Source organism: Mauremys reevesii, linkage group 7 (genome assembly GCF_016161935.1).
Source record: "Mauremys reevesii isolate NIE-2019 linkage group 7, ASM1616193v1, whole genome shotgun sequence".
Lineage (NCBI taxonomy): Eukaryota > Metazoa > Chordata > Testudines > Geoemydidae > Mauremys > Mauremys reevesii.
Genome location: NC_052629.1, coordinates 117,879,828 through 118,399,768, shown reverse-complemented (window position 1 = coordinate 118,399,768; position 519,941 = coordinate 117,879,828). Strand labels below are relative to the sequence as shown.

The 519,941-nt window shown below is 41.8% G+C and overlaps 1 protein-coding gene across 4 annotated transcripts; it reads left to right on the top strand.

Annotated features, from left to right (window-relative positions):
• The first annotated feature begins 133,749 nt into the window (after positions 1-133,749).
• On the top strand, positions 133,750-457,786 carry TAFA1 (TAFA chemokine like family member 1). 4 transcript variants are annotated; one of them, XM_039546396.1, is made up of 5 exons: positions 133,750-133,823; positions 135,967-136,087; positions 388,140-388,280; positions 452,152-452,276; positions 456,725-457,786. In XM_039546396.1, exons 2-5 carry the CDS (start codon positions 135,970-135,972, stop codon positions 456,740-456,742), a joined length of 402 nt encoding a protein of 133 aa, XP_039402330.1. In that variant the 5' UTR covers positions 133,750-133,823; positions 135,967-135,969; the 3' UTR covers positions 456,743-457,786. The 4 variants fall into 4 exon arrangements, with proteins under 4 accessions (XP_039402330.1, XP_039402331.1, XP_039402332.1 ...); XM_039546398.1 differs by lacking the exons at positions 133,750-133,823; positions 135,967-136,087 and adding exons at positions 333,779-333,991; positions 361,527-361,608; XM_039546397.1 differs by lacking the exons at positions 133,750-133,823; positions 135,967-136,087 and adding an exon at positions 193,734-194,153.
• The last annotated feature ends 62,155 nt before the right edge of the window (positions 457,787-519,941 follow it).

Below are 519,941 nucleotides of genomic sequence, written 5' to 3'. Positions count from 1 at the left end.
CAATATATTTGATGAATGGAGGGTTTTATTTTTCTGCTCATGGAATATCTGTAAGCAGACATGATTTCCTTCAATGTATTTGTTATTCAAAGAATCACTTTTCAACTTTTTTTTTTAGTTCTATGAATTTATCAGGAATATTCTGCATTTGAGAAATGTAGCCCAGTTGTCACTGGTCAGATAGGTCCTATGGCATTGTTTCCAGTCCCAGATTTACAGTACTTCTGGCACTAACACTGACATTCTCTGTAAAATCAGCTTCCTATGAATTTGTGCCAGAAAACTGGATTTCCCAAATGCTAGTGGAAATTGAGAAAGGGGCAAACTTGTCAGAAACACTGTATTTAAAAATATGAATTAATATTCATGGAAACATCTGTTCACATTATTTATATTTTTTAGAATGTAAGCTCTTCGGGGCAGGAACTGTACCTTCAGTGATTTTACTGGACGTAGTGTATTGTGGGTGGTTCTGGAAGAAAGTAATAAATAATAATAGTATTTATTCCCCCCACCTTTAGTCTCAGAAATACAAGGTCTTTGCCTAGACAAGCTGTTTTGTTGCCCATTGTCACCCGCATCTATTTATCTAACAAATACTGTCTGTTACTTTAGCCTGTCACAGCCCATGGTTCCATTTCCTGTCTACTTACGATGTGACTTACAGCACCATCCCAGGACTGTTTAATAGATAGCTCAACATCATTTCTCACTCTCTGTTTCACGCAGTGTGTGGGATACATTTTTGATCCATTTTCTTTGTGAGGGACCGATCATGTGTTGGAGTCATATCTCATTGTCATAAAGATGCACTGTTTGTAAACCTTCTGTTCTGACTGAGCAAGGTGATTGCTCTTCCCAAATGTGCACCAGCCTATTCTACTTCAGCTCTTGATTTATTTTCATCTTGTTTCCATCTGACCTGAGCACATCTACTCTGTCACTTTTTGCAATAACAGTCCCATCTGTACAGATATGCTTGTGTTTTGCTGTTGAGCTTGATCTTGATTTTACTCCCTTCATTTTTACTCCCACATCTGGGATTTCATGGTTGAATGCCTGGGGGATTCAATTTCCATTGGAGATATTGCATTCTGCGTGTAATTTCACATTCTTTCTCAAGATCTCTCAGTTTAAATCCAGTTTGAATATGCTTCTATGGGAAATCATGACAGTATGATCAACTCAATTATACCATGAGTTACAGAAGAATTTGCTATCATAAGATAACTTTCTAGAGCATTACAAAAGCAGAGCTGGAAACCTTGTAGAAATCAAAATAATATTCCACCAATGATAGCATCAAGCATAATGTAATCTAGATAATGCTCATCAAGAATGCTACGTGATTAGTAAGTCTTCTACTCCTATAATTGGAGCAAAGCAAAAATACATTTCTGTTCCAGGACTAGGACTATTACAATGTTTCAGCCATTCAACCTTATTTTAAATAATACACAATAGGCATATTTTATTGTGCAACAATCTAGCCAGTTAAAGACACATTGTTTTATAGTTCTACTTTAAACACTTCTGGGTTGTTTTTTTTACTGACACCACTGAATTTTGCTTGGTTCGCCTAAAATAATTCTTATGCATTCAAATACTGGTGACAATAAATTATCTGAGGTGAAAGTGGCAGTAAAACAAAGCATCCAGGGAAGGACTTGTCTCTTCATGCTTTTGTCCAGAACCACAGCACCCAGCACAATGGGGCCTCAATCCTGACTGGTGTCTCTGGTTGATTCTATACTATAAATCACAAATACTAACTTTTAAAATGTATATGCTATTTTGTGCAGACTGTTTTGGTGGCCTTTACCCTGGTATACACATACTTAGCAATCCATGTAGACAGACACCATTTACTTTGTACCACAACTCTATCTCATGCCCAAAATGAAGATGAGACAAAAAAGGAAGTGACAGAAGAAAATAAGTTGTTTTAGCGAGACAATGACCATGTCAGATGATGAACATGTGGATTACATACATAGACACAGAAATGGGACTGAGGCTGTTTGCTGTGCCTTCCCATCTTGCCGTTCAAACACAACAGTTTTAGTTCTGAGCAGTTTATGGAGGACAGGCTACATTTAGTAATAAGAATGAAATAAATTGAAAGAAATCCTTCATAGTTTCTTCAGTTAAATCATGCTGTAGGATCAGGGGGTAGGACTGTCGGATTGCCAGGACCCTGTTCTGGGTATGTCAGGTATATGCATTTGGCAAAAAATAAAAAATAAAAAAATAAAAATAAAACCAACCCACCTTACAAAGTATATTTTTAAAAGTGAAGATTAAAAAGAAGCAGTTTTGTGGCAATAAAGGCTGCAGAAAGTTTAGTTTGTTTGTGGAGAGAGTTATACAAATCATACTCTTTTCCCCAGTCTTATTCATGCTGCAGGAGCCTGGGAGAAAGCTTGTTGATGCCCCTGCAATGGGTCTGAACTTATGTGTGCCACTGTTGTCTAGTGGTCAGAGCAGAGGGCTGGGAGCCAAGTCTGACTTACTGAGAGGTCAATAGGTCTATTCCCCGCACAAATACCTATCAAAGAATTTTCTTAGGGTACCACCACCTAACCTAACGTTGGAACTGAAAAACGTTCTGCCAGATCCTACAGTGTCTGTCCCTTTAAAATATGCTGGGCTGCCAGTGGACTGGAGCATTCTAAAATTAAAGGGACAGAAGAAATAGCTGCAGTGAGATCAGGCAAAACATTTCTGGGGCCCAATGCTGAAGACCAGGGAGATTCATTTGGTCTCCTGCCCCCAGGAGATGCTTAAGTGCAGTTTAGTCGGACCAGGTCTACTGGGTTGCCTCTTAATGCCACGAGAGGCCAAACTAGATATTTTCTGAAGATCCAGGAGGAGGAAGCAAGTCTGCTATCCATCTTCAGGAGGCTGTCGGAGAGTATGGCACATTAGTTTTCAAGAGTTCTTGGAGGCTTGTGAATGCACAGGGATACTTTTACAGAACATAGTTCTGCATAGACACAATGAAAATAAAACTACTAAGTACAGTTAAGTCTGGGCATGCTTTGTATCTATTCCCAGGAAAGGACTGTTGCAAATAATACACTGCTGCAAGCTACACAGAGCAGTGATGAGAAACTGATACAAGAATATGGCCTTCCAGCTGAAGTCTATGTAAATTCTGATTCCCTCATCTTCTCTGAGAGAGGAGGGTGGATGAAAAGGCATAATTATTGGAGAGAAAAGCCACAACACCATGGCCTCCTTGTTGCTGCCTCTGCTATAGCTCTGGGTGTTGTGGCTGTGTCACAATTTCCATTTCATTAATGATACTTTGCCACTGTTGGTAATAAATCACGTAACGTTTGTGGATAAAAACAACGAGGAGTCCTTGTGGAACCTTAGAGACTAACAAATTTATATGTGCATTTGTGGGCTAGAACTCACTTCATCGGATGCATGGAGTGAAAAATACAGGAGCAGGTATAAATACATGAAAGGATGTAGGTGCTTTACCAAGTGTCAGGTCAGTCTAACAAGATAAATCAATTAACAGCAGGATACCATGGGAGGAAAAATAACTATTGAAGTGGTAAGAGAGTGGCCCATTACAGACAGTTGACAAGAAGGTGTGAGTAACAGTAGGGAGAAATTAGTATTGGGGAAATTTGTAATGACCCAACCACTCGCAGTCTTTATTCAGGCCTAATCTGATGGTATCCAGTTTGACTGCAGCTTCACGTTGTGGATAGTGTCTTTGTGGATAGTGTCTTCATTCTCAAGTCAAACACATGCCATATATCTAAGTGAAGTGTAGTAGCCAGTATATGGCATTCTTCTCCTTGTGAATGGTAGAGACTGAGGACCCCAGCTCCTCTTTGCTTCTGTAGCCAAAGAGGGCGGAAAACTTATGGATCAGGCATTCAGTGATGGGTGCTGAAGGAAGATAGAAAGGAATCCGAGGCCAGCTTTGCTGATTTAGCCAGTTTCACAACCTCTAGCCTTCGGAGCATAATACAGAATAATTTATAATGAGCCTGCACAGAATCCTTTACATTAAATGCCAGCAGTGGTACAAGTTCTTTTAGCTGAGTGGGAGCTTGCTGAGCCTGTAGGCTGAAACACATGGAGAATAAATAGAATCAGGCCTCCATTTGCACAAAAAGCAATCAACAGCTCAGTGTAAAAGACGCAAACTACATAAGAGAACCGCGTAACTATATTCCATTAAAAATAACTCTACGGGAAGGAAACATTAGGGTTTCCCACTGAGTTTCAATGGGTCTTGGACTCCTCTATCATTTAGGTGCTTTTGAAAAATCTTACCACTAGTCTATAAACAGTGATAACCACAAACTGTTCATCGCATAATACAATATAGTGTAGTATCATGCAGTTTGCATTCCATAACTTTAGCTGCCTCTGTGTAACAACATCTGTGACCATATACTAATTTGTGTATGCCAGACAGTGTCCACGTTAGTCATTTATATACAAGAAGTATAGTATGTCAGCCAAGGCCTCCTGGAGACTTGTGTTGCTGTTCAGCCCCTTCACGCTCCCTCTAAAATGTTTCACAACCCCTGGGGCAGTCTACTTGTTTAAGAGTGTTGTATAGCACCCATTGTTTTTGTAGCTAAGCACTTCCAGGTCAATTCGATCTGCCTAGTGAGGACTCCAGTAGATGTCATGGAGTTATCTGCTCTTCTCCTTTCTGTGCTTTATAGGAGACTCTGCCAAGTACAGGTTTATTCCTTTCCCTTTGTTATTCCTGTTATTACAAGGAAGCTTTCTGAAAGTAGATGGTCTTGATGGGGGCCAGACCCTAGATTAGCCTAATTTCATCGGGAAGCTTTTACCGCTGAATTCCGTCCACCAAGAATGCTTTACCTCTGGCTGTCCCTCACACCATCCTGGTCCTGGAAAGCTGCATTATGGCAGGTCAGAGATGAATATGTGGTTGTGTCCTGACTTGCTGATGGCTTTGGCAATCAGACCAAGGCCTTGATCTAGCAGCAGAAGCAGAACAAGGGGCAGAGTGATTATCTCATGCAACGAGGAGTTGGGTGACCGCAAACTGGGGTCACCACATGGCTTTCACCTTCTGCCAGTGTGGAAGCAGTGATTTGAATACATGGATCACCAAAGGTAGACACTCACCCAGCACTAGAAGAAAGGGACAAAGCTTAAATCATTTATCGATATTCCATTAAAAATAAACTTAATGCAAAGAAACATTAGCTAAACACTCAACAGGGAGGAAATGCCCAAGTTAAGGTTGCATGTGCAGCATCTGACCCTTAGGATAAATATTTCAAAAGGACCTAAGTGGTTTAGGAGCCTAAGTCCTGCTGACTTTCAATGGGACCGTGCAGAAGGTGAAAGGATGCAATTGGGGGGGGGCACAGAGAAGCACCATCCTTTCATCTAGGGAGCTTGCAGGGTGAAGCTGATGTAAAAACATGCTGGAATAATCAGTGTGTCAGGGGCAGAGGCTGCTTGAGCGAGTATGGCTTGTGCGTGTATTGATTGTGTGGATATGCCGGGGGCGAGAAGGACTGGGAGCTTTGAGTGCCTTTCAGGTGAGGCCCTAGGCTATCAGAGGGTGGTAACCTTGGTGAGAGGCATTTTCTCATTTCTAGCCATGTGCTGGGATGGCTAGTGGGGGGTGTGGAGGCAGTTTGGAGGGCACAGCCAGGCATGGCCAACAGGAGCATGGAGCAGGCATGGAACTTCAAGGGGAAAGGATCAGAATGTCTCTCTGCTGTGTTATGGGTGCGGAGGAGGTGGGCGTCTCCTCACTAAGATAGAGTTTACAAAAATGGCATATGCCAAGGTGTACAATGACTTGCAGGGAGTGGCACATACAATGAGCTCCAAATCTGATGATACAGCAGCATTTCCAGTGATGCGATGCTAAAGCTCTGTGAAAGGCAACCACTCCTTCCCCACACGCCTTGTGGTAGCAAAGAGAATTATTTCCAGTTTACTCTTAAACACATTTTCTGTCTAAGATATAGAGATGCCAAGTAAATACAGTCAGGGCAGCTGAAAGACTGGCTAAATTCAAAGGAGATTATCAATGAAGAAGTTTGTTTCACTTTCCCTGCATTTTTTTTCATGCTCATCTGAGATTTTTATTTGAAAATTAAAATAGTCACCCCCGCAAATGGCCACAGTTTTTTAAAGCCCTTTCAATCTATTTTTCAGAAACCTTCTTCTACTATGATCTTGCTAACAACTGCAGCTAACTGTTTTTCCAGCAATAAGGAAGTGAGAAAGCTATTTGCCTCTTCTGTACATGATGTGATGCTGTTTCATGTGGAGTTTCAGACTGAATAACAAACTTCTCTGATAACAAGGCCATCCCAAGAGTACTTGATGCAGCAGTCTGGACTCCTGGTGTTTTGATCAGGAGCTCAAGTGAGGGCTTTCCCTTCCCCTACAAAGGTGCCATGGAAAAAAAATCCTAGATACCCTGAGCAGCCAGCTGCTTGCCAATTTTCAAAAAGTATGTGTAGATCATTCTGTTAAAGTCAGTGGAAATGTATGGTTTGATAACAGGCCAGTGTCTGAGTCATAAGAACATAAGAACAGCCATACTGGGTCAGATCAATGGTCCATCCTGTCTTCTGACAGTGGCCAATGCCAGGTGCTTCAGAGGGAATGAACAGAACAGGCAATCATCGAGTGATCCACATGTGTCACACACACACAATGAATTCTTTCCAAGAGTCCTGTTTCAGAGAATGTTTTTATCCTTACGCTGGGAGCCAATGTTACATACATTTTAAATGTGAGCAGGGTGACCAGACAAGCTCCCTCCAGCTTCAGAAATGGAGGGGAAAATTTTGAAAGAACAATGAATTCCCGCAGGAAACAGCTGGAGTTCCAGCAAATGGCCCCCTCCCCACTGAGTCACTGCTGAAACAATGTCCCAGCATGGTGGTGGATGGTACTGTGCTGCTGGAGGTGCTGCGTTTCAGCTGGGATGTAAAACTGAGACCCTGAGTATGTGGGCAACGGGTATCTTGGGACACTTTTTGTAAGAATAAGGGGGTAAACCTGACATGCTGGTCATGTTCTGTTATATCAAGCAGGCAAGGTACTAACAAGCTTCAACAGGACTTTATTTTACAGTGGAAACCTCTTTACCAAACTGCTGCTGCACCCTCTGTAACTCTCACTCTGCCTCCTCAGCTCCTCCCCCCTCCTTCCTGTTTCCTGTCCTTTCCGACTCCCAATAGTGCTCCCAGTTCTAATAATTACAAGCACATCTAAACACCACATGTTCTCACTCAGGCAATGAAGTGCAGCTTCCCGCTCTCTGCATATGTTTTCTTCTCCACTTTCTTTCCTATACAGCTATGTAACATTGCTGTGCTCTGGAAAACCGAGGTCGCTGCTGTTGAAAGACATGTAAAGAAGTCCCATATTCTTTACCTGCTTCATATAGGTGCTGTGAGGCTTGATTATTTATGCTACTAGACCACTTTGAGATCCTTGAAAAACAGGTGCCAGAGCATTATTATTCCCCACAGTATTCCATTATCGGGCAACAGATTGTTTGGAACTGCAATTAGATATGCACAGGTGGCACTACTTACTGCAGGTTCTTTATTTCTAGTTGGCTCTCAACAGCTTTTGACCTTCTTTGTATTTCTTTAATCTCCAGTTAGTAGAGGAAACGCAAAGAGAAGATGGGCCAGAGAGATGTTCAGTAAAAAGAGTTTTGCTATTGCTGGATGCCGTAAAAGCAGGTTCCACTGTATTGCCCCTTGTGCTGAGCCATCACCCATCTTTTTTCATGGACGCTATCTCAGTGACATTTGACAGCTTAATGCTAATAAGAGTACAATGGAACCTGTTAACGGGGAGCTTCGACACAGAAACTCTCAACATAGGCTGTGACTTTGCCAACTTTAAACATATAGTATCCCACTGAACTCACTGGGTCTGATTCTCATTTACTCAAGCCCCTTTATATTACAGCCGATTTAAAGTTTCTTATCAAAACTCTATTTCAGTGGAAAAAATGGTCTTTCAACTAAACTAAGTTTATCACAGGCATCTGCTTTCCATGGAAAATGTCAGGTTTTGTCAAAAATGAAAAACAGACAACCCAAAACTTCATTGCCAAGAGTCTTGCCAGTAAATCTGTGTCCTTTTACACCAGCAGGGAATTTGGCTCTCTATTCCCATGCACGGAGTAGGGGGGATTGTTCCTTCATACCCTAAAATTTGTCTCCGCTTGATGTTGTTCTTAAATGACCTCACCATGATGGGTAGACAATATGTCTATCTCACTCGCTTCTGAATAAGAAACTAGAAGACCCTGGAGAACTTCCCAGGGTGATTATTCTGATTCTTCATTTTCATTATATGGTATATTATTGAGCCTGTTATTCCTGGCTATGAGCTGATGCTAATGGGCCACGGTGATGAGACTGTGCTGGCAAAAATGTGAGAAAAATTGAACTGGCAAGGTTGTATTGGTAGTGCGGTTGTTACGTTCATGTCAGTTGAATGTTGTGCTACGTTAGTTCAGATGCTTTGTTGTGATGCAGTGAAATGAAACCAGTGCCTAGACACTCAGTGCAGAACTTTCAGACAACAGCAAAAGGTTTTCCATTTCTTTGTGTCAAGGATATACATTAACTTTGCTGAATGAATGACCGTGGCATTGTAAATGTTACGTGAGATCAAAACCCCATGTCTGCAGTATGCACAAGGAAGAATCTGCAGTATTTGCCATCACTGTTGTGCTGTTATGTCCTTGATATTAAAGGGCTACCTTATTTAAGACCTAGTCTTGTGTTGGGGGGCATTATGGAGCCAAGGTGGTCCAGGAGAGCTCAGAAAGGGATTGTGCCTAAGGGACTAATGCAGCTGATACATGCCCAATATCTGAAGGCAGCAGAACGTGCCCCTATCGTCAGGCTAATTAAAGAGTAGTGTATCCCTCAATTTACACTGTGAAAAATATCAACATGAAAATGAATTGTTCAAACATCTGTCACCTGCCCAGCTGCGCTCTCTCTGAAATAGAGACTTTTTGCCTTTGATTCCAGCAGGAGCAGGATTGGCCCCCATCACTAATCATGGTATTACGTTACTTATAATACTTTACTGGACTAAAGCAGAGGAATTTCAGGCAAAAGAGGTCATTAGGCACTCCTTCCTAAATGTCTGTCTTCTGAGCATCCCAGAGCTTGGATAGCCTTTATTCTGAAGGAAAAAGACAATTCCGTGTTAGCAGGGCTGAAATGATGCTGCTTAATAAGCTGGTGTAAATTGGCATCGCTCCAGTGAAATCAAAAGAGCTGCTCTGATTTATACCAGTAGAGGATCTGGCCCATAATTTCTAAACCTATATTGCCAATATAATTCACATCTATATATGCATATATGCATTCAAGTCAATGTTTGCAATGTATTGTTCTCAGCTGTGTCTTTGCAAGCATCATGTTCACAGCTGTACCCTTGTCCACTGGTACAAATTTTCTTGCATCGTTATGCTCATTAAAACATTTCAAGTACCCAGGAAACTTACACAGTCATAAATTCAGTTAAACATCAGGTTTGCAGCATTTATCACCATTAGAAGAGAAATAGGGCATATAAGGATGGCTTCCTTACACATTATTAATATTTCCTCCATCATTACCAATGAGTGCTGAAGTTTGCTGGTTTGGCGCAAGAAAGCAGACTATACACAGAGCTACTGTTGAATAACGATGAATATTCTGCAGTAATCTAGTGAACAAGAAGATCACCTGCAGTAAATCAGGCTACTTTACTTTAAAAAAAATTGTTACTAAAATCAGTGTGTTAATGATCAATGTAGTTAATGTTCTTGTTGGTGAGGGGAACATTAATTCTGCATAGATGAATGGCAAAGCATACCATGGATTTAATTAAAGAGAACTGAGATAAGTGCTGCACTGTATGCTGAAGTAATGTTTACTGTACAAGTTGATTACTCTAAAGACAGCTTGATATTTTCTATTCCATTTAAAGTGAAGTTAAGGAATACACAGGATGATATATACAGTAAGAAGATATTTATACATACAGAGAACATGAAAAGGTGGACGTACCCATACCAACTGTAAGAGGCTAATTAATTAAGAGAAGCTATTATCAGCTAAAGTTTTTCTCTCCTGCTGATAATAGCTTCTCTTAATTAATTAGCCTCTTACAGTTGGTATGGGTACGTCCACCTTTTCATGTTCTCTGTATGTATAAATATCTTCTTACTGTATGTTCCATTCTATGCATCCGATGAAGTGGGCTGTAGCCCACGAAAGCTTATGCTCAAATACATTTGTTAGTTTCTAAGGTGCCACAAGTACTCCAGTTCTTTTTGCTGATACAGACTAACATGGCTGCTACTCTGAAACCTGACAGGATGATATGTATTCAGTCTGAACAGATTCTACTTTTTTAAGGAGGTGAATGGAAGATACTGAGAATGCTTATAACAGAAAAGGATACATTGCACCAGATTTTTTTTTAAGGAGATATATCAGTCTAGAACTGAAAAATAGACCTTGAAATCATCAAAGTCAGCCCCCCTGCCTCTAGCAGGACCACCATTTTTGCCCCAGATCCTAAGTGGCCCCCTCACCTCACACCTCACAACCCTGGGGGTTTTAGCAGGCAATGCTCACCACACCACTCTCTCTCTCCCCCTCAGCTGGTATAAACTGGCATAGCTTCAGGGCTTAATTGGAGGTTCACTGATTTACACCAGCTGAGAATCTGACCAACAGCACTTATAAAGAACTTGATATTTTCAAACCACTCTACAAAGAGCTGGACTGTTTCTATCTATGTACAGTTGACTGATAAATCCTTAGTTAGTTTCGTTGAGGAAGTGATTGGAAAGTTCATTGACAGCTTTGTCCTCTGGAAGAAAGCCTTAGGGCATAGAGGGAGGACAGGGCCATAATACTGTATTGCTGTTTCTATTTGTCAGCACCCATCTTTGCCATTGCTGAAGTGAGTGTACAATATTCCCTCCTCTGTTTGGTCTAGTGTATTTACAGTACAATTAGGGAAGGGTGGTTGTGTGTTTAAGGTCGCAGACTCAGCTCTGAGTCTAATTGGGAAAGTCACTGCAGCTCGCTGTGCCTAGATCATCCATTTGTAAGTCCTACTAACCCTTCCTTTCATCCACCATTGGTCTGTAACGTATCAAAGGCAGGAGTGTTGTGAGAAAAAGGTTAGTTCAACTCTGGTGATCTGGGTCATATTCCCGGTTCGGCTCCAGACATCCTTGTGTCACTGAACGACTTGCTCAGTTTATCCATGCCTCAGTTTGCTATCTCAACTGGAGATGAACCTTGGGCAGTTTAATTAATTAATGTTCATAAATAAGTGCTTTGAGATCTTTAGACAGAATGAATAATGCAAAGTTGTGCTATTTTTTCCCTTGTGGGCTAGGTTGTGACTAGCTCTGATGCTGCTGGCCCAAGGAGTAAGATGTCCTTATGTCCAGATCTTAGCTTTGGATACCAGTGGAAGTAGAGGGGCTGCACACTAGTAGGTGGAGAATGGGCAGAACCATGGCTGCATGCAGTGCACTGGACAATGGTTCTGGATGGTTGTATGTGAGAGTGGGGAGTGGGAGACTGAACCTTAAAAGTGGCAATAGCAAATTATCCCCAACTTTAGTGCAACCAAATGCCCCAGGAGATATTGTGCCACCTCAAGTGGTTACTTGTGGCTGTGCATGAAATGTCCAATCTAGCCCTATATGCTGCATCAGTGCATGGCAAGCCAGGGTGTGATTCTACAGTGCACTAGCTTGCTGTGGGCTAACTGGCATCGTGGGCCCCGCTACAGCGCACGAAAAGTTGCATAGCGAGTTTTGAGGTGCGTCAAAGTGCAGAATGGAACTTTGTGTGCTGTAGTAGGGACTGCATGGCCAGTTAGTGCACAGCAAGCTACACACTAACTTCCCATGTAGCTGGGCCTGCACTATGCTGCAGTGTGGACAATAGGGGTGCGAATTGCAGAGCGCACTGAAGTGATGCGGTTTAACTGCCACGTGTGGACACCATGGGCACAAATTGAAAGGTACCTAGTTCGTGTTAGAAAGAGGATGCAGTGTAGGCAACTCCTAAGTGTTCAAAGAATTCAGCTCACATTTAGGGTGACCAGATGTCCCGATTTTATAGGGACGATCCCGATTTTGGGGTCTTTTTCTTATATATAGGCTCCAATTATCCTCCATCCCCTGTCCTGATTTTTCACATTTGCTGTCTGGTCACCCTGCTCCCGTTTAAAATGTATGTAACATGGAGTTGGTGTGCTGTGTATAGACACATGTCAAAAGAGGAGCATGAGCTGTGAGCCTTACGATTATCAGCCATATGTGCTGCACGTGACTCTGGCATGCAGGGTGTTTTCATAGTCAGGGCCATATTAATTCCAGCAATTCTTTCAGCCAGAAAGTTTGTATTGTCAACCATCACTGTCTAGGTTCTGCCTTCCCTAGTTGTCGCCATATAAAACAATTTTCTTTTCAAGTGTACATCACCCACGTCAAAAAGACGTAACATTCCCAACTGTATAAAACAGCCTGTGGCAACTGGGTTAGAACTGTCAGTTTTACACATGGGGTGCTTGACAAACATATTATACCTACAATTCAAGGATGACCTTATACTGCACCTGAATTTAAATCTGTGTACAGTATGGTGCTTTATATCCTAAGTAGGCTGTTAACACAGCCCTTTTCCTTTAGTGACATACTATAACTGCCTACTCTAAATTGTCATAAACAGCAGCCAGAAGGTAGCACCATAAACTTAGTTCATTTTACAATAAAGATGCCAAATAATTGCTGTTCACACTCAAAACTATATTTTCCTTTTAAATAGTTTAATGCTCAAAGATAACAAGATTATTCCATAAAAATTTACTACATTCCTCATATTTTAAAATCTATGGGGTGTCACAGAAACACATGGAATTGTAAGCAGTTAGCCTATGGGGCTGCAAACTTTGAGATACAAACTTTACTGAGCTATTGAAAGAAGCACTGAGGGCTTGGCCACACTTGTGAGTTACAGTGCAATAAAGGAGCCCTGGGCACCCAAGTTCATTCCCTGTCCACACTGGTAAGCAGGGGCGGCTCCAGACCCCAGCACGCCAAGCGTGTGCTTGGGGCGGCATGCAGCGGGGGGCGCTCTGCTGGTCGCCGGGAGGGCGGCAGGTGGCTCCGGTGGACCTCCCGCAGGCATCCCAGCTCTGACTCCGCCGCTACAGTGCTGCTGGTACTTCACCTCGGTGAGAGGAATAATGTTTGCTGCGCCCCTGCTGGAGTGCCACAGCATCACTGTGAATTGGGTGTTACATTACTGCACTCTGATCAGCCTCAGGAAATGTCCCATAATCCCCTTAAGTCAAGTGGCCACTCTTGTCATTGTTTTGAATTCGCTGTAGGAATGTGGATATGCCATTTGAAAGCTCTGTTTCTGACATCCTGCTGCTTATCTGCTCCGAGACAAAGCAACCTTTACTGTGGAATGCTGTGTGTGAGCGAGAGAGAGCCAGAGGCGGAGGGGGTCTGCTGCTATCTGAACTTACAAGATAGCATGCTGACATGCTCTCAGCCCCCCCAAAAAACCCCCTCTCTCTCTCTTCCCCCACATACACACAACACATTCCCTGTCACACTCCACCCCACCCCCACCCCCATTTGAAAAGCACGTTGCAGTCACTTGCGTGCTGGGATAGCTGCCCATAATGCACTGCTCCCAATGCTGCTGCAAGTGCCGCAAATGTGGCCACGCCAGTGCACTTGAAGCTGTCTGTGTGGACAGACTGCAGCGCTTTCCCTACTGCGCTCTCCAAAGGCTGGTTTAACTCAAAGCGCTCTACATCTGCAAGTGTAGCCAAGCCCTGAGGGTGAACAATACAGACAGAAGGATCTAAAGGCAAGGGACTGCCTTCCTCTACAGCATGGGGTGTGAATCACCTCCTCAGATCAGCTGGGCATCTCTCATTCAATTTCCTGCCATTGCAGAGGCTTCAGGTGTTAGTGGCACCACAGTCCCTCCTGTTCTCTCCCAGTGGTTCACAACAGTTTAGTCTCCTGATTACTTTAGCCCAACTAAAGTCATTGGGCTTAATTTAGGGGAGGGTCTCTGGGTGAAATTTGATGATGTATGGTATGAATATGATCCCTGGTGGAACTAGGGTGTGTAATGCAAGTCAGGCAGGCAGGTGATGCAAAAATGGCCTGTCTTGAATCCATTGGTGCAACTGGTATCCCTCTGAGCCAGTGGGAGTGAATCCGGAACACAGTTTGTAAATCATATAGAGATGGAAAGTGCTCCAGGTGAGAAGTTTCACTATACATGGTTATTAGTACTGCACTGTTATAATAGTCCCAAATATAGACAAATTATGGCCCCTCCCTTACAAGAGCATGCCTTTTACCTAACACATGCTTTCTGCTGCAGAGCTGTGCGTTCTGTGTCTCACATTGTGACCCTATGCACCCCTGTATTCACAGGCTGCACTCTGTCATCATAATCTTTGTATAAAGTATGCCTTGAGTGGTATCATTTGAAAACTAATATCTTGCTGGCCAAGAACTTCATGATAACATGTGTGTAGCATCATTATATGTAAAGTTATGAATTCCCCTTGTAGGATGTCACTAACATATGTTCAAGACCAGATGCCCTTGAATGTAGTTTCCTCACCTGGGAGTTACATTTTCATTGTCTTTCAAAGTACTTTGGAAGTATTTGCAAATCACATGAAGAGACCCATCCAGCTAACAAGGGGTGGAGGCAAACCTCACACTATCATGGCAGGGGAGGAGATTAGACATGTGATAGTCAATATTCATTTGGTTGCACTGAAGGGGACAGGAACTAAAATAATTTGCACTTTAGCGGACACCATTCCAGCAGGGGAAGAAGCAGCAGGAAACTTCCTTCAAGACAGACTCCATGTTGCCTTCCTCACAGCTGGAAATAAACTTTTGTCTGGAAGTGTCCTCCAGAAGAATCCGTTTCAAAGATTCATTGGACTATAAAAGAATGTTGCCAAGAAACCCCAAGTTATCTTTCACCTAAGAAGAAAAAGGCCTTAGACGTTGGTGGATAGATCCTGACCCAGGTGTTTCATCAGCCATCTTGATGGAAACATGTTGAGGACTTGATATTGAATGAAGTCTAACATGTTTAGTTTGTTACTAGAAAATGTTTTATCTTTATTTCTCTTGTAACCGTTTCTGACTTTAATCCATATACTTGTACTCACTTAAAATCTCTTTCTTTGGAATGAACTAAACTTGGTTTATTTTTAATCTAAACCAATCCAGTGCTGTGTTTGAACTCATCTGTCTGGTAACTCCAGTTAAAGTAATATACTGTTGGATATTGACTCTTTAAAGGAGCAACACTCCTTACCATTCCTCTGATTGTTCCAAGACAGGGCTGGGCATTTCAGAACACACATTGTGGGGGGAATTTGGGGCTGGGAAGAGTGTGGCATCACCTTACCAGTTGTTCACCGGGGTCATGGAGACCATGTGGTATTGCAAGCAGGCTTCAGGATCCAAAGCATTGGACCAGGGATGCCCAGTACATAGGCTTAGAGATCATGCTTGTTGCTGACTGTGGGTGTCGCAGGCAGAGAGCTACAGTAGCAAGGAATTGAGAGGCACTCGGAGTTACACAGTAAAACTCTTCGCAAGTCTGGATTGCACCCCAGAATGTGACATGCATCAATACTTCATTCCTAATCAGAAGTAAGAGTAAAATGGTGTAATGAAAGCAAGAAAAATGAAAGTTGTGAATATCTGGATCCAAACTCACTGAAACACAGGGACATTCAGAACCAGTTTCCAATTCAAATTCTACCTTGCAGGTCCATCAGTAGGACATTCTGTAGACTTTTTGTGCATCAGTGGAACCTGGGTTAGATTGGCCTGGTGGTAAAATACCAGTGTCCTGACTCTACTTGAGCTGTCGCCAGTGCTAGCACTCCAAGCAGCTGTTCCAGTGTTGTAAAAGATGTTGCAGTTTTCCTAGTATAGACAAGACCTTTCTGAAACACTGAAACTGCTTTGAAACATAACTTTGTAATCTACAGATTCCTTTTTATCCCTCTATGTACTTGTGTAACGTATTACAATGAATGGCCAAAGTTTTGCGTTCAACTGCTTTGGAAGTGAAATCTTAACAATGGGGGTTTTGTCGTAGTTAGCTTTGAACTGGTGCTGTTGTCACCCAGTGACAGACGTCAGGCTCTCGAACTTTAGATGTAATTATCGCTAGAGACATTGAAAAAGAACAGGATATTCTGTGGCATTTATACTGCTTTATAGCTAATGAAATTATTTTACACAGTGGGTGCTTGCTATCAAACAAGAGTAATTTATCTACCAAATTAGCTTTAAAATTGAGTGCCTACTTTCCCAACAAATCCTATGCTCAGAATTTTTAACTTCAAGCATCCTCCTCTCTCCCCTCGGGAGATATCTAGCCTGGATTCATTATGAAATGGGCACAGCCTATTAAGGTATTCTTTCCTGTTTGGGTATGACAGATATTCTCAAAGGAACTAAACTCATTTCTGCACAATGTACTAGAGACCTGAAGAAGCAAAGTACAATTTATCTCCTCTGAATAGCACTCCGCAGGTCAGTGCGTAAGCTAGATAACCTTCCAGTGAACTTTGCCTATGTATGCTTTTGTACAGCCACAAAGTAATATGGATTTATTTTGGTAACATACAAATCATTTTGCAGATAATGTTGAAAGCAAACATTTTATTACCAATTTCTTGTAATTTACACAAAGCTGTGTTTTAATGGATTTCCCCCCTGCATTCAGACTGAGAGTTTGACTAGTTATACAGATTTTATTATGATCTTGCATATTGACTTTTAATTATGTACTGTTTAACAAAACAAATAGGGATGTCTTTCCCATCAAGTGATAGTTAAAGCAAACAGTCTCTGTTGTGACTTTCTTAGATCATCCTCTTTAATAACTTGGTGAGTTGCCTAAAAATGCAAAAGTTGCAGTTTGCATTGAAAAGAATTAAGTGCTACACAGGCTATGATGTTTACTCTGAAAAGAACCTTTAAGACTCCAGATGACTGGTTAGAAATGCTTTTTGGCCCTAAAATAAAATGGGTCAGATCCTGGACCTGTATGAACTGGCGTAGCACCATTAAGCTCAGTAGACTTGGGCTGAGGATCTGAGCCACGGTGCTTAGGTTCTGTTTTTGTAGTAGTGATGTTAAAGGCTCTTGCTCACCTTTTATTTCCATTGAGACAACAAAGGGGTGAAATTCAATGGGAGCTAGGTCCCTTTGAACACCCTGCTCATGTGACTAAGCTCTGGTCTACACTGGGGGGAGGAGGGGGAAAAAAAAATCGATCTAAGTTACGTAACTTCAGCTACGTGAATAACGTAGCTGAAGTCGACGTACTTAGATCGACTTACCGTGGTGTCTTCACTGCGGTGAGTCGACTGCTGCTGCTCCCCCCGTCAACTCTGCTTGCACCTCTCGCGGTGCTGGAGTACAGGAGTCAATGGGAGAGCGCTCGGGGGTCAATTTATCATACCTAGACTAGACACAATAAATCGATCCCCGCTGGCTCGATCGCTGCCCGCCGATCCGGCGGGTAGTGAAGACATACGTGAAACCTCCAATTGCTGTCAGGACTGGAGGAGCTAAGCAATCCTTTGAAGGTTTCCCTTAGCTTTCCAGTACTTTCATTCAACCTAGCTAAAGACCAATCTATAATACGTGAACAGTTTTTGCTGGGAAAAGTACTAACAGTGTCACAGCTAAATACCAGATCGAACAGATAGTTTGGCATAAGTAGTTAGACCATTCACCTTGAATGGCCCTTTGGAATATGTGTTAACTACTTATGCTAAACTATCTGTTTGATGTTGTATTTAAAGTACATTTCCCAGACCTGAAGAAAAGCTCTGTGTAGCTGGAAAACTTGCCTCTCCCCAACAGAAGCCGGTCCAATAAAGGATATTACCTCATCCACCTTGTCTCTCTAATGTCGTATGGCTACATTTGTGCCTCAGCTATCGCCTTTTGAGTGAGATTGTTATGGGCCTTTGCATGGGATGCGTGGAGAGTGGGAGCTAGCAACCTCCACCCCACGTCATGCCCCCGGCATAGAGGCAGACCCAATTTCAGTAGTGCAGGGACTTCTGTCTCCTAGCACTCATGGGGGCACAGAACGTCCCAACAGCAAGTGGGAGCATATTTAGCCCCCAACCCTGACACTTGCCGACACAGACGGGTAGGCACAGAGACTGGAACGTGTTTCACCATCCTAGCGCAGCCAGCACCTATATATCAGCCACAATATCCCCTCTGAGCAACCTGCACCGTCCTCTCCAAGGTACAATGTCCCCTGAGACTCCTGCTGAGGTGGTGCAACTTCGTACTGCCCCTCTCGAGGGCCTCACTGCACGTTGCACAGCCTCTCCTTATCCAGCAGAGACATGTCCTGCTTCATAACGCCCCACGAGCCAGAGCTGGAAAAAGGTTTCTTAGATCATTCAGTCCCTGCCTCAGCAAGTGCAGGATGAATAACCCCAGACAGAGAATGCATTAGATGTCAGCCTAATGTGCTGCCGCTAGGTGTTTTTATGCTACGGCCCATATGCGCACCTCTCTCAGGAGTAGCCAGCATCTCTCCTCTACTGCTTCCAGCCTCTATTGGAACAGAGGTCCTAAGAATCCTCTTTAACCCACTGCTTCCTTGTGGCTACTGCCTAACAGCTGAGTCCTCTGGTTATCCCTAAATTGTTTTTTAAGAGCATATGCAACATAGCACAATAGGGGTGTTATTCACATAAAACATGTAAAAAGTAGCTCTGTATTTGCTAATTCATCTAATAAATAATGGAGATATACCCATCTCCTAGAACTGGAAGGGACCTTGAAAGGTCATTGAGTCCAGCCCCCTGCCTTCACTAGCAGGACCAAGTACTGATTTTGCCCCAGATCCCTAAGTGGCCCACTCAAGGATTGAATTCACAACCCTGGGTTTAAGCAGGCCAATGCTCAAACCACTGAGCTATCCCTCCTGCCAGAAGCTTCCCAGAGTTTATTTTAAACAGCTATTTTATAGACACCTGCACAGCAGAGTGGCATGTTTGGAAAGGCATATGTCTAGAATATAGGCATGTGGTTTTCTCCAGGATACAGTATCATGTGACTACAAAACTGAAGACAGGGTGCTGTGCTGGAATCCTGGCAACAAACTAGTCACAATACATGTATGGGCCAAAGTTACCCTAACTGTTGATGTCAGCAGAGTTAGGCCAGGGATGAATTTGGCCAGTTGGTGTCATTTCACTGAACACCAAGGTTCTAATCGCTGATCTGGCTGGGCTCCCTTTGCTGCTGGCCTACCAGACTGCTGTGAGGGGAATTCAGCCTCTGGGTCCTCAGGTATTTGAAGCCTCTGAGATCTGAACAGAGCCCCTGTACTGTCCCAGCTTGAGGCACACTCTAAGGGTGTAGACCCTCTCTTCAGCTGCCAAGCCCCTGGAACCAGTGCTGACTCCCCCTGTAGCTCAAACACAGCCTCTCCCACAATCCCACCGAAAAGTGTGATCCTCTCTGGGAGGTACATGGTAGCTATAGTGTAGGACACACAGAGTAATACCTTATTGCTCTTAACTTAATCACATGCAAAACATAATATGACTGTTGCAGAGGTGCACGCAGTCCTTGCGTGCACTCTTGTCACCTTATGTGAGGTTGTGGGTGTATCCCACTGTAATTTCCCCCAGTTCAGGTGGAAATAGGCTCACTTTGACAGCCTGGGGCAAAGAGAGACCAACGCACACTAACAAAATAGCATGTCCCCTTTTCATCAGGCTGCAGCACAAGAGCAATTACAAGAAACAGTTCATAAGGCCCTCACCTCAGGAACCTGGTTCAGCTCCCCATACTTAAAGTCCACAAAACAAAGCCTCATGTTAGGCTGGTCTTCTAGATCCCAAGAGACCATCACCACTGCAGCCTGCATAACTCCAGCCTTGCTCAGCTTCCTGTTTTTGTCTAAATAGCTCATCCCTAGGGTGGGGTGGGCCTCCTTGATTACACCCCAGGCTGTCCTGGTCATGGGCTCCAGACGTTCCTTAAAGGGATAGTACGCTCCTACACACATTTCCCTTTACTCCAGCTCACCCTGCCCTTGGGTGTCCATGGGAGATAATCTATGTTCAGGCAGGCAAGGTCCCCCTGTGTGCTTCATCTGGCTTTTTCAACAGCTTGTTTCAGCGTAAATTGGGTGAAAAATGGTCAAAGAACAAGAACAAATAGAGCCACTCGTGCCCTTTTATAATCTTTCAGTCCCTCTGTCAGGTAACTCCCTGGTCATCTGCAACAGAAAAGCATGGAGTCTGACCAAATTACTTCATTGCTAGGCAACCTCTCCTCTGCTAAACTAGTTCCTCTGGGCAGGGACCAGCCTTTTCTGGAGTAATTACATTTCAATGGAGGACCATCCAAATTTAATGACCCTCTAGGTTTTAGTTAGCGGTGTACAACTACCCTGTTGGATTTATGTCTATGCAGGACTGAAAAGAGACAACAGAGAAGGCAAAGAACCCCTCCTTCCATAATGGAGTCTACAGTCTGACACAGATCCATATCAAATTCATAAGATGTACAGATTCTCCAAATCATCACAACTCTTTAACCCCATATTTTTCACTAAGTTAGATGTATGAACATAACTAATATACTTATGGGTTCACCAGTAGTGAAAATAATTATGTGTAGCACATATGATTCCACCTGCATTCAGTATGTTTGTATCTCTTATAAACAATACATTAGAAGTTCCAGTTCCAAGCATTGACAGATCTTCCACTCCAGAATTTTAATGTAGTACCACCTATCTTACTCTATCCAATTTATGCACTGAAATTTCCTCTCCAGCATGCCTGATGGGGAATATTTTCCTGACACAGAGAGAACACATGTTGAGTAAATCAAAATAAATAGCATTTTTATGTTGAAACATTTTAATACAATAACACTTCTAAAGTAACCCTACAGGTGAGCAGGGCAAGCTGCCGTTGGAAAATGCAAGATAATGAGTCAACAGACTCCTTAATATTTAATCAACCAGCTTGAGAGTGATTCATGAACCACTTATTGAACTTTTTCAAGCTGTTCATGAATCACGTAGTTGAATAAATTCAAATACACACATGCACACACACACACAGATCTATACATGGAGATGTAGGATGAATACCAATCTGAACAAGGTGGCCATATATTTCAAATACAATGTGCCAGATACTCTAATGCAATGCACTCACTGAGCTCCACACCACCATGTCATGCGGTGAATATACCCCAGGTGGACCTGGCAACCAATGGGTTAATGCAAATACTGCCAGCCAGTGCTGATTGGCAGCCTCACGGCAGCTGGGAGAATCAAAGAGCTGGGAAGCAGTGGGGTAGTGTGGCAGCCAGAGGAGTAAGTAGGCTGGAGAAGGGAACTCCTGCTAGCAAGCTGCTCAGAGTCAGCACACTGAGAAGGGATGACCAAACCAACAGGCTGAAAAGCCTACAGAAATCAGGGGAAGTAGGAAGGGGCTCAGGGCACAGCCAGAGTCCTTGAGTCCTGATTCTGCCTGCCTGACTTAAGGGCCCTTAGCTGAAACCCAGTGGAGGTGGTGGGGCTGGGTTCCCCAACCAACCCCCAGAGAGACTAAGAACTGCGGGGGTTTCAGACCCCTTCGGTATCTGGACCAGCTGACCCTGCCAGGAATAAGAAAAAATAACCATGCACCCAGTGGGACTTGGGCAAGAGGACTGACTGGCTGGCTGCCTTGCCAGACTGTGAACTCTGATGCAATGCTCTGCCTGGCCAGAGGAGGTGCTGTGACATCAACATATAATTATAAACCAGTTCAGTGCTGTGATTGAAATCAGAGTGTTTGTCACACCCCAGTTAAATTAATGAGCTACAGTGTATTGTCTCATTAAAGGAGCAATGAACTTTACTTCTGTGAGTTTTCAGTGAGAGGGCTGGACCCTGCAGGGAGACTCTTCCGTGGCACTCGGGAGTTGAGGTCCACTGTTTCTTACCTGCAAGGCAAGGTTTGGATTGGCAGAGTGCTGAAGAGTTTGCTGGCAGGACAGATGAGCTGGTGTATTAGGGAGTTGTCACATCGCTTAGCAGTGGCAAAGCTCTCATTTGCTGAGAGGGGTAACTCACAGTTCTGGGAACTCCAGCAGATGTAACATGGGCAGAGTGGGTCCTGCATGCTCCATCTCCTGGCTGCTGGGGTCAGAGCTGTGTGTCACAGCGGTATCAGGTTACAGGGCAGGTGATGACACAACCCCTTACTGGTCTAGGATGAACCCCCAGAATGTTACAGAAGCTCAGTCCTTAAAGGCCCAGTCCCCAATACATCAAGCCTCCTTGATTTCAGTCAGTGCTCTGGAAAGGCAGTGGCTTAATATCCCTGCATGCTCAAGTCAGCTTGTTCACCCACAGCATGGGAAACAGTGCAAGCTTCCCTGTACTGCCCTGCCAATGTGCCTCAACTCTGATCTGAAGGGGTGAGCTCTGCGGGTGAGTGGTTAGGTCATCCCCCAAGCTCAGTCACGCCTTCCCCTGTTTCCTGAGACAGACTAGTCCATTAGTATCACCTGTGGGCTTTTTTCCTGCCCAGTGGGAATTGAGCTGAGCACCCTAACCAAATCTGCAGAAGCCAGACTGCCACCAGTTAGTAGCAATTTTCAGCAGTGTCCGGCTTGATTGGAACATGAGCTATCATCCTAGAAACAAGAGGCACCATATCCCAGGACTAATCCTGCATCAAGCCAGCCAGGCCCATTCTTTTTTCAGACTGCAGTAAGATCTGACTCCTTGCGCAGCCCCAAGCTGAGAAGTTATCCCTACTAATTTTGAAGGGTCAGATATTTGTAAATTGAAAGCGACTGTGGTTCAGTTAATGCTTTTGTTCCTCAGGAGCAGGGCCATTGCATGCACACACACACACAAACACACCTCCATGCACACTTGTGCAGCTTGTGTAAGTAATGGTAACTCTCACACTCAGTCCATTTGTACATGGAAATCTGTCACCTGTCTGCATAAGTTTCATACTCTATCAACTGCACGCACAGGTGTTAGTGCTGGAAAAGTACGCAGCAGGCATGCACACCTATACAACAATAGAGATTTGGTTGAGGTTGAGTCAACCTGTGGAACTCTTTGCTGGAGGATGTTGTGAAGGCCAAGACTATAACAGGGTTCAAAAAAGAACTAGATACATTCATGAAGGATAGGTCCACCAGTGACTATTAGCAGGATGGGCAGGGATGCAAAACCATGCTCTGAAGTGTCCATATCCTCTGTTTGCTAGATGCTGGGAGTGAGTGACAGCGGATGGAGCCCTTGGCGATTGCCTGTTCTGTTCATTCCCTCTGGGGCACCTGGCATTGGCCACTGTCCAAAGACAGGGTACTGGGCTGGACAGACCATTGGTCTAACCCAGTATGGCCATTCTTATGAGGTCCCATTAAACATCAAGCCCTTAACTTTCAGAGCTGCCGCTTGCCTGTTCGTAAGGTGGGCATAAGGAGGAAGTTCTTTTGTGAGGACTAATTAGTTAAGGTTTGCAAAGTGCTATAAAACGCACCGTTATTAATAATATCCCATGGACTCCAGGCAGACTCATGGGGAAATGGACTTCGGCAACAGCATGCTGTCTTTTACAGGTGTGCATCTTAATTAGATTTAGCTAACTATCACAGTGCCTGGCACCACAGTAATACATGCAGTGGTTGTTTATGCTCAATGTAACCCACACCCACTCTGAGGTGCTTTGTCCCCCTCTAGTGGTGGCTGGCCCACAGATAGAGGTTGATGAACTTACTGCAGCTGTGGCTAACAGCGTTGGCTCTCTTATCTTAAGCAGCAGAGGATTTGCATTCAGATTTAGAGGTCTCAGTTTCAATCCCCACTGCCAACAACCTGTCTAGGGGCATGACGTTTAGATCAGTACGAATAATTGATGGTTGGGACAGATAAAGGAAGGGGGAAAGCACTGACTCCGAGGACTAGGACTTCCTTGCCTGGTGCTTAGCTGGTGTTTTATACCATGTCAGAGGCAGGTGCAGAACAGACTTTACAAGCTGGATGCCCTATGTTTTAATGTGAGCTGTTCAAAAATGGGCAGCCCCATGTGTGCCACTGAGTGCAACAGAAAACAATGGAAATGTCTTTTAAGAAGTGGCCTCAAGAGGGTGAATTAGAAACTCCAGCAGAAAGACGCAACCACTTTTCCTTATTGACCTTTAATATAGACTTTCCTTGTACTCTGCAATCAATGCAATTTTTTTCACTGTGATCATAATGGCCATTACACTGAAAACAGCAGCAAGGAGTGAAAATATCAAATTAGAAAAAGGACTGAAAGATTTCTTAATTTGCTTTATGGATTTCTTCTGAGCTTTTTTCTTTTTCTCTTTTTGAAGTCAAATTATGTTCTTATTGTGAAGCCAAGTGGTCCACCCTGATTAATATCACACACATTCCTCTGCTGCAGTACATTGCCAAAGGCAAGGTATTACTTAGGGAAAAAACACAAATGCATAATAAATAGATCTACACAATCATTACTGAACTAAAATAGCAGTTAGGAAAGTATTTTTATTGTGAAAAACGACCCTGTAACACTTGCTGGCTATTTGTAGCATTGTAATGTAAGTCAGATAAATTGGTGCCCAGGAGTATGACATTTCAAAAGCTAGAAAGTACACTGCATTTTTCTGATACGCCATTTTTGTAATTCTGCTAGCTATTTTCCTTCAGCAAGAAGCAATTCCCCTATGTCCAGGCAGTTCAATTAGAGTGTTGTAAATGTTGTCAGAATGACTCAAGCATAGGTGCCCCTGAGCAGCGGGTGTAATTTCATACAGTATCATGTGCCCCACTCACTAGCGCCCGGTGATTTGGTCAATTGCGTGCAATACTATTAACTAACTTTTTAAACAACGACTCATTTATCTCTGTCTTGTAACCTTTGTATCACAAAACCTTTCATCTGATGGTAGAGATGCATTTTTCTCTGCTAAAAGAGGTAATAGATAGAGACCTGGATGGGAAAAAAAAGGCTCTTATTCCATTAAGTGGTTCTACTTGAAATGAGCAAAAGTTCACCCAATTCTGGAGATGGATGCAGTGGGCAGCTTTGTAATGTTATACATGGCTGCTTTATCTGTCATTATTCATAATATGGAACAATCCTACTTCTCTCAAGAAGTTAGGACATATCTGAAACATTTAGCAACATGGGAGATTTGGCTAAGAAAGCGAGCAATGGATTATGTGTACTTATATCAGCTGTCATGACTGACCTTTGGCTAAAGGCCTTTGACTAACCAAACGGCTAAAGACCAGTTAAACTAGATTATACTTTAAGGACCAGGTATACAAAGATAATTAGGAGCCTAAATATGCAGATAGGCACTCAGTAAGAGTTACAAAGCAGCTGAACAGGTTAGGGGCCCAACTCCCATTACTTAGGTGCATGACCTGCTTAGGCACCTTTGAAAGACCCACTAGGTGCTTATCTGGATCTGTAGGCTCTTAAATACATCTTTGCACCTCTGGCTCTAACTGAAGGACAGCCATGGAGATGCAAGTCCTCTGTTTACCCACAACATGAGAACAGAGTAGACAGTGGCTATGTACCTTCCTCCCACAGCTAACCTGGCAATGTGTTTCAAACACTGCAGCTGTAGCACTGTGGTGCAGATGCTTCCTACAATCAATGGAAGGGGGTTTTCCATCAATGTATTTAATCCAGCTCTCCAAGAGGCAGTAGGTAGGTCAAGAGAAGAATTTTGCCATCAACCCAGTTGTGTCTACAGTGGTGGATAGGTCAACCTAACAAAGCTGCACGAGGAGCAAAATTTTTCACAGCCCTGAGCAATGTAGCAAGGTCAGCCTAAGTTGTAGGTGCAGACCAGGCCTTAGAATAACTGGGTTTAATTTCCTGCTCTGCCACAGGCTTGAGGCAAGTCATTTAATTTTTCTGTGCCTCAATTCCCCAACTGTAAAATGAGGGTAGTAATACTTTATCTATTTAGAGTGTATGCTCTTTGGGGCAGAGACCCCGTTTTACTGTCTTTCTACTGTGCTTAGCACAATGGGGCCCTGATCTCAGTTGGTGCTATTGTAATACAAATCGTAATAACATGCCTGCAATCTCCTTCCTGACTCCATCTGCTTCTCTTCCACCATCTCCGTCAAGTCTCTCCTTAAAACTTGCTTCTTTTAATATCTCCTCCTTTAAGGGAGTGTTAACAAAATATGCAAAACAGAAGTAATGTGACCAATGCACAATATCGCAGCTCAGCCAGCTTATTATTGTATCCCACACATCCAGTGTAGTAAGTTTGTAAGTGTTTCCGAGCAGGGACATTATCTTTGTATATTGTGCAAAGCATCTGGCACACCGTTGGTGTTGCACCAGTAAAGTTCTAGGAGGGAAGTGAGTTGGGACATTATCTTAGAGTTTCAATGGCTAACAAAAATGTTAATCAGTGGCAAGTGTGATGGTGGTAGAAAATGGGGTGTTTTCCATGGAATATTTAAGTGAAAATGGAAAAAACCATAGCCATTTTCCACTGAAAATTCTGTCTTTGAGCAAAAATTGAAAGGTTTTGCCTGCAAACAAAAAAAACCTTTAATCTGAAAACAGAAAACTTCAGTTATAAAAAAGCTGCCACAATGCATGGTGGGTAGTTTGGATGCCTGATGCTCCATGCTCTGACTTCATGACTGGACTACATCTCCTATGACACACCATGGGAGCTCCCCTCTTGTGGTGCATCATGGGAGCCACATGACTATGGTGCATCATCGGAAATGTAATTTCCAAATTGAAATGTTTGATTTTTCAACAAAATGTTTTCAGGTGAAATATTTTGGTTTTCAAGAGAAAGCTGAAAGCTTTTTGGGGTGTTTATTTAATTGAAAAGCTGGAAACTTTTGGAAAAACCAAACAATTGTATCACACAAAAAACTTTAGTTGAAAACACAATTTTCCACTGAAAAATAGTTTTAATGGAAAATGTTTGACCAGCTCTAGGTGGTGGATTTGGTGATATGAAAACATGTCCTCTAGGAACTAGTCTGAGTCCCTGAACTCCCTTCCAGGGGCCACCAAACAGCCTTCAGGTAGCAGTGTTTTTGGGTCACTGCCACTCTGTGCTGGGTGGCTAGTGATTACCTGGCTATGGGCACCCTGATAACAGGTAAATGAAGAAAACATCTGACTCAGAATGGTAACCTGTATTGAATTATCCTTGGATTATTCATCCAATGTGAAAAATTATTCACCAAGGGTGAGATTTCCATAGGCTCCCAGGGGAAGTTGAAGTCTAAGTCCTATTGACTTTTCAATGGGAGCTGGATGCCTAACTGCCCTTCGTGCTTTGGAAAAATCTGCCCACTAGTATTCATCTCATGATATGAAACAACAGCATTGTGCCCTGACCCCACATTGTGACCTGAAGACGGAAACACTTTATTGCAGCATCAAGTGATGTGATCACATCTGAATGGCCTGGGGTACGTGCTAATTTTTGGATCACTGGACGTCCAGATAAACGGAAGTGCTATTTGGAGCTGCAGTTACGCTGCTATAGAAATCCTAGTGATCCAAATCCAATGTGTCCCCCACGTAGCCCTATGTTAATCTCTCTAATAACTTCTCAATTAGCATCTTAGCCACTTGTTAGCACCAATCAACGGCTTTTTATTGATTAATGCTAACAGGTGCTAAGATGCTAATTGAGAAGTTATTAGCAGGTGATAAAATGAACACAGGGCTATATGGGGGGATGCCGTACATTCGGATAACTAGGGTTTTCTGATGATGGGAATTTCGTATAAATGGCAGTGTCCTATATTTTGAGGGGCACTCAGAGTCCCTATGGTGGTGACATAAAATATTTTTACAGAAAGAATATGTTTTTGTCAGTTTCAGTTTTGGAAATTCCAACTTTATTTCTCCTAGTTCTTTAAACTATAGTAGTGAGGTTCCACATCAAATCACTTAATCTCCCTTTAAGTAGATATCTTATCCTATCTTTCTCATAGGTATTCACCTGAATGACATCAGCATCATAGTCTAAATCAAATCAAACACTAATACTGAGCTGGGAATACTGCTTTACCAGGATCTATTCATGCAACCTGGGTACAAAGACAAGTCCATGTCAGAGTTCCTAGTCAAAATGTTTACTAGAATGTACTTTTCATCTGATCTTGCCTTTTGTTTGACCTTGAAATATCTCATGAAAGGGGGACCCATTTTCTTTTGGTTAAAACAGACAGCAAAGGACTACTTAGTTTAGAAAGAAAGAGAACTTGACATATTGGGGGAATTACCATTCTAAAAACAAACAATATCTAAAAATGTTATCCGCATATTTTAGAGGAATAGTTTTCCTATTTGGAAATCTATCAAAGGCTAGACCAGATGAGACACTACGAGAAAATATCCTTTTATGATGAACAGAAATAGTTAACTCTGATCTTGTCCATAACGATAAATCAGAGAATGACATCATGTCAGGTCGGGAATATATTCCAATTCAGCTTCTACAGATGTTGCCACTGAGTCTCACCATTGTGGCTTAAGATCAATTTGGGATCCCTACCTAATGTGAGTTGTAACAAAGGGTCATGAAATTTATAGACATTCTCCTCCAGGAAAAACACCAAATAAACAAGCTACAACAGAGTTTCCCTGACAAAGTTATTCAGGGGCTGATGGTACTACAGAGAGGCGCTATTCTGATTGTTGTTATAAACATTGGGTCTGCAGCCTGTCAAGTACTGACAGGCGCCTCTTTACCTTGGTAAAGGGGAAACAAAATGATCCGATTGCAAAACTCATACCCTTCGATATCTGATCATGTCTAGACAGCTGATGTCCCTGCCTCTTAAAAACAGTCATCAAATGCTTTGCATCAATAATTTGATAGGCTGCTGTTTTCAAAATGTTGAACATTAATGTCACCTCCCTGGGTTCCAAATGCTAGTTTTTCTGCATTGATTATTCTCAGGTAATAATGGAAACTTTGCTCCTGTTTAATTTAATAATCATCCAAAACAAATAACCACTGATCCTCGATCGTAAAGAAACCCTTTTGTAAAGTAAGCAAATGCAAAACAAAGCCTTTTAATTGTACAACAGCATTGTAATAGGGTGGGTCTCACCACCGCAGCACCTCCTGCTGGCCATGTTGGGAATTAGCTCTTGGTTCCCGGTGCACCTTCCTATAGTGGTGTCTCACCGCTGTCACTTCTGCTCCACCTCTAAGACTCCCGTTGCTCCCTGGACTGCAGAGTCCTCTTCTGGGCATGGCCCTCCGACTGTGCCCCACTTCACTTTCTCCCACCTTCCAGAGGAACTGGCTGTCTCTAGTCCACCCACAGACTTTGGTGGACTAGCCCCTCATCTCAAAGGGTAAGCTGCAGTCCAAATACTGGCCACCCCCTCTGTGGCAGTGCATGGGATTCTTCTGTCCTAAGTGCAGGACTCTGCACTTGTCCTTGTTGAACCTCATCAGATTTCTTTTGGCCCAATCCTCCAATTTGTCTAGGTCACTTTGGATCCTATCCCTACCCTCCAGCATATCTACCTTTCCCCCCAGCTTAGTGTCATCTGTGAACTTGCTGAGGGTGCAATCCATCCCATCATCCAGATAATTAATGAAGATGTTGAACAAAACTGGCCCCAGGACCGACTTCTGGGGCACTCTGCTTGATACCGGCTGCCAACTAGACATCAAGCCATTGATCACTACCCATTGAGCCTGACGATTTACCCAGCTTTCTATCCATCTTATAGTCCCATTCATCCAATCTATACTTTTTTTAGCTTGCTGACAAGAATTCTGTTGGAGACCATATCAAAAGCTTTGCTAAAGTCAAGATATATCATGTCAACTGGCTCTCTGGATATGGGAAAAGCAGTGATCTTATCATAGAAGACAATCAGGTTGGCCAGGCATGACTTGCCCTTGGTGAATCCATGTTGACTGTTCCTGATCACCTTCCTCTCCTCCCAGTGCTTCAAAATGGATTCCTTTAGGACCTGCTCCATGATTTTTTCAGGGACTGAGGTGAGGCTGACTGGTCTGTAGTTCCCTTCTTCCCTTTTCAAAAGATGGGCACTATCTTTGCCTTTTTCCAATTGTCCAGGACCTCCCCCGATCTCCACAAGTTTTCAAAGATAATGGCCAGTGGCTCTGCAATCACATCAGCCAACTCCCTCAGCACCCTTGGCTGCATTAGATCCGGACCCATGGACTTGTGCATGTCCAGCTTTTCTAAATAGTCCTTAACCTGTTCTTTCACCACTGAGGGCTGCTCACCTCAACCCCATACTTTCCTGCCCAGTGTGGCAGGCTGGGAGCTGACCTCGTCTGTGAAGACCGAGGCGAAAAAAACATTGAGTACTTCAGCTTTTTCCACATCATCTGTCAGTAGGTTGCCTCCCTCATTCAGTAAGGGTCTCACACTTTTCCTGACATACTTGTTGCTAACATACCTGCAGAAACCCCTCTTGTTATCCTTCACATCCCTTGCTAGCTGCAACTCCAATTGTGCTTTGGCCTTCCTGATTACATGCTCGAGCAATAGTTTTATACTCCTCCCTAATCATCTGTCCAAGTTTCCACTTCTTGTAAGCTTCCTTTTTGTGTTTAAGCTCACTGAAGATTTCTCTGTTAAGCCATGCTGGTCACCTGCCATATTTACTATTCTTTCTGCACATCAGGATGGTTTGTTCCTGTGCCTTCAATAAGGCTTCTTTAAAACACAGCCACCTTTCCTGGACTTCTTTCCCCCTCATATTAGCCTCCCAGGGGATCCTGCTCATCAGTTCCCTGAAGTCCAGGGTCCGTATTCTGCTGCTCTCCTTTCTTTCTTTTGTCAGGATCCTGAACTCGACCATCTCATGGTCACTGCTGTCGAGATTGCCATCCACTTCTACTTCCCCTACCAATTCTTCCCTGTTTGTGAGCAGCAGGTCAAGAGGAGCACAGTCCCCAGTTGGTTGCACCAGGAAGTTGTCCCCAACACTCTCCAAAAACTTCCTGGATTGTCTGTTCACTGCTATATTGCTTTCCCAGCAGAAGTCAGGGCGACTGAAGTCCCCCATGAGAACCAGGGCCTGTGATCTGGAAATGTCTCTTAATTGTCTGAAGAAAGCCTCGTCTACCTCATCCTCCTGGTCTGGTGGTCTATAGCAGACACCCACCATGACACCACCCTTCTTGCTCTTGCCTCCAAATTTAACCCAAAGACTCCCAACCGGCTTTTCTCCAGTTTCATACTGGAGCTCTGAGCAATCATACTGTTCTCTTACATACAGTGCAACTCCTCCACCTTTTCTCCCCGACCTTTTCTTCCTGATCAGTTTATACCCACTCATGACAGTGCTCAAGTTATGCGAGTTACCCTACCAAGTCTCTGTTATTCCAATCACATCATAGTTCCTTGACTGTGCCAGGACTTCCAATTCTTCCTGCTTGTTTCCCAGGCTTCTTGTTCGTGTACAGGCACCTAAGATAACTTTCTCAGTATGAATCAGGAGGCCTCCCCTGTTGCACCCTCCTTCTTGTGTTTCCTCCCAGTATCCCACTTCCCCACTTACCTCTGGTCTTAGGTCACCATCCCCCGGTGAACCTTGTTTAAAGCCCTCCCACATTTGTGGAACAACAGTGAGAATAAACTAATGTACATTGATATATCTAAACAGAAACTGATGGTTTTTGAAAGCATCACATTGTATACTTCAGAACCTCAGTATGGAAATGATCTCCTGAGTAAAATCTATAGGAGATATATCGAAGTCACTACACAGAAAATTGGATTATTGCACTCAATAGCTTTGAAACCATCTTTCTTGGATGGCAGTGGAAAACTTCAATATACTAACATGAATTATAAATGATATCTGATTCTCTTGTTAAAGTGGATACAGTAAGTTTTTCTACCAGAGACCCTTCAGCTTTTACAATGCTATTATGCATGTGCAAACAAAAGATTTGCTTTTGGAAATTCTTTGACTATTGGAAATATTTCTGAGTAAGTTGTGTACACTACTTTAAGATTTTTTTTTAAAATTCAGAGTATTACAGATATTCCCTTAACCTGGAAATGAAGTCATGGCTTTTAAACAATTAGTTTAAAAACTGAATTGATTTGAAAGAAATAATGCCCATAAAGATGTAGGAGACAAAACCAAAAATTGATTGCAAGGGACAATTCCTAAATAGTTCAGACATTTTGGTGCCTTGAAATGAACATCTTCACTGTCAGTACAGAAACCTAATAATACACAGCGAGGAAGATCAAAGACGAAAAATCCTCATTTTGCTTTTCTGAGCCTTACCAGTGACTTAATTTACATTTTTTATGCGCCTTTGTATTACTTTTATATCTAAACAATGAACAACTTATGGAAGCTTCTACTGGGGCTTAAATCATAGTGTTTTAACATTAAACGAAGCATAACAATGATACAAGTTACTGGGCTTCATACAGGATGAAATGTTCTGTCCTGTGTTAAACAGGAAATCAGACTAAATGTTCTTACGGTTCCTCCTGGTCTTAACATCTGTGAATCTAATAATAAATGACATCTTTAAATTGAGATGGTCATCAATTAGAATAATCAAGATTCCAGTTAACCATACTGGGGCTGTGATTTTAAATCCAGACATCTACTTCCTAAGGGCCAGAGTCTGATCTCTTTCCTCATGTTGAATATTACCTCAACATATGTGTAGTCTCATTGAAATCAATGTGCTTATTGCACAGAAAAGTACTGCTCAACGTGTGTGGGAGTGGCAGAATCAAACCAGCGACCAGATCCTCACCTAGAATAACTCAGCATAGTTCCATTGACGTCAGTGGAGCTATGCTGATTTACACCAGCTGAGGATCCTGCCCTAAGAACTGAAGCAATGCACCTGTGTTGAAATATGCAGGCAGTTGCCTACAAGTTTTTAGTGCGATCCATCCATCATGATACTTGCTGTGTGCAATGACTGCTTCTAGTACTATTTTTGCACTTCCTGGAAAGCATTGCCTGCCGCAAGAATAGCTCGGGACTAGTGTAAGTAATAGACCTGAATGGCAAGGGGATTAGACAGAACAACTAAGCAAAGGTCAATCAAGAAAAAACAGCAGAACAAAACTGGCGTGACACACTACTTTATGAAACAGCCACTTTATGCAAAAAGGGCTTGATGGAAAATGTAATGCATGTAGTGAAAGAACAAAGTGACAAGGATGTACTGAAAACAGTTATTATGTCTCCTCATAACAGAAGGGGGTCTAGGCTGAACTGTGCCAATGGTTTCATTTTGATTCAGATGTATGCAAATGCAGGAGTCCAGTTAGATTCTAGGAAACAGACAAGGTGTTCATCTGGCTTTATTTAATTTCTCAGAAATATATTGTTCCAAAAATGGACTGTTCTTTAGCCCTTGTGGATTTCTATAAATCCTGAATCTGCCTCAGGAACCAAATGCAGTTCCGCAGCGCTGCCCTTTGGCCTATGGTAGGAATCTTTTTTCTATGACAGCTCAAAATGTCAAGCGTGGCCCCCAAGTAAGCATACAGAAAGTGGTCCACACCAATGACTCTGACCAACCAGCCACAGGATCAGGCCTGTAAGCACTTACTCTTGGGTAATAAGTGTTTTCAGGACTGGGTCATCCTGCTATAGCCGATATAAGGAAGGGTTCACACAGAGTGACTGAAAACGCTGCTGCACCAGATGATCTTAAAGGGACTTGCAAAATTTTATGCCTATGTGTGTAAATTGCAAGAACTATCAAAGGAGCATCTAGTATAGATTAACATTACACACACAAAAAGGAAGCCCAACTCAAATCCAGCAGACTAGAATGGGACATATCACCACCTTGTACATAGCCCTGATGTGATGGTTTTTCCTCCACACATCAAGGCACTTTACAAAGGAAGGCTACAATCATTATCCTTGTTTTACGGGGAAACTGAGACAGACGGGTGAAGTGACCTGCCTGAAGCCACATAGCAAGTGAGCATTATAGTCAAGAACAGAATGCAGGTCTCAAGACTCCCTGTCCAATAACGTAGCATCTGGACTGATGTACCACGTGATGCTATATGGACACCTGAAACAGCTTTTTTCCAGAGATGGATGAACTGCAAGCTGCAGAAGAGCTATACAGGGATACAGTTGTCTGATGTTAATGAACAGAATGTTTGAATTCATGTTACTATGCCATCTCTCCTATTTTTTCTGTTCTTCATGCTTTGCTCTTCTTTCATATGCCTGGTAGAAATGAGCTTTACTAATTGTTTTTAATTGAGTGCTATTGCTTTTTTTGTACTGTCTGGGCCTTTGACAATTTTCTATACTGAAATGTTGTATCCATTTCCTTTTGCAAATTCTCAGATTTTTTTTAATGTGTAAATTATTAGCCAGATTCTCTGCCTGTGTAAATTGGCAGAGCTCAGTTGAAGTACCTGGAGTGAAACTGATTTATCCTAGCAAATAATTTATCCCTCTGATTATTATTGTGCTAACAGTAATTTTCAGTCTGTAGGTCCCTAAATTCAAAATCTTCATGGACTTGTCCATGTCCTCACAGCAACAAACCTAAGTTGTCTACCATCTGAAGTACCAAAGAACTGTGTTAACTTCTTATCAACCACTGCCCCAGAACAGCCTTTTATGGCTTATTCTGTGAGTATTAAATGGGATCAAGTACAAGACATAATGGACTCTTCCCAGTGTCTCTGTGCTGGCAGAGAAAGGCTTCCTGCAAAAGAGACAGCACTTACAATGTAATGTAGGAAACTTATCAAAACTCAATTTTACTTCTTACCTGTCTTTGAACGACTTGCAACTAGCCTGAGAGGGCACAATGCCATTCTACACACTCTGCACGAGTGACAATAGCTAGCTGACCATATGTGTGAATGCAGAATCCCAATCATACATGGGCAAGAATCTGTACAGCTTGATTTTAAGCACCCATACTAAATAGATGTACAGGTACTTCAAATCAAGCTGTACAAGATGTAATAAAGCTGGTCCAAAAAAAATTTTCCTGCAGAAATTTTCAGTGAAAACAGAAAAAGCATTTTTGTTTTCAATGATGTTTTCCCACAGGAAACTGAGATTTTCGGCAAAAACTCTAGACTAGAGGATTTTGAATGAAAATGGGAGATGTATTTTGCTCCTCATATCCTCATTCTTTACTCTGGGGTGGGATCCCCAGCTGGTCTACACCTCCCATAACACATCATGGTCTCCCTTTTCCACGAGAGAATGCTATGGAACCTGGAGTCCTTTGCCCTGGGGCACTGTGGGAGATGTAGTTCAGGTGGGGATTCTAGCCCCTAGAGGAGAATGGAGACCAAAATATAGCTCCTAGGAAGCACTACACCTCCCCTTTTCAATGCAATCTTCTGGGTTTGGGCTGAAATATTTTAGTGAAATAAAATTTCCCCTGGAAAGCAGACACTTGGGAAAATTTTGGTTTGTCAAAACCCAATTTTCCATCAAAAAGTTTCTGTCAAAACTGCTTTTCGACCAGTCCTATCACTAAAACAGCTGGAAAAGATAGGTTTGGGGTTAGGATTGGATCATCTCTAGTGTTCACCTGATGCCAAACCAAACTATAGATCCACTACAGAACGGATGTGGACAGACACCAAGATCACCGTTCTGTTACACATCAGGTGTGTGTGTGTGTAACCTCTTTGTTTGCCAGCCACTCACTCCCAGCAAGCACAGCCAGGTAGTGAAGTTACAGCCTAAGGCTGAGCTCACTGCCTGGGTTTGCTCTACAGTGCCACTGTACACGATGCTAAAGCCAACAGCAAGAGACTTGATAGACTTCAGGCACCAGCAGCAGCTCTACAGGGTGTACCGAAGAGAAAACTTTCCCTAGCTCAGCTAGCAGGAATTGTACTTAACGTTTCTCTGCTTGCGTGTAGTGTGTCTGTATCTTGCCAACCACTGCCCTTGCTTCCGAGTGTCTAAAAGGGTTTATAAAGGTGATAACAGAAACATACAAGCATTTGGCATGAACTAGAGCATCAACATTATTAACCTGATTTCCACCCCTTCTTGTCAATTGTTGAGAATAGCCCACTTCCACCTTAATTGAATTGGCTCGTTAGCACTGATCCCCCACTTGGTAACGCAACTCCCATCTTTTCATATGCTGTGTATTTATACCTCTCTACTGTATGTTCCACTCCATGCAACTGATGAAGTGAGTTTTAGCCCACGAAAGCTTACGCCCAAATAAATGTGTTAGTCTCTAAGGTGCCACAAGGACTCCTCATTGTTTTTGCCGATACAGACTAACACGGCTGCCACTCTGAAACCTGTCAACATTATTTAAGAGAATCCCCTTAAATTACCTAAAATACTTTAACCTGCAAATCAAGTTAAGGACAGAGGGCTTCATGCTTTAGCATCATCTACAACCAGGCTCTTGCAAAATAGGCATGTTCATGGACATGTGAGCGTGCAGTCTAAATATTAAAGAAATGCCCTTAACAATTAGGACAGCACTATCTGTGCACACATGAATAACCAGTCAAGAAAGTAAAAATGTCTAGGGAACATCTTAAAAATTACGGGGGCAACTGCATGGCTCAGGGTGTTGGTAACAAGTTACAGAGCTCTGCACCATAAGGTCGCTCGTGTGAAATCAGCCCAGATTTGTCAAGACTGAAAGTTGTTCCCATCCCGTTAATGGTCTGTCTGAATTGAGTGTGTGATCTCAGTCCAGTTCCTAGGGGACAAATATCCATACTACAGGAAACCCTCATCACTGCTACAGCCGCTAATTGGTTGGCAGTCTCAGCAGAGATAAGGAGTGAATGGAAATGATTAACACACACTGGTGTGCACTTTCCAATGTGCTGGGGGGGGGGGGGGCTGCTCGATCCCTGACTCTGTCTCAGGCCCCTCCCCCACTCCACCCCTTCCCCCAAGCCTCCGCCCCACCTCTTCCCACCCCTGCTCCACTCCACCCCTCCCTCAAGTGCACCGCACCCTTGCTCCTCCCCCATCCCCCGCAGAGCCTCCTTCACACCATGAAACAGGGAGGGTGGGGGAGGTGCTGCTCAGTGGGGCCCATTGGTGGATGGGTGGTGCTGGGGGTTAGGGAGGAGCTGATGGGAGGCTGCCAGTGGGTGCTCAGAACCTACCATTTTTTCCCAGTGGCTGCTCCAGCCCCAGAGTAACTATGAAGTCAGCACCTTACCTCAAGAGAGGCTCCAATAGCACGGAGAAGCTTGCAGTGCAGCCCATTTTGTAGCCAACGAGAGGGCTCAGGCCTCCGGGTCTGCCAATCTAGCACCCTCTCAGGCTCAATTGTTGCAAGATTAAAAGCGCGGGTGGGGGGGGGGAGGGGGAATACACTTCTAAAAGTCTGATAGCAAAAGAATTAGAATGCATTAAATATCCCAGTCCAGATGGCATATTCATGAATACACTAAAAATTCCCCAATATTAAAGAACATGATTTAGAGGATTCCTTGTGGTTACCATTTTGCATTAGCAAATTAGTTCTTTGCCTTTTCCATTATCTTCTGTTTGTTTTTTGGCTATTTTCCTTTGTATTTTACAATACAAACTAAATGTATAGAGTGCTGCTTATATGAAGGACCTCAACTGGTTTTCACAAAATAATACCCAGGAGCTTTAAAACAGCTGCATTTAAAGCTGGAAAAGCCAGTATAAAAAGATAAGATTTCAATTTTGTCTTAAATGAATTCACTGCATCTGCATTTCTGATGTCATATGGAAGTGAATTCCATTGTGAATGGCAAGCAAAAGCCCTACAGTTATGAGAATTTAATCTGAATCTTTTATTTTTTATGTATTTATTTTTTAAATATTGTTCTCTTTCATATGTTCTTTGTGGATTTTCTATCTTATGGCTCACATGGTATTTATTCCCTTAGATTGTCCTTACATTCCAAATCACTTAATAAAACAGTCTCTTGGGAAAAAATATCGTTAGCACAATAAGTAGTTTCAAAATGACAACCATGATTCATGAAAGCAGAATACTTTTAAGTGGAAAAGTTGTCTGCAATATTGCATTCTCTTTGGATACGATAGGCAATCAGCATGCAGCACTCACATGATGAAATACATATGGGCACAGTTATAAATATACGTAAAAAGAGAAATATAAACAACAAAAGACCATCCAGAAGTTTCCGATCTTTGTCTATAGAACACTTTTTTTCTTGTATTCTATTGTGTGGTGTGTATGTAGCCAACCACGTTACAGTTCAGAAATCAGAAACTGGAGAAGAAGGATGGTCTATGGGCTGAGATGCTGGGCTGAGATTCAGGAGACTTGCATTTAGTTCCCACCTCTGGCACACAATCCCCATGTGACCTTTGGCAAGTCACTTAATCTGTGTTCCAGTTCTCCATCTCTATAAGGGAGATAACAGCAATGGCCTTCTCCCATCCTTTGTCTGTCTCATCTACTTTGGTTGAAAGCTCTTTGGGGCAGGGACTGTCTCTCACTGGATGTTAGTATGGTACCAAGTGCAAGGTGACCCTAATCTTTGCTGTATGGCAACACAATTATTATAATAGGCTGTAGGTAGAGATGCTACATCAAAGACCCATTAGTCACGTGTTTCCAAGTGCCTGGCTAGGCAACTGCATCCTTCTCTTCCTCTTTCTGGGTGTAACGCCACAGTACTCGCTATACACACTGTGGGCTTGTCTACCCAGCCCTGCAGTTTGCACTGCTGGAGTATAAAGTGCAGTGCCCTGGGTAGACATTGGAAGTGCGAACGAAAAGGCACCTAGTTCACATTAATGTAACTTTCTTTGCAAACCAGGGACCTTTAAGTTCATATTTGCAGGGTCTACATGGGTCAGTTACAGCGCAGAACTCCAGTGCATGCTGCAGTTCACACCCTTCTAGTCCAAATTGCAGCATCGTGCGAATGTACCGGGTGTGTGGATTTTGGTAGAGCCAACAGTAGGCATACAGGTGCTTAAATGCAGACGCCAGCTGGACTCTATGTAACTAACTTTATCATCACAGACCAGTTAAAGGAGCCCAAAGCAGCACATAGTAAGGGTCAAATTCTCAAAAATAGTGTCTAAATTTATGTTCTTCCTATATTTCCATGGACAACTGTTAATGCCAGCAAAATACGAGGGACACCACACTTTGTGTCGTGCATCAGAGAAGGAAGGGAATAATAACACTTCCCCTTTCCCCAGAGGCTGCATGCTGGCAGGTCTTTGAGCGGCTTCTGTCGCTGTGAAGTGGTTAGGGACTGTAGAACAACTGCTCCACACAGCATGCTTTCCAAAGCCCCGTAGATATCCAGGTGATTATCATCAAGCCAATGTGATTCCTCTCAGAGATGGAGGGCTGTACTGGCATGGGCGGAGTAACTGACAGCTACATTGCTGCTCGAGAATATGTACATAGGGTACTTTTCAGCATGATCTGCTCCTCCAAGTGTTTTGCAGCCATTATTAATATTGGATAATGCTGTGAGTATGCACTGTTTGGATGCAGCCACGCTGAATGCAGAGTGCTCTGCCATGCATTTCTCTACTGTCCGCACTTTCTCGCCCACCTCCGCGGTCCTCTGATTGGATTTATCCTTCTGCTTCTCCAGTTTAGAGAGTTTGGGCCTGAATCTCTGCTGTGCTCAAGGCACAGCATGGGAGTAGAAGGAGGGCAGGTCATCAGGTTCCTAAGCATAGGTTAGAGCTGCCTGGGGGCTGCTCGAACACATGCTAGCTGACACAAGGCCTGCCCTGCGAACTGTGGGGAGAGTGGTGCAGCAGCATGAGCAAAAAAATCTGCCTCTTTATCTGCACTCCCTTCTGCCTTTGCTCTTTGTTCTGGAAAGGCATATTCCTTCCCTTAGTGGCTCTGTGGAGTGGGTGGGAGTACGTGTGTGGTTTTGCCTTTAGATTTTGCCACTGTAAAGCTGGTTGGTTGTAAAGTCTGGTGCTTAGTCCAGGTAAAAGGCTGTGAAGCAAACCATGCCGTCTCACAGAAATACTAATGGAGGGTTGAGAACAAGCTCAGAGCAATGGCACAGGTTTTCTGGTAAATCCCTTGCTGGAAGGAGCAGCTTCCAGGACTGTGTAACATGGATTGTGTCCTTCAAGACCCACAGCTGCCATAGATCCCTTGGAAAAATAACCCGCAGCGCTCACAAGTTTGACCCCTCTTGCTGCTTTTCCGGTCCACTTCCCTGGCAAGAGCCATGCTGCCATTGGCCAGTCACCTTGGCCCTGTGCAAAGCCTCCTGGGCTGACAGGAGCCCGGGTGCGAGTCACAGCGAACGCTGCTTCGAGCAGTGCTAACTCAGGTGTGGGTTTCTGGCCCTGGATCCATCACCCCTTGGGCAGAGTGTGCTGGCGAGAGCAGACTCTCCTGTCAACCTCAGCCTGAAACCTGAGCCTTATACCGCACCAATGGGGGCAGAGAGGAGAGCTACTGTAGCACAGTGCTGACGGGGTTGCAGCCCCAGGAGTTCCTCGCAGGAGGGCATGACTGGAAGTAGAGTTTACCACTGATACCTACATCTGAATGCTAATGCAGAAGCAAACATGGCTAGTTTTTCCCTAGAGGCTAGGCGGCACGCCATACGGCTCTCACTTTAAGAGCTATTGACCAGTGGATCAACATGACTGAGGTCTGTTCTCCTCTCCGCGTCACGTAACTAATCACAATGGGAGTCACGTTCATTTATAGACATGCAGAACACAAGCTGATTTACTAGTCCCTGGTGATATACTGCTCTATTTCTTTCTATCTCACACTTTCACCTGTTGGGAGGTCTAGTGTTCCTGCATTGAGCTGTGGTATAAACTAGGTAGAAACACAGGCTGGATCTAGCCATGCTAGGCATTTTTCTTGAACTCTTTATGTATCCGTCTTTTTAAAAATGTATTAAAACATTATTTATGTCAGCTGTTAGAGTAGCAAATGGTGTTTGAGCAATTCAACATCTGTGAGCAGTGAAGGGAGGGCTGTACCAAGCAATAAAGTAGCTGCCAGGATAAATAGTTGCATTTGTCAGCAATTAGGCTATTAAATGACTGTGAGGAAGAGAAAATGCTATTAGGTGTTTATACAATCCTTGATTCTATAAGGTGCCTTCCCGTTCAGCCCAAGGTTTATGCTTGTGGGATCCCACAAACTCCTTGCCAGAGGGAGCTAACAGCAGAAACTCTGCGGGGAAGTTCGGTGTCCCTATAACATATTACCTTAGAGAAGATGCACATTCTTATAGTTAAGTCACCTGTTTAGGAGTCAGCTCTGCCACAGACTTTTTGTGACATTGTCCAAGTCACTGAAATTGGTCACCTTCCCATCTGTAAAATGGGAATTCCATTTCTTCTACCTTTTGTCTGTCTTGTCTAATTTGACCGTAAGCTCATTACGGCAGGGACTGTCTTACTGTGTATGTGCGTACAGAGCCTAGCACACTGATATCCTCATCTTAGCTGAGGTCTCTACATGCTATGAAAATATATATAATAATATTAATATATATTAAACTTGTAACTACTAAGGGCCAAATTCTGCTTGTCGATACTCACACTGACTTCAATATGTTCCAAGGGCAGTATCTGGGCATAATTTTTTGTTTGTAAAGGGCTGTACTTTGGCAGAGGAAGAGTATCCCTCTTATCCGCAACGTGGCTGTGAGCAAGAGTCAGCCGGAGGCGCACCTGCATCTCAGAGGGCAGCATTCAGCCCTTTGAAGACACAGTTACAGCAGCAACTGCCTCTAGGTTCTGTAAATGAGTGCAGGATTCAGTTTCACTTGGTAATATTTTGACACACACAAGAGAAAATTACTGTTATCACATTAGAACGCTGGTGCTAATAAAAAAAATCTACAGAGGATCTTGATTTCAATTATCCACAATCGTCTGCTTTTCTCCCCACTAAAAATAACATCACAGGGTCTGTTTGTTTTAATTTCCTTTGAGTGATGGTAGGAAGCACTGCACATTTCTTATTTGCTTAATGCACTTTTGAACTACAGTATTTAAGGGCTGAAAATAAGCCCTAAATATCTTATACTTAATTGGCACATAGGAAAGAATTTTGGAAGGAATTTGGGCCTCTGTGACAGCTTAAAAGTTACAGCAAGACATGGTTTTATTGTAATGTCTTGATTTATCTAACTCGCGTTGAATTCTAATTGCACTAAATGAGCAAAAATAGGTTAAGGGTTACAGAAGCTTTACTGAGAGACAAAATAGGAGTATGTATTGAACTAACAGAGACTAGAAAATCCTGCTTAACTAACTCGTATGTAAGGTCATAAATTAAATGTGATGATAACCATGCAAAAGGGCACTAGATTTTTAGGAAAGCCATTGTTAAAATTCCATGTGACGAGCTACTGTCTACAACCACAGATACAGGGATTCAGTGGAAACAACAAAGAATCAAGGCCCTGATTCACTCAGAATTTGCACACTTCACTTATTAATGGATCTCATGACTTTGGGGGCCTGATCCCCAATACTATATCAGTAGTAAGCCAAGCTCTAGAAAGCCATGGCTGCAGAGGCGCTGGAACAATTTTTATGGTGCAGGTGTCGAGAGCCTTTGAACCAAATTGTAAACCCTGTATATTATGGAAAATACTTCAAGCCAGGGGGTGTGGCAGCATCCCCAGCATCCCTACTTCCAGCATGGATGCCAGCTCTCAGTTAAGCCAACCTCTGTAATGGTAACTGCTCTGTAATGGTGGGTGGCAAGATGCCTTGGGACAAATGGATCAGAAGGCAGCGGAGCGTTCTTATCACCTGGAAGCATCAAGAAATCTCTTTTAGGCCTTGTCTTCACTGCTAACAAAGGTGTGCTTTTTACCTTAGAGTGACTATCACACTTGAGCAATCCTGAGGTAAAAACACTTGAGCCTAGGCACTTTCGTTCTGAGTGTGAGGTAAACGAGGCGAGGTCAACCCCAGATGGGAGTATAGTGCTGACCTTGAGGAGTTTAATAAGGGAGAAAATGATCCTAACGTGGCTAAACATTAAGCGGGAAACTGTAAAAATAATTTTGTATTATAGTAGCCTCTTTCCTGAACCCTCAAACCAGGATCAGGGTCCTGTTGTGCTAGGTGCTGCGCACATACTTACTAAAGGTACAGCTACACTGACAGTGGTGTGTAAGTACAGATGCTGCATGCCCAGCTAGCACGGGTATAAACAGCAGTGTAGACAGTGAGGCACTGCTTAGCTGAGTAGAGTGCCCTACACACCTGAACTTAGGCCACATACCTTCCATGGCTTTCTACACATCCAAGTAGATGTAGTAGCCTTTCCCTGCTGCCTGTGCTCTACACACTGCCGTAGCTCAGAGATGGTCCCTCCCCTGAAGAGTTTAACAGTCTAAATAGACAAGACACACAAATGGTGGGAGGGCAACTAGCTGTCCCAAGGCCACACAGGAGAAAGTTCAGTGACAGAGCTAGTAATAGAATCCAGGTCTTCGAGTCCCAGCCCAGTGCCATACTGGCTTCCCTGTTTACTACCACCTGTCATGGTTCCTCAGTGCTTACCTGAACCCTGGTAGATTTACAAGCTGCTCATCAAACTCTTAGCAAAAGACAAGCAAATAGAAGGGTCACACCATAGTGTTTCTGTAATCCTACAGTTACAAGCAGAAAAGCCCATTGAAGCCTGGGGGTGTTTCGGGGGTGAGTGGAATTGAGCCTGAGGAGACTCGAGGATTGAAGTGGCCCCATGAAAAGCCATACAGAGCCAGGGAATGGTTGACTCCTGATGGGCTTGGACTACTACAAAGAGCCCATTTCTTCCCTCAGAGGCAATAGCATAATCCTTTAGCCCACTGAGAGGGGGTAGGAGAGAAGCAGGTGGGAGATCATTCTGCCACTGCTGAGAGAAAGACGGTCAGGAGGGCAAGGTGCTGCCACCATCCAGGAAGCCAGTTTTTGGCAGTGGTCCTGCTCACTGGAAGGCTCTTGCCTTGCCAGTCTCAGGCCAGCTCTTCAGAAGCAGCATTAACCATCATCAGTTCCCTTTTCACTTGTGTGTCCTGATGTCTCAGGACCATCCTCACCAAGCCCCACCCTTGACCTAGGAAGTGGAGGCCAGGCCACCATTCCAGTCCAGGGCAGGAATGATGGTGGGTGCTTTAAACCACCGCTCACCTCCCTGTATGCTCATCCCGGCCAGGGGCCTGTTCCCTGATGTACGTTAGAGCAGCCAAGAGGCTGCTTTTTACGTAAGCGTAGCTGCCACAGCTCCATGTGTCTTGGTCAGTGGAACTGGAGTCAGAGGGCCCATGTTCTGTGGAGGGACTGTTATTGACGGGACGTCAGTGGGGAATTAGGCTGGAAGCAACTCGCCACATAGACAAAGCCATCCACAGGGTTTATAAAAGGTCCACTTGTTCCACTTAGCCTGCATTCAGTTTTGCTCACTGCTAATGAAACACACCAGCTGCCATTGCATCAGATGAGAAGAGCTGGGCCTTCTGCCAGCACATGTCCTATCCTGGAGACTGCACCTGGGGAAGCCTGTATGATAAAGGTGGGCAGGTTGGCTGCCTTTAGGGCCCATTTACATTGCTGGAGTCTACCAGGCAATGGGGAATCATGAAACAGAAAACACGGCTGGAAATTAAAGATCTTTTGTGTTTTCAGCTCCAAAGGAGGTTTCTCTATCACTGCCAGTAATGACAGTGTGGGTCAGTGGGTGGGATACTCACCCATTAGCTGCCATCGCATAAACTCCCCTTTTCATCTTTCACAAATGCCGACTCCTGTCAAACTAAAGAGAGCGAAACTCAAGTCTAGTGCTACCTGCTGGTCTGGGTGCCATGGCACATATGTCACATGAAAGCCACATAATCCAGCTTGTGGTTTTGTCACAGCTACAATAAAAATTTATATTGATCTAAGTTCTAACATCAAAATAACTATTCACCCTAGCGGACATGGTTACAGTCTGAGATAATTCATACTCAGTTTTATTACATCTTCCTTAAAATTCCTTTGCAGTTGGTCTCTTGGCTATCTGAATGTTCTTGCTTGGCACAACCCCGCCAATATTTATATCTTCAAGAATTTTGCTGCTAGGAAAGAATATTAGTGATAAAACTCTTCTGGACAGATGAATATAGAGATACATGACAGGAGTCATTCCCCATATAACATCCTGTTAGGATGTAGAATAGTCAGTGTACTGTGGCCTCATTCAGCTTCTTTTGCATGTGCAGTTTGTTCCTTCCCTTGGTCCATGTTGCTTGGAAGGTCTGCAGAGCTCATGTGCCACTCTGCCATGTATATGTAATAAGATCATCCCAGCCTCACTGAGAAGAGAACCAGCCACAAAGAGAACTTTGTATGTGTTTGGCACGTCGGGGACCCGATCCCTGATATATTCCAGTAATACACTGGTGAATCAAAGAAGTGAGGGCTTCAGGGCTTGGAAACCAGAAGTTTTGAGTTCAAGTCTTGTGTGTTCAGAGAGTTGCGTCTTGATATTTTATAAAGAAAATTTGGATCTAAATTCAGATTCAAACTTCCCTAGAGTATATGGGCACTGAGATCTGGTGTTTTGATTTAGGTACCTTCTTTGAAACTCATGGCAATACAACCTTAACAGAACCGTCCTCTCCCCTCAACATTATCACATATTGTCCCTTCTTTTGGCTACGCACGTGCAAGTCATTTAAACCATCCCTTATGTCAAGAATATGGAAAGAATGCAAGTGTGAAACCTGCTTTCCTCATATGCCAAGAGAAAAGCTGCAGCAAGCAGTAAAGAAGCTGGTGACAGGAAATGTGTCTGGTGTTATCAAGGTAAAAGACAGGATTGTAGATATGAAAACAAACTGAAGCAAGGCAGATATGGTATTTTATCTATTTCAAGATAGATTTACTAGGTTGTAAGATCCCAATTCTTTAGGGCTGAAGGTGGTGAGAGTTTCCTTGTCAATCCACATGGCATCAGTGAGGTGGTGTCAAAGAAAGAGTCCTTCCTGCCCTCCCAATGGGTTACAGAACAATATTGACCACCAGTACTGAGAGAAGGAAGTCTGAAGAAAGTTGAGTGAGGGAAATAGAGGGCTGCATTTCAACGAACAAATGGGTAATAGTGGACTGTTTGGGATGATGGGATCAGAAGGAAGGGGTCAGCCCCCCATACACAAAAGTGAAAGAGGAAATGGAAAATTCAGAGCTAAAAAGCTGAATAGTTGTAAATAAACGTGCAGAAAAAATACTGCATCCAAAATAAATAATGCAGTGCCTAAAGAATTTAGGATCTGCCTTAAATGTTACATGTGAATCCAGGACCTCTCCTAATAATTTTAGAAAATATCCATAATCTTGTCATTTTAACAGCAGTACAAGTTTTCTACCCTTTTTATCTTTTCTAGCAAATTAGGAACTGAGAAGTGGGGACCTTCTCCACATAAAAATTGTATTTGCCATTATTATTGTCTTTGCAGTTGTACAAGTAACAGACTATTTGATTTCAGATGAGAGGCCAGCTTGGCATCACGGCTGAGAAGACCTAGCCATCATAAAGCTAGCTTGGAGCTGCTTTATACTGCAAGACAAACATAAACCAATCCCCAGGCCCAATCCAGCTCTGAGGTAAGCAACCACAGCTACATTGACATCAACAAGCCTGTTCCTGCAAGGTAGCAGGGCTGAATTTAGCTCATTGGGTTTTAACATTAGTGGTGAAGGGGAAATATCAGACTTTCAAAAGCAAAATTAAATGTCAACCGTGCAGTAATATATGAAGTCATCCAAGCAAGGAGGCCCGATCTTGCATATTCGACGTCAAGGAGACTACTCAAATGAGAAAAGTGAAACACGAGTGTTAGTCTGTGCATGATTAGGCCCTTGACTGGCCCATGTTCTTGTACCATCTACAGGATGGAAACAGAATTTATTTGTTTTTCTTGTTTTAAAATTTGCCCCAGATTAAAAAACAAACAGCAAGAAAGGTGTCTGAATGAGAAAAAACAATTAGAGGCAAATTCTTTCTTTGAGGAAGTGCATGCAATTCCAGCTGACTTCAGTGGGACCTGCATGTATACATTTAAGGGCATTTCGACGTGGAGACACATGCTGTATGACAAGCTGGGGTGACAGTCTACAGCGCTTTAGTGTGCCATGTGGACGTTGCTGCCACGCATTTCCATTTCCATAGTGTGCTTTGACATCCATCCATTTCACGAACAGCAGCAGATCAAAGTGCACAATGGACCGTTTCATGAACAGCAGTAGGTCCTCATGGCCACTTAGTATGTGGCAGTCTAGACCAGTGGTTCCCAAACTTGTTCCGCCGCTTGTGCAGGGAAAGCCCCCGGCGGGCCGGGCCAGTTTGTTTACCTGCCACGTCCACAGATTCAGCCAATAGCGGCTCCCAGTGGCCGCGGTTCAGTGCTGTAGGCCAATGGGACCTGCGGGAAGCGGCGCGGGCCAAGGGACGTACGGGCAGCCTGGCTTGTCATGCACGAACTCTCCAGATATGCAAGCCCCGAAGAACATAATCTGGTTTTAAATGTTAACAGGGTGCTCGGCCCAATCCTGAAGTCAATGGGTGTTTAGCTATTGACTTAAATGGGAGCCTAGCTGGTCCCCATGTGCCAAATCAATAGATAAAATGTTATGCAGATTTCATATTTCTCCAATTCATAATGCGCCCTTGAAACAGCTGGCTTTGCTGTGCTAAAGGCTGAAACTTTTCTTTGGTCTGACGTATTATTAAATCAATGGTTAATTGAATTAATCTTGAATATTATATTCAAGCTAAGAAAATATAGTGTATTCCCCTCTGTAATACCAACCCACGCCCATGCAAACCAGAGACAGACAGTGAATATATCTGATATACTTCATGGTGGTTACCTCTTTATGACCTGAAAGCAAAAAATACAGTTAAACCAACACTTTTTTTCTAAGTGTGATATCATCAGTGTAATAGTTAATTATCCCTATTGACAGATGTACCAAGCCACTGCTCCTCGGATATAGCTCCAAGTGATCATAAATATGCGGTTTAGTGGACAAGGCACTGGACTGGAACCCAGGAGACATGGAGGGGATGTATCCTTGGCTCTGCTGGAGACCCTGGGTAAGTCATTGACCTCTCTGTTTCCCCCTCTCACTTTCTGTATGTCTTATTTATTTTGTCTGTAAGCTCTTTGGGGCAGGGCTGTGTCTCTCATTATGTGTCTGTACAGCACCTAGCACAATGGGCCCCAAATCTCAGCTGGAGCCTCTAGATGCTAGTGTAATACAAATACATACATAGAAAGGCCCTCTCAACCCACTAATCGAAAACCCTCTCCCCTTTCAGTCCATCCCACCTTCCCCTCCAAGAATCCTGGAAACCTCTGGAAAAACAGAGCACATTTGGAGGCCCTCAGATGTGGGCTGTGTTGGTCCAATGGAGGGAATAAGTGTCAGAATGTGCAGAATCTGCTCCCTAAAAGCCCCCTCTTGTTTGAGCCAGAGGCCAGGGAGCTCAGCCACATCAAATGATCACAGCTGCTGGAGAAGGAGATGGGAAAAGAGGTGCCCTCCAAGGACCCAAACTGTTTAGGCCTTTCTACATCAAAAATGACACCTTAAACTTCCCCATAAGCAACTAGCAGCCAAGGAAGGTGCAAATCTTCAGTGCACTGAATAATTAGCCAAGTATTTAATGACATATGCAGCAACAATAAAAACAAAGACATTTAAAGGGCTTAGTCTTGCAATTCCTACTCAGTCAGAAGTTCCACCGACTTCAATAGGAGTTTTGACTAGGTAAAAGTTCCATGGTTAAGCCATACGACCCTCATTCAGCAACATGTGTTTATGTCCCACTGAAGCTAAGGCAACGTTAAGCACTTAAAAATAAGAATATGCTAAAGTGCTTTGCTGAACTGGGGCCTCCACTGGTTATAAATGTGCTTTGAGGAACACACACACACACTTAAAACAGAAAAAAAGTCTATAGAGAGCTATTTAATTTGGAAGTCATAAATCATACCAGCAATGACTGTCACTTCCTTGGTCTGCGTTAGACAAGGGATCCCTTTAATAATAGGCATTCTCACCGAGAAGTCAAAAATGGCTTCACACAGCCAGTAACTATTACAGTGCCATGTTTATCTGTGTGAGAGAAGTGAGCCATGGCAGTGTTGCCTTATTTACATTGTCACTGAAGGCATTAGAGTGCAGGTGAAAGCTGAGGGAAAGGGAATGTATTAGAAGAGGAAAAAATTGAGAATTAAAAAAATCCTTCAGCTGTTAATCAGATTCCTATGTTGATAAAATATGTATGAGATCTCCTTTAATTAATTAGAATAAACTATGTAACACTGTAGGAAACAAATTGAAAATTTAATAAAGTAAGTTCACTTCCAATTTCTTTTGAAGACAGAAGCTAATTATATTTAGTTCTGTAATTATAACTTTAATTAAAATATAATGCAAAATAGTCCATAAAGTGAAAATATAAAATGGAGCCTTTAAGACAATTTGTTCTTCAGGTAAAAAATCATAATTTCAAATGAACACTTTAATATCCCTGTTTCTAAAATTTTCATCTTTTCAGAGTAATTTGAATTTTAAATCCATTTTATAACAGCTAATTAATGTTAGTTTTCTTTTTCAAAATTCTTGTCTTATATTTCTGCCTGTATTCAGGGAACTTTTCTACTCTGTCTTTTATATGCTGTATTTAAAACTGACTCACATGCTTTATTTACTATTGCATATTGCCTCTGATAAAACCCAGTTTTGATTTGGAGGATAATTTGAAAACGCATTGAGAAGTATATCCACACAGTAACGTCACCTGAGCAAGGAGGGAAAAGAGTGCCTGAGGCAGAGAGACTCAGACGGATTCAAGGAAATTTGGATACTGCAGTACAAAATGAGATTGGTGATGAAGTGACCTTCTGTTGGTGTTTTCAATAATCATTTATTAGTAACTATGTCTGAATGGTTTAAAACGAATTTGTAGTTATAACTAAACAAAGAATCTTACAAATTGTTTCTAATGCATGGCTCACAAAAGCTTCTGCGATGTCCTTGAAATGTTTTTGTTTTCAACTTCTTCACACATCTTGTGTCTATCAGAGCCATATTTAAAATCTCCTTGCATTTCTCCTGCTTCTTTAGCTGCAAAGTACTTAGGCAAGTCCCACTGAAGACACCGGATGTATGCACATGCTTAAGTGCTCTCCTGAGTAAGAGAAGACCTACGTGCCTTACTGGAATGGGGCTTTAGAGTCTTGGACATTTAATATTCCACTTGTTGCTGGTAGGGGTTGTCATTTCTATGCCAGGAGCTCAGATCTTGTCAGCTCACATGGCTTCTGCTACCATCTCTATGCTGATGAATCACAAACCTTGATTTCCAGTGCCAACCTCTCTGTCAGCCTTAGAGCCCTGCAACCCAAACCTGATGGAACCCAGCTACAAGTGTTGGGTTCAGGTCGGTTGAGTCTGAAAACAATCTGTCTCTCTCGAGCTTGGGTCAGGTGGTCTCTGATCCCCTGGACTTGATCTCCTCCTCTTGCCCTTGCTGGCCCCTGTTACCTTGCTGCGCTGTGTACACTGCAGAGTGAACGTGCCAATGAGTCACTCCACAGCACGGCGAGGGGAAGGCGGATGGCAGTAGTGGGGCATGCAGCACCACCATGCCAACCCCAAAGGCAGGAGACAGGTCACGGGCACATGGCCTGGGAAGCAGGAAGCCTCCACCAAGCTTAGCCCCAAGGACAAGGCAGCGGCGGAGGTGGCAGCCCTAACACAGGTTCGGGGGCCGGGTGGGGGGAAGTGTCAGATTCAGGTGAGGTCTGAAAGCCACTTGACACTCTCAGACTCAGCTGGACTGCGGGTGTAGCTGGGTTCAGGTTGGGCTGTAAAATTAGGTCCAAGCAGATCTCTACTCAGCCCATTTCTCTGTCATTTGATGGGTCATATAAACAACTCAGGCTTCACATGACCAAATGTGCACTCCTTGTTTTTTCTTCCAAACTGTCTCCAGTTCCCACATTCTCTGTCCTTATGGGCACAGTCAGTCCCACCTAGTACGTAGGTGGGAGTGGTGACGTTCAGCTCTACTCTCTTCTCTGCCCCTTACATACAGGCTGATTCCATGTCCTGCCACTTTTCCCTCCAGAACTTTTCTACGAGCTGAACTTTTCACAAATGCTTGTGTCTGGGTCTTGACTATCTTCTGTCTTTATTATTGCAGCTCCCTCCTTTCTACCCACTCCAGTCTGTACATACCCAACAGCTCTTCATCTTTTTGTCTGTCAGCCAGACCAGGTCAGCCCACCCTTTTGGTGACCCTCGCTGTATCTCTCCATGGGCTCCCTCTGCTCTGGGTCACCAAGTTCAAGCTTCTGTCCTTGCCTCCGAAGCCCCTACACAACACGACTTCCAGCTACTTACCTGACCTAGTCCTTTAACACGTCATCCCCACCATTCACTCCAGAGCGTCAGCATTGCTAGCCCCAATGCCCTGTGCGTCTCCCCGTCTCCCACAGCTGTTTCCACGCCCTCCTTACATACACAATGCGCCTGCTGAACTGATTCCCAAGCTGCTACCATCCTTTCATTCAGACCCCACCGTAAGGCCCATCGCAAAAAGTTAGTTAATCCAGGTATTTTTATTTCTTGACTTAACATTCATTATAGATCACTTTTTGGTCACCAAGGGTCAGCAACACAAAGGTTCAGCAACACGTGTCTTTGCTGAATAACCACATTATTGCATTCATGACACCTCTGTCCCTACCCCGCTTGACCCCACTATTTTGTTGCCCCTTTTTAAAGTTATATGTGAAATTAGTTCACAAGCTCTTTCAGGCAGGAACTACATGCAATTTGCCCTGGGGGAGTACCTAGCACAGTTAGGGTCATTGTAAATAATAATACTTGGTGATACCTTATTTGGCACAAACAGATATGTATGCGGCATCTTTGCAACAGGTAACATATGCAGCCATTTGCATGGCTGCACAATCATATTCGACACAAGGCTGACACTGTCAGATACATTTAGCCCTTTGCCAGCTTTTAAATTTCCCTTACTGTTAGGTATCTTTTTTACTGGAGGCATCCTTTCTTGCTGCCATTTTGGGATATGGATGGAACATCAGGCTTACTATTTAATTTCCCAACTTTCATCTGTATGTGTCACAGCTTTACAATTGTTTAACTGTTGATTTTAACATTATAACAACACCACATCCGCCATTCCCTCCACGCAGATAAGATGTGTCAAGCGTGAGTCAGGTGTGGTAATGATAACTGAACAAACCAGCAACCAGAAATAGAACAGTTCAAAAGAAATGCTGGATTGACATATGCTGTTTTCCTACATTTGTTGAACATTATCATCCATTTCTAGCACTGTAGTTGGAAAGCAGAAAAATAGCTGGGTATGTTTATTTTGTAGAGTTTACACTACATAGTTTGCAATATAGTCAGAGCAGATCTTTGCGGTGGGATATGAGCTTCATATTCCATCTAAATGATCACATAGTTAATTTTCTCCTCTTCCACCTGCTTCTTGCTAAAAGGATGCACGTTGAGGTTTGTAGGGTATTCCTGCCACTGATTGACTTGAAAGCTGAAGTGCCACTAGAACCCACTGCTGGGTGTTACAGGTTTCTCTCTGTGCCAGTCCACAGAGGCTACAAAGGTCTGACCCTTTAGCTCAAGAGGTAGCAGCTCATGCTTTTGTCTCTGGACGACCCTGGTTTCAATTCCTGTTGCGTCAGCTAAGGTGGCAGCCATCACACCACTGAGTCCCAAATCCTGATTCTGCAAGTGCTTTCCATGGGTGAAATCTGCCACAGTACAGAGGTCCAGCTCAAGATCTTTGCACCCATTAGACTCATTTAAGCCCTATCTTACTGAGTAAGGCCTTGTGCTGGCTCTCCGAACAGGGGTGAATTTTTCCCCATGTGCAGAACTGGAGAGCTAACAGATTGGACTATCGGGGCATTCTGAAGTCAGTGGGCCTGATTTTGATGACACTTTAGTGCAAATCAGGAGCAACTTCACTAAAGTTGTTGGAATTACTCAAACCAGTATGAGAGTAGGATTAACAAGAATGCATTGGCAACATAGAGCCAGATTCTGCCGCCCTTATGTTCCATAGTACCTTTACTCCATAAGTAACTGTAGCACATTAGGGATACAAGGCAATGTGGGTAAGGGTGACAGAATCTGACTCTTAACTTCAACGGTGGTTTTACATGAGTAAAAAAAGCAAGATTGGGCCCAACTGGAGTGTTCTGCAGGTAAATGAACCTTCAGGATCCAGTCCCTTGAAGGCAAAGATTAATGTATGGATCTTTTATTTAGCACTTTCCTCTGTAACTTATTTTAAACATACGGCTAGATTTGGAAAGAGTTCAGGCCCCAGTAGCCCCCATTGTTCGAGGCTGAGCCTAAGATGAACCATGGTAGGGTGACCAGATGTCCCAATTTTGGGACAGTCCTGATTTTTAGGGCTTTTTCTAATATAGGCACCTATTACCCCCCACCCCCGTCCCGATTTTTCACACTTGCTGTCTGGTCACTCTAAACCATAGTGAGGAAAAAACATTTGTGGAGTATCTAGATCAGCATTTACAATCATATTAGTTACCTTGAGTTACAATGAGTCCCAACCCTTTAGTCTGTAAGAGCCCCCATTACATACCAGGACCCCATTGTGCTAGGCATTGTACAAACAATGAACACAAAGATGGCCACTGCCCCAAAGAGTTTACAATCCAAGTATTAGTCTACGATTTAGGTATAATTGTAACCCTTCTTCCCAGTGTTGTTGGCATGAAAAAGGACCAGGTTCAGTTTTCTAGGGTAGTATTTCTCAACCTTTTTGATCCCAAGGACCAGCTTGCTGCCTTCCTAAATCGTGTCAGGGAGATCTTGGGGACCGGTGCCGGTCCATGGACTGGTCATTGAGAAACACTGTTCTAGGGGTTCCTTCTGAAAACTTAAACACCAGTTTGAGCCTCCACTCAGAAACCTGTGAAACTATTTATATCACCCGACCTGCAAGCACTGAGCCCAGGGGTTAAAACAAAGAGAACTTTACTGGGAGGAAAGCCAGCAAGCAATATCCCAAGTATCTTAACAATAGCTCCAACCTCAGATCTTCTCTTGCAGTTGGGAGGGGCTATAGCATTCTAGTCACTTCCCTCTTCCCCATCTCCCACACTCACAATTTGTTGTCTAGGGTCAGAGAGGTCCAAGAATTCTGGCAGATCAGAGCTGCCTGGGCTGATCTGGAGGTTCTACTACCAGACCCATCTGACGTGATATCAGCTTTGAATGCAGGGGTGGGAGGTCCACACCAGAGTTCCTGTAGTAGGTTGCTGCCATCAGCTGATTCAGCCCCAGCCACCTAAATTACCATCATCTGCTTCAGCTCCATCCACTCCCTTGAAGCCACCTCTGCTCAGATCTCAACTATCTCAACTCTGCTCCATTTGCTGTCTCAGAACAATCTACTGCGCTGAGTTTTCTGAGACTTCAATAGCATTCAGAATGCTTAACAGAGTCCTCATTGCCAGAGGGGCATTCCCAGCAGAAAGTAAGAACTAAGTCTGTCACCTCCCTTTAGCTGTGCCCAGGATCACTTATCCAGCTGCACCTGATTGTGGTCTTGAACATGGGGAGCCCTCACCTCAGACCCATTCGGTGTAGTTCTCTTGCCCTCTCATTTCCCAACAGGGTAAACAGCATTTTGTTGTCCCCAAACTCAAAACTTAACTGTCATTTAACCAAAATGCCCCAAACTGTCACATAACTGAAATGCAAATGAGGCATGGCTCATCCAGTCATATCCCTTGCTCCCCAAGGGATGCCAGCAGACAACTCCACCCCCCGCCATGGAGCCCCTGTCCACCTGGAGCCCTTAGGCAGTTTTGGATTGCTCTTCTCTCTCTTCATCACCAGGAGTCAGTACTGAGCTCCTTACTCTCCAGGGCTTCAAGCCACAGGGTTAATACAATCTGTTCCTAGCTCTGCCATTGATCTGCTGAACAAGACACTTCCTCTCTGTGCCTTTGTTTTCCCTCCCATCCGTTGCTTTGTTTACTTAGATTTTAAGCTCTTCAGTACAGTGACTGTCTGACTGTGTTTGTACGGCCCCTAGCCCAATGGGGTGCTGATCTCAGCTGGGCACTCTAGGCACTATCATAACACAAATAATAATAATAACTTAGCCCATAACCTTTCTGATCTAATTGTCATTATTGCTCACTGTGCCAGAGTGCTGGGAGTGAACAGGCAAACCAGCACTTTGATCAGTTAGGCACTGGTCCATTCCCCTGGAGAATGGCTGACTGGGGATACATAGCTAATTAGTTGATCAATCTGGGAAAGCTGATGAACCAATTAGCCATCAGCCGATGGGTATGAAAGAAGACACGGGAAGGGACTGAGTGGGTAGATCTGTGGTAGTTGGTTCTATTATGTACTGAGATCTGGGGGAAATGGCTGTTTCTCCCTGGCCCTGTGGGAAATTGCTAAAAGGCAAGACACACTGTAAATACTTTGTGGCCATGAAACTGTATTGGTGTTGGTGATGGGAGCATAACTACATGAAATTGCCACTTCCTGGAAAGTCTGAGAGGTTTCTGGGAGATCAGAGGACATGGATGGGGTGTGCCAAGTTATACATCAAGAAAGAGAAACCTATGAAGAGAAATAGGCCGGGTTATAACACAAGGAATGTGAACATCCAAATATTTTCCTTCCTCTTCTTTTTATGAAGTAAAAGTTCATGTTTTGTTTTGTTTTGTTTTTTGTTTTTTCCCCATCTGTGTTAAATGAAAACATCTTTACTTGAAATTCATCATTCTGCAATGGCCATTTCATCACCTAGACAACATAAATAAAAGATACTATTCTTAGTCATTACTCACTCAGTCAGGGAAAAGAGAAAAATTGAATGTTTAAGAACATTTTACTTTTCTGTCATTTTAGAGTAAATGACACTCCTAAATGATGGCCAGTCAAACCTACAGAATCTATTAGTAACTTGATAATAAGCGCAAAGGGATGGTGGGACCCAAAGGAATCTTAACGTGGCATTCATCAGGCACGTCACATCATTGCTACTGGTAATAAAAGCATTTTTGTTTTATGCTGCCATGTCTACAGAGAATATTTTTGCACTATTGCTAATAGTGATATTGCTACATTCATCACATTGTTTGATATGAAATAGCCTGAAAGCATTGGAAATTGGCTTTCATTATTCCCCTCGCCCCCCAGTTTAGGAGCTAGTACATTGGTGGAAAAGTTTTCCTAGCTTTCAAACGTACACACAAAAAGATTTTAAAGTTTCAAAAATCCAAGCATTTGTTTTTACTACAGTGTTTGTGTTTTGTTATATTTTCAGACAGAATATTGATGCTTTGGTCATGTTGACTGCTGTTCTGAATGACTCTTCAATGCCTTCGGTCAAGTCTTTTAATTCTCTTTGCAGGCAAAAGTCCATTGATCTATGTGAAAAGTCTGTCTGTATACGAACTACATGATTATATCTCCCCATCTCAACTTTTCAGGAAATAAGCAGCAAAAAGGGCTGTGGTGACTTGCCTATAAAAATGGGAAATAATTTTTATCTCTTATTCAATGTTCTTCTGATTAGTTAATCTGAGACAAATTTGAGCTGGGACTTAAATCTTAGGCTGAAGCATTATTGACAGTCATTGATGGATTCACATGGGCACTCATTTTTATATTAAGTGCAGAATATATCAACACAATATATGGTCAATATGCCCCCTGCTCCCCTAAAAATATAGACAAGTACAGAATAAATAGAGCTGTCTTTTTAGGCTGCCTTTTTTGAATCCTGGAATAAAGATGATCCATCTACTACCTTTGACTGATGAGCCAACCAACAGCGGCATTACGCTGCGTGTCCACTCTGCTGCTGCTTTGAATTTGCATGGTAAAGCTTGTGCAATTTCCTTTGGAAATATAGGGCTAGGATAGGCAAACTGCTTCACAGGGGTTTATTCAATAGCAGAGACCACAGAGTACATTCATCATATTGAATTCTTTCCCACTGACATTTCATCATTTGCATGTAAGAAGTGCTATCTGATTTCCCCCCTCCCATAAACCCGTTGTGATCTTTGTTGTTGAAAAAAAGAAGTCTTTGTTGATTTTTCAAAACTTATGGTCTTTAAGCCCTGTAAACCTATGGTCTTTAAGCCCTGCAACCATTTTTGGGGAAAACCCCACACTACAGGGTTTTGAAGGACTAGTAAAATTCAAAGAACCCTTTGTTGATCCTGCTTGTACTGCAGGAATGGACTTTTGAATTACCCAAGTCTGTTATTGGTGTGGTGTGCTCTTTGAAACTAAATTCAGCCTGGACCATTTTATCAAGCTACAGAAGTTGTCATATTGATCGTCTCCAGTAAGATCCAGAAAGTTTTATTAACACTCTCCTCAGTAAACCAACCCACTTTCTGTCTGTGACATACAGTTGGGCAAGACAGCTTGAATAGCTAAAGCAAGCTTTGCACTTCCTAGAGGCATGGTGGTGGCAATATAGTGAATAGCCTTCTACTCTTCCTTCACATTAATCTTATTCCCTCTTTATAATGTGCAAACATATCAGTTGGCTCCACAGCACATTGCTGCTAATAAGAATATGAGGTTATGACAACTTAATACAGATTTTCAGAGGTTCATGCAGACAGTCAATAAAATAAAAGTACACCTTTTTATTACAGTGAGATATTGAAATAATATAACAATGGTCAAATTTATGACTACGATTGTATGACAGGGTTGCTAGTGATGGGATGGGGGCAGGGCTCAGTAGCCCTGGTGCTCACTTCTGGTTTATGTCTTATGTTCCTAAAGCTCATGCTTCGGGTTTCAGCAGGACACCTGCTGGGGTGAGGAAGGAATGTAATCTGGGAGGGTTTTTTATCTCCTTCCTCTGAAGCATCAGAGATGGCCACGACTGGAGATGGGACATAGGACAGGCTGGGCCAGTGCTCTGAGGTGGCCCCGAGCATTCTCTCTCTCTCAGGTACTTGGCTGGCTGGTTCTTGCTCGCATGCTCAGGGTCTAATTGATCACCAGATGTGATGTCAGAAAGGAATCCTTCCCCCCAGGTAGATTGGCAGTGACCTGGGGAGGGGGGGGGGGCAGTTTGCCTTCCTCTGCAGCATGTGGATGTGGGTCACTTTCCAGGGTTATCTGGGTATATCTCACAATCTTTTCCCTGCCATTGCAGGGGTGTTGGACATGGATTGACTTTGGTCCCTCATCTTCTCTGTCTGTGGCACACAATAGCCTAGTCTGTAATAGTTTGGTTTAATTTGGGTTGTTGGGTTTAGTGCGCAAGTGCTGGGTGGAGTTTGTAGCCTGTAATATGCAGTGAATAATATACACGCTATACACTGAATAACTGACTTGCAAGTGGCTTTTTACTCTCTTTTTCTCACTCCTTTTATGCCGGATGCTGGCTGTATTCATCTGATATTATTTTAAGACTGTAAAATATGCTAATGAAGGGCCAGGTTCTGATTCTCTTCATTCAGCAAGCAGGCCTCTTGAAGTCACTGGGACCGCTTGTGGAGTACTGAGCTTTGCAAGATGAGTTAAGGGGATCAGAATCTGGCCCTAAACAAAGAAAACAAAACTACTTGCCAAATTAATGAACTCTAGGAATCAGAGTATGAATCTATTCAGCTCTCATGAACTCAGCCCTACTTTCAAAATACTGTATGAAGAGTTCTATAATTACAGCTCCCAGAAATAATACAGACTAGCAGCAGCATCTCCCTTTGTGGATGTCGACTCCCTGTGGACACTTGCTGCACAAATGGAAAATTACAGACTTTCCTGCATGTGGCTGTGGTCTCCCAGAACAGACCATGGGACATATAACAACTCAATGCCCGATTCACAAAGACAAAGGAGGCATCACAGCAATACACTGTTCTACTCCAGACACAATGAATCTGGTTTAAACTTCTAAATGTAAAATTATAGTTGTTGCTCTACATTTACATTAGCCATACGAAGAAGACAACTCCCTACTAACCTTCCCTAGTTATAAGACTTTAGTTTCCCACGTGCTGGCCCTTTAAATTTGGCAGAGGTCAGCTGCTGCAGGCCTAGCATGGCCATTTTGCTTGTTGGATCACTTCCTCCCTCCCACCTGCTCTGCATTCTTAATTCCTGTAATGTTTTCCCTCCTTTTTCTCACACTGAAATTATTACACTTCAGTACCCTCTTTGATTGCCAATTGTAGCGGGATGGTTACCCGCTCCAGCCCTGACAGGGTTAAAACCAGCCCAGGCTGAGTGGGAAGCAGGGTCAGCTGGGGCCACGCCCCAGTTAGGGCCTGGCTGGCCCTATAAAGGCTTGAGCCAGATGCTCAAGCAAACAGTCTCTCTCAGCCTGTAGAAGAAGGGCCTGGCTGCAGGGAACTAGACCGGGTACCTGAGTGGAGCAGGGCTGGGGGAAGGCAGAGGAGCTGGGGAGCTCCAGCCTGGAAAGCCCCAGGCTGCGGCCTAGCATTGGACTAACGGGTACTGAGGGTTGCAGAGGGCAGCCCAGGGGTAGGCCAAGGCAGCAGGTCCAAACCCTCCTTGCCAGTGATGAGTTGGCTGATACTGCAGTCTGCCCCGGGGCGTGGGGCTAGACAATGACTGGCAGTAGCTGTATCCTGAGGCGAGGTGCGGATAGTGGGTGGGGGTTCCCCGGGGAGGGGAAACTTTAAGACTGAGGGGCTACTGCCAGGGGGCAGCGCCCCAGGTAACAGGACACTGGGTCCGGGAGGGATGTGGGGGCCAGCAGCAAGGCGGAGCACCAGCCTGCAGGTGGTGCTCCAGGATGCTGGAAGAGCTAATTCCCTGAGATGACCAACAGGAGGTGCCGCAGGGTGAGTCCACTCCCTTACACCAATAAGAAGAAATAAACCAGGTGAGGAAAATGCCCATACTGATTCCAGGATAGTCTAGATATTTTAAAATGTAAATATGCATTCAGAAATGGATAGTGTCTGAATCGGCTTTTTTAGCGGGAAGTGAATTTTATTATGTGTCAAGGGAGAAAGCAAAAAAAAAGTTTTGTTGTGGGAAAGTATAGAGACTGCAATCGATTGTGCAGGGAATTTCTTTCCTTTTTTTTTTTTTGAATTACGTAGCTTCATCACTTCAAAAGCTGATGTGCTGCCATACTTGTGGTTCATGTTTAGCTATTTACATTTTGTGTTCCATGGTTCTTGCAGGATTGATCTCATGTTCTGTTTGCTTGATTCCAAAACACATTTCTCCTTTCAGGCCATAGTTTTTTTTCCTGCTGATTTCCAGTCTCCCCTCTTCCCCCTCTCTATTTAGCAAATTAGAGCTCTTCAAAATGACTTTTGCTGTGTGAATATTTGTTTGCAAAGCTGGAGATGTTTTCCAAAGAATCTGCAAATATATTCCACAAGAAAATGTTGCCATGATTGCCAAGGAAGGCAGCTATTCTGTGTGAGTGCCGTGAAATTTCACCAGGAGCAAACTTCTGATTTGTTGCAATGAGGCAGCTTGCCATTTTTTAATAGCCCCACTATGCAGCCTCTAAAATGTCAGTTCTTCTAGCACTGCCTGCCTGAATCCCCACTGTAGGTTCTGCTGGGTAAGGCACACACCTTACATGTGTGGGTTGGCCGCTTCCTAGACCACCATATCCATTGGGACCATAGTCACGCTTATGTACACCTTCAGGCCCTCCTCCTAGCAGAGGACATACATGGGGTCAGAATTTATGGAAACATGAGTTTTGTTAAGGGTGAAATTTTTCTTGCCCATCTCTATCTAGGATATATATTCCTCTTTGTTTCCACAAGTCCTTTGTCCTCTGCTCTCTCTCTTCTGCTGTCCAAAAATATTTTTTCTGTTCTATGTACCTAGTCTCTCTCACTCCCCCGACCCCTGTTATAGATTCTTTGCTCCTTCAAATCTGCATTGTTCCCCATTCCAGCCTCATCCACCTTCCCTAGTGCAATTGCTACCGATTACGCTATCCCTGGAGCATATCCTGTAAACACTTACTACTACCACCAATAGGTGGACTGGCCCCATGTTGAGCTTGCTACATGAAGCCTGTTTTCTGGCACCAAATGCACAGCTATTCATTCTTTATTTTCAGTTCAAGCACAGTCCTAAAGTACTTCAGAACAATGCATAAAAATGATGTGGCTATAACCAAATATTCCCAACTGAGGTGATAACAAATAGCACTTACTTCTTTGTGCTGATTAAAATTTCAGAAAGCACAATCTAACTTTAGGACTTGAAATAGAAGACAAAGTGGAATAAGTTTCATTCCGTTAAAATGACTCAATTTTGCTCTGAAGTCAAATGGGAGGTTTTGCCATTAACTGTAATGGCAGCAGGACCAAGCAGAACCCTCTTGCCTGGTTTCTTTGCGGGTGTTCAGTAGATAATTTTGATGTTGTTTGATCTACTTAACATTTCTCTGGTCACCTTTAAAACTAACGTTAAAAAAAATTCTTCATACCAAAAGTGAACAGAGATAAAAGGGCTTTTTCAGAAAAGTTAGAACCAGAGCTTCAAGGCAGATTGAAGTAGCTCTGGAGAAGTTTGTTCTGTAGTTATATAACAATTTGAATGTGTCTGGCCCATTAAATTGCTAATCCTGGCAACAGCGTTGTTATTGTCTAGTGGCCTTGAGCTTACAAAGTTATCTCCTGTGTATCCTTCTTGCCTGCTTTCTAAGTGGCCTAGGAACATATACAATAATTTGTGCTGTAGTGTAAACTAACCAAAAGCCATTAAATAATAGAAACCTTTATAAATACTCAGTTAGATCTATCTTGTTAAATATCCTGTTGCACTCTGGTTATTGCATTGCCAATTTAGCACAGTCCAACTGTCTTTTTAAAGGAGATTGGCATTTTGTACCTTGATTATTAATGGTAATAATAATCCATGGAGCCCCAAGCCTAGGGTGCACCATTTGGCCAGGTGGGCTCATGGGTATGGAAGTGGTGGAGGGATAGCTCAGTGGTTTGAGCATTGGCCTGCTAAACCTAGAGTTGTGAATTCAATCCTTGAGGGGGCCACTTAGGGATCGGGGGCAAAGATCTTTCTGGGGATTGGTCCTGCTTTGAGCAGGGGGTTGGACTAGATGACTTTCTGAGGTCCCTTCTGGCACTGATACTCTATGGAATCTGTAGCAATGGGGAGGGTTCCATTGGCCAAAGTGAGTCTGAGGAACAGCTAGCTGGCAGGCATGAATATCATAGCTGCAATTGGGCAAGACATCAGGAAAGGAGTAGAAAACATGGAAAGAGGCAAGTAGGCATGGCAGAGAAATGGGGCAGGCAAGCTAAGGAAGGAGCAGCAGAACCAATGGAGAAGAGCGGTCTGTCTGAAAAGAGCTGCAGCAAAAGGGCAGTGTTGCAGCCCTTGGCTGACTGAACTAGCAAAGCGCTGCCTCAGCGCTACTGAGATTACGACACATTATTTCAGGGCCTTATTGGTGTGACAGCTTGGACCTCTTGAGAAGCTGCCTGGTGTGCTGAGATACCACTGAGTCTACCTGTTCTGCCAGCCGGGGCACTCTTTAATCTGTCTTGCTGAGCCAGGCTCTTAAAACCTCCTCTGACACACACAAAGGCAGGGCCACACGCAGCTGCAGATGAGCTCTGGGAAGACTCAGCTTCAGGGACTTGCTCCAGCACTCAGATGTCCACCTCCCTTGGAGTGCAGACCCAAAGATAGATTATGAAATTTGACCCCTCCCTCAGTGGGGAGAGAGGTGTGCACAATTCTTACCTCCGCCCTTCTCCCCCCCCATTAGAAATGACAGAAACTGGGTGTGATAATAAACAAAACAATTTTTATTAACTATAAAAGGCAGATTTTTTTAAATGGTAAACGGGATAACAAACAGAACAAAACAGATTACTAAGAAAATGAAATCAAACATGTAAACTAAGCTAGTTTCACTAAATAAATTGGTTACAAATAGTATTTCTCACTCTAGATGTTGTTGCAGGCAGTTTGCAAAGCTTCCATGGTTCAGAGTTCCAATTATATTCCTTTTCAGACTAGATCCATCTCAGTCTGGACTCCTCCCTCACCTTCCCTTGGGCAGACAAGCCATGGAGAGGAGGAGACCCGTTTGCCTTCCTCCCCACCCTTAAATAGGATTTACAGAAAGCGGGAATCCTTGTTTCCCAAACCTGGCCACCCCCTTCCCTTCCAGTGGAAAGTTACAAGAAGTCCCAAGTAATGTTTTAGTATCGGGTGACAAGACCACCTGACTCTGTAGGATCTCACGTCCATGAGTCAGCGGCAATATGAAGCATCCACAGGAAGGCCAGGCCTTTTCACAGTCCATTGTTCTTGCTGATGGGCCATCCGCCCTGTCTGGCTTTTCCATTGTTGTACCTGAAGTGTTAGCAGTGGGCATCACCCCAAATAGTATAATTGAAATACAGATACATAGTCAATATTCCTAACTTGAGATACAGAAATGATACTGGTATACAAATTGGATAATCACATTTAGTAAATTATAACCTTTCCAATGATATCTTACAAGACCCGTCTTGCATAAAGTACATCTCAGTTATGTCATATTCATATCATAAGCATATTTTCATAAGGAATATGGAATGGAATGTCACAATCGGCATTCATGGAATTGCAACAATCTTGAATACACAGGATCTGTGGGATGCGGGGAGAGGGAGGAGGAGACAAGGCGAACGTCCAAGCACAGAATAATTCGCATCACAATACAAGGGAAGTCATGTGACTAGTTGAAACACAAGGTATAAACTTCCAGGACAGTAATCATGGTCAGTTGAACAGAAACAGAAAAGCTGTTTGTAAATGTGTGAAAGACAACAGGCTGGTCTTCCTCCCCACAAATCTCATGCACGGCAGATTTTTACTCTTCTCTCAATCATTGAACAGAGCCTAGCATACCTGATGTTTTCTAACTCCACTGACTTTGCTAAGGTGTTTAACAGCTTGCATCTGGTGTCGTCAGAAGATATTTTGTATAGTGTTTGGGTACCCATAGAAAGGACAAACAGATTAGACAGACTGATAGATTTTTAAGGCCAGAAGAGATCATTAATGTAAATTAGTATCATACAACACATTAAAATCATCCTGAACATTCAACCACAAATTAAACCAGAAACTTTTTAGGTTTGAAGATACTTCTAGGGGGGAAAAAAATCATTGACTTCTTCATCTTCTAGTTTCAGCCAGGTTCAGAAGTGTAAATACCACAGAAAACACAGACGAAACAGGTTTGGATAAACAGCTAAAATTTGGAATCTTTGAACTTCCAAAGCTTTAAAAGTCCACACAATAATTTCCACCCTAAATGCCTTCATAAAATAAACCACTAATACACCTCTACCCTGATATAACGCGACCCAATATAACATGAATTCAGATATAACGTGGTAAAGCAGTGCTCTGGGGGTGGGGGGGTGGAGTGGGGGCTGCACACTCCGGTAGATCAAAGCAAGTTTGATATAACATGATTTCACCTATAACACAGTAAGATTTTTTTGGCTCCCGAGGACAGTGTTCTATCGAGGTAGAGGTGTATTAATGTACACCTGGTACATCTGATATGGAGATAGAGATGGGAGTTGAAATCAGTCATCTAAAGCAGTGGCTCTCAACCTTTCTACACTACTGTACCCCTTTCAGGAGTCTGATTTGTCTTGTGTACCCCCAAGTTTCACCTCACATAAAATCTACTTGCTTACAAAATCAGACATAAAAATACAAGTGTCCCAGCATACTATTACTGAAAAATTGCTTCTTTTCTCATTTTTACCATATAATTATAAAATCATTGAAATATAAATATTGTATTTACATATTGGATATCGAGACTGTAGAACAGTAAGTGTAAGTAAATGTAAGACAGTAAGATCCCCGAATAAATGGGAATGAGAGAGTGTTTACAGTTTATCAATTTATCGTGACATCATGTTACATTATTTGTTAGTTAGCCTGGCAAAAAGAGACTAATTCATACAAGAGAGACTAGAGCCAGATGCATTAGCTTCAGTTAGAGATGTGAGTATTAAAATGTCTGCCATCCTTGTTTACATGCAAGCTCAAGGAAAATAGTCACATCCCCACCAGTTTGCTGCAGTGACCACATTATTCATAGCACTTGAAAGGTGATACTTTTGGGACAACATTACAGCCCAAGAAAATCAGCATTTCCATCTTCTAGAAGATGCACATCCAGCAATGACATATAAACAAAAAAGTGGTACCCAGGTGGGTAGTAATGGTGCAGACATCCTATTTCCCAGTCTGACTGTGAGTAGCTAGGTATGCCTGTGCTTAGAGGTACCTAAATCTCAGCAGATGTGCCCATAACATCTTTTGTGTTTGTTTATATTATTTGTGTATATGTGCTTCCAAATCAAACTTGATGAAGTAGGAGAAATAGGGGCAGACAGCAGAGTAATGTTTGCAGGAGAAGACCTGAAAGAAGTAGAAAATTTCACTTATCTGGACAGCTGAATTGCAGAGGAAGGCAAGATTTGATGGAAGATCCATGCAAAGATTAGGTAAGAAAGCAATGCATTCTGACAGCTATCAAAGATCTGAAGCTACAAAAAGATGACTAAGTTCTACAATAGCAACCTCTTCAACTGTTTTCCATAGAACAGAGATTTGGCAGCTAAAACAGACAGGTAAGTGGAAATTGGATGCTTTGGCACTATGTTTGTGAAAGATTTCTGGATTTGAAAAACAGGGGGAAAAGTTACTAAGCAGGTGGTTTGCAGCTATTGGAAACAAACACTGTACAGCAAAGAAGACTGCAATTTCTAGTGCATTTATGACTGCTCCATAATTCAAAGCTTGAATAGTCAAGTTGTCAACTATTGCTCACAGGAACAGCAGAGAAGTGAAAGACAGAGTGCGACACAGTGGGAGTAACAGGACTGAATACTGAAATGGTGGACGGCATGTGAATTTAATATGAAAGGAGCGCATAAATATATAATGTGGAAGAAGTTATCCTGGCCCCTGATTCTTAGTGCACAAGAGAAGTTAAACCTAAAGGTAAAGAGAGAAGGAGTGAAATCAGCTGGTACCATAAAGAATAAACCAACCATGTCACCAATGGATGTGGTGAAAGGATACACGATTACACCATTTCTAGAACTATCACGGTGTATAGACAGTTTATTCAGGTACACTGCCACAAGTAACCCCCATTCGCACTACTGTAATTTTCATTCTGGAACCAAAGCCAGGTGGGAACCATTCACCCTTCTGGGTAAGAAAATTGTTTACACTGTAGAGAGCAGGCCTCTGAAAATACTCATATTTCAAAGGATTTTCTGCATACATAAGCAATGTATAATGGCCTAACCTAGTCACATGGGATATTTGTTCGGGGAGACCTGCTTAGCTAATTGCAAGAAGACTGCAGCATGTCTATGCTCCTGAATGGCTTAAGTATCCTTAATCATTACTCAGAGGGTTAGATTTTTTTGTTGCAAGTTAATAGGGATCAAAAGGGGAAAGAGAAAAATCTTATTGTTTGCCCATATATAGTGAGATCAAGGCCATAGATTTCAGGTGCGGTGTACTGTATTAATATAGATGGACTATATGGGCTAAAGATGTTAACATAACTCAGTCACTGTCCAACATTAAACACGGTTCAGGATTTGATAGAGATCTCAGCCTGATTAGCACCATGGCAAACACACCATTAAAAATCCTTGACCTTTTACTAAAGGTAAATAAAAGAAAAAGGAAAAGCAATTGAAATGTAAAGTATCAAATAAGGCTTTCATTTTAACAACAGCCTTGTTCCCTTTCCCTGTAGCTGAAGAACTTTTATGAAGGAACCTCCCTCCCCTTGTTTGACAGTCAGTTAGGGGGTATTTAGGGATAAAGAGAAAAAGTTAGCTGAGATGGGCTGGCGCTGTTACAGTTCATTCCCATTTCATCCCAGGTGGTGTCTGGGATTCAGCTGGAGCCAGAAGAGGTGGTGATGTTATCTGGGTCCCTCTCTGTGGTCTGGTCTGGTCAGGACATCTTTCAAGATCAGTATGAAGATGGTGTGGGCTCCCATGGTGGTGCGGCAGCCATGATGCTGAAGCTTGCTTTTTCTTTAAGGATCCACAAAGGGAATGGTGGGTGGAATAGCCCATCCCCTCAGCAATTTGTGCACCAACTAGGACTTTTTTCTGACACACCAACTTCATTGATTTCTGGTTCCATACTTTTCTTGTCTACTAAGCATGATCTTAACACACTCCTTGAGTCATGTCCAGCAGCCTTTTTCGTTTGGACTAATTCAGTCTGTCTCTCTTCTGTACTGTGGCTCACCAACATTTGTGATTAGGGGTTATTGTGACCTCTGAAACTTTCACCAGGTTTTGTCAGTTCTGCTAACAATTAGAGTAAATATGCAGGGTCAATTATTAGAACAAGTGGATATAGCATCTTTTGCTGGATTTCCTGGGTTTTCATAATGATGTTACCTACATATAGCTATGGTGCATGGTTTCAGGTACTTTTTTGTATATGTCATTTAAATAACATTGGGACAAATTCTATCTTTTGCAGGCAGGGATGTTATCACAGAGAGTGGGAAGAATTTGTCCCTGTTTTTTTCACCTTCCTCTGCAGCATATGGGGCACAGATCACCTGCTCAAACCATTTGGGCATTTCTCATCTAATCAATTCTCTAGTCTAATCAATTGTTTGCCATTGCAGGGACCTTAGGCTTTGCTGTTGCCTCTGTGTCTCCTGTTTTCTGCCTGTGCAACATAACAGTTTGATCTCCTGTGGATTTATTTGGCTTAATATAGGGGCTAGCTGAGTGAAATTTAATGGCCTGTGATATACCACAGGTCAGACCAGATGATCTAATGGTCCCTTCTGGTCTTAAACTCTATGAATGTGATTGAATACAATGCAAGTGTGTCTAACAAACCCTCTATTTAAATAAAATGCCACCAATTTCTCCATTGTGTGTAGGGTTCCCTCTCAGTTTTATGTCCCTAGTCATCTAGAGCATACTTTTTGAATTAAATCCTTGGTACTCTTAAAGTCTGTGTTTGTTAATACCAAAGTCAGTTATGAGTGTTTAAACCCATCTGTAGCCAGGTTGCTGGGTTTACCCACTTCAACTTTACTCTCGCTTCCTTTGAATCATAGACTACCAGGGTTGGAAGGGACCTCAAGATGTCATCTAGTCCAACACCCTGCTCAAAGCAGGGCCAATCCCCAGACAGATTTTTGCCCCAGATCCCTAAATGGCCCCCTCAAGGATTGAGCTCATAACCCTGGGTTTAGGAGGCCAATGCTCAAACCACTGAGCTATCCCTCTCCCTGAAAATCATCCTTGAAAAATGATTGTGTAGGCCTCTGGCTTGCTGCTCTGTGTCCGATGAATTGGCATGCTATTTGCACCTATTTGTCAAGAACAAAATGAAAAATAAAACCTGCGATCTATCTGTGGTTAGTTTTCTAGAAAGAAGTAGTGTATTTAGTAATAGTCTGGTAGGATTTTACATTTAATTGATTGCAGCAATGCATTAAAGCATGGCTTAAGAATACACACACTGGATGGGATATGCACTTTTAAATTTGAAGCAGTAAAGACGCTTCATACAATTTAAGCAAACTAGGAATTTTTTTCATTATATAAAAACATAATTGTGTGTATAAATAAGTATTTATTCTTTTCCTTGCATTTTCTTGAACGCCTTCAGTGTTTGTGGTGACTGGAATGTCACCATCTGTTCTAGAAGAAACAGAATAAGGCAGTAACTCAGCTGCGTCGGGGCATGAAAGCTCAGTAATGTTCAGAAGTTTCACATTATGAGAAATCTATTCTGCTTCATGTAAATGTACGTCTCCACTGGTTATTATTTACACCCATTTCAAGGCCCAACCAGAACACACATAATTGAGATCCATTTTCAGGAACTGAATGCATATCACTGAAGTCAAAGGGAGTTTTGCTATCGACTTCACTCAGGCAAGGATTTCACTAATAGACTTCAAGGATACATTGTCCAAAGCCCCTATTCAAACTTGTGTAGGGCCTGGTTTAATAACCACTTCAGATCAGAACATAGATATCATACTAGATCAAACCCATGGTCCATCTTGTCGAGCAATCTATCTCCTACAGTGGCCAGTGCCAGCTGTATCCGTGGAAGGTTGAAGAAACTACAGTACACAGCTATTTTATCATTAGCCATCATTTAGAGATCGGCTTATGCTATGTTTTCAAATCCAAGTTCTGTGTACTTAAAGTTATGTACACAAAGTTGTATCTGCAAATTATAGAATGTGGTTTGTTACCCCTTTTACAATTTAGCCACTGAAGTACAATGTGTATATTTTATTATTTATCAAATATGCGCATATATATAGTAAAATATATTCATATATATGATTACAATTGATGTCAAATTTTCAAATGCTCTGAAGGAGGAAATTGCCATACATAGCAATAACTATTAGACCAAACTGCTGATATCGCTTTATAATCAGCCATAATTGGGGTTTCCTTTTTTAATAAGAAACCGAGTATGATATTTTAAACACAAAATAGGTGTCCTATCATGAAGAAGAAAAGTACCTACCACACAATTGGTTAGGAATCTTTAAATAAATTCCCTAACTAGGTCTCTAAAATGCATCAATGTTAAATTCCAAACAGGGGTGGCTCCAGACACCAGTGCACCAAGCGCCTGCCTGGGGCGGCCTGCTGGTCGCTGTGATGGCAGCAGTCAGGCAGCCTTCGGCAGCATGCCTGTGGGAGGTCCGCCAGTCCCCCGGCTTCGGTAGCAATTCGGCGGCGGGTACGCCGAAGGCGCGGGACCGGTGGACCTCCCGCAGGCATGTCACCAAAAGCCTCCTGACTGCCGTGCTTGGGGCGGCAAAATACATAGAGCCGCCGCTGATTCTAAATCATAGGTACCAATGTATCAGTCTTAACCTTACATTTGTCTCAAGCAGGCTTGTGCTCCAGTCCTTTGTCAGTGAGTGTCTGAGGAGAAATTCCCCATGAATCCAGAAGAGCTCTGTTTTCAAGACCTTATTAGAGTGTGAAAGATCCTGGCTGTAACTCAAAATTTATTAAAAATGTGTCTGAGTTAAAGCTCATTCCGTAGCCAGCCCAGCACTATTGCAGGAAGCCATTCCTGTCTGAGTGCTCAAAACAAGCCATAGAAGTTAAAATATTTCAGGAAGATTTGACTGAGGAATTTTCAAATCTCACTGAGCTCGTCAATGGCTGGATTAGGACTATCCTTTGCAAATATCTATAAAAGTTGCATCAAAAAGATTGATGCTGTTATGAATTTCTGTGTACAGAGTCTGACTTTCCCAAAATCCCCATATACACATTCCAAAAGTTACAAATGAAGAACCCAATCCTGAAACACAAAAAAAGACAATTTACTACCAGGAGTAGCACCCACTCATACTATGTGTAAACTAGACTAACCGATGGGAGTCAGCAAGGAGATTTCTGTATGTGCAGCCTATTCCATAAGTACCAATGCAGGATTTCTTGAAATTTTATCTAGTACTAGTCACTGCTGCTGACAGCATGTTGAACTACATGGATCTCTGCTCTGGCAAAGCCTATGTTCCTAAATATCAGCTATCTTAAATATCAATTTATATGTTCTTAAAGCCACTAGAATAGAGACAAGGAGAGATCTCACAGGGGCTTGCACCGTGATAAGATAAAAGCAAAATTGCCAGAGCCATTACCAAGGTCATCAGAAGAAGTTATTTTGTGTGTCACAATGCTCCCTTCATACACAGATTTTTTTTAAAAAGTTTTAACCAGCGAACTCTAATGAAATTGCCAAATGTTGGATAGGGAAAAGCATTTAACTAACAAGCCTGGACTCATCACTGCTATGTCAACCACTTGCATATACAATATATGCAATAAAAATAATTTTAATTACCCTCCAATGCATACCTACATTCCAGTCTGTAAATACAAGCAAATAAGGTATTCTTTCAGGTGATGAAGTCACCTTGTAAAACTACATATTGGGGATAGGAAATCTCTGTATTGAGAGAGCAAACATAACATATTAAAACATCTTCACTTTGTGTGGCACACAGATTCAGCAACTGGCTTATGCTCAATGGGCAGGGGATCAGATATCTAAAAAAAATCACATTTTAGACAGAATTGTCATTTTGGTAACATTATTTTTCCTCCAAAGCGTGAATGGTAGATTGTTCCATCTGGATGACAGGGCTTGTGCATTGCTCAGGAGAGGGCTGAAGCTGGATCTGAACAAACTGCATGGTTTAGAAGTAAGAAAGCTCTTGAGATATTACATCAGTGCAGCAACTCCTGTGTAAAATAGCATCCACATAGATAACCCACTGCAAATCTTTTTGATTTACTGTATTTAAATTCAATCTGAAATATCTATATGCTTCAATAGCCTCCATGAAATAGACAGTGAAGCATCTATACTTTGACATAAAAGAACATCTGTATAGAATGATGGCTTGAGATGACAATCTTTGTAATCCCCAAGAACAATTTTATGTATATTGTATAGCCAAGGGCTCAACTGGGAGAAGGAAATGAACAGAAGAGGCTTTAGTTGTAACATAGGTGAATAGAAGAGGCTTAGAGGTACAGGACAAAAATCAAATTGAATGATGAAAGACTTGCCCTACGGGAGATAACTAAGACCACAAATGTGAAATTTCCTATCCACCCTGTCAAAATCCTTTTTCACTCTCAATGATGTGAATGTAACCCTTCTGCTAGGTGGAGCCAGCAGCAACTAGGGCTAGGTTCAATATGTAGGAGTCCCTTTCTATTGATACAACACAGAACCGGCTCTAGCCTCCACCCAGTAACCTGGGAAAATTACACACCGCCCCCAGGTGCCTCTGAGAAGCAATACTTCCCCACTCGCAAGCCCAGAGTCTAAGTGTAGAAAAGAGACTTTTAATAAAAGGAGGGAAGTAACTCAGCATTAATTTGGTAAAACACTGCAAACAGGTTCATAAACATAAACCATGAGCAAAAGACTCACCCCCAAGTAAGTTTGGAAATGTCCTTTTCAGCTCAGGTTCTTAAGTCCAGCAACTCAAAAGTCCCTTTCACGAGCCCAACCCTTTATTTTGCACCCCACTCACAGTTACTGTCCTTGGTCAGTGCAGACCCAGAGTTCAGAGGTGCATCTGCAGAGTTCACCTCCCACCCTGGTTTGGGAGGGTGTTAAAGAGGCATCTTACCCACTCTGCTGCTCGGGCACTTGCTCGCTGCCCCTCTCTGCGGGGCTCTGCTCTGGCCCTCTCTGCCAGCCGCCCTGCGGGCCACTCGCCGCACCTCTCCCCCTCACCAGCACTCATTCACCAGCCAACTGTCAGTCACATTCTGCTGCCACCTGCCTCTCTGCTGTGACTCTGCACATCAGTCTTTTAGTAATTTTCACCTCTTTGCAGGCTGGGCAGAAACCCTGTCCCATCTCAAGTTATTTCATCTCTCAGTGATTTTTAACTCTGAGCAGACAGGGCAGAAACACAGGCCTACCACAAGCTCTGACTGAGCAGCTCTGTTTGAGCACTTCAGCTCTGATTGAGTATTTAAAATAACAAAGACATCCCTAATGAAGCTTATTTAGCTCTTTCTTTGAAGGGGGGAGGGAAGTGGGGGAGGGAACCAGGTTAAACCAGTCCAGGGAGGAACCTTGGGGGAGGGTCTACACCTCTTGGCTGGGACACCTATCCCAACCCCTCTTACTTTCACAGCAGGGCTCTGGAATTTGAGCCCATGGCTTAACAAGGTCCTTTCAGCTGAGGGTGATCCCCTCATTTGGGACAGATCAAGCACAGCTCGGCCTTCCTGCACCCACACAACAATACCAACAACATTGGAAACAGCACCCCACCATCCCTGCACTCAGCACCAAAGTGACTTGTAACCCAACACCAGCCAAAGTTGATTATTTTGAGCAGCCCTGCTCTATCTGCTGGATATCGAAGCAGAGTAGGTGTGTTCATGTAAAACAGTTTGTTCCAGAAGTCTCTCCACATCCCAGCTAGCTGTCAGGAAAGAATTCATTCAGACCCTGAGGTACAGTACAAAAATCAAATCGAATGGTGAAAGACTTGCCCTATGGGAAATAACTAAGACCACAAATGGGAGATGCCGATCCATCCTGTCAAAATCCTTTTTCACACTCAATGATGTGAAGTATAGTGAGATGCCTCTCTCTATGCATGAACTGAAGACATGGGCAAATGAGTTGTTTTATATTTTGTTGGGTTTCTGATCTCTTTAATGGACAGTCCAACCGTAGATCATATCATAGGAATGCAAAATTATAGAGTAACTCAGATAAGATCAGATCTGAGATCAGACCTCTAAATTTTAAGACTATTTTACCCATCTCATGTCTCCATTATAATGATCAGTATCTGATGACTCAAAGGAATGGAAAAAGTCATAATAGAATGAGCCAGATGTGATATGCTGTAAAAAGGGGAAAATCTATTCCTGACCCCTGCAGGTTGATTGCCTTGAAGCATAATATTTAATTCAACATATGTTAGCATACATAACAAATGTGATTGATCACTTTAACTGATCTAGATCTTTAGCAAAACAACCCAACCCAACCACAGTATCTGAATACCCAGTACTGAACTGTTAAACTATATCCAGATGACGTAGCATCCATCTCCAAAAGGAAATGATACTTGCTTTCATACTAATAGCTTTGCATTTGTCTGCTCTCAGTTGCATTGGCATCTGCTGGACCATTCTCTTAATGATGCAAATCCTTCACAGTCAGATTGCATTTTCATTTTTATTTGCCACTTGCAATTTTAGTATCAGCTGCAAACATGGAGGCAATGCACACTTACTTTCAGGAGGCTTTGGTGTTAAAACTTGTCATATGCTTTTTGAAAATGTAACTATGCTATGTCAACTGAATTGCCCCAATTTGTCATTATCCATGATGGCTTGGCTGTCTTTCATCCTAATGTACTCCAGCAAGTGTATTCTTCCCAAATCCCTTAAAAGTGTCTCCAACACATTGTTTGTGACTTTCCTCTGAATCCCTCCACAAAAATCTCACCCTCAGTTATGAGTGTTTAAAAGGAAGGAAACTGGTGAGCTTTTAATAGACATTTACATTATGGAAATATGTCTATTAAAAGCTCACCAGTTTCCTTCCTTTTAAACACTCATAACTGAGGGTGAGATTTTTACCCAGAGATGCAGATAAATGCCTCATGGGTTTTTAGGGGATTGGGCACCAAGGTGCTTTTGAAAATCCTGCTAAACACCTAGCTGCATCTTTAAATACCTTTGAAAAATCTGGCCCTGTGTTTTCTGAGTCTGATCCTTTATTTATTTTAAGTGCATACAGTCTTGTTTGCACCATCTATATTTATCTATATACTGTGGAGTTCCATCTGCTGTATATGGGAAAATTAATGGGATCCAGTCCTGCAAGTTGTTGAATGTTCTCAACTTTCACAGGAAGTCAGGCCAGACAGTACTGTTGTGATCATCTAGTTAGACCTTCTCCACACCACAGAGCCTAGAGTTTCACCCAGTGACTTAGAATCATAGAATATTAGGGTTGGAAGAGACCTCAGGAGCTCAAAGCAGGACCAAACCCCAACTAAATCATCCCAGCTAGGGCTTTGTCAAGCCTGACCTTAAAAACCTCTAAGGAAGGAGATTCCACCACCTCACTAGGGAACCCATTCCAGTGCGTCACCAACCTCCTGGTGAAATAGGGTTTTTGAATATCTAACCTAGACCTCCCCCACTGCAACTTGAGACCATTGCTTCTTGTTCTGTTATCTGCCACCACTGAGAACAGCCAAGCTCCATCCTCTTTGGAACCTCCCTTCAGGTAACTGAAGGCTGCTATCAAATCACTCACTCTCCTCTTCTGCAGACTAAATAACCCCAGTTCCCTCAGCCTCTCCTCATAAGTCATGTGCCCCAGCCCCCTAATCATTTTTGTTGCCCTCCGCTGGACTCTCTCCAATTTGTCCTTCTCCAATTTGACTTCTGCCCTGTGAAAGGCCCATTGTATGGTGCCCTTCCTCTACCAGACCAGGCCTCACTCCTCCTGAATCAGCTCACTCCCGGGATTAATTCTGTCCAAGCTCTCCCAAAGAAGCAGTTTCCAGCAGTTACTTGTTTTATGGAAGCCTTCTTAACAAACAAGATGAAAACCTTGCAGAATCTTCCCTCAGAAGTCTGTGCAGGCCAACTAGACCCATCCCCAAGTCTGTCCCTCACGCCAGTAACCAAAATTTCCTCTCTCTTACCTCAGAGCCTCAGCAACGGACTCCACACAGTCTCCCCTCTGTCCATTGGTTTCTGGAGCAATTACTTTCTGCAGTGGCTCCAGTAGCAGTCCATTGAGAGCACTGCCCCTGGCCCCTCAGTCTTCTAGAAGGAGTTACAGTCCCTGCCTCCATTTCCGGCTGCCCTCTTTTATAAGGGTCAGCTAACTAAGTCCCAGCTCTTTCTCCGGTGCTGGAAGTGGGGTAATCAGTCAGCCAGCTGCAGGCGTCTGACGCCAGAGGAATGGTATCCTTCACATGTACCAAGCAGTGGTTGAGCTAGCCCATGGAAGTCAACGGCATTTATGCAGAAGGGATTCAGCACTTTGCAGGATTGGGCCTAGATGCAGATTCCCATCTATTACCTCTGTAAGGGCTTGGTCCTGTTTGGTTTCTATGTGAAACACTGCATGCCTGCCACCCTCACTGACATTGAGAAGAGTTGAGGGCACGTCCCAGCATCAGCCCTTGCGGGTGGAAATACTAGTACTGTGGAGTAACAATCCAACAGTGTAGCTGTTTCTTCATTTGCTGAAATGGAACTTGGTCTGGGATTGTCAATGGTGCCTAGGGGAGTTGGGCACCTCACTAGAAGTTCTCTCTGCTCTTATTGCTTAGTGGCTCACTGTCAGTTTTGCATGCCTTTGAAAAGTCCATAGAAACACTTTCTGGAATTTCACATTCATTTATTTTTACTCCTCTAATGTTTCTATTGAACTGTTTTTAATAAGGGTGTCCATTCCTCCTTCTTCACAGTTTCTGTGTATTTTTAAATGCCATCTGTTTGTCTCTGTAACAGATACTTGGCTTTGAGGTGTGTGCGCCTATCCCAGAGCACCTGTTACAGCCCTTGGATCCTTTAAAGCTGGCAGCTGTAGTCACAGGGCATGTGACTGGAAGCGAGTTTATGACCTGCATGAAGCCAGGTATAAGGCTTAGGCAGAGGAAGCAGACAAGAGCGACTTAGAAACAGGGAAACCCCAGTATTGGTCCAGCCTTAGCTGCCAAGAGAAGGGCTAGCTGGGAGGAAGTTTCCTTTTTTTTCTCATATGCAGAAAGCAGGGAAGGTCTCTGTTACCAAGTGTTCTGTGTTATTTTGGGCCTTTTTTGCATCTTGTTTATTAATAAACCTGCCCGGAGGAGAGAGATGTAGGATTGAAGTCAACCATTTGCGTTTTATTTGGAATGTCCCAGCTGGTGAATCTGGCTTGCCATCTCATCCTGCTAGGCTCTGTTAGCTTTTGAATGGCACCAGGACAAAGTTGGAGGAACAGATTTCTCAACACCAGCCTCGCCCTTGTATTTGAATGGTCATGACACAGACAATGACTGTGAAGTTCTGCCAATGTGCTTCAGTCGTGACCTGGAGGAAGAAGACCTCTAGGGTGAGGTTCTCCTTTCTCATACACCATGTGTGTTGTAGTGATGGTGTGGACAGAGACCATCCAGTTCATTTCCCATAGACCACAGAAGGGGCATCGGAAGCTTAATCTTTTAGCTATCATGACATAGACTGGATTTGGACTGTCATCCATAAAGTTCCATAACCAATCCTCTAAGGTTATTCTTTATAGAATCAAATAATTGGCGTATATAAAGGGAAGTTCATCCTCAGCTGACTTTTGTCCTAGATGTGTCTTTCAGAATGTGGCTGTGTTGATCTGGTAAAAGATAATGAAACAATTAATTTTACACAGCATTCCTTATAGCTGACTCTTGTATTAACTAGTATCATGCAACTGTTTGTAGCTGGCTCTGTGCATCCATTAATTATTATAGATCAATTATTGAGTCCTTTAAAAGAATTCCAGTGATGCCTGCACTACTGAGTTGTGAAATTAAAGCAATGCCACAATGAACAGAGAAAGAGGATGCATTTACATTTGCATCCTGATAATTGTATGTTATATGATGCTGGGATTGCTAGTATAACAGCATCTTTTTCAATGAACAATTAAGCAAATCCATATATACATCTCCAAATACCATGTAACTTCAGGCTCTTCTAGTAAACACCGTGATTTTCATGCAATTTTGAGTTGCAGCAATTCCACATCTTTTTTTAATACCTTAATCAAAACATGTACAGCAGATCTAAATATTCCCCCTTAAGAGCGTGACAGAATGGGAACCAATTGCATATGACAAAGAGTCTATTAATCACTAAATGCATATTTCACTGGGTTCCACACTTTTTCTAAGAGGAGCACATGACAATCACTTGAAAAGTACCAGCTATTGTTTTATGAAATGGATCTTAAAGTTCAGTAAGAGTTGGTCTTGGATGGTCATTCCATGAAACCAAAGACACTAATGCCAGCAAAATTTGATAATTTGCTACTTGACATTTTGGAAAAGAGTATAAAAATAAAGTGCTACCCCCTGCCCCAGCAACTGGACTAAAAAAAGATTTCTGGTTTCTCATAACTATTGAGCTTAAAGCAATATTCTCTGCTGATCAAAGTGTCTTGCAGTCATGCTTTTCATGATCATTTGAATACAGGCTGCATCCGTCAAGACCTCTCTCTACTTTTGGGGAGTGAATTTTCCGGTGATGTTCTTTGTCAGTCAATTGGCAATGGCGGTTACAAAAAGCAAGTTTGCTATTTAAAACGTGTTCTGTGGTTGTAAGAACCCAAATAAAATCTATACAAAAATATTTTCACAAAATCAAAACCATTAATGAACAATATATAAAGTGTCTGCTTTGCCAATGCCCTGCAATTTGTGCAGTCACGTCCACCAGTGCAAAGTGACTATGCCATGCCAATAAATCCAAATGGCAGCATTTTTTATCACTGTGCACTGGAGAACCATGTAACATTAGGCTCATTGATCTGAATTATCTGCCATCTTAAATGTTCCTTTTTTTTCCTATAAAAAGCATTGCATTCCATGTCTGACCTTCCTGTGATTAACTACATAATCTATTGTAATTAAATCATCTTTATATATGGTGAGATTCCACATACCATACATGTACACAAACTATATGCTTTTACCAAACATACTCATCCAGCTGCTTCCTAGATTCTAGCTTATGAATATCTCTGTATATTTTGACTGTGGTTGGAATGGATTCCTCGCTCTGCTTTTATAAGTCCAAGTCTTCCCTATACCTCTTATTACATCAGAGGTGATTCTACGTAACTTATGTACTGGGATTTAAGCGCTACTTAAAAATGTATTGTGTAATAAGCCTAGGGTCTGCTCCTCAAACATTGAAGTCAGTGAGGTGAAGCCCTAGCTCCATTGAAGTTAATGGGAATTTTCATCAGATAGATTAATTGTGTCCCAAATGCTACACCAGTCCCCGCCTAGGTTAGAATGTTGGCATGAAAACTTGCATTGACTTAACTGAAGCCTCATTTTCAACCTGGCATGTTGCCACTGAATCGGATCATAAGTTATAATAGAGAGCTTAGAAATGTTTAACTTTAGAAAAAGTTACATTGGTGCATTAAGGAGTCTGTGAATTTAGAAATAATGGGATGGAATGTGGGTGATTAACTCCCCTGAATTCCTTTGAAAACCTCAACCCAAATATGTTGGCTAGTTTCTTCATAAAATACATCTTGGGCGTAAAAATTGATGAAGGTTGCTCTACATGGTGCATTGCTTTTAATTCATTGACCAGGTGCCTGCTTTTGGCATGTGGATTAATATAGCCATTTTCAGTGAGAAAATTCAGCACCTGTAGACTAGCCAAGAGCATCCTAAAGTGCTATTTCTCCATATAATGGAAATATCAGTGCACCCTTCCCGCCACCCCACCTTCACACAAGGAATTCTTTGTCTCTGAATGAGAAGCATTTATGTGTTGTACAAATCAAATATAAGGAAATGACTCTTTCATGTTTCCTGATGGATTATTTTGTGAGGCCTCATTGTCAAGTTTAGCCTGCTGTTCATAGTCAGGAGACCTAGTTTATAATCCCAATTTTCCTACTGACTTCCTGTCTGACCTTTGGCAAGTTCTCTTTCTGGGCCTCAGTTGCCCTGTCTGGACAATGGGGATGACATGTGCCTTTTACAAAGCACTTGGAGGAACTCAGATGAAAAAATGCTCTCAGAACAAAGTATTTTTATAAGACCTGGTCGACAATTTTTTAAATTCAAAATTTCGATGACTTTTTTTTCAACAAATTCAAAAAACTTTTCAAAATATTGTCACCAGGCTTTTAATGAGCTCTAATTATTAGTAACAAAAATAGCAAATTTTACTCCTATTTCCCGTTAACCCTTTGTTCCCCAGCTGCTTTCCTAATACAGATGAAATTATTGCCATCACTTCCATGAGCAGATCATTGATGGCCACCCTGCACAGCAGCAGCCAATACAAGGGATTGGATTTTACCCTGTGACTCACTGAAAGCAGAATGTCAATGTGTGGAGTTCCCTAGTGCACTACTCCATTCCCCTCAGGGCTGGCATGCTGTGCTGTGTTCTCTCCTAGGCGTTCTTATGTTCTTTTCTGTGAAATCAGATGCTAGAGGAGCACAGTTGAGCACTAACCTTAGCAGTAGTCACAGCTTGGAGGAAATGGAAGATCATATGGAAAACATTCCCGCCTCAGGGACTGAAAACAGTCAGGGGGAACCTGAACTGTCACTCAAACAACCCTGGTGCTTTGGCAGTTCTGAGATGCTATCCATCGCTGTACTAAGAGATGATTATTATATACAGTGACTAGGGTGCCATTTAAATAGTGTTTACATTTTGAAAAGTATTACAAAGCACTAACTATTGTATTATGATTTCTGTCATGATCACAGCTATGACCAAAAAGAGCAGTCCAAAGCCTAGATCATAAACACCAAAGCCATGCAGATATTTGGCCTTGTAGGCAGTACATGGATAATAAAAGCAAGGCCAGTATGTAGTAAGCACACAGCAGGGTGAATATATTTTATACCTAATTAATTAATTATTTTGATTTTGACTAGAAATAGCCATCAAGCCAGGGGAGTAGGCAGAACAGAGTAGAACCCAGTGGTTCAGAGAGCTGGCTGTTCCTGCTGTTGGCTTAAGTAGGACCAGTAGGCCAATCAGCTGCTCTGGGACTCCACCAATAGAACAGCAGGGGTGGAGCCTCAAACTGGGGCTGGGCATCATGGATCACAGGTAAGCAAGCATTGGCATGTTGGAACGTGGTTGTGCCTATGAACGCTGCAGACCTTTGTTTGAGACACAAGGTAGACAAACCCTAAGTGTTCCTTGTTAATTCTATATAATGCAAGTTTTTAATCAGCATGTAAAGTAGCACTAATTCAAATGCCTTGGAAAAATCCAAATATATTCCATCAACACAGTTTTTTATCAACCAACCCATAGTCTTGTCAAAGGCAACATGTTTGTTTGACAAGACCTAACTGCCATGAAACCATGCCAGCTGGGATTAATTATACTTTTAGTCTCTAATTCTTTGTTAATAGAGTCCTGAATTGAATCATTCCATTATTTTACCCAGCACTGATGTCAGATTAACCAGTCTATAGTTCCCTGGGTCATCTCATTTACCCCTTTTAAATATCAGACTATTGGCAGTCCTCTAATCCTTTGGAATTTCCCCAGATTTTCAATATTTGTTATGAATTAACATTAGTGGTTCAATTAACTCATCTAGATCTTTAAAGGGCATGTCTACACTGCAGTGTAAGCCTGTGCTTGAGATCAGGGTCAAGCCTAACCCATTTTGCATCTACACTGCAATTGTACAACCGCCTGCAATCCACTCTATTAAAAACGGAAACCACTCTCCCTCCACTTTGCAAATACTGTAGTAGCAACTCAGGTCAGCATTAAGCCATCCATTTCTGATCACCGATCTGCAAGCACATGGTCAGAGAGCCTCCTGGGTCTGCAATGGAGAGTGAACTGATCAAGGCTTCTGCAAAGCGAGCTGCTTCCTGGTCACGTGCAGTGTGGGCAGTAAACTTTTCCCACGGTGCACTATGGTCCATGGGCTAGCACAGCCAAATTTCAGGGGGGATGCTAGGAACTTTGGGATAGGGTTACTTTGACTTGGGTCTATGCCCTGCAGTGTGGACACCAGAGCCCTAGGTTCAAGTGCAGGGTAGAAAAGCCTTAACATAGGGTTAAAATAAAACATAGATGGGCAAGCTCAGAGTTCCCTAATATGGTTCAGCTGATTGAGTCCCACTAACTCTGAGTTTACACAGCAGTGTAGATATACCCTTAGTTGTAAGTTATCTGGGCCTGTTGATTTTAAAAGATTTAATTTTAATAGATGCTGCCTCACATCCTCCTTTGTTACAGATGGTAAACTTTCTGTTCCATTGACAACATCATATGGCATGGATACATCCTCCTGCTCCATTCCAAATACAGTGTTTCTAAGGTACCATGAGTACTATAATTAATCAACATGAACCAGAAAAAGGATTTTTCTCTTTCCAGATTTGTGAATTATAGTGCAATCAGAATTCTGTAGATATTAAAATGCACAAATTCATTTTTCATGCACGGTGCCAGTGCACAATAAGCATTAATAATAATAATCACATTTCAAAGTGGACATTGCTGTGCCAGATCACTGTTTGCAGACTAAAGATTTCTGAATGTCATATGAGGACAAGAAAACAAACAAAACAGTCCCTGAAAGTGTTCCAGGTGGATTTTGATGGTTCTGTAGATTTCACATTTGAGTACCTTACCCAACGCATTTGCAGATCCACTTCCTTCCATCCCTAGTGAATGATAAGGCCTCCCTTCAGAAAATACTTGGGTCATGCTTCTTGCCATTATGGACTCCTCACACTCTAACTGTGCACATGTGTATACATGAGAGATAAATCAGGCTGACATATTAGGTGAATAGATAGAACTTTCTCTGTGTCTTAACATGTGCCCTGACCATACAATGCTATATTTACAGGTCATGCTGAAGGGTAGTTTTCTCCTTAATCTTGTGTAGTGAGTCAACCACTGTCCTGTGGTCTACTATGCATGCTCCCTGGCAGTTATCAATATCAATTAAATACTACATTTGGACGGGCAGGGAAGGGAGACTCTTTAAATGAAAATATAAAAGGATAATACTAAAAGCCACATTTTTCATTGCCTGTTTTTTTTGCCAGGCTGTTGTTAGTGGAGAAAGGAGGGGTAGGTGAGATTGATGGAGCTATAAATGATGATAAATGCATATTTAAGTATTGTCAAGTGTGCATAGAGTGGGAGATAGAGGGTGAAATCCTGGTTCTGCTGAAGTCAAAGGCAAAACTCCCATTGATTTCAATGGGGCCAGGATTTCACCCTCTTCTATATGTTTTATATAGATCTAAAGAAATGGATACATTGTATACGTATTTTTGTACCTGATAGATATGAGTGTGTGAATATGTCTCTTGCAGGCTTCGGTGGGCTATACCTCATGTAACCTAAGAGCTGAGATAACACATAACTCTTATTTGTGCCTACTTCTTACAAGGCTTGATGTAGGAGAACCAGCGTAGGAGTCATGGAGTTGCTCAGTCAGTCCAGGACACAAATGGCCCCGGCCTCAGGATGTGGACCTGAATGAAATATATGGTGGGCAGAGACTCATGACAATTTTGAGAGGCTGCATAAGACAGAATAGGGATTTACATAGCCATGTAAGGGAGCTATTTCTGTGGCTGTGTGGCCCAGGAGACTGGCTAGAGCAGGGGTCCCCAACGTGGTGCCCGTGGGGGCATCTTAATGCGCCCACGTCCTGGTCCCTGGGAGAGCACCCGTCAAAATGCTGCTGAATTTCAGCGGCATTTCGGCAGGGACACCTCTCGATGACACCGCTTGCCGTCGACAAGTGACGTCATCGAGAGGCGTCGCCCCCCAGTGGTCCTTCGTCTGGCGCCTGCCAGACGAAAACGTTGGGGACCACTGGGCTAGAGTATATTTGGGGATGGACAGAACCCTACAAAAGTACAGCTGGCATCCAGAAAAAAGGCAGTTTGTTAAAATGATGTAATTGATGCATTTAGAAGCTACTATGTGTTAAGCAAATATTAATTTATTACTATTGCCATTTAGTATTTGCATGGCAGTAATGCCCAGAGGCCCCCACCAGTAACAGAGCCCCAGGGTGCAAGGTGCTGTACAAACACAGAGGAAAGATGGTCCTTGCCCTAAACAGTTTATAATCTAATATTTGTCTTCTGGGGAACATTGGATAAACGGTCAATTGTGGGAAATAAATAGAAGAAGAGTCTGAAAGACTTGTTTAAGGACAAAGGGTTGTACCGCCTAGTCACACTCATAAAGGCCATTATAGATCTTTTTAGCATAATCCAGTAAAAGGTTTCATATGTAACTTGTCTTCTGTGATTTTTAAAGCAGATTAACAGTGACTCTAAATTTCAGATTTGACACTGTTAGTGACAGCAAATAATGGAGCATAACCAAAATTATGTTGTCTGGAGTAAGTCACTCTGCAGAAGCAATAGACAGGTGACAGCTTATTAAGATATTGTAAATCTGGCTTGCATGTTGTTCTTAAGTAAGTACATGTTGCTTGTATGCAAAGCCTATTTGAAATGATGTCAAGCCCTTCCTTAAATGAGAAGCATTAAAACCCAGTTTACGTGTAAGACTTTTAAAATCCCAGGTTTAAATATGGCTAATGTGCTTTAAATACTGGAATTTATACACTTAAGGGTCCTCTCATATATATCATAAGGTTTCACAAAGGAAAAGTGAACTCAGTAAAGGTGAGCTTTATTAACACATTCTTCATAACAGTATTTCCACAGGTTTGGGCTTGAGATGTATGGGTTGCAAATTTAGACCCCAACCCTGGAAATACACGCTCACGGAAGTAATCCCTTTGATGTGAATGGGATACGTTTGTGAATCAAAATCAATGTATTTGTATTTAAGAAAGCTTGACTTCATTTATGTTAAAAAGGTCCCTAAAACATTTAAATTAATAGTAGAGTGGATGCTGCAGTAGCCCCGGGATATATCATTACATGTTTAAGACACAATAATCTTCCTATATGGTCATGTCCATCAGCTAAGAAACGTATCAGTAGTTTGCAGCTAAATTAGGGTCATAAAACTATGAGATCCAATAAATGAGGTATCTATTTTTCTAAGGCATACTTTAGCAGCCCTGTGCATACACAGGTGGAAAGAAATGAAATGAAATGTTTACCAACCATTCCTGGCTAATCTACATTTTCAGGCATTATAAATAAAAGGTTGCAGAGAAAAAATGTGCAGTTGAAGCAAGCTGGGGTAATGGGTTGTCTCCTACATTTTTCTTAATCTTCCCTAGCCAAAACTGTGAATGTGCTAAGAGAGTTATTTGTGCTGGGTGATGCACCATCCCCTCACTAGTTTGTATTTATTTTTTAAGGTAGACTAGAATTCCTCACTATCATCATTCTTTATAAGTGGGTAATTCACCACATGATGCTGAAGAGGTATCACCATTAGAGTACCCACTTCTATACTATAACCCCTTATAACAAAAGGTTATGCATTACCAGGGTAGATTGAAGTCAAAGGTTCATTTATGACACCTCCTAACACACAATTCTGAGGATTAGTTAAAAGAAATTGATTCAGAACTAACAAGACCACTCGCTGCATTATTAAACAAGGCTACACAGGTTGAGTGTATGCTCACGTGACATTATCTGTATTTGCAAAGGGAACTCTTAAAATAAGTATTGTAAGCATAAATCTCAAGGTTATTATCATACCTAATCTATTAAGAGATGGAAACCAGAGCACACATAACTCATCAACCTCACCCTTAGGAATAACCTGTGAAATAACCTGGCAACACAATGATCACCTTTTCCCCCAAATCTTCACTTCCCTGGTCTTCTATATGAGAAATTTCCTTCTCTCTGTGATCTTCAGGAGACATTTTACATGCGATTCAAGGTCTTCAGACACTTCACTCTGTCCTGAGTTGGAACAATACAGCTCCTCTTTCATTGGTATCTAGATCCCAATTGCTCTATATATAGGCTTGGCAGAATTTGATTTTTTTTTTTAACATTTAGACGGATAATACAGTTGTTTATCTTTAAGCATGTGTAGATGGTTCTAAGCATTTTTTATTAATTTTACATTTTCCCATTCGTGGGAAATTATGGGGCGGGATGGAATCAGACAAAAATTATTTGATGACAGTAGATGTTGAGTAAATGTAAAAGTTAAAACTTTAAACATTAAAAAACAAATTGTTAACATTGCATGTCAAAATATACACAGTAAATTTCCTTAAATAAACTGTGAAGCAGCATTTTTCTTAGTCTGACTAGCTGTACCTTTCAATTATTATTGATGGAAATATTTTTTCTTCAGTTTGTGTGTGTACAGTGAAATTGACATTGACCAACAATTACTGATCAAAATCTAAGCTTTCCGAGTCTGTCTATATGTCAGCTCAGACCAAATCTTGCTCACCTTACTCCTGTGGGAAATTCCACTGAAGTCTGTGGGAGTCAGGTTCAAGTGGTACCCTTTGGCCTTAAAATCTGTACATGCAGAAAATGTTAAGCATGTCTCCTTGAGTGGCATGAAGGATCATGGGAAGAGAAGGAATGCTAATGGATTCAAATGTGCTCCATTTTTGTTGGAGCAACCATTTTGCACATCATTCTCTAGTCCTGAGCTATATGTAACTCTTCTGCGAGGTGTTGTTGGCAGCAAAAATTTTCTATGGCTTTTCTTAATGACTTAATTAACACCAGCATGAACCCCCACCCAGAAACCTGGGCAACTATATACACCACCTTGACTGCGACAATGGGTAATTCTTCCCCACTCACAAGCACTGAGTCCAGGAGTTCCAAGGAAGAGAACTTTATTGGGAGTAGGCAGGGGAAGGAAGAGGAAGGCAACTGAATAGAATTTGGGAAAACTAGCAGTTAACAAATTGTATGCAGTAAGACCCCCCCCCTGCAAGGTGTCTTAACGGTAGTCTCAGCCTCAGTCCTCCTCTGACAATTGTGAGTGGCTGTTGTGTTCTGGCCATTTCCCTCCTCCACTCACTGTTTGTTGTCCAGGGTTGGAGAAATCCAAGGATTCTAGCAGGTCAGTGCTAACAGGGCTGCGCTGGGGGCTCTACTACCTGATCCAGATGGACAGATTTCAGCTGTCATTGCTGGTAAAGTCTCTAGGCTGCATCTCTCGCTGTGATTTCAGCCCAAGCTGCCTAGCTCCGCCGCTGCTCTGTGTCATCCATCCCCCCCCGGAGGTGCCGCGGCTGATGCTGTTCTGAGCCATCTATCACACCAAAGAAACTGCTGTCGCAGCCACTCTGTACCATCCATCATCTTGGAGCTGCTGCCACTGCTGCTCTACAGCATCTACTGCCACCTAGCTGCCACTCTCAGCTCTAAGGAAGGGATCCCTGGTAGTTAGCACTTTTGACAGAGTCCTCACCATGACAGAGACACTCTTATCCTCCCTCACATTGCGCTATCCAGGCTCCCTGGCCCACCTGGGCCTGACAGCACCCTTGACCAACATTCATTGTCAATGTTTTGTTCTTGTATTTCCCAACAAGGTCAACTGCACTTTATTGCCTTCAAATGCAAAACTCAACTGAATTTTAACCCAAATGCCCCAAACTATTGCATAAAACAAATGAAAATGAGGCCTGGCTCATTCAGCCAACTCTACTAAGAACATAAGCATGGCCATACTGGGTGAGATCAATGGTCCATGTAGCCCAGTGTCCTGGCTTCCAGTAGCATGGCCGGTGCCAGGTGCTTCAGAGGGAATGAACAGAACAGGGCAATTATTGTGTGATCCATTCCCTGTCATCAAGTCCCAGCTTCTGGCAATCAGAGGTTTAAGATTCCCAGAGCAAGGGTGGGGTTTCTTCCTTGACCATCTTGGCTAATTGCCATTGATGGACCTATCCTCCATGAGATTTATCTAATTATTTTTTCAACTCAGTTCTATTTTGGGCTGTTACTACATCCCCTGGCAATGAGTTCCACAGGTTGAATGTGCGTTGTGTGAAGAAGTACTTCCTTATGTTTGTTTTAAACCGGCTGCCTACTAATTTCATAGGGTGTTATGTGAAGGGGAAATAACACTTCTCCACACCATTCATGATTTCAGGGATCCTAGTTTTTCATGATAACTCCCCCAAAATTCTCCAATAAAAAAACATAAAAATCCACATTTTTCCAGGATTAAACTGAAACACTGAACTTTAGTTTCCCTAGCCACAATATATATAGGTATCAGTTGAACACAATGTTTTATTGATATATTTACAATTTTTAAGCAAGTTCAAAGCCTGCCAGTGTCCTCAATCATTATAATAAAACAAAATTAATAGAATTGCAATTTATATTTCTTACATATACCAACTATTTGGAGAGCTGGATAATGGAGACTCAGATAAATTGGGTTCTACTGTATATGTTTTTATTTTTTTCACACAACGGAAAAACTAAAGGTTCTCTGTAAAAACGCCAGTTCCACATTTTTCCGTGGCAAATGGACTTCTAGGATCCTGGTGATTTTTATAGACCCCCATCATATCCCCTCTTAGTTGTCTCTTTTCCAAGCTGAACACTCCCACTCTTATGAATCTCTCCTCATATAGAAGCTGTTCCAGACCCATCATCATTTTTGTTGCCTTTCTCATTACTTCTTCCAATTCTAATATATATATTTTTTGAGATAGGGAAACCAGAACTGCACACAGGATTCAAGGTGTGGGTATACCATGGATTTATATAGAGGCACTATGATATTTTCCATCTTATCATCAATCCCGTTCCTAAATCTCCTTGGTCTCCAGCAGATGATGGCAGAGAGCTCTGTTGCTAGTGGAGTGCCTCCTATTTGCAGTTCTTAAGCAGCTCTTGACTGCTTGTTTCCCATTTCACCTACTGGTGACTGCATGGAACTCCCTTCTCTCTCAGGCTTCAGGCCACAGGGGCTAAATACATAATATACCAGGCAGCAAATACTTATGTAACAAGTCAGTGGAAGAGCCTCTGGGAACAGAACCCTAGAGTCCTGCCTTGCCATCCTCCTTGTTTAATCAGTCGATTTTCTAAACTCTGCTAGATCTTCTGAACTCTGCAGCAGAGCTCTCAATTGCCATAGCTTTGAATAACAAAATTTTCACTCTCATAAATGGGCTGATGTTGTTTTTAAAGTTAAGTCTTTTGTGTAAATGCATGGCAGGAGCAGACCCAGACTACCTTCTTCCCTGCTACCCACAGAACATTGTAAATCTGAAGGAATTCTATTCCACATCTTTGTTAAGCTGTTTATGTAATAGTCACACATGACTTGAAAATAGCAAACAGCTTCAAGTTTGCATTGATACAAATGCCTGGTCCAATGGGCAAACACGGATGAAATGTCAGATACAGTACATTGGGCGATGCTGTAATTAGATGTTCCTCCGTATTCTAAACACACAGTCTGAAGATGCAATAGTTTGTATTTAAAGCTCCTAAATAAAGATTGCAATCAACATGACCCAAGAGTGCTATCAAAGATGCTAACTCTAAATTTTCTAACTCCTCTGTATCAGTGGTAGCAAAGCAGGTGGTGTTTTAGGAAAATGTGACCTTATAAATATTATGCTTTTCATAAAACTTAAACTGAAACACCTGTTCTGTTCTGACAAGTGACCATAAAAATGGTATTTTGATACTCTATGTTGATTGGCACTCAATCTCATATCAAATCTACTCAGTTTACAAGGAAAAACATATTTTGTTTTCCTTATGCAACTGACAGCCTTGTAAACCTAACCTGGGCTCTGAAAGTAGAGGTGTGTTCTTTTCTTCACTCACATTGTCACCTACAATAAAGGTTCCACAGGACAGGTTAGACACTAAATAAAACCTAGGCAACTGCATTGCCTTAAATGTGTCTGCACAGGTATAACTGTTTGGAATTTAGTATTCGGTGTTGTTCTAGCCATGTTGTTTCCAGGATATTAGAGAGACAAGGTGGTGGAAGTAATATCTTGTATTGGACCAACTTCTGTTGGTGAGAGAGACATGCTTTCAAACTACATAGAGCTCTTCTTCAGGTCTGGGAAAGGTGACACGCCTAGTACCTTTCCCAGACCTGACAAAGAGTTCTGTGTTGCTGGAAAGCTTGTCTCTCTCACCAATAGAAATTGATCCAATAAAAGCTATTAACTCATCCACTTTTTCTGTCAATGATGAAAAAAATGGAATGGCCTCCACCTGTTGCAGTCCTAGTCCTGAAGGGCTGAAAGCAATTAAAACATACTTCTGTCACACGAGTCAACAGACATGAAATGGCATTTTAACATGGTCCTTTTTCAGTCTGGAACTATACTCTGATTTTCTTCACAATGTCTGCCCATTATCTCAGTGCAGACAATCCTCCCTGAACTACAGCAAGGAAACCCTAGACAATCCATCATCTACAGTATTGTAGAAGTTCACGTTTAATGTGTTTAGATGACTTTTAGAAAATAGAAAGCTATACATGACTAAGCAGCAGACTCGTAAATAGCTGGATAAGGTCTATTACTTCTTTAAATGCACTTCTTTCAACTTATAGTGGTGCCTAAGTGTTTTGCTAATATGGTTTCAGTTTTCTTTTCAAAGTTTTGATCAGGAAATGTAACAAACACATATTCCTCACTGTCAAACATTTCATACATTCTGCAGTCTAGACAGTTTGAAAGCCTTTCCTTCTGGCATTGTCAGAGCAATAGTAGCCTTTATTGTTTCCCAGCAAGAGGTGTAGATACTTGATATGTGACAGCACCTGGCTTAATGTTCTTGGCACCATCACCCCATCTCTTAAAAGACCCTCTCAGCTGGATCTGGGAGGCTTGCCACCACCGGTTATTAAATTACAATGTACAGAAGACGACATCACTCTGCAAGTCTTTTGAGAGTTCTTTTTCAAGTGGCATTTTCATCTGTTTCCGTTCTCGAGTTAAAAGTAAAGTTCCCATGTGAAATTTTCTCCTTCAGTTGGTGTTTAGAGAAGCAGTTTTCCAGCTGAAGCTTAGCCGGGATGTACATGAACACTACGGAATACATTTTAAAATACCAAACTTTTAAAATTATAACACTAAGTATGTGTACATTGCACATCAAACACATAGAGCTGTGAGCACAACTCACTGCCCTTGTCTGCCCACCACCTCTTTCTAAGTTTCCCTGCAAGCATACTTATGCTATTTATGCATTTCTAAAGCAGCTAGGTAAAAAGTACTAAAATTAGCCCAGCCATAAGAAAGATCCGTTGCCTAGAACTTACTGTATGTTGCCCTAGGCAGATAAACAGTGTGACCAGCAGGTATGGAAACCTGGCTACCTCTCATACATTCATTGGAATTAAGCATGGTAGCCAAACCCCAAGTCTCAGCTTCAGTCAGAATACGGAATAGTACACAACATTGTTCTAAATGTCCATGTTAGCCAAAAAACCATATATATCTCAGGAAAAAAGCTAGGTCTGGGCGAACTCTGTGGGTCACATATACTGGACCATGCAGGTTCTGTTCACAGGGGTGAGCAACCAAGCAATCGCTGCAAGTTTACTTGGTGTGGAGATCACAAAGCCTTCCCTCCTAGGAAACCACTCGCTTGTCACCCTCTTTATGCTACAGAGATTCCCACTTCCTCTTATGTAACACATGCTTATATGTTGTGGCTCTCTGTCCCCATCTACTGGTGGGATCCCAGAAAGGATTATAAGTCAGCACTGCCAATGACCCACCCAGAGTATTGCATTATATTTACATGTCTTCTGGGGAGGGGGAGCAGTGGCTTAACAGTTCCCGACCATTCCCTTGTCATGTTGGGTATCCAGTGGCTAGTCCCTAGGACTGGGTCTATGGTCCTCGTGCTGGTAGTCTGTCACTGGGAGACTGGGAGGTCACATGATGCTGGTGCTTCCTCCTTTTCACCAGTTGCTAAACTGCATTAAAGATGGTTAAAATGCATTAAACTCTTCCCTAACATTCCTTTTTATGTAAGCTATTACTGTAGCTGCTGCAAAGAAGTTATACTTATCTCATTTCCAATGGGACGGCAGGGAGGCCCAAGCAATTAGGGGATGGAAGCCAGGTGGTCTGTGAGACAATTTGTGTTAAGAAATGGTCCCAACCGTGGAACAGTTCGAGAACCTTTTTGAATCATAGCTCGCTGCTTGAGGAAACATGCTGCCGTGGATACAATCAGTGCTACTTGAACACTGCAGTGTGGATTTAGAATTGTTATCATCTTTAAATTCCAAAATGTTCAGGTCAGTGGGACCCATAATTAGACACAGAATATAAGCATGGTACATGCCTGATGGATGGATACCTGATAATGGAGGTAGATTTTTCATGTGAACACCAGGATTTCCAGTTCTTTGTCTACACATGGAGAAGTCACAAGTGAACCCAATTTCACCCAAACAGTTGGGGCAAGCCACCTATTCCCTTAATACTTTCTAGATGGGTCTGAACTTGTTCGAGGCATCCAGTTTTAGCTAATGATCTAAAGTAAACTAATCAATGTGATACTGCAGTTAATACTCCCTTTGCAAGCGGGGTAAATGGAAAAATACAGTTTAATGCCTTTTGTTCAAAGTCATGCCATTTCTGCACCTCTCGTGATTAGCAATTATCAACCCATTGTTTAAAAATTCCTTGGATTGGCTCTGCTCATTGTGCTTGAAAAGCTAGCTTCCTCCCGGTAGCAGAAAGCTTTTTTTGCTCCACTGCATGAAAATAATAAGGCCGAGTGATTTTATGTTTAACCTCCCACTGCTGACTTTTCAAATTTGAAAGCGTTAACAAAGGGGGCTGCATGTTTTCGGTATTGAAAGCTCTGATTATGCTATGGCACAAAAATATAAAAAGCAAACACATGCGGAGCATAGTGGGTTAGTGATATGTGACTCACTGTTTAACCACTGACCTGCTATACTGTAAATCAAGGTTCCCTAGCGAAGAAAGCTGTAACAAGAGCCTGTTGGACACAGTCTGAGTCTGTCTCAATTTTTTGATAGGTTTAGTTAACCTATCAGGGAACAGCAGTATCAACATACATCACTCTGAAAAAATGGGCAATTGGAAGAGATATTTTTGTTTTCCTGGTTACATCTGAAAGCTGTGTCATTTGTTCTGGGTTTATTTCCCTCCTGCTAACACATGCTGTATTTTACGATTATGTGTTCACTCTGAGAAATGCGGAGGGGATATTGACAAGATTGGTTTGGGGAAGGGGTGGCATGATTTGAAACTGTATATGTGACACATGCACATTTGTCACCATCTGCATAAATTTGTGAATTGGAAATCTGAAGAGGTTAATGAAATTCTGATTATAAAGTGCCTTACAACTGACAAATAGTATTTGGGGGGAAGAGACTTTTGGATCCACTGTTTGCTTCAATTGGCACCAAGCATGGAAAAAAGAAAAAATGAGCCTGGAAAGATGTGACTGATTACATTAGTTAAATTCTGGATGTTGCATGGGTGGGATCTGTTTTTGTAATTAGTCATCTGGTCCTGCATCTTTTTTATCTTTTGCCTTGATCCTCGGGGTATATAAAGTACAAGGTCCCTGATCTTTTCCAACCCATCAGCAAAACACTGTGTGTTTGCAGCTGTCTGCCCAAGGAGATCACAATGCAGGATTGGGGCCTGAGATTTCAAGAGTCACATCATTTAAAATTCAGTGCACGATCAGAAAGAAAATAAAAAAATACTAATGGTGCCGCCACTGCTCTCACTTCCAACGTGTTTGTTGAGGAAAACCAGAGATTAAGACTGGTGAGAAAGTTTGATGTGAAGAAAGCATTTAAAACCATTTCCCCCCCCCCCACCAGATAAAATAGGTAGGCAGACATGGAAGGCTGCCTATGCAAAGCAGGCTCCAAACAGGTGTGTACAAAATCTGTGTATGCACCTGTTTGTTGACCGAGAAATCCTACATTTGGCAAGGGAAGAGTTTAGATCACACAGACAGGTCACATTTGGTGATTACATGGCCCTGAATATTGAAGTGAGCCTTTGAAATATAACTTTGTGGCTAGGGCTCTGAGCAATGATCACTGCTTGAGATTAGATGGTTCTGTCCTTTGTACAGGGAAAGCCACTAAAGAGGCTGATTTTTATTCAGCAGTGCCTTCAACATTACTAGCTGTTGCTAGTAGCATGGAACAGCTTGGCTCCCAGGCCAGAGCCAAAAAGCAGATGTGTGACATGCTTTTCAGTCAGCTGATGTGCATGCCATATGCCACCAAATACAGTAACCCAGCTTCCTCTCACGTTTGGATAAACATCTCTTTCCTGTGATGTTCAAAAACTCATAAGAGAAAACTGTTTGCTCCTGGGAGAAGTACGGAATCTCAGAGGTTGGATTTTAAAACATCCCCCCGAGTTTGTCAGTGATGAGAGTTGCTTATCCTTTGATATTTCAGTATATATACAAGCCTCGATCCACTAAAAGTACTTGACATAGTGCTTCACTTTAAGCAAGTGAATGGTCCCGAGACAACAGAATTACTCACATGCCTAAAGTTAAGCACATGCTTAAGTGCTTTTGTGGACTACGGCACTATTTTTTTTGAAATTACAGGAAGCACAATTATTATCATGAAATTTTAATCCTCATCAACTCAGATTTTTAAAGCTACGGTGTTTAGACATTGCTGTGCTCAACACTGCAATGCCTAACTGATTCAAGGAGCAAAGTCTCATTGTCAAAAGGGATTTGGGCATTTAGGAGCCTAATGTGCCTAAATCCCTTTTGAAAATGAGATTAGACTCCTAAATCAGTGAGGAGTTGGAATGCTGAGCGCAGCAATGCCTAATTCCTTTAAAATCCTGGGCCTTCATCACTTGGAGTCTTTAAAACAAGATTGGATGTCTTTCTGCAAGATATGCTTTAGTTCAACTTTGACTTGATGCTGGAATGATGGGGAAATTCTATAGGCTGTGTTACACAGCTGTTCAGACTTGATGGTCATAATGGGGCTTTTTGGCCTTAAAATCTCCATATTTCTTACATCTATACCAGAGCGCATCATTAACGACAAACAATGTAGTAAATAAATTCTACTTTTTTATATGTGTGCAAGTTGTCTGTGAACAAGTTATAGCACCCTTACATTTAGTTATTCATTTAGTGAATCTCTTCAGCAAATAATGCTTGGTCTACAAGATCATTCATGAACACTTCATTGGAAATATCCCAAAGGTGCATTTGTGTTGGTGAGTTACTAAAGTTGTTTTCGTTGCCAGCTTGGATGACTTTTGTACATCAGTGCTGTTCATTTCAAAGTAAAATCCCCATTGTCAAATTTGAAGTTCTCAGTGTTATGCGTAGGCCTGTGATTTTGACTCCAAGATTCCAGTGGTCAAGAAAATTGTGAATTTGGATAAAGTACATGAAATCTTGGTGATGGCTGTAAAAACAAATGTAGTGAGGCCCCCAAGCTGAGTGGCGTTGTGAGCTGGTGTACAGGGTCACAGTGCCACTCGGGTTTGGCTCATGTGCCATTCTGTCTCATTTACAGAGTGGGAAATGGGTCAAATCTAAGTGGTTCCGTGATCCCATACGGCAAGCCAAAAAGCAAGGAGCTGGGCCCAGCCCTGCCGGTCAGGACCTGCCACTGTGGGGTGGGCTTGCTGTCCAGCCCCCACTCCCACAGGCCTCACCTTTCAGCACCCCCACTATACTCTTGTGTAGGTTGATATAGTGAAAGCATCATGATTTGGTGACCTTTCTGTGATTTACTGTTTTTCCCTCTGACATGATATTTACTAAAAATTCCCATGCCAAAATTGTACCCTTAGTTATGCCATTCAATATGTGCCTTGGGGATGTATTTGAGCTTAAAAATGGCTTTCAAATTGTGTTCACATTGGTAGGGCCTGTTTTCTGCAACATTTGTGGCAAGCAAACCAAAACAGGGGGGCATGTCAAGTTTAAGTGGACTTCCTTAATGAGGTGAACAAATGTTGACAGCCTAGTGGATAGAGCACAGGCATATGACTCAGCAGACCTGGGTTCTTTTCCTGGCTCTTTAAAAAAAAACCTTCTGGGTGAGCTTGAGCAAGTCACTTCCCCTCCGCAGGCCTCAGTTTTCACATCTGAAAAATGGGTGTGATGATATGGGCCTCCTTTGTAAAGTGCTTTGAGATCTATGGGTGAAAAGTGCTATACAAAAGCCAGGTGCTATTTCTACCCAATCTACAAATGTGGCTGAGTAGGACTTTTCAATTAGCAGATATCTAGCAGCAGGGGCTGAGATTTGGATGTCCAGTTCTTGTTAATTTTAATGGAAATGGAGTCTCCAATCCCTGAGGCAGCTTTGAAAATCCCTGCTAGGGAATATATAGATAAGTCATGTTCCACCTTGTTATTTATGATCATTTTCTCTTTTGATGGGTTTTTTTTGGGGGGGGGGGGGTGAGGGGGAACAAATAGATTTGTTAATGTTATTTGGTGATAGGATAAATAACATTATTATTATGATTAATACCTAGTTCTCACAGGGTGCTTTTCATTAGCAGTTCTAAGCATTTCACAAAGCAGGTTTGTATAATTATTCCTCTTTTACAAATGGGGGAACTGAGGCACAGAATGGTGACACGGAGCTCAAGGTCGCCCAGCCAGTCAGTGGCAGAGCCAGGAAAATAACCCAAGTCTTCTGAATCCCAGTCCAGTGTTCAGGCCACTAAACCCTGGTGCTTCCCCTGTTTTGCCCTCTTTTACAGCTGTACTCTTCCATTAGTTTCAGTAACATTGCTATGATGTAAGAAAAGGATTGCCAGCCCCCTTTCCTTATTCATAGAGCTAATATCACAGGAAACTAACATACTAAACCATTTTCTGTATTTGGGCAGTAGAAATGAGGCCAAAGCACAGAGCAGAAGTAACAAAATGCAGGGCGCAATTTGTGGCGTGTCATTTAGCATCACCGAGACAAACAATAATTCATCATTACAGAGAGTGAGATTCCTATCACAACAGGAACCAAATTTGGGCAGCAGCTGCCTTTTCCCATTTTGGTGCATGGCCGTAAATGTCTTTACATTAGAAAAAGAAAAGATATCATCATGATGAAATGTGGAGCTCGAACGAAACCATTTGTGCTTTGAGTTCTGACTATTTATTAAAAGACTTGTCTCCTCTATGCAAGGTGACGTTGGGTTTTGTTGAAAATGTGCAAAACCAAGACTGGGTCGAAACTGATTCCCATTTTGTTTGTGCCATTCCTCCCTCCAGAAATTTGGCTTCATTCAGATAAATGGTCTGGGTTTAGGCTGGTGTATATTTTAAACAGAGATGAGGCAACACTGGTCGGTGGATGTGATTTGCAAAACTCAGTCTGGTTTTGGTTTTGTCACAAACCAACACGGTTGGATCTATGTCCCATGTTATCCAAAGCTCCTAGCCACAGGTGGATTAACAATTCAGATTTGGACGCATTTCTAGAGAGAGTGTAGTATAATGTGAGACAGTGGCTCCAATAAAACCAATGCAGATTGACTAATATAGACTCAATACAAGCGTGAAAGTGAGTGATAAAAGTTACCATAGTTTGTACTTGTATTCGATAAGGGCAGAATAAATAAATGGAAAATGGCATAAATGGTCTGGGCTCAAATTAGAGCTGCTCCTAACGGCTCTAATTTGTGCACTGGCATTTTTGAAAAAAATATGTTTTTCTTTCTTAAATAAGAAAGTTACCATTTTTTGATCATGGTCAAAAGGATTTTCATTTGCCTAAATCTCTGCCCACTCTGGTTGAAGTCTTTCTAGAGCTGCAATAAGGGAGGAGGGAGGTTATGAACAGAGAAAGTTATGCAGTTGTTTTGTTCTGCAGGTTTGTACTGGCAATATAAGACGATGGATATAAATACTCTAAAGAGTGCAGCTCATTTGTTGAGTAATGGGCCTAACCTTGAAGGACGCTGAGCAGGGAGGGGGAAGGGTGGGAATGTTTTGCTCAGCACTGCTCAGGATCAGCCCCCGATCAAGCACTGGCAATTCATGCACAAATCTAAAAGCATCCCAAGGTTAGGGTACGGCTAATCCAGCAAATCCCCTTTAGAATGCCAGCCTGCATTGCATGGCCAGATCCTCAGTTGCTGTAAACAAGTGTAGCTTCACTGAAGGAACTGACAGGATGAAAGTAGTGTTTGGCCTGGATAGATTAAAGGGCGAGTAGGACTGAGCGAATAATTCACAATGAGTAATTAAGCTCTGGAATATCCACAAGAAGTTCTCAACTTCCTCAGATGCATTTATGTTAGTCTGTATCTGCAAAAACAATGAGGAGTCTGGTGGCACCTTAAAGACTAACAGATTTATTTGGACATAAGCTTTCGTGGGTAATAAACCCACTTCTTCAGATACATGGAGTCATCTGAAGAAGTGGTTTTTTTTACCCATGAAAGCTTATGCCCAAATAAATCTGTTAGTTTTTAATGTGCCACTGGACTCCTCATTGTTATTGTCAGATGCATTTGTTATTTGAATGTATTTACTAATACCCCCACCCCCCACGAGTATTTTACTCTGTTCATTGGTCTGAAATATTCATTATGCATGACGTGTTATTTAATTATGACCAATATGATAAGTCATCTAGCATTTTTTCTGTCCCCTGAATGGATGAATGTGTATGTCATGGGGATATTTGTATGTGCTGATTTAAAATTCCACATTTGAGAAAACACAGCCATATGATTTTCAAATTTGTGTTCCCCAGACATTTTTTTGTCAGCGAAACTCAATTGCTCAAATATTTTCCTAAAGTGAATGCAAAAGAGGCATGATTGTGGCTCAAGAGGATGCACTAACATTTTATGGACTGATAGGTATGAAATTTTTTTAATCCCATCGTGAAATGTTTTTCCTCTCCATTTTCAGTGTAAGCTTCCTGGCGCTGGCAAGTTAGCTGTGCCTTAAATAGACTCATACTCCACCCTAGCAAATCTCTCACTGCCCTTGTAAAGTGTGACAACCTTTAAATGAATCATTTGATTTCTGAGTCTTACTGACCTTTTCTGAGGAGCTTTTCTAATAAACAAAAGTAACCAACGCCTACTGGTTACCATGTTATGGAGTGATTGGTGAATAATTAATTTTGGCCTTTTCTCTATACACAAACCAGTCCTGACTTGTGTAAATGTATTTGTTAGTTGCAAGTATCCACCAAAACCTTTAAGAAAACGAATTTCATTTACAAGGTAGTAGAACTATTTGCTATCTGTAGTGTGATTACTCACCTCAGCCACAGCTATCAATTCTGCTTCCTGACTGAAGACTGAATCTTGTTTTAACAAATAAAAAAATGTGAATAACGAGTAGCAAATGATGAATACTTTGGGCTATGCACAAATATCCTTGGTTTGCATGCAAATCCAGTTATTCATGTGGGGGCTGATATGAAGCCTCTGAAATCAATGGAAAGACTCCCGTTGCCTTTTGGGACAGGCACTTGGAGAAGAGCTGTCTCCCCAATCTTTACATGAACAAAAATCCTGGGAATATTCGTGACAATTGAAAATAAGAGGTTCAGACAGGATCAAACTAAAAATCGTGCTTAAATTTGAGTGTACATTCATACACACTGTTGTTGAACAAATCCACTGTTTTTAATTCACATCAGCTGTAATACACAGAAGAAGAGCAAACATGCAAATACCAGCAGTCTTATGAACCAGGGGACAAAGTGGTATCATGATTATAATACAAACAAGCGGCTTGGCACACATTCCGTTTACTGCACCATACAAACCTTCAGGAATTTGCACGTGTAACTGGATTACAGTTTTAGTTACTCAGCATCAATGGTGTGCCTAAATTAATTAAAAGTGTAAATAATTTCCAGTCGGCAAGGGGACCCATGCTGGGAATATCCTTTGTCCACATGTTGATTACAAGTGCATTTTCCCAGTTCTTCATGTGATAAATCCTATAGGCAGCAGAAATTTTGGGCCAGATCCTCAGCATTTAAATCAGCATAGCTCCATTGACTTCCATGGAGTTAAACTAATTTACACCAGCTAAGGATCTGGCCCCTAAATTCTTGGGGAAAGCAAAATTGAACTGCAAAATTCTCGAAAATCATACACTTGGAAGTTCTTGTTTTTACTGTCTTCTATGAACATTCACATAATAGTAATAGAGCCAGCTGGCTTCGGAATGATGCCACTTTTCACCCTGCACAATTTCGATCATAATGCATTCTTAGGTTTAATGCTGGTCTAAAATGTTTTTTAGCAGGTTATTAATTATTTTTCACTCTTCCTTCATTATAGTCTTAGTTTCCACCCCCTTGCAAAGAGGCATCGAAACATCTTTTGACAGAAAATGTACAGCAGGAAAGGTCAAATCACAGGAGGTATTTTGCATGTGCCTGAGGTAGGGACAAATAAACAACTGTAGTCATGTGTAATATCACTTCATGCAACTTTCTCTAGCCACTAGTTAGGCCTTAATATACTTAGAAGGTTGCTCTTCTAATTTGAATTGTGTGAGACTTTGGCTGGAGGCTACTTCTGTGTCCCAGTGATAAAAGAAGACATAAAACAACCCAGTGCCTGATCATTCTCCCTGGCTGTCAGTGAATCATGTTTAATAGCATCTCCATTGCAGTTTTGGCCAATTTGCTTGCAATGGCATCCTTTTGCATGGGCTTACTGCTCAGCAGGCCCTGAAGCAATCTATGAATAACTTCCCAACAGATGCTGTTTATGAATTGAAGCAAATGGCTTCCCTGTTTCTCTTTTTTCTCACTTCAATAATTTTCAGTTACATTACGATGAATATTTATAGTCCTATAGCAGTGCATAAAAATGGGGAACAAGCAGACCTATGCATTGTTTCATACGTGAGTGCTGTTCTAATGGGTTTTGGCTCACTGGTTTTAATAATGTTCTGTTGATGGACTGAAAAGAGGATGCAAATTGTAGATCAGTCATTTTCATTTACTGTTTTAGCAGAGTGGGCATTGATGGAAGACTACATTAGAGGCATCTATAGCAGGCCTTATCTTCTGGAAATAATACACCCCCTAATATACGCATACAATAGCTCTCTACTCTGCTTTGCTTCCTTTGATTAATTTCAAACACATTATTAAATACAGGTTCTGACACTAACACAACCGGTACTCACCAGGTTTATTGTACTACAGATAAAATATCATGCAATTTATGATAAAATTACTGTCTCCTGGTAGGAGTAGCTGTTTAACTAATGTAACATTGCTATGAATTAAAATGTAAAAGTCTAAAGAAAGATGTTGTTTCTGATTTGTGGTTAGTCAGCTTACTCCAGCAGCATAGTGCACAGTCATATTTCAGTGTTTAAAAGGCCATTTCAAAATGTTTTATAATTCTATAACAATTCTTTTAAGTTATTCTGCAAAGAGAAGTGTTTAGATTTATGACTGAACATGTTTATTGAATTTTATTTCAAAGGAACTTCGCTGCGGCTCCATTCATTTCCCAATGTCTGATCTACTTGCCATTTCTATTAAACAATAAAGATCCCCAAAATGTGAGTTTTCTACTATCCTATTATTTCAAAGATTAATAAGCAACTGTAAATATCCTAAATACACATGTATAAACATAATGTGTGTGTATATACACACTACATACATAGGATATATATTAAAATACAAGACACTTGTCAAATTGGCCCATTTCCCATGGCTGTTTTACAAAATACATACATACTATAAACATGGTGTGCATTATGCATAGACACTAGTAATATCTACCCTACATAGCTTTATTTTATTTTATTGCACAATAGAGGACTAGAAAAGAGGAAACAACTTGAATAATTTCTTGTATTTTCATATGATTGTAGTCATGTAGATTGTACCTTTTAAAATCCAACATAAACAAAGCATGTGAAATAATTAAATATTTTTAAAAAGTGAGTGCTGTGAGTGCTATGAAATTCAGTTTGTGTAGTTCCATCACTCTTGACTCTTCATTAATGAATAAAAAGCATATACTGTACCATGTTATCTTGTATTGCCAGTCACCTTCTCAAAAGAGTAAACTGAGAAACGCAGGAAACTGACTTTCAGAATAATGTAATTGTGAGCTGGTGACTTTCAAAAACTGCTCTAAAAGTCCACGTGCTGTGTAGAATAAAAACCTCAAACTTAATCCCCCTGTGTGGTTTGGCTTTATTAACAAGAGCATAAATTCAGCATGAGGCTTCTTCCAACCATAGCTGCTCCTGCTTAGTCCACACCCTATGTGCTCTCTCTCTCTCTCTAGAAAGCTATTCCCTTCTCCTTTGTGTCTGGATGGGGGAAAAAATCACCTGCCTGAGCAAGTCAGCAGAACCCACTTAACATTATCCAGCAGGGCCAATGCCTGCTAACAGGTTGCAGTGTTGCTGTCTAGTTTTCCCTCTCATTTGCAGTCCCTTTGGGATCTACTTCTCAAAGGGTTCTGAGAATGCCAGAGGAGTAGCCATCCGTAGTGTCTCTTTTTCCACAGTCATGAGCCCAGTGCGCAGAGGACACTAAAAATGTACCCACCCTTGCCCCCATGGTAACAGGCCAGGGCAACAGGTGGGTCATCTTCTGATTTATGGTTAGCCAGCTTACTCCAGCAGCATAGTGCAGAGTTATATCTCAGTGTTAAAAAAGGCCATTTCAAAATGCTTTATAATTCTATAACAGTTCTTTTAAGCTATTCTGCAAAGAGAAGTGTTTAGATTTATGACTGAACATGTTTATTGTATTTTATTTGAAAGGAACTTCAGTGTGGCTCCACTCATAGCAGAATTACCACCTCAGGATTAGGCTGCCCAAAGATGGACAGGTCATGCCATGCCCTCCTACAGCAACATTTAGGTGCCTCCCAAGCCGACTAGGCCAGCACTCTCCTCTGTTTGTTTGGACAAAATACAGGGCTCCCAGACAGGGCAGGGCTTGAGCTTCCAGAAGGACCAGGGCTTAGGATCCTGAAGGGATTCTCCCTCAATCTTTATGGTCTCTCCAAGACCACATGTCTCTTCATCGTTGTAGACCCAAAAGGTACAACGTCTTTGTATGTTCTGCCGTTCCCCCTACAAAACAAACCACAGAGGAGGAGCTTGTAGCTCCCCCTAGACTCTGACTTAATGTATCTTTCAGAGTCCCAAATTCCTTTCATTTTTATCCCCCATGGTTCCTTTGTCCATTCCACTGCCTTTCTCTGGTCTGCAGCCAGGACTGTGGTGATTTCTCTGGGGGCTCAGCCTCCATATTGTTCTGTGTCCAGTTCAGCCCCTTCCTGTCTACAGGGCTACTCTAGTCTTCACCTTTCTGTCAGATCCCTAAAAACTGTGCTAAAACAACTAAGTCCATCCACTCTCCCACACACATTTCATGGCAGCCTCCTTGTCTAGGCCCAATATTCACCTTGAGTCTCTCTTGTTGAAAAAACAAAGTATACAGATGTCCCAGGAATCTCTGGCTACGTCAACACTGCGAAAAAGCCCCTGTGGCAGCAAGTCTCAGAGCCTGACTCGGGCTCATGGAACTTGCACTATGGGGCTAAAAATAATAGTGTAGACATCCCTGCTCTGGATCTGAGACTCAATCCCCTCACGTGGGTTTCAGAGCTTGAACGCCAGCCTGAGCGGAAATATCTACGCTGTTCTTTGTAGCCTCATAGCACAAGCTTGAGTCAGTTGAACCTGGCTCTGAGATTCACTGTCACAGGATTTTTATTTTTTTTTGGCTCTGTAGACATACCCTGGGTCCCACCAAGCAGCACGTCTTTCCGTTCAAAGGTGCAAGAGAAGATCATAGAATCACCACATGGTCCCATGTTCTGCACGCTGGCACTCACAGCAACCTGCACTCAGGGTAACAGACCTCTGCAACATACTCCTGGCATTGCCGCTCCTGTTGTGCCACTGCCTGGACCTGTTGGGCTTTCAGAAATTGCAACAAGACCTGCTATTCTTGTGGTGGATATGCAGCCTGAGCCACTTGCTGTTAGTCCTTCTGCTATTTTATCTTCCACTTCATGGTCTTTTCCATTTTACCCTCTTGCCTCCTTCCCACTTTGAGTTCCAAAATTCCCACATTGCTGTGTTTGTGCTGCTGTCTTTTCCAGCCTGCTCTAAAACAAAGTCCTCCACACTATGGAGAGTCAAGAACTCGCCTCTTCCTGGGAATTTGACTTCTTTAACAGAGATGGTAACAACAATGTAACAGAAAGTCCTAATTTAGGACGTTTCACCATATTTTGAGGATGAGAAAAAAGCATTATACCAACTGGCTAAAGAGTTACAAAAATATCTTCACTGTGTCAATCACGTGATACTTTTTTTTTTATTAGACCATATAATTCGCTTTCACAACTCTGAAGCCTAGACAGATTATTGAACTGTTTTGGAAGCAGTTTTTAATGGTGATACATATTGTATATGGTACATATTTAGGGAGTTCTTATCAGAGGTACTAATGAAATTCATAGGAGTTTGAGCTGTGCAAGCAATACAGGATTGGGCCCTCATCACTATAGTATCTAAGCACCTCATACTCATTAGTAGATTTTATTCCCATTTTATTCCACACAGATCTGAGGTGAGGAAATATTATTGATGGTACAAGGTAGATTAATGGACAAGCCCAAGGTTACACAGAAAGTCTGTGGCTGAGCTGGCTATCTAACCCAAGTCCTCTGAGTCCCCCCGGTGCCTTAAAAACCAAGACACTCTTTCCTTCTAAATAATGACCTACAAAAAGCAACTGTAAAACTTCACCCTATAGGAATTTTATACCTAATTTAGGTTATTCATCTCTCATAACCTAATCAGTAAAGATAACCTATGATTAAAAAGGATCGTTTGGGAGTGTCTGAATGCTTTTCTCTTTAATTCATCACACAGTTTGAGAATACTGAAGAATATTGCTATTAGCCATTTTTTTCATTAAAACAACTTTTTTGCTATTGGAATAAGATCAAGACCGTAAAGTCAACTGATATACCTTCCCTCCCCATAAGCCACAAATAGAGATGAATGATTAATCTTAAATAATTTATTTTTGGAAGGAAACATCTAAATACCAACTAGTCAGTGTCAAGCAGGGCAGTGTTCAGGATCACGTGCCAGTCAATTTCCAAACAGGACGTTGGGGCGTCTAGTAGCTGACTGGAAACACCCTCTAGTTTTGGAAATTATGGATCAGAGGTGGGGACCTGAATGATCTTTAAAAGGAACTGTGGGCCAACTTCAGAATGCGGAGTGGCTCTCAATTTTGAAATATGCACATATATAGTGCTTTAAATTTATTTAATTATTTACATGTAATTGTGAACAGTTTACTGTAAATTTAAACAATTTAAATTCCTAATGTTTCTAATGACTTGTTTATTGTTGTGGACCTTCAATCCAGTGCCTGCTCAGCAGGCTATAAATAACTACCTAATGTAAATTATTAATAAAACCAGTGTCTTTTATCATTTTCTTGTCTGACAAACTATGATAAGCTGAAAGTCTTAGAATTGCTTTTAAGCCCCTTAATATACACAAAAAAGAAAATGTTTGCTTTTATGCAACATTGCAAATGCTTTTTTAGGGGCTAGAGTGAATTTCCTCAATCTTTTTATACTGGATACTAATAATCAAATGGCTTTGTTATTAAGTAACAAAAGGCTAACATGCTTTAGTTAAAAAAAACCCTCTCTTTCTATATCATCCTTTTCATCTCAGCCTTGTTTTCTGTTATTGTTAATTATTTTTCCCATAGACAAAATAAACCCCATTAGCACTAGGAAGATTCAGAGTAATGGTTCACAAAGACTTGGATCTTAATGTTAACATTATTGTGTGTGCAGGAATGTATCAGTCTGGGATTAAAAATTAATCATTAAAAGTATTTTAGAAACATTATTCACAGTAAACACAAAACATCAGTGTATTTAATTTGATTCCATATAAAGGACACCTTTTAACCTTCTGGGACCTACCCTGGAAAATAAAAGGAAGGAGTATGTCTTTACCAAAGCTCAATTTTAAAAAAGCACAAGTGATAACTTCATTTCCCTGCTTTTTTTTTTTAATTTCTTAACGTGAGATGACTCAAACAGAAATAACAGGGTAATATGGCAGATGTTCTTTTGCACTGATCACTAGTTATTGCTTTCCTCAATGATGTTTCAATACAAACACACAACTGTTCCCTCTGTTTTATCGCTGTCAAAAGTTTGTTTCATATTTAACAAATGGAAGATGATGAGCAGATGTGTCATCGACAATTTGCTTCCTTCACTGGGTTCATAGCAAGCTAGATGTCTGAAAGGATGTTTGCCACATCCACATTTTTACAATATTTAATGTTATGCCTTCTTCATCCATCTGTCACCCTCTAGTCAGCTATAATGACCAGTGCAAACAGCCACTAGTGGAGAAGCAAATTTGGAAGGCTACTAGTAGCTTAGTGCTCTATAAAAGACTAGCACTATCTCATTGGAGGTTCCTTATTGTCTCCCTGGGGAATTTTGAGTAAATTTATTCTTCTTCTCACAGATGTTTCCTGGAAACATTATCAATCACTACATTTATTCCAGATTTTTTAGTGTTTTACAGAGCAGCTCCCTTAGCTCCAGCATAACTTTTGGTCTTTGTCTAAGATGTGCTCAGATAACGCAGACTTTGCCAGCAGCCGCCAAAACCACATCAATGGAGGGTTTGCAGCCTCTGAGATATCTCAGAAGATGGCTATTGGTGGAGAAGTTTGTCAGTTTCAAAGAATATAACTATGGAGGAGAGTTCTGATGGCCCAGGTGGCTAGAATGCAGGTAGCAAGGTTTCTTTTAATATGATAATTTGCTGAAATGGAGAGCTGAGTGAATTCTGTGAAAAAACCCAGCAAGCAGACTAAAATCCCAAGAAATGATCTCAACATAACAACAGCCAAGGCCATAATACAGAATCAAATAAAATATTATAAATATGAAAGTGAAAATCTAAAATACTCCAGCAATTACAGCTTTCACATGATTTATGCTTTACATTTATCTAAATCAGAGTATTGGCAGATAAAGCTCAAATTCAGCAACAACGTAAATTATTGTGAGGAAACACTGAATTTTTATTAGTTATCCTTCTGCCATTAACTCACTGTATCAGATGAATTTCTCCCAAAGTGAGGCACAATGAAGGATTAATCTTTGCCAGGATATTATTGATCAATGATTTTGGCAACATACTTATCCTTAAATGAATTGTAGAAATGGGGAATGAATATGACAGAGACAGCATAAGAATTATTCCCTCCCCCTAAAATTTTTCCGAGTTGTACTTGGTTTCAGCTTTATGACTCTGTTCAACATTCATGGCAGTTTTGTGCCTAAAAACATATGTGCCACTTAGAACACTGATGGGATTTTTCAATAAACTGATAGTGAATTAATATTATTGTATTAATCAAATTGCACAGTCATACCTCTCTGAAATCGGTGGATTTCAGTGTCACATGGGATAGAATTTGGTAGAATATACCATTTGTCATATTTAAGGTTGTCTCATTGAGTGCTCTACTGAAAATGGGTCTGATCTAAAAAAACAACCCATTGATGTAAACAGGAGTTTTTCCATTTACTATAATGGGCTTTGGGTGAATTAGACAACAGGGCCCAGCTCATCAGTTGGTGTAAATATCTTGCATAACTTAAGGACATGCCATTGTGTTTCAAACTGGGTATTTTCATGCATAACTTGGGTACACACCATTGTGCAGGTGCCAATGCACATACTGAAGTTTGACCATCATGCCAGTGATGAAGTCTTCCCTTATACTAAACCAGGGGTCAGCAACCTTTCAGAAGTTCAGTGCCGAGTCTTCATTTATTCACTCTAATTTAAGGTTTCACGTGCCAGCAATACATTTTAACATTTTTAGAAGGTCTCTTTGTAAAGTCTATAATATATAACTAAACGATTGTTGTATGTAAAGTAAATAAGGTTTTAAAAATGTTTAAGCAGCTTCATTTAAAATTAAATTAAAATGTGGAGCCCCCTGAATCGGTGGCCGGGACCTGGGCAGTGTGAGTGCCACTGAAAATCAGCTCATGTGGTGCCTTCGGCACACGTGCCATAGGTTGCCTACCCCTGTACTAAACTGTACTTGTCTTTTCCCCTGCTGCAGCGGCACTGAACCATGAAAAGCCCCCATGCTCCTGATGAGGACACTTTATTTTTTTGCATGTACAATTCCTCGCATAGAGTGAAGAAGTTATGCCTACACAGGGTTACAAAAGTCTGGCCCCTTTTGACTAGAAGAAGCTCAAATATTCCCCGGACATTATATTTTCTCCAAGATTTGCTTGTTTTTCCCTTTGCAAAACTGCAGAAATTTTATGAAGGAGAAACAAAAAACCTCTCTTTCAATACGCTGAGTTAGCTAGTCTGAAATGTTAGAGAGAGATGCATGGTCTATTCATCTGAGCATAAGAACAGTTTTAATGCCCTCTGAGACACTGACCTCCTCTGTGGCCTTTAATAACACAATTAACCTGTGCGCAACCTGGAGGGAGGCGCTCAGGTTGCAGGGGGTGGGGGGAGAGTTTGGAAGAGGAAACAGGAAGTCAATGTGCGCACAGCTTGAATGCTAGTTCTAGCTGCAGCACCTCTGTATATGGTCATTTTAATAAAGAGCCAGTGTCGTTTTATAAGCATGGAGTCCTCTCAAGTTATTGCCCAGCAAGTAGTACATGGAACACCTGTTTTCCCACCTGTAAACTGGCAGTAACTCAAAGGTATTGTGAAAAGTTAAGGTTTGTGAAGTGCTGCGAAATTCAGATGCACTATATAAAAGCTATGAAGTCATACAAAGGAAGCACATTACATAATTTTCCTGTTTAAATAATGTGAAAAGTGCAATTATTAATGAACTGGGCCTTAAAGATGAGAGATTAACTTTGAAATATTTGTTCTTGTTCCAAAATGACGACTTAGAACTGTCTAAGGAAAAGCTCCCCTATTCATTATGTGAACATTCTTCACATGGTCCTTTAGAATTCTCTGATATTCACAGCACTTGCAACAACAACGTCATAGGGCGAGTGTATCCACTAGTGTAAATCACATCGCTCCATTGACTTCAGTGGAATGAAACTGATTTACAACAGCTAAGGAACTGGTGGCTCATGCCGCATCAGAACCCACCCCACTGCAGAGTGTCACTGTGAGTGCCGGAGAACTCCAATCCCTTCTAGATGTTTGTTGCACACCCTGAACTCAAAGACATGCACTGCAGGTGCCTCAAGCCTGGGGACTTCCATACACGCATACAAAATAAGTAACCCAAGACCACTCTGCTAGGACTGTCAGACATAAAAGGTTTCCAAAGCCTAGGCACAAGGACTTAACAGTTATAGCCAAAGATCAACTGAACAGTTCCTAATCCAGCCCCTACAGCAGTCCAGTAGACTAGAGTGGTATGAAAGAGGCTAGCATGCCATGGACATCTTCAGGCCATGCACCTGGGATACTTTCTCCAGTTTATCCCTGTTCAGGAGGCAATCAAGCTCTGGCCTGCAGCCCCACTGGCCAGGGCTTGTTTTTTTTTTCTCTCTGGTCTCTTCAGGTCCTCTTTGCATTGTCCTCTTGGTATCTACACATATCCAATTGTCCCACACTTCTGGCAGCAAATCACTGTCCTGTAACCTGTTCTTGCCACTACTGCTGTCCCCTGCCAGAGATAGGCAACAAAAGCATTACACTCATGTGCAGCCTCAGGATGTTACCTCCTTGTCCTATGCTGCAGGGATTATGATGCCCTCTGCTGATAAAATGTTGATTTGGGTATCAAAATTCCCTCCACTGGCGAGATACTTTCTCTCCAGCTCACTATGCATGTGATGAACATACCAGCAGATTCACTACATTGCAACACAGGACTATACGCATTATTAGAAAGAAGAAAATGGCCTGTGAATGTAGAGTTGATTCTAAATTCTGCCCTGATTTACACTCTTTGCAATCTCATTGACTCCAATGACTTCTGAAGCCAATGGGATGGCACAAGATGTAAATCAGGGGAGAATCTAGCCCCACGCCTTTCATAAAGACACATTTTAGTTAATACAGTCTCCATTGCAGTGTTAATGATTACTATCAAAGTCCAGATTGGATTCTCAGGTAAAGAAGCATAGATTACCTTAAAGCTTTAATAGTGCTTGTTGCATGCCAAAGTTCATCCTAGAACATTTTTTACAGCATTTTTCCCTAAAAAACTCAGTAAATTAGGGTTTAGAAATGAAAACCCTGACAGATCCTTGCTTAAAGTGGAACAGAAGGCACTACTGTAATAAAAGAAAATGGGATACAAAAGGAATTGTGTCACTGAACCTCAGGTCCGTTACACTTACTGCAAGGCAAGACAGCTTTAGTACTGAATATAATACAGCATGCCATTACTTAAAGCATTAAAAACCAAGGAGAAGTTAGCAAATAGCAACAGAAAACCCTGCATCAATGGGAAAAAAAATTAAAATATTGTATTTTCTTGGCCCTCAATAAGCACAGTGAGTCTCATTAAAGCATGTCTGAATTCATTAACATAGCCACAACTTTCTCTTTTAATTTGGATTTATTCACCTCAACAAATTTTCATAACCTGTAGCTCTCATTTATGTAACTAGAATTTATGCTTGAGTAGGAAGCAGAATGTTATATATTCACTTCTTGATGCAAGGAGATTGATAGGTGAAACTCCTAATATTTCTAAAGGGACTCAAATAGGAAAATCTTCATGTTTTAAGGTAGGAATATCTGCCTGTAAGTGGAGGATTATATATATAGTTCATTATTAAATAACTGTCGTTAACGTGACATACACTGTAAGTTGTGGGTTGATGAAGCAAAGTTTGATCACAACAACAGGTTCATGATGTTAACCATAACTGGGATAATCACTTCGGTTAATTCCATCCATAACCAGGTGGATACAGAATATGATCAATAAATGCTCCTTAAATTAAAAATAGTCTGTGGCCTCAGACTTTGCTAAACCTGTAAGCTGAGATGATACATTCACAATACACATTTTGATGAAGGAGATGATTGCTTTAAAAAAAACCAATACCCCTTTCCCCAAGTTTTGGATATACAGGCGAGTCTCATTTTACACGGGGGTTCCTTTCTGCGGTTAGCGTGTAAAGTGAAAACTGCATATAGTCAAAATTACATTGAGTTGAATAGCGGGAGGAATCGCCCGCACTACAGGTACAGTATTAAAATTGTTATTTTTCTCTTTTTTTTTTTGCTGACCACGTAAAGCTGAAATCGCGCATGTTAAATGTGTGTAAGATGCGACAGACCTGTACTGCGTTTGAATACAGACCTCACCTCAGCAGTGAGTTTTGACTTACCACAAAGGGGTGAAGACACCAGAATTTTAAAAGTAAGTCACACTGAAATTTGCATTCTGGAGGGTAAAAAGGAAGCTTTCATTTTTCCCTTGACCAATTTCATTACACTGCTCATGTCGACACACTGACTTAAAAGAAAGCCATCTCACTTGTGGCTCCTTTTAGTAATGAGGCAAAAATAACTTGAAATGTCTCCTACATTTGGTAAATACTAAGCAGAATGACTGTAACTCCTCAACTGCTCATAGCACTATAGCACCAAAATAACTTGATTGTCTCTTCGTTATGAACACCCATTTTTCAGGTATAGCATCTTGATTTCTTCTATTTGCATTGGACTGCAACAGGGAGAGCAACAAAAATGATCAAAGGTTTAGGAAAGCTGACCTATGAGAAAAGGTTAAAGAGATGGGCATGTTGAGGCTTGAGAAAATAAGACTGAGGGAAGACTTGAAAACAGTCTTCAAATATGTTCAGGGCTGTTATAAAGAGGACTGCAATCAATTATTTTTCATGTCCATTCTAGGTAAGACAAAGAAGTAATGGGCTTAATCTGCAGCAAGGAAGATTTAGGCTAGATATTAGAAAAAAAAATCTGAATAAGAGTAGTTAAGCTCTGGAAATAGTACAGAGGATCTTTCAGATTCTACCACCCCATACTCCCACTGAGTAGTATCTAACTCCCCAAGTAGTCTCATAGAAGTCAAGGGGACTATTCGAGGAAGACGGTGTTTCTCAGCATGAGTAAGGGTGACAGAATCTGGCCTATATTGAGTTCAGTTGGTGCCAGTTATCAGGTTCCTGCCTCATACTCCTGTGTGAATGATACTCCTCCTATCCGTATTGAATATGGATATTTAAGATTTGGCTAAATGGATGGCAAACCATTAAGTATGCTGGGATGCTCTGACCCAGCAGCTCCATGATAGGGTTTTCACAAGTATTCATTGCTGGTCTAACTCTTTAACCACTGATTTCAATGGGAGCAGAAGTAGATTGATGGACTTTTGAAAATCTCACACCTATGATTGTATCAGTGTCAGATAATTGTCTTCCACAGTGACATGGCACCGAATTTAGGTCTGGTCTACACTAGAAAATTAGGCCGGTTTAATTACAGTGCATCTTGGAAAAGCAAAAGCCAGAAACCACACACAGATCTGCCCATTATTCTGTTTGCTGCTATGCCTTTTTGTTCCTGAACATTTGCATTGAGATATGCTTGTACTTCTTGGCCTGCTGTCATTTCTCTCTGAGTTATGGTACCAAGAGACTGAGGGTTTGTTACAAAGTGAAGAGGACTCTAGGCATGTCAGCTGTCTGGACAAACGGTAAGAGCAGGCTAGTTGGGAATAACACTTCATGGTGACACAGATTTAATACTGGTTGTATTGCTTTCACTTTCTTCAGCAAAGCTGTATCTTACAGTGCCCTGACTTCAACGGAGTGTTTTACAAGTTCCCATTGTTCCCTATCACGATCACATTGGATCCTTGGGTGCCTGCATTCAGAGCCTTGCAGAGAGGAAGGTTTGCTTTCTTTCTTACCTTAGCTGCCTGCGCAAACACCCTGACTGTGCCACAGTTGGCAGAGAAGGAGGTAGATTCTCTTAAAGCAGCCATGTCCTGCAAGAGTTCTGGAGAATTAGAAGCATCATGACTTTTTCAGCCATAATACTGCCTGGTCAATGTATTGCTTGCCTATTCCAGTTTCACATGTACTCACTATTTTGCTCTGAAGCTTTGAGAATACATACGTTGTATTTTGACTTCATTTTTTCATTTGCTGGTCTAGCTAAACCATGAGCCTGGGTGAGCCTAAACCAGGGGTAGGCAACCAATGGCATGCGTGCTGAAGGCGGCACATAAGCTGATTTTCAGTGGCATTCACACTGCCTGGGTCCTGACCACCAGTCCGGGGAGCTCCACATTTTAATTTAATTTTAAATGAAGCTTCTTAAACATTTAAAAAATCTTATTACTTTACATACAACAATAGTTTAGTTATATATTATAGACTTATAGAAAGAGGTCTTCTAAAAACATTAAAATGTATTACTGGCACGTGAAACCTTAAATTAGAGTGAATAAATGAAGACTCTGCACACCACTTCTGAAAGGTTGCCGACCCCTGGCCTAAACCATGAGCCTAAGGGCAACAAAAAGGATGAGGGGTATGGAACGGCTGCCATATGAGGAGAGATTAATAAAACTGGGACTTTTCAGCTGGGAAAAGAGATGACTAAGGGGGGGAATATGATAGAGGTCTATAAAATCATGACTGGTGTGGAGAAAGTAAATAAGAAAGTGTTATTTACTCCTTCTCATAACACAAGAACTAGAGGTCACCAAATGAAATTAATAGGCAACAGATTTAAAACAAACAAAAGGAAGTATTTTTTCACACAACACACAGTCAACTTGTGGAACTCCTTGCCAGTGGATGTTGTGAAGGCCAAGACTATAACAGGATTCAAAAAAGAACTAAGTAAGTTCATGGAGGATAGGTCCATCAATGGCTATTAGCCAGGATGGACAGGAATGGTGTCCCTAGCCTCTGTTTGCCAGAAGCTTGGAATGGTGGGGATGGATCACTTGATGATTACCTGTTCTGTTAATTCCCTCTGGGTCATCTGGCATTGGTCACTGTCAGAAGACACTATACTGGGTAGATGAACTTTTGGTCTGACCCAGTATGGCCGTTCTTATGTTTTGGGTGAACTATTCTTCATTCTATTGATAACATTTTGATGTTCTTCGTAAATGTTAATATGCTCACTGAAATGATTTACATGTAGTATGTGGTCAGGAAACTACCTTGCTGTCTGCATCTGCATTTTGCTAAGGTTCTTGTCTCAGGCAAAATCTTTCTTCAAAGGCTGTTTGATTTTTCTTCTTTTGTTTTTTATTAGGGAAATTAAAAATACAGAAGAACAGAGTCAAATAGAAAGCAAATCTGTAAGCCCAGATCCTCACAGATATGTAGGCACCTATCTAATCTCCCATTGATTTCGGTGGCAGTTAGGTGCCTATAAATATCACAGCTGTAGATTCCAGAGGCTTTAGATGTCCAGAGGAGCTAAGTCCCACTGTACTTTTCAGTGACTTAAACCCTGGTCCCATTGATGTTAATCTTGGGTAACATTTTCAAAAGCTCATAACTGACTCGGATGCCTAAGTTCTATTAACTTTCAACAGGACTTAGGCTCCTAAGGTACTTTAACAAACATTACTTCCTTGTACTCTAGGGGCTTGTCTATACTACAAGCAGGCAGCTATCGATCCAGCAGGGGTCGATTTATCGCATCTGAGAGCTCTCTCGTCAACTCCGGTACTCCACCAGGGTGAGAGGCGCAGGCGGAGTCGACGGGGGAGTGTCAGCAGTTGACTCACTGCAGTGAAGACACCTCATTGAGTAGATCTAAGTATGTTGACTTCAGCTACATTTTTTACGTAGCTGAAGTCGTATAACTTAGATCGTTGCCCCGCACCGAGTGTAGACCAGCCTAAATGTTGCGATATATATGATGGGTAAGTGCGTCTTCTCTTTGAAGACTAAGAAAGGGCGGTCCTGCCTTTAGCACCCTCTTCTGGTCAAGTGTGGTTCTTCAGCACCCTGCCTCAGTTTTACCTTTTCTCAGCACCCCTTGAGAACTCCACATATTCTGCAGGTACAAGACAAAGTCCCCCTGCTGGGGGTTCTACTTTATTAAGTCCAAATAAACTAGAAATAAAGCTTCTTCCACCCATGCTCAAAATAAAGTCTGCCAGGCCTATAGTCTGTCCCCTCAGGTTCAGGGGTTGCACACCCCTCCTTCTTGGGTTCTGTGTTTCTGGGTTCTCAGCAGCTTCCCTAGCTGTTTCCTTTAGGAACCCTATCAGCAGATTTCCCTTTCTTCCCTGAGAAAGGCTGAGAAAGGTCCACAGGTAACAGTCCCTCACTGCTGCTGTCCTCCCATTTAGAAGGCCCAGTTGCCTTCCCTTAAACACAATTCGGCACTGGACCCTGCTCCTTCTTAAGGGGCAGCCTGTGACAAGGGCCTTTTCACTTCGGCTCAGTGGAGTGATTTTAATAGTGACTCACTCTTACAGTCCAATATGTTAGTTTAGTTCAGATTAATGTGATTTTAATATAGTTTAATATAAAATTCCCTCTTGCACAAATGAGGCTGGTATGTTGAAACTTGCCCTGCAATAATTTTTGTTACTGAAATTCTGTAAACAATTTAATAAATCTACAAAATCTAGTGGAATTTCAAGCAAAGCAGCAGATACTTTGTTCAGCACTGGCAATAAATCCTCAGTCTATCAGCATATACTGTTTACATTTGCCTAGGGGCCCTAAAACATTACGAGATTAAATGATTTTCCTGTTCCTTAGTGTCTGGCTGCCACAGAATTAAAATGTTTCATGAATTTAATTGTGAAGAGAACAGTTTAACATTTTTCAGCCTCCTGTGGGGAAATGGAAAGAGGAGGAGCCCAGCTGGATGTTATGCTGCCTTTTTAAAACCTGGAGAGGATGACTACATATGGTCAACTTCAGAGGACCAGCACAAGGCTTATGGGCCATTAAAGACCCTCTTAAAACATCAAAATAAAGCTTAAATGTGATGTAAGGAGTGCATATAGACCTTGTGTTGGGTCACTGCTTGTGGGGTGAATATCACTCCTAGAGAATTAGTTGTTTAAATATCTTTAATGATTGAACTATTAAACTATTTTGTAGAGTTTTCCTGAAAATCAAATGGAGTCACTTTTAGTCCTCCATAAGAAGGTATATTATTTTATTGCACGAGCACTCCCCTGCCATTCTTTGTGGAGACAAAGCAAGTAAAAGCTTGTTAAATACACAAGTGCAATCTTTTGCTGTGGCAGCCAGGATGACGAGAACTACACCGCAGCTTAGATGTAAAAATAAATGTATTTTTTTCAAATAAAAAAATATTCTAGTTTATCTTGATTATCAAAACCAAAGCTTTAAGTGTACTGTACCATTTATTGGTACAATTTAGAGACTGAGAGAAAGGATTGCTGGAAAAGCTAGAATAAAAGGCAAACCACTAGTTGAACCTCTTTTAAACAGACAGCCTTTTATACTCCCACTTTCCCAATCTCTACTTTCTCATCTTGCTCCTCTTTTATTCTCTTTTATGTTTTGCAAGCAATGTGGGGAGAATTTCTTTGCTGGCTGCATGTACTTGCTTCTTCTGACTTCTCAGCCTGGAATACAGAATTCAGACTGTGACATCCACAACAATTTGATGCACGGAGCCTATGACGCCAACAAAACCATAGTATTTTATTCATCTGCAAACAAAACCAAAATTTTTTAAAACCTGAAAAGAGATTGGGGGAAAATATAAATAAGGATCAAAGGAGATAATTTTCAATTGGTGAGTGATAACATAGGCCTGTTTCGTGGAATTAAATTTGTAATATATTTCAGTGAGGAATACCGCATAATAAGCTTAACCTAAATTATCCTCTGTAAAATTGTCTCCAAACAAAAAGTAGAATTAAATGAACGTCATCTTATAAATATTCCAAATATCCAAGGCATTGAAGCAAAAGCAGCAGTAAGTCAAAGTGTTCTGCTGACAATTTCAGTGCAAAACCCAGTGAATCAACGATAATGCACATCATCCCATATTTACTGTGGTAATTAGATTCCTACATTCTGTACTGCATGATGTGCATGGCTGTGTTTCGTTCAAAATACTAACAGTGTTGTTCCTTTGATAAAAATCTTGGGCATTTGACGCCAATTTAAGGAGATAGATAGATAGATAGCTTTAAATCTCAATAATCAGATGTGGACTATCCTGTTCTTCCAAATGGTGTAATCCTCTCTTTGACTGCAACCTCTGTAATATCAAAACAAATGAATTGCCTTTAACTTATACCACCAGGTTAAGGATTATATTGGTGCAATGGCATAGCAGTACTCATTCATCAAAACAAAAGCCTGGATACCAGTTCAAGAGACGCGCTCAGTCATTGAAAATTAACGGGAACGTGGGCGAGTTTGCAGATCTTGTCACTAACGTCAGAGGTAACGGATGGCACAGCCTGGGTGTTGGGAGTTGAAGGAAATAGAAGAGTAAATCTGAAAACAGAACAGACTGGGCACTGGAGCACTTCTCTCTCTCTCTCTTCATGTGGCACTGTGCTTTAGCAGATGGCAGCCTAAAAACAACATGCGCTGAAAGAGCTGGAGATGCAAGGCAAGAATTCCAACACCTACGCCACCATTCAAAGTAGTATTGTCTGTCAGGGATGGTGTAGGAAATTACTAGTTGCTTTTGTGTAGATTTCTGAAGCTATTATCTACATTTGATCAGTTATGAGATGTTGGAGGTAAATTTAAGACAATTTTTTACACAGTGAAATATGAGAACAAGTCACAATATTAATCCATATGTTTTCATTCCGGCACTGGAAAAATTAAAGAACAGCATAGGCATTCTTATTGGTAGATCATGTAGCTATGTTGCTTATGAGAGATGGCAGTGAATTGAAACTGAAGAGCAAATCGTGATCTTACCATCTGCCTGCAAGGAATTATTATATAGGGTTTGGTGTCAGTCAACCAACCTGCTCCGAAGCAAAAGCAGGACAGTATATGAATCTTTTCCATGCTCATTTCATGCACTACTTACTTACCCTGAAACTAACCATCTACTGCACCGATATAGTGCACAAGCCTTCGGCGGCTGCCTTCTATCCAACCCAGTAAACAAGGAGATGGTATTTGGAACTGGATGCTCAAAATGTTATTCTTAAATAATGACTTGGAGTACAATGCACATGAATAACGTGTAGAATTAAATATGTAGGCCGTACAACATGGAAGCTCATTATGTGTATGATGAGTGTAGGATCAGGTCCAGAATATTGAAACATACTGGGCAATATTCATCCTTTCTAGATACAGAGCAGTTATATCAGTGATGTATTTGGCCCACTGGGTTTTACATATTCCATGTTGACTATTATTTATTTTTGTCCTCTTTGGGGAACCTTCCCTACCCTCTATTTTACACTTCCTCCTTAAAAGTGGCTTCGTTTGTGTTGCCTTTCCTTGTTGCATTTGCATGGATTTAACTGAAGACAGAATTTGCCCCTAGTAGTCTGAACTACTTGACCTACTAATGGGCTTTCTCACACACCTTTATTCAGGAATATTCTTTGTTGAGTTAGGTGCAGTTTTTTCTAACCCGTTCATAGTAATAATAGTACTCTACTTTGTTGCGTCTTTCATCTGAGGATCTCCAAGCACATTAAACATTTGAATTTAAGCCTCACAACCCCCTGTAAATGTCAGTGAATTTTACAGGTGAATAAAATAAAGTGCATATTGGTTGAGGCCACATAAAGAATCTGCAGAAGAGCTGGTAACAGACCCCAGGTGTCCACACCCCCGCCATGGGTATAAAAAAACGAGATATAGTGGCAGCTAGCAAAGAAATATATCAGTTTGTCACTGTTGTTCCACTGCTAACTTACTTTGTGATAAAATAGAAGCTAATAAACAGGTTTTCAAATAAGCTATTTGGTCAATGACTAGGTGATATATTACAACTGAGATTTTCCCCTTCCACTGTGGACCAGTGCAGACTCTAGAGACCTTTATCGTTCACTGACGGGATAGCAATCTATCCTTATAGTGCTTGTGAAAACCAGAACAGTTGTCTCACACAGCTGTCTCATACACTCACCTCCTTTTTAATATGTACCAATGAGGGACTCCTTTCTGATGTTAGCTATTTGGGACAATGTCAGAATGCACCATACAGCAAGTATGCAGTGCTTGATTGTCCAAGAAGATTGTTGATATGCATCTGAGTACATGAGACCACATTTTTGTCTAAAGACTTTTCAAAGTTAAAAAGTGTATTAAACTGATAACAGAACTTTATACAGCATTCTGTGTTGCACAACACACACAATACAACTGTATTAATGGACCAGTAAAACCAGCCCAGTCATGTCTTAATATCATGATCTTAGTTTGACCAATAATATTATTGTAGCCCCAAACCTGCTTCCTTCTAGCCTTTCAGAGATGTAAGGTCATTAAGGCAGCAGAACCGGTGTTATTCCCCTGTACAGAGATGGCTGAATGGAGAGAAGCCTTTAAGAAAGTATTGTCACAGAACTGTGCCCCTCACAGGCGCCGTCTGCTTAACTAGCTCTCTTTATGGACAGGCTCTAAGTCCAGCCCATCTCTGCTTCAAGGCTTGGCCCCTTTAAAACCTGACTGAGTGGGTCATGTGACATGGGACAATATAAGGCTCCTTGTTGCTCAGAATTTGGAAAGGACTGAAGGGAATAGTAGCAGATATTAGGGCCTTTCAACAAAGGGCCTGGGAAGAGACCTATAGCGGCAACCAAATGGCTGTTGAAAATACCCCAAGGAAAGAGATGGTGGGATTAAAGATGATTGTGGAAGAAGCCTTGTAGCCAAGGGCTGTTTGTGAGCCCCAGCAGTGAGGGGTGAAGGTCTGTGCTTAGGAAATGGACTTTTGAGCCTGGGGTAGTTGGAACAGTGTGGGCCTGAGGCCTGGTCTGTGTTAGCTCTACTTTCAAGGGTTCCTAGCTTGGTCTTTCAGAGAGTGTTAGAGGAAGCTCTCCCTGGTTTACTCCTCTGTAACCCATAGAAGAGATTTTGTCTGGGAAGAGCTAAAAGATGGTTTATTTTGTTATTTTTGTTTATGCTGGAAGGAGATCCTTCTGATTTGGCTTATAGGCCAAATCTCCCCAACCAGCCTGGAGAAGACTGCCTTTGGGGGAAGTTAAGACACAGTGGCTGCATCCTGATGCTGGACTGGGTAAGCCGCTGTTACAGTGTGAATGCGATTTGGAAGTCCAGGGGTATGGTGGATCTGGCATCTGAACTCCCAGGGCTACTGAATTATTTGGTGTGTTACTCTGGGGAAGATTCTGTTTCCCAAAGCCCCTCACTTGTCTGCTGGTGGTTTTGGGAGGGAAAAAAAGTTGTTGTTTTTTTGTCAAATTGAAAGAATCTGGTTTGGGTCAAATGGGTCCTCTTTTGTTTGACCCAGAACAGATTTTTTTCATGCTTCGCTTGACCGGAAATGGGTCATTTTGAAAGAGCTAGATTCACAAAACAGCCAGAGGAGGATGCGATGGCCTCCTTATAATTTTTAGCTAATAGTTAGGGAACTCAACTTGGATGTGTACAATCCATGTTCAGTTCCCCTGTCTGCCTCATCTGAAGTAGGGATTTGAACTTGGGTTTCCATTGTAGGAGAGTGCCCTAACCATTATAGATGCTAGAACTAGAGGTGCTGAGGGTGCTGCAGCATCCCTTGGCTTGAAGTGGTTTCCAAAATTTAAAGGGTTTATTGCTTGGTTCAATGGCTCTCAGCATTTGTGCTAATCAATGGCTATGGGTTATTCTGGTGTGAGGAGGGATGCCCCTCAAACCTTCCTCTTGAAGATGTATTCCACTTTGTACAAATAGTCATCGGAGGAGGGTCTTGAACTTGGGTCTCCCACATCCTAGACCAGGGGTTCTCAAACTTCATTGCACCCTGACCCCCTTCTGACAACAAAAATTACTACACAACCCCAGGAGGGGGGACTGAAGCCTGAGCCTGCCTGAACCCCACCACCGCAGGGCTGAAGCCCTGGGGCTTGGGCTCCAGGTGGTGTGTGGCTCAGGCTTGGGCCTCAGGCCCAGTAAATCTAACACCTGCCTTGACAACCCCATTAAAACAGGTCATGACCCACTCTGGGGTTCCAACACACAGTCTGAGAACTGCTGCCCTAGGTAAATGCCCTAACCACTGGACAATAGAGTCATTCTCTCTTTCCCTGACTCAATGACTATTCATTGTTATTATGAATGACTATGAATTGCTGTCACTATGAAATGCCACCCTGTTTTGTGTATGGCATCAAAGTCCTGAGAAAAAATTGCCTTGTGCTATTTGGTGAAGTTGAGTCAAATAGTTTCTTATTGTTCACAATTGCATTTTTCAGCAAACAAACGATTTGTCCAAAAAAATGTTGCCCGCCTCTCTGGGATTTGGCCAATTAGACTCAAGTGTCACTTACTCAGTATCAGACAAACTACTTTTCAGTAAAAGGACCCTGCATTATTGTTGCTCTGTAGTGGAATTCTTGTGAATGTCAATGGGACCTGAATGCAATATTACCCTTTTTTCACCCTAGCTGCCAAGCTACCTTGGAAAGGAAGCCGCAGACTGAAACTACCCATGCTAATGCTATAAGAACATAAGAACGGCCATAATGGGTCAGACCAAAGGTCCATCTAGCCCGGTATCATGTCATCTGACAGTGGCCAATACCAGGTGCCCCAGAGGGAATGAACTGAACTTGGAATTAACAAGTGATCCATCCCCTGTCACCCATTCCCAACTTCTGGCAAAGAGAGGCTAGGGACACCATTCCTGCCCATCCTGGCTAATAGCCTTTGATAGAACTATCCTCCATGAATTTATCTAGTCCTTTTTTGAATCCTGTTGTAGCCTTAGCCTTCACAACATTCTCTGGTGAGGAGTTCCACAGGTTAACTGTGTGTTGTATGAAAAAATATTTCCTTTTGTTTGTTTTAAATCTGCTGCCTATTAATTTCATTTGGTGGCCACTAGTTCTTGTGTTATGAAAAGGAGTAAATAACACTTCCTTATTTACTTTCTCCACACCAGTCTTGATTTTATAGACCTCTATCATATACCCCCTTCATCGGCTCTTTTCCAAGCTGAAAAGTCCCAGTCTTATTAATCTCTCCACATAGCCGTTCCATACCCCTAATAATTTTTGTTGCCCTTTTCTGAACCTTTTCAAGTCCAATATCTCTTTTTTGAGATGGAGTGACCACATCTGCATGCAGTATTCAAGATGTGGATTTATATAGAGGTGTGATGGGGCATCTGCCTGACACTGGTGGAAAAAGGGTTAAAAGCAGCCCTGGGGAGGCTGCACAGCAGACAGCCAATCAGTGAGGGGCTCCAAGGAGCAGCCAATCAGGGCAGAGCAGGCCTATATATAAATAGAGCTGCAGGGTAGAGGAGCTGTTCCCTCTTGGGAGCCCAGGGAGAAAGGACTGGGTTCCTGAAAGGAGGAGGGAACTGCCAGCACCCTGGACAGAGCAATGCTGCCTTGGGTCAGAAAAGTGAAAGGGAGCTCCAGCCTGACTGGCTGAAAGACTGAAGCCTGGATGCAGGGGCAGAGAAGGTGCTAGGGTAATGGGGAAGTGGCCCAGGGAAATGCACAATGGGAGTCGAAGAGATGCAGCATGTGGCTGCCACCTAGAGAGTCTATGGGTTGGGATCTGGAGTAGTGGATGAGCCTGGGTCTCCTCACCCTCCACTAGCCACTGAGGGGAGTGGTCAGTGGCCAGTGAAGGGCTGCAGTTTGCTACAGATGCAAGTGGCTAGAACCTTGGGCTGCAGTTGGCCACAGAGGCGAGTGGCTGGACAGAAAACTGCTGCTCCCCTGGAAGCAGGAGGAGAACAAAATGGGGCATGGCCGAAGGGCTCTGTCCTGAAAAGGATGCCGTGATCCTTGAGGCGATGCAGGTCCGGAGCAGAAGTGACAGTAGGCGAGACACCAACGGAGTATGTTGCCCTGTGAAAAGACTGAGCTAATTCCCAGAATGACCAGCAGGAGGCACCATGGTGATGAGGCGGAATTGTTACAAGAGGCAATATATTTTCTGTCTTATTATCTATCTCTTTCTTAATGATTCCCTAATATTCTGTTTGCTTGTTTGACTGTCACTGCACGTTGAGTGGATGTTTTCAGAGAACTATCCACAATGACTGTAAGATCTCTCTTGAGTGGTAACAGCTAATTTAGGCCCCACCATTTTATATGTATAGTTGGGATTATGTTTTCCAATATGCATATCTTTGCATTTATCAACACTGAATTTCATCTGCCATTTTGTTGCCCAGTCACCCAGTTTTGTGATTTCCTTTTGTAGCTCTCTGCAGTCTGTCTGGGACTTAACTATCTTGAGTAGTTTTGTATCATCTGCAAATTTTGCTACCTCACTGTTTATTCCTTTAACATATTCATAAATGATCTGGAAAAATAGGACTGGGCCCAGTACAAACCCTTGGGGGACACCACCATTTACCTCTCTCCATTCTGAAAACTGACCATTTATTCCTATACTTTGTTCCTTATCTTTTAACCAGTTACCAATCCCTGAGATAACTTTCCCTCTTATCCCATGACTGCTTACTCTGCTTAAGAGCCTTTGGTGAGGGACCTTGTCAAAGGCTTTCTGCAAATCTAAGTACGCTATATCCACTGGATCCCCCTTGTCCACATGCTTGTTGACCCCCTCAAAGAATTCTAGTAGATTGGTGAGGCATGCTTTCCCTTTACAAAAACCATGTTGACTCTTCTCCCAAAATTATGTTCACCTATGTGTCTGACAATTTTGTTCCTTATTATCATTTCAATCACTTTGCCCAGTACTGAAGTCAGACTTACCGGCCTGTAATTGCCGGGGTCACCTCTGGAATCCTTTATAAAAATTGGCGTCACATTAGCTATCCTCCAGTCATTTAGTACAGAAACTGATTTAAATGATAGGTCACAGGCTACAGTTAGCAGTTCTGCAATTCCATATTTGCATTTCTTTAGAACTCCTGGGTGAATACCATCTGGTCCTGGTGGTTTATTACTGTTTAGTTTATCAATTTGTTCCAAATCCTCGTCTAATGATACCTCAGTCTGGGACAGTTCCTCAACTGTGAAGACCGATGCAAAAAATTCATTTTGTTTCTTTGCAATGGCCTTATCATCCTTGAATGCTCCTTTAGCATCTTGATCATCCAGTGGCCAAGTGGTTATTTAGCAGGCTTCCTGCTTCTCATGTAATTCAAATTTTTTTTGCTATTACTTTTTGAGTCTTTGACTAGCCACAGGATTCTTTGCTGCTTTTATGTTATGCAGGTGGTCAGATTAGATGATCAGCATGTCTCTCTGGCCTTAAAACCCATGGATCTATTGTTCTTATGATCTATAACATGCAAGATGGCAATACTGTTTCTTCTAACTGATGTGCCATATATTTAGAGTAAATTGTTTTCCCAAGTTCAAAAGGATTCCAGTTACCACATAAAGCTCTTCTTTCCTAGCATTACTGTTCAAGAACTTTCTGTCCTGGATGGTTGTATTTTGACTATATTGGTTGTTAATTAAATTTCATGCTCCTTGATGATGGGAGGTACTGTATTGTTGATTCCTTTTGCTAGGAGTTAGCAGAGACCACATGTCCCCATTGCTTGCGGCTGGCAAATTATTCATAAATATTGTTATGTACTGTCCTATGCATAGCATTCTATTTAAACAACTTTCAGTACAAAATTCCTTGACAACTATAGCTGTTTCCCTCTCCCACTTCTATTGTAGGCATGACGAATCTTTAAAAGGAACAATATATCTGTCTCCTATGTATATGGGTCATGACTAGATCTCTCTTTAAAAAAGAATATCACTTAAGGTAGGTCAGGAACAATAACTCTTGAAGTCTTTCCTTTGGCCTTCTACTTTCCTCAATGTACAAATTAATTATTTCGTACCTTACACTTTCCTATTTTAAAAAAGTGACTTGTGATATTTTTATCTTTTTTAAGCAGTTCCAGCTAAGCTAACATGCCTGTAGACCTTTATCTATGGAAGAAGGGATTGGCAAAACAGCTGCTTCTGCTGAGCCATGTGAGAGCAGCTGAGATACCAGTTGCTAACTGCATTACAAATACTATAGCTACCTAGAAGCAGCTATTCTTGCACTGCCTGGTATGCTGTCTGGTTGTACTCTGCACATTAGCAGAGTCCAGCTATAAAAAGGAAGCTGGGCCTTTCTTTCTTCCAGGGGATACCATATGCCATCATATAGTGCTGGGTGGGCATAGAATCCTTTTAAACGGTCACAGGGGGTATTTGTGTGTAAGTAATATTTTTAAACCAATATAGTTTAAGTGGTACCAAAAACTGTGTAGACAAGACCTTCAGCTTGTGTGGGAAGTGGTTTCCCTTTATGTCCACTTGCTTCTGCCCTGCTTCCTTCAGTCTGCAGGTCTGTGTGACACATGCTGCTTTGTTACTCCAGAGACAGGACATGCCTCTCTCTCCCACAAAACAGTGGGATTGAGGCTAGATAGGAAATTGCTGGAGTAAGAGGGCAGGGAGTGGCAGGGCTTGTGTGCCAACACCACCAAGATTTTGGGCTGTATCCTGGGCTCCTACCTCCATTCTAAAGAGCTGGGGTTGAAAAACAAACTTTTTTGGGTACAGCTCTTGCCTCGGGCCAGCAGACTCGGTAATTCCAGCAGAGAGAGTCCATGTGCCCCAGATCAGAGCTAAAGAGAGAAACTCTAGCAAAAAAATGCAGTTCCATCAAAACTGAAATGCTTCGCAACATTTTGTTGCAAAAATTATGTTTTGGAACTTTTTCCTGAAAATATCAAAACAGCTTGTTTGGACACTTTGGGGATAGAATGTTTTTATTTTTAAATGACTTCATTTTGAAATTTTTTAAATGTTGTATTATAGAACGTAAAAAAGTTGGAATTGAAAGATTTTGATAAGTCTTCGTTGAAACAAGACATTTCAATTGGCCCTTAAATTTGTTTTTCTTCACAGATAACTTTAGAAAGTTTGGGGTTTTGTTCCAATTCAGAACAAAGCCAAATCTTTGCAAAATGGGAGTTCTGTCCTCTACTTCTGAGCAGTCAAGGCTGGCATCTCCCACTGCTCTCTCTGCTGGTTTTCACTTGTGGGAGGCAGGCAGAGTGTCCTGCCCTGAGGAGACCCCATGTTGTGGATCAGACGGGAGATGACAGGATGGGAGGGAGAGTAGGGGATTAGCAGTATGGGGGAAGAACAGAAAACGATACTATAAATGAAGGGGGATTTGGGGTAGTGGAGCACCCTGTAGGAGAGGAAAAATGACGGAGGGAGACTTTGCACAAGAAGGGAAAGGCTAGTGAGGGAGGGGAATGGAGAGAAGGGGCAGGCATACCAGAGGGACATGGTGGGACCACAACTGGAAAGGTTAAGGTATGTTGAGGGGATATGCCCCATGAAGATCTCAGAAGAGAAGGCAGACCTATTGTGTCCCTCTTCATAGAGGCCAGCATGCAGACCACAAGCCTTTCCCTCCAGCAACCGAAAGTGGGGGCAGACATTGCTTCCTACAACCATGGCAGAGTGGGCTAGGAAGAGCGGGTGCACATGCACTTCTTGCTTTGGCACTGTATGCTTCATCTCAGAACCCACGATACTGCAGAGGAGGAGAAGAGAAAGTTGAACTTTCCCCAAAAGCTCAGTCATTGGAGTAAATGAAGGAGGCTGATGTGACTTCTCATCAGTTTACTGGCATCTGAATTCACAGTACTATGAGGGTAAGGGAGGGGAGTGGCCTTTTCTGTTGAAGAGGCAAATACTCATGACAAGGCTACACTAAAGGCAAACTCCCAGAGATCTAGGACCCTGACAGAACAGAGGAATAAAACAAATGGATAAGCAGGGGCACAAGGCAAGCAGCGCACGACACATATTTGGGATTTTTTTCCTACTAAAAATCAGTATGAAAGGATATTCTGGATAAGAAGATTTAACTATCTCTGGTCTGTCTGTGGGTGGTCAGTTTGTTACTCTTGGAAACACAAATGAAAACAGCTCGCAAGAATGGATTTCAGGCAATACCCACATCTGTCATGCCTGAAAGGGATATTTAGAAATTTACTGAAGAGGACATCTTAGAGAAACTTGGCTAGTAAAGTCATGATAATGTGATTTTAAGCCAGACCAGGCATCAGGGACTTGTGCATTTCTAAAGGAGTAAGCCAATTACATTCCCTCTTAAGTATAAATAGATACATAAACATGGGCAAACAGAAATATCTTTCACAGAGTGCAGATTTCTGTCTTCAAATGTTTGAGGCTGTGCATACTTTCCAGAGGAAACCTTAATACGCTAATTAAAATGCAGTCGTTGTCTCCAATTAGGGTGACCAGATAGCAAGTGTGAAAAATCGGGACAGAGGGTGCCGGAGTAATAAGCACCTATGTAGGAAAAAGCCCCAAATAGCGGGACTGTCCCTATAAAATCAGGACATCTGGTCACCTTATCTGGAAAAGTAAACTGCTAGCGAATTAAAGATGCACACTTTTTAAAAAGAAAATGAGTCAAACTTCTTTGCACAAACAACATTAACATACAATGTGGGTGTTCTTGGAAATGACATCACTGTGTAGGTTATGTGTTACTGAGTTATAAGGAGATGTGTGATATTTTTGGGCCTTGCATTTGAATTGGTTATGCTCCAGAATCCCCTCTCCTCCCTCCATATTTTGGTCCTTGAATCCCTCCCCTGTTGATTTAAATCTATATTTGGGCCCTAACGTTCAGAAAGTGGAGGCCAGAGGACCTTGTGTGGGTGCTTTTGTCAGCCTGCTCTGCATATGGAATTAACAGAAATGCACGTACAAAGCAATAACTTGTGTAACTGCACATGCCATTATCACATGCCGTTCAGGCCTTTATCATCTGGCTGCCCTCCTTACTTAGGTGGTAAAACCAAGGGGAAGAAGCGAGTGAATTAAATAGTTATTTATTTAGAAGGCCCCTCTTTAAAATTTGCTTTTGGAACTGTCCGGCTTCTGCTACCAGCCTGAGGAAACCTAGTGCTGCCGTCAACTCAGAGCAGCTGAGTATTGGGCATCTCCCGCTCCTGTGATGCTCTGATCTTTGGCAGCCCTGAGATGCCTGCCTGCATCCCATCTGAGATCTTGCATATTCAGTAGGGCTGTGGACGGGGGTCAGTGGCCATGGCTTCACTGGGGCTGCTGTAGCAGACAGGCTTTGCTCCTTTCTTCCTGCTCGCCCTCTGGCACCAGGCCAGGATGGGGCTCTCACTGAGGCACTGGTGCCAGCAGCTGCTAGGGTGGGGAACAGACAGGGGGCCAGAGCCTGGTAGAGAAAAAAACTAATGGGATGAGGGACAGACTTGCTCCATCAGTGATTCCTGCCCTTTCCCCAGTAACCCTGGCTCCTGCCAATATCCTGGTCCCCGTTGGCTCCCAGCAGCCCAAACTATCCTTGGGTACCCCACCCCACAAACCCTCCTGATTTCTGAGGTGTAGAGGGAATAGGCTCCTGTTTCCCACACACCTGCTGCCACTCGACAGGGGGAATCCTGTGAGGGGGAAATCAGGGACTCTCTCCCCCACATCCATGGAAAAACATCCCACGCGAAGCACCTGAGAATATGGCATCTACATCAGCCTGCCCTCCCCAACCTCCTACTCAGCTCTAGTTCCTCCTCCCTGAGGGTCACGTCTCTCTGGCCCTCTTTGAGGGGGTGGGATGATGGCCAGGGACAGCCCAGCCCCACCTTTAACTCTGCTCTCTTATGTGGACCTTCTGCTGGAAATCCCTCCTATCAACTAATCAGCCTTAAGATGGGTGGGGTTTTCCCACAGTTCTCAGGAAACTCTGCCTGTAATTGGCTTCCTCTGCGCTCTGAGAAATCCCACCCAATGGCACAGGCTGACGGGCACGGTTTTTTTCTAAAATATTTCAATCTTGCCTTCAGTTCCCCTCCACATTAATCAGGTAAGGGGACTTACTCGGCCTTGGTGTAGGCTTCTCATGCTCCAAGCCCTCTCTTGCAGCTCCTGGCACTGGGGGCTTCCACCTTCTGCTGCCTGTGGGCTGCGCTTTCCCTAACCCTCCCCACCAACCTTTCCTGGCTTCAGGACCCTATGAAAGACAGCTGGAAAATGGCTGCCTGCATCCATCTTCACCTTTGAATTCCCCTCTTGCAACGGGGGAAGAGGGACATGGAGTGGGAAGACAGAAGCACAGAAAAGAGGAGCCTGTGGAGTGACCCCTTCCCGTGGGGTTTCTGGGCTGTGTGATTTGATTTGCTGGCTGGATCCGGTTTAGTTGGAATCTTCTTCCCTTCCTGCGTGAGGTGCTTGTCCTCCCTTGGGCGCAGCTGCCCCTTTAGAGGCTGACTGACCTGACTGTGCAACCTGTAGGCCTTTTGAGCCCTGTATATTTGTTGCGGCTGCTCCCCCCCTTTCCCCCTCCATCCCCAAGGCTGTGGCACAGACCATGATAATCTAGGAGGAAACACGTCCTGACATGCCTGCTGTGTTTAAAACAGTCTCAAACCATCCCTGGGGGACATCCAGGGAACAGCAAAGCCACCTACCCTTGCCTGTTGCAGAGGTGTTTATCCCACCCCTCAGCAGGGATTCGATCCCTCCTGCCCGCCTCTCTGGCTGGAGCTGCCGTTTCACCTGCTCGGTGACATGACCCCCCAACCCTGGGCGTCTCTCGGATTCCTCCTCCCGGATTCCTTTTGCGAGGCAGCTCACGTTTCTGTAAGTCTTGCGCTTATGGTGTTTGCCATTCAACATTCACACTGATCATATTTTTCTCTCTCTTCTATTATCGCTCCTAAATTTGCAGCCCTGAATTTGACCTGAGGGCTCACGGTTGCAGGCCGGTCTTTCTCCCTCTCCCCTAGAAGCCGCTGACATCGAAACTGGATAGGCAACGTGCTCAGAGCCACTTGTCAGTAGCTGGAAAACATGACACTGTATCTGGCTGGAACAAGGCAAGCGGAGCCTTCCCACGCCTTGTCGGTCCATTGAAATTTGGAATTGGCAGAAAAGACACCAAAGCAGGTGTGAGAATGCCACGGCAGGACTTGCCAAGGACTCCTCTGTTCATGTCTGCGATGCCAGGAGCCAGGGCAAGGGAGAGATGAAAAGCGCAGGCTATTTAATATTCCCTCCCCTCATGAAAGCAACATGTCCCCTGTTTCTGAAGAGCTTGTCCTGTGCCACAGCGGCAGCTGTTAGAAGTTGTGGTGGCATTAGCCTCTTTGTGCTGTGAGTTAGCAGCACTTGGCAGGGTGACAGTTACACTGTACTGTACATAATTGTGTACCTTGCATTGATCTGCCAGCGCCTACCCTGCTAAGGTGTGTGGCCTGATCATTTACCCCCCTACCCCTTCCTGCCTCCAGAGGAGCTCCTCTCTGGGAATTCCCTCCTGAACCCCTTCTCCTGGCAGTTCAAACACTCCTCCTCTTTCCCAGGCACCCCTGCAGCTCCCCTTTTCCCGTGTTCCCACTTCGCCTCCCCCAAACACCGCCAGCCCTGTATTGCTCACACACTGTGGTGGGGAAGAGTTTGTGCTAAACAGGCTCCTTACTTCTGCATACTGACACTCAAGCTAAAACTACAGCCAGCAGCTCTCAGCTCAAGATTCAGGAGAGCCCTGCATTAGGGGTGACCTTTTGAACTCTCCAGCTACACCCAGCACCCTTAAATAACAACAGCAGCCGCTCCACACTGTCCCCCAGAGACTTTAAACCGCTCCCCCACCTCCTCTCCTACCAGCTTTTCCAGACCACTCCTTATCCGTGACTTGCTGCAGCATCTGCTCCCCACAGCTCGACCAGACTCTTGCTGCCCAAGAACCCACCATCCTCAGTGACTGCTCCTATCACCTGTAGATCCTCTCTTTGGAGCAATTTCCACAGATCAATTTCCCCAGAAATGCTCCACCCTTCCTGGCCTCCCCATGCCCCTGTCTTCTTGTAGCTCCTACATACCTTCCTCTCCTCCACTCCATGCAATGTCTTCCTGCACATGCTCCTGGCTCCCCAAACACCTCCCAGGAGCTGAGTAAATGGGTGAGGACAGTGATAGGAGTGAGTGACCTCTGCCACTGACCCACTGCCAGTTTTATTAAAAACCTAGGGAAAGTCCAGGGAAATAACGTTGTTAAACTGGAGAGCAGGATGAACAGCTGCTACAATATTACATACCTTTACTGAAAGTACCTAAAACACACCATAGACTTTTAAAAGCATGAATATTCAGAGTTAGCTTTCTACTGAAAAACAAACAAATGCAATGGTTCTGTGTCCGTTGCAGTGAGTATTGCCACTATATTGCCAAACAAGAGGACTCCTATTTTTTTTTTAAGTTTGTCTAAAAATAATAAATTGGTCCTTGGAAAAATTCAGGGTCAAATTTAGCGGGTGTGTAAATGATGGGACAAAGTATATCATGGATGTAAGTGCTAAGACTAGTGAAACTTGCACTGACCCAGCATTCTGTAGGTGAACCATGTAGCTTAATTTTTAAGCAGAAGTGGGTCACTACAGGAATTGTAGCAGGAAAAACCACCACTAGGAAGGTGTAAAACAAAGTAAGTGGTAGAAGAAAAGGGCTGATTCCTTATATGTTCCTGGCAGCTATTTTCCTGCCACACTTCTTTATACGCAGCCTTGACAACTCACCAACTCATCGTGAGCCTCATGATATCTGGTATTCTTAAAGCCCCAGTTTCTGGAGTCATGTGGTTATGTGAGACGCTCGGCTTTCTTTTTTTTTTCTTTTCTTAGAAAATATGTTTTTAGCCCTCATGGCGGTGGAGCATGGGTAACTGGAAAACATAGGCAAACATAATAACCCATTTAAAAAATGTTAATCCTATCTGATGATTTTTGGTGGCCTGCTTCATGGTTTTTGAACAGCCGAGTCATCTAATGCTGTACAAGTAACAATTATTTTGTACACTGCTCACTGCCAAACTGGTGCACACTACTCTACCCTTACCCCTTACACCAGTGTTTCCATTGCTATTGAATTTGGCCCAACACACTGCGAAACAACAAAGGAGATTTAATATTAAACCAACTTTCTAAAGACAAGGGCTGGAGAAACACCAGCTTAGAGTTAATGTTTACTCACCCTATTATGCCTAGAGCATGTTTAGGGTCTCAAAGCAATAGCATGGGTCTTATTCTTGGCTCTTCTGATGCACCTGGGGATTCCCTCGGTGTGTCAGTCTCTGCCATGGGGTGGAAGCAGCTACAGGAAAAGAGTATGCCTGCAACAGTCTGCATTTCTGCTGGTCCTGGCTGCCAGACGGCCCTCTGGCCTGTAGGCAGTTGAGTGTAAATTAGAGCAGTCCTAAGGAGGCTGAACCGGTCCCCATGGAGTCCTGGAGTTGTGGAACCACAACGTTGGCATAACAGCAAGTTTGTCCTCACCCACTCTGGGTTCTGTATGAAGCACAGCTCAGCTGTATGTTCTGCAACAGTGACCCACATTGTGGTGAATTCAGGATGGCGCTGAAACTATAAACTCTTGAATTCCCTTCTTTGTCAGTGCAAGTCACGCCCCTGTTGCGTTATTATATCGGGGCTGTAATAAAGAGCGGTTATGATGCATTGTGTCACAGATCAATGTAATGGCTCTGTCAGTCTGTCAGGCCAGTCTCTTCATATGTATTACACAATAAAATAGAATGGCTCCAAAGGAGGCATTAAAATCAGTCAAGTAATCACAAAGCACCTTCTTAATAAGACTCTCCAGGAAAGCTGTGCGCTCTGAATGTTTGGAAAGGAAGTGTTTGATAGTACAGGTAATTATTATTGTTGTTTAGTGTTTGCATTTAGTAAGCAATGAAAGTAGGATTTTTTTTATGCCAGAAATGATTAAAACATATCGTGTTACAAAGAAGGTGTTCTGATATATTATTGTATGTACTGTATTACTTAGGCACTGTGCACTTAAAGTGAAGGTTTCAGCTTTAACTTCCAATATACTTGGTTTTTTGTAGGCTTAAGTCAGTGCCTTAATGTTATCAGATTAGTATTTAGTGGTGTAGTGAGTATATAAAATGCTGTTTAAAAAATAATTACATATAGCTCAAGACGGGAAAAAACAGTACATTCCTGTAAACAGCCACTTAAGATGTGGGCAATAAATAAATGACTCTAATAAATAATTTGTCATGTCAGAGCGTAAGCATTTGGTAGGATGTTGAAGGAATGGAGGGTATTCTTTTTCCATTGCATCCTGAGGTACCTTCAACATGATTGGGGGTTAGAAGAGAAGATTTTACTGAGCATTGGGACAAGCTTTTGGAAAGCTTATACAAGTGCATAGGACTCTTCACCTTCCCACCCTCCCTTTGTATTCCCCCTTCCCACCCCCAGAAAAGACACTATCGCAAATATATGTTGCTTTCTAACTTGTGAAATTAAATAGACTTCCTTAAATCTGTGGACTGACTTTATGGATTATTTCTAGCAAATCTGTGGAAGAATGAGCCCTGAGAGTAAAGGGTCAGTAAATGCAATTAAAGGGTCTCTAATTTCCCATTGGCTACTGCAAGTAAAGTGTTTTGTCTTCCCACATACGCTGGTAGCCCGCTTGTGTCACACTTTTCTGCCCATTCTTTTCTTTTCAAACATGCCCTCCTTGTGGTGAAAAGGAGTTTTTCTTTCTTTATGTATAATGTAAAAAATATCAGATGTGCTGGCATTTAAATGCTACTCCAGTTGTTAACAGATCGTGGGCTAGTATAGCAATTCATTGTAGCTTGTAATAGAGGTAATGTCACTTTAAGACATGTGATACTTTACAGAGCAGGGATGTATTGAAATAGACTACGGGTACTTACAGCATTGTATAGCAATCCTGCTTTGTACATACAGCTGCTTTACTCTGCATTGAATGCACTGTAGTGAGGCTGCTCTGTCATTAAACATAAACTGATCCTCATCTTTAAGTACACTGGAAGCTGCAAATTATCTCAAGATCACTTCAAAGGTCTCATCAAACAGAAGGTGACGTTAGGAGATGATTTAAAGGTGAAAATGACAAGGTTTCCACCCCTCAAACCTTGGCCACTTTTCTGACAACACAGTCTGAGAGCTCTGATGTCTTCTTTACTCTGGGAATAGGATTGGTAACGAAAAAGAGAATTTTTTTTTTAAATCCTGATAAAGAAGATTATTGGGAAGCTATTTAAAATCCCTTATTGTGGTACAGATGGATTTTAAAAAGTGTTAGATCTTTCCAATGAACACTAATAGAGTACTCTGCTCTTGGTTGGATTACTCAGGTAAGGAGCTTCTTTAGGATTTAAGATTCAGAAAGCAGATCTTGAACTCATCTGATAATAACTGGAGGAATACTCACTGTTGTGTGTGTGTGTGTGTGTGTGTGTGTGTATATATATATATATGTATATTAGCAAGAGGCTCTCTTTGCATAAAAACAGTGTGTTAGACAGCAGTTGTAGTGAGCTGACTAACAAGTACATGAAGAAATGAAATGCTAGCAAGGAAGGAATGTTGGGGCTTAACAAAGTTAATTAAAATAACCTAGTTTGAAGAAGGATAGAAAAGATCTAGCGGGCTAAGAGTGAAAACATGGGGTGGGAGGGATTTCAAAGTCATCTATTCAGTGTGGTTAAGAATATGATCCCTGGAAACATTTTAAAAAAATAAATAGGAGCTACTGGGAGACTGTAGAAGTTTGGCTTTGCTTCACTGTTTGGCTAGGATTTTAAAGTTCAGGTTAAATAAGAGCACTTTATGCTTGAAATATCAATGCATGTTAGAGTCACCTTTCCCTTTTATGTCATTGTATGAAAGCATGGGAGCACCAGAAATGACTAAAAAAAGCATTAATTTCTGAAGACATGGGAGGTCTATTGTGAGCTATCTGTTTGGAGGGGGTTGAATCCATGTTGCACTATTACTCAATCTGAAAACAAAGGAGGGAAAGTATACAAAAGTAAACAGTGGGAAGGAAAACTAATTATATGCTGAATAGTGCATATGAACAGGGAAGCAAACAGCCTCATGGTGAGGAAAATAATGTTTTGCTATTTTGCAGTTAATTATACTTGTCAGTTTATTTGTTTTTTTTCCCCATCTATTAGTCTTTAAAACAATCCTCAAATACCATGCTTATTTATTAAAATAACAAAAATGATCTGTGCATATATTTTATTGACACTTACACACTATTAAAAATAATAGAGATGCTTATTTCCCCAATAAAGAAATCCTGCTGATAGGTCATCTTTTGGATTTTACATTGGTTGCTTCGATCTTTCCTAAATGCATAGAATGTTCAGTGTGAAGAGAAGATTTTTAGCTTTAAAGTCTTCCATCCTCAGTGAACATGATGTTCTGCTCATTGGATTATTAGCTAGAAAGTGGCATCATGTTATTGGCTGAATAAGGAGAATGCCTGAAGTTTGATTAATTTGGCAATATGAAATGCAGCAGAAGGTGTTATTAAAGGAACTGGACGATATGTAGCGTAGCTGAGCCTTGCAAATTCTACAATCCTTGCAGGTATTGAGAAGGAGCTGTTAAAGTCACAAAGTCTGAGAAAATTTAATCTATTAGTATAGTAATAAATGTATGGAAATATTCACCCACATACAATATATCAAGTAGTCAAGTGTGCCGGCACTGGGAGACAGAGAAAGAAATACACCATTCCTTTTCAGCAAGAGTCTGTCTTTAAATTTTGACACACTCTACCTTATGAAAAGATCAAACCTCCTATTTGCTACATATAAAATTCAGTCTGCCCTTACTATTGTTCTTTATGAGCATAGGCCAAACAAAGGGAAGCTGATTTTATCTGGGGATTAGAACACAATTCTGAGAAACAATTACTTTGTTTAGCAGACAGCATTCATTGCAATTAAAAATTAATGTGCACAGAAGTCAAAAACAATAATCTGTTACCTACTGGGTAGGTATTTGCCTTGCAGCCTTGGGGATGGAGGATGCTTAAAATGCATCTCAGATAGCTGATAATGTTGTATGACTATCCGTAATGTATTTAAAGTAGTTTTGATACTGTCTGAGGAGCTCATTTTTTTTTGGATAGTATTGTAATTTCCCCCCCTGGTAAGTTAAATTGCAGAACAGAGTGGGAATATTTCCCTGGCTTCTATTTATGTTGTTTTTCTTCAAGTACTTGGATCATTATAGTTTCATTTGTGCCACTGAATTATTAAAGTTACCAAGTCTCCCATGCTGACATCTCTTTACCTCAACTCCCCTTGTTTTTGACATGACCTTTGTCATATAACCATTGCAGCCTGCAAGGGGGGAGAGGCAGGGGGAAATCAGAGGGTGGGAGAGGAAAGAAACAAAGACTTTATAAAGGTAAAAATACTGTTGTAATCACTGCTCTAAGGCTATATATAAATAACGCCTGTCTAATATTTCATTTAGAGAATGGCAATGGTCTCTGCAATGTCTTGGGTCCTGTATTTGTGGATAAGTGCCTGTGCAATGCTACTCTGTCAGGGGTCTCTTCATCACACTTTCCAGCAGCATCACCTGCACAGACCAGGTAGGACCAATCAGCTACAGGATGTTGTAAGATTACAGACACTCTATCCGTGCACTTGTCTGCCCTGATAAATGGTTGAATAATCATAAAAGTCCCATTTTGTTAGTGAGTTGTTTGTCCTCCGAGTATCTTGCTGATCAGCCTAATGTATGCCTGTTTGGTATTGGAATATGCCTCCTGTTAACATCCTTTTCTAACAACTTCTCAACTCGGGAGGCTGATCACGGGAAACCCATTTTAGATAAGAATTTAATTTCTCTGTTTATTTATTTATTTATTTATCTATCCATTTTTCGGTGTAATAACAGAATAAGTTTTGTCCCCCAGAAGAAATCCTGGTGGCAGAGCTTTGTGTAACTTTATTTGCTGTATCTATGCCAATCTGGGCACAAACTGTACACTTGCACTGATATGAGCCAACTTCTGATAATAGCTGAACCTTTTCACTCTTCCTGAGGTCAGTGGGGTGGGCTGGGTCTAGATGAGAGCAGAATTTGGCGTAGAAGTTTTAATCTTACTGATGACTAGCCATGAGGTTGCAAAGGTGCAACTCTGAGTAGAATTCAGGCCTGGGTTTCAGTGGGGCTGGATGGGTATTACTGAGAACAGGTTATAGTTTATTTGTGTATGGAACGGAAAAGTCAACTGATTTTCACTGACACGTCAGACGCTGTATAAATATTTTCTTTACTTTGATATTCTTCAAACAGAAATTGTTGGTGTTAATTTTCAACGGTAATTACATTGTGAACCACATATCGTATGCAAAATGTTGAAGAAATGGCACATTAAAGCTCATTATTACCAATAAGTTAGAAATGAGAGAGCCTCATGTTGTGATTTCACATACTGTGAACCCAAGGAAAGGAGTGAAAGTTCTTCCCAAGAGAATTAGAGATGAAACGGAGACTATTAGCTGGTAATTACACATTATTTAATTTGTAGAAGCAGGTAGATCAAAGCAGAATTAGGATAACGTTAACATTTCCAAAAGTCATAGGGCTTAGCCTCCTAAATCACTTAGGCACATTTGAATAAAATTGCCCTTAATCTTTAGCAGGTCTAACGTGCTGAAATGTTTTTTTTCCAATTGTTTTCACTGCCCAAAAGTGATAGGGTTGTTGTTGGGTTTTTTTTGGATATCTTCTTGCCTTCTCTCAATAATGTAACATAAAATAAGTATAATCATAGCCTGGAGGGGAATGGTTCTAAAAATTCGACTCACAGGCTTTATCTAATGAACAACTATTATGTGTTTTATGTTGGCTTTAGTAGCGGGTGTTTTAAAGTTAGGGAATACATCCCATTTTGAATGTTCTTTTCTGGAATACACAGAAAAATGCCCATTAAAACACAACGGTGAAATCACCATTGGTGAGCTGAGACTGTCCCCTGGCTAAATAAACAAACAAACAAACAAAATACTTGCATAAATAGGTAAAAGGAAAATGTAATCTCATTTTGTAAAATCTGTTGAAACAAGCAACATTATGAGAAAAAATGAGAGCCTGGCAGATCCAGAGCTTTGCCACATTTGCCTAAGCTTGAAAAATCACTTCTTTTATGAAGCAAGAACAGTCAGACACTGAATGCATACCAAGTATTGGGGAAATGTGGAAAATGACAAATCTTTCACTCAGAGCTGTGATACAGATACAGTGAAGGTTTTACAGCTGCCTCATCACCTGCTTAGGAACCTCAGAGATTTTCCTCTTGCGAGCCTTTCTCAGGCAGCTACTCCGCACCCTGCACGAGTAAGATTGATGGTGTTCTGATCCCAGGCAGCCAATTTCAGTCTCTCAAGAAATAATCCAGTACATTGACAGATGAGTGGAATTTGACATGGTGTTCACCTCTGATTCAGATTGCTCTGCACCTGGAAAGTACCAGCTAGGGAGGGTCCTTGAGAGGAAACAGAGATTTTTGACGATTTCTACTGTCAGAACATGATATCAGGACAATGTTTTTATAAGGCTATGAATTTTCAGTCAGCTTACTGAATGCAATAGGTTTGTACATAAAAGGGATGGAAATATGTTAACTAGAAAACGGACTGATTTTAATGTATTCAGCTATAGTCCCTAAGCTCTTCCTATTTATAATATTAGAAATGTGTTTGTTAGTCACTGTATAAGTAAGATTAAAACATTCAGCCAAATAAGGATTAATAAAAATGATGCAGATGAACCAATGTACAATTTCAGTAACTTAATATTTCTGTATATGGAATTTTGAGTCATGGCAAAAATAGGTGTAGTCAATAACAGGTTCAGCATACATTTTCTCATTTTGTGGGATTACATGGATATTAGTCTGATACTGAATTTAAGAGACATTCTGAACAATTAAAAACTCAATAGTAGAACTACTTTGGTATAGGCGAGGGTAATTAAAAGAGACAGATTCCTCTCTGTCTTGTGCCTCTTGTACTTGATGAATGCAAGAGTATCCATTAAATACAAGTACATGCAGTGTTAAAAAAACAAATTCTGATTTAGTGGATTTAGCCTAATAAACTTGAATTTAACTGAATGGATAAATGTATTGAAAGTATCTGTTTCTAATACCAAGGTTAATTCAGTAATGAAACACTGTGGATTTCTGGCATGAGTCATTGAAAGGTGAATTTATCAAGTACAGTAGTCCTTTTTTTCTAAAACTTTCTTAAACATTGTAAGTCTTTGCAAGAAGCTGGGAATGGGCGACAAGGGATGGATCACTTGATGATTACCTGTTCTGTTCATTCCCTCTGGGGCACCTGGCATTGGCCACTGTCGGAAGACAGGAATCTGGGGTAGATGGACCTTTGGTCTGAACCAGTATGGCCGTTCTTATGTTCTAATGTTTTCAGATAAACTTTTGCACATTATACATGCAAACACACAAGTTTACATTTTCATTTCACTGCTATAATTAATCATTTTGGTAACCTATAGATGAATTGGCAGAAGGTACAAAATTGCAAACAAATTGCAAACCATTTTATGTGACAGGATTTGTAAGTGACTGTAGCTTTATTTTCTGTGAAATAGTGGCTGAAGGGCACATATAGGATATATTAAATATTACTATGGGTATAACATTGTACGTAACATATTGCACAGGTACATGGACTGTTGTCTCCCTTGTCACATTAACCCAAATGCTTGAATGCATATAATTATGTCTAAGTAAGGTATGTATTGGTGAATATTCTTTTAAATGAAATAGGTCGGGTGTGTGCATGGAGTTTTTCCTTCCTCTTGACTAAGACTCAAAGGACAAAGTCTTCATTTGGTGTAAACTGACATAGCTCCAATGCAATATAATTCTCTTTAGGTAATATTGTCTTCTGCAGATCCTTGTATAAATATATTTCATTTTCAAGACGATTATATTATACAAAGTATGTATGAAAACATGCATAGTATATAACTTTAGGAAGAAGCAATCAATGTTCTCTGAGTACTTAGTTTGGTTTGGATTTAATAAAACACAATGAGAACAATTCCACATTGGCTATTTTAGACTCTAGCATACATACTAGTTGTATGGCTGTTGAATTGGCCTGAGGATTAGACTGGACAGGTTGTGATTTAAAGAGTTAGCTGAGTGCCAGTGATAGTCCGTTGATCATCTGATTGACAATACTGACTCACTTCTACAGAAGTAGGAAGTAGACATTCTCTAGTACGCAGAATCCATACTGGTGCTGTACTAGAGAACCAGAAAAAAGCAGAAACCATGTACCCTGGCATTCACAGACATTAAGATTTGGCAAAACACTAAGGTATCAACAAAGCATAGCTGAGTCTTAAGAATGCAAATAAATTAAATATTCACATCAGTGTCACAAATATAGAAAATGATCTCTCATTGTTTCATTATGTACAAGAGATTATATTTCAATTCAGCAAAGAACCTTAATTAGCATTAAATCTAAATGGAATATACACTAGTTAGACCTTGAAGTTAAAAATAAACACAAAAATTTCAAGTTACCATCACCTGGATATTACACCTTTTAGCCCATATAGAATAATTTGTTAAACGTTCAGGCTGCCAAGTTGGTCCTACATGGATTTTGTGAAATATAAAGATGCAGGCTAGAAACATAGACATACTGTAACAAGGTTGACATTTGCAAAGATGTTAATTAAAAAAATAGGCCTATTCAGAGAGGGAAAGATAGTTGTATCAGCATGAGCTGGCTTGGCTTGTATCAGTGAAGTTGTGGTTGGCTTTCTCAAGGCAGTATGCCAAGAAAGTGCCTAGTAGTTTCTTCCACTTTTTTTTCTATTGGCAGTGTTTCATGTGTTACTTTGTACTGTAACAGAAATGCATCGGACGAGTAAGTTATATAAGTGTTAAAAACAGGACTTTAGGTCATATGTACATCTACTAAATACTAAGTGACCCATAGTTTTATTTATTGTGGCAGCAGCAGATCTTACACAAATCAAAAATCATCTTGAGAAGAGTTTGCCCATAAATACTAAGAGAAAAAAATCACTACGCCAAAGTAATCTTATAGAAACTCACACCAAACAAGGACCTAGGAGTTTTCTGAGCTTGTTTCATAAAAGAAAGGCAGCATCTTACAATGACTTGAGCTATGGTTGTGAGCAAGGGACTTTAGTTTTAATCCTGGCTCTGCCACCTACTTGGGAAGCCTTAAGGACATCACTTAGGACCAAATCTTCAAAAATTGTACTAATCTGGGGTGGCTCCAATTCTGGTATTTATGACATTTTTGGTATTTATGACATCTTTGTAAAAATGTTGGGCTTAGCCTCCTCTTTTACTGAGGAAAAATGTCTGTTTCCTCAGTAAAAATATGAATATAATATTTCCTTGCCTACCTTGCAGGATGGTTGAGAATCAGTGACCTAATCCAATGGGATTTTTGTTATTGATGTTGATAGGAGCAGGTTTGAAGCTGTATATGGAAAATTATTAGTAATTGTATTCAAGCCAATCAGAATCCATACTGGTGCTGTACTAGAGAACCAGAAAAAAGCAGAAACCATGTACCCTGGCATTCACAGAACAATATGCTCACCACCGTCTAACCTCTTAACGCACATCAAGCAGTAAAGTGATCACAAAAGTAATTGCCAATATCACTTGATAATTTATCTTAACGCAGACAAAAAAGGCATAGGATCAGATTTTGATCTTGTTTACATTGGTGTAAATATGAACTAAATGCCCTAAAACTAATCAACTTACTCAGGTTAACACAGACATAAAGAAGATCAGAATCTGGTCCAGAACTCGATATGCTCTAATCAATGAACTGGCTACAGGTACAATATACCTTTTAATATCTCCCTAAGTCTGTGTCTGCAAATACATAAGCTGTCAGCTACTGAGTTAAGAGTGGTAATATAGAGCAATGTAATGTTACCCCTGCTTGCATGCAAAACAGAACTGATGCTGTGTGTGTAGGAGCCATGCAATAAATAGCATAAACAATTGTGGACTGGACGATGTGAACAGCTAGGGTGTTACCAGGCAGGACTATACACTGATTTGTGCTCTTGTGATTTGCTTGTCTGGGGCAGTGGATGTCCTAAGAAGATGTAATATTGACATATTGCTTACAAAAATCCAAGGAATTAAACCTCCAAAAGATTACATGGGCCAGGCCTAAAAGGGCCCTAATTGAAGACAGAACAACATTCTGTGTAGTACCGAGAAACCTCCCTATATTTGTCTTTTGTGATATGATAAATAACTACCAGCTTTTTGGCGCTGCATTCTGTGTACTGGAGCAGTAAAGTTAATGAGACAATCTTGGACATTGGAAGGCTGTTCTCAGATCTGGTAGCTTCCCTCTTAACTTTAAAAAGTAGGTTGCTGTTAGGAACGTCTAATAATAAAATATTATTGTCCTGATGTATTAAGTACTATGCCTTGGACCTTGTGCATTCCCCATATTTCTGCAGCTAAGTATGGCTCTGGCCCTTACATTTACAGCAGTGCAGAGGATGTAAAAATCCCTTGTACCCCCCTTGTGTGGCTTTCAAAAGAACTGTGCAGAACTGCAGCCCTTGCACCTGGGAATGCAGAGTTTGCTCCATCCCTACTCCCCCTACCCCAGAGGTGCACGGGGGGTGGGGGGGGTGTTTGTCATCTTCTACTAGTGTCTTTTAATTTTGCTAGGGCAAGAATGAGAAATAATTTGCTCATTGGAGAACCTCCAGAAACTTTATTCTTTAACCCAGTTTTGCTAGCAGTGTTAATTAGCATTTCTAATGGCTCATCCATGCTACTTTGGGAAGCTACCATCATGAGTTCTGTAATTAGACCATGGTCTGTCTTTTGTACAATATTTCAACACATGGCTATGGACCTAGCTTGGCAGGAGAACATTGTCGATGTCTTATTTATTATTTGAATGATTGTAGTGCCTAGACGTTCCAGTCACGGACCTCGACCCCACTGTGCTTGCCATATGCCTTTACCTCAGGGCAACACACAAGGTTATTTATTCTTTGCTGGTGTTCAGTTTTACATCTTGCTTTCACCTAGCAGATTTTCAATGTATTATTTATTATTTTATATTGTGACAATTCCTGGAGTCCAACCATCTTGGGGTCTTATTGTACTAGATTATCATATAGTAGCTGGCACGCCTTGCCCCAAAATGCTTATAATCCAAAAGACAAGACATAACAGGTGGATGAAACAAACAAGCAGGCCGGGATGGGGGTTGGAAAAGATGGGGTAACAATAATAATTGGATGTGTGCAATTCTTAGCCAATCAAGAGCAGTAATCACAACTCACCATCTGCCTAACCATTTTTAGATTGCATATATGATCCATTGGTTATAGCATATCAAGTTATTGGTCAGATTCTCATCTTGTTGATGTCTGTGGTAACCTGGAGTAAGTCGATTGGAAATTATATCTTCCATTCACACCTTTTTGTATAGTGTACCATCTATCATCTTTGTGATCCATACCTCACATGCAGTAATTGATGTTTGTATTCTCCATACACACTATTTTGTATTCCCAAACCTGAGGCATTCTTTTTAGGTGACAGCTCTGAGGAACTGTCCCAGATTGAGGTGTCATTAGAGGAAGTTTTGGAACAGATTGATAAACTAAACAGTAACAAGTCACCAGGACCAGATGGTATTCACCCAAGAGTTCTGAAGGAATGCAAATGTGAAACTTCAGAACTACTAACTATAGCCTGTAACCTGTCATTTAAATCAGCTTCTGTACTAAATGACTGGAGGATAGCTAATGTGACACCAATTTTTAAAAAGGGCTCCAGAGGTGATCCTGGCAATTACAGGCTGGTAAGCCTGACTTCAGTACCAGGCAAACTGGTTGAAACTATAGTAAAGAACAATAGTAAAGAACTATAGTAAAGAACAAAATTGTCAGACACACAGATGAACATAATTTTGGGGGGAAGAGTCAATATGGCTTTTGTAAAGGGAAATCATGCCTCACCAATCTACTAGAATTCTTTGAGGGGGTCAACAAGCATGTGGGCGAGGGGGATCCAGTGGCTATAATGTACTTAGATTTTCAGAAAGCCTTTGACAAGGTCCCTCACCAAAGGCTTTTAAGCAAAGTAAGCAGTCATGGAATAAGAGGGAAGGTCCTGTCATGGATCAGTAAGATAGGAAAACAAAGGGTAGGAATAAATGGTCTGTTTTCAGAATGGAGAGAGGTAAATAATGGTGTCCCTCAGGGGTCTGTACTGGGACCAATCCTATTCAACATATTCATAAATGATCTGGAAAAAGGGGTAAGCAGTGAGGTGGCAACATTTTCAGATGATACAAAACTACTCAAGATAGTTAAGTTTCAGGCAGACTGCAGAGAGCTACAAAAGGATCTCTCAAAACTGGCTGACTGGGGAAGAAAATGGCAGATGAAATTCAATGTTGACAAATACAAAGTAATGCACATTGGAAAACATAATCCCAACTATACATATAAAATGATGGGGTATAAATTAGCTGTTACCACTCAAGAATGAGATCTTGGAGTCATTCAGGATAGTTCTCTGAAAACATCCACTCAGTGTTCAATGGCAGTAAAAAAAGTGAACAAAATGTTGAGAATCATTAAGAAAGGGATAGATAATAGGACAGAAAATATTATATTGCCTCTATATAAATCCATGGTATGTCCACATCTTGAATAATGTGTGCAGATGTGGTTGCCCCATCTCAAAAGAGATATATTGGACTTGGAAAATGATTAGGGGTATGGAATGGTTGCTATATGAGGAGAGATTAATAACACTGGGACTTTTCAGCTTGGAAAAGAGATGACTAAGGGGGGATATGATAGAGGTCTATAAAATCATGACTGGTGTGGAGAAAGTAAATAAGGAGGTGTCATTTACTCCTTCTCATAACACAAGGACTAGGGGTCACCAAATGAAATTAATAGGCAGTAGATTTAAAACAAACAAAAGGAAGTATTTTTTCACACAATGCACAGTCAACCTGTGGAACGCCTTGCCAGAGGATGTTGTGAAGGCCAAGACTATAATGGGGTTCAAAAAAGAACTAGATAAGTTCATGGAGGATAGGTCCATCAATGGCTATTAGCCAAGATGGACAGGGATGGTGTCCCTAGCCTCTGTTTGGCAGAAGCTGGGAATGGATGACAGGGGATGGATCACTTGATGATTCCCTGTTCTGTTCATTCCCTCTGGGGCACCTGGCATTGGCTACTGTCGGAAGACACGATACTGAGCTAGATGGACCTTTGGTCTGACCCAATATAGCCATTCATATGTTCTTATGTATAGTGTACTGTCTACTATCTTTATGATCCATATCTCACATTCAGTAATTATTTAGGATGGTGGTAGAGCCTATAAAGTTTCTGTAATTGGATTTTATGGCTTTCAACAATTGGAAAGAGATGTGGTGTGCCCCTCAAGAGTTCCAGGAATCAAAGGGACTATTGCAACACTATACCTTTTAATGGGTATGTCTATACTAGACTTTTTTTAACCTTGAATTAATTGGCTGTCAATAAACTCAAAGTAATTAACACATTTGTAAATGCTAGTCAAGACACTCCCTGATCAATTAACTCCAAGTAAAAATATCTAATGGAGACCAGCTCTGATGCTTTATCCCCTTATGTAGCAGAGCAAGAATTTTACGAAGGCTGCTGTGCCATTGCTGGTTTAAACAGATACTGCAGATGTAGAGTTTTCTGGCTGGACAAGCTTAGGAGAATGCTTTTGCCAGAATGCTTGATTCATCTTCATCTCATGGGGACCCATGTACATTGAACAAAGGGAATGGGCTATTGTCGCAGGAAAACTAATGCTTGGTAGGGAGTCAAAGAGCCTACAGAATTTCTCCATTTATGTACAATTAGGCATTAGCAAGGATCCTGTCAGTTACTCAGTGTTGCAGCTCCTCACCCTGCCTCAGGTATCTGCCTAGCATCTCCAGGCTGCAGGTGTGTGGAGCCAGCTGCCAGTCAGACTGCTGAATGTGGTGGTTTGTTTCTTGTGATCCAGTAAGGTGAATTAAACTGAGGGGGAGTGTGTGCTGCAGTCTGATGGGCTGCCAAGAACAGAGGGTCCAACGTATGCCAGGGGGCACCGAGCAGCTGGCTGTGAGAGATAGTTTCAAAGGAACTGTTGGAAGCATTTCTGTATCTCCTAAGATCAACCCTTCCATACACACTATGTGAAAGAAAGAACTCCTGGGTGATAACAGGAGTATCTTGACACTAGCTGATACATGTCCCCTTTGGATGCACAGGAGTTGCACATAAACCTCTGTGCCCTGACCACACTTTGTCCCCCGTCCTGGTATGCCTGCTTTCACTCTTCCCCAGTGCTCAATTGAGAGTAGACACAGCGGCTTGATCTCTGCCATTGGGCATTCTGCATATTTCTCTATATGTCACAGAGGCCATTCTTTGGAGGTGCTCAATAAAAAGCAAATACCCAGTGCTAGTGCTTTGCCTCACATCAGCACTTAGCAGCATGAGGGATTGAATCCCTGCCGGATATCTTCTCTTCCCACACCCATGTGTCAAAACTCAGTCTCTGTTTGAGAGCAGCAGGGTGTGTGTGTGTGGGCGGGGTGATGTGAGTCACAAAGGGACCTTTCAATGCACCGTAATGCTTGTATCTTGCTGTCACAGTATTGCAAGACTGTGGGGATTCATACTGTGGTGGCTAAGCCCCAAGAAAAATTAGACACAAGTATAAACCCCAAAGGCAATATACGCTGTTTCTACATTGACATGTTTCTGCTGATAACATCAGAAACCTGCCTTTAATTACTGGCCTATTTAAGTTCAACGCTGATTTGTATTTGAAAAGGGAATATCAAGTGCATTTCCTCTTAACATGCAAGTGATCTCACCCTTTTGTTTTAGTCTTCTCTCCTGTAATCTTTTACATTTCCTTTTGAATGTTTTCTTTTCCTCTCTGTTGTGAAATCAAACCTTTACTATGAGCAAGATTTATTTTTCTTGTGGGATTCAGCAGTTCCACTATTCTCCAGTGTTCTAAACAGAACTGTTCTTCCGAGCTAAACTTATTTTAGCACTGGGCAGGCACTGGAGACTCCTTTCCACTGTGCTTTAGGCAGGTACCACTGGGGCTGCAGCCCAGCTCAAGTCTAAATGTATTAGTCTCAGTCAAGGATGCACAGTGGGGAATTGGGGTGTAAGTTAAAATGAATGCAGTTCCCAAGTACCATATATAAATTTGTGACTCATATTATTAGGCTCTGTTAATAAGATTATTTTCTGGCATCTATTGCTGTACATCTTGCAGAATGTTCCAAATGGGCAGCCTTCTCATTTCCTTTGTTAGTTTAAAAACCCAGTCCCGCTCCTGTCAAAAGAGACTCTTGCTTTCAGCTAGTGCAGGATTAGGGTCTAGGTTACTGGGTTGTCATAATCAGTAGCAATTGTATGTTCATATCTTACAGCTGTTCAGCTGCAATTCTTCCTTTACTTCAGTGGAAGAAGGAGACACGCTTTGCATTTAGAGTAGCCTGATTTTTTGGAGAGCAGACTGGTGGCAGAAATGGAAGGGCCCAACCCTGAAAACTCTTGCTCATACGCTTCGTCCCATTCAAGGCAATGGAATGACTCACAGACAAGGACTACTTGTGCACGTCAGGTCTTACAGGAACAGATCTTAAAATGTTTACCTTTGGAAAGATCCAGAGTACCTGCAATTCCCATTGAAGTCAATGGTTGTTATGGGTGCTCAGGTCAAATCTTAAGGCCCAGCCCCGCAAGGTATTGAGCAGCTGCCACAGGGCACTGTGATACTGAGATCAGAGAATGGGGCAGCACATGGCTTGCACGGCATGGCTCACTGCATATATCCAAAGAGACCACAAGGTATGGAGGATCTATGGACTGGAGCGGCTAGGCTTCCCTCTACTACAGTGGCCCCATCAAGATGACTTGTATGTGGAGTGTGTACTGGATGGGTGGATTCGGGTCTTGAAGAATGTTTGTGAATGTAAGGCTGTCTTCAGAAATGGAAGGCACAGCCAGTAACTCCCATTGAGAATTGTGGTTGCTGAGCTCTTTTGAAAACCTGTCTCAAAGATTTTTTTTTCACCACTTTCAACTACTTTTTAGGGTGTGTGTGGGTGTGGGCGCACACATATAGACTGCACTTACCACTGGCTGAATAGTGTATTCTATTGTTAGAGAACACAAGGATTTAAAATCCTTGTATCTCTGCATATTAGCATTGCTATTAAAAACATATACATTTAAAATTGTTCTTCTTAACTTCTGAGGGTAGGACAAGAAGCAATGGGTTTAAATTGCAGCACGTGCAGTTTAGGTTGGACATTAGGAAAAACTTCCTAACTGTCAGAGTGGTTAAGCACTGGAATAAATTGCCTAGGGAGACTGTGGAATCTCCATCATTGGGGATTTTTAAGAGCAGGTTGGACAAACACCTGTCAGGGGAGGTCTAGATAATACTTAGTCTTGCCTCAGTGCAGGGGACTGAAGTAGATGACCTCTCAAGGTCCCTTCCAGTTCTATGATACTATAAGCTTATCCAGCACTTCTTGAGAACCCAAAGTTCCCATTGGTATGGAGCAGAGGTGGGCAAACTATGACCCATGGGCCACAACCGACCTGTGGGACCCTCCTGCCCAGCCCCTGAGCTTCTGGCCCAGGAGGCTCGCCCCCGGCCCCTCCTCTGCTGTCCCCCCTCCCCCGCGGCCTCAGCTCACCCCGCTGCCGGTGCAATGCTCTGGGCGGTGGGGCTGCGAGCTCCTGTGGCAGCGCAGCTGCAGAGCTCGGCCTGACCCGGTGCTCTGTGCTGCGCGGTGCGTGGCTGTAGCACCGCCAGACACCAATGCTCCAGGCAGGGCGGTAAGGGGGCAGGGAGCAGGCAGGGTTGGACAGAGGGCAGGAGAGTTTGGGGGGGTGGTCAGGGGGCAGGGGTGTGGATAGGGGTGGAGAGGATCGGGGAACAGGGGGGTTGAATGGGGACAGGGGATCGAGGAGCAGTCAGAAAGGAGGGGGATGGTTGGATGGGGCGATGGGGGGCAGTCAGGGGCGGAGGTTCTGGGGGTGGTCAGGGAACAGGAAGCAGGGGTGTGTGTGTGTGGATGGGGCAGGGGTCCCGAGGGTCTGTCAGGAAACAGGGGGTGTTGGATGGGACAGGAGTCCCGGGGGTGGGCCGATGCGGCCCTCAGGCCAAAAAGTTTGCCTGCCCCTAGTATGGAGTCATGTCATTCATATGGAGACATAGCTTTTGTTTTCTTGTAATATTACACATTGGATATTGTTTCTCAGATATTTTTTCTATCAGCCAATGAACTAAACACCATGGACAAAAATTTCTGCTGGCGTAATCCCGTTTAAATCAATGAAGTTATGTGAATAGTAACTTTGGCTTTAAATATTTTAAAACGTTGTAACAAATGCATTGATCAAAAAAAGGGAATTTGGTCTTACTATTTCATGAAGTCTAAATAATACTTTCAGCCTGCAAGCTATATAGATCAGATTGAGAGAGGGCAAGAACCACAGTAAAGTAGCTGCATACACTTTGATAAAACTTTATTATCTTTTTTAGTGTCCTCATTAATACACTTCAAAAATGCAGTTAAGTATTTCTGGCAAGCAAAGCTTCAGTGTAATTTTACAGTATTGTAAAGGATTTATTAATTATAATCTTTTCTTGCAGAGTCTATTTATATTTGATCATGACATTAATTGGTTGCCAAAACAAACTAGAGTTAATTGCATTTAATTAAGTTGGAAGCAAGTAAGGATAGTTTATTTAGCAAAGAAAGTTCCACTGATGTATTTGTTTATTTTTAAAAGAATATGAGTAAACTAAGAAAATCTATATCTATTTTTATAGATTAAGTATTTTGTGGAATGCACTGGTAAAAACAGACGAGGGAATGGCATTCTTTGTTAAATGGGATGCAGGGTGATAAAAATATAACAAGTATTCTTACAATATATTCTTACCTGAACCTTTTAAATCTAATAGTCTGATTCTGTATTTTTTAGAATTTTAAGAGTTGGTTCACTGTTTCTTACTTCAGTGCCATTACTCTATATTTACAGATGGTGCAACTGAGATCAGTTCTATGAACAGGTGAGGTTTTCCACCATATATTTGACAGAAGCAAAAAATAACATGGGAGAAAGGTGGGGTAAAACAGCCTGGCTTCAATGGAGCTATTTTTCATCCATCTCTCTCTCTCTCTCTCTCTCTCTCTCTCTCTCTCTCTCACACACACACACACACACACACACACACACACACACACACACACACACACACAGAGAGCTTTTCTATTCAGAAGCTTTTCAACACTAACAGTTGATTCTAGAATCAGAATGGAGTGAAGAATTCTATAAAAGGTCTTGGCACCTTATGGGAAAATTGATTTAATAAGATGTAACTGGATGTGTTTATTTAAAAACGAGGAAAGCTCATAGCTTTTTATGTTTTTCTCGGTTTTTCTTTGTGCCCTTTTAAGTAAATATTTCTACCAGTGTCAGGATTTCTTTGTTATCCCAGGGAAAAATGTAAAGCCAGCGATGAAGGCATTATCCTTTCAAAGGATAAATCCTGTCTGGTTGCATGTAGCCAGTGCATTCTTCCCAAGAGAAATCCAAGCAGCATAGAGAAGGTTGGCCTGTCAGGATGTCCCTGTGTGCTTGTTATAGTTCATCTCTGGAGTAACTTTCTCATGACATGTAACTGTGTCTTTTGTGTGGTTTGAAAATATGTGTGAGGTGTTTTCTGGCTCTTTCATCTGTGATAAGTAGCATTACCCACATGTAGCTCTTTTTATGCTTATTTCTGTAGTGGGACGCTTTACGTTTGGGGGTCTCAAGAGGAGCCAGGGAGCATTACTATGTATTACGATGACAAATAACAGGGAGATATAATATAATGGAAGGCTTTCAAAGGGTTTGTTTCTGGTTTGAATTTAGGGCAAAGGTCCAGGTCAGGGATCTGGTGGGGAATTTTTCTATCCAAACCAGTCGCCACATCACATCTGTAATGCAGTAATTACTGTAGTTGTATCAGATAATTTGAACCAAATTAAAATGTAGTTGGTTTTCCTAGTGTGCTGGAAACTGACTTTCCATGACTGAAAAGCCAGTGCTTTCTCCCCCAGCCAGCCTGGTATTGTTTGCCTTAGCTTGTATACTGTCTCCCCCCACCAATAAATAGATGATCCCTTTTGTTCTAGCCTAGTTTTTATTTTTATTTCTATAACCTGTTTCTAGTTGGCGGGTGGGGAAATCAGTTATGGATCAAATGAAGCCATTTGTCATGGATTAATGCATGTAAATGCCTTGATGACAGCAGGAGACAAAGGCATGTAAGAGTCTGGGGTGCTGACTTTGGAAGAAAAAAATTAATGAAGCCAGCAAAACAGTGATAGTATACAGCATAGTAATTTTAGGCTCTGACTGTATTCAGACTCTAAGAGTAAAATAATATTTTCTTCTCTCTCCTTCATCCTCTTTCCATTTAATTAAGCCTTATCCTAATGCACAGTGACCTCTGCTGAGGGAAAAGGTGTTTTTGGCAGCATCAGGCTTCCTCATAGCTATTATATGACAAGATTCTCTTCTTATTAGAACCCAACTATATGGGATGGGGAGAGACAGACACGATTTATAGTTAGGAAAGATTAAATGAAGAGAAGCTAGGAACAGAGATGCTCATTCCACTCCACCAGTACTTCACCATGCATGTCCCAGTTTGGCATTAAAGTCATTAAAAGCAATATATTTGGGAGCATCTGAATAGTTATGGACTATGCCATGCAAAGGTGACATTTGACTGTAGCAGCCAGGATGTTCTCATCAGGCTCTTGTTCTTAAACATTTTACCTTTCTTCTCCTGCAGTGGAGGGTGCAATCAGGTAATTATTTAGATGTGAGGGCATGTTGACACTTACCGATAGATCGACACTGTTGCAATCGATGCAGTGAGTGTTGATTTAGCAGGTCTGGTGAAGACACACCAAATTGATAGGCAAGCACTCACCCATTGATTTGTGTACTCCACCTCCCTGAGAAGAGTAAGGGAGTCGATGGTAGCCACCGTAGTAAGTGGATCTAACTACATCAACTTCAGTTACGTTATTCACATAACTGAAGTTGCATAATTTAGATTGAGTTAGTGCCGTAGTGTAGACCAGCCCATCTTATACTAATGGTAGTATACTGATCAGAGCTATTTAACTTCAATTCACTGGATTTTTTACCACGTTTCCCCCCCAGGTACTTACGTTAGTTTAGTTTCATTTTAGCTTCTGTTTTGACTCTCTGCAGTCTTACAGTGAACTGACTTCTTTGGTCAAAAGATAGGGCTGGTGTACATAGAGTTACCACCTTTGAAATGCAAAAAACCCAGTACCCCTCCCCCCATGTCACTTCCAGCAGCTCCCATTGACCCAGAGAAGCGATCCGTGGCCAGTGGGAGCCGCGATCGGCCTGACCTGCGGATGGGGCAGGTAAACACACCGTCCCGGCCCGCCAGGGGCTTTCCCTACAAAAGCAGTGACCCCTGTTTGAGAAACCCTGCTCTGAACCATTTCCCTTCTTCTTTATGTCTTTTTGGAGCTCCCTTTGAAATGAGACACAAAGACCTGCTCCTAGGGTTGCAACCCTTCAGGATTGCCCTTGAGTCTCCAGGAGTTAAAGATTATGTCATCTGACAAAACCTCCAAAAATACGGCCAACCAAAGTTGGCAACCCTACATGCTCCCAGTGAAGCCAATAGCCTTTGCTGCTGTATTCAGTGGGGATAAGAGTGAGCAAGAGGCGTCTGGAGAATGAAATTGCCATTTTGTGGAAAATTCCAATCTGTTGACAAAAAGTGGAAATATTGGGAGAACAAATAGTTCCAGAAAAAATCCAGTTGGAAACGTCAAAATGAAAGATTTTGACATGTTGAAAAGAAATCTTAATTTCAAAATATCAGTTCCAAATGAGGGGGGGAGGGGTTGTTTCAAAATGTAAATGAAAAAAATATTTCCTAAGGGGAAATCAAAAAACAAAATAAAAATCAACTGTTTCCTCATAGACAATTTTGATGTCAATGACCCCCCCATTTTCTGACAGGACAATTTTTATTGGAAATTTTTGACCAACCCTTGAGCAGGCTCTTACTGCATACAAAAAGCAAATATACCCCATTATTGTTTGAGTTTCCCTTTGCATCGATTTTGTGTATTCGTGTGATAGTAAGAGCTTTTACCTTCACATCCCAAACCTCTCCTCCACCTTGATCCGTCCATGAAGTAATACTGCTGTGTGAATAGCACTATTCTTCTGACATGGAAGTAAGTGGGCTGTGTGGGTGACCAGTTCATCCAACGAAGTGGGTATTCACCCACGAAAGCTCATGCTCCAATATGTTTGTTAGTCTATAAGGTGCCACAGGACTCTGTGCCACTTTTACAGATCCAGACTAACACGGCTACCTCTCTGATACTTGACAGTTCAATGTAGCAACTCAGGATCAGGTTGGGGGAATTGGTGCTGGAAAATGGAAAGCTGTTTAAACAGGTCTGTTTTTTTTAAATGAACAAATACTGAAGAAAAAGTGTGACTCAGTTTAAAGATAAGTGGATTTGTGCTTCGATTGAATTGTTTGAAAGTTTCTTTTGTTAAAATAGTTCTTTGCCGTTTTAGCTTGGATTTCAGTTGGCTTTGGATTGACTGTCGCTGTGTAGTGTGTTGTGGTGGTGTTTTGTTTGAGCACTGTGATATGAAGAGAGATTCTCTTGTATTGGTTCTAGTTTTCTTTGGAGACTCAGGGCTTGTTTACACCGGGGGGTAATGTGCTCTATGGGGGTGTGATTTATAAAGTGCACTAACATGTTGTGTCTTAATTGATCCATGTAGACCCTGCTGGTGTGCACTAAAGGTTCCCCAGTGTGCTTTATTATAGTACCTGTACATGTAAATGTTCTAGGGAACCTTTAGCATACACCAGCAGGGTCTACACAAGTGGTGGGCAGCCCACCAGCCGCATGTGGCCCATCAGGGTAATCTGATTGTGGGCTGTGAGATATTTTGTTGACATTGACCATCCACAGGCATGCCCCCCCGAAGCTCCCAGTGGCCACGGTTCACCGTTCCCAGCCAATGAGACCTGGGGGAAGCGGCGGCCAGCACATCCCATGGGCCGCAGGTTGCCCACCACTAGTCTACACGGACCAACTGAGGCACAATATGTTAGTTTGCTTTAGAAATCACACCCTGGTAATGTGCATAACCGCACCGTGTTGGCAAGCCCTCATGTTGGGAAAGTCTCCACTGAGTAACGTTGTGGGCCACTCTGGGAATTTTCACCCAGCTGGGCAAAAATGCTGTATCGTTATTTGTATTGCTTTTTTGCTGGCTGAGAATGGGTCCTCGTTCAGCCAGCTGTGCACATGATCCCTGCAACCAGTTATCCAACCTGAAAAGGTGCATGCTGGTCAGACCAAGATGGGGGAGAAGATGTCAGCTGGTAAGTATGTGGCCCAGGCCCTTGTAACATTAATCCCACCTTGGAATGTCTCTCTGCAGTTTACCACATGGGGGGTCAAGGGGACAGTATTAGACATACAACAGTTGCAACTTCTTGTCCTGCATACATGTGTGGTCTAGAGTATCTAACTGGGAGCTCTTGGCTACATGTAATTTCACACATATTCCAGTCCAAATCTAACATTTAAGGACATCATGTATTATGACATTCCCTGGATATATTTGTGTCCCTGACCTAATAACTTTTTCATGATTATATGTCATCTTTCTATGACGATCTTCATTTAGTAAGTAATCGAATGCTAATATCAATACAACGACTAATATAATTTAAATCTATTCCTCGTTTTGTTTGCTGTGTCAGTATATCCTGTGTGCAAACAAAATCAAATTGCTATTCTAATCTTTTTACTGTAATCTCAAACTCCTAGTCCATCCCCATTACTTTGCCTATTACATCTGATTGTTGCATTTTGCCTGACACCTGGAGTGTTGGCTTTCTAGTTGTCTTTGTTATTTGTCCGCTTAGTGCCTAGCCCAATGGGTCAGGGTTCGTAGATGCTATCAGAATAAAAGTGATATGAAAAATGATGTTGTAAATTGCTTTACAAGGGGAATACCTGTGCATTTTTAGTTTGTAAAACAAAGGGGTTGGATATCAGAATTGAGGGGAACAAACAATCAATCAGTTGAAGTGGTGGGTTCTCCATCTTTTGATGTCCTCCAATCAAGACTGAATGCCACTCTGGAAGATGTGCTTTAGTTAAACAAAGTTATTGGGCTCAATATAGCGGCAACTGGGTGAAATGTAATAGCCTGTGGTATACAGGTCAGACTAGATGAACGAACAGTCCCTTCTGGCCTTACAATCTATGAATTAAAATCTATAAAAAGGAGGCAGATACTATGCAAATGGAGTTTTAAATGGAACCCTTAAGTTGCAAACTTAAACATACCAAAATTAGTTTCTCTGTATAATTATATAAAACAGAATATGTTGGCCAAGTTCATTGATGCCTGCAGTTTTAGAGTTCCTGCACTGGTGTATGTTCTGTCTGCTTTTTAAAAAATGTCTCTGAAGCCCCAGCTGGATAATCAGAACAAGGCACATGGTGCCAGATATGTATAACCCCCCCTTCCCCATGTACTTTTGTCAAAAGCACAGATCAAATGATTTTGCTCTAGCTGCACAAACAGCAGTATAGGATGTAAGGTGTGCTGCCTTTACAAAGGACACACTGCTCTACTGTCTTTACTGAGGTTTTCTTATGTTTTGAACAAGAGACAAAGTCAAGCAGTTCCATGAAGTCAGTGCAGTGGAGCTACTGATGTGAAGAGGGTTACTCACATGAGTAGAGCTTTGCAAAATCAGATCTTTTATTTGTAAGATACATGATCACAGAGCCAGAGGTTTCCAGTCCAGTCATGTTTTCTCCACCCATAGGTGCTATTTTAACAAATGTTTATTTTGCTATTTGAAAAACATCAGATAAAAGAGGGAGGAAGCACATTCTCTCAGGACACTGTTAGACCAAAGCGGAATCTCATCAGGGACTGCTTCAAAGACCTGCTCTTCATGTCCATATAAACAAGTCAAAATTATTGTGAGAGCCATCTGTTATTTGAAATGTTACACTACACATGATTCTCACTTGTTCATGCAATTAACAGGCTACATCCTATTCTATTTGTACTTTTTTTCTTGGAAATATTTGGTTACATTTCAATGTAATAGTAAAAAGAAATGATCAAAGGAATGCAAAGCTATGATTCACCATAAAATACGATTTTTAAACCAAAAATATGCCATTTTGTGATCATACGGGACCATGGCATAACATATATGCAGCATGCATGATTTAAAGGAATCCCAGGCCCAGCAAGTGACCTCTGGATACCCAGAGTTGGCTTTAACCTGGGCTGCTGTTGCTGGTTTTCTGAGTCGTATGGGGAGGCTTTGCCGATCACCCACTGGCATCAAGAAACTTTCCCATAATGTAAATTGGCAAAAGGCACTGGACATTTTTCACTTTCCTCTTGGCACCCCACTGGCACAGTTGAGATGCATTTTATATTTATGTATGAGTTTCACTGCAGCTTCTGTGCAGTAGTAGCTGTGTCAGTCCCAGGCTATTGGAGAGACAAGTTGTGTGAGGTAACATCTTTTATTGGACCAACTTCTGCTGGTGAGTGAGACGAGCTTTCGTGCCACAAAGAGCTCTTTTTTTCAGCTTGTCTCTCTCTCCAGCGGATGTCGGTCCAGTAAAAGATACTACCTCACCCACCTTGTCTTTCTACAGGCTGCTTCTAGCAGGAGTCGTCTGACGTGGTGCTGTAGCAGGGCTGACTTCTGGAATCCCATATTGTAGCAGAGGGTAGTATTGGCTGGGGCTTGGTGTGTTATGGGGGGTGAGGGTTTCAATGTCTTACACAGGCTGAGGTATTCCTTGTCTGCACCCCCCAACAACCCTCACATGAGGAATAGGTGGTATGGATTTCAGCCGAGGAGCTGAGGTTCCTTTAGCTGGCTTTCACAGGAAGGCCAAGCCATGCCGTAATGAGTTCAGGGCCTGGAGAGTCAAACTGGGACCACACTGGATCGGTATTGCTGGCTAGGTGTGACGAGTACTGTTCTAACCCAGGGTTATGCTGTGTTATGAGTGAATAAAGTTATGGCCTTTTGCTTTTACCATGTTCCTATGCCAGTGTTTGCATACCCTGCTGTGTCAATGTTTTTTTCAGATTCTTTTTACAATAGAGAGGAAAATACAGGGTAAAGATATTACATTTTGCAGGGCAGGATTTATTTTATTGGCTGATAGGTCTGATGTGAAACCAAGTGTTGATTTTCGTTATGTTGTCCATATGTACATTTTTGTGGCTTGATATGGGAAGGAGAGTAATGATTAGTGCAAAGAGTGGGTGTGGAAATTAAGATTGCCCTTTTGGTATGATCCCTATAAGCAACTGGGCTTTATGCTGTCTATTAAGATATAGTCACTGTGATGGCTCACTACCCACGGTTTAGTGTTCATCCTTAATAGATTACACGTCTCAATGCCATACTCGATCCTTTCTCTAGAGGTAGGGTTGCCAGCTCGGAGCTGCAGAAAAACTGGTCACTAGCTACCCCTTCTGCTCTCCACACCAACAAAACGGGTCTTAATGACAACATTAGCTAATCAGTACTGACATGTTGGAGAGAACCATTTTACACGCCTAAGCACGCGCACACACACAAACGTGTAGTTTTTTTAATGTTTGATCATTTTTCTTACCTAATCCTAACATGGCCATGCAGTGCAGACCAAGAGGGTGTGAATTGTAGAGCTCTGTAATGGGTCCCAAGTGGGAAAGAAATGGCATAGCAAATCTTTAACAAGCAAGGCAGTACAAAAACTGCTGAGGACAATTACAAACTGGGCAAGTGGCAACCCTGTTTAGAGAACAATGGTATGTAGATGATGACCTAACCAGGAAGTGAGCCATGGAGCACCAGGAGGTGAAATATTGACAATCAAATAATGGAACACCAGTATGGTATGTGCATGATGAGGAGCCTGAGCTCACTGCCCACCAAAGGCTGTGAGCGTGGGCTGTTTAGACTGTAGACACACATTAAATATACCTTCCTGATTAATAGGACAAAATATACAGAGCTAAACTTTTTCCTGCTGGCACAGGTGGTACGGTATGTGGGCCTGTGGGAGAGGAGATGCACTCAAAGGACAGAATGTGCAGGGTTTACACTGTCATTGTTAATTAAGAATGAAAGAAGCGTAAAAAGAATACACCTAAAATAGTTAAAATGAAGATGTTAGCAAAGAAACCAGGCATTTTTTAAAATGATGTTTATTGCAAAGTTTATCCTTTGGGAAGATTTTGCTTTTGTTGATTTTGATTCAAAAGAAACAGCTGATCCATTGCATGAAAAATGTAAAGCCATGTATATTATGCATAGAATTTTCTTCAATTACCACATTTGAAAGTTAGGTTTTTAACTGAGAAATTTTTCAGTGAATGGAAAAAGGCTGCATGTCAGCTTCCAGTAGTTTCAAATTAAATTCTCATTAACAGCATTCAGCTTTTATGCATCTCACTCTTTCTGCTAGTGTTCGGTTTTGGTTGACCATTCTGAAAACTTGTAGATTACAATAAACCAAGGTTTGTTTTGAGGTATTTAGCTAACTCTCAATCATTTTTACATTTTATTCTCTAATTTAATGAGGCAATTTTACTGTCTAAAGTGAAGTAGTTATCAGTGTCAGAAAACTCAAATGAGTCCTTCTTAAGAAAATACACACTTGGAATATCTTGTTTTATTTTGTTCTTAAAGGAATGCAGACTAGAGTGTCTTCCTTTATATTTTCTGACTTCATTTCTGTATAGTTCTTATGAGAAGGGTATTCACTATGCCAAATAACAGACAAAAGCAGATCTATTTTTGACAATTTAAGATTGGCAATGAGTAATTGAGTTAATCACCATAATTCTTCTCCTTTAAAAGAATCCACCTAGTTGCTATTGTCTATCAACTACAATATTCCACATGCCAGTGCTATAATATCCACATCCCACTCATGTTATCTGGACTGTAACTATTTGTGCCTATTAATTTTAAGCTCTTGGGGCCAAGTCTTCCTTTCATTCTCCAGTTTGTCTCTGTGTATAGATTTTACAAGTTGTAGAGCCTGGTGTTGTACGCACATAATAATAATGAGCCATTTTCATCTTGATTTACTCCAGCATCTTCACCATTAATGAAACTGAGATAAGATCACATGGATCTGAACAGTCCCCCAAATTTGAGGGGAAGGGAGGGTGTGGTTTTGGATTCTGAAGCTGGATTCAAATTTCATTATAGGAGGCCTGTGCTCAGAGACGATGAGCATCTGCAGCTCCCATTGACTTCAGTGGGAGTTAAGTGCTGAGCACTCATCAGGGGCCCCTTGGTCCTGTGTCTGTGATCAACTGAGCCAATCCCCTCTGCACTGCCAACACGAGCAGGGGGGCACTGAACATAGGAGAAATTATCTCCTCTATCCCAGTTCTGGTACCCTGCACAACAGCAGCCCCCAGCAGCTAGGCGGCACCATTGCACAGAAAATCCCACTCAGTGAAAGCCAGAACACGCTCAGTTCAGAAGGAATCTTCAGAGAATTTAGCTTCCAAGCACTAACAAGTCTTTGTTCTGAAGGTGCATAAACTGAGATTTTCAGAGGCTCATAACTAGGCCACATCTGGGTAGATTTTCACAGGGATGGCACAGGCACATCCTTGGCAACAGGGTGAGACCCTCTGCTAAATTTCAAGTCTCTGCTCCAAAGCATGGAGGTGCTAGAGGTTCTCAATGAAACAAGCATTTTTTTTTAACATGGGTGAAACAACTTATATTTCCCTGGACTGTGGTAGCTGAAACTTGCTAACAATATTAAGCCTGAGGCAGCTATCTGACATGGAAAATTTCAACCCAAACAGTTCAAATTTGGCAAAGTTATAAACACCTGAAAATGGGCTTATGATGGAACACCTCGGGCAATCTGAACTGTCAGTGCTGCTACTGGTGCGGCCTACAATTCAGACTTGGTTGGTGCGCTAAGCAGTTTCAAAAGCATGGTCAGTTATTATTGGTTAGTTGATTTAGTTGTGTGAAAAGATATGGAAAATTAAAGCTATTGACCAGAGTCTCTTCATTTTAAATTGTTTATTCTTTAAAATGTAAGCGGCGTTTACACCCAAATCCATATTCATATTAGTTCACTGAAGTAAGGTGGGAATCTGTTCTCAACGGGCCAAAAACCTGCACGGTGCTAAAACCCCTCAGCTATATTGTACCTCTCTGGATTAAAGTCAATGCAATTAAATCCATCATTTAAAGAGGCTGGTTAAGTAGCTGTACTTGAGTGAGCCCTTCAGTGTCTTCCATTTTTTTTGTTGCACATACATAAACATTACATATATATATATTTTCAGTGTTAACGCACACTGACATTTTTCAGCCTGTTTGCGAACATTAGGTCGTGTTTTCAGAGATTCTGAAGGTTGGTATTAATGAAAACGGCAATTAGTAAATAAAAGGATATAGTCATTTCTTTTGTGATAGGGACTCACCTGAATACTGTAGCATATTGCTGATTGGATGCACAGAAAATGCTTTGTACAAGAAGAGTTTGACACTCATGTTTGCAATTCACCAGATCAACTCTGTTGAGAGTTTAAGTGACAGCTGTGACTTTTATTGAATTTATTTAATCAAGCAGAAGTCTTTCTTTTTTATATGGCAGTAAAACTTGTCCAATGCAGCCACTTTGATTTCACTAAGTGACCATATTGAGACACAAACAGGGACCCATAACAATGGGATTCCATCTGAAATGGACATTTCAACCCCATTGCCAGCCCTTTCCTGGATGAGGATTTAGGCCAAGATTTTCAAATGATTTCGGGATGCCTCAGTCTCAGGGTGCCCAGAGATACCTTAAAGAGGCCAGGTGTTCAGATGGTGAGTATTCAGCCTATTCTGAAAACCAGGCCTCTTTTAGGTGCTCAGAGACTGAGACATCCCGCAGTCACTAGTCAGATTTGGAAACTTAGTCTTTCAGCCCTGACAAAGGATTCCTGAAGTCTGTATTGAAAATTTAAAGCCCCTTTCAGCCTCCTAACACAATATAAACAGCTCACTTGCTTCAAGTACAGTTTTCTGGTTTGGAATAAAATAGACCCCTAAATAGATCCCACAAACAACTCCAACTTGTATAAAGACATGATATCCTAAGTCCATCCATGTGAAAATACAGGATGGCCAGCAATATGGTGGTTAGCTGTAGCCTAAAGCATGCTGGGAAACAGAACTAGCGCTGTGCCAAGAAGGACAACCAAAACGATAAACACATGTGCTGTTAATTCCTCCTCCAGGTGAAGAGGTGCAGGTGAGGAGTTGATTCTTGATTGGCAGCTGGTCTCAAGCGGAGTACCCCAGGGGTCGGTCTTGGGACCGGTTTTGTTCAACATCTTTATTAATGATCTGGATGATGGGATGGATTGCACTCTCAGCAAGTTCGCAGATGACACTAAACTGGAGGGAGAGGTAGATATGCTGGAGGGTAGGGACCTAGACAAATTGGAGGATTGGGCCAAAAGAAATCTGATGAGGTTCAACAAGGACAAGTGCAGAGTCCTGCACTTAGGAAGGAAGAATCCCATGCACTGCTACAGGCTGGGGACCGACTGGCTAAGCGGCAGTTCTGCAGAAAAGGACCTGGGGATTACAGTGGATAAGAAGCTGGATATGAGTCAGCAGTGTGCCCTTGTTGCCAAGAAGGCCAATGGCATATTGGGCTGCATTAGTAGAAGCACTGCCAGCAGATCGAGGGAAGTGATTATTCCCCTCTATTCAGTGCTGGTGAGGCCACACCTGGAGTATTGCGTCCAGTTTTGGTCCCCCCACAACAGAAGGGATGTGGACAAATTGGAGAGAGTCCAATGGAGGGCAACGAAAATGATCAGGGGGCTGGGGCACATGACTTATGAGGCGAGGCTGATGGACCTGTGGTTATTTAGTCTGCAGAAGAGAAGAATGAGGGGTGATTTGATAGCAGCCTTCAACTACCTGAAGGGGGGTTCCAAAGAGGATGGAGCTCGGCTGTTCTCAGTGGTGGCAGATGACAGAACAAGGAGTAATGGTCTCAAATTGCAGTGGGGGAGGTTTAGGTTGGATATTAGGAAACACTATTTCACTAGGAGGGTGGTGAAGCACGGGAATGGGTTACCTAGGGAGGTGGTGGAATCTCCATCCTTAGAGGTTTTTAAGGCCCAGCTTGACAAAGCCCTGGCTGGGATGATTTAGTTGGTTTTGGTCCTGCTTTGAGCAGGGGATTGGACTGGATGATCTCCTGAGGTCTCTTCCAACCCTAATCATCTATGATTCTATGATTCATCAATGAGTGGGAGCAAGTGTGTGCTTCCTACCCCTGCCTGTGACCATTTAACTACAGCCAGGGAAGGATGGGCCCATTGAGGCACAGTGACTGGGTTTCCAAACTTCTCCTGAGGCAAGCAGATGTTTTAGATCTGTCCTGTGAGCTCAGGTGAGAATTTGGATCATGTTTTCATTCACCACGAGACCCGCTCCCTGTATTTTCAATGACGGATACACTCCCGTATGCTAGGAACCAGTCTGACCCTTTGTATTCATTCAGACATGAAACCACAGCAAAATTCAGGGCACGAGAACCTTCATGACTCAAAATCTGAGAGAAGCTTCCCACGAATTGCTGTGGTCTGTAGCTGCCAAGTCTTGCACTGCCCCAAATGGGACAGGTTTTCTGTCAGCAGAAATAGAATGGGGTGTAAAACACTATTAGTTTGGGGGTTTTGGTGACACTTCATCATTTCCAATAGAAAATGTAAGCTCATTTCAGAGCTGATTATTTATATTTCTTAGAAAATATCTAAAAATGTCTAAATCTTTTTAACAATATAAATGACTTTCCCTCTATTTTCACATTTTTCTTTATGAATCGTGACAAACTGAGATTAAGCAACGAACAGCCCCTGAAATCTGTCATTTTTTTGCTGTGATTTACACAAGACCATATCCATAAATTATAAAGGCCGCTACCAGATACTGTGAATAAAAAGCTGCTTACATTTTGCAGTGTAGGGTTTTTTTTTAAAGCAGCCCCCGAATTGAATACACTTATGGTAATGAAACTAAAATATTAAAATGCTGTTTAACTTTTGAATAAACCACTGTGCCTTGCCATAAATGTTTGTAATTTCTTTTTGACATTGCCCCTCCTTTTCCCCCCGATAATTTGTCATAAATCATAGGAATCTTCAGGGCTGGATTCTGTCTGTCTACATAGCTATCTGCTTATATCACACCTTCACTGTAGTGTGTGTATGTGTGTGTGTGTGTGTGTATTCACATCCTATAGCAACAACATTTTTAATGAAAATATTCAGCATTTCATAACATTGCTCCAATTTCATAAATATTTCACCAACTTGAGAACAGGTAAATTTTGATTTAACATATATATATTTATCAGACATATTTTTCAGCTTGCTATAGATACTCTCTTGGTTGTAAAGCTCAATGGGTGCTGGGAACATTTGAAAGTTGCTCTGGTGGATATGTGTTTTGCGCTGCTCTCGTGCCAATACATAGATCAACATTATCAGACTCCTGTGCAAGCTACTTCCAGAACTCCTTGGGAAGGTTGCAGGAATGAGGGGTGTTTGATTGTGGGGCTGAATGAGTGGAGGCTGAACATGAGAGATCTTGGATGACAAGCCATCATAACCAAAACAGTCTGTGTGTGTATCTGTGTGTATTACATGTTTATATACATACGCACGCTCCCACATTTTTATTTTCAATGGGACAGCCAACATATTGAGGGTGTGTGTGGGGGTGTGTGCCTCCATATGCAGTCTCTGCTTCTGGTGATAAGATAAATGTTAGACTTAGGTTCAAATGCTTCCCTCAGTTTCTTTGCAGAATTTAGCCCTTAGTCCATTACTTATTTCTCATCTTTGCAAATGTTATATATACAGTAATGTTAAAAAGGCCAGCAGGGATTAGTGTAACTCATTGCCACTACGTAGAAAATATTCCATGCCAAATGACCAGCTATCACAGTGTTATTCAAAATGTCACAACCTTTATTGGGCTCTGTGTAATCCTGCTGGGTCTTGATGGAAACAGAAATGTCACAAGTTGTGCTGCTGCTAAGAACGTCTTCTCTCGTGTTTGAGTGCCAGTTTAGAAAGCAATGCTTCCCCTACTCCATTTGTCACAGGCTGAAGTGATAGTGAATGACACACGGTGGGCAGGTGACATCTCCCTGTGCAAGCAGGGAGGGGATTACCATTGCCTGCCTTCTTCAGACTGTTTTCAGAGGGAGAGTAATTTTAATCTTATATGAGTGCTCCTTAGCAGCCCCACTGGCAGAGAATGCATCCCCAGGCCATTGCTAACTACGCCCTTCCAAGAAAACACTGCTGACGTTTGAGGCTGCCTAGATGCAGGTCCCCAGTGGAGGGGACATTACTGACTTCTTGTGCCACCACAAAAGCTTACACACTCTAGCCTCAAGTGTGCATTTTGGTGATATAATTCAAATAGGCTCAAATCTTTGTGAGTTCATATAGCACTTGTCAATGATTATGAAACTTTAATTATTGCACTGAAATATTTAGAAAGTGCAATCACTTGTATTTGCTTTTGTTACATCAGTAACTTATATTGTCATGTCAATATGATAACGGTTCCCTGCTCAAACACAGGACAATTCTTCGACAGCTTGATTAAAGAAACAAAACTCAGAGGGTTTTTGGTCTGTAGATGTCAAGGAATCTCATCGGGACAATGAAGACTCCTTACAAAAAAATGTGAAATGAGTTGAAGTGTCCAGAGGTACAAAATCACTGATTTACCATAACAAAGAATCCTTTTTACAAGGGTAAAGGGCCAGATCCAATGTCCATTTAAGTCAATGAAAATAGATGCAATTGAAAAACAGCATAAGACAGCAAGAACCTTCTCTTTCTGTCTCTTTCCCTCCCTCTACTGCCCATTCCTCTAAGGTTTGCATAGCCGCCTCATCACTGTTAAACCCAGGCTTGCCACGCTGTGTGGAAAAACTTCCAGTTTTATCCTTTTACCAAGGTCAATGGGTCTTTCATTGCAGAAGCAATTTGGGGTCGGGGGGGGAGCTCTAATTCTATTTTGCCTATGTCTTCAGTATGTACGTTTTCAAAGACTTTGGGCTAGATTGTGCAGCCCTTGCTCATGTTGATGAGCACGTGCTCAGAAGTGTCGTCCTACAGCTTCCGGGGGAGGGCTCATGGGGGGCAGGTGCTCAGCAGCAGCACGGGGAAGGGCTGCACGATCTAGCTCTCGGTTTGCATTCGGAAACCGCTGGAGTGGTTAGGAACTGGGCTCTGCTAGAGTCACAAGAAGGGCATGATAGCAAAGAGATGAGGATTCAGCAGGGAGATAAAACAATGGAGACAACAGAGGCAAGGATTATAGGCCTCCAAGTCAGAATTAATGCAGGTCAGGGACTCGGACACATATTCGGCTTGGCCAGGTACTTGGAGGAAGAAGCGCAGCATGAAAAGAAGTAGACGATGAGACTGAAAGAATAATATACTCTGCTACACATTGGGGGTTCTCGATAGTTACTTAACTGATGCGTGGAAGAAAGGAATCAAGTCTATGGTTGGCTGGAGTGTAACTGAATGGAAACTGTGCTGTAAACATCTCAGGACACTTTCCTCGGGACTCAGATATGAACTTGAGAGAGATGTTAAGGACGGTGGGAGAACTGTGTCATTGTTCTGGGTGATATTCCATTTGGGATGGACTCACTATGGTTAATTCAGTTAGGCTAAGCTGATCCCAGCTGTTCATTGAGCAGCTTGACTCTGCATTATGAAGAAGTGGATTAGTCCATTCCTATTGCCAGGCACTATCCTGTTTGAAATGATTGTTCAACTTTTGTCTGCTGAGCAGCTGACTGCTTTAGTTGGAATCCCTTTATTACCCAGGCTCCTCTAATTAATTTACTTATCTCCAGGTCTTTTTTTTTATACATTTGGTAATTGGTGTATGTAGCTGGTTGGATATTCATATTTCCCTGAAGTCTGAAGTCATTTATGTACAACTTATCTGAGCGTACAATCAGCTAAATTAATACTAATTATCATTTCTGAGACTCATGAACTGTTCATTTTTTGGAATGAGAGAGTTCTTGAAAAAAAGGGAGTAGAGGTCATGCAATATCACATTAATCTTTTGTTATCTGATTACTAAAACCTGCTAGCTAGGATTTCTTCTTCCTAAAACACATTTGGTTCTGTTAATTTGCCTTTATCTCTGCACTTAATAGGCTCTCATCTTCTGTACAAAATCCACCTGCAGCCAAAAACTTTTTTTGTTACTTAGAGGTTCATTCTCAGTGGAGGCAGCCATGCTTCAGTTTGGAAAAATACCAGCCTGTCGTTATGCAGAATTCAATGAAAAGGAAAGAGAAAATCATCTTCCTACCAAAACTGAGTTTACTGCAGAATTAGAGGGGGGGAAAGCCTGGACCCACTGAAGATTATGGGAGTTTTGCCATTCACTTCAGTGGGTCTAGGATTTCACCCATTAAATTGTCTTCCTCTTTAAAAGGACATTGTGAAACCGATTCGCACCAAAGCTATGCTGTCTTAAAACCGTTATCTGAGGAAGAACATATTTTTCGTGTCTAAATGTGTTGGGGGGCTTAAAAAAAACCCAACAAACCCTAGCCCTTTTGAATATGTGAATTGTATCTGAATTGATTAGGTACCTTTCCAGATAATAAGCAAGTCCCAGATGGTTACATCAGGACGTGGGGGCTAAGGTCTAGACAAAACCAAGAACTGCAGCTGAGGTTGCTGAGTGGCTTCAGGAAGGGGAGTTTACATTCATGGTTTCCCTCCTCTCTCACACCAACACTCCTTATTGTGGATCTACATAGGCCAAATCTGGGGCCAGGCAGACCAGGGGTATTTGAATAGCCTTATGATGGGGCTGCACTCTATCACTAAGGAGAGCAACTGATCCCGAACCAGTAACACATTTAGCAGATGGAGCACTTTACTGAGACTCAGGAGACCTGCATTTGGTTCCCAGCTCTGCCACTGGCCCGCTATTGTGACCTAAGGCAATCCATTTTGCATCAGTTTCCCCATCTGTAAAATGGGGATAATGACCCTGGCCTCCTTTGGAAAGTGCTTTCAGATCTACTGATGAAAAATGCTATAGAAAGGAAATGTGTTCTTAGTAGTATGTGTGTATTAAAAAAGCATACTCTTAGTGATGGTGGTCAGTGCTGTCCATGCACTGTGCGGTACAGAAGTGTGTGGGGCCGGGGCCTGCCCATTTGAGAAGTTGTGGTGGGTTATCACACCTCTCTGATTGCTACTGAATGACGTTTCCCCAGATGAAATTTAAGGCTCCCCCCCTTCCTTGGCATCTCTAGTCCTGTGTGGGAAGTAAATATGTAGCTCATTGGGCTCAACCCTGTTTCATTGCTGTTGTCCATAGAGGCACCATGGTTTGGGCTGCATGGACCCTTTTAAGAATTTATTTTCTGTATCACAGCCATGAAAGAACCTATTCCCCACATTAGGATGTCACAGTAAGTCCCTCGGCCCGTGCCGCTTCCAGCAGCTCCCATTGGCCCGGAGCAGCGATCCGCGGCCAGTGGAAACCGCGATCAGCCGGACCTGCGGACGGGGCAGGTAAACACACCAGCCCTACACAAGTGGCGACCCCGGTTTGAGAAACCCTGACTTACACTTTCCTTGGCATTTCAATGCATCCTGAGATCTCAGCCCTTCTCTTTGCTGAAAATATTAACAGTATGTTATTAATTATTGTTCACCTTAGTTTTATTGCCAAAACTCTTGTGTGGCATGGCAAAAATCAAATCTGGGTAGCTACTATAATGGTGTATAATATGGAAAGTTTCTGAATTAAAAAGAATCAAATTGACCTAAATTCTACTCTGAACAAAAAGAATGAGAGGTGTGGTAGCAACTATGCATGTATCCCACTTACTACAGTAAGATATTACAAAAGTGAAATATGAATATGTATGTGTGTACGGAACAGGTATTGGTGTCCCACAAACTAGGGCCATATAACTGAGGTTTGGGGATTCTGGTGAAAAGATCTTTCATAGAAGTGCATGCCCTTTTTTATGACAGTCTCTTCTTTGTTAGAATATGAGCTCTGCTGGCATCCAGACACCATGTCATGTCAGCCCTCAGCTAGAATTTAATTAGCATCTGAACCCCATGTCAGATAAGGCCTTTAGGGTGACCTGCAGAAGAGGGGAGGAATCAGACCCTTTTAATTTCCTAATTAGTGTGTTGGGCTTAAGGGGTGCACGGTGAAACATCAATCCAACAAGAACTCTTCTTGGGTTCCTCGAATCCCCTTGCTTGTATTGTTTATATCTTTGTCCTAAAGAACTTGTAGGCAGTGTGAAGGAAAGTTATTCTGGCCCAAGAAGCTGTGTGATCACTGCCTTTTTCTTTTAAAAAGTGAATTAGATTCCAGGGAGAGATTTTGTCAGTGTAAGACGTCCTACCTCCTCCATTGAAAGTAAAGTAAATCCAACCCCATCAAAAATATATGGACAGGAAACCTCCCTAGAGGTGAGATGAGAATGACCCTTGTAAAATGACCCTCTTAACTAGTTTCAATCAACAATGCACATGATGCCATCAATAACACTCTTTTAGACCTGGGTCTCCAAAAAGAGCAAAAACATGCATCAAATCAAACCCCAGTGGATGCAACTTGTACAGTAAATAGATGGGAAAACTGGAGCCTGAGGCCAACACTTTTAAACCTTAGTTGGAGCTGAAGATAGTCAGCACCTCTGAAAATCAGGCCACGTATTGAGAAACCCATATAACGTGCTTCTAAAGTTTGGTGTTCCAGAGGATAACTGACTGCTACTAGTTTAATGTATTTAGTGCTCTAGCTCAGGTGGCAGAGCTAGAAGATCCTGGGTTTCAAACCCTGCTGACAGTTTGTGATTTGGGTCATGACACCTACATGTGGATTTAGGTCATAGTAGCAAACTATGTTTTTTTAGTAGCTCTGGAAGATGGGATGCTCATGTTGGAATTTATAATCCTTTTATACATCTCAGTAGCAAAAAGTGTACACTTTGAATTGGGCGTGTGATTCGCAACTTGAGGAGACATAATCCATCTAGTTCTCCCTGAGTTAGCATGCTAAACATAGAATGTAGTCATGGCAGTGAAAGCAGTGATAGGGGCTAGCTGCCTTCAGAGCGTGCCCAGGTGCATACTCAGGGAGGCTAGCCCGTCCCAGCACTTGTGCAGCCACGGCTATCTCAGGGAGAGCTAGTGCGGGTGTGTCTTCTCATGCTGGGAATCACAACCGCCATCTTGACGTCTTGACATGCCCATGGTGACCTAGAACCGAGTCATTACCATGTCTGGCATTACTAGAATACACTACTATCTTGTGGCATTGATTTCCACATGTCACTTATACCTCCCTTTTTCTATAATATCCCTTTAAATCAGTTTTAAATGTGTGACCTTTTAATTTTCTCTGGTGTCGCCTTGTTTTTGTATTGTGAAAAATGGCAAATAGAAGTATCCGCCCAACTGTCCATCTACCATTTGCTGTTTTATATGCTTTTCTGTTGTCCTCATTTACCTCTTCTGTAAATGAAACAGACCCAGTCCTTTTAATCTCTCTTGATATGGGGTCTTTCCATACTTCTCCTCTCTTTTAGTCCTGTTATTTCTCCTGTATCATTTTTCACTTGGGTGCCCAAATTTTGCCCCAGTTTTGTATTTTCTTCAACTATATCCCTTAAATAACAAACCCCTTTCCCAAGTGGGTGTTTTTCTAGCTACTGAATTAAATCTCTTTGTGACTGAACTGTTCTGTTTCTAACTTGGCTTTGTTTTACATGTGAAATATCTTGGATAAAATGCGTATTTACACAGTCAACCATTACAGCTCCAAATAGAATTGCATCTGTTGGTTTTATCAACTCTCTTATACAATTTAATGAGGTTTTCTTCTTCTTTTAAAGCTTAAAAAAATCAATTCAAATGCAATTAAAAGAATAACAATTCATCTTGGACTTAAAAATTAGGCAACGGGTCTGATCCGGATATCCTCCCTATAGGCCTGGTGCAATTTTTCTCCCTACACTGATATAAACAAATTGGAGGCACTTGAGCAGACCCTATGTGGGGCAGTGCAAAAGTGTGGGAATGTGGAAATGTCAAAAGAAATTTAATCTTCGTCCCACGACAATGAGCCATTATAGCAGTTAAATTAAACAGCTCTTCTAAATGAAGTACCCATGTAGAGGCAGCTGTTCTGGTGCCACATATAGCATGTCTGAACATTCGAGTAGGGGGCTTGCAAGCAGCATCAGGATCGAGTGCTACTTTCAAGTTCACGTGCAGGTTAAGTGAGTTTCAATTCCCCACTTCATAAAGTGACTTCAAGCCACCACCTGTAATTGCTCCTGAGCAGAGAGAGTAGCAAGAGGATCTGGAATCCATGGAGTTGGGGGGAATTCCCAGGCTCCACAGATTTTTGAAGTCACACCTCTTGTTCTTCTTTTGTCCTTTCCCCAAATCCCTCACTTCTGAGGGGACCATTAAGAGGTAGCTCCAGTAAGTGAAACATCTTTTGAGCCATTTGTCTGCCTCCTGCTGGTTTCATCACCAGAAGAATACAATATGGCCCTAATTCATCTTGAAGTCAGTGAGTCAACATGAAATCGATGAGGGAGTTCATCTAGCTTTTATGTGGAATGCACTCAGATGTTGCGGTGATGGGCATCAATATAAAACTCTAAGACAGAGAGATGGTTTTGCCTTCATAGGAATAGCCACATTGGGTCTAATGTGAATAAAGCTGACAGTTCTTCCTCAAACCTCTTATGATACCTATATATAATAGCAGGATCACCCTCTGCTCCCAGGCTCCTGCCAGACGTATTCAAATGAGTGAAGTCCCCCATAAGTGTGAATTTCTTAGCTTTGGTCAATTCCAAACTGTATCATTATTTAAATACAGATTCTGGTATTTATGAAAATATAGCAACTGTCAAACTTAAATAGAAAAATAGTTGTTGCAAATGCAAATTATTTCTAAAGTTCAACTGCTGCTAAATGAGATGCTGTGCTCCTATACTTAGAAATGCTTAACATAAATTATGACCTAATTAACATTTGCATGGTAATCTAGACTTCCTACAGCTTATTCTGCTAATTAACACATGACAAATGATCAAGCATTAATATTTCATAGAAACATAACTTGTCCAAGAAAGCTTATTAATGCCATAAAGAACATTCTATTCCCATACATTTTTATACCTGAAAAGTGTTTTTTTGATGGTTAGGACTATTATATAATTTTTATCACAAAAATTATTTTGTATTATAAAAATTAGTGTGTGGAGAAAAGACTGCAGGCGTGCACAATAGATTTTTTCCCAGGTCGACTTAAAATAAATTAATAAATGTCATGATATGATCTCCTTGGCTAATTAGAATGTTGGCTAGTTGGCACCACTCAGTAATATCACACTGAACTTTGAACAGTAACACTCAAAATGGTTGAAACAAGTAGCACCAAGTGAAAAAACTGGGTTCTGTTTTTTTCAAATCATTATTTATTATTTGTATTGTGGTAGCTCCAAAGAGCCTAGGGCCCCATTGTGCAAATTTTATTGTTTTCCCCTTATTTTATTGTATCATCTCATTACCTCACCCTACAAGCGGCATAAGGGAGTTTAAGGCACCCCCTTACTCTCCTGGGTGAGCTACCTGCATTGCGGATCAGTGGGGCTGCTGCTCATCATCCCATACAGGTGGGCAGAGCACGGGCAGGCAGTGGTGGAGAGTTGCTAGAGGCTTGACTCCATCTCCAGCAAAGAGGAGCTGGAGCACAGGGCTGGGGTTGAAGGAATCTTCTCCAGAAGGAAGTAATCTGTGGCAGCCTTTTACCTGGTTCAAAGTTGGTAACCTGGGGTCAAAATGTGGCTGCTTCCACCTTGGGAACCCTAATATTAATAAGGTTGGACTGTTGGTGTCATCCCAGTCCTCCCATGATTAAGGACCTCTGAGTGTCCACTTAAAAATCCCCATGGTTGAAATTTTGATAATGAGTTAGGTTTAAATAAATAAATATTTCAGTGTATTTAACATGTCAACTTCTTGCTATTGCAAATTGTCCTTAGGTTCAGCACCACCACAACGTGCTCTCTGAGCACGGAGGGCCAGCCTGCAGGGCAGATCCACATGGAGTGGGAGATGAAAATCTGTCTAGGCTGGAGCGCTTCCCCTCCATTGGGTTGGGTTGGTAGAGCTGTGACCCATCTCTGGCATCCACTCCTCAATCCCACTCGATGCTGTAGGATATACAACCGCCATGGAATACAGCATGTAGGGACAGCCGTACTAGGTTAATACCGCTTAAGGCCAAAAGGGGCCATTATGATCTAGCCTGACTTCCTATATAACAATTTCAGGATGGTCACCTGCATCCCGTCCTACCTGCAGCAGAACTATGCCCAGATCAAAGCCTTTTAGCAGCGAGTGGCAACTGAGGTGGGGCAGAATATGGGTGTGAGAACTTCCACTGTGTTGAGCGCAAGGACAGTAGCACTGTCTAGAGCCAACTTTAGCAGGGCACTCAACTGGAAGGGCTTTCATACTAAGATGTGAAAATCAGCCTGGCTCTGTAAAACCCTGGTCATTCGAATTGCAGACTTTCACTAACAGACACTTCCAGCTCTAAGTCATCCATAGTTTTGTGGTGCAGTATTGAGATTAGGCTTTCAGGTCACTTGTCACGTTAGGCAGGATGGAAAGTGAAGGTTGCATAGACACGCAGTTAAAAAAAACAACTTTTTTGGAGTGTATCTAGAAGAAAAATGATCTAGCATTGAAACACTGGACCAAATTCTTCCCTCTGTTGAAGTCAGTGCAGTTGCAGTAGGTGAACCTGAAGGCCAGCATTTATCCACTCTCTCTGCAACTCACAGTGAAAGAGATAGATAATAACATTACTAACCACCACTGTGTCCCTAGACTGTGACGGTTAATTTCACTTAACTTTTTAGGAGTTTTTTTTTTTAATTTAAAGAGCAAGCACGTTTACTAGCACAAGCAGGATTTTATTTATTTATTTTTTAGTATCCTTATTTTAGAATCCTAGGAAAAGGAGAAGAAGCAATGTGCTTATCTAAATAGTTAGACTTCAACTGAAGTATAAGCTATAGATAATTAACAATTAAATCATCATTAACACGTAAATCCTGTCACCAAGGAAAGCGATGTTTAAATGAGCAGTAAATACATGATCACTGTAGTACAAAGAAGAATAAACGAGCTTCTTGAGTATCAGATTCAAGATGATTAAATACAGGAAAACAAATATCAAAAATACAGGCCATTTTGCCATGTTTTATAAAAGTGAGGTTTTCTATAAGCAGAGCACTGGTTATCAGAACTGAGTCTAGCAATGGAAATTCAAATGGAGATTTTAATAAACAGAAGCAGGTCAATTTTTCCCATTAGATTATCCTTGACTACTCCACATTAAAGCAACAGTCATGCTTCATTTCACTATTAGTTTCCTGATTATCAGCCCCAATTCTGCGGATATCAGCTACTCCTCTTCTTTCTGATAATACATTATCATTTCTCCCTTAAGAGCACAATCCTGTGGCCATTATCAATCAACGCTCCTGTTGTCTTAAAGAGAATTTTGACTGACCAGGGAATATAGGTTTTGACTCTTAAGGAGTGAGGAGAAAATAATACACATTACATCAGCGTTTGCCTCATTTTAGAGCTAAGTAGATTTAGCATTGCCCAAATGTGAGCAGGATCTTAATCTGCTATAACCCTTCCTGATGTTTACTTCCATGTGAACTTCCAAAGAGGAAGGAACACATCAGCTATGTTTTTCAAGAACAAATGCCTAAATTTCCACACACACCTGTACATAGCATAATGCACAACAGAGACACCTGCATTAGAAAAGTTGTCCCATTGATTTTTAGTCAGCTAGTCTCTATTCTAGTAGCCAAACTCAGAGTAGTAGAGTCTTATGTGTGTTGTCCAACCATAACTCTTAACCTTCAGTCTTCTAAAATTTGGAACTACCTGTAAATCTTGATCCTTTGTCTACCCAGAACAGCAAGGATGTCAGCTTTTACCAATAATCATCTCATGGGTTGTGAAACTGTTTTAATTTCTTTTCAAAATGCAACAGGTTCTAAATTCCCAAACTGCTTAAATGTAACAGTGAATACATTATCTGAATCTGTTGCCTTCAGCAATCATGCATGTTCAAGACAGGATTTTTCTCCCTTAAAATACACAGAATGCAATGCAGGTGCATGAGGTTCCAGGATAGGGGAAGGAGAATGGAGACCAGGTGTAAATCTGAATGACAATCATTAAATGATGCACCAGGCTGGTTAACAAATAACTAGCTTAAAGCTTGTGGTCCTTATTCAATCTTCCATTGTCTTCTCGGGACAGAACCTGAGTGAGGACTGAGTAAAGAACTCAGGTACTGACCCGCTGTACAGCTGTAGTTAAGATAACTGTATTCCAGATTCAACAGAGCTATAGCTCTGAGCCTCTGGAAAGAACAAACATTAGGAGAGTTTTCTTTCTACAGAGACTGGGCAGCAGATTGAAATCAGTAATAATGATCTGCCAACAGTAACATTTTTACAGCTGGGTCTGGAAGACATTGTCTCCTAATGTCTCTCTTTTTGGTTTATTTAGGCTACTACTGTTCTGTTTGGGGTTTTTTATGTGCTGGCTTTGATACTCACCATTTTGAGAGAACTGACTGGAGAGCCCTTCATAAAGTCAGTCGTTTGTACCTATTTACACTTCCCTATTATACATCAAATTCCAAAAAAGTTTGACCTTGAAAATATCTTCATTAAGATGTGATATTTTGTCACACATTATTTATGGCAGTATCATACAGGTAACAGGTCAAGGAATCTTGTCTCCTAAAACATGGCTGGAGGGTAAGTTAGAAGTTACACACAATTTTTTGTCACCCATTCTAACTACAGATTGGCCTTTAAATATTACCACACCTCTATGTTCTGTATGATTTTTTTTCAGACTCTGCAGCAAATGCTAAAGGGTTTTGTAATATAAAAGTTGCACCCATAATACTAAGGAAAATGCCATGCTGGCAAGACAACCATTTGTACTCTAATGCTTTCTTGACCTGATTAGGAAATTGATTAAATTTAGTTCAGGGATACTGCAATTCTATCTTTAAGTCTATTGTAAACCTAGAAACTGCAGCTGTTTCGGTAGAGCCCTAATGAATTTCTTTCCATTTATTTGAAATCCCAAAGTCTTTAATAGGTGGATTTTTCAGAGTCAAATGGTGTTTTATTACTTCCTAAGAAAGACCAGCAATTATGGCAAGATATTGTCTAGGCAGATTAACATTTTGACCCCTAGAGTGCTTACTGCTGGATGTAGTAGGACAGTGGTGTTGTTGATATTATAGATAACATTCCATAGTTAATATTCCCCATCCAACCAAATCTCACAACTGGAGTAAGCTGGTTCATTTAGGGAAGTGCCATTCAAATCCAGTAGATCTCTTTTGCAAAACACTTCCTTTGAATCTTTAAGGAACCCCTCCTGGATGACTTTGACCTCACAGAGAGAGTCAAAAGTTTAGAGTCAATACAGATGGCAAATCATCCTGTGGATCTGGAGGCCATAGAGATATTAACCAGACCCCTGAATGTTTTGCAATAAGGCTAATTCCCTATCATCTCCAAATGTGGAGCTCTCCTGTGATCTTATCCATGGCTAGCTTTCTGAGTTTCTCAGGTGAACCATTTTAGGGCAGATTTAACTCCCTCTTCAGCCCACTATCTAATTGTGTTTGGAATAATTAACTTGATTTAAATGACTGTCCATGAATCAAACACAATAGCTGCTCCATCTGGGTGGAGCCCAGACCTGTTCTACTAAAACTTGGGGGAGTCAAGCAACTTTTAAGTGATTTTGTTTCTTTTTCAGAGGAACAGCAACCTCTTCTCTCAGATATTCATTAGCTACTTGTTGTATTGGGTTTGCAAGTAAAGCCAGACGATATGGCCTAGCACAGAGTTTAAGACTAACCAGCTGTCTGAGGCAAAAGCCATTTGTAAATAAATGGTGAGTCATTAACCATGACATCTGAGAAATGCTGGTCAATGAACTAAAGAAAGAAATACTCTTCCAATGTGGATGTCTGAATGTAATTAAATGCTTCTAGTTTTGCCACAACAAACTGCTAAATTGTCACTGTCATCTACTGAAAGAGACACCCTTAAGTTATTGAGGGCATTGTTCATTTCCTAGTTTCAGATAAAGAATCTGTCCAGCTGTCAAGTGTCAGGAACTGTCAGGAGACTCAGCTGTGTGCCTTGACTTCTGAGGATGCAAAGTGTTTGGTGCTTGGATAGCAGTTTTACAGTTTCCTCCTTTTGTGTATTGTGCTTTGTGTATGCTTTTTGCATTTTCTGTTTTACCAAGGAACCACTTCATACTGCAAAGGAAATTGTTAAGGGTTCAGAAAAACACTGAAGAGTCAACAGTCCTTTCAGTGAGTAAAAGTTTAAGGATTGTGATGTTTTCTAATATACCATTTGGACCAGTTTCTCTAAAGTACCTTTATATTGATACTTCTGCTCCAGGCCTGTGAGCACTGAAAATAATACTTCGCTATGTGTTTTTATTTTTTGTTCGTTTGGGGGAGATGTTTACATAAACAACTCAGTAGCCATACTGTTGTGGAACTGAGTCTGTGAGTCTCTGTTTTGAACAGCAAAAATAATATATCAGAAGGTGTTGTGAGGATTAATTAATCTCTCTGCAAACTGATTTGAGGTGCTCAAATGAAAGGCATTTATACAGAGGTGCTAGGTAGTAGATGTATTCCAAACAGGGTTGGATCCTCATTTGTTCTGGCTGCTGATTCCCTCCTTGCTCAAGCTGTTGTATCTATCCTACGTTATTGTTTGGCGAAAAACAGTCCATTATCTCAACTTGGAGCTAAACTATCTCTTCCTTCTACCCTCCTTAACCCATGGCAGCTAGAACCAATGGAAGCAGACGTGCATTCTTAGCTACCACAAAATGGAAGAGCTGCTATGCAGAGAGCTAGGTACAAGTGTTTAAAAAAAAGTCTGAAATGTTTAGCATGTGCCAGAGATGCATTAAGTCTGCTGGGAGGCAACATTTTGGCCTCCAGAACTTGAGCTGATATTTACAGCAGTTGTGTTTGTTGGTCTTGCTTTGAGGACTCACTAACTGAATGTGTTACCCTGGACAGAGCTTTTAACAATCAATCTCTCAGCTCCTACTTCTTTGACAAGATTTTTTTTTTATTCAATAGAGCAGTGGTTCCCAAACTTGTTCTGCCACTAGTGCAGGGAAAGCCCCTGGTGGGCCGGGCCGGTTTGTATACCTGCTGCATCCGCAGGTTTGGCCAATCACAGCTCCCAGTGGAATCCCATAGAATCTCAGGGTTGGAAGGGACCTCAGGAGGTCATCTAGTCCAACCCCCTGCTCAAAGCAGGACCAAACCCAACTAAATCATCCCAGCCAGGGCTTTGTCAAGCCTGACCTTAAAAACCTCTAAGGAAGGAGATTCCACCACCTCCCTAGGTAACCCATTCCAGTTCTTCACCACCCTACTAGTGAAAAAGTTTTTCCTAATATCCAACCTAAACCTCCCCCTCTGCAACTTGAAACCGTCATAAGAGGTTTTTAAGAACGGGTTAGACAAACATGTTTCAGGGATGCTCTAGATGCACTTGGTCCTGCTTCAGCACAGGGGACTGAACTAGGTCACTTCTTGAGGTCCCTTCCAGCCTGACAGTTCTGCGATTCTATATTTCCTTGATATGAATATCTTGTTTTCTAGAGGGACAAAAGTAATTTATTCTTGAGTGTCTCTTTCACATGGATATATGGACAGTTTGGGTATGCATAACTTTCCAGAGGAAATGTTGTTCTCTGGCAGCGTTAGCCTTGTTTACCAATGAGACATCATCTGCCAGCACAGGGCTCAGTTGTGGCATTTAGCCACAAGTCCTGACTGGATGGTGATGTGGACTTGCACTGTCCCAGAGGAGCATGGAAAGATTGTACCTAAAGAGGGCCTAAATTCTCCCAGTGTGAGGACATGTGCAGGCACACATTTTGAACCAGCTATTGGTTTGGTGCTGAATGCCTTTTCCAGGGCATGCTCCACTGGACAATGAAGAGAGAGGTGAGGATGTTACCCCATTGCCTCCTCCTTTACCCTCCCCGTCTCCTTCAAACACGTTGCTTCCTTGCTGATAGCGAAGGAACATGCATCCTCTGTGCTCTCCAGAGCTACTGCATGCTACCCTGAGCAGCAACACAGATGGGGGGGTATCTTGTGTCTCCCGCACAGCTGAGCGAGATGCGTATTTATCCCAGCAGTCCTTTTATTTCTTTAATGTGGTCAGTCTTTGCCACAGCTTTTTGGAATTTCTCAATGTGACAGAGTTCGTATATTAAGTGTATTTTGGACTTATTTTTTCACCATTGCATAAAATTCTATTTTCTGCATGATTCACACATGCAATACAAATTTAAGATCTTTTAAATCTCTTTCTTCATCTCTAGCTTTCCTTTGCCGATCATTTCTGGAGACTTTAGCTAGATGGCTAGGAGCAAAACTGTAGGTTGGATTTTTGTATTTGTCAGGTCACTGTCCCATTTGATGCCCACCAGCAAAGTTCAGGCAGGGTTGCAAGCTTTGGATAAGTGACTCTGGTTTCACACTGTTGCTAACTCCCTCTTCAGTTTACAGCATGTTCCATTTGCAGCATTTGTAACAGGTTCTCTGCTGCTGATCTCCTATGATCCTTTCTCAGAAACACTTGTAAGTCGCACATTATTACAACAGAAACAGAATGTGTTGGCAAAATTTCCTTTACTCTTGCACTGTTGCTTTTCAGACCTGCCAGCACATTTAAAATATCCTGCATGGTTAGTTCAGCTTTTATTTTTCCTCTTTAGTAGCTATGATTTGTTGCATTGACTATTGTGAGCAAGGTCGATTAAAGATGATGGCTTTTACTAGATCAACAAATAAGCTTTTAGAGCTAGATTGCGACTTGAGATGCAACCCTGGGTTGGTGTGTAAGCTGCACCACTCCAGGAGTAGTCTTAGGAGATTTTATGACTCAGACACACACTATTATGTCACACATTCCTCTCCTGCTTCCTCCTGGCTCTGGGTGGTCAGCAGCAGCGTATTATCGCCTAGGGCAGCAAATTTGCAGGAGCGACAAATTGATAATAGGAGCATTTTTGTAATCACATCAGTGATGCTGCAATTCTACCAGTCATAGCGTGTATTGAAACCACCAATGACGGTGCAACGCCATTTGGTAAACATACTCGTGAGAATCCTAAACGTTAATAATATGACTGGAAGGAAGAAATTAAGCGGTTCTCAGTTTTGGATCCATGCGCGGTCCCGCGCTATAAGAGAAATCGTGCATTCAAGCGAGGATCTGCTGTACTTGTAATTTTATTTATAATAAAACTTGTAAATGTTTAATTATTTTAATGATATTTAGATTAATTTTAGTTCAAACATATTTGTAAAAAAACTAAAACAAGTTCATATGGGGCCGGGGGCGGCAAAATCATTAATCCGCCACTGGTGGTCAGCGGGGTGTAGGAATTTGCTGGCCTTTACCAGCAGCACATTGACTCCCATGTACTGTCCAGCAAGTGGTAGGGGAGGGAGTCAAGACTCCACTCCTCTCATCCCGTCTTACTCTCCACTCACCTGCTACACACCTGTGTGGGCTACTGGGGTCCTTGCCTATATGCCGACACAAGGGAGTGTGAGGAATCAAGTCACAATCTAGCCTTTACACACGACAGAGATTGGTTCTAAAAAAACTACCTAACAGAGATCGGTTTGGGTTCTAATATATACATGGTGGAGATCGTAAGATCCTTGTAATGGGCATCACTAGTTATATAAAAGGTATCTCTTTTTCATGAGGACTAATATGCATGCAGACATTTGGCCAAACCCTGATGTCCTCAGGAAGTTTTATTTGCTTTTTACTCCTTTCCTGCCCTATTACATTTCAATGAGAGTTTGTCTGAATAAGGACTGAGTAAAATATGAGAGAGGATGTCAACATTTGGTCCATTTTCTATTGTGCTGCTAGATATAGGTATAGTAGGGGGTGTGTGTGTGTGTGTGTGTTTAAAAATAAATAAATAAAATAAAATTCCCACACAGTTTTACCAACTCTTCTGCCTCATACCTGACATGGTAACACAACCCTGCTATTTTAGTTCTGGGCTTTACCAGAAGGGAGAGTGCCAGTCATGAAGAATTAGATGAGTTTTATGATATGGAGAAATATCTACTAGAGATGAAGTTGCAGTTTGCTTAACTTATGTTTGGACAGATCAGTCCCAAATTATTAAACATGAGAAGCTAGTGCATTAATGCATTCTTCCATCCTGCCTTCAGTTCCTCTAGGTATTCCACATATCAACTTCCTCGAAGGTATGAAAATTTGCGTGGTGTAATGTCATGACAAATCTATGAAAGGTAGTAGATGTCTTCATAAACAAATACTGCATGGTGTCTACCAAAGTTCATTTTGTAGTCAAGCGACTGTTTTCAACTCAATTTGTACTGATTTTCTGCCTTACTTCTAGCCCTCCCATTGGTTTCCTTGAACTGTTGCCTTTAATGATGTCCCTCAGAATATTAGGAGTGACACCAATGACTCTACTTCTTTCCTCTTAATGACAGCTGATGGGTAATGATTACTTTTATTTCACGTTGCCAGGATTCTTAAGCTGTCAGATTGATATCTACACATTATTTGCATCTATCATGTCAGTTCCCAAAAAGCACAGCTGTGCCAAAAGTTGTCCCCTTATAATCCCCAAAAGGAGAAGAGTGTACAATATCTGACACTGTGTATACCAAACACAGCTTGCCCTTTATAGTCTCTTTAAATGACACAAAAACATCATTTCTCCCTGATCAGAAACACAGAGGTTAAAATTTAGAAGGTTTGAACACTATCCTACTCATACACTCATAATGAATTTTTATCTGCACCTTGCAGAATGAAAAGGGTCTTTTTGACAAGATACCCCCATGAATTGCAAGACCACAATTACATTCTTGGAGATGGAATTGTTGGCTATTTCCACACATTTCAGAGTTTAGCATTTGTGTCTTGAAGAGCGGTATGAAATATTTATGTGTTGTTCAAATGATATTGCATAGTTACTATTGGATACCTACTGTTGTACAAGGATTGAATTTAGAATTATGGTGAGTCTGATTTGCAAAATACATAAACCTTCTTTGCACATACAAAGAGCCCAATCCTGCAGTCTCTGGGTGCAAAATTTCCATTTACTTCAGTAGGAGTTTTACCTTTGTTGGTTTGCCATTATCAGAGATGTATATGCACATTTGGTGACCCTCTCTTACATTTTGTTATAGCAGTAAAAAAAGAATCTTACCTGGGTATTCTACATATCATCATACAATCTACTCCACTGGGAAGAGCAGGTCAAAAGGCTCAGTTTGCCAGCCTTAATTGAGCCTCGTTATTTTAACTACATATTGGTACCAAGTGGCTGGCTAAGGCCTGATTCAATAAGGGGTTGAGCTGTTTCTGTGAGAAGCTGAGAGAGGCTTAGACTCAGCCTTCCAAAAGCTAAAATGTAGGCACCCTGCTGCCTAATGGAATCCACAGCCCTGAGTTAGGTGCCCAGGTTCCTATAACTTTTGGGGAGAGTTAGATGCCTAAGAATGGGATCTGAGTGGTGAGCTGCCCGAGCTAGCCCATAGGAAATGCCAAGGAGAGGGGTATGGTCTAGGCCGTCCCCGGAAAGGGAGTTCGATGTCTAATGCTGGGATCAGAGGGAAGTGCCTACCTCCACTCAGGATTCCCAGCCAGGAACCCTCTCCTGGAGGTAGGTGTCTAAGTTCTTTCGTGCAACATACAGTGGTGGTAGCCCTTCTGTGTAACTTCTCTTCTAAGGGTTAGGGCCCTCACCCAGCATATGGGAAAGCAGAGTTTGATTCCCCACCCCGCCTGATGTGGAGCAGGGATCTGAACCCACATTTCCTCCATCTCAAGAGAGTGTCCTCACCATGGGGCTCTAGAGTATCCTGGGGTAGATATCTGTCAGTCTGTCCTGTTGAGACCATTCCACTTCATATAAATAATTAGACACTTGGCCAGAAAGAGAGTGAGTAAGCGATTTGATAGCCCAGTGGTTAAGACACTCACCTTAGACTTGGGAGAGCCGAGTTCATCTCTCTTCCAATGACTTATTTATACAAAGTGGAATGGCTTCAACAGGAGAGATTGAAGGAGACTCACCCTAGAATTCCCTTTTGCCAGTGGTTGTGGGTTGGCCTCTCTCTTGAGAGATAGGAAATGTGTGTTCAGATCCCTGTTCCCCATCTGTCAATAGTCATCTCCTGTCATATACTTAAATTGTAAGTTCACTGGGGCAGAGACCATCTTTTTTGTTTTGTTTGTACAGTATCCAGCACAATGAAGTCTGGGTGTGTGGCTTGGGTTCCTAGGTGCTACAGAAATACAAACAATAAATAATATTTCTTTGTAAATCTGGCTCTTTAGCCTGAATAGTTTCTTAAAACTTTCCAAATTGATTAAAATTATAGCGTTTGGTGATAGTACTTGGACTTTTATTTCCATTTGTGCATTGGTTAAAAAAATTGCTTTGAATATTGTTCTCTGGCAAGCCTGTGGTGTGTGGTTGTTTTTTTTTTTTTTTTAAAGCTATGCAAGATCAAATGGCTTTATTCTCCCTTGATGGATGCATGTAACTGTCAGTATCATTAAAAGGAATTCATTTTGCTCACCCAGAGGTGAAGAGACCCTTAATAATGATAAATGGATGATGATGATAATGCTTTTAATATTTAGCATACTGAATTAAGAATTGTATTAAAGCTTTCATATGAATTGTTGTCATTTTATTCTTTTGTACTTCTGTGTGCCTGAAATTTTGCAGCCATCTCCTTTATGTCTGTTAGATTCAGGGCCACTGTTGTCTAGCTTCAAAGTCATTATTCAGTAGAATGACAAGCAAAGATTGCTAGAGCTTTTCTGAATTTTTGACTAAGTATTTATTTTCATTTATATAACTTTGTGATTTTAATCTTTGTTAGTGTGTGTGTGTGTGTATATATATATAAATTTTATGTGCATACGTAATATAACTTGTGAGTATACATCCATTTTGTTAAATATATATCTTTTTACAGAAATAGGGAAGTGTATATATGAATGTCAATTAAATATTTATATAACAAAATTACATCATACAGATATATACAGAGTGGTCACCATTAGCATTTCAGCATTTGCCAAAAATACCACACCTTCACCACTGTTTTCTAATCTAAGGGCCTGGGCAAACAGTGATCCCAAATAACTGCAGTGACTGTTGGCAGATACAGTGGTCACAATTAAAAATGCTGTATGTGTATATGCAGTGTCTGATCTTTAATTTTTTATATTCCAGTTGGGCCCAGAAGCCCCAGTTAAGAGTAGGAGTTAATTGTTATACAGACACACATGGAAACCTGCCCCAAAGAGTTTACAATCTAAGAAATAAAGTCTCCAGTGACAGCTATCCTAAATGATCTCTCAGCAGATATCATAAAGTGGTTGCTTAATGAAGATGGCATTTTATTAAAAATGCAGTAGCATTGTACAATGAGGAGTGCTTTCAAGTTGCTCTCAGGCCATGAGGTTAGCTAATAAGATTTCAACATGCACAATAAAACAGGAAAATACTATAAAATGGAAAGTCTTCTTATAAAGCTAATAAGGGATGTCTCCTTATAGTTTCTTCTCACTTTGAAATCAAAGAGTTAAACACAATTTACAGTCCAGTGCTAGTAGTGGAAATGATGTCTTTTAAGTTGCAGTGATTTCTGTGTTTAAAGGGTACAGCTTAATAAAACACAGCTTCTCTTTGAAACATCTCCTGTCAAAACTAAACACCTTGGAAATTTTGAAACAAACATCAGATGAACTCACTATAATTGGCACCAGTGGATTGAATACAAAGCATGTTGCTATTGCAGGGCTTGCTTTCTTTTAAATTCATATCAAGATATTGGGTGGTATACACTGAAAACAGTTTAGCATCAAGGAAAAATAACTAATGAATGAAAATGACTAGTAGCAAAAATTAACATGTGCCAGCAAGTATCTACATTATACCTCTGAATAAACATTATCCACTCTGTATAATGTACTAAATCAACCCACTGGGTTCAGACATCCCTCATATTTTGCATAATTTCTGATCTGAGTCAGAACTTTGGCTCTTTCTAATCTTGAATAATTTTGTCATTGAAAATGTATTTTGATTTTTAGCATAAGCAGAGATCAAGTCAGGCCACATGAATAAACTGGCTGTAAAATCCTGATGCGATTTTGACCATTTTGTTTATCTTCCCCTACCTTAAGCCCCTCCTAGATGGATTCTTCTGCTGTCCCAATGTCTGATTCAAAGCTCATTGAAGCAGAAAGTGACAGGTGAGTATGTCTAAATTGCAATCACAGGGTGTGATTGCAGTTTGAGTAGACATACCTGAGCTAGCTATCATAGAATATCAGGGTTGGAAGGGACCTCAGGAGGTCATCTAGTCCAACCCCCTGCTCAAAGCAGGACCAATCCCCAGACAGATTTTTGCCCCAGATCTCTAAGTGGCCCCCTCAGGGATTGAACTCACAACCCTGGGTTTAGCAGGCCAATGCTAGCTTTGGTCCTGGATCAGTGAAGCTGTGGCAGTGCACATATTGGCATGAGTTACTTGCAGGGCTAGCTATCTCAGGTTCTGGACAGGCTTGTAGAGCCCATGCTCAAGTTTGTGCTACCATGGCCTCACTACTCTGAGTCTTGTGATAGCTAGTTGAGCTGCAATCACCATCTGTGATTGCAGTCTCGGCATACCCCATGTCCCTTCCTCAGTTGCTTATCTGTACAATGGGTTTAATAGTATTTCTTTACCTCATAGGGGTGTTGTGTGAGGATAATACATGAAATAATACATGAGGCTTCCAGGTAATGTAATGGGGAACAGATAACTACCTTAGATAGACAAGGGGTTGAGGTAACAGAGGAATAGAAAAGGAAGAATAAGAGGATGGTGGTGCAATGAGAATAGATAGGTGGCTGGCACTAGTGGAGAGAAAAGCAGGGAGTGGAGAGGGAACAGGAAATCAAAACCGTGAGGATGAAAAGAAAAGAAGACAGGGCACAGGGGAGATGGAGTCATGGGAAGAGCAAAAGGGGAAAGTTATTGCCTCACTTGCAGTGGAAATCCTTGGCAGACATGTGAACCTTTCAAAATATTGGACTCCTGGGGTTTCATATAGTTGGTGAGACACTCTCTCTCCTTCAACACGTTTCTGAAGTGAAGCCTTTAGAAGAAATATTTGAGGGGGGGGAGAGAGAGACTTTACGTGCCTTGGAGCACTGTAGCAAATAGAATCATAGTGCTGCATATTGAGAAGTAAAATCATTAGGGTTGTCGCTTGATTTCAGTGCCGGCTTGAAATTAAAGTAGACTTCAAATGCTCCAGCCTTACAGTGGTTTAAGTCATCCTGAGAAAATTCAGATTTTTGTTTTTTAAAATGTTGCTGGTCAGGCATTGCAGCGTATTTTCCTGGCTGTAGACCCAGGGTGAAATCTTGACCCTATCGAAGTCAATGGCCTAAATGCTGTTAGCTTCATGGTGGCTAGCAATCTGTGCAATCCTGAGGACTAGAACTGGGACGGCAGGAGTACAGAAGGTCTGCATTGAAGTGCATTAAGAATATTGCATTGCAACTGTTGGCATTCATGTCTGCTCGCTCACAACTCACTGAATGAGTTATGCAATGGAAGTGAACTTCACCCCGTTCAGAGGATTGGCACAAAGTCTAAATACTATTTAAGTTCCACTCAAAACAGGTCTTAAGTGGGACTTCCAGTGTAGACCTTGTGCTGGTCCCTTGCACAAACCGGCCATTTTCCATTCCAAGCGCAAGGCACATTTCTTCAATCTTCACTTCACTATTAAAAACCCAGAATGCAACATTCACAGGCAATTTTTCCTCTGATGAGAAGGGAAAAAAAGGACCATGTAACAGATGCTAGACATATCACTCAAGGTACATCTACCGTCAAGGTGGAATGTGTAATATCAGCTCAAGAACATATGCCTGCATTAACTCTGATCCAGCTAGAAGACTAAAGATAGAAGTGTTGCAGTAGCTCTGTGAGTAGCAGGAGGGATTAGCCACCCCAAATACTATCTTCTCTGAGACATTAGGCATCTACTTGGGGCAGCTGAGCCATCCTGCCTCTCATGCTGCCACAGATAGATGTCTACTTTTAGTATGCTAGCTGGATCAGAGTTAATGCAGGCGTATGTTCTTGAGCTGGTATTACACATTCCAGCTTGACGGTAGATGTACCTTGAGTGACATGTCTAGCATCTGTCACAGGGTCCTTTTTTCCCCTCTCATTGGGGGAATGTCTATAGACAGGGGTACGTCTATTACATCTTCAGCTTCACTGCAGACATCCCCTTAATACGTAGTTGGGAGGTGCTCTGATACCTGGGTGACGAGCACAGTGTATGTATGAACTTGATTAGAATAGAATGAATTTGACCCTACTTCAGGCCTGTGTTAATCCACAATTTAAAATGTTATTTCTAAAAAAAAAACCCAGACCTGTTCAGAAATGTGTGGGTTTCTGAAATAAACGTTTAAAATCTTTTACTGGAGACACTGTCTCTAATACTTTTTTTGCTGGAAAAAGACAATGGAAAACGGGTTTATTTATTTCTTGCTAATTTACTTGTGATCAACCATCTATCTTAGCTACATTCTCCTTCCTGCTAAGTGAAAATACGAGTTAATATCTCCCCGCTTCTTTCTTGCACAAAAGTTTCTCACATGGATATCTTTTGGATACGGAATATGTAGAGTAACAATATGAAATATTCACTAGCCTGTTTTGTGGTCTAAAAGTAGCAGTTAATAAAATCACGTCCCTTCTGATATGTAGTTGAAAAAAATGTGTTTTGGAAGTTTTTTATTATTTTAACTGTAGTTCCACTCTGAAACATTACTATGGAAAAACATCACTTTCTCAGTCAGTAAATCTGTTCCCCGAGTCACATCTGCTGACAATAGTGACAAAATAAGATTTTTTTTATTCCTGTTATCCCTAAACAGCCAACACAGCTGAGAGAGTCAGTTGGATTCTGTTTCTTTATGTCCATCAGAAATAGAACTGATTATCAAATTCCAATCAGTTTCAACTGTGCAAGTCCACAGAAGGCAATGGGATAGCACAGATGTGACCAAGAGCAGCAAATGTGATACTGTGTGTTGAGGTAAGAGAAGTAAAGATCCCAGCTTGGTTCTCAGCTTAAAGTCTGAGTTTTTAGGGCCAGCCTTTAAGAACCCCCATATTTGATCTGGGAATCACTAAATGACAATAAACTTGAAATCCCACAAAGACATTTTGACAACTTTCAGAACAGCAACCAAAAAGAATCGTTTCCCCCCAGTTTTGACCTTGTATTAGTGTTTCAAAGGATTAGTTACAAAAATGTACACAACTGAATAAATATTTGGGTCAAACACTGTAGATGGGCTTATGCATTTAAATGATATAAACAGGCACACAGCCTAGGACACACAATATACCTGTAGTCATATAGATGTTTGATGCAACCAGGTACACAGATAAAGATGGAAGCAGGAGGCAATGCAGGACTATTCACTGCCCACTGTTACCGAGATAGCAGGAAGTCAAGCTGATATTTGCTACAGTAAATCAATTGGTAAACAAAGTAGCAAGCAGACAAGCTGGTGAGCCAGGATTTATATAGAGCTGGTATGTCATCATTTTGCACGAATAAGCACTTAAGATGTTTGGTGTGGTTATGTCTCATTTCCCTGGGAAGCTAGAAGCAGTGTGTGTGTGTGTAGTTTAGTTGAGGTCTGGAGTTGTTTGTGTTTTATTTTATGTGCTATAGTGGATCTGTTATCATCCATCTTTTCTCCCACAGCCAGGCTGCTTCCATACTGCCTTATGGACCCTCCTCAACTGTTCTCCAATCTGCCTCTTTCGACACATTGAAATCCCTCCTAAAATGTCACTTCTGCCATATAGCTTATGAGATGGGAGGGGAGGGATGGGTAATTACAGAATAAATAATGCTTTTAAAGGGATCTGAGTCAGTGTGATGTGTATTGATGCCTCACTTAGTAAAAATACGCGCTTACTACTGTTGCCCTTGTCCTTTTCATCCCTTTCCTCTCTCTTGTCTATTCATGACTCCTACTTGTCTTGTCAAATGTAGGCACCAGTGCTGCGACAACTTATGCCCATTCTTAACTTTATGCATGAGAATAGTCCCATTAGATGCAATGGGAGAAACGCTAAACCTCACTGAAGTCAATGGCAAAGACGTTGATGGGGCCAGGATTTAATGCACTGAGACTACTTGCCTGCTTAAATTGTAGAGGGACTGGGGTGTAGGCAGTCTGGCCTAGCAGTCACAGCTGGGCTGGTATCCACAAGTCAAGGGCAGCCAAGAGACAGTAGTCAGGAGGCCAGGATCAGAGTAATCACTATAGTCAGGATCGATAAGCAAGAGTTGGTTAGGCTGGGGTCAGAGACTGGAGATCAGAGCGCAAGGTGTGGTCTGGAGTCACAGCAGGTCAGAAATCTTGTGGTTGCGCAGAAAACTTCCTGAGGGTCTCCTCCAGGGTTAAGTGGTGAGCAGGAGCCAATCGGAGGGTTGCAGGGTGCTGTCACTCTGGACCTTCTGGGTGGTACTTCCTGTGGCACCTAATCTCCACAGTGTTCTTTTGAGGTGGCTTTGCATGGCCTCCAAGGGGTGTTGTGAGACTGTCAGTGAGCCCAGGCTTCGCGGAGCTGGGGTCTGGTGCCACAGATCCTTGCATAAATTTCAGCATGTTTGCAGGATGGGGGCCTTAGGCTTAGATTGTGTGCAGTCTGGGGCAGGGATTTGTTTAGTAACGTACCCCACAGTGTTTGGGGATCTTGAACTGCAATAATTATAAAGTAACCCTTGATTTGGGCTGTAATTTAATCCATACTATTTACATGAGATTATATTTCAGCAAGTCATGTCATAACAGCAGGTTTCTCTTTCCATGGTTTGGTGACACTTTTCCTAGGGGTTATTATTAATGTTTGGAAGAAGAGTGTGAGTGTGTGACCGAAATGTTAGATCTCTGGGCAGTCTCAGAAAGAGGGTGTATATGTGACCACAGCCACTGCAGCAGAGACTGAGGACATTTGAATGTATTTTGTTAATGACAACTGATAAAACAGAAATGGGATTCAAGAAAGCAGCTGCTGGCTGCACAGTTTAAGCATTCCACAATTAGCTCAGATTAAGGAACCACTGGTAGTTTGGAAGAGAGGTGCTTTCCTCCAGACAGTGCTGAATTCAAATAGTCTGCTCCTGGTGATTCCTCTGCACTTCAAACAGGCCCTTTGCATGAGCAGCCCTGGCCTTTAGCATTGTCCCGAAAATTGTTTTTGCGGTTTAAAGGAAAATCTGGATTTTACAAGAAAAATAGTTATTACAAAGTTGGCTCCTCTGACGATTGCCCTCTATCCTATAGTTACAAACTATTAAAGAAAAGCAAAACCAACTACTATGTTGGACTGTGAGACATGCATTTCATCCAGTTCTTAACGTCTAAATTAGAGCCAGGTTTTCAAAACGCCTATGCCTGACTGGCATGGGTGTAAATGCCAATATGTGGGCACATCCTTTGTTGGTGTGTGCATAATAAGCATTTGTGTGTGTGCAAATCACCGTTTATTATGCCTGTTGTTGTTATTATTATTATTATTTATTTATTGTTAAGTTGTATTAGCCTAGCACCTAGGAGCCCCAGTCATGGACCAGGACCCCACTATACAAACACAGAACAGACTGTCCCTCCCACAAAGAGTTTACAATCGAAATGGACAAGATACAACAGGCGGATACAGTCCTATGGAGGAGTACAAGGACGCAGCATGATAGGTAGTGGTCTCAGTGCACCAGCAGCCCAACCACTGTCAAGTTTTTGTAGGCTCACATCACAGCTTTGCTGATGGGCAAGTGGAATTCAGACATATTTTTCACAAATTTGAGATATAATAGGCTTGGCTACATTACCCGCTGAATTGATGGGCAGCAATTGATCCAGCGGGGGTCATTTTATCTAGTCTAGCTGCAATAAATCAACCGCCGAGCACTCTCCCGTCGACTCTGGTACTTCACCAGGGTGAGAGGTGCAGGAGGAGTCGATGGGAGAGCGTCAGCTGTCAACTTACTGCAGTGAAGACACCGTGGTGAGTAGATCTAAGTACGTCGACTTCCGCTATGTTATTCACGGAAGAATGTAGACTAGGCCTTAGTGAGCATATCACAAAACCACTACAACCGCTTATACCTTTGATGGAAGTCTCAGGAGAAGAGTCAAGGGCTGGGTTGGGTTGCCCAGCCAGAGCAGAGTTAAGGCAGTGTAGGGAAATTTGACTCTCTGTATTTTTACTACCTGCTCCCTAGGTGGAAATTGTGCAAAGACTATGGACTATTTAAGCCCTCAAAAGTGGTGCATAGACCTGGTTCTGGCCCTTGGACAGAGGAGAATTTCACTCTAGATTACCTTGGGCAATGCAGATCTATATTTATCAGGCCAATACTTTTTATAAGCATGAATATTCACGGGAAAGTATGATACAGAAAACCACCTCTGATTTTCATATTTTTACCCGCAACACCAAGCAACATATAATGTAGCCCCTCTTGTATGTTTTAAAGCAGTTCTGATGATGCAAGATCCATTACAGCTCCAAACTCTTAATCTTGAACAGAATGGGGAAAAAACAGAGCAGGATCATTTGCTTGGAAATTAGCATAATTCTCCCACCCCCTTTACAAAAATGCCTTACTACATGAATGCTGAGATGATTCATTCAGAATCAGAATACACTGTTCTTCAGCCACTTAGTATAGAGCCTGAGACAGAAAAGAAAGCCCAAACCCTGATTAAAACTTCCTTGGAGGACCAATTTTTAATTGAACATGAACTACTTTTAATAATGGAAGGATCCCTCTTTTTGGCTTATATTTATGGGGAAAATGAAAAAGCAATTTTACAAGAGCAATAACATACTTCAGGGCATGCAGTCATAATGAAACAGACACGTTTCTTGAGTGCTGGATTCATATCCTAGGCATACTTATATGGTATTATGACTGCATAGCCAGCTGCATGTCAGTTTCTCATTCAGGGCCCAGTCCAGCAGGTGTTGATCTCAGTATTTACACAGGCAGCATCAGGTACGCGTTTTGTCATTAATTATATTTACTTAACAGAATTTTTGGATTCCCCAGTGATTTCCACTGTCACCGCTGTGTGAGGACTGGAAATATAGCTGTTCCTTATAATTCACTACCTCAATGCATTATGGAAAATCTTTCTCTTTAATCAGAAAATGGGGCTCCACAGTACATGTGACAATAGGACACTGCTGCTTATCTTTGGTAACTTTCACCAGGTTTGGCCTTCAAGACGAAAGTGGGAGAGAGTGATGGGGTGAAGCAAAGAGAAGGGCAGCCTACAGGGATGAGGCCTATTGCTTCACAAGAGGTGCAGGCGGCCTTGCGCAGGTTCAACATACACTGAGCATTTTTATTAAGTCAGTGATAAGGTGTCATGGAGGATGATGGTTGGGAGTTCTTGCAACGTATGTATGCACCAGGAGGTACTGTGACTCCTTATATAAAATATATCACTTATTCCTCGCTGCAACAAGATAACCATCTTTCTATCATTTCCTGCAGAATGTTGACTACTGTATGATATTTATTATATGCCTGCTACTTGTCTTCCGTTCTAGTTCAGTAACTGATTCTCCCTAAGATGTACATAAAATATACTATTGCACCTTTGAGATCGAGTTGGATGGGAAACTGTGTGAGACAGGGACTGTCTTTCTGTGATGTTTGTTCAGTCCCCAGCACAGTGGAACTCTGGCTGCTACCACAATACAAATGGAATAATCAGTTCCCTGAGTATAATTGAGGGGCATTTCCAGTTTAACCCCCTGATTTCAGTATATTTTATGATATTGAAAAATTACTTATTCCTTCTGGGTTTCATCAGCCCTTGTTGGAGTTACAGAGACTCGGGGAAAAGTGTTTTTCTACCTGTTAAGGTACTTTTCTATTCTCAAATAACTTAAAAACAAAACAAAACAAAGCAATGGCACCCTCCCCCACAAAAAAAGGCCATGTGATCTGTGACGTATTAGCCAGCACAGAACTGTCTGTAATATAATCCAAATGAACCACATATCTTTTCCGTAGCCACAGGTATTTAGAAGTAATATTTTGTATTGGTGGCTGCTTATATTTAGAGATCATGAGATGAAACACTTTGCTGTTATGTCTCCACACAAGGAACTAGGATAAAGGTTGTAATTGGATCCATTAATCTGAATGTCTTGGCTTTTTTGGCATAATGAAAATCTCAAATTTAATGCAACTTTAATAGCTTTTCCTCTCCTTGCTTGGGACAGACAGAAACAATTTGAAGTAAGTACATTTTTTGAACCTGGAAAACAAGAGAAACATACTGATTTCAAGATTTCCCTTCTCATTGCCAGGACTATATATTCTGTAATAGCACCAACTGATCTTCCTTGGGATATGCAACATATGGCACAAGTTATCAGTTCAGGCTTCATAATCCACTGCAAAAGAAATGTCTTTGCTTTTCAGGCTTTCAAAGATCCACACCAACCTGATATTTCTTAGTCTGAATGTATGTTTCTGATCTTCCGCTAGATTTCTCAAAGCCCCTGGTCCCCAGTGTTCTCAGTTAGACTAGTGTTGTATTTTCATTTTTTTTCTTTTACACTCTTTCATTTCCAAACCACTGTTTTTATACGTCTTATTCATTGTAATCCCTATAGCTAGAGTTGTGCTCTTAGCTACTGACTTCTTACTCAGAAGGTTTTACAATGATAATTCACATCTGTACCCCCTTATTGAATGACCCTCAAAGTGAACATGCTGGACTCCCTGCTAGTGCCAAGCTGATGGTGAAAAAGAGAAAATATGACAAGTTCAGGTTTATTGTTTGGTATTTTGGGGTATCTTTCTTCTCAGGAGCAATCTTCAACATATATGTGCAATTAAAAAAAAAAGTTAACAAAATTGCGAAAGTACTGTATTAAACACAGAGGGTCAGATTGTTAAGGATATTTAAAAGCCCATACATGGAGATACACATCTAGTGGGGTTTTCAATAGCACCTAGGTTTTGCCAACATGCTTTTGGAATGCCCATTGGGGTTAGGTGGCTAGGCACCTATCTGCATGTTTAGGCACCTAAACACCTTTAAAAATCTGGCCCGTAGACACGTAGGAGCCTAAGTCTCCTTGAAAGTCAATGGGCCAAATTCATAAAAATATGTATGCACCTAAAGATGTAGATACCACCTAGTAGGATTTTCAAAAGCCTAATCCCCCCAATGGGAGCCTAAATACCTTCCAAACTCTGGTCCAATGAGACTTAGCCTCCAAAGTGCCTAAGTCCCTTCTGAAAATGAGACTTAGGCTCCTAACTCATGTATGTGCTTTTGCAATATTTGTATGGGAGACCTCCAACCAAAGCCTAGATGCTGTATACATTTATATAGGTGTGTGACAGGTTGGACTAGGCTCAGCGCCCCCTGCTGGAGGCCTCAGGGTCCTGCCACACTCCATCCCAGAGAGAAGCAGAAGTCCTCCAAGTGGCCTAGAGTGGCTGCAGGGGAAGCAGCCAATCAGGGGCCAGGAGCACCATATAAAAAGGAGCAGCAGAGACAGAGTCAATTAGTTGCTGCCTGAAGCTGGAAGAGAGAGGGAGGATTGTGTTCCCGTCCGGCTGAAAGAGTAGCAGGATACAGACAGCTCAGTCTGGGCAGGGACCGGGGGCACTAAGAAGGAGCTCCTGGCTGGCTGCTGAGATTGCATAAGGACTGAGCCCAGGGAGGGCTGCAAGAAGATAGTGTCTCCAGGGAGGAAGCCCTGGGGGGTACGGCACCATACTAGGGCCAGGAAAAAGTAAAGACTGTATATTGCGGAAGGGGTTTGTTCTGTTCCAACTACAGACAGTATGTGAGACTCAGCTGGAGGGCTGAGTCACTGAAGACTCACTGAAAAACCATTGACCAAAGGATGCTCCTGAGAGGCAGGTGCCACAAACTGAGAGACTGCAGACATACACTCTCAACCCAGGGGGGTGCTTGTGAGAGGTGGGTGCTGATCCCAATACAAGGTGAGTCAGTAAATGCTACTCCTCTCTATGATTTAACACTCAGCCAACACTTTAGCATGGTGTTCATGGGCACGGAGCCACTGGAGGTGCCGTCCTTGATGTGAGACATAAAACCTGTGCCTTGAGTGCTGATAGCCATTAAAGTCCCGGTGGCATTTTTCACAGGGATGGAGATGATTTATGTATCTGCATTAAATTTCACTGTGTGTAATTACATTAGAACCACCCAAATTCCTTTAGTTTTAACTGGATAAGGTACTCTTTGCTTTGTTATTTAACAGTGATGTATACTACTTAAAGGGTGTCCCCTTCCAACCCACAGGTCACTGCATTCAGTGGTGGGTTGCAATGTTCTTTCCATCCATACTTTGCAATCATCCTGTAAGGTTTCTCAAATCCCTTGAGGTTAATTATTATTTTTATTTAGAAATCAGATTCTGCTTTTGAATTGAATCTTTCATATAAAATAATTGAGTACTGGTTAGCAGATTTAAAAGCAATATTTTAGACTAACCATTTGTCCAGTGGCCATGATAAGTAGCAATTGAGTTTGCAGAGCACCTTTTTTTAACAGAAAAAATAATATACCAATCTCTACATCCTCATTTTTTTTCTTTCTTCAAAATTTTTCAGCAAGCTACTACTTTACTTTTAAATAAACGTTCACTCTTATAACCTACTCATTTTATTGCCATATTATTCCCTAATACTAGTGGAACTGTGCTGTTGTAACTTTCCAAAATGTTGCTGTACTCAATACCACCAATGTAGTTCTGGTTTGATACCTCAATACCAAACATTTATTCTTCAGCCTTTTGTGTATTGCCATCTATGTAAGTGTAAAATTCCAAGCTAAAAATGTTAATGCTTTGAGGAACCAATTCAGTAGGACGTATCCCTGATACCTGGCAACACACAAGTTGTAGATTATGGCTCTGTAGATGTCCAGTTTCTCCAGGAGAAAGATGACCAGCCCTGTAAGATCAAGGGGTGAAATTCTGGCCCCTTTGAATTCAGAGTTTTGACATCATTGACTTCAGTGGCACCGGGATGTTATCCTTGTGGGAGAACATTGTCCGTATTCAGCCATGGTTGCTGAAACTTGCTCTAGCAAGAGTCCTTTCTTCTCTGCCCATCTGCGGTTGTGCTTTTGTGGACGGGAGAGAGTGCTTCTCATGCACAGCCATCAAATCTCTGAAATGTCACTCGTTCTGAAGAACATCATTCAAAATTACTTGCGCTCCACACAAATTTGGTGTCCCCCTCACTCTGGTTGTTGAAAATGGTTTACAAAAAACAACCATGAAGCTGAGCTAACAAAAAGAATTTATTTTACACTAAAGGAACAAATCCCACAGCATTTTAAATTTCCTGCATAACTAATTGCTTGAATCCTCATTCTGGGCCTTGGTCACACATTTCATTCCATATTTGAACCGTGGCAAAGCTGAGAAGCTTATGAAACTAACACTTTGTCAACTCAGGAAGGATCTACCCATATGAGGATGTAAGAGGACTCTGAGCTAAGTGAAGTCTGTTCCCTGCATTCTTTCAAGTTTGAGTGCCAGACATGCAGATATGAGTGGGTAAAGCCGGAGACTGATAGGGAAGAATCCCTGAGTGCATTAGTGAGATCGTACAACCAAGGAATAGAGAACAGCTTCTGTGTCGTAGAATCCAGTACACCTGGGTTTGGAGGTTGGTGGAAGATCCACAGACTGATGATTATTTCTACTCAATAGGGCCACTGAATCTCATTTCCTCTTGGTCACAAAGGAAGACTTCAACAAATGTCTTTATTTCCTTATTGCAAGCTGAGTAGACCTCATTAGTTGCAGCAGTCATTCAGATTTTTCCATTAGTGCAGAATGTATCATTCTTTCACTTCTCTAATTCTTTGCTCACTAAACATAGCATAGATATAGACAGGTTTAGGCAGGATCATTTTCTATTTACTGTTGCAGGTGTTGTCATCTTCTTCTTAGCATAAGAAGTGCTGGGGGAGGGATAGCTCAGTGGTTTGAGCATTGGCCTGCTAAACCCAGGCTTGTGAGTTCAATCCTTGCAGAGGCCACTTAGGGATCTGGGGCAAAAATTGGTCCTGCTAGTGAAGGCAGGGGGCTGGACTCAACTCAATGACCTTTCAAGGTCCCTTCTAGTTCTAGGAGATTGGTATATCTCCAATAATTACCTTTTTACTGACTGGGAGTGTGACATGAATGCTGATCCGTGCCCCCCACACTGAAGACTAGGTGTGAGTTTTTAAATATACCAACAATGAGCTGAAAAAATTAAAGCATTGCAAAAATCTGGTCATATAAGATATTTGGTTTAATTGGAGCCAACTTTTTGGGTCTTTGAAAACAGGCTTCCCTGATTCTGCAAATCTATTCATTTAAAGGACAATCTCAGCTCTCTTCCCATTTTCAAAAAGTTTGTCTATCCTTTTTGCTCACAGTGGTTTTGAATATGCAAAATGATGTAATTCAGTCTATAGGGTTGAAAGTTTGCTACTGATTTTTTTTCCTTTACATCAAGAGTTACCCAAGAATGAGGAAACTGACCCTCCCCAAATTTCAAAGGCATGATCACTGCGGGCAAAAGTCAGACAAGAGAACCCCCAGAAATTGTTTGGTGAAATCTTGCTCTGGTTTTAAGCTTGGCATGATGACTGGGAACCTTTTTTTAAAAACTAACTGGAATTATACAAAGCAGGCTTGTGTTCCCCATTAGTTCAATCATGTCAAATTTAAGGGATGAGTTTCCCCTGCAGAGTCCCATTGATTTTAGGCTCCTGGATCTCCCTTCATCGACCCAATAGGAGAAATGGGCTCTTAATCTGTGTTGTGAAAAACATGGTATTATCTTTAATTTAAAAGACTGTACCATGCAATATGATTCAATAAAAACCTGATAAAACACAGAATAAAATGTTATTGGAAGGTTGAAATAGAATATATGTAAACTCTTAGTTACGATTTTTCAGACTAAAAATATAAGATAAAACGTTTTCATTGCTAGCCTAGGAACACCTGTAAGTATTTTCTAGCATTACTTTTACATTTAGCAACCATGCATTAAATTGACTTGTATATCATTCTAATCACTATGCCTGTGGGCTATAATACTCTGTTGTGATAGATTACTCAAAATTAAGTCTGTAACCTCACGACTCCTTGCATCAATTATTTAGATAGTGGGTAGGCTTTGTTTTTTTGTAGAAAGGGTGATTTTAATTGTCTTGATGAAATATATATTTGCGGTGTTAATGTTTAAATATTTGAGAAGAGCTTTGCAAAATAAACTAAAATGCTATTTTAGTATTGTATGTGCTGCAGCTGCTATGGGAGACCCTAATACAATCTGAGAAATACGAAGATGGATACATGATGACAGAGTGCTACATTTCCCTGACTATCGTAACTGTTCCCAATTCTGTGCATGTTGCCAACTGGTATCCATACTGGAATTTACCAGAGTTGGTTGCTCATTGTTGATGCGTTATAAACTTACCCTCCTTAAGACTTTTTTCATAACAGCCATTACATTAAAAAAAAGATAAATTCCACACTTGGAAGAAATCCCAGGCCAGGATCAGATTTTTTTGGGGTTTCTTTTGTTTTAAAGTATAGCCATATCACTAATTAACAAAACAAGCTTTTAAACTCAAATTAAAAAGAGTTTTTGAAGCACACAATTCAGTGTTTTTTCAATTTGTTCATATGCTTTCATTGATTTTTTTAGGGGGCTGTTAGATAGTTCAGTTGTACTCATTAAGCTCCTAATTCTCTTAAGTATTTATTAAGCACTAAATTACTTGCTTGTGCCAGTTCTTAGTAATTGATTGTATTACATAATAAGGAAGAGACTGCAAAGATTGACAAACTGATTGTTTGGTGTGTTGTTTTTTTCCCCCCTAATTGTATTGGTTGGGAGAACAGTGGCTGCTGCTTAAAGTCAGCATTTGTGAATATTCACCACATTTGTCCCTTATGCTTAGCAAAGCAGAAATCTCTGGTATTATTGGCAAATGTTGACTTCTAAATGGGAGGGCAGACATTGTCATTACCTACCTTTTTGAGGATCCTTCTTGGAGCACATTCTGTACATGTAAGATGTACAATACTTAATTCCCATGGCCACATATGTTACATTTGGAATTTCAAAGTCAAATCATCATTGTGCTTTAGGAGCACCTGAATATTTCTTTAACTGCCCATATTGATTGCCTGCCTGGGGCACTGGTGAGTTTTGAAATTAGGACCTTGAGCACTATATACCTATGCCTTGGCCATTTCAGTTAATAGAGTAACTCCACTAGCTAGTAAGAGTAATGAAATCTTATCTTCCTTTGTGCATCAGCCACTAAAGGGGGCCATGATTAGCTGGTAGGATCAGAGGCTAAAATAGAGAAAGAACAAACTAAAAATTATTTAGACAAGTTAGATGTCTTCAAGTCACCAGGGCCTGATGAAATACATCCTAGAATACTCCAGGAGCTGACTGAGGAGATATCTGAGCCATTAGTGATTATCTTTGAAAAGTCATGGAAGACGGGAGAGATTCCAGAGGACTGGAAAAGGGGCAAATCTAGTGCCCATCTATATAAAGGGGAATAAGGACAACTCGGGGAGTTACAGACCAGTCAGCTTAAATTCAGTCCCCGGAAAGATAATGAAGCAAATTATCAAACAATCAGTTTGCAAACATCTAGGAGATAATAAGGTAATAAGTAACAGTCAGCATGGATTTGTCAAACAAATCAGGTCAAACCCACCTAATAGCTTTCTTTGACAGGGTAACAAGCCTTGTGGATGGCGGGGAAGCAGCACATGTGGTATAGCTTGACTTTAGTAAGGCTTTTCATACTATCTTGCATGATCTTCTCATGAACAAATGAGGGAAATATGAGCTAGATGCAGCTACTCCACCTTCTCACCCCGGTGATCTCTCTCTCTCTCTCTCTCCCAGGCCTAGTCCACCCTTCATTTCCATTCCTTTCCTCCTCCTCCTGCTTGAGCTCTCATTTCCATATCTGCCCCTCAGGCTCATCTGTGATCACTCTCAGTCCCTTCCCCTGCAATCCCCCCATCTTCCTTTCACCTGCTTATTCCAGAGCTTGTGCTTCCTTTCACAAAGGTTGTCTGCCCAAAAATGGTGCAAACCCTTGTGTGGACGTTCTTAATTTGGCTTAAGTGGCTTATTTCAGTTTACCTTAAACCTGCTCTTTATTGACTTAAGCTGAACTGAAGTTTTTTCACCACTTTAACTAAACTGATGTAGATAGACAGTTAAAGCCCTAAGAAACTCATAAGTCCACTCTTCTGCTCCGGCTTCCACCAGCTTGCTTTTGCTGAAACTAGGCTCTCTCCTTCCAAGTCAGCCATCTCTGCTGATTGCTTCTCATTCTTTCCCTTCACCTCCACATGCCATCTATGCCATCTTGATTCTCTAAGTGGCCAAAATGTCTGGAGTTTTTTTTAAACAAGATAATAGAATTCATCTAATAGTTAGCTGGCAAATATTCAATCAGCTCTACTCAACACTCTGAAGTACCGGAGTTGGTCTTGCCTATATTTATCTTGCCTACATTAAATTGTGAACACTTCTAGGCTGGCTTGTTTTCTCCAATACGTTTGCAAAGCCAATGTCATTTCAAAGCTTTATAAAATTAATAGTACATAATAACTTTGTCTACACCTCGTTTTTTATACGCACTTGCTTTTCATCTGAACATAGCCCATTATGCCCTACAGGATCTCTCTTTCATTTTTGTTTCTTGTTAGAAGCCCTGTTTACGTATTAGGCGTCAGTTTTGAAAAGAGTGGACACTATCTTAATCATGCTAGTCTTGTTTTTAACAAGGCCACCCTGCTGGTACTTTAATGATGTCCTGCTGTCTCTCCATGTATGGCAGAGTGTCACAGTTTCAGGGCAACTGCGCCTGTATTTCTCCTTTGTGGTCCACAAAGGGCATCCACTTTAGATTTCTGGCTCCCAGGCATCCATCACCTGTCTTGGGAGGAGATACATGTCTCACTCATTCCTGATCAGGCTAGAGCTCTGCCTTACACTGTTTATAAACCCAGCAATCCAGACTACCTAAAAAGGCGAGTGCCTGTGCTTTGCTTTCTCTCCAAAGGCTGCGGCCAGTGTATTTCCTGCAGTTATAAGTTACTACACAGCTCCAGCTAAGCAAGCACATTTATTCTTAAGGTAGAGGAATCATAGAGATTAAATTAATAGAAGGACCTACATGCATGCTAAAAATATGAACAGATCACCCCAGCTCCAACCGAGAGCTCTGGTAGGTTTCGACCTTCAAAATCCATAAATGGGATTTCCTCATGGTTACAAGTTCATCGGTCTTACAGCCAGAACCTGAACTAGACTGGGCAGATCAGCTGTTTCTTTACATGTCTCAGGCCTTCATACAGTTGGTCTTCTGTAACAGGTAATCAGCAGAGAATAACCCTCTCCTCGGGGCATAGCTTCAAAAGGCTGCATTTTTGCAAACCCAGAGTTGGGGAATTTGCATTGATGTTTCCCTAGGAAATCCCCAGGAAATCTGCTTAACTCTTACTGTCTCAAAAGTCCATCCTTGTCTGGCACAATTTCACAATAATCTTTTGAATTCCCAGGTCTCAGATCTGTCACCCCTCCTCCCTAGAGAGGTTATATACAATCTTGTCCGACAATAATACATAAACTTAACACAGTTGGGTTTTCCAAGGCTGCGGCAAGAACTAGCCATATCTGTCATGCTGAGCATATATCTCTGTCAACAGCAGTGCTACCTATTTATAAATATCTGTGATTAACCACATTTTTATGGCTGTCAATGGAATGAGATGCCTTCATTTGTAATTGAATACATCTTTGTGGGTATGTGATTTTTATTTTGCTTATTCAAACCAATAATTGATATTTGCTGCATCATTTGGTTGGACATAGGACAACAATTTTGTCTCTAATTCTGTGTGAGGGGAATCTAGGAAATGCTACATGGTATTTCCTCTTTGGCAGAAATGGTGTAAGTTCTACCGAAACAGCATAGTCAGGTCCATGTGCCTGGAGTCCTTCAATGCTGGAATTCTGGTTACATTTGCTGCTTCACTGAGCTGGTCTACTAATCTAGATGTACCGAGGCTTTTTAAATAAATGAACATTGCCTTCAGCTTAATTAATTAAATTTTGTAATTGGGTTGGCTCTTAGCTGCCGTACTAGCAAGTAACTGGCATTTAATTTATAACTTTCAGTAAAGAGGTTTTTTTGTTCTTTCTGGGCATTTTTTAAAGATAGTTTACTTCTTTCCCCAGTCTTAGGTAGCTCTAATCCTCATGGAACCAATAATGTTAACCTGTATCAAATTGTGGGAAAGCAACTACCATCTACAACACATTAAGCCCACAATCCTGCCACGAGCTTCACACAGACAGAGCGCTCCTGATGTGGAAGGAGCTCTGTGTGGGTGTGGGGAACTGCTTGAATGGAACTAACTGCAGGCTCAGAGCTTAGATGTTTGTGTGTTTTTAAAAAAATATTTTAACTCTTTAGTGAAACTAAGTTTTAAGTCCCCACTGACAATTTGACCTCTACTGGCAGACAATGGTGCCTCTGTGGAGTCCTATTGACCCCATGGGATTCTGCGTGGATGCAGACATCCACCTCTTTGGATCAGGTTTCAAAATCAGGACCACAGATTGATTGATTAAGCCTGACATCAGCTTGAAGTGATTTCATTGCACCTGTGAGTTCTGTATCAAGAGACTGCACTGGGCTCAGTCAGTTGTGATACTGACATAGATAGAAACTATACTGCAATCCTAGAATTGCATGTTCTGTTTAACAGAGAAAAGAAAAGAAGAAACACTTAAATGACTCTAAGATGTTCTGCTCTCTGAGTATGGTCTTTATTATCTAGAGGAGTTTAATATTTGGTAATCTCTGCTTTTGTAACATGTCTTTTGAGAGTTTCGGGTATTTGCCACCAATCAGAGTCAAGACTAAGGGCTTGTCTGCATGAGGAAATTTACTGGCGGAAATATCCTGGTATAATTGTATCTTTATAGTGGAACCAGACTAATGCCCCATGTGGACACTTATTCCAGAATAAGAGTACCTTTCTGGACTTGGTTTATGCTACTTCCAGAATGTTTGTCTAAAATGGTGCAAAATTCTACAGCCATGTTCACCTTTAATAGAGAGATGTGGTTCACCTAGTCCCATGCTGTGCCAAGCAGAGGCTGCTCTGATCATTTTGGAATACTGCAGGCTCAGATCTGTAGCCTCTCTGAGTTACAGGTCTGTGTTTAAAATGAGATTAAGAAGGCTGCAGGATGCATTTTAGAACCCAGTGGGCTGATACGGCCCACGAACTGCACTTTGGCCAAATCTGCTGTAGCTGCTTTCATGGTATTCAGACTAAGAAAGGAGCTAACTCCCAGGAAAATGTTATTTTTTTGCACAGAGGACTCTTTAAAGGACTGAATAGGATGCACTTTTTACAGACATGATATTGTAGCAAATTACCATACAACAGAAGAATTTACAAAAGTACAAAAGCAGCGAGCTCAGCAACTCTTACTTTCAGGGCTAGGAGGAATCAGGGAATACACTCATAGCTTTGCTGTGAGGCTGAGGAACTCTGAAGGATACAGCAGTTACTAAGAAGAAAAAATAATTTATTTGCAAATTTTCCCTTGCAAGTTGTTGTTGAAAGTACCAGAACACTTATTTGCGTAACCACTATTATTTCTGAGTTGTTCTGTTTGGTGTGATGAAGTGTTGGTCCTTTTCTGTCAGTCAGTGTCAACAGCCAGCTGGAACATGTCTAAAAGTTTATTTTTTGTGTTTGTAATTATTATTTTTGATTAAATAAAAAATAGAGACCTCAGTTATGTTTTTAAGGGCCCATTTGGCTGCATTTCTGACATTGGTAGAAAGAATAGTGTGCACTTAAAAAAAAATTACTTCAATCATTAATTAGCTCCTTCGATCCACTTCTGCTAGGAGGTGGGATGCAAGGGACAGATCTGATTTTAAAAAGGATTTTGTTGAAATAGTCCACTATCTATGCTGTGCTACACACAAAGAAATTAATGGTTTTTTTACATGGAAGTGTGGTATAAGTTTGTTCCAGTCCAAAAGGAGAAGAAAAAACAAAAAAACTGTGATGACAGGTTGACTTCAGTGGGAGTTTTACCTGGGTAAAGATTGAAGGATCAATTCCTATACTGTATGTAAGTTTCCTCTAGTAATTATTCCTCACTTGAACAGGTTCACCATGGCAACTTCTCTACATAACACTCTCTTGGTATGCTCACCTATTTTTAAAAAGCATACATTAGAATATAAGTTAAATATATATTGAGCCCTAAGGAAGGAAAAACGATGGGTTGAGGGACAAGCAGATATCTATGGGATTCAGATGAAGGTGTCCTTTCCCTACCCCCATCCCCTTCTCTGTGTCCTAGAAGGGGGGGGGGAAGAGAATGTTAAAAATAAACTCACGATCTTGTCTCCATGTCCCCTTGCTGAGCCCCTGAGACATTATGACACACTCCTGATCAATCATTCCACAACCACCCTGTCACTTCCTAAGACAAACTTTGTTCTCTGTGCTTTCCTGAGCCATGAACATTCCGCTTTCAGACTGGCAATTAATTTTTTCTACTTCTCTCCTTCTGACAAATACATTTCCTTGAGACACTTGTACTGAAGGTCAGGAATAGTTCGGTGCATTTGCCGTGTTGCACCTTCTTTCTAAAAAGGAAGGGAGCTAAATATTCCATTGCTAAGTTTTTTCTCTTCTGTCAGGACTTATTCCACTCGTTATTTGAAATGTTCTTGTCCCCTGATTGGTCCTCTGGTCAGGTGTCTGCCAGGTTCACTGAGCTTGTTAACCCTTTACAGGTAAAAGAGACCTTAACCCTTAACTATCTGTTTATGACACGGGTGCTCTTCCGTTGTTTCCAAGAGTCCATAAAACTACATTTTGTACCCCGTCTATTTGAATGGTCATGGGTGGGGGAAAACCAGAGCATTTTAGCCAACATGCCTGCTTTTACTTTGACATGGTAACCATTGTTTCAAACTAAATCCTCAAGAACAAAAGGATTCATACAGGGAATCCTTTTCTGTTTAGGTTCTATTGTTTGGGTCTCTTGAGCTAGGCCTCCTTGTTGAAAGAGTAAATTGTACTGGAAGATATTTCTCTTGACATGCTTCCTAATGCAAGGTTACTGCTGCATGTTGGCAGGAGCGGCGCAAGGGTTTATGGCACCCTAGGCAGAATTCGGGGGGGTGGCATTTTGTGTGCTCCCCATGGGGTGCGTGGGAGCGTCTGGTTCCACTCCCATCGTGCTGCCGAAGAAGGACACTCCACCGAAATGCCGCAGCAACAGCGGCAGTCATTGAGCTGCTCAATTGCCTGCTGCTGTTTTCCACGGCATGTCGGCCGAAGGTCCTTCTTTGGCGGCGCGATGGGAGCGGAACCAGAAGCTCCCGTGCGCCCCGTGGGGAGCGCACAAACTGCCGCCCCCCGAATCCTGGCACCCTAGGCGACCGCCTAGGGTCACCTAATGGAAGCGCCGACCCTGCATGTTGGACTGGTAAAGCATTGTCTGATTGGAGGAGGATGGAGCAACATGTGGGTCATTCCTTGTTGAGGGAAAGACCTATAAGCAAGCGCTGGCTGTATAACAATTCATATAGCCCAGTGAAATGGCTATTTGTGTCACTGCGTGCTATAGGAACTCTCCCTATGTGTGGAATGTCTTCTGAGTTGGTTGTGGCATCTGTCGTCTGTGCATCTTTCTTTGAAGAAATTCTAAAATAATAAGTACAAACCATTTTAGAGCTGTGGTTCTCTGGTTCTCAGTATTGCCACCTGTAAGTATTCAAAAATCATGAGTCAGGCCACAAAACATCACAAGATTGACTTAAAAATCATTAGTTGTTTTTTAAAGGCTTGTGATGGGCTGGGCTTACCACTGGTGCCACCTCATGATTGGATCAGTGGGTCACAGCTCTCCCCTATCTATCTCTGGTGTCCCTCCCCAGCAGTCACGCCAATGCTGTGGTGGTCCACCTTTCTGTAGGCAGCGACTCAGCCCTCCAGCCGAGTCACCAGTTGAGTTTGCCCCCTTCCACCTAGCAGTGGCCTTCCCAGCCTCCTCCAGCAAGGAAGGACCTTCAGTCCATCTTTCAGCCTCACTAAGTGCCTCGTCTTTGCTGTGGGGCGTTTAGCATCACTACCCTCTCTTTACTTCTGGGAGGGGGTGGAAGTGAGGCTTATACCCTTCTACAGCAAGGGTGTTTGGTAGGGGAGGCCAAGCCCTCCCACTTCACTGGCTCCTACCCACGGCCATAGGAGAGGCAATAACATCAAGCACCCTGGATTGCCTCAAGACTGCCTCCCGGGGCCACTTCCTCCCATTCACCTCCTTCCACAATCTAACTGATTTTCTTCAGCCAGGCTGGGCTCCGCTAATAGAGGCTTCTATGGCAGCCGCCTTCAGTTCATGTTTCAGAATTTTCTCTGCAACCAGGAGGGCCTGAAAATTCTTTGTTTGAATGAAACCTAAGAGTCTCACCCATCACGTGACTCCAGGAGCTAGGGTTTTAAAATAACACCAAATATCACAAGAGTTAACAACGCTTAGTTCTGGCCATTTTAACAACAGTTAATCCCATTCCACAAGAACAGCCTTTGAGTTGCAATAGCTGTACCCATACTCTTTGTAGCTTTGCTACAGCTATACTCTATAGCTATACCAACACTCTGTGTAGTTTGTCATCATTACCTGCATGCCACATTGATACATATTTGCCACCGAGCCAATCAGTAAAAGGGCTAAAGAGACAGCATCCAGAAGTTTGCCATTACATTTAAAAGCACTGCTTTTGTGTCCCTTGCAACAATCAAGGTAGAGTGAATAGTTAATAAAGCTAAACTAGTATTTTCCAGTCAAAAATCTGCCAGCCTTTTGGCAAATGGCATACCTTCATTCAGATGTCTGAGAAAGCAACTAAGTAATTAATGTGAAATGAAGGAGTTTTTACTTTCTGCCAGTCCCTACCATTGTCAAAACAATGCATAAGCCCAGTAGACATAGCAACGGTATCTAAGGTGGGCTGGGCTTCTCTTCAGTCATTCAAGATATTTTTTTCACAATTGATATTATACCATCGGATGGCTGAAATGCAAGTTGAATTTCAAGCAGGTGGAATACATTATCAAACTGCCATCAGATTTTATTTCCCCAAGGCAATTCACATGTCCATTCGAATGTCTTTTTGTGTTTTATATTTAGCCAGCTACAAATAAGAATAACAACCTAAGTTTTATTTATTTTATAGTTCAGCTGCAATAGTGATTCAATTATATGCTGTCAATCATATTAAAGGAAGTTACTTAACTCCTAAAGCTGTAAGTTGGAATTTCAGGTTTTCCCATTGATTCCACATTATCTGTTTGTTGTCACTTACTCCATGCAGTGTGGTAATTAATTCCAAACTGCTACGTTGAAAGATAAATTTCCTCTGCTCTCCTGCTGGAAATGATTGAGGCCGTTCTGACGAGGGAAACAAAAATAAATGATAGCCTAGGGCATGTGCTAAAAAAATCAAATAAAGAATTACAGGATTTAGGTGCTTTGGGCAAAATTGTGCCTTTGAGCAAATTAGCCATGCTGAGGTCGGTTGCTTTCTCTGTACAGTTACAGTCTGATTCAAAACCCACCGCAGCCAATGGAATCAGCCCCTTGTAGAGAGAGAGCAGAGGCACCATGTTGCCTGCTCAGAGAAATTCCCAGCATTCACTACACTTTTTGTTTTAAGAGATACTCCACCAGAGGCATTGTTGCATGAGTGTGGAACAAGAGAAGGAGACTCCCTACTGCCACTTCTCCCACCACTGCAGGAAGAGACACGATCTCACTCTTTCTGCTTGTGTCGAAAGAGGAACATCTTGATTCCCTGTGGTGGGGTGCCCATCCAACACAGGTGCTGAAAGGGTTATGTAGGCTTGAAGCCAATTAACCCACCTGGTTGCACCCGAAGGCTGGACTGGGCCTAATTAACAATGGAAAGCCAACTAGGGAGGGGCTGGGTGGTGTAGGAAACAGAAGAAGCTGGGAGCAGAAAAGGCTGCAGGGAGAAATTCTGGAGTTGCTCTTCTGGGAGTGGAAATGAAGAGAGTTGCAGGGACTAGGAAGGCTCTTGCAGAAAGAGGTTAAAGTCAAGGGAGGTGGCAGCAAGGAGTCTGGGGAGTAGAGAAGGGGGGTGAAGCTTGACTATCTGTCCTAGGGTCCTTGGACTGGAACTTGGATGGCCTGGGTTCCTCTACCAGACACTGGTAAGGTGACATGAAGCCTCTGGAAAGGAGATATGGGCGACAGGAAGCTGTGAGAAAGTGGTATATGGACCACTGGGCATCAAGTGGTGGATGGCAGACTAGATGGAGGAATCAGGCTCTCAGAAGGGGAGGGACTAAACCTGACCTGAAGGGAGGTCTGAGATGAGGCAAACCACTGCAGGGCTGGAGTGGCCATCAGCATGGACCACTAGACGAGGAGAGAGCCTCCTTGGCTGTGCCCAACCGTGAAGAGGTGTGCCAGCCGAGAGCTGACTCTTCCTTGCACTCCCCCTATGCCTTCAGATTAATGTAATCCTTAAATACTTGGGAGGAAAAATAAACAGGGGAAACTTTATAAAGTCACTGGGTGGAAATCAGCACTGACTGTATAATCCCATTGATTGCACAAAGTGTACATGAGCAAAGGATTTGGCCCAGTATTCTAATTTCTCAGTATGGAGAAGAACAATATTTTTATCATCAGAAAATCATCTGGCACATATCATTGTTACTTCAGTAATATAAACTAATAGTAACACCCAGACCCCCTAATCAGAGCCCTGTTGTGCTAGATGCTGAAATGTACATTTATCCTGCCCACCCCAATGTAGGCAGAGTTTGGACAAAGATTAGTCCTATCTCTTCTGGGGATCTCCTGAGCTGCCTCCCATCCTGAGACAGAACTCCCTTAGGGCTTGTATTTTCTACAGGATACCTCTGTCCTTCATTGTGCAGGTTGGATGATGAATGAGCCCTTATTGTGTAGTGAATTCAGCAGGATTCTTGCTTCACTGACGGCAGGATTTGGGATTTTGTGTCGTGTTTGAGGCGTGGGGTCTACACATTTATTCTTATCCTCAATCAATGTTGAATGGCTTGTGTTATTCAATAAGCACCTTCCAGACCACATACAGGGAGCCCTCTAGAACAAGGAATATTTGATCATGTAAAGATTGTATTGTAATGCACATGCACAAGGGGGCAGTATTAGTGTTGCATGAGCATCCTTAACTCCGTCGTGTCCTGACTTTGGAGTGTTTCCCTTTGCAGCTTTAGAGTTCTTTTAAGGTCTAATTGTTTGTATGGAGATTGCTTATGGAAGAGGGACTTTAGGGACCTACCGGCCACTTTGTTCAGGTACTCCTTTCTATCAAAACAGTTTTGTCCCATTTAAATCATGATCTGCCCTATCACTTCCAGTGAAGAATGCTTCCTGTTTCTAATTGAATAGAGGGTCTGGCTTTACAGCTGACCCAGGAAATCCCTGTTGGGCCAAGTTGTGACCCAGGGTGCATGCCCACAGAGGGGACGAAGGGTTGTTGGGATGTCTAGTGAGAGGTTATCACGACTAGCTTGCTGTTAGAGAAGGATACACATGGGCAACCCTCTTCTGTAGGTTTAGTCTTTTTTTTTTCCCTTCTGTCTATGCACCTTCCAGATACAATGTTGCTTGAATGGTGCTGTTGTTGAGACATGCTGCCGATGTCTCTCTATCGATTGTTTAGAACACCCCTTTGCTGGTTGAACAATGCAGTTATCACCCTTCACCTGGTATCCTGCTGTGTCATCGTGCCATCACAATTAGTATATAGCAAACCAGGTCTTAAGTCTTCTCAGATGAGAGCATCCCAGCTGGTAACATAAATTAATGACACCAGAGCACCAGACTAGATGTGAAAAATTACTTAATTGTCCAACAGACAATTTTGAGACTTTTTAAAAAAAAAATTGAAAGTAGAGTCTGAACTTGAAAATGCCTGTTATATGTGGTATGCCTAACACATGCTTCCTCTCAAATTACATTTCTGGCAATATAAAGTATATGAGCAGATTACAGTTTCATATTTTTCTCAAGGCATGTTTGTTTAATCTCCATCACAATTCAACTGCAAGGTCTGCTCTCTACATATGTTTAGTTGTATTTGTTAACGTATTCCGTACATATATTTAGATAATACAAGCAAAAAGATTGTCATGCATCTAACAGCTAAAACTGATCCTGATTTTTTATATTATTAGAATTCAAAATAATATAGTGACTTCGTCCAATAGTTTCATGCCTAAGAAATCTATATGCATTTAGAATGCCTGATAGGGTAATTGGATTAGCTGGACTTGATATTCCACTCACAGTGGGTTAACAAAGGGATGGATCGTCTGCTTCTATCTCTGAAGAGATGTGACTTAATGGATTTTTAAGTTGTGATACTTATCCTACTAAGAGTATGTCTTCACTACTGGCCAGATCGGTGGGCAGCGATTAATCCAGTGGGGATCAATTTATCGCGTCTAGTCTAGACGCAATAGATCGATCCCCAAGCGCTCTCCTGTCGACTCCTGTACTCCAGTTCAGTGAGAGGCGCAGGCAGAGTTGACGGGCAAGCAGCAGCAGTCGACTCACCGTAGTGAAGACAACACGGTGCGTAGACTTCAGCTACATTATTCACGTAGCTGAAGTTGCGTAACTTAGATCCTGCAACATGAGTAGAATTAACTTGCGGGGAGAAATTCCAATTTTACAGGAGAGAGTAGAATCACCCGATAGCTTGATTTTAAAAAAACAAATAAAAAGCTGGCTATTTTGAGACTGAGGGGTTGATCTGTTAAAAAATAAATTCCAGAGAGATTTGTGGATAGATTGTGTAGTCATGGATATGTGCTAAATTACATGATGGTGATAGCCATGTGATAAATTGCACAAGCGTGTGTTTGTGAGTCCAGGAGGATCAGTTAACCTGTATACATTAATAGCAAAAACCAGCACCAAAAATGTACACTATGAATTCAGTTGAAAAATGACAATGAAAACTGTAAGCTGTGTCTTTTACATATAATGAAGACAAAGATGTCCCTGAAATGTATAGAAAATCTGGAACTCTATAATGTGTCAATTGAATTTTCTTTTCAATCTAATCTTCAATAGGAGAACAAACTATCTCTAGGGGTAAAATAGTGAGGATCCTTCCTTGCTACAAATGTAAAGGTTTGATTTTTATTATTTACTAAGAGAGAACATGAATGTTTCTTTTTTTAACTGAGATGCTGGGCTGTCAGTGGTGAAATATTACTGCAGGAAAGTTTTCTTTTTATAAGCTGTGGTAAGAAGCATGGCTTCCTTTCTCGGCACTTCAGCCACAGATGCTATCAGCTAAACCATCTGCGGTGACAGATTTGTGTTCTGTCACTTAGAGGCTAAGCGAAGCTGGTAAAGCCTCCTACTACAGGATATAAGTAGCTTCTGTTAAGGCACGGGTGGATTGCTGTTCTTCTGGTGGGAGTGGTGTGTGATGGAGGCTGGTAATAGCTCTCAATAATAGTTTAATACAGGCCTGGATCTTTCCTTGTATGGAGAAAGGGATGGGGAGTGGGACTTGCCCTGTACTGAATAACCCATGTGGTTTGCCCACAAACCTCAGCAGAAAATAGAGTCCCAGACAGCATTCACTTTTTCACTTAGAGAGTGGGCTGGAGTGTGGTTTTTCCTATCTTGTGTTTTCTCCCTGGCCTGTCCACTCCCCACCCCTTTCCTCACACGTGACTCTGATCTGCAAATTACCCTCTGCAAGGCCTGAAAGAGGGAGTGAATAATGCTACGTCATAAACTGGTCTCTCCAAGTTCCACACATGTCTGTCCGATGCGGGAGGCAATCTGGGCCACCATAAATTATGGGCTCTGCGTTCTAAATTTCCATGTATCCCTGATGCAGAGTCTCTGCCAAGATTTGCCATGTTTAGCTTTCACAGAGGATGATTACCAAGCTTTGTATGGCACTGCTGATGCGAAGCACCAGCTCAGGGCTTTACGAATACCTTTTGATCTGTGCTAAGTCTGAAATAATACCTCCACCCATCATGCTCACGTGTGGAAAACAGACTAAAGCGATGAGATGAAAAGCATGGAAATGAACATGCCCAAAATAGTTTACTGAAGACCTGTAGTGCCAGCAGCTTCTTGCAGTATGGCATACAGGGTCTTGCAAGATTTAGTGTGTTAAACAAAAATGCAGAGAGCTTTGTGGAGCCTAGAGTAAAAATTCCTTTGGGTTTTTTCCCCACAGTCAGCCCACTGCATTTGGGGAATGTTAGGCTGGTGAAATCCGATTATTATTATTTTTTTTTTCAACAACCAATGAGATGAAGTGTTCTGGGGGGAGAGTCTGAGAGTAGTTATTACACCGTCAGCTGTTCTCTGGCTGAACCAAAAAATGGGGTGGGGAGTGGGAGAGGGTGAGGGGGAAATTTTTTCAGATTGAACTGAAACAAAAGGTGTTCAGTTTATTTCTGAAAAATAAAAAGCATTTTGGGTCAGACAAAACATTTCATTTGACATGAACCAAAACAAAATGTTTTAGGCACCAATGGTGCCTAAATCCCCTTGTGAATCTAGCCTGATTTAAGTCCAAAGCAGACTGTGAAGAGTTACAAAAAGGGATCTGACAAGACTGGGTGACTGGGTAACAAAATGGCAGATGAAATTCAATGTCGATAAATGCAAAGTAATGCACATTGGAAAACATAATCCCTACTATACATATACAATGATGGGGTCTAGTCAAAAAAGAGATCTGGGAGTCATTGTGGATAGTTCTCTGAAAACATCCACTGAATATGCAGTGGCAGTCAAAAAAGTGAACAGAATGTTGGAAATAATTAGGAAAGGGATAGATAATAAGACAGAGAAAATATCATATTGCCTCTATATAAATCCATGGTATGCCCACATCTTGAATACTGAGTGCAGATGTGGTCACCCTATCTCAAAAAAGATATATCGGAATTGGAAAAGGTTCAGAAAAGGGCAACGAAAATTATTAGGGTATGGAACAGCTTCCGTATGAGGAGCGATCAAGAAGATTGGGACTTTTCAGCTTGGAAAACAGATGACCAAGGGGGGATATGATAGAGGTCTATAAATCATGACATGTGTAGAGGAAGTAAATAAGGAAGTGTTATTTATTCCTTCTCATAACACAAGAACTAGGGTTCACCCAGTGAAATTAGTGGGTGGGAGGTTTAAAACAAACAAAACAAAGTATTTCTTCACACACTGTTCCAACCTGTGGAACTCTTTGCCAGAAGATGTTGTGAAGGCCAAGACTATAACAGGGTTCAAAAAAGAACTAGATAAATTCATGGAGGATAGGTCTATCACTGGCTATTAGGTAGGATGGGCAGAGATGGTGTCCCTAGCCTCTGTTTGCCAGAAGCTGGGAATGGGCGACAGGGGATGGATCACTTGATGATTCCCTGTTCTATTCATTCCCTTTGGGGCACCTGGCATTGGCCATTGTCAGAAGACAGGATACTGGGCTAGATGGACCTTTGGTCTGACCCAGTGTGGCCATTCTTATGATTTCTTTTTTTCCCCAGAAACTAATTGGTGAATACATGTCAATTCAGGAATAGTTTTGGTCAACACTAAACTGCATTTTTTGGTTGTTGAATAAACTATGCATCTGAAAAATATCTCCCAGCTCTTATTAGACCAGAGAACAAAGGTTTTTTTGCTAGGAATATTTTTATGGGCTTGATTTGCATCACTGATCTTGTCTCAGGTCTTAAGCCCTATGCATGGAACAGAAGAGAATTCATTTGGCTATAGGGAGAAGCATGAGCCTGTGACCTTTTGGCAGTGATAAATCCCATAAATGTAAATTGCATGCTGTAAAGAAATACTTTCTTTCCAGAGGGATAGCAAACGCTAAGTTGTCCGTATGAATTTGCAAAATGCTACTTTAAAATTTTCAAAGTAAAACCCTACCTATAAATTATAATACAGATCCAGTGTATAAAGTTCCAAAGAGATGCCCACATGAGATTTTTTTCCCCCTATTTTGCATTAGAAAGGCCAGCCTGGCTAAGTATCAACCCCCCACCCCAATGAATTGCAAGAGGAGAATCATAGTTTCCCCTGTACAGTTTCCATTCACTTTGTGACCTAATAGTATTTTTTAGGCTGATGGACAGATACCATGAGAGCCAACTTTATGTGTACAGCATGCGGTAGTGTCACAAGTCTCCTGAAAGATGAATTGTGAGACAAATAAACCCCCATATTGGAGAGCTACCTTAATTTGGTTTTAACTATTGTCATCTAAGAGAACATAACCTCCCTCTCCACATCTTCTATCTTATTCTCCAGTTTCTCCCTTCTTCCTGCCCACTGTTCCATCATCTTCCTATCCCACCCCCCATTTTCATCATTTGGACCCCCTATCCACCAAAGACTTACACATGTTTAACATTACGCACTGTGAGTAGCCCTGTTGACTTCACTGTGATAATTTGCAATGCGTAAAGTATATGCAGAATCAGGGACATAGGGGCATCTCCTCAGTGCGGCCACCAGTGAAAGCTGGCTAGGTATCCCCACCCAAAAGTTAATTAGCTTGATGTTTTGGACAGTTATAGTGTATTTCCTCCCAATTATGGGGTTGGTAGAAGTGTTTATGGTTACCTCTGAGCCTTGCAAAGTATGCCTTGATAGAATATGGAAATAGGCACCACATGAAAGACTCATATAATAGTGTTTATTTATTTATAATCCCACCACTGAGATTTTTAAGTCATTCTTTTTATATCTAGACTTTTAGAAAGTAAAAAATTTTTGTTGTAAGAAAGGCAGGGAAAAATCAATTAGCCCCAATAGAAAAAAGACAAAATTGGCGGCCAAATAAATTAAATTTTGAAACATCTAAGGCATTGAGGACAATGGATGTACATTATAAACACGAGAAGGAATTAAAAAGAAGTATCTGAGGTGTCCCTTTAAATAGGCTTATTACTTTATCAGGTATTTGTCATGAGTGTTTGTCGTGTGTGTGTGTGTGTGTGTGTGTGTGTATCAAAGAGGATTGAGCTAAGCTTCTGCACAGCAGATTTATTAATTTAACAGGTTTACTTGTTTTTCTGCAAAGCTCTCAATACAATTAACTTTTTTTCTTGCTGGTTCTCCACCATGCCTGCTGACATGGCAGAGGGGGTATCTTAGTCATGTCTCCCAGAAAACACATCAGTATAACGGGATGATATCAGGCCACACATCTCATGCTATCTGGAAGTTTTTCCACAGAAACCTTAACAAGGTCCTTCCTGTTTGGTTCTATTGTTAAAATTCTCAGGGCACTTTTTGTGAAGATAAAATTTTACCTTAGAGTCTTTGCCTAGAATTTTCTCTAACCAGCACAGCTGTGTAACATGGATGTGTGCTTATATAGAAGTGGATATGTCTCTGTATCTAGACATAGTGGGATATACATATATCCCTTCCAAAAAAATGATGAGCCTTATTTTGCCACCCTTACTAATATTGAGAATAATTCCTTTGTAGGAAATCCCATTGATTTTGAACGTTGTTAATCTGAACACCCATAATTTGCAAACACACAAATCTATTCTCTCTCCAGACTTCAGCAAATGTATAAGAGCACAGTGCTGCAGCAAAGCCTCATGTTACTAAGGGCAGGTCTACACTGGGGGCGGGGATCGATCTAAGATACGCAACTTCAACTACGTGAATAGCGTAGCTGAAGTCGAAGTACCTTAGATCGAATTACTTACCGTCCTCACAGCGCGGGATTGACGTCCGCGGCTCCCCATGTCGACTCTGCTACCGCCGTTCGCGTTGGTGGAGTTCCGGAGTCGACAGGAGCACATTCGGGGATCGATATATTGCGTCTAGATGAGACGCGATATATCGATTCCCGAGAAATCGATTGCTACCCGCCGATCCGGCCGGTAGTGAAGTCGTACCCTAAGATTGAATTACTTTTTCAACATGCACTAAAGTTATTATTTATATTACAATAGAGTTTAAAGGCCCCCACCAATACAAGGCCCCATTGTGTTGGGCATTGAACAAACACATGGTGAGGAACAGTCACGGCCACAAAAAGTTTACTGTCCAAGTAGCCACAACAGAGTAGGAAGGGCAATATGATCACAGAGATGAAGTGACTAGCCTGAGGTCACACAGCAGGTCAATGACAGAACTAGGAACAAAACCTTTGTCTCCTGAGTCCTGGGCCACCAGCCTGTCCACTGGACCACACTGGCTCCATGGGATAGGCTACTCAGAATTACTATTAAAAATTAGATGCACTCTACTGCACTTGGCTGAAGGTAGGATGTTCATCAGTTTATTTTTAGATCAACACCTGGTGTAAATGTAGTGTCTTATTATGGAGTTTTGGGGTTCTAATGCCAAACCCCTTTACTTAGAATGATGTGAACAGAGGCTTGCTAAGGCCTTGTCTACGCTTGCGGCAGCATGTAGGGTATGTGTAGCTACACGCCTCAGAAAAGCAGATTACATGCATTCTGTGCTGTGTAGCTACACATGGCAGTGAAAGCTCTGGCAGCAGAGCAGTTCCTCCCTCTCTCTCCCCGGCCAGAGCCTTTTCCCGCTGTCAGAGCCTTTCATTGAGGCAGGGAAAAGTTCCTCAGCAATGAGGCAGCAGGACACTACAATAGTGTAGACGTGGAAGGCGCTGCTTGGGCATGTAGAGAGCCATTTAGGATATATACCCTATGGGTTCAGGCATGTCTTAGGGTATGTCTACACTACCAGATTAGTTCGATTTAACTTAATTCGAATTTGTGGAATCGACCTTACAAAGTCGAATTTGTGTGTCCACACTAAGGACACTAATTCAACTTTGTGAGTCCACACTAACGGGGCAAGTGTCGACACTGGAAGCGGTGCACTGTGGGAAGCTATCCCACAGTTCCCGCAGTCCCCGCTGCCCATTTGAATTCTGGGATTTCCCCACAATGCATGCTGGGGGGAAAAATGTGTCGAGGGTGGTCTTGGGTAACTGTCATCATTCAACGTGCTTTCAGACGTCTCAAGGGGAGATGGAGGAGCTTACTGACTCGCTCGGATCTCAGCGAAACCAATATCCCCATTGTTATTGCAGCTTGCTGTGTGCTCCACAATCTCTGTGAGAGCAAGGGGGAGACCTTTATGGCGGGATGGGAGGTTGAGGCAAATCGCCTGGCTGCTGATTATGCTCAGCCAGACAGCCGTGCAATTAGAAGAGCCCACCGGGAAGCGCTGTGCATCCGGGAGGCTTTGAAAGCTAGGTTCCTCAGAGAGCAGGGTAACCTGTGACTGTTCAGTTTCTTTACAGAAAAGCTGAACTTGCCCCTGCTTCAGTTACTGTTGACTTTCTTCTGTGGTTACATACCCCGTTCACCACGTTTCCCCCCTTCCAACACACGTTTAAAAATAAAATTAATGGAACATTGTTAATTAACAATGTTTTCTTTATTAATGAATTTGCGTTAAAAGGTTGAAACAGGGACGCAGACTGTGGTGGGTAGGGTGTGCAGTGATGTTAACACCGCTTCTACACTTGAGGAATGACAAGCTCCTGCTCCTAGAGCGGTCTGCAGTGCCGGACTGGTTGTTTCAACGGAGCCTGCCATCCCTCCTTTTCGGGACTCTGTGTGCGGGGGCTATGTGACCTTGTGGCAGGGGAGGACGGTTACAGATTCCCCTGCTGCGTGGCTCTGGTCCGGGACAAGGACCGCTGCCTAAGTTTTGTAACCGCCCTCCCATGCCACAAAGTCACGTACCCCCCACCCACACAGAACGTGGAAAACACCTCCCAGACCAACCAGGGTGCCTACTGACTGCACTGTGTGTGTGACCTGCTGTTGATCCTGCCCCCGTGTCTGTACCCTGGTAAAGGTGACTGTCCTATGCAATTAACAACCTCCTTCCCCCCCCCGCCCTTCACAGACAGTCTTCTGTAGAAAAACTTTACCTTAATTAACAGCAAACTACTTTTAATAATCAACTACACAGTTAGGGGATGAAACTGGGATTGGGGCTTCGTGAGCCAGGAAGGGAAGGACTTCTCAACATTTAGGGAATGAGAGCCTTCTTGTGTGTACTCTGCAGGCAGGGCAGCAGTGACACAGCCCCCCCCCTCCTCCCCTTCCTTTTTTTTTGGGGGGGGGGGGGGGGGGGGGGGGGCGGGGGGCGGGGGCAGAGCAGGCAGAGGGCTCTGGGCTCTTCCCTGCTGTCCTCTGCAACATCCAACACAAGGCGCTGGAGCATGTCAAATTTTCCTGGGCATTTCCTGTGTGGGGGTCAGAACATCCAAGCTCGGGACTGTGTCACAGCGTCAACAGAGTGGTGCACTGTGGATAGCCCTCGGCTACTAAGGTCAATTTCCGTCCACACATAGCCTAATTCGACATAGCCATGTCGAATTTAGCGCTACTCCCCTCGTCGGGGAGGAGTACAGAATTCGAACTAAAGAGCCCTCTAGGTCGAACTAATTAGCTTCCTGGTGTGGACGGGTGCGTGGTTAAGTCGAATTAACGCTGCTAAATTCGAAATAAACTCCTAGTGTAGACCAGGCCTTAGTCAAATCACCTAATCAGTGCCTCATGGTCTACACTGCTATTCATACCCATGCTGGAGTGGGTATGCGGTGTCTGTACTCTACACATGGCTTATGTGCAGACAAGTCCTAAGAGTGAACCCATAGGGACAAGAATAAACAGTTTCTGCATAACTACTCTCTTCCACGACGGGAAGAGCAAAGATCCACTTTATCGGGACGTCAGTGGGAATGCACTTGTGTGATGTTAGGGCTGAGCTGTGGGAAGGAAAAGCATGACTGAGAGACTCCCCTCATGTTTTATGTAAGGTCCTGCTGGGATTGAAATAAAATCTGTCTCAATGACGAGTTAGTTGATGAAACAGAAGGTCCAGCTCAGAGGATATCATCACTGCTTGACATAGAAAAGAAAACAAAAAACCCGGAGCACAAATTCTGATCTCGTTCCCATCTCTGCAAAAGGTGGAGTAATGTCATGGAAACCTTGGGGCTTACTCCATATTCCCTCCAGTGGAACTCGGATCAAAACCTGGACCTTAGGGTTATATCCTATGATGGAGACATGATGATTCATAAATAAAAGTTGCTACTTATTTAACAATATATTTAAGTTATGCCAACTGTCAGCCATTCACGAACTTTTATTGACTGTTAAGAGAACTTGAATGATATGGGTTTTTTTGGCTGTCTTTCAGTGGTGCTTTTGCTTTCAGGTCTATCCTAACCTGAAAGCATGTAATTTGTTTCATTTGTGGTTCTGCATAGGAAATTAACCTAGGTCTCTAGTGCTCAAAGGCAAATGCAGTAATCATCTGCATGACTTGATTCCTTATTCCAGTAATATGAAAATTGTCAATTATGGATGAATTATGGATGCTACTGATACCTGTAATTTGGTTCTGCAGTTTTGTAAACATATGCAGCTGCATTTAATTGTATTTTACTTGTCATGTAATTCATTAACATGCACCTGCAGTCACCTAAGATACAAAAATTAATGAAGAGCAAAGCTGTATTTCATTGTCTACTATTTATATTGACATATCTTACAACTATTTGTGTTTAATCGCAAATTTGTGAGAGTTTAAAAAAAAGCCAAAATTGGGCAATTTAGCTGCTGTATTTGAAACTGTCTGAAAATACTTTGCCACGCGAAGCCCAAGACGAGAGGAAAGCTGTAGAACTGATTTTTTGCAGTTGTTATGGTAGCTAAGGTGAGTAACTACTGATTCCAAGGGTATGATATGCTGACCCCTTACTCCATAGTTCCATGGTTGACTGGCAGGGCGTGCTACTCCACTCTGCCCAAGTGCAGTGCACTTGCCACTTAACTTCCAGTCCAGTCATGTCGGGCCTCAAGGTCACACTTTTTAAAATGTGTGGCCGAGGACTTGGATAATAATACATTTAATTTGCACCTTCAGTTTCTCCCACTTATTTTGATCATGTCTGTTGCTATCACTTTGTTTAAAAGAAGCAGCTGGTCTTGTTATCCATATGGCCTCCTGGTGCATATCAGGCTTGGCACAGCGCATGGTGGAGTTGCTTATTATATCAGTAACAATGACTGAAATATGATCGTCTGTCATAGGCACCTTCTATGATCACATAGTCTTCCTTGTGCTCTCTTCTTTCAGCTATTCAGAATATCTGGTTTTCTGTATCCTCCAAGGGCAGAATCCTGTTTCTATTGAACTCCTACTGTTCTCAGCAGGCCCAGGGTATGGTCTTAAATGTGAACTCTCGTCTTCCACTCTTCTGTAGGCTCTCAAGAGGGACTCTATTACTCCCTGCATGCTGCAGAGAATTGCGCAGCAGTAGCTCTCTCTGTGGGAGTATGCAAAGTCGGGTTCTGGAGCAGTAACCCATCCTTCCACTGCATGGACACAAACCTGGTGTTGGGAAGCATCTAGGTGGTAATAAGAGCTGTTAGCTGTCTACATAGGTGACCCAAGTCCTGCCACCAGGTTGGAGGAACTACTTCATTCCCCTGCTGCTGTTGGTCCCCCATGCTTTCCTCCATTCTGCCTTCAGATCTTTTCCCATATAAACCCTCATTACATCCCCTGATAGGAAGGGACACTCTTCTGCTTCTTGTCTTTGACTGACTGACTTCTCCCAACAAGGTACCTTTTACCCCATTTTTCTCTCCCTTCTTTCCCCCAAGCATGTCAGACAGGAATTATCCCCAATAACAACCTATAAGACAAATTATTTTAGATAAAGCAATACTTCCTGGAAAATTAAAGAAAATCATTGTTAAAGAGAAAAACATGGCTGAGTCTAGGAACTCTGAAAAGTCTTTTCCCATGCTAAAAATCGCTGGGTCAAACCTTGAATTTAAGCTGCAGTAGTAGTCCTTTCTCTCTAAAACAATTTATTTGCTGAGGGTCCTGTCCTGGACTCAACATGAACTTGAACCTGCTTTTGCCACACGATACCATCATCCCTTAATTCAAAGTGCTCCCCACTCAGAAGAATCTTTGCATCCCTGTTCTCAGCTTGAACCACTAGGCTACACTCCCTGCCTTTCCTAAATTGATGTTGCACCAGCTGTGAGATAAAAAAATAGAATTAGTCCTTTTTCATGCTTCTTAAAGTGCTTGAGAATTTGTATAGTGTTTTTGTATTTATTATTTCCAGGTGTCTAAAGTTTTGATGTTCTGAATGAGAAGGGATATATACAGGGTGGATGATGACACCACTGTTATGCTGAGAAATCATTTTTGGCCTTGTGTTAAGATTCTGTAATGGGTACTTCTGCAATGACAGTCATAAAATGGGCTAGTCCCGTCGCCTGGATGATGTACCTTGCAGTGTGGAATCATTTAACTTTATACTGATGTTTGTTGTTAGTGGAGATTAACACTCCTCAATTTCTCTAATCTATTAAGCGCTTCCAACCATCCCACCTTGATAGGTAGCATGGCATTCCTGAAGGTGCTCTACAGATGCTATTTTCAACTATGAAAATGTCAACCAAGGGGGAAGAGCTGTGATACAATCAGAATAGCAAGGATTTCATAAGAGGGCACACAATCTCCAGGTGGATGGTGCACGGATCTCAGCACCAGGCTTCAATTAAAGGGGAATTAAAGATCAGTGTTGAAGATAACTTAGGAATAGGAGGGGACTCACTGAAATCAATAATCTGATCATGCCCTTCCAGAGAGCTGTTAAACGTTGGTTGTAAAAAGAGCTCAGGCACTATAGAAATAATCAAAGAACTTGTTTTCTTATTAAAAGTTAACAACCTATAACAACAAGCAAAACAGTGAATCGTGTGTTTCTTCACCATATTCATATAGAATGTACCAGTTATTAAAGGACACAGGAAAGAATAAGGAACCATTTTTATATATATTCTTTTTTAGCTTTACAGAAACTCTCCCTTAGTACCATTCACTAAGGGAACCCTGTTCAGATGTCAGCTTTCAAATGTGGATCTGGCTATCTTATAACTCTATGTTGATGATTTTACAGCTCTGGGATAATAAAAAAAAATGTAATGAAGAAAAATAATGGGAATGTTAGGGACACACTTGGAAATTGCTTAGCTTGAGCTGCTCACTGAATTCTTCAAAAATGCAACATGGGGGGAGGGCAGAGTGGTAACACAAATCTGTGGCAATGGTAGGAGAGATGGAGGATAATTCTATTAATCTGATAAAGCAAAAAATGTCTTGGGTTTTTTTTACCATAATTCTAAAGTCATTTTAGAGCATTTTTTTTTACACTAAATACAAAGTGCTTAACAAATGCTTATCTGCAAGTATTTGCATTTGGAAAATATTTAGAGCCAAATCCTGCCCTCAGCTAAGACCTGATCCAAAGCCCTGACTCAACTGCATTTTGGATCAGGTCTTTAACACCATTACAACCCCACTGATTTAAATGGGAAAGGAGAGCAAGATCTGGCCCTTAACCCTGGAATGGAGACATCCGATGAGGCATCAACTGTATCGTTTGCTGAGGTGCTGTTTAGAGCCAGTCTTACAGGAGGACAGACTACGGAGTTAAGTGATTTGCTAGAAGTCACCCAGTGTGTGAATGGCTCCAGACACCATGAATTGGAAACTTCCTTGGTTTCTTACCCCTTGCTGTGGCTGTCAGGCAGCTGATGCTGGTTTCAGTGGCACCAATGTCCTGAGTTTTATGGTGACATTTCAAGCACCGCAGCACACGTCAGACAGTAACAGTGATGCAACAGACTGCACCAGCATGGTGTGATTGGACGCTACCCCTCTAATACTTTACTCTGTACTTTTGACATTGATCAGTTCCAGATAGCAGGGTATCCAGAAAGGAGAGGCATCTATAAATCTCTGTTGACCAGGAAGTGCCCATATATAATTGATTCTTTAGTAGAGAGTGGAAATTGAGTTTCTTGGCTTAGCAAAAGCTGTTTCTGGAGTTGCTGAGTGTTTGTAGCTCCTCTGTTTAGAGCAGTTGTCATTTGCTTGATGTTAGTGGGTTCCCAAGTACACTGAACTAATGTACTTTGGTTTAAAATCTTAATTCCTGTTAGTATAATTGGGTCTTGCCAGCTATGCCTCTGAACTGAACATTTACTCTTATGTCTTAAGTCATTTTATTTCTGACTCCACTTGTATACTTTAATGATGCAGAGTTTTATAGGCCACAGAATAGTTCGATACAACACTACTGGTAATTCAGTGTCGGTTTCCTGCAGTATATTTCCACGATAGCTATCCTAAGCTCAGTTTGCCTTCAATAAGGACACAGCTATTTCTCAGAGCAGTAGCTGCGATTGGCCTTGATAGATAGAATTATTGTATTTTCACTTTTCGAACACTATTGGGAACTTCAGGGTGCCACAAACATACTTTTCACTAACTTTCAGCTTCCAGCTGTTCAGAAGTTATCAACCGAGTATTCCTACAGAGCCCCAATATGCAACATACATAATGATGGTCTTCCCATCAAGCTCTATCTTAATTTGAAAATGCATATGGGTTAGCTTTTGGCTTTGACTATTTGTCTCCACAAGGCAGGTGGAGGGAGCAAGAACCACCTCCCTTTATGCAGCTTAGTTGTCTGTGTAGTCCCTCCAAAGAGCAGGTAGGCAGGGAGTGGGTGAGTAGGTACAGGGGACAGGCAAAAAGCTTGGCTCTAGCCTTGTCCTTGTAGGACCACAGTGGCTGGGCCGGGGCAGGGATAGCTCAGTGGTCTGAGTATTGTCCTGCTAAACCCAGGGTTGTGAGTTCAATCCTTGAGGAGGCCATTTAGGGAACTGGGGTAAAAAACTGTCTGGGGATTGGTCCTGCTTTGAGCAGCAGGTTGGACTAGGTGACCTCCTGGGGACCCTTCCAACCCTGATATTCTATGTGAGTAGGTAGTAGTTTAATCTTATTATAGGTTAGCAATAAATTGCTAGCCTTACCCTCCTAGAGCAACTAGGAAGCAGGCAAGGAATTGTGACATGGTGCCTCCTGGGCATGTATAAAATATAAGATTATGGTCCACCTACTACAGTATCGCCTCTCCAACTGGGGCCAGCACGAGCTGCTTTAGAGGAAAGGGCAAGAAACCTTGTGGTGAGTAGATGTGGGATAATTTAGTGTCACATCCAATCCCTAATAGTTAGAGATTGGCTGGCTTACACCCTGAAACGTGTGGTGGTTTAGATCCCTCCCAAAACTTTTAAATTTAGCTATAATAGTTGTTACACTGAGCAGTTTTTGGCATGTGGATCTGTACAGAGTGGTCAGAAGTCTGCTCTCACTTATGCCCATGCAACCCTATTGATTTCCAAGAGGTTGCATTACTGAAGATGAGGGCAGCCTTTGGACCAGTATATCTAATCACACTTCTAGCACACTGGCTAAAGAGCAAAAGCATCTGTAGGTCAGATTGTTATGGCAGGTGTCACCAGGTGATCTTCTGAGATATTTTTCTAAATGTGGAAGTAAGTGTTCGGATGTGGGAAGATATACAGTGTAGTGATTAGTTTGGGGTTATACAAGGTTCTATGTAGAGGCACTTTCTGGACAGACAGCTAAGTGAGCAGCAGAAGAGTTTGCTGTCTCCCTAATTCTCAGATTAGAGTTGATTCCTGAGGCAGAGGTCCTTTCTGGGAACCAAGTACTGGAATTGTGTGTCTGAGATTCCCCAAAGGAGGTATGTTGTTTGTGATCACTTCTGTTCCAAGACTGGTGTGTATCTATGTAAATAACAATAAGCTACATTCGGAATAGACTCCAACCCTTCACTACGGATCCCCCTCACACATACCGTACTGGGAAGTAGAACTGCAAGGCTCCAGACAGCTGCTAACCTTCAGCAGGGTGGCGGTGTTGGTGTCAGAAGGGAGGAAACAATATTGTTTCTTGTGCCTATACTGCTATTAGATATTTGATTATGGGGGAGGGATAGCTCAGTGGTTTGAGTATTGGCCTGCTAAACCCAGGGTTGTAAATTCAATCCTTGAGGGGGCCATTTGGGGATTGGCCCTGCTTTGAGCAAGGGATAGGATTAGATGATCTCTTGAAGTCCCTTCCAACCCTAATAATCTATTATTCTATGATTAGCTGGTTTGGAAGCTTGTTGAAACCCACAAAGTGTGATATAAAAGGAAAGCAAGAAGGTACTGGGCTGTTCTAATAGTAATAAGTGTCTGGCAGTAGTGCAGTGCACTTCTCATTCCAATTCTTTATGCAGTGTGATGCACAAATCTATGCGAGGCTTCTCTCTCTCTCTCTCTCTCTCTCTCTTCATAAAGTGAATTTGGCACTTGTGAAGTCTCAGTTCTCAGCGCTGGAGAGACTGAGAAAGTACAGCATGAGAAGTAGCAGCGGAAACTTTTCAACCCTGGCAAAGTGTCTTTTGCCCTGATCTTTAGGAACCACTGGTAGAGGAGAAATAGCAGCCCAGACTTTCTGGTCATTCAATCAATGGCTGTTCCCATCACTGCCCATAAGAATGGCCGTCAGCTCCAGGTACAGTGTGGTTTTGTGATGTAGGCACTTGTTCGTTAGAAACCTCCAACCCCATCCTCCACAGGAATAAGCCCTCCAAACCCATTTCACATCAGTAAGTAACACGGCTGCCTTCAGCCTCTGGGCCAAATTCAAAGCAAGAACTATTGTTCTAGTGTGAAATTCTAGCAAACGAAGCAGGATTGGGAAGGACGGAATTCAGCCCTTATTCCTTCCAACTCTTGGGCTGGTGCTGGGATCACAGTACAGATACTACAGCAGCCCATTGGTTGGAACTGTGGTCACTACAAATCCTTGCATGGGGGGAAATATGGGCAGCTGAATTAACCTAATCACTGATCCAGCCAGTCCTCCTCTGAACTATCCTCAGCCTCTCCTCTATCCACGTCCATGTTGACTCATTTGGGGCCAGTACAGTTTTGCTCAGGCTCTCTTTGGGCAAATGAATATTCACCTTATCCATCTATAGCTCTCTCAGGTTCCACTTTATAGCAAACCCTTATGATAAAGTAATTGTATCAAGTTCATATGTTGTACTTTTGTTTCACATAATTCTGCGGAAAAATTGAGGATGGTTTTTTATCATTCAGAATACATTTATAAGGAAGGGAGAAAAACAAAACAATAATGCATTCCTCTCTCTAGAATTACTTTCTCTTAAAAAAAAAAAACCTGGAGTGCTTGTCTGGTGAGCTCTGTGTCCCGAATCAAAATGAGGAAAGACAAATTTTTTAAGATAAATTGGTTTGTGAAAAATTTATGTGCGCTTTACTGGCACAGGCAGGATGTAATCTGTTTTGTATTGAAGCTGCTCGGGAAGAAAAACATAATGTTAATGAGATTTTTTTTTTAAAGGCACTTTTAAATTCGTGTTGGCAAAAGACAAATAGTCAGGACTTTTAATTTCTATAAACTTAACAGCTGGGGACAAAATGAAGCATTATTAACTTAAGGGGCAGAGGAAGTTGCTTTTGTTTCCAGGACAAAATAAGTTATTCTAAGGTCAGACAAATAACACTGAAACATCTGTCCCATCATTCTGTTCGTCTGTCTGTCCCAGTGACCTGTAGAGAGAGTGTTTAATTAGACAGGTCTCCTTTATTACTCGGGAGGAAGTGGGCTGTGTCCCATAGAGTATCATCTTTTTGATCTTTCTGTTCTCCATCCTTGCATTGCTCATCAGGGCGCTCAGATACGAGTCTGTGGTTTAGAGGATAACTTGTGTATATTAAATGGAATATTTACCATACTTTAAACATTTAATGATAGCCCCAAAATAGTGAGGTGTATCTTACCTTTATTGATTGTTCTTATTCCCTAATGTACCAGCTGTTAATGATAAAAGACATTTGCCATTGTCAGCATATGATTTTAAATTAAATGCATAATATGACTCTTGAAAGGTGAATCTAAAGAGCTATTTTTTCCTTGTCACCATTTACCTTAAATAATGTTTAAAATCTCATCTATCATTTTTATTATAAATTTAGGAGTAAATAAAAATGTCAGCCGTTGAAATCCGAGTTTCCTTTGACAAATAGTTTGTTTGCTGCTAATTTAGTTCCATTAATACATTCTTCTGATTTTATTGTATTCTGCCAATATATATTTTTGCTTGCAACCATTAGATTTACCTTATACTTTTCCCAGACTTCACTACAGCCGTAGTTCTAGAGTATATTGTGTTACAACAAACCACAAGTTGATGTTTACAAACCAGAAGATCTCCCTTGAGTCTCAAGTCTTCACTAACTGATCTGCCATGGAGGTGAAGGCCACAACCTCGATGTTTATGAAATCAATAATACTTGCCATTTCCGTTAAGCAAGGTTGGCTGAAGCTGTAATATCTAGTATATTACACTGCTGTCAGTGTATGCCTTGTAATTCACTAGTGGCCTAAAGCTTTTTTTTTTAAAAAAAAAGACTGAACGGGGGAAAAGTCGTTTGTCAGAAATGAACTTATCCCTTCTCTAGTTCAAGTTGTGAAAATACAAAACTTGAGAAGAGAGGGCAATTTGGCTGGCTGAAAAGTAAAACAGAAAAGTGTGTTAATGTTTTTAATTAGTTACAAATGCCCAATTAAACCACAGCTGAGGACTGGGCATACCTTGTTGATGTGATAAAGGCTAACCAGTATTCATGTGGGGCTATATTACTCCACATGTAAATAATGCAGAGTAGCTCATGGTAGTAACCTTGGTTATCTTAAAAAGTGGATGGTATTGGTTTTTAATAGCAGGAAATGGAAAGTATTGGAGAACTAGGAAAATAAGTTATTTGCTACTCTTTAAATGGTGATTTACAGCACTGGAGTTTATGCTGTATATGTATGTTTTACATAGAGAAGGTTTTGTTTGGGCCATCCCTCTTTCTTGGCACCCTGGTCCTGCATGTTGTGGCTGTCTTGTTTTAGTGATCATGGACATCAAGATGTGCTCTGCAGCTGCTTACCTGTAAGCACTTCGAGTTTGATAATGGCTCAAGAATGCACAACCTGGAGTGACGTGCTGCATTATAACATGGATCCATACTGCTATACATGAGAGAGAAGAGGTAGATTCATAAATAATTTCAAAAACCAGCATTCTGGATTATGAAATCATACTTGTGCAACACATGTAGCATAACTGTGCAAAACTGCATACAACCCACGCTCAAGTCAACCATCTCATTTTATAGTAGATATGAAACTACATCTGTCAAGAACAAGCTCCCCTTCTCCTCCCAATCGGTTCACAACTTACACGCTTAATATTGGTGTTGTCTCTAGTCAGCAGATTAGGTGGGGGATTGTAGCCCTCTTTCCATGCTCTTTAGTTGCACACATGGGCCCTGATCATGCTGTAGGGTCCACGAAGGTAGATTCTGCATGCATCCAATTGCAGGATTGAGGTTGTGCTCATTGTTTAAGAGCAGTCCTGAAAGTGTCCTTCGTTCCTCTGCCTTGGTGTCCAGGTGGCTCAATGAAGTAGGGATGCTCATCGGCTGGTTTGGAGCAAATTACACAGATGCTAGAACTGTTATTGCCACATAGCACCCTTATCCGAAGTACAGTAGAAGTGCACTGTTAAATTCACTGCTGTGAATGTTGCCAAAGGAAAATTTATTTGACATTGCTTGTATTTTATCATTTTTTTTCTGACTGCCTCAATTGCAAAACTGCCACTGCTCTTGAGCACTATATAGTGCCAGGTCTTATACATTCTCACAGTGTATTTGAAATACTTTTGCTGACCACTAGCAGAATGCAATAAAAATTCCCTGCTCCAGAATGGTTCTCCCTTCCCCCTCCACCCCCACAAGGTAGGTAAATCACAGTGATGATGCATTTCAGCCAACATCATTAAAGGGGCATCTCATAGGAATGCAGCAGTTAAGGCTGATTAAACATCTCCATTTTAACCTCTATTTTCAAGGATTTGTGATTTGGCCATAAAAATTCACTCAGCCTTGAAACTTGGCATACAAGGTCTCATTCCAGAATGATTTAAAAAAAACCCATAAAATTAAAAAAAAATAAACCCATAGTTTAAATGTGTATTAACTCCCATTCCCGCTGCACAGCATATTGGAACACTTGCAGAAATGTCACTGTACTTTAAAAAGAGCTCTTAAGGCAATGTAGCTTACATTATCAGCTGAAACATTGCTACTTCATCTTTGGAATGGGCTCTTGTACGCTTTGAATTGATGCTTTCTTCTTTTTCACCAAAATGCGCTTTTTCAGTTTTTTGTAAACTTTGGAAAGTATCGGCTTTGAACTTCATACACATTTTTGAGTGCATCCATATATCTAAGGTACTGACATATATGGCCCTCATGATTCTGGTATCTGAGCAACTCAAAATCTTTAATATATTTAAATATATCACCACTGAGAGATAAGGAAATAGTATTATCCCTATTCGAACTCAGGCACAGAGAGACTAAATGACTTGCTCAGAGTCACACAGGGAACCTGTGGGAAGGTAGGGAATTGAACTCAGGTTAGTCCCTTAACAGCTGGACCATGCTCCTCTCCAGAGCCCTAGATAGACCATCCTATTCAGGAAGCAAGCTTAAAATTGTACAGAACTGGAATGACCACAGGCTATTTCACAGACGTTTGCATCACAAATAACATTTGATGTTTAATTTCTAATTTTTCACTGTAAGGCATCTCTGGAGCTAGACTGCAAGTTGCACGCCTATAACTTGACGTAACCTGATGTAATTGACACACGGAGGAGGTTGAGGGGTGGGGTGGTAATACGAAAAGCAACCGACTGGAGAATGAAAGAGGTACATTGAATTATCCTGCCCTTCCTCCCAGCCCCTCAGGTTGGCCTAGAATTGTCCCTGGCCCTTGCATGGGAAGGTAAAGGGACCAAGGCTAGATGGGCTGGGATAAAGGGCAAGCCCTCTATTGGAAGGTGACTTGACTAATTGAGGACCGGTGTGAACTCTTGGAATAACAAAGGGGAGGGAGATGTCATGAGGCCCTTCTCCGCCTGAACAGGTCATTCCAAGCTACCAAACTGACTGACTCTTGCTGAGATAAGACACAGAAATACTTCTGGGTCTGACCAAGGACTTTCTGCTACTTAAAGAGTTTTAACTATATAACCCAATACTTCATAACATGCCCCGTGCTTTGCTAGCTGAGCTTAGGGAATTTCTAGACCAGGTATCTTTACTTCAATCAACTTTTGTCATGCTTTTCTTTCCTTTTTGTAGTCTACCAAGAATATTTGCTGTTTGGAATTGGAGGTGAACACTGTTCCATTGGGTTTAAATGCTTTGGGGCTGCTTTAGACAAAAGTAACTGGTCTCAGAGGAGGTGGTGTCAGTTGCAGAGGCAGCAGTCTGAGGATCTGGTCGTGGGTTGTGGTTCCTTTCCTCAAACTGGCCTGACAGAGAGCTGGTGTATGCTAGTATGTTGGCATATGGAGAGCTAAGTTACCTGAAGAGAACAGGTAAGGTGGAGCAGCGGCAGTGTGACTTGTTCACACTGCCCTGCTGATTTGATTCTACTTTGCTCTGGAGGGATCACTTTAATGGCTGGATTTAGTCTCTCTGCCTATTTTGCTGACTGTACCATTGAATTCTGTGTATATGAATCTGTGATGATGTAAAGGTGGGGTTTTTTGTAATGCAAGCAGCTGCCTCTAGGAACTAATTATCCAAGTATTTACTCACATATTTATTTTCATTTTTCACAGAACCTATCTTGACACCAGCACAACTAGGATAAACAGTATGTTCCACTGAAATATCTTACAGCCCATATCTACTTGCCATAGCTGATAAATGGCAATTGGCTACCATGATTTCAAAAGAAGGAAATTCAAATGATATAAACAAAAAATGCTTGGCTATAATAAACAGTACCATTTTGAGGGATCCTCCCAGGCCCCTCTCCCCCAGATTCCGGGAAATGCACACTTAAAAATGAAAACTCCAGTTCTGCAGCATTGACTTGTCTAGGATAGGTAAGCTCACAGCTGGCAATTAAATCCTTAATTTGGAATTTCTTTGCCCTTGTAGATTTCTCTCAGAAACCGAACACTTTTAATCATACTGTTTGCCATGGAAATTGTTGTTGGTGTTGCTCCTGTTCCTAGGGTGACCAGATGTCCTGATTTTATAGGGACAGTCCCGATTTTGGGGGCTTTTTCTTATATAAACCCCCCACCCCCTGTCCTGGTTTTTTACACTTGCTATCTGGTCACCCTGCCTGTTCCCATTTAAGTTGGTAGGAGTTTCAATGCTGCCTTAACTAGGAGCAAGACTGAGCTTTTTATTCCTTAATGCAGAACAAAATCTTGTGTTCACAATAGTGATCTCTGTATTCCTGTCCTTTTTGCCTAATACTTTTGAGCCTTGTGTCGTTTTGATTTCATTGGTATTTAAACTGCTTGACATCTTTCGCCTTCAAGGATGCTCTGAGCTGTAAAAGCTCCTTGCTGAAACTGCTTTCTGGAGTGGTACAGGATTGGCTGGCTGCTCCATCTCCTAAGGAAATCAGAGAGGGTCTAGCTTTTCCCATTACAAATTAACACTGTGCAATGAGCAGTAAAGCCCTTAATGTCAGGCCATAAAGTAGCAAATAATGGGGGAAAATTCCTTTCTCTGAAAACTGAAGGCCTATTTAAAGCATTGGTTTCCTCTTGTTGATGTGGTAAAAATAGCCAGCATTCAACAGCTGGGATGTGATGATCACATATTTATACATGTGCAACTGTGTACATGTATTTACTCACACAGAGCTTTGCATGAAAATAGCCAATGTGTGCGCACAGATAAAATATGTGCTTGCCTGGGGTCAGTTAAGCACCTAACTGATCATGTGTGCATGCAAATAGCTGATTGCACAAGCATGTTGGATATCTCTCCATATACATTTGGGACATATAAATCTGCATGCAAAGTGTGTGCTAATTGGAAATAACGGCTGTGGGAAATTGGGCTTAGACTATTTTCATCAACAAATGCAGGCTGTTGGCATGTGGATTAGGCCCAAAAGATAACTGATGGTAGGAGCTTCTGATACTGATCCTTATCTGTCTATACACACACAGCAATTGATAGTCCCTCCAGTTGTTATACTGACCAAGGCCTCTCTTCTTTGGCAGCTTCATTTTATGGCCCCTTTCCAACTTGTTTGATATTTTGTCTTCCTCTCAGGCCTCTTGCAAAAGATATATCAAAATGTCTATTATGTTCTTCAAGTCTGCCCTAAGAACCTCCATTGGAATGTTATCCGGACCTGGTGCCTTTCCACTGTTCAACTATCTACTTGGGTGATAGATTCTAGTTTAACATCCAGATCTTCCACTATATCTGAGATATTGGCCACTGGCTCACCATTCAGTAGTTGACTAAAGTTCTGCCTCCATATATTTAGTTATTCTGTCATTAAGTTACCCTTGCTGTTTTGAACCAGTCAGTTTGTATTTGTTTTGGGTGAATTCATGGACTATATGTAGCGACTACTGGATATTGGTGCAGTGAGTGGGGAGGGCCAGTCAGTCTGTTTGACTAAATGGAACTCATTGGTTGGACTGTGATATTGTTAGATGTAGAAGACAGTATTTTAAAAATTGCTATTTTGGAAATTTTTGTCAAGTTTACAAATCCTCGCCATGTAAATATCAGAAACAAAACTATAATCATTACAATGGTCAGCCTTTTTTGTTTTGTTTTTGTTTAGAGAAACGTTACGCAGTAATAGAATCACTGAATGTCTCTGTTTAACAGGGTATTACCGTATTACAAAATTAGCCTCTCACTTAGTCAGGAAAAACGCCCCTAAATGGATTGGGATATTACTATTCCCAAATGAGAAATCAGTGTTTTGCCACTGAGTGTGGAAAGCAGCATTCAGAATGTCTAGTCTGACTTGGAATCGTATTTACTCAGTCATAAGGATGGTGCAATTTTTGTTTAAGTTGAGGAAGTCCAGTGGTGATTAATTCTTGTTTATTAGTGTTAATTTGAGTTACATAAATGAAATATATCTGCTGCTATCCAGTAATAGTACAGCACTGGTTCACCAACATTTGGAGGGGGTTTGCTATGGAAAGATGCTTGTTTTCATGATCATGGTCTTGTTTTACCCATGTGTTCTAGTCCTCCTTAGTGTGCCCACAACTTCCAACAAATATCCCTTGAGGCGTGAAAAGAGCAATGTCAGATCCACAGGGTTTAGACCAACTTTCCATTTTCTCAGTTAATTGCTACCATAATCTCTAGCTAATCGCTTCTCAGGTCTATGAAGACTGGCTGCCTTTTGAATTCAGAGGACACTTGGTCTTTTTGGATCCTAGCCATAGATTTAAACTTCTTTGGGCTGAAGATAGCTGCACTCTCCTGCAGTTGATTGAAATAAGCTGCTGGCCATTTCTAAAGTTGGATAACCCTTCCAAAAACACAGACGCTTCCTGGCCTCTGTGCATCCTCTCAACTTGAGCTGCAAATCATTATAATTCATTTCAGTGCAGATGTTCAGTCCCAACCCCATTTTTCAGCATGCAAGAGGATTTTCCAGTTATGCTAGGAATACTTCCCCAAGACAGATAGTGACAAAGAATAATTCCAGACATGTAACAATTTATAATATACACCTAAATAAGTGAGTGATCGTTATAAGAAGATTTTCTTGAATATCCGCATAGTAACCTAGCTTTGTGCCTTTCTTGCTGTAAAATTACAAGACACATAATATAAAGTAATAGTTTTGTGACCATAGGCACTTCCCTCCCGTGATCTCAATGTAGTATACAAAACAATGTGTTCCTCACAAAATCCCCATGAGGACTTATCTTCCTTTTATAGATGGGGGAAACTGAGGCACAGAAAGGTTTGCTTGAGGTCACACAGCATCTCCTAATGCAACTGGTCAAAAAAACTTATAGAAAAAATGGCTTTTCTGCAAAACAGAATTTTTTACCTAATAATAATAATAATAATAATAATAATATAGGTTTTTTTCTAGAAAAACTGAAACCTTGAAAATTCCAAAAAGGTGTTCATGGGTTTGGGGGGGTAATTTTTAATGAGGAAAAAAATAATTTCCTGTCTAGAACAAAGATTCCTATCTCAGCCCTGTGTTTTAGACACAAGAATAGCCTCCCTCCTTTATAAACATGAATACTCCTATTGGAGGGCCAGATTTCTCATGCCTTTAATCTCTTTTAGTAGTACCATACTCCATGAGTAGTCCATGTCATCCTTGGCAGTACTTGTGGAGTGAGATGTTTGTTATACGGCTCTAGCCCTTAATTAGGGATGGATGATTCAATTTAGATTAAATAAATCTCTGCTTTCTACCTACCCACAGCTCACTGCAACATAAAACCAATATTTGATGTTCTGAATTATTCAGAAAGTGCCTTTTTCACTTTCAGTAAGTGGAAGTTAAGGAAATCTTTTAAATTGATAGTTGTGCCCAGTTCTGCAAACTCGAGATCTGATTATTTTGCGAACACATTCAAACCTCCACCTGGCTTAGTCCTGTATGCACTCAGTGAATAAACCTAAGATAATCTGTGCACTGGGTCTAACTCAAAAATACCACGTATACACAATATGCACCCAATATGCATTTAGATTAAAGTTAACACACCTTTACATAACTATTTAAGGAAGTATGGTATAACAGACTGAGATGGAATGTCACTACTAATTTAAATCAGCAAGGGGCAGTTCAGTAAATCAATTACAAATACAGTTGTAAAATGAAACTTGCATTTACACTGACCCCATCCCAGAGTGTGCCCTCCTCTGGATTGCTAAACACCTGCTTGAAGGTTGAGACAGTGCACCATTGGTCCAGTCCAGTCAAAGCCACAAATTCGTAGAATAGCAGGGTTGGAAGGGACCTCATCTAGTCCAACCCCCTGCTCAAAGCAGGACCAGTCACCAGATGGATTTTTGCCCCAAATGGCCTGCTGAAGGATTGAATTCACCATCCTGGGTTTAGCAGGCCAATGCTCAAACCACTGGGCTATCTTGCACACCCCCTCTGAAGATTGGAGTTGTTTTAATTGGAGGTCTGCAACCCTGAGTTCTGGTTTGATGGGAAGACCACACTGCCTCTTCTCAGACTCAGACAACCCCTTAGATCAGGGGTTCTCAAACGGTGGGTCACAAGGTTATTCCATGGGGGTCACGAGCTGTCGGCCTCCACCCAAACCCCGCTTTGCCTCCATCATTCATAATCATGTTAAAACCAATTTTCTTTATTGTGGGGGAGGGCTGTAACATTCAGAGGCTTACTGGGGTCACCAATACAAAAGTTTGAGAACAAAGTTAGTCTCTTTGCTGTTCCCGCTCCTTGGGAGCACTTTCCCCAACAAGGGTGGTGGTTACTCAAATTGTCTTCACTGCAGGCCCAGCTCAGTCAGCTCTGGGCACAGCAACAGTCTCTGCCCTGGCTCCAGTGAAGCCCGTCAACAATCTCTGAGGCTCCCTGGTTGATCTAAGCCCCCGCAGGCTCCCAGCAGCAGCTTCTGGCTTCCTAGCAGCAGTTTAGCAGCAATTCCTGGTTTGGACAGGGTTCCATCGAGCTCCTCTCCCCAAATGGAGCCCCCCACATGCTCTCCCTGCATTCCCGCTCTTCCCCAAAGGCATCAGAAAAGTCATAGTCTCCCAGGCTGGATTGCAGCACTCAGGATCTTCCCAACTGGAATAACCTCAATTAAGTTCAGAGGCTCCTCTAGTAAACGGTGCCTATATTCTCCCCCACCAAAAAAATCCTTAAGAGACCAGAAGAGAGAAGAAAAACAGAGGAATTCAGAACATAATACATACGTTCGTAATTCCTCCAGCTATCTGAGGTAACATTCAATGCAGGGTTAATTATGGGCCATTTAGAATAGGCACAATTTAGGCATCTAGCCTGAGGCGAGTACCACTATGACCAACAGTTGAGCCCATCCTCAGAGGATGCACGTGCTTGGTGTGGACTCCACTGGTGTTTTAAAATCTTTCAGCACAACCCACCCCATGATGTACTGTGGGGCTGGACACCTCACTGCTGGCTCCAGCTACATCGTAAGGAGGGGGCCTGACCTACAAAGTACTTTTCCCAAAGAGTTTTAGCAACAGAAGAGGCGCTTTGATATTTAATGGGAAAGGCCTGTGTATATCTTGCGAAATGATCAGTTATAACTAAAACAATACATTTTGTAATGTCAGCTCCTGGTGGGGGAGCCACACTTGTAATGCCAACCCACACAGGGCATCTGCAGCAGGGATCAAACCTGGGACCTTTGGAGCTTAATGCATGAGCTTCTACTGCATGAACCAAAAGACGCATCTCTGTTAGCCAAGGCTGTTGCAGGTTTAGCAAGCTCTAGCGGGCCTAGTCACCACTAGAGAGAGAGAGAGAGAGAGAGAGAGAGACAGTGTACCGCACCAAGCAAGCAGGTGTTACAATTATCTTTTTAAAAAATTCTTCCTGTAACAGAAAAAAAAATAAAACGGCAACTTTTTAAATAATCCTATTATATTAAAATCCATAATCTCTACTTGCAAAGAAAAAGCAGCTCTTTGGTTCACCAGCTGTATGTGTTTTCAGAAATGTCAGTATTATAGTTTTGAATTAATGCATGGAAAGGATAGCTATGTATTTAAATATAGCGTCAGAGGCACCGTGCTACAGGGAGCTAATCTTATTGTTTCCTGTGTAAGAGAGTCTGTCGTCTCAAATGCCTTTCGTCCTGTACAAGACTGGGATTTTCAAAGTTCTCTGTAAAATAAAACTCAATACAACTGCAACCTGCTAGTGACTGGTCCAGAGCCCTCTATGCCTGATCCCCAGAGGAGGTGAGTAGAGCTGGTCAGAACCTTTGTGAGAAAATGGAATTTTGCGTGCAAAGCTCATGTTATGGAGCCTGGTGGTTAGGGCGCTAGCTTGGGACGTAGGGATTCCAGGTTCAGATCCTGATTATGCCAGAATCAGAATGATGGGCAGGGGAAAAAGCTGTGTTCTGAACCATGCAGAGCCAGGAGCTGAACTTGGCTTTCTCCAGGCTCTAGAAACCAAATATGTGGTTTTGTTCCAATACAGAAGTAAAACACCCATCAAGTCTAGGTGTGAGTCTGTTGCAGCACAAGCTACAGAGTCTTTGCACTGCAGGGCAGACTGTAGCCACTCACATTTGTAGCTCTGACAGTCCTTGTTTCAATCCACAGCATGGTGGCCATCACACAACTTCCCTGGCATACATCCAGGCGGTACGTAGTTGAGATGATCTAGGCATGCCCCTGCTATAAACCCACTTTTCACTGCCTCCTTCCTCTATCTAGTGCACGAATTCTTATGCATGTGAAGTGGGAAAGGAGAAGTCCAGCAGTCTATAACCTGTGGTGTGATCTCAGCTGGGAAGCCTATTTATCCCCTTCCCGGAACTTGAACTAGCAACTGGAAAGGCTCTTCCCCCATCACTGATTTTTTTTTTCATGTGGTGGCTGCTACACCTGCTGGGAGTAGAGGGATGATCCCTGGTAAATGGAGAGTAGCATGACTCCCCAGCACTCTGAAAAAACCCTTCAAAAAGGATATTTTTCAGAGACTAGAGAGAATAAAAGACTACAACAGGGAAAGAGCTTTTTAACTTAGTGGAGCAGCCTGGGGAAACTAGCTCAACAGAGACCAGAATCTAAGAATATTTTCTAGCAGGATTACTTCATTGCTGGATACTCTTCCGTTTCTGTAAAATGGGAACAATACTTACTTCGTGAGAGAGAATTCAAATAATGTTGTGAAAAGCACTGAAGTTGTACAGGGCTCTATATTATTATTTATTTATTAATGTCCCAACTTGTTCAATGCAATGCTGCCATTGCTCCAGTCGTGTTACATACAAGGTTCACAAGTAAAACAGCAGGCAGATATATACGTGCCCAATCCGACAGGGTGATGAATGACCTCAGCTTTGCAGGGTTGGGTCTAAGCCATTATTAATGAAGAAAGCCCATTATTGAATTTTCATATAAGGCGGGGATAGATCGAGTAACATTGTCCATTTAATACTATGAGCTAGATTCCCCAGCTGGTGAAAAGCATCATAGCCCCACTGAAGCTAACCGAGCTACACTGATTTAAACATGTATAATGCAGTAGTCTCATAAATGCCGCAGTTATGCCCGTAGATGGTTTTTATTGTTAAAATATTAACTATTACAGGCTATTTTCAGACATCACAAATAAGCAATTCTCAGACATTTTTAAAAGTGCTGAAAAGACCTCTGCCGTGTCAGAAGGTAGTGTTACTGAATGCAGTTTATTGGTTACATAACTGACAAAGTAGCAAGCAATTCATTACAGTGGTGTTATTCATACTGCTGTTGTTAATATCAGCATTTCAGGGGCTTTTTACTCAGCTATAAAAATGTACAGCGAGTTCTGGTATCATTTGCAAAAGGAGCACATTTTTAGCCAAATTTAGGAGGAAAAATCAATATTTTGGTCAGTGACCAGATAGCAGTGTACAAAAGAAGTGTTCTGGTGGTCACATTGTGGTATCAGGGGTTTTGCGTTCCTCTAATAATTAAAAGCTAATGTGTAAATGATGCCTTAATAGATTTAACTACCAGAAATGCAAATATTAAACTAGTTTAGTATGTTCCATTTTTGCAATATATTAATTGTTGTAAATATGCAAAGGTATGCAATTAAAAGAGCAAATGAGTATTTCTAATTAGGATGGGATCGAACAGTAGCACATTTCAAAGTAGGACAGAGTGTGCTACTTAGCTGCATTTACATTTTTGCCAATTAGTCAACAAGGAATTCTTCTCTGAATGACTGCACCTTATATAATTAGAAAATCAGCACTAACACACCAGAGTCCATAAACAACATTTATATTGCCAAGTAACACAGCATTGTTCTTTGGCCTTCTTCACCCATGGGGAAAAAGATAATTCATTGACAAAAAATGAGTATGGAAGTTTCTCCTCTTTATTATTGTATTGCAGTGGTGTCCATAGAGATTCCAAGCAAGATCAGGACTATTGTTCTAGGATTTGTACAAACACACAGTGAGAGAGAGAGAGAGAGAGTCCCTGCCTTGGAGAGCATACAAACTAAATAGACAAAAGATGGTAGGGGGAACAATGTCACAGAGGGCCAAAGTCACACCGAGCCAGGATTTGAACCCAGAGCTTCAGACACCCAGCTTTATTGTGATCTACCAGCCCAGGCTGCTGTGTGTATTTTCCGAGGTTAAGCAACAAAGATGGCCCCCTAGCAATGAAGTTTGAAACTGGGGCCAGATTAAGCCTTCCTTACAGGAGGGAATGGAAGACTTTTCTTTGAAGGGAGGGGTGTGGTCCTGCCAACTATAGTGATCATGCCTGAGCCAGAAGGTTTGACGCTAGAGCCAAACTTCAGGAGTATTCAGAACTGGTGGTTTGTGCCTGTCTTTTAATATCAGCAGTAACTGCATTTTCCCTTTGCCTTTCTTCCCATTGGGCCCTTTCAGATATCTAAATGGATGAAGGGGCAATGGGAGTAGTCACCCTTCACGTCTGGCCCATCGATGAGACTGGAGTGATTCCCACCTTTTCAATTTGAATCTTTTCCTCTGGCATTAGAGGAATTATTTGCTAGACATAGTTTATTATTATTGGCATAGTGTCATACTGTGGGTTTGCACAGCGCTTTAGCAGCAAACATACAGACAAAGGGCTACAATCTTCTCTGGGAGAAGGAGAGTTCTCCTGAGATTTACACATGGAGGGTCCCTGTGCATGCAGATCTCCCATGTGGCATGGAGGTTTCTAGAGTGGGGTGGGAAATGGTTTTCTCATCCCATTTTTCAAAGCTTGAACTGAGCTATTGGCTATTCTGGGGTGGGTCTTCCCCAGTCTCTCCTATTGCAGATGTTCCATTTTGTATAAATAAATATTCTTTGGGCCAGAAAGAGCAAAACTGATCTATAGCCCAGTGATTAGGGCACTTGCCTGGGATGCGGGAGGCCCAGTTAAAGTCTCTGTCTCTCCTGCCTCCCAGGTGAGTGCCGTAACTGCCAGGCAATAAAGCAGCAGTCTCTCTGGCCCAAAGAATATTAATTATATTCAAAGCAGAAGAGCTCCAACAGGAGAGCTTGAGAGAGACTCACCTCAGCCTAGTCAAGTGGTAAATGAGGGCACTCATGAGGGATGTCAAGCTCAGGTTCCTGCCCTAGGCTATACTTTTGCTGTTGCTCTATCTTTGGTTTTAACCAGAAACTCCACCCAGATGAAAGTTTCATCAGAAACCAAAAGTTTCAGTTTGAACTAACTGGCATTTTCTGATGGGGGAGGGGGGAAAGCTGTTTTGCTGAAAAATTCCCAAACAGTTGTAGAGTTCTTTGGGTTTGGGGAGGTGGGAAGGGCAGGGAGACACTCGATAGGAACTCCACCCGAGTGGACATACAGCCCTAGGATTTAGTACCTTTTATGTGGTCTCTGTGTAGTGAAATCTCCTTCATGGGGCAGTGTATATGTCTGTATTTTGGGGCTGAGGATTCCAAGAAGCAATCATTGGTTGGGAAAACCAGGGCTCTTTGACCTTCTATGGAGAGCCACCAGAGACCGAGAGTTTGCCAAGTGTCATGGGAGCCAGGTGGATCCACTGAAGTTGGATGCTGAACCCACTGTTATTTTCAGAAGATAATCATGTCCTTGATTGAAGACATTGGAGGAAACTTTGAAGAAAAGTCCTGTGGTATGAACTGGGTATCAGTTACACTTCAGCAGAGTGACTCCAGATTGAAACTGGTTTAGCAGAGAGCTACGGTTTGCCGTCGGTCCCTGCACTGAGCACAGACGCATATTGTTCTGAAAAGCCAATGAGAGGGCAACAGAATATATGAGGGGGCTGGATGGATATACAAGTCCATGAAAAATCCAGCCCCAAGCTTCAAAATAAGACATTAGTTTGCTGTTGCAAGTCAGACATTGCATTTGCTGTCTCTGGAACTCTTTGCTGGCATTTTGATTTACTTGTTCCTCTCTTAGCTTATAAAGTTTCATTAAATTGGCAAGAATTTGGAAATCTAAGTGAGGAGATCTCCTTAGGGGTCCATTAAAAAAGGGGAAAAAAAGTAGTTTCTCATTTGTATTATTGCTTTTGGATACAGGCATACTGCAGGATTTAATGTGTTGTTGGAGAATTGATTGACATCCTCAGTGGATGAAAGAGATGAAACAGAATATTCTGGAGTTTAAGAATAAAATAATGTCATTCATAATATACAGGGCAGGCTCCTGCCTAGAGTTCTGAACCCTCAGCAGTCATCTTTCTAATAATTTCCTGAAATGCTCTCAGTGCCTCTTTCAGGGTGAAAGGCATCTTTGTTTAGTGCTTTTCTTATAATCAGAAGGCACTGGCTTGTTTCTATTAATAATTACTGGGCACTTGTCTTTGCTAGGACAAATTTTTGATTTACATTTTCATTCAGATATCTCCCTGGCCCATTCTTTGTTTTGCTTGCTTGCTTGAACCTGTAATAGATCTATTTTCTACCTCCACTCTGTTCAATCTCAGATAAAGATAATCAAACGTCAAATTAAATGGACAACATTATTCTTAGCAAGGGAAAGTTTCTAGAAACAGGGATTTTCCAAGGAGTCTGTGGGAGTTAGGTTCAAGCTGCAATTCAGTGAGACCTGGGTATCTACCTCTCTTAGACTCCATTGAGAATCCCAGCCTAAGGTATTAATGTCTGCGTGTCTCTTTCATTAGCACGGCTTTTCTCAGAAAGGCCCTGATCCACTAGTGTGAAGGTCTATTGACTTCAGCAGAACTGCATTGGCAGTTCTTGATGCCAGACTCAGGTCTATGGCTCTTGAATTTCTTTAACTAGATTAAAGAGATGCATTTGCTGATTTCACGGAATGTTCAATGTTTGATTAGAATCTACTTATTTTCCACTATTCTTGTCTGAAGTGAGACAAAAGAACATGAGAATGGCTGTGCTGGGTCAGATCAATGGTCTGTCTAGCTCAGTATCCTGTCTTCTGATAGTGGCCAGTGGCAGACACTTCAGAGGGAATGAACAGAATAGGGCAATTACTGAATGATCCATCCACTGTTGTCCAGTGGAAGGTTTAGGGATATCCAAAGCTGCCGCTAGGCATAAGCAGGCAAAGCAGTTGCTTAAGGCACCAAGGAGCTCAAGGGGGAGTCCCCTATTAATTATTAGTATGTGGAGTGTGTGGAGGGGAAATATTACTGCTTAGATCTCCCAATAGGCTAGCACCAGCACAGGGTGACACCTGGCACATAGGGTTGCATCTCTGACCACCTTGGCTAATGGCCACTGATGGACTATGAATTTATCTAATTCTTTTTTAAACCCAGTCATATATTGGGCCTTCAAAACTTCCCCGGGCAACAAGTTCAACAGCTTGACTATGCATTGTGTGCATCTGTATAATTGTGTAACTTGATCAATCTGCTACTATCCCATGCACCGCAAAACAAGTACTGCACAGGCATTTTTCAAAATGTGGTTTTGTCATCCCAGATGTGCAAATTCAGCATTGTGCTGCTGAAAGGTGCAGCACAGAACACCCAGCCCAGGAGGAGTGGGGGCTATGGTAGCTTAAATCCATCTTTGTGCCCTCCCAATTCTGGGCTACGTTGGAGGGGCCTTTGGTGAACTGACGCAGATCTGGAAGGCTCTAAGTTTTATGAAAGGATCTCCAGGCTGGCCAGTGGGCCACAGAGGCTCCCAGAATCTCTGCAGCACTGTATGCTCTGCCCTCAACCTCCAACATGCCCATCACCATGCCAAGTTTGCCTCTGATACCAGGGCTTGTAAGGGAGTCCTCACAGGGTAACCTTATTACTGTTTTCCATAGGGCCAGCACCTGGGGAGTCATCTTCCTAGCCAGACACAGGGTTTGTAGTCCAGCCCTTTTATCCAGTGTATATGGGTTGGAGCAGGTTGAGAATCTCACCCTGGTCTTCACTCTCGTCCTGTTTTCATCTGAAAACTTGGATCTCAAAAATATGAAAGTTTGCAGAGATCATGAGAAGCAAAGGGAGAGAGCTAATTGAAAGAATTCTCTTGTACATCTCCCTGGTATGGAATGTATTTTGGGGAGGAAATATGAATACACAACATGTCTGCAATGACAATGGAAAATAAGACTCTGCTAATCTCATCTAGCTCTATTGACCTATATAAAACCACCTTCCCATCTTTCATTTTGATGGGACCACACACACAAATGTTCTATGAAGAACCACTTTTTAAGAAGGCCAATTATATTTGACCACTGTAACATATCAAATGCCTCTCTCAGCTAAGAACTCACACAGTGGTACTTTTACAAGGATTAAAGTATTGATTACTGAACTCACTAATGATGCATCCTTCAAGTTAAGCAAACTGAAATATTCTGGGTTTGTCAATAAGGAAAAACATTTTATATCCACTTTACTTGCAAACTATTATTTTGCGAAGGATCTTACTCGGCATGTTTTGCATGACAGGCTTTGCAGATATTTGGTTTCATATCTTGAGCAAGCATAGCTTTCATGACGTATTGAAGGTGTTTAGCACTTTTGTTTGACCTTAGTTTTGATTTGTTCATATTCGTCACAGGGAAAAAGGTGATTGGGAAGATGTATGTTACCCTATATTGATAGTTTGCAGAGAGCAGGTATGCAATACTATCACAGTAAGCAATTGCTGATAGAAGTGTTTCAACTTTTAGTACAGTTTGGATTGCAGGCTACTGACTCAGTTAGCTCTATTTCAATATCTCCTAACATCATTTCAATATTTACGTCAAACAGAATGAGGAACATCTGGGATTTATGCTGCTGCTCATAGAAATAAAGATAAAAAATGATCCTGGAGCCCTGTCTACCAAAGCTTTAACTTTCTGAGCAAAGTTAAATGGAGTTTGGCAAACAGTGTAGTGGAAAACTAGGACCAGAATGGCATTCCAACTCCTGTTAGCACTGAAGAAAATGCCATATTGAGGAATTAATGATAACGGAAACCAACCTCCCCTTTTGTGTCCAGCCCCTCAGATAAAACAAATAGGATGTAGAGTGTACACTGTATTCACTAGTGCTTCCGTATATGTATTTAAATTGCCATTGTTTCATGATACCTCTATGCATTTCTATCACCCTCACTTTATCTGAACAACTCAGAAATAATATCACCACAGCGTAAATGTCTGCATGCATGGGGCTGGAGCCTCAGTTTCAATGCAGGTAAGCCAGTTTGCTTCAGCTGAGAATTTGGCCTAATGTTTTATCTTCCTTCCTCCTCTTATCTGTGTTGCTTCAGTTGTGGTTATGGGAAAGCCAAAAGCTGATGGGTGTTACACTTTGCTTTGTACATCTTGAGGGCTATGATTGTGAATGGCTAATGTTACTGCTGCTCCTTTCTGCGTGTGTATTTTGCAGGTGGAATTGATGGTAAAGGATCATTAAAAATGATGATGTGCCAGATCCTCAGCTGGCATAAATCAGCAAATCCCACTGAAGCTGATTCACTCTGGCTGAGGATCTGACCTCTAATGTCTGTTGCAGAAATCCAGAGATTTTTCAGTATATCATGGCTTCTACTGTCCTAGAGTTATTGTCTTTCAGTTGAATTTGTGTAAGACACAGTATCATCACAAATGTTTGAAGTGATCATATACATTCCATTGATAAGCTGCATTAAATCTGAAGCTTTATGTTCAACATATGAAAAGCCTAACATTCCAGCATAATTGCATAGCAATTCCACTTTTGTCCTGCTTTCTTACTCTATGAATCCAGATTCTTTACCTAGCTCAGAAAAATTATTAGCATCAGGCCATGCCTGAGCTGACTAATCCCAGTGTGGTAAAGCAGCTCCACCTGAGAGTTCTGCAAGAAGGAAGAGCTATTTGTAAGACAGAGTGGCTGATTTTATGAAAGAGCTAAATGTTACTCCATACTCCACCTCCCATATATGTTATGAGCCAAACTCTACAGTCTGTACTCAAGCAAAACCCATCCACCACTTCTTCCTGTACAGGCCAGCAGAGTTGACGCACATATGGGGGAGCACTTGCTATTCCCTGAAGAATGGAGCATGTCCAGCATGCCATGTTCCCTTTATAGTGCATAGAGGTATTGTGCCTGCCTGGAGCACGGTGCCTGCCAGAGCTTCTGCAATGTTGAGACCTCCCCGAGTCTCCCTGTACCTCAGGCTGGGCCTTAAAGACAGAGATTACCCACTGTTTTATTAGAAGCATAAATGCATCTCAAAATAGGTTCTTCTGCCATGTGGAGTTCAAGGAAAAATGCCCTTCATAAGATAAAACAAAGTAACATGCTGGCGAAAGGGTGTGTAAGCAACACATTCGTCCCCTGAACAAACAATTCATGGGGCAGGCGTCTATTCTCTAGATTTCCATGCAATCCATGTGGCCATTGCTCACATTATACCTTGCTTTAACTTACATTTCCATTCAGTAATAATTCACTTTGATTTACTCCTAGTGGTGTGTCTTTTGTTTGTATGTGCACATAATATGTAAATAAATCCAGGGATGGTTTTATTCATATTAGACCATCAAAAGTCTGCACTTCTTCTAAGCAGTGAAAAATGTGAATGATGCTGAGTATTATGAATATGTCCTTAGATCCTATGTGTATTAGTATCAGACTCTTCTCTTCCCTTCCAGTTTTCTCACGTTTCTGGCAAGTTGTGTCTTTTTTGACACTTTTCTTCATAAGCACAGTAGTTAGACATATTTTGTTGAATAAATACTGGTTTATATAAGCTAGTGTACTTCTGTTTTTCAACACTAACTTCACTGTAATACAGTTAAAGGTTTTCACTCGGTTTAGTCCAGTGTATCCATATTATTGCAATAGTTTCTTCTTGCTAGCTGGTGTGTGAATAGCATATAAAACTAATATAATATCTAATACATATTTCATTTAAAAAGTAGCTTTTAGATGACTATTGATAACACAAACAATGGATGTACATACACACACAAATATTTCAGCATAAATCACTATAAATTTTCAACCAGCGTGACAGCTGCTATACATTGCTCCCATTTATCAATCAATATGCCAACATGCCCTGATGCATGAGACTGAAATTATTGTCTGAGATCTCTTTAACTTCACAATGTCATCTGTTCACAAGCTCATTTAAGTTCACCTTTTTTGTTTTCCCAGGACTTCTCATTGTCCATCAAATATGTCAAGAAGGTCAAAGGTTAATGTTTCTTAATTGGCATTCATTAAGTGGTAATATAGCACCAAGTATTGAATAGCAATGTCATAACATTAGGGTATAATGAACTGGAAGTCATGTATTACCATGCATTGTAGCACTTCATCACCTGTTATGGTTCTCTGTATTGTTTCTAGTGAGGTATAAAGTGTGATGCATATTAATATAGTGAAATTCCAGTTTGGAGAAGTAGTTTAAACACATTTTTACAAAATGTGATAAAAGATTTCTGATTGATGTTCCTAGGCAAGTCTGTTGCCATATAACTTTTATTAGTGTATTGTATACACAGTTCTCTGTCTGTTCTTTGTTATAGCAGAATACAAAGAGTATTGTACTTTTCCTTTGTGGGTAGTGCAAGTCAAAGCTTAAAAAAAGTCTTTTGATCATGTGTCACTTCTGAATTTGATGGCTTGCATTTTCCACATGATTTTCAGCACTATGTGGTAGTACAAAAAGAATTAAGATATTGCATTTGTTAATAAAGCCATTCTGTTCAGAGATGTAATTGGTTATATTCAGTTTTAATTCAGAGGATGGGAGGCCATGCACACAAAATAATCATAACACTAGTTCATATGCCCAGAAAATAGATGAACAAATGCTATGTAACAGCATGTGCATATGAGATAACAATAAGGAAATCATGCAGTTATGTAATCCAAAATATATGCACTCAAAAAGATATTACATTGCAGTAACATTTTAATTGAATTGCAACTGAAAATTAATAAACTAAAACAGCTTATCCAAACTGTAACATTACAATGCAGTTTTAGATGATGTATGAGACATGACTTTATATTTAGTTGGTATAAGCAGTAAGCTCTAATATAGTTTAAAATCTGAGTTCTCACTGGTCTTTTAAGAATTCTTCATATACTGTATATTCAAGCTTTTTTAAGTAATGGGAACTAAAAACACATTAGTTAGTATATAGGTAAATGATTCTCATTCACGTTGCTTTTACTTGCACAGTTAGATTTTTGAAAATGTTGTTGACAACCACCAGTGTACAAAAGTTTTTTGTGTTCCCAATGTTTCACAAATTTATACCAGAAGAATGTTGTTCATTGTTTACTAGTTGTTCATGACTTGTCATTGGTTTCTCCTCCTGTTTAAAAGCCTTTCAATAAGGGAGCAGAAGCGTTTCACATGACCAGTCACAAACCATAACTTGTGAATAATAGCTGCAGTGAACAGTTTGCAAATATCTCATGAATCTCAAAATTATTCCTCCAAACTGTTCTGTGAATACTTATGAAACACTACATTTGAAAAACATCAAAAATGGTTTCTGAATGATTCAAGAACCAAACCCAACAACCCCAAACTACTTCTGTACCTTAACTCTCTGCTACCCACCTGTCAAAGCCTCTAGCTAGAGCTTGTCAAGTATTTTCCATCAAAAAAATTTTTTCAAAGGAAAATTAATTTTTGACTCAGTGAAAAAGGTTTACATAGAGTGTCTGCTTTCCTCAAATTCAGATTTTTTTCCCCATTGAAACACCACAAATAAAAAAAATTGGCAGCTTTTGGCTGAAAATGTCATGTTTTGGCAGTTTTCTGATCACTTTTGGTTGGTTGATTGGTTGCTTTTTAGATTTCTGATTACTTGAGTGTGATCATATTTTTTTTTAAATGAAAGATTACAAACAAGACAGGTCTAAACTTAGGTGTGGAAATGACTGGCTCTAATTTGGTTTCTTCTTAAAATATGCCAGTTGCCTTTTTGATTCCAAGTGGAAACTTTAAATATTTTCAAAAGTAAAACTGGTTTTCAGATGGCAAAGGAAAACTTTAATCTCTAGGCTGATATTGACCATTTCCTTCCGGACTTCCGGTTCTTAGGAAAAGAGGTTGAGGGTTTTTTCAGGAAACCTACTGTATGTGCCATCAGGTATCCTGGTTTGCATCCAGTAACTGAGTTCAACCGCCTCAAAAGGGTATAAACATATCCTTTCCACAGCTACACATAATCCGGTGCAATTTCTCTAGATTTTGGGACAGAGTGAGGCCTTCTCATTGCTGCAGGATTTACAATATTTATAGTTTGTGTTCTAGATTCTCTCTTTGCCGTCCTCTCCCTCGTTCTCTGCCTAGGAATAGTAAATCTATAAGCTGAGTGTAATGTTGAGAATTGGTTCAAGCAAATGATTGGTTAACGTGCAGGACCTTTCTTCCTTAGAAATGCCCTATATATACTCACTCAGGCAGTTTTATCCATTTATCCTCTTAAAATCGCATCCTCTGTGTGGCATGACCTCTCATGCAAAGAGTATGTAAGGTCATGCTGCCAAGGACAGGGTCAAGCAGGCTTGTGTGGGCCCACGCCGTTCCCAGAAGTACTGGAATGTCCAGTATTCTGTGGATGTGCCAGTGGCTGCCCCAGGAAAAACCTCTACTAAATCACTATGGTTTTTAATCTTTGTTGTTTAAATATATTAATTATAATACTGATGCCTAGGGCAATGGCGAGTGGGGATTCCTGATATGTATCCAAACTCCATTGAAGTCAATAGAAATATCTCTATTGACTACTATGAAAGATCAAGCCCTTATTTATATATTTTTAAAAACACTTTGAGTCAAACTATTAAGTTTTGCACTTAACTTTTCTGTGTCATGGCATGTTCTTAGCACTGTTCTCCTCATTCCCCCCATCCCAATCCCTCCTGTTTGTTATACCCACTGGTTATTTCCTGTTTTAAATCAGATGACATGCTCTTCAGGGCAGGAAGTGTCTTTCATTGTGTTCGTACAGTACCTCACACAATGGGGTCCTGACCGTGATTTGGCCTTCAGGGCCTGTTGTAATGCAGAAATTATCCTTCTATCCTCTGCTAATTTGTTTTAGATAACGATGGCATACAAACAAAAGTAATGGCCATGTATGGTACACGAAGGAAACCTCAACTCCTGTGTGTTTCCTGCGTAGACGGTTAAGATATTTTCCTAGCGCATAATGTGTTACTGTTCTTTTAAAATTGTGAAATGTGATACAAATAACCAGTGGCAGCAAGAGAGAGATTTGTTGTATGTTCAGGTAGGGTTCATCTAATGGAGTTCTATCACATTTTTAGCTGATAGATTTATGACAGTTCAATCAGTAGTACAAGACTCTCTAGCGTATGCCCTATACCCACAGGGACAATACAAATTTCAGGAAATGCAATGAGCATTCCCGGCAACAATCACTATTCAGGAAAACAGTGTCTTCCCTCTAGATATCAGTGGCAACATCTAATTATAAAGAAGAAAATGTCAATCCTTTCCTTTTATTACTAGCAGTGTGGCTGCATTAAATCTAACTTTATTTGACAGGGACTACTCAAAATTATCTCCTACAGAAATGTGCTATCGGACAATAAGAGAATGTATCTTTGTCAAAACAGCAAGCCATAGCTGATGTTAAGCAATTTAATAAATATAGTACTCCAGGCTCACATAGAATATTTCATTTCACATTTACTGATATAGCAATTAGCCTTCATAGTGACAAGATAAAGTGGACTATGGATGCAAATACAGCTATTTATTTTCCTTAGTTCGATTGTATATGATCACAGCCAGATATTGCTTCTCAAAGTAGTGAGTTAAATACATTTAATTCTTTTCTTAAGGAAAAAAAGAGAAAACTGACAGCAAAACGCTTAACTGCTCAGATTTGTATGTTTACATTATGACTATATGAAATGTTGTTGTTCAAGTGCCTGCGAACATTGACTAATTTGAGAATTCAAGCTTACTTGAGCTTTCTGTAGAAAAGATTAAATTAGATCAACTTGATGATTTCTTCTGAATTACCTGCTAAAATTCCATGGAAGATTACATGACTGCATTCATACCAAAGCAGCATCAGTCACCTGCTGTCCCAATGTAAAAACACAGATGAATCCTTTCACCTGCAGATGGTGAGTAATAAATGATTGGATAGCGCATGAGTGACTAAAGTGAAGAAGCACTGATATGGAGTCAATATGTATATATGGAGTGTTCTGTTTGCACCTTCCCAAAATTTCTCTCCTCTTCTTCAGAATACGAAATCAGTGGTGTGCAGGACTATAAAACCTTCTTTGCAAAGTCCAGAGGCGTATTCTCAAAGTTGACTTAGATGATTTTCTGGAAAGTTAGCAGGAATTAATTGTTAGTCATCATAGGAAAAATCTCTCATTTTTCCTATCTCCCACTTTGGAGAATACACTCCCCGCCCCCACCAAAAAAATCTTTCAGTCATTTGCCAGTACTATGCACACTTCCTCAGTATCAGATTTCACCTGTCATGGGAATCTATTGTGCTCAGCTCTGCAGTGGGACAGATGCAGTTTGAGAGTTCTAGGAGACACGGTACTTCAACGGTGGTGAACTCCCAGACATAGGGGTAGTGAGGCCATAGTTACGCTCCTCCAGAGGGCACATCATATTTTTCTCTGTGCAGCCATGGATAGCCTGTTGTGTCTGGTGCAGACAGGAGAGTGGACCAGCCCTCAGAGGGTACAATCCAGGAGCAGGCTCCGTAATCAGAAGAGACTTTTGCACCTTCCCCACCAGGGCCGGCTCCAGCTTTTTTGCTGACCCAAGCGGTGGAGCGAAAAAAAAAAAAAGATAAAGCCGGTTGGCGGCCGCTCAGTCACGCCGCTTCATTCTTCAGTGGCAATTCGGTGGCGGGTCGCCTCTCTTTGGAGGCAGCTCAAAGAGGAAGAGAGGGACTGAGGGACCCGCCGCCGAAGACCCGGATGTGCCGCCCCTTTCCATTGGCCACCCCAAGCACCTGCTTCCTTTGCTGGTGCCTGGAGCCGGCCCTGCTCCCCAATCCCTTTCTTTTGTGTACCCAAGCAGGCACTGGCCATGATCTGGGTGCATCTAAACTGTGAAACCTCTTATCTTTCTAGCAATCCTCCAGCTTCCACTGGGAAGGTAACAGCAGGTGCCTATTTGCCTTCTGCTGTTTCTACCTGGGACTGTCACTGTTAAGTGCTGCTGACATAACCCTGATAGACAATCAGAGGCTTGCATAAAATTGGAGGCACTATGATCCTCCATGGCTTTAACCTGTGCTGACTCTGTAGTGCATTAATTCAGAGCAGATGATTATCACTGAAAGGCAGCCATCCCATTCAGATTAGTTACAAGACTACATGATTTTCACTTTACATTAACAAGTGTGAGGCTTGTGGAATTTATTTCCCTGCCTACAGATCTCTCTCACTTAGGGTGACCAGACAGCAAATGTGAAAAATCAGGAGAGGGGTGGGGGTAATAGGAGCCTATATAAGAAAAAGACCCAAAAATCTAGACTGTCCCTATAAAATCAGGACATCTGGTCACCGTGCTCCCCTGCCATGCCAGCTACTTGTTTCCATTTCTAATCTCTCACTCTCCCATCAGACTTACTGCCTCTCCCTCCTCCCCAAAAAAGCCACGATCGGCGGCGCTTCAGCGGCTGCTCTACCGCACCACTTCATTCTTCAGCGGCAATTCGATGGCCGGTCCTTCCCTCCGAGAGGGACTGAGAGACCCACCACCGAAGACCCGGACGTGCCGCCCCTTTCCATTGGCTGCCCCAAGCACCTGCTTCCTGTGCTGGTGCCTGGAGCCGGCCCTGATCACGTTCAGCCCCCTCTGCTGTGGCAGGATCAAATATACCCAGACCATCGTTGGCAGGTGTTTGCATAAGCTGTTCTTAAAATCCTCCAATGATGGGGATCCCACAGCCTCCCTTGGAATTGGAAGACTCTTCCAGTGCTGAACTACCCTTAGAGTTAAAAAGATTTTTCTTGAATCTAACCTAAATCTCCCTTGCTGCAGATTAAGCCTGTTTACTTCTTGTCCTACCTTCACCAGACATGGAGAACAATTGGTCACAGCTTTCTTTAAAACAGATCTTAACATATTTGAAGAGTGTTATCAGGTCTCCTCTTAGACTTTTCTCAAGACTAAACATACCCAGTTTTTTAACCCTTCTGCATAGGTCAGGTTTTCTAAACCTTTTATCATTTTGGTTGCTGTCCTCTGGACTCTCTCTCCAATTAGTTCACATCTTTCCTAAAGTGTGGCTCCCAGAATTGGATGCAGTATTCCAGCAGAGGCCTCACCAATGCTATGTGGCTACTCCTCCTTGACCCCTGGAATTCAGATCTTTTCAGGCTATAGCCGCAACAAGCAGTAGCAGCAGCATCTCTTTCCTGTCTTTCTCAGCAAGTGTTGCTTCTTGCTGGTAAGATGGTTTATTATGGGCTAGATTGTCCAGGGAAGGACGGCACAAGAAGACTTCCTGTCCCACCACTGTAGCATTTAACTTCTAAAAGGGTACTACACAAAAATGAGGAAGCTAGTTAAATGGGAAATTAACAGGAACAGTCATGAGAGTGCAATGCCTGCAGACGGCCTGGAGAATATTTAAAAACACCAGAACAGAAGCTAAACTAAATGTACACCCCCTAATAAAAAAAAAAGTAAGAGGACCAAAAAATGCCAATGTGGATTAACAGAGTAAATGAGGCAACTAAAGACATAAAGGCATCCTTAAAAAATTGGAAGTCAAATCCTAATGAGGAATATAGAAAGGAACGTAAACTCTGGCAAGTCAAGTGTAAAAGTCTAATTAGGCAGGCCAAAAAAAAATTTGAAGAGCAACCAGCAAGACATAAAAAATAATGGCATCTTTTAATATATCAGAAGAAGCAGGAAGCCTGTCCAAACTAGGGCCACTGGACAATCAAGGTGCTAAAGGAACACTCAAGGAAGACAAGGATGTTGCGGAGAAGCTAAATGAATTCTTTGGCTTAGTCTTCACAGCTGAGGTTGTGAGGAAGATTCCGACACCTGAGCCAGTCTTTTCAGGTGACAAAGCTGAGGAACTGTCCAAGATTGAGGTGTCAGTAAAGGAGGTTTTGGAACAAATTAATACATTAAATAGTAATAAGTCACCAGGACCAGATGGTATTCACCCAAGAGTTCTGAAGGAACTCAAATATGAAATTGTAGAACTATTAACTATGGTATGTAACCTATTGCTTAAATCAGCTTCTGTACCAGATGACTGGAGGATAGCTAATATGATCTTGATATAAAAAAAAAAACCCGCCAGAGGTGATCCTGGCAATTACAGGACAGTAAGCTGTGGTGTTTAGATGTTGCTTGTAATTATTAGAACTGGGAGCACTGGCTGTTGGGAGTCTGGAAAGACAGGAAACAGGAAGGAGGGGGGAGGATTTGAGGAGGCAGAGTGAGAGTTAGAGGGTGCAGCAGCAGCTTGGTAAAGAGGTTTCCACTTTAAAAATAAAGTCCTGTTGAAGTTTGTTAGTACCTTGCCTGGTTGATACAACATAAGCCTAACTTCCGTACCAGGAAATTTGGTTGAAACTATAGTAAAGAACAAAATTAACAGACACCACAGATGAACACAATATGTTAGGGAAGAGTCAACATGGCTTTTGTAAAGGGAACTCATGCCTTATCAGTCTTTGAGGGTGTTGACAAACATGTGAACAAGAGTGATCCAGTAGATATAGCATACTTGGATTTTCAGAAAGCCTTTGACAAGGACGCTAACCAAAAGCTCTTAAGCAAATTAAGGAGTCATGCAATAAGAGGGAAGGTCCTCTCATGGATCAGTAACTAGTTAAAAGATAGGAAACAAAAGGTAGGAATAAATGGTCATTTTCACAGCGGAGAGAAGTAAATAGCAGGGTCTCTCAGGGATCTGTACTGGAACCAGTGCTGTTCAACATATTCCTAAATTATCTGGAAAAGCGGGTAAACAGTGAGGTGGCAAAAATTGCAGATGATTGCAGTCAAATTTGGACTTAACTAAGAGAGATAGAGGGATCTAACAAAACTGGGTGACAGCGCAACAAAATGGCAGATGAAAGTCAATGTTGATCAGTGCAAAGTAATGCACATTGGAAAACCGTATCCAACTATACATGCAAAATGATGGAGTCTAAATTAGCTGATACCACTCAAGAAAGATCTTGGAATTGTTGTGGATAGTTCTTGAGCAGACGTTTTCAGTGTGCAGTAGCAGTCAAAAAAAGCTAACAGGCTGTTAGGAATCATTAGGAAAGGAAGAGAGAATAAGACAATATATAATGCCACTTTATAAATGCATGGTACATCCACACCTGGAATACTGTGTGCAGTTCTGATCACACCCACCCCCCCAAAGATATATTAGAATTGAAAAAGTACAGAGAAGGGCAACAAAAATGATGAAAGGACTCAAACAGCTTCCATGTAAGGCGAGATTAATAAGACTGGGAACGTTCAGCTTGGAAAAGAGATGACTAAGGGGGGATATGATAGAGATCTATGAAATCAGGAAGGGTGTGGAAAAAATTAATAGGGAAGTGTTATTTACCCCTTCACATAAGACCCAGGGGTCACCCAATGAAATTAATAGGCAGCAGGTTCAAAACAAACATAAGGAAATACTATTTCACACAACAAACAGTCAACCTCAAACTTGTTGCCAAGGGATGTTGTGAAGACCAATAGTGTTATTGGGTTAAAAAAACACTTAGCTAAGTACATGGAGGATAGGTCCATCAATGACTTTTAGCAAAGATGGCCAGGGATGTAACCCCATATTCTGGGCATCCCTAAGCACCTGACTGCCAGAAGCTGGGATTGGATGACAGAGGATGGGTCACTCAATAATTGCCCTGTTCTGTTCATTCCCTCTGTAGCACCTGGCATTGGCCACTGTTGGAAGACTGGATACTGGTCTAGATGGACCATTGGTCTGACCAGTATGGCCACTCTTACAAAAAGATAAGAAGAGCGTAAGAATACCCATTCTGGGTTGGAACAATGGTCTGTTTAGTCCATTAGTCTGTCTTCTGACAGTGGCCAATGTCAGGTGCTCCAGGGGGAATGAACAGAACAGGGCACTTATTGAGTGATCCATCCCCTGCTGTCCAGTCCCAGCTTCTGGCAGTCAGGTGTTTAGGGATGCCCAGAATATGGGGTTGCATCCATTACTGTCTTGGCTAATAGCCATTGATTGATCTAGTCTCCATGATCTTATCTAATTCTTCTTTGAATCCCATTATAGTTTTGGCCTTCACAACATCCCCTAGCAATGAGTTCCACAGGTTGACTGTGCATTGTGTGAAGTTATGTCCCTCTTGAGCTGCTCCTTCCTTTATACATGGGCTAGGGATGAGCACTGCCCCTGCACTCTGGGCACAAAGATTTCTCCTTCTTAGGGTCCCCAGGAGCACAAACCATCTAAAGGAGGACTGGGTCCATGTCCCCTTTCATAAACACCAGCCGGTGGAACTGGCCAGGCTTGGAGAGGAGAACATAAGCATCTCCCTAAAGTGTGGTGAAGTGTGCATGCTCCCCTGTGGGTAAGGATACTCTCAAGGGAACTGCCCCTGCTCAGCTGGATGACACAAAAAGGGACAGATATCCATTTGCAAGAGAATTAGTGACACTTCCCTTTCTGCAAAACCCCCAAACAAACAGAAAACCAACAAATTTTGCAAACAAAACAGGCAAATCTGTGATGCAAATGTGACCTGAAAGCAGGGAAAGGGGGATGTAAACTCTGACAAAGCCACTTTATACGTGTTCATTGAATAAATATTTGTGGAAACTTCCTCCCCGCACCTAGTATTCACACAGCTGGCAACATCTGGATTGTCTATTGCTATGTCAGGATACACAGGATCTCAATTTGCATGATTCTGAGGAATCATACAAACTTTGCCTATTAGCTGTAATTGATCTGCATCTTTTTGGCCTGGACCCTGCACCAAGAATCACACAAGAAGATTCCCACTAAAGTTAGTGAGGATTTTTACGGATCAGGTTGATTTCTGTTCTTTTTATAGGATCTGGGCAATAACTATTACCTAATGTGCTAATGAAAATTAAATTGTAAGTTACCAGGCTGCTCAAATTAATTAGAACCAAGTGCCCCCAAATGACTATCTGGTTCAAGGAATTCTTTTTTTTTTGTTTATTACGCTCTATGGTAATACCCTCTACTTGGCACTAGTGCAAAAGATAATGCTATTTCGCTGATGTCCAGCTGATCTTATCCCTTCACTCACATCAATGAGACTGAAATGATGCTGCATTCCTGGACTTAGCTGTATAAATAAGTCATGTACAGAGGCCAAGGACTAAAAGGAAGAAAGTTTTTAAGGAACCATCCACACTATGAAATTGAACAACTGTAAAAATAAGATTGATTGGCATGGTTAGAGACCACCATGTAACAGACTTATGTAGCCTGGACTAAACAGTGGGATAACCAGGTCTAAAAACATACTGTAAAATCAGATCTACCATGTGGGTTTGACAGCTAATTATTGTATTGGTTAGCTTACCTACATAAGTACAGAATCAAAAGCCAATGTGGTTTGTTTCCAACCGTTGTTAAAGCAGCACACTTAAACAATGTCATTTTCTTAGTGTACTTGGGTCCCTTAGAACAAGACAGCTGGGGATGCCCATTGAGAATTAGACTATCCACACTCAGGAGAGTTTCTGTGCCATTTGTTTTATTTATAACAGAAGGTAAACTTGTTTTCTTTCTCTATCTAATCAGCATGTGAAATATTGCTGCTACTATTGTGGCTGAGACTGAAATGGCCAATAAAGAAAATCCTGTGAGTCTGAGTACTTACCTGACCTTTTTCATCTGTACAGTATGGATGTTAAAATTAATAACTGGTAATACAGAGCACTATGAGTAACACACATTTGGTGCTTTACAATGCTTGGCTTCTACGCAGGCATGCAATATGCACATTGATAAACATGCATCTGTGCTAAGGGAGGCAGATTTTTTCCCCCCTTTATCAAGCGACCACATTTTATTGCTGCAAAGCACAAGAGAACCTCTACTGTGATTAGATATTCAGTCAAATATCATACAACCTAGAGTTAATGCTTTTAGAAAGACAGTGTTCTCACATTCTCTTAGAGAACAGTACATCAGATTAGGCCCGCCATTTTACATTTTCACATTGTAATAGCTTTTAGCTCAAAATACCTCCCCCCATCCAGTTTCAAAAAATTCAGACAATAGATATTTTAAGCAGACCATGCAGATACTTATATAGGGGAAGGTTAGTCCATGTGTCTAATACCAGATTAAAATGTCAAAGATTCAACTTCTGCTTGTTCTCCACTTACATGTGTGAGCGTGATAACAAAGAAGGAAATTGTTTCTGTTCCTCCTGAACAAACAGGACCAAATTCTGTCTTAGTATCAAATTTCAGCTCTAGTTCTAGGCAACTTAATGGAAGTTTTGCCTGTGCAAGGAGTGCAGAATTGGGCCCATTGACTGTGGGACGTTACCTGATAGCTGCAGGGATCTCAGAGTTATTCTTATTGCTAATAGGAAATCTGTGATAATACATTTCCTATTGAAGTATATCTTTCATTCCAAAATAGATTGCTTAGTAAATAAAAGGCACATGGTAAAATACACTAGATAGCAGCATTCTGACTCAGCAATAAGCCACAGTACCCAAGACCAGAGTTCAAATGTAAAAAGTAGGAGTCCCTTCTAGTGATTCAGGGCTCCTTTATACCTGGAATCAGGTATTCCTGTATAACATCATGTGGATGCCCTTATTCCGGAATAAAAATGCCGCTTTGTTCCTCTTTTTAGCATAACTGGGTAACCTCAGTGTGTCGCAAATGTACTTTCAATAACCTCAAACCCATAGCAGATAGAGACCCTGTTAGTAGATCTACCCTTCAAACACCCACAAATGGACTGTCTGAATGAACCACTTGTTAACCTTCAGAAGTTGAGCAGTGCATGTGTGATCTAGAGATCTTCTCCCTATCCCCGACTCAGGGAAGAGGAAAAAGTGTAAAGCTTGACTTTGATCTTGGCTGAAGGATCATGTCTGACTACATTAGGCCTGTTTTTGTAAACATTTTATGCCTTGTTTAGTAAGTAATGCAGGATGATTAAGATGATATGAACAACAGTGAACAAGGGAATATGCAAATTTTAACGTGGAAATTGAACCTTTTGTAAACAAGGATAATTTCTCTAAGCTCATCTTGACATTCAGGGAAGCATTCATAATACTTGTGTTCCTGCAAACAAAACAAAACAAAAAAAACCTTTGTATTACATTTAGTGTCAGTATTTTGGAATAGGTTATGTGGGACTTTTATAGATTTTTAAAATATCTTGCTGTCCCTAAATCCTTCAGCCTTCTTCATGGGAGAAAAACAAGGCATTTACTGCTCTAGTGCTCTTGTTTGCTGATATGCAACCCGAGGGCAGGTTTCATCAGTGAAGTAAAATTACTGGGTGAAATCCTGGCCCCTTTCACTTCAATGGGGCCAGGACTTCACTCATTGTCTCCAGTGGATTGATGCTAGGGTTAAATTGGACCCACTGAGTGATTGTAACTTTTATCTTGAAGACCATTTCATTAAAACAGGAAGTGTTGAGTTTAATAATGAATGTATCTAAGAAGCTAATGAATGAGAGTCAGAGCTCATGGTTTGATCCTACTTTTTTACCCCACTGCTCTTTGTTCAGAAGCAGCGGTGCCCTCTAAAATAATTGTCATCCATGTCTATTTGTCTACCCTAGGTAGTCCCCATCACTAATTGAAGCTGAATAAACACTACGGGCTAGATTGAGTGTGAACTCTGCCTAGGGGCCTCTCCAAAGCCACCTGAAGTCAGTGGAAAGGCACAAGCTGCCAAGACTGAAGTCTCTGCACTTTCCCTGCTAGTACTTCTGGGGTGGGACCAGCTCCAGTTGAGATGGGGAGGACACAGAGCCGACCCTTCTTCCCACTCCACACCTGCCTGTGGATGGGAGCACATGAAGTGGGTTCGCAGTAGGTATGCTCTCCCTGCAGACCCAAACTTGTGGGAAGCTTCGTGGCCTCCCATGCTCCAGCTGGGAAGTGGGGCTCTGGGCAATCTCCAGCACAAGGTTGCAGCAAAACATAACAGCAGAACTCTGTGCGTGTAATGTTTATTCGCTACATGTTTACTGTATGTTCAAAATCATGCAGCTGGTGGTTGATTAATACATTTAATTAAGTGATTTAATATTTAAGATGTTTTCTAAATATTTAATTCCTAAATCACTTTTTTTAAGGTGGGTGACATTTATTAGAGATGTTTTATCCAATGGGCAGTTATTTTTCATCCGTTAGGAAACATTTAATTGGCTAGTCAACATGTCCATTTCAGCACAAACACATTTATTTCAACATGCATTATATTTGTAATACCCAATTTATTCTGCAGTTGATTATGGTGCACCATCTAAGGTTTTTATTAGTATTACCCTATGTCGTAGTAGTTAATGTACCAGTTGTAATGTATAATATTCATATATAGTACTTCTGGAATAAATGGCTTTCCTGTGTCCATAATATTTTATCACATCAGTAATAAGCTATTACACAAGTGTGAAACTAGTTTAATGTGACACAGCAAAGACGTGCTATTAATACACCATACCATTACATTCTCATATCAAATTAGTGAAGGTATGTTTGAAAACTATTTCTAAAATAACATCACACCATATGTTTCAAGATGAGAAATGTGACCATGAAAAGTTGACACAGTAAGTTACAATCATGATAAATGGCCCATTACTTCTAAATAAGAATCCTTTGGTTTATATATTTTTACATTTCTCCATCTGTGATTCTAAAAATTAGAGTGACTAGGCCACTAAAAATGCTTGCCAGGTAGCCCAATGAGATACTGCTTTAGCCCCCGTCACCACAGATCTAATTTAATTAATACCGTGACTTAACTGCAAAGCAAGTAAGTTGAGTGTTCCCATCTTAATCACCACTTATCCACACAACAACTAGATATGCTGTCATTCAAACAGGAATTATTTCAGAAAAGTTCTATGGTCTTTTTTATGCAGGAGGCCAGACTAGATGATCACCGTGATCTCTTCTGGCCCTGGAATCTATGAACAAAATTATTGTATGATTTGATACACATAAGCACAGCATGTCTCTCGGTTTCCACCGCAGAAGAGCTCCAGGAGAGGGACAGCATGTGCCTTGTCAGGATTACAGGGTGTTTTATATTGCGTCTTGGGGCAGTTTGTATGCCAGCTGCTTCTGTTAGCACAGCTGACTAACGGACATTTCCATTTCATGGCAACTTTTGAGGTTTCCCACTTGGTTTTCATTCCACATTGGAATGAAACTAAAACCTTCAGAAGAGTCTCTCAAAAACAGATGTGCATATACCATTCGATAGCTTGGTGGTTAGGACATGATCCCGGGATGTGTGAGATCCACTTTCAAGTCTCTCTTCTGTCTGATTCAGAGCAGAGTTTTTCAGCCCCACATGTAATGAACTCATATTCTGCACACAACTGAGACAGTTATCAAATAAGGTGCATGCATATGCCTGGGAAACTGGGACCAGAGAACCCTTCAATGTTAGCTCCAAAACCACAGCCTTCTACCACTCGAGCTAAAGGAGACCTCCTCTAGTTTTCACTAGAAGTAGGACCCTTATCTCCTCAGTGGATTACCTTATCCAAATGGCTGAACTACACTGTATATCAGTGAGTGTAGCCTCCTGGGGGGTTCTGAAGAAGAGGGCACACCAAGGAGCTTTCTTCACTCCCAGTTAATTCGTGTCAAGGGCCAGGCACAAACCCATTTGGCCCTGATTCAGAAAAGCACTTAAAACTAAGCACATGCTTAGGTGCTTTGCTGAATCAGGCCCCCAGAGAACAAAGTCGCTGTTCTCTCTTGGTGCTCCTTGGATGTTAGCCACTTGAAAGAGGGCATAAGCGGTTGGGGTTGGGGCCATCATCACCCGCCAGACAGGAGATCGTTGAGGGGAATACACACGGCACCCCTTGAAAGGTTGGTGGAGCTGCCATTACAGCATGAATTTTCTGGGAAACAGGAGGACCTCTGCCTGAATCAACCAGAATTGCACCTCAGGATTCCTGCTGATAGCCTATTCTGTTTTACCACCAACATGCTGTGCTACTACACAGACGGTCATAAGAACTACCATACCATATCAGCTGAGTGGTCTGTGCTGGCTAGTGTCATATCTCTGGCAGTGACTGGAGCCAGATGCTTCAGAGGAAGTTTCAGGAAACCCCATAGCTGATCATTCTGGAATAACCTGCCCTTAGGGCACGTTTCTTCCTATCTCCCTGACATTTAGTAGCTGGCTTATGGCTGTGAACATGAACGCTGAATATCTCTAATCATTTTCATTTCTTTTCAGTCCCATCTAATGTTCTGATCCATACAAATGTCTAATCGTTTTCTGATTCCTTCTTGACTCCTGGTCTCAATTATAGCTTGTGGCAATGAGTACCATGGATTGATCCTGCATGGTGTAAAACAGCTCTATGGGTAACGATAGCCTTTTCTACAGAACCTATACAATTTAACAGAGACCTGTGCTTCTGCTGTAGAATTCTCTAAGTTGGCATGAAAATCCGTAGAATATATGTCATTCTTTATTAATTTTTAATGAGATTTGTAGAATCCTATTTAATTTCTTTAGAACCCACTGGTTTGCATCCCTGTTAAATTCCATATGATGTATCCAGATGTAGCCTCTTTGATAAAATCAATAACTAATATAAATGATTACGAAGCAAGGACCCAGTCCTGCCTTCATTCACATAAGTGCATAGGCTTCACTTACACATTTTGGTGCAATAACCAGAGATTCTACATCAAATTTATGCCTATTGCAAAGCCAGTTATGGTCTCACTGGGCATGAATCTGACCTACTACAGCTGTTCAGTGTGATGTGTATTTGCATAGTCTACTGAGGCTTAATCAAATTATTTCATTTTTTATACCATGAACTTCTTCCACTTTTCAGCAGAAATCACTGTATCGAGCAAACATTTACAAGACATCCTCCAAAAAATGAAGGGTCAAAACACACACACACACACACACACACACACACACACACACACACACACAGAACCCCATGGGATAGCTCTATTCATGGAGAGTTCTTACTTCCTGCTATGATCTTTAAGACACATGGATTCAGGAGACAATCCAGCCCTAAGGGACAAATACTATGACCTTTGGCAAGCTTGAATGCATAGGCTAGCAGCAGGGCATTCTTTATCCTTAATAGGTTTCCCCCACAGGCTTCTCTGTGATTGCTATTGGGGATTCAGGACTGCAGTAGTCCTGTTTCGGGTGTTTTTTCATACATGGCCCTAATGTGACTGTAAAAAGGAACCTGAAATATAGGGTCCCCAAAGACTAGAGATATAAAATAGTCAGCAGAAATCGGCCGTAGTACAGTAGACAGTGCTTATATTACGAGAAAGATCCAGCCAAATATACTGCACTCTGTTATTTTGCTTCCACTTCAGCACCACTGTTTGTTCGGAAGATCCTACTTAGTTCAATGACAGACATTATTTTCCCCACCATGATCTTGACTCATCTTCTTGTTGACCGGATGTGTAGCACTCAGTAAATCTTCCAGCAGATGGGATTCCAACAATGAAAAGATGATCTCTCCTTTTCTTCCCATAGGCCGGGAGATTTGATTCCTAAGTGGCCAGTGAAAACTGTGGCTTTTTTTCCAACTCTTTCACTTAGAATGTGGCCACCCTTCTGAGTGTCCTTGAGCTTGGTGCAGGATTTCTACCCAGCCCTACATTCTTAAGCATTCCTTTAAAAAAAAAATTTTTTTAAAGCAAGATGTTCTCTAAAAGGATTTATAACTTACCATTAAAAATCCTCTTCATTGCTTTTTAGCCCTTTAGGATTTTGCAGGGATTACTAAAGGGATTTTTATCACTAGGGAAATGTGGCTTCAGCCATTATATCTTAAAAAAATAAATGTTAAGCATGGCCTGTCAATGAAGCAAGCAGCACATTTATATTCCCCTCTAGAATAGCTTTCCGTGTACCACATTTCAGTGAGGTGTTTTAATTTTGTGTCAAAGTAAAACAGTTCTGCCTGAGGCAATCTACCTGTACATAGAAATTAGTTTAGAACTCTCTCTGCGATTGCTTGACCATCAAGACTTTGGAATATTTTACTAATGTGTATGTGTTATAAGGGTTTAAAGGTTTCACTGTAATGCTTTCATCTCCTACCTACCTTTGCAAGCGGGTGTTGTGAAGGCCAACACTATATCAGGGTTCAAAAAAGAACTAGATAAATTCATGGAGGGTAGGTCCATCAATGGCTATTAGCCAGTGTGGGCAGGAATGGTGTCCCTAGCCTCTGTTCGCCAGAAGCTGGGAATGGGTGACAGGGGATGGATTACTTGGTGATTCCCTGTGCTGTTCATTCCCTCTGGCATTGGTCACTGTCAGAAGACAGGATACTGGGCTAGAGGGAACATTGGTCTGGCCCAGTGTGGCTGTTCTAATGTTAATGCTTATATACTGGAGGCTGACATACACTAAGAGGTAAGTTATGGCTTCATGCTCACCTGCTCTGGCCCCAATTCAGCAAAGCATTTAAGCATTGCTTAAATCCATCTCTATTCAGCAACTCACTGGGACTTACGCATGTGCATAAAGTTAAATAAACACATGCTTAAGTTTCATGCTGACTCAGGGTCTCCCTTCTTACATGCTGTACAGGCCAGAGCAGGGAGAAAAAGATGCCCTACTCCTGCTTAGTCCTGCCTGCCCAGACCCCTGGTCTGGATAGCCCATGCAAGGAGAGCTCTTACTGCCTTTTATGCCCATTCATGAGCATACAGTCCAGGGCACAATCTAGCCCTCAGGGACTAGGGAAAGTTGAGTATGTGGGCTATGAGCAGGGTGTTCCTCACTCTGAATGGGTTTCCCCCATAGGCTTCTCTGTGACTGCTATTGTGGACTCCAGGCCTGTAGTAGTCCTGCTTCAGGTGTTCTCTCATCTCCTCCTACCTACACATGTAAGGGGAATGGCCAGGAGATCCATGTAGTCATGGGTTTTCATGGTCTAACCTGTTGTATGTGTAGCGTACAGGCTACATAGTGCAACATGTCCATAGTCCTGTCTACCACCTGTTTGTGTCCATAGTCCTGTCCACCATTATATCCTTTATGCCTCAAGATCAGGTAATGAGAGTCACTCTTGGTAAGAAATGTACTTGAACACAGCACAGAAAAGCAACTGCAAGTTCATCAGTCTTAAGCACACGCCTCAGAGTTGCAAAAGCTGTAATAGATGCAGCAGTAGGTTTGACCTAAAAAAAATTCTGGCTGCAGCAGATTCTTTGCTGTTTGTGTTTAATGAAGAAAAACTCTTCCTTCCCTGCCCCACAAAAAGACAAAAGAAAACAAAAAAGCACAAAGCAATGCGGATCGAGCCAAGAGTGTTTTCTGTATGCCCTTCCCCACTCCTTCACCTACAAAGCAAAAACACATCAAATAATGTGGGCTAGATTGTTGTCCTAAGATAATGGTTCTGAGTCAAAGCTGTGGCAGACTCTCTTTAAAACAGGAGGTGTTTGTGCTGTGACAGCATTCTGTTTCAACAAGTGTTTTTCCCATGGATTCGTTTTCTCTAGAAGGTTGGCTCTGTTATCGGATCTCTGTGTTCTAATGACTGAGAGAGGCTGTTTGTTCTGTTCCTTCGGTCAAAAAACTATTTGAAAAAAAAATTAAAAATATGGGCTTTTATGGTTTTGTTTACTGCATGATCAGAAATAAATACGCTGAGTTTCTGACCAGGAGAATATATTTTTGAGGACTAAATAAGGGTTAGCCATCCAGCAACCTGACTGACGTTGATTTAATTGGATAAAATACATAACACTGCAGAAACTGATGGGCCACATCAAATCTCCTAAGGCCATCTTCTGCTTTTTGTTTTAAAAAAGTTCATTTAAAATTGTATGTCTGGGGACATGCTGCCAAATCTGCCTTAATGCCATGTCAAATATCATTATTTAAATTAACTTTAATCCATTATTTCTTAGAAGGTCTGAAATACAGCTAATAAGAATTAAATCTTATGAGCACAGCTTTTCTAGCCACTAACCATTTTAGATTTGGCAACTTTCCAGTACTTTGGGGAGTTTTCTCTTTCTGAGCTTTTTTTTTTTTCCGCTTCTTATCTGTGTTCTGAAAGCTTTCTGGATCAGTGCTGTCAACAAGTACAAAATATGGAAATTCTACAGAAGGGTCCAAAATCCTCACAATAATTAGCCTGATCCATCCGGTCATGAGTTCTGAGACCCTTCTTGAGCAAGGGCCAGGGGCTGTGTGTGATACACATGCAGTGTTCTCATTTACAGCAATTTTGGGGATTTGCTCCAGCTAATTTTTGACACATTTCATTTGGTTGAAGAGGGCTCGCAATAAATAAATGTATTCATTTTTCTGAAACTGATGGATAAAATCCTCCCAGCTGGTTGTTATATGATGTTTGCAACGTAAATGATCTCTCTGCCTATGTATTTATTCTGGGCCAGATTGTGGTGAACGCCTGGGAGGTGTGGGCATGCAGAAGCCTGCAGTATAGGGCATTCCCACAATAGCAGTCCTTTCACGCCAAGGTGTACAGGGGTGGCTCACTCCCTGCTACTCCTTCAGTAGCTTCTGCACCAGCCCACAGAACGGGGTTGTTGCACCAGGGTGAACTCTCTGCTCCATTCCTCTATTGCTAACCTCAAAAATCAGGGGTCTGGCCCCCCAGAATCACAGGCTTAGCTCAAAGAACATGCATTTAAAGAAATACTAAAAGTTGCAAAGCTCAGTGAAATAGCAAGGGTTGGCTACACTGGTCCTTGGTCCTCCTCTTTCTTCCTGCTTCACTCTGTCTATGAGAGCTGTGAAGTCACGCTTCAGCCCGGGAGGGGAGGGAGGAACAACACCTGCACTCTGAAAATGGTTAGCATCAAACTCAGACCCCCCGCTACCTCCCATTCCCAAAAGGACAGACAAGTTCTACTATTCACTGGGAAAGAATCCTAGAGTGGCTCAGCATACTGAAGTATTAAGAACCATGGGATATAACCTCATGAGTTCTAGCAACATAGGTGTGTAGATAGGTACTGTGTCCTCACAGTACACACCTAACATCAGTATGGCTTGCTAGTGTGGGGGGCTGAGACTTGGTTACCCAAGTTTATATTGCAGTGAAGACACATGCCTGGAGAATACAAGGCAGGAGTAATTTTAACCCGTATTAGCTAGGTTTTATTTTGATCAGCCAACACAAGTTAAAACTACCACTGCTTTGTCTTCACTAGGTTGTAATACCAGTTAGTGAACATGGATTAGCTTCACCATAATTCAAAATATACAAAATATTACCCATGCAAGACACAGCCACAATGGGTGTAACAACCTGCATGGAACCTGTAGGTAGCAGCGTGGGTTGCAGAAGGGAAAAGTTTGAAGAAGGCATGATAAAGTGAGGGTATATGCACATTGCTGGGAATGCCAAGAGGGAGCTGGAGCAGCTTTGTCAACAGTTGCTTTAATGGAGCCTATTTTAATAGGAATGGAGTCCTCTCGTGTTATGTCCTAGCACACAAGTAGTGCCGCCCTCCATGAGCAGCCCCACTGACATCAGCTGGACTGCCGGCAGAGAGGGGTATCACTCCAGATAAGCAGAATGGATAGTCCTAACTCAACAAGACCACCTGCATGCTCTCTAAAAGCCTAGAGTTTGAGGTAGCTGCACTATTTTGAAAGGGTTAAACCAACACTTAAAATGCCTGTTTTGTATGGTTTGCAGTTTGGGGATCTTGGATAAAATTTTCGAAGGTGCCTAAGTCCCATTTTCAAAGGAGGCTTAGCCCAGATCCTCAAAGGTATTTGAGGATCCAGTTAGGCCCTTTCAAAAATCCCACTAGGGAACCGATTTGCATCTTTAGGTGTCTAAAGGACAGATTTTTCAAAGGTATTTAAGAGCCTGAGACTCATGGGACATAGGCTCCTTGGGGGCAGATTGCAGTGGGTGTTTTGCCAGAGTGTGCACTGCAGGATTAGGCCTTTTGGTCCCATTGATTTTGTTTACAATAATTTTACAAGTGCAGTGGACAATGGTTAGTCTTACTGTCTATAACAGCAGCTCACAAGTCTGGTAAGGAAGTTGAAATGATTTTTTTTTGGTCCTTTCATTAGGCAGAAGAATAAATATCTCATTCTGTCTCTCTCCCCCTCCCTTTGTTTAAAATTTCATGTCTGGGGATATACTGCCAATTCTATCTTAATGCTACATGATTAAATATATTTATTTAAATTAACTTTAATCCATTCATTTCTTAGAAAGTCTGAAATGCAGCTAATAAAAATTAAATAAGCACAGTCTTTCTAACAGCACACCAACACTATCCAATACACCCTTGGATACTTTTTAGATTCTTTTTCTATCCATTTTCCAAAGGCCTTTGCCCAGTTTAAAAAAAAGGGAGAGTCCCTGGTCCAGATGCAGAAATGATGGACCAGATCCTCAGTTGCTGCTAATCAGAGTTACTTTATTTATGTCAATGGAGCTATGTTTATTTATACTCACTGAGGACCTCATGCAACAGGTGGCAAAGCCTACAGCTAGGTGAATACTGCAATATTTTTTAGTTAATATTAATTGAATGATTTAGTGACTTCACTCTGATTGTGGTCACACATGCCTCTTGTATTTCTGCCTACAGCTATTTTAGTAAATGAGATGAATAGCAGGAATCCATCCATAATGCTTATCTAGCCCTCAACGAGTACAGTATTTTATCACCCTATGCTATGTATTTAATGTATTTATCCTCACAACTCCTTCTGAGATAGGGAATTACTTTTCTCCCCAGTTTTCAGATTGGGAACTGAGGCTCAGAGATTAAGGGTCAGATTTTTAAAGACATTTAGGTGCCTGAAGATGCCAGAACTGGGCCCTGTCATAAATAAACAGATCAGGGTTAAGGTCTCTTTTCCCTGGAAAGGGTTAACAAGCTCAGTAACCTGAGAAACACCTGACCAGAGGACCAATCAAGGGACAGGATAATTTCAAATCTCTGTGGAGGGAAGCCTTTGTCTGTGTTCCTTGTTGGCTCTGTGTTCTCTTTTTGGATCTAAGAGAGGCCAGACATGTCTCCAAGTTCTCCTGGAGTAGTTCCCACTATCCAATAGTGAGTATTAATTAGAAAGGCGGATTAGTCTTATAATTTGATTTCTACATTTGCAATTGTGTGTTTTGCTATAGAATTTCTTTAATTCTGTACTGTTATTGCTTTTACTGAGAAAGAAAGGAGGGGGGATTCTCTCCAGAGATGGATAAGTTTAGACCCTGTATTTTTGCATCCTGGTAATACAGAGACAGTTACTTTCTTTTTATTCTTTAATAAATCTTTTCTGTTAAGGACTTGGTTGATCTTTCCTTGGGTGGATTCTCAGGGAAAGGGGAGGAGGGAGGCATCCCTCTGTAGTTGGATCCCGGTATCTCTCCTAGGAAAAGGGAGGGGGGAGGAAGCAGGGGGGAATGGTTTATTTCTCCTGGGTGTAAGAACTCCATGGATTTGGGGCTCTTGGAATCTCCAAGGATTTTGGGGGAAGGACTGTGTCCCAATACACGTACATTATTGGGTGGTGGCAGCTTTTACCAGATCTAAACTAGGATTTAAGTTTAGAAGGATCCATGCAGGTTCCCATCTTGTGAACCCAACAGCTCCAAGTGGGGGTGAAACCTATGACAGGCCCCTATCTGCATCTTTCAGTGCTTAAGTGCCTAAATGCCCAAGGTCACACACAACATCTGTGGCAGAGTAGGGAACTCAGCCTAGGTCTCCCAAGTCCAACGCTAGCAGGCTAAACACTGGACCACATTCCATTTTCTCTCAAATGTTAGATTGCTCCAGGGAGCAGCACTTGTTAAGGGACTACTGCAGGATTGTGGGGAAAATAACATGTTCCTCTTGGAAAGATGAGTTTTTATGAAAAAATTCAGTTACACTCACCCAATCTTGCAATTGACATGCCATGTATGCTGTGTCTACTGTATACGAACCTGCACTGCTCCAGTTTTAATACTGAATACTTGCAACTTCTTGCTCACAAATAAAATATAGATCAAGAATTATTTACAGAAATTATTGGGCTAATAACAAATATATTTGATTTAAATCATAACCTGTTTGTCACCCAGCTCTAGGAAAAAAAATACTACTGCTGTTCCCACAGTGAAGTGTTCCTCCACACAGTATATTTCTAGTGCTTTGTCCAGTTGAATTTGAAATGTTTCAGGCAACAACAAAGCTTCCTACCCCAGCACTTCAAAGAACATTTTCACTATGTAATGAATATTCACAAACAAAAGTCTTTGGTAAACAGAGCTTAGGTTGGAAGTGTGTTTCAAGGGAGTCCAGCTCATGCCCCAAAACATTGTTACACTTTCTTTACACAAATTCTCTATTAAATTTACATTACCTGCCCAACATTAACTTATCCCTTGTAACTGGCAAAAATAAATGCAAATGACAAAACAGATTATTGAAGATCCTAGTAATGGCAAGGAATGTCTTTTTTGTTATATGCTTGTCCAGTGTCTAGCACACCACCATCCTGGTCCATGACTAGGGATCCTATCTGCCATTTACTGCAGTAAGGCAAGGATTCCACCCATTATGTTTTAAATACCATGGCTCAGTTTCTAAGATGCTGTAAAATCAGTGTAGCTGCACTGAAGTCAAAGAAGCTATACTAATTTACACCAGTTGACGATCTTGTCCCATAACTTTAAAATTGCTCTTCTGCCTTTTTCCAAAATTAAGAAGAAATTTTACCCTAGAATGAGGTGAAATGTCTTTGACATTGGATTCTTTTGGTGGGAGTTAAGGGGCTTGAAAGTTCAGACTTTTATGAAGGAAAAGCGATTGTTTGCCTTTGAAACTAGCATCTTCATCCCAAAATTATTAAAAAAAAGATTAACACCAAAGTGCTTACTTTCCACACAAATGTTGTCTATAACCAGTGCCAAGTATAATACCACACAGTTCATGTTCCTTAGCCACAATTTTTAAGTTAAATTTGCATAATTTCAAAAGATACTGTTTATTTTAGTCTCAGGCTGGTTTATTAAATATCACTGAATGATATTTACAAGTTTGCAATACTCCCATAGGCCAGGTGCAAATGTGTGTGTGTGATCTGAGTGGGAAATCAGTGACAAATTACACACCTACCACAACAGGCGTGCTATAGTGTTCAGTGGATAGCACTGGGTATCAGAAATTTGATCTAATTTTTTTCTCCAGTCAGCTTAGTGTTCAGTGAAAGGGGCCAGACTTTTCAGTCCCAAAGACCAAATCATATAAAGTATTTGCATGTAAAATTGTACTGAATATTAAGCTGTTCATATTATGTCATGGATTTATGTCACTACGTCCCTCTACACATCTACCACCAGCCTCATCTCATTCCCTTTGCAAATCCTGCAGCTGTTGGTATTAGAATTTCCCCCTCTCTCTAGTTCCAGCCATCTGGAGGAGACTCCATGCCTCTCTCCACTTTAATAACTCTCTTTTCAAATCTTATCCATAAATGTCTTCTTTCCCTTGCCTATAACCCTTCATTTCTCTCCCCATCTGCATTCCCTTTTTGAATGTTGTCGGCAATTGTATCATTTGATTCTGTGCAGTGTTTTGGGATGTGGGAGCCAAATCATAGTCCTGGTGCATCAGGTCGGATTTGATTACATGACCGTGGATCTCTTAGCTGATCTTGAGTAGGGAATACAAGCCCAAAGGAAGCTGCAAAACCCCACTACCTGCCCATAAACTTTGCCCCCTCCGTTCTGATGCTTTAGAGATGATGTCCAAGAGGCCCTGGACCCACACGAGGTACCTCTGACTCAGTAGTGGGGTGCTTTCCTCCCTGGCTGCCAGTCAGCTGGGAAATTGTATAGGTGTGAACTCCTGAATAGGACAGTCCAGTGATAACTCCTATCCGGCAGCTCTGGAGTGTTTGACCAGATGCTGGATAACGCCAAATACACTGGTTTAAATTTAGGCCAAGATTCTCATTAAATTTAGGCCAGGATTAACCTATCACTAGGCCCTTAGCAAACATCCACTTCTGGGCCCCTGCCCTTTTAATATGAACAACAACAAACATCAATAAAGGTAAAGGGGGGAGGGGAGGGCAACCCTTCAGTGATGTTTCCTCCCATACATGCCACTGCAGTAAATTCCCATCCCAGCCTGTTTACTTACTAGTGTTGAAGAATGAAGCCATTTCTTTACCCAGTACCCTCCTGTTGGGAATGGCAAAGCGACTCTCAGCCATCTGTGATGACTAGGTCTGCCCACTTAGCCATAGGTGCAGATTTGTGTGCAAACCGAAAGAACTTCACTCACTCGAGTGACCTGGCACTCGGGGCTGCAACGCCACTCAAATTGGGTCCACCCCTCCCTCATAATGAGGAGCGGCTGGATTTGGCCCATCCACCCCCCATCATGATGGAGGGAGCAGATGGGCCAAATCTGAGTGGTGTTAAAACCCGGTGTGCCAGGTCACCGTGCCACTCACTCAACTGAGTGAAGTTTTCAGCTCATGTGCAAATCCACATTGTTTTAAAAACAAAACAAAAAACCTACCACCATTTTGGGCTGCCAACAAATTTGGAGCTTAGGCACATGCCTAATTTGCCTATTCATTAATCCAGCCCTACTCAAACAGGCCTAAATACCTTTGAGGATCTGGTGCTTAGCTACCATTGGTCTGACCCAGCAAAGTAGTAAGCACCTTCCGATAGGTGCTGATCTCCCGCAACTCTCATTAAGCTCAAGTGCCATCTCAGGAGGTACTCAGCACCTTGTACCTGTGGAGCCTGCTGGTACTGGTAGAATTATTCAATGCCAACAATTTCTTCTGCAAATTTTGGCATTTCCCTTTAAATAAACTTGCAGTTAGTGTTTCTTTATTTGGCTGGCTCTGTTACATTAACTTATAATTAGAAATAATTGGACACAGTTTCCCCCTAAATTGTCAAATAAAACTATTCCTAAATGTTTTCCTAAAGAGGATCAGCTAAATGTCAGTTTAGTATAATATGGCACCAAATAAAGGCTCATCTTAAAACATTTACATATGCAAAATAGTCACCATAACCACTGAATAGTTTAGACCAGGGTAGTGAATAAGTGGACTGGGGACCAAAGCCAGACCGCCAGATGCTTTTGGACGGACGGCAAAATCTTTTTATTTACTACTTATTCTTATTTTTGTATTATTTTCTCTGGAGTCTGGACCCTGACTATACCTTGACAAAAAATAATTGATTACCACAGGTTTAGACCTGAGTCCTTACACCCACACAGAGCCCCACTGAGTCTTGACCTCATAGGTGCTCCGTGAGAGTGAAAGAATCTGCTTGCACATTTCTCTTTGTAGGATAAAGGTCTTAACTATCCAGATTGCTACATGAGGTGGCTACTGTCAATCTCAAAATGTCCTTGGTCGCATCACTAATCAGTTTGCACCTCAGAGTCAAATTTTCCTTTTTAATTTCACCCATTTTAGGTGGGCCCAGGAATAGTTTGTCTGCACAGGAGTTATGCTTTGTGCATCCCTGGTAAATTTTTAATTCTTATGAAAATACAGTTACAATATCAAACACTGGAGACAAAGGTATTATAGTGATTCTAATTCAAACCATGTTCATGAATTCAATCCACTTGAGGACAGAGAAAGACTATTTGATTGATAGAAAAAATGTGTGATCTATCAGTCTCCAAGGCGCCATCTTTTCCCATTGTCCCTTTGAGCTCTCAGATCTGACACAATTAAAAACAAGGGGTCAAGTTACTGCTCAAAATGGAATGATTTTATGCCACCTACTAATGCTATTTCCTTGTAGGCCAGCTGTAAAGCTGGAAGTGTTTGACGTGCTTTTATGCCCCTTACAATAGGATACTGAAGATCTTATTAACATACACATTTTCTCTGTCACTTTGTTTTAATGTTTAGATGATGAGATCTAATATTATTATCAAGAAGATTTTGTTGTTCTTACTTGAAAGATTTCTTACCTTCATCTCTAAAATACAAATTCTTAACTGTACTTCAGAAACAGTAATGAATAAGGACAAGTGACCTTAATGACAGGACAAGTGATATCCTTGTATGCAGTGTTGTTGTAGCTGTGTTGGTCCCAGGATATTAGAGAGAAAAGGTGTGTAAGATAATGTCTTTTATTGGACCAACTTTGTTGGTGAGAGTGGCAAGTTTTTGAGGGCATCACGGCTAACTACAGGGGGGAACAGGTTATTTAGCATATGTAGTGAACAGATATTTCAAGGGCCTATGCAAGGTGAAGTGGTCAGCTAATATCTTTCTAGTCATTTGGGGGTGAGGGAAAAGGAAGGAGAAAAAAAGCTTAGGGGAAGGGGAGGTAGTGGGCTATAGGTTATTGTAATAAGCCATAAATCCAGTGTCTCTATTCAGTCCATGGTTTTTAGTGTCTAGCAAAAGTTATCTCCCTACACACCAGTATCCCTCACAATGACTGCGTTGCTGCCTACCTCAGATGCCTACTAGACAATGAACAACACTCAGATATTCGCCGCCAAACTCATCTATTTCATCCTCACCCATAACAGTTTTACATTCAACAACAAAAACACTTTGTCCAAACCATGGGAACAGTCATGGGTACTAGGATGGCTCCCCAAAAATGTTAGCCTCTTCATAGGCCACCTTGAGGAAGAATTTCTGGACAAATGCACCACAGAAGTAATAATATTCCTGAGATGCATGGTGATATTTTCATCCTCTGGACAGATGATCTAAACTCCCTCAGATTTCTACCACAACTTCAACAATGACCCCTATCCACTAACTTTCTAGAGCACCTCCACAATAGCATCAGCTTCATCAGTGCAACCAACCCAAACCCACTAAGAAATCTGTTATCTACAGCCAGGCACTCATACCTCAGAATATGCTCTGAAGAGGAAGTCTGGGATATACACATTAACACACTTAAAACTGCCTTCACCAAACAAGGACACCCTGCCACAGAAGTAGAGCACATCATGGAACGGGCCACCAAAATATCCCCAAGAGAACCTGCTTCAATATGGAAATAAACTCCCCTCCAGCTGCATACCCCTAGTTGTCACCTACCACCCCACACTGGAATCCATACAGGGTATCATCAAACAATTACAACCCATACTCAATGAGAACGACATCCCGAAAGAAATCTTTCCTATCTGCCCTCTTCTGGCCTTCAAACAACACCCCCAACTCTCCAAGCTCATCATCAGAAGTAAGCTCCCCACAGTCCAGGACTCACCAACTCAAAGCTGCACCAGACCCTGCCAGAACAATAGATACAAAACCTGCAACATAACATCCCTCACAACACACCTTTCAAAATCCAGGGGTCCTACACATGCTTATCACATGTGGTATATCTTATCCTGGGCACTATGTGGGTGAAATCAAACAATCACTAGGCTCTTGAACGAACTCACACAGAAAAATGATAAAAGACAGAAACACCGTATCACCAGTGGGTGACAACTTTTCACAAAGCAATCACTCTATATCTGATCTCTCAGTCCTCATCCTCAAAGGAAACCTGCACAACACTTTCAAAAGACGAGTCTGGGGGCTTAAATTCATAACTTTGCTATACACTAAAAATCATGGACTGAATAGAGACACTGGATTTATAGCTTATTACCACAATCAATAACCCACTAAGCTTCCCCCACCCACCTTGAATTCTGAGCTGCCAAAATGGAATAGAAACACAGTTGTAGTATTTTGTATTTTTCCTTTAATCATTTAGGTGTGTGTGTGTGCATGCTTCACAAATTATTATTTGTTTTGCATAGCACTTTTCACAATGGACTGCAATGTGCTTTATAGGCTGGCTATGCTTAATTTCACTTGCGCTGAAATACAGACAATTTGGTGAAGAAGCAGCAAGCCAGCAAAACACTTAAAACATGCTTAGCATTAAGAGCATCCATAGTGCCATTCTGAAGTCTAGTTTAAGATTGTTAACAAGCTTAATGTTAACCAGGTGCTTACGTTCTTTGCCAGATCAGGGCTTAATGTACAGCACCTTCGAGAATATACACCAGTTTAGGAAAGGCAATGAGGAATATTTTTCAAAGTAAAACCAGAGATGAGACTGGAGTTGAAGAGGTCACCAACCCCTGCAGCTTTGTCATCACAACTGGCATTTCTGCTGGTGCCAGATCATTGTGACTTGCTGTAAACCAGAAGTCTTTTTAAAACAGATTAACAGAGGAAGGAGGAAGCAAGACGCTTACTCCTTCTATTCCCATTCAAATCTAATTTCTCTTCACTGCAAAATTGCCCCAAATGATTTTTTGATGAGCATTCAGGCAAGTGAAACTTGGCTCTCATGATAAATGATTTGAGTAGAAGCATCAGCATAATGAATCAAAACATTTTCTAACACAATGTAAATGTACTGATGGAAGAAATTTCCATCTTTGGCCAGCTTCAGTGGCTAGGCAATGCCAGAGTGACCCGCTAGCAAGGCAGTAGAGTTGGTAACAGTTAGTCAGGTTCATTCCATTCTTGGAGCTCAGGATGGCACATGATGAAAAGAAGGGAGGAAGTTCAGCATTTGAAGGATATTTTGTTTGAACGTTATGATGAAATGTGCTGATTTAATCACTTATGAATATAGGTGACTGAGGGGCCTGTGTCCAGGTTGAGTTTAGGGTTTGGGGAACAGTTTCAGGGACATCACATGGGTCAAGGTTAGATTTGATAATACAAAAATCTCAAGTATTGAGAAGTTTTAGTTAAAGTTGTGAGAATTGTGCAAGGTCAGCAGTTACCATAAGGTTTCTGATGTATTGAGTCAAAATCTCACGTAACAAATATAAAACAGGACTTTTCTGGTTTGGGGTGTGACCCAGAAAGACGACTCCAGGGGCTGTTTGGCTCTTGGGCTTTAAATTTTGAATGTCCCCTAAGCCCCTGCCCCCCTAATAAAAATTCTCAGATGTTTTCAGGTTTAAGATACTGGTTTGGGCCAATCTTTACTTACTGGATTAGAGTAGCAACTAAGACTTTGCAAAGTGAGGCAAATATCAATTTATGAAATATCTAAATTAATCAGCTTTCCACATTAGCTATAAGAACCCAATGTTCCCTCCCTCACAGTAATTAGTACAGCAGTAATCCAGTGGAAATACATCAAGTGGAAGCCAAAGAGAATTTTTTTCTGTTCAGAATGTCTATTGCTTCTGCCTAATGGTTTCAATATAACTTGTACAGACCTCCCTGAAACTTCTGTTGATGTCAGAACATTTTATACATTTGGGAATTAAAAAAAAACGGCACCAAGAACCTAGACCTGTGAAAACTAATCATTAAAGAGGCATTAAAATAATATCATAGAATATCATAGAATATCAGGGTTGGAAGGGACCTCAGGAGGCCATCTAGTCCAACCCCCTGCTCAAAGCAGGACCAATTCCCAACTAAATCATCCCAGCCAGGGCTTTGTCAAGCCTGACCTTAAAAACCTCTAAGGAATAACACTGTCTTCAAATAGGTAAAACATGTTTTGGAAGATAATTGTTAAACAAATACCTATTACCACATAACCAGCTGTAAATAAACTATACATTTCAAGGCTCAAACGTGCATGCAGTCTCCTCTGTAGCAATCCTAAATCTCCATCAGAAATAAAATCTACAGGAGGAAAGCACAGGCCTTTAACAAGCATTAATCCTTTTAACAAAAAACTCCAATTAAAATATATATTTTTTGTACTGTAGAAGTCCTTGCCATCTGTCTTGCAACTGAATACTATAAATAAGAAAAAGGATTTTTAGTTTATTGTAGCTTTAACTGTAGAAAACAAAAAATCAGAGACTTTCCCTGATGTCAACAAATCTTCCCCTGGCATCCTGCAACAATATGACTGCATTCTTGCAGTGCTGTGTGAATTAATCAGTTAGAAAGAAAGGCAGCTATAGTAGTCTGAACACGGGGCAGGGAGCCAGATACCTGTAAGTTCTAATCACTGCTTGACATTGTATCCAAGGAAGGACCCATCTCTTAACTTTTCTGTCTCAGTTTCCTCACATGTGAAATGGGGATGATGGTCATTAGAGTTGATCAGAATATTTTCTCACACACAGAAAATTTGATTTTCACCAAAACTTCAAAAAATGAAATATTATGATCAATTTCATGCTCTCATTCTTCTCTGCAGACTGGGGTCCTTCCTCAGACTACATCCTCCATGATGCACTTTGTTTTGTCAAAAACCCAATTTTTCATGGAAAGACAGTTTCAACAGAAAAAATTGTCAAATAGCCCTAATGATGAGACCTGGCTTGCAGAGATGATGATGCAGTGGGAAGATTAATCATTTGTGAAATTGCATACAAGTGCTAGGTATTATGATTATGACTTATTAGCAGTAGTTATGCTACCACTTTCCACCGTCTCTTGACCCTTCTGAGGTTAATATGAATGGAATATTTCATCACACAGGTAGACACGGTGCTTTCCTATTTTAAAGATGGTGTTTCTTTTTGGTTTACAATTAAATGCAAATGGGACAAAAAGCATGTCATTAAGCCCATCTGTAATAGGTAGGAGACACGTTAGAAGGGTCATGGAAATCACTCATCACTGCTTCATCAGGCTGTGCCATGGTTTTCATTGTTACACTGCCAAACAATTATAATATTTCTTTAGACTACGTCTTGGGAAGATCAGCCCCCCACCTTTCTCTTTGAGGTGTGCAAGAGCATGTTAAGTGTCCTGAGATCCTTTACCTTTATTTCCCCTCATGGAGTCACACATATTTATTTCCACAACCAGCAGAACTAAAGTCCCTGCAAGCTATTTCTACCCTGGCACCAAGTTGATAAGCTGGGCCAAAAGGACTCTCTGAGTGTACAAAAGCTGCAAAGCCTCTGATTTGGACAAGCCCTCAGTTGTTATGGAAAACGCCACATAAAAATGCAATTCTGGGGCCAAAGTTTTGTTTTTCTCTCTTGTGATGTTAATTTTGTTTATTATCAATGTCCTTCTTGTGAGGCAATGGCATGCCTCACTCGGTGAATGGCAGTTTGCAGCAAAGCTTTCTGGGCACCATGCAACTAAGGACTTGTAGGTGTGACTGCAACACTGGAGCCACATTCTGAAGCAGCAGATGGAAGGAGGGGAGGGGCAGGAGAGGTTGCACTTGCCTGAGCTTTGACACTGATATTATGTACCATTCTGGACCTACTATGGCATTAAAAAGTTCAGCTGCCTATGTGGGCCCTGCTCTTCAAAAATGGCCTTGAGATTCACAGGTCCAAAACCGACTGTGCATGTTCAAATCAGCTAGCTGTCCAACTACCCAAACTCCCCTTCTAGTGCACACCCTTGTATTAGGGTTGCCACCTGGACAGTTTTTACCCAAACAGTCCAGTTTTTGGCTTCTGGGTCCGGGTGCCATTTAGGGTTGCCAGCTGCCCAGTTTTTGGGGATCCGGCAACCCTAAATGGCACCTGAACCAAAAGCCCAGCTACTGCTGGGTAGGGATCATTAACCCATGCTAGCCCCTGCTCAGACAGAGCTGTCTGCAACCTGCAGGCAGGTTCCTTGAGATGCTCCACTGAGCGATGGGGCTGGGGGCTTCGAGGGGAAGAGGCAGAGCAGGGGCTTGGCACAGCTCCAGAAGGAAGATTTCAAGCTGGCTTTAAGGCACCTTCATCTTCCCCCTGCTCCTGGATGATGGCGTAATCTGGAACAGTCTGACGGCTCTGCTCTAATTACAGTGGCTCCTAATAGTCCCAAGGGGCCATTCTACCAGCTGGGGACCACCAGAGATTAGGTAACCCAAGCCACACCCTCTTTCTGTTGGCCACACCCCTGTGCCTGCAGGGAAGTGGTGGAGGAAGCACTGTAAAATACCCTAATGCCAGGAATAAGCTCCCAGGGGCTGGATAAGCAAACTTTTAGGGCAGCTTTGCTCTGGGCTGGTGGCGATACGCTGCCCTAAGGCGCCAGGAAATCTGCCCCATAGTGCATGGAATGACCTGAGCAGTTATAGAGGGTGAGCTGAGTCACCCTTGCTCAATTATAGAATCCTGGAGCCAACTGTACGTCTGAGATATCCTTGACTGATATTTATTGCCTGTTAATAAAGGGTTCAAAGCTGCCATTGATTTGGGCAGGAATAGATTCCAGGCCTATAGTGAACCTGCATCAGGACCAGCTCTAGCCACCAGCATCCCAAGCATGTGCTTGGGGCGGCACTTTTCAAGGGGCGGTGCTCCGGCTTTTTTTTTTTTTTTTTTTTGCTTGGGGTGGCAAAAAGCCTGGAGCCGGCCCTGACCTGCATAGTGAACTAATGACACTCGTAGGATACCTTATCTCATGTAATGCACAACTGAGGCCTTCCTACTGCTTAGGAACTACAGTATTAACTGTTCTCATTTTGCCTGTTCATTTTAAATAGGGTGAAGAACTTTTTCAATAGTTTAGGGTCAGGGACACAGGGCGGGTGTCCTGCAGCATTCCCAGCCTTGCTAGCAGGTATACGGGTGGGAATGAAGGCTATGGTCCCACCTTCTCCCATCCCCTCCCCAGCCTCTTCAGAGCGACCATCATCTTGGTCATAGCAAGGGGCAAAGCTGGGACACACCCAGGCCAAAGACATGAGCCTCTAGAGCCTGAGGTGAAAGGCCGAGTAGGCTAGCTGGCATCTAGCGCAGCGTCGAGATATCACCTGTGGCTGAGCAATCGAGGGGGAGACATTGAAGAATGAGTTACACTGTCACCCCAGGGTGCTAGGGAAGACCGTCTGCTTGAGGTACTGCAAGATGTGTGCCATGCCCTTAGATGGTGTGTTCAAAGCCGATCAAGCTGTTTCTGTTCTCCCCTCCAAACCCCCCCCACACACACACACACACACACACAAGGGCAAGTTGTAGTCTAGCCCTTTTCTCAGGTAGTGACAGTTTGGAATTTGCTACCTAAAAAAGGGGCAGGAGATGCAGTGCTGTGAAATTGTAACATAGCCGAGAGCTGCGCTTGCCCCTTTCCTGTTTGGAAAGGGCAATAGGAGGAGAAACCGGAGACATGTCCCCTCAATTCTGCTTCCAAGCAGCAAGGAATATGTGCTAATTTGATTGTCCTTTCCTTGCTTCAGTTACATGACCAAGATCAGTTTGTGTCTAATGGATTATAAGATGCTCCATGGTTGCTAGTCATTTCTGAGGTATTGATTGAAAATCATATGTTCTGGGGGGCAATTGACACCAGCTGGTATACAGTACGTGTGTGTGTTTGTGTGCGCATGCACGCATATCTCATGAAAAAAAACCTATGGTTAGAGAACACCGTTAAGTTTGCAAAGTGTGGCATTGTAATATGCCTGAATTCGGGCAGCCTGTGCACCTTTAATTCTGTCCCTATGATGTGCTCTTTGGTTGTACCCTCACATACGATATTTCCCACAGTCCTTTTTTAGAGGTGTACATCTGGACATGCTTCCTTTTTTGAACAAAACTCTTTTTTTTTTTTTTTGCCTCATCCCCCTGTGATGGGGCACTCCACTCACTGCTGGATGGCACCTCCTCCTAGCAGTTCTGGGGATTAGCTCTGCCAGGCTGACACCCCTTTCTGCAGTTGCATGCCATCTCTCTGTCTCGGTCTGCAGCCTCTCTCTCTCTCCATAAGCAGCATCAGGCAGTCCTCAGTCCCACTTCCCCGACTGTGTCACCCCCACAGTGATTCCAACCACCTTCCTATCCACTGCCTTTAGCAATACCACTCTGTCAGTGGTTGGTAGGAGAACCCAGGCCCATTCTGTATGCTGGGCATCAGTCCAGTACCCTGTAATGAACAGTTAAGATCTGCAACCTTATGGCTCTCACCCCTGGATTCCTTCCTACCATGTTCCCTCTCCCTTACCTCAGGCAAAGGGACTACAGGCTTCCTCACTCCTGCTCCCCTACACTATTTGCAGCCTCTTGGTTTTATAGAAGCCCCCGCCTGTTCCCTCACAGGTGAACTTTTTCTAATCAAGACACTCCACACAGCATAAATCTCCCTTGTTTGCCATTTAATTGGCTGATTGGGCCCACTTGGCCTAATTCAGCTCTCTCAGGGCAGGTGTGGGGAGTACACCCCATCACACCTCCATTCCTCTGTTGCTTACTGCTAGTAATCTCATAGCTCAAAAGACTCCTTTATTAACTCTGTTCCAAAGGTACCTTGTCAAGGCTTGACCACGTGTTTCCAGGAGTGCTTTAACAAGCAAGCTACAACTCCACCTGGACTGGCGTTACCATGCCTCAGTCCCCTTTTGCACCACAAGGGCTATATTTAAGAGCTAACAACCCACTTGTTATCTATTTGAATAACTTCTTTAATTCCCTCATCGCTGGTTTGATGCCATGAATTTATTCCAAAGGGACCCTTCATTTTATAGATTAGTGATACCCCAATGTTTCTAAATACCTGCCAAATTGGTCCCATGATATCCGTCTTACGGCTTTGGACCGCTGAAACATTCTTTCCACATCCTGCACAACTTTTCTCTTATAATGAAATCTGTACCAAGTTTGCCACATGTATTTGCCATGTTATTTTTGCTTTCTGTACTAGCTTTAGTGTGTGCAAATCTGTATGTCTGCAGTGCTATAGACATCATGGCATGTGTAGGAAGAAAAGTAAATATGGCAGGCGACCAGCTTGGCTTAACAGTGAAATCCTCCTCGTCTTAAACAAAAAAAAAAACACAGAAGTGGAAGATTGGACAAATAAACAGGGGAGAGGTAAAGTATTGTTGCTCAGGCAGGCAGGTGCAAGGGGAAAGGGAGAACACACACTTGGTGTGGAGTTGAGAGCAGATGTTAGGAGGAAGAAGAAGGGTTTAGTTTATGTTAGTTAGCAAAAAAAAAGAAGAAAAGTGTGAGTCCCTTGCTGAATGAGGGAAGAGGAAGGAGGAGGGAGGAGAGAATGGATGTGGACTAATGGTTTTTTTGCCTCTGTCTTCACAGACAAGGTCAACTCCCAAGACAGAGACAGCTGCAGCACGCAGTGGGGAGGAGAGAGGAGGCCTCTGTGAGAAAAGAGAAGAAAGAAGTAGTTTGGGGCTAGCAGAAAGCAAGACAATGGGCATGCGCTGCATCCGGTGCGCGCTGGGGCAGAGGTTGAGGGGAGTAGGTTGTTGGCCATTGGCATTGATCTTTGAAAAATCAAAAAAAAAAGAGATGGGATGAATGAAAAAAAAAAAAAAAAAAAAAAAAAAAAAAAAAGGGAAGAAAAAAGAGAAGGGGAGAACAAGGAACTACAGGTCAGCAGTCAGTCTCACAAAAATCAGGAAACAAAAATCAATGAATCCATCCTGAACAACTTGAAAGTGACTAAAGGAGAGGAAAGTGATCAGGCAGAGTCAGCATGGATTCTGACTAAGGCTAGCCTACTCTGCCTAACCTATGATGAGACCTTCTATGATGAGATGATGATGAAATGTGCTGGAGGAAGATTTTGCTTGCTTTTTCTTTTTTTTTTTTTACAGTTTCCAGCAGTATAGTATTCAGCAAGCAAAGAAGAAAGGGATGGGGATGAATGAATGGAAAGTAAGGTGGATAGGGCTAGATGGTGGTGGTCAGTCTCAACAGTCCATGGTTTCCAGTTGGTGTCATGTTAGTGGGGTGTGGGTGGGTGGTGAGTGGGTGGGGTCGGTTTTTGGGGCTAATATCATTAATCGATCTTGAGGATGGTGTGGACTGAAGTTTGCAGGCAACACTAAAGATGGAGGAGTGGTGGAGGAGGGGGAGGGAGGGAGATGGAGGAGGGGGGGGAGGACAGGATTAGAGGAGATTAGAGAAGAAAAATGGAAAGGAAAAATGATAAGAAGAGGTTCAAGGTCAACAGACAAGTGCAGCAAAAGAAATGGAAGAAGAGAGATATGGACTGCTGCAGACTAGCAGTTCTGCAGAAAAGCAGCAGTTCAGGGTGGGAAAAGAAGAATATGAGTCAACAGTGTGCAGCAAAAGCCAAATGCCAAGAGAAGGGTTTTGGCTTGTGTTTTGGGGCATTTCCAGCAGCATTGGGTTGTATGATCATTTCCTGATCTCAGCACTGGTGAGGCCTCATTGACAGGCCTCAGTGAGAGGTGTTTTTTTGTTTTACACACAGGAAGGATGATGTGGGAGAGGAGGAGAGAGAGAGAAGAAAAATGAAAATGAAAGGGGGCTGAGGGGGAGGAGGAGAGGAGGAGAGGGAGAGGGGAAGGTGGAGTGAGGAGAAGAGGAAGAGAAGGGGGATTGGGATTTGAAGATGCTTGAACCTGGATGGGGGGTGGGGATGAAGAGGATCTAGACTGTTCTCGGTGGTAGAAGATGAGAGAACAAGGAGTAATGGTCTGGGGTTGCAGAGGGGGAGGTTTAGGAGGACAGGAGGAAAAACTTTTTTCTAGTAGTAGGTGGTGAAGAACTGGAATGGTGGCTAGGGAGGTGTGTGAATCTCTCCTTAGAGGTTTTGGGGTCAGGCTGGTTTTGATTTAGTTGGGCCTGGTTAGTTTTTGGTTGGGTTTGGTGTTTGGTTGGGCAGGGATTGGAGAGATGACCTCTGAGGAGGTCCCTTCCAACCCTGAGATTCTATGATTGTGTTAATACAGAGACAGCCACACACACGCACAGAAACTCCCATTAGCATTAATGCTTAACACTGATGGGAGTTTTGCTAATGGGAAAGACATTTTACGCTGTGCAAGAATGGCTGCTTGCATCCATTAAATGGTTCATGTTTCTTGTGTCTAAAAAGTCTATCGAAGGATGGGTGGGAATAAACTTCAGAAAAATAAAGTGAATTATTCAATGTCTCAGCTACTGTACATTGACAATACTATAAAACATATTTATTAGGTTACTCTGGGCTTTCCACTGTAGTACCCAATATCATATTATAAGCCTTGGCAATGTCACCAATATTTAGCAAAGCCTGTCTGATATATCAGAGCCATAGAGAAACAAGATGGATACGGTATCAGATCGGTGTTCACGTTTAATTGCGCGGTCTTAGGAAAATGGTGGAGTATATGGATGGATACTGTGTATCAGTGGTTCTCAACCCGGGGTACACGTACCTTTGGGGGGTACACAGAGTCTTCCAGGGGGTACATCAACTCATCTAGATATTTGCCTAGTTTTACAGCAGGCTACGGAAAAAGCACTAGCGAAGTCAGTACAAACTAAAATGTCATACAGACAATTATACTGCTCTATATACTATCCACTGAAATGTAAGTACAATATTTATATTCCAGTTGATTTATTTTATAATTAGATGGTAAAAATGAGAACGTAAACAATTTTTCAGTAATAGTGTGCTGGTACACTTTTTAATTTTATGTCTGATTTTGTATGCAAGTAAGTTTTAAGTGAGGTGAATCTTGGAGGTACGCAAGACAAATCAGATTCCTGAAGCGGGTAGAGCAGTCTGGAAAGGTTGAGAGCCACTGCTGTATGTGGTCTTAACTGGTGCGTGTTATGATGTTTCTCAGATAGAACCAAAGAAAACATAAGGAGAGATGGAACATGCGTGAATACAGCCCTCTCTGCTGGACACTGTCCCCCAGATATTTGGTTATCTCAGACACTTTGCTTCTCCCAGATTTTGGCATTTCTTAAGTCAGTGGTTCTCAACCAGGGGGCCGGGGGCCGCAAGTAGGTTTCAGGGGGTCCGCCAAGCAGGGCTGGCATTAGACCTGCTGGGGCCCAGGGCAGAAAACCAAAGCCCACCACATGGGGCTGAAGCTCGGGGCTCCAAGTCCCGACACCTGGGGCTGAAGCCAAAGCCTGAACTATTTAGCTTTGCAGGGCTCCCTGTGGCATGTGGCATGGGGCACAGGGCGATTGCCCTGCTTGCTACACCCTAATGCTGACCCTGGCTTTTATATGCCCAAAAAACAGGTGTTGTGGCACAGGTGAGCCGTAGAGTTTTTACAGCATGTTGAGGGGGAGGGAGCTCAGAAAGAAAAAGGTTGAGAGCCCCCACTTTAAGTGTCTTCTTCTGGTTTAAGTTTGGGTCTGAGTCAAAGGCAGAAGGCAGGGACTAGCCGACCTCATGGATTTAAAGATCTTTTAGAGTTTTTCTTTCTTTGTCATGCAGATAAGGTTTTACTAACAATCTAGATCCCAAATGAAAACAAACACTCACTCCAGATTGAAGCCTACAGGCTGATAGGGGTTAAAAGCTTTCATACATAGCAAGGACATAATGGATCCAGGTAAACATTTTGTGACTGGCAAAGGGATTAACAAAAGTGTACAACTTATCTGAAAGCTTAATACAAAGTTATAACTGAAGGGCTGCTTACTGAAGCTGATTCGTATTGAAGAATCTCAAAGCACCCACTGGGATTTTCTTAACAAAATGTTTCACATTTATTAAACAAAGGAAAAGTTTCCAAGGAGTGGCAGGGATTAAAACAAAAGGTTAACTAGTTTCTAGACAACTCTCTCGCTAGTAAGTCACAAACTGTTTATCTGCACAGCTGTCTCTCCAGGCTAATTAGACACACACACACCAGAGAGCAGTAGTTGCAGAGATATATCATCTTTTCTCTGTTCCCAGGCACTTCAGTTCAGTAAGAAACAGGGGGCACGTGGTATTCTAATTAAACAGTGTGCAACAGATTTAGGGTATTTCAGATGCTGATTTATTTCACTGTGCAAAGACCATGTTGTATCTAGTATACAGAATGCTAAGTGGTTTCCAAGGCAGATTTATGGGTTGCATTGTAGTTTCAGGTCTCTCAATAGGCGGTTATGGTGACTACAGAATCCACATATTTAAATTCACAGGCAGGCTCAGATCAGCTGACTCCGAGGAAGCTTTTTTGTCCTGAACTTTAAAATAAACCACATAAGAAGATGAACTCTGTGCTAAGCAGGTTTCCGACACTGATCTTACCCAGTCATTTTTTCACGCATGTGAATAAAAATCGGGACGCAAACCAGAATGAATTTGTTTAAAATTTCAAACAAATCTTTGTGGGATCTTGCTTGGTAGCAATCACCCAGATCTATTAGGAACCCAGAGCTTTGGCAACATAAGGAGGCTGAATGTACACTTTCACTGTTGCCTTTCCGAAAGTAATAAAGCCATCTCAAGTTACTATTAAAAATATTCCTGACCACTTCAAAAGACTGAGAAAATATACTAAAAAAAACCTTCGCAGCATAAGCACTCATCACATTTGCAATATGTTTTTTGTCTTTTCGAACCTGCAATCTTTTATGCTGTTGCCACTACGTCTTACACCAATGCCCTGTCCTGACATCAGCATCACCCCTCTGCTGAGCCATGACAGATGTTCAGAGCCCTGCAAGTCAGCTTTCCAGTGGAAGAGAAATCAGCAATGTGGAGTCTAGATATGTTCTAAGAGTATCTTACTTTATTTACACACACACACACAAGTTCTCAAGTGAGATGGTCGAACAGCATACTGGGGAATCTCCTCTTCCAGGAATCTCAGCCCAACACCATTGCCTAGTTTCCAGGAAACAGTTCTGCCTCAGGAATTGACACTAAGCAGACCTCAAGACAAGGAGCAAAGTCTCCAGCTGCTCACACAGCTCCCTCTCTCCTGGAGGTGCCCCTACATAAAGACACTGCATAATCCAAAATTCACAACTGCGCAATATGTTGTTCCAAGATCCAGAACTTGTTTGTGCACTAAAAAAAAAAAGAACTTTGAAAATGATGTGTAACAGTGCCACCAGATATCTGCCATAACGATATTCGATACCTTGGGCCAGATCCTCAGCTGGTGTAAGTTAGCATAGCTCCATTGACATCAGTAGAGCTACAATGATTTACACCATATGAGGATTTGGCCTCATACCTGTATGACAAAGTATAAACATAGGTCCTAGTCTTTCATGGGTTCTACTAGAACACCCCATCCTTGCATCAGTGCAGGGTCCTAGTGCTTAGTTACTACCATACCACTACTAGCAGTATTTCTGATCCTGCAGTCATATCATGGAGCATAGTCACAGTGATGAACCCTATGCTCAATAGTAACATTTGCAAGATTGGTCCCTTAGTTCACACACAAAAAAATCATACATTGTGTTATACAGGAAATACTGTTGTGTCAGATTGAGATTGTGCCATTTGTCTTCCCTCTCTCTCTTTGATTGACAAGCAGTTTTCACTTTCCTTCAAATATTTGTTGACTATGTTTCAGTGAAACAAAGGAGTTCAAGGTTTCCCTTTGGTTTGCTAATCTAAACACTTCAGCAAACAGCTATGCCTGGCTGAAAGTAAGTATTGTTGATGATCCTGTGAACCTAAGGGGTATAAACAGCTGAACGTTGCCAACAAATTTTTCCATTTGCTGCAGTCATGAGCAAAGGTGTAACATGATCTAATGGGTGGAAGCTGAAGCTAGACAAATTCAGATGGGATATAAGGTGTAAATTTTTGACAGTGAGTGTAATTAACTGTTAGAACAATTTACCAAGAATCGTGGTGGATTCTCCATCGCTGACAATTTTCCAATCACGATTGGATGTTTTTCTACAAGATCTACTCTAGGAATTATTTTGGGGAAGTTCTCAGGCCTGTGTTATACAGGAGGTCAGACTAGATAATCAGAATGGTCCCTTCTGGCCTTGGAACCTGTGAATCTATGATAATGTCATTGTTCTTTGTTCTCTTACTTATTCTTTTAACCAAACTTTCAAGCTCAATAATACTGACATTGATGCTTCTTACTGAGTTTATTTAGTAACCCTTCCCCTCTGTGATTGAACGCTGAAGGGCAGGCAGTCATCATGACCCTAATGCCACTATAGATCTCATAGTCTTGTACAGATTCATCCATGGGACATGGAATCATCCTGGTTGCCTTCTATGACACTGGCTCTTGGCAGTAGAATTACAGGTGGGCACACTGTGCATAGTAATATTGTGATATAAGCAATCAGCATTGCTGTCTCAGAACTGCCATGATTCTAGTCACTTTCAGTTTGATATGAAGGGTTTCATTTCTAGGTTACTGATTCAAAAGCAACTGAGGTTGGTAGTGAATATAAGCCTTTTACTCCTGACAGCTGTTCTGTGATCCTTGTGAGAACTCAATGGTCTTAATCCAGATCTTAATGAACAGGTCTCCACATCCCAAAACTGCACCCTCATTTGCCAGTCTGAGCAAGAGGCAACTGAGTGAATGAGTACAGAGACCGAACTCCACTTTCTGTCATAGCGGTGTTTCTCAGCTATAGTGAGAACAACTGTACAAAGGCTTGCACTGATGCCGTCTGTGCCACATCTGTCTCCCGTACCTTTTAATGGAAACCATTTGTGAGTGCTGAAAATTCATTTTAAAAGTACATTAAAAAATCCCATATGGAAAAATCCTATAGAATTTAGTAGCAAATTATATCCTTTCTATGGCAAATCTAAACAAAGCTATAAAATTCTGTTAAAATCTCTGTGATTTTTAAGATAATTTCTATAGAAACGTATTGTTTTCATTCTTGTGAAATTCCATATCAGCTCCTGTAAAAAGCTGTTAAAGGACTTGCAGCTGTAAAGAAACAAGAAATCCCTTTAGAGAGTAAACTATTTTAATCAGTGACACAGCTATATATCTGGCACATTTCCTAATTAGTACCATGTATAGTGGTGCTATAGGTAAAGGATAAATAATAATAAGAATCTACTACATATTGTGAAAAGGAGGTTGCTTGTGAATACATCCATAATAAATAAAGTAATGTCACACTGAGGGTTTTGTCCATTCTCCCAGTACCCTCTTTCTGAGTACTTCTGTCTCAGTGATCCACTTGTACTGACATTCATGTGGCTTTTGAAATAAAATAATTACCCTCATGCTAACGCTCAGTGTAATTACTAAGGCCATGTCTTAAATAACTGCTGGAGCCATTCCATCTGTGAACTGCATGAGGCTATGTAAAATAATTCACTACCCATGTAAAAGAAAGAAAGAGACATATAGGGAAATTGCAGATAACCCCAGAGCTTAGCAGCAGGTCTACTACAATTAAATAAAAGATTTTCCGAAGGTGACCTTGCGGATGTTCATTTCTTACTCTTGTCAACACTGGACCACGATGACAAGGCAGGCAGAAGGTAATAATGAGACCGTTTGATTGATCGGTGAATGTCAAATTAATTCAGCTGGAAGCTTGCCAAAACAAAACACAAAACTGCCTGGTGCAATAAGTAGAAGAGTGGATTTGATACTTTGGCTAGAACAATGTCCTGATAGCAGTGAAAGGATGGCCTGGGCATGGAAAAGTAAAGATGAATTCTGTAATGAATTACTTGTCACTCACGACAAATTTGGTTTTACATCAGGAGATAAAAACAATACCTAGTCTCAGCAGTCTTGCCAAAATAGAAATATATCAAAGAAGCATTAATGGGGCAGAGGAAGAATAGTCTACATTTATCTTTAGGAAACCTACAAAATCATCCTTTCCCATGAAAATCAAAGACACCAACCTGGAGAGTTCAGTTGCCTAAAACAAGGAGAAAAACATAATTTGCTTACATTATCAAATATTATTTGGCTCTGTTAACTTTTCATTTATGAACCTTTTTAATAAATCGTCTTCAGAACCATTTTAAAGAAGGTTGTCCCATTAAAGGTATTTATTTAGATTTGATGGCAATTGACATTTATATTTATGAAATTTTTATAATGAAAATTTGTAATTACGCCAAGTGTAATCATGGTCCCATTGAAATCAATGGCAAAACTCCCATTGACTTCAGTAGGGTCAAGATTTCACCCACTGTATGTAAAAGACATATAGACTTCCCCATGGAAGATCAGTTTTACTGAATTCAGCTGTAGATTTGATACACCTGGTAAGTGGTTTTTAAATCTATGTATTTCCATGTACTGTGTTTTGCTTTGAAAATGCATGTTCGATGCCCAGTTACGACTACTCACACTCACACTCTTCACTTGTTTCTGCTCATTATAGATGGTCAACACCTTTCTTAGATACCTTGCTAGATGTGGAAAAATAACTTAACAGCTCAGCAGGGGAAGATGTGGAGTGCCCTGACAAGGAAGGATGAAACAGTGTACCTCATAATGTACCCTTGCCCTCATTTAAGCTTTGTTTACACTCTATTTTTCTTCTGCAAATATCCTGTGAAGCAGAACAAAAGCAAATTACCAACCCTCAATATGCCTACTCCTTTCTTGGGTGGTGTTTCTTTAAAAACTGTGCGAATGTTTCTGTTTAATTGAGCGGTTGTCATGGTAAATATGAGTGTTCAGTGAATATTTTCAAGCAAAACTTGACATCATGTAAATGCCAAAAGCACAAGTTCGACCAGCCTCTGGCAGCCCATAATTACATAGCTGCATGTTGGGAAATGTTCTGTTTTTCAATCAAAGGTGAATTTGTCCTATTTGGACTAAGAATGCTTCCTTTGCAGATGTCTCTATTGTAGGGTGGATTTTAAGGGTGAAATGCTGAGATCCATGGGAATGTTGCCAGGGACTCAGAGGAGATCAAGATTTTGGCTACAGTTTCAAGACCTACTGGTGTCAGTGTAGGAAGGTATCTGTGTTCTGTTTTATCACATCTTTATGAATGTGACATTCGACCACTGCTGGAGGTCCCAGAGTTCAGTGGCTGTAGTGCGGTGTTGATGTTGGAAGTGCAGAGAGAACTATTGTTATTAGAACTACTTAAATAGCACAAAAGTCATCAGAATTGTAAATGAGTTTGCTTTGGCCATCGATGGGGTTCATTTGTGTTCATTTTCGATGAACATTTCTGCAATACAGTTTTACCGGCACAAATGTTGGCAGAAAGAACATTTCTAAGCTGTGTGCATGAATATATGTGGTAATTGCTTGTCACAAAGATACTTGTGCAAGTATTTGTTTTGAAAACGCTGTGGTGCTCATCCAATCAAGAAACCCGAACAATACCATGTGACTTATTTAATCAATCACAACTAACCAGCTTACTTTGAATAGTCAGCACTAGTAGAAAGCTATTTGTCATCTGTAGTGGTGTTTTTTTATTCACAAAAGAAGTTGAATAATTTCAAACAACATCAGGATTTGAGAGAATTGAGAGGCTAAAATAGTCAAGTAAATTTGGGAAAACTCCGTCTCAGTCAGTGGCTCCTGCCTCCTCACCTCCAGCTGAACTCCATGAGAGCGGAAGAAGTTTAGTACTTCACAGGCTCAGACCCTAAATACTTAGGTGAATGACCTTTCTCATATTTAGTGTGATATTTTAAAGTGCACGTGAAATGTGGGCAGGGCTCCAAACCTGCCTCATTCTATATGACAGAGTGCTGTAGTGCCATCTAAGTCCATATTATAGAATTTCTTGTTTTTAAAAAGACCTAGAAAAATACATTTAAAAATCTACATGAGAAGACCATTAAGGTTGCAAAATTAAGCAGTCACGAGTAAGGAATTGCTGACATTGCACAACAGTAATTCTGTCCTATTGTGCATATAGAGAGAGTTGGTTGGAAATTTTCCACCAAAACAAAGTGTCAGTTTGTCAAGCCCAAAATGTTTCACCCAGAACTCCAGGGGTTGATGAACTTTCAGTGAATCCAAAGAAGGGTTCCCACAGAACTGTAGATCCTGGGAGCTGCTAGATGACAAAAACAAAAGTTTCATGCAGCAGCTGCAGAAACACCCACGTTCGGCATTTACAAAAGTATTTCTTTTTAAAATGTATTTCTCTGTTTGATGAGAACCCACAATATTTCCCCTTTGGTGAAATCTGAAATGAATTTTTTTCTGGTTTCACAATTTGTCCCCCAAACCAAAAAAATATTATTTATATATATTATTCAGTTATTCATTGAGCTTTAAATATTCATCCAATGCAGTCTTTGGGCCAGATCCTCAACTCCGTTCTGGCAGCACAAATGCACCACAGAGGTAGCTTTTAATAGCTGAATCCTTGGGTGGTGTACAAGCTGGCTTTTAGACCTACCCATCCCCCCCATACAAACACATACTTTAAAGATTGCTTTGGGGGAGCGGACAAAGTTCCACTGTGCTCCCGTGTTCTCTAGTTGCCAGAATGGCCTCTGGGGGCCATTGCAGTGAGGTGCATGGTGGAAAAGCCCTGAGGCTGCTTTATGTTGTGCCAGGGAATGATCTGGCCTCAGGATGTTAGGAATGCAAAGGCTGAATACAGCTACCTATGTATTCAATCCAAGGTCCTGGGTTGAAGCGATGTTCAATTATTGCTACTTCTGCACTCCCCCTGTTCTTTCAGGGCTCGACCTTGTAAGGTGCTGTCCATACTCGTGCTTAAAGTTAAGCATGTGAAATGCTGTACTCAATTGGGCCAGAATACAAGATCAGTCCTGCAGCACACATTTTGATCAGTGCACACTGAATGGGGCAGGTTGTGAATAAGACACAGGTCCTGCTTATTCTGTCTGCAGTTACCACCAGGAAATAAATCTGGAATAAATCCACTAATGCCAATACACTCACTCTGAAGTTACAGGAGTGCAACTGAGAGCACATCTGGGCCTTCGGTGCACAGATTGGATAGTGTGTAATGAAAGAGACATGAAAGATTTGCCACTGATTTCAGTGGGAACCAGATCAAGCTTAAGATGTCATCTTGTTATGCATTCTCTACACTGATTCATATTTTAAGAAGCCAAGGACATCCACTTGCCACTAAACTATCTGTTTCTGGGCTCCGACTGTTCAATTATCAGCCAGAGAAGTATTTGTCCCCATCTGCTGGTGGTTCACATTATCACTTGATAAATATCTTAGGACATGATGCATCTTTAACCTAAGTTTACACCTTTGAGACTTTTTGTGTGGCTTCTCTCCTCCCAATTCTAGAATTTTCATGTAGCAGTACAGAAAATTGTGATTTGCTGTGACACATTAGAAACCTGAAATACCTTTGACATTGTATATTAGGTACTTTTTCAACCTTCACACACTACAGGGTTTTAATGGCTTATTATGGTTCTATTGAAAATCTTTACTTTTTTCATTTGAATAGAAATTTATCATATACAGCAGCACAATTAGTCATCTTGATAGAGCTATGCTGTTTCTTTATCCATTATGTATAATTATGTGACCTTTCTCAGGGTCTGCACTTGTTCTTTTACAGCATTTGGAAGTGTATAAAAGGACTTGGTGGGGGGGATGGTTCGTTTGGGGGTTTTGTGGGGGGGGTAGTTTTTTGGGCTATGCTCTTGATAGACATCAAACTCCCATTTATTTGAATGGATTTTAGTGCACGCACGGAGTAGTATAATGCCTTCAGCATCTTTGTACTTTAAGGGATGCATTTTCTGAGATGCATCTATTTGCACAAGTAAAACTTGCATTTGCGCATCAATATTGGGGAAATCCATTTTAACTTTATATATAACACACACAGAAACAGCATTTTGCCTTTGCAAATTAGTTCTATGCACATAGAGGGGCAGACACAGTGTTGCACTTGCAATTTCCGTGGCCAGTCTTGAAAATATGATCCCTAAAATTTTCTGGTCTTTGAAAACCATAGGGCAGGATTTTCAAAAGTGCTTATTGTTAGTCTAATTCTACTCCTCTTGAAATCTATGCACAAATTCCTGTTGACTTCCCTGGGAGCAGACTAAGGCCAGAACTGAGTCCCTTAGAAAATCTCACCTATAGTTTTGTAGAATATCAACGTGTAGCCTCATCTCCAGTATAACAACACTATTTAATGCTGAGATTCATTTTAAATATATCATCCCCTAATATTTACTGTACTCTTAGAACATTTGTGCTTAGATCTCAATTTCCAGATAATATCTCTAAGTCTATATGACAACGTTTTGATTTTTTGGCTAATGTACATTTCTTGGTAATTCCGTACATGATTGCAGAGCCACTTCTCTGCATTCTAAAAGGGATACAGTAGGACTGAAACCAACATAAATCCACTTTTAAAAGGCTTTTATCTTAAAATGATTCACAAAAATGAAGTGCAAAGCATTCCATTGATTAAAGATTATTTAGCATGTCTGAATAGCTTTCTGAAAAAGCCACGTATCTGAAACTTTGCAGCATTTCTGTAAGCCTGTATTGATGTGCCTAGCGTGATTTTTATTAATGTTTAAGCAAAGGAGATGTGTTTGATTTATCCCAGTAGAAAGCAGTGAGAGGACAGCCATCCTTTGCCGAGACTTCAGTCGATACTGCTGTTTGGATGGCCTTTGGGAAGCCCAGAACAGCAACAACAACAAAAAAGGCCTTGTGCTAATTAGTTTAGATGAAGTCATATTCCATCATGGCATCCCTAGAAGTGTCTGAGGGGAACTCTGTGATGCTTTTTGCCTGTATCAGTTTGAGATGAGGAGAGGTTCCTAGTTCTCACTGCATAGACTTTGGCATGATATCCCACTGTGCAATCAGCCAAGCCACTGAGTTGTTCACATGACTCACCACAGTCAAAGGCCTAAAATGATAGAAATCTATCCTCATCATCAGCCTCAGCTACACACTGCTTAATGTCCTGTCTGGACTATCATAGCAGCTGGAGAGACCTTCTCCCACTCATCACTAACAAGTCAGTGTGTCTTATTCCTGCATTCTTTTATAAATTCATTGATCATCCTCAGTTCCAATTTATGGAAGGGTTTGGATGGTGCAATGGCTAGTAACCATCTCTGCTGTCATGCCAAAGGTTTGCATTCTGCCGTGACCTCATTACTAATTAAAGGGTCAAGCAACAGCAGTCAGCTTTCACTTGTGGAATGTTCATAGCAGAGATACGTCCGTCACATGTTTAGGGAGTAAAAGTTTTAAACAAAGAAAAAAACTACTCCAGATTTCTGCTTCTTGAGTTTCTAAACTGACACTCTGATAGTAGAGGAGATTACTGCAGTTGGGTTTTCTTTTCTTCTCCTTAAAATGCTTCACCAGAACATTTTTTCAGTGTGAAGCATTTTATTTTTCTGTGGCGGGGGTGGGGCAAGGCATTACAGATATGGATTCTGTTAAGAAAAGTGGCCAACTTTGGAGCCGACCAGCATGACAAGATTGAGATAGAACTGCAGAGTCTGATTTTTGATGTCATGTAATTTAATTTAAGACCATGACTATCACTCACACTTTTACACATTGTAATAAACGCCTGCATGCAGCAAGTACATTTTAGGAGCATCTGATACATGGAAAGTATGAATATGATATTAGGCTCTTTTAATTGCTGAATATTTGGTGATTTTTAAAAGGGTATCTCAGGGATTGGGGTGTTTTTTTTTAAACAATCTTAGCAGGGCCTTCTTAGTTCTACAGTGTGTATTGAGATAGTGAAAGCTATTTAGAGTTAGAAAGCATTGAAATTTTAATATTTAGATATGCTAGTAAACCACCATTTTTCTACAGTAATATGTAATATAACATACTACTCTTATTAGGCTACTTTAAGTGACTGTCCTAAAGTAACCCCAAGCATATTGGCCCAGATTCCCTCCTGCATCAAGCTCTCGTCAGTGCAGTAGGGGGTAGGGCATCAGCTCTCTGATTCACAAGCCACATCTGCGCCAGCCCTGCTGTAAATTAGAGCACCTTAGGGGCTTCTGCAGCTTGCACCAGCTGGCCACAGTGCCTTGGAGACCAGTTAAGAATTGGTGGAATGCAGCTGTGTTCCTTCCCATGCCCTCTCCCTACACCAATGTCGGGGGTGTAGTAATTGCCATTGGAATAGCCTATGTCAGCTGTGTACCACCGGAAAGCTCCCCATTTAGGGCCATATCCCACCCCCCCATGGGCAGGCTGAGCGGTGGGGGTCAATGCAGAGATGATATGGTCCTTTGAGTATAATTCTACTCCACATTTATTAGATGACCACCTCTCACCAGCCCTCCTGGCCTAAAATGAAATAATTATTAATGGTATAAAAGAAATACAGCAACAGTACAACGTGACCGTAGTTCGTGGTTTTGGTTTTTTAAGGAATTCGTTCACAGTATGAAAACTTGATTGAACCCATATTTGTATTTGTGTTTTCTTCTGGTAAATAGATATGAGTATACAGTGGCTGAGGCATATTGCATTGACTCGGTTGTACAAACTCCATCAGAATAGCATGGTCTGGAAAGGAAAATTGCGGACACCGTGGTAGTATTTGCCTCGGTGACATTAATGCCCAAAGGACATGCCCAGTGCTTTTATGTTTACGGCCAAACTTTTCATGCAGTCCATCTGAAAACACTAGCCTACAATTTAGAGCTCACCGTAGTCTTTTCACAGAAATAAGAAGGATTCTGACAATTACATACATGATTATCTCTAATTTTAAAAATTGCTTGTGGCAAGTAGGGTTGCACATAATTTGAGCCAGGGGAAAGACATATCCTTGTGTCCACGGAAAGCAAAGATGGCATCCAACCAAAACCTGCCTATCTAGTGGCTTAAGGAGCTTGGCTCACTTGACTGAAAAACACATGATCTGACTTCGTAACTGTAATTGCCAGAAGCCGGAACATGTTACGCAATAGATTTGATAGGCTATGAGAAGCTTTTAGGGCCAGATCCTGGTCCCATTGAAGTCAATGGTAAAACGCCCACTTACTTCCACGAGACAAGGATTCGATCCCTAAGCTTTATGGCAAAAAAATTGGAAAACACCACCCTTGAAATTAACAAGGATTTAAAAACTTGTGATGGGGGAGAGCTCAGGCTTGGGAGATGATGCTATTTTGGATGAGACGTTGATTTTAAAAATACAACAGAAAAGCAGTACTAAATAAGGCTGATATCCTTAAATATCATGCTAGCTTAAAAATTTAAAATGCGCTGTTCTGCCCGATCAAGTGGAATCAGGAGGTCTTAGGAAATTCTTTAGTAACTGGTTCACTGAGAGTTGAGGCATCTGAACCCTGGAGTAAAAACTGAATTTACCTTGGCTAGAAGAATTCTTGCCAAGAGGGGTTTTACTTTAACAGCTGTGAAGACTATACTAGTGATGCGAAACGGTAAAATTACTAAAAGACAATCTTCCTGCTGTAATAATCAAGGGCAAGCCTGAAGTTAAAGAGAATTGAATCAGAATCTTTTTAAATTATACTCCTGGGCTGGTGAAGAGGAAAGTTTTACTGATGTGAAAAAACCCAATTCCATGAGTCTGATACCTGGCATTTCCTTGATGGTCCTATACCCTGCCCTTTAGAGCATTGGCTGTGCTGAACCGGTTTCTGTTTAGGGCCTCTGAGCAGATTCAGGACTTTGATTCAGCCAGGCAAAATGAACTCATATAGGGGATACCTGAAGGAGACACAGGAAGAGCTACAGGCAGACTTTGTCTCTAGTGCTGGGTGCTGTGTTGTCTGTACACACCACAGTGACTACAGTGTCAGCCTTCATTAATAGTATTTCCTTCAGTTTGTTCTTCCAGGAGTGAAACTCCCAACCACTAACAGTTTATTCTAATTTAAAGGCGTGATATTTTGGACTAGTCTCCTGAGAGCTCCTTGCTAAAATTCCAATCACTGACGGAAGGGAAGGTTGGGATGAGTTTATCCCCTCTCTGGATACTGTTAAATCATCCCTGCCAGAGATGACTTTTCCCTGGGGCTCAGAAGAAATGCTCCACTCCAATGAGCACATTTTTTTCTTTTTTGCCTTTGGAAGGGATTAGATTGCACTTAATGGGAAGTATTTGCAAAATAATTTCCCTGGGGAAGACACCCTGATTGCTGTACAGGGGGTGTGACCCACTACTTCAGATTAGCACATAGTACAGCACAGGGTTCAAACAGCATATACAGGATAATTTTTCAGGGACAAAATAGAAAAAACATTCTTGGCAGAGTGGATCTTAATATAATCTGTTTTTCCTTATTTTCTTATTCACAGTTAGTTATAGCTATGAGAGAGCAATTTTGTTTCATTTCCCAAACCCTCACCTCTTTTCTCCATGCGCCTGCATTCCCCTGGGCCACAGAATTTATCCCGGGGTCCGGAGAAAGAAGTGATTATGGAGGAGACCTTTCCTGTGCTTATTCCCTCAGCTATAGATTTGCCAATGGAATCCTCATTTCATTTCCTTTATAAATCACACTTTCCAAACAAACTACTGACTACTGACAGTGCTGGGTGTCCTAGGACATACCCAACCGAGGAAGATCTACTTCTCTCTCCTGAGGAAGAGGGGATTTTAAACTCAGAAGCACTGTGTTGCAGTTAGGAACACTTCCTTCCACTCCATTTGCCTCCAAATGCAGAGGGGATCTTTTTTGAAGAGGGGTCGCACTGGTTCCCACTTTTGGAATTCTGCATAAGTGAGAGGAGATTTGGTTTTAATAGACAATGCTTAAACTTATAGGTGAAATCACAATGCATGGATGGTGTTTTCCGTTTTATTCTGTCAATACAAATCTAGAATTCTATTTTAGCTTTTCTGGAATAAGTACTAGGTGAGAGTGGGGAGAGGGGAATGATCACTAAATTTCTAAAGGATGACGGAATCAAGAGCAGTCTGTAGCATTGTTGTATGATCTATATTATACAGATAATATTTAGCTTTTATATAGCCCCTGCCTGCAGTATGCTCAACACCATGCAAAATATACATAACACTGTTCTAGCACCAAGAAACTAAATAAATGGAAATTGATCTAAATCTAAAGACTAGATTCTACTAGACAAAGATTTCTTTAGATTCATACCTACATGTAATATAGCAATATCTTAGTGGATGATGGGAAGGAGGTAGAGCGAACACATTTGAATTCTAGCATTGATAAATTTTGTAGTCAATTGCTTGACTACACTTTGGTTCATTATGAAATATGTTCAAGCAACCAAATAACCAATATCAGTTAGGTTAATTGTTAAAAAGTCAATAAGAGTATTAGACAGGAAGAAAGGCTCCAGTCTTCAGTAAGCCATCTTGTGCAGTATTGTTGAATTCACTTTGCAGAAGGCTTGTTTCCAAAGTTACACCCCCAAAGCTATCCTTTTTATACCCACCCTGTTTGCAATAAAAAGGAACTGTGTGCATATCTCAAATTCGATTTAACCAGTCAGTTTTCTACCTTGTTTTTTCTGATTCCAGGGTGTATTGCGTATCTCTTTGTTCTGAACAAAAGCATTCCAGGTACACAGGGGTGCGTAGGCACTTCCTAGATTTCTACCAGGGTAGAACAGTCATACGTCTTGTTCTTTTTTTTTTTTCCGACACATTTCAGTACTGGTCTGTGAGACAGACACCCTACCTGTTACTACAGTAAAATACCCATATGTCCAGCTTTCCTATTTACTTAAGCCAAAGCTTACTGCAGCTAATACAAGATACTGTGGGATACTTAGCATAAGTGAAGAGGATTATAGAAAGACATAGGCCAATTAACGTCTAGAAATATATGTAAGTTATAGTGATATTGTGTGCTTAATGCTTATTAATATAATTGGCGTGAATAATACATATTCCGGATGTGAGATGTGTGTAGGAACAGCTATCCGAGGAGCTGCTGAATCATCTCAGAAATTCTGATTAGACAGACTTCTGTGGACAGTATGCTGGCTTTGAAGGATTTCAAGCCTCATGATGCAGTGGTGGACACCCTTTCAGACTGGACTGAGCTTCCTGGGTCAGACATGGCAGCAGGAGGTGGATGGCCTCGATTGGGTGGGCTGGGAGCTGGAACAGAGAGCAGCTTCTCCCTTTGGATCTGGGCTGAGGAGAAGCTGTGAGAAGTTGTTGAGTTGCTGGGGTTGAAGACACATGACCAGGGTGAAGTCTACACACCAGCTGGCAACTTGTTAGTGCAGAGCACTAGTTCATGCACTCCTTCTCCGCAGCTAAGAAGCTGGAGACTCTCAGTTGTGCAGCCAATCTGAATTCCGCATACAGACAATTGAGGAAAGAATGAGTTACCCCTGCTCTATTGCTCTCTAATGTGACGGCTGTTACTGCCCGCTAGTGCTGGGCAACCTAAGCTGGTCACAATAAAAATTGCCTCACTCCTTGTTCCATCAGGACTGCCTTTGCCAGATTTAGAGAGTGCGGGTTTGAACTGCCCACCCACTGTGCCACCACAAGAAAGAACCCAATACCATAATGTATATATTAGCCCAGCATATACTGTTCAACAGTAGTCAAGTGTTTCATCAACTCATACTCTCAAAACTAATTAAAATTGGCTTGAATGTGAATGCTGTCATGTGGTCTGAAAACTGGCTGATGGCTCATAGCCGAAAGTAACAGTAAATGGTAAAATATTGAATTGAGGCAAAGTGTCCCGTGGGGCAAAGCAGGGATCTGTGCTAGGGCTGCTCTAACATTGGTATTCATAATATAAAAAACAGGGCAGAGGGACATCACGTTGCCCCAAGTGGGAGAGGTAGGAGGAGAGGCAGATGGAGGTCATGCCCCTGTCCCCTCCATTGCACCAGCTCTTGGAGACAGCAGAGTGAACCATGGGGAGCACTCTGCTCATTCTAAGGAGTGTGCTTCAGCTCCTCCCTTCCTGATGTTCCTGGTTTCCAGGAGGTGCTGGGAAGAAATGGCAATGTCCCCAGTGCTGACAGAGCTCAGAGTAATTGTGGATTACAAACCACATACCAATTTGCAGTGCAATATGGTAGGGAAAAAAGGCCAACCATGTTCTCAAGTGAAGAACCAGAATTTCGGGATGCAGTTTTCATGCTGAATGCTGTCACAGAGCAATGCAGCAATAGCCCCTCCCTTGATGGGCCTGTCGTTCCCATGCCGACACGACCACAGTCAGTTCTGGGCATGTCATTACTACATAGAGATGGAGAAATGGAGCCGATTCAATAGAAAAGTGGCAACTCGTTTGGAAGCGGGAAGGATTGACGGACGAGGCAAGACTGAAAAGAGCTAAAGAGCTACATCACAGCTGGGCTAAGCAATGACTAAGGCCAGAAGCGTTGGATGGCTGCAAACACCCAGGAGGGTGAGGATTTCCTTCAGAGAGTTCAAGAGGGCCTGACTAGACGAAATTAAGCTGAATACCAGGCAAAACTTGCTAAGTGCTAGATCAGTCAGACTACGAAATAGCTTCCCGACGGAAGTGATGGACGCTCCATTGCTTGGGCACTGAAAAAGAGACTGCTCGAAACCTTTGTAAATACACTGTAGGTAACGAGCCTGCATTGGTGGGTGCTGCTGCTAAGTGACGAGGTTGCCGGGCGACGGGGGCTTGTGCGGATTCTGGATGGAGGCCTTACTGGTGGAGATGGTCGCCCACCCTCACAGCCCTCAGTTAGGGAGCTGCATCACGTGAAGAGCCTCTGAAGCCAGGCTTCCTCTTCCCTGGCGGGCAGGGGTTGACATGCCACTCTGGGATTTGGTGACGGGCAGAGCAGTGGCAGAGGCAGCGGCAGATGGAAGGGGGGGGATGAAGAAGCTGCTTCTGTCTTCTCCTCCCCAGACTCCTAGGACCCCGTAGATTATGCTGTTTTCTTCCACCTGCTCTAGAGGGTCTAATAGCTCATTTCTGTCTCTAGTGTTGTGCGCAGTGATTTGCATCAAGTGCTTCCACCTTCTGTTCTCCCATAGGCTTTGTTTTGAAATTTCATCTCAGTCTGGAAAGATGCAAGCCCCGGACACTGTATATTTTTATTTATTTATTTATAAAAGCTGCTTCACACAGTAAGTGCGGATCTGGGCACAAGGTACAATGACACTATAACATTTTCCACTGTCTCGCAGCGGGGTTGTTGGAAGGGTCAGGACTGCACAGCAGAGCGGACACACTTCCCGCTGGGTTTGCAAAGCAAAGGAAATCCCCTAATTAGGGCTTGGATTTATTGGCAGCCTCTGGGGACTCAGACTAACAGCATCGCAATCCAGAATCTCCAGTGGTTTTGTGTCTTGCTTGCTTGATCTTAACCGATACCCAAACAACATCACACACATTCACACAAACTTTGTAATTATCCAGCAGGCTATCTTGGCTCCCACCAACCCAGCCAAGGATACCAATCTTTCCTCCCTAACTGACTGGCTAGGCTCACTTTTTAAGTCTCCTTAATTGGCTTGTTGGGATGGCTGGAGTGTCCCTACTCTGCCTGGCCGATTTGCTAACAAGGTTCAGCTGCCTCTCTTCAGCCCCTGACAGACAGGAGAGGGATTCATAAAGCTTGGCTAAGCTGATGGGCTTTTGAATTGCTCCTTTCAATTCCCAGCTCCTGGTTTCCAGTGTGGCCACTAGTGGATTGTACGTGTCCTGATGGGGGCACTGAAAATGCTGACTTCTCCTGCAATAGAAAAGTGGGCAGGTTGTTTGTCTCGGGTGGTTTCCTTCCTTCTTCCTCCTGAAGAGCTTGCAACCCCAGTAACAAGGACTGTATGCTAAAAATAACTAATAATTATCCTATATATTTTGTTGTCTTGCTATCTGTATTACGGAATCAGATTCATTGAAAGTAATGAGATTTATAACACTATTATAGTGCTGTTAGTTGCCTGTCTCGATGGTTAATCTTATTTTTCTCAGAGCATCTCTGTCTTTCATTGTGCTATGATTTGATTGCTTGAGTGTAGTAATATCAATCTCCAGTAGGCACTGTTCTGCCACAATTAAGGTTATTAGATGATGCTGTACATAAAATGAATTAAAAAAAACCACAACTTGGTCCTAGAGTTTTTCTTAGTTACAGAATCATTAGAAGAGTCTTCGCCTCTTGTTCTTGGCAGCTGAAAGCACATTTAATCAGGGGTTAGTGTGATGAAATCCTGGCTCGCAGTGTTTGTTACAGACCTATTTCATGATCCCTCTAAAGCTCTATATTATAACACTCACTCTAAAGGAAAACTGCTGACCCATGGCACCATATTGCAGCACATTAAAATACAGTGATAATTGCCCTCATTATGAGACCACCTCTTCATGGCAGCCAGCATGCTTGGCTCCACGAGGAAGAAGCTGGAGTGCACATGGGGATATGGTCTACAGAGTGGGAGGGCCAGGAAATCCAAAATAAAGCTCCACTAGACACTGGGTAATCACTGGCCAGCGTAATCGTGTCAGGAGATGGTTCCATGGTTGCTGCTACCTCCTTCTCAGTGGAGAAACGTTGTCAATCTGCTTCTACAATGCGCCTCTGAGAGGGCGTGTACTCCCCACACCAGGAGCTGCAAGAGCTGGATTAGCCAGGTGGGCTCAATCAGCCAATTAAGCTGCCGATGGGGGAGATTTAGGCTGTGGGGGAGCTAATTAGAAGGAAGCTCACCTGTGAGGGAACACGCAGGGGTGTCTATAAAGCCAGGAGGCCAGCAACAGTGTAGGGGAGCAGCAGTCCCTCTCATTGAGGTAGGAGAGAAGATGTATGGTGGGAAGGAGTCCAGCATGAGAGCAGCAAGGTTATGCCTACACCTTAACTGCTCGCTATAGGGAGCTGGACTAGAGCCCAAAGTAGAGCGTGAGCCTGGGTTCCCCTCCCAGCCACCGGAGAGTGGCATTGCATGGGCAGTGAACAGGAGTGACCTAGTCAGGGCAGCAGAGGTGGGAACTGTCTGACACTGCTGGTGGAGAAGGAATTTGAGAGACTCCCTCAAGGGGGAAATCACTGTGTGACCTGGCTGGAGGGCTGAGTCTCAAAGCAGCCATACTGTGACTCTGAGTGGGAGGAGAGCAGCATCCGGGGAAAGAAGAATGGGGGTGCTGAAATGGGTGGAGCTAATCACCAGAAGGAGGTGCCACCTAGTGGTGAGTAGAGCACATTGTGACAGCCTCCCTGCAAAACGTTACCAAGTGAGAGGAACGTGGGTGCAAATCATAAATGGCAGACTTAAGGTTTCCAAGCACATTCAGATCCTGGGAAACAAGTGGCTGAATCTTAAGGCTCTATGTTTGGCCTCTTCCTCAACTTGGTCCCCCAATTCAGCACTGCTGCCAGGGAAGCTGCTAAAGTAGCCCAAATCCAAGTCATTTCAGCGGCGAAGTAGACTGAAAACTCTTAAGGAAGAATAATTACTCATCTCTATATCCAAGCAGGGACAATCTCGATTTCCTGGTCTGCTACATGGAAGAGATTTTTTTTTTTGAAACTACAGTGGAGGAGAAAAAAGAAATCTTCTCTACCACTGCAGTCACAGCCATGGAGTTCAGTAACCATTCAAATGTAGTGACTCATTATACTAAACTATTTTTTTCCTGATGGGCTGAAGAGTGCTTGGACTGCAGTAAAACTGCTTTCCCCGATTCCTATTTTTTCCCTGTCTCACATATGTCAGATGTAGAGCTGGTCAGAAAGGGTTGGGGTTTTGTTTTGTCCCCATCCCCCACCCCCAGAAAATGTTTACTTTTAGTCAGAAAACTAAAAACTTGTTTTTTTTTGTTGTTTTTTTTTGGCAGTTTTCAAACTGCCAGAAATTAAAAAGATTTTGGTGGAACATGAGAAGATTTTGCGTTTGGGGGTTTTTGGTTTTCCGATGAAAAATCAAGAGTTTTCAAGAAAGCAGATGCTTTGCATGAAAAGCTTTGTGTGATCAAAAACCCAATTATTCATTGGAAAAAAAATTGATGGAAAACGTTCACTCCATTTTAGGCACATGTGATGTGAAAGAGGTTGCTTAGTTCAAGAAACTTTCTTCTAGTAAACTACGTTCTAGAACTAGCCACAGCATTGAGCAGTAAAAGCATACCTCAGCATTTATTACTTACTTATTACATCAGTAAGGCTGTACCAGTACAACTGGCAACAAACTCTGGCTCTTAATATATGTACTATGTGTGGTGTAAAAGTTTGCTGACATCTGTGCTTGCTGCATTTTATTGCTCACTCATAGACTCCCATAGGCATATTAGTAGAAAACCAGTCAGTTGGGTAATCATGGTAATTAAAAAAGATGTAAAGTTTCAAAGTAGCTGACACTTAGTCATTACACCAAGCTGTCATGCTTGACTGAGCTAACGTTAATTTCAATATCCCATTTTATCTAGCTGATATGAGTTTAAAAGATGTTTGCTGCATTTCTTTGGAAACTTGCAACTGTAGTCAGAGTATTGATTGCAGTGCAAAGTTGACAGATGTGAGCTATGTTTGAGAGGAGTTGTGGCTTAGCTATTCTTTTATGTAAACTGTTCAGTGCCATCAGTCATAAAAATGTATTCTCTTTTCTGCATTTCACTTGTGAAATCATGTAATCACCACCCTGCCAACAGGCTCAATATGCGGGGAGACACCTTCTTTACCGTTGCATAATGTCACTCTCCAGGCTAGTAAAGAGCAGAGTCCAGATCTGCCAAACGTACATTTGTTTGAATAATTTCAAGGTGGGTTTTGGGTTTTTTACCTGCCATCTGATTTTGTCAGACCTTGTGAGATAAGCAGGGTTTTATATGTTTAGGATCTGAATGAGTGACCTCAGAGGGAAAAGCACATGCTAAGTAATGTGGTATAGGTGGTATCCTGCAATATGATGGCTCTGAGGTATATATATCACTTTCCTTTGCTTCGTGAATGTGTGATCATGTTCCCCAACAGTGACTGGCATTCAATTACTTCAGTTGTTTGAGGGCTGGCATCCTTTGATCTTTCAAATAAGTCCTTGTGGTTGTGATGAGGAAGATAACTTTGGGCCAAGTTGGAAGCTGAAGCTAGACAAATTCAGCCTGGAAATCAGGTCTAAATTTTTAGCAATGAAGGGAATTAACCATTGAAACAACTTATCAAGGGTTGTGGTGGATTCTCTATCCGTGGTGACTTTGAACTAGAATATACCTTTTTAGACCAATCTTGACTTAAAATGGGAATTAATTCCAGGAACTTCTGTGACAGGAGGGCTTAATAGATGATCACAGTGGACCATTCTGGATTTATAATCTATGAATGAAATGTATTTTGAGACTGACAAAGGTGGCGATGGTGATTAATGCCAGATACATCTCATGATGAGAGATTCACGTGTAAGTTGCCTCACTGCATGGTATCTACTAACTTGAATACTAGCCAAGCTGTTCATTCATGGGCCTGATGCGAAATCAGTGGGAATCTCTTAATTGACAGTAGCAGTCTTTCGATGAGGATCTGTGTGCTGTAGATTTCTGTCCTTAGAGAACTATCTAAATGGTATAAAGTTATTTTAGCACCTGCTTCATGTTGGTATCAAATCATTCTTCCAGTGGCAAATAATTTTTAGCCTAGTCTTGTTAGATTTCAGTGAATGTTAAGGAGAAAGTTGATAGGACTGGCTAGAGAGACATAATATAAGCACATACTATGTATGGTTCCTTTTGCAGGCCATAAACGCTATGGAAGTCACACGAGTAGTCATGAAAATAAGCCTTGTTTTAAACAGATGGTTACAACACTTTCCTTATTCAATTCTTAAAAGGCTAATAAAATCATTGTCAGGTCATGAAGCAGTTCAGGTAGGTGTCCCACATTCCACCCCAAGCCCAAATGTGAACTTTGAACCATACAGTTACCATGACTGAACTTCTCTCCATCAGGAGGAAAATGTCAACAACCTTCATGCAGTTAAAAACTGTGTGGCAAAAATAATTCACTGTTCATGCTGAACTCCCTTTTCTGTCTTTTAAAATGATGGTTCAGTTCACAGTGAGGCGTGAAAGGCCTGGATTGAGAGCATAGACTTGCACTCACCTGGAGACTGTAAAGTGAAATAGGCAAAATTCTCCATATGTATATTTGTCGGTTTGTGTAAAAACTCCTGCTTGAGCACAGCTGCATAGACTGGCATGCCAGCACTATGAAGAAGAGGCCTAAGTTCAACTTTGTCTAACGATTCGAAAGCTGCCTTCAGATCAATGTATGCCTTGCAGCATGGCTTGCAAAAATCGTTTTGCAGCTAATATCCTCAAGGACAAGATACAGTTTGATTTGGCTCTTCCAGGAGTTATTCTTGATTGGTTCGGAAAGCAATATTTTAAAGGTATGGGGCTGGGGGTTGAGCGTTATGTTTAAAGCTCAAATAAATCACAACATAAGACAGCCACAGAGACTCTCTTCCTTTCTTATACGGTCTCAGCTCTTCTACTTTATGCCAGATTGGAAATTGTTTTAATGAGAACTTGGCTGTTTTCTGGAATGTCTTAAGTAGGTTGGTTGTTTGTTTTGCTTGGTTGTATGCTGTAGTGTTAACATTTTTTTCAGTTTACTCAATTATGTAGTAGTTAGATTTAAAATACTATCCAATGCTGCATAGGAAAGTGCTGTTTACAATGGTCTAGCTGTTTAGTTCTCATTTGTTGAGGTGTTATAATGGGGACCGAGGTTTTGACTTTGTTTTAGATGCTGATTGACACAGAAAATGAACATGGTAAACAAACATTTGTGCTACATTGTTTTAAAGTGGTGAACAGGTTTAAAGTGGTGAACATTGCAGAGGTGTGATAGTAAGATTTGTGTGCAAAGTTCCCACACGGTGCTTTGAAAAATATACCCCTTGACATGCAAATTTGCAGCCACCCAGCCATTTTTAAGTGCAGGAACCTAACATGCCTAATTCCTATTACTTTATTCAGTCAGCGGTGCTTTATTATTGCTGCTGCTATTATTACTATTTTGGAAGAAAAATCTTCTCTCATTTTGAAAAGCAGTTTTTTTCCCCCCTTCCTTCATCATGACTAAACTGTGACTATTACCCTGGCCAAAGCAGAAATCAAATGCATGTTATGAATTATTGATATAGAAGTACTTGCTAGAAGAACTCTCCATAGAAAGCGTTAATCACAAAGGACTTTGCCCAAGGGATCCTGTAAGGACTAACTACTGCAATAGGAGGGTTAATGGGATGAAGTCCCCTTCCAGGCAAAAGAAAGCGCTAGGTTCACTGGGTGATGGTTACAGTTGGAGTTCCATCATGTAGCAGAGCAGCTGGATATCAAAAGGGTCAGTGCCCAGTGCCCCCCTGAACCAACTCCTACTCAGTATGGAGAATGCTGAGGCTGCTTTTCCCTGCTGAGAATGCCGGGTTCAGTGTGTTGAGAGCAGGACAGAGAAGCCGAAGTCAGAGGCAGCTTTGGCTAGAAGACTGCAATACCACTACCTTAACTGGGGGTAGTTTTTCTGTTGGTTTTGCAATCAAGCTAGGCAGAGCTTGTCTTGTGGATAAAACCAGGCTAGAAGAAAATACTCACCTAAGTTTGTGTGCACAAGCAAAGAGCCCATAAAAGAGTTATTCCATTTCCTGCAGCAACAGCAACAGCACTTGCTTGCCTCAGCCATTAGGTAAGATTACATGCAGAAGAGAATATAGAAGGAAATCAGGATTGGGCACAGCTGGACAAAACCACTTCTTTCTAGTTGCCCTTGGCTCAATCCCTGGATCTAAATAAGTGTGTCACTTGGAGTCAACGGAGTCTTAAAATCTATCCAGCATGTATTGTTGATCATTAACATAACACTAGTTGGCTTGCATTTTTCAGTTTTGTTCATTAAGACTTGTCACTTAAGCAGCCTCTGAAAAGTCACTCCAGCTGAGCTAAATTAGAGATCACCTCGGATTAGTCTGGTCAGCCAAAACTTGCGATGCTCAACACAGATTTTCTACTTATTTCTCATCTATAAAATAGTATTGCTTCAAATCACGTGACAGTGAGTCAAAGCTGGAGTTATTTGATGCTAAAAAGGCTGCTGGGTAATTTGTTGTCTTCCTGTCTTGTTTATCATTTATATTAGGGTAATGACTAGAAGACAATCAGGATGGGGCCTTATTGTTAGGTGCTCTACAAACTTCATCAATTACAGCCCCTCCCCCAAAGGGCCTATGGTCTAAAAGACTCTATGTAACATATGGCGTAGACAAACAAGTGGGGGGAAGGGAAGACCTGGATCCACAAAGAGCCTTAAGTGTTGCAGTGCTGAGCACCGCAGCACCTAACTTTTAGGTATCTTGAAATCACTGGGATCCACAAAGCCCTGAGTCAGGCACTGAGGCTCCCTGTACAATGCCGGGAAGGAGAGGCCCCTAAGAATGGGAGCCACAAAAGCCAGCAGGCTGAGTGAGGAGCTGCCTTGACTAGACAATGGAAGATGCTCAGAAGAGTCTCTGAACTCCTGCCCCCTCATGGAGTTAGGCACCGCCCTGAAACCCAGACTTAGGTGCCTATCTCTACTAATCAGGGGGGAGCCGTGTTAGTCTGTATCCACAAAAACAACAAGGAGTCTGGTGGCACCTTAAAGACTAACAGATTTATTTGGGCATAAGCTTATGTGGGTAAGGTTTGTTATCTCTACTAATGCTCCACAACCAGGAACCCCTCCCCTGGAGTCATGCAGCTTAGGTATCTACCCTGTTTTTGGCAAGAAATGAAGGTGGTGTTACCCTTATGATTTTTTTAGCCTAGAGGCTAGAGCATTCACCTAGGAGGTGGGAGGGCTGGATTCCGTTCCCCACTCTGCCTAATGGGGGCAGGAAAGGATTTGAACAGAGATCTCCCACCTTTCAAGAGAAAGGTCATAACCACTGAGGGAGCCCCACATCAGAATAGCCTCAGTCTCGCTGGTTGAAGCTGTTCACTTGGGAGAAATAACTAAATAGTCATTGGCTCAAGTGTCCCTGTCCCAGGTGAGTGCCCTAATGCCCAGACAATGGTCAGTCTCACTCCCTCTTTAGGGCCCAATGAGTATTTAAGTAGTTATACTAATTATACCAGTTATACCAATGGCACAGCTTCAATAGGAGAAATTGGAATGCCCAATGAGAAGGGCATTCACCCAAGAGATGGGAGACCCTGTTCACATTTCCTCTCCCCATCAGGCAGGTGAGTACTCTGACCTCCTTCTGGATTTTGAATGAGGGCTTGATGTGATAGGCATCTTCTGAGAACACCTGCCAGATTGGGTGCTGCAGGAGAGATAGTTGGGGGCAGTGGGGACACCTCTCTTCCCCTTGTTTGAGGATTGTGCTGGGGCTTACTTAGGTATGAGCAAGCCATCTGAATGCATGGAGTGAGGCATTGTGTGCGTGCCCAGAGTCAGGAACATACCCAAGGGAACTTTCACATGACAAATGTAGGCACTGAATGAGTTTAGGCACCTATGGACTTAGGAAGCCGCTGAGCAGGAGAGTTATGAATTGCAATCATACCTAAATCTGGAATTTAGGTGCTTAAGTCCCTTTGTGGATCTGGGACAAAATCCTCTGTTTTTGTGTAGGCCAGTATATACCCCGCAATGGCACAAATCTGGAGTACTTTTCCAGCTCTGTTCTCTAATGTGCCTTTCAGTATGATTTTTGAAGCAGTTAGTACTTACAGGGTATAGCTATCATCAGAGAAGTGACTGTTGGAAAATGCTGCCTTCTTTATTCAACAGATTCCCTTCCTGTATCTGTTCAGAATCATAGCTGCTTATTTTAGTGACATCGACTTTAATTACTTTTTACTCTGTTAGGACCGCATCTCAAGCACCACCCTGAGAGAGTAGCTGGATTCAATTCTTGTTCCTGCACCATCAAATGAATTTAATTAAGTTCCAATTACAGCACCTCTGGTGTTGCAGGATGAACCAGAAGAAGCGCAGCTTGCAGCAGGTGTGAGCTTGCAGCAGGGTTGGGTTTAGAGTCAAAAGATGTTTCGCTTAAGCGAAAACATCTTTTGACTTGAAAATGCAGCAGAGTTGATATGGGAGTCACTGACGACTTGCAATGACATTTTTACGGTTACTTTTCAGTCCAGCTGCACTTCATGTACTTAAAGGATGCCTGTGAGTCATTGCAGAGTGCTTTTATCAGTTAAAGAAGATTGGGAAATTCTGTTTAAATAAAACCCAATAATTTGAACTAAAAAAAATTATTAAAGCATTGAAATCTTTCATCAGTGACCTTTGCAATGCTAATATTGGGCTGGTAGCTGTAATTGTTTCAGTCTTTAAGATCAATAATGTAGTTTATCACAACTCTCTCTCTCCATACCACTGATCATTGTAACAACCCTAGCTGACAGTCACTCCAGGTATGTTACTGTTGTAGTAACATATTAGCATGAGTTCTGAATGATCAGGAAGGTGTGGAATCAAAGGACAAAATTCTTCACTGAATTACACCCCAGGTAATCCCACTGAATTCAGCAAGTTTACATGGGCAATAAATCAGTGAAAAAATTGGCCCTGAGAGTGCATTGTTCTCTGTTCAGAAGAGACATCAAGTGATCACAGAAACAGCGTGTAATCCTCAGTCTCCTGTATTTACAACATAACATATATCATTAAAATCAGACAGCTCTTCCAGAAGAGAAGAGGTGTAATAGAAATGGATATTAAATAGCAAAAATGGTACAGTTGAAATGTATTTGCTTATAAAATTGCTGCAAGAGAGGTTCTTTTAGGGCTAATTGCCATCTGAGAGAGCACAAATTCAATGGGCAATTCTTGGTTTTAATTTCTCTTCAGCCCAGGCCCTATTCATTGATATTACACTTTATATTTATTACAGTAACACTATCTAAAATCATACTTACTTCTACGTGATTTTGTAAATCTATGATTGTTACAAATAATGCCTAAAATGACACTAGCTGTAAGACTGGTGCAGGGAGGTTTATTCTCTTCTGGAGTTTGTTTTCTTTGTGCATTTGACACTTTATAAATAGTCAGTTTCACTGTTTCCCCTCTATGTTCATCCCAGGAGGCCCACTGAACTCATGTTTATTAAATAGCTGTCTGGAGAGCCAGGCCCTTAGTGTCTTGTTTTGGTTGTGTGGATCTAACAGGTAGAAAAACATTCTTAAAAACAGCTGATTTTGATTGTAGAACCACTGAAGGACTCAGAATTGCTGTTAGATTGTCACTGCTGGCCAGGGCCGCCTAAAGTGGGGGGGGGCAATTTGCCCCAGGCCCCGGACCCCACAGGGGCCCCCACAATAATATAATATTCTATTGTATTGCAACTTTTTTTTAATGGAAGGGGCCCCCGAAATTGCTTTGCCCCAGGCCCCCTCAATCCTCTGGGCAGCCCTGCTGCTGGCAATGGGACTGCTCACATGAATAAAGCCTAAGCGTGTGTATTTGCAGGATCAGGGCACCGGGCACTAGTTGCTATAGTCTGTATTGCCCAGTAGGGACCAAACTTACATTAATAGGACAATAGAATTTTTTGGCTAAATACCTGTTTTGGCCCAAACTTTCAAACGTTTTTAGGTTTGCTCATCACTCCCTTTGGGTTTGCAAATGAACCTAACTAATTAATATTCTAATGTGGAATATGAATGCAGGGAAGTGCACGATCGGTGCTACATTTAGTTGTTAAAGACCCCGTGACCTCTTGTGGGGAGTTGGCGGGGGAAGGAGGTTCATGTGCACAGAAATAAAATTCCTACATTAAATCACTTTTTTATTTTTAAATGTAACTGTTCCATCATGACTGATGATAGAACAAGCTACATGAGAGATTTCTCTATATAACTCAGGCATGCATGATCTTATTTTCTGTATGCATATTTCAAAAGCTTGTTCATGCCAAAGCCATGTACATGTTACTGAGTGACCCAGAGGATGGTAAAAGAGATGTCCTACAAAACCCCCTGGCTTTTTACTTTTTTCTTTACCTCTGGTCACAACTTTAAAAATACACATGCACTAATTATGGACACAAGGAGCCAAGGGCAGATTTTTCTATTTCCCCCCAGCCCTACTGACTTCAATGGAAAACTGTACAATTAGAGCCGAGGGCAGAATTTTGCCCTTCAGTTTAAATTTTCAATTTGAGAAACAGAACAGCTGAGTTCTGGGAGCTCAAAATAAATTAGAAACCAACATTCTGAAAGAGATTCTCCTTCTCTGAACTGATCACTTGAAAACAGCCTAATATATTTTCCATATTTTCCTTGGTTCGCCTCTTGCATACCACCTTCTGAATCTGAAATGCTACTACCAGCAGCAAAGCTGTCAAAACCTGAACTGTTGTGTAACTGCATAAATTAGGGCGTTATTATATGCTTGTTAGATGAAGCTAGGATTTCATTCATCATCTGATAACTATGAAAACCTAATCAAACGGCTTTGTGCTTAATGCTTGTGGTGCCTCTGACCTTTTTGCACTCCCCTTTCATCCTCAGGTAGGTGAACTGCATTTTCGGTTGAACTTGCAGTGCATGTAAATCACAGTAAGTGGCAAAATGACTTTTTCTTGATTTGACAGAGAGCATTAAGTACTGTGTCTTTGTTCCTTACACTACTGAATGTAAGAATTGGCTAACTATACATACTGTGCAAGCTATCGTATCACGCTGTTAAAACCTAAGGAGTTTTTTATTGGACTTTCATGCTAAATAACTGTAAAAGTACCTCCTGGCGTTTTTATACAAATTTTAAATGTTTTAAAAATGCATCAGGAAAAAAAATACTTTAATAGCACAATTTCCTAGTGTGGAGTCCCATGCTACGTAAATTTTCAATTATGGCTATTTGTCCCTTCTCCCTCCAAAGAAAGGCTGTTGCATAAGATTCAATTATAGCTGTTTATTCAGTTTGAATAAAAGATTTCTTGAGGGCGGCAGCCCACAAAGTCTTGATCTTTAGCATTTAGGCTGGCTAGGAAATTCCAACAAACTCTTCCTCTGAAATCCCTCAAACGATGCTGTTTACATCTATGAAATTTGGCATAATGATATCCATAGAACTCAAAAACAGGGCACTGGCCGATTTAAGAAACCTTTTCTACATTAAACATCAGATCCTATAATTTTTTAACATGAATTCCCTGCCACTTACCCCCACATGAGCTTTACTGGGAGCTGTGCTTATGGAATTAGATACTCTGATGATCAGCATTTTATACATAAAGGTAATAATTGGAGATATACCAATCTCCTAGAACTGGAAGGGACCTTGAAAGGTCATTGAGTCCAGCCCCCTGCCTTCACTAGCAGGACCAATTTTTGCCCCAGATCCCTAAGTAGCCTCCTCAAGGATTGAATTCACAACCCTGGGTTTATAGCAGGCCAATGCTCAAACCACTGAGCTTCCCTCCCACAAAATAGGTAGGTGCAGAGACAGTTAAACAGGTCAGATCCTGAAGTTATTTTTTTAACCTGTGTATATCGTGGCTAAGGGTAAGTAGTGCACAGCAGTCAGTTTAAACAGAAATCCTACTGCTGCCTTAACTACTTAGTCACTAGTGCTCCTCAATAATAATAAAAAAAAATCTCTAGAGATCACATTCTGTTTCACACATTTCTTTATGCTGGGAGTTTGGTTGTTCCAATGCAGAATAATCCGTAACTGTCTATGATAACGTCTAGAGTCATAGAAGAAGAAAATATTATCTTTTAGTGAAGGGTGCCTGCCCTGGAATATGTTGTAGACACATGCTACCTACTCTTCTTTCCAAGTGTGCAGTTGAAAGTAGTTTATGGCAAACAGCACCAGTCTTAACATTGCCATAGGCACAAAGAGAACATTTGTTATTTAATCCTGTGCACTGAGATACAGCTACCTTGGGGCATGAATTTGTATTAGTCAGTGAAAAATGGCCCGGACAGGGAGAAAATCAAGGTAGACAAAATGCACTTGTAGAGAATGCAACATTTTGTTGTCCACACTCACTGAAAGTAACAGGCTTTACAATTACTGCAGCATAAGAGTAAACTTCACCCCTGCACCAGAGCCAGCAAAAACTGAAGCCTCCAAAATGTATCTTAAATGAGATTTAAGTGGTGCATGGGTGGTGCTATTTGTTTGTTTAACCTATTTTAATCCTTGTTTGTAATCTAGTCAATTTCTCTCCCTCAGTTTTCCCCTGTACCTATTTCTACATTAATATTGACTCTAAAAGAATCTCTTGCATCCTACTTGAAGCATTAATAATTTTAAACATAAAAGTCTTCCTCAGCCCAATACACGTAGATGGACACACACAATGTTACTCAGTAATGAGATATTTAATCAGAATTATAATACTTAGATGATACTGTGAATTTAGAAATGAGTTGCATGGTAGTCCATACTACGTATCAAAGACATGTTTTTGTCATTCCAAACAGTTACAGTCTCTTTAAGGCATACCTTTTGTGATCATTGGCAGTGACTGGACTACCGGACTCTGAAGGATCAAAGTATTGTTTTAGATTGTCTCAAAACTGCTGTCTGAAGTTGGATGTCAGCTGTTACAAATGTTGACAGAAGTGAATAGTATTTTGTAACCAATGTAGAGTTAAAAATAAAATTCGTACTATGGCACTTGCAAACCTGGCAAATATTTCTCTCTGCTTTCCTGTTTATTCGTAATTTATAAATGGCAAAATGTCTCTTATCTGCCCTTTCTCAAGGGCAGTTCCCTGGTGCCATAATAATTGAAAATTAAGAATTTACAGTGTCATGATTAAATTCTACCCTTTGTACTCTTGTAGACTGTAGCTGCATATTAACGACATCCCACTCAGATCATGAGTGGCAAGGAGTATTTTGAACACCAACTGCTACAAGATAACATAACAAGCTTTGACAGCTCCCTAATTACCAGACTACCCAGTAGTTAAAAACTCTTTAATACAGTAGCAATGTCTTCTTTGCACATAAGGCAAAAGGTATAGCTAATTTGCTCTTTAATTGATGTCTATATAGCTGTTTTTTATTTAAAAAGGACACGTACTTCTTCAATATGCTAAATTATTAATGTGTAACCTGTGATCTGAATATAGAAAATAATTAGAATAGCAGAACTCTGTAAAACTTTCACCAGGTAACTTATCCTTAGGTTTGATCACTACTGCCCTAATTCTGCACCCTTTGTTCCTATTGGGTAGTATTATGCAACTATTCTCACTGGGACAGATTCTCTGCTGCCTTGCACTGTATGTCATCTGTAACGAGGGGACGTGGCCTCCCTCCGAGACCTGAGGGAGGGCCATACACTCCTACACATCAATCACTCCTGAGCCAGGTGGAGGTAAAAGGCTTCCAAATGAGAATGGTGGTAGGATTTTTCATGTAATCTATAACGGTGTAGATGGCTGAATTACAAGTACTAGGAAATTAAAACCCAAAGTAGGAGTTGCAGAATCGCAAACCAAACCAGGACTAAGGGTATGTCTGTATTGCAATCACACCTAATGATTTCAGCTTGAGTAGACACCCAAGTGTAACGTTTTGGGTATTAGTCAGATCAGTATGGGGCGGGGGGATTCTGTCCCAACCTGCCCTGTAGCCCTGGTTGCCTGAATGTTACGCTGCTGTAGCTCAAAGTTCTGACACCAGAAGCCAGCCTACAAGCATTAGGATCTTATCCTGGTTTCAACCAACCTGCTTATTCCTTGCAGGGTGACCTCAACAGCCCTTCTGGTTCCAAGTTTTCCCAAATCCACCTACCCCAACTTCGTAACTACTAGAACCTTGGACTTTTCCCCTCTGGTTCATCCAGGGCCGGCTCCAGGCACCAGCCCAGCAAGCAGGTGCTTGGGGGGCGGCCAAGGGGAAGGGGTGGCATGTCAGACTCTTCGGCAGCAATTCGGCAGCGGGTCCCATGGTCCCTCTCGGAGCGAAGGACCAGCCGCCGAATTGCCGCTGAAGACTGAAGCAGCGGCGGTAGAGCTGCCGCTGAAGTCCCGCAGATCGCTTTCGTGGCTTTTTTTTTTTTTTTCTGCTTGGGGCGGCAAAAACCCTGGAGCCGGCCCTGGGTTCATCACTGCCAAAAGAGTGAAACCTCCTTCCCAGGTTATCAGTTCACTTTGGAACACACACACTCCACACCGTTTGCACAGCAGAGACCCGCTTGGGGCCAAAATAAACCAAGTTTACTTAATAGAAAAGTCATAGATTCAACGGTGAAATAGTAAGGGAAAGCAAACGCAGAAAATCAACAGAAAGATGCAACTTCAGGCTTTACACTGCTGTAGTAGCTAAATCCCCTTTTTTCTAATACAAGTTACCTATTGCATCTGAACAGTTGCCCAGTGTATGCCCTCTATCCCAGAGAGGATTGAATGGACAAGACCCTACCTAGATGCTGGCCCTCCATTTCTGGATAAAATCCTCAGGCCCAAGCCTGTTTGTTTGGTTCTCCCCCTCCCACTTTTTCCTAACAAGATGGCTCATGCTCACTCAGAGAGGAGAAATTCCTCCTTTCTTAGTTTTCCAAGATTGAGGGTTAATTTTCAGTTTTGATGTCTTTCCTTTAACTTAAATGGTCCACCATTGTCTCTTCCTGACTAGACAGTGGGTGGGTATTTTAAGATAGTTGTGTGTAAACAACTAGCCTGGGAGGAACACATACCTTCATGCATACATTCATCCATACCCATAACCTGTATCCATATCTCCTAATAACGATCAAATTGAGATATTAAAAAGACTTGACTTGATGTATTTTTGCACACACTAACATTGTCTACAACTAGCTGATTTAATTGCTTGTTCTTTGGGATTCAGCTCCCCCCGTTTTCCCCTTGGGGTGTGTGGACCCTCATTGTCACACCAACCTAGGGTCCCAGAGCAGCGAATCCACAGCAGCACGGGCTATATAAATGTACCCAGAACCCAAGGTAACTACTTGTGGGGCTGGATACTCCATGCTGCAGCGTGTGCTGGCATGGCCACGCTTGCTAGATTACAGCTATCTCAAAGTCAGGTCTACTCAAACTGCAGTCACGCCTTGTGTCAACCCCACGTGGGACTAGAAAGGTTAAGGGGGCTAGGCAGCCTATGAACTCCATAGGCTGCACCTGGAGGAAGAGCCAGGAAGCAGGGAATTGATTGCAGCTGTGCAGGAGTAGGTGGGACCTGTAAAGCCAGAAAGCTGGCCACAGACAGGGGCTGCTGCTGGGAAAGAACAGTCACTCCCTGGGAAGGAGGAGGAGTGGGGGCTGGAGCTGATACTCCCAGGGAAAGGGAGGGGAACCAGGAATGGTAGGAAGCAGTCCAGGAAAGGAGCAGTGAGGGCTGGGAGAGGAAAGCCCAGAAACCCTTTGTTCCCCTACCAGCCACTGAAGGAGTGAAGAGGAAGAGTGCATGGGGCTGCGGAAGGAATGTAGGGACTGTACCCTGGAAGGGGGACTGCTGAGTGACCTAGCCAAAGGGCGGAGTCACAAAGAGGATGCTGCAGTTCCTGGGACAGGAGGAGCTGCAGGCCTGAGAAAGACGGTATGACAGCATGCAACCACGGCAAGGGGCGTCAACCTTGAGAGCTAATCCCCAGAGTGAGCCAGAAGGGGTGACAGAGAAGCAGTGAGTGGTACACCCCATCCCACACCCCAGGGTTGCAGTAGAGATATACCCTGAGATACTTGGGGGCACAGAGGCTGATGTATTCCAGGAAAGGGCCAGAGAATACCCTACTATAATCTCATTTCAGACACAATATGAAAGAATATGCATGTAACTTAATGTACATGATGCTGTACAAAATAAATAAACCAAGGTCCCAGTTGTGGACAGCCTACAGGTTAGCACAGTATAACAAAACCTATCACAACAGTTTGGATGCTGGCGTTTGAGGAGGGTGTGAAGGCAGCATAGGCGAGAGTCGCAGATGGGATGTGAAAGCGAGGGAGTTAATAGGTTGGTTAGTCCAGGATGCTCCAAGCTACAGAGTGCCGTGAGTAAAGACCTTTTTCACAGTCCACTCAGCGCCCAAGTATCGCCATCTTCACAAGGGAGGAGGGGTCACACTTGGGCAGTGACCAACGGTATTGTACAAATCCTCTGAAAGAGGCAATTTGCAATGATGAATATGTTAATCTGCCTGCACAGCTATTGGAGATGAACAGGCTTGGGACAGAGGTGCACAATGAATATGCTGTGGGTTTCTCAACAAATTCTGGCTTTGTGTTCTTCAACACTTTGTGATCAGGTCGTGACAGAAGTAGTTTCTTAAAGTACACAATAAAAGGAGGCAGGAGACCACTGATCAGGCAGTTCTTAGGCAACTTCATTGTGCTATATAAATACCCCTTGGAGAGCCATGTCAAAAACTCTGCTGTGCTGTAAGCAAAAGCATAGTTAATAAATGGTGCTAGTTTTCTTTCTCTCAGTTGCAGGTTGGCTGAAACTGTTAGTGAATTCAGTGAATAATCTTGACCAAAACAAAAATGCGGGGACCCAAAACATTTAATTCTTGGTTCAAAATGGCATTTCTTTTTTAAATTTAGTTGGTTTTTTTAAATTTTAATTTAAAAAAAAATGACATTTCAAGCTGAACAAAAGGTTTTATTTGACCTGAAACATTTGTTTTTTCCATTTTGGTGAGAAACTGAAAAAAATTGTTTGTTCGACCTGAAAATATAAATATATATATTTACTTTTCAGTTCAGCCACCAATTATTTTCTCATCCCTAATATAGGCTCCTTTCTGCCATTCTACAAACTTCTGCCCACAAAGAGAAGCCCAGCTTGGTTTATGGATGGTTCCAAAAGTCTCTCCAAGGATAAACCAAGAGATTAAATATAGGTCAGGCATAGGCAACAGCATGGAGAGGGAAACAGACAATCAGCCAATAAACTGGCATATACAGTGTTGTGAGAAAACAGCACTTGGAAGTGTAGCACTCCATATCCGCAACAGTTAGCTAAATCTCCATCGCAAATATATGTTACACAGTGGGTCAATTTGAGAAAAGGTACTCCAGGATTTAGTGCTTATTCTCAAACTACAGCACACAGGCGCAGGGATGCTATTGCTGAATTCAAGAACACATTGACCATTATGTATTGCTTACAATGAGAGCCATGATGGTGACTGAACTGTTTACGGAATGGGCTAACGGGAACCTTGATGACTTATAAATCAAAGGAATCTGTCTGTGCACTCAGGGGCAGGCTATGTTCATGAAGGATACTCCACTATTTCACTGTATACATTGTACATCTTAACTCAAAGATGACACCCTCTACATCCTCCAATAGTTGTATATAGTATGTGCAATTACTGACATTGAGTACTGCTTGATTGCCCCTCTGGAGCAACAGCTGGCGTAAAGGTTGAAGCTATGGTCATAAATGGACATAGAGTTAAATTAGAATAATTCTTATAGAGCTTTACAGATAGAATGTGATGGGTAATGGAGGAGTTCCCAGTCGGTGTAGAGCTGGAACTGGTTTCCTGACAATCCTACCTCCTTCTGCTATACTGAGCACACTCAGGATAAAGTAGGGAATCTAGCCTTCTGCACTGACTTCTGCAACATGTGCTTGTATTTTCCAGACACACCTTCTGATAGAAATCTATTCTTTGTTCAGTTTCTCTTCTGTATTAAGTGAGCTCCTTTGTAGCATTACTTTTTATATCCTGTAATTATGTTTTGCATGAATCTTTCATAGTCATCTAACATCTTAGCAACATTTTGTCTCATTGTGTTGAGACTTGATGTCTTCTCTGCCATCAAAAACTAATAGAGTTATATTATGACAATACAGAAGCTACCTCTAAGTACTGTTGTTACTTGTTACTGTTATTCAGCAAAGAAAAAATTACTTCTGGTTATTGCAAGTAGTCAAAATCGGATGTCAGCCAGCCATGAAGATTACATAAACAATAGATATATTCTAAGAATATCTATGCAAAGTACATTGTTAAATAAACCACTTACTGTGAGGTTCTTAATTTATTGTCTGCATCAAGAAATCAACACACACAATACATTGAAAAAAAGAATGAAAGTGATGCTATTTCTCATTGAAGACCTGAGTATGCTTTTTAACTGCCTGCCACATGCACCTAAGCTTAAACTCTAATAATTGGTTATATATATGTGTGTGTGTATAGATACACACACACACACTTGCTAACTTATATAAATTATGTACTGTATAATTTCTAGAATCAATAAAAGGAGAATTCAAGTGAACAGTTTATAGAATGAATACCTTATTCTCATTAACTTATCATAGGGAAAAGAAGTGCTTCTCTCTCTGTGTGTGTATTTCCCTTCCCCATCTCTGGTGGTAGACTCTAGCCTACAAGTAATTACCATTAAACTGGCTAAATTTCAAACAATGATTTAATCTATTAATGCGTCGAATATTTCCACATTTTCATTCATATATATATACGAGAGAGAGAGAGAGAGAGAGAGAGAGAGAGAGAGAGAGATCTTGTAGAAACCACGAACAATTGTTTGAGAGAGTATCATCTGTTTGGCTGATTTTTTTTAACAGAAAATGTTGCTTTTTGTTGTTGTTGTTGTTGTTCCTTGTTTAACCTCTCCTCTGGATCTCATTAGCTAGTAACGTAGTCGCTACCGTTTCTGCCTTAAGGCAAACCCTGTGATGCTCACTGAACAAAGAGATACATTACGAAGTGAGAGACAATACTGATAGGACACAACAATAATTCTGAATAGTATACTTTTTTAGCTTTGATATTTTGTGGGTGACAAAATAGTTGTTTGAAAAGCACTTTGAAGTATATATCTGTTTCCTCATGGCCCCGGCAATAATATTAGGCCAAACCGATTTTTAAAAAAAGCTTTTCAGAGACTATAACCTGATGAGTCTGACTTGAACTTGCAACAGCACGAAAACTGAGAGCAAGGGCTGAGTCAATATCGTGTGTAATTTAAATGATTCTGTCTCAATCACTTTAAAAGCAAATGGTCTTCAATAAAGAGAGACTGTCTCTTATAAAGATGGTTGGAAAACCCACTCCCAGTATCATACCTGCTGGCTACATTTAATAATAGTAACTTAGAGAGGGTCCACTTCCTTTGTACTTGTAAGACAATTGCAGCAAACGTAGGGTCAGCCCATGTCCCTAAACCCACCTTGGAAAGTTTCCCTCCAGGAACAGATTGGCCCTGACCATGCAATTTAGGTCCCCCATACCTCAGCTGTTTATCATCATCAACCTCTTTTTCTATGACCCCACACGCTACTCCGTGCAGGTCCTGGATTCTGCGCAATGGGAGGGGGAGGGGACCAGGGAAGGCAAACATCATAGGCCCCAAAGCCCCACGGAGAACACTTGTTGGCAACATGATGCAAATTCTAAAAAAACTCTCTTCAATGTAATTGAAGGAGCTGGCATGCTGGGCAAGATTGAGAGAGACAGGCACTTACCAAACCACCACCATCAGTGTGACCGTCCTGCAGGATTGTTTTGCTGAGAAGACACTTCATAACTCTGGTGGCTTCAGGTTCTGTTTCCAAGGGTAGTTTATTGTGTTCTGTGAAGTGAAGGGCTGTTTATTATAACAATTTGGCAATTAGAGCAAAGTACACTCATGCTCTGGCATACCACAGTATATTTACCCGATGCCTTATTTCCAGACTGAAAGAGAACAATTAACTATATTGTATCCTTGCTGTATGGCCCATAGATAAAACAACACTGCTATAAGAAAAGGAATATTTGTTTTCTAGTACCTTTTTTGCTCAACCACCATTCCACTTTGATGGGCTAGAGAGGCCTCACAGTGGAGGGGATTAAGGAGGCTGACGTGCTCCCCACTGGCAATGAAAGGGTAGGGAAAGCCAGTGGGCCCAGCTGGCCCCACCCTGCTACACATACAACCATTGTCAGGTGTGGAGAGGGGAGATAAAAAGAGAGGGCCGAGCCCAGTTGGGTGCTGACCAGAGCTTTGCTTGCAGTCCTGAGACCCAGCTCACTTGCCAGCTGGATCAACCCTCCTGGGAGGGACAACCAGATCCTGGCATTGTCAGAAGCATAAACTGCTTTGGAAACCAGCCCTAACTAGAAGGGTGAGGCCCCACTCACATTTTGTGGGGTGACCCTGGCTTTGAGTTGTGTTTATTTTTGTTCCTGATTACCTTTGATCTTCATAGCTCAAAAGAAGGTAAAAGCACCATTACCTTGAGAGACAGAAGCAGACCAATAGAGACCTTCAGCAGGGTGAGTTGTGCCCTGAAGGGCCACAAGAGGGCACTACCCCAGCAATGTCAGAGGTATCTCAGGTGCTGGAATAAAGTAGATAGTGTTGAAGATGTTGTTCGCCTTTCTGTACAGTTTCTAAAGAGCACTATCCATGTGAAGATCAATGAAGGACATGTAGAAGTAGTTGCATCTTCTTTAATTAACGGCTTGTTTTGGTTGAAATGCCACTTTCTAGCCAGTTTTGCACATTTTTATATTTTTTTTTATTTCACACCAAATCACCCGTGAAACATAAAAATGCTCTCAATTGTTGTATTCATTAACCTAACAAATGGCACACACACGGCCGCATTTAAAACATGCGTCCTAAATAGTATTCTCATTATGTGGAATCAGATTATAGTCCCTAATCAAATTTGGTTTGGAGCAAAAGGTAATGAAGTATGACCCATCATGTAAAACAATGATAGGTGAAATAAATCTCAAGCACCACACAACCTCCATTTTGTGCTGTGCTAAATAATTCTGTTTTTAAAAGTATTTTCATTATTTAATTATAAGTAGAATTGTAGTCCTGTAAATACACACCTGTTCTTCATATACATATGGCATCTGTTAGGATATTTCCAGCTATTTTTCCAAATATCTTAATATTTTTGCATATCGATGGCATCTTTGTGTTTATTAAAAAAAAAGGAATTTTCTGCTATTGTTTATTACGGTAGAACCTGAGGGCCAGCCAAGAATGGGGTCTATCATGCTACAACCAGAGTAACAGACTCTGCTTTAAATAGTTTAGTCTAAATAGCTAGACACCCACAGGGTGGGGAAAGGGGTAGAACACAGAGTGAGCGAACTATCTCTACCAGCTTATCGAGCGGGTCAGCTGGGACGAGCTATGCCATCCAGGGCAATGTGGGCACGTTTGTGTACACCAGGGAGGGATACAGGCACAATCCTTTGGGGTGGGTGACTCTGCACTGATGATGCCTTTTCAGCACAATTCGGCCCACACTGAGGGTACGTCCATACTACCCGCCCGGGTCGGCGGGTAGCGATCAACTTCTCAGAGTTCGATATATCGCAACTCATCTAGACGCGATATATTGAACTCCAAACGCGCTCCCGTCGACTCTGGAACTCCACCACCGTGAACAGCGGTGGCGGAGTCGACGGGGGAGCCGCGGACTTCGATCCCGCGGCGTCTGGACGGGTAAGTAGTTTGAACTAAGGTAGTTCGAGTTCAGCTACGCTATTTGCATAGCTGAACTTGCGTACCTTAGTTCGACCCCCCCCCGCAGTGTAGACCAGGCCTGAGACAATGGCAGGGATTGAACTAGTCACCAGTACTCTTTGTTCCAAGTCCTTAGTTCTAACCACTAGATAACATCCCCTTACAGTCGATCTACCGTCTACTCTAGTTTCTCGTCTCCTGTATGTTTAGTGTTGCAGGTCAGAGGGTATATGTAACTTTCGTCTTAATACATATGAGTTACAACAGATTGATTCTGTTGGCCAGATTCTGACACCCTACGACACAGCACTAAACTCCACCAACTTTGGGCTAGGGCGTTCACTTTGGTGAGCAGTTACTAACGTGATTTCTTCTCTTGAAGTAAATGGGACCACTCGTGAGTAACTTGCTCACTAGCGTTAATAAGGGACTCAAGATCTGGCCCTTAGTGAGTTTCCCTATTGAACTGATGCAGTAAGTCAAAGTATCAAAATATGACCCTGTATAATAAAATAGCAACATGCCCAGGATTTTCTGTCTTGTGGAAGTTCTCAATCCTGTCTAGTTGAAAACCTTTTGTGGATTTGCTAATATTAAGTCCTTTCAGACTGTCCTATTTCACCCACTACAGTATGTGATTTTTGTTACCATTAGCCACTTAAATTCACAGCTGGTTCATTTGATAAATGAACACCATAGCCTCCAAGTCATTTTAGATCTTCACTCATACATCAACAGCAAGAAGAAGGAAAATACTGCATTTAGAAAAGAGGATGGCTAATGAAAAAAATACACCCTCAGATATTTGGAAGTCACAAAGTAGGAATGTCTGCTGTTTGGAAGCTGGAGACAAATTCTTTTCAAATGTGGTCAAGGACATGAAGTGAGGTTCTGCAAAGCAATTTAGCTGATAAGAGAGCCTGCGAGGGTGTTGAGGTCATTGCAAGCCTGCTCATGTGCTGTTACCAAGCTGATTTGTGATGGAGTTTTATATCTATAATACTCATTGCAATCATCCTATAGCATCTAATGCTCTATCAAGGTCTTGTATGTACTCTCCTGTTGTAGGGCATGGCTTCTTCCTTTTTTCCCTACCTGATCTGGTCCACTTCACTGATTTTCTTATTTATCTTAATTTTCCATTTATGAATTTTTAAAGTCAGCCTTGAGAGTTTCCATTGTTGAATTTCTCCTGCTTTGTTATAAGCTTTTTTTACTTCAATAAATAAATAGGCAGGCATGGAAAAACTACTCAGACTGCAGCAGGGTTTGCTTTAAAATCAAACGTTGCAATCCTTTAACTTTTACACTGCACTTGCAGAACTGATTCAGTAATAAGAAGCTAACTCTGGGATAGGCTCAAGACCAGCCTGAGTGATTTGTGTTTGATGTTCAGGAGCATGCATTACAAAGCCATCACTCTTAATTTGGCACTGATGCTTATGAAATGACCAGGACCAAACTGGTCTACTGAAAGCTGGTGTGGAAAACGATGATCCTAGGTATACTGGAGCTCTAGGTGAAGAAATTCCTCTTCTCACCAAGTCAGTTTCCTCCATCTCTTTTCCCTTCCCTCTTTTCAGGTAATTTTTCCCCATCCTTCTCATTTCCTTCCCCCTACCAATCAACCACAACTATCTTCCTGTTCCCAATATAAGAACAGAACACTTGTCTTGTGTGCAGCCTTCCTCCTTCTGCAACCCATTCACTTGGGTTGGACTCCCGTCTTCTGCGGGTCTTCAGCCGGGATGGCTGTTTGTTGCAGTGAAATTCTAGCCTGGGTCCTGACTCTCCTCTGAAATGTGGTGCATGTGCCTAAAATGGAACATACACCTGTCTGAGAAAGGTGGGCCATTCAAGGTCAGGGTTAGTGATGGTGGTGAGCCAATAGGAAAAGTTCTGTGTAGAGAACAGCCTGGTTTGTGCCCAAGGGAGTGGACTTTAATAGCATTTGAAATAAGTTCCTTAACTAGGTAGCTCATGTACCATATCATCTCACAAAGAATTAGAAGGTAAAAATAGGTTAGTTAGGCTGAAATTTTCAAGTAGGTACTATACTGGAAAATGAATGGGACAGTTGATTGTCTTGTGATTTTGTTTTTGTTTTTTTTCCTTTTGTATGTTTGATTTTTCTAAAACTGTATCATTTAAAATTGTATATGTGTATTGGGTGAAATCCTGGACCTGTTAAAGTAAATGGGAATTTTACTGTTGATTTCAATAGGGCCTGGATTTTACCCTTTGTTTCTTCATTAGAAAGGACAGAGCATTTGAGCTGGGTCAAGAAGCTTTCTATCTGCAAAAGTCAAAGGGCCACATTCTGCCACTGTTAGGATAACCTAACTCGAGTAATCACCACAACTGCTTGCAAGTAGCTATAGCTCAGCATGAGTAAGGGTGGTAGAATCAGGCCCAAAGAAATCCCTTTCAGCTAAACAATAGTTTGAGAAAGAATAAAGGTAATTTATAGCATGGGGTTAAAAAACCAACCACCTTACTCCTATTTGTGTTGACTCAGGACACTTTCATAGGCATTCTGTAACTTGAAATACATCCTTTATACGAGAGCCCGACTACATATTGAACACCTGGTTCTAACAGAAAACATAGCTACATTGGATGGCAACCCACTGGCATGTGGGTGAGTAGGCAATGCACTTTTTTATAAAATCCAAACAGGGAACACCTGTTCCTGCCCACAGAAGGATGGATCATATGTTCATGGTTGGGATTTATTTGAATACTTCATTCAGAAACAAATGCAGATCTGCCTTTTAACTGTGCAAAACAATAAAAATAAAACCAAGCTTCATGTAACAGCCTGGTAAAGAATTGTTGACACTTCAGCAGCACCATGCATCCATAATTTGCTCCTTTTAGTTCCCTTAACTGTTTAATACGGATGGAAGAAAAATATGTTTTAATCCAAATAAACCACCTATTGGATACCATGGCCCATACATAGTGTGTAATAATCAGTTAAATGTGCTGGAAGTGAGAAATATGCAGTAACACTTCTGCTAGGAGGGAAAAAAGTCTGTATAGTAACTGTGTACTGCATAGCTAACTATGCTACAGAGGTCCACTCCAAATTGGATTTGTATTGGTTTCATTTCAGTTGATAACTCAGCAGATGAGACCAATGGTGTTCATGTGATCAGGAGCATTACTCTGGGAAGGATGCAGGCAAGGTAAAGAGTGAGAATATTCAAAATGGTGGCCGCCTTTATCTAAACTCTGCCCCAGTTATATGCATGTAACTTCCAGAGGAAGAATTGAATGTATATTACAAAGTAGAATTTGGTCCATGGGGCCCTGATCCAACTAAGTACTTAAGCATGTGCCCAACTTTAAGCATGTGAGTAATCCTATAAATTCAAGTGGGCTACTCACCTGCTTAGATACCTTGTTGGATCAGGGCCCTAGTGAAGTCTAGTTGCAGCACCTTGATAGAGAACTTTAGGCATGCACTGATATTTCCAAAGCAGCAGATGATTTATTATTATTATTATCATTATTATTAAGACTGCACTGTATGATTTGTGAATGAAATCGGAGTAGGAGTTTAGGGAGGAAGGAATAAGATATCAAGAGAAGTTGCTTTTTCTTGAGATTGTCAGCCTCTTCTGTTGTAGGATTGCTAATAATCCTTCCCAGCATCTCTTTTGATAAACAGAAGAACCTTGGGAAAGGTTGAACTTTCTCTTGCTTCTACATGGGTTTTTTTCATTCTCTTTTTTCACTTGTTTTTGTTAGGATTGTTTCAGTTCAGCTATCATTCCTGCCACATTTCACTTCTTGAACCAGGCTTTCCTGGAAGTGATGCTACCTGTCTGGCATTAATAAGAGGGTGTCTTACTTGTGAGAGACTTTTTGTTCTGAAGCTCTTTCCTATGGAGAAAGGGTAGGACACAGCAATGGTCCAGCATACTTTAGAGGATATCTTACCATAGACAATGAGGTTGTGCACAGAGTCACTTGCAATTTTGTGTCAAAATGGAGATTACAATAGGCAGACCTATATTTAGATCCCTATAATATTCCTGCAGTTGGTGAGATCATGCGCATTTCATTATGGAGGGTAAAGAGCTCAGAACTGTGTTATGCACTTCTGATAAGCTCTTGAGCACATGGGACAGGCTCAGGTAATCAGGGATTCTGAAGAAATATCTTGTGACTTTATCCAGCTGTTGAAACCCAACCAGCTTAGAAAGAGCTTGAGAATACACCACTAAAAGCTGCATGGACACTTTAGTTTTAGTCCAAACAGGGTAAATAGTTAGCACCATACTGCATGTCAACAAAGTTTTAATTGATGTGAAAAATGTTGCAGGAAGAACACAATTTTCCTGGAAGTTCCACAGACACAAAAAAGGCAACCAGTGGGTGTTTTTTACTCAAGACAGATGTCTACAGTTCTATGTAAAACAGTGCCCGATGCCTTGCACTGTCTTTACCAAGAAGGCCTGAAGTCAGGTAGTGGATTTATTTTTCAGTTTTTACTTTCAAGCAGAACTTAACATTCCAGAGTGTACTTCTGTGACTCATAATGGAGGGAGAGAGAGACAGGCACACACACATAATATCACTTTCTTCATTCCCCTTTTTGTGGGGTTGAGAGTAGTATGGCAGGCAGGAAGAGGATGGGAATGGAGGAGAACAGACAAGGAGACAGCAGGTGCACAATAGCTAATGGAGGCCAGGGAAACAGAAGCCTGAAGAATAGGGATTGTGCTGGTAGAGTAAATGCATAAATGTGGGAAGGAGGATGCCGTGGTCCCAGTCACCTAGAATAGATGGCTGTTTAATTTAGTATTAAAGTCATAATGAGATGCAGTGGTTGGAAACTGAAGGTGGGCAAATGCAGACTTAAAATAAGGCACAAATTATCAGTGAGGATAACTGAACGTGGGAACAACTTACCTAGGAATGTGGTGAATACTCCAGTTGCAGTCTTTAAATGAAGACCAGGTGGCTTTCTAAATGCTGTGCTATCACTTAAACAGAAGTTATGGGCCTGAAGTAGGAATTATTGGGTAAAGCTCTGTGACCTGGGTTATGTAACTGGTCACACTAGATAATCAGACCAGTCCCTTCTGGATGTAATCTCTATGAATCTATATAGCATTATGGGTGCAGCTCAAGAGCACCCATAGAGTTGTTTTCAACTATGCCTGTGGCCTCATTCTCTACTAAGAGAACTGGGATGGCAGCATTGGCAGCAGCAAAAGTCCATTAGGACAATGCCTAGGATCTCTGCTTCTGTCTAATGGTGTGTGAGTATAAAGCTGATGCCAGATTATTCATGTAACTCTATCTTGAGTTTTCTATGATGCTTCTGTCTTTCATTGATATGTTCCATGGTACATCTGAACATTAAAATGCATTAATCCTAACCTGCATCCGACGAAGTGGGTATTCACCCATGAAAGCTCATGCTCCAATACGTCTGTTAGTCCACAGAACTTTGCTGCTTTTACAGATCCAGACTAACACAGCTACCCCTCTGATACCTAACCATGTGGTTATTCCATGGTGTCACTACAGGGCAGTGTTAAGGTTGTTTGCGTGTCTTGATTAGTGCTTTTCCATATCCTGCATATGATTGGATTTCTTATGTTACTAATATGCACTCTGAAACTTAGCTCCATCTTAGTATAGTTTTGGGGTTTTTTTGGTTTGGAATACATTTGTAGCGTATGGACACAAGAAATTTTTCTGACTCTGCCCTTTCATGCTTTAACATGAGTTGACCACCAAGAAGCAAAACACTTCCACAAAATCCAGTGCTCTGAAATGTCATGAATGAAATAGTGTCGGCATAAAATCTTCTTGGGTGAAATGGAGAAATGTTCATGTGGGAAAATGATTTGCACAGCTCTAGCTTTACCTGGGTTCTAGGATAAATTATTTCCTGAGTACATAGCCCTTATTTTCTAGGTCAACTATCTTGTAAGTATTCTGCATTGCTTTCAAACATCTTATTCTGGAAGGTGCCTGGATTGGGGCCCAATCTAATTCTCCAATTAAATGCAATAGAACCAATGAGTTAAATGGCCATTGGATCTGGTCCTTTGAAAAAGTGCGGGTTTTGGGGTTGTTTTTTTTGTATAATGAAATTTCCTGTGTTATTTGTACTTCATAATACTTAGGTACGTTTCCTTAGAGGGCACACATGCTTTCTCTCTCTCTGTCCAAAAACATGACTAATGATCAGTTTCTAACATTTATTATTCAGTTTCAGCTCACCCTTCCTGCACGCATGTGCAGAGTTCTGAAAGTCTGAACTGTCGCTACAGTGGTGCAATACATTTGGGTGGTTACATAGAAACTTGCAACTATCCTGGAATCTGACAAATCAAATCATGTTAATGAACCACAGCAAACAGCTCATGTTGAAACAGCTGTAAGCACAATATGCAAATCATGTTTACTGGTAGCTTATGCACCAGAGAAATAATCTTTATATGACTGCTTTATTATTTACAGTAGTTTCGACATTTAATTTTTGTCAACATTGACAGATGCTGTCCATGTAAATACTTGGACTGCTATATATGGAAAATGCTAAGCATATGCAGAGATCTCATGTTTGTGAGCTGATAATATGGTTGACAAATGGGTTTAACAATATCCAGTCATTTCTGAGCAGTCGACTGAAATTCACCTGAGGTCTGTGGTAACAGAGTGAAGAGGAAGGTCAGAGGAATATGAATGAAGAAGAAATAAAGGAATGACTCTAGAGAGCAGTGGGTATAATAAAAGCGTGACAGAAGATGATTAATTATATTTTAGTCAGATAATTCCCAGAGAATATATGTGCATGAGAAAAGTTTCTAACCTTTCCTCTTGTAATTAAATGAGAGATACACTAATCTAGGGAAGTGTAAAGACTATTTTGTTCCTAAAGCAGCACTAATGCACATATTAAAAATGTGTTATTTTAAATAAGCAATCCTACTCTGTGTGCATAAAGTTGGAGGAATTGAAATGCAAATGTTAGAAAGGAGAGTACACCACTGAATTAAAAAAAATTAATGATCTACACACAAAGCTGTAAATCACAGTGTGTGGAATGCGAGGAATAGACTTATTAGCGGGAACAGCCTTCTCTAGAAGATACAGGGATATACCCTCAGAAAAATAATTCTTGATTTTGTACTATTTTATGTTGTGAAGAATCCCATTTGAGGCTGGTCTTGCATTCTTTGAGTGTGCAAAACTTCTTGACTTCAGTGGAAGTTTTAGGGGCAGAAAGAATGCAACACTGGGATCTTTTGATCAAAGTCTCAGAGGATGTTCTTAGGTTGTTTGTTTGTTTGGGGTTTTTTTGGTAAGACTCTTTAGACACTGAGCCTGCAAAGGCTTCAGCATGTGCATATCTGTATACTTATCACATGAGTAAGGGGGGCCATGGATCAGCGTTCATGTCACACACTCAATCAGTACCCGGACTAGGGAAGCTAATGATTCAACCAGTGGACCAAATATGGTGATGAATCCTTGTCACATGCCACAGGAGGCACGTTGCACGTATGCTAAGAAGAACTAGTAACATTTAAGCATGTTCTTTTGTATCAGACAATATATGAGGGTGTATCTGAACATGTCCTCTCCTGTTGCTTGGTTCCAGGTTAGACAGCTGGTTCCAGATCTGAAAACTCAGAGCTATTCCTTTAGCTCAAGTGTAGAGGCCTGGATTTTTGGCACTGATGGACCAGGCTTTCATTCCCAGCTCTGCAGCACATGTGAGGGAGTAGCTTCACTATAGTTAAGGTTGCAATGTTTCCCATTTAACCATGTACTTTCAAAGCAAATGATTGTATACTGAAATAAAGACAACAAAAAGAATACATTTTTAAAAACAAATCTTGGACCAGAGTTAAGGTTGTTTTGATATGATGAAGTGTGCGTGTCTTTATATTTGATTTTGTTGGGAATGCAAGATGTGATGTCTTTTACTATTCATTTCCTTGCTTGCAATGCTGGGGTTTTCTAAATCATGTTTATATTGGACAACAGTGTTGTCACTTAGCAACCATAACCAGTTTCTGAAGTGAAGGTTTTGGAAATTTTGTTTAGTTCCCAATTTTCAGTTTACTGTACTAGACACGGTATGTAAGCATGATGTTTCTGAGGGCAAGATTAATTCTGCAACTGGTGCAAGCATTGTTTCTCTAGGATGCCTTGAGCTAGGTTAGTGTGCCGAAAACATCACATTTTTGTCAGTTTTGCAGTCTGTCCTATCTGCCTCAATCAGACACCAACTATTATGAGACAGAGAAGCTAATAAGACTGCAGAGCTCCAAATTCTAGTCTGGGACATAGTCCCCTTGGGAATTTTCCTTCAAAGAATGCACAGGCAGTAGGCTGGTCTGCCTTTGGAAGAAGAAAACAAACAGCTTTTTTTTTTTAGCTGAGAAAGAAGGGTTCTTGGGGTCATGGCAAGGAAGGTCTTATTTTTTGTTATCGCCCTGTGTTCGATTTGTTAGAAAGCCTTGAGAAAGGAACTCTGGAAGGGAGTGACTAGGAGGTTCAATCTTTTCCTTCTACAACCCCCTGAAGGTGTTCCCTTTTTAATTTGTAGTTTCTTCTCAGTGCTGGGAATCTCTTCTTCAGCTCTTGGTTGATGTGTGAGACACAGTGAGTGAAATGTATTTAAATGTCACTCTTTTCCTTTTCCTCTTCTGTGGTATTCTGTCTGTGTAGTCCTTCCTCAGAACACTGAAGAAACCATCCTGGTTACTTTGCCCCATTTTCTTGTTAAAGGACAAAGGCACTGTGTGGGTTCAGCTCAGCTGAAGTTGCGGAGAGGCTGCTCCCTAACGATGGGAGAGGAGAAAAGCCATAGATTAGTTTGTGTTTTTCCCCCTTTGCAGTTCTTGGATAGAGGAAAAACTATGTTACCTGATCAGGACATTGTAGTAACCTCGTGTAGTAGTATCCATTCTAAATGAAACCTTTTATCAAAATAACTGATTTTAAAATGCTTGTGGTCCACCAACCTAGCATTGATATTAGTATGAAGAGACACTTGTCCTGTTCCTTATCATTTAAGTCATATTAAAGTCTTGGGACTATTGCTTATAAGATAACATGCAGGAACAACTATTATTATTTTTATTTTTTAAGTGTAAATTTCCTATTGTGATCAGATGTTTATCGTCTAACAGATTTTAAAACATTATGATGTCAGTAGAATGAAGGAAAATTTTTTTATACCCATTATCATCCAATGAGTTAATAGGAAATAGGATTGAGGCCTAAAGTTTGCATCCATATCTGAATTTCCCCTAAATACAGGAGATGGTTGAGCATGTGTTTAAGTATTTTGCTGAACTGGGGCCTTATTTGATCATGGTGAGATGTGGACTTGTAACCTTTGGATGGGCTAGAGTTTATTTCACTGCCCTTTTCCAGTGCCTAAAAAGCCCAAACACATGGAGACCCAGAATTCTGTCATTTGGGATCTTCAGCAAGACTTGCATGGAGCCAACCTCCCTACAACCAAGTCCAAAAGAACAAAAGGAATTAACTTAATTCTTAAGTACCAACATTATGAAAATCATACGATAAAGAAACATAACAATAACTTAATTCCTACAACATAACAAGGCTATTTCATAATCCACATACATTATCTTCAGTTATCCCTAAATAAAGGCAACAAATTTAATCGAAACAGGTCTGACCCCACAGAAGCATAAGTAACTCAGTTCCCAAAAGTTTAGGTTGAGTTCACCTAGCCTCAGTCTTTGATGACTCAGGAGACTGTCTGGATTTTGGTGAAGAGCACCGCAACAATATCTTCTCTCCTTTTGCTTTGCAGAAACCTTCAATTGGAATCCATACAGACTCTTCTGCCTCCTCTGCTGAAGTCACTCAGCTAGCTAGTCAGCTAACTAATTCGCCAACCTATCAGATTAAGTATATACATTTAAAAAAAAAAACCTGTTACAAGAAAAATACTCAATTGAGAATAGCAAAATCATCATATTTAAATAAGAGAAGAGTTGGTAAATCCTGCTAGTTGAGACAATTGAACTAAAGCAGTTTGGCTAAAATCAAAACATTCAAAATAGGCAATTAAAATAAAAGAAATTAGCTTCCCCTCCCTATTTCCCCTTTCTGTAATTAACACTGCCAGGGCTTCCCTGCTGGAGGGTTAACAATATCACTAACCTGCTGCAAAGTATTTCAACACTGGGGTGGCAAAACCTAGCCTGCTTTCAGCTCCTGTGGCACAGCTTTTCCCAATCCACACAGGTCACGTGGCCTTTTGTAAAACAGCTTCCCTGACTACTTGCCTTCAGTGGAGTCTGAGGCCTGCTACAGGGAACCTATTGACCATGCCCCAAACTACCACACCCAATTCCAGAAAGTTCTGAGTGTGGAGTGTTAATTGTTTGTTTGCCTAGCACGGTGACCCAGACATGACTCATTTTTACCCCTTCTCTATAGATCACTTAAAGAGGTCTCCCTATTAGGCGTGTGGGTTACAGACTCACTCCAGTGTGTATCAAGTTTATTTTCAAGATTTCTAAAGAGCAGGTATTTTTTTCTGAAGTTCTTGTTTATTTTTAATATGGAGAGTAGAATTATGGTTATCTTCTCCCTCTGATCTTATACTTCTTAATGTCGCGGGCTTGATCAGCAAATTTAAAATCAAAGCAGTTCCTGTGGCTTCTTAGATTAAAGTTGAAAAATGCAGTTCAGCTGTTTATATATAGACACGCAGCAGTTATAATGAAAAAGTTACCCACAATGCCACTGTAACTATAGTAACCTGCATTCATAAAGATCTCCATTTAGCAGTGGTTAAAGCCAAATATCTATTTCTTTGAAATAGACAGTGCAGTTCCTGTAATACCAATAACAGCAAAGAAATGAAGATAATAAATAAATAACCCAACTTGCTCATTCATGGGAGAGTGGGAATCAAAATGACAATACTGTAAATTGTTTTTTCTTTGATAACATTATTTTTAAAAATGATACACAATTTTACAGAGATACACAAGTGCATGCATCCATCAGGTTAAATGTATCATGCTGTGTTTATTATCCTGAATTTTACAATTACTACATATTAGAAACACCGCAAAAACCTTGGTTATAAAATAAAGTTAAATCACCAATTCAGCAATTTTCAGGTTGCTTCTTGAGTTTCCAGTCTTTGGAGCAGAATTTTTTTTTTAATGTAGATTAGTTTGGTGTCAAGTTTCCTCTACAAGCTTGAATGCTGCCTACACACCTCCAAGAACAGCTGAATTCCTAAAGAATTCTCCAAACATGCTTGCAGACAAGGTCTTACAAAATGTCATAGAATCATAGGGTTAAAAGGGATCAGAAGGGTCATCTAGTCTAATCCCCTGCCAAGATGCAGGATTTGTTGTCTAAACCATCCAAGACAGATGGCTATCCAGTCAGTACAATCATACAGACCAAAGAGGTCTGGCTGATTAGGGCTTTAATCCTATATTGTGATTTCCCCCTAGTGCAGACTCCCTCTCCCATGCAATCTCATTCACTTCATGTCAGCAGGACTGTACATGGGTGACATGTTCTGTACTAGCCAATCCCAATGTAAAATCAGGGTTTAGGTATGTGACAAGTCTGATTCATCAGGTACCAGAAGATGGGAGAGGAAAATAGTAAAGAAGAAACAGAAGGAAGACAGGGAAAACTATCAGTGATTTAGATAATGGCATGAAGAGTACACTTCTAAAGTTTGAGGATGATGCCAAGCTGGGAGGGGTTGCAAGTGCTTTGGAGGATAGGATTAAAATTCAAAATGATCTGGACAAACTGGAGAAATGGTCTGAAGTAAATAGGATGAAATTCAATAAGGACAAATGCAAAGTACTCCATTTAGGAAGGAATAATCAGTTGCACACATACAAAATGGGAAATGACTGCCTAGGAATGAGTTGTGCAGAAAAGGATCTGGGGGTCATAGTGGACCATAAGCTAAATATGACTCAACAGTGTAACTGTTGCAAAGAAAGCAAACATCATTCTGGGCTGTATTAGCAGGAGTGTTGTAAGCAAGACACGAGAAGTAATTCTTCCGCTCTACTCTGCACTGATTAGGCCTCAACTGGAGTATTGTGTTCAGTTCTGGGCACCAGATTTCAGGAAAGAAGTGGACAAATTGGAGAAAGTCCAGAGAAAAGTAATAAAAATGATTAAAGGTCTAGAAAACATGACCTATGAGGGAAGATTGAAAAAACTGGGTTTGTTTAGTCTGGAAAAGAGACGCCTGAGAGGGGACATAAGAGTTTTCAAGTACATGGAAGATAGTTACAAGGAGGAGGGAGAAAAATTGTTCTTCTTAATCTCTCTGAGGATAGGACAAGACGCAATGGGCTTAAAATGCAGCAAGGGAGGTTTAGGTTGGACATTAGGAAAAACTTCCTAACTGTCAGAGTAGTTAAGCACTGGAATAAATTGCCTAGGGAGGTTGTGGAATCTCCATTATTGGAGATTTTTAAGAGCAGGTGGGACAAACACCTGTCAGGGATGGTCTAGCTAATACTTAGTCCTGCCATGAGTGCAGGGGACTGGATTAGATGACCTCTCGAGATCCCTTCCAGTCCTATAATTCTATGAAAAGAGAAGAATAAATGAACATAAAGTATGATCAAGTGGTAATCACTTGTTTGTGTGAGTTTTACATCCTAATAATATATCATTGTGGTATTAGATAAAAAGAAAATCCTTTTCAGTTCCACTGTTCATTGAATTTTTCACGATTGATATATTGATTTGGTGGTCAAATTGAAAAGAATTTGGTTAGTTTAGAACCAAAACTGAATTTTTTGTTTTTTCTTGATGAAACAATACACCAAAAAAAGTCATTTGGGTCAACTTGAATCAAAGTTTTCAATTTTGTTTTTGTTTCCAAAAATGTCAAAATCAAACTTTTTTTTTTAATTGTAACTCATTTTATATTCAGACAAAACTATTTTGTCAAGTTTGTCTTAAATTTGCAAATAGCTTCTTTTGCCTCTGAAAATGCTTTTTTTAGTGCATTTCCTTTTTCGTGCAAAAAACAAACAAACAAAAAAACCACCCAACCCTTTTTACAACAAAAATAATAGTAAATTAAATTTTCAGGTGAGAGTCTGAACTGTGAATTCTCAGGATATTCACTGGGCATAATTATGGAGACTGTATAATGAGTGTGTCAAAGGAGATGGTAACTTGTTTGTATTATATATAATTCCATATTTATTCAACAGGTTCTTTGTATGATATGTGTTTCACTTAGTGTACTCTGCCCTTTCAGTGTGCATAAAAGTTATCAGCCTAAATATGTTAAATTTTGATGTAAAGAATTAACTTGTTCATGTTTAATTGGAATGAGTGATTAAGACAGGATACAGTTGATTACATGGCCATTTACAATTTTTCAAAGTGTTCCAATGAAAACTACATGTATGTCGTGTATTCTTAAGCAATAGAGTCCAATAACTATAATATCTCATCCCTAAAACATCCAATTCCTGTAGCATGTAGGTTGGCAAATTCCCTTCATAGCAAACTTAACTCTATATGGGCTCAATTCTCTTTCTGTATATATTGCTGTAAATCAAGGGACAGTCCATGGTGTAAAAACCCGTGTGAGAGGAGAACTGGGCCCATCGTGTGTCTTGTGAACTATATATCAATAAATCCAAAGGAGCTAGTAATCTAAAGTAATACAATGAATTGCAACTAATTCTGAATCTGGGGAGAAGAATATAACGTCAAGTGACCAGGAAAGAGCCCTTGCTCGTGACATCCATTGCATATAAAAGTTGAATGCAAAGCAATCCATAATATTAATAATAATAAGAGAGCGCAAATGCGGGTGTGAGGGTTGGTGGTGGAAACTAACATTTTGATAGAAACAGTCCACTTTCCATTAATATATATAATTCCCATCCAGTCTGAGGCAAAAATGAGAGAGTGAGTAAATATATACAGCACTTATAGAAATAGAAGAATTGAAACTCAGAAGTAGGTGGCAATATGGTCAAAATGTAATAGACATAATGACGTTCTCAGCACAGAATGTAAGTAAAAAGTTGTTCCTAAATCAATAATAGACAAAAATTGCTGTACTTGTTTTCTCTCTAGTCAAATGGCTTTGTATTTCCATTTCAATTGCAAGGAACACAGGTTGCCATAACTACAAAGAATTATCAAATATCTCTCTATTTGTATAATTTCTGAATATCTGTAGACAAACAGCTGAAATTTGTCTTTCACTTCCACTCCAACTTGGAAGCTGCTACATCAGTTGTAAATGTGAATCCCCTGGTTGTGTTCATGAATAGCTGGCTCCACATTATCTAAGCTTATGCTACCTAGATATAGGGTAAAAAGACTGGGATGCCAGAAGGCCAGGTAAGTCTGGGTCAGAACTAGAAAGCGTGGATATATCATCCTATATATTGCACTTCAGGAAGGTACCCACCTATATAAACCAAATACCAAGGGTTGATCCGGTGTTTGGCATGCTTTTATGTAGATTGCCTTCGGATTATCTGCTTTTATTGCTTTCATAACTTCTGGTGGCCTTTCTGAGGGGAATAGATATCTTTGGCACAGCTCTGTCCCTATCTTTCAGGTTTGGCTCATAGTATACTGCTAATTATACTTCTTCAAGGATCTACCCTTGGTGTTACTGTGTTTAAATTCTATCTATTGTGTTTTCATCCATCTACCACACAATACAAAAGGATGTTCCAATCTGACAGCCAGCACTCACATGATTTCTCCACAATTGAACAGATTTCAGTTGGACAATTCACCTGCATAAGGGCTGCAGAGTCAGACTCGTGTTTTGCCCTGTTTTGGACATATTACTCATATGTATACATCCTTCCCAGCTAAATGCAACAAATGTAATAATTGACTTGCTTTTGTCACAGACTTAACTGCTGTTCATTCCTGGATGAGTAGGAATTGCCCTAAATGAAGTGGGGTTAATTAAGATATCCATGGGTTTCACTAATGTTGCGAATCTCTGATTCTGCTTAACCCATGAGAACTTCGTGGATAATTTGCACATTACTTACTCAATGTATTTAGGTCTCTTTCTATGCTTGTGTAATGTTCATAAGTAGAGCTGGTCAATAAATGGGGAAAGATTTTAAAAATTTATGATTCACACACACACACACACACACAACTTTTGAGCAAATTTCAAAGTGTCAACAAAAGAATCGAAATTTTGAAATTTGAATTCTACCCTCAGAGCTGATCAGTTTTCTCAAATGTATTGTTTAATAAATCTGAAGAGACAAAAGTCTGAATACTTTTGCAGTGTAATGACTCAGCCATTCCCAGTCTCTATTCAAGAATGGCTTGAATCTATTTCCTTATGAGAACTATCCTTACACCTCTTGTCAACTGTCTGTAATTGACCATCTTGATTATCACTACTAAAGTTTTTTTCCTGCTGATAACAGGTCATCTTAATTAATTAGCTTCTTAGAGCTGGTATGGCATCTTCTCTGTATGTGTATATATACTCTTCTTATATGTTCCATTCTATGCATCCGATGAAGTGGGCTGTAGCCCATGAAAGCTTATGCTCAAATAAATTTGTTAGTCTCTAAGGTGCCACAAGTACTCCTGTTCTTTTTACAGATATAGACTAACACGGCTGCTACTCTGAAACCTTACTTTATAACTACATTAAAGTGAAACTCAATGGAATCGTATGCTGTAACTTTTTTGTTCTACAGAATGCAGAAAAAATATATGCCTTTCTTTCTAGGCAGAAAATGTATTTTATTTAAACTAGTTTGTAATCATCAGTCCAGTTTTTGTGATTTGTTTAATATGTCCCATGAAGGAGTGTAGAGGGAACTGTATAAATCGAATGTATATTTTATCCTGTTTACACTGTGCCTCTAGCAGATTGGAACGAGAGAAGAGCAGCATGAAGGCTGTTGGCCCTCCTACCAAACATCATTAGGTTACTAAATATGACTTTGTTAGTTTTCTAATCGCTTAGAACTTTCTTGTCAAACTAGATTAGCCGCTGTTCAGGTTCTATTAGATTTAAGCTTCCCTTGCGTATAGTTCACTTAAGTGTGGATATGTAGAAATCTTTTCTCCCAGGCGACCTCTGTTCTACTGCTTATAGATCCTTCTTCCTTTAGTCAAGTACAATTAGCAAAGTGTATGCTATGGAGAAGGTCTAAGTATCTTGTACATTTAGTTCTACTATGGGAGCCATCGGTCATTCCTTACTGACTTCTCCTTGTAGCCTTTGAATCGGTTGTAGTGTTCTCTCAGTGTTCAGAACTGTGGCTCTGCATTATTCTGAGCAATCACATCTATTAGCTCCAGAAAAAGAGTACCTTTTAGCCAATTAGATTCCCTAGTAGGGTTGCCAACCCTCCAGGATTCTCCTGGCATCTCCAGGAATTAAAGATTAATCTTTAATTAAAGATTATGTCCTGTGATGAAACCTCCAGGAATACGTCCAACCAAAATTGGCAACCCTATTCCCTACTAGAAAAACTAGTCCTTTGCTTTTCATTTATTCCCCTGTTGTCTTTTACCTGGAGAAGGAAATTAAAGGCGGGGCATGGGGGTAGAAGATGGGCATTTTGACTGGAGAAAGAAAATCTCAGTCTCATGTTTTTATTGGTTTTCATATCTGAAGATGGCATGATCCAACAAATTGGAGTGTTGGGTTTTTTTAAATTTCTGATGTCCTCTCTCTGATTTCTTGCCTTTTTCTTTTAAAAGACATCTTAGTGTCTATATTCTCTGCTTGGTAAATGTCCTGCTGAGAACAAGTAGCTTTAATGCTAAAAGCAGATAAAATCTCTCAACCATCTCCACCCATGTAACCATAATCAATTTGCCACAGATGGTGAAAACCACTCAGAAGCTTCACATAAACAGGTGTGTGTGTGTGTACACATTTTTGGTTAAGAAATCAGTAAGGTAGAACCCAGTCCTGCAAATCCTTACTCCTGTAAGTAGACCTTACTCCTGTTAGTAGTCCCACTAGAGTCAATAAGAATACTTGAGAGTATAAGGATGACTTCCATGAGTAAATCTCTACAAGATTGGTCCACAGTTTGTGCAATACATCTGCAGTCACTAAGAAGACTAAATCGAATATTAACACTTGAAGAGAAAAGTATAGTGTCATAAGTGTCTTGAACTTCAATGCTTTGGGGTGGGAATTTCAAATGCACATAGCATTTGTTAGTTTAGCTCTGCTCCTGTTGAAATTGAGGGGAGTTTTACCATTGACTTTAACAGGAGCAGAGCTAGACCAGGGCTTCTAAAAATCCCACCCTTACCTTTGACATTTTAGTTTCCCATGGAACTCTACAGTTCCTAACAATGGCAGTTTCTCATTGATAACTAGAGCTAAATGGAATATTTCATCAATTTCATTTTGGAGAAATATGCTGGTTGGTTTGAAGTTGCCATTAAACTTACTTCAGGAACAAAGAATTTTGAAGCCTCAAAAATTGCTACAAAACAGAATTGTGGTCTTCCAGTGAGCCTCTACCCAAGGAGGGAAGGGTGTTAAGGTCTGGGCTGCTCCTATTGATATCACTGGTAAAACTCTCCCTAAAATAGGTCTGTTTCCTTGGGAGAATTTGCAGTACAGGTTCAAGCATCTGAAATGCATGTAAATGTTTTATGTCCATAAATCAAGGGGCTCTGTCTCTCAGGCATGTTACGCATATTATATATACATGTGAGAGATGCATTACATCTGTAATTTGCTTCAAAGGATGCAACTGCTACTGTGTTATGCACCCACCTCAGAGAGCTGTTTCTGGAAATATGGGATAGGTGCCACTGGGCACTGGTATTGCAACTGTTTTAGGGAGTGCTGTGTGTTTTGTCCTGCAACAGAATACACACACCAGGCTGCTTACTGCAAACATTCCTCCTGGACTATTTACCCATGAAATAGTGCATTTCTCCATGCTAGCTGGACCTACTGCCATCAGGGGGGACCATATTGGACCAAGGAGAGAGATGTTTACTTCATGGCTGCAAAGTGCAGATAATACTGGCTAAACTGAACTTTAAAGTTAAGCCACATTTTAAAATATTTTTCTCCTGTTTTAAGCATAAAGTCCTGTTGCAAATAAGATTTTCACATCTTAATTGTAATACAGAATGTGTCTTATTCTTCCTATGCTTGAGATAGCAAGGCAATTTCAGAACTGAAAATGATTGTCTCAGACATTCACCACTCAAATATTTAATCTAAAGGGGAAAATTCCCACAGTACTTCTCTTTATCACTTAGTTCTATAGAGAACAAAAGCTTCAACCTTATATGATCTGATATTATTTCCATTATTGGTACACCTCTACCCCAATATAACGCTGTCCTCGGGAGCCAAAAAATCTTACCATGTTATATCGAACTTGCTTTGATCCACCGGAGTGCACAGCCCCACCCCCCCGGAGCACTGCTTTTCCACATTATATCCGAATTCATGTTATATCGGGATAGAGGTGTATTCTGCTGTAGGCAAGTATCCTTCAAGAGGTAAAATCCACTTCTCCTCTGTTCAGCGAGTTAAGTGTCACAAAGGCCCAATCTGTCCTTTTACACTATATGCTGGAGATACCTTGTAATCAGTTGAGAAATTAATAACAATAATTTTACCTCATAGTGTAGAGGCTTTAAGATGTAATATAAAATTCATCTATAGCCTGGGGTATCTTTTGCTTCTTGAGACTGTTAGAATGGAATGAATTTTTCTACAGATTTAAAAGTTTAAATGGAAAAGTGTGTGTGTGTGTGTGTGTACTGCATGTGTGTATACATACCTGCATGCACACACTTTCTCTGTCTACACTCACCCTGATTTTATCGTTTAACTGTATTCTAAAGCAACCTGTTAAGTAATGGGGTGACACAAAGAATTCACTCCTATGCAGTCCATAAGTATTTGGAGTCTGATCATTGGATATGAAAATAAAAGTAAACATGTACTTGCATATTAAGCAAAGTCTTATATTTTGTCAATAACGTCTCAACGGTTGTTATGCAACAATAGCTACCATCTCAAAGTGATAAAACAACTAGATAACAATCTGTAGATGGCATGCACTGTAATATGCCAAACTACAAGATACTCGCTATTTACAACTGAAGAGTATTATATCATGCCTTATTTCTAATACAGAAAGGATCTCTTGATGATAGCAGACAAAATCCTGATGTCTTTATTCAATCCTGACTGAGGCAAAAATCCCATTGATTTCATTTCTTCAGTAAGGACTACATGATTTTATCCATCATGCATGATATTATAATTGTATGAATATGGATTTATTTATATATATATATTTTAAAGAAGCAGGATTCAGAAAGTTTCTCAGTCATTGATCACTTGTAGACACAGAATGAGATTCTAGAGAAGACTGCTGAATCCTGTAGCACAAAAGTCACTTATGGACTGTGAAAATGAGTTACAAGATCAAATCGAAACTTTGAAAGTGATAGGGAGACACTGTCACTAAAACACATTGCTTTCTGCCTGGAAAACATCTTTGGAGAACTTGTTTGTCAAGAAAGGCACCTTGAAATAAACAGAGTTGCTGAGTCACCACGTGTTTGCAGATGACACTATTTGTCTTTGATGAAACAAAATAGATATAGAATTGAACACCAAAAATAAGAAATTGTGACGTAGGAGGACTAGCCAGATGGCTCATATCAGTGCAACTGAACAAGAAGAGAAATCACAGAATATGTCAAAGAATTGGAAGTGGTTAATGTGATCCAAGTATTAAACAAGGTGAAGAGAGGAATCAAGGCTGAAAGAATGAAAGGCTGAACAGTATCGCAAAGAGCAAGGTCCCTTTCTTCTCAAAGGATTCCACAGCTGTGTTCTCCTAGTTGTGATATGTGGAGAAGTAACATAGAAACATGTCAAGTTGTAATCTTGACTTCATATGAACAGATAAAACAATACACTAAGCTGAAGGCTAATTAACTGCAAAATGTGACTAAGATAAAATGGCAATGATCTAAACTTCTCCTTGAAAGAAGACATGACTACATTTACAGTGTTTTTAGGATCTTATCCAACCCCCATTGAAGTCAATGGAAGGATTAGACAATGGGTAGTAATATATGAAAGCAGTGAACAAAAGAAAGCAAAATTAATTGCCACTTTGCTGAATGTTGTGGTTTGACAGGCAAAGGTCTACTTGTGATGACTCTCTACAGTAGTGGTACTTGGTATATTTTGCTTGAAGTAGCTAGTTGAATATTTTGATATAAATTAGCATAAAATCGTTTCTCCAAAAATTAGATTAGATTGTATAAAGCATCTGCCTAACCAATTGAATTGAACAAGATTATCTTAATTGACCTTTGAGTAGGAACCAACACTCAACTGCTCAGAGCGATCAGAACCAGATAAAATTAGTAAAGTCAAATATAGTGACTGACACAAGCCAATAAAGATCATGACTGACAAACAAATGCTGTAGAAAAACAGATTCCACTATCTGACATGTTGACATTCTAAACTAAGGTCTGCAAAGACACTAGAAGAGAACTGAGCAGAAGTACAAAATTGTGACAGAAAAAGTGAATAACTCCTAGGCTAGCTGTTTAGTTAATGGAAATGTTAACTCCGGATCCCAGAACCTTAGCTGATGGAAAGTGGTGTAGTTCCATTGAAGTCAAAATAGCTATGTCATATTATGCCACTTAAGGTATTGGCCCAAATTCTTGCCTTTTGCTCAAAAGAGAGAGAATAGAACAGCAAGTCCGTGATTCATTAGGTCTAACAACCTTAATTAGCATAAGCATAGATATGTAGATCTAGAAGGAACCCTGAGAGGTCAAATCCAGCTCCCCATAGTGAGGCAGAATCATCCCTGACAAGTGTTTGTCCAGCCTGTTCTTAAGAACCTCCAATGATGGGGATTCCACAACCTCCCTTGAAAGCCTATTCCAGAACTTAACCCTACCCTTATTGTTACAAAACTTTTCCTAATATCCAACTTAAATCTTCCTTGCTGCAGATAAAGCCCATTACTTCTTGTCCTACCTTCAGTGGACATGGAGAACAATTGATCACCATCCTCTTTATATCAGCCCTTAACATATCTGAAGACTGTATCAGATCTCCCCTCAGTTGTCTTTTCTCAAAACTAAACATGCCGATCTTCTTAACCTTTCCAGATAGATCAGGTTTTTATCACTTCTGTTGCTCTCCTCTTCACTCTTCCAATTTGTCCACATCTCTCCTAAAATTTGGTGCCCAGAATTGGACACAGTGCTCCAGCTGAGGTCTCACCAGTGCCAAATAGAGAGGGACAGTTTTCCTCACACAATATATTCACCACTGGAACACCTCCTTCTGACTACATCTGGGGATTAGCTCTGACCAGCCAATGCCTTTTCCTTTGATTGCACTCTGTCACTTTCTGTCTCACTCTCTCAGGACTCCGCTGCTCCTGTTGTTGGCTTGGCCCTCCAGTCAGATCATTGTCGTTTTCCCCTTCCAGGGGAGCAAGTTGGTCAGTGCCTCAAAGTTTCTGAGGACCCACTGTCTCCAGCAGGCTTCTCTTTCTCTGACCCTTAAGAGTGCCACTTCCTCAGCGGCTGGTAGGGGCCTGCCCTCTACGCTGGGTTCCAGCCTAGGGATCCAGAACAAGCAGTCAAGGTCTGCACGCACCATCCACAACTTTACTGCTGTATCCCTGAGTTACATCCTACCTTGTCTTCTCATCCTGAGAGTGACGGCAGATACACGCTCTCTGCCCATCCCCCTCTTCTCTCAGCTACTGGACTTTATACAGGCCCTCTTGTTCCTGTCCAGCTGAGCTTCCTCTTTAATCCTCATTGCTCCCTGGCTGCTCCTCCAGGTGCAGGCTAGGCAGTTAACTGGCCCACTAGCCCATCTTAACCCCTCAGGCTTTTTGTAGGGCGGACACCCCAACACAACCCCCCTGAGTGATATTAGTCTTTTTTACAACTGCATCACATTGTTGACTTGCATTCAGTTTGTGATCCAATATAACTCCTGGATCCTTTTCTGCAGTACTACTGCCTAGCCAGTTATTCCCTTTGTGTAGTTGTGCATTTGATTTTTCTTTTCCAAGTGATGTACTTTGCACTTGTCTTTTATTGAATTTCAAACCAATCTTTGAATTTGTCAAGGGCATTTTGAATTCCAATCCTGTCCTCCAGTGTGCTTGCAAACTCTCCCAGCTTGGTGTCAGCTGCAAATTTTATAAGCATACTCTCCACTCCATTATCCAAGTCATTAATGAAAATTATTAAATAGTATCAGACCCAGGACTTGTCCCTACAGGATTGCACTAGATACTCCCTCCCAGTTTGACAGCAATCCATTGATAACAACTCTCTGAATACAGTCTCTGTCAGTTGTGTACCCTCCATACAGTAATTTCATTTAGAATAGATTTCCCTAGTTTGCTCTTGAGAGATTCTCCAAAGCTTTACAAAAATCAACATATAGCACATCTACAGCTTCCCCGCTCCCATCCACTAGGCCAGCAACACTGCCAAAAAGAAAGTTAGGTTGGTTTGGCATAATTAGTGGACACATCTGTGCTGGCTATTACTTACTGTTAGCAAATACATACATGTTAGTGTATACTATGCCTATGTTAATAAGTGTATGGTATTTACATAATATAGTGTGTGTGTTGGGGAAAGTCAGGAATCCCACAACACTTTGCAAAGCTGATGTCAGGAAATGCATCAAAGACAAAAGACATTCATGTTTCACCCTGGTACAAGCTGGGGAGGTACTTTCATGAACTGGTACCTGGAATGCTAGTGTCCAAAACAAAGATAAGGAAGTTACAGAAAACCAAGTTAAGGAAGAGGTAGAAACTGGTGGGCTGAATTTTAGTGACGTATAGAAAGCTTGTAATTTGTAAAACCGCACCATACATAGAGCTAGCTGAAATAAATATCTTCAAAGCACACCTTCTATGTAAGGTGAACATGCTGTGAGAATTTCCTTTCTAGAAGAAGGATATGTATGTCTCCTTTTTGTATTGTACTGTTGTCTTTTTAGACCAGTGGTCTCCAAACTTTTTTGATCCCACACCCCATCAATAAAAAAATTTTGAGCACGCACCCCTGCTGCGCTGGCTCTACCATTTTTGCCGAAGCGCAAAAAAAAAAAAAAAGCCGCTTGGACTCCCGCCTGAACTGCCGAAGCAAAAAAAAGTGCTCCTCCTGCCGTACACCCCCAAGGATCCTCTTGTGCACCCTCTGGGGTGCACACACCCCACTTTGGAGACCACTGTTTTAGACAACAAATTTGGCTAAGTTTGCTTATTTGTTCTCTTGAGCATTTTTAAAAATGAACAGTGAGTGAAGTCAAACAATTGGCTACACCTTTGAGTCAATGAACCTTACCTACCAATTCTGTGAGTTTGATAGTCTGCTTTTTTGAAATCTATTTTCCTTGTTCTGCCTTCTTCCTTCCTTAGACATATGAAATCTCATTTCATCATCACTTTCACCAAAATTGCCCTCCTCCTTCAGATTCACAACACATTCCTCCTTGTTGGTCAGAATAAAGTCTAAAATCGCTGTCTCCCAGTCACTTCCTCCACTTTCTCAAACACATTGGCCCAAGAATGTTCTAATACACTCCAAGAAATTGTTAGAACTTTTGTGTTTTGCCATATTACTTTAGCTACTCACACATCTGTTGGAAAAGTCCCTCATTACTATCGGGTCTTGTGTTTTGGATAAACCTTATCCACCTCCTCCTCCTGATTTGGTGGCCTACGGTAGACCCTTATGTCACCCCTATTTCGCCACCCACTTATCTTTACCTATAGACTTTAGATTATCACTTTGGCCATTACATTTGTGGGAGGGAGCAAGAAAACTGATGGACTTATGTGAATTTAGTATTCACTTGGTGACCCAGGACTATTGCCAAAACCTGACATTTTCCTCTAGAAAGTGATCTGTGTACTTAATTTCTTGACCAGCTTGCAAATCACATGTAAATGTCAGAATATGCCAGATGACATTATGAAAGTTATTCAAGCAAAGAGGTCCTAACCAAGTTACTAGAGCCTGTGATGATTTTTAGCTGTAGAGAAGACATCTACTTGGTTTCCTCTTATTTCCTAACAATAATAGCAAATGAAGGAAGAGTGCTCATCCTGGTAGATACATCAAACTGCCAGCTATGCTGCACAGATTTTTTTGATACAGTGAGTGACTTTTTAGGAACAACATGAAATTAATCTACATCTTGCATGCAAAACCTGAGTTTAAAGATTTTAGGTTTCCATCAAATACCTAAGTTTGAGCTATATTGCCATGTATGTTTGTTTATACCCTTCAATTGGCATTAGAAATACTCCATTTAAACACAGAATAGGTCATGCCCAAGTCAGCACATGATATTTCAAATCTCTCTCATTCCCTTTCTTTTGATTTTCAAAGAAGAGGATTGTAAGAATGGAGTCACATTCAGGCTCTTGTTTTTTAGGTAAAAGTAGATAATGTCTCTTTGGCACTTTATTGATTACCCTCTTCTTATCTCCTCCTACTTGCTCTGTTGAACAAACATAATGCAGCCTATTGTGGCATGAAAACTGTAATAATAATGTCCATTTGGTGGCTTGAAAATAGGTTTCTCTTGCTTTAATAGAACTGGTGGTTCTAAAATGGGTATGTGGGTAAGTACTCAATTTTGTATTTATAGCAACTACTTGCTGCATAATCTGGCTTTTCAGAACAGAGCTCCAGGAGAGGTCAATATTCAGGAACAATTGTTGGACAATTCTAAAGATTGAAATGAATTAGAGGAACAGCAGGAAAGTAATAAATAAGAGAAGAGGACGAGTCACTAAGAAAATGGTATAGTGCTCCAGTTACAGGGAATTCTGCTTCCAAAATATTAACACCTTGTGATCCATCCCAAAGTATCTCCCAAAAGACACAAACACAGGGCCAGATCTTGACCTCAGTCGGTGCACAGATACTGCAGTGGCTGATACTTTTATAAATACCATTGATATGTCCATAATAGCTAGGTAATGAAAATAGAGTCATTCCACTGAGCTCACTGAGAGAAGCTCAATGCATGAGCTCACTGGGACAGATCCTCAGAATCTGTAAATCATTTTCACTCCATTGACATCAGTGGAGTTATGCCAGTTTACACCAGTTGAGGATCTTTTCTGTGATACCTGACAAAGTCAAGTGGAAAGTCACAGGTATGAAAGTACCACAGGTATCCCCGATTTAGTGTCTTTCGGCAACTTCCAGTTTCCTGTAAAAAAATCAAACCAGTTAAAAGTAATTTCAGACTTTTTGTTAAGATTATAGCCTTCCCCACATAAATCAATGCACTGCCCTGTTAAGTCAGCCATGCAGAAAACAGTCTTCAGCCAGACAAACAATGGCTTTGTTAAAGAAAATGGACTGAATTAAAGGTAGCACAGAAATGATGCTTTGGACCACAATTCTGTCCTTAACAGACACCATCTAGAAGGATTACACACAGTTCTTCACCAGCCCACCAGATGCTCTAGGATCTCCAAAATTGGGAATTTTGGTAATACCACCACAGGAGACCCATTCTCCCCTTCCAAGGGAAGGGGAGTACAAGGGCAAGGATAGATGAGCTGGGTTTCTCTATGGTTGTTCAATGTGGATCACTCAGATCATTCTTCAATAATCTGATATGATAATTTGGGTCAGGCCTTTTCCCTACTATGTTTTTCGTGGTAGGTGACGTGATCCCCTTGTGTGTATACAGCATATTTCCAAAACTGCATGTGTTAAGTTATGCACACACTTTACCACATGCATTCAAACCCTGATTTGTGAATGTGCATAGGTTCTGCCTGCACAAAGCTGGGTTTGCATGTGTCGGTGTTTCTCATCCAACAGGCCGCTTGTGGCCCAATCAGCATACAGCTGCGGCCCCATGTGGCATCCTCAGGGCTATATAGGCAGGATATATATTGTGTGGATGTGGCCCACACAACACATAGAGGGCCGCATATGTGACCCACAATGGTAAATAGGTTGAGAACTACTGGCCGTGTGTTCACGGGAGTTTAAGGGAGAAATTCACACTAATACAGATGGCCAGCACAAAGCCTATGCATCATTTTTGTCCTCAACATAGGGTTGAAGTTTGACATAAGGTGTATAGACCTTGTGCTGGTCCTCTGCGTGGGATGGATTTCATCTTACATGCACAAGGCAGGTTTATGCAAAAGGATTTATTCAATTTAGTTCACTCACCTTCCCTGTGGAAAGCTTGTCCCATAACTTATAACTGCAGGGTTTCTTACATATTCTTCTGAAGCATATGGTCAAGGCAGGCTTTAGCATGGGTTTATAAGTGCAGTTGCACCTACAGAACATGGGGTGGCAGCACTCAACAATGGGTAGTATTTTGATCTGACACATGGCATTGCAACCTCAATCAAATTTGGCCCATCTGCCAGTCTGTCATGAGGGAGGGCAGCTGGGCCAAACTTGTGTCATGCTACAACCCCATGTACCAGGTTGCACCTCAAACGTGGGCTGGCCACCCCTCCATCATGATGGAGGGGCAGCCAAGTGAAACTGAGTGCCACTGAGACCCCCGTGCAACAGGTCACAACACCTTGAGCAAGGAGCTGGGCCTAGCCCTATGGGACAGAAGCCGCCACTCGGTGGTGAGTGCAGGGAGGGGGTCACCCTTCAAATCCACTCTCCCCCATACCACCCCTCTGCCTCCATTGAATCAGGAGGCTACATTCATCTCTGCGATGGCACTGGCCACAGTTGGAGACACCAGCGTTACCAACTCCACGTAGCAGGAAGTCACCAGATAAACCCCGAAGAGTCGCTAGATGTAGCTGTTTAAGAACTCAAAAGGAGTCAAAAATGTCACTAAACAAAATGTCCAGAGAGAGTCAATGTTACGTCTTAGCTGAGCACGTCCTCAGAAGGAATCGCATTCCAGGGCTTCTTGGGCTGAGATCACTATGGGCTGGTCTACACTGGGTGGGGGGGGCATCGATCTAAGATACGCAACTTCAGCTATGTGAATAGCGTAGCTGAAGTCGAAGTATCTTAGATCGATTTACCTCTCGTCCTCACGGTGCGGGATCGATGTCTGCGGCTCCCCCGTCGACTCCGCTACCGCCGTTTGCGCTGGTGGAGTTCCGGAGTCAACGGGAGCACGTTCGGGGATCGATATATCGTGTCTAGATGAGATGCGATATATCGATCCCCGAGAAATCGATCGCTATCCGCCGATACGGCGGGTAGTCAAGACGAAATCTGCAGGCGAGAAAAAGATGTTTGTGACGGCTAATTAAATATTATGCTAAAGTCAGGCGCACTTGGAGAGCAAAGCATGTTAGCCAGGGCTTGTTTATAGCCAAATGTGTTTTCTGACTGCTCCATAGTAGGTAGCACATCCTGTGGTGTAGGGAAAGATGGCTAATGAAGTGGGAAGTGTGGGAGAGGGCAGGTTAGCCAGCGAAGAGAGCCACACAGATGGAAGGTGGGGTGGGATGAGACAGGGCCATGTGCCCCAATGGGGCAGGGGGCACCGTGCCTCCAGGGAGGAAGCCCTTACTACAAGATCAAAGGTGGAGCTACCTTGATTTCAGGTCCCCTTTACTCCTTCCCCCTTAGTTGCTCAGCTCTTTTCAGAAATCAAACTCTGGAAACAGGAGGAAGGGGTCCAGCTAGCAGATTTTTGTTTTTAAATCTACTTTCTTGGCTCCCTGCAGGACTGAGCACAGGTCAGATGAATACCTTCTTCCGTCCCCCTCCAGCTCTGGGCCCTCCCTTTCACTAACCTATGGGTTCAAATCCAGGCTGGCAAGAAAGGGAGAATTGGCTTAAATTAACCAACCCCAGCCGACCTGGGCTGCAGTGGAATGAGGATATTTTGCAGGTTTAGGTATGCACAGTGCTTAATTTGTGCTGAAAGAGGTGCCAGCTGCCCTCAGTCCCGGCAATCCCTAGCACAAATTAAGCACTGCCCAGAGGTGCTGGGGCTCTGACCTGCCAAATGTGTCTGATTGGTAGGAAGGACCCTCTGCTTTGGGGACTAATGAATAGTCCCCCTTTAATCATGTGTGTTTCATTTATAAAGCAACGCCACATTATTGCACCAGTGGGTTTTTGTTTATTTCTTGTGCTTTTAATTACAATGATTTGATCCAGAGGGGAAATGGAAGAGGAGGATTTACAAATCTCAGCTGTACAGACTTTGCTGTTTGTCTAATTGAGAGTCCAATTTCCACCCGTTTAAGGGGGCCTGGCTGCAATGGCAGAACCTTCCCTGGCCCTGATTAAATGCTCTTCCCCTCTCCAAGCCTAGTCAGCCGAGGGATTAAAGTTTGTCTGTGAGCCAGTGGCCCTCTGCTCGTTGGGAATGGCGTTCTGTACACTGCAGCCTAGATCGGCCAGGTTGGTTAATTTCAGCCAAGAACACATCTGGCTAAAAACAAGCTGCTCTCTCCGAAGTAAAAAGACCGAGCAGTACTTGTGGCACCTTAGAGACTAACAAATTTATTTGGGCATAAGCTTTCGTGGGCTAAAACCCACTTCTCAGATCCACAAAAGCTTATGCCCAAATAAATTTGTTAGTCTCTAAGGTGCCACAAGCACTCCTCGTTCTTTTTGCTGATACAGACTAACACGGCTACCACTCTGAAACCTCTCTCCAAAGTGCGCCTGTCTTTAGCAAAGTATTTAATTAGCCTCCACAAATTTATTTTCCTTGCCTGCAGATTATAATTTCCAGCCCAAGAAGCCCTGGAATGTAATTCCTTCAGAGGACATGCTCAATTGAGATGTAATGATGTTGACTTGGTATGCAAAGGAAAGTAGTAAAAAGAGCATGGAATAGATTTTATGAACACTACCGAGCTGCTTGTGAATGATTTTGTGACCCTACGTATTGGTGAGTTCTTTCTCTGAATGTCACTGTAATTGGCAGTAAAAGTCGATAGATTTGTCACCAGACACTTTGACACTTATTTTCTCGCTAGGAAAACCAAAAAGTTGCTAAATCTAGTGACAAAGTAGCTAAATTGTCAAACAGAACTGGTCTGATCCGCTATGAAAATTCCCATGCTTATGTTCCCATGATGATTTGACCCACAGTTTTGCATACTTACATATTTATATTGTAAACTGTTTGGGGGTAGGGACTATTGTTTTGTAACGTGTTAGTACAGTACCTAGTACAATGGGTCCTTGATCCATAAATAGGGTCCATAAGCACTACTGCAATACAAACAATTAATATCCTAGAACTTTGGGACTTGCGACAGAATGTACCTGTGTCCACACCTTACACTCTATTGCGATATACTTTCTACAAAGTATGCCTTGTGAGGTATCATTTGAAAACTCATAATTTGCTGATCATTATTGCCCTTGTAAAATATGCGTGTTAACATTGTATGAGAAGCTGTAAGATTCCCCTGTATAATGTTATTAATACATGTTCCAAACCACAGCTCTATGTGAGTAGAAGTTGAAAAATAGATCTGTCCTAAACAAAGGAATGCGTGTTCTGCTTAACTAGCATTTAAGCAGTAAACCGAGGCTTCAGTCAGGAAGGGGAGAAAAGGAAGCTCAAACAGGTGAGAAAAAAGCAGCAGGGAGCATCCTTCTACATAGACTTTTTGTCTCCCGGTACCCAGCTGGAAATTTTTTCAAAATGGGGACTGAAACTATAAAAAGGATGGGCAAACCCCCTATGACACACCTCTCTCTTTCTCTCTCTCTCTCTCATTCTTCCCCTTGCATTCATGGCACCAGAAGTGACAAAGCATTTGTTGGATTCTGGGAGAAGGGTCCTGACCTAGAGGGTTCTGTCAGTAAGACTACTGAAAGCATAGTGGGTGAAACTTTGCTTGAATCTGATATAGTTTAAGTTAGGCAACAGTGGTGTGTTAACTTTATTTTCTTGTAACCATTTCTGACTTTTATGCCTCAATTTTTATACTCACTTAACTGCAACGAGAGATTTTAATAAACTTGTATGATTGTTTTATCGAATCCAGTGTGTTTAAATTGAAGAATCTGGGAAACTCCATTTGAGATGGCAAGTTGTGTCCATATTACTTCTAGGTAAGAAATAACAGACTTCATATTGTCCAAGAGAGGGCTGGGCAGTACAGGATATACATTTCTGGGGAGAAATCTAAGATTGGGGGTGTGTTGGGGTCACCTGGCAGTATAACCAAGGCTGGTGAGAGCCATAGTGTAACCCAAATGTGACAGGCAGGCTGCAGCAATTCACAAACACTCAAGATGTGGCTGGAAGGCTGTTTGTGAGTGGCCCAGGTAGGAACTCCTTCAGCAAGGCATCAGAAGGCACCCAAGATTGTAGGGCAAAGGTGGCACAGCTGTTCACTAGTTTAGATTGTATTCTGGTGTGACACAGGCTCCTTTCAGATAAGCTTCTTTATATATTTTAAATATTTATATTAATATGTCAAAAATGTTTCACTTGAAATTTCACCTCGGACAACGTTTTTGACATTTCACCAAAAAGACTAATTCTTAGTATTTTTCATAATTCTGTTGCATGGCACTGTATGTGCAGTACCTTTGCAGTACTTCATGGAAAATTATAGAATACCCAGACATTTTTACTACTGAAAAAATGGCAAAAATTTCTCCAGCTGTTTCCACAAGTATCACATTTATAGATGGAAAAAGTCAGAGCTGAAGACTGAAACTTATGACTCATGAGAACTTTATTATCTTGCTGTCCAAGATAACATATTTTTATGCTTTTAATGTAACAACAACAGTATATCTTCTTTATCAGTATTCTTTTGCCTGTTTCATAATCCTGTTGTTTGGACTAATTTTACTTAGAGTTCCTAGTTCAGTGCTGACCATAATCACTTATAAAATGTATAGATATATCTTTTGAGACCAACCAGATAGCTACATGCCCGTCACCTTTCCTAATAAATTCCAATTGTGGTTTGAAATATTCCATTTCTTTACAATAATTTCAGCAGACCTTAGTTGTATGCTCAATACTTCTTTACTGTCTTTCATTTCATGCTATCCAGTGTACTGATTTTAGAAGTTTCTCCTTTTGGACAGAAAGTAGAGGCATATAAAAGAACTTAAAACATTGTCCAATAGTGAGTCCATAATCATGGGTTGTGGTTTTTTTCTAACAGAACTGTTCTACAGCAGATGAGTCATTCTATATGTAAGTTACAGGGAGCTGGGTGACTGAAAAACAAACATCAAAATGCATTGGGTTTTCAGCTGACTAGCCACATGTTCTCAGAGAAAGCACTTTAGTCCGGTGCTCAGTCACATCTTCAGTGGCTGAGTTCTGACTTTTACTTGGTTCCAGTTGTTGCATCCCAGTAGTAGTATTGTCGTAGTATAGTATAGGTTTCCTTTAGTAACAAGATGACAATTTCAGTTGTCACCTGACAAAGACTGACAGACTAAAGGATCTATGGATAGAAGGAAAAGGGCAAAACTCACCTCATTAGTAACTCAGTAGGGATGTCATTTAATGCAATTTCTATCACAACAGCTCACTCAGCGGGCTGAGAATTTGTCATATTTATATTACTAATATTGTTGTAGTTAGTCATTTGAAATACAGTCTATACCAATATATATGACATATGCCATTATTTAAATTCACAGCTTGGCATCATACTAAGACACAAACATATTAAAAGAACTGATTTATATGGAAATCCTAACATTTTATGCTTAACAAGAAATCACTGTACTATACATTAGCATGCTGACAACATAATGCAACAGGGTAAAAAAAAGTGTTATAATATTCTAATAAAAGCAACAATTTATTAACCCCAGTTACTGTTTACATGGGCTTGGGCAGCAGTATCTTATCCTCTAAATCAAAAGATTTGGAGTCCATGAAAAATAACTACAGTGTCACTTTCGGGGTATTATTGTATATAACAGAATCTAGTCTGTCATTTTAATAATGAGGACTAAAGGACAGCCATTTAAATAGACTATGTTAGTTTCAGTTGGTGAGTTCACTTACATTTATGTAGCCAAATTCTACAATTGGTTATCCTGATGTTAATCCAGAATAAACACTATTTTTACGTAAATGTAAATGAGATCAGAATTTGTCTCAATGTCTGTTTTACTGAAGCATAAAATGTGATTACATAGTACAGCTATTGTGGATAGATAGATAAATATAGATATAGACATTTTTAAGGACATAAAAATATCACATGCCTTTATTTAAAGAGTTTTAGGGAATAGTGATCTGCATCACTTCTGGCTTGCCCTTTTGAAGTGCTAAAGAAATCCCCCAAAACATACATTAAAATAGACTTTTCATGGGAGGGAAGGTGGTTGGGTCCCTTCTGTTCCAAGAGCCAGACATGTTGATCTGGGGTTGAATTTCCCTTTGAACTTTTTATTTCATCATTTCTCTTTTTTTCTCCCACTACTTCACTAGAAAACAAATAAGCCTGTCTAATTTGGTGAGGAGCATAACTGTGGGGCTCTACATCAGTAAAGAAGTTGCTTTTGTGATCATTCAATCGAAGAGAGACTTCGGTTCTGGGTATTGCATAGGGTAGACTTCAAAAAAATTTGACAGTCGCTCCTCTGTATTTATAAGTCATCCAAGTCTGTCTTACAGAGAACGAGCTTTCCCACTTGTTTTTCCTTTATAAGCAAGAACTTAATAAAAAGTCTAATGGGTTAACATAATTCCTGGGTAAAGCCAGGATTTTATTTTTAAATTTATCAAACCAATCATCCAGTTCACTATGGGCAGTCTGCATCCACCCTCTCTATCTCAGAAACCTCTCCTCAGTCAGCTTCCCCTGCTTTGAACACGGTGTAGAATTCCATTGTTGACGCTGAATCAAGCGGTACAAACATTTATTGGTTTTGCTGTGTGTTTAAATGTGCATGCAGATAGATTGCGGAGTTCAAAAGAAAAATCCAGGTGGGCAGGAGCTAGTTTGTGAAAAGGTCTGTGCATAAGGGCATTAACCTGCTGCCATATATGGGGATATGGTCAACATCTCTTATCCACAGTCTAAGATGTGTAAAAATATCTAAAATATATAAACTACGAGGACAATAGCTTTTTACCTTTTCTGCATTTGCTCTTTGATTGGCATCAGGAATCAAGCAGTGTTGTAGAAAGACATTGACATATCCCTTACTGACATCCATTACCTTGTGGGCATGGATGGTATTCAGTAGAATAGGTTTCCATGAATAAAATTCTAAAGCTTCCATACAAAAAGCCCAATGTCAAATATTCACACTCTGCCACTTCAGATATAATACACAGCCTTCCAACATAGCCATTCTTGAAATATTGCTACTCTGGAAATTAAATTTGTGAAGCTTCAAGCACACAATAATAGAACACTGGACATACACTCCACTCCTCTTACTCTATTGTTAAGCAACATTCCGCATTGTGTACTGTAGGTTGTATATATGGTATAAGGTTTTTTTTTGAATGAACTGAGCTAAAAACCTGCTTCACAACTATGAAAAATGTACTGTCCATCCCTTATTGAGCCAATTTTTCTATCATGGTCCAAGGGACGCATCTGTAATCGCTCTGCGACTAAGTCCACAGTCAAGCATTTTGCATGTACAAAGCAGGTGATTGCACACACAAATGGATACTGATGTGCACAATTACTCAACTTGTGTATGCACATTCAGAGTTTTTGAAGACTGACATGTACATCCACAATTGAAAATTTGGACCGTGTGCTATCATGCATCCTGTTTTGACAGTATGTTATTTCTTGTTGCGAGTATATCATCCTAGATTTAAGATCTCTTATTTGGGTAGCCAACAATAAGTTCATCCATGCTATTTTGAATATTCACTTTTAATAATGGAAAGGTTTTGAGTTTTACATGGTAACAGAGGCAATGGAAAAACAAAGTAAAAATCTACATTCTGTCCTTAACTTGCTGACACTATCGTTAGGTGTTTCCAGAGTTGAACAAGCACCTTGCCTCGATTGCATCATATACATTTATATTATCTATTAATCTTCAAGTAAACACATTGCTCTTAGGGAAATGAAACTTCTCAAAGATTTCAACAATGCCCTTGTAAGTTGGCAAAGGGGAGACATCAAAAGCATTTTCTCATGAAGCTTTAAGGGGAGATTTAATTAGTGGACAAATTGAAAAACAAAGGAGGCAATTTTGTTTAACAAGTATTTTACTGGAAGAGTAGATGCTTCACAAGATAGACTGTAGAATATGGAGGTTTTCAATGCTGGGTCATGGGTACAAATCAGGCTCAGACTGGTTGTAACCCAAAGTCATTGTTGTCCGATAATTACTTGATCGCTCATATGAAATAATTGGATGATCTTAGTCCAGTTGCTAATGGACAGATATCCTCCATCCCAAAGTCTAAACCCTTGAGATGGTCTTCACCAAAGATGCCTGATGAAAATTTGTCCAGATAGTTATCATGTGCCCATTATAGTGGTTTCTGGGTGCTAGAGAAAATTGTCAGAAACTTCACAGGGACTTAACAAAAGTAGGTTGAATGGGCAACATGATGGTAGATGAAATTTAGTGTTGATAAATGAAAGAAAATTGGAAGGACTAATTTGATACACAGTGCTCAGATTTAAATTAACTGTAATCTCTCTGGTGAAAGACCTGGTCATTCTTTTGGACAGTTCACTGAAAACATCTGCTCACTGTGCAGCAGCAGTCAGGAAAAAAAAGTGAGGATGTATTAAAAAATGGGGGAAAAAATAACTGTAAATATTTTAATGGTATTATAGTTATCAGAGTCCCAGAGAAAGCGGAGATAATGAGTTAAGTTCTGGCTGTCATAGGGTTCTGAAACAGGCTATTAAAAAGCAGGATTAGAGACCCTAAATACTTCGTATGGACTTGGGACTGTTTGGTTTAGTAAAGAGATGATGGGTGGAGGCATGACAGTGATATGAAAAATGAACAATACAGAGAAGGCAAATACAGGTGCTCTTGTTTTCACTTTCTAGAACAATGGGACATCCAGTGAAAATGAGAAATGCGCAAGGAAATGCTCCCCCCCACACACACCCAAACACAACATATGATTTACCTGTGGAACTCAGAGCCACAATATGTTATTGAGTCTGGTGCACAATATTATTCAAAATAGCATTGAACAGCTGCATGGATAATGAGATCTTTCTATCAGATAGGATTAAAATTGTTTAGAAGGCATATAAACTCTCATACTTAGGGGACTCAAAGTGGTTAGGCATAAACTTCTCCTGTGTGCAGACTATTCCATAATTGTCCACTAGACGGTTTCTTGCACCTTCCTCTGAAGCTTTTGATATTGACCTGTCAGAAGGAGGACAGTGCCTTTAATGGAGAGTTAGTCTGATCTGCTTCAGCAATTTTTATTCCAGAAGGAACATATTTGCTGCTAATAAATGCTAATATTTAAAGGCCACTTAGCAGTGGGCCTGGAGAGTTTTGCAGGTTTGTGAGGCACACTAGAAAGCGAACTGGAAGTTTTTATATTTAATTCTGGGTCATTGAGTTTTCTGAGGAGATGGAGTGTTATCGTCAGAAGCCAATGTATTAGAGGAGGTTTGTGGAGAGAGTGTGAAAACCTCAACACCTTATGATTTATTTTCTGTCCTATGAAAGTGACACAAGACAGAGTTTAGCAGGGCAGGCTGACAGATAGTAAGCAAAATAAATAAACTTTATTAAACAGTACTCGTGGTGGTGTTTAATAGGATCAGGCTTGTGAGAAAGAATGTCAAAATGGATGTAGCAACAATACAAAGAAAAGAAATGAGGTGGAAGGTTGAAGGAGATTATAGACTGGAAACTGAAAGTAAAAATTCTCCCAGTGTATCAGTATTCTGGAAACACCTGTGCTAATCAGAACTGGTTGGAATATTCTAATGAAACCCTGTTTGATCAGCAGTTGCCAATTCTTCAAACCCAGAACGTTTTGCAGAAGCGTATCTGGTTTGAACTGTTGATGAACCACAAGCAGGTTCTGATGGAACCCTGCCAGTTTTCCTTCTAGCTTGGCTGGGGGGCTACCAGAAGTCCAAATTTTCAGGGTTCGTGACTCTGGGGAAACCATGCAATGTGGACTGCCCCAAAGCTATAGACTCCAGGTCTTCCTGGCTGCACTGCAGGTTTCCTGGAAGCCCTGAGAACCCCAGTTCACTGCGAGCCAGGAGTCTGGGAGCCACTGCTGAACCAAGAACCTTAGAGCTATTAGGATTTTAAATATTAGAATTATTATTTTAAATTTTTTAAATGACGCATTTTGTTTATTTCTAAACTTTTGGATTTCCCTTCTGTGGAATCCAAAATTCTGCCCTTTCATTCCTAAATTAAATGAACTCCCCCCAACCCCCCCAAATTTGAAATTACCCACGGAAGGGAAATTGTGACTTTCAACTACCTCTTGTGTTAAACAACTTGATGCTAATTCTCAATGGCCACTGTTTTGAAAACAGCTGGCAAATACTACAAACAGTTTTTCCACCAATATTTGTTTGCATGTTTAAATGAGTGTAGTTGGGCCATGTTTGTACCCTTTTGGCAAGCACTTTCTGAGTTTTCGGTCAACTGAGTTTTGTTACACTATCAGCTATTTAATATAAATTAAAGCAGCAGCTAGGGCTGAAAGTGGCCTGATTTTCAGAGAGTTGGTCCATAGCACTTTCTGAAAATCAGTTGCCCTTAATGTGATTCAAGTTGGGAAGCCAAAAATAGAGGCACCCCAATCACTAGTCACATCTTGGTCTAGACATATTGTTAGCCATCTGTTTCCATGAAGAGCTATTTTTTTCATAGGGGTTAAGTGATACCATTCAGTAATCCATAGACTGGGGATGGCAGAGTCGCTGTTTTGCAAGATCAGTTGCTCAGAAAAAAGACTGTCAAATATAGCAGCTGCATTGCAGCTGCCACTCAGTTTCCTGCAATACTGAAAGTGCGTTCAAGAGTTCTTAAGACTGTCTGTCAGCATCTTACCTTCAAGGTGCACGTGGGCTTCTTTGAAGTGTGCATTTCTTTGGTTGTGCATTCTGAGTACACTGCAAAGCATGATTTTTATATGTTAATAGGACCGTTCATCTCAAAGTACTTCACATATAACAGGGCAAACTCATCCCTGGTGTAGCCCTACTGACATGAGTGAGCTTGCACCTGGGGTAGGTTTGGCCCATTAACCAGTTAAGCCTCTCAACAATGTGACATGAATAAGGGATATATAGAGCTCACTTCAATCACCATTACAATGCAGTCTTGTCTGGAGTGGAGCACGGTAGCTATTTGAGAGTTCTCAGCATGCGGTTTATGATGGACTGGAATAATGAGCAGGACATGAACAATATCTACCTGAAATTGTAGGGGGAAATTGAAGGTGTAGATAGAATGCAATTCTCTAAGTTAGAATTCTGTCTTATCTACATTCTTCTTGCCTAAGTTTGTAGTCTAAGTTCTTATATTGGCACGCATTATGATAGTATCTGACATCTCCCAACAGTACCGAGCCACAATCCTATTGCTATCTTCCTTCCTTACTGGCAACAAGCAGGGGCGACTCTAGGTATTTTGTATCAGCAGGCAAGCTGCCTGTTAGTCTGGTTGCTGTAGAAGCAGCAAGGTCCCTGGTCCCGCGGATTCGGCGGCATGCCTGCAGGAGGTGCACCGAAGCCGCAGGACCAGCGGACCCTCCGCAGGCATGTCGCTGAAGGCAACCTGCCTGCCGCCCTTGCGGCGACCGTCAGAGCGCCCCCCGTGGCTTGCCGCCCCAGGCATGCGCTTGGCGTGCTGGTGCCTGGAGCTGCCCCTGGCAACAAGCAATTCAGGATTTGTGTTTTTGTTTTTGTTTAATTATTATTGCATAAGAGAAGAGTATGAGCACTAAAGGTGGGTGATCGTACTGCTGCAGGAAGACCAGGGCAAAGAAGCTGACTCTTCTGTACCTGTGAAGGTGGCGAGGGCAGTGGTCATTCTTATGTCATCTGGCAGAGAATTTCATAATCTTGGTTCAGCTCCCTAAATGTTTTGTTTCCCACAGACACAACCCTCCACCTCTTGGCTGGCAATGAATGCAACTATCGAAGGAGATCATAACTGTGGTGCAAGAAATGGTCTCTTGGGTAGGTAGGACGAGTTCCACACATAGCAGCATGGCGACCTAGACTCCATGTTCCTGCAGTTGTTACAGAGAGGAGTTCACCAGTGTGGTGTTTCCTCAAAGATCCGTCTTGTTGAGATGGCAGCAGGGGCAGCTCCAGACCCCAGCGCGCCAAGCGCACGCTTGGGGCGGCATGCCGCGGGGAGCCCTCTGCCTGTCGCCGGGAGGGCGGCAGGCGGCTCCGGTCGACCTCCCGCAGGCATGTCTGTGGAGGGTCCGCTGGTCCCGTGACTCCGGTGGACCTCCCGCATGCACGTCTGCGGGAGGTCCACTGGAGCCGCGGGACTGGCGACTGCCAGAGCGCCCCCCGTGGCGTGCCGCCGTGCTTGGGGCAGCAAAATTACTAGAGCCGCCCCTGGATGGCAGCTCCTGCGTTTTGAACCTGTTGGAATTTTCAGGGCATGAGGCTTCCATTCCTAGCTTTGGGGAATTTGGCCAGGACACCAGATTTAACTTTATGTCCTACTCATTTGAAAATTGCCAGGTGAATTTTTTTTACTTGTGAATTTTCAGTTTAGCAAAGCTCTTGTTCTTGCAATAAATCAAGTTTCAGATTCAAATAAGCCCTGCTTCTTCATGAGGCCCATGTATTTGCCATTCATCTCAGCATAGGAGACAAGTGAAAAAACCAAAGTCAGGTGACTGAAAAGACCACATGCCGGATAACTGGGCAGAAGTGCTCTGATCATCATACTAATGCTCATGCCATCCAATGAAACTCAGAGCATAATTAAAGGAATATTTATTGAGTGAGGGTCAGTACATGAACAGCAGCTGCAAGGAGCTTGTTTGTCCAGGACATTGATCAGCGCATATTTTATGTAATCTTTAGTATCAGCCTTTACAAAGCAGTCACTTTTAGTAATTTATTTAGGACACAGAACCTCTAACACAAACAAGAATTAATCTTGGAAGAAAACTAACAAAGACAACAGCTTTGTGCTGTTTCTTTTGTTTATATAATTAATGTTCAGCATTAAGTGTTCGCTCGGCTGATACATGCAAGGTACTGGGGAAGTTAATTCATTCCAATGCAAACAGTTTCTGTTGTATTGTTTTTGGGACTAGGCAGTACATTTGTTCAGTTCCCCAGTAATGCTTTAAAAGCTAATTACATTGAAAAAGTAAACAAATGAGTGTGCAAATTTACATCCACAAATGCCAGTTGGTTGTCTTGAGTTTTCGGCTTGAAAGAAATCCAGTAAGATAGAACCAGGAATTTGCTAAATTGACTGTTGCAGTAGCCTTTGAAAGTACATTGCCTATTGCCATGATCTGCAATAGTTTCTTTATCTCACCTGGTTAAAATGAATTGGAGCTAAAGTTGCATGCAAAAATTTCACACAAGGGAAACCAGCAAGATGGACAGTGCTGATGGCATGACAAATGGGCGGGAAATTAATTTGTTTGACACAGAACGCTTGGAATAAGCAATACTTGTGAGAAACTTTGAGCTGAACCCATAAAGCCGTGTTCATCGCTTGGCCTGGCGAGGATATTATTTTAGTTCCCAACAATGAAAGTAAGGAGGAAACAAAAACTCACCCAAAAGGATGGGTGATAAGCAGCTTCCTACAAGAAAAAAAGTTAAGAAGCAGTGTGGGCTAATGCCTGGGGCACTGGACTGGGAGCCAGGACACTTGGGTTCTGCTTTTGACTCTTGGTGACCTTGTGCATGACCTTGGGCAAGTCACTTAATCTCTTTGTGCCTCTGTTTCTCAATCCACTCTTGTCTTGTCTCTTGAAATGCAAGCTCTTTGGAACAAGGTCTCTTACTATGGATATGTCTGCACTGCAGTTGGAGGTGTGATTGCAGCATGTGTAGACATACCCTGCTGGCTCTAATCTAGCTAGAACAACAGCACAGGCTTCAGCATCCATGCTAACAGAACTTCATTGGTGCTAGCATCTGAGCTAGCTAGATTAGAGCTATGTCAGGTATGTCTACATGGGCTGCAGTCACACACTCTGATCATTGTGTAGATCAGGGGTGGGCAAACTTTTTGGTGTGAGGGCCACATCAGGGTTCCAAAACTATGGAGGGCCAGATAGGGAAGGCTGTGCATCCCCAAACAGCCTGGCCCCCCGCCCCTTATCTGCCCCCTCCCACTTCCCGCCCCCTGACCATCTCAGAACCCCTGACCCATCCAGCCCCCCCTGTTCCTTGTCCCCTGGCTGCCCCTTCACAGGATCCCCTGCCCCTAGCTGCCCCCCGCCCCCTGACAGGCCCCTCGAGACTCCAGTGCCTATCCAACTGCCCCTGTTCCCTGTCCCCTGACTGCCCCCCGGGACTCCCTGCCCCGTATCCAACCCCCCCACACACACACTCCCGACCCCCTTACCATGCCACTCAGAGCACTAGGGCTGGCAGCCGCGCCGCCTGGCCGGAGCCAGCCATGCCACCACGCAGTCTAGAGCACCAGGGCAGACCAGCGGCTCTCACAGTCGTGCTGCCTGGCAGGACCTCGCAGCCCCGCTGCCCAGAGCACTGGCGGCACAGCGAGCTGAGGCTGTGGGGGCAGGGGGACAGAAGGGGAGAGGCCGGGGGCTAGCCTCCCCACCTGGGAGCTCAAGGGCCAGGCAGGAGGGTCCCGCAGGCCAGATGTGACTCGCGGGCCGCAGTTTGCCCACCTCTGGTGTAGATGTACCCTATGTGTTTGATCAGTGCCTAGCACAATGGCACCCCAATCTTGGTTGGAGTCTCCACTTGCTACTGTAATACCAATAAATAACGTTTGTTTGGACACCTCTTCATCTCCAGATAAATAGCCACAAAGTTCTATGTCATTAATTGTTTAGTTTATACCAAACATCTTGGGGCTCAGTCATGACTATAAAGCTCCTGCCTATGTGTGGGGAGGTATACTGCCTTGTACGCTCATTCAGCCCTGCTAAGGGAGGAGAGGCCATGGGATCTACTCTCCACCCCTCACAACCCGCTGTGGCTTTCCAGAGAGCACAGGGACCATAGCTGTGTCTGGCAGCTCTGCAGGGCTACAGAAATGGGGGTGCATGAGAGCACATCCAGAGAGCAGCCAGCCACAGTTTGGCCCTTTGTTTTAGTGTATCCAGGACCATGATTTTTAAATGGAATAAGTATACTAATAACACTTAGCACCCAGAGAGCATTTCTCACTGGACGATGTCAGTGGTTAACACAGAAGGAAAAACATTATCCTCATTTGACATGTGAGGAATCCAACGCAAGGATAACCTAAGGTCAACATTTTCAAGGGCAAAGTTAGGCACCTACATTTCTTAGCCCTATCCAGACTCCTGAGTTGAGTAAGTGGTCTGTTCAGAGGAGTCCAACACTCACATTGACAATCTGGCCACTTAATTAGGGTCCTAACCTTAATTTTCATTGCATAAAAACTTTGGTTTAAGTAGGTTTTTAAAGGCTATGCAATGAGTCTGCTGGGACTAGCACTCTGGTTTCCTGAGTTCTATTCCAGGACCATAATATCTAGACTACCTCTTGGTGTGATCCTGTACTTGCCACAATTGCTGTTTTCTCAAAATGGTGCTGAAGTCTAAAATTTCAGTAGATTATAACTAAATATTAGCTGTTTTGATATTCAGTTCGCCTCTGATCCTGAAAGCACTTGCACACAAGCTTAACATTAAGCAACTGAGTTGTCCAATTAAAGGTTTAAAGCCATATAATGAACAAATTTAAGCCAAAGATTGGAGACTGGGTTATACTTTTTAAATAAGAGTACAGCTAAATGTGCATGAGATAATAAAGAGATGATTGCAAAGTCTAAGTAATGAATGGATTATATGAACTTTTTAGTAATTTTAATTGCTCACCAGCTCCAAACAGTATGTAAATATATTTTTGATCCTTCATTGACTATAATTTATTCACATCCAGGACAGGTGAGAACAGTCATTTACTTTGGATATGTTGATAGAGTGTAACACAATTTTTTTTAGATGTTCTTCCTTTTAGTGATTTCATATAATGCCCAGGTTATAATCTATCATGGCAGCATCATGGATTTTCTGGTTGCATTACCTTTTCCCAGATGGTTAGCCTTTGCCCCAGCAATCGGATTGTTCACTTCGGCAAAACGTTAACATAGATCAATAAGAAAACTGTCTTACAGAAAGAACACTTTTTTGCCAACCACAACTGCCTTAAAGGTATCTGGATGTTATATGTTGTTGTTGTTGTATTTGTGTTCAGAGCCAGTAGTTTCATAGCTGCTGAGTTACATGCCCTCTTTGTTACTGTGGTTTAGTGAGTGATATGGAGGGGCCTCCCTTTGGGGGGAAAAAAAAGAACCTTACCTTTATGACTTCTGTGATGTACTTTCTGGCAGAAATGATAGTATCAGAAGTAGATTAGGCTTAATGAGATCTTCTTTTTGTATTGTTACAATTACTCCTCCTCTTCACAAGGCCGTCTCTGATAACCATTGTAACAAAATCTGCATTTTGCTATTGAATTTAACATCATCTCTCCAAAATGGGTGGCAGGGGAACTTTATGTAGCCTGTACGTTTTGTGCAAAGCATTACAAATCACTACATACAAAAATAACGTTTAAAAATTAACTTCCCTTGAGAACTCAGTTTTTCTGACATCTCTCTGAAGAGCATTCCAGAGACTGTGACCAATCTAAAATTGAGCAACTGCTTTATGAGTACAATACAAGAAATGATGGATGGAAGTAATATGACAGTGTGATTCTGGATGGGCACCTGAATTGGATGAATTTGCATAGTTTTCGAAGAACACTAAAACAAAAATAGTCATTTACTCTTATTATTATTATTATTTTATTTATTAAAAATATTTGTATTATGATCAAGCGAAAGGTCTCAACTGAGATAAGGATTCTATTATGTCAAGCACTGTACAAACACATAGAGACAGTTCTTGATCTGAAGAATTTACTGTCTAACTTGACAAGACAAAGGAAGAGTGGGTGGGCAAATGAATGCACACAAATATTAATTGACTTTCTCAGGGTCATACAGTTGGCCAGAGGCAGAACTGGGAATAAAACCCAGGTATCCTGACCGTCTGCCTGGTGTCCTGTCTAGAAGACCACAAAGGTGGCACCAACTATGAAGACAAATTCCAAAGTATGTTAATGGACAACAGCACCCTTCTCACAGGACAAGGAGTCAAGGACATGGCGAATCATAACCATTCTACATTGGCCTTGGTCATTGACATGCTGGGCCCCCAGATGGCCTGTCCTCCCCATCACACACACAGTTGTAGTTGGATTTCTGACACTCTGTGGTGGATGAGGAGAGAGGGGCAGAAACTCAAGCACCAATGGTGGGGGAAGGCTGATTCAGGCATGATGAAACATAACAAATTCCTCAAAGCCTATGCTGAGGCTATGTTACAGGCCCAGAGAATCTTCCTATCACCTCCTTTGAGGCTGCCAAATCCCACCTCCAAAGAGTTATCCGGATTGGTAAATCACTTTGTCAATCTTGAATGCCTACAATCTGCAGAAAGCCAAGCACCAAGTGCAGCGAAGGATTATCATCCGACTCTGCTGAAAAGATCCTACCCATTCAGAAAGTCGTCTCAAACAGCATGGATCCATTCCGCCTACAACCCACTTGCATTCCTAGAGTTCATCACATTCACTCATTAAGAAGTTCTGGACACTAAAGGAGTCTTGACCCGAAACTTGTGAATTAGAGCAAGGCCCTTCCTGTCTTGAGAAATGGAGTCATGAACAACTGGTGCCTCTTCAGAAATAGCCATCACCTCATTCAAATAAAGAATCTTCCCCTCCTCATTCAAATACCAATATTCCAACCAACACTGACTAACCCACCTGGATATTCAGTCCTAGCCAACTATCCCCCAGTGTCAAACCTTCCATTCTGAAGGAAGCTCATAGAGAAGCTAGCTAAAAGCCAACCGTAAGCTTACCTAACTGTGCCAGTCTAGAGTGCTGGCTTCAATTTGGATTCAGGCCAGGACACGAAACTGAAACTGCTTTAGTGTGATTGATAGATGTTCTCATCCTGTCAATGGATTGAGGACAGACATTCATTCTCCTCCTCCTGGACCTCTCCGCTGCATTTGACACTGTTAACCTTGAGATTCTGGTGTCTTACCTGAGGGAGGTGGCAGGAGCCTAGAGTAATGAACTAAAATGGTCTGAGCCCTTCTTGGATGGATGTACCCAAAGAGTGATGGGGAACTGCATCTCTACCCCTAGACCCTCACTTGTGGAGCTCCACAAAGATCAATGATCTCTCTGGGCCTTTTCGTCACCTACATGCAACCACTAAGTGAACTGGTCAGACGACATGAACTCAAGAGCCAGCGATATGCAGATGATGATATGCAGCTCTACCTATCCTTCACCAAATACCATCACAGCACAGCCCCCAAAATGGCCCAGTGCTTGGATGTGATCAGCTCACTGATGAAGAACAGCTGGACAAAACAGGCTATGCTGGTGGGCAGAGGAAAACATTCTGAAGTGTTTGCAGCCACGGTGTTGTCTCCTTTGATTGAAGGTTCGCATCTACAATTGATCAACTCAGTCCATAATTTAGGTGTACTCTGAGATTCCTCACTGACATTGAGGTTTCCTATTGCAACAGCCATGAGTAGTGCTTTCTATCATCTCTGATTGGCTAGGAGGCTCTATCCCATCCTGGAAGACAAAAGACCTGGACTCAGCTGTTCTTGCCTTCATTACTTCTCGGTTCTAGTACAGCAGTGATTTACGCCTGGGTATGGAACTGTCAGCACTTAGGAAACTCCCGCTTGTACAAAACACACTGCAGTGCATCTCCTCAGCAACACAAGCTACCACTGAGCACATCACACCTGTTCTCCTCTTAATACACTGGCTCCCCATAGAATTTCAAATCAAGTTCAGTGTCTCAGTCCTTCTCTTCAAAGTGCTCCAAGTTCTAGGCCTGGGGTACCTAAAAGACCCTAACTCTCTGGGATGAAGACCATGGTCCACAACTTCACTCCTTTTCCACAATGGAACTCTCAACAACAAAAGTAAAACTTACCTGTGCGGGAGAAAGAATAAATCAAAGTTTAATCCTCCTGGGGAGAGGATGAGAGAATAAACAACATGTGACAGATGTGTAGTCACATGGCTTAATGTGCTACTGGAAGGCATTCAGATAGTACAGAGATGAATGCACTACAAAAACCGAGATACAGTAGAATAGACAAATAAAGCAGTATCCCCACAAAAAATGGCCTTTTGAGTTTACTAGTGGTCACTATTTAAAAAAACCCCACCATTGTGAGAGAGCAGTGTGATCCGCTGGTAAATTATAACTCTTTAACTGGGACTGTTATCATTTTGCAAGTGATGTTAAACGCCGTGGTGTGGCAAGCACCAGGGAGCACGTAGTGCTGCTAATAAAAAGAATCAGAGAGATTTGGAGGGGAAAAAAATAGGCACAGGAAATAACAAATTAAACTGGCCAAAAATGTGAGCTAATACATGTATGGAGAAAGTAGTATTCAGGTATTAATGCTGGAAAATAGTTAGTTGTTCTGTGGCTTGCTTTTTTAGTTCCACTATGATTAGCATGTTGTGAAAGACCAGGAGGTAATTGTTTTTCTGTGTAGTGATGATGAAAGCATTACACATCTATAATACCATTTCAATTGGATCTGGTATTCCTCTTCCAGTCCTAAAACTGTTGGCTGTTTTTTTCCTGTTAAAAAGTGTCTGTGGCTCTATATTTGTACCTAAGTCTCAATCCATAGTAACTGAGTGTCTCAATAGTAATAGGGAAATGCTGTATATCCTGCACTCTTCCTGCGCCTGACACTCAATAGTTTCCAGACTTTGCTAATTTAAAATGTGTCCCCAATCCTTAGTTTAAAAATGCTGTAATGGGGAGGCAGCCTGGATCAGTGGATAGGATGTGGCACTGGGAATAGAAAAACCAGGCTTCCCCATCTGTAAAAATGGGGGTGATGTTACTTTTTTTCTCCTTGTGTAAAGCACTTTGATGTGTACAGAAAAAAAGCATCATTTAAGAGCACAGTATTATTCTTCCTTATTGTTACTAAGTATACTGTGTCATTCTAGAAACCTCAATACCAGTGCGGTTGATATTTGGAGACAATGCAGGGAAGAGCTACAAAAATAATTAAAAGGCTGGAGGGCCTGATTTGTGAAGAAAGATTAAAAGAATGTACAAGTTATAGCTTGGTTAAATGATAACTATGATGGGGGCGATATAGGCGGACTAGGATGTGCGGGGGCATGATGACTATCTGTGTATAGCTGACGTGCCAACACCGAGTAGGGAATAGGGTGGTTCAGTGTGGTTATGGCGGTTATCTGGGATTAACGAGGGGAAACTGAGCAAAGGAAAATATAGGATGAAAATCAGGGAAAATTAAACTGTGAAATAGTCTCTTCACAGGATCCCCTGTTTCTTCAGTAGAAGCCCAGTTTCTTGAGTAACTTGAAAATAAGTTGAGCAAGGGAGTCCAAAAATATATGGAAGGGAACAATTTGGTGTTGGGTGAGAATTGATAAGATGGCCTTCTCCCCCCCCCCCCTTATTTCTGTGACTCTAATAAAATAGGACAAGGTATACCCTTCATGACAAGTTAGGCAATTTGGGAATCTGGTAGAGACCCATTCAGGTACAATGTTGAAGATCACATATCATAAACTTTGATAAAACTTTTTTTTCATTTTTGGCATTATCTCCATGGGGGGGGAAATACTTTGCAGTGAAACATTTAAATCTTAAATATTCTGGTCAAAAAGTGAAATATTTCTATTCAAAATATCACCACTGTGCCTCATGGGAGTTGTAGTTCTGGTGCTGTGTGGTCCCATTTTCTTGTGAGGGCTGGACCACTTTCTTCTCCTCGATGAGGGGAGGTGAGGCATCATGGGAGAATCTGATCATATGTCCAGCTGCAGAGTCTTGCCCATAGAAGAGGATGGAAGCATAAAGTTCCCCAACTACAACTCCCATGAGGCACAGCAGTGCTATTTTGAATATAACTATTTCTATTCTTGGCCAGAATTTTTCAGTTTTCAGGTGTTTGGGCTTTTCAACTAAATAGCAAACTTTGCCAAAGTAAGAAGACACTTTTAGCAAAAAACAAACAAACAAAAATAGTTTAATAAAAAAAACAATTTTCCATCAAAACAGCCCTAATAATCCAAGATAACACTTGATGATCACTGCTTGCTACCAGGGTAAGGAGTTAAGAGAAAAATAGTGGTATCTGTCTGCTCAGCCTCCTCTGTTTTTCTGAACTGCATCTTCTGTCTTCTGTGTCTGTATCATAGGCTGTAATCGACTCTGGTCAGGGTCTGTCTTTACATATTTGTGTCTTGCACAGCAACCCCAGCACATTGTTGGCGTTTAACTAATAATAAATAATGAGACTAAAGCCAGTGCTGTGATACATCATATGCTGCTTTCAAAGTAGGAAATTATTCACTCACTGGAGTTCGTCTGTCACCACTCAAGTATGCAGCCCTCAGTATTCATATCACAAAGGAGCTGAGTGAACCAGGCTGTACGTGTATTCAAGGAAGCAGTACAGATCTGAACAGGAGCCAGATGATCAATTATCAGAGAGTGGTATTGTATTGTTCACCGGGAGGTTCAAGAGAGACGAGAAAGAAATTGTCAAAGGGAGCAACATTAACTACAGTTACTAAAAAAATAAAAAGCCAGAGGAGCCAAAATAAATCGTGGTTAGAATTGAGTAATGGGAGTTGAAGCAGAAGGGTGGAGAAAATCCAGTTGAAAAGAAATAAATTATTGATCGTCCGGGGGAATGGAGAGGAGAGAGAAAAACATTGAGACCTGAGGAAACAGCCATATTAAGATGGTGACCCAAGGAATACGTGAGGGCAGGAATACACTGGAATAAACCTAAAAAACAAACAAAATCTTTAGTGAAGGGATCAGAACTGTGTCCAATTAGCTATTAAAGTTACCCCATCCCCCTAAAAAGAGAGAGAGAGTGGAAACAAGGATATTTAAAGACAAAAGGTTAACCATTATCCCAACCTCATGATGATTTTAGGCAATGGTGGTGAGTTACTGATTTAAACAGAGTAGAAGCAGCACTGATAAATGGCTGGATCTTGAGTACCAAAAAAGAAAGAAGGACAAGGCAGAGAGGAATAAAGGCTGAACCAAAACCATTTCCCCCTTGTGAGCTCTCAGCCCTGACCAACAATAGAACTGCTAAAGCAAATGTTGGGTAAGTACAGTTGAATTTGGATGAAATTTAGTAATTTCAGATAAACATTTGCAAATTTTAAAAATCACTCCTCTTGATCTACAGTTTGTGGTAGTCTATGAATTAAATTAGTTCAATTCAGATCTACAATATGCAAAATGTGTTTAAAGTTACACATTTTCTTGAAAGCTTGGCTAGCTTGGAGCCTAAGTGAAACATGGCAAGGAGTGTGGGATTGTATGTATGAGTTCCTTGGGCCAAGGATCATCTGTTTTTTCTGTTATGCAGTAGTGTGTCCTGTAAAACACTTTTACCAAGGCAATGCAAAATTGATTAATAGACTCCTTTCCTTAAGTTCCGTCTTTTCATATCACTGTATAGACGAGAGATAGACAAATAACGGATTTTTCCGTTCACTGGCAGTTCTGGAAAAACAAACAACTGGTTCAACCCAAACTGAACCCAAATTTTTTCAGAATTGTGGTGAATTGTAAAAGGCTGTTTTGGGGTCCAACTTTGCGTTTTGTTCAACCTGAAACATTTTGTTTCCAGGCATTTTTAAAGGGCGACATCCACAAAAGAGAGGTTTGGTGTGTGGGAGGGGAGGTGGCACTGATGGCCAGTCTAGACACAATGGCAAAGAGCCTCATCCCAAGCCCATTTTGAGGACCAGATGGGGCAATCTGGGTGTGGCGTGACCCTGAGAATTTCTGTGGCGTTTCTCCACTGGAAACATAACTGAGAACTAAATTCCCTGAATGAATGCGATTGCATGATTGTTACGGACAGTAGAATTTAGACCTATGGCCTTTTGTTCTCCAGGTGAAATGTGGCATTTACTGAATTTTGTAATGTGGTCAGTGGTGTTGTTTTAAAATCTCTGCAGCCATACTTGGCAAGCCATTAAACCCCCAAACCTGATTACTGTTTTGCAAGATATCCCGTCTGAGACACCTGCATATTGATTCAACCCTCAAACTCTCAGTTTTTAGTACATTGGCCAAAATCTTTTAGTCCTGTTCCTCCTGGTTATTTTATTTATTACAATTCTTTGGAAGATTAATGTACCTTCTGCACTGTTAGTAACTCTGTATATCAGTCTGTCAACAATATCTCTGTAATCATAGCCTCTTTGTCAGTGTGCATTCTTTGTGGATCGCATTACGTTCACACACACACACACACACACTTTATCTAACTACTTTATTAAAACAAGGGCATGCATGTGTAAAGCTTTGAGAAGAACATTACCATAAACCATGTTACTGTTCCCTGTAAATATATCCTAGATTCTCCTTAGGCTAATCACCTTAGCAGATAAGCTTATCATGGGATATATTTGTCAGGAATCTGATCGAACAATAATCTGCAAAAATGTCTTGTTTCTCTAATTCACAAAAGTTTAATATTCTCCTATGATTTTATCACTGCTGAACCTCGATAAAATACTCTTCTCTGGCCTTATTTTTCAAACTAGTTATTACGGATCTCCCTTTGTAGTTGACATCTTATTTATGTTTTTCTATGAATAATAGGGGTTTTTTTTATTAAGAGATGGCTCAGGGATGATAAAAGATATATAAAAGGTACAAGATACCATGGATGGAATCTTCATGCGTCAGTAGGATGAGGATTTCACTCTCTGTATACAAATGCATGTATGTCCTTTAATAACAAATTATATTTGATTATGAATTTATCTGGTACATCCTCTGTCCGAGATCTTTATACTTCATTGTCAGGAGAATGGATTCAGTAATTTACTGTATCTATATCTCCCATTGATTTCATGTGAAGCCGAGTATGCTCAGCACCAATTACAATCAGCTCCTAGGTGTCTGAAGTTTTGCACTTCACAGCTAGAGGTCAATTTTCAGAATGTGAGCCTAGATCATTTGTTTATGTGCATCAGCACTTCAGATCCCTTCAAGGTAGCTACGCACTGGACACTTACCCTGGGCGCTTCTAATGCTCAGCTGTTATCTAAGGGTACCCTATCTTGAGTCAGAATCAACCGATCTGTTTTGCATCCTATAAATCTAATTTTATGTATTTAATTGAGCTTTCCATTCTTCTAACATATCTTTCCTGACAGTTTTCCCACTGTGGGAATATTCTTCATGCATGGCAAGGTTAGAAGAGCAAAACGTAGCCATTTTGAGTTTCCTATAGCAATATTAATGCGGTTCCCACAACTTCTGGCATACAGATATTTCCACTTTCATAATCCCCCAAATAAGTTTAGCTGTCCTCTGTCAGGAAAAATGTCAATGTTAAAAAGCACATGTGTTAGTCTCACCACTCCTTGACTCTCTAAAAATGTATCATAGGGAACAATTCTGTAATTGCAAAGGGTCAGACTGGATGGCATAATAGATCTTTTTATCTCTAACTTCTATTACTGCTGCATTTAGTTTAAAATCTACCATAAGTAACTTCATAGAATTAGTTATTGTACTAAACTCCTATCTAGAGGATAAATTTATGCTGGTGAAAGCAGGCATATTGCATCTCTTTTGCCAAGGCTTAAATCAAAGAGCAAATATACATCTGTCTCTTCTCTGTAGTCTCCTGAATCTTCTTCAGATAAGATAAGGATCTGCCAAAGGCACTGACCAGCCAAATAAAATATTGATCTAATAGATTAAGGGTCAAATTTTCAAAAGCATCTAAAGTGATTTAGGGCCATATTTTTAATTGTTTTTAAGCATTGCTCCACTCACCATTGCGAGGCCTACATGATTTAGATAGCCAAGTCCCAGTTTCAAAATTGACTTGGGCTTTTAAATGCCTACATTAATTTTAAAAATATTACCTCAGCTCCTAAATCCCTGAGATGCTTTTGAAAATTTCACCCTTCATCTCCTGAAATGGTTAGAAAATTCCTGATTTTCTGGTTAAATTTCTTAATATAATTCTACAATTGTAGATCCCACCAAAATATCTGATCTGCCTCATCTGACCCATATTTCTGAAACTTGATATTGTTGGTCTGCCTTTCAAGTCAAAAATATCTCATTAAAGACTAAAGAGCCCTATCAAAAGCATGTTGGATTCCTGGCTGCCTCATGGGTTACATATCTGCTTTTTATAGTTCATCAGCACAGGAATGCTAATACTACCCATTACAATTCACTTTCAACATTATCTGAGAAAACAGCAATGAAATTTACACTATGTCTGCATGATGCATCCACAGGCATCTTTCCCTGATAATTTTCTTTACTTTGACTATTGGGGACAGTACACACACACGCATGCGCGCGCGCGCACACACACACACACACACACACACACACACCATAGGAGGCATTTTGTCATGCACACATGTATCTTTCATACATGCATGTAAGCCCATAATTAAAAATTGCCAGTACTCCCATAATAGCTAGACAAAACCTGTAATCTGTGGTTTAACACTATGATTTTTTGGCCATCTTTGCCCTGATGACCTCTTGAATATTTCAGCCAATGCTGCTTGTTGTTGTAAAGTCAATTGAAATGCTGTGTGCCAGAAGTGTTAGTTGCCAGAAGCCTGCCTTGTTCTTTGGATGCCATTTTCTTTTGATTCATCTTTGAGATATTTTTTTTTATATGCATAAGAATAAGGTCCTGTGTGAATTTCTCATGAGATCAATTTGCAAAGCTCTTTAGTAGAAAGACATATTCTCTAGTGTGTATATTGGTTTGATATGGAAATACATAAGCTTGCCCTAGATCCACCCACATTTTGCTTTGGGTTTTCTTTGTGAATTCAGGAGCAGAAACCGTAGCATCTTTGCCTGACAAACACATTCACTTGTATTATCTGTGTATAAACCTGTTCTAAAAGGCTATTTTGGTTGATGGCTGGGAACATTAGCAAAAGGTTTTAGAGGACTACAAATGTATGTGTTAGTTATTTAGGCCTGCTTTTCCCATCTATATTGAATGAAAAAGAGCACAACGTGAGTGAAGTCAGCAAGCGGGAGTTTCAATGCTGAGGATATTCCCTTACTGTAGGATGTGCAGAAAACTATAGCAAATTTATTCTAAATTATTATTTTCTTAGGGTTGAGATACTGAAACAAAATTTTATCTGATGGGGAGGAAGAATGGTGTGGAGCACTGAGAGTTGGAGACCTGGATTCGGACAGATGCTCTCTCTATAACCTTGGTTATGCCACATAATCTACACTAAAAACAACAAGGAGTCCTTGTGGCACCTTAGAAACTAACACATTTATTTGGGCATAAGCTTTTGTGGGCTAAAACCCACTTCATCAGATGCAACAGGTTTGTTTTAGCCCACAAAAGCTTATGCCCAAATAAATTTGTTAGTCTCTAAGGTGCCACAAGGACTCCTCATTGTTTTTGCTGATACAGACTAACATGGCTACCACTCTGAAACCTTAATCTACACTGTATCTCTTTTCACCGTCTGTAAAATAGGTTTAGTATTTTCCTGCCACGCAGGGAGTGTTGTGAGGGTAAATTCATTTAATGACTTTGAGGCTTTCGGATAGTATTGTGATGAGGACTATATAAGCAACTCAGCAGAGCAAATAGATCATTAGAATACGCAGGCTGAGCAAAGGACATGGTGTGATATTTGGATTTTGTACACAATTGCAATTAGATTGTATCTTTAGATAAAATGCATGTATATGGTTGAATTTTGGGTTTTGTTTGTTTGTTTTAAAAGAAAATAGATAGAAATTGGCATAAGAAGCATTTAACGTATCCATTAAAACCATTACATTTGCTTTTGTGAGCTCAGTTCCCACCTTTCTGACTGAAAAGGCCACAGCCAATAGGTAATTAACTTTGGCAACTGCAATAGAACGATTAATTGGCTGTATAATGCTGCCATAACCAAGAATGCCAGAACAGAACACAAAGTTTGTACTGGATTCTGAACTGCTAAAGCCTCTGACTTAGTGCCCGAAGCTCAGATACCATCGTGATGGGTGCAGAGCCTGAGCAGAATGGTTGCTCCGATATAGGAGTTCTGGGTTTAGATATTGCCTCAAGAGGGCTTTGATGTCAAACCTCATGGGCTAAAGAGTTATTAATGAGCCTTAATATTGGATGATCCAGTAGAGACCTAACTCAGACCCCATCCCCTCCCTCCCCTCAAAAGCTGTTCTTTTCTTTCGATAAGATAGTGGTTTTACTTGTCCTGTATTCACTTATTTTTAAAAGCATTGATTCTTTGTAATATTAATAATAATATTTAGCTGTTAAGTCCCATAGCTGTTATGGTAATTACTTTAGATGGGTAAATAAACACATATAGCATACCTTTGGGTTTTTTCCTTTATCTTGAGTTACCTGTCTTTAAGCTCCAAATCAACAGCTGAGGTAAGTGGAGGAGTATCTATGTCTGTGTCTGCCTCTGTAACACATTGCTAAGTATCTTAGCAGGGTCTCAGGAAGATAACCTGTAGCCCTGAGATTATTGTACAAGAACAATGAGAGTTCATTTCAGTGAGGCCGTGACTCCAAAATCTATTAAAACTTTTGCTTTTGTATTCCACCAAATTGCTTTGTAGTTACAGTGAGCTCAGAGATCTGGTTGCGCTAACAATTTTAAATGTTCCTCAAACTTGCCATTCTATCAGAGGAAAGTCAACCCTTGCACTGGTGAAATTTGCAAATACAAATGAAAGAGAACAAAAAATTTCTGGCTTTGACGAAGGGTCTGATCCAAAGAGCAGTCGTGTCAGTAGTGTTTGGATCAGAGCTTAAAGTTGCAAGCAGTGAATGTGGCATACGTCAAGTAGTGGAGAGAAGAATGGGAGATGGAAGGGCCATGACACACTGTATCATATGCATGTTGTTACCTTGCCTCTAAGTCTAGCTGAGTCAGCAAAAATCCCAGCTGGGAGTTCTAGCTCAGTGGTGGGCAACTAGACTGTTTATTTACATTGGCACGGCTGCCCGCAGCTCCCAGTAGCCACGGTTCGCCATTCCCGGCCAATGGGAGCTGCGGGAAGCAGCACCGGCTGCCCACCACTGTTCTAGCTGCAGCAAGGCCACCTCACCAGCATGTCTCTGTCTGCAGATGCCATAATCCATCCCATAAAAGGCTTGTCACATTTTTGCTTTCAGGAGAGCTCAGTTTAAGCCTGTTAATGAGGGAGGCCACTTTAAAAAATTTTTATGCCATGGCACTTTTATCCTAGTGACAGAACAAACAGGAGTTTTCCAGATCTTAAGTCCATATGTTTTTGATTGTACATCTGTGACTTAGTCTCCAAAAATGTTTGGTTTTTCATGCAAAATTAAATGTTCTCTGTATTTTTCTTTATAATCAAATGGATTTTTCTTCAGAGAACAGACCCCGTGTCTATAGAACGCTATCATTCTAACCTTGTATTTGTGAAAATAACTTTCCAGGCTAAAACTTAATGATCCACAGCAGCAATCTTTTATGATGCCATTGTTGTGTGGAATAGTTCCACGCTTGAAATAGCATATCTCCTTTGGCCCACATAATGAACAATACAAATAATGGGTACTAATGAAAAATGTAAATACGTACGTACCACATAGACCACAAAAAATCTTTTCTGGTCTGTTGGGTGAATAATGCACCTAGTGTAAAGGGATAACCTTGCTGAGCATATATTCTGTATTGTAAATTCACAACTTATGCTATATCTCAATATATAATGTATAGCTTCCAACTTTACTGTATCAACCGTCACAATGGGATAAGTTAAGGGTGAACTGGAAGTGTCTTGAGGGCAGAGTTTTAGCTTTAGGATTAAATCTGCATACTTTTGTCGCTGCCCTAATGCTGTTAAACTTTATGGGCCATATTCAGCCCTTGTGTATCTCCACTGAAGTCAACGGAGTTCCATCAGCTTAAGTCAAGGCTACAGTTATCCCTTTGTCTACAGAAGTATCAAAATCAAGTCTGGTTTCTTCAGACATCCTCACTTCCCCAGATCCCTGTTATGTGCCACAGTGCATCCCTGTAACATTGATTCTTTTCTTTCTGAAGCAGATATTGATTGTCACTGGAAATAAAAATTGTGGTACGTGTGGTGTGCCTAAGATGAGTCTTTTGTTTGTTGACTTATGAGCTGCCTGATGGCGTAACATGGGATTTTGTGTTTTCCATCTGTTGTATTTTTGCAGGTCAGAAGCAAGAACCTATTGTGTAGCTAATGTAGTAGCTATTTATTATTTCTTAGAATAAAGTGAAGTATAGTATTTTCCCCTGAGTCCTGGGTAATTGGTAGTTCTGGCACATTAACTGACATAAACATTTTGATTAAAGCTTATGAATGTATTAATTACAGCTGGGAAGCTTCCAAAGCTGACTTGAACCACAAAACTGTTCAAATTGCAACCTCTAAATCCGTATTCTTTTACAAATTGGTGAAATGACTATCGCAGCATTGCCTTTGCTTTGTCTAGACCTGTCATAAAATAACATGGGATAAGCAGACGTGTAAAATTTCATTATTCCATATTAGTTCCTGTAAGCTCACTTCTGAATATCTTTAAATGGCTCAAGTGTTTTCTGTGTTACTGTCAGGCTGTTGAACATTTACTTGAAGTCTAAAGCACTTTAATTCTGTATAGAGGTGTCAGTGATGTTTTATGAGCCTTTAGTAATATTTACATGTATTTCAGTAAAAGTCAGACTAACAGCTCCTCTTGTTAATTAGGTAGTCAACAACATAGGAACGTAGACAAAATAAAGTCCATGCTTGTATAAATACACTAAATTCTTTAACGCCAGTAACAATTCCGGCAAATTGGATGGAAATGTTTTGGTTACAGAACTTAAGCCATGTTCTTACCTCTTTTTACTCCTCCTGCATGGATTGCATGGGTGTAACACTTGGCAGAATTCAACCTATTAAGCCTGCAACCTTGTTGCCTGTTTTGTGAATAACACATAGCTTCTGACAACATTTGAGTGGATGGAAGTGTCTGGTGTCATGGTGATTGGCTGGAGGCAAATCTAATAGAGTGTATGAATTCTCAAATCATTGGCTATATGACCCCAAAAAGAAAGGCATCTCTTATCTATCAACTCTTTGTGCCTCTGCACAACAACCCAAGAAGTCTCAACTAAATGCCACTTTACTCATGCATTCATGCACACATGCATTCATTATGACTGACCTGCCTTACGAAGGTCCATTAAGTGGAACTCATTTCAAGCACAGATGGTCCTGAATAGTTTAATGTCTGCCTGGTGGCCAGAATAAGTGAATTCTTGATGGCCTTAGACTTCTGATCACATACATGCAGCCAAGGAGGAAATGAAAACATGTTTATCATTTTGATAAACAGCCTCTTTCATTGCCGCAGGATGCTCTATGTAACTCAGTGGAGTCAAATACTATTAAATTGTCATCACTGTCAAAAAGAGAACATATAAGTTTTGCTACCTGACTCATAGCTAATGACTTTCACAATGTATAACACAAATCAAGACCGCTGTTTGCCTTTTTTATGTTTGTTTACTGATAAGTTCTGGGTCTGTGAGACTGCAAAGGCAAGTTATAGTTTTGAAGTGCGAAATATGCTTTCATTATTACCTCTCAGCTAAAGATATAAAAAATAGAGAAGACTAGAAGATGGCTTTTGGCTTCTTCCAGGCATGCGCTTAAGCCCTGTAGCTGATTAGATATTTTAAAACACAGCTGTAGGTTCATACTTAGGGTAAAATATTTCACTCTGTGGTATGTAAACCCAAGGTAGCTTTATAATAGAGAGATAATTGAACATCTTTTCAGCAGTTCAGGATTCTCCAATTAAAATTAAACCATTTGCAGGAGTTAAATTGTCCCTGTTTTGCTCATAGGCGCTGACTCTGTGGGTGCTCTGGGGCTGGAGCACCCACAGAAAAAAAATGGTGGGTGCTCAGCATGCACTGGCATCTCCCTGTGGCCCCGCCCCGCCCCTTGCTCCAGCTTTCTTCTGCCTCCTCCTCCTCCTCCGGGAGCGCGCTGCCGTATCCTGCTTCTCCCCCTCCCTCCCAGCGCTTGTGCCGCGAAACACCTGATTCGTGGGGCAGGGAGGGAGGGGGAATGTGGTGTGCTGAGGGAACAGGCGGAGCTGGGGTGGGGATTTGGGGAAGGGATCCCATAGGGGCAGAGAAGGGGCGGAGTTAGGGCAGGGATTTTGGGGATGGGGATGGGGCCATAGGCGGGGATGGGGTGGAGTCGGGGTGGGGCCAGGGGCGGGGGGGGCACGGGCACCCACCGGCGCCAGAGAAAACTGGCACCTATGGTTTTGTTGTAAGAATCATGGACATAGACCTAATAATTTTTACTGTTTAACATTTTAAACCCATGCATGGCAAAGATTTCTACAGCTGGTAAAAGCAAAAAAGCATCCTAATGTGATAGATGGCAGATGTATTGATAACCCAGAATGCACTCAAGCAAATTCTATCTATCCTACTTTTCCCAAAAAAATGAATTTTTCACACAGAATTCTGAGTCCCTTGTGAATTTGTCACTAATAAGGGTTTAGCAGTAAAGATGGTGAGAAAATATTCATTCAAACAGTTTTCAGTTGGAAAATGCTGCTTCAACGAAACTGAATTTTTTCACCAAATCATATTGACATCAATGAAAAAAAAAGCAGAGAGGGTGATATTTAAAAGGTCAAACCTTTTCTGGAACAAAGAGATTTGATTTTTCTTTTTTGTTTTGAAATGACTTTTTTCATTTTGAAATGTACTTTATTTCATATATTTTAAAAAATATATAGAGAGAGAGAGAGTCAAAATTGAAACAATTTGGACTGTCATAGCTCCATTGAAGTCAATTGATAATTTACATCAGCCAAGGATCTGCAGCCCTCTATTTATAAGGACAATGGTATGCAGTCTTGGAGCCTTAAAACTGCACCTGCGCTGCAGGAAGGGAGATGTCTTTTCAAAAAGAGCCCAGTGTTGTTCGATAGAATTCACCTCTCTGGCCAGTAAATCCCCTGCAAGAAATGGGAAATTTCCAGGCTCTAGGCATGTAGACAGATAACACAAACTGTTCAAATGTAATACTTCCTGCCAAAAATTCTCTTTGAACAACATTTGACACATGCTATTTCACCACCACAATAGCAAGTGGCATCAGAAAAGCACAAAGCAGCATAACATACTGTACAGCACAAATGCTATTCTTCAAGATCTTAAAAATCCCCAAATTCTGAGTGTTGCCAAAGCCTCAGAAATTACCCTTAGAGTGTTTATGAACAACTCTCATCTTAGCAGGATAAGTTACTACCTCTGTTGCTTCTCGCACTAGTTTCAGTGAAGCTGATCTTGAATATTTAACTGGCAAAGCCTGGGCAAATAGGCAAATAGGAGTAAGGAAACTATCTGGGGCGGGAGGGGGGGGGGAAGAATTGAGCAAGGAAGAGTTATGTATTTGTGGTGCTAGTTAAATTTCTATCTCAAGCAGAGAGTGAGGGAAAACATCACAATCCTTGTACAGATTTCCATATAATTATTAGTAGCAATAGTATAATTAGTATTTTATTGGCAGGTTCGGGTTTCCAAGCAATTTTCAGGAAATTGAGAATGGAAGGCAGTTTAGCCATAGTCATTGCTACTTCCCAATATGAAACCACAGTTAATATTCATGTTCTAAAATGCTTGCCAAGAGCCATGCTGTCTTTCTCATGGGGACATAATGTGATCACACATGAAATGGGAAGTGGCCCAAGCATTAGTAAGCTGGAGGCGAGAGGGCCTATGAAACAGTCTTTCTGAAATGTGGTCTGCACTATGAAAGGGTTGAGAAGCTGATTTATGATGCCAGATGATATATGAATAAATGTGTTTGTTCTGGATCTGAATTCCAAACCCCCCAAAGTTCAGCATATTTGGATTTAGGGTTTTGTGTCTTCCCATTCCATTGCTGAATCAGAGCTTTAGTTCAGTCTCACTTGAGTTCTGTAGTATATCTTTATGCAAGTAATATAGTCTTAGGGCACGGGTCTCCAACGTCATCGAGTGGCGTCACAGCCGAAATGCCGCAGAAATTCGGCGGCATTTCAGCGGATGCTCCACCACCGCCACGGTCCTTCGTCTGGCGGGGACCACTGTCTTAGGGTATGTCTACACTGCAGTGTAAGCCTAGGCTTAGTGGAATTCAAATCTGTGGATCCTGGATTCAAGAATCTACACTGGTTGTCAACCCTATGTTAAGAATTTTCTAACCTGGGCCTGAACCTGGGGCTCCAGGGTCCACACTGCAGTATGCAGACCCAAGTCCATCCAACCATATCCCAGACTTCCTAGCACCCTCCTGAAATGTGGATGCTCTAACCCTTTGTTTGTGACTTTCCACCAAACTTGACTGTCTGGAGGACGAAGAAAGAGGGGTAGTTTTGATGGACTCCCAGGGTATGTCTACACTACAATTAAACAGCTGCAGCTGGCCCATGTCAGATGACTTGGGCTATGGGACTGTAAAACTGCAATGTAGATGTCCCTGAGCATCTACTGCTCCACCCCCATAAAATCCTGGGACCCTGGGTTCAAGCCCTGGGTTAGCACAATTTGTAGACAGAAGGGTGCTTAGCCTGAGTTTGAACCCTGGGCTTATACTGCAAAACCTTAGGGGTAAATTTTCAGTGTGGCCTTTTCCTCGCTTCCCTATAGATGTGCACAAAATTGCATGGACACACGCATGCACTTCCACTTGGCATGTGCACCTTTAAAAGGTAGACAGCAGTGCACATACAATGTTAGAATTTGCTCCTGCAAAACCCAGAGCAGCTGACAGATTTTGGAGAGGCAAATTCTAATTATTATATGCAGGGCTGACTATGTAACAGTGTTTGCCTGGCAATGTATGGAACAAAGGGCTGAAAACATACCCCTTATAAATTGAGAGTTTCATAGATTACAAGGCCAGAAGGGACCATTGTGATCATCTAGTCTGACCTCCTGTATAACACAAGCCAGAGAACTTCCCCAAAATAGTTCCTAGAGAATAGATTTTAGAAAAACATCCAATCTTGACTTAAAAATTGTCAGTGATGGAGAATCCACCATGACCCTTGGTAAATTGGTCCAATGGATAATTACTCTCAACATTAAAAATTTACGCCTTACTTCTGTTATCCTATTTTCAATCCATGTGATGTGTGCCATGTTAATTTTGTATCATTCTAGTTTTTAATCAAAATATCATGCAGTACAAAGTCAAATGCCTCACAGAAATCTAAATATATCCTGTCAACACTATTACCTCAATCACCCAAGCTTGTCATTTCATCAAAAAAAGATATCAAGTTAGTTTGGCAGGATACATTTTCCATAAACCTACGTGGATTTCCATTAATTACATTATACTCCTTTAATTTTTTATTAATTGAGTCCCATATCAGCCACTTCATTATCTTTCCTGGGATCGTTGTCAGGCTGAGAGAGGTCATCCCATTTACCCTTTTTAAAAACTGGCATATTAGCTTTCTTTCACTTTTCTGGAACTTCCCCAGTGTGCCAAGACTTAGGGTAGGTATACACTGAGGGACTACTTCGACCTAAGTTCCGCAACTCCAGCTATGTGAATAACATAGCAGGAATTGACGTACATTAGGTCAACGTATTGCTGTGAATACCATGCTTCATTGATGGGAGAAACTCTCTCATCAACTTACCTTATGCTTCTCATTCTGGTGGAGTACCGGAGTCAACAGGAGGACGATCAGCAGTGGATTTAGTGGGTCTTCACTAGACCTGCTAAATCGATCCTCGGTAGATCAATCACCACGTGTCAATCCCCCAGTAAGTGGATACAAGCCCTTACTGAAAATCAACATTACTGGTCCTGTGAGCAACTCAGCCAGGTCTTTTAAAAAAAAAATTTCCAGACCTGCTGATTTTCAGATGTCTAACTTTAGTAGCTTCTATGTAACATCCTCCAGAGATACTAGTGGAACTGAAAGTGTTATTGTTACCATATGATGAGATTATATCATCTGTTTTTTCCCCAAAAAATACAGTTTCTGCGCATGAGATTTTGTTCTATTTGTGTGGAAGAGTTGGGAAGATACTTTTTTGTATGAAAATTAGAGGCTGTGCAGATTAGAAAAGTCCCAGTTAATAAGAGGTTTAACTATATATGGTAACAAAAGGTTTTTTGAATTGTCTTAGTTCCATTGTGTTTTTACCAGATATAACCTTTAGAGTTTTTCTGCAGCAACTTGAGGGTTTCCACGTTATAATTATATACGTGTTATAAAGCTCATCAGCCACGACCCATTATTTTGCACAAGACTAACTTTTGTTAACTGGCCTCAAGTAGTTATTAGTACTCATCCACAAAATTAAGAGGAAATAGAACATTTAGCTTACTCACAAGTATTTACTGTACTGTATGTGCAGCTAAGGATAGGGTTATCTTATTGTGTACATTTTTTCCTGTTAAAACCCAAATTTACATACACAGGGCTACCCTGTGGGGGGGCAAGTGAGGCCCCCACGAGAATATAGCATTCTATAGTATTGCAACTTTTTTTTATGGAAGGGGCCCCCAAACTTGCTTTGCCCCAGGCCCCCTGAATCCTCTGGGCGGCCCTGTTTACACACACACAAACCAGAAAATGTACTGCAGTCAGAACGACAGATACACATTTTCATGACATATATATGGCCTGATCTTAAAGCCAAGCAGATCAATGGGAGTCTTGCCTTTGACGTCACTGGGATCCTGGTAGAGCTTTAGGAAAAGGATTTGCTGTGAAGAGAAATTTTGTTCATAATTCATATTAAGATGCAAACACATAGGGCTAAATCTTGAGCAACAGTGAGTGTCCGCAACTCCTCTTATTCCTCAGTGGGGCTTTTGTCATAAAGTAGCGCCTTCAAGCTGTCTGAATTGTGTGATCCATCTGCTCTTGCACATCTTGGCTCAGAAAGAGCTGTGTCAGGTAGCCAAATATGTGTATACACAATACAGGAAATACAGGAACCAGCTCTTCTTGTCAAGAGTAGTTAAATATTAACGACAGTGCCTGTCTGGCCTGGAGCTGGCAAGCTCATCAATACTAAACCTCATGAGTACGTGACCAAGGGTAATTTACCTCAACAGACATTAACCAGCTTTGATTGACTCATTCCTGAAAGGTGAAGGTTTGAATATTTAAAGTTGTAAAACATGTCCACGCAGTATGAGGTCTCTTGTGCCACTGCGTACTTTGGATTGGCTTGTTCCTTGACACTGCTCTGAGTTACTGGAAATACTTGGATCCTCTTCAAACCAAGTAGCTTTTCCTCTGTCAGTAAGGAAAGGGCTGCATAAGATCACTTTTTTTGTAATTTCTGGATTTACTGTACTTCCCGTACTGCACATGACTGTAATTACGGCAATGGCTCTCATTTATTTTGGGCTAGATTTTCACAGCACTGCCTGAGATGTGCAGAAGAGTGAAGAGAGTAGGGGGGAAGAAAGTTTGCCCACTCCCCTTACTGCCCTGCTGAGATTGTGACCTCAGCTGTAGGGAGGAAAGCAGTTGCCCACTACTTCTCACTGCAACCATGTCAGTGGGCAGTGAGGAGCAAGAAATGAGGGAAGCCCTGGCTCATGTCTTCTCCCAGATCCCATGTCACCTACACACTATTTATTCAGAGTAGCTGGCTGGTTGCACAGGCCGGGAGTAGCCACATAAAGGAATGAACTAACTTACTCCTCTCCCAGAACAAGGGGAAGCAGGGGAGGAATTGAGTCCTAACTTATCTGGCGTGCTGTTGTGGGGCAGCTCCTCGTTGCCTGTTCTCATGGCTGATTGTAAGGTTACAATCTAGCCTTTGGATTTTTGATCCATGGAAACAATGGACCTTTTCCATTAGGTGGTTCACTGTTGCTAAAGCAATGCACTGTAGCATCTTGTGGTGGGATTAAAATAATATTGCTTTCATAGTCTACCTAGTGAGCCTTCTGACATGTCCTGCTCTTTTATGTATTGTGGATATTTTTGTATCGAGATTACACTGATGCAGCAAGTTCATGATGTGGACAAATATCTGCTAACGAACAGCCTGGGGCTATAAACACTTAATAATTATGAGCAAAATGAAATTGGAATTCAGGTCTGGAGAGATTAATGAGCAGCACAGTAACCCACTGTGCTGCCTGATCTTCCTACACTATATCGCTCAAGTGAAGGGGACTAATGCTCTGGTCGTGTCATTTACGTACACAGCATATGCCACAAGCAATGTGTTGTCGGAAGCCCTACAGTATCTATCTCTAGCTATGTCTACAGCTGGCGCTAGGAGTGTGGCTCCTGGCTTGCGTAGCTTTACTGGCACCGGCTCTTATCAAGCTAGTAGGCTAAAAATAGTAGCATAGCATAGGCTGTGAGCAGCAGCATGGGCTAGCCACCCTGAGTACATCCCCCCCACCAGGGTCCAAGAGGGGTTGTACTCGCTAGCCATGCTGCCACTCACCACTGCCCGCATTACAGCAGCTACGCTCCTACCTTTAGCATAGTAGCTTGATGAGACCGAGCCCATGTATGTCTGTGTGAGGTGGGAATCTCCCACGTGTAGACTCCCTCTCCATTTATCTGTCGGTATAATCAATCGTTTGGGAATGCTCTGAGTAAAACACAAAATGAAGGAAAGGAAAATTTGGGCCTCATGACATCAGACTCAATGGGAATTTTGCCTGTATTGGGACTGCCAGATCAGACCATTGTTTTAGGTGCGAAGGAAAGCAAAATTGGACCATGCTGAGTCCTAGGGAACTGATTCTCCCCCCCCCACACCTGCAGAATACGGGTACCTGGTTAGAGGCCAATCTGAGGATTTGGAAGTGGGTTCATTTCCAGGTGGATTCTCTGAGGTACTGGGATTGTGTCAGAGTGTAACCAAGTGGTATGGGGGGAGAGAGATGAAATAGAACACATGTAAAACAGGCAGACATTTTCATTCTGCATGAACTGTAGTCTGTACGCCTTCAGGTCCATGTTGTGATATATTCCCTAGGGGGTTGGACTAGATGATCTCCTGAGGTCCTTTCCAACCCTGATATTCTATGAATTCACACCAAAAAGTTCTATTCATGTCAGTGGAGCTACTCACAATGCAGAGAAGCAGGCTTTGGTGCTGTATCTACTCTTGAGCATTTATTTTGCATTTCCTATTGCCCTTGAAGTATACTAATACCTACCTTAGACAAAATTGCCCGTAATGGGAGACAACATTTTCTTAATCCCTCTTATACAGAACCTTTCTTCACAAACGGTGAGAGTAGCATGCTTGGTTGCTTAGACTAGCCATTGCAGTTCTTCCTAATCAGCGTGTCAATATTCTCTCTTTGTTGCCAGAAGGAGGAACGTGTGAAGTTATAGCAGCACACAGATGCTGTAATAAGAATCGAATTGAGGAAAGATCACAAACAGTAAAATGCTCCTGCCTCCCTGGGAAAGTGGCCGGGACAACACGAAACAGACCTTCCTGTGTCGACGGCAAGTAGCTCATCCAGTATATGTGTGAACTGAATATGTAACCTCCAGTATATACCTAACACTATATATATGTTATGTAGCAAACATACTTGTATTCTCTGGTTTAGCTTTTTAGGAAAAGATAAACTATAAGCATAAATGGCTGACCAAGGAGATGGCCTTTCACATCACCAGTGTACCTTGTCTCCCACCTTAGAGCCTGATTCTGCAAGCCTTGCCCAGTTTTAAAAGGATTTACTAACGCTAATAGTTGCATTACAGTCTGTAGGGCTACTCACATAAATACAGCAAACCTGGTGACAAGAGCGAGCCCTTAGTAAACAATGGGCAAAAACTCTCCTTTGTGTCTCTCTATTGGGCCCTCATGTCTCAATGGCTGTGATTCAGAAATATTTCAGGTGACAACAATAAGTTGTTCTGATTCAATTTCTGGCTTTAAAAAGTCAGCCCAAAAAATCCAGTGATCTGATTTTTGTAATAAGCAAAGACGAACAAAAACTGCAAAGCTGATGCAAAGCTGCAAAGCCCTGGCTGGGATGATTTAGTTGGGTTTGGTCCTGCTTTGAGCAGGGGGTTGGACTAGATGACCTCCTGAGGTCCCTTCCAACCCTGAGATTCTATGATTCTATGATTCTGAAAAAAAACCGCCATTTCTGAATAGATCCGACATTGGCCCCGCTCTTCTGAAAGCTTCAGGGCAGAATCTTGTCATGCATGGTTATCTTTGCAAGACAAAACTAAAACATGGGGTGAGTCACATCTGGGTCCCATTTTTATCTGAATGTCAGTACTCTGGGGTTCTGATTCTGTGACTATCTTTATCATTCCAATGGTGAAATAAATATACACATGTTCATTGGAGACTTCTCTTTATGGTTCACGTAATCCTAATTGAACATTAGTGAGGTGTACAAATGTGCACCAAGTAGAGACTATACCCTGCTGTTTGGAAATGGTTATCCAAATTAAATGTCTTCATATTATGGCTTTAAGAAGCTATTGACTTTAGTGGGACTAATCTTTGGTTTTATTTTCCCCACACACTGATAAGTGATGTCTGATCAGTAGCATCCTTGTGTAGCAGCTCTATTAAATGGGCTTGGATTTTAAATGTTCCTTTTCTCATCTCTGTTTTGTGGAAATGATCTGGTAGCATCATTGACTGTAACCCCCTGCGGTGCCAAAAGTCATTAAGAGCTCAAGTTTGCCTTTTCTGTTTGAATGGGATTGAACATCCCTCTGCCTCAGCTTCCTGCAAGTAGCAGGACCCAGCAGTGTTGCTGCACAGCTGATTTGTCAAAGCATCTTTTGTTTCCTATTCGGATTCACATTTTAAAGATGCAGCCTTCCATCAGAAAGAGAGACGCGCACACAGACATTTGAAAACCCGCTTTCCTCAGTCACGTGTAGCAACATTTTCAAAGGCACTACCAACAGAACAACAGCTGTGCCAATTTTCATTGAAGGTTAGATGAAAGTTCCTGTTGGCTTTATGGGCTGCAAAAGCATTGCAGCCTGAAGCCTGTGCTGGCGTCATTTCATAGTAAGTAGATAGAAAAATATGGTGTATGTCAGAGGGATGGAATCTTAGAATGTTCTCAACTTCTGTTCGATGGCATGCATGTGTGTGGATCTATCTAGTTTGTATGTTAAAATATAAAGAAAAACATCTTATAATTGTAAAAAGACACTTTAGGTGTTAAATTATGGGGCAATAATTCACAGCTTGTTACAACTGGAAATGCCATTCAGTCCCTGGAATCCTGCCTTCGAATGCACTACAGTAGCTGTGAATTAATACACTTTAATTCACAAGCTGACACATTTTATTGCTTAATTATTCTGATACAAAGAATTTTATTAAACAAAAAAAAGTCATGAATCTGTAGGCGATATCTTTGGTTGGGCCTAACTAAAAACAAACTGAGTAAGCTTTGGAGAGTCACATTTTCTTCATTAGATCCTGAAAATCCAGAGCCAATAGATACAGCAGAGTGGCGGTGTTAATTCAGACCTGGTAATTCTATTCAGAGAACAGTAGCTCCAAGGGGAATTACATTTAAAAAAAAAAAATCAGTGCAGGTATGGACTGGAGTCCCTCTGCTTAATAGCTGTCTCTGGATAACAATGAAAACAAATGTTATCAACTGGCGTTTTGAAAGGGGAAAAGGCTTTTGAAATTAAGCAAAGGCTACTGTCAGAAAGGCATGTGATCCCGCGCTCATTGAAGTCAGGGGCAAAACTCTCATTGACTTCAAAGGAACGTCTTCCCCTTTTAAGTGTAATTGTTGTAATCAAGACATGGGTTCTTTTGTCAAGGGTTGGTGATTGGTTAGAAAGCCAAGACCCTGTTCACAAAAATTAAGGGGCATTCTTTTTACGCTTAGTTTAATCTTCACGCTTTGTTTTAGATTCTTGACACGTTGACGGTCTTGGGTAAAAACCCTGAAGTCATTTTGTAGTTTTTTAGTCCTTACTAAGGCAAAATTCCCATTTTCTTCTGTGGGAAGTTCCATTAACTTCAGTAGGAAATTTTCCTAAGTAAGGATTTGGTGGTATGCCTGTTTTCTGGGAGGTTTTAATTAGTACATTACAAAGGATCAGCTAAAATTTGTTGCCTCCTTTATCTACTATATTAAGATGATTAAATGCTGTGAATCACAGTCGTATACTTTGTACAGTTTAAAGCTATGATGTGCTACTTAAAAAAAATCTTTTCATTGATCCCTTACTTTAAAATGTATTATGGATGCCCTTACATAAATATCATAAATAACAAAGTGAATCATAAAAATGTACTAAAAGGGACCTTGGAAAGTCTTCAAGTTGAGTCCCCTGCTCTGTGGCAGGACCAAGTAAACCTGGACCATCCCTGACAGGTGTTTGTCCAACTCGTTTTTAAATGCTTCCAATAATGGGGATGCCACAATCACCCTTGGAAGCCTATTCCAGAGCTTTACTACCCTAATAGTTTGAAAGTTTTTCCTAATATCTAACCTAAATCACTCTGACTGCAGATAAAGCCCACGACTTCTTGTCCTACCTTCAGTGGACCAGGAGAACAATTGATCTCTGTCCTCTTTGTAGCAGCCCTTAACATATTGGAAGACTGTTATCAGCTCCCCCACACACCCTTGATCTTCTTTTTCTCAAGACTTAACGTGCCCAGTTTTTTTAACCTTTCCTCATCGGTTGAGTCTTCTAAACCTTTGATCATTTTTGTTGCTCTTCTCTGGACTCTCTCCAATTTGTCCGCATCTTTCCTAAATTGTGGTGCCCAGATGTGGCCTAATTAGTGCCAAGTGGAATGGGACAATTACCTCCAGGGTCTCACATACAACACTCCCATTAATACACCCCACAATCATGTTAACTTTTTTGCAGCTGCATCACATAGTTGACTCCTTCCGTTTGTGGTCCACTATAATCCCAGATCCTTTTTAGCAGTACTGCCACCTAGGCAGTTATTCCCCATTTTGTAGTTGTGCATTTGGTTTTTCCTTCCAAAGTGAACTTGCCAATACATGCACATCCAAACAGAACCAAATTGCTCTGGAGTGGGACTGGATGACTTGTTGAATTGGTAACAGCAGGTAGACACCCTGTTGCTAGTTGCATTCCAGCTCAGGTTGATCATTATCATGAGACATTGTTACACTCTGCTGGCTCTTTAGTTGCCCACATGAAATGAATTGGGACACTGATCCTGTTCTCATTAAAGTCAATGGCCAAACTCCCATCAACTTAACAGGATCAAGCCCTTGGTGGTTCTCAGTCCATTTCAGTTGCATCAGAAAAGTCCTCCTCAGAACTGATGCACTTGATTGTCTCAGCTGATACCAGGAATGTAATGGACATGAGACTGAGCTTTCCCTTTACCCCTGATAGTGATCCCCTCTCGTCAATGATTAAGTATGTTAGGGGGCAGCATGGGAGAGTTTGCAGTGCTGTTGTCCATGCTGTTTCTCAGCAGGAGGAATGGTCTGTGGTTCTCCTTGGTATTGATAAGCAGTCTCCTACTTCCATGTTCTGCAACCCATGCCCATGTTAACTAGCATTTACACAAGCAATCCCCCTGGCTAGTGTTTGAAATTAAATAAATTCTGCCTGTGCTATAGAAGATGGGACGTTGCCACACATCTTGCAGGACTTTATGCAGAGCCTCACTCAGTGTTGATGCTGACGGATTCTCTCCTACTCAGAGAAAGGAACCATTTGCAGAGACTTAAACAGAGAACACACCCAGGCTAGATTATATCAGCATCAGGGCTGTGCTTACTTCAAAAGTTATTCCTTGTTGTTAGTTAAATAAATTGTTATCCTAAAGCCTGCTTCAGTCAGGTGGGAATTCTAAAATACCCGGAGTGGAGACCATTCAAATGCGAGTCTGTTCCTGAAGGCGTGCCTCATCTGTTGCAGACATTATTTGCTACTCTACTCCATGTCTCTATTTGAAAGAACAGTTGGGGTGGTTCTGCAGCCTCTGTAAACATAACGTGTGTCACTGAGAGACTCCTTTTGTGCTGGGAATTAGTCTGTTCAAGTTTGTTACTCGACTTCTTATTCCTGCTCTTTACATGCCATCTCAAATAGCCCAAGCACCTCATGTTAGGCCCAAGGCCACTTGTTTTCCTCAATATATGAACAAAAACTTTTGCTTTACTGCCCTGCCCTTGTACCTCAGTAACTGTTCACACTTTTTTGCCCCTTGTTTTAGGGGTTTGACTTTTCTGACTTTACACTTTCTTTTAACTGTTTCTGTTTTCTGTTATTACATTCACTTGTGCTCTCATGTATCATGTGCAGCTATGTCTGCGTGTTTGTATTACACCTTCGCTCGTCATTGTGTTTATCAACAGCTTGTCCCCTTCACTTAAAGCTATAATGTGAGGATTGCGCATCTCATGCGTTTTCCTCTTTCATCAGCATATTTTTGCAAAATGATTCTGCGGCTTACGAAGGTATCTTCATGGTTGCTCAAATCTTGAGCATTCTTTATCTTGCTAGCTGCCATGTGGCTGATGGTCATTCTTAGGCATGGGGTGTTATTCCTGTCTCTTTATTAACAGAAAAATTCAGTCTTACTTGTATAACTGTGGTGTTTACAGTCCTGTGCTTTGCCTCTTTCTAGGGTGTGTGTGTGTGTGTGTGTGTGTGTGTTTTCTGCTGCTTGGCATAAGGAAATTGCCTTTTCAGGTGTCAAGTCCATATCCCCGAGTAGATTTTCTATGTACTTTCTTATTGTTGTACCCAAAAAACTATTTGTCCTGTAATGAAGGAGTCTTTTTAGTATGCCAGATTCACAGACTGCCTTTTAAATTTTCAATTTGAGACATATTCTGCTATTATTTCTCCTTTATTCATCTTTCTACATGGTTATGGCTCTACTAACTGCTCAGTGGCGCCTCCTTGTGGCTCCTCTGGGGAATTAGCTCTGCCACCTGGTGATGCTCCTTCCTGTGGTTACTCAGGTGATCATTCCACTCACTCCACTCATGCTCCTGAACCTGCAGCGCTCTCCTCTTCATAACTTAGCCCTCCGGATAAGTCATATGAAAGTTCTCTCCCCACTCCCCTTCCAGGGTATTGGAGGTCATTTGAGGCAAACTGTCCCAGGTGGTCTGCTCCCTGCTGCCTGGTTTGTGCCACTCCCACCATGGCTGGTAGGCTCACCCTCTACACCAGCTTCCAGTTCAGGGACCCTCAACTCAGGGCTGGGAGAGTAAAAGCCCATATTGTGCCTTTCCTGGACTGCTTCCTACTCTCTTCGGTGCCTCCTGCCTTTCCCTCCTCAAATCCAGGAGTTCAACTGCAGGTTTCGTCCCTCAGCCTGACAACCTCCTTTCTTTGTGGATCCTACCCAGCTCCTCCCCCACAGCTGGTTTCCATCTGCAATTAGGCCCTAGCACTTCCTTGGTTTCCTCCAGCCTGGTGCAGCCTAAGGTTAATTGGCCTAATTTATCCCTTTAGGCCTTGTGTGTGGGGTGGACACCCCATCACACTACATGTTACAAATAAATAAATATATTATGATATGTTATATTATATTACATAGGGTGAAATCCTGGCCCCACTGACAAAACTCCCATTGACTTGAAAGGGACATGGATTTCCACCCATCATTCACAGGGAATATTTAAGGGAGGGATACAGTGATTCTTAAACTTTTTCATTACTTCTTCAAAGCTTTCTTCCCCTTTCTCCCTCACTCCATCATTCTCACTGTGGAAATCAGTGTATATATCCAACCCTTGACAAAAACAATGCATTTTTTATTCATCCTCCATTTTACCAGCCTCTCTGGTTTTTGCACGCAGTTCACATTTCTGTTGGAATACTCTTTCCAGGTCTGCTCAGCATGTTCTCATAATTTGTAAAGATTGGTGGGGGTTTCACAGTCAATCTCCATGGCAGCCATTTTTTACCGTTCTCCTGGTTATAATCAATGTCACTTTTGCCAGATTTTTGATAGCTTACCTGCTTGCCCTTTTCCTGGATCTGCCGGATCTCTGTACCTCCTATGCACAGTACCATGTGGTATTTCAGTGACTTCTGAGGCAGGTTTTAGGATAACTTATTTATTCAACTATCAACAAGAAATAACATCTCAAGTAAATTCAGGACTGCTGCCGTAATTAAGCACACTTATATTATTTGCCTCTGATTGTCCATTGTCCTTCTCCTTGTGCAGTCACTTATAAGGAGTAAGTTGCTACCATTCTGACTTGGTAGAGTTTACACTTGCTTTGCCCCGGTGTGAACAAGTATGCGAGATGCAGAGCACTGGAGAACTGTGTCCACACTCTCTATCTGAGCAACTGATTCCTGCATGAGTGAGAGTCAGCAGGAAGTGTGGCACTGCATAGTGACCTGCAGAACGCATGGCAACTCAAAACTTTAGTCTAAGCCCTTTTTAGCACACTAGTCAACATGGGTTGCAGAATTAGGCCCTTAGTGGTAGGATGAGTTAATTATTCAAGATTTTCAGTATTGGATTGTGCATCAAATCTGTGGCTCATTTACTGTATGTGTCTCCTTTTGAGGGAAGAGTATTTTCTGTCTTGCTGTGTAGAGAAGGAAAACGGCTACCAAATCTGATGATTTAGCCACTCCATCTTTCGCCCTCCCATGGGAACTTAAATGTGAGTTCCATTCATGATGCAGCTGCAGGACTTGGTCCAAAATATTTGGAGTCACTCATACTTAAGCTATTTCTGTATTTGTTTTAATCAGATATTAGATCCCTGTGTGAAAGTTAACTGTATCCGCCAAAGAAAATGAACATTTTGATCACTAGTTTGATTTTTTTAATGAAATAATTTAATGGTTTAAGCACTTAGGTCCTTATCCTGTAAAGATTTACATGTATGCATAACTTTACACACTGTGAGTGAAATCCTGTGTGTGAACCCCATCGAAATCAATTGCAAAACTCCCCACTGACTTCAGTGAAGTCAGGATTTCATGCTATGAGTAAACCCATAGACTTAATGAGATTAATGTCTACCCTGACAAAAAAAAGACCCGCAACAATGAGACATTCCTGCTCAGATGAGTCTCCGAGCCCAAGTGGGAATGTCTGTGCTGCTAATTTTAGCCCCATTGACCTGCTGCAGGATTTTGGGGGGGGGGGGGGGTTGCACTAAAAATTTTTTCAGAATGACTGCTCAAAACACATAAACAGTTAAATACCTGTGTAAGTAGCATTGTGAGTTTCAATGCTAAAATGAGGAGTGTTTCCGTAAATTCTGAAACAGGTAGGTATATAGATAGAAAGATTTCTCCAAAGTCGTGTTCTTTTTCCAAAATAGCCCCTCTTCCTCTTCAAGATAGTGAAGTCTGCCTTGTGACTTTCTGCACAACTTTGGCGAAACTGGGTCTGAGGCTCCTCTGTGTGCTCTGCATTATGTGTCAGTGTGTATTCACCTCAGACCCAGGGCCGCCCAGAGGGGGGGGCAAAGGGGGCAATTTGCCCCGGGCCCCGGGCTCCGCAGGGGCCCCCAAGAGAACAGCGGGGGCTCCCGCCTCCGCCCCTCTCCTGGAGCCTCAGCGCACCAAGCGCCGAGTCTCCGCCGGGGCCCCTGAGCCCCGCCCCGCTCAGAGCCGCGTGGTCAGGGGGCGGGGCTGAGAGCTCTGGGCTGAGCTCGGCTCCCTCCGCTGGGCCCGGAGCTCCCAGCCCCGCCCCCTCCCCACGTGGCTCTGAGCGGGACGGAGCTCAGGCCCCGCCGGCCACACGCTGCGGCTGTTCCGGCGAGGCGCTGGGACTCCGGGTGAGGAGGGAGCCGGGGGCGGGGCGGGGCGGGGGGGAAAGCGGGGGCCGCTGCCGCTGAAGCGCAGCCCGGTCTTCGGCAGTAATTCGGCGGCGGGGGCCCTTCGGGACCGCCGCCCGAAGTGCCCAAGACCAGCGGTGGGGCCCCGCGCCGAATTACCGCCGAAGACCGGCCTGCACTTCAGCGGCGGGTCCTGGTTCGGCGGCAATTCGGCGGCGGGGGGCCCCCGCCGTGGGTCTTCGGGGCACTTCGGCGGCGGGTCCCGGAATGGAAGGGCCCCCCGCCGCAGAAAACCCCGGGCCCCCGGAATCCTCTGGGCGGCCCTGCTCAGACCACACGCACTCAGACAAACCACCAGGAACAAGGTTTTATTCTGTAACAAAACACAGAACAGGATGACAGTCCAGCAGCCTCCTCACGCTCCCAGCTTCCATCAGTGCTGAAACTTCCTGCTGGGATGGGTACAGGGAACTTCCTAGCAGGAACTAGGAAAAACACTCAACATGCCCCAGTTTGTAGTCCACAATTTATAGTTCCTGCAGCTGCTGCTGCTGAAGCACATTGCACCTGGGGCTACATTTATATATTTGTAACACTGTTCTTTATATTTTTATGCATATGTATTAGAGTAGATATTTCACAACAGGTATCTAAATATCTGGAAATATACATAATTTCTCATTTATATCTTAATATGTATATTTATTAACTAGGTGCTAAAGTGTATGAATTGCACAGTCTTTAGAGGAACAAGTTATAATATCTGTACTGAGCCCTGCATTGTAAAATCACTTAGGCCTGGTCTACATTTGGGGGGGGGGGGATTGATCTAAGATACGCAACTTCAGCTATGAGAATTGCGTAGCTGAAGTCAACATATCTTAGATCGACAGATTGACTTACTTCGCGTCCTCGCGGCGCAGGATCGACGGCCGCCACTCCCTCGTCAACTCCGCTTCTGCCTCTCACCCTGGTGGAATTCCGGAGTCTACAGGGAGCGCATTTGGGGATCGATGTATCATGTTTAGAAGAGACGTGATACATCGATCCCCGATAGATCAATCACTACCCGTCGATTCGGCGGGTAGTGTAGACATACCCTTAGTTAACCCCTCTTCTGTTTTTAGGATTGTTAATAATTGGTAGTCAATAATATATTCATAGACTTTTGTCTCTTTACTACTTTGTGAACTATCTAAGAGTGGATTATGACTTTCTTGAATCATTCTACAGACTATTTTGCTAAATACTTTGTGTGGAAAATTCTTTATCCTTACATTGTTTGCAAGCAGTTCATTTTAATAGCTCAAATTTTTCATATTAAATATGTTAGTTAGTTTTGATTGGACAGATATATCACATGACTTTGCTTCTGTTCTGCTTCTGGAAATGCAATCCAATTTGATGCTTCTGCAAACATTTCTGGCAGTAGATTGATTAGCTGGATTATTCAGTGAAAGAAAACACAAAAGATGTGTGAATAGAGCCCGAGTGAATCCATGGGGATTTTTTGTTAGCAGGTCCTTGAACTATTCTCTCGGCTAAAATGGTTTGTATGGGGGCTATACAAACCAAATGGGAATAAAATATGTTTACAATTTAATTCTGTAATTTTTGGATTGTAAATATACATGGCACCGTATCATTTACAAAAAAATCAAACTGTTATGTAAAGTCAATAACTGGTTATGTCTGTCTTTTTTTCAAGGGTTGGAACAATATCTGATGTGTTCATCTATACAGAAGTTTGCTGTGTTAGAGCTAATAATGCTTTCACATATGCATCTCCGTAATCCTTGGATTTATTGGCCTTCTCTCTTCAATCTTCTTCTGACTTTAGCATTGTTCATCTATTTCAAAGGCAATCTTGATTTCTTTTGTACTTAAGCAGAGTTTATGGTAACATTACACCCAGTGTAGCTCTACAGTGGATCAAGGGATGGGCAAAACAGTGGCACAATGGATGGGAAAATCACGAGAGAAAAATAAAATTCAGTCCCTCCCCTTTTCCCTCCCCAGCATTGGATCATATCAAGCATCAAACCATTCTAAAGGTTCTGAAATAGTGGGGTGTGGGGTGTGGGGGAGTGTACGTACTGGAAATACTGAAGTACCAACAAAATACTTATTCTTAACCTGTGCTTCTGTTTGGGTCGGAAGTTGTGTATCAAAGAAAAAATCACACCAGCAGGAGCCCATACTCATGAGCTTCAGAGGTATCAAAATGTATGGATGCTTTTTTCTGAGCCTAAGGTCTGGATCATTTGAGGTTCACCCATCGCTAGCCAGCACATGGCCCTGTGTATTTATATGTTAAATATAGTTTGGTGCAAATGTGCATACACCGCTAATGAGATTTTGTCAAGTATCACCCTATGAACTATGCCATCCTTGGTCACAAGCAACTCATTGGTGTCTTGGAGCACTGTGATTTTTCAGGGCTCCTTAGTCCTGCACTGACTTACAAGTCCCAGTCAATCTACCGTCTTCTGGAACAGTGGTCCTGGAGAAGGGAGTTGATACCATCCATCCTTAATCTCCCACTTCCTATTGTGGGGCCAGAACAAACACAGCTGTGCCCTTCCAGTAACTTGGCTCCCTTTTCTTTCTTAGGACACTGCCGATCAAAAGGCTGTGCTATCTCAAGGGAGTGGCAGACAGACAGTAAGATGTGGCTGTTACCGGGAGCTAATTTACTTAAGTTTTTAATTATAGATAAGACGGCTACTATAGAGCAAGCATTCATAATTAAAATGGGCTCTGTTTTAAAGGGCATCATGATATCTAGCAGCATAGGGTATTGGGTCAGATCCTGAACTGCTGTAAATCGGAATAAAACGCCTGGAGTCAGTGGAGCTGCACCAGTTGACACAGGCTGAGAGTCTGGCCAGAGGAAGTTTAGAAACTTGGTGGTTATACAGAAACTATGTGCAGTTAGGGCCTGATCCAGAGCCTGTTGAAGTCAATGGAAAGATGCCTGTGGACTAGCTTTGGATCAGGTTCTTAGAGGATTATATGTAACAAAGTATTTACTATCTATCACCACTTATATCCAGTGAAAATGGTTCACAGCCACAAAGCCAATAGTTTTCTATTTATCTAATGTGTATTTTAGGTGGCATCAAAAGGATGGTTCTTTTTTTTTTCTTCTCCAATCAATTCTTATTTCTTCAAGAAAAGGGGGAAAAATGTTATTTTAAATCCAAGGAGTCAGCTTCTCATCCCTCTAGCTGTGCTCCGGCCTAGATAAGAAGAGATCTCAGGGTCCCGTATTATTAATGCGCTGTCTGTATGAATAACGAGCAGGCTTGGTGAATTATTTCACACTCCTGGGAAAATCTATAGCCCTCTCCTCCTACAACACCACTGGAAACTGAGCAGGAGATTCGTATTTTTCGATTTGGTGAATTCAGATGACTTCATTTGTAATGGGAAGGTGGGTGGGGGGAAGGAGTAGACTGTTCCCCACTGAGTCCCATTTAGCAATCTCCAAAAAATGCACAGTACACAATATATGCTTCAAAAGCGAGGGGAGTTTAACTGTGTGCAGGCATGTTCCAGGGCTTTGTATTTATCCAGAAAAAAATCATCTTGAAATGTCCTTACAGCCGTGCTATGCTCCCCTAAAATTGCTTTCATGTGGCCTGATCTTGAGTGCTACTGCCTTCAGTGGGAGCAGAGGGATCTTCTTAACTGGCAAGGATGTTGTGGAGTCACTGACTTACTTACCAAGACCCTGTAGCTTTCAAAATCGGTTTGCTGTGCAAATCCTTGCCTGCTGATAGCGCATTAAAGGTATGCACCTGACATTAAATGGGATTTGGATGCTCAAGTCTGTTAGGCTCCTTTGAAAGGTCCAGCCAAAGAGCATAGGAATTGGTATGTACAATTCCAGCTGCTGTTCATCCAGTCAAGTATCCTGTCCCCAACCGCAGCCCAGCACTGATTACTTTAGTGGAAGACACAAGAAACCCTGCAGGTCTCCAGACAGGGAGAAAATCTTCCTGGGCACACTAATTACAAACTGGAGTATGTCCTGAAGCATGAGGGATTATTTCTCTTCTAAAAGGCACAGGGTTTTTTAATTAATTCATGTAATGCTTGTGTATGTAATTCTGGATGTTCTTGTTAGTCACGTAACCATTTTTTGAGTCCTTCCATTCCAACTTTTTTAACTCCTACTAAGATCTTGACCTCAATTATATCCTGTAGCAGTGAGTTCCACAGGTTAATAGTTTGTTTTGCTAATTATTTTAAAAAACCACATGATATGAGGTTTGTTTTTGCCACTGCCCTCAAAACTTACCATCACCTCATCCACCACAAAATGGCCACTTCTGTTTTTGGCTATGTTTCTATCAGTATGCCACACACTTTTCCACGCAGCCCCACTTTCATGGAATGCAATTTTAATTGAAAGAGCCACAATAACATGCTTGTGATAGCATCCCCTGAACTGGAAGAACTGAAGGAGTGACCAGGCTGTGTCAAAGACACTCGAACTTAGTCATTGAGGACTTATTCTATACCCCGGAAGTTAATGGGAGTTTTGCATTGGCTACAGTAAGAACAATCAAGCCCTTAGGGCTTAATTTATCTGGCTGCTTTTATTTACACTTAGTCAGCACGCAGGTTTTAGAGAAAAGGAATATGCTGTGCCAAAAAGAAAGTTGACTTGACTTCCGTAGCCTATGCTCAGTTACAGCACCTACCCTGTCAACAGTAGTAAGGAAAACAGTAGAAATAAAGAATAAATTCTCCATCCACCTGTAACTCTTGCCAGGCAAGGCCAGAGACAGACAGATTCAGAAACAGATAACTCTGCATTCACACAGACAGCCGCTTCACTCTCCAGCAACTTCACACACCCCAGCACCCTTTACATGACACCTACAAAATCTTTCAAGCCCTAATTTTCCAAGCTGCTTTCTTGATGGGTGTAGACTGCATACCCTCTGCTGTCATTGTATGTGACTGTATGCACCATTGCAGTCTGAACATCCGCCTCACCTCAGGATTAATTGTGACTGCAGTATTCCTTATAGTTAGGATAGAAAATATTGCTAATATTACAGTACTTTAACTGTGGTGTGTGGTAATTTTCTGGCTTTAATGAAGTCCAGTGTACATTCCTTCTGCCTCATTCTCTGTTTCCCACTTTCCCTCTGTTGCTAAATCTCATCAGCTATAATAATACCCAGCTTTTATATACTGCTCTACATCAGTAACTCTCAGTGCACTTTACAAAGGAGCTCAGTATCTTTATCGTCCTTTTACAGACAGGGAAACTGAGTCACAGGGGTGAAGTGACATGCCCAAAGTCATCCAGCAGGCCAGTGACAGAGCCAGGAGTAGAACTGAGGTCTCCTGAGCATCAGTCCAATGCTCTGATCGCTAGACTGATGAGTGTCAATATTATAACCTAGCTACGGAGTCTTGCACAGGATTCAAAGAAAAAAAGTCCCATTTTGCAACATCCATATCAACCAAACTCTTTGTGTGTGTGTGTGTGTGTGCGTGCGTGTGCGCACCCGTGCATAGGGTTTCCATTGAATTGTGATTTACCATTGGAATCTGAAGGCAAAATTTGTCACTACAGGGTTGATCCAAAGCCCACTGAAGTCAATGGAAAGACCCCTATTGGCTTCAGTGGGGGATCAGGCCAGTTTCCCACTTCATACAAAATCTAAGGTACACCTTGGAGTGGAGTAGATCCTCCGTTCTTGGTATGGAGATATTGCAGCTAATGAGATCATCAGACTGCAATTTTATGCGACTAAATCTTCATCTTGGCTATAATTTGTCTCCCTAGCCATGTCATATATTTCTTTCTTTACCAATTGACATTGCAGTTTCCTGGGTAGCACAATAACCACCCCTTTTAATATCCAGGAGTATAGAATAGCTGACTAATCCATCCCTGATAAAGTGCAGCGGGCTCACATGAATTCCAATGAGGTTCTTCTGGAGGGAGAGCCTATCTGTCCTTTGAGAAGTAATGGAAGTGATGGCACTCTTTCCATCTGAGTGATGAGGAGATCATTTCTGCGCACACTTCAGTACAGGCATAGAAGGAAAAGAACCCGCAAGTGTAGCTACACCAGAAACACAGATAGAAACATTGTGGCAAAATTAAAGAACCGTGTGGCCATAAAACAGTATGAAAATACATAAGAACATGTGGTTACTTCACCACCGTCCATCAGAGAATAACCTTCCTGTAAATGACTAGTCACAAGCAAATCTGGAAATCTGTAGGAGTTTGCTGCCGATATGGGCAGCATTGGTCTTGGTCGCGCCTTGAAAGAGTCATGTAATGAATAGTGCAGTAAAGTCTGTCCAGTGACTAAGGACCACCCAGCAGGCCGCTGTGCCAACCTACAGAAAGAAAAAGGAGCAAAACGTGAGAGAACAGAAAATATCAAGTGGATCCTGTTTCTTGCAGCGGCCAGGCAAGGTATGCAATAAAGCAAGGGAGTGAGGCTTGAATCACCCCCTTTGGTACTAAGGGTGCCCCTGGGGCTTGAATCGCAGCCCCAAAGTGTGTGAACAGCATCCATCTGACAGCTGGGGGTCCCCTGAAGCATTCTGGCTGAGTCAGCCAGAATAACTGGAGAGTGGACACTGGAGTGGAAAATCTTTAAGAATACACACTCCTCTGTGCTGTCTCAGATCAATAGGCCACAGAGCCATTACTCTGTCTCAGATCAATAGGCCACAGAGCCATTACTCTGTCCTAGCCGATCCCTTCTTCCCTCTCTGGGAAGTCTGGCACAGGCAGTAGCTTTGCACTCCTGCATGCTGTGAGCGCGTAGGGAGCACGGAGCCTTGCAACAGGAAGTTTCCTTTGCATCGTCTCTTTCCCCTCCCTCGTGCACCGTGCAGGGCCAGCCACAATTTGGCCCTCAGTCAGTACAAAGCCGAGCCAGTGCCCTCCAGCAACACGTCCCTGTACAGAAGCTGGTGGATGTATCTTTTCAGTGATGCTTAGTGAGGCTCCTGGTCAGCTGTAGTGAGATGCCAGTGGAGAGGTTTCCAAATGACGGGCGCACGGCAGGAAAGACGTCAGCCAAGTGGAGAGCAAAAGGCTGGTCTTAGGAGCTGAAGCTCAGCCAAAAGCCTCGCTTTGGGGTAACACATACGTAGCTCAGAGGATAGTGCCTGCCTGTGAGGGAGTTGGGTGCCAGAACTCTGATGTATTAGGACCCAGCATAGCAACTGCAGTAGGAGTGTAACGAGATGAGTGAATTTAGTCCATATAAAAAGTCTATCTGTAGCCACCCTGGGAGAAAGTGAATGGCAACAGCAAGAAAGCTAGTGAGAAGAGTGACTTACATTTCATAAACCCATGAAGACTCTCTCCAGCTGATAGAGGGCGTGTGATGGCTTAGTTGTAAAAGTTACAGACCTTTACACCAGGCCATTAAACAAACGCTGAGTTTATTTAAATCACGCTAGATGTAATGCAGGTCATTCGATTTTGGCTGAAAGTAAAATATTGCAGATTAGTCAGGGAAATGATTTGACACGTTGGGTTAGATTGTCAACGGGTGTAAATTGATGTGGCTCCATTGAAGTGATAGAAGGATGCGAATTTACTCCAGTTGAGGATGTGGCTCTCTGAGCTTGGGATCATGAGCAGAATTGTGATTTACCATTAATCCCTCTCCCCAGAATTTCAAGTCTGTTGAGAGTAAAGAAAATGGGGTTCAAAGCAGCACAGTTCTAATTAGAAAGTACAGCCTGGAGACGAATCTAGATCAGATTTTCAGATGTGTCCCCTTTGCAACCCCCATCCAGTGATGTGGGGGTTAAAAAAAATAGCGGCTAAACTAACGTTTTTGGTGTTCTAGGCCGGGCAGTAGCTTGGCACTCACTAAGGATGTGCAGTAAAAGAACAGTTAACTTGTAAGTATAATTAATACATGAAGACAAGCAACAGCGTGTAGGGGGACTGTTCGGTTTCAGAAACCAAACTCAAACTTGCCGAGGAAACATTTTGTATCATCCCCAAAACGAAAAGCCTGTTTGATAGCTGACCCTTCATTTTCTACAAAATAAAAGTAAATTATGTAAAATTGTACCAAAAGAAGAGTTGCTTTTAATGGTCAGCAAATCTATTCCATAGGAGTGACCAGTAATATTTCTAAAGCCAGAGCCAGGCTACACTACAGACCTGTACTGGTATAACGACATTGTTCAGGGGTGTGAGTGACGTACCCTCCACGTAGACAGCGCTATGTCGAATGCAGAGCTTCTCCCATCAACATAGCTACCACCTCTCGGAGGTGGATTAACCATGCAAACGAGAGAAGCTCTCCCGTCAGCATAGGAGCATCTTCACGTGAGTGCTACAGCGATGCAGTTGCATTGGTACAGGAGCGCAAATGCAACATTTTAAGTGTAGACCTGCCCTTAAATTTCAATGAATTCTTAAGGGCCTCACCCAAAGCCCACTGAAGTCAATGGGAGTCTCCGCTGTGACCAGTCTATTGCCGAGTCTAACCAGCCTGTAGATAACGCACAAGGCAGTTGTGGTGGTCGTGCAGCCAGGATTTGCTTATCACAGCAGAACGGGAGTGAGTAAACTCTTTATTCCTCAAATGAGAAGTGGGTAAATGCCATATTCCCCACTTGTAATGAGTAAACTCTGTTTACCCACATTTACCCTTAACTACACTACTGACCACATCCCTAGTGTAATTTCGCTGTGAATCCATCTTACCCAACTCAGGGAAGATGGAATTTGGGGGAGCGTGGAAGGGGAGAGAGAGGAAAAACCCCACAATAGCCAACAGCTTAGTGGTCCTGGCACTCACCTGGGATGTGGGAGACCCAGGTATAAGTCTCTGTTCCGAATCAGACAGAACAGGGACTGGAATTTGGCTCGCTTTCTCCCCCACTGGGTTATTCGGCAGTTTCTCTGTGTGGGGAGGTGGGGCAGTTGTTTGCTTTGTTTGTTTCACAGAAACTTTCAAAAGATTTTTTTCCCTATAGAGAATGAAAACAAATCCTGAAACCTCAGAAATGTTCACAAAATGAAAGTCTTTTTTTCTAGTCAGTTGTATTCTGTATACATGGGGGTTCATCCCGCCACCTGCTGCTACATTTTCAGTGCCCTGTGACCATTAAAGGCCAGCATGCATTAGAACAGTTTATGGACTGCTTTAACATAGCATAGAATAACAGGGTTGGAAGAGACCTCAGGAGGTCATCTAGTCCAATCCCCTGCTCAAAGCAGGACCAATCCCCAATTAAATCATCCCAGCCAGGGCTTTGTCAAGCCTGACCGTAAAAACCTCTAAGGAAGGAGATTCCACCACCTCCCTAGGTAACCCATTCCAGTGCTTCACCACCCTCCTAGTGAAATAGTGTTTCCTAATATCCAACCTGGACCTCCCCCACTTCAACTTGAGACCATTACTCCTTGTTCTGTCATCTTCTACCACTGGGAACAGCCTAACTCCATCCTCTTTGGAACCCCCATTCAGGTAGTTGAAGGCTGCTATCAAATCCCCCCTCACTCTTCTCTTCTGAAACTAAATAACCCCAGTTCCCTCAGCCTCTCTTCGTGAATCATGTGCCCCAGCCTCCTAATCATTTTTGTTGCCCTCTGCTGGACTCTCTCCAATTTGTCCACATCCCTTCTGTAGTGGGGGGACCAAAACTGGACACAGTACTCCAGGTGTGGCCTCACCAGTGCCAAATAGAGGGGAATGATCACTTCCCTCGATCGGCTGGCAGTGCTCCTACTAATGCAGCCCAATATGCCACTGGCCTTCTTGGCAACAGGGGCACACTGCTGACTCATATCCAGCTTCTCATCCACTGTGATCCCCAGGTCCTTTTCTGCAGAACTGCTGCTTAGCCAATCGGTCCCCAGCCTGTAGCAGTGCATGGGATTCTTCCTTCCTCAGTGCAGGACTCTGCACTTGTCTTTGTTGAACCTCATCTGATTTCTTTTGGCCCAATCCTCCATTTTGTCTAGGTCACTCTGGACCCTATCCCTACCCTCCAGTGTATCTATCTTTCCCCACAGCTTAGTGTCATCTGCAAACTTGCTGAGGGTGCAATCTATCCCATCATCCAGATCATTAATAAAGATGATGAACAAAACCGGCCCCCGGACCGACCCCTGGGGCACTCTGCTTGATACGAGCTGCCAACTAGACATTAAGCCATTGATCACTACCCGTTGAGCCCAACAATCTAGCTATCTTATAGTCCATTCATCCAATCCATACTTCTTTAACTTGCTGGCAAGAATACCGCATAGGGAATCCAAGATCCAAAGAAGTGCAAAGGAGAGCTTTAAAAGCCAGCCTTTCACCCTACTCCTGGATTTGCCCTCTGTGCATTTTGTCCATATGTGATGATCTGGCCCAAGACGTTTAGATGTGGTTTTGGATTATGATTTGAAAGCTACGGAAATGAATGCCTATGTAGAAATTTAAGAAGGTAGACAGTGCACTTTCTGCAATTTAAGAGACAGGAACCTGATATTATTAAGCACTAAAGTTTAAGGAGTCGTGATCGAATCTTTCTGAGAAGCACATGCCTTGTAATATTTCTCTATTGATAGGATGGAATAAAATGAGATTTACTAATTTAGCACAGGGGCTGTCTGTTGTGCTGAACTACCCAAATTAATCTGGCAACTGCAAACTAGAGGAGAACAGGTAAACAAGATTTTAATTGATTTCAGAGAATTGATTACACCTAAAAACAATCATACTATGCATTTAATTGTCTTCTTTAGACAATATAGGAGTAGCCAGAAGACCCAAAGCTATGCAGGATTCATCACCTGTTCTAGATAATTAGCATGCATTACTATTGCAGTGTTTCCTTACGTTTGGGAATCAAATAGGTGTACTACCACTCAGAGGATTTATTTTAAGCCATCTATCCAGTGCAGTGGAAGTCTACAGCATGTACCCTGCAGATTTTAAAATAAGTCTTGATACATATATTATTTCTTTAAATGTCAAAAAGCAGTTTACTAGTCCAGTCTCAGGAAGAAGTGTTATTCCCCTTAGGGAGTTAGGTGTTTCCATGGACCATTCAGTTCTTTGCAGTAGCTGCTCTAGGTTAAACAAGCACAAATCTTGATGTGATGTGGCAAAATTCACATACTATATTCGCAGCTATAATGTAACATGAACAGAGGCAGTGGGAAGAATAAATATGGTATATTTTAATATTCTCACCTGCATCATCTGTAAATAAAGGCTATTTCTATAGAGAGCTAGAATGTTCTTAATATGTGATCTTGTTTGGTCTTTTCCTTACAATTACAGTTTATAGAGAGCAAGCATACAGTAGAATTTTTAAGATACATGCATGAGGTCTGTACAAAGGCATTTTTTATTTCCATAATTTAGGAATACACACAGAGCTCTCATAAATAGTAAGGTAAAGCATCAGCACAAGTGGTTCGGTCATCATTTAACAATGGAATTGAAAAGAGAATGAAATAGATCATCATGGGCTCATTAAAGTCAATGGCAAAACTCCCACTGATTTCCAAGGGAGCAGAATCCGTCCCTATGTATTTTCATATCTCATTCTTTCTCTTATCTCTATACCACACCTCTTCTTCAGGATACCGGCAGAAATGTGTATTTATGGAATATGTATTAAGCAGCTCCAAAGTGAATTCATTTTTTCTCGCTGCTCCTCTTGAAAATTTTATAGTCCAAGAACATCTAAAGAAAGCTAGCTTTTATTTTCCCTTTTGAGTTAAAAAATGCTGCCCCTAATTTAATGAACAATTACCTGACATTACTGAGATAAATACACACACTCCCCTGTTTATTCTAAGTTGAATGAGGAAAAAGAAGGTGAATGTTGCTTTGTACCAAATACAGCTGAAGTCCTTTGCAGATGAGTGAGCAGCAGAGAAGAAAACCTATGTAGTTTTTGATAGCTTTTGTAATGCAATAGAGTAGCAAAGGTCTTGCCTCATTATGGCGGTTTTGCTTTTCATTTCACTCATTGACCTGTATACCAAGATAAATGCAGTTAATCAAGATGTGGATGTGTAATTCACTTAGCATATATAATAATTTAATAGGGCATGAGCCAATGACCCACTTCCCCAGGCACATAACCATTGTAGGTCCATAAACATATCACGGAGAGATATCCATATTTAAAATAGCACTAATATAATCATGGTTTTTTCTAGGGATGGTTGCAATTTTTTCTTTTTGGGGATGTAAAATGGCTTTTCAACAAATATGAACATTTTGTGGCAAAACTTTGTTTTCTTAAGCTGAAATGTTTTGCCACAAACGGGAAAATTTATTGAAAATTGTGTTTGAAAACTGTTTGGTTTTCAGTTTTAGTTTTCAGTTGGAAACTGAAACATGTCTGAGAAATTTGTGATTTTTTTTAAATTTCCCATGAAAAGGAACTGCCATTTTTTCCTACCCATTCTAGTATTTTCCAAACAGATAAACTTGTATATTTGTGCAGATTTGCCATGGATACATAGAAAAGTCATCAATGTGCCCACGTGCATTTCCAAATGCAGAAGGCAAATTCAGGTCTTTTCCATATGATCTGCTAGCAAGCATTGTGGAGAGTTTCATTTGTCCTACTTTTAGCTTTACTGAGTGTAGGTTGTACACTATGTATATCTGAAGGACTATTTGGCACTTGAAATAAGTTCAGTACCCTTATATTCTTTTCAATCAGAATTTTTGTCATAAATAGCCCATTTAAAATGAAGCATTTTCAATACAACATTAAGTTCAAAGGATCAGTTTTGTACCACTGTTATAGACTATAGCAGTGGTTCTCAACTAGGGGTATTGTACCCCTGGGGGTATGCAGACAGGGGTACATCTACTCATCTAGATATCTGCCTAGTTTTACAACAGGCTACCGAAAAGGCATGAGCGAAGTCATTACGAACTAAAGTTTCATACAGACAATGACTTGTTTATACTGCTCTATATACTATACATTGAAATATAAGTACCAGTACAATATTTCTATTCCAATTGATTTATTTTATAATTAGATGGTAAAAATGAGAAAGTAAACAATTTCTCAGTAATAGTGTGCTGTGACACTTTTGTATTTTTATGTCTGATTTTGTAAGCAAGTAATTTTTAAGTGAGGTGAAACTTTGGGATATGCAAGACAAATCATACTCCTGAAAGGGGTACAGTAGTCTAGAAAGGTTGAGAACCACTGAACTGTAGCATTAAAAGACACATTTTTCCATATGAATTAACTCTATAACAAAACACAGCAATCTAAAACCATTAAATATTAATTTGCCCAAAACACAGAAAGGAAAGGGAAAAAAAGATTTGATTCAGTAGCAACGCACTATTGTTAGTGTACAATATATGAATTCTAGAGCTTTACCCAAAACGGACTGAAGTCAATGGAAAATTTCCCATTGACTTCAGTGGGCTCTGGATGCGGCCCTTATGAATTCATTCACTGAAGTTTGAGATATTAGTAGTTCCTTGTTTCCACACATTTTGTTGTGCATCATTATGACTTGTGAATACAATTTATATTTAATAATTGATACATAAGAAGTACATTAGGGTCAGGTTTCTAATCTGTACAATTCAAAAGCAATCTCTTATCTCTCAAACTTGGTCTAAGACAGTCTCATGTTTCTTTACACTGTAAACATTTTGAAGGCAGCTGGAATTTCTTGGTAAAAGGAAAGAGCTAAGAAATCTGCTGGTTTATGTAATCCATGAATGTAGTGGCCATTATTTAAAGCTTTTTAAAGAAAATGCCATTGAGTGTTTTCTATATTTGTATATTTTTGAAATAAGGAACATTCATTTGTTACAATCATTGGATCAGAGTCTTTCCCTATGATCCACTTTCATTTTAAAACTCCTTATTTGTTTGTGGGAAGTATAACTGTACTCACGGTGCATATTCAATTTTTAAGTCAAAATAGGGGAGCTAAGTGAGCTCAGCGCCCCCTGCAGGTAGAAAGCCCCTTGCAAAATCATGCTTTATGTCACCAACTGGTAATGATCAGGTAATGATCAAGTGATCTGTCTCCAGCCATCCATCTCTACCCTCTGATGAACAGAGGCTAGGGACACCATTCCTTACCCATCCTGGCTAATAGCCATTAATGGAATTAACCTCCATAAATGTATCTAGTTCTCTTTTAAACCCCATTATAGTCCTAGTCTTCACAGCCTCCTCAGGCAAGGAGTTCCATAGGTTGACTGTGCACTGTGTGAAGAACTTCCTTTTATTTGTTTTAAACCTGCTGCCCATTAGTTTCATTTGGTGGCCCCTAGTTCTTCTATTATGGGAACAAGTAAATAACTTTGCCTTATTCACTTTCTCCACACCACTCATGATTTTATATACCTCTATCATATCCCCCCTTAGTCTCCTCTTTTCCAAGCTGGAATGTCCTAGCCTCTTTAATATCTCCTCATATGGGGCCCGTTCTAAACCCCTAATCATTTTTGTTGCCCTTCTCTGAACATTTTCTAATGCCAGTATATCTTTTTTTGAGATGAGGAGACCACATCTGTACAAAATATTCAAGATGTGGGTGTACTGTGGATTTGTATAAGGGCAATGAGATATTCTCCGTCTTATTCTGTATCCAAGGTCCCTCTTTGGTACCTTCTGTTCCCTTTGCAGGGAGGACAGTAAGAGGGTTCAACAGAGCAAGCTGAATTCTTGAGGTAGGCAGTGGAGAATCAACCCTCGGTTATGGGCATTCTGATAGGAGACCTGTTAACCCAGCACTGGATCCACCTAAAGGCCTACTATAAAGAAATGGGGCAAATAGTGCCCCCTCCAGTGTTAAATTTGATAAAGCTGCAGCCTGCCACTTATAGTCTATCCTATGTCTATCCTCATTCACTTGCATGTCCAGATCAATGAACCCGTCCCTTTAGCACAAATATAACCCACACGCTTATACTGCAGCTTTTGATTTTTTTTTTAAGTACACAGAAAGGGAGAAGCACTGGGGAGGAGAGATGGATTTCAGTTAAATCATCTGTGTCCTTGCACACATTCAGAGATCAGGGCAATCTAGGCCTGAAACACCCAGAAGTAGGATGTAGCTTTTATCAAATATACTCAGTAGATGTTTCTGAAGATGTACAGGGGATTTCCACTGAGGACAAGCAGTGTGGCAGGTTCCACACATCTGCCATCTTAGAGCTGAGCCAGGCAGTGCTTCGTGGGGAAAAGGTTAGAAAGAGAGGAGCTGGAGACAGTCCTGGGACTTATCTGCTGAATGACACAAGGCTAAGTTTTGTCCACTGTGAGGGCTGTGTGTCAGATCCTGAGCTACCTTGGATATAGTCTGCTCTCACTGGAAGCGGTGGAGATGGCCAACTATTGACTCTGGGACTGGAATTAGTGCTGGCTGTGAGGCTCTTCAGACCGCATTTGCTGGAGAGACTCTATAGCATTTGGAGGGGAACTCTGGAGCTGCCATTCTCCTCTGGCTCGGAGGAGTCCAGGTGACACACATGCCTTTTTGATGCCGCACTGCAGAGACTGAGAATTCATCTCTGTGAGGTGATCAGAGGGGAGTGTGTACGTGTGTATGTATTAAGTTATACCTTCCACTGCAAACCTGTTATTACAGTATTACCTCAGCAACAACCTACATGTTACACAAGCAGTAGAGGTTTATGCTTTTGAATCCAGAGATCTCAAGTTTAATCAACTCATCCAGGGGTGTTGTTGGAAGAGTCATCTAATCAGGGACCAGAAACAGCATGCAACTTAGGTCATCAGTCACTCACCACAGATCGTGACTTACCAATAGTGATTACTGAAAGCCGTTGTCATGCTCAGCAGTTCAAGAAGAGGCTATTGACTGAGAAATGTTTTGTATAAACCAGTCATCAGATAATCTGGAATAACAATCTAATGCATAAGTATTCCAGTCTTTTAACAGATAACTTACATGCAGGAAAAATATTACAAATAAATGGCTTGCTGTGAATAGTTCTAGCTCAGGTTGAAAGGAATGGGAAATGAATATTACGCTTTGTCCACCAGTAAAAGTCAACAGGGCCACTAATTTCAACACCACAGTAGCTGAATGCTATTGCAAATCCAGGAAATAAACTGTGGTAACACAAGTACAGGAGTGTGGCATTATGCATGGTGAATGCTGGCTTTTTAGCAAGGACCAAATGGAAGTTAGTGGCATGTTGCAATATACCACACCCACTGTTACAAAGTTCAGCACCTACCATTGGTGAATGCCGTATTACCACTTTAGAAAGTAATCATTACAGCTCCCTAAAATTACCAGAATGTTATTCTCTGACATTATGCTTTCAGGCATTTCATCTTTTAAATGTCACAGTCTGGCAACTGATGGCAATGGAGCAAATGCATCACCATGCACATCAGAAGTATTGTTGGATCATAGATGGAGTGAAAGAGCCAGGATAGCATTTCCTGGCTCTGTTGACAAGGCAATGCGTGAGGCTAAAAGCGAGGGTGGCTTGACACAGTTTTCTTTATGTGCAGAAAGAGGGTCATGAGATTGTTCTGTCTGCTTTTATTGTACTACTGGGTGTTGGTAAATCTAGCCTTTTTAATTATATGAATTAGTCATGCTGACTTAGTGACCTACATGTACAATATCTGAGTGATATGTCTAGCATTATATTTACCCATAACTTCTTGGCTTAGCATGGTGTGTTAAGCAATGTAGATGTTGCCTCTCTTATGCAATATCCTGAGCTAAAATAAGGGATCATTATAATTATCAGAGAATTGCTTTGTGTCAATAAGAATAGAGTAAATATTAAGAGAGGTTCTTGCTAGGAGTTTTACAGTAAATAATGAAGGCGTACTTGCTTTCAGTGTTTGGTCTAACATGGAACAGCAATCTACTAGGCTAGGCTGAACAACAGAAACAGGAAATTCAAGGAGAGGCAGGGGCATAAAATTGTCTTTTCTGACTTGAAAAGAGGGAAGAATAGTTGGGATGCAAGGCAACCGTACATAGAGAAGGATTGTGCTCAAAGGAGACAGGATAGTCTGCATATGGGAGTAACAGTAGAAATGGTAGATAACATGACTGGACTAGATGATCTAACGAGGTCCCTTCCAGTCCTACGTTTCTATCATCTGTGACACATTCTTTCAAATTTGTCAAGGCTCTGAAAAAGTAGAGTACAATTAAACTGGCTAAATGTGGCCTACATAGTGTTGCTTATCTTTGTAGATGTAAGGGATAAGATAAAAATGTAATATTAGAAAGAGAAGGAAAAAATTGATTCATGGAGATGGGCTCCATTTTTTGTTCTTATTTTCAAGCCCTTGGGAAAAGGAAGTAACTTTCCTACAGTACCTTTCGCTTTCTGGCTTAGAAACTCTCTCCATTCCCATTTTATCTGTCTTCTGTGACAAATTGAATTAAAACTATTTCATGGACTACATTTTCTCTGGTTAAGGAATGAGCAATGATATGAACACAGCTAGTCAAAAAAAATGGAGAACAGGGAGATTTTCACAAAAATGTTACCACATTTTGTTTTCCTGCGTTACTGTTGTTGTCATTGTTGAATTTTGCTTTCTCCCCAAGATTGAAAGTTAATAAACTTCAACCAACTCCAGATATATGTGTATTGAACTATGCAATGGTATGAAGGAGGAGGTTATTCAGAAAAGTGAACATTTCCCCGTCACATCATGATGATTAGCTCCCTTTAACCTTATCTTCTCCTGAATAAAGTTTTGAGTGTGGCTTAAAATTTAATTTTGTTGGCGCATCCCTGTTTGTTTAATTTTCTAAAACCACTTCAGTGATGTCTCTCAGAAAGCACCCTTCCGCTTGTGTCATGCTATGTGTAACCCCTCCTGTATTTACACATACTCTTGGAGTTGATGAAGAAAAGAAACGTCCATTCCACACGTTTTCTGTATGGAACAAATCAGATTCAGACATCAAATTGTTTGCGTGATGTTCCTTTTTATTGGCTCCAAATAAAAAGTCCAGTTCTTTGCTTAAATTTGGATATGGATAAAACAGCTTAGATGTATCAATATCGTCTTTATACATGAGGACTTATAATTATTACCTAGGCTGGAGAATCATTGCTCAACAACATTTTTTTTTTGCTACAATTGAGCAATTTTTTCAAATTTCCATTTTGTCCTCCAGATAGGGTGACCAGACAGCAAATATGAAAAATCGGGATGGGGATGTGGGGTAGTAGAAGTCTGTATAAGAAAAATCCCCAAATATCGGGACTGTCCCTATAAAATCGGGACATCTGGTCACCCTACCTTCAGATGAGGCAATATTTTGTTTGTACTGCTGTATATGAGAACCTTTTAAAAATTGCTTGAGATTTCAGTTTGCAAAGGTTCTGTGGGGTTTAGGTTGTCAAAATATAAGGCAAACTACAGTGTTAAGGTTGAGAGTCATTCATTGTAGAAAAAAAATATGTTCACCACCACAGTGGATAATCCAATTTTTAATTATTTTATAACCTGTTTCTTATTTATATGGTTGTCTGTAATTATTATAATTTAAGCAGAAGGGGCATCAGAGGAACTGAAACTTGTGGGAATAGATTGTTATCCAGTGTGATGTATTGATCAGGTCAGACAGTAAATTAACAGGAGCAGAACGCCATTAAATTTTAAACTTAATTGCCTTCTACTCTTAATTTCTATTGGATATAATCAATAGGTGCCAGAGGAAAGTTAAAGGAGTTACTTAGCAAGCATCTATTTCCTGCAGCATAATGGAAAACTACTGTTTCATCCTCTAGTTGATGCAAATAATTTGCAGCTCAAGGGTGGCCACTTAAGCATTTTATCAAAAAACTCGCTTTTGCTTCTGTCTTGATTAGTCTTTTTCCATGCCAAGGAAAAGTGAGATTTAGTTCTGCAATTTGTTTTGTTTTATCTCTTCATTTGCTCTCAGTACACAGACCAGCCTTTGTAGCCACGTCTCTTTTCTTCTACGTCTCCCTGGCTGGTGTTTTTGTTTCTAAATATACTTTCATTACTCCATGCATTGATTGATATGAGTGGTGCATTTGGGGTGATCTCTTTTAAGACTATTTCTTTTTTCTTTCTTTTTGTTTTGTTTCCAAGGATTAATGGTGGGCAGAAAAGACAGGCAGTGTTTTGTCCAGTAGACAGGGCACAGGACTTGGAGTCAGGAGACACAGTTTCAGTTCCTTACTCTGCTACTCACTCTCTGTCTCTGCCCTGGGGCAAGTCACTTTTCTCAATGCCATATTTCCCCCATCTGGAAAACAGGGATAATGAGACACACACACCTTTATGTAAAGTGCTTTGAGACGTATAGGTGAAGAGGTCCATATATGAGCTAGGAGGAGCTAACCAGTCCTGTTCTGTGCTGGTATTCACTGAAATTCATTTTCTAGTGCCGCCCTTGTTGTGTTCACTACCATATGTTTGCAGTCCAAATAAAATTTCCCAGGTGATAGAACCTCCACTACTACCCTAGGGAGATTATTCCACACTGAATTTGCCTTTCTATCTTGATGTTTCTTCTGTATTTTATCTATTTTAGTTGTTAATGCTAATGATATCCTTATGTTAATATCCTTCAGGTATTTGTATTTTTTGTCTCCTTGTAGTTGTTGCTTAATCAACAACCATATGTTAACTTCAATTAATTCCTGAGAAATCAGTCTCTCCAGTCCCATTATTATCTTTGCAACTCTTCTCTGAAACCCACCAAGTTGTCGATATTTTTCTGCTAGTGTAATGCATTGAAGTAACCACCATGTTTCAGGAGTGCTTATGCCAAAGCTGGTAACTCAAAGTAACTTACTGTGGGTCTCCCAGGGGCACCAGAACAGTCACCACAGAATACTGGGTGTCCCTCTGATGGAATTTAAAGGATTGTTGCAAACCTTTCAGGAGATTGTTTATGTTTAATATAAAACAATGCCTAGTGAATTGTCGAGTAATGTGTAGAATATAAGAACAGCCATACCGGGTCAGACCAATGGTCCATCTAGCCCAGCGTCCTGTCTTCCAACAGTGGCCAATGCCAGGTGCCCAGAGGGAATGAACAGATCAGGTAATCATCAAGTGATCCATCTACTGTCGCCCTTTCCCAGCTTCTGGCAAACAGATGCTAGGGATACTATCCCTGCCCACCCTGGCTAATAGCCATTGGTAGACCTAGCCTCCTTGAACATGAGACTGTCCTACCTGTTTGTACCTTTTGGTCAGATTCTACTCTCAGATACAGTGATGTAAATTCAGTGCCAATGGTGTTATTCCAGATTTACATCATTGTAAGGGTTATAAGTCAATTCCCATTGAACGGGAACAGAAGTTAGCCTTTTTGTGCAGTTTTGTAGTAGAAATTATGACTGGAAACTTAACTACTGTGACTGAGATTCTTAAAAGTGACTAATGATAGTCGCAGCCCAGACTACGATACCTTACAGGTTCAAAGATCAAAAAGAACTAAGCACTCCCCCTCTGAAAAACAGGTCCCTCTAACGTATCAAATTAGGCACCCAGAAATGGAGGTACCCAAACTAGTTAGTCATGTTGGTAATCTTAGCCTACATCTATCGATGATTTTCCCCATGATTAAATGCAGATAACAGGCCCTTTATTATAAGCACATTCCTAATATACTCAGGTCCAGTATCTTTGAAAGACACTGCTTGCTGCCTGTGCAACTTTAAAACTGCCATATCATCAAAAGAGTTAGAACATGAATTCCATCCCGTGACAATTATTCCTTGTCTAAGCATTTTGGGAGTTGACGGGTCATCCCAGGGGAAAAAAAATCTCTTGACTGTAGAAGGAATTAACTGTACAAACATTTTCGAAAGGAAGGCTAGAGGCCAGAGTTCTAGCATGTGGTCAAGACATGCTTAACCACTATGCTGAAGCAATAGTGACTGTCATGTGAGATTCTAAAGACTATTAGCCAAATATGCTGGATACAGTTATAAAGGGGTCCATTTACATTTTACTGATAGGCTCTTTACTTATGTATTTGTATTACAATAGCAACTAGATGGCCCCAAGTGAAATCAAGTCTGTATCTTGAGGTTCTGATAACATGTACAGTTGGGATCACTCCAGATTCCTTCTTGTGATTTATATCACCCGGGGAAGGTGTTTTTTTTCTTTTGAGAAAGCCGACTGTACATCATACTGTCATCAGAAGCTTCCATCACTCTAATACATAAGGTTCATTGAGTCACTGGATGGAGGACTGCTAATTCACACATTCCTCTTTATTATTATTTACTGACATTATGATAGTGCCTGGAAGCCTTAGTCAGGGCTGGGGACCAGTTGCACTGGTGCTGTACAAACACAGGAGCTGACATTGTTCCTGCCCCAAAGTGTTTATTAATAGAGCCGGGTGATATTTTTTCAATTAATAGTTGGGTTTTTTCATTGAAAAAAAGCATTTTCTGGGCCCGAAACCCATTTGTCAAATTTGGTGAAAGGTTGTGGTTGAAAACATTTTTTTTTTTGAGAGAGAGAGAGAGAAGAAACATTTCATTTCATCTTTTCGATTCAAAGCAGCATTTCAACTTGACATTTGGCTAATTAAAAAAAAAAAGAAGAAATTGGAAAACAGACAATTTGAAATGAAACCTGCCCCCCCCAAAATTCATTTTCAAATGTGCCGTAAATAATATATTTTGAGTTTTCATTTCAACAACAATTTTTTGGGGGGAAAAATCTTTAATCACTCAGTCATATTTGCAAATGTCTTTATATTATGATTATGCTCTGCAGTCATGAGAGATGTTCAGGGATGGGTTATATGCTCAGACAGCAGGACCATTTTATACCTTCACATATCACTATAAAGGAAATTAGGCCACAAAACCAGCTGCTGGTTCTAGCCTTACAACAAATGACCCCAATTTTTTGTTTTGTGAGAGGTGCGAGTGGGGATAGTTTATTTGTATGGTGGTTTCTGAAGGAGCATTTGAAAAGTCCTCACAGAATTGCCTTCAACTCTTTTTATTCACTTAACATGTTGGAGTTCCTCAAAAGGCCACTCAGTGGCACATTTCAAAGCGTCAGTTGTGGCAGCAATAATGTGCCCTGCTTCACGCAATGGATGAAACCCTGCCCCTTTTAGAGTCAATGAGAGTTTCTCCCAATAACTTACAGGAATACAAAATAATACCATAGTGCAAATGGAAGGTTAGTTTTGATGGTATTGGCAGCACTGTAAATGTTGTAAGAACCTGAGTTCCCTCTATTTATACCCGTGGTTTTCAACCTTTTTTTCATGTATTTTGAATGGAGCTGCAGACCCCTTTGGAAATCCTAGACATAGTCTGCAGACCCCAGGTTCTATGCTAACGACAACCTTTCGAGGACCCTTAAGACATGGTCTGCAGACCCCCAGGGGTCCACAGATGACAGGTTGAAAACCACTGATCTGCATTCATTTTTCAAATTTCCAGCTCAGTCAGCTACTCAGGATATGGTCATCTGTCTGCCCTGAATGGTGAGTGAAAAGTAACTTGGTTGCTAATGGCTGGATTTTCATGAAGACAGGCTCAACATTTATATACATTTCAATGTTTAATTTTACCTTTGCAGGAAGGTACATAAAATACAGTTCCTTACTCAAATCCCTGATTTGCAAGTGCATTTGTAACAGTTGTGCATGCAAATATGAATGCAGATTTCAGACCCCACTGTATAAAAATCTCGTTTTAGAACTTATTCCAATATATAGAGACTTTCTTCTACATACATTATGGATAAATTCCTACAAACATAATTTTCTTAAATATGACAGATGTATCTACTGTATTTTGATAGTCCCATTTGTTAGTCTATCATTGCAGAACAATAACATAATTCAGCACGCTAGGCTGACAGACAATGCCTTAGGGATATTAAAATCATAGCTTTATTGTCTTTGTGGACCTGATTTTCCATACCCATTCAATTCAGTGAAAGTTAGCAAGCTCTTCCAAGATGCTGTAAAAATTCACCTCTGGGAGAGTTAACCATCGTTTTCTACGTAAGATGCTGCATGGGGAGATAGTGCAGCAAAGAAGTATTCCTATTGCATGTATCTTTCAGTGCTTGGAGAAGAAGATCAAAGACAATGTCAGAAAAACATATCAGTCCTCTTTCCAGCCATCCAGCTTAACTGAGTTGTCCAGTTCTTGACCACCACGTATGGTTAGTTCATGTACATTTAAGACAATATTTTCAAACATTCATGTCTAAAACTGAGCAGCTAAAATCCATATTTGGGCACCTAAATAAATGGTCTTAAGTGCTTTTTTAAAGTTAAAATTTATAATGGAAAAAGAAAGAAAGGAATGACACCTTTACTATTCATTTTCTCAAATTTGTTACATTTGGAAGTAATAGAAGATATGACTTTCCTCCCTCTCTTTCTCTGTTTCTCATTTAGCTTGGAAGGAGGTTTTTCCTTATCTAGTAATAGTAAGTACATATTTGTAACTCTCCTGTAGGTCAGTAGATTTTTTTAATTATATTACAATACTTAGTTTTCTTAAAAATCAATAAATATAGAAAAGTTTATAGTTCCATAGGGTAAAGTTGATGACACTTCCTTTTAATGGCTAGAATTCCATATTACTGTCTGATCTGGAAATGATAAATGTATAAGGGTAAATTAAGGTTTCTACTGGGGAGATATAGGGAGAGGTGTGAACGGAGGTGCACTGGATTGACAGTGATGGCTGGTGGCATTCATCTTGCAAAAGGTAGGAGCAGACATAATTCTTCAAAGCACAGTGGAGGAATGGAATTCATTTATGAAAGGTCCCTGCTATAGCCTCCCTCTCGATCTATTCATCCACTTATATGGAACCCATCACCACATACGTGAGAGCCTTTGAAGATTTATCATGTGCTTTCTACAGTGGAACCCTCTAGCTGCTATCTGGAGTGCATATGTTTATGATCACATGCCCCCACCCCACTCAGATACAACTTCTCTCAGCTATTGAGTGTAGAGCTGTGAGCATAACTTAATTTTTGATTTGCTGACCAAACTGAAAAATAAAATAAACAATTTGGGAACTGAACAAGCAAAAAACAATCATTTTGTTTGCAAGTTTTTTACCTTTTTAAACGAAATTGAAGTAAAATTTGAAATGAAATGTCATTTTGAATTGAAAAATCGAAACCGTTCATTTTGGAAATGTCAAAACAAAACGCATCAAAAAAAATTTTTTTTTAATTTTTGGTTTGGGCTGAAACAATTTGGTGAATCCAACACAAATTCATAAAATATTTCACCCAACCCAAATCTGCATTTGTCAGTGAAAAAACAGCTTTGGCCAAAAAATGTCACCCAGCTTTAATGGAGGTCTACTGGCTGCGCTAATTCCCATACCCCCCCCATCCCTGCTTGGGGAGGAGAGGAAGCCAAACTACCGAGGACTCCCATCCAGTGCACGTGAGATAAACTTGTTATAATTTGTCCCCAAAATATAGATTTTAGTAGCATCTCATTATGAAATATGATCTTTGACCTGTTATAAGAATACAGGATTAATCAACCACTGTTTAGAACAACGGCCAATATCTGAAACTTCAAGGGAAGATAAAAAAATAAGGACCCAATTCTTCCATGTTTGTGCTGCTTGCTGTGTGAGATCCCAATCAGTATGAATAAAAGTGGTGGAACGGGGCTCTCAACTAACTCTACAGCATTGTGCATAGCTAGAAAATTGCTTCCTGACACTGGAGGCAATAAAGCCCTGAGATACGAGTTTATATGCTCTAGAGAGCAGAGTGAACGCATTTGAAAATAAGAACACATAACATATAAGAACACATAAAAGGTTTGCTATTGCTTTGCTAATTACCTGTTCCTAATACTCTTGCTTTTCTACATAGAAATATGATGCTAACTTCCTGTAATTATTTTTCATTGTCATAGTACTGTACCCACCTCTGTCCTATTTACATATCATTTACATAAAGCCAAAATGTCTTTGGGGAAAAAACTTCTGAATTTACAGTAAATTGTGACTTCTTTTGACATAGTAAAAATTAATGGATTAATATTTTTTCTAATCTATTAATTTTTTTCTTAGTTTTATGCAAATACATGATGTCTTTCTGAGCCTGTTAAAGTGTATTCCGTAGAGTATGTTTAGGAGAAGAAGTGTAGTGTTGTGGCTTATGCACCAGACTGGCAGGTAGAAGACCTGTGTCATATTACTAGCACTGGCATTGAGTTGCTTCACAACCTTAGTCAAGTAATCTGTCAGAGCCTCAGTTTCCCCATCCATAAAATGGATTGTTTATATCAAAGGAGGGTTGGAGACTTAATTAATTAGGTCCAAATTGTGGCATGGGAATCAAGAAGCTTGTGCAAAGTGCTGTCCCATCCTTCTACCTCTCCTTAGGGGACACCAATTATTCTGATCTGAACAGAAGAATGTTGTTGCTAGCAGTGTTGCTATCCTAATAAAATACATTAAAAAAAACCCACTGGTGTAGCTGCAGTTTAAGGGCCCCAAACCCTGCAGTATCATTGTGTAAATGTAGAGATGAGTATGGTAGTGCTATTTTTATTAGGATAGCCCTACAAAGAGGATGTGAGCATGGCACTGAGCCCTTTCTACATAAACTAGTGTAGTGCAGTTGACATGGGCAGACTTCATGCTACTCCTCCAAAGGAAAAGGATAGGAGCCACTTCACAGCATGTCTTCTCCCAGCATTTCTGGAGGCCTTCTAGCTGTTTTTGTAGTCTACAGTCTTCCAGGGATTAGCCCCTGGTATGCTTTGCCTCTGAAACTCTTCTCCCTGCAAGGCTTTGCCTTTTAAAGGCACAACGGTCTTTAGCGTATGCAGCTTGCTTTGAGACCCTTGGATGGGAGGTTCTAAAGAAATGTCGAGAATCGTTGCTACATTTGGGTGCCTCAAATTTGCAATAGTGGGGGCCATGTTAACAATTTGCCAGGAGTTCAAAGACTGCACCTAATTTGCATATTCATATCTCCTTTGATAGACTATAAACCGTTATTATTTGAGCTGAGGACCAATAAAAGCATGCAGAAGACAGACGGTGGTACGTTTTGGCCAGACCTTGCACCTGGAACCTCACGATTCGATCCTTGTATTTCAGCAGAACCATAAGGGTCTATCTGTGAGCATTCCAGTGCAGGATCAGGGCTTTTAACATTCCGTTGGCCACAACTGGAGCACCTCAATGCACATAGTAGCTGAATGTTTGTTTTGACCCTGATTCAGCTACATACCTAAGTACGTGCCTAACTTTAAGGCTGGGAGAAGTCCCATTGAAGTCATGTGCTTAAGTGTCTACAGGAATCAGTGGTAGCTTTTACCACCACTGATACTTCTACCTTTTCCTGTATTTTTGTTTTGTCTCAATAGGAAATTAATAAAACCAAAGTATTCAAAAGCTAAAAAACCAAAAAAGAATCCCAAGAGAGAGAAACAACCATTGTCATAAAATTATCTGGGTTGTTGTTCTTTTCTTTATACAGTATTTGAGATCATAAGAAAGCAATATGTATCTATATTGCATGAGTAGGTGACATTAAGGTTTCAACATTCTGAACAGAAATTACTTAAGGTAAAATTTTTCCTCTGATTTAAGCTCAACTCGTCATTACACACATTGTCATTAATCTTACATGCAGGGCCAGGACCTCAAATTTCATAATCTTTGAAGAGGCAGCTTTTTAATCTATATTTGGTCCTGCTTTTTTCCCCTCTGAGATTGATTTCTCTTTGCATGTAATGCTATGGTATTTTCAATTTAAACAGAAACCAGAAATAAAATTGTTGAATATGAAATCTTAGCAGAGAGAAGAGAAACAATTATCTTTCAACATTTTTTCTGAAAGTAAAATTCTAAAGAGAGTACCCCTGACAGAAGTAGAATTATGCATATTTTAACTAATGCTTCAAACTACAGATTATTTTAAATGGAAATAGAAGGGCATATTCTCCAGTACGTGACCATAAAACCAATTAATCTTAATGGGGAATTCTCTATGCACAAGAGATGAATATAATGTACATTGGAGTAACTATGGTTTAGCAGCCCAAAAAAAGAATTTGGAGAGCAACTAGCAAAAAACACAAAAACTAACAGCATTTTTTTAAAAAATACATCAGAAGCAGGAAGCCTTCCAAACAATCAGCGGTGCTACTGGACAGTCGAGGTGCCAAAGGAGCTCTCAAGGGAGACAGGGTCATTACGAAGAAGCTAAGTGAATTATTTGCAGTGGTCTTAACTGTAGAGGATGTGAGGGAGATTCCCACATCTGAGACATTCTTTTAAGGTGACAAATCTGAGGAACTGTCCCAGACTGAGGTATCAGTAGAGGAGATTTTGGAACAAACTGATAAACAGTAAGTCATCAGGACCAGATGGTATTCACCCAAGAGTTCTGAAGGCACTCAAATATGAAATTGCAGCACTACTAACTGTGGTGTGTAACCTATTGCTTAAATCAGCCTCTGTACCAGATGATTGGTGGATAGCTGATGTGACACCATTTTATTAAAAAGGCTCCAGAGACAATCCCAGCAATTACAGGCCAGTAAGCCTGACTTCAGTACCATGCAAATTGGTTGAAACTGTAGTGAAGAACAGAATTATCAGACACACTGATAAGCACTTTAATGATCCCATACCTCTTTTCTCAAGGGCAGATGTGTTAGCTTTTGAGATTTGGCCACTTATTATATCAATTCTCCTGTAGTTTCAGTAAGAGGGTAGTATTCTACACTTCCAATCCTAAAATCTGGGCTATTAAATGGTTGTAGTATTTCACTCCAGAGCGAGATCCATTTCAATTGCAACTCTCATGATCTTGAACGGGGCTGGAGCCAGTCTCAGGATGCTGCAAGAAGTTCCAGACCTCTTGCAAATTTTAGTCCTATGTGGGGGGAAAACCTCCTCTGATTGGCTGCCTTCCCCACTTGCCTGCCTCCTGGGGGAGAGCAGCCAATCAAAAATGCTGCAGGAACCAATACCATTCTCACATCAGAAGTGGGAGGAAGAGAGAGCAAGAAGAGCCCAGCAGCTCAAGATGACCCTATTCCCTCTGCTTCCCTCCCTTTCTATGAACAATAAGTTCGCTGCTCTTTGCCCTCTGCCTATCCCCCGACTCATCTCAATGAAAAGAGCAGTGGAAGAAGAACCCTGGGAGCTGCAGGAGGAGCAGAGGTGCTGGGGGTGCACATTTTATGTGTGGGCTGGGGGGGGACAGGCAGATGTGGGAGCAATGAGGCAGAACTGAAGAGGGGACTGGGAGGGAACAGAATTAATTGCTGGACTGAAGGGGTGTGTTCAAAAATCAAAAGACTTATCCAAAAAATCCAACGTATTTAAAAAAAAGAATCTCGTGATTTTTGGACTAATCCCACGCTTTGGGGTGGGGGGGCTGACACATGATTTCTGAATTTTTGGCATTGGCAGTACTGCAATTGTGAATGAAGTGCTCCCTGTGTACAGCTTGTCATAGAGTTTATGATGCTTTGGGAAGAAAGACGCTTCAGAATGTAATACTATTAGTATTACTGGTTTTAAATAGGATACATTCAAGAACAGGCTAAGGAAAAGGTTGGGGGTTAAAAAGAAAATCATGATGCTGATTCTTTGCCACCAATTAACACAAATGAGTTCATGTAAACACTGATGGAAAGATGCATGTTTTCATGACAGGCCAAGAGATACACAAACTTCAGAGATAAATTACACCCTGGCAGATATGCTTCTCAAATACAACTTACTGGGCTTGATAAAGGGGTAACTGGCTCAAATTCTATGTCCTGTGTTATAAGGGAGGTCCAGCTAGATGATCTAATGGTCCCTGGTGGCCTTAACACTAGAAATCTAGAAAGCAAGGGCCCCCATCTCCAGCCATGTCCAAGGAGCTCACAGCACAACCAGGGATGGGACAGAGTGGTGCAGTTAACATAATGGTTGTAAACCATTTTTGCACTTTCCCAGGCTTCCGTGGGGTGGAAATCAGCCCCCATGTGGCCAAGGTCTAAGTTTATTCTCAGAAATACATGAACTACAGCAGCCACAGGTGATAAGGTGGCATTTCTGTCAAAGGTTTCTGGTGATAATGAAGGCCTAGAGCAAAACTCAAGTGATTGTACATATCTTTGGGCTCTTGAGGTAATATGTGACTTTAGTTTGTGTGCTATTTACACTTCTTGGGTTCCATGCCCCTCCCCAGACCCCAGCTGTCACATATTTAATTAGCGCTCAACAATTTCAATCAAACAGTTGCCGTGTGGCTCCTAAAGCACACACTTTTGTGGAGCTGAATTTGTGTGTTTATTATGGTAAATGCTGAAATTTATGTCACCGTGAAAAAATGCTTTTTATACCAGATACGCTATGTAATGAACTGGAAACTAATGGTTGAAGAGTGTGTGCACGTGTGTGTATGTATGGATACTCCCTATGGGGAGTTTGTATTTATTTGCTCTTCAAATTTTTCTCATTGTACATCAATGAGAATAGAGTCTCTGAGTATTTTTTGCTACCAGGCAATAACCAAACTTCCTTTTTTGAAAGGTTACACGGCCTGGGTAAGATACTCAGCTGGTACAAATCAGCACAGCTCCACCAGCTGAGAACCTGGCCAACCCAATCATAGCTTTGTTTTCCTTTTTAACGGTAGCCATTTTATGTAAAATGAATACTGAAAAACATCACTGATCTACTTGCTATAACTGAGCTGCATTGCACAACCATGAAATACTGTGATCCTGTGAATTAATAGATGTGATGTAGCCAATGGAATTTGAGTACCTTCTCTTTTTCTTTCTTTCCCCGATGTCATCCTTGCTTTGCTTGCTCATACATAATCTCAGGGGTGTAGGTAGTGATCAAGAGTTGCTTATACTGGAACATCAGAGAAGTGAGTTTTGATGCTCAGTTGGTTGGTGGCCTGTAGACTCCCTGGTTTTTTAAGTTAAAAGATAAAGAAACAAGGTTTGTTGATACTTGAAAAGTCTTTTGTTGTTTTTCAGCACTTTTGACTGGGAAATAGGTTATTGTTTGTTGTTATCTAAAAATTGTGAGGAAAAAACCAATCTCCTCCTTCCACCAGCATTACTTTGTGAAAGGTTTGGGTTCAGGATCAGACTCTGAGTTCATACTGCCTGGAGCAGTGAAAATTCTTGGTATCTCAAAAGGGTGGACTTCAGAACAAGTCCCATTACTTACTTAACAGTTCAAAAAGGGGGCAATCTGTAAGGGAGGGCAATCTCTGGGAACAGCGCATGCAGGTTGCCTCTAGTGGAAAGCTTGAACCCAGGAGGTGCTGGGGAAGATGACTGCAGGAAGGTTTTAGATTCCTGAAGGGGACCCTGGGGCTAGGGTGACCAGATGTCCCAATTTTATAGGGACAATCCCGATTTGTGGGTCTTTTTCTTCTATAGGCTCCCCCGTCCTCCCAACCCCCATCCCGATTTTTCACACTTGCTGTCTGGTCACCCTACCTGGGTCTAGGATTAAACTGCAAACAGAAGCAAGTGGATATAGTTAGGAGGAACTAAAGAGGGGTTCACTATGAGAGGCAAGCTAGAGATTGAGGGGTCCTGGTAGACTGGTGATGGCAGAAGGCCTGCATGAAGGGGGAACTTTTGGGATGAAGAGTCGGTAAAGCCCTACTCGAAGTAGCAGCGTGTGCTCAGTTTTTGCCATTGGACAATAAAAAGACAGCCTGAGAAAAACGCGTCTGGCAGCATTTGAGGCATGGTGTCTGTCTTTCCAGGTCTGGATTTCTGGATAGACTGGGGAACGAGGAGGAAAAATGAGCACAGCCAGCCAGGACAGGATGCTCAACAACGGCACTCATCACAGGCAGTTAGACCCTCGGATAGTCATCTTTTTATCATGTTAAAGCTAAATCAATCAATAAATAATAAACCACCATATAGATCCATGGACAATTTGGCCCAGCATATATATTTTTACCATTTTAAAGAAAGCTGAGCCTTGAAAGCATGTTTATGGCAAGCTAAAATGTTGACAGTATTCACTGTATCTTAGAATTAAAATCTTCCAGCTCTCCCCTACCCAAGAATTGTAAAAAGTTTTACTTAAAACTTAGCAGAGTCCTTTACTGAATGAGAGCTGGGATATAGTCTGGCACTAGAAATTGAAATAGAATTTGCTCAAGAAACTTGAAAGATGATATTTTGACATCTGTAATGAATACTGTGTTTCACTCATTTGTAGGAATCAAAGACTGGATAAACCTGTTTCCATGTTTCTTGGTCGCCAAGCTAGTATAGGATGTGGGGTTGGTTGGTTTTCTGTTTGCTTTTTTCTCACCTGGTAAAGTCTGCATGCTGCATACCTAACCACTGCTATACAACAATTTTTTTCACCATGAAAACATCTCAAAGAACTTGGACAAAGGTCAGATAAACTTTAGACACAATCAGTTATTTTGTATTCATGTAGTCTATCTGTGGTGTCTAGCACCTGAACAGACTTCTCTGCAAATTATATTCATTTTGTGAATATAAACAGTTTATTAAAACTCCTGTATTAATAATTTAAATGAGAATATAAATAATTGAGCCCAACAAAATGTACTCATAATAAATTATCACATTCTAACATTGTTGAAAATTAAATTACAAAACTCCAAAGATTACTCTCATTGCCAAAGATGATGCTACTCATCATCATCGTTAAGTCCATGATAAGATTATGTCACAAAATGAAAAACAATGCCTAAGTGTTTAAAGGGAAATGTCAGGATTTGGATCTTAGCAGTTTTCTGATCAGATGCAATATCAAGTGTTCCCCACTTGTGTTCATTTTCAGCAACTATTCACAAGATCGAGTTTCACAAGCATGGCTGGTCATGGAAACCAAATTTTTTAACTCATGTGTGCATGTATCCTTGCCAAAAATGCTTGCATACTCATGCATGACTATTATCTGACCAATCACAGAAGATCCATTGTATATTAGAAATAGAGGAAATAACGATCCTTTTATAAATTCAAGGAATAGCCACAATCAGGAAAAGAGGCTAAATTCAAAAGCTAAATTATTTGTAGTGAGTGAATCACTTTGTTCTGCTCAGAGGTATAACCCAGGCTGCTTTTCGCAACTAAAAATCCACTGCAAATATTAGTAAGTTTCCTTCTATTGAAACAATACAGACCTAAAATGAATTGAACTTGGCAAGAGGACCTGAAATCTGCCTATACGTGTACAATCATGAAATTCCAACAGACTTCTCAGCACTGTATAATGATTCGGAGTAAATAAACATCACGAACACTAAAGAGAAGATATCATTTCAAAGCAAAGCTTATCATTAGTTAAGGTCAGTTTAATATCCATTCATGAGTTACAGTGTTTTTAACTGATAAACTCGCATAATTTAGCTTTTGCCTATTTTTCTTATTCCAGACTCACTGAAGCAGTAATTAAGCAGCGATATGCAGTAGAACGTATTACATGCTCAATTCATCAACTTGTCGTCAATCTCATGGTTCCCACTTTGATTACAGTGGCATTGTTGCATGGAAGTATCTCAAAATCTATCATGTCAAGATTACTGCGTGACATAATTTATAGTAGCACCTAGGGATTTGTTTACAAAAACCAATAGTTTCTTTAATCTTTAAAACACAATTAGACTTTCTTATGTCACAGAACAAAAGAATTTACATGACTAGAGCACTTTTTTAATGTTATTAATTACAGCACAGACGTGGCAGTTGACTCATTTATAGTAAGATTCTGAATAGTTTCTTCTATAAAGATTTTAAACTATTCCATTCTGGGTTACAGTTTGAGAACTGGAGTGTGGAGGTCTACTTTAAATGCCAGGTATATGTATTATTATTTGTTCTATGCATTACTGTGATGCCTATAAGCCTCAGTCATGGACCGGGATCCATTGTCTTTAAGACATGCATCTGAAGAAGTGAGGTTTTTTACCCGCGAAAGCTTATGCCCAAATAAATCTTAGTCTGTAAGGTGCCACCAGACTCCTTGTTGTTTTTGTGGATACAGACTAACATGGCTACCCCCTGATACTTGTCTTTAGGACAGGGAGCAAACACAGAACAAAAAAAGGTCCCTGTCCTAAAGACCTTGCACTCTAAATCTAAAACAAGAGACAAAAGATGGATCCAGACAGACAGACGGGGGATACAAGGAAGCAACGTTATTGGTCATTAGGATAGGCATAATCAAGCAAATGCATGACCGGACTTGTGCTCACAACAACCATAGTTCTGCATGTGGGTCTGTACATGCAAAATAACCCACTAGGATGGTGCATAATTGGCTTTTGAACACTTAAGAAATTACCCTTTCACATGCATTCGCACCTTACTGGTATTTGGCACACACACCAGCTTCTGCTTTATGAAGATTTGACAGTCAATATTGCTAGGCCAGTAGGGTTTTTAAAGATCCCCCAAATCTGAACACTCAAAGCCTACAGAAATGTGGACCCATATTTATACCCAAACTTTACAACTTGGGCTCATCTTCAGGCCTTTTACAGCTGAATCTATGACAGTTGTGTGAACTGGTCTAAATGTGGCCATAGAGGCCTGGCCATGCATTGAAATTGGACTGATGCTTTTATTCGATGATTGGCTCCCTGGATCATTCTTTGAATAATGAGTAGTGTATTTGAAAGACAACCATCTAATACTCTGTCTCCCCCAACACCACTTCATTATGATCCTGATTTAGGTAACCAATTAAGCCTGTGAGTAACTTTAAGAATGTGAATAGTTTCACTGAAATTCATGGAACTACTCACATGCTTAAGATTATATATGGGCTTACGCTATTCCCAATAAAGCTGTCACCGCTGAGTATGGAAAATAGATAAAAACGGAATATTTATTTACAGTCTAATGCTCTTACTGGGCTATATGTAAAGGTACAAAAATAGGAAAATGCAATTTATAACAGGCTTAGGGCATGTTTACATTTGCCTCCAGAGTGATCAATCGTTAACGATAACAATAAAACTTACTCTTTTACTTAGTAGGACTTCTGGCAATCTTTGCTTTCAACAATTCCCTTGAAGTTTGGTTTGTGTTCAGTTGTGCTCACACACAGCAGTTCTCTTAAGTGGCTGTCTGTCAAAACGGATCGGTGCTTGGATTTCACACGGTTGAGTGTCGAGAAAACAGACTCACAAAGACAGGTCGAGACAAACACTGAGATTAATTTTAGGGCTGCACCTCTGATGTTGGGGTATTTATCCTTTGGTACAGATTTCCAGAAAGTAAGGGTCCCCTCTCTCTTCTGAACAGATTTCAATCTGTCATCATCCAAAAGTTCTATTATTTCCATCTGGGATGTTGCTTCATCAATGACTAAACCGGGCTTCAGACAATCGGCTTCAGCACTAAAAGGGTCAATCAGAAATCTGATCTGAGGTCTTTTCCGCTGCAAAGCTTGGAATCTTTCCTCAAAACTGTCCTTAAGATCTTTAATCACACTTGCATATCTAGTTATGCTCCATTTTAGGGGTTCTGCTGCATCTTCTTTTGATCTAGCCTGAAGTTATAACATTGTGGGAAAATGTGTCAGCTCTTCCTCAAGCATTTCTGTGAAAAAACTGCAGTTTGTTCATGAACACAAATACACTTTGCACTAGATCAGACAGCAACCAGAATTTTCCTTGTAAGTCCACGTTTAGTTTATCCAAATGCAGCAACATGTCTGCAAGAAATGCCAAATCTAGAGCCCTCCCAGGATCTGTACGCTTGGGGTGTATTCTGTGCTTCTCCTCCATAAATAATTTTACTAGTTCCAGGAGCTTGAAAAAATGGGAAATAACTTTACCTCTTGAGAGCCATCGAACTGTGCAGTGAAATGGCAAATTGACAGGGGAGTCGTCTTCATCCAGTTCTTCAATTAGATTTTGAAATTGTCTGTGATTGAGTGCATTTGAGCGAATGAAGTTCACAATGTGCAAGACAGGTTTCATGATGTGATCAAATTTGAGATTCTTAGATACCAGGTGCCTCCGAAGAATAATACAGTGAAATGTCCAAAATTCAGGAAAACTCTCGTCAGATTTACAAAGCCCTACTAATCCAGTCACAGATCCCCACATGGACGGAGCCCACATAGAGTGAGCTTCTGTAAAGGCAAGTTGTTTTTTGCAACTACCAACATCAATGCCTCCTTTAGATCTCATCCACGAGTTCTGTCCTTTAGTGACACGATATTGAGGCGTTCTTCCCTTACGACTCAGTCGTCAGACACAGTGCAGACAGGGGCGGCTCTAGGCATTTTGCCGCCCCAAGCACGGCAGGCAGGCTGCCTTCGGCGGCTTGCCTGCGGAGGGTCCGCTGGTCCCGCGGCTTCGGTGGACCTCCCGCAGGCACCAAGCCGCCGAAGGCAGCCTGCCTGCCACCCTCGCGGCGACCGGCAGAGCGCCCCCAGTGGCTTGCCGCCCCAAGCATGCGCTTGGCGTGCTGATGCCTGGAGCCGCCCCTGAGTGCAGACAAGTACCAATAATTGAGGTTTATCCTGTATATCCAAAGTGATGCTCAAATACGCACACTGCTGAAATTGCGAGTGCAGTTGCGATTCAACGTCACCGTTCAGATCAGAGATTCCACATTCTATTGTGTGGTGTGAAAGCTGCAGGCCAGAAATTTTCTTCTGTAGATTCTCATTCTCTGGTGGCAGGATTGAAATCACATCAGTGAGGCACGTTTTTATAAACTCGCCTTCAGAGTAGGGCTTTTTTGCACAGCTACGTGCCAGGCCCTATAATAGGAGGCTAACGTTACAGTCTGCGATCGGTTGGCAAAGCTGATGAAGAACTGGGCTTCTACATCTGTTTGTTCTTTTAAAGTTTCCAGTTTTAAAGTGAGGAGTTCAGAACCTTGTAGGAATTCTTGACCCATATGTTCATGGCTCGAGCGAAATGATGCTGCAAGTTTGAAGATTTGAACTGAGAGATACATGTCTGGCAAAGAAGACAAATGGCCTTACCATTACATTCAAGGAAAAAGTACTTATTCTCCCACTCCTGTTGGAAGCCTCAATTTTCATCTGTGTATTTTCTTTTCCAGTTGTACTTGCCTTACATTGTTAGATGGTGTAAGAAAAAGTTTGATACAAATTTCCATAGCAGCTAGTCATCGTGTGCTTGTGCAAAGATTCGAGGAGACACAGGCACTGACTTTCCAATGTGCTGGGGGGTGCTCGACCACCAGTTCTGCTGCAGGCCCTGCCCCCAGTTCACCTCTGCCCTCAAGTCCCCACTCCCACCCCGCCTCTTCCCACCCCACCTCCGCCCCCAAGCATGCCACATCCTCGCTCCTCCCCTCTCCCCCCACACCAAGAAACAGGGGAGGCGCTGATTGGTGGGGGTGCCCATGGGCATGAGGCGCTGATCGGGTTGCCAATGGGTGCTGAGCACCCACTCTTTTTTCCCAGTGACCCACGGAGTCGGCACCTACACAAGGAGACGCATATCAACTTCTGAAGAGCCGCATGCAGCTCTGGAGCTGCTGATTGTCCAACCCTGGAGTTATGCCTTTTCTTCTGTGCTAGGGACAACAGAGACCATTTTCAGCTAGGTACCTCACCCTTCAGTGCACTAACCAGTAGAATCTGGGACTTTGCTTCTGTTTTCAACAAGGATTGTTGCCAGTTAACTACGTTAACTCCACAAGAAAGCTTCTAGGATCTATTTCCTAGGTATCACCATGCAGCCAGCATAGAGTTTCATGACACTTGCCATTCAGTTTCATAGTAAGATTAAAAATTAAGACAGTAAAACGTGATTAAGACAGTAAAATTGTGATTCCAAATTAAATCTGCAAATCAATGAGAGTGCTGGATATCTGAGCCTTGTTCACAATAACCCTTTTAAGAAAGAACACTTTGGTCAGCTATAAATCCACTTATTAAAAATGTATTTTAATGGTTAAGATGGCCTCTGATGAGCTGAAACACAGAAAAGGCCAATTTCATTTCTTCCTGTAGCACAATTGATTTTAATGGAGTTCCAGAAAGGATGATTTTGCCCCAGTACGTCTGTGCACTCAGCCAACCAGAATGCCAAAGGCCAATCGTAAAATAATGAAGGTCTGCCTTTCTTCTGCATAAACATCCATCAGATAAAATGTATTTTGTGAGTGTGTATCTGTGTGTGTGCATTTTTATTAGGCCGCAGGACACAACAGGCAGGATATTTCTGGGGGAAGACGATGTACCAAGAATGTGTTATGAGGTATTAGGTCAACTGCAGGTGACTTCAGCTACCTGAGAAGTGTAATGATGGCCTAGCAATGAACTAGTTAGACTGCTTTATTGCTATTATAAAGAAAAAAACATGCATTCACTGGGCGTGCTTGACACAGAGATGACCTCGCTGGCAGACAGCTGCCCTGACGGAGCTGCCCAAGGAAATGCAACCAGAGCACTTCCCCTATCCTGCAGGAAGCTTCAGGAGGTAGACACAACCCCTCCCGGAGTTCGTTGCGGCTTCACATCCCCACCAATGAGCTCCTACACCTATTTGGCACAATCTAACCCCCTCAGGTCATCCCTGGTAGAAAAGATCTTTTCATAAGTGAAGGAGATTCCCATCTGTGGCACATATGTTGAGGTAAAATACAATGTGAGTTTATCAGCCAGAGCATAAGGCTCTCTAAAGAAGCTTGCTGATGCTACCAAGTTGTGATTCCTTTCATCTGTCGCTGGTGTTAATGATGCAGACAGAAAATATTAAAACAAAACAGAAAGGAAGGAACTGTATCCCTCTGTTAAAGAGCAATCTATGGAATGCTCTGGAAACCTGCCTGTGTATATGCCAGTCTGTAGAGGGGCAGTGTGGTCGAATGGACTCAGCCTGATGCTGGAGAGCAGGGATCACCAAGATCTATTCCCAGCTCGGATGCTAACTTTGTGTTGGATTCTCACAGCCCTAACTCAGCTGTGCAAGGCGGTAAGGCAGAGAAAGGCCCCCACTTTGCTTCCTTACCATGGCGTAGATAGCAGAGGATACGCCCCTCTGTGAGCAGGTGGGGAGAGGGATGAGGAGTAGGATGAGACTTCACTTCTACTCCATTCACTGGCCAAAACAACAGACCAGTCTTGTGGGGGTAGTAACCTACTGTATAAAAAGGGATGAAGTAATTTACTCCTCCCCCAGAGCAAAGGGTGAGCAGGGAAGAATTATGACTCTCAAAGCCACAGCTCACTCATTGGTTTGCTCCTGGAGGAGTGCAGCTGTGAGCTGCCCTGCCTGTATAGGCAAATGGACAAGTTGCAATCCAGCCCTTACTTATATGGCCTTGGCCGAATTGCACATAAAACCGCACTCAATTTAGCAACAAAATCCATATTTAATTACCTGGGAGGAGACTCAGGCCCTCAGCCATGTTTTTACAACTAGGGATAGACCCGCAAGGGTGATTCCACCCCATAAAAGCCATGGGCCTACCCTGGTATTCAGATCCAGGTAGGGCTTCAGAGACTGTGAACACCCCCAATGCTGAGGGGTGTTTGGATCCAGTGGTTTCTTATATTCCAGACCTTCTTCCCACCCTTTATGGTTGGAGCAGTAGCTGAGTTAATTTACTTCAAGTCCCCTCTCCTCCTTCCTTCATTAACTCCTTGAAGCCTGTCTGTTTGGTGAAGGATCACTGCTGTACCGCACATATGCATCCCTGTTGTTCTGCTTCATCTCTCATCTTCTAACGGTAATCTCCTTCAGCAGTGATCCTCTACCTGGTTTGACAAATCTTATCTATTCTGGGTACAGATGGGCCTGACCTAAAACTCCAGAGCCCAGCGTTTCCCAGTTTTGCCGTGTTCAAAATTTGGATGCAGATCAGAATTTGTCAGCTTCTGGCCCTCTGATTATAAAGCACCTTGTATATTTGCAGCACCAGATAAATAGCAATAACAATATAATGACTGTCTCAAGGTAAAAATCAATCATGGGGGAGGGAAGCACATACAAGGCTAAAGGCAGTGTCAGGCATGTGTTAGCGAGGATTATTTTTCACTGAGATTGACTGATAAAGCTTAATTATTTCATTGTACTGTGGAGATCTGTATAAGAGGGATAGTGTTGTGTGCTTGTGTGTTGTATTTATGGTAATCCCGCCCCCCGCCAAGGAATGGGAAAAACAAAGGGAAAATTACACAGTGCTTTGCGGCTAAGCCGTGTTTCAGGAACCTAATTCAGTTAAAATTCCGTAATAGACCTTTTACACCCGGGGCCAGTCCTGCAGTCTTAACTTACTCCTCACTCAGATCAATTGCATGAAGGGAATTGAAGAATGAGTTTTACAGACAGCAAGATTTCCCTGAAATTCATTAGAGGCCTGATCCACAGCCCATTGAAGTGAATGGGCGTCTTTCTATCAATTGTAATAAGTTCTGGATCAGGACCTAAATGTGGTTTGTTGGTTTCTAACGCAACCGCTTGTAGGGGGAAAAAACAGATAATTGTTCCTCCTGGGTACTCGCTTGACTCACTTCCACCAGCAAAAGGGAGCTGGCATGTAATTAGCCCTTCGGTTTAGCCTGGTCACTTCCTGGCATGTAATGTTTTGTGTAAGCAAATGTTTCTACAACAGCATCAGAATGCAACAATTCATCAGAGATCAATGATTTTTGCTGCCCGTAGCAGAAAATGCCACACTACCCATAAACCTCTACTCACCCACATCCCCCCTCATCTTACAGCTTCTCTTCTCGCTCCATATTTCTACCCATCCCTTCATTTTCTTAATGAATTATTACTGCTGAAAATTTTACATTGTGTGTTGGCATTTTTCTTCTTTGATAGCATTCCAGTTTTCAACCCTAGCCTGAAACGTGCGTGTGAATATTTATAAGCACTTTGCTATTGTCTTTCCAGAATGTATCATTATGCCGCAGTTCCTTGCCATTTCATTAATTATATAACAATAAGGTTAAGCGTTCACGAGACTATCTAGAAGCAGTTCAAATAGGATGTAAAAAACTGTGCTAAATTGCACAAATATTTTATCAGCCTGCTCCCAGCTTCCTTGCCCGCACAGGGCTGGATTCAGTTCAACACTCTATCCATGACAGCAACAGCAAGGATGATTAGTCTGTATAAGATCTTTTCCCCCAGTTCCTTTTCTGAATGTATATGTATTTCATTTTCACATTCTGAGTGTGGTGACTTTAATGTTTTTATTAATCTCATTAGTGCTTTGAGAGATTGTTAGCAGGTTATTTCATGTGATCTACTCCCGGCTTGAATGTGTCAAACACCAAGACACCACACCTATAAAGACCAGATAGTCATGCATCCGACGAAGTGGGTATTCACCCACGAAAGCTCATGCTCCAATACGTCTGTTAGTCTATAAGGTGCCACAGGACTCTTTGCTGCTTTTACAGATAGTTACTGTCAATTGCCATTGATTTACACACACCAGTTTATACAAGCTGAGCATCTGGCCCTATATCTATATTGTGTGCTGTTTTGCACATGACTTTTGTAATTTCCAAAAATACTGGGTGACATTCTGGTTCTACTGAAGTCATAGGCAAAACTCCACTGGTAATTATTTCAATGGGGCCATGATTTCACCCATAGTCTCTTTTATTACTTAAAGCCTGTCCTGCCTCCATGTTATAGATGCCTGCACGGCCTCTCGAAAAAAATCCATTTTCTCAAGGCTTGCTCTGCGTTGTCCTGCATCAAAGCCAGACAAACACAACGTTTCTGTGAATGTTTCATTAAAATCAGATACGATACATAGCTATCAAAGAAAAATGTTTAATATTGGTCATCTGAGACTAGTGGAGTATGGAATATACAAAAAGCCATGTATGTGACATGAGAGCAGGATTAGTAAGTGAAAAATGTACTAGAACAAGAGTCACATAGAGGTACGGAAACCAAACACACTTTTTGAGTGACCCAGGGATGGTATATAATTTTGCGGGAAAGTTTAAGGGGTGAATTGTTTTCGTCCTGAAATCCAGCAACATTTAGAGTTTTCACTCTTAGTTTTTTAATTCATGAAAACCTGAAACTCTAAGCAAAACTCATAGGGTGAAATCCTGACTCCAGTGAAGTCAGTGGGATTTTTGCCATTGACTTTCCTGGGGCCAGGATTTTACCCAAAGTGTACGTACCTTACATCAGGGTTTCTCAAACAGGGGTCGCTGCTCCGTGCCAATGGGAGCTGCTGGAAGTGGCCACCACTTCCAGCAGCTCCCATTGGCCCAGAGCAGCGATCTGTGGCCAGTGGGAGCAGCGATCGGCCGGACCTGCAGATGGGGCAGGTAAACACACCGGCCCGGCACGCCAGGGGCTTTCCCTACACAAGCGGCGACCCCTGTTTGAGAAACCCTGCCTTACATGAACCAAAACCCCAAAAAAGGTTTCCATGAAACCCTGGAAGCCAAAGCTACGGATACACATTTCTAGCTCCAGCAAATGCAGTAACTCGGCACTGAATATTGAAAATACTGAGGTTGTCCTTAAAATCTTTACAAATTTGCCTTTGTGACCAGGTGGCGTAGCTACACTATTCCCTACAAGCCAGTGTAAACAAAGCTTGTGAGATGTTAAGGGATACCGCACCAAGAACACCTCTGTGACCTAAGTAGTGCCTAAATCCCAGGGTAATTGGTGCACTAATGGAAGTGAAGAACGTGTATTCATTTCAGAAAGGGTAGGAAACTTCCTCGAGTACGTCTCATTGTGATACTCTTCCCTCTGAGTCAGCCCTGCGAGCGCTGTGCTGTCGGATGTGATGTAACACTGTGGGAAGAACTGGGCTAAACTCATCCCTGGTGTAAATGTATCAAAGTCTGTGGAGTTCTACCAGATATGAGTTTTGTCCATTGTCTTTTGAAATGAGCTGTAAAACCGGGGTCCTGGCTGTTTAATAGCATGGTACCTCTTGCAAGAGTAAGGTATTAATTAAACCCATTAGCCTCAACAAATTCCAATTAAGTAATTTTATTCTGTCTTCCTAAATGCCCCCTACAGATTTAGATGAATTCAGCTTTCTTCTCTTCATGTCCCAGACTCTGGATAGTGTTGCTATTCTCTGTTACATGGTCCTCATTCCTCCCCACAGGTGGCTGCTTTTTTCCAGTGGTGCTTAAGTGATTTAAATTTCAAACCCTCCAGGAGAAGAACTCTTATATACATGTAGAAGTGTAAAATGGTGGACAGCATTTTTCACTGGGATGAAGTTGCATTCTGAGGATTTTTTTCTGTAATTACTGGAAAACCTTTGTGCCCTAAAAATTGGTCAGTCCCTTGATGAAAAATCAGCCCCAACGGGTGGGATTTCAAAAGCATCTAAGTCCTGACTTTCAATGGGACTTGTGCTCCTAGCTCCCAGTAGCTTTTTTCCTCCTATTACTTTCTGGATATATGTTTTATTTTCCAGGTTATACAATGTGCACCATCTATATGCTCTTTGGAGTGCATGTGGACACCCCACAAGCTTTTAAGCCTAGTAGGACCTTTAAGCGCACCATAGTTAGCAGCATGCTGCCTGGTTTGAGCAAGCTTTCTGGACTGGCCTGAGAGTGTGTTTTTAAAAATTGCAATTTCTAAAAAGGAAATGGAAATAGTTTTTGAGATTGGAGCTTGGTCTTGATCCAACTTGAAAACTGAGTTCAGGGTAGAATATAGGGGTTTTTTTCTAAGTGGTGTTCTCAAAAAACAGTATCAATCTGAAAAGGTCTGTAAGCCACAAGGTGGGTCAGTTGAAAACAGCTAAGAGGCTGCAAGAGTATCACAATGAGAGGTCCTCAAGGTTTCAGGCTCCTTCGGGGGCCTAAAGGTCATGTGACATTGTTTAAATGAGGTTCATTTCAAAGAAAAGATTCCCTCCCTCCCATTTTCTTTCTATTTCTTTTTCTCTTTATGACCAATGTGTATTTCTCACAGACAATGACAAATCCATTCCTTTCCGCAATGGAGCTGCAGCTGACAGCCCCTCCCAAAATGAACTGGCCGAGGTCCAGAAGTTCTTTGCAAACACGCAGGCCGTTTAGGACTCAATCTCCAATTCAGCAGCCAGCCATATTCAGCAAAGCACTAGAGCGTATGCTTCAAGCCAATGATGTGCTTCAGTGCTTTGCTGAACAGGGATGGAGTTAAGCACGTGCTTAAATGCTTTGCTGAACCAGGCCTCAAACTGGTGGCACAGTGTATAGTGAAGATTTGCTAAAATATTGTCCTCATGGCCCAGGGTTGCCCTTTTACAGTAATTAATATGTTCAGCGTGTTTGCAGTGCTTTAAAGCTTCACAGCACCAAGGGCATGTGACATTGATTATTATTAATTTAGTTGTATTATTGTAGCAGGTAGGAGCCCCATCATAGGCCAGGCACTTTACAAACACAGAACAAAAAGCTGGTCCCGGCCCCAGAGAGCTTACAAGCTATGTATAAAACAGGAGACAAACGGGAATACAAGAAAACAATGAGACAAGAATTAATTGTCAGAACACGCATGTGAATTAGGTAAGTAATATTATCCCTCTTTTACTGATAGAAAATTGAGACCTACGAATTAAGTGGCTTCTCTACAGCAATACTGCAATTTGGGAGCAGAGCTGGGATTAGACGTCAGAATTTCCTCGCTCCTAGTCTGTTGCTCATGACATTAAGACAACACTGCCTCTGGAGCTGTATTTCTCTGATAGAAGGTAACATAGCTAAAGCATCACTTTTCAGATACTTAGTAAGCACCGTGCCAACTGATTTGAAATATGGCAGTTTAAGTGCTTTTCCACAAGGGATTCTTTTCATGTTGTTGAATTAACAACCTCCTTGTTGATCTCTGAAGATCAATTTCCCTTTAAATGTGAAGATCAAGTATTTTTTCCATCTAATCAGACCTTCCTTAAAGCTTAGAATACGTGCTTTAAAAAAAAAAATCTTGCTGCTGAATATATTGTAATGAAAAACAGCAAGAGTCCTATGCAAAAAGCAATATATTCCGCTCCAGTGCTTAAAGTTTCTGCAACAGCAGCAGTCAATTGGAAAGAAGATTAGAAAGTGATAAAAGAAAAATAACAATATGATGATGTCTTTTTATTGTTTGCCACAATTACAAAACAATTAAACTAATACGCTAAACCAGAAACCAAGGCAATCAGGAGTCCTTAGATATCACTTGCAAAATTGTTATCAATGATTGTGGTATGCTTATATTTTAAACATGGGAAAATATCAGTTTTTCCAATAACACCAACAATCTGTTATCAAAGACTGCAAAGTATCCTGGCTCAGTGATATGGCTGACCTGGCAGCTAACGTACAACTGGCATGTCCACACAAGGGGAATGCGCGAAAAGTTCAAAGCTATTTGGGCTGATTTTTTAGAGGGCTATTAATGCAGACCGCAAAAATAGATACAGTATGGCATTTCCCATCCCCTCACTTTATCCTAACCCTCTTTACTTACTTTGTGTATTATGAGAATCTGGTATTTTTGTTGTATTGGAAAAAAATAATAAAAATTATAACTATAAAAGACTGCAAAGTATTACACTGCGTGAGGATTGGATTAATGTTTCTAAAGTTGAATTAAATTGAATTTAAAAAGCTAGCTTGGTGAACTCCCAACAGAAAACATCTTGTATTTCTGTTAGCATTAGTCAACCTGAAATCTTTTGTTTTACGTTTTTATTCTTTTACCTTATCCGATTCCTGCTTTACAACTCCCTGAGTAAGTGCCATCTTAGTCTGTTTGTGAAATACATAATGCTTTAGATACCATATCCCTTCATACTAGTCTTCTCCTCCTCCTCGAATTTTCAAGTTCCCAGGCTCGTAATTCACTCTGCACTCCATGACATTCTAATGAAATAAGAGAAACAATGTGCCTCATTCAATTTCCTGAGATTTTGTTTCTTAAAGAATAGGTGAGCACAGCATTACAGATACTCCTGTTCTGGTCTGTATCATTTTTATAGATCTGAAACTGCCTGAAAGGTTTTAATCTAGCCCTGTGCTATTTCCCTTGTCTAAAGTCTCCATCAGTGGAGAGAGTCTCTCGCTGGGAGTTTGAACTTTCCTTTAATCCAATCCATTTAGAAAATGACTCTCAATTTATTGAATAAAGTGGAGAAAATTGATATCTTTTCATTAGGCTGACAAAGTCTTTTTCACTGCTGGCATCTGAAATGTGTTCTCTATTTAAATGTTATTTATATCAATCTTCTCTAGTGGGAACTAGATTAAAATAGAATGCCTTACACTTACTCAACGACTTTTCCATTATTGCAAACGTTACCAGACTGGGTTTGTAACCTAACTCTCTGCCTGGTGATTCCTGGAGTAACTTCATACCTGCAATCAGGTGAAGGTGTATAGTAATATTTCAATTTCTTGTGTGAAAACAAAATATGTATACTTTATCAAAGCCAAAAGGATGTGGATTGCTCCTGTAGTTTTATTATAGGAAATAATACCTTAGTGTATAGTTTGTCCTCTCAAAACAGTTGTAAAAAGTGGCCAAAATACTTAGCAGTACTTTGCATTTCTATCAGGCTCTTCTTTTCATGCCTTGCGAACATTAATTAAATCTCCTAGTATGCTGTGACTTAAATATTGCTATAGACATTTCATAAGCTGAGGAACAGGGAAATCAAAGGGAAATTGCATCTGCAAAATTTGTGTCTGTAGTTTTATACCCACCGTTCATTAGCAGGAGTAAATCTGAGTACTTGAGCCCATGACTTCTTGATATGTGCATTCACGATGCCTCCCAGAACTGCCCCTGCATGGCAACCAGCTACTCATGGCTGCGCCTAAATAACACAAGTTGGCCCCCAGTTTAACGCCAGACCTGGAGCTGTAAGAAACTTTTGTAATAAAATGTTGAAACGAGAGGGGACTCACACAGCTTAGGTTTTGTTACAAAGCGGAAAATATGCTAAATATGCTCCGAGTCTAGAACAAGCCTGGCTGGATTTAGGGTTTTGGCTGGAAATGATGAGAAACTTGATCTATTCACATGGTTTTGCATCAAATTGGGCACATTTTGGTGTTTTCAACAGTTTTACAGTGACTTGGGGATTTTTATTTGATCCTGAAATTCAAAGTGGAAATATTATTTCTATTCCAGCAGTGGCTAGTATCCCCGGTCATGATCAGGACCCCATTGTTCTAGGTGCCATACAATTGCAGAACAAAAAATCCCAGTCCCTGCATGCAAAGCAAAACAAAAAAGGTTCACGTGAACCCTGGCAGACTGAAACCCATTGAGTTCAGAGCAGATCCTTGCAGACAGTCTAGTCTTTCAGGTAAACCATATGTATTTTTAAATGCAACAGAGCTATGTAAACAGAGATAAGATTACTTTCAATAATTGTCATGCTCCTTGAATCTTTGCATTGTATCCTAGCTCCACATAGCCCTTCATACACTATAGAAGGATACCGCTGATGCTCAGACCACATGGCAGTTTCTTGTTTGTCCTCTATTAAGTAGATTATTATATTTTAAACTTTCCATTAAAAATTAGTTTTATTTTTGGCTTAGGCTAACAAGAAACAGGAAAGACATACTAGCAGTAGCCAAACCTCCTTTTTCCTTGTATCTGATTTCTTTCTCCACCCTCAATAGCTGGGGGCAGCTGGCTCTGTAAAATCAGTCTTGCATGAAAAAATCTGTGCTTAGTATATTCCCCAGATGTTGACAACACAAGGAACACCATACTGGAGGGTTTGTTGTGAGCTTCTAATTCAGCATGATCTAAACGTCCAAGCTCCATGATGTTATTCTATGTCTGGTGACAGAGTTAAGGTTAAAACATGATTTTGTCACTGGAATCCTGAAATTAACAGATAATACTTCAAAAAAGCTGTGGTTCTCCAGCACCCATTGTTACCCGGGGTTCTTTCAACCCAAAGCTCTTGGTAACTTTTACTCTGTGAGAGGAGGTGTCAGGAAATAAATCAGGGGAGACACAGCCGTCCGACCGATAGATGGCTGGCACAAACAGGACAACAGAAGAGTGCTTTCACTTAAAGCTAAACTTTACTAGTCTCAAGCACTTACACACGTCCGCAACAAGTTAGTAAAACACCCCCAACCCTTGATAGTTACCGAAGCTGAGTGTGGCTCTCGAGTGACACAGCGTCAGGCTTCTGGTGGCCAAATCTTCCGTCTGCTGGTGGGGACCGCAAGATGTATCCAGAAGGAGAGTCTAAAAGAGTCCCCAAGTGAGTCCAACTATCTCAAGCTTTTTCCCCTTATTTATACATTAGTCATAGAATGGCATGTCCCTTAAAGAAACCTTGTTAAGTAAGTTAAGTAAGCAGTTAAGTGACAGTTTCAAGCAAGAGGTTCCTTCTGACTATTGATTAACCAGATGTGGGTTTTCCAGAGTCTGCAGCTCTGAGACCCCAATAAACATTCCTGCTCTTTTTAAAATGCATGTATCAGCAACTTCAACACAATTCTTATCAGGAAGGATGCGGGGTCAAGCTGCCCTTTCCGTGGCACCCAAAACCCTCTCCCCTCCTGCCTTGGTCAAGCCGAGATTGCTGAATGATCAATTTACAGCTTGCTGACTAGGTTGCTTTTTAACAATAAGCCATAGTGGTTTTAGGCACTTTACTGGTTTGCCAAAGTCTCCCCATATACCCTGAGCCCTGGACTGGAGACTTCCCTAGCGAACAAGCAGCTTAAGCTCACCAATTTGCTCTCTCCCACACAAGCACTGTGTGAAAATAAATTCTGTTTCCTGGGTCATTTGTTCTAAAGAATATACCAAACCCCAATCAAGGTAACTAGTAAAATCCCACAGTTCATTGGAAAATTTTTACCTGCCTCTTTGAACTGAGATGCAGGAGTAGAGCTTGGAAATCAAGTAAAATGTAAAAGAGCAGCAATTCTCCCCAGAATAAGTGGTGATAAAGAACAGGGGACTTTCCCTGGAACTGAAAGGAGGCAAATTCAAAACCTGATCAAAAGGAATACTTTTCCATACAATGCATAGTCAGATTGTAGAACTCTCTGCCACAAGATTTCTCTGCAGGCTGCGAACGAGGAACTTAACAAGAATCAAAAAGGCAATAGATATTTATTTGGATAACAAAACTATTCAGAGTTATAATTCGGCTTGACAGAATTCAATTTTTATATAATTGTGACAGACAATATTAATGTTTATTTTTAAGCAATTTTTCATTTTTTATTCATTTAAATTTTCACAGTTGTGGAAAATTATGTAGACATAGCCTTTGCCTAGGTATACATTTTGATTATTAGGGATGGAAGTGTTTTTGTCAGTTTGCGTGCATACAGTGAAATCAACATTTATTGATACAATCTAATCCCTCAAAGCCTAGCTGCAATATTTATTGCTAAACGAAGAGTTTTGGAAAGGATATAAAACCTCATGCTTCAGGCCAATGTCTACCTATTTGGGGTTAGGACAAGACTTTCACATGAGGCAGATTATCCCTCATGTGCCTGCTGCAGGGTTTCCTGCACCTTCCTCTGAAGCTGGCTACCGTCAGAGTCAGGATACTGGCCTAGAGGGATGATGGGTCTAATCCAGTCTGGCTGTTCCTATGTTCCTATCTAACAATGGTATGACTATTGTTATTCTTGGCTCATTTCCCAAATGCCTGTTAAGTTTTAGTGAACTTGAAAGATTCCTTGATAAAGGGTATAATTTGTAAGTTGAACATGATTATGCTAGTTTTGGTCTTTTCATGGATGCATGAACTCACCATCAGGGTCTTTTGGGATCTCCCCACCATGGTTCTCATGCAATTTGCAGGCACCTTGCAGAAAAGGGCACTGTGCCTTCTCAGGCTTGTGAAATTTTCCAACCTCCATGGAAAACCAGCTCCAGAAATGATGTCAGCCAAGACAACAGCCCATTTTATCAAACCTTCTAGATTTCCCTTTCCTGCATTAAAATGACCCAGGAGGGAACTTTGTCCCTTGCTGTGACATGGCCGCAAGACGGGCAGCGCTAGCAGGAGCCAGAAATCAGCAGAAAATGTAGGACCGTTTCCCATGGATCTTAGCATGTCTCTGCTGCTTGCAGAACTGCCTTGCAGCGAGAGTCTTCTCCCTGCCTTTCTACCTTGTGTGGTCACTATGCCAGCTCATACCTTCTCTTTGCATCTTAAACAAGCAATGTAGGGCTGAGCTATGACTGCTCAGGTTAGCAGCAACTCACAAGGTTTTTGCGTTGTAACTTACACTGAGAAAGGACTGTGATAGGTTCAGTTGTTACTCCCGAGCCTTTTCTGCTTTTACTTTAACCATGTCCACTGCCCATGTGGAGCAGCAGAGCTCATGTAATGCAGAAGAGGCTTGGCTGCAGTGGGATGTTACTTGCTATTCCCCTCCATGGACCCTACCCGCTTTCCAATCCCAGAGCCTCTCCACCATACTTCAGAGGAGAATTGTGGCCTAAAATTAGGCCCTTCCACCCAGCACCATATTTTAAACAAAATGAACCTTCCCAAAGTGAACACACACCCTTTTCTGTTTTGTTTTTAATTTGGAAAATGCCCAACCAGGCTTTGGAAAACCCTGCTCAAGTGGAATGTGTGAAGCCCAATTTTTTTTTTTAATGTCTCTTGATGGTAACTTTTTCAGTGTTTGATTTACAAAAAGTTTTAGACCTCCACTATAAGGTACTCTGGGCCCTACGTCAGGCAAGTTCCCTTCTTTGCTGGGTCTTCTGCCTATAGATTTCCACTCCCATATGGAGCAGTAGATCTGTGAGAGTTTGGCCTCTCCCCAATCCTTGGAACAAGTTTCCGCGACTGCCTTGTAACTCATGATTTCATGGTACAGCTGTGGATAACATTTTGCCCATAGGAAGGGGATCTTAAATGCCAAAGATCACTTCAGACCCTGCCCTTCATTGCTGATAGGTGTCCAAGATATTGTCCATTAGCACACTGAATAAAGAAGCAAAACTAGGAAAGACGGCTACTTGGTTTTCTGATCTGTCTCATTCAAGCTTACTTGCCACATCACTAAATACTTCATAAGGAAAACTTTGGAGCTTGGTGGGAATCCGTCAGCAGTTATAGTAAGTCTTGAGCCAACTGTTCAGACATCTTACAGTGCACATTACATCACAGAAAGATGCTGCAAGGCTCATCATTAGGAAATATCTTTTATATTTGGGTGAGGAGGTGATTCTACAGAGTAACTCTACTTTGGTAACATTTTGTACTTGTGTTGCAGTTTCTGAGATTCATTTGCAACGTATTAGGCAAATAGATGTAGCGTGTGATTCATTCTTTGAATGCTGTTGTGCATGTTAGCCTGATGGATGAAGTCAGCATATGAAAGCCTCGGCTGGTTTCCAGTGGTAACACCATTGCTAAACATTCCAATAGAAAGGTACTTGTACATCCCCTGTGCTGATATGCTTGTGTTTCCAATTGCATTCTGTGACAATCACAAGTGAACATTTATGCTAAAATGTGCACACTGCAACCTTGATACGAGTGGGTCTTTGTCTGGCCAGCTGAAAGAAATGTGGCCTTGACCCTTTAGGGCTCCCTTGCAACAAGGGGGAGAAGAGGGAAAGCTTACAGGGATGGACAGGCAGGGCAGGATGCAGGTGGGCCCAGATCAATTTCATTGCATTGCCCTCCCTGCTGACTGGAAGAGTGGGAGGGGTATTTATACCCCATGCAGCCATCTGGAGGACTTCTTTACCAGGCTCAGAACCTGGCAGGGGCATGGGGGAGGCAGTCAGGCATTTTGCTGGTGCCTTCTTGTGGCAGATGTCCAGTGCAGGTACTCGGCATGGGTGGGATATGATTATCAGGTAAGTGGGAAAGGATGTGAAGGAAATCAGCCCTTATGGAAGATGATTATGGGGGTTGGGGCTTATATGTCTCATCAGCGGGGAGCCGACCTCCCTCCTTTTCCTGGATCTCTTTAAGGTAGCTGAGGAATAGGGTTGGGGATCCTACATCTGGATCAGCAGGGAGCTGATCTCTTCCTCCCCACACTGTGCAATTGGTTGCTGGGTACTCCCAGATATAGTAAGTGAATAAAGTTGCAGCCTAACTAAACAACATTCATGGTCTCCTGCCTTTCTTCCATGTCAGATGAAGGCATCCAGGTCTCTGTGCGAGACGAATTGGAGAGAATAACATAGGAATAGGTCATGGATGGCTGTAATCTTTTTAAAGATAGAGTGTGCATTCCAGAGAGAGCAAGGAAAGAGGAGGGGGAAGGAGGAGGTTAGGAATGGTAGCAGGGAAGGAGTGGAGATGGGTGTGGGAGGTAGAGAGGGTGGGGATGGAGGTGGTGGCAGGGTTGGGGCAAAAATCCCTAGAGGTGGGGAGGAGGATGCAGGCATGACACCTAGATGTGTCCTGGCAGGGGCAGATCAGGGTGGAGAGGGGAAGAGGAGGAGGAGGCAGAACTGGTGGGAACTGTACAGTGGCATGGGTAACCAGGAAGGGGAGACGGTGCCAATGGGAAAGAAGATGGAGGACAGATGCTACAATGCAGAAGAGGGGTGTAGTGAGAGCCATTGGTGAGTGGCAGATGAACAAACAACCCCCTCCCCGCAAAGGTCTGAAGGTCTGCTCCTGGCCCCGGCACTAGGTCTGAACCAACTGGGACGTGCCCCCTGTTACAGGCAGAGCTCTCCAATCAGATTCCCAGTTGGTGGTGAGGAGACAGGAACAGCTGTGATGTGCCAGCGCCTGCGGCCCCAGTGTTTCATCAGGAGAGAATCCAGTGCCTCCAGTGGTTGCTGGTGATACTGACCTCTACCTTTCCAAGGGCAGTCTGACCAGGAGGCATTTTTAAGAAAAATCACCCAGGAAGAGTCAGACAAATTCATATGTTGATCATTTCATGGCATTACCGTGGGTAGTATTAACCAGCACTCTTGTTTTGCAGGGGTCATTAGCAGCTTTGTATAGAAATCAGCTGATCTGTGGGGAAAGTCACATAATTTTTCTTTGATTCATTACAGTCATTTCAAAATCATTTTTATTCCTCAGCCAGCCTCTTTGTCTTGGTGATAGTGATATTCTTTCCCGAGTGTACTTGTGCGCATTACTGTTGGTTAGTCTGCAGCAAAGTAAGTAGGCTCAGAAAGGCCTGGGAGCATTAACAAGGACAGGGAATGAGGTGTGTGGTTGTCAGGAGCATGCGAAGTCACGGAAGGCTGGCCCTGCTGGCAGTAGTTCATTTTTCCTGCACTTGACTGGAAAACCACTGACAAAATACTAAATTGGAATGGTGCTGGGGAAAGGCAATTTCCCCCTTGGAGCTAAGATCAGCAGCAATGTCATTAGAGTAGGTGGGACCTGGAGGAGATGCACATCAGGTCTGCTAGAGCAACGTGACCGGCACATTGAAGTATACTGAGCTGAGGGAATTTCAGAAGACTTGGGCCAGATGGTCCCCACCCCTCCAAGGGGTGGGGGTGGGGGGAGGGTGTGGAAGAATACAAATCAAAGTCTCTCTCTCTCTCTCTCTCTCTCTCTCATGTCCACTATTTTAAGCGTGTTCCAACTGTCTCCACCCCTTCAGCCCAACCAGATACTTCTCCCATGCTGTTGACACCACCCTAACCTTCCTTTGGCCCCTAAATCCCTTTCCCCTTCCACAAACATATCCCTTCAGCCTCAGAGTCCTTTTCCCTTACTTCTACAGTCAACAAAATTCTTCAACAACCTCCAAATCTCCTGGTGTGGGTGGGTCTCAGGTCAGTCATCTCCCTGATGTCCTAGTCACATCTGGCACGCTCTTGATTTTTCTCTGGGTCAGAAGTGCATGGCATTAACCCTCTCCCTACAGCCACCCACCTCTTCCAGCCTCGGAATCTTCTAGACATTAAGAGGATCCCAGCTAGTCCAATATACAAGGCAAAATGTATTGAGATGGCAGATGAGTGGCTGCCTCACAGCACCCCCTGGTGATATTAGGGCAGCACTGCCACCTCAGTTCCCCCTCTCGAATCCCCAAATAAACTCCACAGAGGGGTCTTCCAGTCCCATCACAACAGCCCTCCTCAAGGTCTGATTTATTAACTGAAAGTGCAAAAGTCTTCCCTAAAACTGGGTACAGCCCAAATGCCCCAGGTCTGGTCAGTTCTTCCTGCCTTAGCAGGCTATGCCCAGTCCTTCCTAGTTGGAGCAATTCCTGTGGTCTTAGGTTAGGATCTTCCCTGTAGGATCCTTTCTCTCACACTCTCTGCAGTCTCCCTACAGTCCCCTGGGCTTTGACCTTCCTGCAGCTCCCTTCTGCTTTCTTGTAAAATGCCTGATCCTGGCTGCCCCCCCATTCTGTAGACAGGATTGGCTTGGCCCCAAGCTCTCCAGCTCAGTGATCTTCAGAGGTACATCAACAAAGGGGATGTGGCAGGGCCCAGCTAGAGGGGAAGGGATTGTTATCTAAGCACTTCTGTGCTTAGATAACAAGGGTAAGGGTTTAAGTTTGGTTCTCTTTGACATGTGGGTTGAGGTTTTGGCCTGTGATTTTTTTTTAAGTGGTTTGTCCACTTAAAGATATAGAGATGTAGCCTTATAGTACTCCATTATTATATATGGAGATATACCTATCTCATAGAACTAGAAGGGACCTTGAAATGCCATTGAGTCCCATCCCCTGCCTTCACAGCAAGACCAAGTACCATCTGGGGCAGATTTTTGCCCCAGATCCCTAAATGGCCCCCTCAAGGGCTGAGCTCATAGCCCCGGGTTAGCAGGCCAATGCTCAGACCACTGAGCTAACCCTCCCCAAACAAAGCAGACTTGCTTTCAGATGTTTCAAAACAGGACTCCATATTTTGCAGCCCCCAATTATGACACAGCTAAATGAGACAGGGATCAATGTGTGAAATACAAGCCTGCAAGGTGTACTTTGATCCATATGCTCTGAGTGTTCCCCAGGGTATGAACATGGGACACAAGATAACCTTACACTTTAAACATAGGCTATGCACTGATACGGGCCTAAATATTGAAGCTGATCCCATGGGAGATACCAATGGGTTAAATACCCTTACATCACATGAGAAGGTTTGATAGTTAAGCATCAGGGGAAACAAACCAAAGATAGAGCAACTCATGCAACGACTAGCTGGAAATTGCAAAGTCAGCTAAACTTTGTCAAACTCCCCAGACAAAAATGTCATTAAGATACAATTAAGGTTATAGACAGAGACCAATTCCCAGGCAAAAAAAAAAACAAAAAAAACCTTCATTAAGATACACTCAAGGTTGTAAACACACACATTAGTTACAGTCAAACTATATGATTAGAACAGTGTAGTTATTAAAATGATAAGTGTTTGGAAATTCAAAGTTAAGGTTCAGGTTACTAAAATAAATATTTGAATGTCAGGAAATTCACAGTTCTGTTTCCACAAACATACTCTGACCCATAATGCTGCCCACTATCCACTTGCCTTCTGTTGTGATGTTCTGAATCGTTTCAGAGTGTTACAGAGCCATGGGGCTTTTCATTCACTATACATTTGGTGGGTAGAGGGGCCAGTGAAATGGTTGCATTTATACAATGTTATTTCTGGACTGTGGGGGAATGGATAAGACACAAGATGCTAATGTTTCTTGCTGTCAAGACGAGGGAGCTGAACAACGGTCTGTTTCTGAGTCTGTGGGTCGCTTGGGACATACGACTGGAAGATGGGATACATAGATCTGTGTCATTAGCAGTTGGTAGTTCCAATGCAAACCAAAGGTAAATTAATACAGCTACAGCACATAGACAATTCTGATAGTTCCGGTTCTCTATATCTTTGCAGTACAGTCTGGTCAATACTGGGAAATATTGATGGTAGCATAAATTAGCAGGATATGAGGGATTATAGGTAAATATACCAACTAGATTATATTTATTGAAATGGCGTAAGAGTTACTGTACGTTTGTCCACTGCGGTTGCATTTTCTGCGTAATGAACTACATTTTTATAGAAATGCTGATAACTGCTAAACACTAGATCCAGTCAGAAAATGTTCATCGACACAGTTTTTCAATGGAAAATTCTGTTCATGTCAAAAAGTTTTGAAAAATGTGTGAATTTTGATTAAATTTTTTTTGGGCGGGGGGAGGAGAAAAGGAATGAAACATTTTGCATTTTGTTAATGTTGAAATGTTCCTTTCTGACATTTTCAAAATGTCCCCTTTTGATTTTGTTAGTTTTTGAATTTAGGGGGGAATTTAGAAATGATTCGTTTAGTTCCGTTGCAGAACAGAAAATCCAGTTCCTGCCCCGCTTTACTAAATACATTGAAAACACGCGGAACACATACTGGCCTAGAAGAGCTGCATATCTAAAATAATAAGTGGAGTGCTAGATTTCTTCTATGAAGGGCAATTTCTTTTCATTCACCCTATTGGTCACAGTCCTGGAAAGTGATAATAGAACAGGACGCATATATAATGAGACTATGCCAAACAATACCTTATCACAAAAAGTGTCTCATGCAATGACATGCAATATAAGTAACTACTTGATGAGATCCTTGCACCTACATTTAATTTTCAGGGCTTTTAATGGGAAATGGAGGTTTGAGTTGTTTCATTCAATCAAACTTTTCATCGCGATTTATCAAGATGAAGTTGTAAACATTATCTCTTTCTTTTTAGCTTCTATAGTGATTGGTAAATGGTGGTGTGAAATGGAACCCTGCCTAGAGGGAGAAGAATGCAAGACTTTACCCGATAATTCTGGATGGATGTGTGCAACTGGCAATAAAATCAAGACCACCAGAGTAAGTCACGTTTCCATTTGTATCTACTGAAAAGGAGTCACTTGCCCTTGTTCACCCATACACCAGGACTGCATCTTGCTTTTTTATAGAAGGCTGACTGGCTGCTTTGTCAGTAGCCAGTGCCCTTACCCTCTCCGTACATCTGTCAAAGGTTTACAGATTCAGAGATCTCAGCTGAGCCGGGTTTTCTAACTGGCATCTCAGCACTGTATACCTTTCTGAACGTCATTGCTTCCAAGGAATACAATAGCCTATCAGCAGGCTCATTTTTGGTGGTTAAAGATACAATTATGAAAGCCGGGGGTTTATAGGTATGAGATTTTGCTGTCTACTACTTCTTAGGAATAGCTAATTTCTGAGTCCGTGGCTTTTATTTCATCTATAGTAGACGGTTAAAATGAAAGCTCATTCTGCCCCCAGTGCGCCGTGCAGAAAGGCACAAACACATGGGAAAAGACATGGTGGTGCTGTGCAGCTGGGCAACGCTGGCTTTCCCTCCTCCATTCAGTCATCTCCCAGTCACGCCGTTGTCGAAATGAGCCTTGGTTGGATGAGGAAGCAGGAGAACATCTACACTGAATGTCACATTCCCCCTCCTCACATTATCTACGCTACATGGGCCTCACAGAACTCAGCCCAGCAGCACCCCGGGGAGATAACCTTGTTGTGCAGGAGCTCTTGGAAGGCATGTGAATGAAGAGACCATCCACCAGGGCTTGGCAAAAAATGTTGTCCTACAAGTTTGTTCATTGAAAAAGGAAACATTTGCAGAAATGTTTTTTACTTCATCCAAACGTTCCTGCACCATAAAAAGGGACTTAGTCAATCATTCGCCCTCTGCCAGAAGAAAGAGAACAATGGGGAGGGAACTATGATTCACTGAGTCCCAATTTCTTTCTGGATCTCGTTGTGGGGTGGCAGAGCCAGGTAGCACCGCATGTTTATTGCTTGTCTGTTCTAAATTGAAATAGCACTTAGAGATTAGGCCATATAGCATAAAACCAATTACATGTCCTAGTAACGCTTTCCCTAATGAATCACAAATTTCAGAAAGGACAAATATTTAACAAGTAATGTGAGGAGAAATTTAAAATTTTTGTTATTTACATTATTATTGTTGTTCTTGTGCTAGATTTTTAATGTAACACCCTACGGTCGTCTTGCATTCTGCCTTGCAAATATATCATTTAGGAATCTTATTAGTTTTTGTATGAATTTGTAATTTCTTAAGCTCCACCATCCAACAGCATCCTGTGAACCAAGCTGTAAGTAATAGTCAATATCTAGTAATAATAGTTAGAAACTTAGCGGTGAAACTCATTAATATTCAGATGTGCGATCCAGTCTAATCAGTATGGATTATTGTATTTCATTTAAATTAAAAACCTACAGGTATTCAGAAATGAAAAAAATATTTCTGCCATTTACCCACAGGAGTTATTTTAATTAGCTTGTGTAGGGTAAGCTTCTAGCAGCATTTTGTTTTGTTAGCTTGAAACATTGTTACAGAACAGAATTGATGACGGCAAAGTGGCAAAACACTTAATAACTATCTCTTAAATCTTGAAGGCAGAAATCTTGCATATACTTTTGGATTAGTTAAACTTTGCTTGAAGTCACCTACTTGATCCTTAAATGGCAAAATAAATAAATAAATAAATAAAAGCAATCAACTCCTGAAATAGGAAGAAGCAACACCAGTCAGCCAATATCTGGATATATCCATGATGATTAGAAAAGAGTTTAGCACAAGTCATTCTGAGCCTTAAACTGCTTTGGTGTGGGTGTTCTCCATACACACAAGAACTTTGGGGGACTCAGGGGCTGGTATCCTGATTATGAACATTTCTACAATTATAAATAGGATAAAAATCCACATGCTTCAGGGCATAAACCTGAACTTAAACCTAGCTGATAGATAGGAAGAAACTCCCCCCCTATGGTAGGTTATTCCACAATTGTCCATTCCAAGCAGAGCTGAATGAATTTTTTTTCAGTGAACAGTTTATTTGCTGAAAAATGCATTTTTCAGTCAAATGAAAGCATTCACGAATTCAGGTCAAATTCGGTGAAGTAAAATGAAATAAAGAATTAGCAAAAGTCAAAATGGTTTGCTTTGACATTTTCAAAATGAAACGTTTCAAGTTTTCATTTTGAAATTACCTTTCCTTTCAAAATCAAGCTAGATTTATTACAAAAATACATTTAAAGGGGGAGAGGGTAAAAAAAAACACCCAGAAACAAAATGAAAAGAAAAAATTGATTTTTTTTCAGTTTCCGTTGAGCAAGAAAGAACTAAAATATTCAGCTTCAGTTTGACTTGAAACAATTCTTTTCTGATTTTTTTTTTTTGGTTCTGCCACCAGACTGAAAAATATACATTCCACTCTAGTTACAAGAATGCTTGCACCCTTCCCCTGAAGTTGGCTGCAACTGGTTCCTGTCAGAGAAAGGATATTGCACTTGATGGACCATGATCTGACCCAGTATTCCTGTTTCTCTAGCCCTTTAACTTTTAACACGGTTGAGTATTTAAGATGTTCCAGCCCAAGACTGAAAGAGCTGTCCACAGCTTCTACAAATTGATTTATTTTCTATTGATAGATCAGCTGTCTGAAACATTGGCCAGAAACTGGGTTTTTTTTTTAATTTATTTGAGTCTCACGTCAAACTTTTTATCGCTTTTCACTTGTTTTAACAGCAGCATGAGTTTTGGAGATGATTTGAAAAGCTGTGAGGTCACACTGCAACTCACAGAGTGCACAACCCGTTCCAACCAGTAGAGCTCTACTGGATTGGGCTCTCTGTAGGCAGAGGCTGGATGGGTTGGGAGGTGGAACTCTACCCTCCCAAGTTGGTGCCAATGAGCAGGGCTACTATGCTGGGACTGGAGTAGTAGCTGCTGACCCTCTGATCATGGTCATTTCCCTGGACCCAGCTGTAGCTTTCTACACAGCCCTGTACAGGGCCAGAGATCCTCGCACAGCATGTAGATTTTCGGCAGGCATCCAAGTGCAGTCAATCCACTCTCCATTGTACCATTCCTGTTCAGAGCTTAGGTGATTCGGAGGGCTTTGTGCTGGCCCTCTGTGCCAGGTGTGAATTTCACCCAGTATCCAGGTGATTCGGCAAATTGTCCTATATTTACTATAATCTACACTAATAATAATAGTGCCCTCAAAGCACTTTACAAAAATAGGTATATTTCTTATCCTCGTTTTACACATGGGGAAAACTACAGTGCACAGAACTTAAAGGATTTGCCCAAAATCACACAGCAATTCAGTGGTTGAGTAGGATCCAGGTCTCTTGATTTCATATCCCCTGCTCTAACAAGTAGGCCAAGCTGTTTCTCATCAATAACATTCAGTTTACAGTATATTATGCCATCAGGTCATTTTTATATTGTCTCCTGAGTAGTGTAGGTGAAAGAACTACTCACATTTCCTAGACATTTGCTACTTGCCCAGTATTACAGCAACAGCTGATGTTATGGTCCCTTGAAACCTGAATCCCAGAGCATATTCAGCTCCCTTCCTGCTTGAGCTAATAGCTGCAGTAGTACACCAAAGAGAGTGGGATTTGTTCAGTCTGTATGAGAGAAAACCCAGCACAGAAGATCATTTGTTAATGGCAAATCAGGACAGCAGAGAATAGGACCTGGAAAAAAAATTCTGGAAGGTTTTAGGATTTTTTTAACAGGCTGAACAGATTAATATGCTGGCCTATATTTCAGATTAAATTTCTATTTAGAGCACTGACTAAAGCCCATTGTTTTTGTTGTAACAGTCATTCTAATTAAGAGGTCACCTCAAAGTAGTGAAAAGAACACAAGACAGTAAATATCTGTTGCTAAGACAATTACTGCTACATCCCATCATACAGTCTACTGCTCTGCTAATAATTGTTCTCCTAATTTAAGGACTGAGCCTACTGAAGTCAATGTGAGTATTGCTACTGACTTAAATTGACTAGAGAAGGACTTATACTATTCATTTATGTGTATTGATGTAACCAAAAAAACCCATGTCTTCTCAAGGAAGCTAATAATTTCAGCCTCTGATAGGTCACTCTTATTTCAGAGTCATAGAAACCTGAACAATGGCCAGTTTTCCTTGTAGGGTTTTTAGCATGTTCAGGTAGATCAAGTCTCTGTAATCTAATGTAACCAACCCCTCAGCTGTCTCTCTATGTAAATCACTGGTGTTCCACAAGCTAGTCATTCAAGAGATGCTCTTGCCCATACATCTCTACAGGAGCTGACCATGATGCCTCCTGAACACTGTCAGACCAAGCTGGAGCACAAAGCAAAATGCTGCTCTCAAGATGTGAACTCAGACACCCATTTGGCAGAGTCGTGTGCCACCACCAGCAGACGATCAATCCAGCTTTTGTGTTCATTTTTGTAACGTACTGTCTATAATTGATTATTTTGCACTTCATTGCAGATTCACCCAAGAACCTAATAGCATCTCCTAGATGAGGGAACCACTGATTTACAGAGGACAACATATTAAAAATTTAAACCATCTTCAAGCATTGACAAGCCAAATGGATTTCTTATTTGCACTTTGACTGTTGACCAGATAATAACAGTGGCTTTACTGTGTGAAATAAAATATTCTATGGAAATAACACCCCAGATTTTTGACAACAGAAAAGAAAAATGAAGAAAAATGGTTCTTTGGTAAAGTTTTCGTGATTATGAAGAATGAACAACAGTCTTATAAGTTTGGATCTACAATTTACTTTATACTATTTAAAAGTATATATATAAATATATATGATATTTTGAAATAAAGCTTCACTCTTCAAGAAATTAAATAGTACCACACTTTGCTGCAGCTGCTGTAATCCTTTTTTTAGTGATCTGGAAGACACCTACCAGTTTCAGAGCAGTCAAAAGGGAGAGCAAACGTGCTGCAGCACCAGGACACCTGGAGCTAGAAGAATCATGAAGATGCTGTGTCAAGAGCTTCCTTTTTCTTTCAACAGAGTATTGGAGAGAATTACATTATTCCATTTTCTTGTGTTCTGGAGGCTTTTTCCCCCTTGTGCAATACTAGCATGCTGGCTTTACTTACATAACTATACTTTATACTTAACAATGATGAGTCTATCCTCTTCCAGGAAAATATTTTTAGAGCTATTAGATATTCCATGAGGAAGAGAAGGACAACTTTCGAATAAAATACAGTATGTATTAAGAGTTTATTTGGCAGAGTTTGGTAGACTGTGGGCTGCCTTCTTATTAAAGGTGTACGTACAAACAACATCTTCAGACTTTGTATAGGTGGCATAGACTCCAGTAAAAATGTGATTGCTAACTCCAAAGTTTTGCACTGTTTACTCGAGAATACAAAAACGGATTTTGTTTCTTAACGTTTGATTAAGCTGAGTTGGGATTTGCACAAGGTTTGATTCTTGCTAGCATGTCTGGGTTGCTGCTTAGTCCTTCCTATAGACAAACGTGCACTGTTTAATTAAACTGGTTTACTTAAACCGATGAACACCCCCCCCCCCATGTGGATCCTCTTATTTCAGTTTGAGTGGCTCATTTTGATCTAGTTTAAATCTAATTGAGTTAAGCTCAGCTGATATAGGACACTTAAAACGAAATGGGAGTTACCATGCAGGGGTTTGTACCAGTTTAACAAAATCAGTTCAAATTAACGCCTTTATTTAAAGCAGTGCAGCTCTCTGTGTAGGAAAGCTCTTGGAATGATTATGGCAGAGGTAGAACCTCAGGGCCGGAATGTGCAAACCTAATTTATGTTTGAGACTATTTACTCACATGAGTAGTCCCTTTAGTGGGAGTACTCATGCAAAAAAGTGTTTGCCAGCGTGCATGAAGGCTACACAGTCTAGCCTTGGGTATTTGTATATTCAGGAGGTGTATGGAAGTGCAGAAGGTATTTTATCCAGTCTCACTTTCTCTTCTTTAATATTTTCAATTTCCTTTCACCCTAGTTACCTGTCTCTCCCAAGACCGCCTTCACCCAGACTAATCAGTTTTAATCCAGTGCAGAGTAACAGCTGAGCTCGCTGACCCAAAGTCCGTCAAAATTATCCCACCAGCTTTCTTCCTCCTCTAGGGCAACCACTTCAGCACCTGATATTTCAGGAGGTGGAAATCTGTCACTGTAATTACAGTGTATGTTAAAACAGCAGTGTCAAGTGTCACACCAAATTCCACATGGACTTTATACACTGGTAACTGGAGTGTTGATCCTCAAAATAAAAATGGATGTATTGCTTCGTAAGAAGTAGTTTACCACTCTCCCCTTTTGAATAGATATTTGGTCAGTTTCTGTAAGATCAAAACATGTCTGAACATATATTTTCTCGGGTGTATTTTGAGATCAGAATCAGGCCATAAAACTTAATGCTGGTTTCTTTCAACAGTCTTCCTCCACTCCCCACTCCCACTCTCACTCCCCACCCATTTTACTTTTTGTCCAACAAATACCTTTCTCCATCACTCTTGTCAATAGCTCAATCAAACTCCCATTGAAATCAAAGAGAACTTGTCATCATAAGGACTGAGGTCTTGTCTACACAAGGGACAAATTAACTAACAGGGTGAATTAAAAGTGGATTGATTAAATTGAATTAAACCCCTGTGTGGACACTCTCATTCAGAATTAAAGTGGCCTTAGTCTGATCTAATTTAATTCACTTTGAAACTGAATTAAAGTAAACTGTATTAACGCCACTTTAATTCTGAATGAGAGTATCCATAAAGGGGGTTAATGCAGTTTAATTCATCCACTTTTAATTCACACACTTCGTTAATTCAGACTAACTTTCCTAAGTGTCCCCATGTAGACGAGCCCACATGAGAAGATACAGTCCCTGCTCCCATAGGACTTCCAGTCCAAGCAGAAGAGGCAGACAAAGTGTGGGAGACAGAGAGAGCCCTATTTTGCACATGACGAATGGAGGCACAGAGCGATTAAGTGTCTGCCCAAGTTCACACATCAGTTGGAGAGACAGGAATTGAACTCAGATCTTCTTAGTCTCAGAGTAGTGCCTTAACCACAAGACATCTTTTTCACAGATGTAACTTGGATTAGAATCTGACCCCTTTAGCTTGTCTCCCAAACTCAATGTTCCAAGTGAGAAATACTTGCCATCTTCTGTCTCACGTAACCTGACCTCTGATTGGTCATGTAAAGGTAACTGTAATGCTTGGGTCAGAGGTGGATTGCTGCTTTGTGGGGCCCTGGGCCAGAGCAAGTGGGGGCCCCTCCCCACCTCTTCCGCCTCCAGTCGCCCCCCCTCCTTCCCCTCCCTCCTCCTCTGGCGCTCCTGCTGGGGAGCAGGGTTGGAGCACGGGGGCAGAGTGGGGCAAGCTCCTGCACCCAGATCCTGCACCCTAGCAGGAGTGGGTCAGGGCATAAGGGCACCCATTTTTCCAGGGGCCCCCAAGTGACCGGGGGCCCTGGGCCCAGGCTCTGTTGGCTCAGTGGCTAATCTGCCTCTGGCAGCAAAATTTTGCTTACTGAAGGATGAAAATACAAAACCTGCTAAAATTATAAAGAAGGAAATATTGTTTATAAGAAACAAAGTTTCTTGGGCATGCTCATGATTTTGTCTTTGCCAGTTGGCAGCATTAAATATCACCCCATCAAATTCAGTAAACATCTGCAATTCTTTGAAGTTACTGCAAACTCTGCATATCACATGCAGTATTGAGAAATTTCTGTTTCAGTTCAAACGATTAGGGAAAAAATGAGACCATGACCATAAACATAACAACCATAATGGGTTAGACCAAAGGTCCAAAATAATGACTAATAAAATGCAAAGTCAAATTAGGATGCAGGCAACCTTCATTTTTTCAATGTACCCTCCCAAACAAAAAATTCCTACCAGCCTAGTGGCACAATGATTGCATATTTCAGTGATATACAGGACAAAGCCTTGTATATCGGAAAAGTCTTGGAGTTCCTTTCTTCCTTGGCTGATGGAATATTGTTTTTTTTTGAGGTCATGGTTCTCTGGATCCTCATGAGAGGGCATGAGTCATGCTGTTCTTTGAACATCCATAAAGGAGTATTGATATCATCCTAAGAGGAAGCTAAAGTTCCTGCTTTCTGGCATAGATCCAAACACAGTGATGCCAGTGGGAGGGAAATGAAATATTTGTAAATGTACTGGAGATAAATTTTGACTTATGTCAGTGTTTCTTCTTCAGATATGTGAAACATGAAGCTGTTGTTTAAATCTAATGTGTACAAGTTGGAAAAACATTTAAAATATGGTTGCTACCATCTGCCTATTGATTCAGATAATTTAAATGATGTACTTTTTATCCAAAATCTCTGGTAATAAAGAGCTCAGTGTGGTATGATTTTAATATTGCTTTCAGAATGCTATATAGTGTATGTCGATACACTTGGAATACAGGAGGTGGGGGAAGGAAATCAGGGGCCAACATTATGACCTCAAATTATAAATGTGATGGTAGGAGATGCAAATCCTGTCTTACACAGGGAGATGCCTATGTAAAAATGTTCAGAGTAAAAATATTTACAGTGATTGCTGCTTTGTGTTATCAGAAAATATTGATTGGCCATTAATGGACTTTACAGGTATATTCAGAAGCTTATTGCTTAGTTTCTTTTCCTATTATAAAATTATTAGCAATGTTTCTAACTGTTGTAACTGGACACACGTTACACTTCATATGATAACTTTCTCAGAGCAAAATAATAATTTTCTGGTATACAGTTTTGTCAACATATAATTATAATTGATATATACGTTATGGAGGGTATAACCATGGTTTGCACTGGAAAGTATATTAATCATAACATAAAGCTGACAGATTTTTTTCTTAAACTGATAGAATGAACATGATGTCACAATACAATTTTTTATTTTATCAATGCCTCAGTCACATTCCATCAAGCAGGGTTTAGAACTTGCCTGAGAGAAATGTGTTTTGCTCCTTTATTTGGTATTCTACGTATCTTTATCAGATGCATCAGAGATCAAATTAGAATTGTGTGCAGGAATAATTTTCAAATAGACCAAACACTACAGCTGTGCAGGAAAGTTGATTTAAGTCTTTAGCTCTGTGGTCAGAAGTCCACCTACCTGTGGTCAGTTAGAATCCAGATTGTAGGCCTGATTTGGCTCTCATATATGTATAGACACTCCCCTATGGCGCTTATCACCTTGATATTGGAACATCCCACAAATATTAATGAATTTATATTAACACCACCCCTGTGAGGTACAGAAGTATTATTATCCTGTTTCACCGATGGTGAACTCCAGGCACAGAGAAAGCCAAGGCTACAGACAGAGTCTATGGCAGAGTCAGAAATGGAACCCAAGATTCTCAAGTCCTATATCCCAGTGCCATCTATTTGTTCACATCGGTGTAATTCCATTGACAACTGATTTTCCATTGACTGTGCTGATTTTCACTAATGTAATGAAGAGCCGAATCAGGCCCGTTAGCTGTAAGATGCGGGGGAAAGTAATCATTAATTAATGAAATGTGGCAGAGTGCTCTACTGGGGGTCAATTTGTTATAGAGAGAGCTGACCATTTGGGGAAGGTTTTCTTGTAGAAAGTGAGCATAAGATGAGCAGAGAAAAATTGAGCTCCCACATCACAGATTGTCCAGAACCACTAACTAATGATATTAGGAGCTTAGCAAAAAGCCATAACAACTGGTGACAATTGATAACTACAGGAAAATTCCATTATTTTGAACAAACATACACCTGTGGCCATTCACCAAGTCCATTTTTTAGGACTTCTTATTGCAACTTCGGGAGTAAATCTATTTCTTTGACTGCAGATGGCAAATGTACAAAGTGATCTTTCTCAAACATTGTGCCTATTTACAATGAGCTCCTCTTCCAGCAGATGTTGTTTGTCAGAATTTTAGAATGTATATGCTATTTCGAATACACATGCTCCTGAATTTGACAAAGCCAAAATCAATATATGTAGTTAAGCATTAGGTTATGATCTGTTTCCCATAATTCACATCCCTGTGATCAACTCAGTCAATGATAGGTCCCTTTTCGCTTATTGTTTGCTATCTCCGTACAATGTTTTGTTGTCCCTAACTCATAAACTGTTTGATCTGCCATTTTTTAAGATAACTATTTGCTGCTTTCAGAGGTGAGTTAAAGATAAGGGCTTTAAGACCTACCTAGGACAGGACCAAAACTACCACAGCCTAGAATATTGCTATGGGGAATCAGCAATTTCCTCCTCCCTCCTGCCTCTTAATTTCCTCTTTCCTTTTGTTCTCATTTTATCTCATGCCCCGTTTCATGCCGCTTAATTTTTTTTATCCATCTCTATTAGTCTTTTACCACCACCGCTGACCCACAGAGTAAAAGAAAGCAACTTGCTGCAAAGATCTGATTGGATAAATCATCCACCCAACAGCAATGATGTATGTGTTCTACCTTTTTCACTTTTGCACTCTACTGGGCCTCACTGCAGATGCCATGCCATTACCTCCCAGTCCTTCCCCCATCAAGTATATAATGGCATGACCATCCAAGCAGAAACAAGGGTGGGGGGCATGGCAGAGGTATTGTTTCATTCCAGCAATCCCTGGCTGAGGCAATGCCCCTTGGTAGCCATTGCCACTGGGCCCAAATCACAGCTGATTTGAAACTGCTCGAACTTGTACCAAAGACCCAAACTGGCCACTGGTTAGTCCTAGTTAAGGATGTTGTAAGGGTGGTGGCTCCCACTTCTACTTCTCCAAACCTCCTACTTTGTGTACCTAGTGCAGCTTGCCTAGACCCAAGAATTGAGACCATTGACTGCCATAGAGTTATGCCTGATTTACACCAGTATAAAGAAGAAGAAAATGTGATTTTTCTCAATTAGATTTGACTTGATTTTCAGGATTTGAAACAGAGAGAAGAGGGTAGAATTTAGATGGCCAACACCTTACAACATGCCAGCGCTGCTCTTAGTTGGGAACCCAAGTACATAGGCCAGGTCTACCATGTGCATGAAAGTCGATCTAAGCTATGCAATTTGAGTTACATTAATAGCGTAACTCACGTCGACATAGCTTAGATCTACTTACCGCGGGGTCCATACTATGCAATGTCAACTGTAGACACTATCCCATCAACTCCCTTTACTCTTCTCGATCCGGTGGAGTACAGGAGTCAACAGGAGAGCGATCGGTGGTCAATTTTGTAGGTCTTCACTAGACCCGCTAAATCGACTGCCGATGCATCGATCGCTGCAGTGTCAATCCTCTGGCAAGTGTAGACAAGCCCTAAGTGATACTGATATTTGCCTAGTTTCACTTATGTTGGATTTGTAGCTAAATTTTTCTCTGCAAAGCACAAGGGTCAGATTGTTAAAGACATTTAGGTATCTAAAGAAGCAGATAGATGCCTATGGGATTTTCAAAAGCACTTAGGTGCCTATGTCCTTTTGATTTCTTGGGAGTTAGATACCTAGGTGCTTTTCAAAATCCCATTAGGCACCTATCTATATCTTTAGGTACCTAAATACCTTTAAAAATCCAGTGCCAAGTCTCTTGGCCGGATTAGGAATTTATGTATGTGGATGTAAATGAGGAGCAACTCCTTTGAAATTAGCATAAAAATGGGAGGAGAATCAGGAACTCTGTGTCTATTCTCTGCAGCAAATATTTATCCACTGCAAGTATCATCAAGACAGAGCATAAACCTTCACTTGGAATCTGTCATCTGAAGCACCCCAACTGAAAACTCAACCTCTGGGATAACATAAAACATTCTCGAAGACAAAATGTGCTGTGTTCTTATTGAACGCAACCCTTTGTCAAACCACCCAGCCTCATACTGTAGCTTATTTCTGCCTTGAGGATGTCCATGGATGACTCACCTTCAGACTCCTTAAAACGTTAGCACCTGATAGCAGTTAGGAGGAATATCGCATCATATTCTCAACCGCGAAGGCAGCATGGCCTTGCGATGGAAGCGCCAGGAACTCCTCCATCTCCTGTCCCTTGACTCTGCCACTGGCAAGTATATTCTTCCAGGGCTGTTCAACTCTTAGTTTTCTGGTATCTCCCACTCTCTCTCTAATACTGAGTACCTCTCTAATTCACAATGTCATTTTCAAGCCAGGCGGTTTGTTTACTTTAGACACTGCATCAATCATTTGTTGCCATTTATAATAAATGGGTCTAACATGGATCTGATGTAAGTGGTTTCAACCACACCCATGGCCATAGAGTTTCACCCACATACACCAGGTCGCAATTTGGCCCTATATATAAGCTTTACCATAATGACTTGACTTTGCAGCACAGCAGAGGGGTACAAATAAAGGATGCCTTGCAATGGGAAGCGTACATGCTTACTGTAATTCCACATTCAGAGTGTGGAGGAAAATCTCTGCAGAGCTGTTTAAGTTGAGTGATCAAGCCATGGTGTTTTTCAGTTCATCAAGCAGCTTCTTTTTCATTTAATACAGTATTCAGCTCAGCCTCCCGGCTCTTGAAGACGTGTGCAACTAAGTAGCAACTGCTTGCGGAATTGAAAAGCGCCGCAGCCTGGATGTGTGCCTTGAAGAGCCTCAGAGCATCGTCTTTTTTTATTTTTTTTTTGCAACTTGACTTCTAAGAACGGAAGGCCTCAAAGCAGCATTGAACTCTGACTAGATACAAGCAATGAGGAAGCATGCCATTATCCTAATTGGGATGCTCTTCAATCTCTCTCTCTCCTGAACTGACAGGAGGGACAAGTCAAAACCTGGGAGACACAGAAAAATGTAGACACTGCCTTAGGGAGAATGGAAGCTCGAAAGGAGAGAGGGCTGGAAAAAATTAGGCCCTAGGGAGTCCCCTTTCACTCTCTCAGTCTTCTGCCCAGGCCCCTTGCTTTCTCCTCATTTCCATTTCAGAAGGGCCCGAGGCACAAAGTTTAGACCCAGATTTGAACTGCCCTGACGGATAGGGGCTTTTCGGTGGTTCAATCTGCAATAAAGATGAAGTTGTTCAGCTGTGAAATTTAGGTCCTGGCTACATTACAACTCGGGGGTGTTAGAATCTTGGAGTTTGATTCAAGCCCATCTCATCTCTTGCCATTCTCCTTTCAGCCGACTGCTTGCCTCTTTTCAGTTCCCGACTAGCTGGTTTAGAATTCTGGGTCAGATTCTCTGGTCCATCCAAGCTGCATTCAGTGCAGGGCCAGGAGCTTAGAGCCAGGGTGGCTACTTGAATTTACCAGCCTAGTTCCATCCCCACTGCCAAAAGCTCTAAAGGCGGCCACGGTTCGACTATGACTTAGCGGCCTCACCTTTTTGCCCGGGGATGCTGTCAGAGTGCCTCTCTTTTATCGCTCGCCTTCACTTGCTGAACGAGCTGATTGTTAAACATTTGTGGAAACCATCTCTTTTCTCCCCCACTCCCTCCTCTTTCCCAGGGCACTGAAGAAAATGGACTGAATGCTATTAATGCAATAGCCTCTTCTGGTACATGGGATGCAAAATAAAATAAAAAAGATGATGACGCACCCCTGTTATCCCATCATCGTGTTTCTCTCCCCTGCTCATTCCATAACTGAACGGTAGATGTCACAGAGGGAAATTGGGTGTTATTTTTTATCCATTTGATCCTAAATTCGAAAATGTTTGGCATTGTGCTGTTAGCTCAGGCCCCTATTTATGATACAGAGCTATTCCCCGGTCTCTTGATAAGGTATATTTGAATGGAGATTTCAAATACCATGGGCCTTGTCCTACAGGTTTTCTCTGTGTGTAACATCCATTGAATGTAATGAGAGTTTTGCATGTGATAAATTTCCCTTAAGGGGTCGTATACTGTCTGCTGACCATCACCATGACATCTGGGCACTGTTGACTGCAGTATGCAACTTTTAGTTGATGAGCATCTGGATTACCGTTTTTGACAAACTACGGAAGCATCACATGGTTTAAAATTCAGCACCCAGTGGTGACATTTAACCACTGAACTGTATGCAGGGCAGAGCAATACCACTCTGCTCCCAGAGAAGCTTTGGGAGCATGGGTATCTCAAGACTACTTGGACAGCTCTGTCTACTTTGCACAGAAGAGGAGTCCTGGCTACTTCCCTGCCCCTTGGGGGAATGCAGTCACTGTGCAGGGATTCAAATTGTGACAGCCCATGTGCAGGCCATGCAAGTGGTGAACTTCCTTCCACACACCTCTTCTGCTGTGTGTGTGCCCCTGGTGGAGTGGAGTGACGTGTGATGCAGTGAGAGGATGACTAGACCCACATTGTCCCATAGCCTCTAAAGTTGGGCCGGTTACTTCTCCAGTGGCAAAAGCCATTGGTGAGGACCCAGCAGTCTGAATTTGGTCTCTGTGGCAAGACTCTGTAATAGAGTCATAATGAAGCTCAGATAGATGTTTTCACCAAAGAGCATTTTAATGGAGGAAAATATCCTGAGGGAGTTCATTACTTTTGTGTAATCAAAGCTATGAAGGTTAAGGCTGTGTCAGTGGAGCCTTTCTATTAGTAGTAGTGTGTAGAATTACATTCTGTTCCAGTCATTTATAATCTGGCTATAATGATTCTTCGTACTGAAAGTTGCTGAATTCTATTTACATTCTTCCCCCCCTCCAACATAATGGGGCATTGGGTGTTAAAGGCTGCATCCTGTCTTCAGTGGAGCCATGCTAATTTACACCAGCTGAGGATCTAGCCCTCACTATTTACAGATAAGGGATTCTATTTTGCACTCCTACTGTAGAATTTAAAATGTCTTCTTGAACCATAATTTGTTATTATTAATATATTAGAGCCCTAGCCAGCTAAAAGTAGCCCTATTACCTGCCAGGCCTAGGGAGTTTCAATTACTAGAGGCCGAGGGCCTCCAGCAATTAGTGCAATTCAAGGTGGGGGATACAAAATAAGGAACAGTGTAGCACAGGAGACGGGAAGCTGATCCATGTGAGCTGTGTTCCCCCCTCAGTAAGTTGACAGCTCCTCGCCAAGATACAGTAAAACCAGCATTCTCAGCCTGTGACGGGGCATGCATGCCCTGCACTGGGACTGCAGGGGTTCCTCATTTGGGGCCGAGGAGGCCACGCCCCCTCGACCCTGCTGGGTGTGCTTCAGCTGGAGGCCACGTATAAAAGGGAGCAGCCCAGTTCATTTGGGGCTGACCGCTGGAGAGGAAGGAGAGGGTAGAATTTAGATGGCCGACGCCTTACAACCCCCGGAGAGGAAGGAGGTGTGCTGCAGACTCCAGCTGAAGGACCGCCGACACTCCACAATGCGGAGGCCAGCCAGATGGCAGTAACTCATGAACCCCAGGCTCCGGACTCCACACAGGGAGGAGACACCAGGGGAACCACGAGACCACAAGCTACAGAGAAGCGGGAAGTAACCCAGGGAAGCTTTTCGTGGAGGTGTTTGGAGATCCAGAGAGTAGCTTGGCGTGTTTCGGCTGGATCCCTGCTGAGCTGGTGGCGAGCAACCCCGCCACCGACAGGGCCCTGGGTTGGTACCTAGTGGAGAGGGAGGGCCCTGGTCCCCCTATCCTGGCCGCCACTCACCCTGGGGTGGTTGCCCACCCCACCAGCCCTACTGACTGGCCACTAGGCCATGCAGCCCTGATTGCAAGGGCCTCTCTACTGACCCTGGCCACTAGGCCACACAGTCCTGATAGAGAGGGCAGGTAGATTGACTTTGGCTTTTAGGACAGATTACTCCTAGACCCAGATGGGTCACGCAGACTTGCCTGCAAGCCTATAAGGACCCCTGCCCTATTCCAAAAGGGGACAGGGTGTGCATGACCCACGACAAAGCCATTCAATTCTTGTGGAGCCCTGAAAGCCTGGCAGGCTAGAGGGAGCAGGTGTGGAACTGGCAGATCCACTGCTGTGTGCATCCTTGGGCTTTGGCAGACGGAGAAAAGAGACATAGCAGCAACAGGATGCACTGCAGCCTCAGGGCTACAAAAAAAGCCATGAAGTTATTCCTCTTCCACCTTTCCCCTCCTGACCTCGTGGGTCCACCATGAACCCATGAGCTTGGTGCCAAACGGGGCCTTATGCAAAGACATCTAAAGTTACAGATGTTGAGGGTTCAATTTAAATTATTGATCAGACATCAGGTAACCAGGCTCAATCAGTTTATTAATCAGAGACAGAGCGGCACAATACAGAAAGGGTTAATACTTTATCTAATCTGGGAAGCAGGTTTGCAGTTTACAGCTTCATTGTTCCAAAGTATGACCTCAGTCCTGCCTTTCTTTTATAACTCACTTGTTTACAACAACTAGAAAAGATCTCAGTTATTACAGACCTCTCCTCGCTTCTCTTATCTAGCCTGTACCTCCTGTGTTTCAGGGTATTGAGACACCTATGCCAATTATTTTTAGCACTTTAGCTATTTAAGATACCTGTACCAATTATCCTAGTTCACTGTTTATAACTGCCATCACTTCTGAAAGGTTCTATGTACACAAATAACAGGAATTACATGCGTTCACCTGCTAATAAGTTTCTGCAGTGAAGCATGGCATAAGTGCAAGGCATGCTGGGAGTTTGGTTCATAACAGTGTAGCTTAAATCCAAGCTATCTAGAAATAACTGATACTGGCTAAACACAGATGAAAATTCATTGCCATGTCTGCCCTATGTGACTGCTGTGTTGGATTAAGATGAGTGTGTATTCTTATGTAAGGATTTATCTACATAGGGAAACTGGTCAGAATAGCTTTTGTGGAATAAGTTAGTCAACAGTAGATATTCCCAAATAGCTCCCCATGTGTCTCCACAGGGCACTCTGTTCTGAAATAAAGATCACTCTATTCCAGAATAACTAGTGTGCTCACAAAATGCACTAATTATTCTGGAATAAAATGACTTTATTTTGGAATAGAGTGCCCACACTGACAGCTATTCTGGAAGAGCTGTAGCAGACTAGCTTATTTCACAATAACTATTCTAGTCAATTTCCTCCTGTAGAAAAGACCAAAGATACATTACATTGCCTAGGGAATCAGTAGTTTATTATTAATTTATTGTGGTGTTTCTGGGTGCATTTTTCTAAGGTGTCTATGCTTGACATTTCTGTGCACTCACAAGTTTAACTTTAAATAAATTAAAACTGAAGGCTTAACCCAAAAATGAAGATGCTGAACCTTAACTTTGGATTTGTTCAGAACCTTGCTGTGCCTATAACCTAGGGTACTGTATTGAAACAGGAACGTTCTGCTTGTCATTCTGGTGGCAAAAGTGAACCAGGCGAGGCCTGATTCCCCACTGCCAATATCCACCAGGTGAGGATATGACACACAGATGACATAAGTAGGGCTAGAGTATATACAATGTTGTATATAGATTGTGTTGATCATTTCCATAAGATTTCTAGAAGTGAGCAACTTAAGCTTTATAGGCTTCATGGGTGTTTGATCTCACTACAGTAAACAGCTCCATATTTTTCCTTTTCATGTTTTATCCTGAAGCAACAGAGCATTACATTAATTGACTTGTCTTATTAATTCAATAAGCAGCTTCCAAGATGAAATGCTTAGCTAAGCTTGCTTGTTTTTGGCACTTTTTGGTTGTTGGAAGAAAAGCTTTAAGGCTAGAATTGCTCTGATGTTTTCCACAGTTCACTGAATAATGTTATGCACTACTGAAGATTTGCCACATTTGGAATTACTACAAACTGCTATTTTTTTCATCATATTATAATTTAATTCACACTTTATAGTATGATCAAAGCAGTTTGCATATTGTTGCTGTACATTTGTACTGCCATAAAGTTGTGGCTGAGCAGTCATTATATATCACTGTGTCCCCGGGTTTATAATTTGGGCATAAAAATTAAAAATAGCATTGAAAATCACCATTTAAATAAACTATTTGTAACAAAATTCGGGCGGGAGGAATTGACCTTGCTGTAAACTTGAATGGTTTTATAACATTTTCACAACTTTAACTATTTTCTGGGAGGGGGGAGTATTTTTAGTGTGTAATAAAAATGTATTCTTATGAAGATTGCCACTTTTGGGGAGCATTTGGAAATTTTTCATGAAACTCTAAAATGTCAGCCCTCCCTGGGAAGCATGACCTTCTGGTTTCTGTTTAAATTTGTGACAAATTGATTTTTATTTATAGTAAAATTAGTGAAACCACAATTAAGTGAATGTGATTTTCTTTTCACTATATTTGTCCTTTTTTTATTTCATTTCATTGAGTTATTTATTATTAGCCTCATTTTGCTGACTTGCAAGTTCTAGAAGTTGGGGGGAAAGTGTATTTTCTGGTATACACAGCATTTTTGCCTTTGAATAACTTAAGAATGCACTTACTTAGACTCCATTGATTCCATGGCCAGAAGGCTAGATTATGCCAACATGATCTGGTTTATGTGACTGAAGGTATGTAGTTGTGCTACCCCGGGGGAAAATGGTGCCTTTGTGAGATACAATCCCTTCCCTCCTGCTCCTGCTTTGCTCCTGGGGGATAGTAGTAAAGTACTAACCCCCTGCACCATCTTACTGCACTGGCTGGTCTAATGGGGGAAAAACTCCCAGTAGTCCTTATATAGGGGGAAACAGCCCCATTACAATAATTGGGCATTGGGTCCAGATAAGGACTTTACCTGCAGTGAGCTCCTATTTTTAAATTGATGGTCTTTCTTCTGGTTACTGTACTTTTTTAAATAAATCAGAACAAAATTTACAGCTGAAATTGACCAGTATGTTTTCTTACAGCAGCTGATACCAATTGTTATGGTAATGCATCTGGACAATTTGAAATAGATCTTTTCCACCAGCATATTATCAGTACATCTACTACCTCTAACTCTTCATTATGTGTCCCCATACTCTTTACATTTTAAAATTATTGTACCGTTCAAAGCTCAATTCACCGCTTAAATGAGTCAGGAACATCTGGTGAGCTGAGACTACTGGGACTCCATGGACGGATAAAGTTGTAACATTTTTTCTCTGTATAGGGAAATGCATCATAAATTACATCTACAGATCATATGATAAAGGCGCGGGTCAGAAAGCAGGTGTGGAAATGCCATTCTTTGTGCCAAGGTCAAATTTGATGTGAGAACATCTTCATGTGCAAATCTGATTCGAAACTATTTGCAATTCAGTGCAGAAGAAACAGCTATTTGCCCAATTTTATTATGATTTATATTACTGTAGGGCCTGGAGATCCAGACCCATTGTGCTCTGCACTGTGCAGACAGAGGGAGATTTAGGTTAAATATTAGGAAAGGCTTTTTAGCTAAAAGGTTAGTTAAGCTCTGGAACAGGCTTCCAAGGGAGGTTGTGGAATCCCCATCATAGGAGGTTTTTAAGAACAGGTTGGACAAACACCTGTGAGGGATGGTCTAGGGGGCTGGACTTGATGACTTCTCAATATTCCTTCCAGCCCTCCATTTCTATGATTCTTCAGTAGGAGAGAATCCTTGTCCTGAAGGCAGGGCCGGCTCCAGACCCCAGTGTGCAAAGCGCGCGCTTGGAGTGGCGTCCCGCAGGAGGGCGGCAGGCGGCTCCGGTGGACCTCCCGCAGGCATGCCTGCAGATGGTCCGCTGGTCCTGCGGAGCATCCGCAGGCATGCCTGCGGGAGATCCACCGGAGCTGCGGGACCAGCGGACCCTCCGCAGGCGGTCCACCACAGCCGCGGGACCGGCGACCGCCAGAGCGCCCCCCGTGGCGTGCAACCGTGCTTGGGTCAGCGGAAATCCTAGAGCCACCCGTGCCTGAAGAGCATATGATGTAAAGAAAGGTATATCTCCAATTCTTTCTATCTCCTAGAACTTGAAGAGACCCTGAAAGGTCATCGAGTCCAGCCCCCTGCCTTCACTAGCAGGACCAAGTACTGATTTTTGCCCAGATCTCTAAGTGGCCCCCTCAAGGATTGAGCTCACAACCCTGGGTTTAGCAGGCCAATGCTCAAACCACTGAACTATCCCTCCCCAAAAATGTAGATAGAAAAGCTGGCCAGGAAACATGGGAAGTTTTTTTCCCCACAGAAATTTCAATCTTGTACACAAAAAAACCTTAAAAACTGAAACATTTTCAGGTTTTTTTGGTTGCTGAAGTTTAAAGCTGAAAACTGACCAATCGGAATTTTTTTCAGGCATAACTTATGCAAAACAGAACGCTCTTTATCAGGGGACTTGCAAGAAGCTCAGAAAAGCTCAGCTTGCCGTCTCTGCCCTTGCATGTATTGAATCATAATAGATCAGCGTGTTACATATATTTTAAAGAATGTTTTCACCCATTATTTTAAATTTTAATATAAAATCCGTGTTTTATATTGATGCCTGGGACACAATGTTTTGACCTTTTTCAAACTCCAAGACCATGAGCCTATAAAATATGACAACTGTGCAGAAAAACCTTTTGAATTAAATGTGGAATAATGCTGATAACTCAACCTGAAGCTCCCTGAAAATGAACCGCTGGCTGCTCTCGGGCCTTGGCAGAAAAAAGAACAAAATTGTGTGATAGGCCAGCTGCCGGGTAGCATAAATATCTTGTAACAGCAATGAGCCGAGAGCTGTGAACCACTTAGCCTGAGGGAGAAGATGTTTCAGCAGGATGAGTGGCAAGCAAAGCCACAAGGAGACCAGCGCTGCTCTCTTTCAACTCAGGCGCCATCAGCGGTGAAGGACAGCTCTTGTACAGAGGCCGGTACGTTTCTACAGAACCCGACAGCTCCTGCTGTCTCACGTCTTTCATGTTTGTTTTTATGCAGACACATTGTAGCTTTAGGAAGACAGGAAGTCACTGTGGCTGGTATTAGTATCAACAGTGCAGGTGATACCCTATCATACTGCTATTATTTATAGAACTCTGCTAGGTGCATTAGATGACATACAAAAAGACAGACGGCCCAGGTCTTCATTCAGTTACAAGGGAGACACTCAATATAAGCCTGTGGGAGGCTGTGACAAAAGGGGGTGGGGGCGGTTCTTGGTTTTTTTCAATGGTTTGTACGCAGGGTGGGTGGGACGCAGTTGCCCTGGGGTTACTGGTTTAACAAAGTGATGGGAGAGGGAGTTTGCTGTTACAGAGGACCAGCGATGGAACTTGGGACCCCAGCCAATGGCCTGGAGACTGGATACTCCAGAAACTGGTGACCTGGTGACCGGGAGGCCCAGCTCGGGAGTCACAGCCGGTTCTGGCCAGTGGGAGGACAATGGGCTGCGAAGAAAGGACCCTGGTGACCTGACCAGCCAGTTCCAGCCAGAGGGGTACAAAGGATGGCTGAGAGGAGAGGAGGCCTAGGCGACACTGTTTACCTGGATAGAATACAATGGACAGAGGCAGGACTTGGGGGAGGTGATGTCAGATGCCAAACTGGAAAGCAGAGGGGCTCGGGACTGGAGAGAGAGAGCAGGCAGAGCGCACCTGGATGCAGGAGAGACTTAGATGTACTGTGCTGAGGGAGGCCAGGCCTGAGGGCCCTGAGAGTTTCCTATGCTGTGTTCAGACGCTCAATAAACCCTCCTGTGTTACACTGGCTGAGAGTCGCTCTGGTCTAGAGACCAGGGTGGCATTATTCCCTCTGGGCGTGGAGGCCCCGGGGGTCCAGAGCGAGTGGAGTCCCTGAGGGGGTTCATGGCAAGAGACAGGCGTGCTGAGGCTCAGAGAGGTGCAGTTCCAGGAGGCAGAGGGGCTTAACCCCCGAGAGAGAGTGGACCCCCGAAAAGGGCTGTCACACTGAAGGGGGTTCCCCCCAGGGACCGTACGGGCCAAGAATGAGCATGACCTGTGAGTCCATGACAGAGGCACACAGTGTACCTTGAGGGCAGAACTGGGACCAGCATCCCATCTTTGAGGAGCTCGTAACCTGCCTTCACTCTAAACCAGCAGTTGGAGCGCAAACACCCCAGCAGCACCCACCTGATTCTGGGCAAGCTCCTTAGGTCCTTCTGTGTTCTCCTCAGTACAGGAACTGAGTATGGCCGGGGGGTGGAGGTGCAAAGGTGGCTGCATTCCACCTTTACAAACATCACTGGTCTTGTTTCAGTCCCTGGCACCAGTTAGAGCAGCCTCAGGGCTGCAATGATCCCCAGATTCCCCAAGGGCTATTCCAGATACCAGGGATAGCTGGATTACAGGGACACTCAAGCCATGCTCCTTTCCCCAGTGACATCCACTACCTGGGTAAGCCAGGAGGGAGTGGTGTAGAGGCAGCTACATTGGTCCTAGGGCACTCAGGGATCCCCCTTCAGTGGAGGAAGCCTTTGGTAGCTGACTAAGCTGCTTTGTAAGTATTCTGAGCTGGGTTTTTATTTTTTCCTTTTTGGTTATTCTGATTTACCCTGGAAGCAGATGTGGATTAGCCACTGGGCCTATGGGGCGAGTGGTTGGGGTGGGGAAAGCCTCCGGGCCCCAACCCCACTCCCCAGCAGCAGCACCGGATGGGCAGGCTAGTGCAGCGGGGGAAGCCCTTGCGTCCCAACCCCGCTCCCCGGCCTAAGATGGGGGATGGCAGGGGACACCCCAGTGCCCCCGACCTCGTTCCCCAGCAGAAGCTGGGGGCAGCAGGAGAAGCCCCTGCATTGAGACCCCCGCTGCAGCCCCGGGACTGGAGGAGCTCTCATGGCTGGGGGAGCTCTCACTCCCACTGCAACCTGGGGTCATGGCAGGGGGACAGAGCTTCTCCAGTCTTGGGGCCGCAGTAGAGGGGGCAGAAAGTAGCAAACAGTCGGGGGGCAGAATGGGAGAAACAGGGACGGGGCACCGGAGAAGAGGCAGAAAGGGGTGGGGCCATGGGCGGGGCCACAGGCCGAGGGGGCAGAACGGGGGCAGGACCGCGGTTGGAAGCGGTGGGGAGGGCCCCACTTGCGCTGGCCCAAGGCCTCAGGAAACCTTAATCCACCTCTGCCTGGAAGGGGTAGTTTTTGGTTCAGCCAAAGGGCTAAATCACCCAACTAACCGGAGAAACCAAAGCCCTGGCCAAATCTGACAATGGGGAGGTAAGCTGTGCCGTCATATGAATGCACGTTCCTTTTTTAAACTGAGTGGTAAGGTCATGCAAATGTATTTCCTTCTGATCACCAGTTAAGCTTATGGTGACCAATTTCAGGCCACATCTTGCCACCCAAGCAAACACAGACTCTGCTGCCAAAGCAAATTCCCTGCAAAACCCATCAACAACGCATGCAGTCAGTCCTCAAAAATCACACTCACATACACAGACTGAACTATGACCTCACATAGTTGAAGCACAGCTGGTTGGGAATTTTGACAAAATATTTTTTAATCAGAAAATGTCAAAACAAACTATTTGCAGGAAAAGGTGAGTGCTGACAAATCTCCCTATTTTAAAAACTTTGGGAACAAGTTTCAAAATGATCAAAATGTCCCATTTTGACATGTTTGAAACAAAAAGTTTTGCTGTCTCTTCGAACTGCCTTTTGGCTGTGAAATTTTAGGTAATTGATACTGTTAAAAAGACTTTTAGAAAGGTCAACGTCTAAACAAAATGTTTTAAAATGTTTTTTTAATTGTCAAAATGTTTCAATTGACCAATCCAATTTCATTCTCAGTTCACAAAAAGATTTAAAATGTTGACTTTTCAGGATGTGGAGTGGGGGGGAAACACATCTCCAGTGGGGCTGGAAAACAGTTTTGTGTCCATGTCTAGTTTTAGGGTAATATTGTTCTTTTCAGTAGAAGCGGCAAAGAGTCCTGTGGCACCTTATAGACTAACAAACATATTGGAGCATGAGCTTTCGTCGGATGCATTTTCAGTAGAAATCAGTGGGTTACATATATTAATGTAGCTGAGGTCTGGGTTCAGGTTATGTGTTTGTGGAAATGGGTCTGTGCATTGTGAGTGGGATTATGCTGTGAAATGAAGTTCAGCGCAGCTGTGTCCAGGATAGAGAGGCGCTCAGTGTGATGGCGCTAGGCAGCTGTTCCAAGCAAGCAAGCACAAGCTAGAGCAGCCCTGACACTGATCTAATTCTCAGCATGGATCTGAACTAGCCCCTGAGTTACCTTGGGAATTAAGGGAGCACAAAGGTAGCTAAAAGCCAATCCAAGTGCATTCATCTTACAATCTTAAAATGTCTAATGTGACTAATAAATTGAAGTGTACAAGTGGGACATTTAAAACTGTACAGAACAGTTTATGTCACTATGGAACTAATAACAAAAGACAAGCCACTTTTAACATGAAGCAGGGTTAAGCCCGGTCAAGGCTGCTAAGTAGAATCAGTTTAAAATACCAAAGGGAAAAGTAAAAATTCTTTCTGAACAATCCATGATTCTGTGTCCATTTGAAAGGCAAAAGCAGCATTGTCACCTGACAGCGATTGTCTTACTGCTGTTGAGATAGCATTAAGCACATTAGACAGCTGAGTGGTAAATGGTCATAAGATGATCTTAGTAATAGTCTCAAGTGGCTACAATAGCTGAGGTTGACAGGGAGATAAATGGTTCTTCAGATTTGTCCTTTTAAGAAATTATTTAAACAAGAGCAGAAATAAAAGGGATGAATCTGCAGATGGCTCAGATGTCAGAGAATATTTGTCTGAACGCCAATAAGAGTGTGAAAGTCTAGTGTTCTCCAGTCTGATGACCATTTTAAGATAAGAAGATAATCTATATGAGGGGTACACCTCCTTTTGAACACAGTTCTGCATGGTTAGCAGGTAGCAATGCTATTACATTAAACCCTTGCCTTTTGTCACTCTGCCTAATACACATTCTTTCCCTGATTCACAGTGAGGGTCTCTCTAGGCATGACATCAGACTTGGAAGTTCTGCAGTGCCAGCTGGTTATCTCAGAGCACTTCACAAACAGTCAGGTAAGGAAGCATAAGCATCCCCATCCCTCAAATTGGGGCCTGAAGAGGCCTGAAGCCTGAAGAGGGTCTGCCCATGATCACCTAGTAAATCTGTGGCAAAGCAGGAGAAAAATCTAATTCTCTTTACTTCCACTCCCTTGCCTTAACCACATGATCACCTTTCTGAAAAGACACATTTATTCCATGTATAGATCTTTGATTGACATCAATTAACATTCTGTGCCAGGACTCAACACAGCAGAGGAGTGAGGAGTACAAAGATCGCTTCACACCTGAGCCAAGTGGCTATAAGGTGCTACTGTTCTGACTTGTGTGATGGGGCAAGGCCAGATGGCTACAGTAAAGTAGTGAGGAACAGGTATGTCAGCCCCAGGCTAAACAAATCCCTGGTACCATGGTAACCAAATGGCAGTTGCTCCAGGTTAATCAAGACTGTTTCTGTAAAGGGAAATGTGTCTAACTAATCTATTAGAGTTCTTTGAAGGGGTCAACAAACATGTGGACAAGGGGGATCCGGTGGACATAATGTACTTAGATTTCCAGAAAGCCTTTGACAAGGTCCCTCACCAAAGGCTCTTACGTAAATTAAACTGTCATGGGATAAAAGGGAAGGTCCTTTCATGGACTGAGAACTGGTTAAAAGACAGGGAACAAAGGGTAGGAATGAATGGTAAATTCTCAAAATGGAGAGGGGTAAATAGTGGTGTTCCCCAAGGGTCAGTCCTAGGACCAATCCTATTCAATTTATTCATAAATGATCTGGGTAAAGGGGTAAACAGTGAGGTGGCAAAGTTTGCAGATGATACTAAACTACTCAAGATAGTTAAGACCAAAGCAGATTGTGAAGAACTTCAAAAAGATCTCACAAAACTAAGTGATTGGGCAACAAAATGGCAAATGAAATTTAATGTGGATAAATGTAAAGTAATGCACATTGGAAAAAATAACCCCAACTATACATACAACATGATGGGGGCTAATTTAGCTATAACGAGTCAGGAAAAAGATCTTGGAGTCATCGTGGATAGTTCTCTGAAGATGTCCACGCAGTGTGCAGAGGCGGTCAAAAAAGCAAATGGGATGTTAGGAATCATTAAAAAGGGGATAGAGAATAAGACTGAGAATATATTATTGCCCTTATATAAATCCATGGTACACCCACATCTTGAATACTGTGTACAGATGTGGTCTCCTCACCTCAAAAAAGATATTCTAGCACTAGAAAAGGTTCAGAAAAGGGCAACTAAAATGATTAGGGGTTTGGAGAGGGTCCCATATGAGGAAAGATTAAAGAGGCTAGGACTCTTCAGCTTGGAAAAGAGGAGACAAAGGGGGGATATGATAGAGGTATATAAAATCATGAGTGATGTTGAGAAAGTGGATAAGAAAAAGTTATTTACTTATTCCCATAATACAAGAACTAGGGGTCACCAAATGAAATTAATAGGCAGCAGGTTTAAAACAAATAAAAGGAAGTTTTTCTTCACGCAGCGCACAGTCAACTTGTGGAACTCCTTACCTGAGGAGGTTGTGAAGGCTAGGACTATGGCAGTGTTTAAAAGAGAACTGGATAAATTCATGGTGGTTAAGTCCATAAATGGCTATTAGCCAGGATGGGTAACGAATGGTGTCCCTAGCCTCTGTTCGTCAGAGGATGGAGATGGATGGCAGGAGAGAGATCACTTGATCATTGCCTGTTAGGTTCACTCCCTCTGGGGCACCTGGCATTGGCCACTGTCGGTAGACAGATACTGGGCTAGATGGACCTTTGGTCTGACCCGGTACGGCCGTTCTTATGTTCTTATGTTAAGACACCTGGGGCCAATTAAGATCTTTCTAGAAGGCAGTGGAGATAGCTACATTGATTGGGACACCTGAAGCCAATCAAGGGCTGGCTGGAACTAGTTAAAAGCCTCCCAGTTAGTCAGTGAGGTGCACGTGTGAGGAGCTGGGAGCAAGAGGCACAAGGAGCTGAGAGTGACAGGGTGTGCTGCTGGAGGACTGAGGAGTACAAGTGTTATCAGATACCAGGAGGAAGGTCCTGAGGTGAGGATAAAGAAGGTGTTGGGAGGAGGCCATTGGGAAGTAGCCCAGGGAGTTGTAGCTGTCATGCAGCTTTTACAGGAGGCACTATAGACAGCTGCAATCCACAGGGCCCTGGGCTGGAACCCGGAGTAGAGGGCGGGCCCGGGTGCCCCCCAAACCTCCCAACTCCTGATCGGACACAGGAGGAGTTGACCCAGACTGTGGGTTCCACCAGAGGGGAAGATCTCTGAGGTGAGCAAATCCGCCAATAAGCGCAGGACCCACCAAGGCGGAGGAGGAACTTTGTCATACTTGGTAGTATTTTACACATGCTTTGCACAAGTGTCAATGACCACCCAAGGTAGCAGAGAGTTGGTCCACTCCTTATAGTTTTCTTAGTTAAGTTTGCCCATTTGAGATTGCTGATATTAATGAATGCACAAGATCAGAGTTACTCACCTAGACCCAGCTAACCTGTCGTTGCCATTTTTTTAAATATCGTCCATACCATACATTATGTGTTTTCAAGGACAAAATAACCCATTAACAAATTTCTTACAAATCCCTTGTATTCAATTTTCCAAAGTTAAAACCTCGACTGCTTAATGAAACAGGAAATAGCCTGGTGTCAAATGCAACTTTTAAAAAGAAAATCTTTCACTTTGAGGGGGGGAAACATAATCTGTAGGTGATTTATCTCAAAGGAAATAATTGCAGTTATGTCCAGAGTCAACCACACTGAGGGGATGGGGAATAGACTATTCTTTGCTTGTACTTGGCGTGGCAGAGAGATGCCAGAGTCCTCCATAAAGGGGAAAACTTTGCCTATTTTACAGCTTTTCCCCACATGTATTCACTAATCCTCTCACCTTGTTTTTATTCTTGCTTTTTCTTTGCTACAGGTGAGATTCCTATGTTTTTTCTCTCAGACCTTAGTCTTTTGTTTAAGTTTATTTAAAAAAAATGTAAGTTTGCTGCTTCATTTCTATCCATGGTACAACAATGTCCAGGTTTAGGCCCAGATTCTCATCTGTGTCCAATGTCTGCTGTGCATTGGTAGTAGTAGTAGTATTTAGATGCCTAAGTCATGAACCAGGACCCTGCTGTGCTGGGAGCTGTACAAACACAGAACAAGTCACTTTCCCAAGGGGTTTACAATCTAAGTATTGGACAAGAGATAATGGATTGATATAGGAGGGGGTCGTATAAGAAAAAAATGAGATTTTAAGGCATTTGTGATAGGCCTGCAGAGGAACTTGTGGCTTTCTGCTCTTGGAGCTTCTTTTACATTACCCTTGGTCCTGGCTGAATTTGGAGTAGCCTTGGAGCTGCTCTAAAGTATGCCTATTGGATACGAATCCCACAGGGGGCGATATGCCAGACAGAAATAGCTGGAGCACAGTAGAACTCTGGCCACACCCCTGGAAAGTTCCCTATGCTGGGAGGTTGGGCGGGGGGCTACATTGCAGGGAGGGGAGAGGAAGCTGGTTCCATTGTCTCTACATTAGTGGGGGACTCTCCCATGCTGAGTGAATCCTCAGCTGCAGAGATCCAACAATTTTGCAGCATGGTTGCACCACTGAAGCAGCACAAGAAGGCCAGAGAAAATACAGGAATCTGGCCCTTAATGTAATAGTATTTTTTTAATTCAGATCACATGCCCATTCATATTTATTTACATTCTCTTAGAGCCCTTTTAACCATAGGCGCCGAGTTTCTAATGTGCTAGGGGGCGCTCACTCCAGGCCCTGCCTCACTCCACCCCTTCCTCCACCCGGCCTCATCCCACCCTGTTCTTCCCCCTCCCCAAGCATGCCTGGCCCTCACTCCTCGCCCCTCCCCCCCGGCATCTCCTGCATCCTGCAGAACAGCTGATGGTGGTGTGCAGGAAGTGATGGAAGGGAGGAGGAGGAGATGATCAGGAGGAGTTGATCAGCAGGGACACTTGCAGATGTGAGGCACTGGAGGGAAGGGAGGGAGAAGAGCTTGGCAGCCAGTGGGTGCTCTGGGAGTCAGAGCCTATGTTTTCAACAAGAAAATGTATAACTGTACTAGTAAGTTATCTGCTTTGACCTGTTGCTGCATTTCAAGTAACTTTCAGACCCCTTTCTTTATTGCAGAGATTTACTACGAAGTAGCGAAAATAGCATTCCTCCTTTTCCTTTCCTGTCTGTTTTCAAGCATTAATGTTTGAGGAATGCTAAGCATTCAGACAAATCTATGATCTTGTCTAAAAGGACAGACTGTGTTTTCATAACAGGATCAGGCTTGCCTCTCACCCCCTAATCTCAGAATCTCTGCAGTAATGATGCTGATCAATGATGTAGTGATAACTTCAGTAGTGATGATGTAGGCAGATCACCATGTCATGTTTATTTTTTCATTACACTAATTTACCCAATCTTGTATTTTGAAGGATGCCAGACTGAAAGGAGCAGTAGATGACTTTGGAGTCATCTGGTTATCAGAGTACAGTCAGTGAGTGAACAGTGGCTAATAAAGCTTTTCACTATATTTCAACTCTGCCTTAGGAGGATCAACACTGGAGTCCAGAGGAGAGTATGGTGAGAATTCCATCTTTGACCATAATGTTGTGAATGCCAACATGGGTGTTACTTGTTATCATGGGGAGGGTGTATGATTCTTTCTACCAGTTGTCCATTATGACTGAGATTGAGTCACTTCACATACTGAGCACTACCAAACATCTAGTAGATGGACTGATTTTGGCCAAAGTATCAGGCGTGTTTGCAGTTGAACTAGTTGAACTGCAATGCTAACTTCAGGATGCAGTTGATCTCTCTTGGCAACGTGATTATTTATTTGTATTGCAGTAGTGCTGTCAGGGTCCAGTCATGAATAAGGGCCACATTGTACAAAGATGGTTACTGACCCCAAAAGCTTACAGGCTAAGGATCAGTTGAAAGATAAATGGGTGGTCACATAGAAGGAACATAAAGAAACAACGATGTATTTTGTAATTCAGTTTTATTGCCGTCATACCTAGATGTCACCACTGAGATCATTGCCCTTTTGGGGTAGGCACTGAACATACAAATACGAGAGACAGGTGTTACCCTAAAGTACTTGCAATTTAAATAGAAAGAGAGACAAAGGAAGTATTATTAACCCTACGCTTTGAACAGGAAGAGGAGGCACAGACGACAAGGTGACAGGTCCAGAGTCACAAAGGACATTTGTGGTGGAGCCAGGAACCCAACCCTGATTACTTCAGGCCCAATCCAGTGCCTTAACCACAAGATCATCCCTCTTCCCTTGCAGAATTTGTGTGTTCATGGCTTTCTAAGGGAAACGTGAAGTTTGCTATCAGCTTCTGGGATCTGGCAGGGCTTGGAGTCAGGATTTCTTACAGGAAGTGTGCTAGTTGCTGTGGCTATGAAATCCTTATCTGGTAACAGACACCTTGGCGTGATGTTTCCTGGGGGTAGCTAGGATAGCAAGGAACCTCGCAACCACCTGCCTTAGCAGGAGGAGCCTATTCTGTGCCCCCAACTCCAACAGCCATGGGCTACACATGCATGCCTCTCTGGGCCTATGCAGGTCCTGCTTTCTCTCTACAGGTTAGTCATGGGCACACTCCTACCATCTCCCTGGAGTATCCAGCTCCTGTCCCCTGGACACTTGCAGTATTGCCAAGCGTAGACCAGAGGGAAGTCTATAAAATCATGACTGGTGTGGAGAAATTAAATAAGGAAGTGTTATTTACTCCTCATAACACAAGAACTAGGGTCACCAAATGAAATTAATAGGCAGCAGGTTTAAACAAACACAAAGGAAGCATTTCTTCACACAACAGAGTCAACCTACGGAACTCCTTGTCAGAGGATGTTGTGAAGGCCAAGACTATAACAGGGTTCAAAAAAGAACTAGATACATTCATGGAGGATCGGTCCATCAATGGCTATTAGCCAGGATGGAAAGGAATGCTGTCCCTAGCCTCTGTTTGCCAGAAGCTGGGACTGAGCGACAGGGGATGGATCACTCAGTGACTGCCTGTTCTGTTGATTCCCCTCTGAAGCCCCTGGCATTGGCCACTGTCAGAAGACAGGACACTGGGCTAGATGGACCTTTGGTCTGACCCAATATGGCCGTTCTTATGTTCTTACCAGTTTCACCTCCCATCACCGCTCTGCACTATGAATGTATCTAAGTGCTGTGAGTTAAGCAAACAAGTAAGTTTATTGAACAAAGTATACAGAGAGTCAATTATGGCAAGCAGAAGTACTGAAAACACATGGTTACATATAAAAGTAAAGTAAGATGCATTCTAGATCTAGACCTACTTACGGAGATACTTCCATGTCTGATAACGTAAGGCTCACCCAAAGGGTGTGCAGCACTTTACAGCCACATTTCCATTCATGAGACAAGTCACAACATTACCTCCCCTCACTGAAAGATCCAGGGTGCCTATTTGCATGCCCAGACATGCCAGAACAATCCACTGTCCTTCATAAACAGGACACCCCCTTCAGGTTGTTTCTTCCGCATTGAATCCTTTCTTGGAGATTCTACAATCTCTTCATCGGCATCTGGCGTACATTATGAGGCACACAATGATCACAGAGGGACATAAATGTCTGTTACCCCTTGCCTGAAAGGAACCAGAGGTGCCAAATCTGTGGGTGCTCTGGGGCTGGAACACCCACAGGGAAAAACTGATGGGTGCTCTGCACCCACTGGCAGCTCCCCGCCCTGCCGCCCCCATCCCAGCTCACCTCCACTCTGCCTCCACCTCCTCCCCTGAGCATGCCGCATCCCCATTTCTCCCCCTAGCTCCCAGCACTTGCTGCCACGAAACAGCTGGTTCACAGCAGCAAGCGCTGGGAGGGAGGGGGAATGCAGCGCACTCAGGGAAGAGGAGGGGCCGGGGCGGGGATTTGGGAAAGAAGTCCAATAGGGACAGGGAGGGGGTGGAGTTAGGTGGGGACTTTGGGGAAGGAGTTGGAATGGGGTTGGGGCAGGGGCGGGAGGAGGCGGGGTAGGGGTGGAGTCTGGGCAGGGGCAGGGCACCCACCGGTGCTGGGAAAAGTTGGCGCCTATGAAAGGAACCTGTCAAAAACATGTCACCTCCTGGTGACCCACCCTTAAGAACATAATTTTCAGCATATATGCACAACTTCTAACATATTATCCGTACATACATGTCACAATGATTATAATGACCAGTAGGCTACTGGTTCTCGGTAGAGACCTCACATGCCACCCTTTAGTGAATTGTTATGCCTACATCCAACTCAAGGGATCTCTGTAAAATCCTGTGTTGCCTCCTCCTTCCTCCCATGCCCTCTGCCTGTTGACATCAAGATGTCCTTGGGCCAGGGTCCCTGGATTTTAAACATACCATTTCAGAGCAGCCTCTTGAAGAGCAGAGAAAAAGTCTAGATCCACAGGAAAGAGTTAAGTCATATACCTGTTGGACCCAATAGATTGTTGCTGCAGGAAATTTGTTTAAGGTGGAAAAAAAGGCTACTTAGATACATCACTGAATTAGCACCTAATTTGACAGCTTGCAACAGGCATCATTGTAGGCTTGCATAAATGGCACTGGGAATACAAAATTACTCAACTGTATGTCAATAATTAAGACTAAAAAATAAGACTAAAAACCCACAACAGTTCTTAATGGGACTGATTGAACTCCTTAAGGATTTGGCAATTCATCATTAAATCCAATACCAGATGACAAGGTCATACTCTGTGTTCATTTCAGGCATACACAGAAATCCAGTTGATGCCATTCTCTTCTTTACTCCAAGTGAATTGACCAATTGAGGAACAGTCCTACTTGCCTAACGCTAGCCAGGATGAGATCAATCCTCTAACAAGAAATGTGTTTTCAAGATTGCTTACAGAGATGGCCTCAACTGGGAAGACAACGTGGATACGAATTAGAGTTCTCAACACAAATTAAGCAGCTCTGGGGGAGAAAATCAAGCCTTGTGTTTCAAGCAGGAAAAGGACAATATTATTTCTATTTCTAAGGTGGTTTGGAAGTACGAAAGAGGAGCAGCACCTTGAATCTTTGAAAGTGGTAACCCCAAATCATACTCTTTTGAAACTGACAGCTCTGAATGCAACCGTTCAGTATTAGTATTATGTTTCACTGATCTTCTGCCAAGAATATCTAGAACTACTCTTAGTCCATGTTTTGTTTCCATTTCGATCACGATGCTGCATACTTGGCAGTGATGGGACAGTCCAGTCCCTGGTTAATATGCTACCCTTGTGGAAATACTCTGCTGGAATTTCATATCCTTACACTAGAATTTGTGCTTTTCGCCTAGGAAAGGCTTTTTCTGTCACTCCTTTTGAGGAAATTTTGAGATTTCCTCAGTCTTCATCCTGGTTAGGAAACAAAACATTCTTGTTTACCCCACCACTTCCTCTTTATGGCTACTTGAAACACTGCTCCTTCCGGTTGGCTCATCTTCTAGAGGGACCCGCTCCATAATTTAGCATTGCAGTCCTGAAGTACAACCCAGACACATCAGTCGCCTTTTCTTTCTTATGCCATAGATCATTTACTTATTTATACATAACTTTCTAGCTTCCTGTTTGCTTTTGTGGTTCGATTGCTGCTGCTCTGAAGTATAAAATTATCCAGTTACATAAGAAGACGACTTTAGAGTATCATTCGTACCTGCGCAGAGTCACTGTTAGGCCCTTTTTCAAAGTGATTTGATCCTAAAGTCACTTTTCCTTTCTCTGGAGATTTACAGAAGGTAGAGAGTAGCTCGCTCCAGAGCCACTCTCACTGATCCCCGCACACCCACTTCATTGAGACAAGACAATTAACAATAAATACTTCATTGGGTCTCTCAAGTATCACTTTCAACTTTCAGGGATCTGCTGGTGAGTGAACTGTTTGGAGAGGTAAAGCCAAGTTCCTTGGGGTTCTCTTAAAGAAGATTATTTTTATATTCATGAATGGGTCTTTGCCAGTGCTTAATTTGTGCCAGGGCTGAGCCTTGACACTTCTAGGCGTGGCAGTTCATAGCCCCGGCACCTCTGGGCTTGCCATGTCACTTACAAACATTAAAAAAAATTGCTTGAGCCCTGGCCCCTCTTTCATTACAAATTAAGCACTGGTCTTGGCTGTAAGAGCTTTATCAAAAATGTGCTGAACTATTAAATTTAACAGCTAGAGACTGGTCCAGACCAAATTCGAAAAGCCCTCAACAGAGAGATACCTCTGAGTGTTTTAAAATCTGGATGTAGATTTTGCAATTATGACCATCTCCAACATCAGCTGAGCGGTGAGTGGATTATAAAGTGTACACTGTGAGTCAACTACAGGAGACATTTATTACCTCCGTGGAATAGCTGGAAATTACTCCTGAGGATGAAGATTTCCACGAGAAAGAGAAATGGACATGATGCAAACAGGCAGCCAGAAACATGGATGTTTATCTGACTCAAATCACTAAGCACTGTGAGGCTAATCCAATGGCAGTTTTAGGTGCACATTTTAGATATATGGGATCCTTGCAGTACGTTTTAGACACATGCACTCATATAAAGACATGAGTGTTTCAGCTAGTCTTTCCTTTCCTGCTGCTTCTGTTTCAAACTCCAGGGCGAATGTGTTTGACACACTATGAGACACTGGAGTAACTCCCCCTTCCTCACTTATCCGGAAGGGCTACTCTGTTAAATTGAGAGCTATGCAGAATGCAAACATTCATTTTTCTTTGAATGGGGCTATGAAAGACCCACATAAAAGATCCCCTAAGCTTATTTTTACCAGCTTAGGTTAAAAACTTCCCAAGGCACAAATTCCTTTCTAGCCTTAGTATCACTGCCACCACCGAGTGATTTAAACAAACATTTAAGGAGGGACACTTGGAGTCCTACCTTCCCCAAATATCCCCCCAAACTCCTACACCCCCTTTCCTGGGGAGGCTTGAGAATAATATCCTCACCAATTGGTACAGGTGAACACAGACCCAAACCCTTGGATCTTAAGAACAATGAAAAATCAATCAGGTTCTTAAAAGAAGAATTTTAATTAAAGAAAAGGTAAAAGAATCACCTCTGTGAAATCAGGATGGTAAGTACTTTACAGAATAACAAAAGACTCAAGAACACAGAGGATTTCCCCTCTAGGCAAAACCTTAAAGTTACAAAAACAGGGATAAACCTCCCTCTTAGCACAGGGAAATTCACATGCTAAAACAAAAGATAATCTAATGCATTTCTTTTCAGCTATTCCTTACTATTTCTGCAAGACTAGATGCTTAGTTCAGATATACTTAAGAAGATGGAATTTCCCTGCCTGATTTCTTGGCTGGCTCTGAGAGAGACAGACCAAAACCTTCCCCCACAGATTTGAAAGTATCTTCTCCCCTTATTGGTTCTTTTGGTCAGGTGTCACCCAGGTTATCTGAGCTTCTTAACCCTTTACACGTATAAGAGGAATTAACTCTTTACGGGGTAAAGAGGAATTTTATGCTACCCTTAGCTGTATGTTTATGACAGGGGCAGTGTCCCTGGCACATCAATGGAAAATACCATCACACATTAACCCACAGTATGATGCTCTTGTAGGGTAGCATACTCACCCCCAGTGCACACCCGTGTGTCCGGGCATGATGTTGCAAGGCCTTTCATCCCCTGCACCTTGCAGGCCATCTATCTTTGCACGCCACTCAGCAACTGAGAAGCAGCTAGTCCAAACTCCGTCTGGGGCAACAATTGTCCAGGTGTAGTTTAAAGTCTTAAATAATCTGTGTTCAACCCTTCCCTGGGGTTCCCCTGTCTTTCCCTAGCTCAGGAAGATTTTGGCTGGGCAGAAGTGCTTAATACCAAAGGCCACCAACAATCTCTAACCTTCAGAGGCACCAGCTTTCTTATCAGCAGTTGATGGCCTCCCACAGACTACTTTTAAGGCTCAGGTGTCTGAGTTATCACCTACTCCTGCCTTCTCTGGCTAACAAGTAATTACCCAGTTATCACCCATGTGGCGTGAATCTGGCTCACTAGGCCTTTAGCCCTTTCTGACCCATGAGATGTTTCACCACCTCACAGCATTGTATTCCTGAGGCCTTTTCCATCTGTTTGTGTCATGAGGAGCATTTGTTGTTCTCCTGGAAGCCACATTGGCACGGTGAGTCTATTGGGCCATGTGAAGATGATCGTGAGTAATTCAAAAGGGTGCTTGGTGCACGCTTTACAGCCTTATTATTCATGTTACTGCAGAAAACATTTCATATTCCACCTGCCTTGGACTCCACCCTTGGGTTTGTTATCATCACAGTTTATATTTATAGATGTATTTTGGCTAAAAGAAAATTCAGACCTTTCACCTCACTGGTTTCCTGAGAATCATAAATAGTCATAGTAACAGCAATTCTGCAGCCCAGCATCCCCTGGGACGCTTGGGCTGTGGTTATCTCCATGGAGTGGTACATGTCTAATTAATGCACAGAAACCAACCAAAAGTTCCAGCCCCGACTTTTGATTCTTCTCTTTGCAGTTTTCAGTATATTTCAACTTGGTGCGGAGAAAAACAAAATTACACCAGCAACCGCCCTCATTACACTGGAAACCATGTCAGCAAGATCAGCATTTTTAAACTAAAGAAGAGGAGAGCTGACATCAGGCCAGGTAATTAAATACAATAGCAGGAAGCTGCAATTTTTTTAACCTGAATTAGCTGGGTTCCATCACTTCTGAGTTCTTTGCTGTTATAACAGTGTGCTGCGGCATCTAAATACAGTGTTCACATTTCATTATTTAGTTCTCTCCTGTTGGCATTGTAAAGGGAGACCCTGACACAATAAAGAACTCATTAAAAAATAATCCCTGCTCCCTCCCCTCCCAATTAACATTCAATGTCTTGACTTGGGTGGCAGGAGGTTGGTGCTGGGTGTCAATGCAAGAGCCTTTGGCTTAAACAAACATCAAAAGTGGGGGCACAAGCAGTGAAGGTCTGATAAAACTTTGGCATTGAACTTCTTCAAAGTGCAGGGCTATAGTTTGCTATTACTTTGGATTAAAGATGGTCCCCAAAAAAGGAGTGAATGCTTTCCTGCTTATTGGTCCTGTCTGGTATGAGTTTACAAGAGTAGCTGGCTACGTGGACTAAACTGACTAGGTCAGGGCCAGCTAAAGATGCATCTACAGGGCACATAAATTACAGCTCTGTGTAGAGTACACACACTGCACGTCCCACACCGCAGATATAAATAGCAATGCAGACAGCAAGGCTCTGCTGAGGCCAGTAAAGATACTCCTCACCCGTGTATGTACCCTACATGACTCTCGACAGGCACAAGCAGCGCTCCCCCCATCTACATTGCTTTCTTTTTAGTGGTGTAGTGTCCTGCTGCTGGTGCCTTTCCTGCTGCAGTAAGCTACTGGGGCCTTTCTCTGCCTCAGGAAAAGACTCTGATGGCAGGGAAAAGCTTTGGCACGGGGAAGGAAATGGGGAAAGGCTACAGCAATGAGGAGCTGCCAGAGCCTTTCCTCGCTGCCTCTCCCGACCAGAACCTTTCACTGATGCATGTAGCTACATACCACAGCATGCGCACAGCTTGCTTTTCGCTGGGGTGTGTAGCTGCACATACCCTATACACTGGGCCACTGCTGTGCAGTGCAGACATACCCTAAGCGAGAAGGGGATGGTCTCGTGGTTCAAACACCAGTTTGGGACTCTAGCAATCTGCATTCAATTCCCATCTTTGGCAGACTTCCTGTATGGCCTTGGGCAAGTCTTCCTGTGCCTCATCTGTAAATTGGGGTTAACAATCCTTCCTTTTTCCCACTCTTTTTCCCTCTTGTCCATTTAGACTATCGGCTCTTCAGGCAAGGTTATCCATGAGCAACAATAGGCGGAGATGTGTAAAGCAAGAGACGGGCACAATTACGTCTACAACAAGAGTACGGCCACGAATAACAGGGATTCGAGCTTTAACTATGACGTGTCCAACTCACCTGAGTATGCTGAAGCTATCACCCAAATATCTGGTGACAGAATTTTCTGCAGCCTAGCATGACAGGCACTTCAGAGCTGTTGCTTTCCCCTGGAGCACGAAGCAGGGTGTGTCCCACACTGTCGGCTTCCCGCAGTAGTCAGGGACTGCTCGTGGGCGGCATCTCCATTTTTCCCTGTTACCCTTTGTCCGTTCTGTCATGCATAGTCCATGACAGCGAGCTGGAGTCTTTCCTCCTTGGGATCTTTGTGCAGTAATGTGACAGGACTTCCCTGTGGAAAGGGAAGAAACGATCAGGGACCGGTGGGATGCAGTGAGCAACCCCCATACAGAATACTGTGACACACACACATTACACCACAGGGCTTGGCTACATGGACAGGATACCACTGTAAGCCAGGAAGTGAATTTAAAGCACTAGAGTTGTACCAGTATAACTCCCTGTGTGGACACTCTTACAAGAATGCCTTTTTCCAGTTTATCTTGTGCTCGGGGCCAATCTGTCCCTCCTCCCCAGTTTAATAGACAAGCTCTGTCCCTATTCACCTATCTTTCTCCACAAACACGCAGCCGTTCTGGACACGTTCCCTCCCCAACCTCCCCAGAATGCATGAGACAGGTGTGCGCAGGAGGTCACACCGAGCCTCGGGCATCACAGCCAATAAGCCTAACTGTATGTAGGCCTCATCTCTTTTATGTACTCATCAAAGGCCTCCCTGTCTGCATGGGTAAGCTGCCTTTCCACTGGCTTTGTGTGGCCCCAGTACACTGGGGAAACAAGATCTACCTTCATGAGAGACACGAGTGGATAGAGACACAGCTGTAGTAACTGAATCTGGGTACTTTATTCACTCTTGCCCCATGGTGCTAGGATCACAGTGAACCTAGATTGATTGACTAGGACCAAACTCTACCCTCTGCGGTTCCTGGGCTGCAAGCACGTGAGAAAGGGCAATATCTTTCTGAGCTGTGACAGATATTTTCAGAAACGTGGGCAGCTAGTTTCAACTTCAAATTCTACCTGCAGTCTTTTTTGTTTTTCTGCATAGTGCAGTCACAGGTGCAATCTAACAATCCAGCTACCCCACAGCTTCAGGGAGAACTGAGGGGGCTCAGCACCTCACAAGAAAGTTGCAGTCCCAAGCACTGCCTTTGTGCTCTGAATTGTTGATTTCCAGTGTAAGATGGGTTGAATATGTCCACCACACATGAGCAGAACCAAAATGGGAGGGGGGGGAGGGTACAATGAAAGAAAGGAAAACAGTATTCCAAAAAAGAAACCTACACAAACTGATCAATTAATTGGAAAGTTGTTGCATACAGATGTAGTCTCTTAATTGCAAAAAGGATATACTGGCATTAGAAAAGGTTCAGAGAAGGGCAACTAAAATGATTAGGGGTATGGAACAGGTCCCATATGAGGAGAGATTAAAGAGGCTAGGACTTTTCAGCTTGGAAAAGAGGAGACTAAGGGAGGATATGATAGAGGTATATAAAATCATGAGTGGTGTGGAGAAAGTGAATAAGGAAAAGTTATTTACTTGTTCCCATAATATAAAAACTAGGGGCCACCAAAATGAAAGTAATGGGCAGCAGGTTTAAAACAAATAAAAGGAAGTTCGTCTTCACACAGCGCACAGTCAACTTGTGGAACTCCTTGCCTGAGGAGGTTGTGAAGGCTAGGACTATAATGGGGTTTAAAAGAGAACTAGATAAATTCATGGAGGTTAATTCCATTAATGGCTATTAGCCAGGATGGGTAAGGAATGGTGTCCCTAGCCTCTGTTTGTCAGAGGGTGGTGATGGATGGCGGGAGAGAGATATTTGATCATTACCTGTTAGGTTCACTCCCTCTGGGGCACCTGGCATTGGCCACTGTTGGTAGACAGGATACTGAGCTGGATGGACCTTTGGTCTGACCCAGTGTAGCCGTTCTTATGTTCTTATGGGCTTATGACACAGACACCAGTGTAAAGCATTATGAGCTCCTGGCATTATTACATTTGCTATGACCTTAAACAGCATAGCTACAGTAGTCTCAAGAGTACAGCATGTGTATGTTCTTGGATTTAGAATAGTAGTGAGGCACAAAATCCAACACTGATTAAAATAAGAAAAGCTATTCCTTCTAGATTGAGGAAGAAAGAGTGAAAATTGATTGTGCTGTAGACATTTTGACAGAAAAAATATTTGCTTTCTCCAGAAGCGAGCTAAAGCATCAGTCATTTACTCAAATATCAAAAGTATTTGCTTACACTAAGCACCATTCTTGACAAGTACAGCTTTATTCGATTTCACAGCTCACCGTTATACAGTCCAGGCTCACAAATACCTCTGAGAGGCACCCTTAATTATGCGAGCAGCTCTCCTCAATTCAAGTAGAACTACTTGCGTGAGTAAAAGCTTGCAAGATTGGGCCCAAATATAGGCATTGTGCAGATAGACATTAAGCTGAGTGGTGCAGTAATACTGATGCTGATATCTTCCTCACAGCAGCCTGTAGATTTCTTAGTGTGTCTGCGTGGGAGAGGCAGGGCGAATATTCTCATTTATGCTGACTTTGTTCATGACAGGTGGGAGTATCGTGATTGCCACTTGTGGAGCCAGGATAGCATTGTACATTTGTAACATTGATTACAGCATCTTGGCTACTGCTAGCTGAATGTCACAGATAACTCACACACTTACATCCTATACTCATTAACGTTTCAGGGTAAAAACACTGGACTCAGGGTGGGTTTTAGGAATGAATTGGCAAGGTGCTTGTTTATGATGATGACATCAATCTGGGAAGACATTTCCTTCCAGGATTTATTTAAAATCATTTGTGCCAGGACCAAATGATGTGGAAATTCCATTTGTGTGGAAATCCTGCCCCGTGCATTGTTCAAACACTGTCCAATCCCATGTAGCGGTGTTTCCCAAACTTGGGACACCACTTGTGTAGGGAAATCCTCTGGCGGGCCGGGCCAGGCCAATGGGGGCTGCGGGAAGCAACGCAGGCTGAGGGACATACTGGCCGCCCTTCCTGCAGCCCCCATAGACCTAGAGCAGCGAACTGCAGCCAGTGGAAGCCACAATCAGCCGGACCTGTGGACGCAGCAGGTAAACAAACCGGCCCACCAGGGGCTTTCCCTACACAAGCGGTATCCCAAGTTTGGGAAACACTGCCATATAGAATATCTCACGGACATTGTGTTAATGGTCTCTAACTTTTTGCCCTTGTAGAAATGAAGTCCCAGATCCTCTAAGGTAGCTAGGCACCTAACTTCCATTGATTGACCTTTGAGGTTCTGGGCCAAAGTGATGGTGTGTTTACATACACAGTCCTATGTGGAGATCTTTGCCTAACTTATTTAATTGCCTCTGTGCCAGGACTGTTGCATGGGGTTTTGAGAGCCCTCTCCATTGGATGTTCCAAACCGTATCCTATCCCACATCCAAATATACAACTTCTAATGCAATAGTAGAGTGTACAAGTTACAAAATTCACTTTCCATGAGCAAAACTTGATTACTTGAGCACTCATAGAAACAACATGGCTGAAGCAAATTCATTTTGAGTAAATACATACAAACAAACACACACACACCAAAAAAGTTGGAGTATTTACCCAACTCTACCTACAGGCATTTACTCTTCTGCATGGTATATATTTCCTTTTTCTCAGATTTGTACATGGCTGAAAAAGGGATGAGCGAGGATAAATTTACAATTTTTTTAATCCCCCCTTTTGAAAATTTCAAAGCAAATTCTCATTTTAAAAAATCTGGAAGAATTACTACCAGCTATTTGACTGAGAAGTACCCAATGATTACAAGCTATTTCTGAAATATCTTTGCAATGATATAGAACCAATTTAAGAGACACTGGGAGAAATCTTGGCACCTTTGAAGTCAATGTGAAATTTCACTGGTGTCAGAATATCTAGCAACAGGCTTTCTAGATTGGCCACTAGGATTGTTTGGGTAAAGTTAGTTACTTCAGAAAGAGAAACAACTTCCAATCATATTTTAATTTCTCTACTAGAAAAACTGGAGTTTGTTTGTTTGCATCAGCCAAAGTTGGTATTCAAATAACAAGTGACTAATTGTCCAACAATGTGACAAAACCAATTTTTAGTATCATTGGCTTCCAATTGGACCATTGCAAAACAAAAAATGAGGTCTCTGTGTTTGACATTGGATTGGAAGATTTAAACATCCTGTTCCACACTTTATTCCATTCTTTGATATTATTTTTTTTAAAAGGGGTGATAAGCCTTCCAATGGTCTGAATGGCTCACACATATGTTATTCATATATTTAGGGTGTTACAAGGGAAGATTTCAGTAAGGGGGAAGTTAGGTTTCCACTCTTTTCTCTTGACATTCATGAGAAAAGAAGAAATATGGTGTTTTAATTGAATGTATTGATTGATTGTCAGGCAAAGCATGTTTCTCCTGCAGTTGCGAAAACAATAGCATTTTACCCTCTTTTGTTACACTAGCTGGAAAAAGAATAACTTCCCTTAGCCACTGTTTCCAATTAAACATTTATATTTTTAATCTATGTGAACCTTCAGATTGAACCACAACACTGTTTACTTTGGTGTAATACTCACAGCTCTATTCAAAGCACCAAAGACCATAATAGTGTTAAGTATAATTGGATTATTTTCCAAAGACTCAGAAAGATTCATTGTAGCAGTAGCCAGTTTTATTTTAAATACTGTAAGTAACATTGTTAAAATTATTGAATACCTTTGCATAGAATGATAATGGGAAATTACCTCTACTGTTTGTTTTTAGAAATTAGTGTTTTGTTTTGATTTTTTCATTATTTTGGGCATCAGATTTCAAATAAAAAAGACAGAAATGCAGCTTTGATAGAGGACCACATCAGGCGGTTTCAGAATAGGGTGTAATTTTATTCCACTCTTAACCTGTTCTGTCTAAGTATTAAGGCACAGAATAAAACCCACTGTTTCAAGATTCCATCCATTACCTGATTTAGAGCCTACTCTTAAAAGGCCTATGAGGTATGGAGTTCTGGTACCTCTCTACATTGAGCATGTTTGTCACTGTTCCAGGAAGCACTCAGCACTTCTCTGGATTGGGGCCCTTAACCTGGGGTAGTCATTTCTCCCATAGCTCTAAAATGGATGGCATTACAATCCCGCTAAAAGAGTTCTCTGTTAGAATGATGTTCTGGGCCTAAAAACATTTAATCAGCCATTGAAAGCCTGTATCTTCCTGCAAAGAAAAAGGCAGGCCATCAAAAGAAATCATATCACCAATTGTATTGTTTTTTTTTTTTTGAGCAAGCAGGTGATCATAGCCGAAATTACTTTTACTCTCAAAAGCTGCTGCAATTGTTTCTTGTCTTGTTTCGCACCTGAGGTCTGTGTCTTAATGGACATTTCTAAGTCATCGTGGACGACACATCTGGCACCTCAGTCGGAGACTGAAGCTTCCTACTGATCTGATTGGTAGGAAGTCAGCGCTGACTGTCATTGTAGCTGACATGTTCTAAGAAATTTCAGATAAGCAGAAGCTGATAAACTATTAGCTGTCATACATCTGGCAGTTTGGGACTTACAGTATTTATAACAGCTGCTGTTACATCACCAGGTTCCTGGAGAAGGAACCAAACTTCCATACAGCAGGGCATATCTCACACGGGCAAGGTAACATCAGCAAGAATGTAAAGCACAGAACTTAGCTCAGATGTCCTCTTGATAGCGATGCAATACCTTTGCATGTGAATGATACCGATTTGCATTTGCAAGCTCTGCTAATTCCAAAGCATCCTTATATGACATACAGAAATTACTCCACCCATCACTAAAATTCTGGTATCACTAGGCTGGACTGTGACAGCTGTTTAAAAGTGAACAGCAATGCTAGACAGTATGTTGGGGCAAGAAATAAAGGATACCGTATTTAAATAGGCAGAATGGCTGAATAACGCAAAAAAAAAAAAAGTCCATGAAGATTAATATGCCTCTTTAAATGGATTCTTTTCAGACAGGTTGGTTCCCCAGTTATGTTCACTTTCCACAAACATTTACATGATTGAATTTACTGCTAAAATGTTTGCAAAAAATGGAATTTTACATTTGTAAGGGCAGGTAACTGAGCCATCATGTTTGCACACTCCTCCAGTCAAGGAACAGAAGAACCAAGGAACTCATCTGACTAATCATAACAAAAGCAACACAGGTCCACCTTCAAATATTCTCAGTTAGGCCAAGAATGTAAAAAGCATCTAAACCATATTTGGCAAACAGTTTTGACCAATGAATGAATAGGAAGAGATCATGGTCTACTCTAGCAGATGTTATTGCTCCTTATCCTGCAACTGATTTTGTCCGAGTGGATTTGTGTGCATACAGAGCTCTATTGACGCCAATGGGGTGCTACCCAGTGATGGCTGTGTTCTGGAGGGCTGCTATTTATAGCTTTGGGGATTTAGACTCTCTAGGGCAATGACTACATCTGCATTTGTGGGACGGCCCAATGTAAATGTTAAACAATAATAGAAGACATTCACTGAGCATTTACTCTACTCTGTTAATTACCCAAATTAATAATAAAGCCAGAGCAGTAGTAACCCTCATCTTGCAAAAAGGGCCAAATGATCATTAATGATGTGAAACAGTTTTTGCAGTTTATCATCTCATCTGAAAGACGGCACCTCCCAACGACAATCCTGGGTCACTGGACCAGCAGGAAGGTAGAGAGAAGAATGCCACTGTACTGAATCAACCATGCCAATTTTCTGTAGCCCCCTGGCTTGTTCCTGGAGGTCTTCCATCCACAAGAAGGGACCGGGCCTAAATCAGCTTACCTTGCAAGATCGCTGTCCAAATTACTATGGTTTCAGACAGATGAACATAGGATGACCAGATGTCCTGATTTTATAGGGACAGTCCCAATTTTGTGGTCTTTTTCTTATATAGGCTCCTATTACCCCCCACCCCCGTCCCGATTTTTCACATTTGCTGTCTGGTCACCCTAGGTGAACATAATTGTTTCTGTAACAGCCGGGCCCAGCAGACACAGTAACCGTGCTACTGCAGGCTGCAAGTCAGATCATACAGCAGTATCTCGGCTTTTATGGCTGCAGCACTGGCTATGACAACTGCAGCAGTAGTTCAATATAGCCTGAGACTCCTTTTGCCATCCAAAGAGAAGAGCGAGGTGAAAAGGCAAAACGCCGGGCATTAAACATTTCTCTTTCATATTTGTTTAGCCTGCAAAAAAAAATCTGCAATCGTGCTAATGCCACCTCATTCCAAGCAAACCTAGAATTGGGACAGTGGGAGCCCCAAAGCCGCTCACAGCAGGTGGGATATTTTTCTCATGGCTTTTGAAGCCACAGCGATAGCACCAGCGACTGGGGCTTTGAACCAGGCTCAGAATGTGCAATTTTTTAAAAAAACGTGGCGACATTTGGGTTAGAAATCCCAAAGTTCGGGGCTCTGCACAAAATGCTGAGACGGCCTGAGCTCAGCAGCCACATGCTGTGGTTTTAGCGTCACCGTTGGGCTGCCCAAGTGGTTTGTTTTTTATCTATTTATGTTTTCCGAAAAGCTATATACCCCCCCCCACACACACACAAAGGAGAAAATGAGACATACGTGCCTCGAGAGAGGGCAGCCTTGTTTCTGAAAGGTTAAAAATTCACCATGTGATACGTTGGTTAAGGGAACATTAGGTGGTGCCAGCAGGAGATTTAGGAAACTTGCAGTCAAGCATAAAACATCCAATCAAGAAGGAGTTGGTCCTGGCCAAGCCAACGGTGTTATTACCATCCCCACAGGGCTCTGAGTTGGGAACCCGCCCCTACGTGCTGGGCACCTCTGCAAAGTTTCTCCCTGGTGCCCCACATCGCCCTCTGATTCAGAAGTAACACTGAGGGACTCTGTAAGACGCTCATTTGACGAGAGGCGACATGGGCTAGTCCAGGGGTGGGCAAACTCTTTGGCCTGAGGGCCACATCGGGGTTGCACAACTGTATAGAGGACCAGGTAGAGAAGGCTGTGCCTCCCCAAACAGCCTGGCCCCCACCCCCTATCCACCCCCTCCCACTTCCTGCCCCCTGACTGCCGCCCTCAAACCCCACCACTCATCCAACCCCCTCCGGCTCCTTGCCCCCCACCCGCCCCCTCCTGGAAACCCCACTCCCTATCCAACAGCCATGCTCCCTGTCGCTTGACTGCCCCGACCCCTATCCACACCCCTGCCCCCTGGCAGCCCGCCCCCGGGACTCCCACCCCTAGCCAACGGCCTTCTGCTCCTCGTCCCCTGAGCATCCCCTCCTGGGACCCCCGCCCCTAACTTCAAGACAGATGTGGACAAACCGGAGAGAGTCCAGAGGAGAACAATAAAAATTATAAGCGGTTTAGAAAATCTAACCTATGAGGAAAGGTTAGAACAAACTGGGCATGTTAAGGCTTCCAAAAAAAAAAAAAACGGGGTGGGGAGGATGATAGTTTTCAAACACGTTAAAGACTGTTATAAAGAAGCTGATGATCAATCATTCTCCATGCCTACTGAAGGCAGGACAAGTTGTATTTAACTTAATCCGCAGGTAGGAAGATTTAGGATCAATATTAGGAAAAACTTTCTAACTACAAGGATAGTTAAGTTCCAAGGGAGATTATGGAATCCCCGTCATTGGAGGTTTTTAAGAACAGGTTAGATGAACATCCGTCAGGGCTAGTCTAGGGTTACTTGGTTCTGCCTCAGCACAGGGGACTGGACTAGATGAGCTCTTGAAGTCCCTTCCAGCCCTACATTTCTATTATTTTTTTATTTGGGTAGCCCCCAGGGGATGCACTCAGGACTGAAGCCTCATTGTGCTAGCTGTTGTATAAACACGTAGGAATACACTATCCCTACCCTGAAGACTTTACAATGTAATATACAAGGCCTTTCTTTTTCATCTGAACTCCTTTGTAGGAAAGGACTGTTGGCATAAGGTGGAGCATTTGTGGGGGAGACAGAAAGAAAATGGAGGGAATCCTTAGACTCAGAGAGGGCTCTGGAAGCTTCCCACCCCCAGTTGGAGAAAAAGAAGTGGCACTCTACAATGGAAATCAGAATTTTAAAAATGTAGGTGCCCTGTTAGGCCTAAGCGGTGTAGAAGTTATTGAGTCAGCTCCTCAGCTGAGGTTTATTGGCCTAGCCCAGAGAAGTCAATAAAGATCTGACCTATTGTCTGGTGGTTAGGCAGGAGTTAAGGCGCCTCAGTACTATACTTGGTTCTGTTAGGCTAGGTCTACACTGGAAACTTTTGCCCATATGGTAATGTTGGCTGGTGGCACTGACTTTCTTGCAATATTTTTATATTGGCAAAAGCCCCAACGTAGATGCAGTTATACCAACATAAGTGTTTTTGCCAATATAGTTTATTTCACTCACCAAATCAGTATAAGCAGCACCTACTCAAGGAGGGTTTGCCAGTCTAGCCATGCCAGCAAAAATTGTCTAGTACAGACCTGACTTAGAGCTTCAGAGCCTAATTCACATTTACATTAAGGTCTCCTTTATACTTCTCTGCCTCAAGATACCCATCTGTAAAATGGGTAGAAAAAATGCTTCTTACCTACCACAAAGACCTGCTGAGTGGTCTAATCAATCAACAGCGTAAAGTGTTTTGATTTCCTCAGGTGAAACTTTTAAGTTCTTAGAGTCAAACCTTGATCTTCAGTGGAAGTTAGGCACCTAAATACCTTTGAGGATCTAGGCTACATTGGCTTCAACAGGACTGTAACCTGGGCCAAAGTATTCCAGGCTATATTTTGCATTTACCTACATTATTTTTCTATTTGTTTGCTTGCATTTCAAGCGTAGCAGGTGTTGGCGAGCGTTTCCTTTTTACCTCCAAGAATCTGCTGATCAGTACACAGACTGGAAATACAATGAAGTGAGTGGATTTATACGTGGGAGAGGCAAGTAAAATCTAGTCTGCAGTCTAATGCCATATTTGTGTGAAAACAATAGGGATCTGGCATTGTCTGTGACAAGTACTCCACCCGATGCAATTTTAAAATGGCCAAGTGATAAAATGTGGATGTACTGGAAATGCTCAACTATAGCCCCGTCACAGTTCTGGCTGGCATGTCCATAAATAATTCAGGCATTGCATTGTTTGAATACTTCTGTCACACAATAGAGGGGAAAGATGGTAAACTACCAGTTTTCAACCTCATAATTTGTCTTTGTCTTTGAGAATGGAGACCACAATTACAGGAGACTTTCAAAGAAGTCAAAGAGAAAAGTCATTTTTATGTAACAATCCAGTATGATAAATTTTATTGTGAGTACGTACAGTACCTTTCATCCTGATGGATGCCGGAGCATTCCACACACTATATATCCATGACCTACAAGTGAAATGCATCCATTCCCGGATTGAAGGTACTATTACACCCAACTGAATAGCACTGGCAAGGTGGCAAGTCTTGGTACTTTCGCCAGGGTCAGAGATCCTGAAGCAAACGCCTGATATTACGAAAGTGCCCTAAGAATACAGGCTGTTGTTCCTTGGGGGAGGTACTCTGTTTTTTAAGGTGGGATTCTTTGAAGCCATTGTTGGCAATAATGGGCTTAGACAGTCACTAAGGCTCAAATGTTTTAGAGTTTAACCCTTTGGTAACCTGCCCATATCAAGATTTCTACACACCTCTATGTGGCACAACCCTGACAAATTGTGCGGTTTGCATGGGCTTACAGTTACAAAAGTTTAAGCTTATTTCTAGCTTTAAACTCTGATTTAATTCATCTCATTGAAACAGTATGCAGTAATAATAAATCTAAAAACATTTTAGCCAACCAAAGAATTGGCGAGCAGAATGCTGTTATGATAACTTCACTGACTGGTTAATTTTGATTATAAATATCAGTTGATCTGTAAATGAAAGTCGAAGTTCATATGCTTATTTCAGACATCAAAATAGGTAGTATTTTCCATTTTGCATTTAATTTTTTTAGCAGCCTAGAAGCATGGTCTGTTTTGTGTACCCAGCTATATTGGCATTAATCTGCAGCATGGACAAGCTAGTTAGTGCTCACAAAGCATGACCCACTTATTCCCTACCCATTCCCATTTAAGTATTCACAAAATTCATCTGTCCCGTTTTCCAAAACATTAAGTTTGAGGCCCATGAAGAGAAGTACATGCCATGGGTATTACTCTCGATATTGCAAACACCAAGCTCCAATGGGATGATCTGCATGAGCAAAGAGAGCAAGATTTGGCTCTAATGACCATAGATCCTGATCCAAAACCATTGCAGTAAATGGAAATAGTCCCAGTGATTGCTCCTCAAATTGCATCTAACAGCAAATAGATCCTCAATTTTGCAGCAATTTTGCAGTAATATGCTCTAAAGGTGATTGAAAATTGTAATTTCTGTCCTGTGGGAAATTACAACATTTTGACATTTGTTGTCATCCTGAATTGGGACAAAAGTCAAAATATTGAAATTTTTCATTGAAGAAAAAGTTTTAAAAAAATCAATTTGGCACATCAAAATGTTTGGGCTTGGTTCAGTATTAATCTGCCTCCATCTGAGTTGCCTCATTACCTTATAAGCATAGTAATTTGGGTTCCTCATGCTCCAACTCTCCACTGTGGGTCAGGCTCCTTGGCCAGATTACATTTCTTGTGATGTATTGAGGTCATGTGACTCCCATGATACACAGTTCTACCAGAGGAAAGACTGCAGTGCATGATGGGAGATGAAGTCCGGCCCAGAGGGGAAAATGGAGGCATGGGCTACCGCATGCTGGAGGCCCCCCAGCAGCTCAGGCAAACATGGATTAATGCCGAATGGATTTGAAACTTCATGTTTCAACTCAGTTTAACAAACTGAAATATTTCGATTCAAGTTGACCCAACCAAAAACAAACCATTTAATGTCAACAAAAATCAAAGTTTTTTGTTCAAAAATTTTTTGAATGAAAATTCCCAACCAGTTCTAATAGTCAGGAAAGATCCAGAAGTGATTTTTCACATGCATTGTGTAACCAGAACTTGTATGTTTCATACACTGAAAATATTACATGCCATAATATGCAATAAATCAGCTTACACATTATTTTTTACATCAATCTGTAGGCATCATTGTTGGAGTTGTTTATTTTTAAAATTCATAAAAACAAGAGACATCAAAATGCTGCTGCCTGCACACTTTTTTCCCTTCAAGTTAATGCTGTTCTGAAAAAATGCATACACACAAAATTCATACTGGAGCTAAATGTTCAATGCTTGTCTCCTTTAAAAAAACAAAACTAAAAACAAAGAAAAACTTATTCTGAATATCCCCCTGGTCTGTGAAACATTCCAGCCATAAATACCGCATGCCACTTCATGTGTGTGTTTGTCTAGCCCTTTAGATTATAAAGTATTCTTGATAGGGTTTCTACCTTTCCTTTAAAGTATTTTATATATGCTATATGGAGTGGGTTTAAACTTTTCAAGCAAAAAGCTTTTTGGAGGGTATCAAGAACTGGCCTTTTTCTAAAACAAAATTCTTTCAAAAAATTGACAACCTTGACCAAAATTTTTGTTGTTCAAGAAAAATTGTCTGACCTTTTAAATCAAAATTGTAATTTAAATGGTTATCAAAATGGTTATTGGAATAACATTTTATTTAAACATTTTTATTTTAAAAGTTCACAATTTGTTTTAAAGTATGGGTCCTTTGTGAACACTTTCAAATGAAAACAACTTTGAAACTTTTTGCATAACTAGTTTTTCATTTTTCAACTAGCCATAATTATATGCTACTACGTATGCCAATGCCATATAATACAAGTGACCAACCCAGTTTTAAAATAGAAAAGTCATCCAAAAAGTCACTATTTTTACAGTTATTCATATGGGGGGGGAGCATGAATTTGTATAACTCCCACTGGAAGGTTAAAGGACTTGACCAATTCAGTGGCACAGCTGAAACTACAGACCTTGAGTCCTAGCTCTGAATCCTGTACACCAACGCGTGATAATACAGACAACCCAGAAGCAAAAAATAAAATTAAATTAACAACTTCACTAAACCCCCAAAGCTGAAATAGAGCATTTACATGGCAGGTGGAAGGGGGAGACAATTTACAAAAATAACTGTAAAAAGCAGAACGTTGTGTGTTTCTGAGTAATTTTTGCTTAAAATACTCTACGTTTGTAACATCAGGTTTTAAGCAAGGTTCTGCTAATCAAGATAATACTGAAGGTGTTCGGAGCATAAATTTACATTGATCAACCTGAATGGGTAACCAAATCTTGAGGCAGCTGAAATATCCATCAAAATTCATTCCAACAAGATTGCGTTATTACACTGTTGAAACTATGCTTATTTGAGAAAGTTCTTGGAAATAGTAGTGTCTTCCCAGTTTTCTCAAATTCTCCTGTCGTGATGATAAAACAGGGTGGCCTGGGTGGGAAAGAGTTAAAGGTGGAAGAAAATTTTGCTGCAAATTAGTTACCTATTCAATAATATTAAACATTGTCCATCGATAGTAGTTGGTGTTGGAAACTCCCGTTCCAATTCCTCTATTCAACAGTTTTATAGGCCATTTTCCATCAACTTCAGGGGGCTTTGGATCAGGCTCTATATTCCTTCTTTAAAAATGAGCTACTGGCAAAGCTTGAAATATTTGAGCTGGTTGTGAGACATTTTGTTTGAGGTGTATCTTTTGCTTTGTCCCTACCATACAGTGATTCTTCCAGGAGGGCTGGCTGAGTCACTGATAATCACTCCTCCTGACTCATTCTTACCTACTCAACCCCTCATCAGCCTTACTTGCAGCTTGCCTGGGTAGGGCCTGAGCAGAAGTTTGTGCATGCTGCTCCAAAGAACAAGCAGGACCACTTGAGTAATGTGTGAGTGACTGGTCTCCTTTTGGGGTCTGTCTTCCTACTTGCTATGTCTTATCTCGTTCCTTCTATCACACACTAGCCTTATGCTCCTTTTCCCTTTGTATCTTAATCAGCCTCTCCTTCCTGCACATCATATCTCCGCATTCTTCATTCGGCAGGACTGTCAGGAAGAAGCGTTTATTCTATAAATCCTACTGCCATTTGTTCTCTGCTTAATGGCTTTTCAGGATATAGTCCTTCACTCAAATACCAAACAGTTTCCAACATCCCTGAAATTATACAAGATTAAAATGTAAAAACTCTGGATTTGTAGTCTGTTAATCTGACCCTAGGCAAGACATTGGCTGTTTTACATTGCAGCGGTTTTACATCTAATCCCATTACAAGACTAGCCTCCAACTGTTCTTATTTGTAATTTTTTATCCCGCCATCCACCCAGTTAAGCAAACAATGCTGTGCTGCAGAGTATTGAATAATAGAGAAAAACCCTACCAAAGAGTGAAGGGCTTTCCCTACTGCTATGCAAATATGTTGAAATAGCACCCTCTCCCCCAACTTGCCAGATAGTGCCATCAGTTCTTGATAAGATTGTTCCCTTTCTCTCAATGGCAGAGATGTAAGAATCGCTCATGTTGAGATACTCCCTTGGAATAACTAATCCCAAGAAACAGTTTCATCATCAAAGGCTCCCTCTCCTCTGAGTTAAAAATGACGTGCAGGTTGTTCCCAATTAGAGTTTGGCATATGCCTGTTTCTTCAGTAAAGGGCTTATCCAGCTCCTGTTGGAATCCGTAGGACACTGTCCAAGGACTTTAATGGGATTTGAATCAGGCCTTAAGACAATACATCTTCCTTAGTGATGGGAGCTCTTCAGGATGTTTAGAGTTTTGGTTCGGTGACAAGAAGCACCACAAATTTTGGGTGTTTATCCAAATGCCTGCAACGAGACCTCTTGTGGCTTTAACACTGGACAGGAAATTTTGCATGAACGGAGTTTGCCATAAGATTTCCTGCCCATCCTGCTTCCGGACACATCGGAAGGGTAGAAATGTCTTAAAAGCAAGCTTTCTAGCAGTGTTTTAACAATCCTAATATTATGCCTCATGACAGTCCCCTGGTCATCAGCAGGGTCTGAACGCAAGAGCTTCATCACCAGAATACTTATGCTAAAAAGTCACTTCATTCCCTGGTTTCAGTGGTAGCTGTGGTGGTCTGTATCAGCAAAAAAACTGAGGACTCCTTGTGGCACCTAAGAGACTAACAAATTTATTTGGGCATAAGCTTTCATGGGCTAGAACCCACTTCATCAGATGTATGAAGTAAAAGAAACAGGAGCAGGTATAAATACATGAAAGCTTGTGGGTTGCTTTACCAAGTGTTAAGTCAGTCTAACGAGATAAATCATTCCCTGGTAGCCATAGCAGGCTGTTATCTCTTAGTGGGCCTGCCACTAGAAGGGGATAGGACGCACACCCTGCCAATGTTGTTACACGTACTCCAAAACCACAGGGGAACTGCTGTTATCAAATACTTTTGGTGGGAAGTCAGAGTATAACGGTGAGTGGAAACGAAGCATAATGCAAACAACAATTAGCTGAACCATTTTACATCTAAAAATGTCAGTTCCCATTTGGTTCCTATTTCCCCTGACCTGGGTTGACCACCTCTAATAATTTTCAAGGGCGTTATCTCCTCTATGGAAATCTCACTTAATTCCTGTTTCACATCATGAAAACTGGATGGACCTTGAAACCGGTTTACAGGTGAGCCCTGGAATTCTGCGCAAAGCCAGACTCCTGTGTTCTCTCAGCATGGGCTTGATCCAAATCCCACAGAAATCAATGGAAGGGTTCTGACTTCAATGGGCTTTGGGTCAGGTGCCACATTTCCATTACTTTACTTCCAAATTGCTTGTTACGTCTCTTAAACCCTAATGTTTGTGCGTGTTCTCTCGCGTGTGCACTCGCACACAACATACTCTGGAAAGTATTAATATGTGCCGTACTAGAGCTTCTGCCTCTCTTTGTATCACCCCACTGCTGCTCTGTAAACCATTCTTCACAACGGAATCTGCTTTCTTAAATCTTTACAGCGTGCGGTTTAACTGTAGCTCTCCCTGATTCTTCAGGTGCCATACCCTCTAAAGCTCTCCTCCTCTCTGTCTTGCTCTCAGTGCAGCATTTCACACTACTCACAGGGGTAGATAACCTAGGGCACACGTGCCGAAGGCGGCACGCGAGCTGATTTTCAGTGGCACTCACACTGGCCGGGTCCTGGCAACCGGCCCTGGGGGGGCTCTGCACTTTAATTTAATTTTAAATGAAGCTTCTTAAACATTTTAAAAACCTCATTTACTTTACATAAAACAATAGTTTAGTTATATATTATAAACTTATAGAAAGAGACCTTCTAAAAAAGTTAAAATGTGTTACTGGCACGCGAAACCTTAAATCAGAGTGAATAAATGGAGACTCAGCACACCACTTCTGAATGGTTGCCGACCCCTGCACTACTGTCTTACAGGATTTCTTTTTCTTAGCTCCTGAGGCAAGGTAGGGGTTGCCTCTGTTACATCCTTCCCACCTCCTGCTATTCAGCTCCCCAAAGGTAACTGAATCAACCAATGATGGATGGAAAGAAAACTCAGATTGTTGCCATCTCTGCCTGGGGACCCATGTATAATATAATGGTGCTACTATGTCAGTTACTCTAGAGTGTAGTTGTTCACTAGGAAAAAAAATCCTTGGCATTTATGATTGTGAACAAAATCTTCTAAAAGTCGGTTTTCACTGCTCAATTAACCCAGGTTTTAGCCCAAACTGCCCTACCGTCCACACAAAAAACCCTCTGATTCAGGTTTGTAGCTGGTTCAAGCCCAGGCTAGTTTATACAGCAGGGGGTAGAGGTTAAATCCCAGTCTCCAGTTTAACTCAGACTGGATCCTGTCTACTTTACTGTGAAGACTCAGGCAAAAATCACTTAAGTGCTGATAGTTCTCCAATGCCCTTCCCACAATTCACCGCAAAGGACAAACAGGTTCTCCCACCATTGACAGGGAAAGAATCATAGAGCATCTCAGTACAAAAAGCCATGGGAGATGCCCCCCAGAAACACACAGGTAAGTGCAGAAACAATGACAACACGGTAATGCGGGTAGGGCTTTGCTGCGGGGACACTCACTCCCAGTCAAGATTAATCTGGGTGCACAGACCCACATGCCAATCACTCAAGTTAGCTTCAGTAAAGATATACCCAAAATGTGAACCAAGTGTAAAGAAAGGCAGGGGAGTCTCCTTGCCCTGAGTCTGTAGACAGCCTGAAACAATAGCTCCCATCCTCAATGGTGTGTTGACTCTGATTCCTAATGACAGTTTAATAGTCAGTATTAACCTTTTGACTACTGGTTGTTTTAGCAGAAACTCAAGCTATTCTGCTTAGTTGTCTTTTTTTTTCTTTTCTTTTTTTTAAGGTAGAAGCTGATATTGGGACAGAGAGGCAGCCATTTGCTGAGGTGAGGAATGAGGACTTTTAACATCCCTATTCCCCCCCAAAATTTAAAGTCACCTCTACACCTGCTCAAATTGGAGATGGAAAGAGGAGAAGCATCCTCTCTGCAGCACCAAAAGTCTCAACTGCCTCCTGAATACCCAATTCAAACCTTCAAGGGCACCATAACTGTCAGTCTTCCCCCCCACCTAGGGTGACCAGATGTCCTGATTGTATAGGCACAGTCCCAATTTTTGGGTCTTTTTCTTATCTCTGTTCCTATTGCCCCCACCCCCATCCCGATTTTTCACACTTGCTGTCTGATCACCCTATCCCCAGCAGTTGTCAAAATCTCCAGCTTTTACCTAACAACGCCACTGAGTTGACTTCTATGTTCAGAGGACACCATGTTGCTGTAGGGATATTTTATGATAGCTACATAGCTTATTGCATTTTTGAATGCTGAAAAAAAAGACCTGTATGCATTGTTGCTGTAGCTCTGTTGGGCCCAGGATATTAGAGAGACAAGGTGAATGAGATAGTATCTTTCATTGGACTAAATTCGATTGTCTCTTTCGCCAACAGAAGCTGGGCCAATAAAAGGTGTTACCTCATCTTGTCACAAGAAATACATATAAGATTTCCTTGTGAATGTCCAATGAAATAATTTCACTCAGAGCAGCTAAGCTGCATCTCGAATAAATGAATAAAACAAAGTAAACATTAATCAACATCAGCCTCATATTCCCATGTGGATCCCATTATACTACTTCTCTTATTGATTCATATGTTAATATCATTTTGTATTAGGCTAGTACAAAATTGATGACATAGAAGTGTTTTCCTATTACAGCTCCTTGGTTGTATAATATAATCTACTTATCATATTTTCTGTTAAAAATTCAGAAAGTCAATGGATACATTATACATTGAAATGAACAAATTAACTACTGAAAAGTGCAGTATATCACTGGAAAATTTCATACATCTCACATAAACGGAAATGAATATACAGCACTGAATGGTGACTTTGATATAGTTCAGAATGAAATGCATAAATCAGCTAATGGGGAAAAAATTATATGCTCAATACAAAGGAAAAAAAATCACCTGTAGAACAAGAGATCTGATCCCTTCATTTGGATACATTGTATAACCTACATGATTATGATCATTTACCACTTGAGTCTGCCATCCCTGCCCACGCAGGGGCCAGATGCTCCTAAATTGGTATCGTTCTACTGACTTCAGTACTGGATCTACTTACCCATGGACTAAGATACTACACAATGTAAGTCCTGCTTCGAGCAGGGGGTTGGACTAGATGACCTCCTGTTGTCCCTTCCAACCCTGATATTCTATGATTCTAAGGGAAGCAGAATTGATCTGTCAAAAAAGAAGGCATAGAGAGCATTTTGAAAATATTCAGCATTCAGAACAGCGTGTGCCACAGAGATGGTCAAAAATTTTCCAATGGAAGATTTTTCTTTTGGACAAGGGTATTTCATCAGAACTGACACTTTCTGCAGGCACTTATCAATTTCAATGAAATTTCATTTTGATAAAAAAGCTTTTCAATTATGTTTTAAAAATGACTTTTCATTTTGAACTTTTTACATTTTACAGTACAAGTTGTAATTTAATATAAAACAAAAACGTGAGCACTGAAACAAAATATTTTGATTTTAGCAAAAAGAGTTATTGTTTCCAATTTTGATTCGTGGGCAATTTCAAAAAGTCTTTGTTTTCATTGTAAACATTTCAAAAATCGCAAAATTTCCCCATGAAATGGAAATTCTGATTCCCACACAACTCTAATATACCACCACGCTTCAGTTAAATAAAAACTAAACTGCCTTTTAAGAGGTTGGACATCAGGGATGCTGGATACTTTCAGCGGCATTCCACCTGGCCAAATTCCCATCACAACTACTGGAGCAATTCAAGCAGCAAAGAATCCTGTGGCACCTTATAGACTAACGGACGTTTTGGAGCATGAGCTTTCATGGGTGAATACCCACTTCGTCGGATGCAAGACTTGCATCCAACGAAGTGGGTATTCACCCACGAAAGCTCATGCTCCAAAACGTCCGTTAGTCTATAAGGTGCCACAGGATTCTTCGCTGCTTTTACAGATCCAGACTAACACAGCTACCCCTCTGATACGTGGAGCAATTCAGTAGAAGGTAAGGGCCTAATCAAATGCTTATTGACGTCAAGGATGGCCTTTCCACTGACTTCACTGGGCATTGGATCAGGATCTAAGCGAGGAAAGTTTCCTAACCTTTACAAAGGATCGTTGGGTAAAATTTTCAAAAGTGCCTAATGACAGGCTCCTAAGTCACTTGGCTGCTTTTGAAACTGTTACCCCTTACCAAGCAAACGTTCTTCAGTATTCACCAGTTTGTTATTCTCAATTTCTGTCTCCTCCTTGACCTATATTAACATTTTCCTTTTTGTTGTTGTTAGAGATACTCAGTTATCTCTAAAAGCTATAAATTATCCATCTCCATGCCACGTATCTAGCTGAGAAACAATTACAGCTTGGCATGAATATGTCAGGAATACAAAACAATCTGCATCTCCCTCACAATCATATTTTCATCAGCTCCTATGCAGTTGGCAAAACATGATGCACCTGGAGGTTCAGCCTTTGCTCTAGATCTCTTTGAAGCTAGTTATTCCCAGTATTGACCACTGGATATTGTTTAGCCATTTGTAGTTTGTGTTAAAGAAACAAAGGATGACCCAATAGTACTGGAGAACACACAATATTTCTTTTAACTGAATGAGAACGTAATGGTTTTAATGTGCATGTGTGTACGTACATGTACACAGACAAACGTGTACACGAGCAAGTTCAAGACTCATCTTTATGTTACTTCTGTACTATTAGCTATAGCATGTCTCCACCCCAGTACAGCAGTATAGCCAGACAAGAAGCCATATTCTCTGTGTAACTCCACTACCTTCTATGGATTTAGGCCAGCAGAGACTTTGGCTCAGAGTTTTTACACTGTAATTGAATTACCTGTCACTATACTGTTATATAGTTAAATAGCTCATAGCTTTTAACTAAACTCAGGAAAATGAGAGGAGACAAACGTTTTTAAAGGTGCTAAATAAAACATGACCAATCCATTCAAAAGTTCATATGCTCATACTACAATATTCATTGAATGACAAGTATTGTATCACTATTATGCTAATTCATGACTGCCACTATTGTGAACATCGTTTGCTTTGTGTCCTGATCTGTCCTTGTCTATGTTTAAGCATTTTCTTCCTATGGTCAGGCCCCCAAGCCTCAATGCAACAACCACATCAGTAGAATGAGGTAGTTTAGTCTTTCTAGCAACTTGCTGTATGTGATTCAGCTATTCATCTCCAGTTGGTTCATCACTCCTTTTCCACTTCCTTGATGTTAATGTGCATCTGGTACTCAGGCGAGAGCTTATTGAAGATTCATGTCTCTCAGGAGCAGGTTCTACCTGTGTAGTTACAACTACACAGACCATACAGTAAACCAGTTCCACCAATTTTTTTTCCTCATTTCGCTCCCAGTACAGTGTAATTTACAGCAGCCTTAAAATACAAGTTAATGAATCCTTTTCATTACCTCCTTGCCAGCTTGAAAGTTTATTATTTACTCCAGCTAGTTTGACTAGGGCCAGATGTATATGAAATGTTTCAGAATCATATAGTGCATTTCAATAAAGCATGATCATTAGGCACAATTCTTTGGTATAATGCAATCCTGTTCTTGTCTGAGGGCTTGATCCTATGCTCAATGACAAAACACATTGGCCTGAATGGAAAAGAGCTTTGCTAGATTCCCATTTTATTCTTACACTGAATCATAAGATTTTGTTTAATAGTACAGTCACTGACCTGCAAAGCTCTGTAAATGTACCGCATTGTCTGCCTGGTTGGTGTTCCTCTAATAATACTTTGGACTGAGGCATGTTGATATTGATGAACCTTAAAACTAGGTAAACATGGGAGATGGGCATTTCATCTGAGTGTATAAAAGGCATGGTGGGTCCTGCAAATAAGTTGAAAAAACTAGTGTCTATGGCCTGACCCACTTGGAAAGCATGTTCATCATAAAGAGCCAGATTTTCCAAATACTGACTTTTTCTTGGCATAACCAATTTTGCGTATGGTAAGCACACGTGCGTGCATTTATCAGCTGTTACTTGTGGGAAAGAGTGCCCAATGAATGCTTGTGTTTGCACTGTAAAAGCTTCACACATGTATTTACATATGAAAAGTTTCACTTATGTGTTGATGGTCCTTAGAAAACGTGGCTTCATGGAGTCTATGTACATTGACTGAAAAGCAAAGGATAATTAGATACATTGAGCCAGATCCTAAACTGATCCAAATCAGCATAACTCTATGCTAATTAACATTATCTTGCAAATCTGGCCCAAAAACTGGATTCCAGAATATGTTCTAATATATATATGTGGAGAGTTTCCTTTTTATTCTATTGACAAAATTGGTGGGTGGGGAGGTTGTATCCACTATGACTGGAGATATCACCATCTCAGATCATGCTCCCACTGGGATTCAACTTAAAGGCTTACAAGAAAATCACTGGCTATATTTCAACAGAGAAAAAATTATATTTTTCCAGCAGCAAAAATGGGTCTTTGACACTTATCAGTGTGCCTGGACAAAGCTTGTGGAGTCTGAAGTATTTGCCAACCTGAAATTCACAAGCACGGTAAGAATTTGGTGAGCCCTTTTTGTGTGCTCCATATGAACTCATTTTTCCCATAATAATTTATTTTTTATTTTTAACCATGATTTGCTAGCTAAAGGGAAGCCTGTGTTCTGTGTTAAAGCCAGTAAATATCCCATCCTTCAAAGCAAGAGAGGCAGGGCCAAGCAGGTGGCTGACTTACAGTACACGCAACCCGATATAACATGAATTCGGATATAACGTGGTAAAGCAGCGCTCGGGGCCGGGCTGCGCACTCCGGCGGATCAAAGCAAGTTCGATATAACGGTTTCACCTATAACACGGTAAGATTGTTTGCCTCCCGAGGACAGCGTTATATCGGGGTAGAGAAGTATATATACCAGTCCAGACCCTCAGCTGGTCTAACAGCAACGGAACTGTGCCAATTCACACCAACTAAGCACCTGGCCTCCTATATTTATTTTTTCATTCTAATTTGTTCTCCTCTCTGCTCCTTTTTTCACAGCCTTTCTGCACTTGATTTACATTCTGCCCATTCTCTCTTCCCCTTAGTTTTGCAACGGACTCCTTGGCTCTCTGTTTCCCATCTCTGCGCCGTTCACAGCCGTCTCAGGAAGAATGCCAACCCCTCGGAGTCCCACAAAGTAGGAGTGGGCTAGAACTTGGGCACAGCCTGTTTGCCCATCCCTACTTATCAGTCCTTTCAGGCCAAACCTAGCATAGGTTGGGATCAGATGAGTAACCCTGGGACACAGCTTGCAGGCAGTTTCCATTGGCCAAAGACTTAGAACCAATTCAACGAGCCGAAGAGATAGGAAACAAGAGACACACAGGTTAAAAATAAATACTGGCATCCTCCAGAGGGCACCTCTCATAGCAAAACCCTCTGACAGTTTAACTCAGCTGATAGCTGCAAAAGCACTTTTAAATGTGAGAGCAGAGTAGAACAATGAGATTGGAGGAAGTCTCCCTGCTGGACGAAGAGGTCAAATATCATATTGTGCAGGTTTGGGGAAAGCAACACCTTGTTTGTTTTTGTTTTTTTCGTGCCTCCTATTGATTTTATTTTTTTTATAACGAGGAAAGGTCGTTTTGCAGGTGAAAAGCTGTCATCTTCCTACTGAACATATAGCCCATAGAAATAGGCAGCTTCACACAGTTCCAGTAAAGAGTCTATTGACCTAAAAGACCTGTCCTGACGAGTACACTGCACTTCCAGGCTAGTCACAGAGAGGGCTAAGGATATCAATGCACTGCTTAAACTCAGTCGGCTTGGACTGCAATTCCTTTGGGGCAGGGATCATCTATTGTTTTAGTACAGTTATTGTCCAGTGCCTAGAATTAGGTGCTTCTGTAATATTTAAATTAGAGTTCGCTGAAAAATATAAATTATTTTTTTAGAGATACCAAAAAAAAATTTTTTCTAAATTCCCAGCAAAAAATTTTCAGCTTTCAATGCAAACCCCAAATGGAAACATTTTTGGTTTTTTGAAAACTGCCTTCAATACAAATTTTTGGTTTTCAAAAACCAAATATTCAAAACTGGAGCCTCCTATTAATAGATTTCCATTATTGACTAGCTTGTTTAGAAAAGAGAAGTTAGACAGTGGGTTTGCAAGGTTACTAGTGTCAAGTGATGGTGTCTTTAGCAGCAGTTGGCCTATTGCAGGTCTCTTTGGTGGGGATATCAACTGTTCTCTCTCCCCTCTTTTACCATCTAGAAATGCCAGTGGCCCCAGCTACAGATGAGGATGCATTGTTTCCATGAACACTTGTGTGAAAGGTGAACAGACCAAATTCTCTGAACGGGCGCATTGTCCTTGACCCTGTGGTCAGTTTGTTTTTCTGGGTAGTCTATGATGGCCTATTCCAAATGCAAAGAAATGAGGCCACGATGCCTCGTTCTGAGAGATGCTGTGTTCTGGAGGTAAATGGAAATATCTGGGTTTACAGAGCAGTCTGTGGAACAGATTTGTTCTGAGGTGGAGGAGAATTGAGCATGCTACCACCTTTGCAGCAGTGGCAGAGGGTCTGTAGATATGTGTGTATGTATCTGAATCATCAAACCACATTTTTTGCCATCAGGGATGGAGTTTTCTCTCTACATTTTGTGTCAGGGAGATTGGTGTGGGCAGTAGTGTTGCTAGTATTAGGCAGGGTGTGGTTGTAGTACTGCATTAACTCCTCTAGGATATCTGAACCAAAGCCCACTTGGGCTTGCCATGAACCTCAATAGACTTGTGCTCAGCCCTACTCCATTGCCACTTGGTTGGATACAATTTTCTTTAAGTAAATTTTGGAAGTTAGCAGGATCCAGAAGTTTCCAGGGGCATCCTGTGATAGCCATCGACAAAAGGTAGCAAATAGGAATCTATTGGTTTTTCGTTTCAATTTAAAATAATAAAAATAAAATTAATAAATAATAAGCATAATAGCATTTGATTTCCTTTTTGCGCCATCCCCTGACAACTAACCAATTTGAAGCAAAGATGTAAATGTTTTTAATGGATAAAAGTAAAAACCAAAATGAACTTGGCAAGGGGGAGGGAGTAAATAAAAAAAGACGATTCATTAATATATGGGTGTGACAGAAAAGGTCTTAGTCTTGTGCTCACGTCATATATTCTGGAATCTTTCCAGTGCAGGGGTGGCCAACCTGTCGCTCCGGAGCCACATGCGTTTCTTCAGAAGTTAATGTGCGGCTCCTTGTATAGGCACCGACGCCAGGGCTGGAGCTACAGGCGCCAACTTTCTAATGGGCTGGGGTGTGCTCACTTCTCAACCCCTGACTCTGCCACAGGCCCTGCCCCCCACTCCACTCCTTCCCACGCCCTCCCCTGAGCCGGCACTGCCCTCGCTCCTCTGCCCCAGAGCCTTCTGCACATCACCAAACAGCTGTACGGGTGGTGCGGGGATAGAGTAGGAGGTGCTGAGCGGTGGGGCTGCTAGTGGGCAGGAGGCGCTGGGGGCTGGATGTAGGGGAGCTGATCAGGGGCTGCTGACATATTACTGTGGCTTTCTGGCAATGTACATTGGTAAATTCTGGCTCCTTCTCAGGCTCAGGTTGGCCGCCCCTGATGTAACTAGTTTATCTTTCTTTTGCTATTTACCGGCATTGTACATAAATGCAACATGATTCATCAGCTACTCACAGAGAGGAAGAAGTAGATCTTGAAGCGCCATGACGTGTTGCCAAAGGGATTGCAGACAGTGGGTTACTAAGCAGCCACAGTAAATGGGGACAGCCCACATGTGCGCATAACAAACCAAAAAAAACGAAGTGTGATGGTGTGAATTACACCCACGCTCTGGCTTAGACATGAAATACGCCAACATGTACTCCAAAAATAAATGAGCAAATGATGTATGAAAACGTGTGACAGTAGAAACCCAGCATTTGGCTGAAGTGCAGTGCGCAGAAATTCCCAGGCAAAGGAAATTTATTTTGACTTATGGACTTCGTGAAAATACTTAAAATTGACCAACTATAAATCAGAAAACACTAGGGGTCTATCCCTGCAACACATACACACGTGAGTCCATATATCACCTGAGAACTCGCACTGACTTCAGTGGAATTGCTCACATCAGTAAAGTTACTCAGGTGTAAGTATTCGTAGGGTCAGGCCCGAAATGATTTCATCCCATTTAGGCTCTCGCTCTAGCTATATATCCAAGCTATAGGTCAAATATTTTGACTCCACGTTTGATTTAAATAGATTTCCTGCTTCTCAAATGAAATGGGAGGAAACATACACTGGTTGCTAGAGCAAGGCATTGGGTTTCAGGAGGCTGCAGTTCATTTGGTCTATTGGCTGTATGGCAGCAGTGTCCAGAAGACCCTGTCATGGTTGGAGCCACCGTGTGCTAGGTGCTGTACAGACACATAGGAAGACATGAGCCCTGCTGCTAAAGAGCAGAGGCTGATAGAAAAGAGACAAGAGCTGCGGGGAAAGAGATATAATGCGTAAGCAAAGTGACGGGGACTGAAGGTTAGCAAACATTATTTATAATTGTTGCTTAAACATAATACATAAATTATATTTTCTGTGTCTATATTACATTTGATTTGTACTCCAAGGTTGGAGTAAGGGGGAGACAAGAGGTGATGAGTGAATACGAGCAAGGCAGTGACTGAGGAGGCAGGAGAGGAAGGTGTGATGAGGAAAGGAAGGGTGGAGGGAAAGGAAGAGAAATAAAGGGGTGGAGGGAGTCACGCTGATCAAGGAAGGACTGTATGTTGGGGTTGCCCTCCCCAATTTCCTTTAAACACATTTGATGAGAGTTTTTTTTGCTCCCCAGTTCATTTTTAGAGGGTTCGTTACCGAAGAAAGACTCGGTCCTCACAGCACCCCCCACCCCTTCTCTCTGTGCAAACTTCTGCCAGCTGCTTCTTCAGTTTCAGCTTTGAAGCTGCTGTTAGTAGTTAGCACCATCTTGCAGGACCTGAGGAAGGGCATGGCATCAGCGACAGAACAAATAAACTGACGCTTCATAACGTGCTGTCTCATGGACAAAGTAAACATGCTGAAAAATAGAAAGGAAAAAAATGCCGTGCGCTTTAATCCCATTCGGTTACAGGAAGCGTGGCAGCTCCTTGTAACAATAGTTTCAGGCAGAAATGTGACTGTCAGTGTGACAATGTCCCTTCACAATTTTCACTAATGATATAATTCCCAGCAATCCCATCTCCCCTGAAAGTATGTGACAAATGCCATCCGGCTGGCGTGTGCTGTGCTATTCTGCATCAGCTCGTCCCTTTGCAGCCACTCGTTAGTTCTAACGTGGAAGAAGAGAAGTCTCTACCCATGTACACTGAAAGCTCATCTCACTTTAAATGAAACCAAGCTAACAGCTGCTTTTTAGCAAAGCAATTTTCAAATAAACAAGCTCTGAAACTTAAAGAAATCTTTAAACTCCATTAAATAATACAGTTCTTTAGCAGGAATTTCTCCTGGGAAGGGATGTCTTCTATTCAAGTGCCATGTTATGACAAGCATGACAGACTTGATACTGATCTGTTCCAACTCATGACATTGCTTAAATTAGGTTAGATAGTGTCTGTATAGGCTTTCTAAGAAAAGCTCCTCTGGGTGAAAGCACTATTATTTTTGTTAATGGCTGTGAATTATGATTTGCTTCTCCTAGGAGTCATAAACTACATGGCTGTGTGGTAGTAGATCATGTAATGTATGCAATACGTGGTACCTTAGTAGAAAAACTACATTTGCAAACGTTAGAGACAAACTTGAAATCAGAATGGGCTTTCTCTCCCCCCTGCTTCCCCTTTCATTGCATATTTATGCACATCTTCCCCCTCTAGATGTGTCACTTGGTTGACCTGGTAGCTTGCATCCTTTCTTCAAATATTGGAGGGATGCATGTTTTTTGCACATTTCTGTTTCTTTGCAAAATCCCAAATGATTCACCTTATTTCAGCTGCTTTCAAAACCTCTCGCACACACACACACACACACACACACACACACACACACACACACACACACACCCCCTGTGTGAAAAAGACAGATGCAGTCAAGAGGGCAGTTTAACTTCATCTTCTGCAGGCTCAGGCTATCATTGCACAAGACAGCAACTGCAGAAACCAAGGACAGTTGGGTAAACAAGGGGAAATTAAGGCTGTATCTAAACCCTACCACCTGGGTGGACCTGGATTCACAATGAGTAGTAGGTGTCACAATGTGCGCCGTTGATTGCTGCCAGCACAGGACCAAGGGAGAGAAGATGCAGTATGCCCCCATTCAATTCAGGTCATCTTATATGATGTCCCACAGATGTGGGGTTGGAGATAGGGTGACCAGATAGCAAGGGTGAAAAATTGGGATGGAGGGTGGGGCGTGATCGGCGTCTATATAAAACAAAGCCCTAAATATCAGGATGTCTGGTCACCCTAGATGGAGGAGATGACAACAAGTCATGTGACTCCAAATCCCCTACCCACAGCTAGCTATATAGGGAAAGTGGGAGTTTTTTTGCAGTAGGATCCCAAAGGTTTGGTGGTAAATCTTAATTTGTCTCTGCAGCTAAACTGCTGGTGGCCAGTGTGCTGTACTTAGCCGTGATGTCTTTGTTTTCTGTAGCCTGCGCTTTTACATTCCTAAGAACTGTGACTTTCAGTGAGATTTGAGCTACCAAGTCACTTAGGCCTAGTGCCTCAAAGCTGCTTAAGTGCCTGACTCCCACTGAAATCAATAGGTACTTTTGAAAATTCCAATTAGCAGCCATTTTGTTTCCAGGAGCTACTGCTGTATCTTATAGGAGGCACAAACATGGGTGGTCCAGTACTTAGCCTGGGTCTTTAGAGACCTGGCTTCAGTTCCCTGCTGTGCCACCAACTCGCTGTGTGATACTTAGACAGACAAGTGGGTGAGGTAACAATTTCCATGTGACACTTAGTCATCTAAGTACCTTTGAGGATCTGAGCCAGAGAAACTACGGTCAAGATCCCTAAAGGAACTTAGGTACCTAACTCCCACTGATTTCGATGAGAGATAGGTCCCTACATTCCTTTGGGGATCTGGGCCTGCCTGCCTCATGAGGCACCTAGGTCCACCATTTGGGCACCACTAACATTTTCAAAGCCACTGTTGAGGTGCAACCGACATTCCCTAGGAGCCTATGTTTGCACCTGTTGGCATTCGCAAAGCTACCTCAGCCTGATGCTGCCCCACAGCTAATGAGCTACTCGGAGTCCTAGCTCAAGCCAAAGCCCTGGAAGTGGGATTCTCAACGTAGGCAGGGTAACATCTATATCGCCAATGGAGCCTGATCCTGGAGGCATGCTCAGGCCCTGCCTAAGACTTGTGCCTCTCAGACCCTGCAGCAGGAAGGCTGGATGCAGGCCAGGCACCAATAGAGGGGACATAACTGGGGCAAACTTAGCTGTCTAGGGACTGTAGGTGCCTACAGGGTTAGGTTTTGATGATCTGCATTTTGGATTTAGGCACCTAAATCTAAGTCCTCTTTGTGCATCTCCCCCCAAGTGTCCATTGTTAGGCTGAAACCAAATTCATCTCTTTTTGCCTCAAGCCAGGTTTCCAGAGTGACACGTTATTACCTAGCTCCGCCTCCTGCAGCTTGGTGATCATTCAAGGCAGGTACTAAGGGCTGGTCCACACTAAGAAGCGGGGTCGAACTAGGGTACGCAAATTCAGCTACGTGAAGTACCCTAGTTCGAACTACTCACCCGTCCAGACGCCGCGGAATCAAAGTCCGCGGCTCCAAGGTCGACTCCGCGCGCTTCCGAAGTTCGAACTATCGCGTCCAGATTAGACGCGATAGTTCGAACTCCGAGAAGTCGAACTCACTACGTCGACCCAGCTCATAAGTGTAGACTAGCCCTAAGTGTCCTGGCTGGCATGGCAACCTACAGGCAGTGTAACACACACAGCCATGGCCAGGGTGCTAGCTTTCATGTCCAGCCGGAGCTGCAAGCACCGTAGAAGCAGAGTGGGCTGTCCCTGAAGGGAAGCAAAAGGAGCACTTTGCTTCCCTGGATGGTGCTGTCCCCTGGTCAAGTGGAGATTTACAGCTGGTCAGTCCAGGAGGGAGCTGCCTCTTCTCTTCACTACAGAGAAGGCAGCTACAACATGAAACTTATGAGTGTGAACGGAGGAGAAAAAAATGATTTACATGACACAGGACTTTTTAACGCGGGCTCAATGGAATACTTCAGGCAAGATTATCCAGGGCGTTTCAGTGCCTAAAGATGTAGATAGGCACATAGCAGGGTCTACCAAAGCACCTATCAAGTTAGGAATCTAAGTCAATGGGAAATGAACTCAGGGGAAGTTCCATCTTAATCT

Bases quoted from the DNA above. Each gene is read 5' to 3' on its own strand.
- TAFA1 (XM_039546396.1), top strand. From the start codon at position 135,970: ATGGCAATGGTCTCTGCAATGTCTTGGGTCCTGTATTTGTGGATAAGT. The intron at 136,088-388,139 runs GTAGGACCAATC...CTTTGTTGCCAG, and splicing joins GCATCACCTGCACAGACCAG to AAGGAGGAACGTGTGAAGTT. The intron at 388,281-452,151 runs GCAAGTAGCTCA...CTTTCTTTTTAG, and splicing joins CAGACCTTCCTGTGTCGACG to CTTCTATAGTGATTGGTAAA.